The sequence below is a fragment of the Mustela erminea genome, chromosome 18 (genome assembly GCF_009829155.1).
Source record: "Mustela erminea isolate mMusErm1 chromosome 18, mMusErm1.Pri, whole genome shotgun sequence".
Taxonomy (NCBI): Eukaryota; Metazoa; Chordata; class Mammalia; order Carnivora; family Mustelidae; genus Mustela; species Mustela erminea.
In genome coordinates this window covers 5,373,541-5,950,256 of record NC_045631.1, presented here as the reverse complement: position 1 = coordinate 5,950,256, position 576,716 = coordinate 5,373,541, and the positions used below count along the sequence as shown (strand labels likewise).

General features: G+C 44.8%; 3 protein-coding genes, 1 long non-coding RNA gene and 1 pseudogene across 12 annotated transcripts; 2 read left to right on the top strand and 3 right to left on the bottom strand.

Annotated features, from left to right (window-relative positions):
• Positions 1–3,599: 3,599 nt before the first annotated feature.
• LOC116577900 lies at positions 3,600–11,956 on the bottom strand (annotated as a pseudogene).
• Positions 11,957–53,154: 41,198 nt separating this feature from the next.
• Positions 53,155–190,945, bottom strand: MAP2K4 (mitogen-activated protein kinase kinase 4). 2 transcript variants are annotated; one of them, XM_032319842.1, is made up of 12 exons: positions 190,748–190,945; positions 179,741–179,773; positions 155,893–155,995; positions 123,501–123,675; positions 109,470–109,589; positions 90,699–90,818; positions 88,306–88,357; positions 84,403–84,530; positions 69,435–69,512; positions 65,813–65,961; positions 56,942–56,987; positions 53,155–55,722 (listed from the first exon to the last, which is right to left on the bottom strand). In XM_032319842.1, exons 1-12 carry the CDS (start codon positions 190,863–190,865, stop codon positions 55,609–55,611), a joined length of 1,236 nt encoding a protein of 411 aa, XP_032175733.1. In that variant the 5' UTR covers positions 190,866–190,945; the 3' UTR covers positions 53,155–55,608. The 2 variants fall into 2 exon arrangements, with proteins under 2 accessions (XP_032175733.1, XP_032175734.1); XM_032319843.1 differs by lacking the exon at positions 179,741–179,773 and having other exon boundaries at positions 190,748–190,865.
• A 22,816-nt stretch (positions 190,946–213,761) lies between these two features.
• On the top strand, positions 213,762–241,071 carry ZNF18 (zinc finger protein 18). 2 transcript variants are annotated; one of them, XM_032322981.1, is made up of 7 exons: positions 213,762–214,144; positions 225,915–226,418; positions 227,631–227,820; positions 228,256–228,347; positions 234,165–234,249; positions 235,344–235,451; positions 239,787–241,071. In XM_032322981.1, the coding sequence occupies exons 2-7, from the start codon at positions 226,032–226,034 to the stop codon at positions 240,563–240,565; spliced, it is 1,641 nt and encodes a 546-aa protein (XP_032178872.1). In that variant the 5' UTR covers positions 213,762–214,144; positions 225,915–226,031; the 3' UTR covers positions 240,566–241,071. The 2 variants fall into 2 exon arrangements, with proteins under 2 accessions (XP_032178872.1, XP_032178873.1); XM_032322982.1 differs by lacking the exon at positions 213,762–214,144 and adding an exon at positions 225,287–225,417.
• Positions 241,072–241,468: 397 nt separating this feature from the next.
• On the top strand, positions 241,469–271,887 carry LOC116578519. 3 transcript variants are annotated; one of them, XR_004280921.1, is made up of 4 exons: positions 241,469–241,565; positions 263,551–263,660; positions 270,529–270,787; positions 271,434–271,887. It is a non-coding gene; the product is annotated as an uncharacterized LOC116578519 (long non-coding RNA). The 3 variants fall into 3 exon arrangements; XR_004280920.1 differs by lacking the exon at positions 241,469–241,565 and adding an exon at positions 245,983–246,016; XR_004280919.1 differs by lacking the exon at positions 241,469–241,565 and having other exon boundaries at positions 262,899–263,660.
• Positions 242,963–561,694, bottom strand: DNAH9 (dynein axonemal heavy chain 9). Of its 5 annotated transcripts, XM_032322973.1 has the most exons (69): positions 561,225–561,644; positions 545,933–546,129; positions 544,023–544,181; positions 542,816–542,946; positions 539,125–539,336; positions 537,409–537,642; positions 530,896–531,063; positions 529,173–529,289; positions 522,928–523,078; positions 521,126–521,240; positions 517,073–517,141; positions 515,371–515,497; positions 511,248–511,503; positions 509,561–509,802; positions 504,347–504,482; positions 500,691–500,887; positions 500,165–500,589; positions 482,153–482,375; positions 481,370–481,536; positions 473,375–474,245; positions 470,603–470,733; positions 470,143–470,269; positions 467,518–467,670; positions 466,208–466,333; positions 463,458–463,697; positions 463,021–463,181; positions 448,403–448,559; positions 441,801–441,905; positions 432,909–433,066; positions 429,786–429,924; positions 427,401–427,688; positions 420,821–421,031; positions 416,311–416,438; positions 414,759–414,867; positions 413,504–413,651; positions 409,882–410,056; positions 405,933–406,106; positions 405,246–405,453; positions 393,055–393,220; positions 391,325–391,427; positions 390,555–390,794; positions 381,039–381,200; positions 377,298–377,494; positions 368,368–368,530; positions 366,466–366,589; positions 355,818–355,960; positions 355,284–355,445; positions 354,845–355,078; positions 345,826–346,086; positions 338,349–338,774; positions 332,144–332,263; positions 329,388–329,576; positions 327,741–327,976; positions 323,372–323,494; positions 322,236–322,440; positions 321,104–321,268; positions 315,556–315,696; positions 312,126–312,296; positions 309,614–309,736; positions 302,369–302,562; positions 299,448–299,596; positions 287,113–287,240; positions 284,294–284,521; positions 279,797–279,988; positions 278,596–278,787; positions 276,531–276,701; positions 271,882–272,064; positions 249,753–250,142; positions 242,963–243,432 (listed from the first exon to the last, which is right to left on the bottom strand). In XM_032322973.1, the coding sequence occupies exons 1-69, from the start codon at positions 561,642–561,644 to the stop codon at positions 243,205–243,207; spliced, it is 13,464 nt and encodes a 4,487-aa protein (XP_032178864.1). In that variant the 3' UTR covers positions 242,963–243,204. The 5 variants fall into 5 exon arrangements, with proteins under 5 accessions (XP_032178864.1, XP_032178866.1, XP_032178867.1 ...); XM_032322974.1 differs by lacking the exons at positions 242,963–243,432; positions 249,753–250,142 and adding an exon at positions 270,756–270,870 and having other exon boundaries at positions 561,225–561,694; XM_032322975.1 differs by lacking the exons at positions 537,409–537,642; positions 539,125–539,336; positions 542,816–542,946; ... (1 more) ...; positions 545,933–546,129; positions 561,225–561,644 and adding an exon at positions 533,378–536,408.
• Between the last annotated feature and the right edge of the window lie 15,022 nt (positions 561,695–576,716).

Here is a 576,716-nt window from a genome sequence, read left to right as displayed (position 1 = left end):
TGCCTGCCCATCGCGGGGAGGCGTGGAAACCCACCTTCGCTGAGCACGTCCTGGGCGTCATTTGTCTGAGGCATCCTCCTGCCTCCTCAGGACGCCCTCCTACAGGGTGCATGGGACGTCCTGAAGCAGTATATACCCACCACCCCCCACCCACCCCATCCACAGTTCAGGCCCTGCTGAAGGGGGAGAGCAGCCCCGGGCTTCTCTAAGTGCTTCGGAAAGCAGGTTGGAGCACCCTGTGCCCCACCCACACAGGGGTCCTGGGAGAGCCTGGAAACAGGAGGAAGTTTGTGGGGGCGGGGGGAGATCGTGAGAGGAGCCAGCTAGTGGACCCAGCGGCTTCTGAATGCACTCGTAGGTTGGGGGTGGGGAGGGAGGGCGCCTGCTTTCCAGGTTAGCAAATCGGGGTCCTGAAAGCAAACAACATTCTCCCGGCAAGGCTACACCCCCACCAAGATCTCTCTGTTTCCATCCTTCCCAGCCCCCCAGGTTGAGTTCTGTGCACCTAGTTTATCCCGCCAGCCGTCGTGGCCTTGTTTTCGGTCCCTGGAATATGCCAGATGAATTCGCTGCCCAGAGACAGCTGTTCCCTCGGCCTTGAACACTCTGGCCCAGATAGTTCAGCACATTTACCTCCAGTCCTTGGAGCATCACTGCCATTGTGGCCTCCTCGACGAGCCTTCCAGAAGCATCTATATTAAGGCACCAAAACACCCTCAGTCTCTCCACCCCCCACTTTTTTTTTTTTTAGAAATTTTTTTTTTAAGATTTTATTTATTTATCAGAGAGAGAGCAAGCACAGGCAGACAGAATGGCAGGCCTGGGTGGCTCAGTTGGTTGAGTGGCTGCCTTCAGCTCAGGTCATGATCCCAGCGTCCTGGGATTGAGTCCCGCATCCGGCTCCTTGCTCGGCGGGGAGCCTGCTTCTCCACCCCCCACTTTTATCCACAGTGTGCTTCGCTATCTGAAATCATTCTGGTCATTTATTTTATTGCATTGCTTATTTACTGTCTTTCCTCATCCCTCCACTAGAACACAGCTGGAAGGGAGCTGGTCTGGTCTGTCTTGTCATCACGGTGTCCTCGGCCCCTTGATTCCGCCCCAGTCCTGTGAAATCAGCCCACAACCTAAGCATCCATGGTGATGGAGATGCGGGAGCGGACAGGTTAGCTGCCAACTTGGAAGGCAAAGAGCCGCCTTTCACCATCAGAACATGACACAGAGACAGGCAAGCGGTGATCGGGGCTCTCGGGAGAGACCTGCTGGAGCACAGGGTGCAATCCGGGAGGCTGGGCCCAGGAGTACCAGGGGCATCCAGGAAGGAAGGAGCCATTGCAGCAGAGAACCACCTCCAACATAGAGAGGGACAGGAAGGTCACTGTCTCGGAAGGTCAGAGTGAGGAGGCTCGATGGCTAGAGGAAAAGTGGGTCCCCCAGGTACAGCGACTTGAACTTGGAAGCCTGAACCAATGTGCACACTCTGTCCCGTATCCACCAGTGGATTTTTCCTCCCCTTCTCTCTCTAGTCCAGGCCAGATCCACCCAGCTGCCCCGGGCTCTGGAGACACGGGCTGCCTGTGAGGTAAGTGCTCTTTTCTGTTTTAGGCTGAGTAGGAGCGGAGCAACTACTAAAAAGAAAGAAGTTCACGGTGACCAGGAATGCCCTTTCTGCAGTGCAAACGTACCCTGCCCCAGACATCACTCTCGGCAGCTCTATCTGACCCACATCTGTGTCCTGCTCCTTGGAGCACCTGATACACACACCCCAGGCCCTGCAGCACGGACAGCCCCATGAAAAAGCAATAACCCTTCGGGGCTGTTTTCCTTGCAGGGGTGATACCTCTACTCTGCCTACTACTACCTCTCTTCCCAAAGAGATTTTTCTTCTGTTCAATCCAGTCTGCCTTCTCTTTGTGTGTAGTAGCGTCTCATTGCTGAGCTCCAGGGGCTCAGAACAACCAGAAAGGACTATCTCAGGGCTGCAGAAGTCAGATGTCCAGGATGGTTTCCCTGGACCAAAATAAAAGCCTCAGCAGAGGGGCTCCTGGGTGGCTCAGTGGGTTAAGCTTCTGCATTTGACTTAGGTCATGATCCCAGGGTCCTGGGATCAAGCCCCACATCAGGCTCTCTGCTCAGCAGGAAGCCTGCTTCCTCCTCTCTCTCTGTCTGCCTCTCTGCCGACGTGTGATCTCTGTCTGTCAAATAAATAAATAAAATCTTAAAAAAAAAAAAAAAAGAAAGAAAGAAAGAAAGCCTCAGCAGAACCACACTGCTTCCAAGGACTCTAAGGGAGAATCCATGTCCTTGCCCTCTCCAGGTTCTAGAAGGTTCTGAAGTCCTCAGCTAATGTCCCTTGCATCCATAATAACACCCCCAACCTCTGTTTCTGTTGTCACATCTTTCCTAGCCCTCCTGTTTCCCTCTCCCTGCCTCTCACTCTTCTTCCTTCTTTAAGGACCCTTGTGATTACATGGGGCATATCTGAATACGCCAAGATAAATGGAGCTCAAAATCCCTAATCCCAGCTGCAAAATCTCTTTAACTACAGGAAGTCACATATTCACATGTTCCTGAGACTTGGTCTTGGACATCTTGAAGGAGGTCATTGTACTCCCTGCCACCCACTTTAAACTAAGAGCAGTGTTTTAATTTTAAAATGACGACGACAACAACAAAAAACCCCGATTCTCCCACATTTTGCTCTTTGCCCATCTCTGCATCAGCAACCCCACTGCTGGGCTTAGAGAACACCTCCACTTTATGAGGGACCTCCCTGTTGGTGTGCAAGTACCTTCTTCTAAGAGCTTAGAACACAGTAGGGATATCAACATATTAATCGTCATGTCATTCAGATTCATCTTTTAAGGGAGCGGCTTCTGGGGATTATCCCATCCCAGAAAAATAACGATGTGTTTCTTTTATCTGTTTTCCAGGAAATGAGATTTCCTCATCTCCCCAGTGCTCTCCCGTGGTCAAAATAGCTCTCAAGGTCAATGGGGTGCCTGGGTGGCTCAGAGGGTTAAGCCTCTGCCTTCAGCGCAGGTCATGATCTCAGGGTCCTGGGATCGAGCCCCGCATTGGGCTCTCTGCTTAGTGAGAGCCTGCTTCCTCCTCCTCTCTCTCTGCCTGCCTCTCTGCCTACTTGTGATCTCTATCAAATAAATAAATAAAATCTTTAAAAAAAAATAGCTCTCAAGGTCAAAACACTTGTCACCCCAGATCTCCTATTTTCCTCTGTCACTGCAGTGGAATTGGAAAACAGCCACCACCCCCGTATGCATCAGCATTTTTCTGACATGCAAGAGTGATGCAAAGAATCACAGCGTTTAGGCCTGGAAGCCACCGTATGGATCGTACATTTAATCAGTTTCGTGTTCCAGAGGAGCAAATGGAAACGCACGCAGAGAGGGGGTCTTCCCCAACACCAAGCTACTACGTGAGTCTTCTGCTTTTAAAATCCCCTCCTCCAGGAGAAATAGTCCAAATCCCGATCCTCTTATTTTTTTCCCCCCACCATTCTCGCCCTCAACCCTTTGGTAATTTTTTTTTCCCCCTAAGCTTCCCTGCCCTGTTTGCAAAGGCCAAGCCTTCCACACGGGCTAGCTGCGACCCGGGCGACCCTGGCGGATGCCTGGCCCGCAGAGCCCCGCCCTGCACCCAGCTGTGAAATTCCTCCGTCCCAGACCACATTCCTTGGCAAGCGTGGAGGCGGGGAAACCGGAAGGTGAACGTCCCTCTCCCTCTCCTTCCACGCAGACACAGTCTGAGGGGGAGTCGGGAGGCCTTTCTGTCGTGTTTCCTCGGTCACAGCCACAGAGAGCCCCGTCGCAGGCCGGGACAGGTGTTTGCAGGCCCCGAGCCTTCCGAACCAATCGCTGCGGCCGCAGGAAAGCGATCGGCCAATGAGTGCGCGAGGGGGCGGAGCTTCCCAGACTTGCTAACTCCCAGCGGAGCTCAGCCCTGGAGCTCTGAGAAAAGCCCGTTTCCCAAAGGAACTTCCCGCTGCATAAAGGCAGGGAGAGGAAGAGAAATAGAAGCCAAGCGTGTTGCAGCCAACCAGCCCCACCTGCCTCCCAACGACCACTGTACCCCCAGGGCCTAAACGGGCTACGCAAGTTCCTGGCCAAAAGACGAGTCTATGCAACCATATATTGTATCTTCAATAATATAACTTTTTTTTTTTTAAGATTTCATTTATTCATTTGACAGAGATCACAAGTAGGCAGAGAGGCAGGCAGAGAGAGAGAGAGAGAGAGAGAGAGGAGGAAGCAGGCTCCCCGCTGAGCAGAGAGCCCGACGCGGGGCTCGATCCCAGGACCCTGGGACCATGACCCGAGCCGAAGGCAGAGGCTTTAACCCACTGAGCCACCCAGGCACCCCTAACTTTTTTTTTTTTTTTAAGCGCAGAATTGATTTTGAGAGACCTCCAAATGCACCAAAACTCCTATTACAAAAACCACTTAGAATAGCCCTATCCCTATAGACCCAGAGGGCTGCACGATCTTCTAAGAACTTTTCCCAGATTTTAACCCTAAATTCATTAGGGCAAAAGAGAAGGGCAGTCGCGGGTCCGAATGGCTTTTGGCAGCATTTAGAAATGCTTCTCTCACCTTTGAAGCATTAACAAGGTTCGTTTTGATTTAGAATTGCTTCTAGAATTGTTTTGATTTAGAATTAGAATTGGCCGCAAGAGGGACGGGTCAAGATATATTCCGACAATGGGTTTGGATGAAACCGTTTTTAGACTGCCTGTAGATTTGGGGGCGGGGAGTAACAAAAATGAATTTTATCAAGTTTGAGGGTTTTAAGTTTTCCAGGTTCATAGAGTTTTGTTTTGATTTTGTTTTTGTTTCTTTTTTAAATTTTCCATAACTAATTTGTATATGTGTTTCTTTCCTGGATTTGGAGTATTAGGACAGACATAAAAAGCCACTGCATTTTAGCAACAAAAGTGTGTAAATATGGAATTGAAGCACAGATAGTTAAAAGGTTTGAGGTGTAATTCACTTTGAAAGGTTTTGATTTTAGAGGGCTGTTAAAAACTGCCATTTATGCTTTAAAAATAAAAGATAAAAATTTTGATTTTTTTTTTTAAGTTAGAATGTTAGGGCTTTAAAAGGACTCTGTGAACAGGTTCATCTTTTTGTATTGCAAATGAGAAGCCTGAAATGAAGGAAGAGCTCCCCAACACTTGGCCCAAAGCTCTCACCATCCTAATATATGCCTTCCCTCCTCTGGGAGGCATTTTCTCTGGGAAACACCTTCATAAGGAAGTCAGGGGATGCCTGGGTGGCACAGCTGGTTAAACATCCATAAGAAAGTCAGTCCTCACTCCCGGGATAACCTGAGCTAAAAGCTTGATGTAGTTTTTCTCTAACACACTGAGCACACCTCCTACCAGTGACTTTGTAGAAACACAAAGGAGTCCTCGGGCAGGACATCTGAACTCTGGTCCCCAGTGGAATCTCAGACAATCCACACAGAGATTTTCTAACATTAAATGTTCCTCTAATGGTTCTACCTTCCCCCTTCACAGGCAGTGGTCCCTGGGCTTTTGGTGAAGGCATATGGTTGCCAGGCCAGTGGGGATGGAGTCTTTGGTGGTCCCAGGATCCACAGCAAGAACGCTGTCACCCCTGCCGTGTCCTCGGGGATCATGAGCTCAGGGACACAGAAGCGGGCCTGGAGCAGATGGCTGGGGCCCAGCGTCCGGCAGATGGTTTGATCAGGGAGGTCAGGGAAGAAGGGCACATGAGGGCAAGCCTTCTGGACATGTGAGGGCTCGCTCTGTGCTGGGAAGGAAGCCAAAGAGGCAGGATATGTATCCTGTTGGGAGTGGAAGGAGGGTCAGGGCTGTGACTTTGTCTGCGTGCCCAGCCAAGGTGTGGGGCTGGGCAGGGAGGGGAGCAGGATTGTCCCTGGAGACCTGGGACCTGTGGTGGAGATGAGGGAGAGGGAGGCAGTCTTCAGGACCTAGGCCAACGGAAGCAGGCGGAAGCAAGGATCATAGGAAGCAAAAGCTGAGAGATGAATTTCCCATCTTATGTGACTCCCCATGTCTTTGACCATGTTTCCCTACATTATGGATGAATTGTGCCCCTCCTAAAAAAAGATATTTTGAAGTCTTAACCTCCAGGACCACTGAAGTGACCTTATCTAGAAATGGGGTTGTTGCAGGTGTAACGGGCAAAGACGAGGTCAGTCTAGAGTAAGGTTAAGGGCCCTTAACCCAGGATCACTGGGGTCCATATGAGAAGAGGGGAGTGTGGACACGGACTCACACAGAGAACAGGGGAAGATACAGACACAGAGGGAAGACAGTGTGTGAAGACACGGGCAGAGGTTGGAGTGATACCATCTCATGTCAAGGCAAGCCTGGGGCCACCAAAAGCTGGAAGAGACAAGAAAGATCTTTTGCTTGAGGCTTCAGAGGGAGCACAGCCCTGCTGATGCCCTGAATTTGGACTCCCGGGCTCCAGAGGTGTGACACAATTTATTTCTGTCATGTCAAGGCCCCAGCTTCTCATACTCTGTTAGGAAAGCCCTGAGAAATAAATGCACACAGCTTCTATGATTTGCCGTCTCTGCCAGTTAAAGGAGAGAGAAACAGAAGCAAGATGTTTGGAACTGGCTTTTTAACTAATGGGCCAACATCTACCCAGACATCCGCTGTCCCCAAACGGCTCTGCCCTCCGCCAGCTCTGATGCCAGAACCCTTGGGTGGGGAGAGAGAACGGAGCTCGCAATATCGATTTCCCTGAAGAGGTCTCTCCTGCTCAAATCTCTTCTCTCCTCTGCTCTCTTAATCCTTTCATACTCTCAAAGTCATGGAAAGACTCTAATGTTGCAGAACACATTCTCAGAAATTCCTGATGAATACCCACCGAGGGCGATTTGTCACCTCCGTTTGTAAGTTTGTGTCTGCTCTATCTTGGTGCTTCAACAAGACTTTTTTTTTTTTTTTAAGGTACAATTTAAAAACAACAGAAGCTTGCAAATATGATCAAGGGATGAGAATCTGTTAAAACAACAACAACAACAACAAAGAGATTTGAAAAGAAACCAAACATGACTTCTGGAAGTAGATGTATAATAATTGGAATTTAAAATGTGACGGACATGCAACGGGGTAAGGCTCTGATGTCTCAGGAAGGGATCTGACAACAATTCTGTAGGTCAAAAGAGATGATGCTTTATTTCCCTCTGAGGTAATGGTCTGGGGCAGTTCTGCTCCCAGGGCAAGCAGTGGGGTGGGGGTGGTTGTCATTCAGGGACACAGGTTCCTTCCATCTTGTTGCTCAGCTCACTGCCACCTCCCCAGGCCATTACCCTTATCGGGCCACAAGCACAAGTGACAGGATGGTTTTGTTCCCCCTTGATTCTTTTTAGAGCATCGCTTTTGTAAAATATAAGAAGAGGAGAGGGAGGAGGAGGAAGAGGGGGAAGAAAAAAAGAATGACCAGAATGCTCGGGTATTGTGAGAGGGCTGAATTGTTCTAAATATCTAAGTGCTTTTCAATTTTTTAACTAATCCCACTCCAAAGCAGCAACAGTTTATGCACCTGCCGTGTTCTGCAAACAACTCTTCGAACACCATCGTCCCAGCTGCCAAGAGGGAGAAGAAGTATGGGACAGACACACTGTGTGGTGAGTGATGCCCACCACCTTCACTCACATCTACTGAAGACTTGGTCCCACGGCCATGTCCAGCCACAAAGGAGGTCGGGAAAGGCCATATGGCTGAAGAGCCCTGGGTCCCTCTACAATCCTACTGATACAGAAGGAGAGAATGAACGACTGTGCCCCGCTGCTCACCTCCATCCCGAATGAATTACAAAGCACCAGGACAGAGGCATCCCATCTCGGTGAACTGAAAAGGAGAACCAAAGAAGTGACCCGGAAGACCCTCCAGAGACAAAGAAATGGGAAAATAAAAGATGTGCTCTGAGTCCTGGGAAGGTCCAATAGAATAGGGAAGAGAGAATATTTAAAACATTGGAGACCAAGACTTTTCTAGAATTGTTGACATTCACCATCGCTCAGAGCGGTGAATCACGATGCAGGACCCTGCGTTGGGCCCTGTTGTGAAGGCTTTCTTTCTTTCTTTTTTTCTTTTTTTTTTAAGATTTTATTTATTTATTTGACAGGCAGAGATCACAAGTTTGCAGAGAGGCAGGCAGAGAGAGAGGGGGAAGCAGGCTCCCCGCAGAGCAGAAAGCCCAATGCGGGGCTCCATCCCAGGACTCTAGGATCCTGACCTGAGCTGAAGGCAGAGGCTTTAACCCACTGAGCCACCCAGGTGCCCCGTGAAGGCTTTCTTTAGCAACACATGCCCATATGGAAGGCATGGTCATCATCACCCTTTTACCGGTGATGGAGACAGGAGGCACAGAGAGGGCAAGTGACTTGCCCGATGTCACACAGAGGGCACGGACCAGAGCTAGGTTTCCAGCCTCTTATCACAATACTCTCCTACATTATCCCCCAGAATATCTGTCCTGTTTTAATTACAACCACAAAGGCAACGATTTAAAAAGTAAACACGTTAAACTGTTTGATTTAGGGGCGCCTGGGTGGCTCAGTGGGTTAAGCCTCTGCCTTCGGCTCAGGTCATGATCCCAGGGTCCTGGGATCGAGCCCCGCATCGGGCTCTCTGCTCAGCAGGGAGCCTGCTTCCCCCCTCTCTCTGCCTGCCTCTCTGCCTACTTGTGATCTCTCTCTGTCAAATAAATAAATAAAAATCTTTTAAAAAAAACTGTTTGATTTATATTTAATAATTTAAAAAGTTTCTCTAAGTCAATCGACCTAAAAGACTCCAACCTGAATATTAAATTCACACTACCTGGAAATATGGTAGAATTGGTGTTTATTTCCAGAACACCCCTCCCTCCACCCCGCCAAAATCCACCCTGAAAATGATAATAAACAAGAAAAAGAGGGAGAAAACCCTTTCTTTACAGTGAAACTGGTTAGTGGTTTAGTCCCACACCGCAGACTCTGGACACTACATGTTCTCATCCAGCTGTAAGGGAGACCACGGGCCAGGCCACGTGTGTGCTATTCTCTGGGACCACAGGAAAATACCACTTTCTGTGGCCCAAAAGGTGTTTCAAGACACCTTCGCATACCAGAGAGATGGAAACACCCTAGTTCCCCTGTTCTCGCTGCTTCTCAGGGCAGCTCCCCACTCTACAAGAGCCAGGCGGCAGGATAAGGGCAAGGCTCCCAGTCCAAAGTCTAACCAAGAAGCTGGGCAACCCCAGGCAAATTCTGTACCTCTCTGAACCCAGTGCTCTATCTCTCTGTAAATGAGAGGCCTAATCTGCAGGGGCCGTTTTCAGATCTTTCTGTCCTTACACACCCGGATTCCAGAGGGCACCCAGACAGGGAGAAGAGAATCAGCCTCTGTGGCTGAATCAGAGGGTTGGGGCCAGAATCCTGCCCACCTGGCCTTTCTGTCCCTTCGCATAGAACTGCTGACAATTCTCAGACTCCTCAGAGCAGTTTGAAAACCCTGTTTCTGTGATTTCTGACCTCCTTTCCAGCTATAATAGCTGATGAGAATATTCCCTCAGAAGCCAGACAATACATACTGGCCTCTGCTCTACTCTTTGGAAAAAAGAATGCAAGGAGATTGGAGATGGGGAGGGGAACGAGGGACAGGAGGGGGAGGGGAAGGAGAGGAAATGGAGGAGGGGAGGGAGGAGGAGGGAAAGGAGGAAGGGGAGGAGGAGGAGGGAAAGGAGGAAGGGGAGGGGGAGGAGGGAAAGGAGGAAGGGGAGGAGGAGAGAAGGGGAGGGGGAGGAGGGAAAGGAGGAAGGGGAGGAGGAGAGAAGGGGAGGGAGGAGGGAAAGGAGGAAGGGGAGGAGGAGGAGGGAAAGGAGGAAGGGGAGGAGGAGAGAAGGGGAGGAGGAGGAGGGAAAGGAGGAAGGGGAGGAGGAGGAGGGAAAGGAGGAAGGGGAGGAGGAGAGAAGGGGAGGGGGAGGAGGGAACGGAGGAAGGGGAGGAGGAGAGAAGGGGAGGAGGAGGAGGGAAAGGAGGAAGGGGAGGAGGAGGAAGGAATGGAGGAAGGGGAGGAGGAGGAGGGAAAGGAGGAAGGGGAGGAGGAGGAGGGAAAGGAGGAAGGGGAGGAGGAGAGAAGGGGAGGAGGAGGAGGGAAAGGAGGAAGGGGAGGAGGAGGAGGGAAAGGAGGAAGGGGAGGAGGAGAGAAGGGGAGGGGGAGGAGGGTACAGAGGAAGGGGAGGAGGAGGAGGGAAAGGAGGAAGGGGAGGAGGAGAGAAGGGGAGGAGGAGGAGGGAAAGGAGGAGGGGGAGGAGGAGGAGGGAAAGGAGGAAGGGGAGGAGGAGAGAAGGGGAGGGGGAGGAGGGTACGGAGGAAGGGGAGGAGGAGGAGGGTACGGAGGAAGGGGAGGAGGAGGAGGGAAAGGAGGAAGGGGAGGAGGAGAGAAGGGGAGGAGGAGGAGGGAAAGGAGGAAGGGGAGGAAGAGGAGGGAAAGGAGGAAGGGGAGGAGGAGAGAAGGGGAGGGGGAGGAGGGAACGGAGGAAGGGGAGGAGGAGGAGGGTACGGAGGAAGGGGAGGAGGAGGAGGGAAAGGAGGAAGGGGAGGAGGAGAGAAGGGGAGGGAGGAGGGAAAGGAGGAAGAGGAGGAGGAGGAGGGAACGGAGGAAGGGGAGGAGGAGGAGGGAAAGGAGGAAGGGGAGGAGGAGAGAAGGGGAGGGAGGAGGGAAAGGAGGAAGGGGAGGGGGAGGAGGGAAAGGAGGAAGGGGAGGAGGAGAGAAGGGGAGGGGGAGGAGGGAAAGGAGGAAGGGGAGGAGGAGGAGGGAAAGGAGGAAGGGGAGGAGGAGAGAAGGGGAGGAGGAGGAGGGAAAGGAGGAGGGGGAGGAGGAGGAGGGAAAGGAGGAAGGGGAGGAGGAGAGAAGGGGAGGGGGAGGAGGGAAAGGAGGAAGGGGAGGAGGAGGAGGGAAAGGAGGAAGGGGAGGAGGAGAGAAGGGGAGGGGGAGGAGGGAAAGGAGGAAGGGGAGGAGGAGGAGGGAAAGGAGGAAGGGGAGGAGGAGAGAAGGGGAGGGGGAGGAGGGAACGGAGGAAGGGGAGGAGGAGGAGGGTACGGAGGAAGGGGAGGAGGAGGAGGGAAAGGAGGAAGGGGAGGAGGAGAGAAGGGGAGGGAGGAGGGAAAGGAGGAAGAGGAGGAGGAGGAGGGAACGGAGGAAGGGGAGGAGGAGGAGGGAAAGGAGGAAGGGGAGGAGGAGAGAAGGGGAGGGAGGAGGGAAAGGAGGAAGGGGAGGGGGAGGAGGGAAAGGAGGAAGGGGAGGAGGAGAGAAGGGGAGGGGGAGGAGGGAAAGGAGGAAGGGGAGGAGGAGGAGGGAAAGGAGGAAGGGGAGGAGGAGAGAAGGGGAGGAGGAGGAGGGAAAGGAGGAGGGGGAGGAGGAGGAGGGAAAGGAGGAAGGGGAGGAGGAGAGAAGGGGAGGGGGAGGAGGGTACGAGGAAGGGGAGGAGGAGGAGGGTACGGAGGAAGGGGAGGAGGAGGAGGGAAAGGAGGAAGGGGAGGAGGAGAGAAGGGGAGGAGGAGGAGGGAAAGGAGGAAGGGGAGGAAGAGGAGGGAAAGGAGGAAGGGGAGGAGGAGAGAAGGGGAGGGGGAGGAGGGAACGGAGGAAGGGGAGGAGGAGGAGGGTACGGAGGAAGGGGAGGAGGAGGAGGGAAAGGAGGAAGGGGAGGAGGAGAGAAGGGGAGGGAGGAGGGAAAGGAGGAAGAGGAGGAGGAGGAGGGAACGGAGGAAGGGGAGGAGGAGGAGGGAAAGGAGGAAGGGGAGGAGGAGAGAAGGGGAGGGAGGAGGGAAAGGAGGAAGGGGAGGGGGAGGAGGGAAAGGAGGAAGGGGAGGAGGAGAGAAGGGGAGGGGGAGGAGGGAAAGGAGGAAGGGGAGGAGGAGGAGGGAAAGGAGGAAGGGGAGGAGGAGAGAAGGGGAGGAGGAGGGAAGGGGAGGGAGGAAGAAACAGCAAAGGGAGCTCTCCAACAAGAGCTACAAGTCATTTTCAGGCTTGAGCCCAAACAAGATCTGACAGCAGCCTTGGCGTAGTGAATAATTAACATGAGGTAACTAAACAAGACATTCATTAACAAGAATTATGTCGCCATCTCCCTTTTATGCCCCATCCTATTAAAATGTCTTGCGAAGAAAGAAGCGGTTCGGGGGCGGCAGGTGTCGCCTGGGGAACAGGCGCGGGGGAAGCCAAGAGCCCCATCCCTCTGAGGCAGGTTGGGGTCACAGCTCTGGCTCGGACCAGACAAACATGTCAGCGTCTCGTTTCTTCCACCTGGAAATTTATCTCAGCCCTCTGGGTAAGCACATCTGAAGAATCCCAGGAAATGGAAACATGGAACAAGAACAGAAAGCCTCTTTTGTCCCGAGGGCAACAAAATAAAAAGGGCTGCTTCTTTTTTATTTATTTATTTTTTTTTTCGGGCCCTAAGACAAGAATTACTCACTCGAAGCCCTCAAGCTGACATTTTCACGAGAAAACAAATTTGGGTGATTTCATTTACTGCTTGCAAACACTGAATGACCTGGAGGGAGAGCTAAAAGGGATTTGCACAGACGCCTCCCCTCCGCGCCCCAGACCCACAGAAGTTGGCTCCTCCCTGTCTTTCCTTCTTTCCCTAAGGGGTGCCTAGGATGTCTCCTATTTATTTATTTGGGGGTAATTTGGGGGGTGAGTATTGCGTCTATGTGCTGTGTGTGTTTTTCCTCGATGTCAGTAGCAAAGTAATTCTTACACTGAACGGGCACGGAGGGCTGTTAGGACACTGAGTGACCTGCAGGGACAGCTAAACACATTTGCACGGACAGATGCAGCAGAGACCAGCCCCCAGCTCCACCTCGGAGGCACAGTCCCTTCCCAGAGTGCCTGGATCCCCTGCCGGAGCCCATCACCCTCCCCCACCTCCGGTCACAAGGGGTGCCTCTCATCACCTGTCCCTGTCACCTGTGCTGTTCTCCACTCTGATTTCCATGCTCACTGCTCCTACTCAAATCCAGGATCTCACTCATTCTCAGAGCACCACTACTGTACCCGACTTTGAGGGAAAAAACCCTGCCCAGGAAAGACTGACACTGCATTTTCCTAAAGTTCAGATGTGCTGGTTTATACTTGCTGGAAAGAGTTCTTGGTGCATCTGGGTGGTTCAGTCTGTGAGGGGAGGCTTTCAGCTCTTGGTTTGAGCTCAGGTCATGATCACAGATCCCTTTGGGTTCTGTGCTCTGTGGGATGGTAGGGAGTTGGTTTGGGATTTTCTCTCCCCCTGTGACTCTCCCCACCCTACATACCCTCTCTCTCTCTCTCTCTCTCGAAAGTTCTTTCAAGACTAATGTATACTTAGAAAACTAAAGGATTTATTGCCCTGCACCTATGTAAAAAGGAAACTATATATTAGATTAACTGATCATGCAATTTCTGAAGTCCCTTCTTCTTATGGAGAGTCCAGCACTGGGGAATCTGTCCAACTCTGAGTCCCCCGTGTCCACGTTCCTTCATATACTCCATCCTCCACACCCTCGAGAGTCCCCGCTGGCCTTTGAGATGGCCTTGTGGCCACGGACACGCATTCTGCAATTTTTGATGTTGGCACTTTCTCGGCAAAGCCAGGTGTCGATGGAGGTTTGCAGAAGATGGTCGAGACACGTTCCTTTCTCAAAACGGCTCTTAAACGGTCCAGCCGCGCCTTCATAAGCAACAGTGGAATGCTCACGTGGGTGGGCAATGACTCTGTGTCAGGGACGGCCACCTGGCCAGAAGCGACCGTGAGACGCCCTCCACGCTGAGACTTGTCCCAAATTCAGAAATGGGAGCGTGTGTGTCCCAGCAATGAGAAACCACGGTGTACACACTGTTTTCTCTGAATGTTCTTTGAATGTTCTCTCCAGCCCCTCTCGATCTCCAACCCCAGCTCAAGGGTCTCTTTCTCCGGGTAGCCTTCCGCTCGCAGTCCACACTGCCTGGCTTCAGAACTGGTGTTTCTCAGTCTGTTAACCACATGTTTACAGGTGTGGTTGCCGGACCACAGGAGGAATAAATCACGTATTAAAAGAACGAGTCTATCGGGCTCTCTGCTCAGCAGGGAGCCTGCTTCCCTCTCTCTCTCTCTCTCTGCCTGCCTCTCCGACTACTTGTGATTTCTCTCTGTCAAATAAATAAATAAATAAATCTTTAAAAAAAATAAAAAATAAAAAAAAAATAAAAGAACGAGTCTGGGAATTGCTATTGGGATTTGCACGCAGAGGTATAAAGCGTAGTCTGGTTTTATCCAGGTACAGGGAATGAACATAACCACGACTCCTTTATTCATCAGCATATGTGTTGGGGTCCCTTTATACAGTGTGCATTTGAGTGGGGGAGACAGAAAATAAGCAAAGATTGATAGCATATATAATAGGCAGTAACAATTTCTGTCAAAGGAGGTAAAGCAGGTGGAGAGGTTAGAATTATTTTTTAAAAAAAAAAGTGGCTTTAGATGTGGCCTTAGAAAGGCTTCTCGGTGGATGATATTTGAAATAACCCCTAAAAGAAGGGAGAGGATGTCCATGAAAATCCTTGACAGAAGCGCGTCCCAGGCAGGGCGGAAAGACGGGAGCCTCACGCTGGAAGGATCTGGTGTGTCCAACGGGTGTGAGGGGAAATCGTGGCCAAGAGGGGAGTAGTCATGAACCACGTGAGCAGCTAGCCAGAGGGTAGATTTGTAGGATCCTGATAAGGCACCTGACCAGCATTTTGGACTGGTTAAACTGGCCAGGTGTCCTCAAGTGTGTCCAAGAGCCCTTTACCTCAACTGTGCCAGCTTCCTGTGGCAGGGGAGGGGTAGCTTAGGGGTGCTGTCCCCAGTAGTTACATGAGTGGGTCTCCCTGCTTTCCTTTCCTACCTGTTCATCACTTGCTTGAACCCCTACCTACCCAAAGGTCCTCTGGGATTAGCAGGTTTGTGCTTGGAGGCACCCTCTTGCAATAAACCTTGAACAAGAAGGATGCACAGAGCCCAGGATTACGAAGATTTTTTTTTTTCTTTGTCCCCTTCTCCCCATGCAACCGTGCCCTCGGGGACTTCTTGTTCCCCTGGCCTGGGATGAAAATCATGCAGAAGCCAGAGACTCACATTCCCACATCTGGAAAAGCAGCAAAGACATGGCATTAAGGAGCCTGAGGGATGGAAGGATGGCCATGGTCATCCCGGCGATCCGTACACGTCTGAGAATGGCATGGTATCTAGAAGAGAAACCTCCTTCCCACCCAGACGTCCTCACCAGTCTGCAGGGACTCTCGGACCCGGAAGACCCGTCTAATATTCCCACTAAAAAGCCAACAGAGGGTGGGGGCTGCAGGGCAGACCCAGGTGACGACGGGAAATCACACAAGGGATGCCTTTGGAATATTCTACCATGCTTGCATACTGGCTTATGTGTTCTTTCAGTTTTCAAATGATTCTAAACAAACCCAAATTTATATTTCTATATTTAGCAGCCCCCAGTTTGATTCTGATCCTGTCTGGAGGCTGCCTGGCCTCCTGCCAATGGTTAAATTAGTCTGTGGGACATCTATTGCTCTGAGCTCACCAATGGCCCTGGGATATTTTTAGCAACAGTAATATAATGTCGGTAGGACTGTGCATTTTTTACGACTTTGTAAAGTAATCTCTGATATAGTCTAAAAGTTACGTCCCTTATTAACCCCATCGAGGCCACAGCCCTCTGCAATAGGCGTGGGAGAAGCAGATGGATGCGATTATTTCTTGAGAACGGCAAGAGGGGGGACAGCCCTGTCAGAAGTCCCTCCCACAAAATCCTGGACTCAGGGAGAGTGTCTGTTCTCTTCCTGATAAACCATTTCCTTTGCCAGGCCTGAAAGAGAGACAAGAAGACATCCTCCTAGATGAGAGCCCTTTCCAAAAGAGCCATGCCCAGGGGCCCTGAAGGATGCGCGGACTGCATTAGAGCGTCCCACCACCCACGCGCCTCCCCTTGCTGGACCAACAGCCCCTGCGCACGCGCAGCACGATCCTCCCGCCCGGCTTCCCTCACGCCCTCCCCATCACGTCGAGGAGGATGCTCACAGTCTGCTTGGTGACTCAGCCTTTAAAACCAAATCGCAGCAGGGCCATGGGAACATCCCAATGCAGGTCTTCCCCAGGGCAGTGCCCCGCGTCAGGGAAATGGTGGGCTAACTGCAAAACAGGCATATTACAAAATCCTACTGCAATCCCTTAAGAAGATAGAGTCCTTGGAACCAGAAGGATTTTCCTGGTGTCTGATTAAGAGAGAAGGGCAAGTCGTAGAGGAGGAAATGGGGAATGTGGGCTTATTGAGTATAGGTTTTCTTTTGGGGGGAGGAGGGATGATGAAAATATTCTGGAATTATGCATTGATGCTGGTCCCTTAACATCGGGAAGATACTAAAAGCCACCACGCTGTCCCCTTTTAAATGACTCAAGAGGGGATTTCATGCTCTGTGTATTTTATCTCAAAAAGAAAATAACTCAGAAACCCTATGTATGTGCATCATTTTGAAAGCACTGCTCTCTGAATTCCTTCGGGTAAAGAAGACATTTGGTGTTGACTGAATATGGGGCAGGGGCTCTGGGACCTTCCGGGAGCCCAGGGTTGTCGTGGAAGGGACAGACTCTCTCCAAGGGGAAAAGAAAGGAGAGGGTGGGCGGGCCTCCCAGTCGCTGGGAGGGGGGATCAGGGACGTGTCAAACAGGAAGTTTGGGGGGGAAACTCTAAGCACTGAAGAACATTGTCCCTCTAGTGTGCTTTCTAGTAAAGCATCAAACAAGTTGACTGATCCCATGTTGTTTTCTTGTGGAAACCAAGGAAAACACAAGGCTTAAATCAAGATCAAGGTGAAGCCAAAATGAGTGAAGGATAAGCTTCAGTGGGTTACACTTCTTTGAAGTCCTGTTCCTCTGGGTTTCCTTTACCCAGGGGAACGTCTCTCCCATGAGGACAAAATTGGGGTCTTGTCCATCTCTGTGGTGGTTGCAGGACTCAATACAATGGCAGGCATATCCTGAGCATTTAATAAGCATTGATGGGATTAACATGGAGACTTTCAATTGAGAGAAAATTGACATGGCATTGTATAAGCTTAGGTGTGCAATGTATGGATTCAATACATTCATGCATCGACTTGATAAATTTATGTACCAATTTGATACATTTGTGTATCAATTTGATACATTTCCTGTTGATTTGATACATTTACATATTGATTGGATATATTTATGTATTGATTGGATTTATGTATGTATCAGTTTGATACCTTTGTATATCAAGTCGATACATTTGTGCACCAGTAGATACATTTATGTATCAAACCGATACATTTATGTATGGGTTTGGTACAGTTATCTATTGATTTGGTATATTTATGTATTGATTTGATACATTTATGTATCATTTTGATACACTTGTGTATTGCAATGCGATTACCAACATAGCGCCAGCTATCTCTATCACAACACACAAGTACATCTTTTTTTTTGTGGTGAGAACATTTAATCCGGTCTCTTGGCAATTTTTAAGGTAAAATGTCATCACTATGCTGTGCACTATAGTTCCTGAACGTATTCATTTCTATCTGCAAGTTTGTACCTTTAACCAACACCTCCCAATTCCCTCCATACCCCCCAGCGACCACCATTCTACCCTCTGTTGCTGTGAGTTCAACTTTTTTCGATTCCACGTATTAGTAGACAATGCACACAGAATTTGTCCTCCTTGGTCTGATTTATCTCACTTATCATAATGCCCATCCGTCCTGCTGCAAATGGCAGGATGTCCTTCTGCATGGCTGAATAATGTTATGCTATTGTAAATGCACCCTTTTTACCCATTCATCCATGAACAGATACAGGTGGTTTCCAGGTTTTCGCTACTGTAAAATAATGATGCAATGAACATGGGATTGTAGATACCTTCTCAAAATCCTATTTTTATTTCCTTTGGGTGTACACCCAAAAGTGGGATTTCTGGGTCCTATAGTAGTTATAGTTTTATTTTTTGAGCAATTTCCATATTTTTTTCCATAGTGGCTGCACCAATTTGCCTTCTCACCAACAGGGCATGGGGTTCCCTTTTCTCTACATCCTCACCAACACTTGTTTCTTGTCTTTTTGATGATAGCCCATTCTGACAGGTGTGAGGTGATTTCTCATTGTGGTTTTGATTTGGATTTCCCTGACGATGAGTGATGGTGAGCATCTGTTCGTGTGCCTGTTGGGTCATTTGGGTGTGTTCTTTGGAAAAATGTCTATTCAGCTTCTCTGCCCATTTTTTTTTTAATTTATTTGATAGACAAGTAGGCAGAGAGGCACGCAGAGAGAGAAAGGAAGGGAAGCAGGCTCCCCGCCTAGCAGAGAGCCCAATGTGGGGCTTGATCCCAGAACCCTGGGATCATGACCTGAGCCAAAGACAGAGCCACCCAGGCACCCCCTGCCCATTTTTAATTAGATTATTTGTTTTCTTGTTATTGAATTGAATGAGTTCTTTATATGTTTTGGATATCAATCCCTTATCAAAATCATGGCTTGCTAATATTTTCTACCATGCTGCAGATTTCCTTTTCCTCCTGTTGCTTGTTTCTTTAGCTCTTGCAGACGTTTTTAGTTTGATCTAGTCCCGCTTGTTCATTTTTCCTTTTGTTGTTTATGCTTTTGGTGTCACATCCAAAAAAATTATGGCCCAGATCAATGTCAAGGAGCTTGTTTGCTTCTAGGAGTTTTTATGCTATCAGGTCTTAAGTTTAAGTCTTTAATCCATTCTGAGTCCGTTTTTCTGAGTGATGTGAGAGCGATATGAGGGATACGAGTCCAATTCCAGGTTTATGAATGTTGCTGTCCAGTCTTCCAAACACCACTTGTTTAAAGAGACTATCCTTTCTCCACTGAGTGTTCTTGGCTCAAGATGCATTTTTTTTTAACATTTTTCTAATCCAGAGGTAAGTCAACAGCCTACTGTGTTGACAGAGTTAATGCTCTTCCCCAAACCAAAGGACTTTAAAGCCTCTGCCCAGTATTCTCTGTCTTCTCTGGAGGCTTTTCTTTGCCCAGCTTCACCCACTGTTGTGCCATCTTGCAAACACGTCTTCATCTAGTACTTCACCCTGGGGGAAGGAATTCTATTCAGGCCACAAACTGGGGTGTGCAGAAGGACTATCACGGTCCTGGTGCCTGGTAAGGAATCAACACATCATTTTCAAGGCCAGATTCCTGTTCTACCCTTGTGGCTGCTTTCCCACCATCCCAAGATTTGCTCGCTGCCCACCTGACCACCCCACCCACCAGACAGTGGCTTCAAACCGCATGTATAAGCAAATGACACAGTGAGCCTCAAACCACCTGTAACAAGTTTAAAGTCAAGGGAATAGCCTCTGACACTCCCTTAGCTCTGCTTAACTCTGCATATTTTCCTGAATTCTTTCACAGGCAGACAGCATTGCTATGATCTCACAGTAACCCAAAGAGGTGCATGGGGCAGGTTTTATTAACGCCATGCTGTGAGTGATCAAAGAGAAGGTCAGAAGGCTGAAGATGCAGCAAGCGAGCCATGGGATTCCCACTCAGGGTCAGAATCATATGGCCAGTTTCTGCATGTGAAGTCAGCCTTTGGGGAACAAAAGCTACAAGTTAAATAAAACCCATGTACTTATTCATCTGTTTAATTATTTTCCATTTGTTAATCTTCGTACTTGTCCCATTTGAAACACCATTTAATGTAAGAGTCAGCCTCCCTAACATTTCCTCCACTCCCACCAAAGCACACCATCAGTTTGTAATGATAAACAGGGAAACAATCAAAATACAGTGTTATCATTATGTTGATCAGATGAGTATTTGTTGAGCACTTATTATATGCCAGGAGCGTGAAAGAGACAAGAGAAGATACAGTGTGGAATTTAAGCCATGCCTGGGAGCCTGAGCATTTGGAGTCCAATCCCTGCTCTACTACTTCAGCTTTGGCTAATTATTTCAGGTCGGAGTTTCAGTTTCCTCCTCTGTAGGATGCAGACAAATAAAACACACTTCCAGGATAGTTGTGAGGATTACATTAGTTGCCACATATAAAAGTTTCAGGATGCTGCCAGGTCAATGGGAATGGCTCAATAAACATTAGACTCACCATTATCCCTAGTAGGAATCTACGATGGGAAGAGCAGAGTCTCCAACAAGATAGAAACTCCGGTTTTTTTAAAATTACGAATTTAAACTAAACTCTGTGATTTTAAGAATAAATATAACTGGGGTGCCTGGGTGGCTCAGTGGGTTGAGCCCCTGCCTTCGCCTCGGGTCATGGTCTCAGGTTCCTGGGATCGAACCCCACATTGGGCTCTCTGCTCAGTGGTGGGGGGGCTGCTTTCCCTTCCTCTCTCTCTGCCTACTTGTGATCTCTCTCTCTCTCTCTCTGTCAAATAAATAAATAAATAAATAAAATTTTTAAAAGGAATAAGTACAACCAATCAACATATATATACATATATGGCCATTTTGGTTTTCGATAAACATGCAAAAAGAATTTGATGGCAAAGTGGGGATAAATAGTGCTGGAAAAACTGGATACACATGTGCCAAAAAAACAAAACAAAACAAACAAACAAAAAACAGAAACCCACCTCGATCCTTACCTCACACCATATACAAAATTTACCTCACAACAGACCACAGACTTAAATGTAAGCTAAAATTACAAGACTTCACCCTAAAATGATCCTACACCCTCCTTTGCAGCCAGCCCTCTCCCTCCACCCCTCCCCATATCCTTGAAAATCAGTCATCTGCCTGCTTCTGTCACTGTAGTTTTGCCTCTTTTTAAGAATGTGCGTAAAGTGGAATCACACAACATTTAGTTGACCTTTTTGCATCTGGCTCCTTTGCTTAGCATAACGTTTTTTGCTGTTGTGTTGTTTTGGTAGTTTTGTTTTGTTTTGTTTTGTTTTTAAATTGAATGAGAGCGAGAGAAAGCATGAGAGGGGAGAAGGTCAGAGGGAGAAGCAGGCTCCCTGCAGGGCCAGGAGCCCAATGCGGGACTTGATCCTGGGACTCCGGGATCATGACTTGAGCCAAAGGCAGTGGCTTAACCAACTGAGCCATGCAGGTGCCCCAGTTTTGAGATTCAACCAGATTCTTGTATATTTCTGAAGCTTGTTCATTTTTATTGCTGAGTGGTATTCCATGGTATGGCTAGAACACAATTTGTTCATCTGCTCACATAAGAACACTTGGATTATTCGTATTTTTTGATTCTTACGAATAAAGCTGCTGTGGACATCTTAGTACAGGTCCTTAAAGAGACATCTTCTTTTCACTTGAATTAACTGTTTTCCAAAGTGGGAAACAATGTTGCATTCCCACAGCCTCTAAGCCAAATTGGGAGGAAGATGAGGACCACTGAGCTAGCCTCCAACCCTCAGAAGAGGCACAGAGATGTCAGACCAAGCAAAAGAGCAATCTTTATTCCAGAGACAGGACCTCAGGAAGACAGAGGTACAAGTAAAATACAGAACAAACAAATACCCACTGCTCGAGCCCAGACCAAGGGCAGGGCCCCGAGTTGGCCTGGTCTCAAAACGTCTTCAACACAAGCTCACATTCTTCATTCATGCGCTCACCCTTTGGCATCCAGAATTGCAAATATTTAGGGAACAAGAAGATGGGGATTATTGTATATACAGACCAAAGGCCCTCCTCCTGAACTGTTTCCTTCTTGTGAGTATTTAATTCATATTTGCCTCATTTGTTTGAGTTCATTACACAGGGACTGAAGTTACAATGAAATCTAATCATTCTGTAAAATGCTAGAGGAAACAGGAACAGCAGTGAAGCATTCTGTAAAAACGTCTCCCCGCAAAGTCCTTCACGGACCGTATCAGCCACAAGGCCACACAGACCCGGGCACAGAACCAGCGGCCAGATCCAGCAGGTGGCAGCAGGGTCAGAGCTCAGATGGACTCCTCGGTCTAGGGTGGGGCTTTTCAAATGACATCCTGCAGAGCTTCAAGGCTCCTCACGGTGCACATGAGGGGATAAGGGGCCACCAACTACCCTTCCTGGACTTCACCCAAAGCAGCTCTGCTTTGAAGTGTTTTACATATTCAACTTTTCACAAGATTTTGTTGTTTTCCTTTTTTAAAAAAAGATTTTACTTATTTATTTGACAGAGAGAGAGAGATCACAAGTAGGCAGAGAAACAGGCAGAGGGGGTGGGGGAAGCAGGCTCCCTGCTGAGCAGAGAGCCCGACGTGGGGCTCCATCCCAGGACCCTGAGATCATGACCTGAGCTGAAGGCAGAGGCTTAACCCACTGAGCCACATGGGTGCCCCGATTTTGTTGTTTTCTTAAGGAAAAAAAAAATTCTTGCTAAAAGCAATTTGAAAATGACTAGTTCAGAGCAAGATCCCAAAAGGAAGCCTCTACAGAGGCAGAGAGGGGGCATATACGAGTAAAGCAGGCTACAGGGCATATCAATGGGAGTGTTGAAGACAGTGACTAACGAAAGTCATCTACAAGGCAGGTGCTCCTCGACTCCAAAGAGGTAGACATTTCCACCCATGGCAGGAGTAGAGGTGCATGAGTGTGTCCGTATGGATCAGACGTGGGCCACAGGAGAGAGGGGACTTTATAGGACCACCAAAACACTGTCCAAGAGACCCGCCTACAGAGGCATGAAGACCTCGGCCAGAGGTGGGGAGTTAAGCCTGAATTCCTTAGAGCAGTGGAAGGAAACATGAGTGGCCACTGGAAATAAATACTTCAGAGGTGCCATGAGAGGCATACTTGAATATTCCCGGTACAGACACCAACCAACCCACAGATGCAGCCTAAGAAAAATGAGTCTGCTTTGCTCATTTACTAACTTGCTGCAGCTGGAAATATCACCACTCAATTACATGAATACTGGTCATGCTAGACCTTTCTGGCTGCTATCCCTCCTCCCTCCCCCATTCAGACCTGGAGGGTTTTCTAGAAACCTCAGCCAGTATGCTAGGCAAAGTGGGAGAAGAGTAGAATTTCCCATTCCCTCCCTATCCTATGCACACACACACCCCCACCCACACACACACATGCTCACACGTATGCACACACACACATATGCTCACATGTATGCACACACCCCACACACACACACATGCTCACACATATGCACACACACATGCTCACACATATGCACACACACCCCCACACACACATGCTCACATGTATGCACACACCCCACACACACACACATGCTCACACATATGCACACACACACACACACCCCACACACATGCTCACATGTATGCACACACACACACACACACACCTTCTATAACAGGCATGCCTGGGATGGTATTTGGGATGGAAACTTTAACCTTGAAAAAGTTTGGAGGCCTTCTTTTTCTCAAAGACTGCATTGAGTTAGATATATTAATTACGAAAATTCAAATACTCTTGAAGCTAAAAATGACCAGAAGACTTTTTAATTCTTAAGAATGAGCTGGCTGACTCTGTTGGCCACCCAGGATTTCACCCAAGGGCAGAGGAGCCCATATCCCAGGGAGCTGAGGAGGGGGAGAACAAAATTGTTAAAGTAATAGTTTTTTGTTTTTTTTTTTAATATATAGGGAAAGGGAAGGGCATTCCAGACCTTGGAACAAGGATGCTCAGAGGTCTTCAAGACCTCTGAGTTTGAAGAAGAGCAGGTGGGCTGGGAAGACCACAGCAAAGGAAGTGAAAAGGGAAGATGGGGCCACCCTGCAGGGAAGACTTGCTTCCAAGGCTCTGAAGTGTGTCCTTTATGCTGCCAGAGAGAGGGGAGTTCTCTGAGGAGGCAGAGAAACGTTCGGTCCGATACTATCCGAAGGCACACCTGGGGACGGCGTGGGCAGAGACTAGAGGCCGTTTGGAAGTCACTGCAATAACCGTTGTGGGTGAGATGGGAAGAGGATGGATCTGAGGATCTCTCGGGAGGCAGAACTAACAGGAACCGGCCGGTCTTCGGACGGGACGGGAGGAGTGGCAGGATGGAAGACGAGAACGGCCAGTTCTAAGAGCCTGAGCAACAGGAAAGCAATGGTGCCAAGAGCCTGGAAATGAGCTAGAGGAAGAGAAAGAAGGAAGGAATACATGGAGTTCCGTCTCAGACATGGTGAAAGGCAGGTGCAACTGAGGCAGGGCGTTCTTGGAAGCATGTGTGAGAGCAGCTGGAAATCCTGGTCTGGGAGGCGCACAGAGACCGGGGCTGCGAGACCAGCTCTTCTCTCCCCGCTTGGCACCCTCCTCAAGGGGGTAACTCCGGCCTAAGGCACTCATCCACACTTGGAAAACTCTACCAATTATTCCTCAGCACATGTTAGGGGTAGAGGAGAAAAATGGATCTCCTCTTAACATTTTCATTACGTTCATTCTAAAATTATACTCTCCTGATTTCCAAGGACTTCCAGTGCCTGGTGTTGATATATAACCACATAGCTTCGCCCTCTGTGTATAAGGCTGAATTACTTACGCCTCGTCCAGGGCTCGCTCCTGACACGGGTTGTCAAACAGAAATAGAACACGCATCTCCTGCCTCTGGGGGTGAAACCTTACAGAGAATTCCATGGGCTGCAGTAAATAATCCGCGATGTTCCTGGAAAGGAGGTCCGTGCTCAGACAAGGTAGGGTCACTGCAGATTTATGAGTGTGTCCACGCGCACACAGGCTCTGTGCAGCCCGGGCTGGGGCCTGCAGACGGTGGGAGGTCCGAGGGAAATGCTACACGGGGACAGCTGGGCACCTCAAGAGCCACATTCACAAGGGTTCCCATGTCCTGGCGCTTTCACTGCCGCGCTCACTGCCAGAAGAACTTGAGGTTTACTGAAACCTGAGCGCGTCTCCTGACAGCCATTCACGGGTGATACCAAGAACACAGGCACACACGTGTACTGTTGTGAGTCCAAGATCTCCTGGCCACTGAGCATGCCCAGAGTTGGCCTTAGGTGAGCTGTGCGTGGGTGGAGATTGCTTTCCCTCCCTGCCCTTGACTACTGTTCCCAAATGGCTTTCCTTCTCTCATGCTCTCTCTCTCTCCCCCCAAATTTTCCTATAAAACCTTCCTCCTGGGGCATGACTGGGTGACATTACTTTACCTCTGAATATCTTCATTTTTCCCACCTGGAAGATGAAGGGGTAAGACCAAGTGCTCCTCAAACTTGAACAGGCAAACTGCTTGTTGATAAAACACAGATCCAGATTTGGAATCAGAATCCGTGGCGAGGCCCAAGATTCTGCGTTTTGAAATAACTCATGGTTGATTTCAGTGCTGCTGACCCATGGAGCTCACGCTAAGCCAGAAGAGGAATCGTGATGGCAAGGAGACCTCGCCTGCAGGGCTCTCTCCGACTATGTCCACACGCCGCTGGTAAAGTCTGCTCACAGAACTGGGCTGGGAGTTGTGGGGATGCATCCAGCCTGGGGGTGGGGGTGGGGGCGAGAACATCAATGTGGTCATGATGCATTCAAAAAAATTCCATCAAATACTTGCCTTCAGTGGGAGAGATGGTCTCTAAGTGCTCTTACAAGATGATGATCTAGAACGTCTGGTTCTCTTCAACTGGGAGCATGTCTTAAAAGCTGTCCATGTAGGAAAGAGTCTCATGGACTCATTGGTGTTGAAGATGAATCATGGCGGAAAATCTTTCAGAAATCTTAAAGGGTCAACAAAGTAGGACCAAAAAATTATTGATAATTAACAAAAGTTAGTTCATACAAAAAGCTTTTAAAAGAAGTTTAGGGACACCCAAGTGGCTCAGTTGGTGAATCATCTGCCTTTGGCTCAGGTCATGATTCCAAGGTCCTAGAATCAAGCCCCGCTTTGGACTCTCTGCTCAGCAGGCACCCTCTGCTCCCCCTGCTTGTGTGCTCTCTCTCATTCTCTGACAAATAAATAAGTAATATCTTTAAAAAAAAATTTAGAAAGAGTGTTAAACTATGGACTCTGAAGAACAATCTGAGGGTTTTGAAGGGGTGGAGGGTGGGAGGTTGGAGGAACCAGGTGGTGGGTATTGGAGAGGGCACGGATTGCATGGAGCACTGGGTGTGGTATAAAAATAATGAATACTGTTAGCTGAAAAAGTAAAAAATGTTTTAAAAAAAGAAAGAGTGTTGAAGGGGAAAAAGAAGAGAAGTTACAAATAAACACCAAAGAAAACAGAAAAAGAGAACTACATTCATAGGAGATATTCTAGTAACTATAAAATAATATTTTGAGCAGAAACCAACAAATTTCAAAACTCGGAAGCAATGGATGAACTGTTTAAAAAATTTAAAATGCAAAAACTTTAATACAAAAGATTGGAAAATTTATTTAGACCAATAATGCTTAAGAAATTAAGAAAATAATAAAAAGCCTTCTCTCTAGCCTCACACCCAGACACAAAGCCAGGCCCAGAAGGATTGAAAGGTGAGAGCAGGACCCCTGGGTGACTCAGTTGGTTGGATGACTGCCTTCGGCTCAGGTCATGAAACCGGAGTCCCGGGATCGAGTCCCGCATAGGGTTCCCAGCTCCACGGGGAGTCTGCTTCTCCCTCTGACTTTCTCCTTGCTCATGCTCTCTCTCACTGTCTCTCTCTCAAATAAATAAATAAAATCTTAAAAAAAAAAAGAAAGGTGAGAGCTACCAAACTTTCAAGTAATAATTAATCTGCATATTATATTAATGGCCTCCCCAACAAAAAGGATTTTTTTTCTTTTAAAGATTTTATTTATTTGACAGAGAGAGACACAGCAAGAGAGGGAACAGAGGAGGGGGAGTGGGAGAGGGAGAAGCAGGCTTCCCGCTGAGCAGGGAGCCTGATGTGGGGCTCGATCCCAGGACCCCAGGATCATGACCTGAGCTGAAGGCAGATGCTTAACGACTGAGCCACCCAGGCACCCCAAAAAGGGTTTTTTTTTTTTTTAAGAGGGGGGAAAATATATAACCTTGTTACCAAAACCAAACAGGGACCATACAAGGGAAGAAAATTATAGGCCAGTTTCACTTAGGAAAACAGATGAAAATCCTAAATGAAATATTGACCAACAGAATCCAGCATGTATTTCAAAATAATTCATCCTAATCAGACTTTATCCCAGGTATTGAAGGATGAGTCAACACCAGAACAACTATCAATCTAATTCACAAAAATGAAGACAGATAATTCAGATGATGATCTTAACAGATCATGGAAAAGCATGTCATACGTGTCACACATTCTCATTACAAACATTCCGAAAACAGGGATATAGAGAGGCTCTCAAATGGACAAAGCTTACCTTTCGAAAACTATATCGAACAAAACACGTGCTGGAGAATGTTGAGAAGGTGGACAACAAGGCACATGTGTGCTTTCACCCCTACTCTTTGGTTTGATAGGTCTTATCTAATTCAAGAAGATGAAGAAGAAACAGGAGATTGAAAAAAGTAGGAGTTGCTATTATTTGAAGAGGCTATAGGCAACACTCAAAGTAATCAAGCTGATAAATGCCCACTGAACAGATGAAGAAATAGATGAATGAAAGTATGGGACGGTCCATCAGGATTCCCAGACACAAGATCAACACATGAACACAGCAGTGTCCAAAGAGCACGGGGGAATGGCGGTTTGAGGAGCTCCATGTAACCTGGCTTAGTCTGTTCAGGCTGCTCTAACAGAAGACAACAGACTGGGTGGTTTTTGAACAACAGAAATGTACTGCTCACCGTTCTGGAGGCTGAAAGTTCAAGACTGTGTGCCTGTGTGGTTGGGTGAGGGCCTTCTACCAGGTTGAGGACTTCTCGTGGTATCTTCACACCGTGGAAGGGCCCTTTGGAGCCTCTTTGATAAGGCACTGTTGCCAACCCTGAGGGCTCTGCCTCATCGACCCCCCAAAAGCCCCATGTCCTAAAGCCATCACCTTTGGGAGTTAGAATTCAACATGTGGATTGAGAGGGGGGGACATGTTCCAAACGTAGCACTCTCCCCCAGTGAAACAACCATAATAATTAGTGAAAATTACAAAAAACAACCACCTACAGTCTCTGGAAATTGTCCTAAAGGCACAGGGCAAAGGGAGAGACATCAATTCAAGGAAATGTGAATCTCAGTAAGACAGTGAACGAGTCTGTGTGTTTGAGCAACAACCCACTCATTACATGCCCACCCACTCCTGCTCCGTGTGAAGGAACTTCTACTCTGGGACTATGTGGCCAAAAAGACAGGGCTCCCTCTTCCCCAGCTCTCATTGTGAGGGCGCTGTTTCCCCCTGGGACAAGCAGGTTGCCCACAGTTCCCATCCTTCTACATAGCTTCTGTTTCAGAAGTTCCATTGTGGGAGGATGAAACCCAAAGGTCTGGGGCCCTCCTTCCTCCACTCCATCATCAAATGGAAGCAGTATTGATGAGGGAGCAGGAGGCTGGCTGAGGACAAAGCAAAAGCTGGCGCCTTGCACCCCCCCTTCATCCGCTCCCCTCCATATGTGTAGCATTCCTCAGGCACCCCTGACTGCCATAAAATGATAAATAGTTAACTTGCTGAGATCACAATCCTGCAAGACAGGAGTCTCCCTTGGTTTGCAAATGTCCTTGAGATTACAACAAAGAAGTTACCTTATCAATAGCCCAATTTCCAAAGACACAGAACTCAGTTCCTCAAGCCTAATGTCACCCTCCCCTCCATAAAAAAACCGAAGGAGGTGGAAGTAGAAGGAAAAGTAAATAAAGTTAAATTTCTTCTAAACCTAAATCTCATTAACAAGGATGCTTGATAGCAGGAATGTAACATTCCACCAGGAGACTCCCAATTGTCTTTACTTGATAGTAACCAGACCTTCAATATCCTGATAGTATTCTTTGCCCCAATAGCCCTTCTGGACACCCCTTTGTCCTCACCTACCCAACTCCTGTGTATACCAGCCACTCCTCACAACCCGGGGCAGCAGCTCTTCCTGCCCACGGGTCCTGTCCCCGTGCTTTAATAAACCACCATTTTGCACCAACGACGTCTTAAGAATTCTTTCTTTAGTCATCGGCTCCCAACCTCCTCACCCCACCGAATCTGACTTAGGTTCTGGGACTTCATCATTTTGAGTAAGGTACAGGAAGTAGCCCAAATTCCCATGTCCCCACTCCTGCCACACTACCTTCTCTAGATAGCACCCATAGGCTTGGCGGGGGGTGAGGGATAAGGAAGACGTGAGGGGGCACATCTATGATCAGCTGACTAAGAGAGAGCGAACTCAGGCATGGTTTGCAGAGGATCTGGCCTTACCCAGAGGCACCACTCAAAAGTAGACAACTGGAATTTCACTTCCTGGGACATCCCTGATGTCATCCCTGATGATGAGAAACCCTCCCCAGGGGGTCAGACCTCTGGGCAATGCATTGGACTGGTCATTTTTCTTAGAAGGAGAAGTGGCCAGAGGTAGGAATCCATACTGATTCATGAGCTGTGACCAACGGTTTGGCTGGGTGTCTGGGGACTTGGAAGGACCATGATTAGAAATTCGATGGTAAGGATGTCTGAGGAAGACATATAAAGATGGACTTTTCTGAATGGATAAGTAAGTAAATAAATATATGCATGCATACATACCTATTGTATCTTATGTGACTGTACATCAAAAGGTAACCTTGGCAAAAGGCTTTTAGTAACCGGGTGGATGAGATGATCTGTTCCCTGGATACCAGTCAGTCTCTTTCCTCAACCACTCTTGTTATTCCCCAAGGGATTCAGAAGCAAAGTGGACATGGTGACAGGGACGGGGGAAGTGCATGATCTCAGCAACAGGGACTTCTATTGACCAAGGCCAATGTGGCTACCATCATTGTTGGGCGCCCAATCTGCCAGTGGCAGAGACCAAACCTGAGTCTCCGATATGCACCATTCTCTGGGGCGAGTCAATCATCAGGTTGATTCCATTGGACCCCTTCCATCACGGAAGGGAAAACCATCTGTTCTCCCTGTAACAGACACTTACTATGGCTATGTGTTTGCCTTCACATGACTTCTATCAAAACCACCATTCATGGACTCACAGAAGACCCTATCCACCATCCACCATCACAGTGTTCCACACAGCAGTGCTTCTGAACAAGGAACTCACTTCGCAACAAACGAACCACAGCAATGAGCACAAGCTCATGGAATTTGCTGATCTTTCCACATTATTCTTTATCCTAAAGCTGCTGACTTGATATAATGGAGGAATCCCCTTTCAAAGCCTGTTACAGCACCAGTTAGGTTACAATTCCTTGCAGCGTTGAGGGAAAGTTCTCAGGAGTCTGTATATACCACTAATCCACACCTAATATATGCCGTTTCTCTCACAGCCAAGATTCATGGGTCCAGGAATCAAGGAGTGGAAATGGACATGGCAGCACTCATTCTCACCCTTACTCATACGCTAGCAAAAGTTTTGTTTCCTGTCCTCCTGATCTGCTGGTCTACAGGTCTTAGTTCCAAAGGAAGGAATGCTCCCACCAGGAAATACAGCAATGATGCTACTGACCCAGAAGTTAAAACGACCACTCGGCCACTTTGAGACCTTCATGCCTCTGAATCAATAGGAGAAGTAGGGAGTTACTGTCCTGGCTGGGGTGATTGATCCTGTCTAGCAAGGGGACATGGTTTAAGTGATCAGCTGTGGATATTAAGCAGAACATGAAGGAAGAAAGACCATGAGAGGAGTAAGGGATGGTTTAAAAAAAAAAAAAAAAGGTAAGATCAATAGACTGAGAGTCGTGTGGGGTCAAAATGTTGGCCCCCAGGCTTTGCTCCCTCCAAAGACTTTCCTGCTGTTGTCATTCACAGATTAGACTCCCCTTATTTCCATTACAAAGAGGAAGATCTAGATGAGTGTTCAAATAAATACATACAATGTCACAGAAGGACAGATACAGGTAGCAAAGGCAGGAAAATAAAGGCATGATCATGGCAGAGATGAGGGGCTATTTCAAACTCGTTGGTCACACAAGACCTCTGAGCTACATGTGTATACCCTCTGTAATGACTGTTTTGTGCCCATCTCCTCTCTCTAGTAAGCCCCAATCCCACTTCTGCATCTTACCCCACTCCTGCCAGATAATGGTGCCTCCTTGTTCACCGTGAAGTATTACCTAGCAATAAGCTCCTTTATTTTTCCCTAGTCAGCCTCCAAATGTTTTCTCCTTCTCCAGTCTGCCCACATATCCTCCAGGCTCCCTGAGTGGGAGAATTCTTTCCTCATAAAGTACGACCTCCCCCATTTTGGTCCTTACCTATTATATTTGATCTTCTCCTGACTGCCCTGGTTCCTTTTCTCTTGCCTTCAAACAACTACAGATCTTCCCATGTAGAAGACAATGTTCTCTTGAATTTTGGTGCATCACCTGGGAAGACTCAAGTGGGACCTCAACCCTGAATCTCCTCTCCTGGAAAATGCCGAGAGTCCCTAGTATAGACAGTCCCTAGTCCAACGTGTGCCGGTATTTGGAGGTGGGCCTTTGGGAGGTAACTAGGGTTGGATCAGGCTACGAGGCTGGGTTTTCATGGTGGGGTCAGAGGAAGAGGAAGAGACACAATATCTCTCTCTCCACCTTGTGCTGACACAGCAAGAAGGCAGCTGCCTACAAGCCAGGAAGCCAGCTCTCTCCAGAGATCTGCCAGCACCTTGATCTTGACCTTTCCAGTCTCTAGAACCGTGAGAAGTAAGTGCTTGTCATCTAAGCCTTCCAGTCCGAGGGTTTTTGTTAAAACAGCCCGCGCGGACTAAGACAGTCCATGAACTTTTCCCTGTCTGCACAACCTCGCTTATTCCCTACCTTCCTCTTTCTTCCTTCTGACTGGTCTATATACCTAAGTGAGTTTTCTCTTCTGCCCCTTCTCCTCCTCCTTCAACGTTCTAGCTCCAAGACTCATTCCCCTCCCCCTCACACCATCTCTCAAATCTGCTCTCCCAATCCTAGAGCTACTGGCATGATGTCGGCCCCCATCTTTATCACTGAGGAATCAAAATCTCTAACAGCCTCCTCACTGGCCCCTGACCCCGGACTCACCTTTCTCTAATCTATCCTGCATAAATTCATCTTTCCACGCTCCTATCTGGATCCATTCCTGCTCAAAACTGTTTGTGCCCTGCCCATGAAATTCCAGACTAAGGGGTTTGGACTTGGGCCTGGAGATAAGTCGTTGTGAACATGCCCTCGACCTATCTTCTTAGACGTGTTTCCCATCACACCTGCCCCCAGGAACTCTTCTGGTATTGCCCAGCCTCCCCTCCCCCACCTGCACACACTTCCTGTCTGCCTTGTGATACCTGGCTCTGCCCAGGCACCGCCTGCCGCCTCCTGCCTCCAGACATCTGACTTGCGGTGTCTGAGTGCAATCCGGCACCGTTTGCAGGGTCTGAGCTCACAGCAGCAACATTTTAGAGTAAAAAGGTACCCCTGCATCTTCCTACGCAAAGCCAGGAACTGGGCTCGCTGAGTTCTTACTCCAAGAGAGATTCTGTCACTTGCCCAAAACCAAGTGGAGATGAGCAGGCCCAAATCAGTTAACTCCTTTCCTAGCACCCTTTGCCCCACATCCACTGTTTTTTGTTTTTAGCTATAATTAACATGCAGTGTTATGTCAGTTTCAGGTGTCTGGTAAAATGATCGGACAATCCTACATGTCTCCCTGCTCCCCAGCGTCTGTCCCCAGGCAATGCGTTACAGCCTCAGTCCATTCCCTACGCTGCTCACCTCTGTGACTTATTTAGCTCATAACTGGAGGTTTGGAGTGCTAATCCCCTTTCCAGATTTCACCCACCCCTCCCGACCTCCCTTCTGCAACCATTACAACTTGCTTTCCTTCCCGCAGCATGCTAAGCAAGGGACACACAGCAAGGAACAAGACACCTGTCCTTCCTGAGCTGACATTCTGGGAAGGGGAGGCAATCATTACACAGGATAGGGAAGAAGAATACACAGAATGTTGTGGGGTGAGTGCTATGGGGGGGGGGGTAAGTGTGGATGGGAGGGGGCTGCCATCTTTGAAAGAGAAATGAGCTAGGGCACCTGGGTGGCTCAGTGGGTTAAGCCGCTGCCTTCGGCTCAGGTCATGATCTCAGGGTCCTGGGATCGAGTCCCGCATCGGGCTCTCTGCTCAGCAGGGAGCCTGCTTCCTCCTCTCTCTCTGCCTGCCTCTCTGCCTACTTGTGTTCTCTGTCAAATAAATAAATAAAATCTTAAAAAAAAAAAAAAAAGAAAGAGAAATGAGCTAAAGGTGACAAGGGTGCAGATGGGGAGGAAAGAGAGGAGTGGGGGGCTCTGCAGGCAGGGGGGGTCAGCACATGTCAGGCAGTGACACAGGAGTGCTCTGGACTGCCCAGGAGCAGCAAGGAGGTCCACGCAGCTAAAGCTGAGGGGCCAAGTGGGAAAGGAGGGACGGTCAGAGACCTACGGAGATGCCGCTGGGAAGGGTAGCCCTCAGGGCGAGAGTAGACGGGCCCCACCAGGGGTCCTGAGACAAGCAGCAGCACCCTGGGGCAGGAGGTCAGTAGGGTAAGCGGCAAGAACTGGAGAGAAGATGATGACAGCCCCGGGACCATCACGGGAGCCGCGGAGGTGGTAAGCAGTGGTGGGATCCGGGATTTGGTTGGAAGGCGGGCCAACAGATTTGCTGATGGACGTGGACAAGGAGAGACAGAGAGGCATTCGGGGCAACTCAAAGGTTTTGGCCGGGCAGACGGAGACTCGGAGTTGTCCTTCACCAAAATAAGAAGATTTATCGGGGAAACGAGTACTGGAGAAGATAAGGAGCGACGTTGTAAGTAACGGGCGTGAGATGCCGTGCCCCCTTCCCAGTGGAGACGTGGTGTAAGACGTTAAATGAGCCTGGGTCCAGGGAAAGGTGGAGGTTGGAAATACAAACCTGAGAATTACCCATCTCTAGGGGGATAGAGTTCTGAAGCTGTACGAGGTGATCCAAGGAGGGCGTGTGTCGGTGTCCTTATGCTCGTGTGTGAGTCAGTTCCTCCACAGTAATGCCGGTCGCCTGTATTTTATAAGAGCTGTGTATACAACAGGGCGGATACGTACTAAACAGCATCTATTAAGCTCCCACTTTTTAAGCACAGACCTCAACAAAATAAAACGTGCACCCCACATTCATCAGCCAAAAGCTTGGGAAGACGGATAAACCATCCACAGACATGCGAGGAGGGGGAGTAAATTTCCCCGTGCTTGGAACCTAACAGGCTTGGAACCAACATGATGTTTATCAGGTGTTTGGGGAATGATGTGGGAAATAAAAAAGACTCTGGCCTTCAGATTACCAGTGACTTGCACAACTATGAGGAAATCGCTTCTCCTCTCCGAGCCTCTGTTTGCCCAAATAAAAAAAAAAAAAAAAAAAAAAAAAGGAGGGACCGGAACTAGATGACCCTTAACCGCTCCCTCTGTCAGAAATGGAAACTTTATCTTTTCTGGGAACTGGTTTGATTTTCAGCTAGAGGGCTCCCCCAAGTGGTCCATTGGGAGAATGCAGCTTTCCGGGCAGGCTTATAATTGAACCCATAGATTGATCATTCAGACATGCTGGCTCCCATTTTAGAGGCATTCTCTCCTTAAATCTTCACCAGAACATTATGAGGCAATCATGTTTTTATCCCCACCTCACAGAGGAGGAAACGGACAGCGGATCAAGGTTGCAAGTATATCACACACAGGCGGTCTGAGCTCCAAATCCATGCGTCCATCAGGACACGTCCCCTCCAGGGATAAGAAAGGACAGACAGCCAGGACCAGAAATGCTTTCTTGGTGTTGGCACCTCCCCGGGAGAGGTTATGAATGTCCTTGCTTGTGGAAAAGGTCAAAGAGTCTCCCTGCTCCCTACGTCGGGTGAGAAAGGATTTCAGCAGCCAGCTGAGGCTCCTAGGGACCCCAGAGCCCGGCCCCGCACTATCACCCACCTCACACGGGGCTCTTAAGCCAGCAGGGCTGGAAGGAGGGTCATCTGCTGCTGGTGGTTGCTTTGGGTCAGTATCCTGAGATTAGCTTGCTTCCAGGTAGTTCTGAAGAAATGTGTCTGATTTGGATTTCAATTAAGTGACTAAGCTCAAGGGACCAGAAAGTGGCTGAGCCTGGGGAAACCCGGGTCTTCTGAACCCTCATCCCAGTCTTTGCCCTCTCTCGTGTGCTGTTGCTTAAAAATTAATACTCTAGGTTGGTAAGATTCGCTCACTTAGGTTTACATGTCTCTGAGGTTTTTTGTTTTTGTTTTTGTTTGTTTTTTTTTAAAAGATTCTATCCATTTATTTGACAGAGAGAGTGATCATAAGTACACAGAGGGGCAGGCAGAGAGAGAGGGGAAGCAGGCTCCCTGCTGAGCAAAGAGCCCAACACGGGGCTCGATCCCAGGACCCTGAGATCATGACCTGAGCCGAAGGCAGAGGCCCCAGCCCACTGAGCCACCCAGGTGCCCCCATGTCTCTGAGTTTTGACGAAGTATGGTCGTGTCTCCAAGGTTTGATGTCTTTCCGCAGGGCACCTGCTCCTCTGTGCTCTCCAGGGTGGCTGCCTCTTGAATTCTGCCTGGAGATCTTGGCTGTCGGAGGGAGGGATGGGCTGAAGTGGGGGTCCTGCAGAATGCCAGCCAGAAGCCTTCCGGATGGTTTCAGTATTTTCGAAAGGATGACTGATTTGCTCGTTAGCTGGGCTTGTATGGAAAACAGCGAGAAATTAGCCTGATGCCCAGAAGCCGGTAGTGTATTGATCCTGGCAGAGGTCCTGGGGAGAAGGACACTTAGAAGCAGGAGGCACGGTGGGCACGAGGCTCAGACACTGGCCCTGCAGGCTGCTTGAGGTCCGCAGCAGCTGTAGGGCCATGAGGCTGGAGTGTTGAAGGAATTTCACTCTATACCCCCTGCCTGTAGGCCCTGGGTTTCTGTTCCTGCACCAGGAAAAGAGCACTGGCTCTCAGTGGATGCTCTCTACCTTGTTGCTCCTGCCCTGTTGGACTCGGACTTGCCCATGATGTGCACAGCACATGTCCTCTAACTCGGGGACCCTCCATTCCCATGCTTGTGTTCAGCACTGGCTCTCACTGCTCGCTGCTTCCTCATCTCAGTATTGCCCTGTGCACAAAGAACAGACAATGGGGCCACTCCCTTCCTTACACCAGTCCCTGCCATGGGGTAGCTGAGGGCTGGCCTGATTGTCCGTGATCCAGGAGACTGTCACTCAGGGGGAGAGAGAGGCAGGTGGTGTCACGGGTTGCTGTCACCCCTGTCAGAAGGCATGTCACACGAACTGCTTTGTCCAACACAAGCAGGATCGCCGAGGCTCTTCCCCTATGACTTCTGTGCCACTGTCCTCTAGTATGTTTTTACAATTTGCTGAGAAATACGTCGAATAAGCAGGTGTATGTAAAGGATGTATGTGCCATTTAAAGAATAAAATAAACACCAAGGTACCCACCGTGATCCAGCTGAAGAAAGTATGAATGCTATGTTAGAGGTATTGGGCCCCCTCTCTGTCTCCTGTCCTCTCTGCCCTGAGAAAAACCAATATCCGATGCTTTGAATTGATCATTCTTTTGGTTTAAGGGTTTTCCTACCTCCGAATGTGTTCTTATAGGTTTTCCTCGGTTTTATCTGGTTTTGGACTTTGCATACGTGGATTCACAGCTGATAGAACCTTCGGGGATCTATGCCGTATACTCAGGGTTGTGTTTTGGATATTCACCCTGTTGCTGTATGGTGGAGTGTTCCACTTCTAGTTGTTTCTAATAAGCTATTATTACATACAAATACATCATAAAAGGTTATATACAGCATAGCTGTATGTATCTACATGCATGGTTATTATGTATCTGCTACTGGTGGGCATTTGGGGCTCCCTGGGTTTTGTTAGTATAAACAATATAGACATTCTTAGAAATTTCTCCTGATCGACCTGGCAGAACATCTCTGGTACACATGCTTAGGGCGGAACTGCTGATTGCAAATTATCAATATACTCCAATGTATTAGGGTGTAGCAATTTTTTTCCCCTGGGTATTTTAGGTCAATTAATACTCCCAAAAATAGCGAATGAGAAGTCTCAGAGCTCATCATCCCTGCCAACATGTGGTTTCATCCAAATTAATTATGGACGTATAAATTAAAATTAAACGTTCCTAAGGCCATGGAGGATGAAAATGGTATCTTACTATGGTTTTAATCTACCATTCCTGAATACCAATTACGATCAAGCTTCTTTGCATATGCTGATAGTCTCCCATTAAAACACCTGCAAATGCCTTTACACAATTTTTTATTGGGCTGCTTGATCTTTCCTGATTGAGTCACAGGAGGTTTTTGTTTGTTTGTTTGTTTTAAATCTATGGTGGATACCCCAAGTCATTAGGTATTATTTTCCATTGTCTTCTCAACCTTTAAAAGTCTGTGGCCCACTGTATTCTAGATTCATCTGAAACAGATGTTTGTGTACAATGTAAAATTTCACTTTTTCATTTCCATCCTAAAGACTCATTGTCCTAGAGCCATAATTTTTACCTCTCACTACAGGGAATGCCCACACCATAAAGATTGAGTTTTTGGGGGACGCCTGGGTGGCTCAGTTGGTTGGACGACTGCCTTCGGCTCAGGTCATGATCCTGGAGTCCCGGGATCGAGTCCCGCATCGGGCTCCCAGCTCCATGGGGAGTCTGCTTCTCCCTCTGACCTTCTCCTCGCTCATGCTCTCTCTCACTGTCTCTCTCTCAAGTAAATAAATAAAATCTTTAAAAAAAAAAAAAAGATTGAGTTTTTGGTATATGCATGAGTTTGGTCCTAAGGTCTCCATTCAGTTCCTCAAAAAATGGTATGCAGAATGACCCCCTCTTCCTCTAGTCTCTGGAAGATGTGGCAAAATTTGTAATTCTCTGCTCCATAAATGTTTGGGAAAACTATGCCTAAAACCAGGCATCCAGCATATGGTGCATTTTTGAAGATTTTTGAACTATGCTTCATTGACTTTAATGGACACAGAACTGTTAAATCTCCACATCAAGTCCAGTGATAACTACAACTCCCTATTCAGTCCTAAACTAATTTTCACATTCCTTCTCTATATAGTAATCATGCCAGGGATTTGCCCTTTTACTGATCTTTTCAGAGAAATCAATGCTGTCTTTACTAGTTCTCTCTACCGAATTTTGGCTGTGGGTCCCCCGACATTCATTTCTGTTCTTCATTCTTTCTTTCTTTCTATTTTCTTTATATTTCCTCTGCTACTAAGCAAACAAAAGTCAGCATACACATAGAAGACCTGAACCATGAAGTAAACAAACTTGATCTAATACACTCAGATACAGAATAGAAGTAACTTTTTTTTTTTTTTTCAAGTCAAGAGTGACATTGAAAAGGAAACCACTGACTGGCTCTAAAAAGTGCCAGATTACAAATACATGCCACATATACCATCAGTGTAATTGAATTACAAGTTAATAATGGAAAGATGTGTGGAAATTTTAAAATATGCTGTTGAGTAACCCCTTGAGCAAAACAGGAAATCGTCATGGAAATGTAAGGAAAGCCTGAGATAGAACAAAAGCGAAACCACCATGTATCAAAATGGATAGGGCTCATCAACAGCTGGTCTTAGAGGGAGGTACAGAGCTCAGCACAGAGCTCATGTTAAAAAGAATAAAGTCTCCGAAATTGAGCAAGATGGCAGAGGAGTAGGAGACTGAAATATCATCAGGTCCCAGGAGTTCAGCTAGACAGTTATCAAACTGTTCTGAATACCTACGAACTCAACAGGAGATCAAAGAGAAGAGGAGCATCAATTCTAGGAACAGAAAATCAACCACTTTCTGGAAGGTAGGACGTGTGGAGAAGTGAATCCAAGGCAATATACAGGAGGATAGGCTGTGGGGGGAGGGGCCAGCTCCCGGCAAGCCATAGAGTAGTGGAGCACAAAATTGGGACTTTTAGAAGTCTGCTCTGCAGAGGGATTTGCTCGACAGGGTAAGCAGGGGGAGGAGCCTTCAGGGACAGTGTGGTCTCAGGACCCGCAGGGACACAGAAAGACCGGGGGTGTCTGAGTGTGGAGGACCTCAGAGGTATGGGAGCTGGAAAGCCCACGATAGAGACAGAGCCAAGGAGTGAGCTCTCAGCTCAGGGTTACCTTAAACCATGATCCAAGGCACATTCAGGCCACTACTCTTCAAGCAGGGACCCCACAAGGGGCAGATCGGGGGAGACCCCCTCCTTCCTCTTCAGGAGGAACGGTGCAGGAGCGTGTAGCAGGAATCTGGTGGGTTTGGAGACTCCAAATGGGCCTGAGCACCAGAGATAGAAACACTCAGTCACAGGCCAGGTGAGCTTGGAGTGCGGCCAGAGACCCAGGAGATGGGAGGGATTGAGCACTTTTCTCTGAGACGCACTGAGGAGTGGGGACCCCGAGCTCTTGGCCCCGGGCCAGAGACTGGGAGGTCACCATCTTCATCCCTGTCTACAGAAAGCGTTCAGGGAACAAAAGCTCCAAGAGCAAACCCAAGTGCATTACTTAGCCTGGCCCCCGGCAAGGGCAGGACAATTCCACCTCAGGCAAAGACATCTGAGAATCACGGCAACAGCCCCCTCCCCCAGAAGATCAGCAAGAACATCCAGCCAAGGCCAAGTTGACGGATCAATGAGAACTGCAGAACTCCAGCACTAGGGGAAACCAACACATAGAATTCATGGCTTTTTCCCCATGATCTTTCAGTCTTTCAAAGTTAAACTTTTTAAATTTTATTTTTTTCTTACTTTTAATTTTTCCTTTTTCCTAATTTAACATTTTTTAACACTTGTCTTTTCCTAATTTAACGTTTTTTAACATTTGTATTGATAACGTTTGTCTTATCAATAACTTTTTAAAAATCTTTTAAAATTTTCATTGTTATAGTCATATTTTATCCTTCCATTGTATTGAATCTTATTTTTTGTATACATGTAGGTTTTTTTTCTTTAAAAATTTGGGATGCAATTTCTTCTAATAGATCAAAATATACCCTAAATCTAGTACATGACTTTGTTCTAGTCTCCAGCCTGATCACATTCTCCCGTCTTTTTTTTTCAACCAACCTCTTATCAATTTCTTTTTTAGAATCTTTTTTAATTTTCATCTTTACAGTCATATTCCATCCCTTCATCATGTTTAATCTTATTTTTGTGTCTGTATATATATATATATATATATAGTTTTTCTTTCATTAAAATTTTGGGAGGTAGTTTCTTCTAACAGATCAAAATACACCCAAAATCAAGTGTGTGGCTCTGTTCTATTCACCAGTCTAATATATGTATGTATAGAAAAAAATATATATATATATATGTGTGTGTGGGTATGAGTGTGCGTGTGTATATATATATATATTTTTTTTCTTTTCTCCCTACTTTCTTCTCCCCCCCAGTTTTGGGTCTCTTCTGATTTGGATAGTGTATATTTTTCTGGGACCGTTGCTATCTTTTTAATGGTTTGTTCTCTCATTAATTTATTCTTACCTGGGTGAAATGACAAGGTGGAAAAACTCACCACAAAAAAAAAAAAAAAAAGAACAAGAGGCAGTACTAAAAGCCAGAGATGTAATCAATACGAACATTAGTAATATGTCAGAACTAGAGTTCAGACTGATGATTATCAAGGTGCTAGCTGGGCTTGAAAAAACTATGGAAGATATTAGAAAATCCCTTTCTGGAGAAATAAAATCCTTTCCAGAGAAATAAAAAAACTAAATTCTAACTAAAATCTAAATCTAAATCTAACTAAAATCTAAACTAAAATCTAACTAACTAAAATCTAAGTTGAAATTTAAAAAGCTATTAATGAGGTGCAATAAAAAATGGAGGCCTTTACTGCTAGGATAAATGAGGCAAAAGAGATAATTAGTGATATAGAAGACCAAATGATGGAGAATAAAAAAGCTGAGAAAAAGAAAGAAAAACTACTGGACCACGAGGGGAAAATTTGAGACATAAGTGATACCATAAGACAAAACAATATTAGAATAATTGGGATCACAGATAAAGAAGAAAGAGAGAGAGGGACAGAAGGTATATTGGAGCAAATTATAGTAGATAATTTCCCTAATTTGGCAAAGGGAACAAGCATCAAGGCACAGAGAACCCCCCTTTAAATCAAATAAAAATAGGTCCACACCCTGTCAGCTAATAGTAAAACTTACAAGACTCAGTGACAGGGAAAATCCTGAAAGCACCTTGGGACAAGAGCTCTGTAACATACAACAGTAGAAATATTAGATTGGCAGCAGGCCTATCCACAGAGACCTGGCAGGCCAGAAAGGACTGGCATGATATATTCATAGAACTAAATGAGAACAATGTACAGCCAAGAATACTATATTCAGCTAGGCTGTCATTGAAAATAGAAGGAGAGATAAAAAGCTTCCAGGTCAAACAAAAACTAAAAGAATTTGCAAACACCAAACCTGAAAATATTGAAAGGGGGACCTTTAAGCAAAGAGAGAGCCTAAAAGTATCAGACAAGAAGGGAACAGAGACAATATCCAGTAACAGTCACCTTACAAGCAATACAATGGCAATAAATTCATATCTTTCAATGGTTACTCTGAATGTAAATGGCCTAAATGGCCCAATCAAAACACACAGGGTATCAGAATGGATTAAAAAAAAAAAAAGACCCAATAAACCTAACCAAAGAGGCTAAGAATCTATACTCAGAAAACTATAAAGTACTCGTGAAAGAAATTGAGGAGGACACAAAGAAATGGAAAAATGTTCCATGCTCCTGGATTGGAAGAATAAATATTGGGAAAATGTCTATGCTACCTAAAGCAATCTACACATTTAATGCAATTCCTATCAAAGTACCATCCATCTTTTTCAAAGAAATGGAACAAATAATTCTAAAATTTATATGGAACCAGAAAAGACCTCGAATAGCCAAAGGGATATTAAAAAAGAAAGCCAACGTTGGTGGCATCACAATTCCGGACTTCAAGCTCTATTACAAAGCTGTCATCATCAAGACAGCATGGTACTGGCACAAAAACAGACACATAGATCAATGGAACAGAATAGAGAGCTCAGAAATAGACCCTCAACTCTATGGTCAACTAATCTTCAACAAAGCAGGAAAGAATGTCCAATGGAAAAAAGACAGCCTCTTCAATAAATGGTGTTGGGAAAATTGGACAGCCACATGCAGAAAAATGAAATTGGACCATTTCCTTACACCACACACAAAAATAGACTCAAAATGGATGAAGGACCTCAATGTGAGAAAGGAATCCATCAAAATCCTTGAGGAGAACACAGGCAGCAACCTCTTCAACCTCAGCCGCAGCAACATCTTCCTCGGAACATCGCCAAAGGCAAGGGAAGGAAGGGCAAAAATGAACTATTGAGATTTTATCAAGATCAAAAGCTTTTGCACAGCAAAAGAAACAGTTAACAAAACCAAAAGACAACTGACAGAATGGGAGAAGATATTTGCAAACGACATATCGGATAAAGGACTAGTGTCCAAAATCTATAAAGAACTTAGCAAACTCAACACCCAAAGAACAAATAATCCAATCAAGAAATGGGCAGAGGACATGAACAGACATTTCTGCAAAGAAGACATCCAGATGGCCAACAGACACATGAAAAAGTGCTCCATATCATTCGGCATCAGGGAAATACAAATCAAAACCACAATGAGGTATCACCTCACAACAGTCAGAATGACTAAAATTAACAAGTCAGGAAATGACAGATGCTGGCGAGGATGCGGAGAAAGGGGAATCCTCCTACACTGTTGGTGGGAGGATTGCATGGAGGTTCCTCAAAATGTTGAAAATAGAACTGCCCTATGACCCAGCAATTGCACTACTGGGTATTTACCCTAAAGATACAAACGTAGTGATCCGAAGGGGCACGTGCACCCGAATGTTTATAGCAACAATGTCCACAATAGCCAAACTATGGCAAGAACCTAGATGTCCATCAACAGATGAATGGATAAAGAAGATGTGGTATATATACACAATGGAATACTATGCAGCCATCAAAAGAAATGAAATCTTGCCATTTGCAACAACGTGGATGGAACTAGAGCGTATCATGCTTAGCGAAATAAGTCAAGCGGAGAAAGACAACTATCATATGATCTCCCTGATATAAGGAAGTGGTGATGCAACATGGGGCTTAAGTGGGTAGAAGAAGAATAAATGAAACAAGATGGGATTGGGAGGGAGACAAACCATAAGTGACTCTTAATCTCACAAAACAAACTGAGGGTTGCTGGGGGGAGGGGGGTTGGGATGAGGGGGGTGGGGTTATGGACATTGGGGAGGGTATGTGCTTTGGTGAGTGCTGTGAAGTGTGTAAACCTGGCGATTCACAGACCTGTACCCCTGGGGATAAAAATATATTGTATGTTTATAAAAAATTTAAAATTTAAAATTTAAAATTAAAAAAAAAAGACCCAATGATATGCTGTCTATAAAAAACTCATTTTAGACCCAAAGACACCTCGAGATTGAAAGGGAGCGTAAAAAACAATTTACCATGCTAATGGACATCAAAAGAAAGCTGGGGTGGCAATCCTTATATCAGATAAATTAAATTTTAAGCCAAAGACTGTAATAAAAGATAAGGAAGGACACTATATCATACACAAAGTATCTGTCCAACAAGAAGATCTAAGTTTTAAATATCTATGCCCCTAACATGGGAGCAGTCAATTATATATCCAATTTTTAAAAAAGATTTTATTTATTTGACAGACAGAGATCTCAAGTAGGCAGAGATGCAGGCAGAGATAAAGAGGAGGAAACAGGCTCCCCACTGAGCAGAAAGCCTGATGCAGGGCTCAATCCCAGAACCCTGAGATCATGACCTGAGCTGAAGGCAGAGGCTTAACCCACTGAGCTACCCAGGTGCCCCTATATATCCAATTAATAACAAAATCAAAGAAACACATCAACAGTAATAAAGTAATAGTAGGGGACTTTAACACCCCCGTTACTGAAATGAACAGATCATCTAAGCAAAAGATCAACAAGGAAATAAAGGCTTTAAATGACACACTGGACCAGATGAACATCACAGATATATTTAGAACATTCCATCCCAAAGCAACAGAATACACATTCTTCTCTAATGCACATGGAACATTCTCCAGAATAGATCACATCCTAGGTCACAAATCAGGTCTCAACCAATACCAAGAGATTGGGATCATTCCCTGCATTTTGCAGACCACAATGCTCTGAAACTAGAACTCAACCACAAGAGGAAAGATGGAAAGAGCCCAAATGGAGCTTCATGCTCTTACATGGAGACTAAAGAGCATCCTACCAAAGAATGAATGGGTCAACCAGAAAATTAAATAAAATTGAAAAAATTCATGGAAACAAATGAAAATGAACACACACTGTTCAAAATCTTTGGGACACAGAAAAGGCAGTCCTGAAAGGAAAGTATATAGTGATACAAACCTTTCTTAAGAAACAAGAAAGGTCTCAAGTACACAACCTAACCCTACACCTAAAGGAGCTAGAGAAAGAACAGCTAAAAAAGCCTAAACTCAGCAGATGAAGAGAAATAATAAAGATAAGAGCATAAATCAATAAACTAGAAGCCAAAAGAACAGTAGAATAGGGATGCCTAAGTGGCTCAGTGGGTTAAGCCTCTGCCTTTGGCTCAGGTCACAATCCCAGGGTCCTGGGATCAAGCACTGCATCGGGCTCTCTGCTCAGTGGGCAGCCTGCTTCTCACCCCCTGCCCCGCCTGCCTCTCTGCCTACTTGTGATCTCTGTCTGTAAAATAAATAATTAAAATCTTTTAAAAAACAACAACAACAGTAGAATAGATCAACGGAACTAGGTGCTGGTTCTTTGAACGAATTAATAAGATTGACAAATCCCTGGCCAGACTTATCAAAAAGAACAGAGAAAGGACCCAAATAAATAAAATCATGAATGAAAGAGGAGAGATTACAACCAACACCAAAGAAATACAAACAACTATAATAACTATGAGCAACTATACAGAAGCAAATTTGACAATCTGGAAGAAACTGATGCATTCCTAGAGACATAAAAACTACCAAAATTGTACTAGGAGGAACAGAAAACCTGAACAGACCCATAACCAGTAAGGAGATTGAAGCAGTCATCAAAAATCTCCCAACAAACAAGAGCCCAGGGCTTCCCAGGGGACTTCTACCAAACATTTAAAGAAGAACTCATACCTAGTCTCCTGAAACTGTTCCAAAAAAGAGAAATGGAAGGAAAACTTCCAAGCTCGTTTTATGAGGCCAGCATTACCTTGATCCCCAAACTGGACAAAGACCCCCATCAAAATGGAGAATTACAGACCAATATCTTTGATGAACACAGATGCAAAAATTCTCACCAAGATACTAGCCAATAGGATCCAACAGTACATCAAAAGGATTATTCACCAGGACCAAGCGGGATTTATTCCAGGGCTGCAAGGTTGGTCCAACATCTGCAAATCAACCAATGTGATACAATACATTAATAAAAAAAAGAACAAGAACCATATGATACTCTCAGTAGATGCTAAAAAAGCATTTGACAAAGTACAGCATCCTTTCTTGATCAAAACTCTTAAAAGCGTAGGGATAGAAGGTACACACCTCAATATCATCAAAGCCATCTATGAAAAACCCACAACGAATATCATCCTGAATGGGAAAAAAAAATGAGAGCTTTCCCCTTAAGGTCAGGAACACGGCAGGGATGTCCACTATCACCACTGCTATTCAACATAGTACTAGAAGTCCTAGCCTCAGCAATCAGACAACAAAAAGAAATAAAAGGCATCCAAATTGGCAAAGAAGAAGTCAAACTCTCACTCTTTGCAGATGATATGAACTTTATGTGGAAAACCCAAAACTGCACTCCAAAACTGCTAAAACTCATACAGGAATTTAGTAAAGTGTCAGTATATAAAATCAATGCACAGAAATTGGTTGCATTTCAATACACCAACAATAAGACAGAAGAAAGAGAAATTAAGGAGACAGTCACATTTACAATTGCACCCAAAATCATATGATACCTAGGAATAAACCTAACCAAAGAGGCAAAGAATCTGTACTCAGAAAACTATAACGTACTCATGAAAGAAATTGAGGAAGACACAAAGAAATGGAAAAACGTTCCATGCTCATGGATTGGAAGAACAAATATTGTGAAAATGTCCATGCTACCTAAAGTAATCTACACATTTAAAGGAATCCCTATCAAAATGACTTCATTTTTTTTCAAAGAAATGGAACAAATAATCCTAAAATTTATATGAAACCAGAGAAGACCCCAAATAGCAAGAGGAATGTTGAAAAAGAAACCTAAAGTTGGTGGCATCACAATTCTAGACTTCAAGCTCTACTATAAAGCTATAATCATCAAGACAGTATGGTACTGTCACAAAAACAGACACATAGATCAATGGAACAGAATGGAGAGCCCAGGAATGGACCCTCAAGTCTATGGTCAACTAATCTTTGACAAAATGGGAAAGAATGTCCAATGGAAAAAAAGTCTCTTCAACAAACAGTGTTGGGAAAATTATACAGCCACATGCAGAAGAATGAAACTGGACCATTTCCTTACACCACACACAAAAACAGACTCAAAATGGATGAAAGACCTCAATGTGAGACAGGATTCCATCAAAATCCTTGAGGACAACACAGGCAGCAACCTCTTCAACCTCAGCCACAGCAACTTCTTCCTAGAAACATCGCCAAAGGCAAGGGAAGCAAGGGCAAAAATGAACTTTTGGGACTTCATCAAGATCAAAAGCTTTTGCACAGCAAAGGAAACAGTCGACAAAACCAAAAGACAACTGACAGAATGGGAGAAGATATTCACAAATGACATATAAGATAAAGGGCTAGTATCCAAAATCTATAAAGATCTTATCAAACTCAACACCCAGAAAACAAATAATCCAATCAAGAAATAGGCAGAAGACATGAACAGACATTTCTGCAAAGAGATTCAAATGGCCAACAAACACATGAAAAAGTGCTCCACATCGCTTGGCATCAGGGAAATAAAAACCAAAACCACAATGAGATATCACCTCACACCAGTCAGAATGGCTAAAATTAACAAGTCGGGAAATGAAAGATGCTGGCGAGGATGCGGAGACAGGGGAACCCTCCTACACTGTTGGTGGGAATGCAAGCTGGTGCAGCCACTCTGGAAAACAGTATGGAGGTTCCTCAAAAAGTTGACAATAGAGCTACCCTACGACCCAGGAATCGCACTACTGGGTATTTACCCTAAAGATACAAATGTAGTGATCCGAAGGGGCACGTTCACCTGAATGTTTATAGCAGCAATGTCCACAATAGCCAAACCATGGAAAGAACCTAGATGTCCATCAACAGATGAATGGATAAAGAAGATGTGGTGTGTGTATATATAATGGAATACTATGCAGCCATCAAAAGAAACGAAATCTTGCTATCTGCAACATCATGGATGGAACTAGAGGGTATTATGCTGAGCGAAATAAGTCAATCAGAGAAAGACAATTACCATATGATCTCTCTGATATGAGGAATTTGAGAGGCAGGGCGGGGGTCCTGGGGGGTAGGGAGGGAAAAAATGAAACAAGATGAGATCAGGAGGGAGACAAGCCATAAGAAACTCTTAATCTCATGAAACATACTGAGGGTTTCTGGGGTGGGGGGGTGGATAGGGTAGCTGGGTAATGGACACTGGGGAGGTTATGTGCTATGATGAGTGCTGTGAAATGTGTAAGCCTGATGATTCACAGACCTATAACCCTGGGACAAATAATATATTATATGTTAATTTTTAAAAAAAGAATTAAGTCTCAGAATCATTGAGTCTGCTGTCCATGTTAAGAAGTGAGAGAAATAACATTAAAAACCTAAAGGAAGGAGTAGAAAATAAGAGGTATTAGAAGTAAGAGCAGAGGGGCGCCTGGGTGGCTCACTTGGTTAAGCGTCCGACTCTTGATTTTGGCTCAGGTCATGATCTCAGGGTTGTGAGATTGAGCCCCAGGTCAGGCTCCATGCCTAGCATGGAGCCTGCTTAAAATATAAAAAGAAAATAAAAAGAAAAAAGGAAATAAAAGAAGAGTAATGATAAGCACATGCCAACAAATGTAACAATATAGATAGCATAGGAAAATCAACTTCCAGGAACTGATGCAAAAAGAATTCTCAGAAATCATCCTCTAAAGAAATTGATGCAGTGATTTAAAATCCTCTCACGGGGGCACCTGGAGGGCTCAGTGGGTTAAGCCTCTGCCTTCAGCTCAGGTCATGATCTCAGAGTCCTGGGATCAAGCCCCATATGGGGTTCTCTGCTCAGCAGGGAGCCTGTTTCCCCCCCCCCCACCTGCCTCTCTGCCTGCTTGTGATAACTCTCTCTATCTAATAAATAAAATCTTTAAAAAAAAAATCCTCTCACAAAGAAAACATCCAGCCAAGACAGCTTTATAGGCAAAGTACTAAACAGCTTTCAAGGAATACATTATCCCAATTTCATGTACAAAATCGGGGTGATCTCTTCCAGACAAGAGAAAAAGGAAAAATTCCAATTCTTCCTCCAAGGCAAACATACCCTGATTTTTTAAAAAGGAAAAAAAGAAAAAAAAAAAGAAGTCTTACAGGAAAGGAATATATAGGCCCATATCACTCAGGATTATGGAAGCGAGAATCTTAAACACAAGCAAGCTGTGTTTATCCTAGTGATTAAAGAGTGGTTTCAAGGTGGATGAGTATTAGAAAAGCAAGGTAGGGTGATCCCCACATGAACACATTCCCCAGGAACACCATTAACGGCGTCTTACTGGGGCACGCCATCAGAGACTAAAGCCCCTGGTACTTCCTAGTAACAGCTGCCTGGCTTCTCTTTAATGCCTAAACTCTGCTTACTGTTGACTGCCTGGGCAGCTAAATCCTTATCCGCCTCTTTGTTTTCAGCGGAAACATGCCACGGATAAAGAAGTCCAATTCCTTTTGCGTTGTTCTGGGGAAAGAAATCATTGAGGCTCAAAAGAATGAAGTGTGATCTTCAACAAGGGGGAGAGTATCAAGAGTATATATGGCCTTCTTCACTGAAGAGCCCTATCTCCATATGATGCTCACGATGACCCTATCACTGGGTCACAGGATGGCTGAGACTGACTTCAGGTAACTCACAGCCAAGGAAGGCAGGAGATAACCATCACCGTGCAAGACTAATGCTGCACGGAGATAAGGACAAAAGAAGGAAGGAAAGAAGGGAGGGAGGAAGGAAAGAAGGGGTAGTTTGAGCTCAGAACAGAATTGGGAAGTCCTCCCACAGGTAGAGCTATTTAACTCCGATCTTAAGGAATGATGAGATGCCCTCAAGTCCAGGGGAAAGAAGAGTTCCAGACAGAAGGAACGGGCTTAGACAACGAGAAGGCTTTGAAGAGCAGATCGCAGGTTTGGCAAACCATGAAAGGCTGTACGGGGCACAACAGCTCTGTAAAGCATCATCTATCGGGAAAACAACATCGGTTCAGGCTCCCCAACCTCGTTCTTTACCCTGCACATTCGATCAGGAACTCGTGGAGCTAATTCCACATCCTACGTTTTCTCTTAAATCCTCTCTTCTCCATTCCCACTACTTTACCTCCCCCAACTTTTGCCTAGAATATGGCAAGCCCCTTCCTTTCTCCCCCCCACCCCTGTTTTTTTAATGTAGGCTGCATGCCCAGTTGGAGCCCAGTGCAGGTCTTGAACTCATGATCCTGAGATCAGGACCTGCGCTGAGAGCAAGAGTCAGATGCTTAACCAACTGAGCCACCCAGGCGCCCTGATATTGCAAGTTTCTTAGTTGGCCATCAAATCTCCCCATTTCCAGCCCACATGGTCACTGAAATGGTTTTTTCTAAAGTACAGCCAGGCCAGACCATTTTGTCACTTACTATCCCATACAGTTCTCTAGCACAGAGGAGAAAACGTTCATCCTTGCCGTGATATGTAATTTCAGGTATGATTAAGACCCTGTCCACCTTTTCAGACTCATGCTACCCCTGACCCTTCCAGACTCCTCGCTGGCACTGTGACGGTGCACGGGTTGCTAGTCCTACTTACTAGGATAGGTTGCCGATCACAGTGAGCCCACTTTATCCTGGAGAGAGGAGTGCCTACCCACGTGTTCAGGATTAAATAAAACTATGTATCTAGAAACATAAATACCTGGCCTTCATCTTGCCTATCCCCAGGACTTATTAAAGAATTGTAAACAGAAGAATGATGCAATTCCATCAGCACTTTAAAAAGATGAAAGGTGGTAGTGGGGACAGATGGAGGGGCTGAGGAGGGTGAGGAAGACCAGGGAGCAGGAGGAAATTCGTGGTGAGAAAGGAGTGTGTCACGTCAGCCAGACTAGAAACAAAGAACTACGGGAAAGTGAGGGATCTAATCTAAGGGACTCAGTTCCTAACTGCAAGTGGACATATTCAGGAACAGAAGCTGATTCTGACACGTCCTGATGCCTTTTCTGCCCTCCCATGAAACTACGCTCCATGCTTTGAAATGGATTCACATTACAGAAACGGGCAAACGGGTGCGGGGATCCGATCTCGCAAGTCAAGAAATGAAGCTGGGAAATGCCATTTAGGATTAAAAGGGAGCAGGGATGACTGTGTAAAAATGCTTCTAACGAATACGTTTAAAATCATTTTTCTGAAGACATGAAAAATGTTCTCATCAATGGCTCCAGGGATGAAACTAATGCAGAGTTTATAAATACGGGTAGGAATCTGGTGCATGTAACAAATCTTGGTTTCAAAAAAACAAAGAAACAACCCTAGCCATTTTATAAACACATCTTCTAGTTTGTTACATTGTCAAGCCGGAAACACAGTTTCGGGAGAAGACTCAGGGCAAAGCATCAAGAGACTCAGATGGTTTGACTATCAGTGCATTGCCTTACGGAAACTACCAAGCTTCTTGAACATCTGATCAGAAGAGCCAGGAAAACCTAGAAGTCCCACTGTGAGTTCTTCCACAAAAGGTCCACAGAGACAGAAATTTCAAATGCACATAGAAAGTTGATTCCTTCTATAATCTCATGACTCAATTGTGACTTCATACTGTGCTACGCAGATTGACAGTTTTAGCCAGCAGGGTCGCGTCCTATCGTTAAGGAGGATGATACGCTTCGGCACGTCCTCCGAAAAATGAAATAAAAATGCTAATGCAGAAACTGCATTACCTTATAATGATTTCAAGGTTTGAGCTGAGAATCCCTGGATATTCATTTATCGGAAGGAATTCCTGGATGCCCGTTTATCTGAAAGAAATAAATCGGTTTAGAAGATGTGCGGAGGCTGATGGTTCACCTAATGGTACTCCTTCTACGCGTAGTCTCGTGCCAACGTTCCGTGACACCTGTTTCTTGGAGTGTATTCTAAGACAGTCACTAGTGCTATTGATTTTCCCTCAAACCACTTTGTGAGCTAATTAAAGGAGTTAACAAGCAAGACCAATAGGTTTTAGGGTCTCCATCCCTCACCTCCCAAGTAAGACACAGAGGTTCTAGGTATGGCTGGTGCACTCCAGACCTGGCCAAGAGCAGGAGACACAAACTGCCTCAGACCCCCAAGACAGGGTGGCCAGAGCTCCAAGCCACTTTTGAGACTTTGTGTGTCCTACATCTGTCTTCCTGCAGCTGAGACAGATGGATGGAACGAGGAAGTGAGAAAGCACTTTAATACGAACTCAAAACCAGCTTCAGTTCTTCTCCTGCAGAATCCCCCTCATCACTGACTGCCACGTAAGGTCATCATGCTCATGGAGACTCACGGCCTCTATCCTGGATTCTTAGGTGGGCTGTGCCTGAGAATTCAGTCGGATTTAGAGCTTCTCTGCTTAGTTCCGAGGTAGGAGGTTCCTCCTTCCTCACAGCTGCCACTGAGCCCCACTGGGGCCCCCAGAGCCTCTGATGTCGACTCATCCCCGAGACAACAAAGGTGGTCTTGGTCAGGATGGATGTGCAGCTGTAGCTGGGGACTCGTCTACTTCTCAACTCCACTGGACTCCATGGTGCGGCATTTCCTACAGTACATGTTGCAGACTTGGATTTGAATCTCACCTCCCCTCCCTACCGTTCTCAGAGTCAGCAGCTGCCTTCTCCTAACCCTGTTTCTTCTCTTGTACCTAAAACGGGACACTGCCACCTGACTTGGGGAGGCTATAGTCAAGATCAACGGAGAGGAACAGTCCACGCAGAGTCCCACGAAGTCTGAAGCCCAGTCTACCTAGTTCTCATGACATCGTCTTCCTCAGCTGGGGTTGGGTGCCGCGGGCCATCCCTTCCCTTAGTAGCTGAGATGGAGCTGGGGATCGGGGTATCTGACAGCCATTCCTCGGAGAACGCTGGGTACTTACCACAGCTGGTTCTGCAACTCAGATCAGGCTAGAAACAGGCATAGGAAAAGGGGAAGGCGCCGAACTGCACGTGAGCAACGACTCAGGGGCTGGTCAGTAATGGGAGGTGGTAGCGTAACACACAAATTCAGCGCTGGCGCTTCGAAACCCTTGTCTCCCACAGCTTCCGGCCTCTCTGGCTTCTTGCTCAGCTCCATCTGTCTTCCCACCCGTCCACCTCCTGGGTCTGACCTCCATAGGTCTCTGACCCAGAATTCTCCTTCTCCTCCTCCCCCCTCTCTCTGGGGCAGTGGGGACTGCAGGCGGAGCTGCCATCTCGTGCCCAGCCGGCAGCCACAGCACCAGGAACAGAACGCAGGGCTGGCAAACAGGCAGCTGGCAAGGCAGCCTGGGCTCCTACGGGCTGTGTATCTCCAGCATGTCACAGGTTGAAGAGCAGCACCCGTCTCCTCTAGCCTCGAGAAAGCCAGGGCTGGTTAGGGCAACTGACAAAGGAACAACCTTGAAGAAGAGACCATATCCCACCTCCTTGGACAGAGGGCAAAGCTGGTGCCTCAGGGATACACCTGTGGTTTCAAGATGAGCAAGCTAAGAACCACAGCAACCGCCAAGAGGGGAGGAGGAAAAGAAGGGAGCCGTAGACGCTTCCAGACGAAGAGAATTTCTCCCAACGTGAAATGCACAGATAATTTAATGGAATTTACTTGATTTTCCCCTCAGGGTCTGACTTCAGGAAATCAAATTACAAAGTCATCATCATATCCTAGATTTATTACAACTGACCTGCAGGCAAAAGGATAGAACTATTACATAAACACTTCGATTCCATGTATATATCTTAAATAGAGGAGGGTTCAAACAAGAATACAGGATAAAATATTCCCAAGCTCCAAGAAGCAGGTATGTTACTGAGTTCCATTTGTACAGACAAATAAGGCAATATCCCTGCACATTAGCTTTTTGATAATTTTTATACATTTTTCTATGGTACAAGAGAAAAATAACCAGAGCTCACAATGTACAGTTCTTACACTATTTTCACAGTTTGTGAACACTATACACCCTTTTGTTTTAATAAAGATACATTGTAATAAACTCCTTGCCCTTAAGTTTATAGTTTATAATAATCTATGATTAATACACTAAAATTGCCTTTTGATGTGGTCATCCACACAAGAGAACGGTCAGATGAAGCTCCTGGACAGTCAGAATTGCTTTTATCCCCACGTGTCCGATGGCAAAGTGACCCTACGCGGAGCCAGACGGGAAGTGGACAGCAGAGCAACAGATTTCCTCTTGAGTCCCCGGGAGCAACGGAGGACGATGGCTTGGTGTGGTTGAAGGAAGACGCACAACAACGCTTCCTTTCAGGACACTGGGGGGTCGAAGGTTTAGGAGGCTGGGGTTGGGGGAAACTGGGGAAACTAGGGAAGTGGACCGAAGCGAGAATTCATTTCTGAAACTTGGAGATTTACGGGGATGTCACGTGACACAGCACCGTCCTCCCTCGACTGTTTTACAGCCTTTGGACGATCGCCCTGGGAGGGGGCTCCCCCTCAGAACCACCGGCCACACGCTTCCGACGACACCGCTGCTCTCGGCTGCGGCTGCCCTCTCCCGTGCGCTTGAACTGTTCACGGAGCCGCTTCACTGCCACACAGAGCCGCACGCTCGGGACCAGCGAGGCCACTGTGACACAAGAGGGGCCACCCGGCTAATGAGTCGTGATGGAGCAGAACATCAGGGGGCAGACCTCAGTGGCCTCACAACTACTCTGGGGCGGTTTGGGGGTTTGGGTTGGTTTGGTTTTTTCAATAGAATTCCAATTCCAAAAAATAACAATAATCTGCCAGAGACTCTCGCCGGCGATGAGCTTCTGTAAGGGACCCTCGTCTGGTCCGACGTGTCTCCGGAAGACGCTTCTTCACCACCCGTCACATCAGCGAGGCCCTATGTTTCTCAGCCTTTTAAACGTTACAGCATGGGAGGGACTGGGCGCTAAACATCCCTGGAAATTAAAAAGGTTTTTGCTATAGGATGGGGAAAAAAAGGCAAAATATTGGATTAAGCAAAAGTCACAGAGCGGCAACAGACCAGACGGGAAGGGAGGGGGATTCTGAAACCGAAGATCTGGGCCAGTGAGCAAAAGGTTGAGGTTTGGTCTTGTGCTGCCTACAAGCACTCTCTACATTATCAGTCAAGGCACATCGCTTCTAGCTGCTTCTCCCTGTGCGTGAGCTGTGACAGCTGAAGTCTCAGGCGCGGGACCGAGGGGAACCCAGAGCTTCTACAAGTCGTTCTGGGTCAGATGCTCGGCATGGAAACATCTGTACTCTTTGCCCTCAGTATGTTTTTCTTGTTTCAGTCCGGGTGGTTTGTGGCAGATGGAACATCAAGTTGGCAGCACACCGAATTTGAGAATGAAGATTCTTAGGATCAGCACCTTCTCTGACAAAGTGGCAGACTCCTGAGTCTTCCCGACGAAGAGCAGAAGGACCGGTAAAGGAGAAAAGAACACATTCTGTCCCGTCTCAATATTTCCGTGTCCACCTCTTTGAACGCAACATGGTTTTTGGTAAAGATAAATTCATTCTAATTTAACGTGATATTTCAAACAGGAAATGTGGCTGAGCACATCGATCCCCGAACACCGACTGTGACGGTAAAGCAACAGAATATCAAATCAGTAAATCTATTGCACTTGGTGAAGAAAGTAAATCCCTCCCTTGTCTCCCAGCTCCGGAAGGCCGTGGGTCTCGTGGGCTGCACCAGCTCTCCTCAATCAAGCCCGAGTCTCTGTTCAGACATCGTACGTCCATCACTGCATTCTTCCGGCATCTGGAAGTCCGACAAAACACCACTCCAGTAGCTGCGTCTTCAGTTTTGAGTCTAGAAGTGAATTTAAGAGGTGATCTAATCACACTCAGCAAATTGATCGTACTGACTTCCACATTTCATGAGTAAATTCATCACAAAAGAACAGGACGCGGTCTCTCTGACCAGCACTAACACTGTGATCAATCAGGTATCACGGGGATGCGTGTTCTAGGTGACGGGAGTATACAGACAGGATGGAAACGAACACCAATCTTATTGCACATGGTGTCTGGGCGAGCAGTAAAAACACTGTGATACGGGATGAAAATTCTTTACGTCTTGCTTCCTCTCAGCCCTTTTTTTCTCAAATCTGACGCAGCAGCGAGATCAGTCGACATACATAGGAGAGCTGGGAGTCGCTGGCATCTGATCCAGGATCTTACAAACATAGCAGGCGACCTCGACGGTACGTTCTTCATACATCAAAATAAAGGGATGTTTCTGTAAGAGAATTGGACAGAGAAAAGGAAAAACATCAAAGTCTGTGTCAGAGCCCACAATGAGCTGCTCTCAACTGCACCGTGGCACAGAACCGGGGGCTCCCAACACATGTGACTGCACAGTTTCGTGGCACTGGCACAGAGAGGCGAGCATGGCCAGTGTTTCATGGAGACGTGGGGCCGGGTGCGGGCAAGCCTGATCTGGAAAGGCCACCTGGTCAGTGAAGTCGGGAAGCTAATCTCTGCCACGGGGCCTCTCTGTCGAGGCAGAGAGCAGAGTGGGGCCTCTGCCGCCATCTGAGAGCCAAGAAGAGCTGCACGGATTCCGTCGCCAATCCTCTTGGGACATTGGACACAGACCTCAACCTCCCCTCCCATCTGCCCACGTGCAGCAGAAGGATCTTAGAGAAAAGACTCGGCCAGGGCCTCAGATGCATCCCAGGATCGCATTCTAGGGGCTTCTGCCCTGACCCCTGCAAAGCCCCTTGCCCCAATTCTGAGTCACTAAAGCCCCCCCTCACATGCCCTCTCTGTCAGTACTCTTCATTCATGGCTTCTCTGAGCTTGCGGACTGCATATCTTTACAGTCCTTGCTAGTGCTGACCACAGGCTGGACCTAACATCCGGGACAGCTAGACACTCAGGTCTTTCCTTCAAAGATCCCCAGGTCATTAGATCAGTGTTTTCTTCACTGCCGAGACTGATGCCACATCCAGGATGGCTTAGGACACCCATGTCCTGAGGAAGGGTGGACTGTCAAAGAGAAGGGAATTTTCTATGTGACGTAAATTTGCAGGAGAGCATTTCATGATGGCAGAAGCACAAGAAAGTCTTATAGGTGTGTTACCCATACCTAGACCATGTGGTGGAAGGTGGCTCCTTTCCTTTAAAGTGAGTGTTACAATTCTTCAGGGTAATTTTTATGACCCGTCAAGGTCAAAATTTTCTGAAACTTTCCATGAGAATCCAGATAGTAAATTGGTAGGAAAATTATAACTTTCAATTTGCTCCTTCCAAATATCTATTTCAAACATTTTTTTAAATTACTCATTAGGTCAAGCTGTTTGTCTAGGATGGAGAGGACCATTACTTGCTTAGCAAACCGGCATGCTAACAGAATTCACAGTGAGGAAATATCTAAAATTCCCAAAAGTAAAAACAAAAACAAAAACAAAACATAGAATATAAAACAAACAAAATTTCCAAAGTCTCATACTCACCAGAAGTTCTTTATACTTTGGCCTTTTGGATTCATCCTTTGTAAGGCTAAAATAACACAAAAAGAACATTAATAAAATGGAGACACAGTTACCCAAGTATTTTTCTTTTCACAAATGAAATATGACAAAGAATCAAGCAGTTTTTTCCTTCAGATATAAGAGTAACAACAAGGACAACCCACCCAACATAAAAAAAACAAACAAGAAATTAGACAAGGTATAGCCTAAGGATTTATCCCGAGGATATTCAGTGTAGAAGCATTAGTGAAAAACTGGAAACAAGGTTAACTACTGAAAATCGGATAAATTATGGCACAGCCGCATGGCAGAGTACTGCGCAGTTAACTATATGAATGTGTACGTATAAAATGTGCGTGTGTGCATGTGTGCACGTGCTTTCTAAATATACACGCGAGTATTTACAGACACAACCAAAGAGAAACCAGTGTCTGGGAACTAAACTATATATAAATTTTATCAATTTATCCTCAGATTTTAAAAATTTTTGCATTCTGTATCTCAATCCGTGTTCTCTGGTCCAAAAGTTGACAGCATCACTACCTCACTAAGGACCACACTGCTATGTTGAACCCCTGCCCTGGTGATATCCTCCCCTTGAATCCTACCTTGTCTAACTTAACGTGACCAGAAGCATCTTCATGTAGTTTCTATTTTCCAGATTTGTCCTGGACCATATCTTAGCCACCGCTCTCCTCCAACCTATTATATTCAACTTTTTTTACTATCAAAAGGTAACCAGGGGCACCTGGGTGGCTCAGTCTGTTAAGTGTCCAGCTCTTTGGTTTTGGTTCAGGCCACGATCTCAGGGTCGTGAGATCAAGCGCCGTCTCAGGCTCTGCGCTCAGTAGAGTCTGCTTCTCTCTCCACCCCTCGCCCCCACTTGTTCTTTCTCTCAAATAAAGAAATCTTTTTTTGAAAAGTTTACCACTGGCAACACAGTTCCCCAATTTCTACAGCCAGTGCTGTGTTCTACACCCACACCTTCTGCGCGGCACAGCCCGTAGCTACACAGAGTTCCTGAATGCACAGCCACCAGCCTCTCAGGGTGACCTTGGTGGCACACAGTCATCCGAGCCACCTGGGGCAGCCTAAGCTAGAGACGGCTCCACAGAGGGGTGGAGAAATGCAGCTCCTCACCCACGTCACGCCAAGCTTGGGGGCCCACCCAGCGGCACGGCTTACTCCAGGGTCCTTGAAGGCCCCGGCTGAGAACACGCTACAGCCCAACTTGGCCCTGCGAGCTGCTGGTCGCAAGGTCTCTTCCACCCCACCAGCTTCCCGCACACTGTCCTCTGCTTCCAGGCGACCAACTGCAACCCCTTCTGCTGGGTTCATAGCCCTTCTTGGCCAAGTCTATCTTTTCTAACAATCTATGAATGCTAAACTCTTCGTCTTTTCTAAAAAGACATTATTCCAAAAAAAAAAAAATTCTGTATTTCCTCCATGTTGTGAATGATAACTGAATGCCTGAGTATAAAACTAAAACTGTAGGACAAGGCTAACAATTCTGTTTCCTCTATACCCCAGAACTAGGACTCGTTTTCTGGCAAATACTGTTGCTAATAACGAGCTGGTGGCTGTCAAATTAATTAGTCCCTCACAGACATTCTATCCTCCTGCTAACTTACACCTTATCATTGTTCTGTACTCCTACTTCAATGCATTAGGTATAAATTCACCTTGGTCTATCCTACATGGTAGAGACTTTAATTTCAGTCCAAGAACACATCCTAGATCACTTCTCAAATGCTTTTCACGATTGTCTCCAATATTCCATCTCCACTTCCAGAATTATCTTGTCATTTTCACTACACACTTGCGAGAAGTTCCCACTCTAGTCTCCCTGGTGCTTGACTGCTCTTTGCTACAGTGTCATTTGTGTCACGCCGGGAGACCCCTCAGCCCTATTCTGCCAAGTTCCCAATTCCGTCCTCAATTGTTTCCAGTCTAGAGTACATCAAATCTGCTTTCCTTTGTAACAATAGCTGTGTTTTTTCATTTCTAAAATTTAATGAGTTTTCATATCCAACTCTTCCTTTCATCGCTGTTTTTCTCCTTCCTCGGTTTTAGCAGAACCCACGCCTTCATTTCCTTGGACACCCTAAATACACTGATTTTACCCTGAACTGTATTTTAGACTATTCCACGACTCAGCTTGCTTTACCATAAACTCGTGTTCTATTAGTTGCTTTTCTTAGCATTAGACTCTATGTATTTTGGAAATGTGGTTTGCAGGGTGTGCACGCTTCTCCACACCTCTGCTCAGCAAGTCTCCAAGCACCTAAGTACTATGAACAGCAGCTAGAGAGACAGACAGCGGTTTCACACATCCGGGGCCACCAGCCTAGAACATGGTGCCACCATGGGTCTGTGCAGTCCCATACAGACCCAGCACCCTGGCTGTCTACGACCCTGCCACTACGTAGCCTGTAGCTGTGGCCCAGGCAGTGACTGATACAAGCATGTCTTTCACTCCCCAGATCCTGACTTCTAAGCAAACCCTGCTCCTGCAGACCCCGGTCCACAAAAGGGCACTTGTCCACCTCTGATCCCACAGGAAGTAATGCCCCAGCTGCCACTGCTCGCTTCTAGACCTGGGGAGAGCACGGCCACAGCTGCAGATTTCAGAGCATTTTACACACACTTCCGTCCAGCTGCCACCCGCACTGATATTTACTTTGTAAAGCTGCCACGACTTTTTGGTTTCCGATTTTTCCATGTCATTTACTGGAGCAAAAAGCTGTGCCAATGTAGACACTCATGACGCCATGTGAGCAGAAACGTTTAACCCAATTTTTATTAACACTATCTTCTGTTTCAGAATTCCTGCTGCCACCAGTAATCACAGTAACCCCAATTAGTTAAGCCCCAGGGATCCAGTAAGGGAGCCGGCTGTCAAATTCATCCCAATGAAATAAAATGTGAACATGTATTTCCTCAGCCACATCGTGGGTGCTCTAGCCACCAGACCGGACGGGGCGGACTGTGAAACATTTCCATCATCTCCAAAAGTTCTGCTGGCAGCTTCAGACCCACTTTTCAGTTTACCGATCTCTCTTCAGTTACACCTCATCTGCCGCTTAATCCAGCTACCGAGTTTTACTTTATGATATTTATTTCTGGACATTCAGTTTGCTGCTTTGTAAATTTCTGTTTATCGCTTATATGTCCAAGCGTCTTCTCCATTTTTCTTTACATTTATGAAAAACTTTCTCCTGTTTCTCATTATTCTCATATCTGAAGTCCTCGGATGCATCCTGCTATCAGTCGTTTCTACTAATTCTCGTATCTTGTATGAGTGCTGGAATTTCTCCTGAACAACTCATCCTGCATTTGACTTATCTTTGGGAATTCTTGGGTCCCAGCTTGAAGGATCTGTCCTGCTTCTGCCAAATAACTGAGTCTTTCCAATCAGCAACCTCTTAACAATCTTTACCTCCCCTAATTTATTTTTTTTAAGTCACTTTTTTTTCTTATCAAAGTATTGTTGACCACAACGGTACACTGGTTTCAGGTACACAACAGAGTGATTCGACAAGTCTGTGCATTACACTGTTGCTCCCACATGTCACCATACAACGCTACAATATCACAGTCTATGGTCCCTGTGCTGCACCTTTCATGTCCATGATTCATTCCTTCTGCAGCTAGAAGCCTGGACGTCCCACTCCCCTCCACACATATGACCTCTCTCCAACCTCGCTCCCCTCTGGCAACCATCAATTCTCAGTATTTATGGGTCTCTTCCTGGTTTTTGTTTATTCATTTGTTTTTGATTTTTAGATTCCACATCTAAGTGGAATCATGACATTTGTCTTTCTCTGACTTATTTCATTTAGCATAATATCCTCTAGGTCCATCCATGTTGTAACAAATGGCAAGATTTCCTTCTTTCTATGGCCAAGTAATATTCCTGCATGCACACACCCCACATCTTTATGCATTCATCTACAATGGACACAGATTGCTTCCATATCTTGGCTACTGTAAGTAATGTTGCAATAAACACACAGGTGCATATATATTTTTGAATTAGTGTTTTCATTTTCTTTGGCTAAGTACCCATTAGTAGAACTACTGGATTGTATGGCATTTCTATGTTTAATTTTTTGAGGAACTTCTGTACTGTTTTCTAATTCACATTCTCACCAACAGTGTGCATGGAGGAATTCTTTTTTATCTACATCCTTACCCATACTTGTTATTTCAGACCTTTTTAATTCTACCCATTCTGACAGGTAGGAGGTGCTATCTCGTTGTTTCGATTTGCGTTTCTCTGATGATTAGAGATGGTGAGCATCTCTTCATGGACTTCTTAGCCATCTGGATGTCTTCTCCGGAAAAATGCCTATGCAGGTTCTCTGTCCACTTTTTAACTGAATTATCTGAGGTTTTGTGGTGCTGAGTTGAGTTCTTTATATATTTGGACATTAACCCCTCATCAATGTTTTGCCTCCCATAGTTTCTGATTTCACTTAGTTTTAGAACTCTGTGGACTCCTTGGTTTTGTACCAACTCTGATACATATAAAAAGACACCATGAAATGTTTATCTGGTATTTGAGTAGATTCAGTGTAATTACTGTCCAAGATCGAATCCACTCCAATAATCTGCAGTCCACACTCATCATTCCACAGCTGTTTCTTCGCTCTTTGGGTATGGCTCTGATTTTGTGTCTTTCTTAGCTGGTATGTACATTTATGGGTGCCTGTTTTAAACGGAAGCTTGCCAAGTTTTCTTTATCTCTGAAATGCATAAGACAACAGCAGTATCTTACAACATCCCTAGACAGGTTTTTTTTTCTTTTTTCCTTCCCTATTCGCTAATTTAGTCTTGTACTTTCATTTAAGGACTCAAGTTTTTCTTCAAGTCAAGATAATTTTCATTTTAATTCTCTACTATCAGTTTAGTGGAATCGCCTGGATTTTTTTCTCCAGGTCTCTCATTCATCTTTTTATCCTTTCCTCTGCAAGATTAACTCAAGGGTGTTCCCTGTGTAAGGGATTCAGTCAACCCTGCAACACCCGCTAAGCTATGTACCATCACTGCCTCCCCTTCAATTCAGAAACCATGTCTGCTCCTTGGAAACTTCTGAATTCAAATTAGTCCATTTTCCCCAGCTTTTCCGCTGACATTTTCAGTGGCAAATTTTTAAGGGGATATTTGTTCAAATTTTCCAAACTGATACAATTCTCATCTTCCTTTCTCTTTCTCCATGCCCCACAGGCACCAATGCTGACTGAACATGAGGAACTGACCCTGGTCACAGACCCTGGTGACTGTGAGAAGGAGTAGAGGGCCATCCCAAGGGCACCATCACCTGGTCAACGGATCTGCCTCCTGGATCTGTGCCCACAGATTCCACCACACTCCCCAGCCTCTAACCAACACAAGTGTCCTCACTGGGAGTCACTGCAGACTCCCAGTACAAGACTGGGACAAGACCCCAGACTGGGCCAAGTACAAGGCAGGAGTGAATACTGCCAGAGAGTCCTGGCCATGTCTGAGATTAACTGCAGAAAACACTCCCTCAAGACATTTTTAGATCAAGATCTGCTTCCTACTGGCCTGGCCCCTAGGTTGCCTGCTCTCCTGGGTCCTCTGTGGCACGCTGAGAAATTCCAGTGCAGGTCTGATATCCTGCCTGTGCTGTTTTCCCTCTGCATGCAGCCAACTAGACCAGTCAGCCCATCTCTGAATTCAGCCTCATCTTCCCAATTTCACAAGAACTCCTCATAGAACTTTTGCCCTTTTTCAGAACAAGTAAAGACTTAAAAATTCTATTAACATTTTAAATAGGGAGGCAAAGCAGGGAGGAAGGTAAGCTGGGCACTGGTATCATCACTTTGGTCCTGAAGCCCTCATCTCCCTTTTATTCCTTAAGGAAACTTCTAACTGAAGCATATGTTCAGCAAAGCAACACACCCTAAATGCAGAACAAAAATAAGAGGAACAATATTCTGACTCTATTACCTTTTATTCCTTCTTGTCTTCTTAAATTTCATACAAATGAAACCACAGATACTGTTTTATGTCTTCCTTCTTTCATGCAATGCCGTTTGCCCTCATTGCCAAGGGTAGCAATGGCCCATCTTTGTGCTGTGTAGTGTCGTGTGAACAATGCTAGAACTTCCTGTCAACCCTACTGCTGATAGAGATGCTTCTTTTCAGCTAGAGGTGATCATGAACGTGTGGTTCTGGACATCTCACACATGTCTTCTGGCGTGCCTCTGTCTGGACCTTTGTGGGGCACATACTTGGGACCTGAACTGCTGGAGCATAACGTATGCACTGGCTGTATTCCACCAGCTCTAGGAGATCCTGCCACGGCTTCTCAAAGAGTCTGCGCCAACTTACAGGCCTGCAAGTGCTGGATGGGACTTACAGTTGCTTCAGATGCCCGGGTACCATCAGTCTTTTAACTGCGGTCATTTCTGGTGATCTTAACGGTGTTTCATCGTAGTTTCAACTTGCGTTCCCCTGATGTCTAATAATGCCGAATGAACACCCTTTCCTAAGTTTACTGAGCACCTGAATGCCATCTTTTTAAGCACCTTTTCAAGTATTTGGCCATTTCTGGTTGTCACTTTCATATTTACAAGTGTTTTATACTCTTTACATATTCTGAATGAAAATCCTTTTTCCAACATCTATGGCAAGGACACCGCATGGTTGGCATTTCATTCAGTGGTGTCTTCTAATCAAGAGACATTCTTAGATGTTAACAAAATCTCTTCTTTTATGCTTAGGTGCATTCTGTGTGCTGTTGAAGAAATTTAATCTGCCCAAAGGCTATAAGAATATGTTCCTGTATCTTCCATTACAAGTTTAACTTACACAACTGAAGAAATTCAGTTTGGCCAAAAAACTGCTCAAGGGGAGGACTGAGAAATGTGGCTAGAGCAATAAACCAGGTCCAGATCATAACAGGTTTTGAAAGCTAGGTTAATTTAGCCTTTTTTTTTTTTTTTTTTTTTAAGGGCCATGGGCATCCTCTGGACCAGGGCTCCCCAGGCCTTTTTTCACCATCGCCCTTTCCTTCCTATGCAATTTAAACACCGTGTATCTGTTTATATGCTGTAGCAGGCCTGCAGAGGGCTGCAAACCATTATGTTAATCCAAGAGTTCCTGCCTCTCTGGAACAAATTTTTGACCCCTTTGGGGTGATGATATCACTCTGTTAAAATGCATGTTCTAGACAGTCTTAAACAAAAAGGAACATAATCAGACGTGCATCATAAAAAATACAACTCTGACAAAAAGAAGAGTGGTCTGGAACAATGGGATACTGGAATATGAGGAAAGCCAGTAGAAACTGAATGATCCAGGTCAGAGAGGACAGAAAACACCCCAGGACAGTGGAAGGGAGGATGGACACATGCAAAGAACTGACAGGAGCAGGTCCTAAAAACAAATGTACTTCCGACTACAGCCCAGGATGATCTGGGATGAGCGGAAACCACGGACCTACTCAGGTTGACGTCTATAACCGTTATCTGTAGGGGAGCATGGTACCAAGCGAAACGGAAATAAAAAATACACAAGTACTACACAGAGATACAACAAAAACAGTAGAGACATCAACAGATCAAGAAGAAATCAACTGTGGTGAGAGGTTCACAGATGATCGTTTTGGAAATTCTACTCCATGACTCACAGATTACTTCAACTAAATTATTTTATCAGAAGGGAATATATAAAACGATCACGTGCGATTCTGTAAACTGCATATTTGTGTGCAAACTGGTAAAAGTGAATTGTTTTTGAAAAGGAAGAACAGCCAACTTGAGTCATCCTAACAGCATTCTACCTATAAAATTTTGAGGTATTCCTTTCCCCCGGAAAACCAATGCAAAGGTAGGCTTGAATTACAGAAGATGAAATAGTTTCTAATCGTATTTTCTAATTATTCGAATCTTTTCTAATTATTTGAAAAGAGGGCAATGCTAGACCATGAAATGGAAGTCTTAAAAGGACCAGAGAGAGGAGTAAGAAACAGCAGTCCTAGCAAGAAAAAAATTCTGAAAAAAAGAAGAGTGTTTTCAAGAATGCTTTTTGCTCATAAACACATCTTATTTTTAAGTCATGTTGGATAAATTATCGAAAATATTGAAACGATAAAGCAGATTTCACATAAAACACAGACTGAGGCGGTACAAAGCACGACTGTATTCCTGCCTCTCTGCAGTTAGTCTGACGTTCTCCACACACGGCCGTGCACGTGCACGTGCGCGCACTTGTGACAAGGCAGACGAACTACGCTAGGCTCTGCACACACCGCCCTTAGAATAAGGTTGCAGAGAGCCGGCACGTGGCCCACCCGCGGAGGGCGGGGCCTGGCTCTACCGCACGCCCACGTGTTACATGCTGCGTCAGCGCTGCGTCACTGCTACGTCACTGCTACGTCAGCGCAGACAGCTGCCCCGCACTCACAGTCTGACCTGGCGGGGTCCTGACTCGGGAAAAGCTTCCGGGTGATTCCTATATAGCTTCCCCGTTAGAACCACGTGGGACGGAGACGACCCATGTCGCCTGGTGGCATTTCTGGCACAAGGCCTTAGACGTCCACAGGCAGCAGCCTCTCCGCCTGCAGCATCTGCTTCTACTCAGCACCGGGTCCTCAGTACTCAGCACCTCAGTACCTCAGTACCTCATACCGAAGTACTCAGTACCCAGTCACGGTGCAAGATCGACAATCTCGGGCCGGCGGGAGCCTTCCGTGAGACGGTGGGACCCGAGCCCCCGCCCGGAAGCAGAGCGACAGCCGGCAGCGCCCCTTCCCCGCGGGGGTACCGCGCCGCAAGAGGAGCAAGCCCCGCGGCCCTCTCCACAGCACCTCCGGGCACTCACCACAAGTTGACGAAGTTGATGAAGCTCGGGGAGAACTCGCGTTCTTCGGAGTTGCTCAGCTGCGGAGGGTCCCCTTTCACGACTTGCGTGAGCTGATCGAACACACTGTTCCACTTTGGGTAAGGAAACCGGCCTGTGGCTAACTCGTACTGCAGAGAACAGGGGAGAAAGCACGCTGCGCGTTATCACTGCTCCTCACCAACACCACGTGGAAAATCTGAACTCCAAGCAAAACTCTTGTGAAGTCTTGAATCCAACCCAGATAAGGGTGAGGTGAGGTTTTTGCAATTATAAGGGGAGGCGGAAGAGGTATTTAGAAATCAAGAGGCTATAAGATCAACTGAGCTCAAGGACTGGGGCCGAAAGGGAAAACCCAGACAATGTCGCCACCGCCTAAGCGTCAGGGCAGCCCTTGATTCAGATACCTTTATATGAAGGACCCTGGAAGGCTGGTTCTAGAGCTTTACTGGTGCAAAAGGTGCACCATCTGTCATAATCTGAATGGAAGTGGTCAGTCTTTTTTTTTTTTTTAAGATTTATTTATTTGACAGACAGAGATCACAAGTAGGCAGAGAGGCAGGCAGAGAGAGAGGAGGAAGCTGGCTCCCCACTGAGCAGAGAGCCCGATGCCGGGCATGGTCAGTCATTTCTAAGGTAAGAGAACTTGCAACCAACAAAAGCCCAACCTGAGCTCTGAGGAAGCAACATGCAGATTCTGTTCTCCAGGCGTCCTGTGGTCACTACAACTTCACCCACAAGCAGGTATTACCACAACTGAAGAAATCAGGTCTGGGCTCAACCCCAAACCCTGAACCCAAAAACGGCACTCGGGACAGATGTATCTCTAAACCACACCAAACTAGATCTGAAGGTTCTTATAGACCTACGTCCCAATGCACCAAAGGTCAAACATATTTGTGGACTGTATTCTCATCTTTCTCTCACTCTGTTCTGGGGATAATGAAAACCAAAAAATTGTGCTTTTTCCAAAAAAATAGGTTTAAATCTGTGGCATGGCCTAAATGAACCCCATGTCAGGTGCACTGATAGGTGAAAGGTAATGGGAGGGTGAGACCTCCAAGGTCATCCGAGAAGGTATCTGAGAGAGAGCACTGTCTGAGGACACCGTCTCAGAGCTTCTTCAGCTCAGGGCTATTGGATGGTGTTGATTTAGTCAAGTATTAAATTACTAATTTATTAAATTACTAGTTTAGTTACTAGTGAAAGGGAAGCTACCATGCAAACATAAGGGCATCCTCCAGAGGGAGGCTGGGGTGGGAAGTTCTTTGCCCTAAGATGGCGCCTTTAGCTCACCACTGTCCCCAGTTACACACACCTGTGGGGGAGCAGCAGGCACGCCACACACATGCAGAAATGCAGGCCTCTGACTAAGGTTTCTTTCCAATATAAATACAAATGCTTAGGATGAAGTAAACCTTATTGGTTATTCACAACACTAGGAATAACTTCATCAGATTCATTCTTGAGAACAGATGTTAGTAAGAGAAGGAAAAGGTAAAATGCACCACAGAAAGTGAAGGACTTAGGAACTTAGAAATTAATTTCACAGATTTCTTAATTTGTATGAGATTATTCACATGGAAAATAGATTGGGAAGCAATTTTAAGTACTGAATGCCTTGCTTTTAAACAAAATTTAGTCAGATATACTAAAAGAACTTACTGAAAATGTTTCTGTTAAAACTTTTCACAAAACAAAATTCTGTTTGTAAGCTGAAGTAAATACTCCCTTTAAACATAACTGGTTTGGACGTAGGTGTTTCTCAATCGTGACTATCTTTTATATGCACACGGTTAGGTACTCAGCAGGACGCTATAGGTCGTGCTGTAGGCCTCTGGACCGTCACCACAGGGCATCACCTAAAAGATGCCCAAGTTCCATGTTCTCTCCTAACTAAAGAAGAAGGGCTTATTTCTCTCTTTTGGTCAGTTGGCTTCACAACAAGAAAAGACTCCATGAGGTATCGCTCATACCATGTTATAAGGGAAACCGGATGGAGTCTTCTGCAGAGGTCAGCCCCTAGCCTTAACTGTGGGTACAGAGAATTCATCATGCCCGGCAATGTGACTCAGCAGGATCGCTAACAAGGGTATGTGATTGTCATCTACAGGAAGACCTCAAGGCCACATAATGCCAATGAACAGATGGAGAGTATTTAATAAGCTACAAAAAAAATTTCTCTGCTTAGAACCTGTGTTACCTCTGGGCCATGGGACCTTATTAAAAATGGGAGGAAACTGAAGGGAAGCTTTAGGCTGCCTCCCAAATAGGACACAGCTCCATCTAGTGATAGGAAATCCCACAATGTAGAAGCAGCTGTCCAGAGTCCGAAGAATGCCACCAAGCCGTGGTATATCAGGAAGCACAAGAAAATAAATCGAAAGCTTCAAACCAAAATTTAGGAATAAGTAAGTAATAAGCAAATACAGATACTTCTAAGACAGAAGGAAAATTTTAGTACAGTCATAGGTGAGAAAGAAGAGTTTATTTCAGGTGCCTGGGTGGCTCCGTGGGTTAAGTCTCTGCCTTCGGCTCAGGTCATGATCTCAGCGTCCTGGGATGGAGCCCTGCATCAGGCTCTCTCCCCTCTCTCTCTGCCTCCCTCTCTGCCTACTTGTGGCCTCTCTCTCTGTGTCAAATAAATAAAAATTTTTTTTTTAAAAGTTTATTTCATTGCACTTAGTTGCAAATTAAGTAGCTTTCTCACTCTTCTTTCTCAGTGCTGTTTTAAGGTAGAACTTTTATTAGAGTTCTCACCTAGGTAGTTGGTATTCCTCCAGAAATGAATTACTTTCTGCTCACCATCTGTGACTTTTCTATTCAGTGAACAGAAGATTCCAAGTAGAAACAATGTTCATACACGTAAACATGTCTGCCTAACACACACCCTGTACAGAGTATTACCGGACACTCTGCTCTTGCCTGAGGTGGGAGGAGCCACCCTCCCCGTCCCTCTTCCTGATGCAGGTGTGACTCCTAGTACCTCTGCCAAGAGATCCAAAAGCACAACGGAGGGCGCAGAGGCACCACAAAAAACCTTGAGGGAAACCGTCAACTCTGGTTTGATTTTCAAAGTAAAACACAGACTTTTCAATAGGAGAAAGACAACTATCATATGATCTCCCTGATATGAGGAAGTGGAGATGCAACGTGGGGGGCTTGGGGGGTAGGAAAAGAATAAATGAAACAAGATGGGATCAGGAGGGAAACAAACCGTAAAAGACTCTTAATCTTCACAGAACAAACTGAGGGTTGCTGGGGGGAGGGGGGTCAGGAGAGGGTGGTGGGGTTATAGACATTGCAGGGGGGTGGGGGGCTGTGCTGTGGTGAGTGCTGTGACATGTGTAAACCTGTCGATTCAGACCTGTACCCCTGGGGCTAAAAATACGTAATAATGTTTATAAAAAAATTAAAAAACACCAGACTTTTTCCCAACAACTAGAAGACAGAGTCCCTGCGATTATAACTATAGAGGAAAAAATAGGTAAGTAAAGTCAAAGACTAGAAGAGAAAAAAAAAAGCAGTTCTCAGGAGGGGTGGAAGGCTGATAAAATTTTCTTTCCATTCTGAATTTCCTGCTACAGTACTGTGATGAACGTACCAATGTGATCCCCAAACTCCAGACATCAGAACGGACGTCATATCCTTGTCGTGACGCGCTCGGGTCTATTCTTTCAGGCTGGAACAGAAAGAGAAGTCATGGTCATTAATTATGCATATTCTCAAGGAACATGATGGAAGCAACAGCTGGGTAGGGAGCTGAAATGCCAGCATACTCCTAGAAGAATCCACATGTAGGGTCAGACTGGGAGGAACAGGAAGCCATCATCATAATGAAAACCAACAACAATAACACCCAACCCATTACCACCTCCATAAAGGGAACACAAAGCAACTCTTCTAATTTTTACCCCCAAGGACTCACCAGCATTTACAAACCGGAAGCTGAGAACAAAGAAAAAAGGAAGAAAAGTGGAAAAGTGAAAAAAAAATAAAGAATTGCAGGGTCAGATTAGTAAAAACAAACAAAAAAGCAAAAACAAGAAAAACCAAAAAAAAAAAAGAAGACTAAGTCTTATCTGTTTCACTGAATAAGGCCACACCACAATATATCTAAGATACAAGAGCAAACATGAGCTAATTTCATTACAATTACTCCACCCATTCTTCATCATAAAGCTAAAGGCATCACTATGCATATCTTTAAAGACATCTATTAGTCATTTTTAACCAAATTAAGGCACTGACAAAATATATTATCCTATCACCCAAACAGCAAAAATCAACTTTAGTAGTTTCCATGAAGAGAGCATTCTTCACATTTCCTTGAAATAAGGGACCATGATTTACACAGTGCATCAGGGACGGAGAAGGAGCTAGAGAACCAGGAGCACAGAGCTGGCAATGGTCCTTACCAAAGGCTGAGTCACTGCTATTGAAAGAAATGTGCATAAATGCAAGAGTTGACTATGTTATAAATCCTGCCTGTCAGCAACAACTTATTTGGAGACCTATTTTACACATTTTTGTTTTGAACATGAGTACTGAGGCTGCATAAATAAATATTCACTGGGAGCTACTTAGTTTTTAGCCCTAAAATGTGTATTTAAGATAAGATATAAGGTACCCAGAAATCCCAGATAGTCAACCAAGAGAGGAAAATACTCTGTCCAACAACAGCAGGTTACACATTTTTCTCAGGCTCTCATGGAACATCCACTGATATGGACCATGTTCTGGGACATAAAACACACCTTATTTTTAAAAAGAGAATCATGCAAAGTGTGTCACAAAGTTGCTAAATTAGAAATCATTAAGAGAGAGTTACCTGGGAAATCCCCAAGTATTTGGAGATTAGGCAATACACGGATCACAGAGAAAGCCTCAGGTAAAAAACAACAACAAAAACAAACTTTGCACTAAATGAAAATGAAGTAGAACTTATCAGATGTTGGGAAATGCAGCAAAAGTAGTATTCAGGGGGAAATTCATAGCGCTGAATGCAAATACTAGAAGACAAGACAGATGGCAATCAACACCTCACCTTAAAACTTTAAGGAATTAGAAACAGAAGAACAAGTAAAATAGAGAAAAACAAACAAACAAACAAACAAAGAAAAAAGACAACAAAACCCAAAAGGATTCTCTGGAACGCTCAATAAAATTGACAAACTTTCGGCTACACTGACTAAGTGAAAAGGAAAGACAATCAGATGACTAAAATCAGAACAAAAGAGGGGACATAACTACCACTCTTCCAGAAACTGAGGAAATGGATATATTATTTTTAAAATGAAACCTATCAAAAAGAATACAGAAATGTGAATAGACTTAAAACTACTTTTTCAGGGCACCTGGGTGGCTCAGTGGGTTAAAGCCTCTGCCTTTGGCTCAGGTCATGGCCCCAGGGTCCTGGGATCAAGCCCCACATCAGGCTCTGTGCTCAGTGGGGAGCCTGTTCTCCCCTCTCTCTCTGCCTGCCTCTCTGCCTACTGTGATCTCTGTCAAATAAATAAATAAAATCTTTAAAAAACAAAACAAAACAAAACCTACTTTTGCAATGAATTTGTTATTAAAAATCTTCCCATGAAAAAAAGCTGAAATCCAGATGGGTTCTGGTAAACTCTTTCAACCATGCAAGGGAGTAATAACACAGGTCTTACACAAATGTCTTTTGAAAATGTTTTATGAGGCCAGTATAATCACTTACGGAAACCTAATAAAGATATCACAACACAATTCATAAGCCTCATAAACACAGACACAAAAACTGTTAACAAAAATCCAATTGACAACATGTGAAGAGGTAATAATTGGGACCAAGCTGTGTTTATCTCAGGAATACAATACTGACTTAAAACTTCAAAAGCAATCTGATGCAACGTATTTTCAGAAAAATGAAGAAATACCATATCTTCGTCTCAATAAATGTAGGCATCTGACAAAATTCAAAATTCAGTTCTTAGAACACTAAGAGAAAAGAAGGAAACTTCATTTCACAAAGGGCATCCAAAAATCATTTATAGCAAACATCATACTTACCTCTGAGATCCAGAACACCCCCTTCCTTATTAAATGTGGAATAAAGTACGACTTCTTCACTTTTTAAAAGATTTTATTTATTTATCTGACAGAGAGAGAGAGAGCACAAGCAGGGGGACCTCCAGGCAGAGGGAGAAGGAGAAGCTGACCACCCCTCAACTGAGCAGGGAGCTTGATGCAGGACACAATCCCAGGACCCTGAGATCATGACCTAAGCAGAAGACAGATGCTTCACCAACTGAGCCACCCACGCACCCCCGAGGTACAACTTCTATTCAGCATTGTATTGGAGGTCCTAGCCAATATAAAAAGATGAAGAAAAAACAAAACAAAACAAAAACAAACACTATTTTGAACACAGACACCTGAACTTCTGCAACTGTTTACACAGAAAATCCCTACTGAAACTAAAGTGAAACTATCAGGGACCCAGGGCACAATGACAAAATATGCAAATCGTCTGTCTTTACCTACAACAAGAAAAAACACTGGAAGGGGCCCCTGAGTGGTTCAGGCAGGTAAGCATCTGACTCTTGATCTCAGCTCAGGTCATGATCTTGGGGTCCTGGGATCGAGCCTTGTGTCAGGCTCTGTCCTCCGTGTGGAGTCTGCTTGTCCTTTTCCCCCTGCTCCTTCTCCCACTCGCTCTTTTTGTCAAATAAATAAACTCTTTTTTAAAAAAACAAAAATATGAGGTGCCTGGGTGGCTCAGTGGGTTGAGTCGCTGCCTTTGGCTTGGGTCATGGTTTTGGGGTTGGGATCAAGCCCCGCATTGGGCTTTCTGCTTGGCGGGGAGCCTGCTTCCCCCTCTCTCTGTCTACCTCTCTGCCTACTTGTGATCTCTGTCAAAACAAATAAACAAATAAACAACAAATCTTTAAAAAATTATAAAAAATAAAATCTTTAAAAAAAAAAGAAAAGAAAAACACTGGAAAATACATTTTAAAATTCCATTTACAATAGTGGCATCAAGAAACATGCATTCCTTAGGAATAAATTTAAGAGTTCAAGAGATCCTACACTGAAAACTACAGAACACTACTGACAGCAAAACGACCTCAATAAATGGAGAAACACCAGGTACTGAAAAACTCGGTAATGCCAAGATGCCCACAGGTATGAATAAACTGTGGTCTATCAGTAGAATGCAGAACTTCTCAGCAATCAAAAGAATGAACTAACACACAGCAAAAACAGGGCTATCTCTTCAAAACATTATGCTGGGAGAAAGAAGGCAAGACACTAACCAGTACATGGTGTAAGGTGACATTTAGATGAAACTCCAGGAAAAGCAAATCCAACTGACACTGACAGAAAACAGGACCAATGATCTTTTTTTGGTGACATACATCTTCATCTCTTGATTGATGAGGTGATTACGTAACTACATCTGTCAAAATCCAAAGTGTATACTTAAAACGGGGCCTACCATTTGTGGTTCTAGTGGTCGTGTCCTTCTGAAACTGTTGTATGCTTATGTCAAAGGGCTGGACTTTCTAGCACATGTGTGGTAAGAAAACTGACCCAACTCCTGTAAGTCAGTCAAACAAGGGTTTCACTTCCTTTCGATCGTACAAGAGCACCGGCAAGCCTACCCAAAGATTATTTACATTTCCTTTCATGTCACTTGATATTTATTATTCACTAGGGACAGACACTTACTTAAGTTACATGATTACTGGAATATTTTTTGCCCATGAGGGATGTAAATGATTTCTGTTCAATAACCCCAGAAGTTTACATCTTTATGGACGGGGAGATGATGATCAGTACTGTTTCTGAATGAGCCATCCCATCCCAGCGTTCTTTCCTCAGGGACCATAAATACTGACTTACACAAATGTTCTTGAGCTAGTCTTACCTTCCTGCCTGCCCAGTGTTCTTATGAATGAGTTAAATGTATTTTTGATAGGTTCTTTCTTTACTTGTATGTATAATATTTTTAACAATTTTTTTTAAAGATTTTATTTATTTATTTGACAGAGAGAGAGAGAGAGATCACAAGCGGGCAGAGAGGCAGGCAGAGAGAGAGGAAGAAGCAGGCTCCCTGCTGAGCAGAGAGCCCGACGCGGGGCTCCATCCCAGGACCCTGGGATCATGACCTGAGCCGAAGGCAGAGGCTTTAACCCACTGAGCCACCCAGGCGCCCCTATTTTTAACATTTTGAAAATTATTCTTTGAGAGAAGTAGATATCTAAGATTCATGAAGTAAAGATACCACATCCCAAAGCTAAATCCAAAGTATAGGTCTGAAAAACACAAAGCCTTCTGGGGTGCCTGGGTGGCTCAGTGGGTTAAAGCCTCTGCCTTTGGCTTGGGTAAGGATCTCAGGGTCCTGGGATCCAGCCCTGTGTTGGGCTCTCTGCACAGTGGGGAGCCTGCTTCCTCCTCTCTCTTTGCCTGCCTCCTCTGCCTACTTGTGATCTCTGTCAAATAAATAAATAAATAAATAAAATCTTTAAAAAAGAAAAAAAGAAGAAAAACAAAAAGCCTGTTAAAATTATAAAGTTTAAAAACATCAACTCAGAGAATAGGATATGTAACATTAACAAAAACGGCAACAACAACAAAAAAAGATAAGACAATTTTATATCCAAAAGTATGTATAAAATACACAACTCAAGTTACTCTGTATTGAAATATATAAAATAAAAACCAAGAAATAAGGAGAAACTGAGAATCATAATGTTAACAGATTTTGAACAAATCCTTAATTTTCTTGGATTAAAGAGGCAAAAAAAAGGGGTGCTGAATAAATGTACTTAATAATACAGAACAGGCCTTTTCCAATATTTCATTTTTAGTTGGTCACTGATCATGCTAAAAAGACTCTCAGTATGTCCCAATAGGCAGAAATGTACAGGCTAAAAAGCTTTGAAAGGAAGTAATAAGCCAAAAGATTAAAAAGAATCAATGAAACACTTTGTAGTGGTTAGCTATGATGTGTAACAAATTATCCTAAAACTGAGTAGCTTTAAAACAACAAACACTTATTATGTCACAGTTTCGGTGAGTCAGGATTCAGGGACTACTTTTGATGGGTGGTTCTGACTCAGGGCTTCCTGGCAGGAAGCCTTAGTTCGTCACCACGTGAGTCTCTCATAAAGCTGGTTTAAGTGTCTAAACAACATGGTAGTTGGTTCTCCCCAAAGTGAGCAATCCAAGAAAGAAAGAAGAAAGAAGCTACAATGCTTTTTTATGACCTACTCTCAGAAGGGACACAACGTCCTTCCTGCCTTATGTTCTTCAATAGAAGTGACTTGCAAAGTTCAGTCCATGCGTCAGGCTGTACTTGGTCTCCACCTTTTAAAGGGAGGTGTTTTAAAGAAACTGTAGACAAATGTTTAAACTACCACACATTTGGATATTAAAAAAAACATTCCAGAAAATCGCTCTTAACATCTAACATTTAAAACAACTACGAAAACAAAAATATGTATGTGTATGCATAGACACATGCGTACACACCCACACACGTGCTGATGCTGACGAAATAGTAAAATTTCACAGGTTTTGAAGAATTCTCTCTCTTCCCTCAAAGACTTCTGACTAAGATGGATTTCAATCTCAAGGAACAGAAAACTATGCCACCACCGATGTTCTGAAGTCTGGGGAAATTTTTTGAGCTTGAGGAGGTCAAAGATGTTTCACTCATGAGCTAATTACTAACTTTTTACTATAAGTAAAATAAAGATGGAAATTTTCCCAGTTTTTTTTTTTAAAGATTTTATTTATTTATTTGACAGAGAGAGATCACAAGTAGGCAGAGAGGCAGGCAGAGAGTGAGAGAGGGAAGCAGGCTCCCCGCTGAGCAGAGAGCCCGATGCAGGACTCGATCCCAGGACCCTGAGATCATGACCTGAGCCGAAGGCAGCAGCTTAACCCACTGAGCCACCCAGGTGCCCCCCCCCAAGTTTGATTTTTAAAGCTGGAATAGCCCATATAAAACCTTCACAACATGAACTATAACTAATCTCATTTAAACATTTTTCATGCAGAAATTATCATATTAACATACCAAATGTAAAAATACATTAAACATATAAACTGTGAGTTGGGATTATTTCTCAAATGCCGGAATGGTTCAACCACAGGAAATAGAGGTTACTATGTTCATCCTATCAGTAGATACGCAGGGAGCAACATTGCCTCATGGACTGACACCAAAAAAGGCACTTAATAAAATTTTAACAGCTGTTCCTGATTCATTCTCATCTTCTCTCTCTCTCTCTCATACACACACACACACAGAAATGCACAGAGACTTAAATCAGAAAAGTCTAAAAAAACATGAGAATCCTATCAATATTGTCAATCAACATCTAGATGTTCCAGGCAAAGCAACAGAAGTAAATATGAGAAAAATAAATACATACACATGTATGAGAAAGATCAATAAATATGAAGAGGGCCAAGGCAAAAATTATGTGCAGAATGGTACCTGGAGTACCATCTGCAACCTATTAAAAAGTCAGGCAGATGAGTAATTTGGCTGGTTATAAAATTAACATATCAATCTAACTAGCTTTCCTCTGCATATCAGCAATTATTAGGAAAACACATCATATTACATTCAAAATAGTAACAAAAACTGTCTTAGCACCCAAGAACACAATGGGGAACAAAGACTTGGGTCTCCAAGGGCTCGCAATCTGTTTGGAAGAGATACTGAAACCAACAGTCGGGTAGTGATGAGGATTAAGAAGCCGAGCAGGGTCAAGCAGGTTGAGAGAGAAAGGGAGGGCACCATGTCACATGCGGTGGTCCAGGATGTTTTATCGATGCATTTGCTCCGAGACCTAATGGAAGTGAAAAACTGGCACACTAAAAATATTCACAGGGGAGAGAGTTCAAAGAAGAAAGGAAGAGACCCTGAGGCAGGAATTCCCTCTCATATGTATGTGGAACGGAGAGGTCAGCGAGCTGGACAAACGAGGCTGGAGATAAAATGAGGGTGACTCAGAGAGAGCCTTGTAGACCCACTGTGAGGATGTGGGGGTGAAGGGGCATCATCTGACAATGCCTGGAAAGGAGAGCTTGGCTGTTGCGTTGAGCACAGACTGCAGTAGAGCAAGGTCAAGCAGGGACACCATTCTGGGGATGACAGCCATCAGGCAGGTTAGAAATGCCAGTGGCCTAGGAACCTCAGTGGTTTTTAAAAAGACAATGGGTTCCGTGCCTTCAAAGTAAAGCAGACAAGCCTTTGCTTACGGACAGGAGGCAGAATATGGAAAGTAGAATGAAATGAAACTCCCAAGTCTGAACAACTAGAAAGAGGAGTTTGTATTTACTAAAATATAGACAAACTGGGGCGGGAGGTGGGGAGCAAGGAGGGAGGCAGCCCCCAGCTCTTGTAGGAAGCAGAAAGGTGATATGATGAGGTCGAGAGCTCGGTAATGGACTTCTTGTATCCATGACTTCTATGGGACCTATGAAGGGTCATAAAGTAGGAAACCAGAGACATGGTTTTAGAACTGACAGGTGAGGTGTGGGCAGGAAAGAAATTATCAGCATTCATCATTCCTGAGCACCCACTAAATGACAGATGCTGCACTTTGCTGAACAAAAGAGACAGAAAGAATTAATACTTGGGATTGAATGAACTCACTAAAACAATCAACATAGTTAAGAGGGAAAAAGAGACTGAATATCAACCCTGGAGCACACCAGTGTAAAGAGATCAGGAGGATGAGAAGCCAACCAGACAGGTACCCAAGAGTATGTCATGTTGCGAAGCCAAGTAACCAAAGTCCTTCAAGAATGCAGTATTTTGGGGGCAAAGGGCACTAGGGTGGCTCAGTCATTAAGCGTTGCCTTTGGTTCAGGGCAAGATCCCAGGGTGTGCCTTTGGTTCAGGGCAAGATCCCAGGGTCCTGGGATTGAGTCCTGCATCAGGCTCCCTGTTTTGTGGGAAGCCTGCTTCTCCCTCTCCCATTCCCCCTGCTTGTGTTCCCTCTATTGCTGTGTCTCCCTCTGTCAAAAAAATAAATACAATCTTTAAAAAAAAAAGTAAAGAATATAGTATTTTAAACATTACAGGAAAACTAAGGAAGATCAGGACTTAAAACTCACCATGGTCTTCAGCAACAAAAACGATGGTATTTACTCTGATGACAGCAGTTAAAATGCAGTAATGGGGGTAAAAGGACCCCACTAGGATGGATTAAAAAAAAGCTGGGGGGGGGGTGCCTGGGTGGCTCAGTCGGTTGAGTATGAGAATTTTGATTTCAGCTCAGGTCTTGGATCTCAGGGTCATGAGTTCAAGCCCCATGTTGTGCTTGAACACAAAAACAAAAACAAAAACAATGGGAGAAAAAACACATACAATGGGTATATACAAGTACTCAGAAATGACAACAAAATTCGCAAGAATTTAGTAAGAAATGTGCACAGCCTGTAAGAAGGAAAAATAAACAAGAAACATTAAGATAACCAGAGCAAATGGAGAGAAACAACATATTCTTCATTGGGAAGACTCAAGAACATAAAAATGCAATAACCAAAGGAATTTATATGTCTAAAGAGATGCCACTTAGATTCCTGCTGAATTCTTTTTAATATGATACACTGTTCATATGAAACATGCAGAAAGATGATATAACATAGTCCAGAAACAGTCCCAAATCCAAGCATTTAGTACCAAGAGTACTGATTCTAAACAACAGAGTTTGTATAAACAGATAATTAAAATAAAATGTTTATTTCATGGGTGAAGGGGATTAACAGGGCTCTTGTCACCATGAGCACTAAGTAATGTATAGAACTGCTGAGTCCTTATATTATACATCTGAGACTCACACCACTGTATGTTAATTTTTCTTGAATAAAAAAAAAAAAAATAGGAGCACCTGGGTGGCTCAGTCAGTTAAGCATCCAACTCTTGGTTTCGGCTCAGGTCATGAGTTCAAGCCCCGTGTTGGGCTCTGTGCTCAGTGGGGAATCTGCTTGAGATTTTCTCTCCCTCTCCCTCCAGCTCACATTCTCTCTCACCCTCTCTCTCTCTCTCTCTCTCAAATAAATAAATAAATAAATAAATAAATAAATAAAATCTCTTCAAAGAATTAATATTTTAAAAATTAAAGTTTAAAAAAATTCTTAACTGTTTAACCAACTGTGAGGAGAAAAGTTAGACTCTTTCCCTTAATAACACACCAACGATGATCACAGCAGGATTAAAAACCTAAAATGTAAAAAACAAAAGCCTAAACTTAGATATTCTGATGTGACCCTGCAACCATGTCTAATCTTGGCATAAGAAAGATCTTTCAAGACACGCTAATGGCCAGAAAGCATAAAGGTAACACTGATAAACTAGCCACATGGAATTTTTCTATTTCTGCAATTCAACCACAAATAAGTAAAATTTCAAGACAAAGGACAACTTCAGGGAAAATATATGCAACCTAATAAGAAACGGATTAAGATTCTCATTATATTTTACGTCAATACCAAAGACTGGCATTCTCATAGAAAAATGGGCAAAGGTTAATACATAAAAGTGGCCAAATTAAAAAAAAAATGCAAAAGTATCTACCTTTCTTAATGATTTTAAAATACATAACAAAGGGGCACCTGGGTGACTCAGTCATTGTTAAGTGTCTGCCTTTGGCTCAGGGCATGATCTGTTGTCCTGGGATGGAGCCCTGCATTGGGCTTCCTGCTCAGCAGGGAGCCTGCTTCTCCCTCCCCAACTCTCCCTGCTTGTGTTCCCTCTCTCGCTATCTCTCTCTCTGTCATAAATAAAATCTTTAAAAATAAATAAATAAATAAATGAAATAAAATACATAACAAAACTCCCAGGAAATTTTCCCCAAATCCCATTCTGGCCTATCAACTCAACAAAGATAAAACTGTAATACTCTAACCCAGAATGACATTTAAAAATATACTCTCTCAGTCATACATCGTTTCCCCATAGGTCTCAAGAGGCGTGAACCTTTTATACCCAAGGGAAAACAGAAAAGAGTTGTGGGAAGACACAGCTTAAAAATTTTGTGGCAATATTAAGAATAACAAAATACTAACAAAGCAAAACAAAACAAAAAAACAGCAAGCAGGCAAAAATAGAAAGTCAGTTAATTTTTAGTGGCCAAATTCATAATATATGAAGATGCCCTGGCCTGGAAACACGCCTGCAAATGCCTACAGAACAGATAAAAAGCATATGTGTAATAAGTTTACATTTACATAAAAATGTAGCGGGACATATGCTCACAATTTTTTCCCTTTATGAATGAATGATGGGTAATCAATTCTCCATTTTATGGTCTGCATTTTATCTTTTATGTACTGAACAAGGACATGATCTTCCAATAAGAAACACATTTATAAAACTATCAATAATAGACTTCTTCAAACTTATTAAACATTTAAATGTTATTAACATTTTTTAAAACAGGCATAATGTGATGGGATTTCAAAGTCACCAGGAAGTGAAAATATCATCCCACGTCAGTCTGTAGATCAGTCATAGGGTCCTTCATTTGCCTTACAGAGTTTTTGAAGCAGAAAAGCAGAAACTCTATAAGGCGAACGAAGGACCCGTGGATGGCTGATGCAAAAGATGAGGACAGAGATACGTTAGAGCTCCAGAAGTATGGCAGGAAAAGTAGACAGAAGAGTTCCTTTGGAAAATTAAGCCATTCAAGATCGCCTGTGTATACTGAGAAATTCAGAAAGCCATGTGCATGCCTGAGGCAGGACACATGCTCAGAAAAACCTGATAAGAACTTCAGCTGTAACCTCTGGCTGATCTACAGACTGAGGGCAAGTACGAAGTAGAGGTAAAGGCAGGCTTGTAAATGGTCGGGCTACGCAGAAGCGCTCAAGCGCAGAGCCAATCTGCAAAGACTGGAATGTTGGGGTCTCTTCCCCATTGTTTTCTTTGTGGATTCTTTTTTTCTCCTTTTGGGTCCTGGTATTAAAAAAGAAAGAAAGAAAGAAAAAACCCTAAGAAAACAAAAAACAAAACCGTCAAAACACTAGCTGAACACAAGCTAAGAAAACAGACATCAGAGACCACATAGGAGTAAGAATACAAACTTTAAAACAAGACGGTAGGAAAAAAATCACTAGAGAAACAGCTACATCTCACAGAAAGGAACAAAACACACCATGAGGAGAGGGGGAGAATCATCTTATTTTATTTCCAGAATTAATAATTTAGTTCCCAAATCACCACAATTTATTTATTTATTTAAGAGCCAGCACACCTGTATGTGAGCAGGGGTCGGGGGGATCAAAGGGGGAGACCATCTTAAGGAGACGCCCCACTGGCACAGAGCTCAACGTGGGGCTCCATCTCACGACCCTGAGATCACGACCTGAGCTGAAACCAAGAGTCAGAAGCTGAACCCACTAAACCACCCAGGCACCCCCCAGAACCACAACACTATAATATTCAAAATGTCCAGTTTCTCACACATACAAAAATACAAAGCACGCAAAGAAACAGAAACTAGAAACTTCCTGAGGGAACACAGACACTGAACTTACAAAGTCAGATAACCCAGATGGAATGGAAACATTCCTAAAAGCACACAAATTACCAAAAGTGACTTAGAAATATTAGAAAATATGAATAAGCTCATAACAAGCAAAGAGAAGGAGTTTGTCACAGAAGCCTCTGAACAAAAATGAAGTCTTACAGGAACTGGTAAATAATTTCTTTACCAGACATTCGAAAACGTGAATGGTCTTCCCAAGGGAAAAAAGTGAATACCACTGTTTCAGTCTCATACACAAGTGGAAAATGAATATTATGTCCTGAAGAATCAAGTTTTTTGAAACCAAAGAGACAGAAAAAGAATACAAATGAATGAATGTGTATTACCCAATTTGTTGAACAAAGACCAAAAGAGGACACAAACTTCAACAATTTCCTGATGTTGATGACAGAACCTGGTTAGATTTTCCTGCCTAATAGGCTATATCTATTTTAAAAGGAGATTATGTCAGGGTTTGAGAAATGTCCAAGGTAAATAAATCAACATATTTCAGAAAGGACTGCTATGAAATGAGTTCCTACTTCTACTATCAGGACGACGTATCCTACAAACTAATACAGATGAGTTTCTATCACAGAAGGAGAAGAGATACAAGAGGAAATGCTGGTCAAAGACAGGGAAGCTGGTGTGACTTCATATTGGAGGACAGCAGAGCTTGGGAAGCATGAGAGGCTAGCAGGGGAAGGAATCCTTCGGAAATGAAAAGATTAATTACTCATTTGGAGAAGAAAAACAAAGGGAAAAAATCGAGAAAATGAGTTTCTATTTTACAAATGTCTCAACTGCTTTAAAAGGGGGAAAAAAAAAGCATGTGTATAAGCATTACAAGATGTGCTTTATGATGCGATACAATATGAATTACCTATTGTCTAGAAAGCATCCGTTCTGAAAAAACATATAGCCTGAAACTCCTTATGAGGGAATGATAATCAGACAAACCCAGAATGTGGGACGTTCGCAGGGAAATCTATATATGAACATCGTATCAGGTGATGCCATGAAATTCGTGTTCATTACCTTGGGTTTCTGTTTCAGGTATGGTGGTCATGGTAGTGTGGTTACACAGAAGACTGCCCTTGTCTATGGGAGATACAGGTGGAAATGTTTATAATGAAATTATCCTATCTGAAACTTACTTTCAAGCAGCCCAGAACACACACACACACACACACACACATGCACGCACACACACACACCTGTACATACACACACACCTAGACAAGGAGGTGTAGAGGCCCCAAAACATGAACATTAACAACTGGTTTATGGAAAAACTTGTGTTTCAACTCTACACTTCATACACCTTTACGTTAGATAATGTAAAAAGAAATCACAATTCCCAGAGAGTAAAGACAAATAATAAATCTTAAATAGAAAGACAAGATCCATTTCCGAGGCCTTTGGTCAAGGTGCATCAAAGAAGAGTCACGTCAGAAGGCGTGTAATAACAAGAACGCCGATCACGCTCCCATCCACCTGTAGGCCTTGAAAGACTGGAGTGGACAGAAGCATTTCATTTAGCCCAGTAATGATCAGAGACACAGAGTTTATCTATCCTCAGCCTGCTGACTCCAAGGCTGAAGAAGCTTAGCAGGGAAAGAAAAGCCCTACCCTTCCTGGGCCTGCGAACCCTGTTTCCACACAAAAACTTAAAGGCTACTGCTCTCTTAAAAGTTACCTGAATTCAAACATAAAACCTACATAAATCAGGGACACCTGGGTCACTCAGTTAAGTGTCTGCCTTCGGCTTGAGTCATGATCTTGGTCATGGGATCAAGCCCCGCCATCAGGCTCCCTGCTCAGAGGGAAGACTGCTTCTCCCTCTGCCCCTCCCCCTGCTCGTTTGCTCTCTCTCTGTATGTCTCAAGTAAATAAATAAAATCTTAAAAAAAAAAAAAAAAACCTGCATAAATCAAACATAATTCTTAGTCAATGTCACATAGCAAAAACACTTCAATACTGTGCCAAGCCCTGCACGTTACTTCTCAGGGCATTACTACTAAATGCATCAAATATGAGACTTCCCAAATGCTCCCTGCTTAATAGGTCTTATTTCTTGCTTTTGAAACTTTTGTTCCATTTATCCCCTAATTATCAGGATGAATGCAAGACCTTCCACATTTCCCCTATAATCTGCCTCACCAGTCAACATCCACAAAGCCCAAACTTTAAATGGACGCCTCCTTTCGTGCACACACACGTGCGTGCGCACACAAGTCCATAAACACTGCAGCCAACACTGTTGACGGGAGTGTCTCAACAGTCTGCAAAGCCCATGTGTCACCGTGTCAGAGCAGCGTGCCAGTCCCCAAGGAACCACGGACACATTAGGGAAGACACTGACAGCTAGGGGAAATGCTTAAAATATAGACACTAAATTTCCAATCAAATACAAATCAAAATCCAGCTGTAGGCACAGCATGTGCATTCGCGGGGGTAAGAGGAGCATGACACACAAGGAAGGCTGTAAGTCTGTCTCCCTGAGGCTGGCGCTCAAGACCTCCACCCTTGGATCTGTCAGTGTGCTACATCCACCTCTGAGGAAGGGCCAACAATCTGCAGAACACAGCCCCAGACTCTAAGCTATACTGAGTTCAATTAGGAACTCTGCGAACTCCAGTCTCCCATTCTTCTCCAACTGGAAAAGAAGCATCCCTGAGTGGCCTAGGCCACATTTTCCACGTGTGAATGGATGATGTGGATACGTGATCCATAGTATCCATGACCCTACAGTGACCCAACAGTCACGCGAGCACATGGGGTACGGGAAGCACGGAGGCCTTCTGAGAACTATTCAACCACCTAGCGGACAAGTGGAGTAGACTATGACAATGAAACAGGACTTCACTGGGATAATGTCATAGTTTGATGGAGAAGCTAGAACCTCAGTTTGGTTTTTAGGTAGAGGAAAATGTTCTAGTATGGCGAAACTGCGTGACCAGTGGCAGAAGGCGAGCCCCCAAGGGCACAGGCTCTCTGGGCAAAGACTACCAAATGGGAAGGTCTGGCCTTTGTACTTACTGCCATGTAAGGCCTACACCCGGCATCTCTTGTCTTGGCAATGGAGTCCACCAGCTGTCCGCTGATGCCAAAGTCACAGAGCTTAATATTTCCACTCCTGTCCAGAAGAATATTGGAAGGTTTGATATCTATGAGAGAGAAAGAGAGAGAGAGAGATCATTTCATGTAAACGTGATCAATCAGGGCACCTGGGTGGTTCAGTGGGTTAAGCCTCTGCCTTTGACTCAGGCCATGGTCTCAGGGTCCTAGGATCAAGTTCTGCATTGGGCTCTCTGCTCAGGGGGAGCCTGCTTCCTCCTCTCTCTGCCTGCCTCTGCCTACTTGGATCTCTCTCTGTCAAATAAATTCTTAAAAAAAAAAAAAAAGAAAGAAAGAAAGTGATCAATCAAATGAGCTACATTTTGAAGCCATAGTAAGCACAAATACCAAAAAGCCTTAGTTTTAGTGACCAAGTCCTGAAAATGCAGATATGTGAGAAGATGAGGAAAAATGAGGAAACACTGCTCTGAATGCCAATGTTTAAAAACTCAGTATTAAAAATGCTTCACAAGAGGGGCGCCTGGGTGGCTCAGTTGGTTAAGCATCCCCACATTGGGCTCCCTGCTCAGCGATGAGCCTGCTTCTCCCTCTTCCTCTGCTGTTCCCCCTGCTTGTGCTCTCTCAAATAAATAAATAAAATCTTTAAAAAAAAATGCTTCACAATATATGTAGGCATTCTATAATGCTTTCTTTGTTTTCACCAAAAGACTTATATTTACTTGCTTCAAATTCACTACTTACTGGTCAAAATATGAAGAATGAATTTAATCTATCTGTAAAAATACACCAAGCTACTACAGAGTATGTCAAAGACTATCCACCTAAATGCAAACTATACAATTATACACCCACAGTTAAGTCACAGCTGAGTCTCAGGGACGCCTAGGTGGCTCAGTCGGTTAAGCATCTGCCTTTGGCTCAGGTCATGATCCCGGGGTCCAGGGACTGAGCCCCACATCCAGCTCCCTGCTCAGCAGGGATCTGCTTCTTCCTCTTCCTCTGCCCCTCTCCCTGGTTCATGCTCTCTCTCTCTCAACCACTCTCTCTCTCAAATAAATAAAAGCTTTAAAAAAAAAAAAAGAAGAGTCAAGTTTTAGCTAACTTAGGAAAGTATCCAATCCAATCCATCAAAAAGGTCACAGCTTTGGGATCAGAGAAGCAAAGGTTCAAAATCTGGGTCCAAAATTCACAGTGTGACCTGGGGCAAGTGATTCAACTTTGACTCAGCAACCATAACTTCGTTAACTACAAAATGAAAATAATTGCTAATTCATAGGATTCTGGAAATTAAAGTACCTAATACAGTACCTGAACTTTATTTAAATTCAATAAATGCATCAGTTAATAATTATTTCTCCTTGAGCAATTTTTTCTGACATTAGATGACTTCATCAAGTTTCCCCTGACCAACCTTTTCCTCTAGTCGTCCTTGAGATCCATTTTCACCCCTTTGGAAGTGTGGGTGCTTGCTTTCCTGCAAATTTGAGAAAGCAGAATCCCTCCCATTTGGTTCTCCAGGTTTTACAGGCTTGCCAAATTGGACTCTAGGTTTTTACCCCTTCTTCACTGATCATGAATTCACCGCCACTGTGTACTCATCCCCTGTTGAGTCAATTTTCCCCCTTTGCTCATGAATTCCCCATCCCTGTCTCAGTGCTTCTATCCATTTTATTGTCACTGTCATGGTTCAATGAATAAAAGGATACAAATAAATACAAGATACAAAACATCTGTTTGTAACTCAGAAGGAGATCTATAAAAAATCCAGAAAAGGTCTCCTGCCATCACTGACAAGGCTGACTACGACTGCCTATCAAACATCCATCCTATCTACCCACCCCTTCCCTTCTAACGGAACCTGCATTTGATTTTATGGAGGTCTCCCTCCTGCTTCATGTAGCTGTAACCACACCTTCCCAAAGCAGGGCCTGACTGGTCCAAGCTTATCAGGGTCAGCTGACGCTCCCTGCCAATAAGCAGTTTAGAGTAAGGGCATGAAGCAATTCTGGTGACAAGAGAAAACATTAGAGAGATGTAAGGAAGATGTCCCGGCCCCTAAGACAGCCACACAGGAAAAGGGACAGCTTCTCCAGAAGGCCATCACGTCTACATGTGACACTGGGGAGCTGGGTACTTGCTTTGGCTGTTATCATCCAGAGGATGGAGCCAATGTATTAAGAAGGAAGGAGCCAAAAGAAGGGAGCTTGCGCCCTAGACATAATGTGCCTAAAGCCACCTCTCCTTGGATTCATTAAGACAGTGAACCTCCTTGACGTTTAAGGCAGTTACTAGGATTTTTTGTAACTCATGATCAAAAGCACTCTTAATTGTACCAAAAAAGCTCACTGATCCTAATTAATAAAAAAGACTGCTATACTGGGGCACCTGGGTGGCTCAGTCGGTTAAGTGTCTGCTTTCAGCTCAGGTCATGATCTTAAGGTCCTGGGATCAAGCCCTGTGTCGGGCTCTCTGCTCAGCCGCGAGTCTGCTTCTCCCTCTGTCTGCTACTCCCCCTGCTTGTGCTCCCTCTCTCTCTCTGACAAATAAATGAAATAAATTAAATAAAAAGGGCTGCTTTTATTTATTAATAGGGAAACCAAAGTCATCTTTGAAGCCTTTCCCTTTCATCCAGCCACCCCTCAGGCACTGTCTTAGCGCTTCACTGTGATTGGCAAGTATCGCAGAGGTCATTGTTAAATGCACTAAAGGTGATACTCTTAAGTGCAAATGACAATCAAAAAGGAAGGAATATCCCAAAATAAGAATGCAATGAACTACAAAAAGAACAAAATAATCTTCTTCAGGAACCTGATTCTACATGATCTCAGGCAAAAGAGAAAATAAGAAGTCCATCTATCTAAAATCATGTTTATTAATAAGCATTAAGCCAAAGCAAAATTAAGTGAAATATTCTGATGTTCAAGGGTAACTAATTTCAGTGGTCTTGAGTTAACCCCAAACTAAAATTACTTAAATAGATGCACCAATTACTGAGGTCTTAACCACTAGAAACTATGTTTCCTAAAATGTAAGGCATTCCACTTCTCCCAATATGACCTTTTACTTTCTGTCCTGTTTATTGTCAGGCTGAATCCCACACTGCCATGTACTGTCCTGGGCTTGTCTGTTACAAGTTTTTTGAGGAAAGTGAATTTAGGTGCGTCTTCAAAGCCACCAGCACTACCCGGAGTCTAGCATAGTAATAAAGAGAGTAACTATTTAACCTATTTGCTGAATTAATTTCATGGTTCCCACTGGCTTCCCATAAATCTTCGTGAAATATTTGGACCTATGTCCAACAAGGCCAAGATCACTGTTTTCGCAAATACAAACATTTTGGAAGAATTCCAATGTACAATAACAACTAAAACATCTCTCTTTGCAAAAATATCCTCTAAAGTAAAGAAGAAACACCTGAAAGGGACTGTAGCGTCCTTTAAACTGCTCCACATACCATCCTCCAGACCCTGTGACTGTCCCCAGGACCACCTTTGGGCCCAACTGTATACACAGAGAAACATCATCTATCAAGTAAATGACTAATTATTTTCAAAGAAGAGTAAGAAGAACCTTGCAGCAAAATGTATGTCAGTTTCTAAGCTCAATATACTAATAAGCTGAAATTTATAGAATCTCAAAGGAAAAAATAACCTAAGTTAATAAACAAAGTTTTAGGGAAAAAATAGTAATAATAGTGTTAGGGTACATATAGTATGTTTTGCCAAAAATACAAGTATTTCAGGAAAGCTTATACAGAGACAGTGTAATTTGCAATAATGTTTTTCAATTAAGGAAGAATATTAACTTCTTTTTTTTTAAGGAAAAATATTAATTTCCAAGCCATAAAAAAGAATTCATACCCACCTCTGTGAATGATTTTCAAGTTTTCTTTTAAGTGGTTTAGTGCTTTCACAGTCTGGGGAGAAAGAGCAAAGATGGGATAAGCAATTAATATTCTTTTAATCATGCAGCACAGTGTTTATCATGGATAACAGCCCTAGTAACTTTTACATTCTTTAAAGCTTAATTATTTCAATATTCTGTCTGCTTTTTATATTAACTGAAGATCCTAAATGATTATTTTGGATCTGAAAACTTAGCTGCTCTTACATGCTGTTCCCTGACAGCTAAACAGAACCCGGTAACTTAAAATTTTTTAGTCAGTCACTACAAAGTTGTACATTGTTTGCATCTTCAAACTTTTCAAGAATGGAAATATTCAGTACGATGGAGTCCACAGTCTGGCTCCATTATCAACTCTAATTTAAATAAGTCTTTCTAAATTTCCTCAGTTTCTCTTAATTATTCATCCACCTTTACCCAGCGCTGAGCCTTCAAAGTAATTTTGGCAAAGTCAGAGCATGTTTGCCCAACCACTACAGCAACTTACGCACAACTTACAGTATCGTTTGATCACTGCCCATGATCACAAAATCAGGCATTTCTCCAGGAATACAGGAACAGGGGCTTGAATTAAATTTCCCACACTCTCAAATTAAAAGAGAACCAAAGAACGTGCCAACCATTTGCTACCAAATGGTCAGGTCTCCGCCCCATCAAGCAAGCTACTGGGTGTCAAGAATGCAGAACTTGCCATGTTTCAAGTAGCTGGGCCTGTTGTGTTCATTGGGTTATTAATCAGCAAAAAGAAAATTAACACAAAGTAATTTTAAATGTTATGCTTAAAAGAAAGGATGATCACCAAGTCTAGAAACACAGGCAGATATATAACCAAGGATTTACTTGTGTATCTACATCACACAGACTGAAATAGACGATAAAATAATTTTGTCTATGTTTTCCAACCTCACGATCACCCTGTCATCACAGTGGTTAGGAGCAGGATTCTGAGATTGGGCTGCCTGGGAGCAAATTAATGACTTAACCTCTCCAAGCTCCAGATCTGTCATCTTTATAAAAAGTGGGGTTACACTATTCACCACAGAGAGTCACTATGAGGATAAAATGTCGTAAGACCTTAGCCGGATGCAACTAAACACTCAAAAACCATTAGCCACTGTCATGATTCTACTATTGTGGCATTACAGTTATAATGAACCGTAAAAGTTCCAAGATAATCCTGGGTCTGGTATACTGGGGAGAGAGATGATGAAATTGATCAATATAAAATGTCATGCATCTTCCCAAGAATAAACAAATTTCTAAAATAACTCAGCTGCTTTCTATAAAATCATAAGAAAGAGTATATGACGTTTTAGCTCATAAAATATTTAGATTTACATACCAATTTGGCTAAATAAATTAAAATACTAACATGAATCGTAAGATTATGACTTTAATCTAATTTTTGAAATTCCTATTACACACACACACACACACACACACACACACACCCCTTTCACAACTAACATACAGTTCAGAAATTGTCTCTGTATTTTTGCATTAACTCTTAATGATCAAAAAGGATCCGGCGGCAATCAGCAGGCAAACTCTACTGGAGGTGGAGGAAATGAAGAGGCAGAAAATTAAATCCATCAGAATTTCCACCTTACAACTTCCTACAAAGCTCAGTTTACACACCCACTAACTACGTTACGTCATTGGCTCAGAGTCTTAGGGCTTTCTAAGAATCTTACTTTACTCCACTGAAAAGAATTTTGTTAACTACCTCTGTCAACTAAAAGATTCAGAGCAGGAAAGAAAATGATCAGGAATTCACTTTGAAAACCACAAACACCCGTGTGAAAGACTACCTCTTTTCTTTCCTGTGCTCTGGCAAAAGTGAATTGGCCAAATTGGTAGCAATGTTGGGTCCTGAAATTGCTAGTCAAAACTTTCCACAGTGGACAGCTCAAATCTTAGACCACAGGAAAGATACTTTGTGTCTAAGAGTTTCAACGAAGGGACTTCAAGGAGAATGCTATGATCCTGATCAACTTAGAGATAAAAGTGAGAACACAACCAATTCGAAAGCAGTTAGAGCAACAGGGCTAAAAAGGAACAGAAAATTTCTTTTTCTGGTTTTGTTTACAGCATAATCTACTATGGTTCATTGCGATTTTAATGAACAGAATATTGTAGTTTTTATGTAGAACATATTCTGAAAACTATTCTTATGACTTGTTGTATTAACAACCCCACAGAAGTGATTTTGTTTCTTTTCCTATTATGAATGATTTTCCAAGAAGGTCAACAACATTCTGTGAAGGACATTCAGATAGGTGCATTCAAAACTCCAGCAGCATCTTTATATAAGTATATATACAGAACAAACAATTTAAAAACCAGGTACTTACTGCTAAAGTGATTTTGCCTAAAATTTCTTCTGGAATAACATCATCTAATACACTATATACATATTTGTAAAACTTATCAAACGAGGTAGACATGAGTTCCATACAGATCCAACAGTCACCCTACAAAATAACAAATATCTGTTATTCCTTTGCATCTTAGTATTAAGTACCATGTTTCCTTTATTTAAAACAGAATACAATTAGAGAAAGAGTAATCTTTTTCTTCATTTTTAATCTTGCACTAGAGGTAATTCTTGGTCCCTCATTAGAGCCCTGGGCAGAACAGTCTCCTCCTGTGTAGACACGAACCTATGTGCCTCATTTCCCCACTCTTAACTGTAAAGAGAGGGACAGTCTTGCTCAGAAACCTTTGTGCATTTATAAAAGTAATCAAATGTGGCCATAATTAAATAAAACATAGAAAATGTGGGAAACTGCTGTCATTAACAAAGAAAGTAGATTACAGTAATCTGGACTTTCTATATAAGCTTGTAAAATTAGTCAAAAAAAAAAAAAAAGAAAAGAAAAGGAAGGAAAAAAACACAGAGTAACACCAATGCCTCACATTCTTGTATACATGGCGCCTTCTCCGCAGCTGACCTTTAAAATGCAGGTCACGCCAACTTCCAGCACCCCCTCACCCTGCTCTTCGCTGAAATCTTCTAATAGAAAATGTAAGTTATTTGCTAATGTTTTTCCTCCATCTCCCTCACCTAAGTAACACAATCTGCCAGCACGGGGCCTCCATAAACACTCCCCAGATGAACGAATGCCGGCTATAATTTAACTGAATCATCCAAACACTACAGGCAGCATCCTCGTGTGTTTTAGATCAGGCAGAAGGCAATTTGACAATAAAACAAGAGAAACAGAAGTATCTATCCCCTCTGATAGAGTCATCCGACTAGAAATCTAATTAAACAAACAGTCCATAAATTCCAAAAAGAAAAAAACAAAGAAAACTCAAAAGCACTGGATGATCTCACAAGAGGGAACAGCACACCATTAAAGGGATTATCTAATATGACGTTCCGTGGAAAACTACATGGTTCGCGACAGGTGTGCAGAACACACAGCACACGGGCAGACACCACGGTTCTGACTCTCTGAAAGGATGTGAACACATGAACAAGGGCCACAGTGGACCTCACGAGCATAAAGACAGCTATCAGGACGATGACGGGAATGTTCTCAAACGAGTGTGCATGTGTTACTAACGGATGGGTCCGGCAGCATCCTCGGAGATGTCTGACCGCTCATCTCCCACCTGGACTGACTGTGCAGGAGATGAAGGCCCGCTGAAGGACGGAGGCTTGCTGGAACAACACCAGCGGTCATGCCGGGCTCAACACGGAGACGAGTGACAGCGCTGTGCCCTGGGGACAGACGCCTGCTGACGCACACGTGTAGCTACGTGGCTCCACACAATGCTTACATGTAAAACATATCTGCCACGGGGAACGTCTATTTTCTTCACTTAAAGTCCTTCTTCTCTCTCTACAGCTCTTTCTTTTGAGTGCTCTAGCAGACGGACCCTCATAAAAGACTGAGTAACACACTTCGCCCGTAACAAACACTTGAATTTATTCCAATTTAAAGACACCATCTTCACAGGTGTATTAGAATTTCTTTTTTATAAGAGCAAAAGGCAGCGCACTTAACTCATCTACTTAGAAAAACACTAAGGAAGGACCTTAACTCCAGGAGAATAGTGATGTGGAAAGACACGAGGGTCTAAGAGGCCTCACTTACTATCCAGGTTCTCCCACTTACATAAGCTTGGGCCCCCTCAGTTCCTCATCTTGGAAACAGGGTTGCCCTACCTTCCTTAACAGACCAGAACAAAAATCAAATGACTTAACATACATAAAGTACAAAATAAAGTGTCTGGTAGGTATGAAAAATGACAGTTAAGAAAATGAGGGGGAGAAGGGAGAAGGATGGAAAAACAGGCAGGCGGCCAAGGGAGAGAGACAGAGAACAGGGGAAATAAAGGTGGGAAATAAACTGGAACTGGGGGTAGGGAGAGCGGGGAACAAAGCCGCAATCAGCCCCAGAGAGATCTTTGTGGTTGATAAGGCACAGAACCTGATGTGACCTTCTTATTTCTTCTGGCGGTTCCTTTGGCCATAACAGAGAATAGGTAGCAGCAGCAATGAGCTGCATGTAAAAAAAAGGGGCAGGGGGTGGATGGTCTGAGCTGCCTCAAAAAGCAGTGACAGCAACCTTATTCCATGGTCAAGCACAAGACGGGATACCCACCGACTGAAATGCAAAAGCAGGAATCACCAAATATGGATTTACTGGAAAGAAAGGTGGAAATGATAAAACACTGAACCCACTAAGATCAAGTGTTCCTAGAGACAAGAACCAGATAAAAACAAAGGCATGCTTATATGCCAACAGGAAGCACTCTTAAAAAGTAAACTGTTCAAAAAGACACCACTCACAATACAAAGAAAAACTATAAAGCACCTAGAAATGTATTTAACAAAGGCAGCAAAACATTTATATGAGAACGCGTGTAAGATGTGACTAAAGACATAACGAGTGATCACAGAGAGGCAAAGCACATGATGAATGCAAAGACTCGAGATCATGAAAATGTCAGATTCCCTTTAATTAGCTTAAGAACTCAAGTAGATTCTAATCAAAACTATCATGCACCTGGACAAGCTGATCCTAAAACTTACATAGGAAAGTAGAGCCAGGGCACCTGGGTGGCTTAGTCAGTGGGGTGTCCGACTCTTGGATTCAGCTTAGGTCACGATCTCAGAGTCCTGGGATAGAGGCTGGCATCGGGCTGCACAGTCAATGTGGAATCTGCTTGGGATTCTCTCCCTCCTGCTCCCTCTGCCGCACCCCACAAGCATCCACATGCGCTCTCGCTCAAATAAGTTTATTAAATATTTTTTAAAAATTAAAGCAGAGTCAAGAATAGCCAAGACAATTTTTTAAAGAAGGAAGCCTAGTCTACCAGACAAAGTCTTTTTAAAGAGCTTTCACAATAAGAGGCAGAGGTATGATGCAGGGGGTAGTAAAAATACAAGAGAACAGATTCAAAAGTTCATGTGCACGTGGAGATTTGAAGGGCGGCAGATGTAGCAAAACAATTGCAAAAGCATGGAATATGTAATGACTGTTGCTGGGACCAGAGGCCTTCCAGACAGAGAAAGGTTAAATTACGTCATTACCTCAGATCATTCACAAATAAAAATTAAAAAAAAAAAAAAATCCCAAATGGATTTTTTGAAAAGCAAAAGTTAAAAACCTTTTTATAAGAGTTTTTCAGGACTTCAGGGTAGGGGACAAACTCCTTCTCCAAATCACACGTGAAAAGGACACATTACAAAGGGTAAGATCTGCTGAACTGAACCCCCTTATAATGGATATTTCTGTACAACAAAGGATACCGCACCAGAAGTTCAAAGATAAGACAAAAGTATCTATTTGGGTATAAACAAAGAATTGATACCTTGAATACTAAAGCACTATGCTAAATCAATCAGGCAAAGACAAAACTTAACAGAATAAAGGAAAAGGGATATTGATTCGATTGGCAAGTCACAGAAAAGAAGACCTGAACACACATGTAAAAAATTCTGTTCCTGGCCAGTAATTAGGGAAATGTCATTTGAAAAGTGAGGTACCACTTCAAACTCACCTGACTGCCAAAAATGAAACATATAATAATACCAAATGTTAGCAATGAGATCTGTGTCAGTAAACGTTTATGGCTTGTCCAGCAACCACCCCCTCTGTGTTCCATACACGGTGCCCAGCTGAAACTCCGTGTCCCCGTCTCCTGCGCAGAGAAGGCTGGCCAACAAGATGTCAACACAATTGGCTGTCGATTCCAAAGCAGCCTTTTGGGTTCTTGCCTCTTCCCTTCCTTTGTGTGGACATCACAGCTGAACTCCACAAGCCAGCCTGGACCACAGGACAACCTTCACAACATCAACCACAAACTCAGTCAGCCACTGCCAGCTTTCAGTGCTGACACCTGAATACGATTCCTGATGTGGAAACAAACCCTCACTCTTGCGGGTAGGAACAGAAGTTAGCGCAACACTGAGGAGGAAAAGGACGATACACAGTTGGAAACAGTTCATACCATGTAACCTAACATCCTTATTTCTAGAGACAGGCTATATAGAATCTGCGACCTACGCCCCAAGGAGAAATGCAAAAAGGTGGTTATTTTTATAACTGCAAAAAATGAGAAAGAACCTATATTAGGATTATTAAAGAAACATTAAAGAAGTTGTATTTAATTAGCGAATACTGCCCAGCAGTTAAGATAAATGAACCAGATCGGGGCGCCTGGCCGCACGGTCAGCAGAGCAGGCAACTCTTGATCTTGGGGTCCTGTCGTGTGTCCACAGGGCAGAGAGCCTACTTTAAAACATCAACCAATAAAATAAAACAATAAATTAATCTAATCTATATATTAACGATCTACATTTCTATGGATGAATCTTGAAAACTCTGCTGAATTAAAAATGCTATGGGATTTAGATGCAGGATAATTTCATTTATGTAAACTTTAAGAATACAGAAAGCAATACTAAGTGTTATTTCGGGAAAGATATGTATGTCGAAAGCCTAAATGAAGCAGTTGAAGGAGATACTCGCTTCAAGGTAGAGTTTAGATCTGTAAAGCGAAAGGGGGTGTAGGATGGGGGCTTCCATTGTATCTATGATTTAAAGAGGAAATATGACAACGTGCTCATTGGACGTGTTGGGAACACTGTGATTCCCCTAGAAGAGTCTGCAAGTTTGAAATACTACACAATTTTAAAGAAGCAAAAGCTATTTTAAGAAGGTAGAAAAAGATGAGCAAATTAAACAAAATACACAGAAAACTGGAAAGAGTGATCAGAATGAAAAACCTTTTAAACAAAAACAATACAGAAAATTAATGCAACTGAAAGCTGCCTCACTGAAAGATAAAAAACTGAAAAATCTCTAGCCAGACTCACCAGGAAAAAATAGAAAAGATGCAAATTACCTATTAAAATTTTGCCAATTAATTTGACCATTCAGAGGAAAGGGACAAATTTCTTCAGAGAAACAAACTACCAAATTTCACTCCAAAAGCAACGTAACTTGAATAGAACTCTATCTTTGAAAGAAATTGAGTTTGTAGTTAAAAATCTCCCCACAAAGAAAACTCCAAATTGAAATGGCTTCATTGGTGAATTCTACCAAACATTTACAGAAGGAATAATACCAATTCTGCATAAAGTCTCTCAGAAAATGCAAATGAGGGAGTATTTTCCAACTCATTCTGTCCAGGCACTGATACGAAAGCCAAACAAAAACATCGTAAGGAAACTACAGCTCAGTATCTCTCAAGAACAGATAGAAAACTTCCTAATAAGGGTGTCTGGCTGCCATCGTCAGTAGAGTGCACAACTCTTGAACACAGAGTCCTGAGTTCAAGCCCTACACTAGGTATGGAGCCTACTTAAAATAAATAAATAACTTTTAGGGGGCGGAGTCAAGATGGCGGAGAAGTAGCAGGCTGAGACTACTTCAGCTGGCCAGAGATCAGCTAGATAGCTTATCTAAAGATTGCAAACACCTGAAAATCCATCGGCAGATCGAAGAGAAGAAGAACAGCAATTCCGGAAACAGAAAAACAACCACTTTCTGAAAGGTAGGACCGGCGGAGAAGTGAATCCAAAGCGACGGGAAGATAGACCCCGGGGGGAGGGGCCGGCTCCCGGCAAGCAGCAGAGCAACGGAGCACAAAATCAGGACTTTTAAAAGTCTGTTCCGCTGAGGGACATCGCTCCAGAAACTATACCGGGGCGAAGCCGACGCGGGCTCAGCGTGGCCTCAGGTCCTGCAGGGTCACAGAAGGATCGGGGGTGTCTGAGTGTCGCAGAGCTTGCGGGTATTGGAACGGGAAAGCCGGCTACAGAGACAGAGCCAACAGTAAGCTCACAGCTCGGTGTTACCTTGAACTGGTCGCAGGCTCGGAGAGCTCGGAGCGCGGCTGGAGGTCAGGCAGACGGGAGTAACTGGGCGCTGTTCTCTGAGGGCGCACCCTGGGCTCTCGGCTCCTCCAGGCTGGAGACCAGGAGGCCGCCATTTGTATTCCCGTCCTCCGGAACTCTACGGAAAGCGCTCAGGGAACAAAAGCTCCTGAAAGCAAACCCGAGCGGATTACTCACCCCGGCCCCTGTTAAGGGCGGTGCAATTCCGCCTGGGGAAAAGACACTTGAGAATCACTACACCAGGCCCCTCCCCAAGAAGATCAACAAGAAATCCAGCCGAGACCAAGGTCACCTACCAAGGAGTGCGGTTTCAATACCAAGGAGAGCAGCAGAATTCCAGAGGAGAAAGCAAAGCACGGAACTAATGGCTATTTCCCTGTGATTTTTTTTAGTCTTGCAGTTAATTTGATTTTTTTCTTTTTCATTTTTTGTTTTTTTTTTCTCGCCTTCTGGTAAATTTTTTTTTTTAACTTTTACCTTTTTCTTTTTTAACGTTTTTTAACTAGTTTATCCAATATATATATATTTTCTTTTTTATATTTTTCTTATTTGTTTTCTTTTTTTAATTCTTTTCTTTTCTTTTTTTTTCTTTTTTCCTTTTTGAACCTCTTTTTATCCCCTTTCTACCCCCTCACGATTTGGGATCTCTTCTAATTTGGTTAAAGCATATTTTCCTGGTGTTGTTGCCACCCTTTTAGTATTTTACTTGCTCCTTCACATACTCTTATCTGGACAGAATGACAAGACGGAAAAATTCAACACAAAAAAAAGAACAAGAGGCAGTACCGAAGGCTAGGGACCTAATCAATACAGACATTGGTAATATGTCAGATCTAGAGTTCAGAATGACAATTCTCAAGGTTCGAGCCGGGCTCGAAAAAGGCATGGAAGATATTAGAGAAACCCTCTCGAGAGATAGAAAAGCCCTTTCTGGAGAAATAAAAGAACTAAAATCTAACCAAGTTGAAATCAAAAAAGCTATTAATGAGGTGCAATCAAAAATGGAGGCTCTCACTGCTAGGATAAATGAGGCAGAAGAAAGAATTAGTGATATAGAAGACCAAATGACAGAGAATAAAGAAGCTGAGCAAAAGAGGGACAAACAGCTACTGGACCACGAGGGGAGAATTCGAGAGATAAGTGACACCATAAGATGAAACAACATTAGAATAATTGGGATTCCAAAAGAAGAAGAAAGAGAGAGGGGAGCAGAAGGTATACTGGAGAGAATTATTGGGGAGAATTTCCCCAATATGGCAAAGGGAACGAGCATCAAAATTCAGGAGGTTCAGAGAACGCCCCTCAAAATCAATAAGAATAGGCCCACACCCCGACACCTAATAGTAAAATTTACAAGTCTCAGTGACAAAGAGAAAATCCTGAAAGCAGCCCGGGAAAAGAAGTCTGTAACATACAATGGTAAAAATATTGGATTGGCTGACTTATCCACAGAGACCTGGCAGGCCAGAAAGAGCTGGCATGATATTTTCAGAGCACTAAATGAGAAAAACATGCAGCCAAGAATACTATATCCAGCTAGGCTATCATTGAAAATAGAAGGAGAGATTAAAAGCTTCCAGGACAAACAAAAACTGAAAGAATTTGCAAACACCAAACCAGCTCTACAGGAAATATTGAAAGGGGTCCTCTAAGCAAAGAGAGAGCCTACAAGTGGTAGATCAGAAAGGAACAGAGACCATATACAGTAACAGTCACCTTACAGGCAATACAATGGCACTAAATTCATATCTCTCAATAGTTACCCTGAATGTTAATGGGCTAAATGCCCCTGTCAAAAGACACAGGGTATCAGAATGGATAAAAAAACAAAACCCATCTATATGTTGCCTCCAAGAAACTCATTTTAAGCCCGAAGACACCTCCAGATTTAAAGTGAGGGGGTGGAAAAGAATTTACCATGCTAATGGACATCAGAAGAAAGCAGGAGTGGCAATCCTTATATCAGATCAATTAGATTTTAAGCCAAAGACTATAATAAGAGATGAGAAAGGACACTATATCATACTCAAAGGGTCTGTCCAACAAGAAGATTTAACAATTTTAAATATCTATGCCCCCAACGTGGGAGCAGCCAACTATATAAACCAATTAATAACAAAATCAAAGAAACACATCAACAATAATACAATAATAGTAGGGGACTTTAACACTCCCCTCACTGAAATGGACAGATCATCCAAGCAAAAGATCAGCAAGGAAATAAAGGCCTTAAACAACACACTGGACCAAATGGACATCACAGATATATTCAGAACATTTCATCCCAAAGCAACAGAATACACATTCTTCTCTAGTGCACATGGAACATTCTACAGAATAGATCACATCCTTGGTCCTAAATCAGGACTCAATCGGTATCAAAAGATTGGGATCATTCCCTGCATATTTTCAGACCACAATGCTCTAAAGCTAGAACTCAACCACAAAAGGAAGTTTGAAAAGAACCCAAATACATGGAGACTAAACAGCATCCTTCTAAAGAATGAATGGGTCAACCGGGAAATTAAAGAAGAATTGAAAAAAATCATGGAAACAAATGATAATGAAAATACAACAGTTCAAAATCTGTGGAACACAACAAAGGCAGTCCTGAGAGGAAAATATATAGCGGTACAAGCCTTTCTCAAGAAACAAGAAAGGTCTCAGGTACACAACCTAACCCTACACCTAAAGGAGCTGGAGAAAGAACAAGAAAGAAACCCTAAGCCAAGCAGGAGAAGAGAAATCATAAAGATCAGAGCAGAAATCAATGAAATAGAAACCAAAAAGACAATAGAGCAAATCAACGAAACTAGGAGCTGGTTCTTTGAAAGAATTAATAAAATTGATAAACCCCTGGCCAGACTTATCAAAAAGAAAAGAGAAAGGACCCAAATAAATAAAATCATAAATGAAAGAGGAGAGATCACAACCAACACCAAAGAAATACAAACTATTATAAGAACATACTATGAGCAACTCTATGCCAACAAATTTGACAATCTGGAAGAAATGGATGCATTCCTAGAAACATATAAACTACCACAACTGAACCAGGAAGAAGTAGAAAGCCTGAACAGACCCATAACCAGTAAGGAGATTGAAACAGTCATTAAAAATCTCCAAACAAACAAAAGCCCAGGGCCAGACGGCTTCCCAGGGGAATTCTACCAAACATTTAAAGAAGAACTAATTCCTATTCTCCTGAAACTGTTCCAAAAAATAGAAATGGAAGGAAAACTTCCAAACTCATTTTATGAGGCCAGCATCACCTTGATCCCAAAACCAGACAAGGATCCCATCAAAAAAGAGAGCTATAGACCAATATCCTTGATGAACACAGATGCAAAAATTCTCACCAAAATACTAGCCAATAGGATTCAACAGTACATTAAAAGGATTATTCACCACGACCAAGTGGGATTTATTCCAGGGCTGCAAGGTTGGTTCAACATCCGCAAATCAGTCAATGTGATACAACACATTAATAAAAGAAAGAACAAGAACCATATGATACTCTCAATAGATGCTAAAAAAGCATTTGACAAAGTACAGCATCCCTTCCTGATCAAAACTCTTCAAAGTGTAGGGATAGAGGGCACATACCTCAGTATCATCAAAGCCATCTATGAAAAACCCACCGCAAATATCATTCTCAATGGAGAAAAACTGAAAGCTTTTCCGCTAAGGTCAAAACACGGCAGGGATGTCCATTATCACCACTGCTATTCAACATAGTACTAGAGGTCCTAGCCTCAGCAATCAGACAACAAAAGGAAATTAAAGGCATCCAAATCGGCAAAGAAGAAGTCAAATTATCACTCTTCGCAGATGATATGATACTATATGTGGAAAACCCAAAAGACTCCACTCCAAAACTGCTAGAACTTATACAGGAATTCAGTAAAGTGTCAGGATATAAAATCAATGCACAGAAATCAGTTGCATTTCTCTACATCAACAGTAAGACAGAAGAAAGAGAAATTAAGGAGTCAATCCCATTTACAATTGCACCCAAAACCATAAGATACCTAGGAATAAACCTAACCAAAGAGGCAAAGAATCTATACTCAGAAAACTATAAAGTACTCTTGAAAGAAATTGAGGAGGACACAAAGAAATGGAAAAATGTTCCATGCTCCTGGACTGGAAGAATAAATATTGGGAAAATGTCTATGCTACCTAAAGCAATCTACACATTTAATGCAATTCCTATCAAAGTACCATCCATCTTTTTCAAAGAAATGGAACAAATAATTCTAAAATTTATATGGAACCAGAAAAGACCTCGAATAGCCAAAGGGATATTGAAAAAGAAAGCCAACGTTGGTGGCATCACAATTCCGGACTTCAAGCTCTATTACAAAGCTGTCATCATCAAGACAGCATGGTACTGGCACAAAAACAGACACACAGATCAATGGAACAGAATGGAGAGCCCAGAAATAGACCCTCAACTCTACAGTCAACTAATCTTCGACAAAGCAGGAAAGAATGTCCAATGGAAAAAAGACAGCCTCTTCAATAAATGGTGCTGGGAAAATTGGACAGCCACATGCAGAAAAATGAAACTGGACCATTTCCTTACACCACACACAAAAATAGACTCAAAATGGATGAAGGACCTCAATGTGCGAAAGGAATCCATCAAAATCCTTGAGGAGAACACAGGCAGCAACCTCTTCGACCTCAGCCGCAGCAACACCTTCCTAGGAACAACGCCAAAGGCAAGGGAAGCAAGGGCAAAAATGAACTATTGGGATTTCATCAAGCTCAAAAGCTTTTCCACAGCAAAGGAAACAGTTAACAAAATCAAAAGACAACTGACAGAATGGGAGAAGATATTTGCAAATGACATATCGGATAAAGGAGTAGTGTCCAGAATCTATAGAGAACTTAGCAAACTCAACACCCAAAGAACAAATAATCCAATCAAGAAATGGGCAGAGGACATGAACAGACATTTCTGCAAAGAAGACATCCAGATGGCCAACAGACACATGAAAAAGTGCTCCATATCACTCGGCATCAGGGAAATACAAATCAAAACCACAATGAGATATCACCTCACACCAGTTAGAATGGCTAAAATCAACAAGTCAGGAAATGACAGATGCTGGCGAGGATGCGGAGAAAGGGGAATCCTCCTACACTGTTGGTGGGAATGCAAGCTGGTGCAGCCACTCTGGAAAACAGCATGGAGGTTCCTCAAAATGTTGAAAATAGAACTGCCCTATGACCCAGCAATTGCACTATTGGGTATTTACCCTAAAGATACAAACGTAGTGATCCAAAGGGGCACGTGCACCCGAATGCTTATAGCAGCAATGTCCACAATAGCCAAACTATGGCAAGAACCTAGATGTCCATCAACAGATGAATGGATCAAGAAGATGTGGTATATATACACAATGGAATACTATGCAGCCATCAAAAGAAATGAAATCTTGCCATTTGCGACAACATGGATGGAACTAGAGCATATCATGCTTAGTGAAATAAGTCAAGCGGAGAAAGACAACTATCATATGATCTCCCTGATATGAGGAAGTGGTGATGCAACATGGGGGCTTAAGTGGGTAGGAGAAGAATCAATTAAACAAGATGGGATTGGGAGGGAGACAAACCATAAGTGACTCTTAATCTCACAAAACAAACTGAGGGTTGCTGGGGGGAGGGGGTTTGGGAGAAGGGGGTGGGATTATGGACATTGGGGAGGGTATGTGCTTTGGTGAGTGCTGTGAAGTGTGTAAACCTGGTGATTCACAGACTGTACCCCTGGGGATAAAAATATATGTTTTTAAAAAATAAAAAATTTATAAATAAATAAATAATTTTTTAAAATTTTTAAAGAACTTCTCAATAAAATTTTAGCACATTTAATCCAACAATATATTAAAAAGGTAATACATCATAATCACGTGGATTGATCCCAGAAATGCAAGGTTGGTTTAACATAAGAAAAGCAGTATGTGTAACTTATAATATGAAAAAAAGAGTTTCTTTAACATCATATAATCACCTTAAAGATGTGGAAGAAGACTGAGAAAAAAATCTAACATCTATTCCTGATTAAAAAAAGAAAAATAATCTCAGCAAATTAGAAATAGAAGGGCATTTCTTCAATCTGATAAAGAACATTTATGAAAATCCTATCGCTAACATCGTCCTTCCCAGTAAAAGCCTGAATTCTTTCTCCCTAAGATCAGAAATAAGACAAGGATGGGCACTGTCACAGTACCTGAGGACTAGAAGACCCAGCCAGCACAATAAGGCAAGACATAAATAAATGGAACCCAAACTGAAAGAGGACGTGAACTCTCTTTACTCACAGACAACATGATAATCTACAATTTGATGGAATCTACAAAAAGCTACCAGAACTCAGAAGGGAGTTTACCAAGGTTACAGTACATAAGATTAAAAAAAATCAATTTGTATTTATATTAGTCACAAAACACGAGGAGACAAATTTCTTTAAAATATCATTTATTAAAGCACCAAAAATATTTAAAAACTTATGGATAAATTCAATCAAAAAAAAAAGTGAAAGTCCTATACAGTGAAAGCTATAAAATATTGCTGAGAAAGATTAAAGAAATGTTAATGAATCAAGCAAAAAAAATACCGATACTCTTCCAATGTCCTCCAGATTCAGCCTAAGCCCAACCCAAATCCCAGGGACTATGTTTTGTCGAAACTGACAAGCATATTCCAAAATTCATACAGAATTGGAAAAACAGGGGCACATGGGTGGCTCAGTCAGTTAAGCATCCAACTCTTAATCTCAGGTCACGGCTTGATCTCACAGTTGTTGAGTTCAAGTCCTGCATTAGGTTCTATACCCAGTGTCAAAACAAAACAAAACAAAGAGAAAAAACCTTAAAGAGCCAAAACAACTTTAAAAGGAATCAAGTTTAAAAACCAGCACTACCTGATGTTAAGACTAGCGGAAGGTCACGACAGTTTGGAACTGTTACAAAGAAGAACAAACAGGTCAATGGAAGAGACCAGACAGTCCAGAAACAGACCTACACATGGGACAACCGACTTCTGACACAAGTGCAAAGGATACCCACAGGACAAAAGTAAACATCAATCCATACCTTCCACCACATAAAAATTAACTCCAAATGGATGATAAATATAAGTGTGATACCTGAATTTATAAAACTGCTATAAGAAAACGTAAGAGAAAATCCGACTGTGAGTTAAGGAAAGATTCCTTAGATACAACACCAAGAACACATTTAAAAAAACAAACAAATTTGCCTACAATAGCATTAAGAACCTTCATTTCCCCCCCCCCAAAAAAAAGGAGGGGGGGGATGCTGTTAAGAGTATAATGAATGGGATGCCTGGGTGGCTCAGTTGGTTAAGTGTCTGCCTTCGGCTCGGGTCATGATCCTGGCGTCCTAGGATCGAGTCCCACATTGGGCTCCTTGCTCGGCAGGGAGCCTGCTTCTCCCTCTGCCACTCTGCCTGCCTCTCTGTCTGCCGGTGCTCGCTCACCCTCTCGTTCTGACAAATAAATAAATAAATTTTTTTTTTAAAAAAAAAGAGTATAATGGATAAGGCACAGGTCAGACATCTGATAATAAACCTATATCCAGAATAGATTCTTTTTTTTTTTTAACTCTCAAGGGGTTCAGTCAGTTAAATGTCTGACTCTTGGTTTTGGCTCTAGTCATGATCTCAGGGTTGTGAGATCAAACCCCACGTCGGGCTCCTTGCTGAGCAGAGTCTACTGGAGACTCTCCCTCCCTCTCCCTCCACCCCTTTGCCCCTGTGCATGGGCTGTCTCTCTCAAATAAACAAGTCTTTAGGAATATAAATAATAAAAATTAAAAAATAAAAATTCCCAAAACTCAGGAACAAACAAAAAAATAAGTTTTTTAAGAGGAACTTCATCAGACAAGACATATGGTTAGTAAACAAGCCCATGAAAAGCTTTCAACAACACTAGCCATTAAAGAAACACAAATGTATTGGTGCCTGCGTGGCCCAGGGATAAGCAGCCAACTCTTGATGTGGACTCAGGTCATAATCTCGGAGTCCTGGAATCAAGCCCCTTGTGGGGCTCCTTGCTGAGCAGGAAACATCTTCTTTCTCTCTCCTTCTACCCTGCCCCTCCCCGACCCCACTGCTTACTATCTATCATATGAGTGTACATGTTTGCTCGCTCTCAGATAAATCAACCTTGGGGCACCTGGGTGGCTCAGTCAGTTAAGGGTCTGCCTTCAGCTCAGGTCATGATCCCAGGGTTCTGGGATGGAGCCCCACGTCAGGCTCCCCTCTGAGCGGGGAGTCTGCCCCCCCAACCACGGCTCATGCACGTGCACAGTCTCAAATAAATAAAATCTTTAAAAAAATTTTTTTTATCTTAAAAATTAAATTCCAGGGTACACTAATTACAATGGCTAAAAATTAAAAAGACCATCCCAAGTGTTGGGATACTGTGAAGCAAGAGAAGTCTCTTACATTACTGGTGAAGGTTGAAGACAGTACAACTACTTTGGAAAACAAGTTTCACAATGTTAAACATTTACCTACCAGGTGAGGCAGCCGTCCCACTCCCAGGTATGTACCTGAGGGAACTGAGAGAACACATCCGCCACAGACTTGCACTTACACTTACAGCAGCGTTATTTGTACCAGATAACAGAACAGAGACCTCTGAAAGTCCCTTAGCCCTTGAGGGAGAAACCCACCTCCAGCATACCCCCACCACAGAGTACTGCTTCCACAACTCAGCAGTGTAAGTGACCAAGCTGCTGACACCCGCCACATCCATCACGCAGAGTAAGGAAGAAAAAACATACATACTGTAGGATTCCATTTACATGAAATTCTAGAAAATGCACATTCATCTCTAGCGGCAGAAAGCAGCCCAGCGGCAGCAGAAGGGACGTGTGTATGACTTGCAGGGCACAAGGAAACGTGTGAGTGGTGGAAAGGTCCACATCCTGCTTACAGCAATAGTCCCACAGGTGTACACGCTTGTTCACACACCTGAAACTGTACGCTCTAAATATGTGCATTTTGTCGTATGTTGATTTCACCGCCCTAAGGCCGTGCAAGGGGGAAGGAAAGGAAAGAACATGAGCAGGATCAGGGATAGAAAGGGAGGAGAGCACTCAAGTCAGCTAATTATCAATGCCTTTCATACAATCCAACGATCTTCTATAACCAGAAGTTACTCAGAATAGCATTTCCCTCACTAGAATTTCTCCAGGCTCAAAAGATACTTGAAGTAAGGGTTTCGTGCTTTTAAATTCTGAAAATGTACATACTGAAGGACATGTTTTTAAGTGATTCTAGGTTGCAGTGTTGGTAAGATAAATGGAAGGGGCAGACGCTGGTGCCAGTTACAGGCTAGAAGATATGTTTATGGTCAAGATCTTTGTTTTCCTGTCCACAAAGTCTGACCAGGAGTTTAGAAACCTGTGCAGTTAGGTGTCGTAGTAATTTCTCTATGTCAAATCCAAGTTGTACTTCGGACTTTTTAACTTGAGTTCAGTTCCACTGCAGAAAGAAGTGTAAAGGGCTGGACACAATGGCAAAAAAGCCAGCTTCCAGACTCGGTATTAAGTATGATTCAATCACTGCTCTGAGGAAAGCTATGAAACCTGCATTGGCTCGATTATCACCCAATGGAAAGACTGATCCCTAGAGGAGCAGCCAGAAGAAGAAAACAGACATCCCACAAGTCCTTGAGTGACAGCTGACTGAACCAAACCACAAACTGATGTCTTACGGGCATACAAATTACAAAGTGAAATGTTCTGGAAGGTTCCTCACAGTGACAGGCATTAAAGGCCATTTGTCCTCCTCACAGCGGTGGTTAAGAATTCCAGACTGCATACGCTCACTTCTGCTCTTTCCTTTCATAAACCCAGAATCGTAGGTTTATTATTAGAACTGAAGGTCAGGTCACCAAAAAGATCTTTTGAAGTGATCAACCTCAAAAGAAAAATGTTTCTCTAGACCCTTATTAAATTTGTTTAGTATTTTTAACCTTTGTAACCACAGGAAACACACTCTGCCTGTGCATTCTTCTCTAAAGGTACACTTTTAGCTTCTAAACTCAATTTTTTTTTTTTTTTTTTAATTCAGAAAGGACATATTACTCTTGGGGCACGGGTGTGGGGGGTTCATGTTCAGCCTATCTGAGCATTTTGTGACTTTATACAACTTAACTGTATAGTTCCACAGCCTTCATCTGATCACACTCAAGAACTGTAGCAATGTTAAAAAGTAGATTTTTTTTTTTTTTAATGAAGCTGAAAGTTTCTCATCCCCAGACCACTTGTTCTGTAACAGAAAGAACAGTGAGACTTTTGTCCCTGAAGTCCCATCTCCGCCACTTACTGGCTGTGTGATTCCCATCGAACCTCTGCCTCCTCTCTGGAGAAGGGGGATGAGGCCCCCGAATGTCCTGAGGCTGTTACAAACAGAACTTGTAAGACGACTACAGAACACCCAACAGATGTTTTTGCTTACGGTGGCCTATCTCAACTCCCTTCGACCTCCCTGAGACAGTTACACTGCGCTTTGCCCAGCTTCTCATAAGGAACGATGAGGAGATGCGACTCCAAGCTTGCTGCGTTGTTTCCAACACTTTGCATCCTGCAGATCACTTACTCTGCCTTCTTTTCATGAAATCAGACTTCTACACTGTGTGGGCTAGGGCCATACGTCTAAATGTTGCTTAAAGGGATGATGAAACAATGCCCCTGAGAAACAGGCTGCGCATCCACACTCTATGGAGGGAACCCCCCGCGAGAGGCAGGGACTACAACGCTGGAAAAGCTGGCTGAAACTCTAGAAGAGCGGAAAGTCTAGTCCAGGCCCTAAGCCACTACAGCTCTGCATAAGATCCGAAGAGTAAAACAGCCAGAGGATTTAGTGATTATAAAGACTAAACTCATGGTTTGGGGGAAGAAGGGAGGAGGAGATGGCAAGATCTCTGTGCAACACGAAGAAAGTTCCAGATGTGTGATGTTACAAACAGCACGGAATTATGGACTATTAGGTCCAGGGTTCCCTCAATACATGACTGTCTACTGTCCCAGCGCACTACAGGTACTGCAGTGTTGAGGTTCACAAATCAGGTGTACCTGGTCACAGACACAGATATTCGAGTCATAAAAGTACAAGGACAGAGTAGGAAGAAACTATAGGAGTCTAGAATTAACATTAATTAATTAGTGACTCAGCAAAGCAATGGATGCCTCTACCTACTAGAGTCACCCATTAAGAAGACAGAAAAACAAATTAATAAAAACATAGGGACTGAGCGGTAAATTCGTTGACTAATCTCAAACGTTGTCTCCAATGACAATACTTCATAGATTTCTAGTCAGTGTGACAGCCAGTCCTATCTTACAACACAGTATTTTTTAAGTCAGTACCTACAACAAAACCCCCAAAGCTAAATACATACACACCTGGTGATCCAGTCCCAAAAAGAAGGGAGAAGGGCTCTCACCAGCTCGCGAGGACCCCACCAGCACAATCCTACCATTTTCACAATGAGAATGGTATTTTATAAAGAGCATTAAAAGTGCTTCAGGGTTCATTTAGCTGAAATCCTTCTGACCTAACTAAGTATCCCAAGTGTACCAGGACTGTCCTGACACCATAAAGTGTCTGATTCAGGCCCAGCACCAGCTCCGCCCGCTGCCCTAACTCCCTTTCCTGCTTCAGGCAGTGGGACGACTGGAAGAGAGGACGTGGGTTTGACAGCTGGAGGCAGAAGGGACGAGCTATGCCAGGACACAGAATAACCAGAGGCCAAAAAGAAGACACATGACCCCAAGACCATGCAGTTTCTTTCTTTCTTTATTTTTTTTTTTAAATATTATTTACTTACTTATTTGAGAGAGAGAGCAAGAGAGGGGGCAGGAGCAGGAAGGAGAGGGAGAAGCACACTCCCGGCTGAGCAGGGAGCCCCAAGTGGGGCTTGATCCCAGGACCCTGAGCTCACGACCTGGGCCAAAGGCAGACATTTAACCAACTGAACCACCCAGGTGTCCCGACCACACAGTTTCTACAGCAAAATCTGGATGAGAAGATTGGCTAAGAGAATGTCTACTATACTTGTGAATTTCCTCATGGGCTGTACTGAGGGAGAGTAAATGCTTACATTAAATGCAGATACAGCTGATGGCAGAAATAAATAAGTTTTTAAAAGGGTGGTGGGGGCAACACTGAGGGAGTTCAGAGCTGAGAGAGCAAGCCCAACCTATGGCAAAGGGTTAACATCCAGAAGGCAGCTCATTTGTCAGGTTCTTAAAGAACAGAAACTATGGGGCGCCTGGGTTGCTCAGTGGGTTAAGCCTCTGCCTTTGGCTATGGTCATGATCTCCGGGTCCTGAGATGGAGCCCCACATCGGGCTCTCTGCTTGGCGGGGAGCCTGCTTCCCTCTCTCTCTCTGCCTGCCTCTCTGCCTACTTGTGATCTCTCTGTCAAAATAAAAAATTAGTTTATTAAAAAAAAAAAAAAAAGAACAGAAACTATAAGAAAGGAACAGCCATAAATATGTATTTAAAAAGTACGAGATCCACCCCTTAACTAAGGAACAATGAATGCTAGAAATGAACATGTATATTTTCATGAATTATATGCTAAATTACTGAGGAATCAGCTTATTGCTGATGTATGGCAATTAACTGGAGATCAGAATCTAAGCCTGCCATCCTCTTATTTATTCCAATTAGATATTTATTCATCAGCTAAACCCCCCAAATTATTTATTCCTACCTCTCTGAAGAGTGCACCATAAAACTGAACAATGTACGGGCAATCACTACTCCGCATTACTACATCCAAATCCATAAGAAGTTGTTTTTGTTCTTTTTCATCCACTGTTGACCGAATTCTCTGGAAAAGAATGACAAAAGATGTCACAAAAACATAAAACAACTTTAGAAACCTGAGAAAAACCACTACCACCACAAGACTGAAAAGTTCTAAGCAAACATCATAAATACTAACCAGACATAAAAATTATCATCTTCCTTAGACTTTACAAGAACAATTTTTATAACAGAAAAACAAAATAGCACTTGGGATTTTTTTTTTTTTTTTTTAACAAAATAGCACTTGGGAATTCTTTAAAGGACACAGGGCTTTTTAACCACAAGCATCCAGGGATGACGTTGGAAGTTATGTAACGAAGTTTGTAGGCAGTGAAAACTAACCCTCACATGCAAATACAAAGAAAAGCATTAGGAGCTGTACTTAAACAGTTTTCATTTGCATAATGAGCTTCACAGATACCTTGATTATATGGCGTCTAGGTATTCAAAGCAAGAAAGGGCCTCCTCACTCCCTGGCAGCCTTACCCCCTAGCATCCTCATTCGTTAGAGATGCAAAACGATCCAGAACAGGTCACCATGGGGTCAGTGTAGGTGCAGCACACAGACGACGTTCCCAGCCTCCCAGATCCTACGCTGGAATTCTCCCCTCCACCACACTGTCTACAGGTTAAGAACAAAAAGTTCTACCTGACTCCCTACCCGCTGGGTCAGAAAGGAGCACAGTAGGAACATATGAAAGAAAACCTACAAAGGAGGAGACAGAAGGCTGTCTGTCTGTCTGTTCCTACACCGATGAGGCCCTCTTCTCTGTACACGGTAGACCTGGGCCATATCCCTAACCCACCTGCACAACTTCTCGGCACACTTCTAAAAGACTGCCTCCAAAACCAGTGCCCCCACCACCCACTGCCCACCCAGGAACAGCAGGGTACACGGAGACATTCAGAGGGACAGTTCCCGCTGCACGAGAGAGAGATATGAAGAATCAAGTTCAGAAAACGTAAAACATGAATAACAAAGTTATAGTTTCACATGGAGGCATGCAGACAACTTTTTTCTCATAAAAAAAGTTCACAATGTCACACCGCACCACTGTGTACGACATATAGTACATACTTACAAGGCAAGTTAGTATATCAAAAAATACATAAGGTGGCATTTTGTCTTCCAAAGACTTCAAGGTATCTGTCCTCAATGTTCTTGAAAGGGATGAAGGCAGTCAATTAAATTCTTGAGCCCATTTTACAGAAGAGAAGCCAGAGGCACAGAGAGATACAAAAGATGTATTCCATGTAACATGACAATAAGCAGTTGCAGAAGGAACAGAAGCAGGTTCTTTCATCTTCCTCTCTCCCTACTAAATGAGGAATTCCATATATTCCAAACACAAACACATTTAATTTTGCTATTTAAAATTTATAGAGTGCTAGCTATAGTACTTCATATCAAATAAAATTTACTAACTAGCATCCTCTTGTATACACTGATTTAAGACTTTAACACTGAATATCACTACCCAGACAAACAAGAAATAATAAATAAATAAAGAAGAAGAACAAAAAATAATGACAAAGTAAGACTAATACTTTTAAAATTAAGAAAAATTGCCTTCTTTGTCTCATTTCTGTATTTTCAGAGCTAGGAGATTAGTTATCTTTCTTTTAAATCAACATCAGGATAATGTCTGCTCAAAAAGTATATTTTTTGAAAGTCAAAATAGCCCAGAGATGTAATTTGTTATTAGTTCAAAACCATGACATCAATAATTTTGGTAAACATCTTAATTACATGTATTCCTGTTTTTAAAACAATAACACTGAAAGGATAGCTGTGAAAATACTAGTTTGGGAAGGCAATTTTTTAATAAAAACTTAACAATCTCATATACCTACATTTAAAAGACAGAGAGCTGGTAACTACAGAGAAATGGGGAAGAAAAAGGCAATGATCCTCTGAGGAAGATTTCCACCAACCAAAGAATTCTCACTATTAAAAGGTTTAAAACTTTTTTTTTTCTATTTTCACTTGTACAGATAGAGGGGTATGTATAAATATACTAACACTCACATGCCACAGGGCACTAGTATAAAAGATATCCTCTTTCCTAATTTGTTTCCCCAAACTGGTTATATGGTTTTCTAAACTTCCGCTTGTACAAATACTCATATTTCAACTACTGGAAAGCATATTACAGCCAAAACCTCAATTGTTACCATCCGTAACTGACTCTTGAGGACAATTTCTACGTACTGCAGGAGCTCCAGAAAGGGCGCGTGCTACTACGTGGACTGGAGGCCCGACTGAAGTCCCAGCATCGGACTGGCATCTACTTCTCAGTCCTGGGCCAGATTAGCATGAACAGGCATGTACAGGGTTCCTGGCACAGCTCAAACCTTTGAGCTCGTCAACACAGCAGTAAAATCTGTTCAGCTGTAAACTATTCTTTAATGCCACTAGTAGTACAAAACAGAGCACGGGGCTGCTGGATGGCTGACTGGTCTACCAGGAAACGGATTCCACTCTTGGATACCGGTCAAGAGATCATCATCTCTTCGTGCTCTCTGAACATCTGGTCCAAGGGACAGGCGGTGGGTAGAAGAAGTGCTGGTGGTACGGAGTCAGAATCATTTGGGGACGAGAAAGCAGAGCTAACTCTCCATTATACAGAAGTTTTAGGGTTATACTGCAACATGTATTCTATGTGAGTACTTAATGAAACAAACTGACTCAAAAGGCCTTAAAGGACTCAAAAAGGGGATTAGCCACAAGCACACAGCTACAATAGTGGTTGCTTCAAATTTGTTATTTTAACTCAATTAAGTCAATAAATGTTCAAGTTGGAGAATACATAATGATCAATGACTCAAATGAGAGAATTCTTAATAGTAAGACTCACGACTAGGAACGCTTCTCTAATGGAACAAAACGACGCATGTGGGTAAGATTTCTACCACTGGAAATAAGGAGAGCCAGGACTCTCTAATATTAAGAATAATCACCCAAGTTGGAATACATGAACAAGACACACTTCCCTTCCCTTTCTGACACTGTCCTTGGAACTCCCCTCTCCTTGCCAGATGAGATGCTACCTGACTCAGACTCGTATCATAAAGCCAATTAGATCTTCAAATTAAAGAGGGAAAAAGAACTTTCCTTAAGAGGGATGAAAATGGAAAATGGAAGCACAAAGGTGACATGAATTATATCTAAAAAATCTCTCACAATTAGAACGTTCAGAAAGCAATGTATTGGTAAATGTCTTGAATCACAGGAACCTTTTATTTATATCATAAATTTAAGAGTTAAGTAAGACTAATTGAGTTTGGAAAACCATTTTTTTTTCCTCATAAGGAATGGGGTTGGAAAGCGCACGTAAGACCACAAAATATTTAAGAAAATCATCTCAAGAACCATCAGTTTTTTTAAAAGTTTCATTTTTAACCAAATATCAGAACCCATTAAATTCACTAATTTTTTCACCGTGGAACTACTGAGCTCTTTTACTTGTCACTCCTTCATTAATCTAACTCCAACTTACATGCTCTCAGGACAAATTATACTTTTTGAAAATCAATCCACATTGCTTTTCCAGTAATAAAGTATTTTCAAATTAGCACAAGATTTACTTTATTTGGAACAAAATATAGAGAAAATACCTAAAATCAAAACAAGAATTACCACCCTATATTAGAAGCTGTTTTCCATAGTGAAGAAATCAATATACTTGAAGCTAAAAAAAAAAAAGTTGTTTTTAAAATTGTTGTCCAAATTTGTGTTCAAGGTTGTTTCATATTCCAAATAAGCAGCAGGAAAACACCAGCAAAAACAGCATGTAGCTACAGATCAGCAACATCACAATGATTCCAATGAAGTCCTCCAGAGACACAGAAAAAGGATAAACTGAATACTCAATTCTCTGTTTTCACGAGTGCTAGAGTTACACATGGCTCTTATCCATGTGTAAAAATTCAAATTAAAAGCCCAAGAGGGGCTGGGTAGTTCCATGTGTTGAGCATCCGACTCTTGGTTGCAGCTCCAGTCATGATCTCGGAGTCATGAGATCGAGCCCTGTGTCAGGCTTCACACTGGGTGTGGAACCTGCCTAAGATTCATTCTCCCTTACCCTCTGCCACTCCCACCTCCCATTTGCTATCTCTCTTTCAAAAAAAAAAGAGAAAGAAAGAAAGAAAGAAGAAAGAAAGAAAGAAAGAAATTAAAAAGTCTTGAAAATTTAAAAAATGTAGAAGTCCACAGAGCTTCCCTTCTCTAGAATAGCCAACCCAACTCACGCCATTGGCTGGAGCCATAAACTCCGATGCTCGAATTCCATACTGATTAAGTATGGAAATTTTAAAATTTATGGAAATTTAAAAATTTTAAGTTAGAAATTGTCCTCTTGCCCTGTCCTACCTTGTGCACAAAACACAACAACATCCACTCTGAGAATGGTCCAAATCACGCAGACGGATTTACCAAGAAGTGGCTAAAAGGTTGCTTTCCTTCTCTCTGCACAATGTGGCATCTGGAAGTCATTGGTAAATTTAAATGCTGGCAGCTTATACTTGGCCTTCATTTGGAATGCCTCAATGTTTAACAATTTAAATTGAAAGCATAAATACCCCTTCACTGATAGTGAGCCATATTTAAATGTGGCGTAGTTCTCGGTGGCCGCTGAATATACTGGGACCTTCACACTTAGATGAGGCTTGCACATTATCTCTAAACCCTGCCAACCTGCCCATCAGGAATGAATGGCTGGGGATAAAGCTAACATAAGTAGGAAGAACTTTCCAGTAGATTAAGACCCACTGTTCTAATGGAAAGGGATTATGGGAACTATTAAAACTACATTCACTGAAGGACTAGGATGGGAAGAGCAGCAGACACTATCAAAGAAACCATTTACTGTTTGTTTCTCTTCCTTTCCTAAATGGATTTTCAGGGGTCAGAAGAAACAGAGAGAACCGATAAAAGGAAAGAGTGTCACGATGACCCAATTGCTATTATGGGATAAGGCCAGGACGGCCCAACTGTGGCAAAGAGAAAAGGAAGAAAGGCTCAGAACACAATGGCTAAAGGACAAGCTGTAGAGGAAGCAAAAGAAGATAGGCCCAGGGGGGCAGGTCCTCAGAAGCAAGGAGCATTTTGCTTAGGTGCTAACTCAATACCCAGCTGCTAGTCTTACCACTCCTGCTGACTCCAAGTTCACCCTCACATCTCCGTGTCAGAGTTCCCAAAGATTTCTTAGTTGCTAGAGAGGCCAGGGATATACCAAAGCACTAGGGCTTGCCTTGAAATGACCCAGTCTGTCTCTGCCCGGGCCCTGGCGTGAGAACTTCTGACCCTCCCCGGTAACCCAGAGCTCTTCTTCCTACCAACTCAAGCTCTAAGAAAAGGTCAGACAGATGGCCAGCTCTATCTCTTGGACAATGTGGGTGTGGGGAAGGCCCTCTGGGTTATGTGATCTCATTCCTGCTCAGAGAAGGGGGAAAGAGCTCCTCATATGCTCGAAAGACTCAGAATAAGGCGAGACTGATGACAAGTCATAGAAGCTCTTGGTTAAAAACAGCAGCGCCACAATGTGTGTGACAGATGTCAGATCCCAGGATCGGATCATTCCAGGCAAGAAAGATGCAAGTCATCTGCAAACAGACAGGAAGTCAGAGGAAGAACTAAGGAAGAACTGAGGTGTCCAGGAACAAACTTGAGAGAGGCAGACTTGAAAACAGCAACATAGTCAAAGAAACTTGAAAAAATATCTACTAATTTGAACTGATATTCTTGTTTTGTTTTTGTTTCGAAATGGAGAAAATATGTCGGGGGATGAGATGTGGGGGAACAGAAGGAATTAAAGTGGAAGGGCATGCCTGCTAGTCCCAGCAGACGAGATCTCTAAATTCTCACCAGTTCATGTCAGGTTTGTGTGGGGCTCAGAGGAGGGTCCAGAGTGCAGCATAGCAAGGTCGTGAGAGCGCAGTCGGTGACTCCACAGGCTCGCCATGCATGGTCAGCTTCAGCTACTCAGGGTACCTTACGAACAAGGTCCAAGTACCCAAAGTGAAAAGAGTTGTGGGTTCGCCAATGAGAATTCAGACCTGGATACAACGAGGTCCAGCAAGGTATGGGTTCGATCACCTTACCAGAAATCAGTGCGTGGCTTTAAAGACTATCTAGGCATTGATTAAGACAATTTGACATCCGATAAAATGATGCCAGCTATTAGGATTTTGACCCTCAGCATGGCAAGGTGTCCTTTTCAACTTGCCACCCACCCAAACTGGAGCACGGAAGGTATATCCTCTTCAGCAGAGCGGTGTGGGGTCTGCAATCACTGGCATGTAGCTAAAACTCACGTCCACGACTGGGGCTCATCCCTAAGTGTAAGCATCCATCGTCATCAAAGGTTACCGAAACATCAGGATTCTGTGCTTCAAGTAATTGCCAAACGTCTTGCCAGAGTGGTATGACAGCTAGAACCACCATTCCCAGGACAAGAATAAAACCTAAAGCTCCCTGGGTTCTACCAAGTGGACGTTGATAAATATCACCCATGCAGAAATCCTAGAACGGGTTCATGGGCAAACAGATCGCATGGGGTCTTAGGTGGAAAGCCTCTCCATAGCAACCATTTCATTTAAGATCAAACGATGAGGGGGCACCCGGGTGGCTCATTGGTTAAGTGTCCAACTCTTGATTTCACCTCAGGTCACAGTCTCAGGGTCATGGGATCAAGCCCCGCATCAGGCTCCAAGCTCAGTGGGCAGTCTGAGAGTCTCTCTTTCCCTCTCCCTCTGTCCCTCCCTCCTCTAAAACAAATAAATCTCTTAAAAAACCAAGTCAAAAGATGAAAAGAACAAGGATTATCTTAATTGAAACAGTTGTGACAATGACATTTTGAAAATGTGTCCTGTTCCTGTTATCTACAAACCCAAACCTGCCAAGCCAGGAAAGCACTCTGTTCCTGAAGCACCCCTTGCTAAAGAACACTCCTAAGGTTGGTGTCTGTGAATAAAATATGAAGGGAAGCCCACTGCCAGTGAGTAGGTGACTTCAGGCCAACCTAAATCAGTGATATGGGGGACAGGAGAGCAAGGATCTCGCATCAGATCCCCAAGTGCCTCAGTGGATCCTTACAAAAATGCTGCTTTCCCGGCAGAAATGTCCAGAAGTCAGTTCTAATGCAAAGGTGGAAAACCCCAGAAGCCACTGCAGCATATCCGTGTGCTGTGACCCCCTTCCTGGGGCTGCAGAAAACCTCGGGCATTCTTGTGCTCCTAAGTTCAAAACAGAGATGCCATAGCCCCTGCTACAGAGTTTCATGGCTCAGCCGCTAGAGTCTTCTAATGAGATCGCGTTCAGAAATGCCCACTCTCTCTGCCTCACAATGCCCTCACTAACGAGATCAAAACAGAGAGCAGCATTAGCTAAAACAGTTTAAAAAGCCAAGTATTAGGAATGCTGACCGTAGATGCAAAATTGGCTTTCCTCTCTAAGACTAACCAATATAAGTGTCTGCTAAATCAATTGTTTTAAATTATGAAAACATGTTTCTACTAAAGTAGGAAGAAAGAATACTAATGTTTAATTGCAAAATCACCCCAGGTCTTTAGAATCAATTTAATGAACTCTCAATTGTATCTTAATCAAATTAATTAATTAACAATAATACCCCCTATTCTCCTCACTGCGGATACTGAGACCTAATTAATGCCTAGTTCTACACAGGCTCTGTTACCCATCCCCCAAGAAATGGGGAGATCAGTTCCCAAAATATATGGGGTATTTATCATATCACGGGCAGAACCGCCTGAGGGCAAAGCTAATGGGACAAGTTACATGTGTCTTGATTAAAGATGGTATCATCGGGGTGCCTGGGTGGCTCAGTGGGTTAAGCCTCTGCCTTCGGCTCAGGTCATGATCTCAGAGTCCTTGGATCGAGCCCTAAGTCGGGCTCTCTGCTCGGCGGGGAGCCTGCTTCCCCCAACAACTCTCTGCCTGCCTCTTTGCCTACTTGTGATCTCTCTCTGTCAAATAAATAAATAAAATCTTTAAAAAAAAAAAAAAAGACGGTATCATCTTCTTCCTCTTTACTAATTATAGCATCTACCTACAAAGGGTACATTCTCAGCACTAAGATTTTGCAAGGCCTAAAAATCATATACGACAGATCATTACTTTGGTTCCCATGACACTAAAGTGAGATATGAGAGAGGAAATCTGATGTTTAACCAATTTCCAAGGCATGGCCATAAGACCACAATAACAAAAAGGACAGAAGATGTGCAGAAGGCATATCGGAAAGGGGTCAGATGATCCTCCTTCACAGTGAAATGTGATAAGGTTTTTCTCCAAATTACTCACTACATAGGCTGAGCCAGAGATCCCAGAGCTTTCCTCCGAGTTCATGTCCCAAGAGCTTCCAGTATGAGCAAGAGGGGGTTCCCATCTCCTATCCTGGCCAAAAAAGTACTATTTTGTCTCTATTATTTATTAGGGTCTCTCCACAATTCTGTTAACCGAAAGAAGCCATGGTGTAAAAATTCCGAGGAGCAAAAGAAACTTGTGCATACAAAGAGTTCAAACCTGACTACATGAGGGACCTGAGTTCAAAACCAAGGCTGATGGGAGGACAGCCACCGCTGTGTCCTTTGGATCTGCCCTCTCTGGGAAGGCCTCCACTTCACACTTCATCTGCAACACTGCAACATTCAAGCAACCTTAAGAAGAGCCCAAGAGCATGGCTCCACCCAGCATGGATTTCTTAATGAAGCCACATGATCCAGCCAGTCAAGTAAGAGCAGAAGGCACTGGAATCAAGCTTCAACTTAAAACCACAGAGCCATGACCTCTGCACCCACAAGCGATCTGGAATATCAGCACTAGCACTGCACCGTCTAAAACTCAACGACATTGCCTAAGCACTCCATACTCTCAGAAAGGAGCTTCTCCCATTTAAGGCCACTCCTGCCAACTCTCATTCTAGTGCTTTCAGAGCAGTGGGCAAGAACAATGTTTAAAGACTAAAATGAACTTCGTCCAATGAGGTTCACAGCTCCCACCAGAATTATTGAGTAACGGAACTTCTGGTAGAAAGGGCAAGGTGTCTGTAGCGACAGGGCAAATGAGCAAGCCGTCCTCTGCTGAACCCCGCGCTCCAGCACATGCAGCTCTGCCCGGATCAGGGAGGCCTCCCCACTCCCCAATGAGCAGACGGAAGCCCCCACACTGCTCAGACAAGGACGGAGCAGGGGGCTGCTGATGGGGGCAGGAAGAGGGGGCTCTGGGGTCCCACCAGGCAGGAGGGTTGACCTAGGTCTCGACTCCCAAAGGATGCAGAAGGCAAGATCCAAATACCACGGGAGAGGCAGGAATGCAGGAATCAAGATCAGGTTACCAGCCTAGGATCGATCTGGGGCACTCAAATCAATGCAACAGGAGAGCTGGAAGAGTAGAGAAAACACCCTGAGGGTTGAAGGAATAAGACCAATTAGGCCCAAGAGCAAGAAAGGGAAAACACTCGAAACCCTTGAGGTCGATAACTCAGGCTGACCTAAGCACCTAACCTCAGACAGCCAAGCTGTCTCTCCGATTTAACAGAGATAACTTCTCAAGCAGAAGACTGAAAGCTCATCCGTAAATATCAACAGTGACAAGCTCAACACGACACCTTCGCATCCCCACCGACCTGCCCGCCATCCATTCCACAGGCCTTGGCTCCAGGATCCCCCCTCTAAGTACCAATCCCAGTCTTCCATCTTTAGGGGCATCAACTGCATCCCCTCAGAGTCCCTCTCATCTGCATTCTTTTCTACTCTCCCTGACAACAAGCCCACAGACACAAGCAGACCTTCAAGAGTCAACCTGGACACGGTTTATTAGGACACAGCAGGGAAGCTGGAAGTCTAGCATGGGTGCATGGTTTATGCCACAGGCAAGGTCAGGTGAAGGACATGCAGTCAGGTCCTGAAGGCTTATCGCTCCCTCTGTCCGCAGCCTGCCTCTGTCATACTGCTCCATTCCAGGACACCGGCCTGAGCTGCGGCCAGAAGCCACTCTTCCTAACGCTTTACTCCTGCATCCCGGATTTGCTCTGTCATGCCGATTCTGATCATCTGTGGACCAGACTCTAAGGGGTGTTTCTCCCAGCTCCCAATTTCTCTGACCCTAGCCCAGAAACGTAACCATCAATCCCTGGTTATTCCACTGTCATGCAAAATGGACCCTTAAATAAACGTAATTGGCAGAGGATGCTGAGCGAAGCCTGACGCTCCCAATCAGAGTGGAAGGCTATCCTTACCAAGCTTTCAGAAGATCCTAGGGCAGGAATGGCTTTGTCCTCTGCAGCCCCATGACTCAGTCATTCAAAAAGTTCGGTAAGTCAGTCATAACACTCCCACTCGCAAAAGACTTAAGACTTCTTTCCCCAGGCATGTGTAATTGAAACTGAGGGTTCAAAATTTTCCCTGTCTTAGGGCCTAATGCAGAGAACCTCACTGGCAGCTTGAAGAACTGTCCTCAGGCCAACGGTCATGAAACTGGTGTAAGTACAACTCTTACATATGCTGGGTGTTACCTTGCTGAATCTGAATTATTAGATCTTAACCGATTTTTAAGTTACGTCTTAACCGATTTTTAAGTTACTGTTTCTGGTAACTAACAAATCATCTTTTCAAGCATTTCTTCCATGTGACAAAATAAAACTGGGGAAGGGCTCCCTCAAAACTAAAAATGAGGAAGAAGAAGAAGAAGAAAAATCAGTCTAATACCACATTTCACTTTTGTTTAGATACTGCAAATAAATCTTAAGGATAATGTATTTCTAAGATAAACTTAATGTTTAATCAAGTAATCCTGCCCTATTAAAGTGCATATTAAAACACTGGTACAGAACCGCTTCAAGTGTGTCCTCCTTTTACCAACAACAATGGAAAACTCATGGGAGTGTGAACCACTACCTCCCATTCTTTTAAATCTCTATAGTCCTTATCTCAAAGCTAAACACGATGGGTGCTTAGTCATCAAACTATCTACATCGAAAATGTCAACTCAATTCCCTAACCACACGCTGCCTGTGTGTGTAGCTGCCTGTGTGCGTACTTATCAATCTGGTCCGTGGGCCTACCTGATAAAGGAACAAACTCTCAGGTGTGACAAAAGGATAAGCTCTTTCAGAGACCAACAAGACACACCTTTAGAAACTGTAGGGGCGCCTGGGTGGCTCAGTCTAGGTTAAGCATCTGCCTTTGGCTCAGGTCATGATCCCAGGATCTTGAGATCAAGTCCTTCATCAGGTTCCCTGCTCAGCAAGGAGTCTGGTTCTCCCTCGGCTTCTGTCCCTCCCTGTCACTTGTGCTGTCTCTCTTTTTCAAATAAATAAATCTTTAAAAATATAAAAATAGTAGACATCATCTATCAATCATCAAATTGGTATCAAACCTTAATGTGTATTAAGGAAGAAACCCTCTTCAAGTATCATACGATGTCATGGAATCCGACACTATGCCCTGCCAACATGTCAGTGGCTACGTCCTGTCACCACCCTCCCCAGGCTAAACTAACACGCTGGCTCAGGAATTCCAGCGGATCGACAAAAAAGACGGTATCAACTGGCAGGTACAGACATGACCATTACCAATCTGTAGGTCCTACGACCACCTCAGAAGTACTTCTTAAGAGCTGGGATTTTAAAGGCATTCTAATAGGGTTCTCAAAATAAGGTCAGATTACAAGTAGAAGTCAGCAATTTCCTATATTTGCCCTTAAATTCCTTCGAAACTCAAGTAAGCATTACAGAGTTCAAATCAAATTAAGAAAACCTTTTCTTGGGGCGCCTGGGTGGCTCAGTGGGTTAAGCCTCTGCCTTCAGCTCAGGTCATGATCTCAGGGTCCTAGGATCGAGCCCCGCATCAGGGTCTCTGCTCAGCAGGGAGCCTGCTTCCTCTTCTCTCTCTGCCTGCCTCTCTGCCTACTTGTGATCTCTGTCTGTCAAATAAATAAATAAAATCTTTAAAAAAAAACACTTTGTTCAAGTCACAATGAAGCCCGTTCCTTCTTTTTTTTTTTTTTTAAAGATTTTATTTATTTGTTTGACAGAGAGAGATCACAAGTAGGTAGAGAGGCTGGCAGAGAGAGAGAGAGAGAGAGGGAAGCAGGCTCCCCGCCGAGCAGAGAGCCCGATGTGGGACTCGATCCCATGACCCTGAGATCATGACCTGAGCCGAAGGCAGAGGCTTAACCCACTGAGCCACCCAGGCGCCCCCGTTCCTTCTTTACCTTGAAAACCTACTGACCACGGCTCAAGTCTATCCAGATAACGAAACAGATTACGATATTGATCTACATGGTAAAGCAGAGAACACAGACTGAGAAAAGCAGTACATAATTATTTACAAGTCCTTTCCCTAGTATCTGCAAGAAAGTTTAGAACTTCAGTTATATAGGCTAGCTCTCCCTTAAGACCCAGCCAAGGAACAACAGATGTCACCTGCAGAGAGTACATAAGAGCAATGCAATCCTCATCCGAGAAAATCTAAAGAAAATGACTTTCCACTTACACTGCAGTGGCATAAAATAAAAATGGGAAAATCATTCCACACTGCAAGGAAAACACTATTTTATTTCAACAGATAATCAAAACAGAGGCCTTAGCCTGTGCTTCTGTAGAGGTCCCCCAGTTCTAGGTAAAATCTTGTCTCCATATGAGTTAAGCTAAGAAAAAAGCCTATAGGTGTCAGCACATTGCAAAACAACTATGACCAAAAAACAAGGCTAAGAGCCCATCAGGAGAATCATAAAATTTCCCCCCCATCATTAATTTCCCTTCAGTTTCATATGACCCCCCCAAACAGAAATGCTCAACAATGACGGAGGCAAAAAGAGAGGAACATTTTGCTCACAATAAACTTCAGCACAGATAGCATTTCACATTAATGCCATACAAATCCACTCCCAAAGTCAGTTACGAAACTGAGGCTCCTCCCCTGTCAGGTCACTGTGACAAACTCTCCCGATAGGGCGCTGACAGGAAGCTGACTAGCTCAGACTGTCAATTAGTAAACTGAGGCGTTACTGGTTCCCCTACGGATTTTAAGTTGGACAAGGGAATGGTTGTATCTCATTTGTCCTTTTTCTTTTTAAACTCCCACCCCCAACACTGTCGATGTTCCTGTAACATCTTACACACAGCAAACATCTGTTCAGTGTCTAAACAAACAGATGAAACACATTACAGTTACATGGGCCCACAGGCGTCGGATGGAAACCATCCGTTCGTAACAGGTACCCCCATCAGCCTGCCAGGTACAGGGCTGATCTCCATTTCTGGCCATTCTTGACTTTCTTTCTTTCGTTTTAAACGAGCATATTATATGGTATGGCACTCACAGTAAGGACAGGAGGAGACAGCATTATCACAAGGTATGCATGTCGATACAACTTTCCAACCGGGGAACAGGGCAGTACTGATGGAGACGAAATAAACAAACAGGAGCCGAGCCGGTCAGGGCCGAGTAAGGTTGAGGTTAGTGGCAACAGCATGTGTGTGGTTTCCAGGAAACCTTCAGTAAGACTGCTGTTAGCCCTAGCCCCGCACCTTGCCCAACCCAGTGCACTGCCTCTTCTTCCAGCTCCCCGCCTGGCTCAGTGCAGCACTGCCCTGCTCCCAGGGGTGCAGCCACCCGGCCTGAACTCACCTTGGCAGTGGAAGGGCCTGAAGTTTAAAACACGTTAATGCATCACGCCAAAAGTGCAGTGAACATGCGCGCTTCATACACTCGCGTTTCTGGGGCAATAGCAAATGTTTCACCGACAAGACAACCATTGTACAAAACACCCTCAGAGGATTTGGAGAAACAGTCTTACAAACACCCGTGTTTACCACACAAGCAAGAACAGAACAATAGGGATAGCGCTGCAACCAGAAATCGCACCTAATGGAGGAAAGTGCCAAAAAGAATGACGGGCATCACCTACTTTAACTGCCATTATTTGCCCACTTGGTTTGTGGACCATTTTGTTGACAGAACCATAAGCTCCTCGTCCAATTTCTCCAAGGTCTTTCAAGTCCTCCGCAGTGAAATCCCAGTGCTGCTCAGGGGAGATCTTCAGTTTTCCTGACGATTCAATGCTGTGTGTTCTCAGTCTCTCTCTGTTGAAATATTGGGAAGCAATTTTTCCACATTTTAAATAGGTTTTGACTTTTTCTTATAGCTAGCACTGATGAATGCGTGGGAAAATGTTTTTCAAGCTGCTAACACCCTCTGACCTCCAGGTTTTTGGAGTTGTTTTGTTTACGTCGTCTTGGTTTTTTACACACTGAACTCAATAAGAAAGGCCTAAACTCAGGGAGTCAATAAACACAGCTTTAATGTGATTCAGAAAACCAAGTTTCCAGTTATTGAAGAAAGTAATTCTGTAGACCAGTTTTCATGTCCAAATACAAGATCTTTTCCAAACTGTGCAAAACTGCGTTACCCAGTGCAAAATCCCAAGAGCTACGAACCTCATTTCCGAACAGTTCTTACCCTACCTTACCTGATGATAATAACCCCAGGCCTTCCATTCTAAGGACAGCCGCTCCTGAACTTGGCTGCATATTAGAATTACCTGGTGTGCTTCTTAAAATGCAGATGCCCAGGTATCATCTCACAGCAATTAAATTAGAGTATCTGGGGGCAGGAGTAAAAAAACAGTATTTTTAAAGATCCCCAAGTGATTTTGGCAAAGTTTGGGAAATAGGACCCTACATACTGCCCTGTTCCTGCCCATAACACACTGAGGTAGGGGGCAGTCAAATGAACGGCCAGCTGCCTCCAGGAGAAAAACTGTCATGTACCCATCAACTCTGAACCCTTCAACCTAGATAGAGCGATGAGGTGAAAACCAAATGATGTGTGGACAAAAATCTCATTATGGATTTTCGTTAAATTAAAAAACCATCTCCAAAATTCCAACCTGGAGATCAACACAATAACTTGTAACCATGCTTTGTAAAAAAGCAAATCCAACAAAAGACATAAAAACAATCTCATTCCTCTCTCTGTGCTCCCGTCCCCCTCCCGCCCCCGCCCTGCCCCCCACCCTGCCCCCTGACACCAATGTGTAGGAGTGAACTATATCAAACTAGAGTGTGAAAACTGAGTATTTACGCTAAAGATACAAATGTAGTCATCCGAAGGGGCACACATACCCGAATTTTATAGCAGCAACGTCCACAATAGCCTAACTATTAGGAAAGAACCTAGGTGTCCATCAACAGATGAATGGATAAAGATGTGGTATACACACACACACACACACACACACACACACACACACACACAATAGAATACTATGCAGCCATCAAAAGAAATGAAATCTTGCCGTTTGCAATGACGTGGATGGAACTAGAGGGTATTGTGCTGAGCAAAATAAGCCAATCAGAGAAAGACAATTATCATATGATCTCCCTGATATGAAGAAGCTGAGAGGTAAGGTGGGGGGGTTGGGGGGTAGGGAAGGAAAAAATGAAACAAGATGGGATCGGGAGAGAGACAAACCATAAGAGACTCATAATCTCACAAAACAAACTGAGAGTTGCTGGGAGGGGTGGAGGAAGGAGAGGGTGGCTGGGTTATGGACACTGGGGAGGGTATGTACTATTGCTGAGTGCTGTGAGGTGTGTAAGCCTGACCATTCACAGACCTGTACCCCTGGGGCTAATAATACATTATATCTTAATAAAAAATTAAAAATTTAAAAATTAAAAAAAAAATCTGATCCAGGAACACAAGCAAGAAAAATTTACATGCTTGGTTATTTATTTTTCGTCTTCCAAAATTTAGATACATCTTCTCAGGTTAGCAGAACTGTTTTTTGTAGCTACTTTAAAGGCTCTCAAAATATCCAGAATTTCAAAATCATTTCCCCAGAATTGCTGTCTTTACTAGTATTAATAGTAACCACGATTCAAGGTCATAGCTCAAAGACTATACACTTTGTCCAAATAACCAGGTAGTAAGCCGGCACTCTGACTGCCGGATTCCCAGGTCACAGTAAGTCGTAATACCAGCTGTTTTCACACAAGTTATTTTCTGTTTATAACATACTTTCACCAGTCGACCCTACTGACTACTTTTCTTAGCAATCTTTTTCATGATGTAGAAATATCCTAACACAAAGGAGTTCATTTGCAAATGATTATTGTTCTATGATCACTCGCATGTAAACACCATCTCTGTGACTCAGTTTAATCACTGGTGAAACAGACAGCACCAGCCAATTGCTGAGGGTAGCTGAAAAAAAGTTAGTTTAAGTACCGTGCAAACTGGAAGTAACATTTTCACATTATTCACTAATTCCTGGGCGTGGCAGATGGGCTTTAAGGTGCTCCCCGTGAGCTGCATTTCCCTGGGTTCACAGCTCTGTGTAAGCTCCTTTCTCTGAGTGTGGACAAGACCTGCAACCTGTTTCTAGCCTACAGAATATGGCAAAGGTTGTCACTGCCATGAATACGTTGCATTAGATAGCGTCTGTTGCTAGCCTTCCTGAGATATGGAGCATTTTGCTACCATACAAACCACGGAATAACAAGTTGTAATATTAACTATTACTACAAGATCAATTTTTAGAATCACGGAATATCTCTTCGAATAGCTTGGCTTATTGTAATGTGCTGCATAGTTTCTGGATGAGGTCTTTTTTTTTTGAAGCAAACAGACTGACAGCTAAGGGATGCGCGTTTTCTCCCTGGGCTAATGCAAATATTCAAAAAACTGAGTAAGGTGACAGACGCACAACTCTGAACATAGGAAAAGTAACTGAACTGTATAGTGTAAGGAGTAGATTGTATGGTATGTGAATAATATCTCAGTAAAGCTGCTGAAACAAAAAGTGAACAGCAGAACGAGGCTATTCCCGAGTCCATCTTCTCATTTAACAGAAAAAGTTGTGAAAGTCGCAGAAAAAAACATGCTATGGTTATGCCATCATGAAGCATGTTCATGGAGTCTCCACTTCCAGCAGGCTGGAGATCTTTCCTGTGAAATCGAATCCAATTTCACAGTCATTGTTTTAAGAATTAGTCCAATCCCAATGGCTTCCAAAGAAGGACTGGACAGAGATGCAGTCTAACCTGACTGTTTACCATTACATTAGAGCAGTCAACCACTGAGGCAACTGTACTAAGTGTCCAAAACCTTGGCTGTAGTTTTTTGTCTTGGGGCCAATGTGTCAAGGATTGACACATTAGGATTTAAGTGCTACTTCTACTAGAAAGGATCAAAAATTCCCAGATTTCATTATTAATATCTTACCTGAAAATCTGCTCAGCTCAACCCTACTAACCTATAAGTTACTTCCAATGCCTCTGCCTCATCTCTAACTAAGTTCAGCCCAAGACCTTATATTTACTCTTACATTTGTCCTTCTAAAATGTATATTAAGTGCTCCACATGAGCAATTCCTAACCCAGACATCTCCCCATTCCCTCTGTTGGGCTCTATTCAAGAAACAAGCAAAGGACTGAGTTTCCAAGTCTCAAACTCACTCAAATCTCACACAGGAGCAATTCCCAGACCCATATCTAACCATGTATACAGAAAAGTCCTTAAGTAAGTTGGTAACATTCTCCTTTGGATTTAGAGGTCTTTAATATGAAAACAAGTTAGAATGGACTTTGTCATAATTGGACTTGGAATTAGACTATCAAATGATATACATTCTAGTTTAAAAGTTAGCTATACACTTAATTCTTTTAATGCCCACAGATCACAAGTCTGATTGCAAGGGCGCCTCTGATGAATATAGTACTTCCAACAGCAGCGTTTGGGGATGGAGACTAGCACCTGGGAAGCTGTTCAGATACAACTGATGTCACCATTCAAATATTTTCTCTCATAGAAAGGTAAGTAGAACTTTCAGGGCAGTAATAAACTTGGGTGAACTCTACAGACATCAACAGAAAGTTAAAATCTTTAAAAAACCATACACAATCAACTTTATTAATGGACTGGAGCCAAATTTGGAAAATCAACTCATGGACACACTGCGTCTTAGCAGCAAATGTGCTGATTAACATAAACAGGCTGGGTCCACGTCCCCTGCAGCTAGTATGTCCATGTTCCTTTTCAAGACTCTATTCCCTGCCTTTGTAAAGGGATGCCACATGAATGACTAAAAAAATAATAAAAGATTTTAGAGCTTACCTCTCGCAATTGTTTAAGGGAACACTTGTACCCCCCATGCTTCATCTTTCCACAGAGAGGGATTGGGTCTCTCACTTGAGACCTTACTGCTGACCAGTGAATATGGAAGAAGAAACTAAACACACTCGGTTCAAGTCCTCTCTTTTGAAGCCAGATGTCCTGCAGAGAGGATACAGACACTCTGGCTGTCCCTCTATCATGCCTTTGATAAGAGGCTGCCACTGAAGGGATGCGTAAGTCTAATTATGTTGAGGCCGGGAGGAGTTAGCGAAATATTCTGGCCTGAATATCTGAGCTAAAATTTCCAATTTTATCAAGAATACAATGAATCTTGGTTCAGTTCACTTGGCTTTGGCTCACGTTCAGGTCATGATGCCTTGGGCTCCACCTCAGGTAGGAGTCTGCCTTGGATTCTTTCCCTGTCCCCCCACTTGGCCCCACGCTTACACAAGTGCGCTCTCTCTCTCTCAAATAAATAAATAAATACTTAAAAAAAATACATATGAAAATCTTGTCATCTCCCTATGTCTGGTTCCTACATCTCTCCCAACTGATGCCAAACACAAATCAAAAGGAGGCTTCTTCATTTTTTACTAGACCTCTATGTAACCAAAACCCCAAATTTTCAAAAATGTTAACAAAGTATTGAATAATAAGAAAATGAAATCCAATCATACAAATTCTAGAGTTTGGAGAGAATAAGTGATTTCCATGTGACGTAAGAGCTTCCAGGTGCCATGAGTTTCAGAGTTCTCCACTGACCTAATAATGTGCAACCAACTCCCTTCAGCCCCCTTGCAGAAGTGCACAGAAGTACAAAAGACAAACACTTTCGTGACCTGCGTTATACCTGTAACTTCAAAGTCCTGGTTTATTCCACTTCTAAAAAAGTTCACCAAGAGGCTCCAGGGCAACAAGGAGATTATGTGCAGTCTGCTGATGGTGACGTCTGTCCTAAGACAAAAGTTCTGTCCTAAACTAAATAGCAGGCCTAGAGAGAAAATATATGAACAGCAGAAAACACACTCGTGACGAAGACCGGGAAAATGTAAAGACCAGCAAGCAGCAATGTAAAACTGCCATTAGCTACACTCTTACTTCTCTCTGGGATATCACTTTCTTGAGACCAGGGGCTGTGTTTTATCAGCAATTACTTCTAAATCTCTCTCCCTTTCCCAGTTCTCTGTGGATAATTTCATAGAGTATCTTGAGCTGCCTTCAGTGAATGCTCCACAGGGTTCCACCTTCAAGCACCTGACGGTCCAATGGGGAACTGAGTCAGCTGCCACCCAACACCCATCCTCTTCTTCTCGATAAGGTCACCATCCTTTGCTGGGGCAGCTAACATGCTGTACTTCCCAGCTGCTACAGAATGAACTGTGCCTGAGCCCTCACCCCTCCCACCAAAATTCATATCAAAGCCTTAACCCCCAAAGCGACTACTGGAGACAGGGCCTCTGAGGAGGTAATTAAGGTTAAATGAAGTCATAAGGATGGAGTCCTGATCCAATACAGGATTAGTGTCCTAGAAGAAGGATACCACACAGCTGTTCCCAGTGGAGTCTCTCCCCCAACCTCACACTTACACAAAGGTCACATGAGCACCTACCAAGATGGCGGCACCTACAAGCCAAGAGAAGAATCCTCCGAATGAAACCCACCTTGTCAGCACCCTGATCTTCCCAGCTTCCAGAACCACTGGGTATGAATTTCTGTTGTTTAAGACACCCAATCTGTAGTTTGTTATGATGGGCCAAGCTGACAAAGAATCAAACTTCCTGGCAGTAAGAAGCAGTAATACAAAGGGGGTATTTAAAAGGAGCTGACTCAGCTGGAAGGAAGGTCTTTTTTTCCTTTTTTTCTTCCCCCCCTTCTCCTTCTTGTTGCCTGGAATGTTGGTGATGACTGGAGTTCCAGCCACTCTCAGGTCCTTGAGAAGGAAACTCATGTACTGAGAATGAGGAAGCAAAATATTGAAGATCTCCAGACTCTAATGACCATGAAGTCATTACACCAACCCTAGGCCTGCCTACCTCCAGACTGCATCTACAGAAAGAAAGAAACTGTCTTATTTAAGCCGTCATTTGTCTTCACGTTGTTTATATGAAAACTGATCATTTCCACTTAATACAGCCCGTAACACCATTATATTTCCCAGGAACTGTCCACGAAGGAGGTATCCAGCATCCCCAAGTAGTGGGGAGGGAGGGAACAGGCCAGAGTTTGGTCATCACGATGACTGGAAAGTGCTATGAGCACTTCGTGGCTGAGGGCCAATGATGCCGACTGGCTTCAGACCCACAGGCCAGTTACAAACAGGACAAAAACAGGAATAAAATCCTTAGTTCTGGTATCCCTGATTTCTTATGGCCCATCTAAATCCCATACCTAATCTTTTGTATATGTTGTGTGCAACAACATACACACAGAAACAACGGACACAGATGCTATGGGCATCACAAGTAAGTGGAATAGGTGTGTTTTTTTACAAAACATGCAAAATGATGGGTAGAATGCTCGAATCTATGCAATATAGACCTTATTAAAATATAATTCGATATACAGAAATTACTTTTTAAAATCAGGGGATTATCTTGTTACCTGAAAACACAAAAAATAAGTAAATTTTATTTTTAAAAGGGGGGGGGGCGCCTGGGTGGCTCAGTGTGTTAAGCCTCTACCTTCGGTTCAGGTCATGGTCTCAGGGTCCTGGGATCAAGCCCCACATCGAGCTCTCTGCTCAACTCTCTCTCTGCCTGCCTTTCTGCCTACTTATGATCTCTAATAAATTAATAAAATCTTAAAAAAAAAAAAAACGTATAAAAAAGAAAACCCCAAAACTATAATTTCTGAGCCCACGTGTCAGCATGGAAGTCCTTTCTGTACCCTCTCTGATGGCCAATCCTCTGGAGAGAAATGACCCATGTGTCCCGTTACTCCTTAACGAACTGACTTGGAGCCACTGTGTTTTAGCTGTCATCTTTTTACTGACCCAGACTAATTTCCTGTAGAAATTAGTAGAAATCCTGTAGAGTCTAGAAATCCTGTAGAGTCCCTCCCCCACCAAAAAAAACAAAACACTGTGACATAATGTTCAGAGCCCTCATCAGACTGGACACCAAGAAAAGCTTACTTCTATGTAAATTGTCTAATAAAGCTGCCCAGGGCTTTGCACACAGGTAGGTGGACCTATTTTCTGAAGAGTCACAGCTGACAAAGCCAAGGTTACCTGGGGCAGCTCTAGTCACACCCTCCTCCCCCTCTCTGCTAAACCCAGTGTTCCACTACACTTGTCAACAGGACAAGTACTCAAACCTCTTTTTCCCACCAGACAATGTCACACAGACTAAAGCCACACAGACTAAAAAGGAAAAACAGAAAACTCAATCATAATCCAGAACAAACTGCTCTCAACAACTCAGTATATATACCCTTTGTGTCTTTCTGGCACAAAATGAGATCTCACGCCTATTGCTTGACAGACCTCACCTCGTCTGTTTCTGACCTATTAACCATGACCTGGTCCACACAGTTACTGCCATGCTGCATGGCCGGTCGGCCCGAGTCAGGGCACCGGCTGTGGGTGCCCACAGGGCCTGGGCCATGCACGTTCTCCCTCACACTGACCTGAAAGGCGAGAAGGGTAACATCACTCTTTAAAGTGGCATTCTGATTTCTTACCCTTAGAGTCGGACGTCTCTCGCCATCCGGTGAACACGTGGCTCTTCGTGGGTTAACTGCCTGAGGGAACACCCCCCAGCCCTCCTTGCCCAGCACTTGCCGTTGCTGCTTCGGACAGAAGTCCTTTATTAACAGACAGACTGACTCTTGGTCCTGCATTGTAAATATTTCTCCAGGGTGCTGCCCACCTCCCCATTCCATTTATGAATTTAAACATGTAAAAAATTAGAGAGCGCCTGGATGGCTCAGTTGGTTGAGCACTCGTCTCTTGATTTCAGCTCAGATCCTGATCTCAGGGTCATGAGATCAAGCCCCGCATTGGCTGTGCACCCAGAGTCTGCTTGAGATTCTCTCTCTCTCTCTGCCCCTTACGCACTGTCCTCCCCCAACCGTGTGCACAGAGGCAGCACTCTCTCCCTCTGAAATAAATAAAATCTTTTTTAGAAAATTCAAAAATGTGTATACTTTCAAATCCATTACTCTGTTCCATTCTTCTCTTCTGCGGTCACTCAGTATCATTTACGTTCGCTTCCGCGTGTGATACAGACTTCATGCCACCGCTGCGTTTCCAGTTTCCTGGCAATCATCTTTTCTCCTCTATCCTCCTATCAGTAATCCTGTTCCCCATTTATCCACTTCTGCACAATCTGCCAATGCTTTTTTTTATAAACACCATGATGTCTTCTACTGTATTAGGAATGCTGCAAAATATCACATTCAGAGATGCTCTTTCTCAAAGTCATGAGGCTATGGCTCCCGAGTTCCCTAATTCCCGCTCCCATCTCACAAGGAGGATCCGTGTGGCACTTGGGCTTGGGCTACTGCACAGCATCAGCACACAGACCTCCTCTCACACCGGGAACAACTACAAAAAACAGAAAGAATATGAGACGGTCTTGAAGACACTGGACACCAGACAACAAAGAGCAGTGAACGCCGACAGCCAACAGACAGGAAATACACAAGGGGAGCCCTGTAACTGCCCCTAGCTTCCTGTCTGGAAGGGCCCACAGTCTGTGATGGGGGTCAGGGAGATCCTGGGCACCTGAGGAGACCAAGGTAGCTAGAGTCCGAGACACAGAGTACCAGATAAGAGAGAGCTGCAGAGAAGAACCCCACAGATATGCGCAGAACCCTCCTTGGGGTTCCCGCAAAGTTCTTGCACTCTTACAAAGAAACCATACAGGTCAGGGGAAGAACCATCCAGAAGGATGAGAGGGGAAATACCCAGGCTGGAGGAGCACTCAGAATGCCCACCAAAGCTAAAATGCAAGACCCAAAGGATCCAACTATTTCCAATTAACTTAACTGAAGGACAAAGCTTTAAAATATTTCTAGGGATGCTGGGGCACCTGGGTGGCTCAGTGAGTTAAAGCCTCTGCCTTCGGCTCGGGTCATGGTCTCAGGGTCCTGGGACTGAGCCCCACATCAGGCTCTCTGCTCAGCATGGAGTCTGCTTCCTCCTCTCTCTCTGCCTGCCTCTCTGCCTACTTGTGATCTCTCTCTCTGTCAAGTGAATAAATAAAATCTTTATTAAAAAAAAAAAATTTCTAGGGATGCAAAAACAGGGGCACCTAGGTGGCTCAGTCAGTCAAGTGTCTGCCTTCGGCTCAGGTCATGATCTCAGGGTCCTGGGATCAAACCCCACTTGGGGCTCCCTGCTCAGTGGGGAGTCAACTTCTCCTTCTCTATATGCCCCTCCCCCTGTTTATGCTCCCTCTCTCTCTCAAATAAATATATAAAAATCTTAAATTTAAAAAAAAAGAATGCAAAACCATCCAGCACTCAGTATCTGGCTGCAATCTAAAATTCACAAGTATGCAGAGAAGCAAAGTAACATGCCCCAAACTGAAGAGAAAAGTCGCTCAGTTCTAACAGATTCAGAAATGACAGGGATGCTAGAATTGGGAGACAAGAACATCGAAACAGTGTGGATTACTGTATTCTGAGTGTTCGAGACACTAAAGGGAAGAGTTAATACATTAAACGAACATGGAACATGCAAAAAAACAAAAACAAAAACAAAACAAAAACAAAGCAAATGTCTGGAAGGCAAAGCTATAGCAGGGCAGAAGGAATCTTTGGGTGATGGGCAGGTCTGCCAACTTGCCTGCAGGGGTGGTTTCACAGGTGTGTGCACATCAAAACTTAGCCAACAGTACACTTCAACCATGCACAGGTAATTGAATGTCCATTATACCTCAACAAAAGTGAAAGGAAGGAGAAAGAGAATGTCTTTGGGCCTCACTCTCCTTGTGTGAAAGGGATTTAGTTGTCTATCACGTATCTATAGTTCAAACCATGTCTATAGTTCTAGGCACCCCCCCGGGGCTCAGCTTACTGCCAATCAGAGAACGCATTGCTCCAAAGGCAAATTCTCCTTTTGTGATCTCCTTGTTCTCCAATACCGTACTCTTCAACTGAAAGTAGCAAATATAAGAACATAATCCTCCGTTTATATCGCTACTATGACCCTTCTGCCCAACCGTTCTTGGAATGACCCCCCTGCCCGGATACGATATGCCTGCATCCATCCCGCCTCCCTCCTCCCACCCTGCCCCATGCTTATTTTCCGGTAGTCACCAGTGAGGGGGAGGGCAGACAAGGGGTAAAGGTGCTCTGTCTTTGAAACCAGTGGCTCTGAAGAGGCCACCTTTCTTCCCACGGTCTATAGAAATGCTCTTAAGAGAAACCCTCTATAAATTTTTCTTTGTTCCTACAGAGATCCTACATAGGGTTTAGCATCAAACTGTCTTATTTTCTGGGTTTCATATATTCATCCTTGTTTCTTAATAAATATTTCAGCAGGATACTACTACTCCTACATCATTTTGTACTAAAAATCTGAAATTGCTTTTATAATGTCAGAACTTTTAGTCCCTGAGGCAAGTAAGAAGCAAGAGTCTTAACTACTTTCCATTTCCCACCTGCAGCTTCTGAATTATCTTTTAAACACCTATGAATCATTCTCAAGCTTACTTTTATTATTCGGGGGGAGGGGCATTTATCCCAAAGAGTCAATGAGAAAAGATGATTTTATAGAAATAAATTTTATTAACAGACACAGTTAGGAACACGTGCTATTTTATATAATATACCTACTTGAAACCGAGGGTATTTCTGAACCTCTTACAATGCCTAAGTTTTAGCTTGGATGAACCATGATCAAACCAGTTTAACTTAATACCAATCTATGCTTTAAACCTTAACTCATTCTATTTCCTTATGTGTACTCTAGATGCCAAGAGAAAAATACAAGTTAAAATCTAACTGCAGTTGAATTTGAATCTTTCTATGAAGTTATCTACGCTGAAGCATATAATTCAACATGTGTGGTAGTTCCTAAACAAAATATTCTGTGAAAGGGGAAAAGCAGAAAACTTTCATCCCAACAGCTTCTGGACCTTTCAATTTGGTGTGTAAGATGCACACGGTCAGAGACGAATAGGAAGCAATGAGAAAAGAAATAAAGACTTCATCCAGGTTTATCCTCCAGGGAACTCCGCCTGAAAACCCTGGACTGGGCCCACAGATGCTGAGATCAAGAAACACCCAGTCCGTGGCCAAGTCCTGACCTACAATCCCAGCAGTGTGTTTGGGTTTTTTGTTCTCGCTGCTGCTTATTCCTGATGAACCCTAATGGGGACCCACTTGTAGCCATCTTTGCTTGACTCTTCAGAGAATTATCCCCCCAGAGTCTGCGTGAGAGGTTTCCTTCTAAGGGGCACAGGTGAGGCTATGGACAATAGGCCAAGGCCCCCAAATGACAGCATACAGGGGTTTTCCCTGCAGGTCTGCATCTATGCTGGAACCCCTCGTCTACTACCTGATTGATTCTTCACCACGGCATGAACACTTCTCCAGCATTCCCAAACACGCCCCAGTGTGCTAAAGGAAGCAGCCCAGGGAAGCCAGGACAGAAGCCTATTCCCTCAGTCACAGGAGGAGAAGAGCACAGACGCCTCCTGCCCATGCCAGCAGCTCGTACTGTCCCACCATGACACAGACCCCTCCACGCAGGGGCAAGTCTCAGATTCCCAGACCTGTCTGTGGCTCTCACGCAGACTCTGGGGGGATAATTCTCTGAAGAGTCAAGCAAAGATGGCTACAAGTGGGTCCCCATTAGGGTTCATCAGGAATAAGCAGCGGCGAGAACAAAAAACCTACGCTACCACTCCTGCACAGCTTACAAAGTTTATTTATTCTGAGTCACGCATGTATTCCCCACTGCCCTAATGTAGACAAGAGTCTCCTTCCTCAAAACTCTGTCTTTCATTAGAATGCCAAATCCACTGTGTTGTTTTTTTTCGGGGTGGGAGCCGAGGAGAGACTGGTCTGAGGCATCAGACCCTGCCCTTCCTCAGTTTCCCATGAATATTCTGGTACTTTTCCTCCTGTGATACCCTGGGACGACGACCTCTACCCTGCTACTTGTGTTCGCATCCCCGAGGCTGTCTGCTCGGATTTTAACTGTGTCTGTCCCACCCTGTCCTTGGAAAGTGAGTGTAACCTTCTCTCCAGCAGGTCAAGTCTACTGCAGAGCATATGCTCCATAGGTTTCCACAGGACACCGGCCAGGAGCTAGCAGCTACTCTTGACACAGAACATGGCCTGAGAAGCCAAAACCCAGTTCTTCAACACCACATGCCCTGGGCTAAATTGGGACCCCATCCGCGCCTCTCCTCCCCAACAACAGATTTGTCCATTTGGAACCTCAGAAGGTGACTTTGTCTTTACAGATATAATTGAGATTCTTGAGAAAAGGTCATCCTGGATTCAGGTGGGCCCTAAATATAACGGCAAGCATCCTTGCAAGAGACAGAAAAGGAGACAGAGACACAGCAAGACACAGGGGGACGCAGGGAAGAAAGCCAAGCGAGACAGAGGCAGTGAGTGGAGTCATGCTACCACAACCCAAGGACAGCCAGGAGACACCGGAGCTGCAAGGGAAGGAAGGATCCTCCTCAGAGCCTTTGAAGAGGCCTCATCCTGCCAACACCCTGATTTAGGACTTTTGGTCTCCAAAACTACAAGAGAATAAATTTGTGGTTTTAAGCCACTAAATCTGTGATAATTCGTTACAGCAGCCGCAGGAATCCAATACACCATCTAAACCACGAGTCACCGAACTTCTTCTGTAAAGAAACAGATAGTAAGTATTTTAGGCTTTGCCAGCCAGGCTCTGTAGCAACTACACAACCAAACAGGTGTGGCTATGGTCCAATAAAACTTTATTTACAAAAACCAGCAGCAGGCCACATTTGGCTCCCGAGCTGCGGTTTGCGTCCTACATGATCTAAATGACATCTATCGTTAAAATGATCTACGTCGTACCTATTCATTTTTCGTATCCTTCCTCTTTCAAATTTACAATATTCTCTGGGAGAAAAAGAAATTCCAGTCATGTACCCAAATCTTATAGCTTTTATTTCTAGAATTTCATCTCGAGACCAATCTCTGGCTTTTTCTTAACCCCAATTCACCCACCCCCCTGACACACACAACACACAAATCAACAGGCAGTGAAAACAGGGGTCTGATAACCCACAGTGGCTCTCTCACCTCGCCGGTAAATAAATATATTAAGAGGCAGCAAAGCTGGAAGCCTCAGGCAACCTTCCCATCTACATATCCTTCAGCAAGTAACAGCTAATTACCTTAGCCCATTTCCTCTTCCTGGACACGAGAACCTGATTCCCCAACCCTGCCAGTGCCTACAGATCTTCCTTTGATAAATGTCTCCTTGTGCCCAGAACCTTCTATTATCTAATTAGCTTGATGTGTGTTTTCTCCCCTTCTTTCATTACCACATTCTTCTTCGTTTATCTCTTGATTTCCTCCCAATGCTACCAAACATGTCTTTTCTCTCCAAATTATTTATTCCTCCTTTTCCCCTAAGCACCCTCCATTTCATCAAGCCAGCATACAGCAAACATGCCTCAGGCTGCTCTACGCTCTCCTCAGCATATATCTATATATGTAACTCGCAAGCCTCTTTAGACAGGAAAATAAACAGAACACATACCCTGCACACCACTGCAACTGTTCTTCTCTGTCCGTACTGTTGGGATCTCTAGATGAATACTGCTTTATGCATCCTTCTGCAATGCAGCTCTGTTAATTCCGGAAATTTCCACAGTAAACCGGGTCTGTCAGTTGCCATGGAAACTGCCTGCTTCCTGGCACTACTAACGAAAATGAGTATCTTTGCTCAGATTTAAGATAAGGCAAAGGGAAGAATTAAGAAAAAAAAGAGACAGACAGACAGATGCCCAGAAGAGTTGCTCAAACACTCCAAATATAAATTTCCAAATCCTGATGTTCATATCCAGTGAACAGGAGATATTAATTACACGAATCCACAGCGCTTTGAAGCAGTACTGATTTATGAAGCAGACAGCAATATCTTACAACTAAGGGAGAGAGTAACAGTAGAGAGTGTGAGATCAGCGTTCGTGTTTGCATCTTGCTGCTATAGATGGCACAGTCCCTTCGAGCTGAACGTGGGTCAGCTGTACTGACAGCTTACCCTTAGAGGGTTTTTCTGGGCCACGTTTCTTATAGAGAAAGTTAAGAAAGCTACCCTCAACCAACAGGTTCCAAGTTTTCTTAAGATCTTTTCCCTGCCCAGGCCCCACTCTCCATTGGTGGGTAAAAACCTTTCTTGCTAGCATATAAGGAATCGGAGTCCTTAAAAGTTTATCTCAGGAGGAGGCACCAAGAAAGCCACGTTCCTAGGACTCTCAGAGCAGGAGACATAGCTGACCATAATCCTTTCCACCTGCCCTTGGAAACAATGCGTGGTTTCTATGACATCACACTGAATGATCTGCTTCCCACTTCTCAAGCATCTTTGTTTTCTTTGCCTATAGCTCCTCTCCTACTCAACCTCCACATGCTAGATTTCCTGGGGGCTCAGCCCTGGATCTAATTCCCTCATCAAGATACACTCCTCCCAGACAACATTAGCATCTATGTGCTCACAATTCTCAACCTTTACTCTCCCACCTCCCCCTCCTCTGGGCAGAAGAGTCATATTTCCAACACCAGAGCGTATGCAGTATTATCTACTTGACCTAACAGGGTATTTCATGGGCTTCTCAAACTTAATGTATGCCAAGCTGACCTCTTGCTTTGCTGTGTTCTCACCCATAGACGCTCCACACCCCGTCATCCTCATTTCAGCAGTGGCAACTGAACCCATCATTCAACCCAGAATTCTGGAAGTCACTGGGAACATCATCCCCTCTTTACCATCCACATTCAAATTGTTACTGATTTTTGTGAATACTACCATCAAAATTCCTTTGGGATACGTCCATTTCCCTCTGTCACCGCTGTCATCAACCTGATGTCATTATCCTTCCCTCTATCACCGCTGTCATCAACCTGATGTCACTATCACCCAGCAACACTACCACATCACCTCCCAAGGACTCCTGAACTCCTTTCTTGCCTCCCTCCAACACATACTCTGCACAGCAGTCAGAATTCTCGGCTGGGAAGTGTCAGATGGTGTCACTCGCCTGCTTATGATCTTTGCACAGCTTCCCACTCACTCTGAGTGCCATCCCAACTCCTTACCAAAAGGCCCCACATTATCTAGCCCAGGACTACCTCTCCACCCCTGAATCACCCCTGATCACACTGGCGTCTTTTCGGTTCCATGAAGAACTGAATGTTTCTCACCTTGACATCCTGCCACCCTACATATGTACACTTGGAACACTCATCAGTCCCTTCCCTAGATCTAGTAAAAGCCTACTCGGGGTTCAGAAGCCTTCAAGGACTACTTCTTTACCACTTCCATTCTAAATCAAGCCCCTTTAATACGCTCTTACAGCTGGTCCTTTTCCTTCAACAGCATGTACACTATTGGTAATTATACACATGCACACACAGATTTGCTGTGTCACCCCTAAACCTTAAGTTCCATGAAGTGGTAAGGAGCATCTCTTTTTTCCAACATGACATACCCAGTGCCCAGCACAGTATCTAGCAGACGGAAGGCATTCAACGAACACTTGCTGAATGTACAATGGAATGCATACAGGGCTGCTCTGGTTTCAGACAGCTACCAAGGCAGTTTCTCACAAAGCTTCACTGCACTCACTGCTTGGACTCTATGAGATACCCCTATAACCATCCCCTAAGCTCCCCGTCCTTTTGCATCCATTTAAAACCCAAGATATGGAGGAACGCAACCCTGGCATCTAACTTCAGCAGCTCCTAGGCAAGGAGAGAGGCACCAGGCGCCATCTGTGTGGACCTGCAATGCTTCTCTGTATTGATGGCTCTCAGCCACGGGCAGTTTTGCACTTCCAGGGTCATGGGGCAACGTCTGGAGACCATCTGCACTGTTACTACTGGGAAAGGAGATTGCTACTGGCATCCAGCTGGGGGCCAGAGTCAAGAGACACCAGTAAGCATCCTGCAGTGCCCAGGCCAAGCCTCCTGTAACAAGAATTATCCAGGCTAAAATGTCAGTAGTGCCAAGGTTGAGAAGATCAGCTACTTCCAGTCTCTTAAGATAGGAATAGGGCCAAAAACTGTCAGTCTAGGAAGGAAAGGACATATGTAATCAAAAAAATGTGACATTTCATGGGCACCTGGCTGGCTCCGTTGGTGGAGCATGCAAATCTTGACCTCAGGGTTGTAAGCTCGAGCCCCAGGTTAGGTGCAGAGATTACTTAAAAATAAAATCTGGGGGATGCCTGGATGGCTCAGTGGGTTAAGCCTGAGCCTTCAGCTCAGGTCAAGATCTCGGGGTCCTGGGATCAAGTCCCGCATTGGGCTCTCTGCTGGGCGGGGAGCCTGCTTCCTCCTCTCTCTCTCTCTCTCTCTCTGCTGCCTCTCTGCGTACTTGTGATCTCTGTCAAATAAGTAAAATCTTTAAAAAAATAAAATAAAATAAAATAAAATCTGGGGGCATCTTGGGTGCACATTTAAACATCCGACTCTTGTTTTTGGCTCAGATCATGACCTCAGGGTCCTGAGACTGAGCCCTTCGTCAGGCTCTGAACGCAGTGTCTGCTTGAGTTTCTCTCCCTCTGCCCCTCCCCCCTCTGTTCCTGCTCTCTCTCTCTCTCTCTCTCAAATAAATAAATCTTCAAAAATAAATAAATGGTTATCAGTATGGAACTCATTAAATACATAATACACCTATACAAACATAATGAAAAGATATATAAACTGACTTCTGAAAATGAGTAAGATATTTAGAAATTTCTTCAAGATCTACTAAGTGAAAAACCAAGCTACAAAGTATGTACTAAACTGCTTTTTGTATAAATATTTTCAAGGATTTATATCAATTATTATATATTTTGATATATAAGTTTTTCTCAAAGGACATATTACACTTAATGGGGTTTTATTTTTAGAGAAAATATTTGGTCTCTGCTGCCAGCTCCTGGCACAGAGCTCATCTGTCCCTAGTAACAGATGAGAATTCTGGTTATACCACACACTTGTTAATATACCGTGGGCTCTTCAAGTTTTATCCATTCGGGGGGGGGGGGTGTAATAATGTCAGATAATAGAAAATATATATATTTAGTCTCTGCCCCCAGCTCCTGGCACAGAGCTCCTAAAACCCTTGTGATCTCCTGAGCGGTTAAGAACACTGGCAGCATCTCTTGTTCTAAACTGACAATCCTGGAAGGCTCCAGAATGGGACCAGTCACCACGAAGGCCACGCCAGGATTAGAACTTTGGAATTTTCAGTCATACCCCATCGCCACCTCCAGAGAGGGGAGAGCGGCTGGAATGGAGTTAATGATTCGTCGTACCTACATGACAAAGTCTCCATAAACTCCCAACAGTAAGGAGCGGGAAGAGCTTTCGGCTTGGTAGACACACACACACACACACACAGACGTTCTGATGCTCGGGAGCCTCCTGTGGCTCATCCGTTGTACTCCTCATCTGGCTGTTCATCTGTACCCTCTATCATGTCCTTGAATAAAGTGGTAAAGCTAAGTGCTACCCTGAGTTCTGTGTGCTGCTCAGCAAGCAACTGAACCCCAGGGGGTTGCTGGAACCTCTGGTCTCTAGCCAACTCGACAGCACAGGTGACAAGACGCTTTGGCTGGTGGCTCAAGCAGGGAGCAGGGGAGTCTGGTGGGACAGAGCCTGGATGCCAGGCTCTGATGCAATCTGATGCCACCCCTGCACAGTGTCCGAACTAAAGCAAACCACAGGACCCCCAGCTGGTGCTGGACATGTGCTTACTGTGGTGGGAAAACCCCCCAACACATGTGGTGACCAGAAACGTCAAAGTGAAGTGTTCTGTGGGAGAAGCAAAGGATATTCCCAGGGAAGAAATACACTGAACTGGGTGCTTCCCTAAACACACGTGGGAAATCTGAGTTTTCTCATTTGCAAATGGTTTCTCCTTGTGGTTTTAATTTGCATTTCTCTAACTACTGATATTGTGAAGCATATTTTTCATGTACTTATTATCTACTCCCAAACCTCCTTTGTGAAATGCATTAAGTCTTTAACGTGTATTTTTAATTGGGCTCTTTGTTTTGTGTTGTACTTCATTATATATGTTAAAGGCTTTTGCAGATAAATAAACTATGAATAGTTTTCTCCCAGTTAATAGTTTGGCTACTTATTTTCTTAAGAAATTTCTGAAGAATGGGGGTGCCTGGCTGGCTCAGTGGGTGAAAGCCTCTGCCTTCGGCTCAGGTCATGATCCCAGGGTCCTGGGATCGAGCCCCACATCGGGCTCTCTGCTCAGCAGGGAGCCTACTTCCTCCTCTCTCTCTCTCTGCCTGCCTCTCTGCCTACTTGTGATCTTTCTCTGTCAAATAAATTTTAAAAATCTTAAAAAAAATTAAAAAAAAAATTTCTGAAGAACAGAAACTTCTAGTTCTGGTAAAATCTAATTTATTGACTTGCAGTGGTTATGTCTTTGTTCTATCTAAGAAATATTTGCCCAGGGTCCCTGGGTGGCTCAGATGGTAAGGCATCTGCCTTCTGCTCAGGTCATGATCCCAAGGTCCTGGGATCAAGTCCCACATGAGGCTACCTGCTCAACGGGAGCCTGTTTCTCCCTCTGCGCCTCCCCCAGCTTGTGGGCACATGCTCTCTTTCCCTAATAAATAAATAAAATCTTTAAAAAAATTAAAAAAAAAAAACTTGCCTATGCCAGATTACAACTGTATCTGAATGTTTTCTTTTAGAAGCACTATAGATTATTTGCTTGTAGGATTATGATCCATCTCAAACTAATTTTTGCATGTGGTATGAAATGGGAATGAAGATTTATTCTAATTCCACACTTTTTACAGTTATTCCACCACCATGAAAAGTTTATCCTTTGCCCCCTTGAATTGTACAGGCCCCCAGGCCAAAAAAAAACAACTGACTGCGTGTGTCTATCGGACTTTCTATTCTGTTCCACTGATGGATCTGTGTATCCTCATGTCCCCCAACAAAGCCATTACTATAGCTTTATAATAAACCTCGAAATCAGGTATAAGTCCTCCAGTTTAGTTTTTCTTTTACAAAAATGCTTTTGGCTACTCTAGGTCTTTTGAACATCCACATAAATTTCAGAATCATTGTGTCAAATTGCATATATTTGTGAAAGTTTGCTGGATTTTCTTTGGGATTTCAGTGGGTCAGCAGATCCATGTGGGAAGAACAGCTATCCTAGTCATACAGTACCTTCCAAGCACGGCATCCTGACCCGTATAGAGGTCTTTAATTTCTTTCAGCAATGACTTAGAGTTTTCATTAGGGAAGGCTTACACAGTTGTCATTAAATTTATCTGCAAGTATTGTAGACTTTTTCATGGTACTACAATCGTTTTTTTCAATTTCACTTGTCCAAGTGTATTTTTTAAACTGATTTTGGAACAATGATCATTCTTCCTGCGAGCTTGGTGAAGTCACTCAATAATGCTAGTAATGTTCTCTAATTAGGATTTTCTGCATTTTCAAGCACATCATATTAAAAAAGAAAAAAATCTGTTTGCTTCTCTTTCCCATCTTTCTGTCTTTCATTATTCTTACTTTATTGTACTTGGTAGGCCTCTAGTCTACTATTGAATAGCACTGGTGAGTGCAGACGTTCTTGTCTTGTTACCAATTTCACAGAGAAAGCATTAAGTCTTTCATCATTAAGTATGATATTAGCTATAGATTTTTCACAGATGTCCTTTAAAAGGCTGAAAAATTCTCCTTCTTTTCCTACTTTAATGAGAATCTCTATCACAAATGGATAATTGAATGTTCTCAAATCCTTTTTCTGCATCTACTGAAATGATTACATAATTTTTTGCCTTTATTTTATTACTGCAGTGAATTATATTGATAATTTTTCAATGTAAAATTAAAATGAATCCCATTTCATTGTGATGTATTGTCAATAGATATAACGATAGATTCCATTTGTGAATATTTTGTTGAGGATGTTCACGTCTATGTTCATGAGGGATAGCGGTCTGTAGTATTCTTTTCTAAGAATATCCTTGTCTAATTTTGATATCAGGGTTACGCTGGCCTCATAACATGAGCTGGGAAATATTCCCTACTCCTCTATTTCCTGAAATATTTGTGGAGGCTTAATCTTATTTTTTATTTTAATGGTTGATGAAATTTACCAGAAAAACCATCTGGGCCTCATGTTTCCTTTGTGTGAAAGTTTTAAATTAAAAATCCATTTTTTAAATAAATAAGGGATATTTGAGATCTTCTACTTTTTCTTGGGTCAGGTTTGATACTTCTATCTTTCAAAGAACTCTGTCTCCATCATTCAGGTTACTGAATTTTTGGCATAAAATTATTTATCATATTTCCTTATTCTTTTTTTGTAGTGAAATCCCTTCTTTCATTCCTTACAGTTATAACGTGAGCTTCCTCTTACTTTAATCAGTCCTGTTGGGGTGTTCATCACTTTTATTGACCTTTCCAAGAAATGACTTTTGAATTTGTTCATTTTCTAGTTCATTGCTCTCTACTCTTATCTTTATTATTTCCTTTCTTCTACTTATTTTGGATTTCACTTGCTCATCTTTTCCTAACTGCCGGATGTTTTTGTTACTCTTTCCAGTGATTCTGTGTTTGTGCCTTGCCTAGACATATAAATATTTGCGAACAGTATCATCACACCTTCTGTTTCTTTCTGATTCGTTCAGAATCTGTAATCATTCTCTCAAATGAGTTTAATCCATGCTCATTTATTGCTTTTATCCCTAAATTAAGAAACAAATATTTAGATGATTAGTCGTGGAACAAACATATAAAGTTTGACATAATTCTTATTACGTCAAGAAGCTTAATTTTAAAAGCCTACTCATTGAAGAGATTTTCAGATAAACAGTCATCACTCTCCCCTTCCTCCTCAAACACCAACGCAGCATCAGAAAAGAATTTTTAAAAGACCCAAACTCACAAGAGACCACACTCCATGAGAAGTTGCAATACATTTTTGGAAGATCAAAAGTAAATGAACACTTAACAAGGCAGAAAAAAGGTAAAACTAAGAACTGCCTGCAAACCGAGGATACCAAAAAAAGTAAGCTGACCTGTACTATAGAATCCCAGAGAAGTTCAAGAATGAGAAGCATCAGTTAGGGATGAGGGATGAGGGTAACTCCAAGGGCAATATTATAATCTACATATGGTACAATTAGATCCCTGGATTCCCCCAACCAGGTGATGATCTCTCCATTCCCTCAGCTGGTAAACAAGGCTGTATACTGTAGAGAAATTACCAGAAGAAAATGTAGTAAGGCAGATTAAGCAAGCACCTATACAGCAGATGTACACACAGCCTCCTGTGGTTAGATCTACAGCAGACTTTTAGCAGCTTGACATACATACCTTCTCTCAGCAACCCAAGCTAATCCCCTTCTCACTTCTTCCTCCCCTAGGAGGAAAAAGAGAGAGAGAGAGATTTGCCCTGAGAAAAGAGAAGTCCTCCAGATCTGACATCTGGGAATCTTCCAAAGGAAATAATCAGACCTCTCTCCTTCACCTCACCATGAGTTCTACCAATAAAACCACAAAGGTTCTAATCAACTTTCTGTTGCCTTATTGTGTGTGTGTGTGTGTGTGAGAGAGGGAGAGACAGAGAGAGAGAGACAAACAAGGATCAAAAAAGGTAAGAACAAAGAAGTGAAAATACATAGAAAGTTGAAGGACAGAAAAGGTTAAGAAAACTAGGCACTCAAAACTAAGAGGTGCAAAGCCTGAAGTAGGGTTCTAGTCAGAGAGCTCCTGGAAAAGAGAAAATAAAAAGAATAAGAGAAGAATAAATCGTGTACTCTAGAATGAAAGATAGTGGCTTGAAAGAGACCACACCAAGAGCTCAGTGGAAGGAAAGAAGAAAGGAAGGAGCAGAGAAAAGAAAGGGAAATAAAACAAAAGCAGAAAAGTGAGATTTCAGATATGGGTGAGAAAGTCCAACCCTACAGTCATCCACAAAGGGAAAAAACAGATCACATTCCAAAATCCAGGAATCAAAATGGCATATAAGTTTTTAATATTAACTCTGGAAGTTTGAAAATATCAGAGCAAAGCCTTCAAAACTCTAAGGACAATTTCTACTTGGGAATTCTAAAGCCAATAAAGTTAATAATCTATCAAGAGGGTTAGCTAAAGGAATTTTCGGACCTGCAAAGACCCAAAAACCCCACTGACTACGGAAGAAAATTTATCTCAAGAAGCTATTAGAAGATATAATCCCTCAAAATGGAGGGAAACTAAAAACAAATGAAAGAAAGAAAGAAAGAAGACAGACAGACATGAAATCCCAAGCCAGGGGAATCAAAATCAGGAGCGTATCACAGGCATTCACAAACCAATGCCAACAGCCACGAAGCAGGCCTAACATGCAACCACTTCAGATGACAGCAAGATTACAGCTGGGTATACAACTCTTAAAAAAGAACTGAATGATCACCTACTGTCCTATGTTGAGAGAAGATTCACAGTGCATCATTAAATAGAGCAATTAGGGATGCCTAGGTGGCTCAGTGGGTTAAGCTCCTACCTTTGGCTCAGGTCATAATCTCAGGGTCCTGGGATCAGGTCCCACATTGGGCCTCTCTGCTCAGCATGGGGCCTGCTTCCCCCTCTCTCTCTGCCTGGCTCTCTGCCTACTTGAGATCTCTCCGTCAAATAAATAAATAAGACAACTTTAAAAAAAATTGAAAAAAAAAATAAGGCAACTATTAACTCTGAGGAAAACAAATTTGAACAAGAACAATAATGTAATCTTACTGACTCAGTTGTAAATGATAATAAAAAAGAACACTCTGGGGCACCTGGGCGGCTCAGTGGGTTAAGCCTCTGCCTTCGGCTCAGGTCATGATCTCAGGGTCCTGGGATTGAGCCCTACATAGGGCCCTCTGCTCAGGAGGGAGCCTGCTTCCCCCTCTCTCTGCCTGCCTCTCTGCCTACCTGTGATCTCTCTCTCTCTGTCAAATAAATAAATGAATAAATCTTTAAAAAAAAAAAAAAGAAAAAACATTTTGAAAAAATATGTCTCCTTTCTATAGTATAACTCCTTATTTATAGAGAGGTTTCCAGAAATATGCCTACAATACAAAGACAAAGGACTTCTATAACATTCTGAACTATATCAGAACTCAGAGTCTTGCTGTCAGATCAGAAACAGTTGAAAAACTCATAAAAAACAAAGGAATCAGACATTTCTTTAAAGAGCAGAACTCTGCAACTCTACAGGTTAAAGAATCAGGGACACCTTCCAATGTCAGTCTCTGGCTCAAGAACAAAGACACTTTAGAACACAAAAACTAAATTCGTTTTTAGTAGACATGCAACTCGACAGCATTCATTATTAATTTCTTTAAATATTCCAGAACTAACACCCAGTATCTCCGCTATAAACGCCCAGCCTGAGGAGAATTATACTAGTGAATCTCCAAGGGTAGGAGGGCCACAAAGGATCAGTGCAACCACAGCTATTACCCCATGCTCGGTTGAGAATCTCATCTCTTGTGAATCTCTAACGTAAGGAAACGTAACACAACCATCAGGTGTACCAAGGTAGGATGTGGGACTAAGAAAAAGCTTAACCACCTCTGAACTTCAAGAAGCACAATGATGCAAGCTCTGGTGGAAAATCTCACTCGCTGGGGTTATTCACTAGAGTCAAAAGGGAGAAATGGCAAAATGTCCATCAACATATGAACAGATAAACAAAATGCCATATATAAATTCAATGCTGTTCAAGCCTTAAAAAGGAAACTGTGACACATACTACACTTGGAGAGAGTGTGCAGACATTATGTTGAGTGAAATAAGCCAGACACAAAAAAAAAAAACAAAAAATATTGTGTCATTCTGCTTCTACGAGGCACCTAGAATGACCAGATTCAGAGACTAAGTAGAACCAGGGCTGACAGGAAGAGGGAGGAGTAGTTAGTGTTTAACGAGTACACCTCCAGCTAGAGAAAATGAAAGCGTCCTGGAGGTGGATGGTAATGGCAGCTGCACAATAATGTGACTATACTTAATGCCACTGAGCTGCACACTTGGGAATGGTTAAGATGGTAAATGTTGTGTTATGTATATTTAGAACAGGGAGTCAGAAAGAAAGAGCTGGCAGCAGTAAATCTAAACCAGTCAAAAATTAAAAGATCCCTTAGTATTTCATACATTTGGTGTTTCCAATTTTGGAGTACTACTTTGTATCTACAAGTATTTCTACCATGGCTGCCATTTTGTGAAAGTGCTTACCACAAAAGTGTAGTGATTCCAAATTACTACGACTCCATCGAAAAATCTCAGAGATGGGAAAAACACTTTGAAACTCATGTAGATTTGAGAGATGTTCTAATGGGCTACTTTAGGGAATGAGGGCAGTCAAGACTACAGAGCCCTCTCTGTAGTCATCAGAAACACTTAATCTACAACGTTTGTCCTTAACGTTTTATCTGAAGAAAGTAGCACAAAACTGGGTTTCCCTCCCTCCCCTAAATCATCATCTAAAATAACAAAAGTCATGGGGTGCCTGGGTGACTCAGTTTGTTAAGAATCCAGCTCATGATCTCAGGGTCTTGAGATCAAGCCCCATGTTGGGCTCTGCACCAGGCTTGGAGGCTGCTTAAAATTCACTCTCCCCCTCTGCCCTTCCCCTCCTATTCCCTCTCTCTATCAAAAAAAAATAAATAAAATAATGAAAATCACTATTCTAATTCAACAACTGAATTGACATCAAAATGCTAAGTGACATACTCAAGGTCACATGGATGATGATGATGATGATGCTAAGAAAGAAACCAGGACTTTAATATTAACTAAAATGGTTAATTCAAAACAATAAAGTTGAAAAGATAAAGTATGCATAATTTAACTGGGAATAGTGGCTAGATAATTTGTAATTGATGTTCTATGCTTTACAATAAAGCTGTACTGGGTAGAATTATCATGAAATTAAGAATATCATTAGTTGTTAACTGGGACTTTAAAACTTATCTAAAACTACTTCCTAGATATTCGATAGCTCAGCTGAGCCTCGCTGTGCTCAAATGTAATGAAGATAAATGAGATCCCAGACATCTTCTTGGTCTCAACAAAGAGATTCCTTTAAACTTAGAACATATGGTTTCAAAATGTTTAGCTCAAGCCCCAAAACCTATCTGTCCTCATCATTATTTATTTCTCATGTCAGCATTCAAGCTAGTGTTTCGTCTTGTACAATTCTGATATGTTGTGAAGATAAAAGGGCTGTTCTTTCAGGGTAACAATTGTATTTGGTGCATTTTCAGTGATGCAGTGCACTGAGAACACTCGAACATTACTCAGTGTGAGGAAAGCACAGAACTAACAGAATATCTAACTTTGTTCATGTCAAGTTGATATACAGAACAGGACTATGGCACCAGTCTGCCACATCTGTAACAATATCTCTGTGGTATCAGAGAAACCTATGGCACTTCCTATAATCCAATCCTAACAGATATTAAAAGGCAGCCACACACTTTTGCTTTAGCTTTTCCTTTTATACTCTCTATTTTTACAGCTTAATCTTCCATTTAAAGAGCCAAAGGACAAAAGGTTAACATCTGCTACATTCAGGTAATAGTTTCAAAAGTCTCTATCACAATACTTTTCTCTCAATGTCTATGCTACCTAGAGCAATCTACACATTTAATGCAATCCCCATCAGATTCCATCAGCTTTTTTCAAAGAAATGGAACAAATAATCCTAAAATCTGTATGGAACCAGAAAAGACCCCGAATAGCCAGAGGAATGTTGAAAAAGAAAACCAAAGCTGGTGGCATCAGAATTCCAGGCTTCAAGCTCTATTACAAAGCTGTCATCATCAGGACAGTATGGTACTGGCACAAAAACAGACACGAAGATCAATGGAACAAAACAGAGAGCCCAGAAATAGACCCTCAACTCTATGGTCAACTAATCTTCAACAAAACAGGAAAGAATGTCCAATGGAAAAAGGACCGTCTTTTCAACAAACGGTGTTGGGAAAACTGTACAGCCACATGCAGAAGAATGAAACTGGACCATTTCCTTACACCACACACAAAAACAGACTCCAAATGGATGCAAGACCTCAATGTGAGACAGGATTCCCTCAAAATCCTTGAGGCCAACACAGGCAGCAACCTCTTCTATCTCAGCCACAGCAACTTCTTCCTAGAAACATTGCCAAAGGCAAGGGAAGCAAGGGCAAAAATGACTATTGGGACTTCATCAAGATCAAAAGCTTTTGCACAACAAAGGAAACAGTCTACAAAACCAAAAGACAACTGACAGAATGGGAGAAGATATTCACAAATGACATATAAGATAAAGGGCTAGTATCCAAAATCTATAAAGAACTTAACAAACTCAACACCCAAAAAACAAATAAACCAATCAACGAGAAATGGGCAGAAGACATGAACAGACATTTCTGCAAAGAAGACATCCAAATAGCCAATAGACACATGAAAAAATGTTCCATATCACTTGGCATCAGGGAAATACAAATCAAAACCTCAATGAGATACCACCTCACACCAGTTAGAATGGGCAAAATTAACAAATCAGGAAACGACAGATGTTGGCGAGAATGCGGAGAAAGGGGAACCCTCCTACACTGTTGGTGGGAATGCAAGCTGGTGCAGCCACTCTGGAAAACAGTATGGAGGTTCCTCAAGAAAAAAGCTGAAAATAGAGCTACCCTACGACCCAGCAATCATACTACTGGGTATTTACCCTAAAGATACAAATGTAGTGATCTGAAGGGGCACGTGCACCCCAATGTTTATAGCAGCAATGTCCACAATAGCCAAACAATGGAAAGAACCTAGATGTTCATTAACAGATGAATGGATAAAGAAGATATGAATACACACACACACACACACACACACACACACACACACAATGGAATACTATGCAGCCATCAGAAAATAAAATCTTGCCATTTGTAATGACAAAGATGGAACTAGAGGGTATTATGCTAAGCGAAATAAGTCAATCAGAGAAAGACAATTATCATATGATCTCGCTGATATGAGAAGTTTGAGAAAAAAGGCAGAGGATCATGGGGAAGAGAGGGGAAAACGAAACAAAACAAAACCAGAGAAGAAGACAAACCATAAGAGTCTCTTAACCTCAGGAAACAAACTGAGGGCTTCTGGAGTGGAGGGAGGTGGGAGGGATGGGCTGGCTGGGCAATGGACACTGGGGAGGGTATGTGCTGTGGTGAGCGCTGTTAACTGTGTAAGACTGATGAATCACAGACCTATACTCCTCAAACAAGTAATACATTATATGTTAATAATAATAACAAAATAAAATAAAATGTAAATACAAAAAAATAAACATTCATGTACAAAAAAAGAAAAAATATACTTTTTTCTCTTTTAATGTGTTAGAAATACTTATTAATTTCTATCAGTGATAATTAAGAACCTATGCTTCCTGGTCAGGGTGTCTCCTCATTCTCTAAGGACTCACAGGAAAAGAACAGTGGGGGGAATAAACAGAAAAGAAACAGTGAAGAAAGAGAGATTTTGGCAAATTTCTGAATGCCTGAGAGCAGACAAAAGTGTGTGGCAAAGCAAAAACTAATCAAGTCCAAGAGAAGGGACTTCATAGTCTCAGAGACTTACCAGCCACCTGCAATAGAAGACCTTATTGAGATCCTTATTGAGATCCAAAAAAAAAAATTTTTTTAATGAAGTAATCTACTTATATGATGATATTAAAGAATTATTTATTCTACTAGATGTAACAGTGGTATTTTGATGTTTTTAAAAAGAAGTCCTTATCTTATAGAAATACACCTCAAAATAGTTATAGGTGGAATGATGTTTGAAGCTTGGTTAAAAATAAGGAGGGTGGAGGAACAGACAAAATCAGTCTTGGCCACATTAACAACTGAAGCTGATTGATAAATACAAGATCCAGCTATCACTCTCTAGTTCTAGATATGTTTGCAGTTAAAACAAACAAACAGTAATAGGGGTGGCCTGCCTGGCTCAGTCAGTGGAGCATGTGACTCTTGATCTGGGGGTTGTGAACTGGAGCCCCATGTTGGGTGCAGAGTTACTTAAAAATAAAATATTTTAAAAAATGTAAACTTCTTTAAAATTTGAACCCTGCCCATCACTTAAAAAAGGGGGGGGGGAGAGCTTCCTTAAAAAAAAAAAGTACCACCCATAACACATGGTAGGAGGGGAACATGCAGCAGAGACGAGAAATAAACAATGATCCCAACACGACTGCAGAGAGGATGCAAAGTTAAAGGTATGAACACCCAGCAGTAGAAGAGTTCATTAAAATTCTTTCTATAAGAAAGATCTAGTCAGTTCCTCCTCTTCTCTGCACCTTTTCCCCAAAACAGAAAGAGGTCATGACCTTAAGGAAAATAAACATATTATCTGGAGAGAATGAGTCCTCCCAGGGTGATTGTTGGCCTTAATCATTCTGGCATCTGAATATTCCTGGCCTAACAGCCATCTCTCAAACCATTCACAGAGAAGTAGTCAGGTCCACCAGCTGACCACCTGTGCCAGAGCTACCAAGAAGCCTTCTAATTTCCTTGTCCTCAACTATCAAAGGGCAACCCAGAATTACAAGACACATGGAAAAATACTAACACAAAGAAGAAAAACAAGATTAAAGAAAAACTGACCCTTGAAGAAATGGATTGCCTAGTGGATAGAAAAGAACTTCTAAATTCCAGATTTTACAACCATGATAAAAGAATAAGATGCTAAGAAGAAGCCACAATCAACTACTGGAAGTTAAAGTCAATTGCCAAAACAGAATACTTCATACAAGGATCAGAAAAGAAAGGGGGAGCCTGGTGGCTCAGTCAGTTAAGCATCCAACTCTTGACTTTGACTCAGGTCAGGATCTCAGGGTGGTGAGACTGACCCTGACCCTGACCCTGACATCGGACTCTGCACTGGGGGTGGAGCCTGGTTAAGATTCTCTCTCTTCATCTCATTCTACCCTCCCCTGCTCCTTTCCCCACCCTGTTCCTTCACTTGTGCTCTCTTTCTAGAAAGAAAGGAAGGAAGGAGGGAGGGAGGAGAGGGAGGGAAATCTGTAGAGAAAGAAAACAAAACGATAAAAAGTATGAAAAAAAGTCACAGATTCAGGAAATGCAGAAATTCCAGTGTCCAGACAACAGGAGACTATGAAAAACATGAAGGAATCAATCAAAAAAAAAAAAGCAAAATTTTTTCAGAAAGAGATACATGGATCTTGAAACTAAAATTGTTCTTCTAGAGTACAGAAGGATGATCCAGACCTAGATGTATCTTCATATAACTAAAGAACACCAAGAATAAAGGGAAAAAAATGCTATAAGTTTCCAGTGATAGAAATAGGTAATCTGTAAGTAACATCTCTGCTATAATTAAACAAATCTACACATAGTCCCCAAAACTTATCTTCTACTTCCACTCTCCAGAATACCACTCTCCCTTCTCCACATGTCTTTCAAAATCTAATTCAAATCTTGTTCCTCTGTGAAGTGTCTCACCGAGCTGTTTATCCTAAAGTGATCTTACCCCCTCCTGCACCATTCATGTGACATTCAATCTGTATTACCTTATGCCTCACTTCTTGAACTGCTGTGCCCAACTGTTATTTCTTAGAATTTTATTTAAACTGTTGGTTCTCAGAAAATAAGGACATGTTCTTAAAATTTTAAATCTCCCACAGAATCTGTACCCAGGAGACATCAAATGCCAGGTGGCTGTGAAAGTAGTTCCTGGGGCATATCTTAACTCTGTTGCTTACATTTCATCTTATCTTTTCCTAAATTCATGAGCAATTTTCTATTTATATCTGTAATTAAAATTCAAGGACATTTTAGAAGGGGGAAATACATGGAGGTGGCAGAGAGGTAGTTGTTTCAAACTCTCACACACTGCAAACTACCTACCCCACACAGTGACCCACAGCGGTTTAGTGCCTGACAGTACAGCTCAAAGGAAGAACACAAAAGGATCCCTTATGGAAGGGGGTGGGAAGGTAGAGAAGATAGGCTGCCCTAAGTAGTGAAACAATTATCTTTGACCAATATCAATATTAGTAGTTACCTGCTCCTGATCGATATAACAGACCAGTCCAATAATAATAGTGAAATGAGGTCTGGGTCTAAAATTTTTACATACCAGAATCAAAATCTAAAGATTCTACATGAAGTAAAAAGGCTTATTACCAAGTCCTCTCAAACTTTCAACATGTGCAGGGAAGGGACAAAAGATAAGAAACCTAGCTGGTTGAAGTGGTTAGGTTTAAAAAAAAAAAAAAATTGATTGACTCAAATTTTGAAGGAAGCTTTTTTTTCACCCAGTTTACAGTTTAGGGAGGGGGGAAAAAAAAAAGATTTTCAATTCCATGAATTCCCAAAGGAAGAGAGTATAAGTACATAAATATTTTTGCAGTTCTAAACATAAATCAGGTTGTCTTTCTTTGTGTCCAAGGGGCTTAAAAAAAAAAAAAAAAAAGCTGATAAGTCTGGCAATAACCAGACTTAAACTTTTCTGTCTTAAACTTCGAATACATGGTTCGGCTAGCAACCAAGGTAACAGAAGTGGACCATGTTCAAGAATTAGTTTTGTACTAGCTTTCACTAGAAATTCTAGGAAATGAGGAAGGAGGTTCTTTTAAGAATGTTTCCTTGCTGCCAGAGCTCTGACTAATTAAGAGGTACTAAGAGTTTCCTTCCTCAATATAGCCCCCACTCGATGTTTCAGAGGAGGTAAAAAGGCTGGGACTCAAAGCTGAGCTCCGACAAGAAATCTCATTAAGGACACCAGTCTAATAAAATTAAAAGACACTATTCCGAGGCAAATGAACTGTTACTCCAGTTTTCATTTGTTCTAAAGTTACAGGTGAAAGCCTAAAAGCACAGACACACACATCTACATTGCTCCCTTCTACACGTTAATGTTTTAAAAATCACAATATATTTTCAGCACTCCTATTGCAGGACACACTACCTTCTACCAATCTGTTACTGTTTGCAAATACGATGTATGCCAGACATCAAAAGGAAAGGAAACAGCAAAAAATGTGCCCTTTGGGAGAAGCATGAACATATTTGTAGCCTAACAGGACCTGAATAAAAATTGTTGAGGGATTACTAAAAACTATAAGATAATATATTCTGACCTCTTTTTTAACCATACCTTCCATCATTTGCTTTATTATTCTCAATATTATTCTCGATATTATTGTTCTTGATACCGGAACTAGGTAAAAATTATTTTTATGAATATAAATGCAAAGCTACTGGCCTTGACCCTTCATGCTCACGATAGGTCTTATGGGGGGAAGGAGGGAGGCATCATTATTTAACACGACACTTCAATTCAAAGGTCTATAAATATTATTCTGAAGGTATTATTTTAAAGTAACAGATGTTTCTAATACTTTAAGTGACCTTCAGTAAGGTGCTAAAATATCATTTTTGTATTTTAATAAAAAATACTTAGGGGGAAAATATATATATTTAGGGAATAAATTTTTAAAATAATCACTGACAGCTATACGTACACATCACGTAGACCTATACACGTACACATTCTTTCAATGTACTGTGACACGGAAATCTTACAGGAATGTCATTTACCCAGAAAAGGACTCCTCTTGATCCCCTAGTGAGAAGGGATGATTTGTGCACATCTGCAGGGGAAAGGTACGTCTCCTAAATACCACTTACAACTTAACTGGAGACCCAGAAGGAAAAGTCTAAACAATATTCTCAGATTTCAACGTGAGGAAAATTGAAGAGATAGCAAATTATCTGGATCTTCAGCACTCTTTCCCTTCAAGTAAACTTTAACAAGGAAAACTGTGTTCACCTACTTCAGACTACAGAATCAACAGCTTTCTAGTCAAGTTCAAACAGAAGTATTTCAAACGGCCTATAAGATCATGGAAATAACCAACACCTCAACTTCGAAAAAGAACATAAAACACAGTAACTTTGAAACCTCCGCTGAGTTGAGCCTTGTAGTTGATTACCAGGAATACTCACATGTGTGGGTTTTGAACTCCTGTAGGGTTGGGATTCAGAGTAAACCTTGCTGTAGATTTGAAAGGTGGATTTGCAAAATTCAACTTCAGTGCTTTGCGTTTACCTAAGAAATAACAAATAAAAAGTAAAAGTTTCAAGTACTATAAAACAGATACTCTTCTGAGGGTATAAGAAATTCATACCCAAAAAGCAGAAAAATTTGTTTTAACACATAGTTAATATCATATTTTGGAAGGCAACAAAAAATTTCTCAGAATTAAGAACAAGTATATAAAAATGAACTGAAGCTATTATTAACCACAAACCACCCATTATCCTCCAGTACAACAGAAAAGGCTTCAAGTTTACAGTGTTCAGAGATGCTAACATTTTTGCAAAGGAGAATACCACTATAAAAATCATTTACCTCGACAGATAGACTGAAAAATACTAAAATAGTACCACCTTACCAGGGTTACCCTTCAACACCTTCATTTAATGAAAGGATTTTCCCCCAAACATAATATGAACACTTGAGTGAAGAATCCAGGAAGCAGTCTACAACCATAATGAGCTAAAAGAAACACCAGGCCACTGTCAACTGCACGGTCACCACACAGGTATTTCAAATAATCTTATCTGGAGCAATGTCTTTGGGGTAGGGAGGTAAGGTAATCGTGTTTTATATAATATAAACAAAATCTGTCTGGTGGAGAAAAGCCAAAAAATTCAGAAAAGATAAAGAAAACAAAAATATACAAAATATTTTATATTTTATATATATTTTATATATGTGTCTGTGTGTGTGTATCTAGAGAATATATATGGGTTTTTAAAATATATGTGTATTACATACATTTCTAAGTCCAATTATCCCAAAATAATCACTGTCTCCTAGAAACTATTTTCTATTTGTAGATACACAATCAGACAATACATTTTGCAACATGCTTTACTCCTTGACCACGTTTCTTCGTATGTCAATAAATCCTACAAAATAATTTCTTTGGGATTGTTCTCGATGGAGACTCTGCAACATAGCTGGGTTTTTAAGCATCTGCAGCACATCTTAGTTTTGCACAAATGTTAAGGATACTTTTCCCAGCATCCACTCTTCCCAGTTTCTTATGCCTGTCTCTACCTTCTTAACTCCTCTGCAATCCAAACACTTCCCCACCCCAGAGGATTCGGAAGATGTATGAAGGGACTCATTCGGCTCGGCCTAGTGGTTTCAATATCTGCAAGCTTGAATGCACCCCACCAGCTGGACAGGGGCACAGGCAAGAGCACAGAGCTGCTGGCCGGGACTCCTGGATCTGCTCTCAGGCATGGACCTGTCGGCAGGAGAATGTGAATTCCCAAGAAGACCAGACACATCATTTTCAGAAGTAAGCACACTACAACATGAATTTCCCATGTAACTTGCCCACTCAGGTACCAAACATTTAAGTTTTATATGACATCAAGTAGAGGGAGGACATTCAACCTACACATCCAAAAGGTACTCTTCTTGCAGCAAATTTAGCTGTATTAAAAAAGCAAAAGCAAACTCTGTATATTACCAAAAACGAAACAAAACATAAAACAAAAAACCTTCAAAAAATTTAAATGAACGCTTGGGAAAATCCTTCCCATACAAAAGGAGAAACTCTAAGTATATAAAGATACCACACAAGTCAAGAAAAATAGAGAATTTGACAAGGGTGTGAACAGTAAAGCAAAACTGAGAAAAATTATGGGGAGGGACTCACTAACACCAAAAACATTTGAAAGTTTTGTTCATATGAGGGGCGCCTGATCTGTCAAGTCTGTTAAGCAGCCGACTCTTGATTTCAGCTCAGGTCACAATGTCCTGGGCCTGGGACCCACATCAGGCTCCATGCTCAGTGGGGAGTCTGCTTGGGATTCTTTCTCTTCCTCTCCCTCCCCCCCTTCTCAAACCCTCCTACCCCACACACACTCCCTTGCTCTCTCAAATAAATAAATAAAATCTTTAAAAAAAAAAAGTTTCGTTCATGTGAAATTGGCAAAGCATTGGTCTCATTTTACACGCACACCATTTTTTTCAATGGTCATGTGTTCATCAACGTGCCCAGGTAAAGAAATCACAAGTACAATACATTGCTGGTTAAAAAGTAGATTGATGTAATATTTTTTTTTTAAAGATTTTATTTATTTGACAGGGAAAGATCACAAGTAGGCAGAGAGGCAGGCAGAGAGAGAGAGAGAGGGAAGAAGGCTCCCCGCTGAGCAGAAAGCCCCATGCGGGACTCGATCCCAGGACCATGAGCCGTAGGCAGTGGCTTAACCCACTGAGCCACCCAGGTGCCCCGTAATATTTTTCTGATGAAAGGTTCAGCAATATACAAGAAAAAACTTTCATGAAAATGTTCTTTTACTTCTTAGAGATTTGTCTTCAGGAAATATTTAAAGGCAGAGGACCCTCCCCAGGCCTTGTACCCTAATGGAATCTGCCTGGCAGGATCTGGAAACTGCTTGGGACTGCTGCCTTTCTTCCTTCAGTGCTCTCCCGCTTTGAATGGGTCTCTCTAGAACCGCGTTCCAAAGCCAGTCCCACTCCTGGGTTTTGCAAGCAAGTAACCGGTCCTGTTTCCAGGTCTGCAGAGGGAGAGGAATTCTGCGTCACAAGGGATTGTACTCTGTCTCGCCCACACCTGATGTGGATGCTTTTGATGAGGAGACTGAAGCCTGTGGAACTGATGGTGTCTCGATCAGATCCGGGTTCGCACTGACACCGTAATGAGCTGCTAGTCTGGGAGCTGCTGGAGCAGGGTGAGCGTACTTTGTACACGGGGCAGGTGTGTACCATGAGTGAGATGTAAGTGAAAACGGTGGCCCTCAAAGACAACAGGTCCTAACCAATCCCTGGAACCTATAAATGCTACTGTATAGGACAAAGTTTATGGAGATAAAATTAAGGTAAGGACTTTGTAATCATAAATCTGAATGAGCTCAAATGCCCACAAACTCCCCAAATCAAAAGCTGACCACCACCTGTGTGTCTGACCCACCACAATCTCTATATGGTGAAAAACTGAAAACACACTGGGATCAAAGGCAGGACAATAACAGAACAAAGCAGCATTGTGAAAACCACCCAGAGAAAAACATCAAAATTGGCCCTTTCTTCAAAAGCTCACTTTGAGGGGACAGTAGCTATCCTCTGCAGGCAGATAAATTCTATTACGATAATTAAAACTCACTTAAACAGTTTCCTTCAAAATAAATATTTATATAAATACACACACATACACAGATTCCTTCTCAGCACGGCATTCATATTTAAACAAAATAAACTGGGCCTTAAAGGACATTTCCTGCATAAATGGACAAGCACACAAATGCAACACAAAGTAGCTTACATAAGCTAGATGTGGACACACTCCACACTTTACATCTGCAATGATCCTGAGAGCCATCCAAGCATATGTTCTGATCATTCACCAACAAAACATGCTAAATAATTCTAGAAAAGTTCACAGCCTAAGCAGAGCTGACTCAGAGCCTGAAACTGGTGTCGGAGGGGTAGAGGTTAAGGTCAAGCAAACTACGTGGGCTCTCCCAGCAGGGCTCTGCACTCGCCAAAGGATGATCATTTTGAGATGAACTCACACGGCAGTCTTGAGGAGGAGAAGGAAGACCCCAGTCGGTCAAGCATGAGATTCAGGGAGAAGCACAAAGAGACCACTTTTACACTACTTGAGCAAGGCGATCTCTGGCTATTTAATGAGCATCCTCCCCATCCCCCATTTCTTCTTCTCCCATTCACTTTCTCTAAGGAAGAACTTTTATTAGAACTTGTCCTTCTCATCTTTCTCAAGGGCCCCCAGAACCTAACCCCTAAAGGCAACTATGCACTCAGTTATTTTTAACAACGAAACTATAAGCAAATATGACATTAGAGCAACATGGGTTTTGTTTTGTTTTTTTAAAGCCTGCAACAACTTCCACAGGGAATAAAGGGCATAAGGAAGAGACTGATACTACACTGTCCTGTGGAGAGTTTTAGAAGCTAACAGAGATTAAAATATTTGTACAATAAATGTTGATCAAGGAAGATTATTAATTTGTTATTATAATTCCCCCTTGGGTGAGACTACCAAATAATCAATTCCTAACCAGTCAACAGAGATAAACAGAGCCTCCCTTATATCTACAGCAGCACAGAAACCAGGCATGATCAAACATCTTAAATTATTCATCTGGAAGGAGCTTCCTGTGAGAGAAGACTTCCTTGTATATTTAAAAACTTATTCAGTGCCTGATACAGAAAATGCTTTCGAATGTGTATTAGATCAGTGTAACAATAAATTTCACATGGAGAGCCCCAGACAACTCAGATGTGGGGCAAATCAGCTGGAATAAGTTTCTGCTGTTTATAACCCAGAACCCTGACTCTTTGGGACAACAGTATTTGTCCCTGTTCAACACACTGGGGGGATCAGAATCACAGCCGGCTCGATGCTGGGCAAATGGCTCAGCAGCCTCATGCCCCGTTCAGCCACTCCAAGGACTGGGGCTCCACCTCTCTGAACCACCTCTGAAGTTCTGGTTTCAAAGTTCTGTCTTAAGAAAACATCCAGAAATTTTAAACAACCTTTCCAACACCATCCATATCCACCTTCCTCAGACTTCTCATCGGAGAAGCAGTCCCAAGGATGGGATCTTCAAGAAGATTCCAAACCATGATTCCGAAGAGTAAGGATTTGTCCAAGCATACCCACACCCACCTGAGAATGTTTTGCTCTTACTCTGACCGGAGCACAACGCAGGGACTCACAGAACACTGCAGGTGGAAGAAGACATCTTTCAACTTCATTTAGCTTCAGTGACTGGACAAGGAGCCCTGAAGATTCTCCCTCCGCTAACTTCTCAAGCGATACACACCTTTAACATCACTTTCCACAATCAGCTGAGCCGACCCAGTAGCTGAGGTCAATGTCCGTCAAAAATGCCATCCAAGGGGGCACCTGGGTGGCTCAGTGGGTTAAGCCTCTGCCTTCAGCTCAGGTCATGATCTCAGGGTCCTGGGATCAAGCCCCACATCAGGCTTTCTGCTCAGCAGGGAGCCTGCTTCCCTTCCTTTCTCTCTGACTGCTTCTCTGCCTACTTGTGATCTCTCTCTCTCTCTGTCAAATAAATAAAATAGTAAAAAAAAAAAAAAACAAAATGCCATCCAAGAGCAGCAGAGAGTCTACCAACCAACCATGGATGATGGCCACTCTCTGCGGTCCAGGTTTCCAGAGACACCCCTCCCCAACCCTCCAAAAATGAGAAAAAAGCAGTATTTCCTAAGCACTATCTCTAGTTTCCAAAACATTAAAACCAGCCTGTTCTCAGAGAGATCCTGCTCACACAGGATCCACCTTGTCACCCTTTCCCACCCTTCTCAAGCCTGTTCCCATCATCAAATTGGGAGTGATTTTCTGTTCTAAATGTCTATTGATTTATCTTTGAATTCTACAAATCACCTGTAACAGGTATAAAACAGCAGTTCAACCAATATTTACTGAATTAGAATTGTTTTTTTGGTTTGGTTTGGTTTTGTTTTGTTTTTACCATCATTGCACTACCCTCTCAAACAACCTAATGGGCTTATTTTCTTTTACATCATAGGAAAGCAAGATTCTGCTGTCCTTACAGTCAGAATCAGACAGCCAGATTCTTCCGACCAACCAGTAAGAAAGGAGACCATCTCTAAACTATGGCAGTCAATCTACATACAGTGGTTTCACCAAATCTGAAAAAGCAACAGTAAAATTTCTTACTGTTGATGGCAGTAAAGATGACTGAAGAGCAACAGATGCATCTAGAAGGTGGCCTTTTTGATATAATGTTAGCGATCATCAGGCATTATGTGATAGATTGTTAACCAAAATAGCCAGCAACGAATCACCTCTTTACAACATGACTTTGCTGCTCCTCCTGTCAAGAGGTGGAGTCCATCTCCCTACTTCTTCAATCAGGGTGGGCTTTGGACTCACCATGACCCCAAGAATATAGCAGAAAGGACGTTGTAGGACTTCCAGAGCTAAGCCTTCCACGTTCACCCTCTTGGGAAGTGACCAAGTCTAAAGGTGAAGCAGCTCAGTCTAGCTTCTTGGGTGATGAAAATCCACACGCACCAAGAGGTCCAGAGGTCCCAGCTCTCCCACCTGAGCGTAGGCTCTACCAAAAGATCTACTAGCTAAACGCAGACACGTGACAGAGCTCGGGTGAGACCAGCACAACCACCACCCAACTAACAAGCAGAACCATAAAAACTAAACAGCTGCTCTTTAAAGCCACTGCTCAGAAGCCAAAGGAACTAGGGAGAAATCATCAAAAAGCAGTAAGAACCAGTCCCTCTTGTGTCTGTGCAATCCCAGTGCCAGCACAAGGGAGCTTCTAGAAGCTAGCACAAGAAAAAGCGAGAACTGGCACTACAGTGTAGACGTCGCTCATAGAATACCTACAGAAACATGAGTGACTGACCTACCAGGAACCAGAGCATCCCAGCAGGGGCAGAGGGAAAAGAACTGCTGAAATTCTCATTTCCCCCTTGGCTCTATCTCTTAGTACCTCATTTTCAAAACAGAGTATCCAGAGTCACTTGTTAAATCTGCAATCACCAGTTATAAAATGAGGAACACAATTTTAACTAGGCAACTTCATATCCAAACAATCTCAGAAATGAGGAAATAAAACGGTAGAGAAGAACTTACCCTCATTCCGTTTTCTACCACAATTCCTACAGTGGTGAGTGCCCTAAGCTATTGGATAGGCTCAAGTAAGTTGCGAGAGTAAGACAGGAAGGATGTGCGATTCGGAATCAGAAGAAACAGACGACTTTGTCCGTTTCCTCCCAGACTGGCCTCTGGGTCAATTCGGGTAATAAACAGGCCACTGTCAGCTAATACTACTTCGTCTCCCTCCTCTGCCAGCCTTTGATACGTAAGAATGAACAAGTTCTAAAAATTTATAAAAATCTAACATAGAACTCTGAACTCCCATCAATAAAGGAAAACATGGTCATTCATCCATACAGCTAAGCAGTTTGGAAACTGGATTGTTCTGAGTTTAAGAAACCAAAGAGGGAAAGTGCCAACAGGCCCTTTTAGCACACAGTTCAACACTTCTGTGTGTAAGATGGTTTTGGGGGAAGTCCCATGTCATTACTGACACAGCCACAGGTGCAGAAATATCACAGTTACACACAAGCTGTTGTGTCAGGTAATATGAAGAAAGATAAGGCCGCTGACCTGTCCACAAAGCCTGTTTTGTTTGGTATCCTAGCAAAATCAAAAACGAACATGGCAGGAGGAGGCTACATGACAGGAACGGGGAGAATATTACTGCTGCTACATGATAACTGATTATCACTGAGATACTGATAAAGATGAGACAGGGGTGTTTCTGTGGGCAAGGACCAGAGGCATCTGTAAAACCACGACAAAAACAGTCCCTTACTTACTTGCCTGCCGTGTGATGCCGGGCTGGGGCTCACCTACCTTTAAAATACAATGATAGCAACTATGAACAGTAACTATGAAAAAAATGGTATCTACTCTGTTATTAGCTGAAAGTATCAAAATCTAATTGAAAAGTTAGTTAAATCGGTAAGTTCTATAAAAAGGGAAGAACCAAAAAGAATGTGTCTGATACCTTTTAAACCAACAAAATATATGAGCAACAAAGGAAGCAAGAAATTCAGTTTGCTTTTTAGATTCCTTTCAACTCCTGTGCCAATAAAAATCCCTGTTCTTACCCAAAGCCAGCATCCCAATGGTGTTCAATTAGAAGCTAGGAACCCAGTATGGGGCGGTTAGCCAGGCTATCTGGTCTTGACACTCAGCTCTGCTACTTATCAGCTATATGCTCCTGGGCAAGTGACTGCACCTCTCTGCCACAGTCCCCACTCCTGCAGCACAGGACTGATGTTCCCCTCCTCTGAGCAGGGCTGGCAGGAGCGAAGGTATTACTGTGGCTGACACAGTCAGCCGTCACTCATTCGTTCCCACCCAGTTGTGTCCCGGTTTCTGGCAGCAAGGTCCTGAACCAGGGTGGGAGATCATGGATAACCATGCTTCCTAAACGTTAAACATTTTCCTCACCTGACAGGCTTAGGGCCTTGGAGGCTCTGCTGCCAAAAAAAGAACCAAAATAATTCACTCTCACCCTTGTCCACCTCTGGCAGATGATTCCTACAGCTCTCCTCGGGTAGAAAGATTTCTGTAACCTGGAATACCAAGGACTCTGTCATTCCTCTACCAGGGCCTAAAGGGACACTGCTCTGACACAAAGGCGTAACCATTTCTAGCAGATTCTGTGGACACCAGGCAAAGGCAAAAAAAGCATTTTAATGGTTGGAGGCTGCATTTCAATAGGAGACCTGGTTTGATTAACAAAAGTTTTCAGGGAGAGTCTGCATGCTGAAAAGCCTCAACTGGCTCCCAAAGGTGATCATCCAACATGGGAAAAAAAAAAATTTTTTTTTTAAAGATTTTATTTATTTATCAGAGAGAGAGGGGGAGAGAGCAAGCACAGGCAGACAGAATGGCAGGCAGAGGCAGAGGGAGAAGCAGGCTCCCCGCTGAGCAAGGAGCCTGATGTGGGACTCGATCCCAGGACGCTGGGATCATGACCTGAGCCGAAGGCAGCTGCTCAACCAACTGAGCCACCCAGGCATCCCGGGAAAAAAAAATTTTTAACTCAACTTACATGGCAGTAAAATGGAGAGTTTACCAAGTTTCATCAAATGAAGCAGACAATATGCCCTAACATCCTTCCAAACCTAATATTAAAAACTCATACTGAGGGGCACCTGGGTGGCTCAGTAGGTTAAGCCTCAGGTCATAATCCCAGGGTCCTGGGATTGAGCCCCTCATTAGGCTCTCTGCTCAGCCTGCTTCCCCCTCTCTGCCTGCTTCTCTGCCTACTTGTAATCTCTGTCAAATAAATAAACAAAACCTTTAAAAAAAAAAAAAGAAAGAAAAGAAAAGAAAAAAAGAAAGGAAGAAAGAAACTCATACTGCTTCTTCATTCTTGAAGGGTTCCCCTAACCATCAACTCTGACATTGATTACGTGCCCCTCTACGGTCACCAGTAATTTTACCTCAATTATGCACAATGTCACTATTATGAGTTTCTACAGAGAAATACACCTTTGAGCTAGCAATTAATTAAAGTCAACAACAACACCCCACTTGGATCAGACTCTGAGCCAGAGGTCTACTACCAACGAGCAAATACTAATTCCGCAGGCTAAACTGGCAAAGGCCTGATTAGTCCAAACTTCAAAAATATGGGAGAGCCAGCTAATTCAGGATTACCAACACAGCACAAATGTCAAGGTTTTACTGAAATAAACAGGACTCAAATGCCCCTCCACATGGTCATGCTATTGGAATGAACACTGTCAAGCAGAACCTTGACTTTGGATTGCCACAGTCCCCCTTCTCCTGTGAGGTCCCCAGGTTCACTGAGGGGAAAAAAAATACACCTCTGTACCTTTGTCAAAACCACACAGCCCCACAGAAGTTTATGAAGGTTATGAAGTCATAACCTTCTGAAATGACCAAGAGTGTATGGGGGGGTCCTCTATCAGCTAAAATTTACAGTATTTTAATCTCCAACAAAACAGGAAAAGCTTATTCAAGACAAACCCCTCCGTCCAGAAGTCACACACCAAGGGTTTTGGAAGCACAGCCTCCATGGGACTCCGAGTGGGAAATCCAGTTACACGTTACACACCCACCTTGAGAAGATTCCAAATGGATACCAAAAAGTTGTCACCTCTTACTGCCAACACAACTCCACTCCCCAGTTTCGGGGAGAAGAGAAAGAAGGTGCTGGTAATTCTAAGTTCTTCATTTGGCCCCCACTTGTGTAGCATTCTCTATTAGACCACCGCCCTTCACAGCTCTTTCATCCTAAGACCTGACCTGGGGGCGCTGGGTTGAGCATCCAACTCTTGGTTTCAGCTCAGGTTGTGATCTTGGGGTACTGGGGTTGACCCCTGTGTTGGACTCACACTCAGGGCACAGTCTGCTTGGGACTCTTTTTCCTTCCCACTCTGCCCCTCCGCCTGTTCTCTCTAAAATAATTAAGTAAAATCTTAAAAAAAAAAAAAAAAAAAAAAGGCCTGACCTACACACCTGCACAAATTCCATTCCCACAGACACAGAGCAACTATTAGGGTGCTGAGGGTCCTAACCAGGACAGGAGAACGTTCATACCAAGCCAGTAAAAGTACTCAGCACCCTGTCCAGGTGTTCAGAACACTTTAAAATCCATGTCATGCCTAAAACAGCCAAACCCACAAGGCTTTTACATTGAGCCTTAAATCTGTGAACAGGTCAATAGGGGCCCCACGGCGACAAGTGAGACATAAATGCTGTGTTGATCAAACCCACCAAGACACTGCTGTGCGGGATGGTCAGTGGTCCTTTCTTCTGGGCTATACATAGGCCATGTGGTGACCTCTACCTCCCAGTAAGACCCCTCAACATTCTATTTAAACTCTTCATCAGCTCCCCAAAGTTTCAAGTTACTATCTTACCACATACCAGCAGCACAACATTAGGATTTCTGGAAAATCATCCACATGACGGACTCATACTTCTTGGTAGCCACCTTTCTAGTGGGACGAGGCACATGACACATACACTTATGAAAACTGGGTCAAGGAAAGTCACAAGGCTTGTTCCAGCTGTCACCAATACCCTGGGGCCCACGCCACTGGCTTCCAGCCCACCTCACTGTCGAGACACACCACACAGCAGATAGTCTCAGAACAGCTGGCTTGAACTCTAACTAAAGGAACCAAAGTGCCCACTGGTCTCAGGCCACATTTATTCCTCCTGCTTGGTAGACCCCACTATCTACCACTACCATTTTAATGTCCAGGCCCCCAGAAATGAAAGAGGCACATTAACCGTATTTTCTAACTATGCCATCAGCCATCAATGCTTCAAACCTTTTTCATATGTGCCATGACGTGAGGGAAAGAACACTTGTACAACACAGTGGAGGGAACACAAGTGTGTTCTTGGCTAAAAGCCACCGACCCAAGCTCCAGTGAGTAGCCAAGGCCAGAGGCCAAGGCAAGCTACGTTTCCGCTGACAGGTAATGTGCTCTCGGCAGCACCCAAACTGAGGAGCCCCCGCAACAACCAGATTGCACTTGTCCCTCTTGAAGAGTTTACTTAGAATAATATTAGCCACGAAACAAAGTCAGATTCTTATCAAACATTAATTCCTTCCTTTGTTTGCCTGAAATACCAATGAGGATTCCGACCCGTCACAAATAACTCTTCCAGACTCAATCCTATGTGAACTTCACTAACGAGTGGGTTAGGATAAAGAAAACTGTAAGACACAGGGAACTCAGCATCACAGTGACTCCCTTGGTCCTGGGAGGTGGGGCATACGGATCCTTTTCACAAAAGAAAATCAACCATCCACTGTCTTAATGATACTGGCACCCATTCCTCTTTCTAGGTGGAAATGTAGATAAGCCCTCATGGAAAGCTGACAGATTCAAAGCTATGGGTCTGCTGTGTGCAAGGTAGTTTTGCTACAGCGTCTGTGATGTAATAAAAAATATGTCTGGTGGTACTTGTCCCAGGTACCTGACACGGCCACTGGAATATTCCAAATGACAGAACTGTCTTTTGTTATTCATAACAAGCCCCTTCCTTCCTACCAAACCAGAGATTATGCTAATGAGGTGACAGGGCATGGGGACTCCCCCACAGGCACTACACCTAATTTCAGGATGGGAGGCTGGTCTCCAGAAAAACCAACCTAGTGCTAAGAGCAACTTTTAGTCCCATTCCCTAACCTCCATGGAGGGGAGAAGGGCTGGAAATTGGCCATCACAATGGTCAATGATTTAATCAATTGTGCCTACAGTGCAACCTCCATAACCCCCCCGCCCCCTACAAAACAAGGAGCTCCAGGAGCTTCCAGGCTGATGAGCACTCAAAAGTCCTAGAAGGACGACTTCCCCCAGAGAAGACATGGAAGCTCTTCGTCATCTCTCTCCATACCTTGCCCCACACATCTCTCCCATTTGACTACTCCTGAATTGTTTCTTTTATAATAAACTGATAAAAATAAGTGTTTTCCTGAGTTCTGTGGGCCGTTCTAGCAGACAACGGAACCTGGCAGTGGAGTCATGGGAGCCCTCTAATCCATGACTGGCCAAGCAGACCTGGGCACCCCATTTGTGGCTGGATCTGAAGTGGGAGTAGTGCTGTGGGGCTGGCCCCTTTAACCTGCAGGATCTGATGCTAACCACAGCTAGGTACTGTTAGAATAGAATTGAACTGTCGGCGCACTCAGCTGACATCAAAACACTGGAGAACTGCTTGGTATCAAAACACTGCATTGTCAAAATCTGAAACACTGAGAAGTGAAGAATATTAAGTCAGTTTCAAGAAATAAGTATTTCCCTATTTCCATTAATACTCATGCTTGATTTTTTATGCTATCCAAATCTATATTCAAGCCTAAAACAGGTTAAAAATATTGCAATTCAATTAAACTAGAAAAATATGGTTTATGAATATATTTTCTCTAACATATATCAACAGTCAATTTATAAACCGAATGGATGTAACATATTATCAACTTAAGTTGATTTAAGAAAGGTCTTCTTAAAGAATGAACATACATGACCACATTAGGCTAGCTCAGGAAAATTAGATATAAGGTCGTATTTACTTCTTTTCCTTTCTATTTGGCTCTGCAATGGCTCAGAGCTAACTTTTTATTCCAAGCTGACTTCTCCCTGGTCTCCAGAAAACACTTGATTCCCTTACCCTATTGCCCAATTTGCTTATCCCAAAGCAAAAAGTTCCTAGCGGCATATCAAATTTCACCTGTAATATCCTCTCCCTGCCTTTTTTTTTTCACCCTATGTCCTTAGGAATCTAGAAAGGCAAAGGCAGGAATCAATTTTGTTCATATACATAATTTTGCATATATTTTCATTCAATTAAGATAATCTGGAGAGCCTTCAGGTAATCTTTTACCACTAAATGGCACTCTTACATGACTAGAAGGTTAACCTTCACTGACTATGTGTGCTGATGGTAAGACAACTTGTACCAGACACACTGGCTACTTACTGCTGCAAAGCAGGAGAATGCAAGCCTTCTTCCAGTAGCCTGCGCTACCTAAGACAGAAGTAAAGCCTTATTTCAAAGATAATTTCCCTAATTCTATTTTTTTTTTTTTTTTTTTAAAGATTTTATTTATTTATTTGAGAGAGAGACAGTGAGAGAGAACATGAGCGAGGAGAAGGTCAGAGGGAGAAGCAGACTCCCCATGGAGCTGGGAGCCCGATGTGGGACTCGATCCCGGGACTCCAGGATCATGACCTGAGCCGAAGGCAGTCGTCCAACCAACTGAGCCACCCAGGCGCCCCAATTTCCCTAATTCTAAAACACCATCAGTAACTCAGCAATCATTTAGTAACTGCAGAGGAGGGGCAAAAAATAAAATAAATTAAATAAAAAATCACACTATGCCATTTTTAACTAGTCTTCCTTTACTGATATAACAACCTCTCTCCTTAGAAACACGGTCAAGATTTGAATAAAAGCATTCTTCACATGCAGAACCTAAATATTCATCTGGATGATTTCTGACCACTGGTAATTAGATCTAGCACTCCAGTGACTCAGGACTTCTCAGAACAGCACAGCACAAGAACGCAAACATTTCTTGAATAAAGGGGTAAATCCAAGCTCACATTTTGCTTTTTTTTCCTCATTAATCAAAATATGTGTGGCAAGAAATTATGTTCTCTGAAGAAGTTAGCCAGAAGCCTTATTAGCTCATTAGCATAATCTCTGGTTTGGTAGGAAGGAAGGGGCTTGTTATGAATAACAAAAGATACTTCTATCACTTGGAATATTCCAGTGGCTGTAGGAGCTCTGTGCCAGGTACCTGGGACAAGTACCAACTATATTTTTTATTACATCACAGACGCTGTAGGAAAACTACCTTGCACACAACAGACACATAAATTAGCCATGCTCTGGCCTTCAAGAAGATATTTGGTGTTTTCTGGGCGGGGGGTTATTTTTATTTTTTAAGATTTTTTTTTTTTTAAGTAATTTCTACACCCAACATGCGGCTTGAACTGACAACTCTTGAGATCCAAGAGTCACCTGCTCTCCTGACTGAGCCAGTCAGGCACCACAGATACTTGGTATTTTTACTGGCCGTGGGTTGCATGACATGTGACAATCTTTTGTATACTCAAACGGCTTTTCCATTTCAATGCTGCATTACACTATACATACTTTTTAATTTTTAAGCAATAATCTATGATCTAAATTTAAACTCAAATCCAACTGTGTTACTACCAAAGCAAATAACAAAGGTAGAAAGTGAGTGAGCCTCCTGTACACAAAGCTAATACTATGTACGCACAAGCAACAACTACAGCACTATCACACTCCTCTGGTTATTAGTATCTGAAGAGCTTCTTTGGACCCCACTGAATAATTCCTCCCAATTTAAAAACCATTAAGCTGTAACACTTTCATTTCTTAGTGAACACAAATACTATTTGTTGTCCATAAATGTATTCCATAAATTAAGGTTTTTGAAAGGTTAAAATAAAGTAAGAGTAATCACAAGAGTAAATGGCACTCAGAGAGGATACGTTGTATCCCTTCTGTTTCCTGAACGGGAGGATTTTGATGGCAATTTCTCCAACTGGTTGTCTACAAACCGGGTGTGATCAAATCAGTTGCAGAACATCATAAAGGAGAGACTTCAATAATTCAGTTACAAGAGAATTAACTATACAGGAATAGTGAAAAAGGAGAGCTGGGGAAGACACTTTTGCTACTGAAGGGTGCATAATGACACCTGTTGGACAAGACCACACCATCAGTGAAAAGGCGATTGTTCACCGGAACACCAAGTAGTTCCCCAGGTTTTTTTTATATCCTGGATGAGAACTCTAACTTACTTCTATTCTCACCACCCTGCCTTTTGATGACTAATGCTGGCACCCAAGTAATGGGAAGGCAATGCCCTAGAGGACCTGAGCATTCTAAGCACTGAACAGAAATTAATAAGCAAAGCCAGACTCTGATTTGGAATTGGATCTTAATGTGGCAGAACTGGTCTCACACACTCACGAATTCTTCAAATTCACCAAAAAATGTCAAGAACAAGTATTTGACATGTTTTCTAATCATCTTCAGAGATTAAGAGATTTTAAAAAGCAAAAAAGAACCCTGATTAAAGGAGAGGTTGAGGGGCGCCTGTGTGGCTCAGCGGGTTAAGCCTTCGGCTCAGGTCATGATCTCAGGGTTCTGGGATCGAGTCCCACATCGGGCTCTCTGCTCAGAGGGGAGCCCGCTTCCCCCCTCTCTCTGCCTGCCTCCCTGCCTACTTGTGGTATCTCTCTCTTTCTCTCTCTCTCCCTCTGTCAAATAAATAAATAAATAATCTTTTTAAAAAATGATTAAAAAAATAAATAAAGGAGAGGTTGACTTACGTTCCTGGGCATGTAGGTAAATTTCCAGTCTCAATTCTCCCAAAGTACAGAAAGGCACAATAAATGTCTGTGCGTATGTGTGTACCCAGAGACATGTATGTTCACGTTCTTCAACACTGGTGCAGTTAAGTCAGAGGTGATCAGTGCTTCATTTAACTTGCATCCAATGGTATGCCCAAACACAAATGCTGGGTTTTTTGGCTGAATATAGCTACTCTTTGCAGAACCCACAAATGTTTGGTAGTGTGAGTTAACCAGTCCCCAACGAAATAATTTAGACAAAAATCATTGATGATGGCTAAAACCATCAGGTGAAAAGCTCACGGGGACCTTTCTCACTGACAGCACCTAAACCCAGTGATTAATCTTAACAAGGGCTTCTATCAGAAATCCTGTGCCTCCTGATGTGATGCAACAAGAAATACACACCACCCATTAAAGCCTTCCTGCCAAAAACTGGAATCTCTTTGTGATCAAGCCTCTGTCTCTAACTGCCAATTAACAGAAGCTACAGGGCAACAAGGAACCTGTAAAACACTAATTACTAAAAGGACGTAATCAGCCAGATGCAAAATATACAAAAAGCTACAAAATGCATGACCCAATTTTTTCAAGGAATAAACGGCAAGAGAAAAAAAGAAGAGGGAACCACCACAGATTTAAAGACACCGAGAGACATATCAACCAAACGCAGTATGTGTGGACCTCCCTGAGATCTTTACTTGAACAAATCAACTGCAAATATCCGTAGGGCACTAAGGAGATCTAAACACTGAGTGGCTATCTGATAACGGTGTTTTATTTATTTACCAGTATGACAGTGGTCTGAGGTTATGCATTTAAGAGTCCTTATCTCTGAGAAGACTGTGACTGACACAAACGACACAAGGTGGACGACATCCTGAAAATCAGAATCAGTGTGAAGATACTTCAGCAGACATGGGCAGAGGGAGGAGAGCACATGAAATACTGAGAGGCCACAGGCTGGTAACCGCTGATGGGATATAAGGGGCTCATGGGGGTGGCTAATACTACACTTCTTTCATCCGAAGCTTTTAAAAATTAAACAACATTCTTTCTACCATTCGTAACAGACAGGAAGTCAGGGGGACATGAATCTCTTGCCAATAGCATGAACGGGTTGTGAGGAGTCTGCATACAAATCCATCCTCACGCTGCACAAGGCTACGCCACCTTGTTCGGGACTCTCGTGTCTCATCTTGGCCAGCTGCTCCCTGGACATACAAAGTCATTGGAGAGTCTGGAAGCAATTCATTCGCTGAGTCCGTCTAGGCTAGAATAGTATGTATTTCTTTAATTATCAAGTTTTCTCCTAGTGGTAGATCCCCATGTCCTAACTTCAGAGACAGAGGAAGGACTCTTTCCACTTAACATTCAGCCAGGCTAATTAGATAACACTGAAATTCTCCAAGGCCAGAAAATCAGAAATGATACACGTGATGAGCCCAGATCTCACGCTCATTTGCAAGTGAAGGCCGCCAGAAAGCCACCCGTTTAGAAAATCAGTCCTAGGGCGCCTGCGTGGTTTAGTCGGTTGGGCATCTGCCTTCAGCTCAGGTCATGATGGCAGGTCCTGGAATCAAGTCCCGCATCCAGCTCCCTGCTCGGTGGGGAGCCTGCTTCTCCCTCTCCTCCCCGCTTGTGCTCTCTCTCATTATCTCTGTCTCTCTCTCTCTCTAATAAATAAATAAGTAAATGATATTTATTAAAAAAGAAAGAAAATTAATCCTACGAGCACCCCTGCTTTCTTCCAAGAAGTAAGAAAACACAATGGTTTACAGCATGTCGACTATGACCAGAGTAAGGTCACACAGTTCTGTCACTCATTAGCGGGATGACTGGAAGATTTACTTATTAACCTTTCTAGGCATAATAGTTACTATACCTGCCTCGTGAAGTTGTCGGAATTAAAGAAGTTAACAGAACCTGCTCAGAACAGGGTCTGGCACACCGTAAATGGGTTACCTATTATCATTATCATCATTTCTGCCAGTCCGTCTCTACATGTTCAATCTCTCAACAAACACAAGCTCCCTCAGAGTAGGCTCTAGATCGAATTCATCTTTAAAGACCCCAGTGCCTCTTATCATTAGCACTATTTGTTAAATGTTACATTCGTGCCTGTTTATTTAACCTTATACAAGGTTCTCTACAGGGGAGGGAATATGATTATATACACTTGATTTTCATTTCTCATTACTGTTCATCTAACTCTGCCTAATGAGAAGATGAACACCAGCCTGGGTGGTGTAAAAGTTTCTTATAAAACTTTCTTCTAGTACACCTTTTCATCTAGACACTTGCATCTGGATTTTGTCATGGGAATCCCAAGTATCGGCAATACCTTGTTTGAAAACCATCACCTTAAATTGAAAACCACTTTGATTACTTAGAGATTTAGTTGGGAATACACTCTGGAAACCTTCCACAAAATTTCTGCCCTGTAGCTGCCGAACCACAAAAGTTTTTGTAGTAGTTGTTGTTGCTGTTGTTTTTTGTCAAACAGCCCAACACTGCCAATAGTGAAGTTCAATGGGCCAGTGAAGGAAAACTTTCCGCACTGTAGGATTATCACTCATTTTTTTCTTGCTCAAAAACACCACACATTAAGCTTCTCCTTTTTAAGGTGTAGTAGCTATTCAAAACCTTCCTTCTCCTAGCAACCAAAACCATTCTTCAGGAGGGATTAATGTTCCCTCCACTTTCAAGATCAAAGACAATTAGGCAACATTCCCCTTGGAATGATATACAGTATAAAGGGATTGTGTGAACCTTGACTCTGACTGTACCACTACTACAATCCTTGGGCTATAACTTGTATAAAAGCTGTTTCGAAGCAGATGGACTTTCCACAGGCAGTTTATCATGGTCCACAAAGTGAATATTCTGGATACTAGTCGGGCTTATGGCAAATCTTACAAAAGCCTTGTCTGTCAACTAACTTCAGCATATAAACTTAAAATATAAATAATAGTAAATTTTGGGGCGCCTGGGTGCCTCAGTGGGTTAAGCCTCTGCCTTCGGCTCAGGGTCCTGGGATCAAGCCCTGCATCAGGCTCTCTGCTCAGCGGGGAGCCTGCTTCCCTTCCTCTCTGCCTGCCTGTCCGCCTGCTTGTGATCTCTTTCAAATAAATAAATAAAATCTTAAATAAATAAATAAACAGTAAATTCCATATAAACTATATAAATTTAAATAAAACTTGCTAGCCTCCCATAGCAACATTCTGTTTGTAATTGCTAAAAAAAAACTTAGCTGAGTTTCATAAATTCCAAATGGTAAAATCTTAGCCATTGGGTATAAATTTTTGCTACATAAAATGGAAAATCAGAAATGTAATCCACTGAATTTTCTAAGCTCTTAGTTTAAATGCAGAATGGTTTGACTCCCTCCACTACTTCCTTCCCCTGATTTTCTACATACTCTACCTCCAATACAGTTAAATACTCTCGAGCAAAACATCATCTTTTACGGACACTTATCAGGTCAGTAAACTTATTAATGATTTCCTCAAGTTTCTGGAAAGATTTACAAAACATCCTTCCTCCTCTTTATGGTTTCTTTTTATTATTATCAACTTAAAAACAATGAGGGATGCTTACTGTAAAAGAGTAGTTTCAGGGGCGCCTCAGTGGCTCAGGTCATGATCTCAAGGTCCTGGGATGGAGCCCCATATTGGGCTCCCTGTTCAATGGGGAGTCTGCTTCTCCCTCTCCCTCTGCCCCTCTCTCCGCTCATGCACTCTACCTGCCTCTCTCTCAAATAAATAAATAAAATCTTAAAAATTTAAAAAAAAAAAAAAAGAGAGAAGTTTCACAATTAAATGAGAATTTGTCATTAGGACACCTCCATTTTTTTTCTCCAAATACTCTGATGTGCAGTGTTACCAAAACCCACCTCTACCTGTAATCCAATTTCTATTTGTGACTTCAAGAATAAAAGTCAGCTCTGGAGCGCATAATTTTCTAAATAAAGATCCTGCTGTTTATGTAAACTTTCCCAAGTAAAACAATTTTTAAAAGCCACTAAAAAAAAGTTTTCAAAGCTACCAAAAAGAGTAAAGGCTACAGAAAAGTAGTAAGGCTCTACCCAAACTTGTCTTTAGCACTCAAGAACCCTATTGTGTGTGCACCTTAATAAGTCATAATTCTCACCCAAACAAAAAAGTCAGAATGCTAATACACTACGGTAAATTTGACATCTATAAAAGAACTTCTCAAAAAATGTTTCTAGGCATATCACTGGCCCCCCCCACCGCCAAAAATCGATTTTTTAAAAGATTTTATTTATTTATTTGACAGAAAGAAATCACAAGGAGGCAGAGAGGCAGGCAGAGAGAGGAGGAAGCAGGCTTCCTGCTGAGCAGAGAGCCTGATGCGGAGTTTGATCCCAGGACCCTGGGATCATGACCTGAGCCGAAGGCAAAGGCTTTAACCCACTGAGCCAGCCAGGCGCCCCAAAAATCAATTCTATAAAGCAAAGCAAATCATATTCTGAAGAACTGTGTTTAGGTTAGCTGATTAAAGCCATTGAGATATGATCATTCAAACCTGGTCATTCAAACTTGGTCAGAAGTCACATAAACACCTTTACAAGTACAAAATCATTATCTCCAAATGATAAATGATGAATTAATCAACCTTCCAAATGTAGGCACTCTAATCAGAAAGAACATTGTTCCCTAAAGTAGTCTTACATTCAGACTTCAGAATAATGTGACAATCCAACAGTGTTAAAAGAAATATAACACTGTTGTCTTAAATAATTATAACTTCATCTATTTACTTATCTTAAATTTATTTATAAAATCAAAAGGCAAATAAATACAAACTATAATTGATAAAAAAGAAGACCATGAGGTGCAAAGTGGATTTTTATTGAATTTCTATAAAAATCTGACTCCAACATTAAATAGGCAATCTCACAGTGTGTGTAAATGCCCACACACACATTTCCAATAAAACTCCATTAGCTTAAAACAGGCAATTGTAGTAAACTAATTGGAATAGTGATGTAACAATATAAGAAACAAAAACTATGTGAAAGTCAAACAATGGGGAAAAATTAATCCTTCAGAGCTTCCATTAGTCATCAGAATCATCTTACAATAAGTCTGATTTACGATGGAGAACTGAACATTTGAAGCAGTTGTACTCACTGACTTTTAACAGGATCTAATTTTGTGCTCTTTGCACCCCCTCCCCTCCTACGACCATTGTATGACATACAAATATTCTTAATGAAGGAAACGTAAAGTCCTCTGATAATTTTGAAACATCCTTAGAATAAAACAGAAGATTCTCACACTTGAGTATGCTCTATTGGATGAGAAAAGACTACCTGAGTGATTTCAAGCCCTCTATTTTCAAAGAGGCAATGACCACTTTTAACATCAAGTTCACGTATTTCAAAGGTAAGACTGCAAACATTACAAAACTGTAATTTTTAAAGTAGGACCAATCTTGGAAAAAAGTTACGGATGTAAGCAACTGAAAACTTAGTTTAGTACAAAAATAAATGGTGTCAACTTAGAGGTGGCCATACCTACCAACTTTCCTGCTCGGACCACCCCAGATATACGTGCCTACTCCCCCCGAGTCTCCCACTGAGGTCCCAGTCACAGACAGTTCGGCTTCACTGCAAAGCAGGGCGAGCCCATTGCTGGTTCTCTGAGCCACGATCTCCAATCAGGGAAGCAGCTCTCAGAGACCCACGGCAACCTCCGCCCACTGCGCTGAGGACCTCAGCAGGTGCCCACCTGTCCTCCTCCGCCACCCCACCCTGGGTCCAGCTGTGAATCAATCTATAGCATCCGCCGCTGAACACTCAGAACCGAGCCAGGATCAACTCAAGTCACTACACTACAAGCTCACTAAGGGCAAGGACCTAACTTACTTGCGGACCAATTGTTTCCCTCTCGCTACGCACCGAGGTGTCCAAAAGGTGTTTTGTGAATGAGTGTATCAAACTGTACTAAATCCCAAAAGCTGGAAAACAAAGAGGGCAACCTCCCATAAAGAGGGGGAAAAATAAAAAAGGAGACATGAGAAGGCAGTGTGAAGGGGTAATGAAAATCCAAAGTGAGCATCAAAGTGCCAATACACACGCTCCCATGTGCGGCTCTTCCATGTGGGCCGCGTCGCTGATCTGCGGTTGCTGTAAAAACGGAAAAGGGACAGAGCCATTTAGGGGGTCTAGAGGCACTTTTCATCTAGCTATAGAGCTTTTTATGGACACTGCATACACAAATTTAAACTTAATAAAATCAGTACATTTCTCTTGTTTTGTGTTCACAACTGGGCTAAGTTAGAAAAAAGGACAATGTGAATGCAGCTTTAAATTTTTTAAATGTTGGCATTTTCCTTAGATTTTGTCCACACATAAATTAAAAATTATATTAAACTTTAAACAAATATTTCTAAACTAAAAATGATTGAAGTGTATTAAAATTAAAAACAGCATAAAATCAAAGTTGTAACTTCATTACATATAGATGTATATCATATATGTAGGTTCATTATGGACAGGAAATCACATAATATTGTTAAAGGTAAGAGAAAGATAATAATAATAATAATGAACCAATTAAAAAATTGTATCCTACAGCCTAGCTGCCCTACGATCTATCATGAGTGAACCATTCCAGAAATAAATTTTTACTAACTACATTTCAAAGGAAGTCACAATGTTCAAACAATGGAAATTATAAAACATTTTGATTCCATCAGAAAACTTTAAAACAGCAGAAAGTTTTCTCCAGGTTAAACATTGTTTCCTTTGAACTAACTAACTTAAAAATGATCTATATTGGGGGATCCAAAATGTACAGCATGGTGACTATTGTTAATGATACTGTATGATACACTTGAAAATTGCCAAAAGAGTCAATTTTTTTTTTTAAGATTTGTTTATTTGACAAAGGGTATAAGAGGGAGTAGACTCCCTGCTGAGCAGGAAGCCAGCCCCAGGAGCTCCATCCCAGGACCCTAGGATCATGACCTGAGCCAAAGACAGATGCTTTACTGACTGAGCCATCCAGGTGCCCTAAAAGAGTAAATCTTAAATGGTCTCAGCACAAAAAGAAATATTAATGTTACGGGAGGTGAGGGAGGTGCTAACTAACTATACTGTGATAATCATTTTGCAGTATTTATCAAATCATCACACTGTACACCTTAAACTTAATGTTATATGACAATTAAATCTCAATAAAGCTGGGAGGGAGAAGGTTGTTTATCAAAAAGTTGTCCCCATTCTTCCTCATTCTGTGAGTAAATCAGCAGATGATGATACTAGTTATATTATATTGGGGGATTTTTTTTTTTTTTTTTTGTCAACTGGAGAGTAGCCTCCTTGAGTGAGGGTTTTTTGAAACTGCATTTATACAAATGATATTTAAGGTTAAAATGAATTTTTTTTAGCTTAAAAAATGTGCTTTAATAGAAAACATATTCTGTATTCAATAAAGACTAGTGTCCTAATATAGAGTACTAGTCTATAGTGGGTTAAGGGGAGGCAGGAGGAGGAAGAAACAAACTGTTTCAAAGAGAAAAGTTAAAATGCTCTAAGTGTATGGTTCAAAAAAATCAATTTTAAAGCATGAAAATTCTTAGTAGAGTGACATACTTTTTTGCACCACGATATTAATAGAAACCTTTCCTCAACTTGTAGTCTAAATTATGATTAAGTCCAAATACCTATGTACAGCTTTTTATAACTACATCATATAAACCTATCTTTTGATACCTGTATACATCTTTCTAAATCTAGTCTGCTTTCTGGACCTATCTACATTTCCAAATCTACATACATCTGCATATCTATATACGTCTTTCTATGCCTACATACATTTGAATATCTGTATCTTTCTATTTCAATTTCAAGTGCAAACAAGAACAATTTACAGGGGCACCTGGGTGGCAGTGGGTTAAAGCCTCTGCCTTCAGCTCAGGTCATTATTCCAAGGTCCTGGGATCAAGGCCCACATCCCCACATCGAGCCCCACATCCCTACATAGAGCACTCTGCTCTACGGGGAGCCTGCTTCCTCCTCTCTCTCTCTCTGCCTGCCTCTTTGCCTATTTGTGATCTCTGTCAAATAAATAAATAAAATCTTTTTTTTTTTAAAAGAACAACTTACAATCAAGAATATAACAATGACTTTTTTTTTTTTTTGTATTTGGAGTAAGAATGAGAAATGGAAGCTCTTTTAATGTAAAATTGCCATGGTTGGTTAGTTGAAACAATAGTGGACACATTCCCAATACCAAGATGGATATGAAAAAAAATAAGTAGCATAGTATCATAAAATTTGTAGCTTACTTTGTGCCTTTTCACAGAAGTTTATCTGAAAGCCTAAAGTAAAAGAGATAAGTTCCAGTTCATTGACTGTAAATCAAACAAACCAAAATTAGAACATGACATTGCATTTTTATGTTACATTTGAACAAAACCAATTCAAGAACAGTTCAAATCACATAAGCCCCACCATCACAGTGATAAATGTAACATACAGGCTTTCTTTAAAAAAGTCAGCTGTCTCAGATAAAGCTATACTTTATCAAGCGGAGCTGAAGTCAAGTTTAAATTCTAAATTCTGCCGTTACCTTAACTTTTCACATCTATTCGAGAAACAGAGTAGCCATTAGCCCCTGGAAGTCAAGAGTAACTTTTCAAATATTCGTATTAATTTTTTAAATCCAGAAATTCATAACACATTACAGGTTATTTTTATTAACTCATACTACTTAGAACTATTCATGATTAATTGCTACACTGATTCAAAGGCTTCAAAAGTAGGTCATAAATTGGGAAGCCTCAACACTCAAACCAACCTTTTCTAATCAATTCGCTAACTTCAAGTGTAAGACAGTGAACTAGTGAGGAGGGGCAGAAACCCTTCTAACGGAGGTCTGACAAGAAGACTGTGTCCCTAGGAATGATACAGCAGAATGGAACCTTACAAGTTACAGGAAGAAAACCTGTGAACTCATTTCCCAAATCCAGCTCGACATGCTTATACCTTATGCCTACATTCATACAGATGTAATTTTTTTGTAAAATGCACTCAGTAAAATAGGCTGTTTATGGCCAAACCTTCGCAAAATCTCATCCTCTTGGTTTAAGTGGGTCTGGTTTTCTTAGTAGTCTTCCTATGCCTGTGTTCATGAATGCTTTTGGGAACAACATGGGGAAATTCAGAATGAGGATCCACTCAAGCTTGCATTTATGCAAACACAATCAAAACTTCGAAAAAAAAAAAAAGAGCCAGGACTAAAAGGAAGGATGTGTTTAAGTTGTCTTTCTCATCCAGTTACCAAGATGCTTAAGATTCTAAGATAAAGACCTCACAACATACAAAACCTGAAAAATCTTAAGGTAGCTACTTTAGCCAAAAGTAACCCACTGCTTACTACCTAATCACATAAAAGACAACGCAGGAGGGAGTGTGAATGGAGAGACTTCACCAGCAGAAGTCCTTGGGGCAAACTTGGACACAGCTACCACCTCAAGCTCAACTTGCTACCCCACCAGATGTACGGCTGGAAGAGACTTCAGAAAGAGAAGTCAGAGATCCATGGGTTTTAGAAGCCTAAGTGACTAAAAGCTAGCCAGCTTCCTCCTGGGCAAAATGAGGGGAGCACAGGTCAAGGAGAGGAAACTGGCTCTCTGGAGACAGACAGAAATACACAGATAGAGAGCACACTGGTGCTTCAGCAACAACCACCCCCAACCCCCCAACCCCGCCAACGGTTCCAAAGCCCAGCTTCCAGTACCCTCCCTCCCCCCACAGGGGAGAGGGGTACGTGGGGGGAGAAAGAAGGGAAAATTCACCTGCAACAACTGGAGAGGAAGAAAAGGGGGGAAAGACTGAAACAAGTTTAAGTCAATAGTCACTCTTTTCTTTTTAGCTCATTGGTTGCTACTAGGTAGCAAAAAATAAATAGTGGATGAGAGAGGTAAACAGAATAGCAATATGAATGGGGAAAAAAGCAAGATAAATAAACTTGAAAGATACAAGAAAAAGAATGAGCTGGATCTGTCTGCACAATTATGTAAAAAAAGTTCCAGGAGGAAAAATGTGTAAAGGCAGATGTAACTGACAATGTTAGAGTGTCACCAATTACTGCTCTAACACGAGGGGTTAAACCCACTTCAAGTACAGAACCAATGCAGGTAACTAAAACTGGAAGAGTCTGGAATTCCCAAAGCGTCACTATAGGACTTGTTCTTTTTATTATGGATAAGTGACCCGGTGAAGGGATTCTGAGGCCTCACACCAACATTCATCTGTGCATCATTTCTTACTCAGAAAAGACGTGCTAACAGACCCAGAGTTCAGAGGCAAGGAGGGCTCCACTGACTCGAACAGAATGGCTCACTTTGGAATTCCACTTAGTCTTATCAGTCAGATCAGATCAAAGGCTATTAGCTAAATCTTCTAGACCTCCCCTAGCTCCTTACTCTCAAAGGGCAGGGAGGCAGTGAGGGGACCACCAGCAATCCTGTACAAGAACAGAAAGACGGTGGTAAAGAAACAGTGAGGAAAACTTCCAGTATCCTCGGCTGTAGACAAAGCCAGATTGTGGCTATACTGTAATTCATCCATTAATATTCATTCACATATGTTCCTTTTTGAGGTCTCCTGTATCTCAGAAATTCTGTCTTCCCATCCACACACTTAAGGTATCAGTTAAATCTGTTGCTGGTACCAGTTAATCTTGAATATCTTAGGTGCCTCCCTCTTTTATTCTGGTATCTGTACCCTGAGTCTAAATTCTACATGATCATCTACTTCAAATTTGAGTCCTTTTCATTTCATCTGGCCCTAGGTGAGCTTACTTGTGTTAAATCTTAGAACCCCAAGATCAAGCATCCAGAAGTATATGGTGGTGTAGAGAAATGGAGCTGTGTAGGGCTTTTTCTCTCCTCTTTCTCACAAGGTCACCCTCTTTCCCACATTCCTACTCATTCTCTGACTGTTACCTCAATCGTGACAGCCCTTCACTGGCCATGACTCAAAACCTACCATTACCGTATTTGCCCGATAAAGTAAGCTTGTCTACGTTAGCATAGAAGACCGTTTACATTGTGCATTATGTGTATAGAAAAACAAAAGGCAAAGAGCCTTTGTGAAAGGAAAAAAGAAGCAACATCAGCCCAGGGTCCTAGTTCCAACTGTGAAACTCAAATCATTTCACTTGACCCCCAGGATCCTTCTTTAACTATAAAATTAAAAAAATATCAGTATGGGGCGTCTGTGTGGCTCAGATGGTTAAGTGTCTGACTCTTAATCCCAGCTCAGGTCTCGATCTCAGGGTTGTGAGTTCAGGCTCCATGTTGGACTCCATGAGTGTGGAAGCTACTTTAAAAAAAAAAGGTAATCTCATCTTAAAATTTGGAAACAGTGTGTCAGGACCTACTTTGCCTAGGTAAAAGCCCCCCTCCCATGGGGTTTTACATTCTCCCTGGCCTGCTGCTTTGGGTTGATGGTATAACTGGGAGATGGTATGTGCGGGACAGGTGTGTAAGTGATTTCCCACTTCCTCAGCGATTCCTTTCAGGCCTCTGGGCATCCCAGATTTGGGTACTGCTGACAATGGACTATGAATTTCAGAATAAAGCCACACTAGCGTAAAGAAAATCAAAGCTACCTTACCAGGTCACGCCCATAGAGAATCTACCAAGCCTTCCTTCTGACACAAGCATGAAAAGTCTAGTTGTTTGCTGCCTTCCAGATTCAACCTCAAAACTGTGGCATGTGGCCTCAACTGCAACGTTACTCAGAGTACATATTACAGCTCTAACATCTAAGGGTTTATCTTGGCTTGTCCGAAATTTGCATGTGCATTGTACTTAGAGTGGTTTCCATAAGATTTGACTCCTGCTGTGTTGTTTCCTTTCACTTTCCTTGCTTCACCAGCCTCAAACTTCAGAGGAGTCCACCATAATTCAGTTGGTCCCAGCTTGTTTGTGTCATCCAGAACCATTCATGATTTGACAAATACTGATCAAATCCTTTCCATAGTTGTTTTGTTTTGTTTTTTAAGATTTTATTTACTTGACAGAGAAAGACACCGCAAGAGAGGGAAAACAAGCAGGGGGAGTGGGGGAGGGAGAAGCAGGCCTCTGTCTGAGCAAGGAGCCTGATGCGGGACTCGATTCCAGGACCCTGGGATCATGACTCCAGCCAAAGGCAGACGCCTAACAACTGAGCCACCCAAGCGCCCCTCCATAGTTGCTTTTAGTTTGGGATCTTGTCCGTCCTCATGATCCATTTCTTTTTCCTGCCTCTGGCCAATGACTACCTCATTTACTCTTTGGTTGTGTAACTAAATGCTGTATTAATACCTCCAGCTTGTTCAGGGAAGCCTGAGTATACCTGGGGAGGGCAACTGATTACCTCTGTGACTGTGGGAAGTATCTAACCTCTATGCACCTCAACTTCCTCATCTGTAAAATAGAACAGCAATACCCAAAAGCCTCTGTGACGATTAAGCAGTATCTCTAAAATGTCCAACAGCACCTGGAATACTGCAGGTCATTACTACCGTAGTGATCATTCCTGGTCTCTCCCTCAGGTGAGCAATGACTGGCACTTTCCCCATCAGACCAGCTCCACCTACACAAAACCAGTCCCTCACCTTTCATTCCCTGTCTCCCTGGGAGAAGTAAAAGGGAGGGACTCCAGACAGCCTGGGGATCCCCACCCCAGGCCTTACTTTCTGCCACAGCCCTTCCCAGACACAGCCTGGTGCCCTGGTGTCCAAGAAGGTGGATACTTTCCCTGGCAGGAAGCTAAACCAGATCTCAGAGATACCAGCACACATCAGGGGAGCCAATTAATGTCACTTACTTTTTTAGTAAGGTCAGACAATGAAGGCATAGCAGATATATCTGGTAACACTTCTCTTATTTCTCCCTTTTATAAATTTTGAGTGCTCTTTGGTAAGCTGAACATAACATGCCTTGAAAAAGCTGCTGTGGTGCCTACTTCAATCATCTTTCCATGTGGTGGGGAATGATGTGTTTGCCAGGAATCAAGCTGTATACGATATGAATGTTACCTTCTTTCGAGAGGCCCATCTTGAGTTAACTACTAACCAATGGTCCCTTTCACTGTGTAGCCACAAGTTAGGCCAATCTTATCACTCCTGGCCCTTGAAGCCTTTCTAGAAGTACACAATAATTCTATACCTTGACAAAAGCATGAAAGTCAACACATGAAGACTTTCTGGAGCTCCTGGGGTCGGGGACAAGGGGAGAAGCAAACCCATGTCCATTGGCAGAACAGTCACTTCCACCAAATGTCAAATTTATTCGGGATAGCAACATAAATTATTAACTCTTCTGCTAAATGGGTTCCTTTTACATATTATGTATGGTGATGAAAGGGTTCCATTACCTTTCAAATCTATACTGGCTTCCTGGGCCAATGCCTAATTAAAATTTTCTACTTACTTTAGATTTCCAATCAAAATGCCTCCTAATCCAAAATGCTACTGTCAACCCTCCATGAAGTTTAAAACTCTAGAACATAAAGGAGCATCAGGAAGCAACAAGGCTCCAAAATCAACCCAAACATGGCTGGCTGCTTAGAGCTTCCACCCTCCCCAACCAAAACCTAAAATAATTTCCCCTTTCTATTCCTGAATCTGCATCATTCTGGCAAAGTTTCTTCTCTCAGACCTGAATGGCTGAAACAGCTTTGAGCTCGGAAAACCTGTGTGACCCTGTGCTACTGAGCAAGAAGAAGAAAGGCTACTAGTCACACGGGTGGGTCAGAACCCACCTCCTCCAGAGCAAATCACTTCATTGAATGTTAGTTCCCTAATCTATGAGAGGGAACTAAGGCAACCTACCCTTAAAGTAGTGTTTATGAGCATCAAATTAGGGAAAGAGTGAAAAAGAGCTGTGTTAACTATTGGTTTCCCTTCTTAACTTTAAATCTGAATGAAGGTTTCCCAGGTTGTGTAACTTGGACCGACTCCCTACCTCTGAGAGATGGAGACTACAGAGACTGACCTGGGTTATGTATGATAGAGCTGCTTGTGATCTCCTGACCCCTAGGAAGCAGGGAAGGCTGAATGAGCCCAAAGCAATCCAGCTGCTCACAGAAATGGAAGAAAAATAAAGAAATTTATGGGGGGGGGGGGAGAAAACAGGACTCAAAATACAGGGTTAACTAATATCCCATCTTAAAATGAGTTTCAGTACACATTTACTTGAAGGTACATGAGAGGAAAAGGACAGAAAATAAGTATATTGAAAGGACTGTTTTTGTACTTTGTCTTTTAATACTAGGATTGTGCTTGTTTTTAAGAGAAAACAGAGAAATGCACTGTGCTTTGAGAGGGGACCAACTTGCTGGGGTGGACTTTGTACCAGGTTGTGTCACATGAATGGTTAAGGGACTAGTACTCAGCCTGCCTGGAAGGAAAGGGAAACAGTCCTACGGTTTGGAACTAGATCTACTGTCTGCACAATTCAGTTCTTTAGTATCCAAATAAAGGCATCTTCCTATGGTTCTTGGAAACCACAGACTAAATGGTACAACAGTCTAATATAATCACAAATAAGGCATTTCACACATATTTTATATATTTAAATATTATTGAGAGAAAAAAGTGTACTGATTTGAAATCTTTTTTAGCAGACATCCACCATTATGCCTGAAAGTTCTGTGTTTCTTTCATAAAGTTTTTTAGTACTGAGGTATAATTAACATACATGACATTAATTTCAGATATATAACTTAATGACTTGGGACGCCTGGGTGGCTCAGTTGGTTAAGCAGCTGCCTTCGGCTCAGGTCATGATCCCAGCGTCCTGGGATCGAGTCCCACATCGGGCTCCTTGCTCAGCGGGGAGCCTGCTTCTCCCTCTGCCTCTGCCTGCCATTCTGTCTGCCTGTGCTCGCTCTCTCCCCCTCTCTCTCTGATAAATAAATTTAAAAAATCTTAAAAAAAAAAAACTCTAACTTAATGACTTGATATTTGTACATATCACAAAATGATCGCTATAATAAGTCTAGTTAATATCACCATACACAAAAAACTTACATTCTTTTGATGAGAACTTTTAAGATTTACTCTTAGCAACTTTCAAATATGCAATATAGTATTATTAACAATAGCTGCCATGCTGTACATTATTGTTTATGTGTTTCTGGTTTTGTTTTTGTTTTTGTTTTTAAGCAGGCTACACACCCAGCGTGGAGCTCAGCGCATGGCCTGAACTCACGATCCTGAGACCAAGACCTGAGCTGAAATCCAGAGTTGGATGCCTAACCAACTGAGCCACCCAGGTGCCCTTGTGTGAGTGTGTTTTTTAAGGAGAACCAAACGATCATCTTTTTACCTTAAATGCTATTTATAAATAGTTCAGGTGAAGGTAAATAAGCAAGGACTGGACTAGTAGTCCATAAGTTTTGTGACACATCTACAGCTGAGACCGGAGAAGAAAAAAGGAAAAACCGCCTATCTAGAACAGCTCATTAAGAGAATCAGAGGTACCTACAATGTAGATTTTATAACTGCTTCCTGTAGCAATTACTTTCTGATGCTTCTATATTTTTCAGAATCAACTATAGATGCTAACTATTCTAATCACATTTTTAAAATCGCTTTAAAAACTGACACTTCTCGGGCGCCTGGGTGGCCCAGTGGCTTAAGCCTCTGCCTTCGGCTCAGGTCATGATCTCAGGGTCAGTCCTGGGATTGAGGCACCCGCATCGGGCTCTCTGCTCAGTGGGGAGCCTGCTTCCCCCTCCCCTTCTGCCTATCTCTCTGCCTATTTGTGATCTCTCTCTCTCTCTGTCAAATAAAAAAATAAATGAAATCTTAAAAAAAAAAAAAAAACTGGCACTTCTCAGCTGAGTAGATTTTACAGAAATACAGAAGTCTTATTTTTAACATTAGTTTTATTTTTTCCCTACTTTAAGTCTTCTAAAATAAACTTCTTGTGTTTACAAGATAGTCAAGTGTCTAGTAATTCAACCAGGTGAATAGCCATGTCTATTAAAAATCCTTATATACTTATAGTTTACAATTTTCCAAGCACTCCTGTGTGCATTAATCTAATAATGTGATCATCACAACAGCCCTGTCAGGTAGGTTGTATCCCTATTTTAACAGATGAGAAACTCAGAGTTCAGAGAAGGTGAGTAATCATCCCAAGTCACAGAGCTTGTACATGACCGAGCAGGTATTCTACCTGAATCCAGGTAGAATAAAGACTCATCAGGAATATTCTTAAAGGAAAGGCTCAATGAAAAGTGGACATCAACAGATTAGTGAGAAGGGTAGGACCCAGTAAAAATGAAGCCGGAGAAACTGTGTAGTGGATCATGAGGGGTTAGGGACACATCTAGTAATAATGAAAGAGACCATTAAGGACACCCTTACAAATAACAGCATTGTTGCTATTAACAATGGTGATGGTGGGCATGTATCACATCCTTACTATATGTCAGGACTATGCTGTGTGCATTCTCAAAGAAGCTGTGACATAAGCATTATTCCTACATTCCAACTGAGAAACAAGCTTGGAGAGGTTAAGTATCTTGCCCTAGGTCACAAAAATCTTAAATCCTGAGAAGGGGATTCAAATCCAGGACTCCAGAGCTCTGGATCTTAAACACTGTGATATTAAGAAAATAATGCCTCCCAACTGGGCCACTTCTGGGCCACAAACCTCAAGCCATGAAAAAAGTGTACAGGGTTATCCAGTGCCCAGCACAGGGCTCATCACACAGAAGTACCTCTTAATGTCTGTTAGATAAAATGTATTCCATATATGAATACTAGTTGCTTGAAAGAAGGGAGTTCATTAACACCGCCCAGAAAGTCAGTGTTCTAGGGTAGCAAGTAGAAGTAGACTGGAGCAAGGGGGTGATATACCAAACATTCTGAGGCTCTGAAGTCTGATCTAAAACTGAAGGTCTCTAGGGCAGATGAAGCATGAAAGGTTAGGCTCGAACCACACAAAATAGAAAAGATCCTAAATTGCCATTAAGCTCATGGTCTATAACCTGGACTGTGCTAGACAACATCCTGAGAATGTCAAGTGCTTCTCTTCATTCTGAGGAACCAAAACAGGTTCAAATAACAAGATATATCTAGCAGGTTCCTGAAGCAATCAAGGCTAGACATGGTAGTGGTAAAAGAAATTCATCAATAATTCAAAGAGAAGTCCTATATATTCCTTCTCCCTTTGAAAATAGGTTCCGCTTGATAGAAAGTTTGGTTTACTAGGCACTGACATTCAGGGGTGGCAGAGAAGCATGGAGAACGTCAGAATAATGCCCAGCCACAAGGACTTTGCATTCCTACAACACTCCAAGGTCTTCCCCACTTTGCCCACTTTGGAGCCTTCACACAGTTTCCCTCTGCCTTTGTTAGCAGGAGCTTCGTCTTTGCAGACAGGTCTTCTTAAACCATCTTATCAAAGCACTCTACCTTTCCCCATTATCTTCCATCACAAAACCCAGCTTGTTATCTCTGTAACACTTTTCTCCATTATTTACCTGCCGATTGTCTTCCCTGGCCCATCCCATGGGGAGGGTAATCTCCATCAGAGCTGTGACTGCCCCGTTCACTCTTTTCTGCATACCCAGCACTACACAGTCTATGCCCAGCACTAGGCAGATGCTCAATAAATTTTGTTTTGAGCAACAAAAAAAGAATACATTTATACAACTTTTTCAAACTACCAGCCTCCCTACCCCCACCATGAACTCCCCGCCAAAAAACCTGCATTACTTTTATAAGCATTGTAAGTCATCCGTTTTGCATAAGCAACACAACCGTAAGTTGTCGTTTTGCTGTTTCATTTCCCCACCAGCAACAACTAGACTGGAAAGCGGTAAGATCACTAAATCCATGTTTCACTTCGTCTATACAGTGTGCTGTGCAACACAGTAGCATCCAATAACGAATTCAATTTGAATTAATGATGAAAGCCTGCACAGAAAGTGTCCTCTGAGCTCTGACATCACCCTGTCTATATGTCACCATTCTTTATGTGTATCAAAATTATCTCATAGGGAGGGCAGCTGGGATATAAAAATGACTAAAATCCTGTCTCTGCTTCCTGAATCACAGACGCTCTCATAAACACAAGACAGTCAGTAAATGTTGACCCTAACGCGGTTCAGACACACCTAGACACCCGGTTAAGAAGGACCGAAGCGTCCTTAGAAAGCTTTTCATCAAGGAGTAACCATGGCGACACGGACCACCAAGGGTACCCCGACAGATTCCGCTAATAAGGTAATATAAGCAGTCAGCCGAAGTCGTCAAGAGATTTCTGAGATTCCCTGTTTTAAAAATAACATTACTCCTCGAAATTCCGCAGGAAACTTAAGGAAATGGCCCCCGATGGGCTGGGGCCTGGTATTTTCACAACAGCCCCCACCACCACCACCACCACCCCTGTCAAGAGCCCTACGGATCTAAATGCGCACTCCCGGTGGGGACAGCCAGCCATGAATTAGGAAGCTGCCTCGGATGTCCAGACGCGACACGGTATCACTTTGACCCCTGCCGCGTTCCACCGCCTGCCCCTCTCCACTGGAACCGAATCTGCTCTCTCTCGCTTCTGTGCTGAGATTCTGAGCCTGCCATGCTCACGCGGACACCCCCGGCCCCGGACAAGCCGCTCCGCCAGGCCCGCGGCTGTCCACACCACCACCTTACAGGTGGCACAGGCCCGAGCGCCCCCTCCCCCCACCCCTCTCGCCCTCCCGGCGCGCGGAACCCCCGCGAAAGTTTGCAGGCGCGGGGTCCCGCTGGAGCGCAGGGCCGGGAGGTCAGCTCGGCGGGCGGGCCGGCTCCAGCTGCGCCCCGCGGGGAGCCAAGATGGCCCTGCGCGGGGCCCCACTGCGGCGGCGGAGCGCCGGGGGGCGCCGGGCTGGGGCTGAGACGCCGCCGCCGCCTACCTGCGCGGCCGGGTCGCCGGGCCGGGCGGGCTCGGGCCCGGAAGCGCGGGCGGGGCGGCGCCAGGTGAGCGGCGGCGGCGCGGCGGGGGCGGCCGCGGGGGCGGTGCAGGGCCAGGTGGGCCCCGCGCGCAGGGCCGGCGGGGCCGAGCGGCCGCGCGCGGGCGGAGGCGGAGGCCGCGGCCCCGGGCCTGCGCGCGGGGCCCGGGCCGGGGCCGGGGCAGAGCCGGGCGCGCGGCGGGAAGCGCGAGGGAGGGCGGGGGGCGGGCGCGGGCGGCTCCGGTGGCTCCCTCAGCCGGGTCCGGGGGCGTCCGCGGCCGCGGGGACAGGCCGCGACGACGCCGACGGCCGCGCCGGGGGGGCCGGGGTCGCGGCGCTGGCGCGTTCCTTACCCTGCATGCTGCTGACGGCCGGGTGGCCCGGCGCCGGGGGCCCCACGGGGCCCGGGGTGCCGCTGCCGCTGCCGCCCCCGGAGCCGCCGCCGCCGCCGCTCGGGCTCGGAGCCGCCATTGTTGGGAGTGAGGAGCCGAGCGGCGCCGCGGCGGCTGCAATGCAGCAAGCTCGGCCTCTCGCACGGCCGAGGGGCGCGGCTAGCGCCCGCCTTGGCCCCGCCCCCGCCACGCCCCGGACACGCCCCCTGGCACGCCCCCGCCCGCGCCTGATGCGGAGCTCCGCCAGCTGCGGAGCCGGGCCAGCTGCGGAGCCGCAGAACCGCCCAGGGCGCGGGTGCCCGACCCGGAGGGAAGGCGGGCGGGACTGCTGCGCCGCGGCTGCGGGGGCCTAACGTGGCTTGCACCATTAGGAGTGCGTGTGCACCGGGGAGGTTAGGGGACACAGAGCTTTCCTTGTTCCCACGGAGGCCTGTGACCCCAAAAGTTGAAAAACCCCGTTGTGGGGGGAGAGGGGAGAGAGCACCTGGCTGGCTCAGTTGGTGGCGCATGGGACTCTTGATCTCCAGGTCGTGAGTTCCAGATCCATGCCCGGCACGAAGCCTACTTTAAAAAAAAAAAAAAAAAGAACCACCTTGTTGGAAACCTCAGAACCCCAAATCAGAGCGGTAAAGCTACAAAGGATCCCAGGGGTCATGCTTCCTGTCTAGTGTCTGACGCGGCTCGTCCGGAGGGGAGTTGGCTCTAGCTGTGGTTCCATGTGAAGCTACTGTTAAGTTCTGCCTAACACCCCAAGCCTCTACAGTGGCCTGGGGGCTGCCAGGGAGTCCTACTCCAGTAGGGTCCACAGACACATCCCAAAACTACGAATCCGAAACTACATCCTCATAAAGATATTAAATTTGAAAAACAGTGTCTTAAGCACCTAACATTCCCTGGCCTCCCCAAATACACTAGTTATGTCACCATCTTCCCCTCAACACACCCTGGTTTCCCTCGCCCACCTCCTCAGCACCTGATAAGACTAGGCGTGGTCATTATTATGAGCTGCATAAAATTACAACCTCCCCCCCACCCAAATCAAGTTTCTTCCATTGTTTTGCACAGAAACTTTGATTTTAGGAAGGCGCAGCTAAAAGCAGCAAAATAGTCCTCTGTGAAGTTAAGAGTTTCTGGGCCAATGGAAATGTGACTTGGCAGCTGGAGACCTGGGTCTCTGGGTAGAGTCATCTCTGCCTATAATAGAATGACCAACTATTCAACATAGCAGACAATCTAAACCGTGATCCCTGCCCTTTGGAAGCATTGCACAATGTACACAAGGACCTCCTTCTGGAATCTCCTTCTGCACAGACTTTATCTGTGCTGCAACTTCCTCATAACATGTTGGAATTGTGCCCTCGGTCCAAAGAGCCCTGCCTTCTTGCTGTAAATCCAACCTCAGCCTCATCATGAGTGCTCAGATGCTAAAAGTGGCTAGAGATAGGGCTTAAGAAAAGTAAGTTGGGGAAGCAATAAAGGCATATGGAAGATGGGTGGATGTATTTAGTAGAAAGGCTTTCATTCTCCGCTCTGCCTCAGGACTCCCCTCAGAGGGTTTGGCTGACCCAGCAATACCTTCAAGTCTCAGTCATTATAAACAGTGCCATATCTCCATCTAAGAATCAGGAGCCCAGGGGCCCCTGGGTGGCTCAGGGCGTTAAAGCCTCTGCCTTCGGCTCAGGTCATGATCCCAGGGTCTTGGGATCAAGCCCCACGTTGGGCTCTCTGCTCAGCAGGAAGCCTGCTTCCCCCTCTCTCTCTGCCTGCCTCTTTGCCTACTTGTGGTCTCTCTCCATGTGTGTCAAATAAATAAATAAAATCTTAAAAAAAAAAAAAAAGAATCAGGAGCCCATCTTGCTTTTACTGGTTCTGAGGAATCCTGTATCTTCCTGTATCTTATAAGACCCGGAAAGAAAAGGTTCCCATCCAGGCTGCTCCGTCCAGAATACAGGCTAAATATTCTGTCTACGTCTTCTGCATGGTGCAATTGGAAAGAGAACAAATGACAAAGAAAAGGAGAATCTTTGACTCCCTACCATTCTCTCCTTTGAAGGTGCACACTGGAAAATGGCTTTCTTCTCTTTGGGATTTATACCTTAGTGCCTAGGGGGTTGGTATCCAAAATCAGATGAAGTTCTTGTTTCCAAATATGAACACAACTTATGAACAATTAGAAAGACTGATGCAGAAAAAGAAGGCACTGCCCTTCCCACACAATTGTTTCGTATTTTCATGGGCTTGGCCACTTTGGCAGATTGAGAAAAGGCATCCACAGCCCTACAGTTTTGCTGACAAATGAACCAAATATAGTATCTTGTCATCATCAAGCTCCAGTTGCAGCATGACCAGATATGAAGTCGTTCTATCTGAGCAATTTTCAGACACTTTATTCCAGTGTCTGCCAGTAGGGTTCCCAACCAGTTCCTGTGGTCTAAATATCACTGCTGCATGTGTATGTCACCTCATTTCTCTTTTCCAGCTCTTGGGAAATTGGACTGGTGCCAAAAAATAGCTTGGAGGGCTATTGGTCTCCCTGTCCCTATAAGTACTTTAAGAATCCCACCCCCGTTCTTTGATGCAGGTAGTTGATTTATTCATAATCTTATTATATAATGTGCTACAAGCCCGCTTTTCCAATTATACATATTTCTTTAACAAAACTTGTTGTTAATTTGATAGAAATCCTGGAGGCAATACTAGAAATTAGGCAACTACTAGGAAATTCCTTTAAAACCATGCAGTTTTCTAGTGTTATTTTAGATTATACATAAAAAGTTACATTTCAGGGGTCCCTGAATGGCTCTGTTGCTTAAGCATCTGCCTTCGGCTCAGATCCCACGGTCTTGGGATTGAAGTCCACATTAGGCTCCCTGCTCAGTGGGGAGTCTGCTTCTCCCTCTACCTTTTACCCTACTTGTGCTCTTGCTCTCTCTCTCTCTCTCTCTCAAATAAATAAGTAATCTTAAAAAAAAATTTTAGGTTACATTTGGGGTTGTTCAAACCATCAGTTAGGTCTGCATATGGGCAAAAACAAGGAACAACATTGATTTCTTCAAACTGACAAAGCTATAGGCTTTTTACTTTTTCTTACACTCATATTTTTCATATATTTGTGTTTTATCATTCAGTATGGGGTGAATTGTGTCCCGCCAAAAAAAAAATTGTATAAATAACTATATTTGAAGACAAAGCCTTTAGAGAGGTGATTAGGGTAAAGTGAAGTCATATGGGTATGCCCTAATGCTATATGTCCAGTGTCCTTTTAAAGGGAATAAGAGACAGACACACACTGAAGGAAAACTGTGAAGACACAGGGAAGAGGTGACCATCTACAAACCAAGGAAAGAAGTTTCAGAAGACACCAATCCTGTCAACGCCATGATCTTGGACTTCCAGCCTCCAAGGCTCTGAGCAAATAAATTTCTGTTTTTTAAACCATCCAGGCAGTGATAGTTGGTTATGGCAACCGTAAAAAAACAAAGAAACAAACAAACAAAAAAATCTCATACATGGCTGAGAAAATGAATTGCTTAAAAGTAAAAAATTACTTTTACTTTAAGAAGTAAAAAATTGCTTTTTAAGTAATAAAACTACTAGCTGGCATAATCTTTGGGGAGAGGACAAGTCAATCAGGCAATAAGTAACAATAATCAAAAAATTCACGGGGTTGGGCTCAGGGAGTTAAGCCTCTGCCTTCAGCTTGGGTCATGATCTCGGGATCTTGGGATTGAGCCCCACATTGGGCTCTCTTCTCAGCAGGGAGTCTGCTCCCCCCGCCCCCCCCCATCTGCCTCTCTGCCTACTTGTGATCTCTCTGTCAAATAAATGAATTTTTACAAAAGGAAAAAAAAGAAATTCATGGGGCACCTGGCTGGCTCAGTCAGAAAAGGATGTGACTCTGGATCTTGGGATCATGAGTTCAGGCCCTGCGTTGGGTAAAGAGATTACTTATAAATACATACATACATACATACATACATAAATATTTTTTTAAATTGCCATTTAGAAGAGCTCCTTGAGAAAATCCCCACACCTACTTGAAACTCTTGGCTCTGCTATGTAATGACATTTCTTTGTCTTTAAAGAGGATGGGAGTAACAGATTAAGACCGTTACTAATAACAGTGTATGTCATCATCAGAGTGCCTTGTCCCAAAAGAGGGTGTAGAGAAAAGAAATGTACATGTCTCCAGGTGAGAGCACTTTTGTTTAAAAATCTAGCTTGCTGGTTCTTTTTTGATACCTATGTCTCAATGGTTAGATTACAAAGACATGTTTGACTTCACATTTCAAGTACAGTGGAAGTAAGTATAACTAGATTTCCCTTCAGGACCCTGATTTCAGCCTCTGAGAAAGTAAGGGTCAAACACCACTATTTGGCAGGAACAATCACCAGACATCCCCTGTAAGGGCTCAGCAGTTGATTGAGCAAAACCCATCTCCTATCCATCTCCAGTCACTGAGGACTCAAGACCAGGACATCCAGTAACTGATTTCGCCTCTCCAGGCAAAGGGCTGGAAGCTGTGTGGGTTTCTAGATATTGGCTGAAAACTGTATTTAACTGGAAATAAACAGCATGTGAGAAGCTTTTAACTGTCATTAAAAGAATCAAAGTTCTGTCAGTTCAGTTAAAAGAAGATGTTAACTAATTATGCCTATTAATAATCAGGCACGCATATAAAGATTTATGGGTAAATGTTCGTCACAACATTATTTGTAAGAGTAAAAAAATGGAAATACCTCACTGTAAGTCACTACCACTAAGTGAAAGGTATTATCGACAGTATTAGCCATCATCTGACCAGATTCAAATATATATTAGAAAGCTATGATTCTTGTATACCAGCACAATACCCACAGCTTGTCCTCATATTCTATATGACACACAGACACACACACACACACACATGAAACTGAAACAAAACAAAACAAAAAACGGCATCTTTTGGGGAAGGAGAGCATGAAGCAAAATTAAGTGGGAAGGGGCAGGGGGGAATTTTCTAAGGTAATGATCATGTTCTATACCTTAACAGGAATTGGATTACACAAGTGTAATGCTTATCAAGATGCTGCAAATGATCTAGATTTGTGCATTTCAAGGTATGTAAATGTAAATTGAAATAAAAAACTTGAATATTGTGGTATGAATGTTAAAGTCTTCAAAAGGACATACTCATATCTGCAATTTACTTTGAAATGTGTCAAAAACAAGATGGCTGAATGAAAAGCTAGTGGGATGGATAAATGGATATATATGTGCTAAAACAAATATAATACAATGTTAATGGTAAATGTAATAAAATGTTAATGATAAAATCCAATGGGTAGACTGACGTGAACAATTATCTTTTCCATTGCATGAAATTTTTTGTAATAAAATATTAGGGGAGGGGTGCCTGGATGGCTCAGTTGGTTAAGTGACTGCCTTCGGCTCAGGTCATGATCCTGGAGTTCCGGGATGGAGTCCCACATTGGGCTCCCTGCTTGGCAGGGAGTCTGCTTCTCCCTCTGACCCCTTCTCTCTCATGCTCTCTCTCTCTCTCTCTCTCATTCTCTCTCTCTCAAATAAATAAAATCTTTTAAAAAATAAAATAAAATATTAGAGGAAAATGAAAAACGATAAAACAAAAAAGTGCACAGAAGTTAAACACATTGCTAAATTGCATTGCCCCCTCGAGCAAAATCACAACCCAAATGATACGACTTCTAACAACTAAGTATAAATTTGTCTAACTAATTTATCTGATGGGGTAGGTTTCCTATAAAATTCAGAAATTCCTGAAACGTATTATCTGAAAGAAAGGAATCGGGCACCTGAGTGGCTCAGTCAGTTAAGTGTCTGACTCTTGATTTTGGGTCGGGTCATGATCTCAGGGTGATGGGATCAAGCCCCATGCTTGGCTCTGCACTGCTTCTCCCTCTTCCTCTGCTCTTCCTGTTGCTTGTGCTCTCTCTCTCTTGCAAATAAGAAAAGTCTTTGAAAAAATTGTAATAATAAAAGAAAGGACTCACCTAGGTACAGCCATACAGGGTCCTCACGAGAAAGAGCATTTGTTGTTGTGGACTCATAGGAGACCCCACAGACACCTCTAGCTAAGTCAAAATCTTAGGATTTAATAATTAGGGGAGGGCATTGTGGTTTTTGTTTTTGAGATTAAGTAACAATATCTGGTTTAAATTTAATAACATTGTTTTGTTTCATTGTGTGTTTTGTAACAGCTTTGAGCTATAATTCACATACCGAATGATCTGACAGAGAAGTACTGACCTAAGCTTTCCTTAAAGTGGATTTGAAGTACATTTCCTTAATTTATTATATTTAGTAAGGGAAATTTTATTGACCCCCTTCTTTAATTCAGGAGGATGAAAATGAACATTTGTCATTATTATAAAACTTAAATAAGATTACTTTTTACTTTTGATTTGACCCACAGTAATGTTTTTCTATGGGTTGGTCACACTTCATAGAAAAAGAAAAAGATTTCCTATTCATCATCTGAAGGAAAATGGACAAGCTTATTATAAAGTTCATATGGAAGAATAAACCAGTCCCCTAAAGAAGTCTGAAAAAGGAGAACAATAAGGGGATTTAACCCTGCAAGATATTAAAATACCTTAAATCTACAATGATTGAAACTTTATGGAACTGGCACAGGAATCGACAGGCAGATGGAACTAATTAGGAAGACAGGAAATAAGCTCTAATACTTATAAGAATATAGTATGATTAAAAGTGGGATCTCAGTCAAAGGTAGAAATCTGAAAAGAAGTACATTTCAATCCATACCTCGAAATTTAATTCAGAATAAGTTCCAAATGAATAAAATAATGTAAAAGGGAAAAAAAGAAACCATTAATGTATAAGATGAACCCATCTTCCTAAGCATGACAAAAAGTCAATTAAGAAAAAAAATCTTTGGGATGCATGCGTGGTTCAGTCAGTTAAGCCTCTGCCTTTGGCTCAGGTAGTGATCCCAGGGTCGTGGGATGGAGTCCCGCATCAGTCTCCGGGCTCAGCAGGGAGCCTGCTTCTCCCTCTGTTCCCCCTGCTTGTGTGCTCTCTCTTTCTCCAATAAGTAAATAAATAAAATCTTTTTTAAAAAATAGGAAAAAATCTTTAAGTCTTCTTGGCAAAAATCACAATAAACACAGTCATAAGACACATCTAACTGGGAAAGTCATGTTTCAACTTATAAGACAGATAGAGGCTTAATTTCACTAATAAAGAGTTCCTATTAAATCAACAAGAAAAAGACCACCAACCTAATACAAAAATAGGTCAAGGATATCAAGTAGACAGATCTCCAAAAAAAGGAATATAAATGTCTCTTAAAAATGCAAAGATGTTTAACCTCACTTAAAGTAAACAAAGTGCCAATTAAAACCACACTGAGATATCGCCGTTTCAATTATCTAACAAGAAAATTTAATAACACACTATGTTGATAAGAGTGTGGAAAACTGGCATCCTAGACATTGCTGGTGGGAATACACATTTGCACAACTCATTAGAGGACAATGTAGCACTTTCTATCAAAATTACGATTGCATTTCCCTTTATCACAAAGAGTGTTACTTTTAGAAGCTTATTCCAGCAGATACTCTTATGTTCACAAAACCTCATATAAGGTTATTGAGTATAGCATTTTTACAGCAAAACATTAGAATCACACAAAATGTCCTTTAATAGGTGAACAACTAAATAATGTAGAGGGAATACTTAGCAGGTATAAAAATAAGAAGGCTCTTTATGGAGTGTTGTGCAATAATTAACTATATATAATGTTAAGTGAAAAAGCTAGAAGTAGAACACCATGTTAGTATAATGCTATTTCTGTGAAAAGAGAAAATGTATATATTTAATATAGGCATACTTGCTTAAAATATATTTGGAACTCTTTATTAGTGAAATTAACCCTCTATCTGTCTTATAATTTCAAACTTATAAGACTAAAAATATTGATTGTCCCAAGGGAGAGGAGAAACTGGATTGGGAGAAAATCTTGTCGTTATATACTCTTTGGTAGCTTATAATTTGTGAATAATGCAAAGGTAATACCTACGTTAATATGTACCTAAACCAGGAAGAATGGCTGTTTTTCCTTTTGCTGTTGTAACGAGCATTCTTTTTTTTTTTTTCCAGCATAACAGTATTTCTTGTTTTTGCACCATACCCAGTGTTCCACGCAATCCGTGCCCTCTCTAATACCCACCACCCGGTTCCCCCAACCTCCCACCCTCTGCCAATTCAAACCCCTCAGATTGTTTTTCAGAGTCCATAGTCTCTCATGGTTCACCTCCCCTTCCAATTTCCCCCAACTCCCTTCTCCTCTCCATCTCCCCTTGTCCTCCATGCTATTTGTTATGCTCCACAAATAAATGAAACCATACGATAATTGACTCTCTCTGCTTGACTTATTTCACTCAGCATAATCTCTTCCAGTCCCGTCCATGTTCCTACAAAAGTTGGGTATTCATCCTTTCTGATGGAGCACAATACTCCATAGTGTATATGGACCACATCTTCCTTATCCATTCGTCTGTTGAAGGGCATCTTGGTTCTTTCCACAGTTTGGCAACTGTGGCCATTGCTGCTATAAACATTGTGGTATGGATGGCCCTTCTTTTCACTACATCTGTATCTTTGGAGTAAACACCCAGTAGTGCAATTGCAGGGTCATAGGGAAGCTGGATTTTTAATTTCTTGAGGAATCTCCACACTGTTCTCCAAAGTGGCTGCACCAACTTGCATTCTCACCAACAGTGTAAGAGGCTTCCCCTTTCTCCACATCCCCTCCAACACATGTTGTTTCCTGTCTTGCTAATTTTGGCCATTCTAACTGGTGTAATATCTCAATGTGATTTTAATGTGACTCTCCCTGATGGCCAGTGATGATGAACATTTTTTCATGTGTCTGATAGCCATTTGTATGTCTTCATTGGAGAAGTGTCTGTTCATATCTTCTGCCCATTTTTTGATATGATTATCTGCTTTGTGTGTGTTGAGTTTGAGGAGTTCTTTATAGATCCTGGATATCAACCTTTTGTCTGTACTGTCATTTGCAAATATCTACTCCCATTCTGTGGGTTGCCTCTTTGTTTTGTTGACTGTTTCCTTTGCTGTGCAGAAGCTTTTGATTTTGATAAAGTCCTAAAAGTTTATTTTCACTTTTGTTTCCTTTGCCTTTGGAGACATATCTTGAAAGAAGTTGCTGTGGCTGATATCGAAGAGATTACTGCGTATGTTCTCCTCTAGGATTCTGATGGATTCCTGTCTCACGTTGAGGTCTTTTATCCATTTCGAGTTTATCTTTGTGTACGGTGTTAGAGAATGGTCGAGTTTCATTCTTCTACATATAGCTGTCCAGTTTTCCCAGCACCATTTATTGAAGAGACTGTCTTTTTTCCACTGTATGTTTTCTCCTGTTTTGTCGAAGATTATTTGGCCATAGAGTTGAGGGTCCATATCTGGGCTCTCTACTCTGTTCCACTGGTCTATGTGTCTGTTTTTTTCTTTTTTAAGATTTTATTTATTTATTTGACAGAGAGAGATCACAAGTAGGCAGAGAAGCAGAGACAGAGGAGGAAGCAGGCTCCCTGCTGAGCAGAGAGCCCGATGCGGAGCTCGATCCCAGGACCCTGGGATCATGACCTGAGCTGAAGGCAGAGGCTTTAACCCACTGAGCCACCCAGGTGCCCCAATGTGTCTGTTTTTATGCCAGTACCATGATATCATCCTCAATGGGAAAAAGCTTGCAGCATTCCTGTTGAGATCAGGAACATGACAAAGATGCCCACTCTCACCACTCTTGTTCAACATAGTATTAGAAGTCCTAGCAAAAGCAATCAGACAAAAAGAGAAATAAAAGGTATCCAAATTGGCAAAGAAGAAGGCAAACTCTCTCTCTTTGCAGATGACATGATTCTTTATATGGAAAACCCAAAAGACTCCACCCCCAAACTACTAAAACTCATACAGCAATTCAGTAACGTGGCAGGATACAAAGTCAATGTACAGAAATCAGTGGCTTTCTTACACACTAACAATGAAAATACAGAAAGGGAAATTAGAGAATCAATTCCATTTACTATAGGAACCATAAGATACCTGGGAATAAACCTAACCAAAGAGGTAAAGGATCTGTACTCGAGGAACTACAGTACACTCATGAAAGAAATTGAAGAAGACACAAAAAGATGGAAGACCATTCCATGCTCTTGGATCGGAAGAATAAACATTGGTAAAATGTTTATACTGCATAGAGCAATCTATACTTTTAATGCCATTCCGATCAAAATTCCACCGGTAATTTTCAAAGAGCTGGACCAAATAATCCAGAAATGTGTAGGGAACCAGAAGAGACCCTGAATTGCTAAGGAAATGTTGAAAAACAAAAATAAAACTGGGGGCATCACGTTACCTGATTTCAAGCTTTACTACAAAGCTGTGAGCACCAAGACAGCATGGTACTGTAACAGGCATTCTTATAAAACAGTTGCAAAATATGTATTACTGCATATTTATATTCTTTCAAACAGTTACATTTTATAATGTCTCAAAAACACAAATCATTTTTGAACTATTTTATAAAAAGTTATGTTTTTTCCTTATACATATATGCTATTTTACTTACAGAAAATGTTTCTATTTTTCTTTTTGTTAAATCAGAAATGTACTGAGTTATTATTCTCTCTTCCAGTTCTGCTTGAATACCGAAGAATTATAAGATATAAATGATAAATCCTGTAAGAATTCATTCAGTAGTTATTGATTGCTAGATTAATATACCAGAATTCATTGACAGTACTTTTTTCACCTAGAGAAGTCTTCACTGGTTCTCAATTCTCAAACTTGGGTGGTGTGAATGCTTCTAGGGGAGTCCCTATAGGGACACATAGGCTCACAAAGAAGGTTGTCGACGCCAATCCATATCTCTTTGAATACATCCTTGAATAATGTGAGTTGGACATGCTGACCGACCCACACCCTCAGTGCAAAATTCATGTACGACTTTTGGTTCCCTAAAATCTTAACTCCTAATAGCCCATTGATGACTAGAAGCCTTAACAATAACATAGTTGATTAACACATATTTTGTGTATGTATTATATACTGTGTTCTTAACACACAGTGTTCGTAACACCCAAGGGGTGGGGCGTCAGGGTGGCTCAGTTAAGCAGGTTAAGCGTCTGCCTTTGGCTCAGGTCATGATCTCAGGGTCCTAGGATTGAGCCCCAAATTGGGCTCCCTGCTCAGCGGGACATCTGCTTCTCTCTCTCTCTCTCTCTGCCCCTTTCCCTGCTCATCCTCTCTCTCTCTCTCTCTCTCTCTCTCATAAATAAATAAAGTCTTTAAAAAAAAAAAAGAAGAAAAAGGAAGAAAAGAAAATCACAAGGCACATCTGGGTGGCACAGTAGGTCAAGTGTCTGACTCTTGGTTTTGACTCAGGTTATGATCTTAGGGTTATGGGGCGGAGGCCTGCATCAGGCTCCTTGCTCAGTGCAGAGTCTACTTGGAACTCTTCCTTGCCCTCTCCCTCTGCACCTCACCATACCCACTCTCTCTCTCTAAAATAAATAAATCTTTAAAAGAAAAAAAATCACAAGGAAAAGAAAATACATTTACAATATTGTTCTTTATTTATTGAAAAAAAAATTCAGGTATAAGTAGACCCATGCAATTCAAATCAATGTTGTTCAAGGGTCAACAGTGTATGTGTTCAGGTTCATGGAGGAAATCGAAGATCGTTCAATGGACTTGGAGAAAGAAGTCCAGATTCCATCTTATAATCAAGTACAAAACTTGTTTCCCTCTCCCAGATGGGACTTGCAATTCTTTTTTATTTTATTTTATTTATTTGACAGAGAGAGAGAGAGAGAGAGAGCACACGTAGGGGTAGTGGCAGGCAGAGGGAAACGCAGGCTCCCTGTGGACTTGCAGTTCTAACCCCTTCCATCCCTCCTTTGCCCCCAGTGTGCATGGGCTGGGATTTATATAACTGTAGTGCTCCTAATGTCATGATTTTCCCAGAGCAGTCACAATTTCAAATACTATGTTCCTGATTTTGAACCACGAGATCTGAATTCTGGTTCTGGAAATAGTTACCGTTAACTTTGGCTAAATTCTAGTCTATTGACCTTAACCAATTCCTTAGAATTTCTCTCTTGGGAGTTTCCCCACAAACTATGAAAATTGGAGAAGAACCCTTCCTAGATGCCTAGTGCCTCAGACAGATGAGGCACTGTGAATGTAACTGACTAGGAATAAGGCTCTGACAAGGGTAGTACTCTGCCCAGTCTGCAAGTACTCAGCCTTGCCTTTCCTCCTGATTACCCCCAGACCCTCTGGTCAGCAAAGCTCTCAGGTATCCCCCAATGGGTTCTAAAACCCAAGGTGGGCATCATTAATCTCTCATCTCCTGTGTTCTGGATAATATTCCTGAGCAATCCTGCACAAATGCCTTCAGAGGCTGGGTAGTAAAGTACCATGAATACATAAAGAGATTTGATTTTTTTTTAAAGAGGTCTAATTTAAAGGGATGGTCAGACAGGGTGAGTGGGAAACCTGTACAATAAAAAGCATTCCCATTCAAAGAAAGAATTGTTAAAATTGTGCTTGGACACGAAATACTGGCTGCCCATTTACAGCAGCTGGTGGGGGGTGGTCTACACTGACATCAGAGGGAAAGGATCTTGGATAGAATTCTGTAAGCTATAAAGAATACACTCCAGATGTGCCTGGGTAGCTCAGTCTGTGAAGCATCCACCTTTAGCTCAGGTCATGATCTCAGGGTCCTGGGATTGAGCCCCGCTTCAGACTCCTTGCTCAGCGGGAAAGTTGCTTCTCCCTCTCCCTGAGCCCTCCCTCCTGCTTGGGCTCTCTCTCTCTCTCTCTGTCTCAAATAAATAAATTAAATCTTTTTTTTTAAGATTTTATTTATTTATTTGTCAGGGATAGAGGAAGAGAGAGAGCGAGCGAGCACAGGCAGAGAGGCCTGGAGAGGCAGAGGGAGAAGCAGGCTCCCTGCCGAGCAAGGAGCCTGATGTGGGACTCGATTCCAGGACGCTGGGATCATGACCTGAGCCGAAGGTAGCCGCCCAGCCAACTGAGCCACCCAGGCGTCCCAAATAAATTAAATCTTAAAAAAAAAAAATACATTCCATGCCTAATTCTTGGTAACCAGCTCCTTCCAAGATGGACTTTTTCTTTCCTTCCTTCCTGTCTTTCTTTCTTTCTTTCCCTTTTTTTTTTTTTTTTTTTTTTTGCCTCTGAGTATGTGCTGTTTCTTTTGCATATCTCCATGGGCAACCCAAACCTTGTGGTGGCCCCCTTTAAGACTTTCTAAGATGGGCTACCACTGCTGATTAACTTCATTCTCTCTGTGTTCTGACACTACATCATGAAGAGGTTACATTCTGGAAAAACAGTTGTTTTGTTTTTAAATGAACCCTGGTGTCTGGTTAATCCCAATCCTTCTTTCTCTGTGTGTTCTCCAATGTTCAGACCCTTTCTACTAATTAGCAGTGACAGATGAATCACCTGTCTTATTATCTCCCCAGGGAAAGAAAAAGTTTGCTTCTCATATTGATCTAGAACTTCAGGAGTCACCACATGCTCTGGAAGCTTCCAACAGAGAGAGGAAAGTTCAATCTGAAAAACCCAGTGCAGACAGAAGCTTGACATGGGCACGTGTCCAGCCATCCCTAGCATCAGACAGTAGGGACAGATGGGGCTTCCCACTGTTCAGTGCTGTTGGGATTTTCAGGAGTCGTGGTCATCAAGAAGAGGTAAATGTCACAGACATAGCAAGGGCAAGGTCTGGTGGTCCAATGTTGGCAGACTCATCAGCTTAGCAAAGGTCATGCAGCCTAAAGCAAAGGAGATACATGGGTGCCAAAAGTGACCATACAAAGTGCCAAAAACAGAGGTCAGTTACCAAGGGATCAAGATAAGGCACTTATGGGAACCAGAGAAGGAGAATTCTGGGTGGTGGAAAGTTTAAGGGGGTATGAATCATCTTGCTCGATCTTTTAAGGTTGTTTCCTGAATGGAACTTACCAGGTTTTCAAGAGGACCTGTTCAGTTAATGAGAAGAAGAATCACCTACAAAGTCATATGCTTTCCAATTTGTGTTTTTCCAGAGGGTGGGGGGAAAAAGCTCTTTTTCTGGCATGAACTGAAATTCAGAAGGGGAGTCAACATATGAAAAGAGTCTTGGCCAGGTTTGAGCCCAACATTCAGGGAATTTTTGACCTAACGCTCTTCCTTTTCTTTTTTCTTTTTTTAAAAAAAGATATTATTTATTTATTTGACAGAGAGAGAGAGATCACAAGTAGGCAGAGCAGCAGGCAAAGAGAGAAGGGGAATCAGTCTTCCTGCCGAGCAGAGAGCCTGATTCGGGGCTTGATCCCAGGACCCTGAGATCATGACCTGAGCTGAAGGCAGAGGCTTAACCCACTGAACCACCCACGCACCCTCCTAACCCTCTTCTTAATGGGGGTAGCTGAAATCTTTGTATTTGCAAGGACAGAGATTAAGCTCAGAAGCTGAGGCAGACCCTAAACAAACAGAAATAAAATAAAATCAAGACTGGGCCTGTCACAGAAAACAGCATCAGTGGTAGATATAGGTAGATATAGGTAGATATAGGTAGGTATAATCTCTGTGAGATGACGTCCACAGTTTTCTTTGGAGATTTCTTGTGATCTCGAAGAAATAGACGATATTTATTACACTATGCAGACTGTCATGTTTTACACAACTAAATTCATTAATAATAAATAAATTGAGAATTTCTGCATCTCTGATCATGTCAAGCTGTTTTTTTTTTTTCTTCTCTTCTTGGATATTTGGGCATTCTGTTGAAACCCTGTGGCAAAAAAGCTTATGCTCAGATATATTAATTTTTATTAACATTCTTTTCACAAATCCATTTTAAATCGGATGGTACGTAAATACTAAGATACCAGTAACAGTGAGATTTTACGACGTGCCAGACCCCATCATGAGCATTTTTCACGCATCATTTCAGTTAATTCTCTTAACAATCCTAAGAAGTAGGTGGCTTTATATCTTTCTAAGGGGACTGAGATACAAAAGGATGGCTATGCTAGGACCCTAAAGAGGTTTCCATGCTAAGAGTTTTCATGGATAAAAGTTGGCACTAAATCTGTCTTAGTGTCCTGACTACCGGTCGACTGTGCTAGTCCCTGTGCTGTGTTACTATTCCTGCCCAAGTAAGTTCTGGAAACTCACTAGATCTGTTTGTCTCTTGAAGTTTGAGTTCATAGACAATCACCTATACTGGATGCTGGAATGCTTCTCCTCAGATCAATATAAAAAGATCTGGATCTCAGCTCAGATCTTGATTGCAGGGTTATGAGTTCAAGTTCCATATTGTGCTCTATGCTGGGAGCCTATTTGAGGGGAAAAAAAAAATCATATATCCAGGTCCCAACTCTCAGAAAATCGGATTAGGGATGAAGTCAAGAAATCTGGGTTTAACATGTTTTCTGTGTGAGTCTGATGAGCAGCTGGGTTTGAGAAGACTGGTTTAGAGCAGTGGGCTTGTGGGCTTATGGGATCTACTCTTTTCTAAGCAAGCACCCCTTACCAGTAAAAAAAAAAAAAGGGCGGGGGCAGGTTAGGAAGGAACTATTTATAGGTATATTATTCATAAATAATATACGTGTAATATTTTGTCTTTTTATTCTAGATTATAAAACATATGCAAAATAAAGTCAAGGAAGGCTGAGGTGAGAATAAAAACTATTTGAAAAATATTTATTTTTCTCATTGAGTAATGTTCTCATAAAAATATAATGAACAATGAAATAAATATGCTGCATTCTCTGATCAAATCTTGGTTTATACTCTGTTATGCAGAGATTTTTCGGTTCTGGTTCTAAGTTTATTTTTGACATTAGTTTTAATGGTTGCCATAAGTGAAAAATCACACAAAACCTCCAAATGGAAAAAGTACATCATTGGCAGTACATATTAATTTTTCAGTACCATCTGCTAGTTAAGCAAAAGTTTTCGATGAAATGGGGCAACTAATTTCCATAGTCTCTGATGTAAGTCAGCACCTCTTGCAAACAAATTGGAAGATACATTGCACTTCTATTTATTTATTTATTTATTTAGAGCAAGGATGAGTGGGGGAAGGGCAGAGAGAGAGGGAGAGAGATAATCTCAAGCAGACTCCAGGCTGAACATGGAGCATGCTGTGGGGCTTTATCTTCTGACCTGAGCTGAAATCATGAGTTGGACACTCACAATAGCTTAAGCAAAACTCACGGACGCTTACTCGACTGAGCCACCCAGACACCCCAATACCTTGCATTAAAAAAAAAAGATTTTATTTATTTATTTGAGAAAGAGCAAGAGAGAGAACACAAGCAGGGGAGAGGGAGAATCAGGCTCCCCACCGAGCAGGGAGCCCAACGTGGGACTGGATCCCAGGACTCTGTAACCATGACCTGAGCCAAAGGCAGATGCTCAATGGACTGAACCACCCAGATGCCCCCAAACCTTTCTCATCGGACTTAGTACTTGGTAAGATATTGTATGACCTTAAACATTGCTGAAAAATTATCTTCATGTTCTGTTCATATATTTTTTTTCTGGATATATTCTCTATATAATCTGTATGTATATAATCCTTTTCTCTCTACATAATCTATATTATATAATCTTTATATATTTAAAATTTGTATATTTTATAGTCTGTATATATACACTGCCACATATACATACATATTTACATAGAATATAAATACTTATATTTACCACTGTAATTATACATATGTATAATGCATATACTTACATACATATATGCATATACTTACATACAGTACATACAGACATATTTTTGTGTATATGAATATATATTATATACAAACATACCTACATCTATAGTTAAGGTGACATTCATCATCAATGACAGTGGATATACATGTACATTTCTAGGACGCCCGGGTGGTGCCCCATGTCACCTTCTCTTCCCTTAGGATACCTCCTAAGAAGACCTTCTCTTCTCTTAGGATACCTCCCATACGCAAGTCTGCTCAGCATATGACAAATGAGGGGACAGTTCAGTCCATTTTACTCAGTACTCATGGAGCTGAGTTTCTTTCTCATCTCTCAGGCTCCGAGGGTTTAGATCTTTAAAAGCATCTGCCTAAGCATTCAATAAATAGCTTTTTATACTTAAAAAATCATAGATCCATTTGAGGAAACCTCCAGAAGAATTCTTATATCTACAAACACCTGCACTAACGGGGTTTAGTCATTGAAATCCTGAAGCCTCCAACTGAGAACCCCTTGTCGAAAGATATTTTATGTCCTCAGAAATTTGGTTTGGTTAGAGAAGCATCAGGATTTATCCACAATTTTTTTTTTTTTTTAAAGAAGGACTCAGATTTCTCCAGTCAGGTCTGTGGTCCCTTGTCTTACCTGTGAGCAGGTAAGAAATCCTATCTCAGCCCCACCTGAACCTTCTCGAACATCTTAAAGACCTCCTTCAAGACACTCCCCGCAAAATAAGTGATATGTTAGGCGTTCTCCTCACCATAAAAAACAAACAAACAAACAAAAACAGCATTTTGTTAAGTACTCTCTAAACAGCCCATAGAAGACAATGTGGCTTCCATTTGCCGTAAATTAAAATCACGGTTTACTCCAGTGACGTCAGGAGGTTACAAACCACATCTTGATGTCACAGGAAGAGTATTGAGACTGGTTTCTGTTCCAATCTCCCTTCCTTGCTCACTCTACGTGGTCAGTATTTCCACACATCCTTCACTGGTATTCTCCACTTCCTTAAACTCAAGTCACTCTGGATCCCCAAGCCCCCACCTGCTAAAGTCAACATCCCTTTTCAGATCTCTGTTCAAATCTATGTTACTAGGTTTCAGTGAATTGTTAATGAGATAACTGATTTGACCCACTGTAATCTCATGTAATTGAACTTCATTGTTAAATTCATCGTAAATTTTTCTCCTAAGAGATCACCCATAATACCCCCAAAGCTTACACCATCTCTGAGCAGTGTGTCCTCGCTCACATCGTGCAGCAGAGATAGGCAAGAACATGAAATCTGGAGTCAGAAAAAAGTTTAAATTTAGGTTCAGCAACTGACTGTCTTTGTGGCCTTGAGTTAGGCACGGATCCCTCCAGATCTCAGTTTCCTTATTTCTACAGTGGGAGTGTTTCTGAAAACTGACCTCTGTGCTCCGAAACTGAAATATGTAATGAGAAGACAGAGTTTGAGTGTAAAGAAGGAAGAAAATTTATTACTTAGCGAAGCACAGGAGGCTAGAGCAGGCTAATGCCTCCAAGACTACATGCCTGTCCGATGTAAAAGGCTGAGAGGTTTTATAGGAAAATGCAGGATCTGGGCGGTTTCCATGGGAATCTGGAACGTGCTGCTTGTGCTGCGTCACGTCTTCAAGGTGGTCTCATGACCAGCGCTGCCACCTGCCATCAGAATCTCGTTACTAAGTATACATTGAGGTCAGCGAGATGTCAATATCGATACTGAGTTCCTGGAACAAAGGAGTCTATACAGAAAAACAAGCGAAGGGGAGGTGAGGGAGGCTTCAAGAATGAGGAAGAAAGAAACATGTTCAGTTTAAAGCCAAGTCTTGCTGAAGCACTAGTGGGTCCATCTGAATTTCCATCCATCTTTAGGTTTTTGTTTTTGTTTTTATTTTTATTTTATTTTTATTTTTTTTAAGATTATTTATTTATTTATTTGACAGGCAGAGATTACAAGTAGGCAGAGAGGCAGGCAGAGAGAGGAGGAAGCAGGCTCCCCGCTGAGCAGAGAGCCCGATGCGGGGCTCGATCCCAGGACCCTGGGACCATGACCTGAGCCGAAGGCAGAGGCTTTAACCCACTGAGCCACCCAGGCGCCCCTGTTTTTGTTTTTAAAGATTGTATTTATTTGTCAGAGAGAGAGAGAGAGAGAGAGAGAGAGAGAGAGAGAGAAAGCGAGAACCAGCACAAGCAGGGGGAGCGGCGGGCAGAGGGAGAGGGAGAAACAGGTTCTGATGAGCAGGGAGCCGGACTCTGGATTTGATCCCAGGACCCTGAGATCATGACCTGAGCTGAAGGCAGGCCCTCAACCCACTGAGCCCCCCAGGTGTGCCATTTTCACATTTCCGCAGTGGTTTCAGGAGCAAGGATGTTTGCTGTGTCTGGCAAGAGGAGTGGACTTTTTAATTTCAAAGTGAATATTTTTTAGTTTGTAAAAGACACAATTGGTTCTGCAGTTGTAATATTTTGTTGGGTCTTTCCTTCTCTCTTTTCCTTCCATGATGCTCTTCTTTTTATTTTATTTTTTATTGTTTATATGGTTTCTACTTCTTTTACTCTTTGAACCATCCAGGATGCTTACTTAAAAATCGCTTTCAGACTGGGGTACCTGGCTGCCTTCTTCAGTGGATCACGTGACTCTTGATCTCGGGGTTGTAAATTCGAGCCCCATGTTGGGTGCAGAGATTATGGAAAAATAATTTAAAAAATATGGGTTGCCTAGGTGGCTCAGTTGGTTAAACATCTGTCTTTGGCTTGGGTTATGATCTCGGGGTCCCAGGATCGAGCACCGCATCAGGCTCCCTGTTCACTGGGGAGTCTGCTTTTCCCTCTCCCTCTGCTGCTGCCCCCTCTCATGCTCTGTCTCACTCAAATAAATAAACAAAATCTTTACAAAACCATAAAAAATCTTTAAAACATCTCAGATTGTTCTATTACCTCTAATTTGGGGGGTGCAAGTTCTCATTTAAAAAAATAATTGGCGACTGTCCCTTTCGATGGGTTGTTTCTGGTGCAGCTTATAATTTTTGACTTTAAGCTTCTCTTCAGTGAAGAATGTTTTCTGCAGGTGCCCCACGTGGCCTAATTGGAGTAACCCGGAGTTTTGCAAATTGAAGAGCAACCTTTCCTCTGCTCAAGAGTACTGTTTCAGGGGCACCTGGGTGGCTCAGTGGGTTAAAGCCTCTGCCTTCAGCTCAGATCATAATCCCAGGGTCCTGGAATCGAATCCTGCATTGGGCTCTCTGCTCAGCAGGGAGCCTACTTTCCCCTCTCTCTTCCTGTCTCTCTGCCTACTTGTGATCTTTGTCAAATAAATTGAAAAAAAAAACTTAAAAAAATACTGTTTCACAGTTTTCTCTTCCCTCTCATGCATTACAAGTTTGTCCTCTCTGCTGGATCACTCCATTCAGCATATAAACACGGTGCAATACGGCCTAATTTGTCTGGTTTTGATACTTCCCTTTATGGCAAAACTTCTTGAATGATTTGTTTCTATTTGTTGCTTCTATTTGTTTCTCTATCGAAGGGCTCCATTCAGGTTTTCTCCACTCTTTGCTGTTCTTGCTGAGGTCACCAGTGATTTCCCCTCTTGCTGAAACCAATGGTCAATTCTCAATCCTTATCTTACCCTTGACCACTAACTTTTGATCTAATTGATTACTGCCGCCTCCACCTCTTCCTCCTCCTCCTTCTTCTTTTTATTTATTTATTTATTTAGAATAATTTGCACACTTGGGCTCCAGGACATCCATCTGTCTTTGTTTTTCTCCTACCTCGATGCCCCTTGATCTCTTTCTCCTTTGATGGGTCCTAACATATTGATGTGTCTCAGGACTCACTTCTCATACCTCTTCTCTTATTTTCACTTGTTGTCTCAGGACTTGGGCATTTGTTATTTTCTGTGCCTGGGAGCCTCCTCCAGATATCCACAAGATCTGATCCTTCATGTATGGTCTGGGTTCTGAGATGTTTTATCCGTTAACTCTTCCCTGATCATCCTATTAAACTACATACCATCCCTAACACTGCCTATCCCCTCTCACCTTGGTTTAATTTTCTCTACAACACTTATCATTATCCAGCATACTAATTATTGTTTGTGTGTCTATTTATTGGCCAACTCTTTCACAAAACATAAATCCTCTGAGGGAAGGAACTTTGTTCATTGTTGTGTTACCTGCTGTTGGAACAGTGCTGGGTGCTAGAGGCATCTGATAAATATTTACTGAATGAGTGCGTGAATAAATGAATCGGAATAGATGATAGAGTTCCATTATTTCCTAGACAGAGAGAGATACCTCCCAACTTTTCAAATATATTTTTTAGTTGTTCAGTCTGTTCAGACAGAAGGAAAATTTCATGCTTCACCTCAAGTTGCCAGTGCATTTTTATTTTTTATTTTTGTATTTTTAAAAAGATTTTATTTATTTGAGAGACAGAGAGGCAGAGAGCACAGAGAGAGCGTGAGAAGAAGCTGACTCCCCACTGAGCAGAGATCCCGGCATGGGCTCGATCCCAGGACCCCGAGATCATGACCTGAGCCTAAGTCAGACACCCAACCGACTGAGCCATGCAGGCACCCCTATTTTTATTTTTAGAGATTTTTTATTTATGAAAGAGAGACCTAGAGAGAGCCTGAGCAGGGGTGAGGGTCAGGGGGAAAGGGAGAAGCAGACTTCCCACTGAGCAGAGAGCCTGATGCGGGGCTCGATCCCAGGACCTGGAGATCATGACCTGAGCTGAAGGCAGATGCTGAACCGAATCAGTCACCTAGGAGACCCTCAATTTGCCAGTTTATAAAGAAATTATTAAACTACCAAGTGTCCCTTCCATGTCAGGAGCCATCTATCAAGGTTTGAGTTCTTACCCTGAGCTTCACTGGTTCTGAGGACGGGCTTCAGGGCTCTGTGAACTCCCTGAATATGTGTGAAAAATGTTGAAGATTTATGTGAGTTTTCTTTGGGAAAAGATTTATAGCCTCCATCAGATTCATGAACTATCTATGGCCTGACTAAAGGTTCTGAACTGTTGTTATCTTCCTTGGGTACCGATCAGCTAAAAGCTAAAATGTTGAAGACAGAAACTCATCATCTTCCTTTCCAAAGTCTCTTGACTTTCTTAGAAGGAAATCCCTTTGTGTGAAGAAACAGCCACTGCAGGTATCTCTTTAAAATGTTCCTGATATGGGGTGCCAGGGTAGCTCAGTGGGTTAAGCCTCTGCCTTTTGCTCAGGCCCGGATCTCAGGGTCCTGGGGTGAGCCCCACATTGGACTCTCTGCTCAGCAGGGAGCCTGTTTCTCCCTCTCCCTCTGCCTGCCTCGATCCCTTTTTGTGATCTCTATGAAATAAATAAGTAAAATCTTTAAAAAAAATTTAGTAAAATGTTCCCAATAAATTGCCACCCTGTTGCTTCAGGAGCTCATAAAGTAGCATTGCTAGACAAGTTGACTTTAGAAATCTCCACTTGGGTTAAGCTGAAGTAGTTTTCACATGCTGGGTCTTGTTCAGGCCCTGGGACCTAGACCAAGATCCTAAATCCCTTTTCCACTGGTTGGTTTTTCAGATATGTAAAGATATCACGATTCACCCTCCTCCCTCTTCCAAAGCCTTATTTCTTCAGAATGTCTTCAATTCCTCTAAACGTGGGCCAGGGCAGCGCACCACCCTGCAACCGTTCCTGAATGCCACCGCAGTTTGACAATTGCCCCAAACTGAACCCACATGCGATACACATAGGAGTCCGGGCTCGCACATCTGGACCCGGTACTTTTATCAACGCTGCTTTGTATCACGAAACGACTGCTGTGGCGGAGTGTGGCAGGGACGGGGAAGAGACACAGAGGTGGAGAGTGGAGAGAGGGGGCGGTGTCAGAGAGAGGAGGCAAACCACAGCGCTTCGTGACTTCTGGCCTGCGGGAAAGGGAAGGAGGAGGGGACCGAGGAGGATACACATGTGGAAGCAGAGAGTCTGGGGGAGGCAGAAGGAGGGAGACAGACAGAAGGACGGATGGGAGGCGACAGGTTAGCTAGCACCTGGCCGCATTCCAACACGGGGAAATGGAGAGAGAGCGCCAGGAGCTGGAGCAGCAGGACGGGGAGAGGTCGGGGTGAATCAAATGCCGCAGGGAGGCCGAAGGCGGGGGTGGGGCGGGGTACGGTGGGAATGGAGTGGGGGGGAGGGGCAGAGAGCAGAGGCCCCGCCTGAGCGTCTGGGCTCCTGGCAGAGTCGCAAAGATGTGGAGCCGGCACAGGGTCTGGGACGGACAAGGGAATGATCTTGGTGGACCGTCGCAGCGATTGGAGACCAGCGAGACAGCAAACGCACCAATCTGGAATGAATGACCCAAGCGCCGCAGAGGGCGACTGGGAGCGGCCTGGGAGCCCCGAGGACGCAGGAGAGGCGGGGCGACTCGGGCGACCAATGGGAGCCCGCGCCCCAGCATAGGCCACGCCCCTTCGCGTCAGCGCCGGCGCCGGCGGCGCGCGCAGTCGCCCGCCTCCCGGAAGTGCGCCTGGAGTCGGCGTCGCGGGCCGAGGTGAGCGCGCGCGGGCTGGGCGGGCCTGGCTGCGGCCACCCGGGGTCGGGCCTGGCGCCTCCTGTCTCGGCTCCGGGCTCGGTGGGGCCTCCGGGAGCGGCGGCTGCGCTGGCGGACGCGCGCCTGATGGTCTCGGAGGGCTCAGGGACGCGGCGGGTGCGGGGCAGGGGTGGCAGGGCCGAGGGGCTGTGGGGTAGTGGAGACTCCGCTGCCGCGAGCGGGCTCTAAGCGCCGGACTCCTCGGCCGCGCCCCTGGACCCGCACCGAAACCGGGCCGTTTCCTCTGCCTTCCCCGGAGGCTGGAAGAGAGGGGCCCCGCGTGGGCTGATGCCCGGAGCCTCTGTCTCTGGGTTGCTTTGGGCGCTGGGCAGCGAGAGTGGAGGATACCTGGGTGGGGAGCGCTGCCTCGGCCTCCGGGATGCCACATTCCAGTAGCCCTCCAGCCTCAGGGCGTTTGTGAAAGCCCCCAAACCCGCCCTCCAGCCCCAAGTCCCCCAGCGTTGGCAGCTCTCCTCCCCAAAAGACAGGCCTTGCCTGGAGCTTCGTGGGTTCCAAGTCGGCCGCCCCTTGTGAGCCTCCCGAGGTTCTTAATCAGTCAACTCTGATACTTGCCTTGCAGGGGGTTTGCGAGGATTAGAAATGGCAGGAACAGGGCCTGATAAGGAGCTGATACATAGTGTTGGGGGAAAAATTACTCGTATGCTCGTTAAAGACGGCGAGGCAGCGTTTGTTCAGGCGGGCTGCTGCAATGCGGTTTTGCAGGACAGAGAGCTACCGGGCTGCACCGTGCAGCAAGGAGGAATGGAGGATTAAACAGCCAAGGAGCCCCGGTGCGGGGGCGGGAGGGAGGGGTCCGCGGATGGAAAATGACTAAGAGGAAGCATCGGGGCAAAGGGAACTGTGGCTGACATCGACTTGACTGGAGTTTTGCAGAAGTCAGGGCTGGTGATAGGGAATTTGTTCAGGTGTGGGGGCCGATCAGACACCATGATTGATGGAGAATTTGACCAGCTATCGGAGATGAGGGACTTTCCCTCTACACAGGACTCAGCGAGGTTCTTGCTAAAACGGGACTAAAAGGGTCAAGGACAGACCTGAAAGGCCAGGCCTTGTAAAAACAGGACTCCCTTGACTTGACTGAAGTTTGCTTCAGCAAAGAGTGTTTGTCAGTATGAGGTACACAGCAAAGGGCTACTTGTATGCATAGGTATGGTAAGCATACTTACCTAAGCGTACATTTTAAATTCACGCTGATTTGTTACAGGTTGAATAACAACTATACATGTGGGATTGCTTGAAACATTTTTCGTAACAGGAGCAGATACTCATGAAGTCATTGGAATAGAAACTGTACCCTCTGTAATTTAATCTGGAATAATTGAGGCATTTTTTTCTTAGCATTTTTTTTAGGATATAATTACTAAAATCAGATTTAAATATTTTATAAGATTTATAATTTCCCCTAAATGTTATCTGAACTGCTGTCTTCGTTCAGGAAGCGAATAAATTTGAATGAGTCCACCCATCAGTCTCTTGCCATCTGAAATCTTTCTACTTGTTATTTGAAACTCGGGAGCCAAATAGCTTTAGGTAATGAAGGATGCTTGTATATTTATCCAGTATTTATTTAATATTTATGTGTTTATTTGTTAGATTTTTATTTATTTATCTTAGAGCATAAATGGGAGGGAAAGGAAGGGAAAGAAAGCCCCAAAAGACCCCACACTGAGTGGTTGGAGCCAGAAGCAGGGCTTGATCCCAGGACCCCAAGATCTTGACCTGAGCGGAAACCAAGAGTAGGCTGCCCAATCAAGTTTGCCACCCAGGCACCCCATTTATTTATTTATTTATTTTAAGTAGACCCCATGCCCAGGGATGCGGGGCCTGAATTCACAAACCTGAGATCAAGAGTGGGACACTTGACTGACTGAACCACCCACGTGCCCCTTATTTAGTATTTTAACATATTCAAAACTACGTTTTTTTCTCTAGAGCTTTAGCGGTTACCTATACATTTTAATACTGTTTTCACTATCATTCAATATGAAAACATTTTAATTTTCAGGGTGCCTGGGTGGTTCAGTCAGTTAAGTGTCTGCCATCTGCTCAGGTCAGGATCCTGGGATGGGGGGGGGGGGGTTGGAGCTCCAAGTCTGGCTTCTTGCTGGTGGTAGGGTGGGCAGGGGATGGGCAGCCCCTCCCTTTTCATATCCCCCTATTGCTCTCCTTGTTTGTGTGCCTTCTCTCTCTTCTGCTGTGTCAAATAAATAAATAAAAATCTTTAAAAAAGAAAAGAAAACATTGTGATTTTTTCCTTTGGCCATAGGTTATATTAGTTAATAATTTCTGTATGTTGGCATTTTCTAAGTATCTCTGTTACTGGTTTCTAATTTCATTGCACTATGGTGCAATTGAGATTCCAGTCTTTTCTTCTTTATGCATGTGGTGAATGTTTCATATGAACTTGAACTCGAAATGAATGTGTGTTCTGCAGTTGTCAAGTCTGAATGGCCATTAGATTGCGTTGATTTATAATGCTCATATTTTCTGTAGCCTTACTGTTTTGTTTTTGTTTTTTTTTTTTTTTGGTCTTTGCTTTCTATCAGCTATGAGGATTTGTCCCTTTAGACTTGATATTAGGTGCATATACATATTGGGTTTTGGGTTCTAAATGATTGGACTCGTCATAATGATATGTTCTTTTTCTTTATTTCTTGAAGTCTCTTGGTCAGATACTAATATAACCATACCAGCTTTTGTATGCTTGCTGTTTGCATAGGATGTCTTTTCCCCCATTGTTTTATTTCCAAACTTTTGTGTCTTTATGTATTAAATATATTGTAGGCACTCTGGTTAGGTCTTACTTTTCTAAATCTGGTAATCTTATAATTCAGATGTTTAGTCCATTTACATTTAATGTGATTACCAATACGGTTGTGTGTTAGTGGACCATACTCTCTTTTTTTCCTGTTGATCTTTCTGGGTTTTATTCTCTTGATCTTACTGTATTCCGAGATAGTTTTTTTAAGTATTCCTTTATTGGTTTTTTAAGCTGCACTTCTTCGTATAATATTTTTACAGCTACCAGTATGTATCTTTATCAGAGTTTAACATATTAGAGTTTAATATTTATACCACTTTATCCTAAACAATTTACATTTCTCATTCCTGCCTCTTATTTAACACCTTTACACGTCCAGTTTGTCACCTGACATTTAGGTATCACTTCCCACTTCCTATTCCTTCCTCATTTAACAACTCATAAGTGTAATTACCTGATTGTTACCATTTACTCACTCCTTTGTGCTGTTTTCATATCTTTTACTTCTACTTATGTTCTATGTACATGCTGTTGTTATTTTTGATTTTAATAGTGAGTTGCCTTTTAAGGAAGTTAGAAGTGAAAGCATAGTATTTTTATATTTATACACCATATATTTACCGTTTTTGGAGATCTTCATATCTTTCTGTAGATCTGTGTTTCCCTTCAACTGGAAAGGTGTCCTTTAACATTTCTTATAGTACAAATCACTGTTGAGGGGTGCCTGAGTGGCTCACTCAGTGAAGCGCCGGCCTTCAGCTCAGGTCATGATCTTGGGGTCCTGGGATGGAGCCCCAAGTTGGGCTCCCTGCTCAGTGGGGGGCCTACTTCTCCTTCTCCCCATGTGCACCCCCTACCCTCATGCTCGCTATCTCTTTTTCAAATGAATAAATAAAATCTTTATAAAAAAATCACTGGTGAAAAATTCTCCTAGCTTATTTTTCTGAAAAAGTATTTTTTAAAAATTAAAATGGAGTTAACATACAATGTTCTATTAGTTCCAGGTTCACAACATACTGATTGGACAATTCTGTACATTACTCGGTGTTCACTGCAATAACTGTCTTCACCATACATTGTTATAACATTATTTATATTCTCTATGGTGTGTTTTTCATCTGTGATTTGCTTGTATATACTGTATAAGTTGTTATAACTGAAAGTTTGTATCTCTTAATCCCCTTTATTTATTTTGCTCATAACTCTCACCACCCCTCCCCTTTGGCAAACATATTTAAGAGTCTGGCTTTTGTTGTTTATTCTTCTTCTTCTTCTTTCTTTCTTTTTTTTTTTAAATATTCTACAAATAAGTGAAATCATAAGGTATTTTTCTTTTTCCTGTCAGACTTACTTCACTTATCCCAGTGTCTGGGCCCATCCATGTTGTCAGAAAAGGTTAATATTTCATTCTTTTCTATGCCTGAGTAATATTTCATCATATATGTACACAGTATCTTTATCCATTCATCTATCAATGGACACTTGGTTTGCTTCCATATCTTGGCTGTTGTAAATGCTGCAGTAAACATAGGGGTGCATTTATCTTTTCGAATTAGTGTTTTTGTTTTCTTTGTATAAATACCAGTAGTGAAGTTACTGGCTCATATGGTATTTCTACTACTTTAAAAAATTTTTTTTTAATTTTAAATTTTAATTAAAAAAAAATTTTATTTATTGATTTGAGAGAGAGCAAGCAAGAGAGAGAGAGAGCACACACAAGAGATTACAAGCCAGGGGAAGGAGTAGAGGGAGAAGCAGACTCCTTGCTGGGCAGGGAGCCTGACACAGGGCTTCATCCCAGGACCCTGGAATTGTGACCTGAGCCGAAGGCAGACTTAACTGACTAAGCCGTCCAGGTGCCCCAGTATTTCTACTTCTTAATTATTTCTGTTTTCCATAATGGTTGCGCCATTTTACATTCCCCCAGCAGTGCACAAGGGTGCCCTTCTCTCTACATCCTTGCCAACACTTGTTATTTCTTGTGTTTTTTTATATTAACCATTGTGAGGTATCATTGTGGTTTTGATTTGCGTTTTCCTGGTGATTAATAATGTTGAGCATTTCTTCTGTATCTCTTGGCCATCTGTAGGTCTTTGGAAAATTTTCTGTTCAGGTTTTCTGACCATTTTTTAATTGAATTGTTTGTTTTTTTGGTGTTGAGTTGTAGAAGTTCTTTGTATATTTGGATAGTAATCCCTTATTGGTTATATCACTTATGCATTTCTTTTTCCATTCACTAAGTTGCCTTTTTGTTTTGTGGGTGGTTTCCTTTGCTGTGCAAAAGCTTTTTATTTTGGGGTAGTCCCAGTGGCTTATGTTTGGTTTTGTTTCCCTTGCCTGAGAAGACATACCTATAAATACGTTACTAAGGGCAGTGCCCCAAGATTTTACTGCCTGTGTTTTCATTTAGGAGTCTTATGGTTTCGGGTCTCACTTTTAGGTCTTTAATCTATTTTCAATTAAATTCTGTGTATATTCTAAGAAAGTGGTCCAGTTCTGGGTGCCTGGGTGGCTCAGTTGGTTAAGCGTCTGCCTTTGGCTCTGGTCGTGATTCCAGGGTCCTGGGATGGAGCCCTGCATAAGCAGGGAGTCTGTTTCTCTCTCTCTCCCTTTCTGCCCCTCTCCCCTGCTCATGCTCTCTCTCTCTGTCAGATAAATAAGATCATAAAAAAAATGTGGTCCAGTTTCCTTCTTTTGTATGTAACTGTCCAGTTTTCTCAGCACCATATATTGAAAAGACGCTTTTCCCCATTGTATATTCTTACCTCTTTTGTTGTAGATTAATTGACCATATGGGTGTGGGTTTATTTCTAGGCTCTCTATCCTGTTCTGTTGATACATGTGTCTGTTTTTATGCCAATACGGTACTATCTTAATTGCCATAGCTTTGTAGTTTATCTTGAAATCCTGGAGCAGAGATACCTCTAGCTTTGCTCTTTCTCAAGACTGCTTTGGCTATTGTCTTTTGTGGTTCCATACAAATTTTAGGATTATTTTATTTTTTATTTATCTATTTTTAAGAGATTTTATTTATTTATTTGACAGAGAGAGATGACAAGTAGGCAGAGAGGCAGGCAGAGAGAGAGGGGAGGAAGCAGGCTCCCCACTGAGCAGAGAGCCCGATGCGGGACTCGATCCCAGGACCCTGAGATCATGACCTGAGCCGAAGGCAGTGGCTTTACCCACTGAGTCATCCAGGCGCCCCTAGGATTATTTTAGTTCTGTGGAAAATACTATTGGTATATTGATAGGGATTGCATTGAATCTGTAGGTTGCTTTGTGTAGTCTGGGCTTCTTAAACATACTAATTCTTTCAGTTCATGAGTGTGCTGTATCTTTCCATTTCTTGTGTTGTCTTCAGTTTCTTTCAATAATGTCTTACAGTGTTCTTTTTTTTTTAAGATTTTATTTATTTATTTGACAGACAGAGATCACAACTAGGGAGAGGCAGGCAGGGGGGCGGGGAGGCAGGCTGCTTGCTGAGCAGAGAGCCTGATGCGGGGCTCGATCCTAGGACCCTGAGATCACGACCTGAGCTGAAGGCAGAGGCTTAACCCGCTGAGCCACCCAGGCACCCCTGTCTTTTATAGTTTCCAGAGTGTAAGTCTTTCACCTCCTTGGTTAAAGTTATTCCTAGCTATTTTTTTTTTTTAACGTGCAGTTGTAAATGGGATTGTTTTCTTAATTTCTCTTTTTGCTATTTCTTTATTAGTGTATGAAAACACAGCGTTTTTTTGTATGTTAATTTTGTATCCTGCAACTTTACTGAATTCATTTTTCAGTTCTGATAGTTTTTTGATGGAGACTTTAGGGCTTTTTATGTATATCATCATGTCATCTGCAGGTAGTGACAGTTTTACTTCTTCTTTACCAGTTTGAATGCTTTTTTTTTTTTTTTGAAGATTTTATTTATTTATTTGACAGAGATCACAAGGGGGGCGGTCTGGAAGGAAGCAGGCTCCCTGCTGAGCAGAGAGCCCAATGTGGGACTCCATCCCAGGACCCTTGGAATAGTTTGAGAAGAATAGTTATCAACTCTACTTTTAAAAAAAAAAAAGATTTTATTTATTTATTTATTTATTTGACAAAGATGACAAGTAGGCAGAGAGGCAAGGCAGAGAGAGAGGAGGAAGCAGGCTCCCTGCAGAGCAGAGAGCCCGATGCGGGGCTCCATCCCAGGACCCTGGGATCATGACCTGAGCCAAAGGCAGAGGCTTTAACCCACTGAGCCACCCAGGCGCCCCTCAACTCTACTTTAATGTTTGCTAGAATTTGCCTGTGAAGCCATTTTATTGTGGACTTTTGTTTGTTGGGAGTATTTTGATTACTAATTCATTTTCATTACTAATAACTGGTTCATTCAAATTTTCTAGTTCTGAATTAGTTTTGGAAGGTTGTATGTTTGTAGAATTTATCCATTTTATTTCTGCGTTGTCCAGTTTGTTGGTATATACTGTTTCATAATATTCTTCAGTAATCTTTTTTGTTTCTGTGAATTCAGTTGTTATTTTTTCCTTTCATTTCTAATTTTACCTATTTGAGCCCCCCCTTTCTTGTTTATGAATCTGACTAGAGGTTTATCAATTTTTAAAAAATATTTATTTATTTTACAGAGAGCATGCACAAGTGCTAGTGGGAGGAGGGACAGAGGGAGATAATCTCCAATAAACTCCCTACTGAGTGAAGGCAGATTCTTAATGACTGAGCCACCCATGCAACTCTGGATTTTTTTCTTGTAGTTGATTTCTAGTTTAATACTGTTGTGGTTGGAGAAGATGCAGGATATGATAACAGTTTTTTTAATTTATTGAGACTTGTTTTGTGGCCTAACATGTGATATGCCCTGGGGAATGTTCCAAGTACTCTTGAAAAGAATGTATCCTGCTGTTTCTGAATGGAATATTCTGGAATGTTCTGTATATTAATCTCTTAGTTCTGTCTGGTCTAGTATGTTGTTCAAAGCCAGTTTCTTTGTTGATTTTCTGGATGATGTCTCCATTGATGTAAATAGGGTGTTAAAGTCCCTTATTATTGTGGCATGATTGTCAGTTTCTTCCTTTATATCTGTTAATATTTGCTTTATGTATTTATCTCTTGTGTTGGGCATATGAATATTTACAGTTGTTACGTCCTCTTCTTTTTTTTTTTTTTTTTAAAGATTTTATTTATTTATTTGACAGAGAACACAAGTAGGCAGAGAGGCAGGCAGAGAGAGAGGAGGAAGCAGGCTCCCTGCTGAGCAGAGAGCCCGATGCGGGACTCGATCCCAGGACCCTGAGATCATGACCAGAGCCGAAGGCAGCGGCTCAACCCACTGAGCCACCCAGGCACCCGTTACGTCCTCTTCTTGTATTGATCCCTTTATCATTATATAATGCCCTCTTTGTCTTTTTGTTATAGTCTTTGTTTTAAAGTCTATTTTATCTTATGTAATTATTGCTATCCTGGCTTTTTTTCTTTTTAAGATTTTATTTATTAGAGAGAGCACACACGTGCACGTGCAAGCACGATCAGCGGGGAGGGGCAGAGGAATAGGGAGAAGCAGACTCTCTGCTGGGCAGGGAGCCAGAAGCAGAATTCGATCCCAGGACCCTGGGATTGTAACCCGAACTGAAGGCAGATACTTAGCTTACTGAGACACCCAGGTGCCCTACCCTGCCTTTTTTTTTTTTTTTTTCCTCTTCACTCTATTTGCACGGTATATGTTTTTTCATCCTTTCACTTTCAGTCTGTGTCTTTAGGTCTGAAATGACCTCTTAGAGGCAGCATATTGGTAAGTCTTTTTTTTTTTTTTTAAAGATTTTATTTATTCATTTGACACAGAGAGAGACAGCAAGGGAGGGAACACAAGCAGGGGGAGTGGGAGCGGGAGAAGCAGGCCTCCCATAGAGCAAGGATCCCAGGACTCTGGGATCATGACCGGAGCCGAAGGCAGACACTTAACCACTGAGCCACCCAGGTGCCCATTAAATTTTTCTTCATTCAGTTTCTTTATGTCTTTTGATTGGAACATTTACACCATTTGAAGGCATAGTTGATAGTTATGTATTTGTTGCTCTTTTGTTATTTTCTTATTTTGTAGTTCTCTTGCTCTCTTCCCTTTTGGTTTGATAGCTTTCTTTAGTGTATGCTTGGATTCCTGACTCTTTATCTTTTGTGTATCTATTACAGGTTTTTGATTTGTGGTAACTACTGGTTTTATATGTAATGTGTATAGCAGTCTCTGTTTAGTTGATGGTTGCTTAAGTTTGAAGATCATAAGTAGGCAGAGAGGCAGGCAGAGAGAGAGGGGGAAGCAGGCTCCCCGCTGAGCAGAGAGCCCAATGCGGGGCTCGATCCCAGGACCCCAAGATCATGGCCTGAGCCAAAGGCAGAAGCTTAGCCCATTGAGCCACCCAGGTGCCCCTGAACACTTTTTTTTTTTAAGAGTAGACTCCACACCCAGCATGCGGTCCAGCACAGGGCTGGAACTCAAGTCCTTGACCTGAGATCAAGAGTCTGATGCTTAACTGACTGAACCACCCAGATGCCCCAATTTTGAACACATTCTAAAAGCGGATGTCTTTATTTTAATTCTGATTTTTGAAAGATGTTTTTACTGGGTCTGGAAATCCAGGTTGATGGTTCTTTTTCTAGAATTTGCATTTGGTTCTTTTTGTAATTTCTATTTCTCTGTACAAAGTCCCTATCTCTTCTCTCATTATGACTATATTTTTCTTGTAGCCCTTGGACCATCTTTGGGTTGGCTTCTCTTTCATATTTTCCCTTTTCTTAAAAAAATTTTATTTATTTGACAGAGAGGGAGCATGCGCATGAGTAGGGGGAGTGGCAGGCAGAGGGAGAGGGAGAAGCTGGCTCCCTGTAGAGCAGGGAGAGCCAGATGTGGGTCTTGATTCCAGAACCCTGGGATCAGGACCTGAACTGAAGGCAGTTGCTTAACGAACTGAGTCACCCAGGTGCTCTTTTCATGTTTTTAAATGTCCTATAATTTTGGGTTACATCTTTATATTCTGGGTGGCACATTGTAGATGCTAAGGGTTCTGTGACCTTCCTTTGAGGAGTATTGAGTATTGAGTTTTGTTCTAGCAGGCAGTTGAGCTACTCACTGATCACCTTTGACTCGAATTAGCTTGTTTTTTTTTTTTTTTTTTTAAGATTTTATTTATTTATTTGACACAGAGAGAGGAAGAGCGTATAAGCAGGGGGAGCAGCGGAGGGAGAGGGAGAAGCAGGCTTTCCACTGAGCAGGGAGCCGGATGTGGGGCCCGATCCCGGGACCCCAGGGTCATGACCTGAACTGAAGGCAGACACCCAACTGACTGAGCCACCCCCGCGCCCCGAATTAGCTTGGTTTCATATCTTGTTAGGACAGATCTCTGGAAAGCCCACAGTGGATCCTGAGGCCTGCAGTCTCTGTTTAGTTGATGGTTGCTTAAGACTGGGTTTCCACTGCGGATCTATTTTGATGCTTGGCTTTAGGCTCCACTAGGGCAGGTTTAGAGTAGGTCTTATTCTAGGATATGGTGTGTACTCCTAACATGCCGCCTTTCTGGTATCTCAAGATGCTTTGGGTATTAGTGAGGTCTGTCCATTCTCAGTGGTCAAAACTGATACCTCTCATCACTGCCTGGCATTTTGAATTTCTTTTGGTCCTAACCCTGTAGCAACAGCTCTCTGATAAACCTCGCATAGAGAGGGAGCAGCAGCTTTATTTATTTATTTACCATGTATTTATTTATTTTAGAGAGAGAGTGTAGGAGCGAGTCGGGGATGGAGAACAGAGGGAGAAGGAGAGAGAATCCCAAGCAGATTCCATGCTGAGCATAGAGCCTGACGCTGGGCTCGATCTTGTGACCCTGAGATCATGACTTGAGCTGAAACCAGGAGTCGGATGCTTAACCACAGAGCCACCCAGGTGCCCCGGAAAAAGCAGTTTTTATTTTTTCTTTTTATTATTTTTTAAAATTTAATTTCAGTTAATGAACATCTAGTGTATTATTAGATTCAGAGGTAGAGTTTAGTGATTCCTCAGTTGTATGTAACACCCAGTGCTCCTTACGTCACGTCACCAGTTACCCCATCCCCCCAGGCCCCAGAAAGCAACTTTTAAAAAGCTGGAGTGTTATGCTGATCTCTGATTAGGCCAGACAGATGAAGTGATTGGGTGTGTTTGCGTGTTCATTTTGTTTTTATTGTTGTGGTTAGTGTTACGGAGAAATGATGACCCGTAGCTCTTTAATAACATTCCAGGACTGACCCAATGAGCCAACATTAGGATCTTATGCAAGAAAGTTAACTCGAAATAGTACGTGATTCTTTAAACATTTCTGAATACTAACTGTGTCATTTAATATTTCTCTCTTCCCTGTCTTAGTTACTGTCTTCTACGTTTTTATACCAGTCGCCCTAAAGGAGTGCTCACTTAGTTCAAGGCCAAAGGAATGTTTTTGAGGTAGTCATTGTTTGTTCTATGTCTCCTTTAAGCCCAGGTTTGAAAATTTCAGCTCTGACAGGTTTTCCTAAATTCCCAAATAGTCCGGTTTTCCATGTGGCACTCAAAAGAGGTCACCTAGAAATTTCATTGCATCTTTTGGGGGAAAAATCACTTTGTTTTCTTCATCTTCCTATTTATTACAGAAGCATCAGATTATTTCAACATTAGCCTTTATTTCTAGGGCTTAGATGTCTTCGTTTAGCTTTACTTTGTAGTCTGCAGACGTACCTATGCAGATAAGGAAGGGTGCAGAAGAGCCGTTGGCTTGGAAACCTCTAGTGAAAATGGTTCACATGGTGCATTTTGTTTTTCTGCCTGGTTGGCACGTTTGAAGACTGGGAGGGAATGTTGTCAAATGCTCAGGCTGGTGATGCCAGGTTAGAGAGTATTCATATTTGCTTGGTGGGTCATGTGCCTTCTTTCTCACCGATCATATATCCCTCTCCTCTGCCCAGCCCTGGCTCTCACTCCCTCTCTAGCGACCCTTTGAGAGCCTCAGTGAAGACCCTGTCGTCCCGGCGACAGCTCTGCCCGGAAGACACTTCATCTCAGAGGACTTGCCAAGCCAGAGGATGCCCGTGGAGCTGGGGCAGGCCCTGGTCCCGCCGCCACCCCTGGCGAAAGCCGAGGATGCCCCGTTCTCTGGACCAGCTGGTGGCCCTCGAGGGGAGCTCTCTAACCCCGAGACCGCTCGCCAGCTCTTCAGGCAGTTCCGTTACCAGGTGATGTCTGGGCCCCACGAGACACTGAGACAGCTGCGGAAGCTCTGTTTCCAGTGGCTCCGGCCAGAGGTTCACACGAAGGAGCAGATCCTAGAGATCCTCATGTTGGAGCAGTTCCTGACCATCCTGCCAGGGGAGATCCAGATGTGGGTGCGGAAACAGCGCCCCGGCAGCGGGGAGGAGGCGGTGACCCTTGTGGAGAGCTTGAAGGGAGACCCGCAGAGACTGTGGCAGTGGGTAAGCAGAGGGTGGGAGCTGCCAGGGACGCACGGGGCTTCTCTGGGGCCCCTACCGGGTGTGTTGTCCTGTTTCTGACCCTCAGCCGTGGGGGTGGTTTTCTGCACCAGTTCTCCAGTTCTCCAGTTCGCCGATGCCAGCGAGGTGTCTTATGGTTCAGTTAGATCTGACACTGATACTCGCGGGTAGGCAGACCCAGTGGGATAAGGGTTGGTCTCACCAGCCTGCTCCCACTTCAGACACCAAGCTCGAGTCAGCCAGGCCAGCTGTATTTAGACTGATGGCCTGTAGGTGTGGAGGTTCCCACCGCCCCCTCCTCGGGTTTGTTAATTCCCCAGCATGTCTCTGAGGAGGAGGTTTCCCTGGCGTCTCTGGGCCGTCCTCCCAGCCCTTCTGTGTGGCCAGCTCAGGAGCTCCCTGAACCCATCGTTCAGGGGATTTGGGGGAGCTTTCATTACTTAGGCCTGATAATCATTAGCCGTTGTTGATTGAACATCTCCAGCCTGTCTCTCTTTCTCAGGGGCAGAGGGTTGGGGCTGTGGGTTCAGTCCTCTGGTCACCTGGTTGGTTCCTATGGTGACCAGCCTCCATCCCGAGGCTGTCTGGGGGCCCACTGAGTGTCACCTTCTGAGCATAAACTCAGGAATGATTGAAAGGGGCTCAGGATGAATAAAAAGGTTGCTCCTATCACTCCTGTTGTTTCGGCAGTTCCAAGAGTTTTAGGAACTCTGCCAGGAACCTGGGACAAAGACGAAATACATATTTCTTACTATACCACATCAGTATATCCCCATAGCTCCCCTAATTCCAAGACTCTGAATGAACACTTTCTCATCCTTAAAAATAGAAGATAAAGTCTCTTGTCCCATTCCATCTTTATACAAAAGTGTTTGAGAAGTTGTCCAAAGGATACCTGAGTTTTAATTGGTGGAGACTATCCAGTAGAAACACATCACTACTAGCACGTTCAGGGTCTCCCAGGCCCAATTCAGGCCTCAGCTCTTGGTCCCTCTCAGGATGTTTTCCTCACAGGTTCCTACTGGTCTAGACAGAGAAGTTGGTTTTCTCTTCCCCTACTCCATGTCCCAAATGACTGCCTTATTATCTGTTATAGAGCTTTAGCTTTGTTTCTATGTTTCTAGAGTTTCTTTGTTTCTTTCTGGGAACCCCTCAGTCCAGATCTTTCGGTAATTAGTAATATGTGGTCTCTAGATCAGCATCCAGGTTCTAGGACAGGAAATCTTGTCAGAGAAGATGGAATCTGCAAGCTGCCAGGTGGGGGAAGTGGAGCGCCATCTTGAAATGGGGCCTCAGGAGCTGGGGCTTCAGGACTCACCCTGCAGGCCTCTGGAGCCTCCAAGCCAGACCGTGAAAGAGGAGTCTGACATGGAACAAGAATTAGGTGAGAAGCAGTTCAGTTACTCGTGGTGGTGTGTGATGCTGTCTTGGGGAGTTTTGGGGATTGTGGTTAGTGGGCCTCAGAGTGAGTTGAAAATGAGAGGCTGCTCAGATGAGGGTATCTCTGGAAAGTTTGGAGCAGGGTGGATCTACTGAATCACTCTGATTTGGAGATTCAGTCTGTGAATCTCCTTTGTGACTGGGCCAGACCATGTGAATGTTGGTTCTGAGGAAAGGGGAAGGAAGGAAGGGGAAAATACAGGTGAGGCTGCTTGCAAGGCTTGGGAAGTTGGAGTTTTTAGGGAGGTAAACATGAATCTTGACATCATGCATGGTGGGACATGTATTAGTTCTCATTTGTGACAGTTTTTCATCCATGCCCTCCGGGGAGCAGATTGAAATGACCTCTGATCTCCAAACTTTCTGTTCCTCCCTTCAGCGATGACTGCTGCCCCATGTCCCGCCCCACCAGAGGAAAGGCTCGTCAGAGACCAGGACTTCGGAGCCTCCTTTCTCCAAGCAGCACCCCCGGTGAGCTGGCTTCCCTGCCTCTCTCACCCCAGAGCCGGGCTTGAGGGTGTCAGCAGTCAGGAGGGTGGAAAGGGGACATGTTCTCAGAAGCAGAGGGGAAAGGACAACAAGAACGATACCCATGGAATGAAACCCAAGTCTCAGCATTTCCCTCGAGGCAGAATGTTTAGCAATTATCCTGATAATGGAATCTGGGTCCTGGAAGAAGTGGCCCTCTTGTTTCTCCCTTTTCCTATTCCTTGGGTTATGCTGAGAAAAGGCTCTGCTTCATATCCTGGTCTAGGCCTTGCCCATAGGAGTCAGTCTGAGATTTTGAATGCTTCTATTTAATGTGGGACAGGTGGCCTCCCCCAGCTTTACGGAGGTGTAATTGACAAACAGCAAACTGCAGTTACTTCAAGTGTATAGTTTGGTAAGTTTTTGACATGTACACACATGTGTGAAACCATGACCGTAGTCAGGATGATAAACAGACTTGTTATGCCCAAAGGTTTCCTTTTGCCCTTTTGTGATCCGTCCCTCCTGTTACACTCCTGTTACACTCCCCGAGTCCTGAGATCCCGAGGCCACCACTGAGCTGCTTTCTGTCACCATACATTGGTTGGCATTTTCTAGCATTGTATGTAAAATGGAATCGTGCCATCTGGACTCTTTGTTTTTTTGTGTGTAAGTTTTCTTCTTTTAATATTTTCTCAGTGGTTTTTAACAGTTGGACTGTGATGGACCTGAGAGTCATTTTCTTCATGTCTCTTATAGTTGGGATTCTTTGGAAATCTTGGATCTGTGGTCTTATAGTTTACAACAAGTTTGGAAGAATTTTGGCCAGTATTTCTTCAACTGTTTTGTGTCTCCCTTCCTTCTCCACTTCTTTGTAGACTTTGAGAATAACACCTATGGGGTGTATAGAATGACAATGTGACATATGTTAGATCTCTTGAGTTGTCCCAGAGCTTACTGATGATCTTCTCTCTTTAAAAAAAAAAAATCTGTTTTGGGGCGCCAGGGTGGCTCAGTGGGTTAAGCCTCTGCCTTTGGCTCAGGTCATGATCCTGGGGTGCTGGGATCGGGCCCCACATCGGGCTCTCTGCTCAGGAGGGAGCCTGCTTTCCTCTCTTTCTCTGCTTGCCACTCTGCCTACTTGAGATCTCTGTCTGTCATGTAAAAAAAAAAAAAAAAAACAAACAAACTGTATTATTTTGGATAGTTTCTGTTTATATGTCTTCAGGTTCACCAGTCCTCTCTTCCACAAAGTCTAATCCACTGTTAATTCCATCCCGTATAGTTTTCATCTCTAGAAGTTTGAATTGGGGCTTCATTATATTTTTCATGTCTGTACTTAACATGTTGGGTCTTTCCTACACCGCCCTGAACATGTAGGATGTGGCTCTGCCATCTGTGTCAATGTCCTTGTCTACTACTCTATCATCTGTGTCATTTCTGAGTCACTTCTGATGGATTGATTGATCTCATTTTGAGGTGTTTTCCTGCTCCTTTGTGTGCCCAGCAGCCTTTGACTGGATGTTGGACATTGTGAATTTTACCTTGCTGGGTGCTGGGTGTTTTGACATTCCTCTAAATGTTGTTGAATTTTGCTCTGGCATGTGGTTGAGTTACTTGGACGTAATTTGTGTTACGGCACCAGAGAAGTCTTTAGTCTGGGCTTATACTTTTCCCACTACCAGCAATACCTTTTCATATATTCTTCCTGATGCTGCCTGATGTACAAGGTTTCCACTCTGGCTGGTAGAAAATAACTGTTTCCAGCACCATCCAAGCTCTGTTTCCTCTGCTTCTTTTGGGGGATCTTTCCCAGACTTACGGGGAACTCTGTATGCATCTCTGGAGCTCTCTCTCTTTTCAGCTTCCCACTCTGGTCTTTTGTCTTGGTAGCTATAACTGCCCTCACCACCCCAAATTCTGAGCTCCTTCTGCCAGCTCAAGGTGGAGGAGGCTGTCTGCCTCTACCTGCCCCCCCCCCCACCTCTGCTTCCTGGGCTGCTCTCTCCAGGCAGCAAGTTTGGCCAATGCAGGGCTCCCTCCCCTCATTCGTTTCCTCACTTTCAGGGATCTCTGCTCTGTTCTGCCTGGCATATGATGCCTGTGAACCATTGTGTCACACACTGTGTCCTCTTTTCAGTTGTTGCTGCAGGAAGGTAAATCCGGCCTCTGTTACTCCATCTTGGCTGTGAGCACGTTTGGGAACAGGTTTATTTTGAACACGTAGTTAAATTAACAACTCAGAAAAGTTGGTTTGATTAAAAATAAGGTTTTTCTGGAACCTGTACATCTTGATCAAAGCATTGTTTCAGACCATGGGGGAACCCTTCTTGGATTTGCCTTTGGGGTACTTGGAGCGAAGGTCAAGGTAGGGAAGCCAGTAGGTGGAGCTTGGTGTGATGCTCAGGCCAGGTGTGAGCCTCAGCTTTCCCAGGCTTGGAGATACAGAAACCAGAAGATCTGCTTCACACAGTTTACCCTGGGGAGAGGCCCAGACCTTTTTAGTGACTCAGGGATACTTGTCTTCCTACTTTCCAGAGACCTAGAAAGCAAATTTTTAGGCAGGAGGTTTCATATGGACAACGATTTGGGTATTCTGTGAGACATTTCAAGGAGACATGGAGGATTACTGTTGCCTCTGTAGTAAGTACAGAGTATCTGTGTGAAAGGTCTGTAACAATTTCTTAACATACTTGAACCGGTAGAGTTAAGCATTAACGGTACATAAGGTAACAACACGAACCATGACTTGGTTTGGATAGCTCAAATCAAAAGACTAAAAGTGTTCAGCAACACTGTGTGTGTGTGTGTGTGTGTGTGTGTGTGGATTTCCCTACATTGCAGATAACTGATAGCCACTCAGCCCAAACAAAAGTCACTCTTGTCCAATTCCAGCATCCCTGCTCCAACCTCTAACTTCTAACAAACTCCTAACAAAAGCCATTTGCATCGGAAGGACCTTGATATTTAATGGATGCTTTGTGAAGGGAGGGAGATATTAAAATAGATGTAATCATTCCCTCTGCTGTCTTTTACAGGTTGGGAGATTCGTGAGTAATGCCAGAATAATGAGGTAGCCTGCCTGCACAGTGGTCCTTCGTTGTTAGGCACCGTGACTGAGTTAGAGCCTCACACAGGTTCAGTCCTGTGTTTTCCGGCTTCTGGAAAGGAGTCCTGTGTGTGGAACTCTGCGCTAGTCCATTGTGCAGTGTCTCCTGGGCCCACAAGGTGGTGCTGTCTCCACACAGAAAGATTACTTTTTTATCAGAGTCCACCATTCTGTCCTTCTGGAGTAGGAATTGAGATTTTGTATTTTCTCTGTTTATAAAAATGAGGAAGAAGGTAAGACAGGTGTGTCTTGCCTTTTGGAGTCAGGGCTTGCTTCATGCACCCCCAGCTTCCTGGCAGTTCCTTGAGTGAGTGTGTGGCTTCATGTGGAGATATGGTGTTTAGAGCCCTCCTGAAGCATCTTTTCTGAATTTTGAATGAACTGATGTGGCTCTTGGGGATTTTGGGGGCTGCACTCTCTGTTGACTTGTACTCTCCTTGGGGGCTCCCATTTTGGTGACCATAGAACCGGCCATGTGTCCAGCAGGCCGGGCAGCCGAGTAGTCTCGCCTGTGCTTGGTGGCCCCGTTACTCTCTCTGTGGCCACCAGAGCAAGGGTCTGTGTCTTCTGATAGGGAAGGTCGAAGGGTCCTATATTCAGCAAACTGGTTATTTGCTCAAGCTGGCTCTTTTCAGCAGGCTGTTAAGGTAGCTTCACTCACAGATCAAGAAAATAAGCTCACAACTCTATGAATTCCTTTATATTATTATTATTAAAATACAAATTAAAAATGTGGTTATAGCGACACCTGGATGGCTCAGTCTGTTAAGCCGCTGCCTTTGGCTCAGGTCATGATCTCGGAGTCCTGGGATCGAGTCCTGCATCGGGCTCTCTGCTCAGCAGGGAACCTACTTCTCCCTCTGCCTGCTGCACTCCCTGCTTGTGCTCTCTCTCTCTCTCTCTGAAAAATAAATAAATAAAATCTTTAGAAAAATGTGGTTATAGTTAATCCTTAAGTATATGGCAAAATAAATTAGTCACTTTGCACTTTAAAAAAAAAAAAAAGATTTTATTGATATTAGAGAAAGCTAGAGTATGAGCAAGGGGAGGAACACGGGGAAAGAATCTTAGCAGAGCCCCACACGGGCCCGATCTCAGACCCCGAGATGGTGACCTGAGCTGAAATCAAGAGTTGGACACTTAACCAACTGAGCCACCCAGGAGCCCCCACTTTTCACATTTTTATCTTATAAAAAGAAAAAAAATAATCCAACTTTTGCTTTTTAAAATTTTCACTTAGTATCTGCTCATTGCAGACTTTTGGTATCTTCGTTCTTTTTTAGGTCTTCGCTTCCCTTTTGTGTGCTGTGGGGCAAGACTTGATTTAAGACTGAGAATGGCTTCCCTGAGTATACCTGTTCGTAGGAGGATCTCATTTTCTTATTCGTCCTCCTCATTTTTGCCCCCCGTAGCTAGCAGTTTGTGATAATAATGGATGGCTATCAGCTTTGAGGTTCCTGAAAGCGTACAGGACCCCTTAAGTCTCAAACCCTTGGTGGAGAGTCTGGGAGACCAAGTATCCCATAGACCATGTGTAAGATAATAACGGTAATAAATGTATCACTTCCTGAGGAGTTATTTGCCAAGGGCTTTGTTTCTCCTGGACAACATACATGGAGTGCCCTCTCTGCCCTGGGCATTGTCATGGGGATGGAGAAAGCACAGGAGCTCATGTAGCTCATGCGCGAGGAGGGGCAGGTCTTAGAGACTTGTGCGTGCGTGTGTGTGTGTGTGTGTACACACACAAAGCATTCGACAAACAGCTGAATGCTGTGAATGAAGACTACAACATGCTGTGAAAACAAGTGATGCCTTACTTGTTAGCTTTCGTGTTTCATGCTCTAATCAAGTAAGGATGGAGACGCAAAGGTTATGTGACTTAGGCTCACACAGGAGGCCCCTGTGTCTGACTCCAAGGGCTGTGCTGTTCATGAATCCCACCTCTGTACAGACTGAGTCTCTAACAGTCAGCTCCTTGGGGGCAAGATTGGAATTTGAATTCACAGGACACCCCATTTAGGCAGAGTTCCCAGTTTTGAGCCCCTGCTCTCCAGTTTCCTAGGCAAAGAAGGACATGCTTTGGGGATAATAGGGGCGCATCTTGTTCCCATCGAGAACCCATCAATTTTCCACTAAGTGGGAGGAAAACTGGTCTAATGTTTGACCTTAAATTCAGAACCGTTGGGGGGTTTCCAGGCAGCGTCCGTATCTCTGCCTGGAATCCACTGATCTGTGTCCCGGAGACAACGCAGTTGACGTCCTCATGGGCTTTTGCCACCATTTTGCTGATTTGCTCTTGCATTTCCAACACTTTCCCTTTTAATTTCTTTTCCCTCTTGAATGTGCAAGATTTTAATGAAATGTTGGGACTCTTAGGTTCTTACCATTCAAAGTCCTCTATTATAAGCACTGAGTTAAAAGAAAAAACTAAAGGACAGTGTAGAAAAGGCCTGTGCCTTCTCTCTATGCCCTTTAGTCTTAAATATGTGCAACTGGAAAAAATAACCCAGAACCTTAAAACGTTTTCTAACCAGGGCAAGAAATAGTGACGTGGAAACTGTGGGTTTTTTGCCCTTGGCCTCTTCAATGAGCCACCTCCCGCCATCCTTAGCTTTTTGGATGGGCCGCTAGGGCACGGTCCTGTTTTCCTCGAGGTGGGGAAGGCTGGTTCACAGACCTGCAGTGAAGTCACGGCATTCTGTGCTTTCTAGGAGCAGTGGAGGCACTTGGATTCCTCGCAGAAGGAGCAGTACTGGGATCTCATGCTGGAGACCTACGGAAAGATGGTGTCTGGAGGTGAGGGCATGTGCTAGTCTGATGGGAGGAGGCGTGAGACATTTCCCATGTCTCCTTAGAGACAACCGCTTCACTTCACGTTCCCTGGGGAGGGGAGGGCATGAGGGGTACATCTGGGAACTGGAGAGAGCACTTTATCTTTTTTTTTTTTAATTAATTTTATTTATTTATTTGAGAGAGAATGAGAGAGAGCATGACAGGAGAGTGAGCGGTCAGAGAGAGAAGCAGACTCTGCCGAGCGGAGAGCCCGACTTGGGACTCGATCCCGGGACTGACCAGGATCATTACCTGGAGCCAAACGCAGTTGCTTAACCAGCTGAGCCACCCAGGTGTCCCTGGAGACAGAAGTTTAGTGAGAGTTTCCTTGTACTGAAAGGATTCCGTCTGCTCGGAACTGTCACGGCTGCATTCCATGTAGTAACTCCCGAAATCTATGAGATAGGTGATGGTCTCCCCATGTTGAGATGACCATGGCTGAGTGTCAGATCAAGCCACATGCTCACTGTTAACGTAGCTTGCGAGTGCTGAGTTATGACAGAACTCAGCATGGCTGACAGTCCACGCTCTGTGCCACTACACCGCACTGTCCCACTAGCCATTGGCAGGGCCCAGTCACGAGCCTGGCACCTGCCAGGTGGTGTGGAAGGCCTGCTGGTCACCTGTCCACACTCTTCTTTTTTGTGACCTTCACCGTATATCTCGGTCATGTTGTGAGTTACTGGTGTCTTAGAAGCTCCCAACAGCCTTCTAAGATCTATCTTTCTTTCTTTCTTTCTTCCTTTTTTTTTTTTTTTAAAGATTTTATTTATTTACTTGAGATGGGGAGAGGGAGAGAGAGCATGAGCAGGGGGCTGGGGAGAAGCAGACGCCCCATTGAGCAGGGAGCCTGATATGGACCCCGAGACCATGATCTGAGCCAAAGGTAGATGCTTAACCAACTGAGCCACCCAGGTGCCCCTTGACCCAAGTTTTTTGAGTGGTCTCCAGATCCTTCGTGCTTCCCTTTCATGGTCAGGTTGTACCTTTGAAGGACACAGCTTGGTCCTCAGTTCTTCCCTTTCATCTAGGCTTCCTGTTATCTCTCTGTGTGCCAGGCGTTTCCAATTCCAAGTCTGATCTGACTATTTCAACTGAGTATGGGGAAGAGCTGGCAGGGCTGCACCTCCATGTCGGCGAGAAGATCCCAAGATCCCCCTGCACTGGTAAGTGATCTCTCATTTCTGACCTGTCAATAAATCGGAAGTGGAAGGGGAGGTACTAGGACCGAATGTCTACGAGCTTGTCTGTAACTAGCTGTGATCCGGTCAGCCCGGTGTGAGTGCTGAGGTTGGGTCTCCTCGTTTCTGGTATGGGGCTGTTGATGCGTATATATGTGAGCACGGAGCAGAGACCACACGTGGACCTGCTGCCTCCCGTCTTGTGTGCCTTGACAGCTTGCTTTCTCACCGAGGATAAGATTAGGACAGATGGAGACCCATACAGATAGGAGTCGAATTCCCATTGCAAAAAGGTGACATAACAGCAGTCCCTTCCTGACTCCTTTGTTTTTCTTCTCTCTTTCTTTCTTCTGGTTCTAGCAGAATGAATGCTAATTAAGATAGAACAGAAAAGCATGTTTAACTAATCGCCAAGCACCTAACTTTCACTAAACAGCAGCAACGACAAGCACTTTTTATAAAAAAAGATTTATTAAAAGAAAAAAAAAAAGACTAGAGAGGAAGAGATACACGACCTTGTTCTGTTGTAATGGAGCCATCACCCTTTGTTTGCCGCACTCTGTTTCAAACAGTGCAGTTGCTGACACCTACCTGTCATGCATACCCACGCACCCCCACCAACACCCTTCTCCACAGACGAGAGATCCCAGAACTGTGCAGGAAGAAAAGCACGAGGGATGCCAATTATATGACAAGTCATTCTTTCTCCTCCGTGGGATTGGATTAATTATTTTCCTTTGGTAATGTACTACAGAGACAGCAAGCATCAAATGAAACATACGATTTTAATTCTGATATATTTATCATAAGACCATTTCACAAGGATTCCTCTGGAGCAGTATTTTTCAGACTGCGTTTAAGGACCCATCAGCATAGTATAAAATCATCTTCTAGGTTGCAACTAGCATTTAAAAATTGCAATGATAGGACAGAGGTAGAGGGAAAAGCAGGCTCCCCTGCTGAGCAGGGAGCCCAGTGCGGGGCTCGAATCTAGGACCCTGGATCATGACCTGAGCCGAAGGCAGAGGCTTAACCGACTGAGCCACCCAGGTGCCCCGGATTTTTGTTTTCATAGATTTTATTTTCCGGAGCATTTCAGATTCACAGCGAAGTTGAATGGAAGGGACAGAGATTTCCCAAATGCTCCCTGGCACGGGGATTTTATTTGTGATACATAGTCATATACATGATGATATATTTGTGATTATAGCTTACATTTCCCCACTTTTTTTTTCCCCTCCTCCTTCAACCCACCTGCTGACATGGTCCCATTAGATCTTACCTTAAAAGAGACTGCGGAGCGTCTATAAAACTAGCCTGCATTACATAAAAGGGCAAAGAAATGCCATTGTCAGTTCCTGGAAGAGAGGCTACGTGGGAAGAGAGGCCAGGGAGGTAGGCACGGGCAGGCTGGCCTGGAAGGAGTGCTTGAGGAGCCCTGCGGAAAGTCGGTGCCGGAGGTGCAGGGGTGCAGGGATGGGACCCGGATTAGTGTGGGAACAAGTGACAGGACCAGAGAGGGCTGGCTCCATCTAAAAGACAAAACATTTAGCCATTCTACCAGATCTGGACTCACACCGAGGGGGCAGAAGTCTCAGGAGAGAACATGTGTGCTGTTTGTTTGACCAAATGGGGGAATAGCTCCTAAAGCAGGCCAGCAGGGGAGGAAACCTCAGGAAGCCCTGTTCGCGCCTCCTGTCAAAATCCCAAGGGATTTACCCCCCTCTCCCAAACAAAATTACTTGGGAAAATGGATCTCCAGTCGTTATCTGGGAGAATGCTGCAAAAATACGCAAGAGTCTTGGAAGAAGAGTGTTTCATCAGCATTAGGTCTCTAAGTATCAAGAGTCTGTCAGTTTCATCTGGCTGGCTCAGCGGTGGAGCTTGTGACCCCACCTCGGGGCCATGGGTTTGAGCTCCACATTGGGCGTGGAGCCCACTTCAAAAAAAAAGAAAAAAAGAAAAAGAAAGAATCCATCATTTTAGAAAGGTGAAGTCATTAAAATGAGGGGTTATATAAAAATTGCCCCCAGACTGATGGAACAGAAAAGGGAGCCTCGGAAGGGACACTGGTCTGTGTGGGGATTTAGCGTGTGGTGGAGGAAGAGGGAGCACAGGTCCATGGGGGCAGGGATTTTTCATCAATTGGTTTAGATTTGAAGAAAAAGATATAAAATGTGAAAATAATAGTAAGGAAGGATGTGGGTGACTGTTTGTCTCACATCTGGAGCGGCGAAGATTTTATCAGTATAAAAGCCACGGAAGAAAACAGTTAAGGAAAAGTGATAAGAGTTGAGTATACTGAAAAATAAAACCACGCCACAACTTATCCATATACATAAATAACCCCAGAGAAAACTAAGGTAACTAAATTGGTGAAAAACATTGTTCATTAACATGACGGATTAATGATTATTTTTCTTAATATAGAGAGAGTTCATGCAGGTTAATAAGAAAAAACAAATGACTTTCTCAATAAAAATGGGCAGCAGTCTTGTGAAAAATAGCTCACAAATATGAAAAAATTCATCCTTTATTAACTAAGGAATTAAAATTTATAACAACGAAAACCTTATTTCTTTTGACCGCTCTCAGTGGCCAGTATCTTAGAAATCGTCAGTATGTAAGTACTGAATGCTCTCCTTCACTTAGCGCAGCTGCTCCTGGCGGGGGGTCATAGCCCTTCTGGAGATGGAGTGGCCAGTCAGTGTCAGGAACCTCAGGAGGAGCGTTCGTGCCTGCGGACATGGTACTTAGACTTCAAGGAACCGGAAGTGGTCAGAAGTGTGGGTGAAGAAAGATTGCAGCAGAAACCGCCAACAGACAGCCTCCATTTCCACAGTAGGAGGGTTCCTTCAGGAAGTCCTGTGCTTTGTCTTAGGTGTTTATGGTGACGACTCCGCGATGGACTGTTGTTCTGCTTTAAAGTGGTATTTACAGAGACTTCTTTAAAGACAAGAGGAAAAGTACCTTTGTCATTTGAGAGGAATGTGTTCTAAGACTCTGTGAATTAGCAACTCAGATCTAAGTTGTTGGCAGATTCCTGGGTCTCTCGCAGATAATTTGAAGACACTAATACAGGAAAGGAAAGGTACGTAGCTTCCTTAGATCTGCAGGAGGAAAGTAATTTTTCAAAAGTTGGAAACAAATTCTTCCACCAAAATAAAGGCCTTTATGCTATGTATCGTTTAGTGGTAATAACCAAAAACTTAATTCAGGAGGAAAACAGGCTATTTTTTTAAAAGTTTTTTATTTATTTGAGAGAGAGAGAGTGCGTGCACGCAGGGAGAGTGAAAGAGAGAAGCAGACTCCCTGCTGAGCGCAGAGCCCCATGTGGGGCTCGAACGCAAAACCCTGAGACACTTAATCTACTGAACCACCCAGGTGCCCCGAGAAACACAGTGTTTTAACTTAATCTGAGTTAGTGAAACACAGGTGAGTGCTGCATTGAGGCACAGGCTGAGGGACCCACGTCTGTGCTGTACCTTCACTGTGCATTAAAGCCACACAGTAAGGTGACACATTAATGCATTTCATGAAGTTTTAGGTGACTTGTGAATAGGAGAATCCATGTGAAATTGGTAGATAGTGCTGTTTACCATTTAAGTGCCACAAAGCCAGGTATGGAATGGTGTATACGATATGATGTCAGTTATGTAAAAAAAGAAAAAATAGCACACGCGTACATACATAACCATGTATATAAACTGTAGACATGCATGGATCAAACAGACACAGGGAGGAAATGTATAATCACCGTTGTTCCCTCTGGGTGGTATGATTGAGGTTAGTCTGGTTTTCTTCTGTTTTTCTCTCCAAATTTTTATTAGTGATCAGACTCATGTTTTCTGTAGAACCAGGTAAAAACGAATTCTTTTTCAGAAGAACACACTGCTGTAATACACTTGGTTTCCCCGGGCCTTAAGAAATGCAGGCCGCTCTGGGCGCCTGGCTGGCTCCATCCGTGGAGCTTGCGACTCTTGATCTTGGAGTTGTAGGTTCGAGCCCCATGCTGGGTGTGGAGATGACTTAAAAAGAAAATCTTAAGAAATGCATGCCGCTTATTTACGGGGGCAGGGCCCCCTGTGCGCCCCCTCCACAGTCAGACGTTCTCCTCGGCTCTAGTGCCGGATCTCTTAGCCTGGACCCCAGCAGTGAGTGCCAGGCACTCGGGCTGGATGATAGCATCCTTCCTCACTCCCTGATGCCCTCTTGACAGGAAGCATTAATGTTTCACGACAACCCTTTTCCTGACATACCGGTTAGAAAACAGGGCATCCCCTTGATGGAACGATTTCAGATCTTCTTTCTTCTTCCCAGGAGACAGGCAGGAGAACGACAAAGAGAACGTGAATTTGGAAAATTGTCGAGGCCAGGAAGCCTCCGATGTCTCCTGTCAAGCGTCAGGAGAGGCACCTTCGCAGGCTTCCTTGGGTGGCCTCTTCAGTGAGGATGAACCGAGATGCTTTGGAGAAGGGGACAGTCTCCCCGGGGCTCTGGAACACTTGCAGGGGGAGGGGCCAGCCGGCCAGCTCTCGCCCCACGGAAGGAATTCTGGGAAACCGCATCCGGCTAATCCCCATCCAGAAGAACTGTCCCTGCCGTGGCTGGAGGAGAGGAGGGAGGCCTCCCCGAGAGGGCAGCTGAGAGCCCCCATGGCCCAGAAACTCCCCACCTGCAGGGAGTGCGGGAAAACCTTTTATAGGAATTCTCAGCTGGTTTTTCACCAAAGGACTCACACCGGAGAGACATACTTTCAGTGCCCCACCTGCAAGAAAGCCTTTCTGCGGAGTTCAGACTTTGTGAAGCATGAGAGGATCCACACGGGAGAGAAGCCTTGTAAATGCGATTACTGTGGCAAAGGCTTTAGCGACTTCTCGGGGTTGCGTCACCACGAGAAGATCCACACGGGAGAGAAACCCTATAAATGTCCCATCTGTGAGAAAAGTTTTATTCAGAGATCCAACTTTAATCGACATCAGAGAGTTCACACAGGAGAGAAACCTTACAAGTGTTCCCGCTGCGGGAAGAGTTTCAGCTGGAGCTCAAGCCTTGATAAACATCAAAGGTCCCATTTAGGAAAGAAGCCCTTTCAGTAGTCAGGCGCTCTCAGCCCAGTTCTGGCTCTGGTCCGTTTAAAAATACTTCGTTCCACCTGGAGAAATTGCAGCTCTTAAAGACCAGCCCTGTTTTCTCTTTGTTTTCTTCCGGGATGAGAGAGGAGAGTTACCTGAACGCGGCTGCGGCCTGGGCAGGACATGGCCGCCCCTGGGTTGGATTTTGTGTTGGTTTAGTTTCTTGCTTCTGCATCAGGAGAAAGAATAGTCTTCCTCTTTCAGCTCATCTCTTTTTGGATCCCTTGGGGAAGAAAGTAGTCCTTGGAAATCCTGTTTCACAGGTGCTGTGTGGGGAGAGTCGAACCGGATTAGCCACAGTTGCTGCTCATGGGAAGGACCTCAGGCCGGCTCTTTGGGTTGGGGGTCATGGGGCAGGTCTCCTGTTCCAGAAGGGGCAGCGGAGAGGGCCAGTGAGCTCCCGTGTGTTGTCATACAGGTACAAAACTAACTTCAGGCGTCCCTCGTTTTAAATAAACTTCTTAAAGCCACTCCCGGTCTTATTTGTGTCTCTACTCTCGACTGTGTTTTAACTGTAACTCTAGTGCATTTTCTCACAGAAGCCCCCGAGTGGTGGTTGAGCTCCTCATCATCCCCTACAAACTTACCAAGTGTATCAGTCAGCTGAAGAGGGATAGGAAACCGCTAACCTGGTGTCCAGGTTTGAGAGCTCGCTTAGTGCTGGGTGTTCTTTCTCTCAGGTAACTGTGTGTCATCTCTGGTGTCCTTCTGAGCTCACCTCCCACTTGCTCACCTGCCTCAACCTGCCCCTCTTTCTCCTGGCGGTCAGTTTTCCAAAGTGTTGTGTGCTTTAAAATTTATTTATTTATTTATTTTAAAGCAGGCTCCATGCCCAGCGTGGAGCACAGCACGGGGCTTGAACTCAGGACCCTGAGATCAAGACCTGAGCTGAGATCGAGTGGGACAGTGAATCGACTGAGCCACCCAGGCACCCCTAAATGATCTTCATGATCTCCTGTTGTCAGTAGGTATCAGGAAGAAGTCAGTAGTGTTGACCTACTTTCAGTTCTGTCTGGAGGGGGGACACGTTTGCTAATCGCTTTGTCCTTTCTTCAGAATCACATGCCTCACAGTGTCTTGCTCCGCCTTCCTTCTGTCTTGGTCCTCCTCTCCCCTGCTCTTGTTTTACTGTTGCGGAGGATGGGGAAGGCTGAGGCTCGTGAGGAATTAGCATTTGATTTTGTATTTGGTACAGCAGAGATTTATAGAGTGCTGGGATTTTATTTACTTAGTATTTATTTGACAGCGCGCAAGCAGGGCGTAGTGGCGGAGGGGGAGGGAGAAGCAGGCTTCCCACTGAACAAGGAGCTGGATGCAGGGCTTGATCCCAGGACCCTGGGATCATAACTGGAGCTGAAGGCAGACCCTTAATCGACTGAGCCATCTGGGCACCCCAGGATTTTATGTTTCAGATCAGTTCTGCAGATGTGTTTCCTGAACCAGCAGCATTGGAAGTTTGTTAGACTTACTGAACCATAAATTCTGAAGGGTGGCCCCCAGCAGTCTTTGTTTTAACCAGCCCTCCAAGGGGACTCTGGTGTCTGCTTAAGTTTTAGGGCCAATGTTCTAAGTCATAATTCATTAAAGATAGGCAGAATTAAGGATTCTAGAAGGAATACTGTGCCCTCTTGGACTCTTCTGGGTACCCAGGCCTCCCTATAAGAGCTCTTTAGAACTGTGGAACTCTTTGGGCTTCTAGTGAAAATTTGTTCCATAGAGAAGAATCTAGAAAACTGTTAGGTTAAAAAGCTTGATGTAAAGGGTTTCTCCATGGGTCCCTCTTAAATGATCTGCAGGATGATAGAGATACAAGGAAACAACCTACCTCGTTCACAGTTGTGTTCTCAGCAAACTGTAGGTGTTTAACCGATTGAAGTCATGTGTGGATTAATGAAGGATAGATAGCATAGGTGTGTGTCCCTTATCCTCTAGAGCAATGATCTGCAAAATATGGCCGACCGTCTGTTTTTGCAAATAGTTTTATTGGAACCCAGCCACACCCACTTAGTATGTGCTGTGGCCACTTTGGGGCCATGGTGGCAGCGTTGAGTCACTGCAACAGAGACAAAGGCCTGGCAAAGCCTAAACTCTTTACTGTCTGGCCCTTGACAGAAAAAGCTGGGCGATCCCTGATCCATAGTACTCTTAAACCGTAAAGTGCGTACATATCACCCAGGGAGCTTGTCAAAATGCAGACTCGGGGGTGAGCTGGTGTGTCTAATCCCCAGAGTAGCTGGGAGCTAGAGCGCTGAGTACGTGTCGGGTACCAACATCAGGGCTCAAGTGTTTGTGGTTTGTTTCTCTCGGTCTCTTCAGGCTCATGTATGACTCTGTCGCTCTCATAGCTGGGACCAGACACACTTGAAGAATCAATCACTTTATTAGGAAAAGTGCAATGTTAAGAAATGCTTCTCCCCTTGTTCCTGGGTCTGTATTCCTCAAGCTCTGCCTTACTTTAGGCACTTCTCTCCAGGCTCCCTACAAGAATTCTACAGAATTGTGAGTATGTGTGATTCTTTATCTGTGCATCTCCGTCTCCCCTCCCCAACGCGTCCTGGGCAGCCTGCAGCCCAGCCTTGTTTTCTTAGTGGTTCTGCAGGCAGCTAAGTCTGGAGAAGCAAAGCGACTCCAGCCAGAACCCACTTAGATGGGTTCTCCTTAGTCTTCAGGTTGAAAGTCCACACGTAGGTGGGTCCCCGCTGGCAAGTCTTGTACACAGGACAAGGATAGACGCTACGGCGGTCCTGCTTATCTGCAGGAATGGCCTTGATGAACATCACAGGCATGGGGGGTGTCAGATCCTTCAGCTTTGCCTCTGTAATGATCCCAGCCTGAGGACAAGAACAGGAAAAGAGCCAGTTTAGATCAGAGCCAGAGCCTGGCGAGCCAGCCTTCTGCCTTCCAGGTTTGCTCAACAACCCGCGTTGGAATGCATCTGAGATGCGGAAAACCTACTTGTGCTGTTTTCCAGTCTAAATCACTTTTTGAAGGAGAGTTCTAGAAGTTGTTTTGTGTCTCATACAAATTAATCCCTTTGAAACTCGAGTCTCTTTGTATTTTTTCATCCTTTTGTTTCATAAGCGTATCAAATGCGACTGTTTGCCAGATGTTGTCATGCTAGGTGCTAGGGATTTAAAGACGAGGAAGACACAGTTCCTGCCAGCAAATGCTTTAGGTTTTAAGAGTTTGGTTATGTCCTGTTCAGTCTCCTCTGGGACCTCATCTGCCCTCAAGGTCATTTTGACTTTGAGCAGAGGTATGTTCTATCTTTACTCATGTGACAGAGAGGACCTGACTAGTCTGTAGCTTTCCAGTTGGGGACTCTGTGGTTTTCTGAGATATCCCATTAGACTGATCTGGGACAGTTTATTATTTTTTAAATTAATGAATTAATTTATTTATTACTAGTCCTGTGAAATGTTTTCAGGAATAAAAGGGTTCCTTCATCAAATAAACTTGGGAAATGGTGTTTATCGTACCCTGGGCTTGAAGCTTTATAGTGCACTCTAGCACAATGAAGACAAGAAATCCTAGCAATAAAGAAAAGAGATGAACTTTATTTAACCTGGGCTTCCCCAAACTTATTTGACCGCAGGACTCTTTTCTTTGCAACCTATTTATTTCCCATGACACTAGTGTTTTATGGAACGTACTTTGGGAAATGTTGATCCAAAGTGATTCACAGATTCCTTGCTTTTTGTGCTGGTGATTCAGCCCCTTCTACTATGGATAGAGCTTGGCTCATTTCCCATAAAGTTTATTTAAAGGGGAGAATGTGCCTTTTCGGTGCTATGAGAAACTGGTGTAAGGCACGAAGAGTAACAGAACTAAGGTAAATGGTGGGGGCCCATTTAACCTGAGCAACTTTATGGCAGGGAGTGGGAACAGGGTAGAACCTTTCTTTTTTCCCCACATATCATAAACACCAGCCCTTTTAGAATGCAATGAATCAGTGTTTTTTAATGTACAGTCTTCGCATTGTAATTCCAGAACATTTTCATCACTCCCGAAAGAAACTCTAACCATTAGCACTCACCATTAGTAGTGGGGTATTGATGTCTCCAGTTACTGTGGTTGAATTCTCTATTTGGGTGACATATTTGTTTCCATCTCTTTACTTTCAGTTTATTGTGTTTTTGAATCTAAAGTGTGTTGCTTGTAGACAGAGTATCAGAAAAATACATTCTGCCATGCTCTTCTTTTCAACTGTAGTGTTTAATCTATTTACATTTAATGTAATCACTGATAAGGTGAGGTTTACCTCTGCCACTTAACTATGTGCTTTATATGTCTTCTGTCTTTTTTGTTCCTCACTTTCTCCTTTGCTGCCTTCTTTTCTGTTCAGTAGATATATTTTACTGTACCATTTTGATTCCCTTGTTATTTCATTCATTGTTTTAAAATATTTTCTTAGTGGTTTCCCTGTGGATTTCAATTAACATCAATGTATTAAAAATCTACTTCAGGCTAATACCAACTTAATTTCAGGAGTATACAAAACCTTTATTCTTTTACAAGTTCCATTCCTTACCCTTCCTGTGCTTAAGACCTTCTGTTGTTTTCATTATACAAAATTACATTTTTTATGCTTATTAGCACAGATTTATAGTTATTGCTTCTTGCAATTGTCTTTTAAATCAGTTAAGAAAGAAATAAAAGTTACCAAAAAATTTGTTTATACTTTCCTTTATGTTTACATATGTAATTACCTTTACTGATACTCTGTTTCTTCATGTGGACTACAAGACTTACTGTCTTGTAACTCATTTCATCCTGAAGGACTCCCTTAAGTATTTCTTATAGGTCTGGCCTGGAAGTGGTAAATTCTCTCTCTCTTTGTCTCTCTGTGAATTCATGACCCTGAGCTGAGATCAAGAGTCAGATGCTTAACAGATTGAGCCAGCCAGGTGCCCCTCTTTCTCTCTTTGTAACCTGGGATTGCCTTAATTTTGCCTTCATTTTTGAAAGATAGTTTTGCTGGATATAGAATTGTTGGCTGACAGTATTTTTCTTTGACCAGTTTGACTTTTCATTCTACTGGCTTTTGGCCTTCCTGGTTTCTTACAAGAAATCAGCTCTTTACTCCATTGAGGACCCTTTGTATGTGATGAATTGCTTTTCTCTGGCTGCTTTCAAGATTCTCTCTTTATCTTATAACATGTCAAGGTATGGGTTTTCTTTCCTTTTCCCTTTCCTTATTCCTTTCCTTTTTCTTTTCATGTTCCCTTTCTTTTTTTCTTTTTCCTTTCCTTTTCCCTTTCCTCTCCTTCTCCCTTGCCTTTCCTTCTTTCTAAGGAGGCTCCATGCCCAGAGTAGAGCCCGATGTGGGGCTTGAACATACGACCCTGAGATCAAGACCAGAGCTGATACCAAGAATTGGAAGCTTAACAGACTGAGCCACCCCGGAGCCTCAAGGTATGATTTCTAGGTTTATCCTATTTGGATTTTGTTGAGATTCTTGGATGTGTGGATTGATGTTTTTATCAAATCTGGAAAGTGGTCATTATTTCTTCAAATATTCTTTCTGGCTCTTTCTCTCCTCTCCTCTCCTTTTGGGACTCTATGTGGATGTTTGTATGTTTGATGGCATCCCTTAGTTTTCTAAACTGTTCATTTGTCTTCATTCTTTTTATCTTTCTACTTCTCAGATTGGATAATCTTAATTGATGTATTTCCAAGTTTGGTGATCCTTGCCTACTCAAATCTTCAACTGTTGCATTCCTCTATTGAATTTTCATTTAAGGTATTATACTTTTCAACTCCAGAGTTACTACTTGGTTTTTTAAAATGTAATCTCTATCCTTATTAGTATTCTTTCTTCAGTGAGACACTGTTCACATACTTTCCTTTGGTTCTCTAAACATATTTAAAATGACTGATTAAAAGTCTTTGCCTAGTATATCCCACTTAACTCCCTCAGGGACCATTTCTGGTGACCGCTTTCCCCCCTTTTTGTTTCTTTGCATGTCTCATAACTTTTCTTTGAAAACTTGAACATTTTAAAAACTATAATGTGGCAGCTCTTGCGATCAGCTCTCCCTCTGTAAGATTTGTTGTTGTTAATGGTTTAGTGACTTTACTGAAATAATTCTATAAAGCCTGTGTCACATATGATTACTGAAGTGGCCTGCTCAGTTGGCTTAGTGGTTAGAAAGTAATGGGCCAGAGATTTTGGTAAGTCTCAGGGTTTTTGCTCAGGGGCTCTGTGTATACATTGGGCATGTCTTCATTGCTCAGCAGGGCAGTTTAAAACTCTGCCTTAGCCTTCGCTTCCTGCTTTCACAGAGCCTCAAGTTCAGCCAGAGGTGAGCTTCCAGCCTTCTCCAGTCTTTCTTGAGCATGTGCACAGCACTGCACATGACATGGCCTTCTGGGTTTCCAGGGACATCTTGGAGGTCATCTCATTCTCCAGTTTCTCCTTTTAAGCCTTTTGGTTAGCCTGTTATTGGCACTGTTATCTACCACCTCAGGCAAGCTTTGAGGTTGCCTGTTTTCAGTACATGCCCTTGGGGGGAAAGGCTGTTGCTCTGGGTGAGCTCCAGCTCAGGTCAAGTAGAGGCAGACTTGTAAATGGGGTCTTCCAGGAATCCAGTACATGGGGAAAATAATGCCTGTTTTCCGGGAATGGGGCTTTGAAAGTACTCCAGCTCCATTTTGCCACCTCCTGTGGCTGGAAGGCTGCAGTTTTCACTGTGACTGGGCATGTTGCTTTCCAAGGCCTCCACGGAGTTGGTGGGGAAGGGATGGAAGAGAGCAAGTTAAAAGGCTGCAAAGCTTGCTCCTCTTACTGAGTTGGACATTTTTCTTCCATAAACACTCTTTAGGGGAGCCTGGGTAGCTTAGTGAATTAAGTGTCTGCCTTTGGCTTGGGTGATCATCTCAGGGCCCTGGGATTGAGCCCTTTGTTGGGCTCCCTGCTCAGCAGAGAGTCTGCTTCTCCCTCTCCCTCTGACCCTCCTCCCTGCTTCTGCTCTTTAAAAAAAACAAAAAACAAAAAACCCCACTCTTTGAATTGCTAAAAGCCTTTGGTTGATTTAAAAAAAATTTTTTTTAAAGATTTTCTTTCCTTTTTTTAAAGATTTTATTTATTTATTTGATGGAGATCACAAGTAGGCAGAGAGGCAGGCAGAGAGAGAGGGGGAAGCAGGCTCTCTGCTGAGCAGAGAGCCCAATGTGGGCCTCGATCCCAGGACCCCGAGATCATGACCTGAAGGTCAAAGGCAGAGGCTTAACCCACTGAGCCACCCAGGCGCCCAAGATTTTATTTCTTTATTGTCAGAGAGAGAGAGAGAGAGAGAGAGAGCGAGCGTGCGCACAAGCAGGAGGAGTGGCAGGCAGAGGGAGAGGGAGAAGCACACTCCCCGCTGAGCAGAGAGTCTGATGAGGGAAACCATCCCAGGACCCTGGGATCATGACCTGAGCCAAAGGCAGATGTTTAACCCACTGAGACACCCAGGCGCCCCCTTTGGTTGATTTCTAGAGTTCTGTGAAAAAGTTGGTTCTGACAATTTTGGTCCCGTGTTACGATTTTATGGAGGAAAGGATTTTTGGATATTCTTACTCTTAAGTTTGCTGACATCTTTCTGGGAGCAGAAACTTGAGAACCAGAGTTCTTGGTGGGTAGGTATTACTTCTTGGGAAGTTATTATTATGAAGAAACAAGGTAATACGATATTAGAGGTTATTGGACTCTGTGTCCTTTCCCCCTCTCCCACAGTGCCAGTGCTCTTCTGAGCATCCTTCCTAATTGTTCAGTTTGGTGTTTTTTGGTATTCTAATTCTGGCCACCCTAGGCCACACTATACCTACAATCCATGTGTGATCCCCACGGACGGGATCTTGAACAAATGTTCAGGTGGAGGGGAGAAGTCAACTTCCTTCTCAAGGTTGTATAAGCACTTTCCCACTTTGTTGTCCTCTCTGTTAATAGGCCCTCAGTCGGTTTCATAGGGCTGCCGTAACAAGTTACTATAAATTTGATGGCTTAAAACAGAAATGTCTTCTTTCACAGTGCTAAAGGCCAGAGTCTTAAATCAAGGTGTAGGTAGGATCTGTTCCTTCTGGAGACTCTGAGGCAGAAACTGTCCCCTGTCTCTCTCCTAGCTTCTGGTGGCTGCTGGCAGTCCCTGGCCAGCAGTCTCTGCCTCTGTCCTCACAGGACATTGGCTTCTGTGCCTCCAGCATGGCCTTCTTCTAAGGATTCCAGTCCTTGGATTTAGGGCCTGCTCTGCTCTCCTCATCGTAACCACTTATCTCCGCAAAGACCGTGTTTCTGGATAGGGGTGCATTCTGAGATTCTGGTTGAATTTTGGTAGACACTGCTTAGCCCAGTGCAGCTGTGTGTGTCTGTTTATGTGGCCGTCTGCATTACTGTAGGTCCTAACAGTTTTTCCCCATTAACTTGGGGCTGACTGCTGGGAACAGTGAAGTGTCACTTACCAAGCAGGGTGTCTGACTCAGCACTCCTTCCTGGTCATGGGTATAACAGATGTAAAGTGTCCTCCATCCTTGCTCGTGTCATTTATCCGAGCCAATCTTAGGGTTACTCGTTTTTATTAGGCTTCAGTGAGGAATCCTTTCAGAACGTCCTGCAAGGTCATATCTACTGGGCTTCTTTTGCAGATGGGGGCAGTGTAAAAGGCAGAAGGGACGCCTGCCCTCCTAGAGCTCGTAAATGAGGAGAGTGGCTGTGGTTGAGGGGTGAGGACGGGCCTCAGCCACTAGCAGGGACAGCTGACTCCAACACTTTGGGAGCACTCTCTAAGTGCCAGCCCTCTTCCAAATGTCCGCCATTGTAACCATATTCATCTTGGCAGCAACTCTATTTTTCCATTTAACACTTGAGGAAACCGCTTCGGAGAGCGGGAACCATGTCCCAGGGTCACAGTGGCAGTAGATGGTGGTGGTGGTGTTCAGACCCAGGCGCTTGGGTCCAGGGCCCTTGCTTTTTGTCACTGTACTCTATGCACTCTGTGGAGTCTGTGCTCCTCGTGCCACCCCTGGCTCTATGAGAGTGGCTGGCTAGCCTCAAGGGCAGGGTAGCTAGGCCAGAAGATCCCGGGACATCCCTTTTCAGGGTCACACTCTGTGGAGGCAGTATGTAAGTTCATCAGCCCACACAGGACGCCCTGAGGCTCCCCCCAAGATTTACCTGTGCGTCCCAGCGAGCGCCTTCCATGAAGAGGCCATGGATGTAGGCCCCTTCCCGAGGGGGGCTCCTGAAGTCTTCCCTGTTCTTCTTCGTCACGTCACACTGCAGGGCCATCTGGTCCAGTGGCCACTCGTTCTTGCGGGCCGTGGACTGCATGATGGCAGTCAGGAAGGACTGGGGGTTGAAGAAGCCAGTCAGCCACACCGTGGACGGCATTGCCAGGTCTCCTACCCAGGCCTCCAGCTCTCTGATTCGGTTAAGGAGGTCCAAGAACCAGGCTCCCAGGCCTGCCGTGGAAGGGTAGGCTCGCCTGGCCCAGGGCTCCGGCACGGTGTCCAGGTACAGGGCATTCTGTAGGGTCTCCATATCCCCGGTCATAGTGAGCTCCCCCTGTAGACAAAGAGCAAGAGGGCAGAGAGTGAGGGGCAGCAAGTCCCTGGAAACAACCCACCTTAGGGACCACTGGCTTATGGCACACAGCCAGCCAGACAGGAGATGGGACACAGGGACTGTCCCTGTCTAATACTTGATTGGCAGACTTTCAAACTCTCCCTGCTTCATGATGTCAGAGTCTACACCCATCGACCGGCAGTAGTTAATGTCCACTGCAGACCTCAGACCCCCTATTTATTCCCTGCTCCTTCCATCTACCAAGCTCAGGTTTCCTCCATCCTTTGCAGCAGCCCTGCAGGCTTCTGTGTGCAGCTCCAAAGCACCCAAGGCCCAAGCCTGGAAGGTCTGTGTTGCCCCAAGTCAAGGGTTTCCTCTGGAAGCAACGTATTAGATTTACAGCCCACTTGGAAGGAGCCCTCTTCCAACGACGACGTAAAATTCGTGAAGAAAGGTTCCACTGAAAACCATTGTTACGTTCGATTTTGTAACTTTGGTTATGACAAGGGTCTCTAGCAATTTCTTGAAGAATACCCACCTCTAGCACAGCAGTTTCTGTGCAGGGGTTCGAGGACACGACGTGGCTTGTGTTAGGGAGTGAATGTGTCCCTCCCTGCCCACCCAGATTTCTGTGTTGAAATCCTAATCCCTCAGTGTGATCATGGCATTAGGAGGTGATTGGCTTGTGAGGTGGGTCCCTCGTGCATGGGATTGGCACTCTTTTTATAAAACAGCCCCTCGAGAGCCCCCTTGCCCTTTCCGTTTTGTGAGGACGGGGTAGGAAAGTGACCCGACTGTGAACCAGGAGGTGGGGCCCCCTAGGCGCCAGATCTACCGCTACCTCTGGGACCGTGAGAAGTACATTTCCATTGCTGATGAGCCACCCAGCTGGTGTTCAGTTAGAGCAGCCCGTGTGCACTGAGGCCGCTTGGCTGGCCCCAAGTGCAGACTGCTGAAATGTCGGGTCTCTGTGGGGCCTAGAGTTGCCCTGCCTGTGGATGGGACACTGGACCATGCAGTTCTAGGCCCAGCTCTTTCCTGACTCTTGGAAGTGCTTAAAAAACAAAACAAAACAAAACAAAACCAAAACAAAAAACTTAAGCACACCTTCCTTAAAGAGGAACTTGTTTCAGTTCCCAAGTGATAGCTAACCCTCTGACCCGCGATTTATAGGAAATAGGTGACTAACTTCGTAATGAACCTCATAAAGCGTAGCTAGTGTGTATATAGAAAATACCGTGGAATCGAGTGGCTGGGCTATTTTCAGACCTAAATACCTTAATATTTTAAAGAAAAGGCAAACATCCCCATCAGAGCAGTGCCAGGTCAGCCAGACCAAAAGAGTACAGCCTGAGTCACAGATGTTTAACAACTAGCTGTGCCACCCAGCAACCCCACTAATTCTTTATTATGTGGAGTTTATAAAACCTAGCTATTAATAAGGTTTCCCTAAAAATAGTTGATTTAATAAAATAACATTAAATATCAAAATTAAATTTAGTGCAAAGGGAAAAAAATGAATGAGTTCAAACCCTCTCTTTTATGAGACTCTATCCACGTAACCTTTTCTTACCCCATTACACTATCTAGGACCTTCTTTACGATGATGAATGAGTCATAAGGGTGGACATCCTTGCTTATTTCCAAACTCAGAGGGAAAAAATTGTCTTTCACCATTAACTGTGGTTTTTCTTAGGTGTCCTTTATTTACTTGAGTAAAGGCCCTTTTCTTATTTTTCTGACATTTAAAATCAAGTGTTGATGTTCAATTTTATAAAATCCTTTTTTTCATCTATGAAAATGATCACATGGTTTTCTTATGCAGTGCATTCATACAGTGAACTCCAGTGACTGATTTTTGAATGTTAAAGCCAACCTTGCAGTTCTGGGATGAACCCCGTGTGACCATGATGTACTAACCTTTTCTTGTATGATTTCATTTACCAACATCTTGCTAAGGATTTTTGTATTTGGATTTATGAGGAATATTTGTCCTTCATTTTCTTTTCTCATAGTATCTTTGGTTTTGGTGTCAGGTCAGTTCTGGCCTCATAAAATTTATTGGGAAGCATTTCCATTGCTTTCTATTTAAATTAAACTATTTGAGGGGCACCAGGATGGCTCAGTTGGTTAAGCGTCCGACTCTTGATTTCAGCTCAGGTTGTGATCTCAGGGTCCTGGGATCAAGCCCCACATCAGGCTCTGTACACCGTGGCAAGTCTGTTTGGGATTTTCTCCCTGCCTCTGCCCACCCCCCACCACGCTAAGATAAATAAATAAATCTTTAGAAAAAAATTAAGCTATTTGAGGTAATTGTAGACACATTTGCAGTTGTAAGAAATAATACGGATAGGTCTTGCCTACTCTTTGCCCAGGTGTCCATAGTGCTAACATTTTGCAAAACTGTAATACAATATTACAAACAGAATGCTGACATGGATACAGTGAAAATACAAACATTTCTGTCACCATAGTGTACCTCACGTTGCTCCCGTCTAGGCACACTGACTTGCCTCCTGGCCTCACCCTTTCCATAACCCTAGTAATGACTGATCAGTTCTCCACTTCTATAAATGTGTCTTTTCAGCAGTATTATATAAATGGAATAATTTATCAAAACTTTCACCTTCTGGGCTTGGCTTTTCACTAAGCAAAGTTATTTGGATATTCACCCAGGCTTTTCACTGTACCAAATTGTTGATTCCTTTTCATTGCTAAGTAGTATTCCACAGTATGTGTGGTAGGCAGAGTAAAGACCCTTCCAAATATGTTCACATCTCAATCCCTATAACCCGTGAAGATGTGACCTCATGTGGCAGAGGGGATTCTGCAGATGTGATTAAGATAGGAGTTTAAAGTGGGGGTGGGAGCTTATCCTGGATTATTGGGGTTGGAAGCAGGCAGGAGAGTCAGAATCAGAGATAGATTGGAAGATGCTATGCTGCTGGCTTTAAAGATGGAGAAAGAAGCCACTGGTCAAGGATGGGAGAAGCTGGGAAAGGCAAGTGAGCCTTTCCTACCTTCTTCCCTCGAACCTGCAGAATAAATACAGCTCTGCCCAAATCTTGATTTTAGCTAAGTGGCACCCATTTCAGATTTCTGACCTCTAAAACTGTAAGATAAATTCTTGAAAGCCAGTAAGTCTGGGGTAACTTACTACAGCAGTAAGACAGGATAGATGGCCATGGTTTGTTTCCCCATTTTACCCACTGAAGGACATCTGGGTTCTTTCCGGGTTTTGTTATTACAAATGAAGCTGCTCTAAACATTTATGTGTAGATTTTCCTGTGAAATTAAGTTTCTATTTCTCTGGGATAAATACCCAGAAGTGTAATTCTTAGGTTGTGTGGTATTGACATATTTAGTTTTTAAAGCACTGCCCAGCTGTTTCCCAGAGTGGCTGTTTTATATTCTCACCGGCAATGTGTGAGTTCTTCCTTTTATTCACATCCTTGCCAGCATTTATAGTTGTCATTCTTTTTTTTTTTTTTAAAGACTTTATTTGTTTGACAGAGAGAGTACAAGCAGGGGAGCAGCAGGCAGAGGGAGAAGCAGGCTCCCTGCTGGGCAGAGAGCCTGACACGGGACTCGATTCCAGGACCCTGGGATCACACGACCTGACCTAAAGATGCTTAACCGACTGAAACACCCAGGCGTCCCGTGTTATCATTCTTATTTTTGAAAAAAAATTTTAATTCCAGTATAGTTAACATGCAGTGTTATATTAGTGGCAGGTGTACAATACAGTGATTCAAGAATTCTGTATATTACTCAAGGCTCATCATGAGAAGTGTATTCTTTTTTTTTAATTAATTTTTTTTTAAAGATTTTATTTATTTATTTGACAGAGAGAGATCACAAGTAGGCAGAGAAGCAGGCAGAGAGAGAGAGAGGAGGAAGCAGGCTCCCTGCTGAGCAGAGAGCCCAATGCGGGACTCGATCCCAGGACCCTGGGATCATGACCTGAGCCAAAGGCAGCGGCTTAACCCACTGAGCCACCCAGGCGCCCATGAGAAGTGTATTCTTAATCCCCTTCATCTGTTTCACCCATCTCTCCACTCACCTCCCCTCTGGTGGCCATCAGTGTGTTCTCTCTAGTCAAGAGTCTGTTTTTTGGTTTGTCTCTTTTTTTTTTTCTTTGCTTATCTGTTTTGTTTCTTAACTTCCCCACAGGAGTGAAATCATATGATATTTGTCTTTCTCTGACTTGTTTTGCTTAGCAGTATACTCTGTAGATGTCTTCACGTTGTTGCACATGGCACGATTTCATTCTTTTTTATGGCCGGGTAATATTTGTGTGTGTGTGTGTGTGTGTGTGTGTGTGTGTGTGTATACCACATGTTCTTTATCCACTCATCTGTGGACACTTGGGCTGCTTCCATGTCTTGGCTATTGTAAATAATGCTACAGTAAACATCGGGGTGCATATGTCTTTTTGAATTAGTGTTCTTATAGTCTTTGGGTAAATACCCAGTAGTGGAATTACTGGATCATATAGTTGTTCTATTTTTAACATTTTGAGGAATCTCCATACTGTTTCCCACAGCGGCTGCAGTCGTTTCCATTCCCACCAAACAGGGCAAGAGGGTTCCTTTTTCTCCACATCCTCGCCAACACCTGTTGTTTGTGTTGATTTTAGCTATTCCGACAGGTGCGAGGCAATTTCTCCTTGTGGTTTTAATTGCATTTCTCTAATGATGAGAGATGTTGGATTACTTCTTTTTTGGTGTTGAGCTGTATCAGTTCTTTTTTTTTTTTTTTAAAGATTTTATTTATTTGACACAGAGCGGCAGGCAGAGAAAGAGAGGGGGAAGCAGGTTCCTTGCGAAGCAGAGAGCCCTATGTGGGACTCGATCCCAGGACCCTGGGGATCATGAACTGAGCTAAAGACAGAGGCCTCAACCCACTGAGCCACCCAGGTGCCCCCAGCACTGTTTTTCTGAAATGCTGTCTTTCCCCCATTGACTTGATTTTGTACTTGTCAAAAATCATTTGAGATATTTCCACTTTCTTTATTCTGTTTTGTGTGTCTGTCCCTCTACCAATAACACACAGTCTTGATTACAATAACTATATAATTTCTGAAATTAGGGAAACTGCTTCCTCCTCCTTAATTCTTTTTCAAAATTGTCTTCACTATTTTAGTTTCTTTGCTTTTCCACATAAATTTTAAAATGATCTTCCCTGTATCTACAAAAGGTTCTTGCTGGGATTTTGATAGGGATTGCATCAAACCTGTATACGAATTTGAGTAAAATTGACATCATATGATGTAATCTTCTAATCCATGAATATGGTATGTCCCTCCATTTATTTCTGTATTCTTTATTTTATCTTATCACTGTTCTGTAGATTTCAGCACACAAGTCCTATACATGTTTTGTTAGATTTATATGTAGGTATTTCATTTTTTTTTTTTTTTAAATCTAGAAAAATGTTTCTGTGGCTGATGTCAAAGAAATTTTCTCTCTTCTCTTCCAGGATTTTTATCGTTTCACGTCTCACATTTAGGTCTTTGATCCTTTTTGAGTTAATTTTTGTATGTTATTAGAAAGTGGTCCGTTTTCATTTTTTTGGTAAATGTGCAGTTTTCTCAGCACATTTATCTATTGAAGGGACCACCTTTTCTCCCATTGTCTATTCTTGTCTCCTTAGTCATATATTAATTGACCATATAATTAAGGGTTTATTTTGGGCTCTCTGTTTTGTTCCATTGATCTATGTGTCTTTTTTTGTTCTAATAACGTACTATTTTCATTACTATAGTTTTGTAGTGTACCTTGAAATCTGGGGTGGTTATACCTCCAGTTTTCTTCTTTCTTGGGATTACTTTGATTATTTGGGGTCTTTTGTGATTCTGTATAAATTTTAGGACAATTTGTTCTAGTTCTGTGAAGAATGCTATTGGTAATTTGATAGGCATTGCATTGAATCTGTAAATTGCTTTGGGTTGTGTGGACATTTTCAACAATATGGTTCTCCTAGTCCATGAGCATGGAATATCTTTCCATTGGTTTGTGTCATCTTCAGTTTCTTTCATCAGTGCCCAGAGCTTTTTAAAAGTACAGGTCTTTCACCTCCTTGGCTAAGTTTATTCCTAGGTATTTCTCTTCTTTTTGGTGCAATTGTAAATAGAACTTATTCCTAGCCAAAAGGCCAAGAAGCAATTAGAGTAGTTTTCTTAATTTATCTTTCTGCTCCTTCATTATTAGTGTATAGAAACAATATGAATTTCTGGGTATTTTGTATCTTGCAACTTTACAGAATTCATTTTTTACTTTTAATAGTTTTTTTGGTGGAGTCTTTAGGGTTTCCTGTGTATGGTATCGTGTTATCTGCAAATAGTGACAGTTTAATTTCTTCCTTACCAATCTGGATGCTTTTTATTTCTTTTTCTTGTCACATTGCTGTGTTTAGGCCTTACAGAATTATGTTGAATAACAGTAGTGAGAGTGATCCTTCTGTCTTGTTCCTGATCTTAGAGGAAAAGCTTTCCAGTTTTTCAGTATATAACTAGTTGCTTCTCTCTGGATACTTTTAAGATGCTCCCTTTATTTTTAATCTTTGACATTGTCATATGTCTTGGTGTAGACCATTCTTGAGTTCATCTTATTGGGGACTTTTTGTGGTTCCTGGACCTGGATATCTGTTTTCTTGTCCAGGTTAGGGGAGTTTTCAGCTATTATTTCTTCAAATAAATTTCTGGCCCCTTCTCTCTCATCTCCCTTCCGGCAGGTGAATCTGCTCCCCGTCTGTCAGTACTATCCCTCCCCCATCATATGTAGACTCTCTATCCTTTGTTGTGCAGAAGCTGTTCAGTCAGCCCTCACTTCCTCTTCAGGAGGAATTGTTCTATATATAGGTGTAGATGCGGTGTGACTGTGGAGGAGTTGAGTTCAGGGTCTACTTACATCACAATCTCAGACCCTCCCACCCCCATCTTTTAGGGTTGGTTTTTTTGGTGACAAGTTCCTTTATGATTTTCCTTCATCTGAAAATGTCTTGATTTCCCCATCATTCCTAAAATATTTTCTCTGGACATAGGATCATAGTCTGTGTGATACCTCACAGGAGGGAGATAGCAGAAGGAAGTCTGCATATGGATTTCTCCTACTCCTTCTGTGACCTCTTCCTCCATGATCCAGCTGTGTGTGTATTCTTACTGGCCCATGATAACAGTCTCAGTCATATGTCTACTGTATGCTGAGATCCAGTCTTCAACCATGGGAGTGATCTGGGGACAGAATCCCCGACACAACAGCATATTGTTACATCTTGTTTATTTATTTGTTCTGACAGTTCTAATCAGTACTTTGGATGCTTGGAACATTTATAATTAATGTAATTATCAATAGGACAGAGTTTAAATCTACCATATTTTACTTACTTTAGTGGTTGCCCTAGGACGGGGTTGGCAAGTTTTCTGTAAAGTGCCACATAGTAAATACTGTCGGCTTCATAAGCCACATGATATTTGTTGCAGCTATTCACCTCGTCAGTTGTTACACAAAAGCAGCCATACACAATGGGTGAATTAATGGTTGTGACCATATTCCAGTAAATGCTTGCTTACAGAAACAGGCTGTGGGCTGGATTTGGCCTGTAGGCCAGTAGTTTGCTGACCCCTCCTCTAGGATTTACTGTTGATGTCTTTAAGTTATCACAATCAACCTTCAAATAATACGCCACATGACGTACAGCATAACAACTGTGTTCTCCCCTTTCACTTTTTATGCTGTCGTTGATATACATTTTGGTTCTACATATTATAAAGCTGATAGTAATTATTATTTAAAAAAATCAATTATTTTTTTATTATTTTACGTGATAAAAATATCTTTAATACAGCTCACATATTTAATATCTATGGAGTTGTTAATTTCTTTGTGTAGATCCAGATTTCTTTATGGTATCATTTTCCTTCCATCTGAAGAATTTCTTCGAACATTCTTACATTTTAGGCCTGCTGGATATAAATTCCCTCAGTTGTCTGAGAACATGCTTACAGGCATACCTCAGAGATATTGTGGATTTGGTTCTAGACCACTGCAAGAAACTGCATATTGCAATTAAGTGAGGCAAATGCATGCTCTGGTGTCCCAGTGCATGTGAAAGTTATGTTTACACTGTACTGTAATCTGTTCAGTGTACAGTAGCATTATGTCTAAAAAGACAATGTATATAACTTAATTTAAAAATAATTTATTGCTAAAACTGTCAACCATCATCTGACCTTTCAGTGAGTCCTCATCTTTTTGCTGGTGGAGGGTCTTGCGTCAGTGTTGATGGCTGCCGACCACTTAGGATGGTGGGTGCTGAAGGCTGAGGTGACAGTGGCAATTTCTTAAAATAAGACAACAGTGAAATCTGCCGCATCAATTGACTCCTCCTCTCACAAACAATTTCTCTGTAGCATGCGATGCTGTTTGATAGCATCTGACCCACAGTAGAGCTTCTTTCAAAATCAGAGTCTGTTCTCTCAAACCCTGCTGCTGCTTTACCAGCTAAGTTCATGGAATATTCTCAATCCTTTGTTGTCATTTCAGCAGTCTTCACAGCGTCTTCACCAGGAGTAGTTTCCATCTCAAGAAATCACATTGTTTGCTCATCAATAAGCAGCAACTCCTCATCCTCTGAGGTTTTATCAGGAGATTGTAGCACTTTGGACATGCTCAGGCTCTACTTCTGCTTCTAGTTCTCCTGCTGTTGCCACCACATCTGCAGTGACTGCCTCCACTGAAGTCTTGACCCTCATAGTCATCCAGGAGGGTTGGAATCAAGTTCTTCCAGAGTCCTCCTGCTCATGTTTATATTTTGACCTCTTCCCATGAATCACAAATATTAATGGCATCTAGAATGGTGAATCTTTCCCAAAGGTTACCTACTGACTTTGTCCACATTCATCAGAGGAATTTTACTATCTATGGCAGCGAGAGCCTTATGAAATGTATTTCTTAAATAGTAAGACTTGAAAGTTGAAATGGCTCTTTGATCCATGGGCTGCAGAATGGATGTGTTAGCAAGGGTGAAAACAACATAAATTTCACTGTACATCTCCATCAGAGCTCTTGGGTGGCCAGGTGCATGGTTAACAAGCAGTAATATTTTGAAAGACATTTTTCTGAGCAGCAGGCTTAAAATATTCTGTAAACCATGTCATAAACAGATGGGCTGTCATCCAGGCTTTCTTTTTGCATGGATAGAGCACGGGCAGAGTAAATCTAGTATCATTCTGAAGAACCCTGGGATTCTCAGAATAGTAAATGAGCACTGGCTTTAACTTAAAGTCACCAGCTGCATGAGCCCCTAACAAGAGAGACAGCCTGTCCTTTGAAGCTGTGAAACCAGGCATTGACTTCTCCTCTCCAGCTGTGAAAGTTCTAGATGGCGTCTTCTTCCAGTAGAAGGCTGTTCCATCCACACTGAAGATGTGTTGCTGAGTGTAGCCACCTTCATTAGTCATGTTAGCTCCATCTTCTGGAGAACTTACTCCAGCTTCTACATCAGCACTTGCTGCTTGACTTTGCACTTCTACATTGTGGAGATGGCTCCTTTCCTTAAACCTCCTGAACCAGCCTCTGCTAGCTTTAGACTTTTCTTCTGCAGCTTCCTCACCTCTCACAGCTTTCATGGAATTGAAGAGCATTAGGGCCTTGCTCTGGATTAGGCTTTTGCTTAAAGGAATGCTTGGGCTTGTTTGACCTTCTATCTAGACCACTAAAACTTTCTCTGTGTCAGCAAGAAGGCTGTTTCTCTTTCTTACCATTTGTGTGTTCAGTGGAGACGCAGTGTACTTTCCTTTAAGTACTTTTCCTCTGCATTCAGAGCATAGGTAATCCATTTGGTGCAGTGGGCCTAGCTTTTGGCCTATCTTGGTTTTCAACATGCCTTCTTCACTAAGGTTAGTCATGTCCAGCTTTTGATTTCAAGTGAGAGACATAGGACTCTTCCTTTCACTTGAATACTTCGGAGCCATTGTAGGGTTAAAGTTGGCCTAATTTCAATATTGTTATGTTTCAGGGAAGAGGGAGGCCAGTGGAGAGGGTGAGACAGAGGGAGGCTGGTCAATGGAGCGGTCAGAACACATAAATATTTACCAAGTTTGCTGTTTTAAATGGGCCTAGTTGGGGGACCTGGTGAGGCACCTGGGTAGCTCAGTTGGTTAAGGGTCTGCCTTGACTCAGGTCACGATCCCAGGGTCCTGGGATTGAGCCCATGTCGGGCTTCCCGGTCAGTGGGGAGTCTGCTTCTCCCTTTGTCTCTCCACCTGGCTTGTGTGCTCTTTCTTGCTCATTTCCTCTCCAAATAAATAAAAAATATTTTTTAAAAAAGGTAAATGGGCACGGTTTGTGCACTCCAAAGCAATTACAATAATGATATCGAAGATTACTGATCATAGGTAACCATAACAAATATAATAATAAAATAGTTTGAAATATGGTGAGAATTACCAAAATGTGACACAGAGAAACAAAGTGAGCAAATGCTGTTGGAAAAAAATGAGACCTATAAACTCGCTTGATTGCAGGGTTTGCTATAATCCTATTTGGGGAAAAAAAAAAAAATCTCTGAATCTCAGTAGAGTAAAATGCTAGAAAATGAGGTATGCCTGTATTTAGTTTTCTTTTTTGAAAGGTTTTTTTTTTTGGTTGTCGAAGAGTTCTGGGCTTATTTATTTATTTTTTAGATTTATTTATTTGAGAGTGAGCAGGAGAATGAGAGCAGGGTGGGGAGAGGGAGAGAGAATTTCTGTCAGACCCCTCACTGAGCAGGAAGCCTGCCACGGTGCTCGATCCCATGACCCTGAGCTCATGACCTAAGCTGATATCAAGAGCCAGACCCCAACTGACTGAGCCACCCCGCACGCCTATAGTTTTCTTTTTGGTGCTTTTCCTTTAGTACCTTCTCTCTCCACTGTCTCCAGCTTGCATAGCTCCCTACCAGAAGTCTGCTTCCATTTCTCTCTCTGCTCCTTTGCATACACTTCACCCCACCTCCTGCCGTGCCCCTCATCCCACCTGCTTTGCCCTCAGGTTTCACCAACTTCATCATGAGGTACCTCCACATAGTTTTCATTAGGTTGACTCTACATGGGGTGTTTTGAGCTTCTTGTGCCTGTGGGTTTATAGTTGCTGACAAATTTGCAAAGCCATGGCCCTTATTTCCTCAGGTATTTTTTTCTGACCCTCCCCATCACCTCCATCCTACTGGGGCTCCAAGGACATATGTTAGATCACTAAATATTATCCCACAGGTCCCTGATGTGCTCTTCACTTTTTTCCAGTATTTTTTCTTTTCCCCTCACTTTGGATAGTGTCTTTGGCTATGTTTTCATCAGCTGTAGGTCTTCTGAAGGTCTCATTTTTCATTCAGCTACTATATTTTCCACCTTTGTATGTTCTTCGTATATGTTCCATTTGTACTTCATCATATTCCCATTTTCTTCAGTCTTCAACATACACAGCGAACTCAGGATCTTGTCCTAACCTCCTTGCGTGTGAATTCCATCATCCCTGCCATTTCTGGTGCTTTTCTGACCCACTTTTCTTCTGGATATGGGCTATATATTCCCGCTTCTTTACATGCCTGTAGTTTGTTTTGTGTGTGTCAGACACTATACATCTTATATTCCTGAGTGCTGGATTTCATTATATTCCTTTAAATAGTGCCAGAAAGATTTACTATTTTAAAAAAAAATTAATTAATTAATTAATTAATTAATTTGTCTGCAGTTAATTTACTTGAACTCAGTGGATCTGTTGGTGGTTTGCATGTCAGGTTTGCTGCAGGGGGAGTACAAACCAGCTTTCAGTCTTAGTCTGGGTCCAGTTCAGTCCTTTTACTAAGTTGATACCCTTCTGAGAATCCTCCTTGAAACTTCCTATGTTGTCGCTGTTTCGTTTTTTGTTTTGTTTTGTTTTTAATCTTTGTACTCCAGCTAGTGGGAACACAAACTATTCCCAGCTCTGTGTGAGCTCTAAAAATTGTTCTCTCTGCTCCTGTCTTATGGTTCCCTCCCAGCCTTGGCTAATTTTTTTCCTCACTTATGTGCAGAGCTGTAGCCAGCCAGAGTTTCGGGGGTTCCCTCTGCAGATGTCGGAGGCTTTTTGTCTGGGCAGCTCCCTGTCGTAGGCACTCTGCCCTAGAAACCCCACTACTTTGGCCTTCATGAGCTCTGGTCTGTGTGCTCAGTTCGGTAGAACTGTGGGGCTCTTTTCCTGAATTGTAGCCCAGAAACTGCCTCCCCATAGTAAGCTTGTACAGTGAAGGGATCGCCTTCCTTCTTCCCTTTCAAGACTCACAGTCATGTCATTTCATGCTTGTCCAAATTGCTGGATTGTACACCATCAAGAGTGAGCCCCAGTGGAAACTGTGGGCTGTGGCTGATGGTGATAATTTAGTGTAGGCTCCTCTTTTGTAACAAATGAGACCACTCTGTTGGGAGATGTGGATAGTGGGGCAGGCTGTGTGTGGAGATAGGGAGTATGTGGGAAATATCTCTATGTCCCTCTTGATTTTGCTATGAACCTAAAAACTGCTCTAAAATAATTAAATCGTGGCGCCTAGGTGGCTCAGTGGGTTAAAGCCTCTGCCTTCGGCTCAGGTCATGATCCCAGGGTCCTGGGATCGAGCCCTGCATCGGACTCTCTGCTCAGCGGGGAGCCTGCTTCCTCCTCTCTCTCTGCCTGCCTCTCTGCCTACTTGTGATCTCTGTCTGTCAAATAAATAAATAAAATCTTAAAAAAAAATTAAATCTTAAAAAAATGTGCCATACTTAATTTTTAACACCATTTGGAAATCTGAAGTCATTTCGATAAACATCAAATGTGTAGCTTGCCTTTCTTAAAAATTTCTCACATCTGCTTACAACAGGGTGTTAATTCATTCTGACCATGATTTTGCATTTGCTAATTGAATGTGGAAGTGAGAGAGACTTCGAGAATGTACTGTGTCTGAGGTTTTGCCAGTTTGAGAGTGAAGAAAAATTCCGGAAAAGAGGAAACCATTCGTCTTGTAGTTGGTTTCTGAGGTCAGTATTCCCATGACCTTGAGCTGAAGGAGGAATGGCTCACTTTCATTGTAGGGGCTGAGAAGAAATGACCCCACACAAGTTCACTAAGTCTAAGTTGTGTCCGTTTCTTAAGAGAGAAGAAAAGTATCGACTCTAGGACAGTGTTTCCCACAGGCTGTTCAGCAAACATCAGTTTTCTGCGGTGTTGCCAGACTGGCTGGGGTGGGCAGTCAGGAAATTTCTTTGGCCAAGCTCTGGGCCAGTGGGTCCTTCAAGACTCCAGCTATAGTAACATACAGAAACGTGTTTGCATTTGTGCGAGCCTGATTTTCTCAAAATTCCTCCTGCCTGGATCCTCTGCGCCGCTGATTAATATCTGTACTTGCTTGCTTGCAGGTCAACAGTCAACTAAAAGAAAACTGACCAAGTGAATGCTGAATCCCTGTCTTAGGAACATGCTGCATTACAGGGTCCTGTGACTTGCTTGCCGCATGTCAGCACGGCAGGTGAGTCTGGGCGAACGAAGGCAGGGGGTGGTGTGCGGAGAGGGGTCCCTTATTGTAGATACGAAGGCTAGCAGGCTGTGACCTTAACCACTTTATTCATCCCTATAAAGACATGCTTTCATAATCGAGTAAAAACCTTATTTTTCCTATAGGTCTCCATTCTTTGGACCCCGTGAGCCGTGTTTTTTTTTTTTTTTTTTTTTTTTAAATAATAAAGCTCAGATGCCTAGGCTACAGTTCAAATGTAGGACTCAAACCTCCAGAGGGCCAGGAGCGTCCATTCGGAAAGGGCACCCCTGATGGGTCTGAAGCAGCTGGTGCCCTGGGCTCACAAGGGGGTCAGCAACACCCACATCGTCCTCTGCGAGTGGCCACAGGGTGCACCCTGTCCTGACGGTCAGATCCTATCTACTTTTTCTTCCTTCTGAACATGGTCTTTGCAGCCAGCTTTCACTTTTCTGGAGCAGGGGAGGAGGAGGAGGAGGGAAGTGGGAACGAGATGGGCAGTGCCCCTGAGGGTGACCACAGCCCACCCGGCTGGGTCTTCTGACAGAGTGCCGGAGGACCCGAAGGCACACGGGCCAGGGCGGCAGCCTGCTGAGGGGTGACTGTAAGTCATCAAAGCGTCAAAGCAAGGCCCTATCAGATCCACACTATCAAGTCAGCGCCCAGTGGCTCAGAGTACAGAGCTGGACTAGTTCTCCAAGTCAGCGAGCTGGAGCTCAAGTCTGAGTGTCCTTCGTGTATTCAGAAACCGATCTGGTGATTTAGCCACGGGCAGCTTAGGAAACAAAAAGTCTGACGTCCTAAAACATCTGAATAATGAAACACGGTTCTGGGAGCACCTGGGGGGCTCAGTCGGCTGAGTGTCTGACTTGGACTGAGCTCACGATCTCGGGGTCCTGGGATTGGGCAGCAGGGAATCTGCTTGTCCCTCTCTCCACCCTTTCCTATATGACCTTTATTTTGTTGACGGAGGTTCCTGTAACCCTACTTTGTGGAGGGTTTTTTTTTTTTTTTTTTTTTTAAAATCATGAATGGTTGTTGTACTTGACCAAATGCTTCTTCTGCATCAACTGAAACGATCATGGGGTTTTTATCCTCTTATTTATGTGATGTGTCATACTGATTGATTTGTGAATATTGAAGCACTCCGTCTCAGAAATAAATCACACTGGATTGTGGCGAATGATCACTTTAATGCATAGCTGGATTCAGTTTTCTAGTATTTTGTTGAGAATTTTTGCCTCCCTGTTCATCAGAGATGCTGGCCTGCAGTTCTGATTTTATGTGGTGTCTTCAATCTGGTTTTGGTGTCAGGGTGACGCCAGACAAATGGAACGAATTTGGAGGTTTTCCTTCCTCTTTTATTTTTCGGAAGAGTTTGAGATGAATAGGTATTAACTCTTCTTTAAGGTTTGGTAGAATTCACCCAGAAAGCCACCTGGTGTTTTGGGGAGTTTTTTGATTAGTGGTTTAATTTCGTTGCTGGGAGTTGGTGTGTTCAAATTTTCTATTTCTTCCTGATTCAGTTTTGGGGGGTTATATGCTCCTAGGAATTTATCCATCACTTCTCGGTTGTCCCAATTTGTTGGCATATAATCTTTCATCATCTCTAACAATCTTCTGTATTACTGAAGTGTTGGTTTATATTCCTTGTCTTTCATTTCTGATTTTGTTTGTATCCATTCCCCACCCGAGAGAGAGCGTGCTTGAGCGGGCTGGGGAGGAGGAGAGGGAGAGAGAATCTCAGCAGGGAGTCTGATACGGGGCTAGATCCCAGGACCCTGAGATCATGACCTGAGCTGAAACCAAGAGTTGGGTGCTCGGGATGCCTGGCTGGCTCCGTCGGTAGGTGTCTGCCTGCGGCTTGGGTCATGATCCCGGGGTCCTGGGATTGAGTCCCAGGTCGGGTTCCCTGCTCAGCTGGGAGCCTGCTTCTCCCTCTGCCTCTCCACACGGCTCCTGTTCCCTCTCTCTCTCTCTCTGAAAAATAAAAAAATCTTTAAAAAAAAAAAAAAGAGTTGGGTGCTCAACCAACTGAGCCACCCAGGCACCCCCTCCCCCGCTTTTTTTTTTACATGAGTCTGCTAAAGGTTTATCAATTTTGTTGATCTTTTAAAAAAAAATCTCCTGGTTTCATTGATCTGTTCTATTTTTGTTTCTCACTTTGTTTTGTTTTAGTTTTTATTTCATTTATTTCTCCTCAAATCCTTATTATTTCCTTCTTTCCACTGGTTTATTCCTCTTTTTCTAGCCCCGTTAGGTGTAAGGTTAGGTTGTTTGAGATATTTCTTGCCTCTTGTGGTAGGCCTGTATGGCTATAAACTTCCCATTTTGAATTGTTTCTTCTGCATTCCAAAGCTTTTGGATTGTTTGTGCTTTCATTGTCATTTGTCTCCATGTAATTTTTAAAAAAGATTTTATTTATTTATTGGAGAGCACGTGCTAATGCACAAACAGTGGGGATGGGTAGAGGGAGAAGCAGACTCCCCACTGAGCTGGGAGCCCGATGCGAGGCTTGCTCCCGGGGCCCTGGGATCATGACCTGAACTGAGGGCAGACGCTTAACCGACTGAGTCACCCAGGCATCCCGGGACGTCTCTGTGTATTTTTTTTACTTCCTCTTTGATTTCTTGGTTGAGCAATTCATTGTTTAGTAGTTTCTTATTTAACCTCCATGTGTTCTTTCCAGATTTTTTCTTGTGGTTGCTTTCTGGTTTTGTAGTGTTGTGGTCAGAAAAGATGCGTGGTATGACTTCGATCTTTTTGAATTTGTTGAGATTGTTTTGTGGCCTAATACGTCATCTCTCCTGGAGAACGTTCCATGTGCACTTGAAAAGAATGTGTATTCTGTTGTTTTAGGATGGAATATTCTGAATATTTGTTGAATTAATCTGCTCCAATGTGTCATTCAAACCCACTGTTTCCTTGTTGACTTTCTGTTTGGATGATCTCTCCGTTGATGGAAGTGGGGAGTTAAAGGCCCCTACTATTATTTTATTACTACTGATTATTATTAACCGTTTTAAGTATTTGGGTCCCCCCCATGTTGAGTGCATATTTACAATTGTTGGGGTGCCTGGGTGGCTCAGTTAAGCATTGGCCTTCAGCTCAGGACATGATCTCAGGGTCCTTGCATCAGGCTCCCTGCTCAGTGGGGATCCTGCTTCTCCCTCTCCCTCTTCCCCTGCTGTGGGCTCGCTCACTCCCTCGCTAATAAATAAAATCTTTAAAAAATATTTACAGTTGTTGTATCTTCCTGTTGGATCGTCCCTTTATGATTATTAAGCGTCCTTCTTTGTCCCTTCTTAGTCTGTTTCAGAGTCTGATTTGTCTAACGTTCCCGGATAAATGCGTCTCCATCCCTTCATTTTCAGTCTGCATGTGTCTTTAGGTCTGAAATGAGTCTCTTGTAGGCAGCAAGCAGATGGGTCTGATTTCCTTATTCATTCTGGAGCTCTGTGTCTTTTGTCGGGAGGATTTCGTCCATTTACAACTGAAGAATTCTTCATAGGAATGTATGTCCTTACTGCCATTTTGTCAGTGCTTCACGATTGTATGTATACGTCTTCTCCGTTCCTTTCTTCCTTTGCTCTCTCACTGTAAGTCGGCTGGCTTTCGTTATCTGTTTGCATTCCTCTCTGTTTTGTGCATATTTGTTACAGGGTTTTGACTCAGGTTTACATCTTCTGCATATAGCAGTCTATAGGACATTAGTGGTTGCTTAAGTATGAAACCTGGAAGCACTAAATGCTTACTCCTTCTTCCTCCGTATTTTAGGTATGTGGTGCCATGCTTTATATCCTTTTATCTTGTGAATCCCTGGAATGATTTTTGTAAGTATAGTTGATTTTACGGCCATTTTGCTTCCTCCTTTTCCTATTCCTGCTTGTGGCCCTTCCTTTCTACTCAGAGAGTCCCCTTGAACATTTTCAGTAAGGCTGGTTGAGTGGTGACGAATTCTCTTTTCGTCTGGAAAACTGTCTCCTTCTATTCTGAATGACAGCCTTGCTGATGAGGGCGTTCTTGGCTGCAGATTTTTTCCTTTCAGCACTTTGAATATATCGTGCCACTGCCTTCTGGCCTGCAGAGTTCCTGCTGGAAGATCCGCTCACAGCCGGACGGGGTTTCCCTTGGATATCACTGTGCTCGCTTTGAGGCACCTCTTTGGATGGGCTCTGGCCTGGAGAGTGTTGCGGGGGGGGGGGTGGTCTGCAATGTGTGTGGGTGTGCAGCGTTGGCGAGGTTTATGCACCGGTTCTCTGTAGGAGGGGACCCGCTGCTGCCCTGGGGATGGGCCGGCTAGGTTGGAGGGGTAGATCTGCAACGTGTGTGGGTTGGGGGAGACGTGGTCTTAGAAAGGTTTGCACTGGTCTTCTGGAGGAGGGAACCCACGCCCTCAGGCTGGAGGCAGTGGGGTGTAGCGCAAGCACATCAGGTAGTGAATGTGCCCACGCTGGTTCCCATAGGCAGCAGTGTGGTTTCGCTGGAGGCGGGGGAAGGGAAGTGGCACATGGCAGCCCCTTTGTTCCTGCAGGAGTCTCCCTAGCATCTCTGCCTCTCCAGACTTGCTCTGAGATCGTAACTGACTCTCCCGCCCCTGTGCCCTAGGCATATTTCAACCTGCTGCTTCTATAGTCTATCTGTACGGCTGTTTGTGTGCTGTGCCCCCTCCTTAAGGTGGGGACTCCATTTCCTCTTGGCCTCCAGCTCTTCCAGAGCTGAGCCTGGTGATTTGTAAAATTCCAGGGTTTTAAGTCACACTGGTCATAGGAACTCATGTAATTTGGCCTCTCTGGTTTCCAAAGCCAGGTGTGAGGGCTCCTCAGTGTGATGGTCTGTTTCTCCCCCTTCCCTGTGTCCGTGGCTGCCTCCCTCCTGTGGACGGCCACGGCTGCTTTAGCTCCCCACTGTGTCTTCACCCTTCCCACCCTCTTTGCTGTGGCCTCTTTACCTTTAGTTGTGGAGTCTATTCTGCCAGTTTTGGGGTTGTTTTCTGGGTTATTTATACTGATGTGTTGCCTAGCTGTATCTGTGAGGGAGGTGAGGTTGGGGTCCTCCTACTCCACCGTCTTCCTAGTCTCTTTCCTAAGCATGGTGTTTAACTTACACTTACAGAACATCTCAATTTGGACTAGTCACATTTTAAGTGCTAACCTATCATTGGCTGCTCCTGTAGACAGTGAAGGTCTAGGAATTTAGCTTCTTGTAGAATTTTTGTCCTTAGGCAGAGGACTTTCTGGGTCCACTGGCATCAGAATATGGCCCTTTGGAAGTTATACCTAGTTGATATAAAGAAAGAAATTGGCCTTTAGGAATTTTGTACATCAGGCTTTTGTGCATTTGGTTATTGGGAGTCAGTACCTTTGACCAGTCAGCTCGGACCACTTGCAGAACCTGTTTTCACTGTGTAAGGCTCAGAGCTAGATGTCTTACTGTGGTGAGTTTCCAAGGCAGTTCCTCTCTGTGGGAACATGGTTGTGGTAACTGACCTCTTTTCAGTGCCTACCCTATCTTCCTACACCACTTTTGTGGCTCAAAGCCTCTACAGCCCTTGGGCTTAGCATACTATGCCTCCCAGTTCAGCAGATACTTTTTGGCTGGTAGCCTTATGGTTTCCCGTCCAGCCAATTATGAATGGTTACAAATACAAGTTTATCATAAATGCTAGGAGTACTGACTTCATGATTTAATTAATTTAATTAATCTCCTAATTTTGATGCCCCATCTGATGTGCTGGGCAGCATGAGTGGCCCTCTGTCCTCCTGTATGCCAGCTGACCCTCTCCCAGAACTTGAAACTGACTGTTCAACTCTTAATCTCACAGAACAAACTGAGGGTTGCCAGGGGGAGGGAGAGGGTGGTTGGGCTATGGACACTGGGGACTGTATGTGCTATGATGAGTGCTGTGAAGTGTGTAAACCTGGTGATTCACACACCTATACCCCTGGGGCTAATAATACATTATATGTTAATTTTTTTAAAAAGTGGCTGTTCAGGAGACTCTCAGTCCGAAAGTCCCCTCTGCCCCCTGCCAGGTGAGCCAGTCAGCAGAGCCAGCCGAATGTCCCACAGTGGCTGGCTGGGAAGCCAGGAACGCTCACTGCTGCCACATCAGACAGCGCACTGTGGGGCCCTCCCGTGGACCCCTAGACTTAAGAACTCTCCCTTCCCTGACCTCTGCTGCCCTTCCCCTCGCCCGCCCCTTCCCCCATCTTTCTCCTCCATGTGCTCATCTTAACACTGTGCTCCACAAATGACCCGTCACCAGAATCACCTCGCTGCTGCTTCAGAGTACAGGTTTCCTGGCCCCGGGGGGAGCTGGGACATGTACTGTGAGAAATCCCCCAGGGGGTCCAACAACCAGGCCGCGAGACTGGGTTTAGGTGACGGCATTTAAAAATATCTCTTCTCTAGCTCCCAGAGGGACCAGGAGAAAAAGGCCACCCGAGGTGTCCTGACGGCCTGTCACCACATTGACTCACCTTCGTGGAACCTCTGCTCTGGCGAGAGCAGGGGACTCGTAGAGCAGGGTGAGGGCACCTCTGTCGGCTCCTCTGGAAGGTTCTTCTCCTTGGCCCCACCCATTGTAGTCCCCCTTTCTCTGCTGGCCCCTCCCCGGATGCCACAGCGTTCTTTCTTCCTTTCTCTTCCCGCATCTCTCTGTGTGCCTTCTGTTGTGACCTGCCTGCCTGCTCATTCTTCCGAGGCCGACCTTCTGCAGAGGAAGGCCCCCCTCTCAGTCTCCGGCACCCTCCAGTGGGGAGCGCTTAGACCTGCCCGGGTAGCTCTTCGGTCCGCTTTGCCTGAACTAGACTGAGAGCAAAGAGAAACCTCTTTGCCCATCCCCTTCCTCTCCGCCCAGGCGTAGTCTGTGATTCCTGACACCTGACCACGGCCGCAGCTCTTGGAAGAAAAAATGAGCGAGCTGGAAGGCGGATGGGTAAACAGACTGTGCCCAGTTGCACGGACCCTATAAGCTGGGATTGCCGCAGACCTCCCCGAGTCCCTGCTATAGACACCCGCGTGCCGCAGTAATGGGGCTGCATCACGTGACCCGCCAAGCCCTCCTTCACCCTCGAGATCGTCCTATGGAATGCTGCATTTCGTTCGGTTACAAGCTGGTATGTAATTTGGAAACATCACCAACTGCTGTCTTCAGCCTCCCTTTCAGCCCGTCCTTTCTCCTTGCTTCCCTCCACCTGTACTGGGGACGAGGAGGAAATTACCAAAAGGCCCACTAATTCAGAATTCGCAGCCTTGTTTCACGGTTTCTAGGGAACCACTTGTGACAGAACACACAGTTGTTCCTCGTGCGCACAGGGACCTGTGGCGGTGTACATCCGAGCTACAAAACTGGGTTCTCCCCTCCCCTCTGTCTGGGCCCAGTTCTGTTCACGAACGCGCCCGTGTATGCTGACGACAGCCCCTTCCTCAGCTCCTGAGAGGCAGCAGGACCCCCGTGTAGCTGCCATGGAGGGGCACGGTCGGCATAGCCAGGCCCCTGACACGGTTCCCTCCTGGCACATCGAGGAAACTTACGTGAGGCGCTGGGGACAGAAACAGACTCAAGCAGGGTCTTGGGTCTTTCCTACAACCTCGATGTTGTAAAAGACAGTTCTTGCCCCTGGTGGCTCGATAATAACTGTCAGCTGATACTTCGGAGGTACTTACTACCCACCAGGGACTGTTCTAAACACTTGATGTAAATGAATTTATTTCCTCCTTTCCAAAGCCTTATGAAGTAGGACCATCGTCCCTGTGTTATAGGTGGAGAGGCGGAGGCCCAGCGAGATCCAGGCCACTTTAAGGCCACACAGCAAAGAAGTGTAGGGACCGGGGTGACCCCGGGCCACCTGGTTCTAGAACCTCTCCTATCCAGTGCTCCTTTGCCCCCGACGAAAGCCACTATGTCAGCAGAAGACACCAGGCTGTCAAAACCTCCTCTTGCTTCCTCCTCAGGCAGCTCGCGTGCGCTGACCGGCCGGTCTAGCACGTTCTGACTTCACTACGGCTTCGCTCATCGTAGAACTTTGGTCTTGGAGCCTCTGCAGCCCAGCCAGACCCTGGTTTCTGGGAGGGACGCCGTCCCAGGCATTCGGATTGCTACAGGACAGCTCTCTAGCTCGCAGGTCCCGGCACCCCCTCTTCCTCTCCTCTGGGCGTCCGGCTGTGTCCTCTGGCTGTGCCCTTTCCCACCAGAACCCCTACCCCTTACCTTCAAGCCGAGGTCCAGCTCCGTCAGTGAGCGCCGGATCTCGCGGGTGAGGACATTCATCCGCTCACACTCCTGGAAGGCGACCACGATGTAGGGGCTGCGCTCCTCCACTTTGGCCAGCAGCTCTGCCATGTTAAACTCGTCCGTCATTCGCTCCTGGATTTCTTCCAGGAGGGCCTTGACCTGCCCCGCGATGGGAAACATGGGGTTAAGAAGGGCTTCTAACCCCCCAGGACTCCGGTGCCCTGTGACCCGCTGGTCAAGATGCCGGTCGGCCGTCCCAGGACTGTACTCCTGCCTGCTCAGGTCAGCCGGCTCAGGCCGTGGGAACCGACCGTGGGCTGAGCAGCTAAGAGAACAAACGTCCCGTTTGAGTGTGGCTTTCCGAGAGTCGGGATTTGGGGAAACCCAGGGGCTGGCACTTCGCGGTGGGGATCGAACTGGAAAGACTCGGGGTCGCGCTGGGGGCTCGCCCCGTGAAGCTGGAGCAACAAGCGGAGGGGTGAATGGATGTGTGTGCTCAGGCTCCCCATTCTCTCTGTTTCCCTGAGGCCTCACTGCACTTTCTGTCCTCCGGTCCTGGGCGAAGCAGCCCCCTCTGTCACGGAGGCCTCCTCCCAGCCCTACGGTTCCTTTCAGCACAGACTGTCAGCTAATTAGACCAAGGGAGCTGGAACCCCCGGGGTGTCTCTCCCGGAAGACTGGAACCGAAGTACAGAGATCCTGGGTTATCCCGGGGCAGGCACGTAGAGGCTGAGTCTGCCATTTTGCAGTACATGAGTAAGCCCAGGAGGTCTGCCAGCAGAGAGAGAAAAATGGAACGAGTGCAGACATAACAGAACATGTGGCCGGGGGGAGGGAGGGCGCCAGCGAGAGGAAGCCAGCCCTGCCGGGGTCACGAGAGCCGGGCTCCTGGGCACCTGCTGGGGTGGGCGTTGCTCATCATCTCCTGTGACGGCTTGTGAGACCCCCTCCTCCCCACGGTCCTGGGGTGCCGTCACGAGTCCGAGCCTCCCGCAGTCTAAGGCGGCCAGCCAGCTCCTCATGCCCAGGAGCGGGAAAATGTGCATCTCGAGTCTGAGATTCAGGGACAGGTTGTGGCCAGAGCCACTGACCCGAGGGCCCAGAAAGGACGCTCTTCTTTCTCCCTGGGGCCCTGGAGCCGTTGGGTTTCTGTCCTTTCTCGGGTTGGTTCCTTTGACACAGTGGGCTCATTTCTTGCCTGTTTCAGCTAAATTGGTCTCTGTTGCTTGCAGCCAAAGACCCTTGGCTGAGTTAGTACCATTCTGTTAGGTATCACCCCCGTGAGTGTGAGCAAGTCAGCTGGGCCTCCTTTTTTTTTTTAATCTAAAGATTTCCAAGAGCATCTTTCTTCCCCCGCGCCTGTCCCCCAGCTCCCAGGGCTGATGCAGAGATCAAATCGAGGGACCTGATGGATGTGGCAGCGTCTGGAAGTTGTGCAGAGCTACAGAGGGATTATTAATATTCACTTTGCCTCGAATTGTTAACACACAATACCGTCTCTCGGAAAAGAGCTGATGTCTAGAAAAGGAAAGTAAAGCCTCCTCTCCCTGTCAGAAAGGGCTCTCCGGAGCCACCATAGCAAAAACCAGGACAGAACTTTAACAGTACCTGAGGGCTGCTGCTGCCAGAATTATATCCCGTTTCTGTCGCTGGAGCGGAATTTGAAGAAATAGCCCTATATCCGTGAGCTGCCACTCGGACACCACACACAGAGACGAAAAGATAGCCTGGAGGCGCGGTCCCAACAGACACGGAACTCGGAGAAACAGAGTTCTCTTCTGTCCCGAGTGGGGCGAGCAGGATTCGGAGACCAGGCCTGAGGTCAGGGAGGGCTGCTAGGGAAGGGAGGGGTGCCCAAGGGCCTTCCGATGGGAAGAGCGGGCTGCAAGGGATGTGGTCTAATTTTTTTCCACAAGCAAACTCCTCTGCCTTTTTATTTTTTCTTTTTGAGAAATAAAACGGTTACCGTAAAAAGCGAAGCATTGTAGATACTTAGAATATTAGGAACAAAATCCTGTCACAATCTTGTCTCTTCCCTCTGAGGCGGGAGAGAGAAGGTTGACGGCTCTGTGTGTCTAATCCCCGCAGACGTCCTTCAACACACAGAACTCGGTCCGTCTCGTACCGAGGATACTTCTCCGTCCTCTCTTCCTCTCCCTGTGCCCACTCCAGCCTCCCCCCTTCCTCTGCTGTTTTCATTGGTCCTTCGTATTACTGTGACTTCGTACCCCTCTGGCCCCCTCTTCCGTCCTCTCTTCCTCCTCACCTAAGAACTCGTCGTGTATTAGCAAGATCGCCCCGTTCCCAGTGAGCGTGGCAGAATTGCTCTTAGCTTGTCTCTGACTTCGTTCACGGTGTTTTAAGCTTCGCACATCTTTTAAATTTTTCCAGTCACCAGATTTGTCAATCGTTATCGATTTGGAGTTGTTTTTAAAAAGGTTTTGTTTTTAAAAAGTTTTGTATGATCATAAACTCATTCACCAGGCTTTCTTTCAGTACTTGTTACGTTTTCATTTAAAAATATTTCATTGTGGCCATCTGAAAGGTGCTGTGGTACAAGGAGTCAGAGCACCTGTTTTGCTTTCCTCAACAGGACAAGCCACTTGTCCAATACTAGGGAAATCCAGTCAAGGGCCTGTGGGGGACACAGACCCCCTTATCCCCTATACAGGAAGGGTGTAGGTTTGAGGGAGGCCCTGCAGCCAGGGCTGGATTGTGTCCCCCTAAAGCACATGTTTTAAGATACCCCCGCCCCAGTATCTTAGAATGTGACTGTTTGGAGACAGGGCCCTTAAAGAGGCAATTAAATTAAAATGAGGCTATGAGGGGCCCTTACTCAATCTGACTGGCGTAGGAAGAGGACAGATGCACAGAGAGACACAACAGGGGCCCATGAGCTCAAGGGGAAGGCCTCACGAGGCCACAGGAGAAGACCGCCATCCACAGGCCAAAAGAGAAGCCTCAGAAGAAAAGCAACCTTGCTGACACCTTGACCTTGGACTTCCAGCCTCCAGAGTGGTGGGAAAATACACTTATTGTCCAAGCCTCCTGGTCTGTGGGACTCGGTGATGGCAGTCGGGCAAATTAATGTGGCCAGGCACCCCCTGATGAGTAGAGGCACTTGGGGACAGCAGTTCCAGCTCAGGTCATCGGAGGAGCCCGCAGAGTCCCCAGAAGAACATCCAAGCGGGGCCTGAAGACGGTGGGAGGCAGCCGTGTCTGCCCCCCACTGCCCGCCTTGATGCCTGGAGGCCCAGCGGGACACCTGTCCCAGGTTCTCATTCAGATGGAGGCGGGCAGGGAGCAGATCTGCGCTGTGTGCCCCTCTGGGTCACCTCCATGTTCTCTGTTCTTTGCTGCTCTGCTGAGCTGTTGTGTCGGTGTGAAGGAGGACGTGTGAGCCCAGTGCTTAACACACACACACACACACACACACACACACACACACGTCATTCCTGGAGCTGGACACGGGGGATGAGGACCTTCCGGGAACCGGCAGCTTCTTGGAACCCTGCCCGGAGAACCCCGTCTTTTCCTTGCGTAGCCCTGGCCTTTTTCAGCGTTAGGGCTGGAACAGTTTTCATTCCAGCTGGCTTGGCTTCTGGGCGGCATAACCTTTCTTCTCAGATTCTATCTGACGCCATCAGATAGTGGGGTCGGCTGAGCGGTGTGATGCAGAGCAGCCTTCTCGAAGGACGCTCACCAGCCGGGTCACCAGGTTCCCGTGCCTAACCCGACTCCAGAGGCACAACTCCAGGCTCCTGGGCTCGCCCGGGGGTGTACTAAGATCTGAGGACCACCCCATGGTACCACTCCACACCTCTGAACAGAAGTCCAGCTACTTCACTAGGAGGCGGGTTGTTTTCCAAAAATCAATCCCTGGAGCCTAGAAGTCAGTAACCACACAGCTTCCCGATCTTCAGTCTTTCCTCGTAAACCCAGTTAAAGGAATCCAGGCAGTACTAGGGAGCAGAATGGGGGGAGTGAGGGACATCGCTCAGGGAGAAGTTTCGCTGCGGCTCCTTCCTGTTCTGCCCTCACAGCATGCACCCCAGGAGCAGAACCCTCAGATCACCTCCGGGGGTGTGACCTCACCCCAAACCTGACCCCAGTCTGCCCTTCTGCCTTCCTGGCGTTTCTGCAAGTCCCGTGCCTGCAGCCCTTCCTCACCTGTGTGTTGGAAGACTTCCTGATCCAAGTTCACGCAAAAAGAAGGCATTTTTGTTTTCGAGTGACTCCGCCCAGCGAGCCTCTAGTTGGTGGGGTGCGGGTGGCTCTCGTGAGTGCAGCCCCGACCCTACACGGGGTCAGCTCACTAGGAAATCATGAGGTCCCTTCCTAGCTCCCCACACCCACCGCTGTTCCTGCCTTTCTTCTTTTGGGCAGAGAAATGGACTAGAGATGGTCTTTCGGTGAACGAGAGAAGCAAACCAAGCCCCGTGGCAGGTGCCTCTGGTGACTAAGCCGGATGACCAGTGCAGTGGGTCAAGCCATGCGGCCACAAGCAAGCGGAAGGTGTGCAAGGCATGGTCTCCGGGGCCACGGCGGCCAGCAGGAGGAGCTCTCGAGGGCCGTCCTCGGGCTCCCGGAAGGAGCTCTGGCCATCCTCCTCCCTGCCCACCTACCTTTTCTTCCCTTGTGGCGCCTGCTCCGGCTCCGGCATGGCCGTCCCGGGGCTGCAGCTCCAGCACCGTGCGGAAGAGCTTCTCCGAGGTCTGGGTCAGGAAGCCGATCTCAGCATTGGGGTGCAGGCCGTAGAGGTAGGGCGACTCGGCAGGCAGCTGGTCGTCGATGTACTGCAAGTCAGGGCTGAAAGTGACACAGGAGCCCAGATGCGGCTCCCGCCTCCCCCCCTCCCACTCCGCCCCCGGCTACTGCCAGCCTCGCCCTGACACCCTCTGTCCCTGCATGTCCGGCCGGGACCTTCCAAGCCCGAGCGGGCATTCTCGTCTTCAGGAAGCACAGAGGCCCCGATCTGTCTCCAGTCTCCCCAGCTCAGCCTGCTCCCAGGTCTGTACCTGTCCCTCCCTCTGCACACCTTCCGAGTCCTGGAGAAATACTCCACTTTGCATCTTACTCGAGCCCTCCTGCGGCCCCCGCCTTCTCTCCCTTAAACTCCTCTCTCTCTTCCCCATTGATCTGATCAGAGATGACAAACCTAGATTCAAACATGGAACTGTGCACGCAAAATAAAAGTGAGAATCGAGCCTTGGGACAAGGCGAGTTTTGCTGTTAACCAGGGAATTCCGGCCTCTGGCAAGAATTACTTGAATTAAAACAGTTTCTAATTGTACCATCCGAACAACACATCCCTGTGCTCAGTGACGGTGGGCCACCGTCGGCTGTCCCTATAAGCTCTGTCCCTACTGCCTTCTCCGAATGTTTTCTGGGTGCCCTCCGGTTCTCTCCACCACCGTGAGAAAGGGCTCCTCAGGGTGAGCTCCTGATTCGATTTTGATTTCCTACTGTGTCCTCTCGTCTAGGTAAAAGATGGCTCGTTCCTTAAAGGCAAATTCGTGTGTTTAGTTTTGTATTTCTTCCAGCCCCCAGCACACCCCTGAACTCTTGGTCGGTGCCCTGCAACCACCTGTAAGCTGGTGGATTAAAGAGAGATGTAAAGAAGATGAAAATCCGTCTCAGTCATTCAGAACCGGCAAACTCCGCCATTGCCCATCCCCAGCTCGAGCCTCTTGTCGGACGGCCCCGCAGACACTAGGGGGCGCCCTTGCACAACTTTCTCTGCCTTCCGGTCAAGCAGTTTTTAGAAATTCCTTCTTTTCTTTAAATAGTCCTAGTGTTTGAAATTTCCTTTCACAGGTTCAAGTCTTTCTGGTTTGAATGACTTTGGCAGTTTATCTTTTCCAATTTTATCGTTTTTTAACAAAAATATTTATTGAAGTAATCTCTATAGCCAACGTGGGGCTAGAACTCATGACCCCAAGAGCAAGAGTTGCCCCCTCCTCCGCTGCTCCGACTGAGCCAGCCAGGCCCCCTTCTGTTTAAATTCTATGAATTCAAAACTTTCTCTTTAAAGTTTGTATTCATGTTTCTGTGACTGGTATTTCCCTTAAAGCCGGTATTCAGAGTTATTTTAGGCTTTTTTTTTTTTTTTTAAATTTAATTATCCTTTAACATATCTTCCATGGCAGGCTTAATAGGCAAAGATGGTCACTTTAAAAATAGCTGTGGTCATAGCCAAAGGAGAACTCAAAGTGACAGCCCAGAAGAGCTCCCTAGGAATGTGTGCGCGCAGGGGCCTGTGTTTACAGCAGCCAACAAAGAACAGGAGGGGTGAGTGATCTGCCCACGCGGTCGGGGCCCTCTGAAGACACTTGGAATCACTAACATAAACTTACTCAGAGTTGGCTAAGTCCTTAACCTGGAGTTTTGCTCCTAATGGCTCTGTCAATATCCCGGATGAAAACAATCAAATGAATGCCCCAGATGTTATTTGTAGAAAAGAGTAATGAATAGGGTTATTGAACCAAACATCAACAATAGAAAGATCTATTGTATTGCTAATTGGAGGCTGGGAATCCTACCGCTCTCAGATCAAACAGGGCAAACTTGGGGCTGAGCACCACACTCCATATAAGCTCTGTTCTACAGGTCTTTCTTCCCTGGTCCTGTGTGAATGTCCCTGGTCCTGCAGGACAGACTTGAAGGAAGCCCCAGGTCCCATGATGGTACCTGATGGTAGCCAACGAGATCCATGTTGCCCGGGAGCGGGAAACCCGGTGCCAGAGACAGCTCTCCTTCTAGCATTTCTGGCCTGATGAATTCCTCCAAATATGTCCTGCAGAGTCTCCTGTCCCAGTCATCTGTGATGTGGCCTCCGTACATGATCTCTCCAAAGAGGTAGCGCAGATCATCATAGGGGACCTGGGAGACGGGGAAGAAAGGGCTCCGCACAGACATCGGGGCTGCCCTTGCGTGTGGGCAGAGTGTAAGCCACAAGATGGGATGATTTTCAAGACAAGGAGCAATGCTGTCTGCACCTGCACAGCCACAGCACCCCGGGGAGCTCGGTAAATGCTTGAAAACTTACTTACATCCGAGAGTGAGGAGAGGCAAGGTGCCAACCCCCTTGCGTATATGCCTTCCCTCTTTCATGGTCATTAACGGTGGCCAGGAAGTCAGGCTCCACCTGCAAGTCCCTCCCATGGCAAACAGCACACGGGACAAAGTAAAGACCAGGGAACGTTCCTAATTTCATACCACTTCTCAGCATATTCATTTATGGTCTCCTCCCAAGTTCAAAGTGACTGAAATGGAGCAGGCGAAGTTAAGATAGTGATGTCAGTTGGGGAACCATGTGGGGAAAGCCTTGTGTCCGTGCAGAGAATGAAGAGGGGGCGTCTGGGGTGGAGCTTCCCAGGGCCCCGGAGCTGGAGGCTGAGTGATGGCTTGGGGCGTCTGGGCCTGATTTACGTTTCCCACCTGCAAGCGGAGGGGGCCTTGCTGATGCTATGTTTGGTCTGTGAACAACAAAAGCCTGGATGGTCTCGACATGCCCTTATGTGGAAGGGCATGGGCTGTTAGTAGAAGTTTTCTGTGAATTGGACACAACAGAGAAGAGAAAAGTTCTGTGTTGGCTAATTCAACCAGGAACAGGTATCAGGTGGGCATGGTCTGGTGGGTCCTGGGACACAGACTCAAGGGACTCATTCGCACCAGGCATGAGTCACTGGTTTGGTTTCCTGAGCTTTCTGAGCCCTAACCTCACCGTGGTGCCCTTCTCGGCCTCACGCTGCTGGCCTTCCTGTACTCGGATTGGGTGTAGACCATTCACACCGCGTGCTCTTTCTCCCTGTGCCGACTGCCTCACCCTTCTGAGGGGTGGCCCCGCCCCTGTCCCCCACCCCCGCGGCACTGGCCAGAGACTCTATACCTTTGCGTTGGCCTCCAGGAAGTTGTAGAGCACGTTCACAGAGATGGTGAGGTCCCCGGTGTTGAAGGGGTAGGACCGATTCCATCCCTGTGGCCCGAACTTCCGTCTCTCTGCCACCACCCCGTGAAAGTAACAGAGAGCAAACAGGATGCTCTTAAACTCCGTCTCCCGGGAGCACATCTCCAGCGTGTCCTGCAAGGGAGGTGTGGCCTCCAACGTTAGCACAGATCTGCTGTTGCGCAGCGCGGACCAGCGCGTGGGTTATGGCGGATGGAAGTTGGCACTGGAAAGTCTTCCTGTAGATCCTGGTTAGGTCTGGAGCTACAGTGCGACTACAGATTGCACTGCGGGTGGGCGCGGGCTTAGGGTCCGAAGGGACCTTGGGGAAGGGCTGGGCTCTAGTTTAGAATCTGAGTTAAGGTTTTAGATTCAGGTTCTTACAGGGTTTGGTTTGCAACTGACGTCTGCATCCCTGGACGTACCAGTTAAGTCCTCCAGCATAGCTGATGGCAAACGGGGTCATGGGTCGTGAGGGTCGCGTGTGACATGGGAGTGACACTTTGGGCGGGGGTGTGGGTCGGGACTCCTATAGCAACATCTCGGATTTCTCCCCTTCCTGTCCGCTCTTCTTGCCCACAGCGGAGCCAGAGCAGGTGTGGTCACGGCCGGTGCGACCGAGGGGGAGGAAGGGAATCGGAGCCGCGAGACAAGGAGGAACCCCATGCCCTTCGCCATACCACCTGCTCCCCTAAACTTTAGCATGGGGGACCAGCCACGCGGCTGCGGGAACAGGAGCGCAGAGGGGTCCTGCCTGCCGTGCGTAAGATGGTTGGGGGGGGATGAGGCTCATGAAGAGGGGATAAAGAAGGGACAGAAGGAAGAAATAGAAAGTGAGAGACAGTGCAGAGGAAGGCAATGGGATTGTGCTTGGCGGATTTTAAGGGGGTCGGTGGTGACGGTGTGGCCGGCGGGGGAAGTGTGCGTCTTGAAGGCGTACAAGGACAAGAGTCCTTGCATTGCCTGGAATGAACAAGAATTTCCGCTAAGTGAGACCCTTTGTCATGAGGAAGGAGCAAGATGCAGGCGGAGCCTACGAGGGACGCTTCCAAAGCTTGTGCCAACCGGACTGGGTTGAGTCCTGCTGTTTCGTCCGAGGACGGGTCCTTAGACTTCGCTCACCTGGGCGGAAGCAGAGGAGACAGGACCAGTTTAGCTTCTACTAGCTCTGACTTTTCCATGATGAGCCCAGGACAGTCCCTATCTCTCCCTGGACAGGTGGCGGTCCCCCTCTGCCTTTGCTGGGTACCATATTGGGCACAACGCTATGGCTAGGAAAGGTCAGAGGTGGCACAGAAGGACAAGTCACTGCCTATGCGAGCAAGACCTTAACTGCCTTCTGGATATAGGGTGCTGCCTTTGTTACTTTTTTTTTTTTTAAATGAGGAAATACTTTATTTTTTTATTTTTAAGGTTTTATGTATTTATTTGAGAGAGAGAGAAAGGAGTGAGCGAGTGAGCATGAGTCGTTGGGGGGGGGGCGGTGGGATGGACAGAGGCAGAGGGAGAAGCAGGCTCCTGCTGAGCTGGGAGCCCGATGTGGGACTCGATCCCAGGACCCTGGGATGGTGACCTGAGCCGAAGGCAGACGCTTCACCGACTGAGTCACACAGGCGCTGGGCTCTGCTAAAAAAGGACTTGAAGCACAAAGACAAGAGTCCTGGTTGACGGTGGCACACTCAAACAAAATCAGAATAGAATGATCGTCCCCAACAGCAGGGTCAGCAGGGATACAAGAGCTCAGTTCTGTCATTTGTCCCTTAAATGACTAAAATAGGGCTCTTAAGGAACAGAGTGAATACGGGGTAGTGACCGGGCCTCTGTTTTGGGGCACTTAATAAAAGCAGGATGGAGCAATGAAACACCTGTGAGCAACGACTGTACCCACATCTATCTCTCTTTCTCAGAATGAGTTCCCGAAGACGGCTATAAATGGGCCAAAGCCCAACGGTGGGAGGGCCTGAAAGACCAGGAAAAGCCTACATCCTTTGGGATTTATTTCCGTGGTAACCCGGATGGGACGTGGGGCTTGCAGGGACAGAAACCCAAGAACGAGGGTCTGGGGAGAGGCTGAGAGGTGAAGCCAGAAGGCCTTCATAGATGGTGATGGTCCCACTGAGGCATAATATTGTAATGTTAATTACTAGGAGGCCCGGCATCTGAGACACCTTCTTACCTTTCTCCCTGGATCTTTCCAAGACCCTCGAGGCGAAAGGTCAGAGAGGGGTCTGTGTGTCCTTCAAGAGAGTTAGCTAACTGCCTCCCAGTGCCTTTTACTTTTCAGTTATGAATCCAAAAAAAAAAAAAATTCCCGGTAGAGTACACAACATACAATTTATCGTGTCAACCATTTCTAAGTGTCCATTTCAGTGGTGTGATGTGTGTTCACACTGTTAGGCAACCAGAGACTTTTAGGGGCAGAAAGAATTTTTGTTTTGTTTTGTTTTGTTTTTATCTTTAGCTCAACTTTTTTTTTTTTTTTTAAATAAACATATAATGTATTATTAGCCCAGGGGTACAGGTCTATGAATCCCCAGGTTTACACACTTCACAGCACTCACCAAAGCACATACCCTCCCCAATGTCCATAACCCCACCCCCCTCTCCCTCCCCCCTCCCCCCAGCAACCCTCAGTTTGTTTTGTGAGATTAAGAGTCTCTTATGGTTTGTCTCCCTCCCGATCCCATCTTGTTTCATTTATTCTAGAAAAAATGGTTTTGCTTGGAACCAGACACTGCCTCCTGGACAGAAGGCTGTAGGTTTCAGACTTAAGAAAGTTACATTTCTCCTACATGAAATATGAAATGTGGAAAATTTAGAAGTTCTGACCATTGGTATGGAGGACTTAGGAATTTAGTGAAGGCTTATTTAAGGAGAAAAAAAAAAAGCACTTAAAGGATAGGGAAGAAAAGGCCCATGAACGAGACAGCATCCTATTTTCTACTCTGTTGCAACAAGCAGGGGTTTCTTAATAAAATGTCAAAGAGATCTCGAATCTGTTGGTAATGTTCCCCCACTCCCTCTTCCAGATTGTGAGTGGGTTCTGGAGTTGGGATGGGAAAGGGAGTGAGAAAGGAGGCTGGCCACATTTTGCTTCTCCTTGGAAGCTTTCCCCTCCAAGCGGGGCTGCTTGATCTCCAAGCGATGGGGGATCTCACACACTCAAGGAAATCTCCTCAGATCCTGACTACCATATAGCCATCAAGTTTCAGTCAGACCGGACCCCAGCGGGCCCCTAGTCCTGGTGGTTTACGTTGGGTTAGTGACAAGAGTCCTGCTTCAGGTTCCCGAGGGGACCGCTCTGGGACTGGGGGTGAGTCTGTGAGTGTGGGGTCTGTGGAGCCAGAGGTCTGCAGGGGCGGTCAGAAGACAACGTTTGAGAGGACAGATCCTAGAACCCTCCCTTGGACTCCACCAAGGCTCGGGTGACCGATGGACTTCGAGGTGGCTCCACAGCCCCCGATCTCCTGGCTCTCACATCTTTGTGGATTCCACTTCCCAGGTAGCGGGAGCTCCCCCAGGAAGAGGCAGCGAGACAGGACGCCTTCCTGAGACGGTGCAGAAAGCCTGAGCCGCAGACTTCACAAGTCACCCTCACATACTAAGTCAGTAGCCCACGGACCCCTTTGCCTTTAAATCCACGCTCTGCAACACAAGTCTCAGATTCCTGCTAAAGGAAGGTTCTAGTACGCGGTGGCCTACGTCTGAAATTTCTGTCCTGATCCTCTCAGCTTCGCCCTGGAATCCGCTGGAGGCTTGCTACAACGCAGGTTCCTGGGCCCTCACCCCAGGAGTTTCTGATGCAGGAGGTCGGGGGGTGGGGGAGGTGGAGGATCTGAGAATTTGCATTTCTACCAGGTTCCCAGCAGCTTCTGCTGCTCCGGGGACCACGCTGTGAGAGTCTACCACATGGCGATGTCCCAAGGCCAGATCCCCCATCTGACACCCAGGTTATGTGACGTGGACGCTCGGGATGCCTGATGATGGCAGGTGTTCTCGTGGGAACATGCGCACCCGTCCCCAGCGTGCTCAGCCAGTAAGCATGTGGTCGGCGTAGCACGTCCCTTAGATGTACAGCCACACGCCCTCTCCTTCGAGGGGCATCTCCTTAGCAGGGAGACCTGCGCAGAGTTTGCCCACGCCTCTCGCCAAAGACAGACCCCCAAGCTTGGCTCCCCTTCCCCACCCGCAGTGTACTGGGGAACTGAGAGCGGGGCTGTACTCCGCGGGCACTGGGAGGTCCGTCCCAGAGCGGACACACAGCTCCACAGCCCGTCTCCCCACTTCCCGCCCTCCTGGCAGCTGGATGCTCTGGGATGCAGGTCAGAGGCATGGTGAGGGGCGCTGCCCGTCCGCCCCGCCCCCGTCCGCCCTGCCCCCGTCCGGTCCGCCCCGCCCCCCGCCAGCCCCACCCCCCCCCCCCCCCGCCCCGGGCGGTACCTGAGAAAAATTGTCCAGGGCCTTGTGCAGGTTGGCATGCATGCCTGTGGGAGGCTCGTTGGTGATCTTGATGGCGTTCTCCAGGATGCCCTGAGGGATGACGTGGCCCTCCGGGGAGGGCGCGGGCTCTGCGCTGATGAAGACCCTGAGGTCCGGGTGGCTGTTCTCCGCGTGCTCTGCCAGCTTCTCCTCCAGGGTGCCGAGCCACTTGGCCACCAGGTGGATGTTCTAGTGGGAAGGAAGACCCCCCCACCCACCCCACGCAGGCGTTTGCTTAGTTTTGTTAGCGGCAGAGGGTTTCAGGAAGGCAGCAGTGGGAGGCAGGGGGCTGGCCTTCAAATAAAGCTCATGGCAGCAGGTGTCTTGGGTTCCCAGTGATGGGACCTGGCCATCTGGCAACTGAACCCTATTCTCTTGATCTCCCAAGTCTCTCCAGCACACAGGGCTCAAACCTGATGCTGCACAGGGATTCCCTGCAGGCCTTCTCAAAAACAAGATCCTTGGGACGCCTGGGTGGCTCAGTGGGTTAAAGCCTCTGCCTTTGGCTTGGATCAGGCTTGGATCATGGTCTCAGGGTGCTGGGATTGAGCCCTGCACTGGGCTGTCTGCTCAGCGGGGAGCCTGCTTCCCTTCCTCTCTCTCTGCCTGCTTCTCTGCCTACTTGTGATCTCTGTCAAATAAATAAATCTTAAAGAAACAAAAACAAAACAAAAAGCAAACAAGATCCTTGGGTCTAGGGCAGGCCTGAGCATTTGCATTTCTACTAAGATCCGGGCAGAGCTGATGGTGCTGGGCTACACTGGGAGACTGGAACACACGGTCCAGACGCTCCAAATCTCGACCCCCGCCTCTGACACGGAGGATTTGAACCCTTGATAACTCAGAAGCGGGGCCCATGGACTTGGAGTGTTGCCTTCCCTAGGAGCCGTCTAGAAATGCAGACTCTCCGACCCTACCCAGATTTCCTGAATCAGTGCATTTCAATCAGATCCTGCCGTGATTTGTATGCGTGTTAAAATGTGAAAAGCACTGATTTAAACTTCTAGCTAGCTTTCTTGCGTCCTCTCTCCCTCTCTCCCAGCCATTCTGCTAATTGTTGCCAAACTTATCTTCCTAAAACAAAGGGAGGCATTGCTGCTCACGCGCTGGGAAGGCTTCCTACTCCAAGGCGGGCTCCTTCATCTGCGCCTTCTCTCCCCTGCCCCGTGTGATTCCTGTCTGTCTATCTGTCTGTCTGAACCTACACTTGTTTCTCAGCACTACTTTGCAGAATCCAGGACGTAGGCAGGATGGCTCCTTTGTGGCAGGTTCCATTATGATGGAGAGAAAACTCCAGAAATACTGGAGGAAGCCTGCCCACAGAGCCTTAAATATACGGATCGGCATGGAGCACGGCACTTGGCCCCAGCAGCTGGTCTCTGGGCACTGCTTTCTTTTCTATAAAAGGAGAAAGAACAAGAATATTGGCCCTACTTATTTCACAGACTTGCTGCAAAGGATCAAAGTTAATGGGTTTGAAAGGGCTTTGTGTGCCGTAACCACTACATAAGCGTGAGGGGCAGCTGCTGAAATGAGCGTTTGTTAAGGAATTCATTTGTAAGCCCTGTGTTGGAGCCGAGGCTCCAGGGCGCTGCCTGGGAAAGCCAGGGCCACCTTAGCCAGGCCCTCCACTCCTCCTGCAGGAATTCCAGTTCCCGAATTTAAGCTGGGAGAGCTCTCAGGAAAGGACATCAGCAGATGCAAGCGTTCTGGGGTCGCTCTGTGCCAAGGGAGGAAAGGCTCTCTGCCGTCCGTGTGGCTGGGTGGGTCCCTGAAGGATAAGGGCTCAGGATGGGGTCTCATCCTGCCAGCCTGTGAGGGAGGAAGTGGGATCCCAAGCTGTCACTGTCTTTTCTCTTGAGGTTCTGGACAAAGAGCCCCAGGGAAAGGAAGGACGAAGCCCCCCAACTCTGGGTTCTCGCTGTGGCCAGTGGTGACGCAGTGAGGGGTTAGGAGACAGAAGTTCTAGGGACTCAGAGCAAGGACGGGATGGGGGTGACCTTTCTTGTTTGTTTATTTTCCCTTGCACTGATCTCTTCCTAGAGTCTGTCACCGAGCAGGCTTTCGGAGAGTGTTGCCTCTGTCTGCCCTCGGCGCTGGGCGCAAAGGGGGTTAAGGAGCAGGTGTCTCCTTAAGAGAATGTAGTGAAGGGCACGGTCATCAGGTAAGTCCCTTCAGCTCAGCCAGGGCACCCCAGTAGAGCTCTGACCCAGCCCCAGCTCCCCGGCAAGGTGCATAAGCCAGGGATGAGGGGACAGGTGGCGACAGGAGAGGGGCGGCCCTTATGTCTTGGGAGTTCGGTGAAGTGAGCAGCAGGAGACATCCCAGACGGGCGCCCGCCGGCATGAGCTCCGGGTACAGAGGCAGAGCTCCAGTTACATGTGTGCTGTCGTGGTCATGCGGGTAACCGAGAACACAGAACATGGGGTACAGCAGAAGGGCAGAGCGGTGGAAAGTTCTGGGATACATCTGGGAAGAGGTTCACCTACCAGACCCCATTCCCACGGTCTTCAGCTGGATACCTACTCCCCGAGGAGGCCCCAAACAGGAAGTTAGGGGGGCACGGGGCTGTGAGAGGCAGGGGACAAGGAGTCTTGGGGAGCGGTGGGGAGGACCCCAGAGGAGGGACGGAGAGAGGATCAGGCAGTGAGATGGGCAGGGGTGTGGAAGGAAAGGCAGGGGAGAGAGGCAGAGAGGACAGAGGAGCCCAGAGATTGCCCTGTGAGCTCCAGACAGCTGTGGGGCCAAGAATGACCCTGAACAGGGCACAGGGGTCATACCTGCAAGATAACCCAGTGACCTTTCTTGGCAGCCAGGTCCAGCGCCGCCTCAGCCACCACCTCCTGTCCTTGCCCCAAAGACACGTTGTGGAAGTTCCTGTTGTTGAAGGTGTAGCCGAGCTTTCTGCCTGAAAGGGGTGTGGAGTTGTCCTTATTTTCGCTCATGTCCGCCATCTTTGTCGTTGTCCTGTGGTCACGAGGAGAGGCCCATGGCCGTACCACTGCTCGAACCGAGGCGTGCCTGAACGCTCATACCCTTCCCCTCTTCCTCTCAGGAGCGTGCTGCGGGCTGAGGGATACCTCTTCCCGCTCTCTGTTCCCAAACAACAGGAAGCACTTGTCGGGCATCACCCCTACCCCTCCACCCTCACTGAGTCCCCAAGGGTGGACTGAAGTGATGACGCCCTTCAGTGTGGCTTCGCTTGAACACCAGGCATTGGTCTGCTGCCCTAGAGCCTGAAATGGCTTCCAGGCTATGCATTTTCCCTGGACCTCCACGGGGTGGGATGCCTGGTTGGTGTAAGACTCAGGTAGTTCTGGCTTCCTGGTCTTTACTCCGTATTAGCCTCCTCTGCTGTTCCTCAACACGGAGGAATGTCTTGTCTCCTCCCTTTGCATGAGTAAGAGCAAAGAGGAGCAAAAGGCAGGACAAGAAAGGGCTTGGCTGGGCAGGTGGAGATGCTCTGTGTCCTGGGAAGGGCGGCTGTTACAGGGACACACATCACAGCCATCTCACTGCGTGTTCTGCCGGCCCAGGAGAAACTTCACACAACGCAGCCAGCCTCAGCAGCAAGGACCACTTCTGCTGGGATGTCAGCTATTAGCCCCGTACAATAAAGTTTAGAGAAATTACATAATATTCTTCAGACAGAGGATCATAAAAGTGTATCTACGGCCACGCAGGAATTACGGAGCAATTTTCTTCTAGGAAGATAAAGTACGCGAGAGAAAAGAGAAGAAATAGAAAGACAGAAAGAAGATTAAAAAATGTGTCCTTAAACATTTCGTTTCAGGGGAACTGAAGTGAAAGATGCAATTTGATATTTTGTGCAAGAAAATTTAAACAAAACTGTCAATACTGGATATTTCTTTTAAATGCTAAGAAAAGGTATAGAGTCTCCTTCCCAAGTCTGTACGAGACGAAGGATGATGACTTTCTGCAGCAAGGAAGAGTTATTAGAGATTCAACTGAGATGAGCCCGAGGAACACCCTTATTAAACCATAAATCCTTGCTGGCAATAGATCTGATGTCAGCTTTGGAACCGGCAATATAAACAACTTATTCCAGAGAAAGTACCAGGATAAAAGGTGCCGGGATTATTAGACAGCCTCCGTGAGGTTCCTACTCACATAAGAGCCAATTTCTTTTGTTTGTCAGGGAGATGTAGGAGAGGAGGTTCTCGCTGAAGATCAGTTTGCAAACCACGGACGGCAGGGACCCATTGGGGCAGAGGCTGGCATGCACAGGGGGGCTCAGCGTGGGTTAGTTTAGGCTTGAGGTGTGGTGATGAGGCTGATGTGGAGAAGTTGAGAAGGGGAAGCATTGAAGGGATTTGCAAGGACCGAACATGCCGGCCCCATGATGAGCTGGGGCAAACTTGCAGGGTCCTTCCACTGGCAACTCTGAGGCTCTCAGGGCTCCCTGCACCATCACCAGCAAGCCCCTCAGGCCAGACACATTCTCGTGGCTTTTCATCTTCATGCTGTTCTGCACCATGGCTTCTGTGCCTCCCCACTCCCACTACCTTTAAATCTTCTTTCCTTTTCTGATCTTCCTTCCCACTCTCCACGTGGCAGTGTCACCCAGATCGTGTCCATCGTAAACCTCCTTCTACACCTCCCCAGCATGCTTCTTTGTCTTGTCTCTGAGGACGTGGCACCTTCCGTGGCCCTCTCCCGAGCTCCGTGTATCCACAGGGCTGGGAGGAAGGGGAATGTTTTTCTAGGTTCCTCTTCACTTGCAGGTTATTTCTTCCCATCCTTGTATAAAAGCCCCCTTTCTTTTTAAGCACGTGTCATTTAGCTATATTATCTGCTAACGTCTATGTTCCTGCCTTCCACCAACTTCCCAGTGAGATTCATTTCCACTGGGGGCTCAGTTCAAAATCTTCCATATGTCCCGTTTCAGCATTATCCCAGAAAAACTCAAGGTCACAATGGATGACTCAGCCAACCTCCAGACTCCCGCGTCGACATCTTCAAAGAACCGAACTCCATCCACTTCCGTTACTCACTCCCCATGGCTGTGCCCAGGACTTTACGATCGTCAAGAACCATGGCGTACAAATTCTTCATTCATGTCTACTACCGTTGCTTTCTCCTCTCTAGTCGGTTCCCTCCATCCCTCCTCACCCGTCACTCTGCTTCAGTGAAATGCCCAGTCCATTGGTCCTTCTATTTTTTCTAACCTTCACCTTGACTTCCCTCTTATTTTAATATGGATTCAATAATCCTTTAGGACGAAGATCTTAGAAAACCTTCAACTCCGGTGCCCCTTCTGCTTCTGTGCCACCCTTTTGCTAAATCCATCCAATCCTGGATGAATTAACAAGACAGGAAGGGAGATATTTGGTGAGTTGGAGCCACCCCAAGTTCATGATTCTCCTCCTCAATGCTGTTTGGCAATCTTTCCGTCGACTCCCAGCCACTTGCTTCACTCTCTACTTCCCTGGGGAAACATATGCCATGAGGCAGGAACTCCTTCAATTTTCTGCCATTGTATCTGCATCCCTGCTCAATGGAAGAGGTGTTCTTCCTCTTCCTTTCCCTCTTCTGTTCTCTGAATCCCATCTCTCCTTGTATCATCAACCTTTATCTCCCTAGTCACTTTCCCACTCCCTGGCACATGAACAAATGAGTCTCTCTCAACACAAAAACCAATATTCCCCCAATCCTGAAGCTGTTCACCAAGACTGCACTTGCTCCCACCTCACTGAGTTCCAATGGACTATTAAAGAAAAGAGAATAGAGCTAGGAACAATGGGAAAGAGGCTGCATGCAAAGTGTGGGTAATCTGGCTACAGAAACACTAAGTTGAATACTTTCCTTGAACACACTGGGTAGCAGGTTTGCAAAAAAAAAAATTGCAGTGAGCTCAGAGTTCTGATCAGCACCTTGGAGAGAGCAAACAAGGAAACAGGGGAAGGCAAAGGTGGTACGGAAACCGCTTCTTCCAGATTACAATGTGGAAATGACAGCATTATTTGGTAAAGCCAGATAACCGAACAAAGGAGGAGAGAGACCGAGTAAGACGATGAGAGAGTCAAGTGAAAGACAGAGAAGATGCCTGTGAGTTAGGGTGAAAGGGGCGTTGTGGGTTGGGAGGGCCACGGATGAAGCCACGCTTCAAGGACAGAGAGGAAGGAGCCGGCTGAGCTGCCTCGAAGAACAGAGGGATTATCATCTTCGCTAGAATGCCGTACAACGCTACTGTGCTCTGAACGTTTCAGAGCCTTTTCATGTCCGAGATTTCCTTTCTATCCTACCGTAGCCCTAGGGGGCAGGCATTATGGGTGATTGGGAAAAACGGGTGATTGCTTTTAAAAGAAGCAAAGGCGAGAATGTATGGAAATAAGGAAGGGTGGCTCATTCGGGAAGGAGGTGATGAGGAGAAAGGCAAAGAGGGTTACATTAAAGCGCTTCGAGGGATTAATCTGAGAAGGCAAGAAGGAAAGCGGTGGGGGTGCACGGTGCTAGGTTTTGTGTTAGAACAGAAGCCATGGAGAGTGGATGGAATTTTGTCCTCCTCCCCACCCCTGCCTCCTCCTCCTCCAAAAGTTGTTGAGGAAGGAAAATCCTGGAGGAGACTAAGATGCCCAAAGCTGCCAGAAAAGCATAGATTCCTGATCAAGGGTCAGTGGATGAGATGTAGGGACTCAAGAACTCCTAAAATCTTACACGGGACTTTGTGGGTTCAGCGCATTTGGGTTGGGGCTAGGGGGTGATGGTGGCATGAGGATAAGGCAACAAAGCTTTCACTTGACCCTCAGGAAGGTAGGTAGGTTCATTCATTCATTCATTCATTCATTTGTAGACTCCATGCCCAGCATGAAGCCCACTGTGGGGCTCGAACTCATGACCCCAAGATCAAGACCTGAGCTGATATCAAGAGTTGGATGCTTAACCAATGAAGCCATCTGGGTGCTCTGACTCTCAGGTTTTAAAACCCTCCCCATATTAAAACCTGCCATATTGAAACAAACGGACAGAGAAATGGCGGAGTTCAGAACATAAATCACAAACTCAAAAATGGGAAAGGATGCCAAGCTTTGTAAGTGTCTACGTGGAGTGAAACAGCGAACTGTCTGATACACAGACTCTCCCCAAACACAGAGACAGTAAGTTTCCTTAATACGCTGGGGCTAGGGAGAGAGAGGGAGGGAAGTGTGTCAGTCGTGTAGGTTCCAAACTGGAGAAGAGGAGCCCATCAGGCAATCTGATTTGATTCAAGATGCAGAAAGCATGGCTGTCACCAGAGTCTATGTTCTAAGTGGGTGAATTAGAAAATAAATGAAGCCATCAAGAAGGCACGGGGGAAGGGAGAGAAAGAGAAGGAGGCACAGGTGCTTAAGTAATCTGTGGCTGATGAGCAGCAATATTGCCTCCAGTAAGGAAACACGACTTGAGATTAGGCCAAGGGCAGGGCTCAGATAATGTATTCAGAGACAAATAACCAATATGGATCAGGGAGAGGTCGGCGTCCCCGTAACGACAGAAAGCCTCGAAGTGGGTGATGGAAGAGATGGAGGTCAATTGGCAAAGGACAGAAGGAAATTGCTCATAAACAGGGCATACGCGAGCTTCCAAAAAGGAAAATACTGGATCAAAATGAGGCAGCTAGAATTTGCCAGTATGAAAGGACTAAACCTCCAGAAGACAGAATACAGAACTCTATAAAAAGGTGAAAATTGGGAACAACTCAGCGACAACAACAGTTCTTATGACACTCATTCATGTGTTAATTCACAAATAATTGCTGAATGCTTTTTCTCTGCTAGTTACACGTTTAGGTACTGATAAGCATGGTCCTTGACCTGAGGACCTTAATGACAAGCAGGTAGGCAAACCTCAGTTAAAATGATAAAAGAAGTATTTATTTATTTATTTCCTAAAGATTTTACTTATTTATTTGAGAGAGAGAGAGCAAACAGCAGAGGGAGAGGGAGAAACAGGCTCCCTGCTGAGCAGGGAGCTCCATGCGGGGCTCGATCCTGGGACTCTGGGATCATGACCTGAGCCGAAGGCAGACGCTTAACCGGCTGAGCTACCCAAGTTCCCTTAAAAAAAATATTTAATTAGAAGTGTACTGAATGCTCTGAAGCAAATACATGCATAACAGGGAATCACTGGTCTTGCAGGGAGGTCGGAAGAGGCTGGTACCTGTAGGGTGAGTGGGTACCGCAGTCTTGAATGGCTGGGGAGAAATATTTCTGATAAAATAAATCTCTTGTGAAAATGCCCAGGTCAGGAAGGCTCATAGCGTGGCTGGGGATCTAATAGGATTGTGTGGCTGGAGTAGAGTGAGCTTGGGGGAAGAAAAGAGCCAAGGCTTGGCAGAAAGGCCAGGCCATGCAGGGCCACATAGATCATGCCAGTGGTACCAGACTTTCCCTAAGAACAAAGAGAAACCACTGGAGTGTTTTAAGGAGGAGAGTGATACAGTCAGATCTGAGGTTTAGCAAGATGCCTTTGGCTGCCAAGTGGCCAAAGATTGCAGGCAGCGGGAGAAGACTGGGGTGACTTCGGAGGCCCCTGTGTCAGTCCAAGTAAGGTTACGGTGACTCACACCAGGAAGGCAACAGTGATGCTAGAGACAAGGAGACCAGCCTGAAATGGATTTAGGAGGTAGAATCAATAAGACTCAGTGTGGTGGGTGGTGGAGGGAGTCTCTAAGGTGATCGATTTCCAGGTTTTGTGGATGAGCAACTTGGTGAATGGTAGTGGTATTTACCAACAACAACAGAGTGAAATTTCCAGACATCAAGAAAGGTCTGACTTTTCCGCTTAAAATGGCATGGTGAGTGCTGAGCAGATGAATGGAAAAGACCCACAATCACCAAACACAGCTCACAGTGCTTCAGCCACAAGCTGGGGAGATGATCCTCAAGTTCCCAGCACAGAAACAGGTAACCACCACGACGGGAAGAAGAGCGCCTTACTGGCATTTGATCCCAAGGGAACACGACTGACATCTTGAAGACAACGGGGCAATGCGGATGCATTCTGGAAAAACCACTTCGCACCTAGAAAAACTACTGAAAGAGTATATGGGCGAAATTAAAGCTTTTTAGCCACCCAAGGATACAGAATTTTTACTTCCCATGATTCTCTTCTGATGGCGCATGCTAGCAACACTAGGGTCAAAATGGAAGGTAAAAGATCCAGGATCCCCAAAATGATAGTATTTGACTAGAATATAGAGAGAGTAAGTCCCAGGGTGGCTAGTGTGCAAGTTATCTATTTTAGAACAGAACGTAAGTGGGCTCTGGGTGGAACATTCTCAAGGAGGATAACGTGGATTCTAGACAACATATACGATTAATAGAGGTATGAAGCCGTGGGAATGGCAGAGGGGGCATTTGTTTCTTCTCCCAAGAACAAGGAAAAGACACTCAGAAACCCCAGGAAGAATGTAAAGCTATCCAAGAAAATCATCATATACATGAAGCAAACTGAAATTTGGTGTGACTTTGAAACTCCGTGCTGAGAACACTCTTCTCTGAGAGTCCCCCAGAGATGAGGACATTGGATCCACGAAGAAGAAAATGTCATCCCAGCATATTTGCTTGCCTCTTCGGTGACTAATATGTGTAAATTAATTATGACATAAATTCTATTGGTTTTCAAATATTACAGTTAACTCATAGACTAGGCACTAGGCATGAATAAGATTAATGATGGTAATGGAGTAGAATGAATATATATTCATCCTTGTCTATGGAAAAAGCACAGCTGAATTAAGTTGGAAACCTGGTCTCAGCTTACACAGAGGGAAGTCCAAAGAAATGATCTAGAAGTCACAGAATAAAACATTAAGTTTCACTAACATTGTTTAAAAGTTAACACAGCCAATAGAGGAAGTAAACTTTCTTTAAAAAAAGATTTTATTTGGGGCTCCTGGGTGGCTCAGTGGGTTAAGCCGCTGCCTTTGGCTCAGGTCATGATCTCAGGGTCCTGGGATCGAGTCCCACGTCAGGCTCTCTGCTCAGCAGGGAGCCTGCTTCCCTTCCTCTCTCTCTGCCTGCCTCTCTGCCTACTTGTGATCGCTCTCTCTCAAATGGATAAATAAAATCTTTAAAAAAAAAAGATGTTATTTATATATAAGAGAGAGAGAGGGCCAGAGAGAGAGAGCACAAGTAGGGGGAGCATAAGATGGGGGGGGGAGAAGCAGGGTCCCCGCTAGACAGGAAGCCCAATATAGGGCTCGACCCCAGGTCCCTGGGATCATGACCTGAGCTGAAGAGAGATGCTTAGAAGCACTGATCCACCCAGGCACCCCATAAATAAACATTAAAAAAAAATTTGTTTATTTATTTGAGAGAGAGAGAGAAAGCAGAGTAGGGGGTAGAGGTAGAGGAAGAAGCAAGACTCCTCGCTGACCAGGGAGCCTGACACAGCACCCGATCCCAGGATCCTGAGATCATGACCTAAGCTGAAGTAAGATGTTTAACCAACTGAGCCACCCAGGCATGCCACGGAAGTAAACATTTTAGTATAGATACCAAAATTTGGGAGTTTGCCAATGAATTAGATAATTGAATAAAATGGCCAAGTTCTGGGGTGCCTGGGTGGCTCAGTGGGTTAAGCCTCTGCCTTAGGCTCAGGTCATGATCTCAGGGTCCTGGAATTGACCCTGCATTGGGCTCTCTGCTCAGCGGGGAGCCTGCTTCCCCCGCCCCCCCCCACCTGCCTCTCTGCCTACTTGTGATCCCTGTCTGTAATAAATAAATAAATAAATACAATCTTTAAAAAAAATCTTAAAAAAATGGCCAAATTCCTAGAAATAAATACCAAAACTCACTCAGGGAGAAATAGAAAATCAGATTAGATTTATAACAAATGAGATTGAAGTAGTAATTTAAAAACTTCCCACCAAGAGAAGCTCAGGTCCAGGTGGTTTCACCATGAATTCTATCATACATGAAGAATTAATATCAATCTTTCACAAAATCTTCCAAAAAATAGAAGATGAAGGAACACTTCCCAAATCATTCTCATGTATAGGTTACTAATTTTTCCCTTATACTGCAAACAAAGACATCACAAGGAAAGAAAACAACAGGTCATTATCTTTTACGAACATAGGTGTAAAAATCCTCAAAGAAACATATGCAAATTGAGTCTAGAAATATATACAATGATTATACACCAGGATCAAGTGAGATCTGAGGAATGCGAGGTTACTTTAACTTCTAAAAATCAATTAATGTAATATATCAATAGAATAAAGGACAAAATAATATCATCTGAATGGATATGGAAAAAGCATTTGACAAAATCCAACACCTTTTCATGATAAAGGAAAAAAACCTCATCAAACTAGAAGGAAACGTGCTCAATCTGATGAAAGGTATCTATAAAAAACCTGCAGCTAAAATCATATATATTTTTTTTAAAGATTTTATTTATTTATCTGAGAGAGAGACAGTGAGAGAGAGCATGAGCGAGGAGAAGGTCAGAGAGCGAAGCAGACTCCCCGTGGAGCTGGGAGCCCGATGTGGGACTCGATCCCGGGACTCCGGGATCATGACCTGAGCCGAAGGCAGTCATCCAACCAACTGAGCCACCCAGGCATCCCTAAAATCATATTTAATAGTAAAAACTGAATGGTTTTCCTCAAAGATCTAGAATAGGCCCAGGATGTCCAAGCTTGCCATTTCTACCTAATACTGTGTTATAAATTTTAGCCCGGTCAAGTAGGTGAGAAGAAGAAATAAAAGGCCATCCAGTTTGGAAAGGAAGAAGTAAAACTATCTTTTCATAGATCACCTAAGCTTGTCTCTGCAAAAAACCTAAGGAATTCAGAAAAATCACTGGAACTAATAAACATGTTCAGCCAGGTTGCAGGATAGGAGACCAATATACAAAAATGTACACAAGTCCCTAGCAATGACCATTCCAAGAATGAAATGAAGGAAGTAATCCCACCTTACAACAGAATAAACAAGGACAAACTACTTGGGCATGAACTGAACTCAAGAAATGCAAGGAGATGAAGAGTACACTTACTGTGACGAGCGCGGAGTATTGCGTAGAAATGCGGAATCGTTGTATCTGACACCTGAGACTAACGTAGTGCTTTCTGTTAATCATATTTCTTTTTTTTTTAAAGATTTTATTTATTTATTTGACAGAGAGAGATCACAAGTAGGCAGAGAGGCAGGCAGAGAGAGAGGAGGAAGCAGGCTCCCCACTGAGCAGAGAGCCTGATGTAGGACTCGATCCCAGGACCCTGAGATCATGACCTGAGCCGAAGGCAGCGGCTTAACCCACTGAGCCACCCAGGCGCCCTGTTAATCATATTTCAATTAAAAAAAAGAAATGCAACACTTTATACACCCCAAACTATGAAATAGTAATAATAGAAATTACAGAAGATCTTAATAAATGGGAAGACATTCTATAGTGCTCTATTAAGTCAGAAGACTTAATAATTGTTAAGATAATACTTGCTTGATTGATCTACAGGGAATATTATCCAGCCATAAAAAAGGAATGGTATAGGCTATAGCTGCAACCTTGATGAATCTTGAAAATATTATGCTAAGTGAAACAAGCCATCAATGAAAGACCTCATAATGGATGATTTCACTTCTAGAAAATGTCCAGAACAGGCAAATCCTTAGGGACAGAAAGTAAATTGGTGGTGGGCTAGGGAGGACGTGAGTACTCGCTAAGAGATAAAGGATTTTTCTGGTGCGGGGAGAGATACAATTTTGCTAAAATTAGATTGTGGTGATGGGTGCATAGCCTTGTGAAAATATTAGCAAACTGAATCATATACTTGAAATGGGCGAATCCTACCGCGTATGAATTATGTCTCAGTAAAGCTGTTAAAGATGTGGTAGGAGTGGACGGTCTTGAGTGGGCAATAGTGGGAGTGAAACTCTTATTTTTTTATATCAGGGAATGTAAATAGATATCTAGAACTGATCAATTTAAAACTAGTGATAAAAGGGGTGCCTCAGGTGGCTCAGTCAGTTAAGCAAGCTCCTTTGGGCTTCAGCTCAGGTCCTGATCTGAGGGTCATGAGATTGAGCCCTGCACTAGCTCTGTGCTCAGCATGGAGTCTGCCTGAGAGTCTCTCCATCTCCCCCCCACCTCTCATGGACTCTCTCTAAAATAAATAAATAAAACTTAAAAACAAAAAACAACAAAAAAACCCCTAGGGATACAAAATTAGTAGGAAATAGTAGGAAATTAGGAAATTAGTAGGAAATAGAGCAGGAACCACGAGGAGGACTAAATTCAGAAATTGGCAAAACAAAACCCCACAAGAAGCCCCCAAAGTCCCCCAAAACAAATAACAAGTGTCTGGAAAGGTGTGGTATGGGGAGGACTGGCTGGAGCTGAGAACTGTTGCTTTCATTTTGAATTCTTTATTATCCATACTTTAAAAATATGCAAGCATTGCGTGAATTTATTAGGAGACTACAAAAATATACATAAAATCAGCAAATAAAAAAGAGAATTCTTGTTCCTCCCATAGATCTTACCCATTCTTCTCTCTCTCTCTCTCTCTCTCTTTTTTTTTTTTTTTTTTAAAGAATGTAGAGCCTGACATGGGGCTCGATTCTCATGACCCTGAGGTCAGGACCTGAGCTGAAACCAAGAGTCGCATGGCTTAACCGACTGAGCCACCCCAGCACGCTAATTTTTTTTTTTTAAAGATTTTGTTTATTTGACAGACAGAGATCACAAGTAGACAGAGAGGCAGGCAGAGAGAGAGGAGGAAGCAGGCTCCCTGCTGAGCAGAGAGCCCGATGTGGGACTCGATCCCAGGACCCTGAGATCATGACCTGAGCCGAAGGCAGTGGCTTCACCCACTGAGCCACCCAGATGCCCCCGGTGCGTTAATCTTATCCATTCTTTAGGACCGAGTCAGCCTCATATCAATGACCCCCAAGCACCAGGCATAGGCTGTGGAGTCCTTTCACTGCAATAATGAAGAGACTGCTCTTGGAGCTGTATGGCCTGGGCTCTGACCTGTCAGGTCTTTATTTAACTTCATGAAATGTTGTCGTTTTGCCAGGGTTATAGTTTTGCCATTCCTCCACTTGCTTCCACTTGCTCATTCCTTCATTTAATGTATCTATTTCTTGAGTATCCAGCACAGTTCTAGGAACTAGGGATATCCTGGTGACAAGGACACCCAATCTCAAGGAGCTCTCACTCTCTTAGGAAGACACAGTGGTCATTAGACAATTATAAGGTGATGGACATAAAGAAGGGTGCTTCAGGAGCACATGGGAGGGGAACCTAGTATCTTGGAAGTCAGTAGGGCTTCCTGGAGGTGGTGACCTCAAATTAGGATCTGAAGGATGAATAGAAGTTGGTCTGGTAGGGGGATTCAGGAGGGGACGCAGCACACACGGGAGAATGGGTGCCATGTAGAATGCAAAAGAGGGGATTAGAGGAATGTAGGCAGAATGGTAGATCCCCAAAGATGCACATGTCCTAATCCTCAGGACCTATGAACATAAGATTTTATAGGGCAAAGGAGACTCTGTAGTGTGAGTAAATATAAGGCCTCAAGATGGGGAGCTTATCTTGGATTATCTAAGTGGGCCCAGTATAATCACAGGAGTCTTTCTAAGGAAGAGATGGAGGCAGTAAGACCCATTTATGATTTCTGATCTCCAGGATGGTACAAGAATACATTCGTGTTATTTTAAGCCTCTAAATTTGCAGTAATTCATTACAGCAGCAATAGGCAACTACTAATGGAAAGGAGGCTGGAGAAGGAGGGACGGATGGAAGGATGAAGTTCCCTGCGAGACACGTTAAGGAGTTTGGACCTTATTCTCAGGGCAGTAGGAGCCTTGAAGAAAGACCACTCCAGCCAAAGCAAGGGTGAGTAGGTGGGTGGGTGGGTGGTAGGACAAGGTCTCCTGGTAAAATTGCTAGCATGGACTCTTCCATGAACCGCCTTCGGTGGTCCCCCCTCCAGGGAAGATCCTCTGGTATTGGCTCAGCCATGACCCTGACTTCTCTGTTAGCAAATACCGGGTACTACGTATTGAGCTTTGAGCCAGGGAAAGGGAGACCAACAGATGCAAGGAGTGAAAATTTGTGGGGCTAGGGCAGCCTCAGCTCCAAGAGGATGATTTCTCACCTTGATTCTCCACGTCTTTCAGAGGGTCCACCCCTGGAGACAGGATGAAAAACATGGGTGTGGCTGGCCCTGATTCCTCAAACGAGGTTGCGAAGTCTGGTGCTCTTCCTGCCACGTATTGGCTTCCCAACTTCTCCTCAATAAAATCTCTGCCGGAAAAGAAGCGCACGCATGTGTATCTGTCACAGACCTGTCATGCTGGAGACAGGGAGGCCTACAGACCTGGCAGAATGTATTCAAGGTCATGGGCTTAGTAGGTAGTTACAGAGCTGCGGCCAACTTCCGGTTCCCTAGTTGTTAAGTCGGCACTTAGAAGCTATGCCGTTCCTGCCTGCCTGCTGTCCTAGATCAGGGCTTGTTCTGAATCCCTATCTGTCCATGCCACACCCGACTCCTCTGGGAAGCTTGGGTGTCCTGTCCCTTCACCACCATCTTCCAGAAGATGGCCAGGATCAATGCTTTCTAGAAGCTCGCAGGCACACCTGCATCCTCTGTCTTCTACATCCTGTGGTCCTCCTTCCCCACTCAAGATTTAAGGCTCTCCACCTTCCTATGATCTCCTGCTTCTATCACCATCTGTTTTACCTTATTCTACTGGCCAGTGTTCCTTTCCAGACTGTCCCATGTTATGCCAAACAAGCCTTGCAGTTGTAACCACTTACTGGTCATCGGGTCCAACTCTTGGCCTTAATGTTTCCCCAAGGACGCTATTCTCTCTGTGGTCTCTTCCATTGGGCTCCTTCTCCTGCCTCTGACCTACCTCAGGACTGAGAGGTGGGATCATGGTCTTCCTCACTGATGACTGCTGTTTCTAAACCATGGCTTCCCATACTTGGGGGATCCGTGGACACCCCACTCCCCTGGCCGCATTCCCCTGAAGGTTGATGTCACCTACTGTTCCTCTCGTCACTCTAGTCCTTCCCTGAACCCTTAACACATGGACCATCTCTTTCACCAGCCCGAGTGACGTCGACATCATGTGGACAATCCTCCTGATTCTTAATCTTCATGTCTTCCCCCATTCAGCCACCTGATTCCATGGCCACACCTCATCCTTGTCATCACTTGAGGGCTTTTTCTACATCTGAAACCTTAACTGAGAACATCCCACCCTCTGACTAAAGCCTTTCACCAGCAATTCAGCAACAGACCCTTATTCCACCTCTGATTTGCCTGCTCTGGTGCCAAGACTGATGTAGGATTTTCAGCATTTTGTCCTCCCTGTTTTCTTTAAAAAAAAAAAAAAAAAATCTTTCCCTTACTTGGGGTATCTGGTGGCTTAGTTGGTTTAAGCATCTGAATCTTGATTTCCACACAGGTCATGACATTAGCATCAGGCTTCAAGCTGACTGTGGAACCTGCTTAAGATTCTCTCTCTCATTCCCTCTGTCCCTTCCCCTCTTTCCTGCATATGCTCTTTCTCTCTCAAAAAAATTAAAATCAATCAAATCAAATCATCCTCTTCCTCTCTTCACTTCTTTCCTATCCAGTGTAGATTCCACAGCCTATAACCTTAAACACACAAACCAACAAACCAACAAACCAAAAACTTCTTGAGGTACAGTTCACATAAAAACCCATTTTAAGTATGCCATTCACTAATTTTTGATATATTTACTGAACTATACAGCCTTCACCATAATCCAGTTTTACAACACATTCGTCAGGCCAAATAAGATTACTCCTGCCTACTTGAAGAACTCCTGTTCCCACCATCCAGCCCCAGGCAGCTGCTAAGCTGCTTTCGGTCCCTACAGACTGCACGCACCTTGATGTCCAATCAATTATCTCGTCTATATCCTCATCCCCCTACCCCCGCCCCTTGCCTAACCCCTGCCTCGAACTGACCCACGCTCCAGACCTACTGAACTGCATCTACACCTGTTGGATGTTGCTGTGGAGAACCACCCAACGGTGAAAACTGGTGCCGTTACACACGCAGGATCTTAACTAGCGGAGCCCTCAATGCTGCTTGGAGTTCTTTGGGTTCCCCTACTCGGCCTTCTCTCCCACTTGTCACAGACTCTATTTCAAACTCTGTATCCTCCTTGAATCCCAATACTGCCACCGCCTCTGGCACACAGACTCCCCTGTTGACCTCGCTCCCAACTTCTCAGAGAAAAGAGACGCCATCACACAAGATCCTCCTCAGTTTCCTGTCATCCTTCTACCACCTCAGCTACAGCCTCCGCTCCTTCTCTCTCCCTTCTTTGTGGTCAGAGAGATGCTCTTCCCCCCCCCCTTTTTTTTTTTCATCTGAAAAGATGCTCATTGTCATCAGTCATTGGGAAAATGCAAATCAAACCACAATGAGATACCACTTCACACTCAGTATGACAGCTATTATCGGGAGAAGAAGAAGAAGGAGAAGAAAGAAGGAAGAAGGAAGAAGAAGAAGAGGAGGAGGAGGAGGAAGAGGAAGAAGAATGGGGAGGAGGAGGAGGGGGAAGAGGGAGAGGAAGAAGAAGAAGAAGAAGAAGAAGAAGAAGAAGAAGAAGAAGCAGAAGAAGAAGAAGAAGAAGAGGAGGAGGAGGAGGAGGAGGAGGAGGAGGGGTAGAGGAAGGAGAAGAGGGAGACGGGGAGAAAAGGAAGAGGGTGATGACAAAGAAGGAGAAGGGGGGGAGGGGGAGAAGAAAAAGGAGGGGGAGGGGAAGGAGTGGGGAGAGATGTTCTTCCTGCTGTGGATGAACCTCTGGGTACCATCATCTCCCACCACATCTGGTGTGCCCAGTATCCTTCATAAGGCTGATATTGATGAGCACCTCTTTCCAAATCATGCACTTAGGTATTAAGAAAATACATGGCAAACACATAGCAATAGGCCTTATGGGGTTGACCTTTGTGCTCAGCTCTGCTCATCGGGCATTGCTGAGACTGCCCCATGCCTTCCCTGGGGCTCCCCACTCTCCCGTGTCCCGTACCTCATGGCATAGGTCATCCGGTCAGGCCGCATGGCTCTCATCACGCAGAGGCGCTGTAGGGCTGTCTTGTTCTTCCACTCCTGTGGAAGCTTCTCCTTCTCAGGACATTCTGATTCCACAAACTTTTTCCAGCTTTTGGCAGATCCCTCAATGTCCCGATCCAGATTATAGAATCCTTCCATGGATGAAAGTGCCTGAGAAATTGAAGGGAATCTTGCTCTGAAATGCAATTTCTCCAGAAAGCTATAGTTTTCATGGTGTTTTTTTTTTGGAGGGGGGTGGGGTCAAGGAACAAGATAATAGTATAGATATAATTCTGTCTCATTCATTCTCCAGTCTGGAGTTTTGGATTTTCCCCCCAGGTACTAGCAGAAAGGTTTTGATAAAGTCACCTTCAGCAAACCGGACCAATAATGTGCAAAGTTTAGCAAATAAAGATTGAGCAGCCCTTACCTGCTGGGTATTGCCTGGAAGGAGGGACAAAAAGGGATGCCATGAATTTTCTGGTCATGGAGGTCAGACATTTTAAGTCTCTGACTCCTTCCTTTCAGTACTCACTCTACTGGCAACTCCTGTCAAGTTCTCTCTCAAGATGTCCCTAGCATCACTGACGTGTTAATGCCAACGTAACATTTCCTGAGTTGCCTGTTTCCATAAGAATGAAGCTCAAATGCATAACTTGGTATATCAAATGTCTTCATTTAGTGCTTCCTTCCGATCCTTCCAGTGAAATGGGTGTCCTGCTTCCCTACTCCTGCATCCAAGAGTATCTGTGGCCAACCTTGGAACTGTGCCAGACTTGTTACCAACTCACTTCCCTGTTTGTTCTACTTTCACCATGGGACAGACAGGTCCTCGTACTTTCCTCCCCCAAATTCCACTCCTTCCTTTTCTTGTGCTGGTCCCAATTAGTATGCATTAGGATCCTTCCTACAAGTTGTTGAAGTCCTGTTCATAGTCAGCAACTTCTCTCAGGTTCATCCTCTGCAACCTAGAACATAGAGCCTCCCCATCCTCCTTGTGTGGGCTACTTGGAATCATTTGTAGAGTTGATCTCTTCAATAAAGGGTCTGACTCAATTTTTAGATATTTGATTGCTGACAGCTTTAAAGTCTTATCCTTCCCTCTTCCTTTTCTGCTCCACGTTCGGGCAAACTGATCAGTAAGCATTGGTGCTTTCTCCTCTGGTGCTGGAGGGAGGTTGTAGCATGCAAACTCCCGCCCATGTACCAGAATACTGACTCTGGCCCCAATCCTAAACTACCAAAAAACTCCAAGGTGGTTTCCTTCCCTGGCTCTCAAGCCATTTTCAGACTGCTTGGGAGCTCCCCTGCTCTCCCAGAAAGACTCACTATGTGAATAATAAACTCTTTAATACGCTCTTGGTATGTGTAGGCATCATCAGTCTTGACATTGGAACCAAATATCGGGTAGGGGTTCTTCCCTTTCCATTTCTCCAGAGTGCCCACATAAACATTAGTCACTTGAACATTTATCTGCAATCTTTCCATGACTATTCAACTCTGCTTGTAAGTCTGGTCTCTTCAATGACATTAAAAGCCAGACTATGTCCAAAGCACCTACTGCAATGCCATGCATTTTAAGGATTCCCATACATTCTTGTTATTTGAATGCATTCATTCATTCATTCATTCATTGCAACATTTATTGAATGTCTACTACATGCCAGGTACTTGGGAATACAAAGGAAAACAAAAAAGGACACATGTCTTCAAGGAGCTTGTGATCCTAAGTTAAGGAGAAAGAGGACATGAGGGAGGCCTTAGTAGGTATACAGAATTCCGCCGGGCAGAGACAGAGGTAAAGACAAGGAGGGGGGGGGCACCTGGGTGGCTCAGTGGGTTAAGCCTCTGCCTTCGGCTCAGGTCATGATCTCAGGGTCCTGGGATCGAGCCCCGCATCGGGCTCTCTGCTCAGCAGGGAGGCTGCTTCCTTCTCTCTCTCTGCCTGCCTCTCTGCCTGCTTGTGATCTCTCTGTCAAATAAATGAGTAAAATCTTAAAAAAAAAAAAAAGACAAGAAAGGGGCATCTTGTAGGGTGGGGTCAGCAAGAGTCAACGTCTGGAAGGGGAGATTGTGGGATGTGTCAGAAAGCAGGAGAAAAGTCTTACCTGTGACCAGGGGCAGGTAAAGTGGAGAAGGAGAGAGACCCTTGACCTGGGCTTGACTTGGCTTATTTCCCAAGCAGATGAACGCATGTCCTGTTTTTATGTGCCCTTTTCCATGGGCTCCATGGCCCCACGACTTCACCCTGGCCACTTAGCAGGGGATGTGCATCACCTGTACTGAGAGGAGGGGTGAGGAGCGGTGCAGGTTGGAGAAGGGAGCTCCAGGAGGTGAAGGCTCTGGTCTCAGTGTCCCCCCCCCCACCCCGCCCCCCTTAGGAGCCTCTTGTGACTCAGAGACTGTTTTTAAACCTTCGTGGGCTTTGATTTTCTCATTTGGAAAATGAGGCCAAGTCATCCTAGCTCATATTCTAATGCAGATACGAGTGCTCTGAAGACTATAAAACCCTCCCTGGTGCTTTCTCGGGGTTCCTACAGTTATTGGATCACACTTGTTGGTTTACTTGCCCATCACCTCCCACAAGACGGTGAGTTCCCTGCGGGCAAGAACTTTCTTAGGCGGCTTTGTATGCCTTGGGCCTCGCAGGCTGCTCAGCACTTAGAAAATGCTCAGTTAATAAAGTTTGACATCTGCGTGGCCAGCGGGAGGGCTCTTGGCAGGCTGAGAAAAGCTGCCTCTGCTGTAATTACTTCTCTCTGGGCTGAGGAACAGGCTCCCATCTCCCTCCCAGCTTGCACCACCATTAACCCTCCTGCACACCCATTACCCCCTTCGGTGCCACCACTCAACGGTGCAAATGACACTCTGATCAGTGTCCCCAGCTGCCGGACGGGGTCTGGGATGCACTTTCTTGAAGCCCTGGGTTGAATACAACGGCCCCATTTAATCTTCCAAATGAGGGAAAGGGATTTCTAGCCTTCTAATAAGCTAAATGAAAATGACTAATTAACCTAATTACATTGGACTATGTAGCAAAATACAACTGTGCTCAGCTGGCATCTGGAGGGGTTGGTAAGAGGTCCTTTCAAAGGCTGACAGAGGCGTGCATCTCAGATAAGATTTTTATAATGAAGAAAAAGAACTTGCCCATTACCTTCAAGTTCAGCATTTGGCGAGACTTAAAAAAAAAAAATCCTTACAGAGAATAAATAATAAAAACAGTGTTTTATCACCCAGATTTCACTCATTATTTTTGCTTATTCGTTCTTTTGGGGGGCAACAGAGCAATCGACCTTCCTCATCAGATAGTGTTAAAAGACTTTTTTTTTTTTTTATCATGTCCCATTCAATCAATTTTGTTTTTTTAGGCTGAAATCCAACCCAACACTTAAAAGGAACATTTATCAAAGGTTTCGTTCATGAACACGACACCCTGCGCTCTGTTTCCGTTGGACGGGTCTGGACTCCATAACAGGACTCACAGAAAGAGAGAGAAAGCCGCACACATTTGTAAAAGCCTTTGAAAAGCCAGAGGCGCCTAGACCACAAAACCAAACAAAAAAGCAAAGCAAAGTGAAGCAAATAATCCATCTTGTGAAAAGAGAGATGGAACCAGGAGGCACAGCAGCTTCGGAGTGGAGGAACTTAAAATGAAAACAGTAGGGAGTGGCTTTGAATCATTTATTCTCTATGACTTCTGCCGCAGAGGGCTTGGTGGGATAATAGAGAGGAGGGCAACTGGACTTGACCCGAACTCACTATTCCTCAACGTTTTTCCATCAGTGGGCAAATGCTGTCAGGCACGACCCACGTCAACCACAGCGTACGGACAGCCCACAGCTGGTAATGAATCATCTTATCGTAACTCTTGTGGTGTGAATCGTGTTCCCCCAAAAAGATGCGTTGAAGGACTGACTTCCCAGACTTGTGGATGTGACCTTCTATTTGGAGACAGGGTCTTTGCAGGTGCAGTCAAGGTAGGATGACGTCACTAGAGTGGGCCCTAAGTCATTATAAGTCATTCTTAGAAGGAGGAAAGATGCAAAGAGACGTAGAGAGAAGACGGCTGCATGAAGACCTTGGGAGAATGGGCTGAGTCTGCCACAAACCAGGGAGCACTGGAGCCAGCCTGCTGGGGACCTGGAGGAGGCAATGGAGGACCCTCTCCTAAGAGGCTCTGGAGGGAGCACGACTCTGCTGACACTTACATTTCAGACTCCCGGACTCCAGAACTGTGGGAGCACCCAGGTCCCGGTGCTTAGTTATGACAGCTCAGGGATACTACCTACTGCATCTGTTCACATTTACTGATCATTTATTGTCTGTTCGGCCGAACCCTGTGAGGTGGGTATGATGACAGCCATCTTGCCGATGAGGAAAGAAAAGTTCAGAGGAATAAGATAACGTGCCAGAGGCCACACACATTCAAACTTGAACCTGACCCTGGGGATGTCTGACTGCAGAGCCTGTGTTGACCAGTCTGTCACTGCACTACTTCTGCAAAGGGACTCCTGCAGAACTGATTTCCAGAATTTATTTTCCATAAAGGCATCAGACGAGGAGGCACTATTCTCAACTCTAGGCCCCCACTGTCTGTCCGACAAGGTAGTCAATGAGCAGGTGAAATGTGGCTCATGCGATCGAGGAATTGCGTTTTTAAATGTACTTCATTGTAATTATTTTAAAATTTAGGTTTAGAATCTAGAGCTTGCTTTAGTAGTTGGAAGACTTTTAGGTATGCTTAGAACAACTGAGGTATATGAATCAATGATTTTAAATATACATTTTATGAAATCTAAAAACATATCAAGTATTTTTTTTTTCTTAAGATTTCATTTTTAGGGGCGCCTGGGTGGCTCAGTGGGTTAAGCCTCTGCCTTCAGCTCAGGTCATGATCTCAGGATCCTGGGATGGAGCCCCGCATCGGGCTCTCTGCTCAACAGGGAGCCTGCTTCCCTTCCTCTCTCTCTCTCTGCTTGCCTCTCTGCCTACTTGTGTTTTCTGTCAAATAAATAAAATCTTAAAAAAAAAAAGATTTCATTTTTAAGTAATCTCTATACCCAGTGTGGGGCTCAGACTCAATCCTGAGATTAAGAGTCACATGCTCTACTGACTCAGCCAGCCAGATGCCCCTTAAATATTTCTGATGAAAATTTAACATCTGAACTGAAATGAACTACTAGTAGAAAAAATACACACCAGGGAAATTAAAATCAAAACCACATTGAGATACCACCTTACACCAGTTAGAATGGCCAAAATTAACAAGACAATAAACAACGTGTGTTGGAGAAGATGTGGAGAAAGGGAACCCTTTTACACTGTTGGTGGGAGTGCAAGTTGGTATAGCCACTTTGGAAAACAGTATGGAGATTCCTCAAAATATTAAAAAGAGAGCTACACTATGACCCTACAATTGCACTACTGGGTGTTTATCCCAAATATATAGATGTAATGAAAAGAAGGGCCATATGTACCCCAATGTTCATAGCAGCAATGTCCACAATTGCCAAACTGTGGAAAGAACCAAGATGTCCTTCAGTGGATGAATGGATAAAGAAGATATGGTCCATATATACTGTGGAGTATTATGCCTCCATCAGAAAGGATGAATACCCAACTTTTACATCAACATGGAAGAGATTATGCTTATTTGCCAGATGGGACTCAGAATGGCAAATGCAGTTAATAAATGAAAGTCAAATCACACCTTTATTATTTTGGCCACAACTATGGCTTGCAGGTCCAATCTGGCCCACCACCTGTGTTTGTAAATAAAGTTTTATTGGAACTCAGCCATTTCCATTTGCTTCCGTATTGTGTGTGACTTTGGCAGAGCTGAGTAGTTGTGACAGAGTCTGGCCCTCAAAGCATAAATATTTACTATGTGACCCTGTGCAGAAAGTTTAATGAATCCTGATTTAGATACAGTCCAGATTTAGATACAGATGATGAAAAGAATAGCAGCAGACTCTGAAAAAGAAGCTAGAAAAATATTTTAGGCAATGGCGGCCTGAATGGAATTAGCCTTGAATTTCCCAAGATGGTCCCTTTGAAGAGGGGAGCGTGTATATAAATATTAAGTTCTGGGCTTCCATTATAAAGTAAATCAACTTGGATGGCTCTTAAGGGAATTATGCTCTGCGAACCAGCCAGTCCACAAAGGTTACATACTGTAGGATTCCATTTACATAACATCCTTGGGAGGATCAAATTATATGAAGGGAGAACTGCAAATAGCGGTTGCCAGGCATTAGGCGTTAGGCAAGGGAGCAGGTTGTTCTGGTTATCAAGGGCACCATGAGGGATCCCTACAGGGATGGAATTATCTGTATCTTAACTGCGGTGGTGGGAACATGAACCTTCACGTATGAGAAACTAAACATACACACACAGACGTGCATAAAATCTAGCGAAATCAGGGGCGTCCGGGTGGCTCAGCTGGTTGGTTGGCTGGATGCCTTTGGCTTGGATCATGATCCCAGGGTCCTCCGATAGAGCACCACATCCTGCTTCTCCCTCTCCCTCTGCCTCCCCCGACCCACTCATGTGATGCATGTACACATGCGTGTGTGCTTTTGCTCTTGCAAATAAACAAAAAAATCTTAACAACAACAACAACAACAACAACAACAAACTAAGCCATACAACATAGCAAGACAAAGGGGTTTGGGTTGAACAGGAACAGATACCGCCTACCTCCCGGCTGTGAGAACAGAATGCCTTTCTAAGGTGCTCAGTGAATGTGAGCTATTATTAACCACTGAGAATCCCAGGCTGGAATACATGTCCTGCTTGGAGACCGAGTTGGGACTCTCCTGGACATGCCCAAACAGAGCCTGGCATCTATTTGGTTCCTGGAAGCCTTGCTGCAGCACCCTCATGCCAGTCCCCGGGCCTCACGGAGGGGCTCACCTTCTGGCCCTCAGCACTGACAGGTGAAACGCAGCTTTGCTGAGGCCAGGAAGCTTGCGGGATCTTAGCATTTCCCCACATTCTGGAGGCAGAGCCTGTACCTTGCATACTCCTGGCTTCTCCAGCAGGCCTGGGAAGGGCGAGCTCTGCTATGGGGTGCCAGGTAAAGCCCCCCACCTATGTTTAACACAGCTCTGTGCTAGTACCCCAAAGGGAGCCCTGCTGACATCATGCGGACACTTGTCAGGGGAAAAACTCTGAGAGATGAGAACCTGACTTCTTTCTGGGGGTCTTTGCTACTGACCTTGATACCACCCCAGGCCTGATGGGAGAGGAAGCTCACGGGACTGGTAACACCCGTCTGTCCTGGAGATCGAAGCAGGAAATCCACTTCTGCTGCATCGACTTCCTGGTTCATGAGGAGAATCTGCAATGTGGAAGAATGGTTTCTTTAGGGGGTTGGGGGCCACAGGGTTCTGGAGATCTTGGGGTTGGCACTCAAGGTAATTACTGCTGCTTTGAACCCTAGAGCTTGCCACCGGTTTTGGTTGTTGAAAGAGGCGGGAGGGGAAGAAAGTGAGTATCTGTGCAAATCCCTCCTGGGTGCGTGTGTATCCACCCCAAATATCAGGGTGACTTAAATACGCCCAGTGAATGACTAGCTACCTTGGTTGGCAAGTATTTTGTACACCAGTCCCAAATGCCGTGGTGTATGTCCCCGCAATCACGCTGAGACGATGACACATACAAATGACGGGACTCGAGGAGAATGTCAACGTCACATACAGATATATGTAAAACAGAAATGCCTGCGTGAACCAATAACGCAAAAGGTCTTCCAGAATAGGGGGCTGCCTGGCAAGCAGGGGTGGGGGCATTAATTTGATTAAACCTTCTACACGTGGTTTTGAACTGGGTGTTGGAGAAGCGGAGGGGTGGGGCTGTCTGGGCAGGAGGGCAAGGTGCTCCAGGGAGGGGCCAAGGAATGGGCCGGGGCAGGAGGGGGTGTTAGTGAGGTGTGTGCAGGGGAGAGTGGAACACTCTGCTTGGCCAGAGCTACCGATTCACACTGAGAGGTGCCTGGGGAATTGTCCTCCCCCCCCTTTAAACGGTGTTCTGTGCTGTGTGGTTACAAATGGGAATGCTCACTAAGAAATAATAATTAGGCAAATTTGAGGAAAGCTCTCTTAGGAGGGAAGAAGGCCTGGTAAAATGAGGTTAGAATATTTATGAGGAGAGAAGAGCGAAAGCTAGGGTTGGGAGCTCCTTGGGGCTTGGGGGTGATGAGTGGCAGGAGGGAAGACAGTTCGTGCTGGGGTTTAAGTTTTTTTTTTTTTAAATTTATTTATTCGTTTATTTATTTATTTGACAGAGAGAGAAAGATCACAAGTAGGCAGAGAGGCAGGCAGAGAGGCAGGCAGAGAGAGAGGGGGAAGCAGGCTCCCCACTGAGCAGAGAGCCTGATGCAGGGCTCAATCCCAGAACCCTGAGATTATGACCTGAGGTGAAGGCAGAGGCTTAACCCACTGAGCCACCCAGGCACCCCCCACATTTTTTTAAGTAGGCTCCATGCTTGGCTTGGAGACCAATGTGGGGCTCGAACTCATGATTCTGAGATCAAGACCTGAGTTGAGATCAAGAATTGGATGCCTGACTGAGTAAGCCATCCAGGTGACCCAAATTAAAAAAAATTTTAATTAATCCCTGTACCCAGTGTGGGGCTCAAACAACCCCAAGCTCAAGATTTGCATGCTCTGCTGACTGAGCCAATGAGGTACCCTGAGTTCTTTGTATGACAGCCACACGTGTCTGGACTGGAGAGGGAATACAGGGGGTAAGGGGACAAGCCACGCTAACACTCCCCCATGCATTCAGGCTTCAGAACATGCCCACGTTGTCAGCCCAGAATAGACTATCCAGTGTTTAGAATGGAAAGAGGTCTTCAAGACAAGCTAGTGTGTGCTCCTGCTAAACTTATGGAAAAAATTCCCAATCCTAAATGATTACAGGGATAAATGCAAGAAAATAAGTTTTCGTGCCTTTTTTGATGTTGAGAATAAGTGAAAGACAAGGTTTTTTAAATTAGCACTGGGGGTCCCTGATGCACCCAAACACTTGGAAATCAGAGTTTCTGAGGACCTTTTCAAGGCCAAGACTGCCATGGCTATGAAAAGACATATGCAGTTAACATGGGAAGTTTGGCGCATTGAACTCGTCTCTCGAGGTAAATAAGAAATTTACAGCATCTCAAAAAGGATCTAGTTATTGGTATGGCCATTGAGTTTCATTGTTTGTGCCAGTTTTGAGTTGATGGGTCGTGGAGGGCTATGCTGAGGAGGATCTGAGGTCACCCAAGGTAAACAGGAAGTACAACAGTTGATCAGACATGGCCACCATGAGTGGGACAATGGTGAGGCAACACGCATGCACCATATTGGACCTTCTTTTTTTTTTTTTTTTTTTTAAAGATTTTATTTATTTATTTGTCATAGAGAGAGAAGTGAGAGCAAGCACAGGCAGACAGAGTGGCAGGCAGAGGCGGAGGGAGAAGCAGGCTCCCTGCGGAGCAAGAAGCCCAATGTGGGACTCGATCCCAGGACGCTGGGATCGTGACCTGAGCCGAAGGCAGCTGCTTAACCAACTGAGCCACCCAGGCGCCCCCATATTGGACCTTCTTGTCCAACACTTCCGCTTAGAGCCAAATAGTCATCACATTCTATGGGAAGCGGTGTGAATAGAAGAAACGTTCTTTACTCCTGCTGGTTGGGCACTGGAAAATGACCTCTTTTCCAGAAACTTCTTCAATCTGCATTTACCTGAAAGGTAAGCTGGGTAAGGTAGGTCAGCTTATCACACTCGAAGAGACCACGGGTGGTGTACTGGTACACCGAGAAGGTGATGCTGTCTATCAGATTGGTCACGCGTTCCTTGAGGCTCTGAACCGGAGCAGCCTTCTCCACAGCCTTCCTGAAGACGATGCTGAATGCCTGGGGACAGGAGGGTGGACACTGGTAATTTACACAGCTCTCTTTGTACATAGCTAGTAGACTTACCTGGGAAGAATACTGTAATTCGCCTGCCACAGAAATGATTTCCCAGCATAGCCTGTCAAGAAGGGACCGTGGCCATCAGACAACATGCTATTAGCTCTTTTCTTAGTTTGCTTGTATGAATTACATGGCTACGAAGTGGGCAAAGATATGGGTCATACAGTCGAGAGCCTACAGTTTTGACCAGTGAAAAGTAATTATCCAGTAGCCCAAATCATTAAATTAGATCCAGTAAGTTTTGTTGGATAACTACCCTCCAAAAAGAGTATACACAGCCAACAATAACCAGTTGGGCTTAATGATCCTAGCCAGTAAACTCCACAATTCTTGATGGTAGAACCAAAATGTGTTGGACAAATTTGTTATCTTAAAGAGACCCTTGTAAACATTGTAGGCCCTCAGAATATTTTCAAATTAATTATTTTTCCATTTGGGAATGATCAGAACCTCACGTATTGTTTTTCTTCCTACAAACTGTGCATTCATTTGGAGAGTCCTCTTACGCATTCCTTATTTCCTGATAGACACTTCCTGTGATCAGGGAGCAGGGTGCATAGCCGGCTTTGGCTCTATCTTCTGAACATGAAGCCTTTCGTATGAAATACAAATTTACATGAATCAATTTTTCATTACTTTAAAGTGTACAGCATTTATAAAGATATTAGGAATGCTACATTTTGAATGGGATATTTATGTAATGCATCATTAAAGAAAATTGAAATCAAAAGATGATTGCGCCTTCTCAGTTCATGGCTATGCAGATTTCCAGTCTTTTCTCTTTTTCCCTTTTGTGGCTTTAAAAAGAGAATAAAAAAAAGTTTTAGGTCTTTCTAAGACCAGGCATTTGAACCTCAATGGAAACCGATATAAAATCTGTGTCTCGGTATTTCCTCATTTGCAAAGTGGGGGGAAATATGAACTCCTTTATTTCCTAGTTCCATGGTCTTTCTTGTTACTGAAACCCTTGTAGGCTTCCTTCCTCATTCGTGTTGAAGATCGTGGCAACATCTTCTGACTACCTCAACCCAATCCCCTGGGATGTTTCTCCACACCTGGCAGGGTGGGGATTGGACTTTCCTTTGAGAAATGCCATTCCAAGAGCCTCTCTATGTAAGGCACATGACAGAGGGAACCAGGCCTTCCATCAGTCCTGGACTGATGGACACCTCAGGACACCCTGAGCACTTGGCAAGTGAAGTCTCATTAACCCTGTCTTAGCCTTTGGCTGAGTTTTGAAGAAAAATTGCAATCAAGTAGGTTCCATCTTAACCATGTTATGAACTTCCAGGCTGGTTCACGACTGGCTCTCAAAGAGTTTTTGCTTGCGTAAAAGGAAATAGACACACTGGAACACATTCCTACTCAAAACAAGTTAGAGGGCTGGGATGTGCCACAGTGGCCCGTCTCTGGTTTCTGTGCTCTGAAACACCTCTCCTTTCTCTGCCTGGAACAGAAACTATAAATTTTAACCTCAGACCAAAGCCAAGACCAAGGAGACTCCCATGGTTGGTTTTTCTTCCAATCACATAAGGCTTCAGGGTGTACTATTGTTTCAGTGCCCCTGAAGACACTTCATTTTGTTATGATTGAGTATTTAAATCTGCTTTCAGTGATCAAGCTGGTTGGCAATTCTTTTTTTTTTTTTTCAAAGATTTTATTTATTTATTTGTCATAGAGAGAGAAGCGAGAGCAAGCACAGGCAGAGACAGAGGGAGAAGCAGGCTCCCTGCCAAGCAAGGAGCCCAATGTGGGACTCGATCCCAGGACGCTGGGATCATGACCTGAGCCGAAGGCAGCCGCTTAACCAACTGAGCCACCCAGGCGTCCCTGGTCGGCAATTCTTAACAGCAGCACGGGGCCCCATGATGCCCTCCTGCCCCAAGTAGTGCATCCAATGATGAAGCAAGCCTCTATGAGGATATTATTGCTTTAAGACAACTTATATCGTGTTTCAGAACACACATTTTCATGGGTTTTATCAGAAATCTTTTCAACGGCTCTTAGAACTAAGGAGTGATCTTGTAGTTATGAGGCTTATCATCTAACTTTCATACTGTCTTGAGATACTTTGTAGTTCTTTTATCTGTCGCTTTGACCTGAATACAAGCCCAAGTACTAGATTTATTGTAAAAACAGAAAATATTATATATTTATTAGTAATTTTTTAGAGGGGATGGGAGGAGCAGAGGGAGAGAGAGAGAATCTCAAGCAGGCTGCATGCCCAGAGCAGAGCCCCATGCAGGGCTCGATCTCACGACTCCGAGATCATGACCTGAGCCGAAATCAAAAGTTTGGACACTTAACTGACTGAGCCACCCAGGTGTCCCCAAACCATAAAACATTATAAACACATTTCATGTAATCTGCAGTTGAGGGAAGGGGTCCCAGAAATGGTTAAATGCCACCTGTAATTTAGTGAGCCCCAGGTACAGGAGACCTTCTGATTTCCCACCTGCTCACCTCCATCCCCACACCCTGGCCCCAAACTTGGTCAGAGTTTACCTTCACAGAATGAGCTGTGTGCTCTGAGTGTGGGTGTCTATCCTCTGTTACGTCAAACAAGGAGGTTGATCAGAAATGCTCCTACCCACCATGTCTCTCCACCTGTGGTCTTTTCCTGAATACCCTCCCAGAGGAAGATATATGTTCAGTGACTTGCTTAAAATTTACAGGGCTTTATTTTCTCATGAGTGAGTTAAGTTTAGTCAGCACTTACAATTTGCTGATGTCTTTGGTTTAGAAATATTTCAGCAACCATAAAGCAGTAGCTTTGAGGATATTAGAGTAATAAGACAAGTCATTTAAGGCTGGACTGCTATTATTGCCTCCTTTGGTCCTTAGTGGGTATGGATGGCATGTACCTTTGATTGTCCCTCTATCCTATTTTAAGCTCTTTGGGGGCAGGGGTCACTTCTGATATTTCTCAGTCCTCCTACCGCAGCACCCCCTGTGTCATCTGTGCTCGCTGAGTGAGTCAGGCTGTGGCATCTCGCATTCCAGCCCAAGTACCTGTGAGTCCTGAATGCCCCAGTTAAAGAGATGAGGACTGTACCTGGGTCTGAAGACACTATAGCTGCCTTCCCGGACTTGACCTGGAAGACCTGCCCTAGCTAATGAAGCCTACAGACAAGCCCTCACGGAGAGTTGTGGGGGCCGTATTACAATGATTATGCAAAACAATGCAGGTGTAGGTCACCTTGAGAGAAAACTGGTACATCGGGTGGACCTTGCTGAGGTCGTTCATGACGAAGTAGAGCAGAGAGGCTCGGGCAGCTGCTGGCCGGTAGTGCTCTCGGGCCTCATTGATTTCCACTTCTGTCACCTTGGCCTCTTGGACCTGTTGGGGAGGGAAACAGTGGTGCGTTGTTCCAACCAACCTATCAGCCTGGCTTCTCTGTGTCAATACACATGAGTCTGGGTGTGGGGAGGCAGGAAGGGTCTGGGGCGGGGCGGGGGGTGGATAGCAGCTAGAAGGTTAGGAAGCTGCCACGTTATTTTATTTATTTATTTATTTATTTATTTATTTATTTATTTAGAGAGCGCATGCATGTGTTTGTGCATATGCATGGGGGGTGGGGCAGAGGGAGAGAGAATCCTAAGCATGCTCCACATCCAGTGCAGAGCCTGATGTGGGGCTCAATCTCACGACCCCAGGATCACGACCTGAGCCAAAATCAAGAGTCTTGCACTTAACTGGCTGAGCCACCCAAGTGCTCCATGCTGTGGTAATTTTTTTTAATAGTGCTTGAGTGAGAAAAGAGGCAACATACTCTATCTTTCACGAGTGAGTGCAAGCTCTTCCTGCTGGGAAGTGTGGGCCATGCAAGCTTCTGAGCTTCATTTCCAATGAGAAAGATCTCACAGAAAAAAACATATATAACTTGAAAAGAAAGAGATAAACTTATGTGTGTATGTATGTATGTATATTTACATATACATTACTAGGAAATAAACCAGAATTCCAGGCAGTGAAAATCCAGTGAAAACAGCATAATGGAATTTTGTTTTAATTTTTATGAAAGAGTTAATATGTAAATTCACAAAGAGGATTCCTACCTTCCTTCCTTCCTCCTTTCCCTTTCCTTCCTTCCTTTTTTCTTTCTTTTTAACAAAAATGTAATGCCAGTGTAGTAACGTTCAGTGGCATATTGGCTTCAGGTTACAAGACAATGATTCCACAACTCTATACGTCACCCATTCTCATGGTGAGAAGTGTACTCTTAATTCCCATCAACCATTTCACCCACCCCTCCACCTGCCTCCCCTCTGGTGACCATCAGTGTGTTCTCTAGAGTTAAGGGTCTATATTTTGGTCTCTTTTTCCTTTGTTCATTTGTTTCTTAAACTCCACATATGAGAAAGACCATATCATATTGGTCTTCATCTGACTCCTTCACTTAGCATTAAAGTCTCTAGATCCACCCATGTTGCCAAAGGATCTCTTTCAATGGAATAGTTTATTTTCAGAAAATTTCTTATCACAGAGAAAAATGAGAATAGAGACCTTAGCATCAGAGAGGGATTCTGAAAGAACATGCCGCTAAATACACACCTCAGTATGACCTGCTTTATGCTCCAGAAGAATGAAACCAATGATAATTCATGAGAGTCTCAAAGGAAAAAGTACAACAACAACAACATCAATGACACCCTTTGAAGATGAGCGTGCAGTAAACAGTTACAAACTTCAGAAAGAAATGTTGACCAAGGTGACAATTAGAAACCCTCACTCTGCCCTCTTCCCCCAAATCCCAGAAGGATTAGCATTCCAAGAGCTGAAGATCACTGAGTGGTCTATAGCTCACCATTAACTATTACTGCTTAAGAGCAGTAGAGATGGAAGAAAGCATAAAATCTGGACATTAGAAACAGGAAGGCAGACTGCCTTAAAACAAAAAACAGAAAACCACACAACTCACTAGGATTTCTAAAATAAGATTTCAGTTATTTAAATGAAAAACCAGTGCACAGGTTAAAGAGTGGACTAGCATCAGAAAGAGAATATGCAAACTAGAAGACAGATTGGAGGAAACTGGAACAAAGCAGCTCAGAGAGAAAAAAGATGAAAAATATATGAGGTAGTGAGAGTTGGCAGACAGAATGAGAAGATTCAAAATACACCTAAAAGAGGTAAGTAGAGAATAGAAAGAAGCAACATTTGGAGCTATAATAGCTGAAAATTTTCCAAAATTGAGATCAGAGCTCATCAAAGAAGCAGTCAACATCAAAGAGAATTTACTATCTACAGGCCCTTGAAGAAATAATTATTTACTTCATTTAGAAGAAGATTGAATCCAAAAGGGAGAAATGAGGTCTGAGAATTTCTTATATACATGCTTAATCTAAAAAACAAAGGCCATAAAAAAAATGGCCACCTTGGGAATATTGGGAATATTACATGGAACTAAAATATAAAACAGTAACAGAAGATGGGAAAGGATGATCAAAGCATTCTGAAGTCCTTATATTGTTTTGGTTAGAGGCCAGATACATTATTAGACTTTGTTAAGTCAAAATATATATTGTTAAGTCACACATAAAATGAAATACAATTTTCATATATAAATGAAACAAGATTCATCAGTAAGATAAAACAAAGTAAATAACTTTAAAATCAGCAAAGGATAAAGAGGAGAATAAAGAAAAAGCAAGAAAGGAGAGAAAACTAAGTATGGTTGCTAGAAAACATAAATTAAGACAGTAGAAAGAAATTCACTCTATCAATAATGTTAATAAATGTAAATCAGTTAAATTCAGCAGTTGAAGACATAGATTCTTAGAAGGGGTTGGACTGAACAAGAATCATACAATTACTCAGAATGGCGTTCTTGAGATCCATTCATAGATCGATACGTTTCCAGCTCACCTGGATTCTCAATGCTGTCCATGAACTGTGTTTCCGGAGCCACGTTTCATTCCTATTCCAGCAACTGCAAACCTTCACTCCGCTCCCGAAGCTACCTACCTCACCACCACTACTTTACTCTCAGCAGGTGAACATGACTCATGCTCTCCCCGGTTATACAGAGACCAACAGAAGGAATCTCCTTCATTTCTGCCTCTCCTCTGATTCCTTTAAGTCTCCATCTCCCTAGCTCAGTTGCCTACATAGATCCGTGGACTATGCATCTCATTTCTAGACTCACGTTTGTCCCCAGACCCTACCACATCGGAACTAGCTCTCCCTCTATTTATTTATTTATTTTTTAAAAGATTCTATTTATTTGAGAGAGAGAGAGAAAGAGAGAGAGATAGCATGAATGGGGGGAGAGGCAGAGGGAGAGGGAGAAGCAGACTCCCCACTGGGCAGAAAGCCTGACATGAGGCTTGATCCCAGGACCCCGAGACTATAACCTGAGCCAAAGGCAGATGCTTAACTGACTGAGCCACCCAGGCGCCCCTCTCCAACTTTCTAAAGACAAGCTCGTCGTCTGTGACCTAAATGACATTTCCCCTGACTTTCTTATGTCCTCCACTGTATTAATTGTTCCTTCTTTTTCCTGTAAATTAACATTCTCTTCTTGACTCCTGCTTTTCCTCTGTAATCCATGCATCCTCCCACCTCCACGAGGATCAGGCATGCTCAGTCTGTCCCACCTCAGGGGATCCATGTTTTTAAGTCACCGTCCTTTCTCTCTCTCCCATTTCAGTTTGACTTCTTTAAAGGGTTGTTTATACTCACCTTCCCTTTCTCAGCTCCCATTTGCTCTCATTCTAATGTAGTCTGGTTTCTGCTTTCACCAAAACCACTCTCCCCAAGATCACTGATGACTCCTTTTTGCAGAGTTCAGTGGCCACATCTCAGCCACATCCTATTTGAGTCCTCAGTACCATTCAATACCACTGGCACAACTTCTTCTGATGCTTTCTCTCATAATCCCTGTCGATCCTCCAACCTCTCTGCTCTACTCCAGTTCACATCTTCTGTGTTTCTCTTCAAACGTATTAGTCTTCTTCAGTGCTCTATTCCCAGTCTCATCACCGCACACATGTCTCCTGGGACTTCATCCACTCCTGGTTTCAATGACCAACTACTCGTTGAAGACTGTCAGCATTTGATCACCAGCCAAGATTAAATATCCAAAAACCCATAGCACAGACCTATGCAAATGGCCCAAGGTGCTTGGAACTCAACAGAACACAAACTAGAATGATAATTTCTTCTCATCCCCCAATTCATTTCTGCTCCCATCTTTCAGTTTTTGGCACCAATACCTAGCTAGGTGTTTATTCCTGGAATCTGAGACATTTCCTTGACTAAAACTTTTTTTTTTTTTAAATTTTATTTATTTGACACAGAGAGAGAGAGAGAGAGCGAACTCAGGGGTGTGGGCAGAGGAAGAAATAGAAGCAGACTTCCTGCTGAGCAGGGAGCCCAAAGTGGGGCCTGATCCCAGGACCCTGGGATCATGACCTGAGCCGAAGGCAGACGCTTAACCGACTAAACCTGCAGGTGCCCCTGAAACTTTTATCCACATAGAACCATATGTGAATTGGTTTATGTCCACCTCCCCATCCCTCCTGCCCAAGACAGTGGAACTTCTTTTTTTTTTTTTTTTTAAAGCTTTTATTTATTAATTTGACAGAGAGAAATCACAGGTAGATGGAGAGGCAGCCAGAGAGAGAGAGAGAGATAGGGAAGCAGGCTCCCTGCTGAGCAGAGAGCCCAATGCGGGACTCGATCCCAGGACCCTGAGATCATGACCTGAGCCGAAGGCAGCGGCTTAACCCACTGAGCCACCCAGGCGCCCGACAGTGGAACTTCTACATACTTATTGTACAAACCCTGCACCCTCATATCTGGAGGTATGGAGAACCCGCAGTAAAACCCGGTGGTCACACAGTGGCCATGGAAACGATGTGAGGCTGGACCTCCCTGTTCTCAGTCTCTCACTCCAACCTCAATTTTCTATTATCCCAGAGAGGGCATGAGCCAGACTACCTGCCCTCATTGTTACTTTTCATTTTTCCTACCCTGTCCCTACCTGGAACAGAGGCTTTGATATTTGGAGAAATCCCAAAACTCTGACAAGGAGTGTATTCCCTCAAAGGTGTACTGTTACCATTCTGAGCAGGGCTGTCATTGCTCCTCTGATTCAGGAGCAGGGCTGGGAACGTTCCTGAGCCTGTGTAAGCAGCAGCAACCTGCCCACAAAGGGCGAGAGGCTCGGACACCCCACGTCCTGTCTTCCAGTCCCCCATGGGGGAATAAAAGCCTTCCAAACCTTGTGACATGAAGGAAGGAAGTCCATTCAGTGTTGTCAACCGTTTTGGAGAGCTGAGCTTCCTGAGAATCCACCCGAGTTCCCTCATGGACACTGGACTTGAGAGATCTTTGTGGGTGGGTGGGTTTTCTCAGGGTGTGATCATGCCTGAACCAGCCAACACTCAAAGCAGTGTGACTTCTTAGCTTTGGGGCCATCGCACAAGCTGCTGAGAATGAAGTCTGAGATACTATCCCCTGCACGGAGGACGAGGCCGGGCACCGACTTAATGCTCATTAGGCGTCCCTGGGGCTGAGCTGCCAAACGCCATCTCCCAGAAGATGGGGACTCCCTAACATGGGGTGTGAGCTGGTCGACTCAGGAATCCTGCCTCCCTGGGCTTTCTAGAAGGAATCTGGGAACCTAGAAAAGCCATCTGGGAATTCTGACTTTTTTTTTTTTTTTTTCCCCAAAAACTCAGAACTCAGGGGCTGGGAAGAGGGTCTTGCCTCCCAACCTTGGCTGACACGGCAGTTTTACCTTCTTCTCAACTTCGGCAGCTGTCTGCTTGGTGGTCTCCAGGTTCTCCACTAAGGCTGTGTCCCCCAGGAAGTTCCCAGATGCTGAGGAGAGGCGAGACAGCAGGTCATCTTCTAACGTCTTCAGGGTGATTTTGAACCCATTCTGCTGCTTCGTGAGATCTGACTGTAGACACGGAGCAAGGGGGAGTCAGGTGTGGAAGCCCAAAGGATCCTAAATAAATAAATGCTATGGGGTCAAGTTCCTTCCTTCAGATGGATGAAGTGGGAAGCCAGATAGCATGAGGCCAGACAAGCAGATGAATGGGATCCCAAATGCGCCATTTATTAGTCATGTGACTTTGGGCTAAATTCACTGCTGCTTTTTCTTCTTCTTTTTTAAAAGATTTTATTTGACAAAGAGAAAAAGTACAAGCAGGGGAAGGGCAGAGGGAGAGGGAGAAGCAGACTCCCTGCTGAGCAGGGAGCCCAATGCGGGACTCGATCCCAGGACCCTAGGGTCACAAATGAGCCAAAGGCAGACACTTAACTGACTGAGCCACCCAGGCACCCCGACTTTCTGGTTTAAATTAGCTTGCTGACTCTTCAAAAGAACAATGCATCATTTTCTTGAAAAGTCTTGTCACTACCTCAAATGACTATTTTTGTTTATTTACGGTGATCTTCTGTGTTCCTCCACTAGACTGTAAGGTCCATGAGGGTGGGAACATAGTCCCCCCATCCGTGGTATTTTGTTGTAGCAGCCTGAGTTCACTAAGACCCTCTCCTCCCACGGTGGTTACTTCTGGACTCATGTGGGGGCCCAAGCATGTTCCTAGCCCCGGGCCAGGCTCTGCTCTTGGTGACAAGAGTGTCTTCTGCTCTCCCTGATGTCTTTGGCCTCTCTGGTCCTTGCCTTGCTCTATTGTCTTTCCCAACTTGACATTCAGGCAGCTAAATGGTGCTGGGTATCCCCTTGCCGCCCTCCCCAAAGTATAGCAAAGAACCGTGACGCTCAGCTCCAGGAAAAGCAAGCAACCAACCAGGCACATAAGAGAGAAAAGCGAGCAACCCCAACCCTCGCCCGGAATGGGCAGCAGGATGTGGGGGCCGAGCATTTTCGTCCTCCCTTCCTTGGTGGGTAGCCCACGTACCTTCAGCTGCTCCAGGTCTGGCCTCTCCATGCTGACCACAGCGGCCAGCAGCTGGTCCTCCAGGCCGTCCCTGGTCACCGTGAAGTTGATGAGTGTGGCTTGAGCCTGCAGTTCAGGCTGGTAGTGAGGGTTGGCTAGCTTGGTGTGAAGGATGAGCCGGAACTTGGGATTGTATTCACACTCTTTGTCTCCGATTTTAATGAATCTGGAACACAAAAGGTCATGTTGGAGGTGGGGTGCCTTCCTGGGAGATTCGGTCAAGGACAGAATTCTAGATGTTTTTTGGCGAGATGTTAGCAAACAATATGGCCACATTCGGATTCCTCCCAAGCATGTCTAGATTGAGCCCTGAGATCCTTGTTTGCCCTAATGTGGGGCACGGGGGTCTGGGGGGTGCAGGTGGGGGGTGAGAGACTTTCTCATGCGGCCGCCATGTTTGATTTGGCGTGCCTGACTCTTGGGAGGGTCATTCACACTCTGGTCCAAGTAGGCTGGTACATTATGAGACTTTCCCAGCAGATGGCACTAAAGCGTTTGCAGAAAAGGACACCAACAGTTCGCACAAAGGTGATTTATAGGCGTGAAAGATAGGGCGCCCTCTTTTCATGGCTGGCCTGGGCAGTGGGTGAAGGTCTGGAGTGAAGAAACCTTCTGTGCTAATTTTCTTTCTATCTCTCTCTATGTGCCTGCTGTCTTTCATCCTCTCTAGTCCTCTTCCTTCTGCCAGACACTTGCTAAGCCCTAATCCCTTGTGCCAGCTCCCCAACCAACAGGGGCTCATCAAAGGGCCAGAGCACCGAGTTCTCAGAACCCAGGAGTCTAGTTTGGATAAAATCCTCAGGCTCACAAGTCAGTCTGTGCTTTGAGCACTTCCTTTCTAAAGTTCCTCCGAAACCATGCACTGTTCCCACATAGGAGGAAGCCAAGGACTTGATTGAGGGGCGCAGAGTAACTCCAGGAAACTTTCTCCACAAGTCAAGGGCAGCTAAGGATTTCCCTCGCAAAGTGAGAGAGGGGTGCGTGTTGCGAGGAGCACGTGATAGGAGTTCAGGAGGGAATGGTTGGGAAGAGCAGACCTGCTCACGGTTCTGGAAGCCGGCTCCCTAGGAAGGATCAGTGACAGAGCGGAGCCTTACCGTCCTTTCTTGATGACCTCTCTCCCAAGCAGGGGTCCCAGAACAGGATCAATGGACTCTTCTAGGTTTTCGATCAGCACCACGTCTCCGGCCTCCAGGGCACGCTCTAGGGTTTGGAGGTAGCTGGGGAGAGGGTCGGGCAGCGTGAGTCAGTGGTAAGGTACAGATGTGCAGAAAATGTAATACGACAACCACGGCCTCCGTGGCAGATGTGTGGGGCACAGCTCCCTGGGCTGACTCCGGTGGCCCCGTTTTCCTCTACTTAAATGTATATTTCTGTGATCTTGTGCAGTTTCAGAGATAAGGAAACATGACAGAATATAAAAAGGATATGAAAATGAATGTGACCTTTTCATTGGTCATTCACATTTTGGTGTTGAAAGTGTGTTTTGATATATTTTCAAGTTGATTCCTTTTATTATACTTTATTTATAATTTAATTTATGTTTGCACTTGTATTTATTTATTAGTGGATTCGTACAGCACATTTGTTTTATAATTTGGTTCTTGGGGATAAAATGTATCGGAAACATTTTCCCCGGTTGTTAAATACTCTTCTGTAACAATTTTCTATGACCGGATGTTAGGCTGGACTGATATATCTTAATTTTTTTTAACAACTAATTGTCAAACCCAGGTTATTTAAAAATTTTTTTAACATTACACAGAGTTTAATAAACATGTTAAAGGGTTGATTTTTCTCTAAATAGACTGGTAAGTTTGATATAACTCCAGTTCAAATAACATACAACAACGAAACGACAGAGACTGACCATAAATCTTAAAGTTAGTAAAAGAATAAGGATGGTAAAAAAGAACTAAAAGGTCCTGAAAAAGAAGAGGAGGGACTCATAGTAGCTAATGCTGAAATATTTTATATACCTTGAAGCATAGGTATATGGTATCCTATGTATAAGATATATAGGAGGAATGTGAAAGGATTTCAGCTACCAAAAAGTTAGCAGAGTTCTTCTCTGAAGCATGAATCACAGGACTTTTAAATTTCTTTTATTTTGTAACAACCCCTCCCCCCCGCTTTTTAACAATGCAACTTTTCCCCAATACATTATTATTATTTTTTTAAAGATTTTATTTATTTGACAGAGAGAGATCACAAGTAGGCAGAGAGGCAGGCAGAGAGAGGGGGAAGCAGGCTCCCTGCTGAGCAGAGAGCCCGACATGGGGCTCCATCCCAGGAGCCTGAGACATGACCTGAGCTGAAGGCAGAGGCTTAACCCACTGAGCTACCCAGGCGCCCCGATATATTACTTTTGTAATGAGCTTTACCACAATAAATGTTGCCAAATATAAACCTAGGTAATCAGAGACCAATATAGTATTATATCAATGGAAAAGATTAAAGACTGCTTAATAAAACACTTTAATGTAAACTGTCATCTCTAATCAATTGAGGAAAGGATGGAGAATTTAATAGATGGTACTGGAACAAGGGCTAACTACTTGAAAATGAAAATTAGGTCTGTATCTTCTATCGGAGCCTAAAATATATTTCAGGTGATTGGATTTTAATGTAAAAAAAAAAAAACTTACAGAAAAACCTAAAAAATATAGGTGAATATTTATAATTTCTGGAGAAAGACTTTTCTAAGCATGATGTATGGAAGAAATGGATGACATACCTGGCTTAAAATCCCCCAAACAAAAAAGCCCCCCAAACTGTCATAGATCAAATCCCACAAATAAAATCAGAAGGCAAATGACACCTGGAACAAATTTCCATTCATATGATGAATGGAGACTATTCTTAGGAGTCTTAACACATACTGTGTGTATTAGAATATTTATATTCAGATAATACACAACAAATCCAGAAAACTATCCAACAGAAAAGTGGGCACACGGAAACACAGAATTAACGGACACATAGTTACTGTGGGCGTGCTGTGTGTCAGCACTGTCTTTGGTACTAGGGATCTAGAACAAGCAAAGAGGAAAGTGCACCTGTGTCTAAGGTACGGTTGTTAGCTAATTAGAAAGGAATCTTTTCTTTCTTCTTTCTTTCTTTCTTTATTTCTTTCTTTCTTTCTTTCTTTCTTTCTTTCTTTCTTTCTTTCTCGAGAGAGAGTGAGAGCATGAGTTGGGGGGGGGTTGGGCAGAGGGAGAAGGAGAGAATCATAAACAGTTTCCATGCTCAGCACCGAGCCTGATGTGGGGCTCGATCTCACGACCCTGAGATCATAACCTGAGCCTAAACCAAGAGTCAGGGGCTCAACCAACTAAGCCACCCAGGAGCCCCTAGAAGAGAAAGCTTTGATCCAAGTGTGGGGAAAAGGCCAAGATGAGATTATCTGGCCCATGACACAGATATAAATATACCCTGACGTACCCTGGGATTCATTTTAAATCTTACCCTCTCTAGAAGAAGGGATTCACGTCAGTAGCCAATATTTGCTCTGTTTAATGATTTTTGTAACATTGAGTGTTTGAGTTAAACAATGCCAGCTGATCTGGACCTCTGGGCAGCCACGTTGGGGGCATATGACCAAAGCAGCAAGACTCACCTTGGCAGCTGTATGTTAAGAGTAGATAAACCTTGGGTTTCTAACTGAGGACCACCTGCTTCAAACACTGCCTCCATCGGTTGTTAAGAACATTCAATAAATTAATTTATAATGGCGATGAAATGTACATCACCCACAGCCTGCTGTCTTAGCGGCTTCCAACTGTACAGCTCAGGGACATCGAGCATAGTCCCACTGTTGTCACCACCACCCATCTCCAGAAGTTGTCCATCTTGCAAAACTGAGACTCTGTACCCCCTTAACTAATAACTCCCCATATCCTTCCTCTCAGCCCCCTGGGAACACCATTCTGCTTCCTGTCTCTGTGGATTTGACAACTCCAGGAACCTCATGCAAGTAGAACCATATGGCACATGTCCTTTTGTGACTGGCTTATTTGACTCAGCAGAATGTCCTCAAGCTTCCATGTTAGAGCGGGTGTCAGAATTTCACTCCTGTTTCAGGCTGAATAATATTTCATTGTATGGGTACAACACATTTTGTTCATTCATTCTTCTGTCAATGGATCCTTGAGTTGCTTCCACATTGTAAATATTGTGGATAATGCTGTTATGAACATCGCTCTTATTTTTATTTTTTTTATTATGTTCAGTTAGCTACTATATAGTGCATAACTAGTTTTTGATGTAGCGTGAACATTGCTTTTAAAATGGCATACTCTTGGGGTACTTGGGTGGCTCAGGTTTCCACTCAGGTCATGATCTCAGGATTGTGGGATTGAGCCCCGCTTCAGGCTCCCTGCTCCGTGAGGAGTCAGCTTGTCCCTTTCCCTCTGATCCTCCCCTCGCTCATGCTCTCTTAAAATAAATAAATAAAATCTTGAAAAAAATTAAAATGGTACACCTCTGCAAACATTAATTTGCTTCTGGGAACCTCAGTTTCCCCAGATGTGAAACGGTGCCAGTAATGCTAACCTTATCAGCTGTGTGGATTAAGGAAAGCATTTGAGATGAGGTCCCTAATGTGAGGACTGGCACGAACCAACCATCTCACAAATGATCTCTGTCCCTCACCGTCTCCACCACTGCCCTGTCCTATCCCGCTCATGTGTCCTGATGGCACAGAACAGGAACTGAGAACTGAAAATGTAAAGCTAGGTTCTAACACAGGTACTGAAGCCATGAGGTGGGAGGTGTTGAGGCTTGGGGAAGGTGCTGGATAGACATGCTCAGTGTCGTTCATGGCCCTTTGGGTAGTAACACCCCCATCACGTATGTACGAAGCCACATGGCAGGTGCCAGAGCTCTGGAAGGTTCAGAACTGACTTGGTCGCTATGTATCCAACTGCTATGGTCCATCATTCCTGAGTAGAGACAATGTTTAGGTTTTTTCTTTGGGGCTCTGGGCTGGAGGTGGGAACAATGGGCAGAGAAGTGGGTTCTAAGATGGGTTAAGACAGGTACTTTTGGCTAAACATGAAGGGAGACTTTGTGAAACCCAGAATTTTGCTTGCCCGTGGAATGTGATGCTTGGGGTGGACGTGTCCAAGGAGAGATGGGAGGGGGAGGACAGATGGTGGAGACAGGACTCCTGGTGGGTCAGGAGGCGCTCTTTCTCTTTCTCTCTCTCTCTCTCACACACACACATGCACACGCACACACACACACATGCACTCACACGATTTCTCATGGCAAAGAAAAGCAGAGACTTGGAACCCACGCATCCTTCATTGAGAGGTTTCCTAAAATGGGAAGAGAAACAAGAGAAACCTCATGGAAGGAGCAGGAAGGTAGAAACAACTGGGCCTTAAGATCCACTCAGGACACTTTTCTTGTCCCCTCCGCACAAACGACATGAAGGGAGAAGCGACGTGCTCAGCCACGTACCCCTTCTGGCCGATCTGGGTGACCCGGAGGTTCTCGCCGTATCTGTTCTTGATCCACTTCACGCCTTGTAGCTGTGGGTCGACTGCGAGCGGCCAGCGCTCACAGCTGAGAAGGATGGCGGCGTTCTCCGTGGACATGCGGTCTGCGGGAAGGCCCTGGTTCTGCCAGGCTGCCACGTCGGCGTCATCTGTCAGCACCCGCAGGGGATCCAGGGTGGAGTTGACGGGGATGGGGACCTGAGGAGGCGAAGGGGACACACGATCAGAGCAGAAGCAGGCTTCCTCAGCTGGGGCCGGGGGAGCTCCCAAAGTCGCCAAGACTCCTTGGAAAGCACAATTAAAATCCCCCCAAAGAGTGCTTTTCTGGCTGTGTGATGATTTCTGGGAGCGTTTTCTTCAAGTCCTGGGAGCTTTTTTTTTTTTTTTTTTTTTTTTTTTTTTTTTTTTTTATCTTGACGAAGGAACAACAGTGGAGATCCAGCCTTCGTGAGCCTTTGTTCTTGGGTGTACTCATCTAAACTGAATTTCTAGCATGGGTTATATGTGTGTCATCCACAGGCTCCTCTCTGCCCTTGCTCTTGCTAATAGGGTCCCTTTTCCCCCGAGTTCTGATACTCAAGGCCTACCCCTGCCTGTGCCATGTCACCCTTCCCATCACGCACAGCACTTACCACGTGCTGACAGAAGCCCAGCTTGCAAAGAACCAGAAATGCTTCCCTTTCTCCCAGCCCAGAACACCCCCCCAATTCTGGGGTCGCCTGCATAACCTCTCCCTGCAGACTTGCTGGCTGGTGCATCCTGGGAAGCCCGCCAGCACACCTCCGGGCCTGAGGATGCCTCCCGGGGCCTGGTTCCCTCTGTGGCCCTTGTGTGTGCCCCAGACTCCTCCTTTACTTTTTTTTTTTTTGTTGGCCACTCTCAACTCATTTAATTCTTCTACAGCTAATATTTTCTACTGGGGACACACTTCACACCTACATTTTTTTAAAAATTGGGGTAAAATTCATGTCACTTAAATGAACCGTTTTAGAGGGCCTGATTCTCCAGCATTTGGTCCATCTTGATGTTGTGTGTGATGGCCAGCTCTATCTGGTTCCAAAATGGTGTCTTCACTCCCAGAGGAACCCCATACCCTTTGGCAGTCACTCCTCCTTCCCCTCTACCCCAGGTCCCAGCTTCTACTAGTCTATTTTCTATATCTCTTCTGGATCGTTCACATAAATGGAGTCCTACAACGGGTGGTCTTTTGTGGCTGGCTGCTTTCGCTTAGTGGAGTGTTTTCAAGGTTCACACACACATGACCCTTTAATGTCTCTGTCCCTCTCTCCTCTGTGGTTTATGTTCCCTGTTCCCTCGGGAAACCCTGTCCAATCCATCCCCCCATCTCCAGAGTGTCCCTGGAGAACCCAATGGAGAGAAGAGATGCTGTCCTCAGGTGGCCCAGAGGGCACTGGTTGAGAAGATGGGAAAGCAGGTGGAAGCAGGTGGAAGGACATGGGTACCTCCGACCCATGCAGGGGGATGCTCAGGTGGGAGTGGCAGGAGGAAGCAGGCAAGAAGGAACAAGAAGAGCGGTATAGTTAGCATCACGTGAGCTCACTGGTAGCCCCAGGCTGGCATGCTCAGGAGAAATTCAGGATGTACGTACTTCCAGCTGGCTCAGGTAGGGTCTCCAGGTCCCGTCCATGAGGCTCTGCCGGTACCTCTTTGTAAAGAAGCCGAGGTAGGACACGAAAGCTGTGGTGAGTAAGATGTCTCCACATAACTTGCTTTCCTGGTGTCGGAAGTTCTGTATGGCTTCTGCCCACCTCACATTTTCAGAGGCGAGTCCTCCCACCTGCAGTTTCAGAGACCAGAAGGGAGAGAAGGCTCACCATCCTGCAGACTCTACATAGTACCATGGACTCAGTCACAGAGAATGCACACGGCATGTCTGATACCAGAAGACTCGGAACATTACTTATGTGGCCCTTTTGCTCAAAGGGGACTTGCCACAGCGCATACTCAGTAAACACACCTGTTCTGTGTTATACATTGCATGGGCTGTGGATGGATTACAGTCTTGGAGCACAGGCCTCCAGGTTCTGCCCTTTATAGGCTTGGAGACAAATACCACCTACCTCCAAATGCTGGGGAGAAAATTAAATGTGATCATGTACATTCGTCACTTAGTGCAGTGCCTAGGCTGCAGAACTTATTAGAAAATGGTATGCCTCCCCTTCTCCTCGCCAAATGCTAGGGATCAGAAAATAAAGAAAATCACTGCCAGGCACTATAAATAATTCACAGTGGGTGGGCACAGAGACACGGTGATCAGGACAGAGTTAGAGTGACTGGACCATGGGTGTGCACAAAGAACCAAGATGGCAGAACGTGTCCTGACTCTGCCCACCGCACTTTGGCAAGGCATACCTCTCTGTGGGACCCCTCTCCAGGGGAAGAGAGGCCTCCTTTCTATGGATATGGTAGAGCTGAGTCTGTGTTAACATTGACTGACCTTGTCCTTCCTCAAAAGATGGAAGTTCTACTAGAATATCATGGTTGGAAGAGACCTTAAGTATTGGCTAACCCAACCACTCCCAGGCCCATTTTGGATTATCTTACTACAACCTCTAGGTGAGCTGGATTCAGAGCCTGGACACCCTGCCTGCCTTCCAAGAGGACTAGTTCAGAAACTGCTTCAGCCAGGCAAAGAAGGCTATGCTAATTTCTGGAAACCAAACAGAAAATGGAATGGAAGCCAGGCCAGCTAGGAGGTCTGGGATGCTTCCTGCCCATTTGCAGAGGAGCTGTCTCTAGAAAGAACTGTCCAGTTCAAATGACCATCTCAAGGCAATGCAGCAAGAGCGGGTCCAACAAACAACTACACAGACATACTTCTGGGCCGGCATCTTTCCTCACCAAAGCACGGCCCAGTTCCACCACTGCTGTCACCCGTTTTTCCCTAAACAAGAAAATCTGGCTTCATTGTAGAAACACACGGTGGCCAGAATAAAAGTCAAAAGGCTTCGACTCCACTACCCTTCACTGGCGGCAAGGGAGCTGTAAAGGCTGCCTATGGAAGAGAGCTCATACCCAGCGGACCCTGCCTTGTAGGATCTTAGCTAATGCAGGACAGGAAATATAAGCCATGGGGGAGGTTACAAAAAGGCTATGAATTCTTTGACACTCCATTCCTCAAGAATTGGCACCTGGGCCACCTGGGTAGCTCAGGCAGTTAAGAATTTCACTCTTGGTTTTGGCTCAGGTCATGATCTCGGGGTTGTGGGATCGAGCCCTGCATTGGGTTCCGTGCTTAGCGAGGAGTCTGCCTGGGATTCTCTCCCTCCCGCCTCTACCTCTTCTCTCACAGTCTCTCTTTTTCTCTCTCTAAGATAAATATATAAAATTAAAAAAGAGTTCCTGCCTATGCTTCCCGACCCTGAACCTGTGACCACTTTAACCGACAGAACACAGCAGGAGGGATACTGTGTTGGTGTTTGGTCCCAGGCCTTAAGATACTGGGATCCTCTACTTACTGTCTGCTACAGCGCTTGCTCTTGGAGCCTCGAGACCCCGTTTGAGATGTCTAGGTGCCCTACTGGAGAGAGCTTTGCCCTTCTAGTGGTTCCTGCCAAGGTACGTTGATAAACCAACCATCCACTAGACAAGGAATGCTGAGTGGCCCCAGTAGGCACCACCCTGAGCTGAGAACCTGCCCGGGGAAACCTGCCCAAAGTCCTGACCCACAAAATTACAAGAGACAACAAAATGGTGGTTGTGTTACATCACTAAGATTCAGGGTAGTCAGCAGATACTCCAAGACAAACACCCTGTGGGGACCCTCAACTTAACTCTTAGGGAGGCCAGAGCCTACATGTTTATGCATATGTTTGTGCGTGCGCATGTAAGTGTACATACATGCATCTGGGCAAGGTCACGCTCACAGATGCTCAGGGTCAAGAGGTGTCATTCTTGTCTGCTTCTGTCTCAGATCCTTATCCTGGTCACGCCTTTATCATCAAACATTACACAGCAAAGAGCTGCTGAGCTTGCCTATCGAGTGGCCAGCTTTGTCTTGAAAGGCTTCCTCTGGTTAATGCGCATATACCACATAAGCATGTCATGTCTCACCCCACTGTCTCATAGATCAAGGGCTCCCATCCTCCCAAACATCTCTGTAGGAAAATGGTCTTGACCAGACCGGGGTGTGCTTAGGCGCACTTCTCAGGGCTCAGTCCCTGCATCCCAGCACGTTATAGTATCGGCTCCTCCCTCTCCCCCTCGCCCACAGCCCAGCACATTTTAATATTTCCCCCCAAGTCAAAGCGGTGCTAAGCTGTGCTCATCTATTCTGTACCTCGGTGGCACTTGACAAGCTTAGCTAATGTAATTACGGCTCAGGCTGCTGAGGTTCACACTCACCAGGCGATTTGCAAGGGAGATGGTGCCTGCGGTTGCTTCAGCTTCTTGCTGACATTTGAGTTTGTCTGCCGTCGCTTTCTCGAACTTGGCTGTGAGTTTGGCCAGGTTTTCATTAAGGTGCTGTTTAGGAAGGAACACAAGGTCTATCCGTAATTCCAGCCTAAGTTGCCTCCAGTGGGGCTGAGATAAGAGTCATGTGTAGGTGGTGTTTAGGGAAGGCATCCTGGGGTGGGGGAGCTGTAAGGGACTGGAGAAGGTAGGGCAGGGAAGGAAAGGCAGGCAAATTAGGGGTGATCTCAGGTAGAGCCCTCGGGGAAGCCCAGGTCAGCCCTGTCCTAAGCAAGAAGGCTGAGCTTTCTTGCCCCAGTCCTTGGTGTGGGGCCAAGTGGGGTGATGGACACTGGGGTAGGGTGCATAAACTCTGTTTCTCCTTGTATTGGGAGTGGGAAGGGGCTGCAGGTGTTATTAAAACACCAGTGCTTCTATTAAAAGCAGAAGTGCACCGAAGCCTGGATTGGCCTGAAAATGGTCAGAAGGATGCCAGGGGTCCTGGGAGGGGTGCATACTGTATTTGCTGCCACAGGTCTGCGGTTTGGGACTGGGCTGTGTGCAGTCTAAGTCCTCTCCTTGTTTTCAGGTCCTAGGAGTACAGGTAACTTTTGCTAACCTCATCTATTCTGTCCAATAATCCTGAAGTAGAGGAGAAGTTTGTAAGAAGACATGGTTTCAATGTTTTCTAAATTTATCAAGAGTTTAGAATTGAAGTATGTAGCTTCTGTTGCCCCCAGGATACATATTTGCATACACAAAGACATAGGGACACATTGTAGATACCTCCAAATAGGTCTCATGCCTATGCAGTAGCTGGCATTCAGGCTGCTTTGCTAGCCATTACCATGTCCCAGGAGAAACAAATCAAGGGCCAAGTTTATACAGCCAAGCAGTTTGAAAAGCAGGTGGTGAGTCATCCGATTGACAATGGCAGACTGGCCACACTCATTTACCTTCTCTTCTTCCGAAGACTTCTCTAAAATAATTATGAAGCTATTGAAAATATCATAAACCCGGAACACTGAGCAAATGTTGAGGGTCACTGGAGAGTGAGGGACTGCAATCAATTTATGGCAGACTGGACTTAGAGAAGAGTGGAAAGTACCAGAGGAGGGCACAGGAAGCTACAACACAGAGCAGGCCTCCATTCACCAAAGGAGACACGCACCAGGGATTTGGAAATGTTAGGTGTGATGGAAGGGGGTGCTGAAAGTAAGAGGGCTCATTGGGAGCTGACTGATCTTTTACCCCCATCTCCACCCACGTGCCCAGGGTCCAATGTCACCAGGTGTCTGTGTCACCAGCAGGAGATTCAATAGTTGCAGGGAGAAGACACCACGTTGTGCATCCCAACTTAACTCAACTGATCCTGAAAACAAATTCTGCCAGTCAGTCAGCTCGGCCCTTGCTTGCTGACTCATACCAGCTTTTGAGCACTACTCTTATAAACATGAAAGGACAAGAAGCCATTTGATAAAGACTAAATTAAGGTAAACAAGAGGGGGGAAAAACACCTGAGAAAAGATACAACATTAGTCACAAGGAGCACAATAAAATCCTTCATGAGTAGTTTTTCAGGAAGACTTGAGCTGTTTCATCCATAAAACAAGGAAAGAATGTTAGCAAAAGGAACAGAGGGCAAAAAACAGAAAACAAAACAAAACAAAAAACCCCAAAACAAAAACTATTGCAGACGTTACTATTCTTGTTAACGTAAAAAAAAAAAAAAATAGATTCAAGGGAAGGGTTAAAAGATGAATTTCAGGAAAGTTAGAAAGTGTAAGAAAACATAAAGTGACTCTGAGGGAACAAAAGAATCATCAGAATGTTCAACATCCAACAAACGTGTATTCTAGAAAATAAGGTCAAAAAGTAAACAGAAGGGAGATTACCAAAGAAATAATACAAAATAATGTTCCAGAGTTGAGGAAAAGAAGTCTCTACATGCTGAGTACAGTGAATCTAAAACATGGCAGCTAAGCACATCAGTGCAAAGCTTCAGACATCAAGAATACAGAAAAAGGGGTGGCTGGGTAGCTTGGTTGGTTAAGCATCTGACTCTTGATATTGGCTCAGGTCATGATTTCACAGTCATGAGATCGAGCCCCACGTTGGCCTCTGCACTGGGCATGGAGCCTGCTTGGGATTACCTTTCTCTCTCTCCCCATGCCCCTTCCTCCACTTGTGCTCTCTCAAGAGAAAGAAAAAAAAAAAAGAAAAAAAAAGTAAAGACTTTCAGAAAGGCAGAAACACAGTGCATTGACAAAGGAATGTGACCCTGACTGCTCATCAGACTTCTCACTAAAGAACAGGGTAAGGCATGCAGTGTTCTAAGTAGGGCGGGGTGGGGAGGGGGACAGACAATAGCATCAGAATTCAGTACTCAGCGAAATTGCCAGGTCAGTTTAAAAATCAAAGAAAGGTATTTCCAGACTTGAACCAATCAGAAAATTGGCCTCTTAACATTTCTGAGAAAGTTACTTAAGAGTGAGCTCCAGCAAACAAGAGAAGAAATCAAGGAAGGAGAAGTCAAGGGCTCCGTGAGTCACTGAAACCAACCCAAGAAAGCAGTGAACATGTTTCCTCTCCAACACTGATTTGAACTCTGAGTCTGGGACAAGAGTGAAGGGTCGTGGGGGCAAAAATGGAAGTGTTAGGACACTGGATTGCATGGAGAGGTTAAGGGTAATGAGGTTATGCAAAAGGAACTAATGATAGAGAAAAAACCACAAAAACAAGTAGAAACTCCAGGGGGAAGGGGAAATATTGTATAAAAGAAGGAAGTGAATTAAAAATAGAATTGTCTTAAACAAGAAGCAGAATCAGACCTATAAACACAGAGAATAAACTGATGGTGGCTAGAGGGGAGGTGGGGGTGGGGGTGGGCAATATGGGTGAAGGGGAGTAGGAGGTCCAGGCTTCCACTTACAGGATGAATAAATCACGGGGATGAAAGGCACAGCATAGGGAATATACAGTCAATGATCTTGTAATAGTGCTATGTGATGACAGGTGGTAGCTACCTTTATGGTGAGTACAGCAGAATGTAGAAACTTGTCACATCACTATGTTGTACATCTGAAATTCATGCAACATTGTGTGTCAATTATCCTTGAATAAAAAGAATGATTTTCTTAATCTCCTTTTTGGATCTTTCAATGTTTATGTATAGAAATAGTGATTTTTGCATGTTTGTTGTATATCCTTCACGTTTTCAGAATTTATTAGCCCATACAGCATTTTGTGGATTGTTACTAATAAATAATAATTTCCATAAATAGAGGAAATGGAATACTAATGGACCAATTAGATCTGCTAAAGAAAAAAAAATACAGGAAGTTTCAGAGAATGCAAAGGGAATTTACGGACGTTTCACCTTTCCCAGTCAGTCAGTGAACAGAGCCTGGGACACTTAATTTTGGTTGCAGAACAGAGCAGAGATATTTTGTATCTCAGTGACTCAAAAGCAAAAGAAACAATCAGTAGTGGCAACAGAAGGTGGGAAGTGGGAGGTCGGGGAAGAGCTGAAGGAATAGGCAATAATTTTGTCTTGAAAACCAAAGGTTGCAAGGAAGCTGCTTCTCTGCCCCAGGGCAAGAATTACCTTTAATGTCAATTAAAAGTGGTTGTCATGATGGTGTCGTGAAGACACGCAGCTGAAGAAACAGGGATGTCAGCACAGTCTAGAGATGGGGCCAGGAAGATCATGGGAGCTGGTCAGAGGAGCCTGACACTGAATAACACAGGGATTCGTGGGAACTCGTGACAAAACTGGGTTAGATGGGGTTACTCAAGGGGCTACTGAACTCTAGGGTCGGTTCTTGCTGTTTGGGAATCTTCTGATGACTTTAAGGCAGGCCAGAAATCAGATTTTTCTGAAAATCTCCTGTTGATTTAAATACTAGTGGTTAAAAAAACCATTTGCAAAGACTGAGTGTGGGCCAAAGGAAACACAAAGAAGGTACTAGCATGAAGGCTCTGAGTGGCTTGACCAGTCCTTTTCAACACAAGTACTTACAGGGCTGGGGACTGTGGTTTCTCATTAGATGCCTTTCTCTGATATTTTACTTACGTGTCAGTATAAGCTCCGTGAAAATGCATTGTTTTTATTACTGTTCTTTTAATGAATCATTATATTAATATTTGCTATCATTACAGAAAAAAAGGAAAATACCTATATGCAAAACCCATCCAAAATATACTACGCAGCTATAACGCCAGTATTCCTGTTTTTAGGTCTTTGATAATCTGTTTGGGAATATGCTTTAAAAAAAAAAAAACTTTAGCTTGGATATAATGTTCTTTACTTGGAAGTATCGTAAAATCCTGAAAATAAGGCTGGGGGACAGGAGGAGCTGGCAATGGCCTCAGTGTCCTAGAGGGAGGAATGTCCTTGCCTGGGGTGGCCCTCAAGTTAGGGGTGGGAGTGTCATTAGCGTCTGTTAGTGTCTGTCATTAGTGGGGGAGTGTCCCAAAGTGTTAGGACGCTGAAAGGCATGTGGATAAACAAAGGAGGGAGAGGAGGGTGTTAAAAGCTAGAATACATTTTTTTTTTCAAAAAAAAAATTTTTTTTGGCAGAAAAGAAGTGTCTTCCTAAGGTAGCCAAGTATTTGAAAGAAGCGCTTGTTGCTTTCACAGGTTGACTGGGCCCATCATGGGAATGTTGGCTAGTGAAAAGGTATAAACATTTTGAAAACATTCCCTTTGCACCAAATGTTCCTTTAGTTAAAATAACTTGAGTGAAAAAAAAAAAAAAAAGAAAGAAAACCAACTTTGAAAATGCAGTTCTAACATTTTTCTGGGAGAGACTGTAGAATATGGAAATTCTCAGGAGGCTTACTCCCTTCAGAATCAGCCGTGGGGGTGTTCTGGTGTTCGGGTCTGGGTGTTCTTTGAAGAAGGCCATTGTTAAGGTGATTATCATCCATTTTAAGGTGATGGCCCCTGAATGTCTGGATTTATAAAGCCAACATACTGAGCGATTAGCTGCTTTGCCCAGGTTTCTTTTCCTTTTTTCCTTTTTTAAAATTTTATTTTTTTTCAGTGTTCCAAAATTCACTGCTTATGCGCCACACCCAGTGCTCCGTACAATACGTGCCCTCCTTAATACGCACCAAGTTTCTTTTCTTGAGAAAGAGATCGGTGGCAAGGTTCTTTGAATTAGCGCTTTCAGCCATGGAATTTAATCTAGCAATTAATACGCCCGTGTCATGTGAAGTGGACGGCACATCTGCAATTTACTTCTCACCATCTGTAAAGCCCCTTTTACCATCACGACAGATTTGCCCCAAGGATCCTATTTGCCTGGAATGTGTGCGTAGCGAGGAAAGATCCAGGAAGTGTTTCGGATTGAACTCGATCCTAGGAGTGACCAATCACCTGAGCTGGAGCACGCGTGTGAGAGCGCATGTAGGGAGGAGGAGGGAGAGCTGAGGTGGGGTAGCCATGGTCGTCGTGACCGTGGCGGTGGCCTTCGCCCCATGTGGACTACGGGAGGGCTCTGTGAGGACACTCTCCCTGGTCACCACTGTGGTCTCAATAAGTGAGAGGTTACTGTGTCCATTTTACTTCAGGAAACGGAAGTGTGGGCATTTTAAAGACCTTTCTAGAGGTCACACAGCTGTAAAGGGGACAGCCTAGAATGGAATTTCAGCGGCTCTCCCGTCCTAAGGGATTCCGATTTCTACCTTTGATTGCGTGCATTTTTAAGGGCAAAGGTGAGGTTCAAGGGGGAACTCTCTCTCAAACAGGTGCAAACCCAGATCTCCCCAGCCCCCAGTCTGGAGAGAGGCAGATCTGCTCAAGACATCACCCAGAGGTAGTCAAAGCTACCGACCCTCACCGTTTTACACTTACGGTCAAGGGACCGTCCCCCTAACCACAAGGTGCTGCTTGGTTCTGAAAGCTTCCATAGAACAGCGCAGACCACATATGGTCTGCGGGATCCGTCTGTATTTGAGGAAATACAGGATTTGAGGAAAAGCAAAGGGGGCTTCAGTTGAAAAAAAGCCAGGAGCTTCGGCATCTCACTTTGGTTTTCCCGCCTCTTTTTCAAAATCGGGACGCTCGGGCGCTGGGACACGGGGGCGCATGCGGTTTCCCGCAGAGACTGCCCGGATGGAATGGGGGAGGAGGGGCCACGGCCTCACTCACCGCGATTTTGGTTTTTATAGCCGCCAGCTTCTCCTGGGCGGCGGCGAGGTCCGCGGTGGCTCTGCTCAGTGCCTGGCGCTTGGGCTCCACGTCACAGAAGACCTCGTAGAAGCGCACGATGTTGATGACCCAGGAGCAGAGCCCCGCGGCCGCGGACGACTTGGTGGCCACGAGCTCGGGCTTGAACTCGGGGTCCTGCAGGTACGGCCTGATGGCCTTGAGGCAGCTCTCGGGGATGTTCTCCTTGTCGAAGTTGACGAGGGAGTCCAGGAAGCCGTCCACTTTGGCCATGGTGACCTTGGCGGCCTTCCAGCTCCGGTCCTTGGGCACGCGGCCCCCGCGGGCCGTGAGGGTCATCACCGCCGCAGTGACGTTGCTGACAGCCGGAGGCGGGGCCCCAAACGACTTCAGCTCGGTCAGGTTGGTCTGCAGAGAGAGGAGGAGGTGCTTAGGGACAAACGATCGTGGTTCCTTTGTCCTCCGCTGCTAATGGATTTGGGCTCCAGGACGATTGTTCTGGAAGGGCTGCTTTGAAGCCCGCGGAGCCCTCTGAGTTTTAAATGTCATGACTCATCCGAAGGAAACCAAAGCTACCCCCAGGGGCTTCAGACCCCTGCCAAGGGCTAGCCGAGACTCAGCTCGTTTGTTCAGTTCTGGAACGCCACTCACAGCCCATTAGAAACACACAATTATTTCACATCCGACAGTAAAATAGAAGGATGCCAGCATTCTCTGAAATAGGCAGCACGCTATGAATAAAAGATAAGGTTATTATAAATTAATTTCCCATCTTGGATTGGAGAGACTAGCCCTGTAACCCAACAAATTTCATTTTTCTTTAATTAAAGAGCTTTGTTCCATGAGCTTATTCTAACTACACTTGACTATCCGGATGGCAAAGTGACATTTTCCACTGGGAAATAATTCGGACCTAAAGCTGAGCACAATCACTGCGCCCGCTTCAAGGTGGGGTCGTCCTCTGCTCCAAGCATCACTTGCACCAGAAAGATATGGCCGAACGGCCTTGGCAAGTCATTTCCACTCTCCGGGCCTCTGTGTGTCCATCTGTAAGTTGGGAGCAGGGGTGTGCCCTCATCTGTGAGAGAAGCCGTGTCTTAAATGCATGTGACGTTGATTTAAGGTTTGTCATGACCGCGTGTGAGAAGCCTATGACCCCAGAAGCACTTGTTTTGGGGGGATGATGTTGGGGGGGGGGAAGTCTTGATTTGGAAGATGTGCCAAATTCATTTCCAGCCCAAGAGGGCCTGGAAACCTACGAACGGCGAGGGGGAGGGATTACTTCTTGCTCCTAACGAAAGCACTAGGAGGACGGTCTCTGCTTCTGACACCATTTTCACATTTGGTCACGAAAACTCACCAGAGGCGGGCGTGGAAGGATGGCATACATGTGGGGGGTGGCCCCCCCTGGGGGCAGAGTCAGGACGTAGAATCAGGAACAAAACCCCACGATTTTAAACCAGTGTTGAGTTCAGCCTGCTCAGCGTCCGGAAATAAGCAACCATAAAAACGTACAGAGTTGAAAGGGACTCCTACGACCCAGATATGTCGCTGTTAATGTGTCCATGTAGTTCCTTCCAGTCTTTTTTTTTAATATTCGTATCTCTCGATAAATTACCCACAGCCTTTTTGGTAGCAGTGACAGAAGACCCAGCTCAAGAACAAAGAGGACTTTCTGGTTCCAGTATCTGAGGGCGATGAGCTGGGAGCTGGCTGGAGGGACGAGCAGGACCTGTGTTTGTGTTTCTTTCTTTCCTTCTTTTTTTTTTTTTTTTTTTAAAGATTTTATTTATTTATTTATTTAACAGACAGAGATCACAAGTAGGCAGAGAGGCAGGCAGAGAGAGGAGGAAGCAGTCTCCCTGCTAAGCAGAGAGCTCGATGCAGGGCTCAATCCCATGACCCTGGGATCGTGACCTGAGCTGAAGGCAGAGGCTTTAACCCACTGAGCCACCCAGGCGCTCCATTTGTTTCTTTCTTTCTTTCTTTTTTTTTTTTTTTTTAAGATTTATTTATTTGACGTACAGAGATCACAAGTAGGCAGAGAGGCAGGCAGAGAGAGAGGGGGAAGCAGGCTCCCTGCTGAGCGGAGAGCCTGATGTGGGGCTCGATACCAGGACCCTGGGATCATGACCTGAGCCGAAGGCAGAGGCTTTAACCCACCGTGCCTCCCAGGTGCCCCAGAACCTGTGTTTTGAGCACCTGTGGGCTCTCTGGATCGTCTCTTGTTTCTGCTGCTCCCTGCGTGCACTTCTGTCTTGCACAGCATCTTCTTGTGCTGCAAGGTCTTAGACCTACCCCTCTGCCCTCACCTTGTGTCATTGTCTCTGTCACTAAGCTCTAGCCATGGTCTCCTCCTTCTAGTGCATCGATTGCCAAGCTCACCCCCACTTCCAGACCCCTGCCCGGAACGCTTTTTGCTAAGCTATTTGCCTGGCTCATCCCTTCTCATCTGTCAGGATCTCAATTCAGAATTCAGACACTGCCCACTGAGAAGGACTTCCCTGTCAGCTTCCCCTTCCCATCATTTCCCATCAGCTCCTTGATGATCTGCAGACAACCTGGGGCTATCAGAATTGGTCACCACCTTTTCTTTATTGAATTTCTATATCCTCTTCAGTCTTGTTAACCACAGTTGCCCCAGGGCCTAGAACAGAACTCAGCATACAGCAGGTGCTCATCAACATGTGTGTCCAACAATCACCTGGAATGAAAGGGGGTCAGCTGTTCAAGGTCATGGTCATGGCTTTGCAACCGGAAGAGGAGACCTTTCCTCCAGTGCCAGTGGAAATAAAAATGTCCTGGGAGGGTGCGCCTGGTGGCTCAGTCAGTTAAAGGGCAATCTGACCCCTGGTTACGGCTCAGGTTGTGATCTCAGGGTCCTGGGATGAAGCCGTGGTCAGGCTCCTTGCTCAGCATGGAGGCCGCTTCAGATGCTCTCTCTCCCTCTCCCTCTGCCCTGCCCGCCCCAATCGGTCTTTTAAAAAATGTCCTGGGAAATGATCTCGTTTAGTTAGGCGGGGCTCCTGTAGCTAATCACTGCAAGGCAGGTGGTTACGGTTCTCCTAAGAGGAACACAGGACGGAAGACACAGTTCTAGGAAGGCAGGTGGGATTGTGAGCGAGTCAACAGCAGGTATGCTTGGTTTCTCCACTCCACTCCTGCCATCAGGCTCGTGCTCTCCCTGCTGCCTAGACCTGCTCTTCTCAAAGTTTTTACTCAAATTTCTCCTTCTCTGTAGAGTGGGGTTGGGAGGGTGGCAGGGGTGGGGGGAAGGAGAGCCCGTCAGGATCAAAGCTCCAGGGAGGATCCAGAACCACAGGGGGGCAGTTTGAGTTCATTCTAACATCAAGGGAAAGCCACTGGAGGGTTTTAGGCAGGGAGTGAAATGATGTGGTTTTGCTCTGAGACCTTTTAGCGGCTGGCCCCACTGTAGCCAAGCAGGCCGCACAGTTGTTGGGGTAGGAGACTGAGCCAGCCCAGGACCAGGGCTCTCAATAGTGGAGATGTGATAGGTGATTGGGTTTGGGACATATATAGGAGCTAGTGTAGGCAGAAGTTTGAAATAGAGGCATGAGAGAACATGGCTCCTCTGCTCAAATAGAATTTTTAAAGTCAACGTACCACTGGGGGACAAGCCACAACTGACGTTAAACATTCAATTCCTGGAAACCTTTCCACAAATGTACCATGTGGATAAGGTTTGCGGGACATTCTTCTACATGAATTTTCGTGAAAATCTTAGACAAGCTCTTTGGGAGTGGATTTGCTGGGTCAAAGGGCAGGGCACATCTTTAGTGTCCTTTGTACACACTACCCGCCTCCCCAGAAATTCCCATTCCGGTTCTCAGTGTCTGAGAAAGTTTTCGTTCGCCCCTGTTCAGCAACGGTCACATTATTTAAAAAAAAAAAATTTTTTTTTCCCAATTTGACAGGCTGAAAAGGGGATAACATCAGTTTAATGCATATATGGGCATATACATATTTACTGGCGATACTAAATGTATTTTTTCATGTTTTTAAGCAATTTGGGTTTCTTGTTTTGTGCACTGTTGGGTATTGACCTTTGCCTACATTTCTACTGCGCTGTTTATCTTTTTATTTTTGATTGCTGTGTGAGTTGTTAGTCGGGGTAGCTGCAGGCCAAAAAGATGGTACAACACACTGGCTAATTTGAGGGGCATTAATGAAAGGAATTCTTTATAAAGGGGTAATGCCTCACCCTGGGCTAGTAGCATGGGCTGAGTGGGGCTGGGGTGTCTCCATTTCTATCCCCGGAAGCTGTGGTCGGGCCAGAGAGAAGAGAGGGAAGGAGAGGAACCGGGAGAAGGAGGGAGAGACCATCGGTGGAGAGGGACCCTGCCGGGAGCTGTGGTTTTCAGCAGCGGGCAGGTTGGGACCAAAGGAATAGACGCGCTCATCTCCGTCCTCCAGTCCCCTACCAGGACCGGAAGCAGGAGGTCAAGGGAGAGCGTCGGAGCCACCCGAGCCAGCCTCCTGGGTCACAGAGAAAACAGAATGGGGAAGGGCCAGGAGTAAATGGGACGGGAGACCAATGCTGAGCTTCCAGCGCAGTTTACAGGAGGTTTTACATACGAGGGGTATTAACTCCTTTCTTTTTAAAATTAAAAAATCTTGTTTATAATGTTGTGTGGTATATAAAGGTTTACTTTTCCTGGAGACAAATTTAATAATCCTGTTCCAGATGATGCCGTGATTATCATCCTTTGTTTCTCTGTTCCGAGGGTCTTTCTCATATATTAAAATTGATCCTAACTTATCATTTTTTTAGTTAATTTATAAATTCATTTTTTTCTTATTGTTAACTGTTTTACAAGGTAACACTGTCCTTTTATTAAAAGACTTAATAAAAGTTATTTTTATTAAAAGAATACTTATTATGAGATATTTGGCAAACATAAAGGTGAAAGCAGGAAACACTCATAATATTACTACCCAGAGATAAATGTTACATATACACCTCTAGGTCATATATAGACATGTCATATGCATACCCACATATATACACACACACCATATGTATACACACAGCACACATACATATCACACACACGTATACACACACACATGCACACACACATATCACATATATATCACATATACCATATATAACACACAACACATATATACACACATCATATATACATACATCACATGCATACACACGTACAAGTCACATATATCATATACACAATCACACACACCATATATACATGTGTCATATATACACAAATTACATGTGTACACATGTTCACATCACTATATATACATCATATGTGCACACATCATGTGTATGTGATCATATTAACACACATGCACACATCACATATATGCACGTGTCATATATACACATCGTACATGGACACATGCACACGTGACATAGAGACTAACAGACACAGAAGAAAGACCGTGAGTGGAGATATGTATGAACTTGAGTATACCGGAACGAGTATCTGGCTGATTCATGTATATACACATATACATACACAAACACAAATGTACGTTTATCAATCACTGTTTATCTACTTTTTGAGCCTGATTTTCACAGAAAATTGTATCTGAAATTGTCCGTGTCATTATCTTTGTAGAACATCATTTTAACTGAATTATGTGGTTTTCTTTCCTTTTGATAAGCCACAATTTATTTTACCAACTCCATACAGTTGGATGTTTGAGTTATTAAATCTTTAACAGCTACTTAAATGATACGGACTTTTAAAGACATTAGACACAAATAAACCAAAAATCAAACTGGAGGTAACTTAGGTTTACATTTAACTTCAAAAATAACTTGAGAATTAGCAGACATCCTTGTAATAGTGAATCTTCCCAAAGACTTGGTATATGTATATATATTTGTCTATTCAAATTTTATGTTCTTCAACAAGGGTGTGCAGTTTTTCTATACATTGTTTCAGTGAATTTATATTCAGTTATTTGTATCTTGTGCTTTGATCGCTAATTTAAAATATCATATTTTCCAATGGGCTACTGCTGATATTAAGAAAGCTATAAATTTTTGTAAATTTTGTGATGGGCCCTTAACTCTTCCTTTTTATTATTATTTTTTCTATAACAGGTATTATAACGTTTACATGATGATTATTTTTCATTTATTATGGTTAGAAATTCTGGGACAACTTTTTTATTTTTAATAATAGTGACAGAGACCATTATTATGCTTTTTTTTTTTTATCTTAATGGGAACACCTTTAATGTTCTATCATTGGATAGGATATTTTGTCCTTGGATTGGGATTGATTGCCATCTGTTAGCTAAAAATGCAAATATCCTTGTATTCCTACTTTATTGAGAGTTTTAGTAAGCAGCGAATGCTGAATTGTATTAAGTCCCCTTTTGACATCTCCCCAAATGACAATGAAGCTCTTCATTTTTGATCTAGAGTTGGGGATGGTTACCTGAATAATCTCACGTAGGGAAAACTTGCCAGTGGGTGGCATGGTGAACATGATTTACTAGTGTTTTACACAGGTGTCTTACACCACTGTTCTTAAGTTAGAGTCATCTGAGGTTTTATTTCCTCGTGCTGTCTCTATCACTTTTAGTACCAGGCTCATCGCATAACACAGTCCTTTAAGAAGTCCTTTCAGAGAGAAGTACGCTCAACTTGGAAACTCTAGGATTTTCCAATATATTTGATCATAAAATGGGCTTTTTGTATTACTTGCTAATATTAAAAGTCAAACAACAGGGACTCTGAGTTGAGTGTGGAGCACGATGCAGGGCTCGATCCCAGGACCCTGAGCGCATGACCTTGAGCCGAAACGCCTGGTGAAGTGGAAAGGAGCAGCCTGTACTGTGTGTGGCGAGGGCATTCCTGTGGACCCAAGGATCCCTAGAATGTCCTTAAACCCTCCGCGTTCCCAGAACTCTGCTATTTCATGCCCACTTCTGGCTTTCCCATCATTTTCAAACTTCACAATCAATCTGTAGTTAATGCATGAAGAACCCCTGAATCAGAGCCGGGTAGTAAGTCTCTGCACACTTCGAGTCTCTGCCTTGGCAGTTTTTCTCACTTTTATAGCTAAACTGAAATAAATCCGGTGTAGCTTTTCCTGTCTTAGTGGGAATGGTTTTGTTTGCAATTTCATGGTCCTTTCCCCCCTACAAAGTTACTTAGAATTTTCTGTTTGTTCCCTATGTATTTTTTACAGTGAACTTATTTTTTTTTTTACTGTACAAATAACATATAATGGCAATTGCATTATTAAAAATTACTCGTGGGGCACCTGGGTGGCTCAGTCAGTTAAGCGTCTGACTCTTGGTTTTGGCGGCTGGATTCTGAGCCTGAAACCCTCTACCTTTGCCCTTGGATCTCTCTGGGACACCAGGGTGCTGTGCTGTCTGGGTCACAGGAGCTCCCCCCCCCCCCAGGAGGGGTAAGCAGATGGGACAGATGGACACTGGATCCTCTCACCTTATTGAGGGTGTTGAGAGCTGCCTGGGCTGCCGTGAGCGCCGGCTCCGCCTTGGCCAGGTCCTCCTCACAGTCCTTCTGCTTCTGCTTCACCTCGAGCATGATGAGGGCCACTCTCCGCTCCTCCTCGTCGGCCATGGCCTTCTCTCTGCTCACCTTGTCCGTCTCCATGCCAACCACCTGAATCAGCTTGTCGGCGTCTTCATTCTTCTGCCTCAGCTCCCCCTCCTGTGCGGCCAGCCTGGCTTTCAGGCCATCCACCTGCCGCAGAGAGGCCCTGGGCTTAGTGGGAGCAATGGGGCTTTGGAGGGGGTGGGGGGGCCCCCTGGGGATCTGACCTCTCAGGGGGGAAAAATGACAACTCCTGATGGAAGGAAGGCACAAAGCTGAGCTCTTCTCTTGAGCCAAGTGCCTTGACCCGGGAGAGGAGAGGGACCCTGGACTCCCTCTACAGTAGACGTCATAGAAGATTCTAAGCGACGCATGTCCTGACCTTTCTTTCTCCTTGATGCCCACAAGACGTAGGCTGCTTCTCATGGACATTGGAGCCCGCCTCTTATAAAACTCCGCGTGCCTCATGTCATAAAAATCAGTCATTATTTAATGGACATTGGCCAGTGTGAGGTATGCCGAGAACTGAGCAAGCGACTGAATGTGGGAACAGACAGTGGCCAAACTGTGTATAAACACAGAAATCTGACCCACAACCGTGACCCTCCTGGTGCCCGGGAGACCGGCCCATTATGTACCATCACTAGCTCAGGAAGCCAGTCTGCTGTCTCTAAGTCAGTCAGACAGGTAGGAAGTCAGACTCCCATCTCCGTAACAATCCAGGAAGGCAAACAATAAATAGCCTCTGTAACAATTAAGATTAAGAGCGGACCCTTTCCTTAACTTTTGTCCCACCTGCCAACTTAGGACTGACCAGAGAAGGTCAGACACGCTCCCCTATCTGATCACTTGGGCACCCAATTCTGGGGCACCTGCCACCAGCTTCCGCAGGCCCCTAGCCTCCATTGGACACACCCCATACCTCGCCTTTCTTCCCACCATGAAGCTCTCCCACCCCTCTGCCTGCCTGCCTTTGAGTCTCTGCCCAAACCCAGGTGCCGGGGGCTGACTCCCAGCTAGAGCGAGTTAGAGCGAGCTCTGAAGAGAGAGCACTACCTTCTTCTTACTTGGTTGCTCTTAGTCTGTTCCCACAATCCTGACGAGGGAGAGATGACCGTCAGAGAGAATTCCAGTGGCCAGACCAGAACCCAGCAGGGCTCTCCATTCAGCCTCTGGATTCATATGCATTTTGGAGGAAAGAATGAAGTGCTGGGAACATTCGCACGTAGGAACGGTCTATTTCTATGATCTGCTGGAGGAGGAATGGTTTTCTCTGTTTCAGTCAGTCGAGTGGAGGGTGCTGCTTCTCAGAGTGTGGTTCTGGGACCAGCAGCAGCAGCAGCAGCCCCTGGGAACTTGCTAGAAATGTAAACTCTCGGGCCCACTCCAGACCTACTGAATCAGGAATTCTGGACTGGGCCAGGCGATCTGTGTTTTTGTGGGCCCTCGTGGTGATAACAGAGGCCCTTCTCCAACCTCTGAGAGTCACTGGTCTGGTTTTACGGCCCTTTGACATGCAAAGAGAAGTCTCCTCAGATCTGGTTCTTTCTGGGAAGTAAAAAAAGCCACTTGTCTTTGCAATATGGCCCATAAACTTTACATTGCCGGATGACCTCCTGTGTCTCATTTTCCTGCAGCCCATTTCCATGCAGCAACCGAGGATGACTTCAGAGCTCCTGAAACACGCCAAGCAGATTGGAAAGCTTTATGATGCAAAATACAGAAGGGGAGAAAGAAAACAGAGGCCTAGATGCTGCCCAGTAATTCCCTTTTCATGGCAGATCAAAAGAGAAGAAAAGGAAGGCGGAGGGGTGGGGTGGTGGGGAGAGAGAATGCTCTTTAATTTTGTGTATTTGTGGGAACTGGAGACTTTTTGTTAACCTCAAATGAAGGCCTGCTCCCCAGAACGAGTCTTATATACCCGTGCCGGAAGGTTAATCTGTTTCTATCTCCCGTTGTTCAGCTCCAGGGAGTTATTTCTACAAGGACAAAGATGCGATTGTAAACCAAAATGATTGAACCACATAATCACCGCAGTCGGAACACACACCAGTAACTTTTTGTTCCTTTTTAAATCTTGGGAGACTTGAGAAAATTCGAGTGGGTTTTTTTTTTTTTTTTCATTTGGTTTGTTTTTGTGGGTTTTTATTGTTGTTGTTTTTTGCCTGTTTGTTTTGCTGATTGCACATAGACTTCATGACCTAGGGTCCAAGGTAAATAATCACCAGCACTGTAAAGGGAGCTTTATGGCTCTTAAGCTGTGACAGGAGGGTCCGCCTGTCAGAACGAGGTATTCCCCACGTAGCTAAAGGGAGGGTGTGAGTCAGGCTCATTTTATGGCTCTTCTGCCATAGAATGGTATGTTGAAAAAGGTCAAGTTAAAATTTCCTCTTCTCTTTTCCCTTATTCAAAGCATTCGAGCCCCTCTTTGGCTCTCTTCTCTTTAGACACCCTCCCCCACCCCCGGATAGGAGGATCAAGAAGGGCAATGTCACAGCCAGCAAAGAGAGTCTCTCCCCAGTCTTGCCAGCCCCATGAATGTTTATTGGGGGGATAGGGGTTGTCAACTGAGTGGCGTGACAAGAGGCTGGTGGTGAGAGACGGTCCCTTCTTCAAGGATCAGGAACATGATACTAAAGAGAAAGGTTAAGCCTCCCAGGCCTTTCTCCTCAGAGCCACAGAAGAAGGAATCTGGGAAAACCCACAGCAACCCCCACTGAGCCGAGGTCTGGAAGCCCAGGGCTATTTTCCTTCATCCTCTGAGTCCCTCTGCTCACCCGCCTGTTCTCATATGAATTCACGCTTCACGTAGGTGCTCCTCTCAGATGGAGAGGGTTCCCATCTCTGCTGGACCCATGGTTATCTGCCTAATAACAACTTCTCAGCCCTGTTTTGGAAACAGAGTTTGAATTTCCTTTGGGGAGTTCTCCCTTCCCACGTCCTCATAGTCTGGGTGGAGCTGATTCTAGTGGTTGTCCTTTGAACCTCGCTTGGCCAAGGAGAATATCCAAGTCCCAGAGAACGGTTCATGTGTGGGCAGAACGATGATCGGAAGAGGCCAGTCAGAGCCACTGACCATTTATCCAGGAGCTTGGCAGAAAATCCTGGGAAAGGCGAACTCCTTCTTACAGTGGGGCTGCAAAGCAGACAGAATGTGATTCCGAGGTTGCCAGAGCCCAGGGGGGTCGCTTGCTTGAACAGGGATGTTCAGGGAGGATCTAGCTCCAGTCCTGTCCGGATTCAGCTCCGTCCCTGAAATTTCTTGGTTTTATTTGTTGTTATTGTTCTTCGGTCTAAGTCAACTTCAGCTGGAATTTGGTTAGCTGCCAAATACATCATGTAATCTCAAAAAAAATTTTCTCTATCTCCTGTCTTTTCCTTCTTTCTTCTTCTACTTTTCTTTTTTTTAATGCTAAGTGAACTTGAATTCTTTTTTTTTTTTCATTTGTAACTGAAAGAGTCCTGATGAATACATCATGGTGAATTATTGAACCATCAACTTCAGGTAGATTCGGTGGCCTGAGATTATTTGAAACCCCAGGATAAACTGAATTTATGAGTCTCCAGACAGACAAATTTGGGGAGTAAATCTTATATTCAGGGAATTGGCAAAAATCTGTAGGCCTTTTATGAACATTTCTTCAACCCAACAGCCCCTCTTCCTCATGAGCCAAATACGGAGTGGGGATGACAGTGGGTTCTGAAGATGCCAGAAGGAGACAGAGCGAGATCCCAAGTCAGAGTTGGGAGTTCTGACTGTGCCAAGAGAAGGAATGGAACAGAAGGGAGGCCAGCTGTGAAGCTTTCATCTGAAGCAGCAGCAAAGACAGACAAGGCTGCCCAAAGACCCAGCAGAACAGGCCACCATCAGCAGAGCCAGTGAGAGCAAGAAGACCACAGCATGGGGCTTCACCACTGCCTCCTGAAGCCATGACCACCACATCTGCCCAGATGGGAAGGAGCAAAAGATCCTTCACAGGGAAACAGCCCAGAGCTAGATTTAGACTCTGAACTGACTGCCCTCCAGAGACTGAGTTTCTAACTTGAAGTGACCAAGGCAACCTGAAATGCAAGATTAGGAGGCTTCTACTTCTGGGGCGCCTGGGTGGCTCAGCTGGTTGAATGTCCAGCTTTTGGTTTCAGCTCAGGTCACGATCTCAAGATCATGGGATTGAGCTCTGTGTTGGGTTCCGCGCTCTGTGGCGAGTCTGCTTTCCCTCCCCCTGGCTCTCCCCCCGGCTTGTGCACTCACTCTCTCTCTTTCAAATAAATAATTTTATAAGAAAAAGAACTTTTTATTCTTAAATGAAAAAGGCAGCTCTCTAGCTAAGTTAAATTCAGTTATAGAAAAATAAAGTTACATTTATGTCCCCTTGAGTCTAAGCATGAAATAATGTCTAAAATTTATCAACTTGGGATGATCATACAATTATTAATTAATAATAATAAATAATTATTAATTATTGTCATTCTCACCAGTCCAATTACTACTCCTAACACTCCTAACACTGATTGCTAAAGAAATCTGGAGTCCATCTGAGCCAGGGTTGTGAGATTCATTTAGCCACAAGATTATGAATCCCCAAAACTGTCCTATGAGAGTAGCAGGAATGATACCACATAATCCAAATCATTACCCTTATACCAAGATTATGATAATATACTTAAGGCTTTTTCTATCTAAGGAACAATTTCAGATGAAAGGTTTACAACAGAGTTAGGAAGCCAAGACACCATTTTTATAAGAAGAATCACCCTTGTAACCATCCATGAGTATGAAATATATACCATGTCTACAGTATTGGGGAGCCCTTCCTCTAGCCCCATTCTGAGCTTGTAGGTGACTTTAGAAAGTGTTCGTTTGGTTGGCTCCCTGGCCATCTGAACTACCCATATGACCCTTTATCTACACGTTTATAGAACACCTACTATGAGCCAATGAATCCTGGTGTCTGCGCTTAAATGACTGCTGGTGGTATGACATGACATATACAAGAGAAGAAATATAATTCGGGGATGGGACCTCAGAGATGGGAAGGCACAACTTCTCAGAGCTTAGAAAGGGCTTCTGGGAGCAGGGGTAGCAAACCACATAGGTGTTGACAGTGACAAGCTGACAAGGGCAGGGGCGGATGTAAAAACCCAGAGACATGAACAGGCTGTGGAGATCTGGGACAATCACAACCAGTAAGAAGTGCTGGATGCCGGGGTGCAAGGGGGTAGACGGGGGGAAGAAAGGATGGCACATGGGCAAAGATACAGTTTGAGAGTTCTAGAAAAGTCCAGAGAATCTGCAATGTAGTGTCTAAAACATTAATGTCCACAGAAGAGAAGACTTAAGCTTGTGGATTGAGCAAAGATCCCTCCAACAGCAAAGATCTCTTCAATATCCCTCTGGTTTGGTAGCCGCCAGCCTCACCTAATGAATGGGCACCTAAAATATGGCTTGTCCCAGTGGTGATGTTTTGTAAGTATAACCACACACAGTAGTTTTTGAAGACATGTAAAAAAAAATACTTCATTGATAACGTTTTTATACATTGATTACCTGTTAAAATGATAAGATTTGGGATGTGTTGGGTTTAATAAACCTATTCTTAAAATATATGATGTAATTATGTGAGATTGAAATACACGGTCAGAATTAAATTCCTTTTATTCCTTTTACTTCCTTTGGTACAGCTACTAGAAAATTTAGTTTGCATATATGACCAGTAGGATATTTCTATTGGATATTGCATCTAGAATACAGTAGGGGGACCCATCTATTCATTCATTCATTCATTCAACAAACATTTAATGAGTGCCCACTTTGTCCAAGCACTGTTTTAGACACATCAGACACATCAGTGAACCAAACAGATAAAGGTCCTGGTCCTTATGGAGGTTGTGTCCAACAGATGGGGATAGACACCACAAAAGAAAGATAACAAATAAGTAAATTACATGTTGGTGGGATAAGTGCTTTGGGAAAAAGATAAAGTAGAGCAGAATAAGGGACATGGGGGTGGTGTGGGGTTGCAACTGAAAATGGGGTCATCGGAGTAGGACTCACTGAGAAGGTGACATTTGAGCAAAGAGGAGGAGATGAGGCAGTGGGCCATGGGGTGAGAGAGGGAAGAACACCCGGGGAGAGGAAACAGCCAGTGCAAAGGCCTAGTGTTGTCTTAGGAGAGAGCATAGCAGTGGCACAGCCAGAGAGAGAGGAACGTTGTGGACATAGGGTAGTGGGAGGTGAGGGCTGAGAGTCTGCAGGGTACCATGGCAGAGAAGCTTGGGGTGCCATTTTAACTAGGGAAATGGAAGCCATCTCGGGGTTTGGGGCAGAAAGGTGACATGCTCTGACTTAGGGTTTGAATGCATCATTCCGGCGACTCTGTGGATGATGTACCAAAGATGGGCAAAAGGAGCAGACAGATGAGCTAGAAAGGTGCTCTGGTTGCCTGGGTTAAGGATGCCAGTGGCCCAGATCAGGGGCGTGGAAGCACAGGAGGTGCACAGCGCTAGGATTCTGGGCATATCTGAAGTTAGAGCCGACAGCGATTTTCTGATGTTTGGGCACAGGGCGTGTGACAGAAACGAGAAGAGTCAAGGACAACCCCAAGCTGATGGGCGATGTGAGAAATTGTTGGTGATGCAGGTTTGGGATGGGGGAGACATTGCAGAGTTCGATGTGTTGAAATCATCCAGGTAATAAGTGTCTAAATCAAGGCATTGAAAATGGGGATACAGCAAGAGGGGTACATTTTGAGACATATATATATGAAAGTAGAGGATTTGTTAATTCTTAACTGAGACAAGGAGAAGAATCTAAGGTAAGTCCCTGATTTTTAGATAATTGGGTAGGTAGGTCAAAGCACAACTCATTGAAGTAGAGAATTTTGAAGGAGAAGAGACCAAGATTGATGCTGGGACTGGGGAGGCTCTTCCGCTAGCTACAGGCAGACAGAGCTGGGTTCACCTAAGGTACAACCAGTCTTCTACTGGGATGATCAATAATTCCCAGAGAACAGGCGAGGGGAGGGACAACGGGGGCTCCTGGGGGGACAGTGTTCTGAGGGCACCATAGATTGGTGGTGGGAGACAGGTAGAGGAAGAAGTGACAGATGTTAAAGATAACCTGGAAGGACTGCATTCTGGGATTCTATCTCATGCTGTTTTCTAGAAGTTCAGAGATTGAGAGTACTGAAAAGTGTTGGGAGAGAAGATGCCATCTTTCTACAACAAAGGTACATGCCAGGTAAATGGCTAGGGCCTTGGCTGGGATCTGTGTCCCTTGGTCTGCCCAGAACTGTAGCTCTGGGAAGGGGTGTGGTCATGACAAAATGGACACAGAGGAGCGTCATGGACAATTGTTACACGTCACATGTGGACAAACACTAAGTCTGAACAGATCTCACCATGCCTGAGAGTAAAAAAAGTAAAAGAAGAAAAGGGTCTTTTCAAAATACAGAACAAGGAAGGGAAAGGCATCCAGGAGACTAAGAAGAACACAGGTCTGAAGATGGCGCACGACCGGATCTAGACAATACATCGAGAAAGCTGTCTGCCATCATTGGTAGGATGATGTCTGTGACAAAGTTGTAGGAAAACAGGCTGAAAAGAAAGCAATAGGATGTGTTGGAAGGGGAAAAGGATGAGGTGAGGAAGGGTTGTTAGGATATTAAAAATGTAATAGCATAAGTAAAGTCGTCCCTGGAAACATAAGCAGAAGCCATATTACCCACTGTTAAATTAGAATTGTTGAAGGTAAACTTGAAAAGTTCTCCTAGAACCCAGAAGTGAAAAAAGCCAAAAGGATGAGATCAATGAGTGAGGACGTAATAGATATAGGGCACAGAGAAGCCATCTGGCAAATCATTGCTCCTGGAGGAGAGGCCAGAACAGATGAACAAAACCAGATAACAGAAGAAAAATGGCCCAAGCAGAAGAAACTCTATGTGAACAGATTGCAAGGGCTTACGGAATCCCACTAAATGAACTGAAATCCTCTCAACATATTGAAACTATGATTCAAGAAACTAAAGTGGGGAGAGAGGACAAGTCAGAAGAAGCAAATTCGACAGTTATGCCAAAAACAAAACTCTGAAATGATGACAATGAGCAAAAGGCTTAGATCTCTGTAGGAACATGGGATGCCCAAGAATTAAGTTGATCACAATTGAGTTTAATGGTGCAAATGCAAGAAAACCACACTATGTTCATGAGAGGCTGGCTCTGCAGCCAGCAAACAGAGCACAGGAGGGGGCCATCAAGGGGCTGGCAATGTCTGATGGGCATGCGCAGGGGCAGAGAATGTGCTAGAATTGTCCTCCAATTCTCAAGGGAGGAGCAGGAAATTGAAACAAACTTGTTCCCTTTGGAAAAGTAAGTAGAAATATATTACAAGGACAGAACAACAGGGACCTCCTTTTGATGGCCAACCACAGAGGAATATATGAAGAAATGCAAGAAATGAGACAGGATTTAAGAAGTCAGGATCTGATGATGGTGCTTTGACAGATAATACAAAGAAATAAAAAAAAAAGAAAAACAAAACCGGTATAGTTCTGCAACTGTCTCTCCCAACCACTCATCTCTTTTGGTTCTGAAGACAGAAGGGAAGCCGGCCAGAGAGGAAAGGAAGGTAGCAGACGAGGAGGAGAGTGGTAACAAGCAAGATTAAAGAGGTGCTCTGGAGGACTCCATCATCAGTACGTGGGAGCAGACCAGAGAAGCTCACAGTGGGCCCTTCTGCAGGGGGAGCTCAGGCTTAACTCCTGGAACAGTGTCTGATGACACCGAGGCCTCTGGAAAACCATACATGATTCTCAGGCCTGGACCATGATCCCTCCAGTTTCCTGGAATGGTGTGCTCCCACTCCCTCTCAGTGCCCAGAAGGCAGGGGCGAAGGAAGACCGTCACCCACCTGGGCAGAGGTGCTGTGAAGCTTCAGCAGCCCGTTTTCGAGACGCGCTATTTTGGACTTGAGCTCTTTTCCATTTCTGTGCAGCAAGCTCTGGTAGAGTCTGATGAACTCCAGGAATGACTTGGGAGTTGTGTAGTTGTAGCGTTGTTCATTGGTCAGATAAGACTGAGACATCTGGTTGACACTCATGTGGACAAAAGCCATGAACTTGCTAATCGACTGCTTGACTGTGGGCTGAAATTGAAAAGTGGAAAATAAAAAGACTGTCTGGACGTGAAGACGGAGGTGATGGCCTGCCCCACTCATGGCCTCATCCCATGGGAAGTTCTGTTCCACTAAGTCTATTCAAGCCCGAACTTGAACCCTGAAACTCTGGACATGGAATTCCTTGTACCCCAGGTGGGCGGGACTTTGAGGAGTATCTCCTCTGCCCTCTCACCTCGATGCCTTCTGTGTTCTGCAAAAAGCGAAGGCTGACGGACTCCAGTGCTTGCCGAGGCCACTCATGGAACCAGTCGATGGCCGTGCAGTTCACAATGGCTGGGAACTTCCTGCTGCGCACTCTCAGCTTGTTCCCCACGGGGGATAAACAGAGAGTCACCTGAGAAATCAGAGGGCAGGGAGAACCAAGAGGGCATCAGGGAGATACTCATAGTTAGACAGATAGAGCTTTGGGTTATTTCCCAGAAAGTCAGGAAAAAAAATCCAACAGAGGAAGAAGAAAATCTGTCAATACTAGCCAGGCTTCTAGCCAAGAAATTAAGAAAGCTGGGACTGCATGAGCCAAGGGAGAGGCTATTGCCCTTGAAGCAGATAAGGGCAGCCTTGCAAAACTGCTCAGGTGAAGAAGGGCACTCCACCCTCCCTGCCCACTCCCAGTGTAATCTATGAGGGCAGCTTCTCCAAAATAACAGCAGAGGATCTCGTGAACCATCTCTGGTCTGCCTATCCTGGGCAGTAAATCTTTCTATACCTTCAGTTGTCGTCGGACCCGATTTATAAAGAACTTCCAACAGTTTTCTCTGTTATCAACTAGACCTTGGCTCTTGACTTCATTCCTCACGTTATTTATGATGTTTTCAACTTCATCATCAGAGTAGAGGTCTGGGATCTCTCCTGGGAGAAATGGAACACAGGTGAGTGGCTTTGGCATCGCTCTGCATGATACAATAGGACGTGAGACGCTATCCAATCTTGGGACACATGGCCTATGATTTTTTGGCCGTGTCCCACCACTCTTGCTGGTCGAATTGGACCGACACTGTATATACTCCAAACTCAGTGCAGGTGGAGGGATGATACTTTAAAGAATGGAACAAGGGTACATGGCATTCTTTTGTCCTGGGCTAGCAGTCCGTAGCAGAAGAGCTCTTAATTCTTTACTTCTTTTGCCTAAAACATTTATTTACTAACTACTGTTAGGAAAAATTTTGCTTCTGAGGAGCTTAATATTTAGTAGGAGAAATAAAAAAGATGTAAAATACTTATAATATAAATATAAATGAAAGGAGCCATGAGAGAAAAACACATAAATCCATATATTGATGAAGAATGAGCTATCCCTTCCTACTGAAGAAGAAAGGGAGAGAGCATGAATGGTTTTGGGGAACCTAGTATATGATAAGTATGACATCTTAAAATCAATGGGGAAAATGAACATTTAATACAGGGTATTAGGAAAACTGGGATCTGGAAAAAAAATACTATGGTTGGATCCTTATATTCCATTGCACAGTAGGATAAATTCCAAATGGATCAATACTTAACTATAAAAAATAAACCCATAAAAATGGCAGAAGACAGGAGGGAAATATTTTTATAACCTCTGAATGGGGAAGGTCTTCTTAAGTATAACTCAAAATTGGTATGTTTTAAAAGAAAGATAAATTTGGTGCATCTAAATGGATACATTTTATGTAAAAATAAGAAATTTATAAAAAAATAGAAAAAATGGATTGGCGAAAACATAGGCAAAGTATAACAAGAGCAAACATGAAGGACCAATTATAATATGTTTCCAAAAGATGGCATACAAATGGCCAACACATACATGGAAAGGTGCTTAATGTAATTAATTATCAGGGAAATGCAAATGAAGATTACAATGAGATATCACCTTACACCTTTTGGGATGACTATTATCAAAAAGACAAGAGATAGTAGGTGTTGATGAGGATATGGAGAAAAGTAACCCCTGTGCACTGTTGGTGGAAATGTAAACTGGTACAGCCACTATGGAAAACAGTATGGAGGCTCCCAAAGAAATGAAAGATAGAACAAGTACACGTGATCCAGCAATTTCACTTCTGGGTATATATTCGAAAGAAAAAAACCCAGATCTTGGAAATATCCATACTCCTCTGGTCATTACAGCATTATTCACAATACCTACAACATGAAAACGGCCTAAGCAATGTGACATATATAAAGGAGTATTATATCCAGGCTTTAAAAAAGGAAATCCTGCCATTTGTAGTAACAGAGTAGACTTGGAGGGCATTATGCTAAGTGAAATAAGCCACAGAGAAAGAAAAATACCGCATGGTATCACTTACATGTGGGATCCTAAAAACAAAACAAAACAAAAAAGCACCCCAAAACAAATGAAACTGAAACACAAAAAACAGCCAAATTCATAGAAACAGTGTAAGAGGGTTCCCCTTTCTCCACATCCCCTCCAACACATGTTGTTTCCTGTCTTGCTAATTTTGGCCATTCTAACTGGTGTAAGGTGGTATCTCAATGTGGTTTTAATTCAAATCTCCCTGATGACTAGTGATGATGAACATTTTTTCGTGTGTCTGATAGCCATTTGTATGTCTTCATTGGAGAAGTGTCTTATACTGTTGGTAGGAATGCAAGCTGGTGCAGCCAATTTGGAGAACAGTGTGGAGAGTCCTTAAGAAATTAAAAATAGAGCTTCCCTATGACCCTGCAATTGCACTACTGGGTATTTACTCCAAAGATACAGATGTAGTGAAAAGAAAGGCCATCTGTACCCCAATGTTCATAGCAGCAATGGCCACGGTCACCAAACTGTGGAAAGAACCAAGATGCCCTTCAACAGATGAATGCATAAGGAAAATGTGGTCCATATACACTATGGAGTATTATGCCTCCATCAGAAAGGATGAATACCCAACTTTTGTAGCAACATGGATGGGACTGGAGGAGAGTATGCTGAGTGAAATAAGTCAAGCAGAGAGAGTCAATTATCATATGGTTTCACTTATTTGTGGAGCATAACAAATAGCATGGAGGACATGGGGAGATAGAGAGGAGAAGGGAGTTGAGGGAAATTGGAAGGGAAGATGAACCATGAGAGACTGTGGACTCTGAAAAACAATCTAAAGGTTTTGAAGGGGTGGGGGGTGGTGGGAGGTTGGGGGAGTCTGGTGGTGGGTATTATGGAGGGCATGGATTGCATGGAGCACTGGGTGTGGTGCATAAACAATGAATTCTGTTACACTGAAAAGAAATCAAATAAAAATAAATAAATAAAAATTTTTTTTAAAAGATTTTATTTATTTATCAGAGAGAGGGGGAGAGAGCGAGCACAGGCAGACAGAATGGCAGGCAGAGGCAGAGGGAGAAGCAGGCTCCCTGCTCAGCAAGGAGCCCGATGTGGGACTCGATCCCAGGACGCTGGGATCATGACCTGAGCCGAAGGCAGCTGCTTAACCAACTGAGCCACCCAGGCGTCCCTAAATAAATAAAATTTTTAAAAAAGAAATAAAATATTCATAGAAACAGAGTAGAAAGCGGTTGCTGGGGCTTGGGGGTTGAAGGAAACAGACAGAATATGATAAAAGAGCACAAACTTTTGGTTATAAGATGAATAAGGTCTTAGGATCTAATATATAACATGGTGATTATAGCTGATAACACTGTACTGTATATTTGAAATTTGCTAAGAGATTGAACTTAAATGTTCTCATCTAAAAATTTTTAAAAGGTGAAAAAAAGAAAATACATATTTTCTCCAATTATAGTTAAATAGCTAATCTCCTTAATATGTAAAGAAACTCTCCCTCATTAAAGGAAAAAGTTAGGGGTGCCTGGGTGGCTCAGTCAGTTAAGCAACTGTCTTTGGCTTGGGTCATGATCCCAAGGTCCTAGGGTCCAGACCCACATCAAGCTTCCCTGCTCAGTGGAGAGTCTGCTTCTCCCTCTCCCTCTGGCTGTTGCTCTGCTTACTTCTGCTCTCTCTCTGTCAAGTGGATAAATAAAATCTTTAAAAAAAATTAAAAAAATTTTTTTAAAAAGGAAAAAGTAAATAATGCCATTTTAAGATATGGTGACGCATACAAAAAGAGAGCTCATGGTATAGAAAATACAAATATCTCTTAAATATATGAACAAATGCTTTACCTCACTTGTAGTAACAGAAATGTACATCAACACTATGTTTACTTTTTTGTTTGTACAAATGAGATTGGCAAACATATGAACATTCAACTTCACTCGTAGTAATAGAAGTGTACTTTGAAAAGTATGCCTAATTATAATTTTTTCAAGATTGGCAAAGTTCTGAAAGTTAAATAAAATCCTGTATTAGTAAGGCAGTGTATGATGGATAAATCTTTTTAAAAATCCTAATTAGAGGCACCTGGGTGGCTCAGTTAGTTAAGCGGCTGTCTTCGGCTCAGGTTGTGATCCCAGATTCCTGGGATCGAGCCTCGTGTTGAGCCCCACATCGAGCCCCGCATCAGGCTCCCTGCTCAGCAGGAAGCCTGCTTCTCCCTCTCCCACTCCCTCTGCTTGTGTTCCCTTTCTCACTGTGTCTCTCTCTGTCAAATAAATAAACACAATCTTTTAAAAAAATCCTAATTAAATATATAAAAATAAATATATGATGACCAAACAACGTTTGTTCCAGAAAAGCAATGATGGTTAAGTCTTAGAGAAATCTATGAGAATAATTCGCTACATTAATAGATTAAAGAAGTAATACATTACTATTATAGAGATACATAAAATTTCCAAATACTGTTAGCAAACTAGGAATAAATAAGATTTCTCTTAACCTATATAATAGATGTCTATCACAGACCCAAAGCAAACATTATATCAAATGGTGAAATACTAGAATATTCTCTTTCAAATCAGGACCAAGGCAAGCATAAGTGCCATCATGTTTCCTATTCAATGTTATAAGGAGGTCTTAGACTATACAAAAAATCAAGAAAAGGAATATGTATAAGAATAGCTAAGGCAATCATAAAATTATTGTTCAAAATCTAATTTTCTACATAGAAAATCTAAGAGAATATATACATAAACCACCAGGGATCACAAGCATGTTCAAGAACAAGCTTGAGGGACACAAAGCCAACTGGAAATAAAAGGGCATCTGTACTCAAGCCAAGAAAATTACTTTACTTTTTAAAATCTTTTTTTGAAGATTTTATTATTTTTAAGTAAGGTCTATAGCCAGTAAGTAAGTAAGGTCTATACCCAGCATGGGGCTCAAACTCACAACTTTGAGATTCAGAGTCATACACCCTGAGTGAACCTGCCAAGTGCCCCCCACCCACCAAATGTTATTTTAAAAGTTATTTAGGGTACCAACAAAACTATAAGGTGGGTAATAATATATGAAAAGATATGCAGGATCGTGGTGTAAGAACAATAACATACTACTTGAAAGGCATAAACAGAACCTCAAATAAATGGGAAGAGAAACTATGCTCACAGGAGGGTGACTCTGTATGACCCCCGTCATAATGATGCAATTCTAACAACAACAACAACAAAATCCAACGCATTTCTTTCTTGATCCTGACAAGCATACTCTAAAATGTACAGAGAAGAACAAAGGGTAAACAACAGCCCTGACATTTCTGAAGAAGAACCAGAGGGAAGGAGTTGCCCTACAGAAATTAAGTCTCCTTATAAAACTTTATTAATTAAAACAATGTGAAATTGGTGTGGGCCGGACAAATAGAACACCAAGGGTAACACCTTAGAAACAGACCCAATTATAAATTAAAAAATTGATACTAAAAATCAGTTGCAGTCTTGAGGTGGATTAATCAATAAGTGATGTTAGGATAATTCAGTATTAAGATTAAAAATTAAAATTAGAACTCTATAAATTTTAAAGGGCACCTGGGTGGCTCAGTGGGTTTAGTGTCAGACTCTTGATTTTGGATAAGGTCATGATTTCAGGGCCATGAGACTGAGCTCCGTGTTGGCTCTCTGCTCAGCAGGGAGTCTGCTTGAGATTCTCAACCTCTGCCTCTCCCCCAGCAACCCCCCAATCTCAAATAAAGAAATAAATAAATCTTTAAAAAAAGAAATTTTAGGGGGATTAAAGACATAAGTATGAAAAGTCAAACAGTTGAAAAAAATCCTTATTTTAAGGATTTATCCATCTATTAGAGAGAGAGGGAGAGTTGGGGGGTAGGGACAGTGGGAGAGAATCCCAAACAGACTCTCCACTGAGCACGGAGACTGACGTGGGGCTTGATCCCACAACCCATGAACTCATGACCAGAATGGAAACCAAGAGTTAGACCCCCAACTGCCTGAGCTACCCAGGTGCCCCCAAACAGTAATAATTTAAAAACAAAACACAAGAAGTAATTATTGTCATGTTGAAGAGAACAGAATGCTCTGGAACAGCACAGGGCGTTAGAAAGAACTGTTAAGTTTTACAGCATTTAAACTAAATCAGCACGACACAAATCAGATGCAGACTTCAAAGTGTACCTACAACCCCTATAATGACCAAGCCATTAGTATTCAGAATATAAAAGGAACTCTTATAAATCCATAAGAAAAAGACCAAAAACCCTGGAGCAAAAGGGCAAACTACAAAAAGAGGCAACTCACAGAAGAGGCCTAGCCAGTAAACTCTCAGAAAGATGCTCAAGGTCACAAGTAAAACAGGAAAGAAAACAATGAGATTTCATTTCATGCCCATTGGCAAAAACCAGTATGTCAGGGACATGGGTGTGGGTGAGGTTAGGAGGAAACTGGCATCCAGGCCCTATTGATCAGAGAGGAAACACATTCGACTAGTTTGGAGAGAAGCCTGGCACTTTTCGTAAAGTTGAAATGCCCGTACCAGACAGAACAGCAATCTCCGTCTTGGGCACCTAGCTGGAGACACCATCTGCCCATGTATCTTGGGCACCCTGCTAGAAAGACAGTCTGCACATGTGTGCTGGAAGTTTCTACTTGCAACATGGTGTGTAACCGCATGGGGGTATTATTGCTTTCTGCGCATCCAGAAGAGTTTGTGAAGAAATACAGAAAAGCGTTAAGGGAAGAAAGTAAGTGTGGTTGGTGAAAGCATAAGAACTATGAAGGAGAGTCAGAAATCGGGAAAAGAGAACAGAACAGAGTTCTAACTCAGGGGCAAGGGGTTGGGCTCTTGGCTCAGATGGAGGAGGAGGAGGGATGGTCATCTTGGAGGAAGAGAAGAAACTTACAAAGACATGATGATAGGCTTTGGGGAAAGGGAGAGTTGGGAGGATCACACTAAACAACGGGGTCTTCTCAACAAGGAGAGGACATTGAGCGGGTAAAGGATAAAGAAAGTGCTAGTAGAGATAAAATCCTGGAAACACTGGATATGACATAAAGGTGAGCAGGGTTGACTCCGGGATATTCTATGGGCCTCAGGAGCTCTCCCCCAATCCCAGAATGAGGCTTGAGGTGAGTCCTGAGGCCATCTGGACCTGAAATCATATACGATCTCCCCCTCCAAGTTCTCCAACACCTACGTGCTTCTTCCTTCCTTCATAACTAACGCAGAAGTGTGAGCATCATAGAAATGTTGGAGGCCAAAGGTGCTACCGGGGCCACCCTATCCATGTTGCCTCCTTGTGGAATTGGATGAGGTCCCCAAAGGTGAGCAGTTTGGCAAATGATGAACTAATCCGAGTGACCGGAATTCTGATTTTGTCCATCAGTGACGCTGTTGCCCTTCCTCGGACTACTTTATCTGCAGCAAAGTCATGCCTATTTCCAACAAATGTCTGGCCTTCATGATCTGAACACACTAACCCAGCCAAGAGTTCAGTGAGTATTTTATCCTAATTAGACATATCATTTCAAAGGCCAGAATGAAAAAATAAATGATCATGAAAGCGATCATTTACTTTCTTCCCTTAACTGGACAAACTTGATTTAACTCCCATTCATTAAGGCATTTTGGACCATGCATATAAAACACTCTGAGCTATAACTCGTCAAAACCAAGGTCTTAGCAATGAAAGAACCCTGTTCTGCTATTTGATAAAAACAGAGGTCAGAGGAAACTCCTCTAAGAAAATGAAATGGTATTTAGCTTGTCTTGGGAATTAGGGAGTACAAGGGGAGTTTTACAAAGAGCAACGTTCAGCTGGAAATGACAGCACCCATACTCCTCAGACTTCAGGAGCTGACTGCTTATGCTGCTCTGGGGTCCTTTATTTTTTTTTCTTTTTCTCTCTCTCTCTTTTAAAGATTTTATTTATTTATTTGAGAGAGAGAGAGAGCAGGAACAAGGAACACAAGCATGGGGAGTGGGAGTGGGAAAGTGGGCTTCCAGCCGAGCTGGGAACCCAATGCGGGGCTTGATCCCAGGACCCTAGGATCATGACCTGAGCCGAAGGCAGACATTGAGCCTACTGAGCCACCCAGGCGTCCTGGTTCTTTTGGTGTTTTATGTATAACATGCTGGAGATGGAGGAGCCCAACCCCAGATCCACAGGCTGATCTGGCCTGCTGCCTCCATGAGCATGGCCTGCAGGCTAAGACTGGTTCTTACAATTTTGAATGGTTGAAAAGAATTAAAAGAATAATACTTAATGACTTGTGAAGATGACAGGACGTTCAAATTTTATTGTCCATAAATAAAGTTTTGTTGGTCATCACTGCAATCATTCATTTATATATTGCCTACTGTTGTTCTCCCAGTATGATGACAGAGTCGAGTAGCTACGACAGAGACTGTCTACAAAACTGAGAATATTCACTTTCCAACCCTTGATAGAAAAAAAAAAAAAAGTATGCCGACCTGGTTTATGTGATACCCTTTAGTGCCAAGATGCTGAAAGTATGAGGCCATTTGGAGACTTTGTGCTCTTAGGATGCTGGTGTGTGTCACTAGGTCTCAAGAACCCTTAAGAAGGTATGAGTAAGGATGTCAAGGAAGTCCACTGGAGTGTATTATCTCGAGGGGTTGGGAATTACTAGATCATAGAGTAGGTCAGGTAGGGCGTTTTCTTGGATCTTCTCTGCATTCAGTTAGAAGCCAGATTTTAGAAAGACCCCTTGGGAGCAATGAGGAGAATGGATTAGAGAAGGTATTGCCTGGGAGGTGGAGGATGAGTTAAGAAGTGTCTACATTTGTTGGGGAGTCCGGGTGTCTCAGCTGGTTGAACCTTTGATGCTTGATTGTGGCTCAAGTAATGATCTCAGGATCTTGGGATAGAGCACCACGTCAGGCTCTGTGCTCAGTAGGGAGTCTGCTTGAAGATTTGTCTCTCTGTCTCTCCACCCCTACTCCCAACTTGTGCTCTGTTCTCTCTGTCTCTCAAATAAATAGATCTTAAAAAAAAAAAAAAAGAAAAGAAATGTCTACATTGGTTAAAACAACAGATGAAAAGACCAGTGGTAGCTATGAGAGCTGTGATTCGGAATCAGAAATGGTTAGGGGATAAAATTGGTGGCAATTGATTAACTCTGGTTTGATTTTGGAAATGGCATCAGGAAATCAAGGGATCAAACAATGAGCTAACAAACTGTGGAAAGAAACTGCAGAGCCTATGAGATTAGTAGAATATCGAAGAGGATGCTTTGGGGGGAGAGTTGAATCAGTGGCATACATTCACTCTACCTTGATCTCTAAACTAACAGCACTTGTAGATGACTAGAGAGGGATGTGTTCATGGCAAGGGAGCCTGACACAGTGTCACAGTCTGCCCTGTGTTGTCCAAGAGTGGAGTGATTGCACAACCCCACAAAATTGAAAAATGGCAGAGGTGGGGGAGGTCCTGAGGAATTCCTGAAGCATTCCCTGGACTGGCAGTCAATTAATTTCTAGCAAATTATTTACCTGACAGGGAAAATTAGAACTAAGATATGCTCTAATTCTCCCTGTCAAAGTGGTTAAGAACAAAGGGAGGAATATCAGAGAAGTATGATTTGTAACTGCATCTCCATTTTAACAGGTGTATGTAAAAACGTATTTTTACATAGAAGCCTTAAAAGAGAAATGTGAACTTGAAACTTTACGACCTTGGAGCAAGCTGACCGCATTATGTTCTCACTGGGCAGGGCTTCAGAAATTCATTTACTCTTTAAAAAGTTGTCTTCTAAATGAAAAATTAAAAAAAAATACTTAATTGAGAACGAAAATTTCCATTGGTGAAAGTCTATCAGCTTCTGTGTCTCGGACATTATTTTAGGAGAAGGTGACCTGGCTGGATTGGCACCAGCTGACATATAGAGTGAGTCTGGCAACATTCCTGGTGTTTCCAAAGCTGGAAGTTTTTGGAAGCACATTTTTACCTTTTTTGAATTTTAAGAAATTAGACTAGGGTACAGGGCTGGAGCGCCACTGGCCCCACTCTCATTATTCAGTAAAATAGTAAAAGGTGAGACAACGTCATAGTTAAAATGCTGTTGAGGAAGGTGGTAGGATGTTAAGATGGTATTTAGAATGGGGGTGGGTGGCGGATACCAGGGCTTTCTGAAACGCCAGAAAACTGGAGGCAGGAATTTTGTTCTGGAACATTTGGGCACTGACTGCTTTCTTAACCCGGATGAAGAGGTAGTTTTGCGGATGCTGAATTCGGTTTAAGAGCCAGGAAAGCATATTCTATGTTTAATTAATATAGATGCAAAAATATATGCTTCCCATTGCTGTAAATGCATAATCTGAGTACTCTACTGTCTTATATTCTTGGGCATATACATGCACATATATCTTGGATTCTGTGTGTACATACGTGTGTGTGTATGTGTACATGTGTGCACATAGAATTTTTTTTTACCCAGAATGGCTGACATAATTTCTGAATTCCTAAATAAATAAGAATAGTAAAGTATCACAACTGAACTTTCTGACAAAGTCCTGTCTTGCACGGACAGTGTCACGGGACGGTTGACATCCTCGGTCAAGTATTTTGGAAGCCAAGGAAAACCACGTGAGAGAGATTCTGCATTTCTTGTTGCTTCTCTGCTTGCGCCAGGTTCTGAACCCTTCCTTAAATTAGCAGCCTAATCTTGCCCTGCTGTGTAAGTTTCGTGTGTGCAACTTCTCCGTGTCTCTCCTTGCCAATGTCTAATCTACCTGAAATACTGCGAACATTCTGGTTTCTGTCTTGGATGTGGGGAGGGAGGAGCCCCTTCTCTCTGGGCTCGGCAGGTCACCGGATCATAGACATGCTCTTCTTCCAAAACCCAGATCTATTTCCAGCCAGAGAGCCCCAAGATTACGGTCTGTTTTCCAATGAAAGGAGCCAGGATGAGGCACGGCACTAACCCGAGAAGTATCTTACTGAACCAGTCCTCTACTCTCTCAGTTTTCGTCCTCATTTCTATGACCTAGCTCTCTGGACCTGGGAGCACCTTGGGATGACTGATTCCAGGGGGAATTTACATTCACGAGCAGAGTTTCTTACCAGATGCCAAGAGGTCATTGATGAGCACCAGGAACTTCTCATCAGCCACTTGGGCGTCGGTCATGAGAAACACCACACTGAGATTCTTCACCCCGGCTTTCAGGCACAAGCCAGCCAAGTCCATCTGTGAAAACGATCAACATTAGAGATCTTTGGGAAGACGGCCTTATTGAAAGATCCCCAATCAGCTCTTTAGGAATGGGACCATTTCCTTATCTACTTTAATGGGAAAGAAAGTGAAATAGCAGTGGGAAATAGGCCTCATTCCCAGGCCTCAATCCCAGTAGAGGTGGATGAGTAAACTTGAACAGTGACAATCTTTAACTCATGCAATCACTGTGGCTCCTGTATTTACTTCCGGAGCTCTTCCTTTGTGCCGAGGGATAACAGCACAGCTTTCCAAAGGGACAGAGATAGTCCCTGCTCATCTGTGTTACTTATATCATCATACAAGTGAATGACCTGACCCGAAGGCAAGCAATTGCTCTTGGTCTTGACAGAAGAGTCATGTATTTGGGGCCACCAATCCCGGTAATAAATGTATCTTATGCTAGCAGTGTTTTGTGTTCTCATGACTTGTTCCAGCAAAAGCTCTGTGTTGGAATAAAATATACTAGGGGACACACTTGAATACACACACACACACACACACACACACACAGAGAGTCATCTGGTAGGAAATTATATCCATTCAGAACTGCAGGTGGATGAAGTCTTGGGCTAGGATGCCAAGCCCTGCATTTTCCCAGCATAGTCAATCTTGGTTCAAGCTCTGTACCCCACTCACAGAGCTCAGCTGTCAGTCCCCGATCTTGGTCTTCTTGCTCGCACCACTCAAAGCTCATTTTCTAAGAGCCTCATACATTTTCTTATGCCAAAGCTTCTTTCATGTCCCATATATCATTCCCCTTTAAAGTTAGTGAACTTCCTTTAGCATCAACCATTCTCAACCTTAGGTACTTACAGAATTAGTTAAGACAACATTTCCCGACTCTCATCAGAACCGTCTGAAAAGTCTTGATGCCTAGGCCAGTCCGCAGACTAGTTAAGCCAAACTTTCTGGAGGGTGGGATGCAGGCATCAGCGGTGTTTCAGGGGGATTCCAGTCTATAGCCAAGGCTGAGAACTGCCGTCTTAGGTCATTCTATAAATGCTTACTTCTATGCACTGACTTGTTTCCTCTTTTTTGGAACCACTGGAGTTTGGTCTAATGTGGACCTGGTGTCTGACTTAGATCCAGCTGGCTGTGGAGAAGCTGAGCTGTGGTTTCGGAGCAGTGATGAGCACCACTGGCTGAGAGGTTAGGAAGGCAGGTGGGTAGGTCTGGCCCCAGACTGGCTGGGATTCGCACCGGGAGAGCAAGTGTGGCATCCTGGTAGAAATGCCATCAGGGCTCCCGACCCTGCCTCTGTTGTAACCAGGTACAACAGGGGAGGGCAAAGTGACCTCTTTCAGTTGTATAAATGCTTTTCCCCACATTCTAGATCATGCAGCATGGCTGCTAAGGGCTTGTTTGGGACCAGAAAATGTCCTTGAAGTTCCTAGTACCTGGTAAGCACTGGAACAGTCTTTCAAAAATGTAAATTTCTTACTAGACTTGGGCAGACTGTCAGAACTCCTTCCAAGTCCACCAGAGCTACTAGAGGGCTGTGTGCTCACTTTGACACAGAGGTGCCCCTGATCCGGTGAGAGCCAAGGTTACCCCGAGGGAGCTGAAGCAGCTGAGGTTTTACAAAGGCAGACCTGAGTCCAATGAGTCTAATGAGGGTCACTGGCCCGGAATTGAGGAAGGGAATGGCCCGTTGGTGACGGGGAGGTTCTCAGGAAGGTGACCGCAGAGCTAAGGAGGGATTACGGGAGCTGTGGGCATTGCGGGGGTGGGGGCTGGGGGCTGGGTCTCACCTTGAAGTCCGGGATCTGGTACCCTCTCCGCAGCGTGATCTGGAATACTTCCATGGAGCTGATGAACGCCGCGAGCCTCGTCAGACTCTGCTTGCCGCTCCCACCCACGCCCACCAGCAGTGCATTTCCCCGGGGGGACTCCAGGATGCGGTTGATGTGGCAGCTGCGGGGAAAGAGCAGAGGCACGTGGCCTGGATCAGACTCTCCTCTGTACCGAGCCCGTCCCACGGTCTGAGGGAGCAGTGCTGGAAATGTAAGTTACATTGTCCCCAAACCGGGCCTTGCTTTCTTGCCCAAATGGATGGAGGTCACTCCTGCTTTCTGCTTTAAGCCAAAGCCTCTGGTGAACCAGTGGCAGTGGAGAATGAGCTCGTGGCAGCCAGAAAGGACTGGAGGGGACGCAGACTCCCCTCTGTCCCCTCACTACCCAGCTGAGCCAGAGTCTGCCACATCTCCCCCAGCACTCGGCCTCACCTACTTGTGCTTCTAGGCAAGAGGAGGGGACAGGAAAAAGAGAAGAGTAGGGAAAAAAAATTCCAGGGGAGGCTAAAGGACAAGCAGGAACAGAACTGTCTGTTCCACTAGAGAGAGAAGAAGTGAAATTAAAGTCAGCAGAACAACAGGGAGCCCTGGACATTGATGCCTTTGTAATGACTGTGGATTCTTGGTGTCAGCCTATAGGGCGCCCACTTGCTTGGCTTCTGGATTCTTCCCCTTTAAGCTCTACTCCCCTGTCTCAGTACCCATATTCCCTCTCAGCCATGATGAAAGGTTCTCAAGTCCTGGGCTTAGACTACATCCTGCAGAGGACCCTCTTCCTCCTGACTCACTAACCCTTCCTCAAATGCTGCCTTTCCATCCACCTGTCCGTGACCCTCCTCCATATTCTTCCTTCCCCTTAACTCTATGTATAAATGTTACATAAGGTACCTACGTTCTTTATTTAAAAAACTCCTATTCCCTTTCTTTCCTCACCTTAAAACCAACAACTATTCATTATACAAAATGCCTGAAATACAGAAAAATTACAATTCTACACTAAATAGCAGGAGACACCACTGACATTAACTATACACCCTTCTGGACGTTTTTCTAGAATCTCTGTATTTGTAGGTATATACTTGTGGGTACATACGCTTACTGCATCTGAAACCCAAGATGTTTCTATCTTATTTTCAAAATCAGGTTCACATTGTATATTAAACAGCGTTTTGAAGCTACGTTTCCATTTAGCCATAGTGTGTGAATAATTTTCTACACCCCTGAGTAATCGCTAAGCCATGCTTTTAATGATGAACCACAGAATAAATTCCTAGGCTGCAGCAGCTTACTATGGGATAGTTACGTTGTTTCCAACGTTTTCCAGTCATAAATACTGTTATGTAACTATTTTTCATTTCTTTTTTTTTTTTTTTAAAGATTTTATTTATTTATTTGACAGACAGAGATCACAAGTAGGCAGAGAGGCAGGCAGAGAGAGAGAGAGAGGGAAGCAGGCTCCCCGCCGAGCAGAGAGCCCGATGCGGGACTTGATCCCAGGACCCCGAGATCATGACCTGAGCCGAAGGCAGCGGCTTAACCCACTGAGCCACCCAGGCGCCCCCTATTTTTCATTTCTATCTCTCATCATGCCCTCAGGATAGATCCCTAAAAGACAAATCATCAAGTCAAACAGTAAGACAATTTTTTAGGGCTTTTGATACATCCCGAAAAGCTGCTTCCCAGAACGGTGGCACCAATTTGTCATCTTCTTGGGTAGAACTGACCAAACAGAGTGTACATCTGAATTTAAACAGTGTAGGCTACAGTCCTGTGTCCCTATCTTACATTAAGGGCATCACAATGACAGATATCATATTCACATTATGTAAGGGTCATCAGGAGTGGAACCATTTAAGTGCAGCTAAGCCCAATTTGGAGGAAGGGCTGGAAACGGAGGGGTGGGGAAGCTTTGATGAATGGGACTTGACCCATCAACGAAACGAAAGCAGGGATGAGGTTACTGGGCTCCTGTGGGCCCTCTGTGGCTTGAGTTTTCTTGCTACTGCACATTTCTGGCATATACTGATGACTGGGTCATAATCAGCGTCAATAAACTAGATGTTTGTGGGTCTTCATTGACTCCTCTCCCCTGTGTTTGCTGGGTGTGTTTGCTCCTGAGAGGGAAACCCCAGCAGGAAGGCAGGTAAGCCAACAAGGCCCACCTACCAGCCAGTGGGAAGAGTCTGGCCCCCACTCTTGTTGATCCTGGGTCTTATGTATATGTCTTCAAATCTTGGCAATTGAATGGTTGACACTATGACTTAAATTTTATTCCTTTGATATCTAGGGAATTAAATATTTTTCTTATTAATTATTACATTTTGTTTTGTGAGCTTCCTTTTTCAGGTCCATGGTCCTCTTCTTTCTTTTTTTAAGTTTTATTTATTAAAGTAATCGCTACATTCCATGTAGGCTTGAACTCACAACCCTGAGATCAAGATTGCATGATTCTCTGACTGAGCCAGCCAGGTGCCCCAACTGCCCACTTCTTAACTGAAGAGTTCCAGATCTGTAAGGCCCCTTTAGGTAGGTTCTGAAACACACTGCCCATTTGTCACTTTTTACCTTTTCGTTTTACTTTGCTTTTGGATATGCAGAAAATTTTAGCTTTCTGGATTTAAAACCCAGAAAATGTAAGTCACTAAGTTTTTGTGGTGAAAATTAATTCCCCCTAGTATTTAAGACTTATTTATTGACCTACATTTAGTTCTTTTATGATTTTGCTTTTCCCCTTTATCATTTTTTTGTGGTATTTCTACTCTTTCTTTTTTGTATCAGATAGATTTATAATTCTCTGGGCCCTTATTACATCCTAGTTTTGAGGCATCAGAAGAGTGTGCACACTCAGCTTGCTTTCTCTACAGTCCTTGCACACGTGAAAGTGTTCGATGAATTTTGGCTAAACTGAAACCCAACACAGGCCTTACAGTCAGCATCATGTCTGGGGGACGCACGCAATCGCACATCATGTGAGGGACAAGGACTCATCTGCTTCGTGTTTGCATTAGAGGGTGCCTGACTCCAGGGATAAGAGAAACCGAGCTGCTAAGACATCCAGGCCCTCTCTTTGGAGAAGTCCCCCTGGGCTCTCTGGGCCGCCCCCATCCCCACTATTCCGGAAGGCCTGAATTCAGCTTAGCATGGTCTCTGCTGTTCACCATCTGATGGGAAATGCATCGTTAGTCCCGAAGTTTCCAGAGAAGAATGGTTCAGTCTGCAACTGTCAGCATTAGACTCCAGCTGGGGATCCATTAACAACCTCTGACGAGGGCAAAGGACTCTGCATTCAAATTACAACGTTTAAAAAAAGGAAGATCAATATTCTGAAGGGCTCCTGGGCGAGAAAACCAGCGCAGTCTAAGTTAAGCCTGTTACTGAATTTCTGTGAGATTAAAAACAAAAGCTGAAGATGCTCCACAGCACAGCTGGAGGGAGTGGGCTTACTAAGGCTACACACGCACACACACATGCGCACACGCATACATGCACGCACACATATGCATGCACACACACGCACACATGTCTGCACTCACATGTGCACTCACATGCATGTGCAGAGACAGCACACATGCATGCACACACATGCATGCACACACACGCACACTCACATGCATGTGCAGACAGCACACATGCACACGCATACATGCACACACCCACATATGCATGCAGACACACACATATGCACGCACACACATGCGCACACGTGCTCACACAATGCGCACTCACATGCATGTGCACAGGCAGCACACATGCACATGCATACATGCATGCACACACGCCCTAGAGAATAGATATGGTACAGAAAGGAAGGGGCACAAGACAAGTCCATCTTTTTCATTAAGTGATGCTAACAGAAAGGAAAAGAGGCAGAACAACCTCTGTGGGAGCCATTAAACCCAGAAAGAGATAAAGATTATGCCAAAAGCAGTGGAAAAGACGTGGTGTGAGGCTTTAAGGAAATGCAGACCCAGAATCTGCTGAAACAGTGAAGAAAGTCAGTGGGAGAGCACCATGGTGCCATTAAGGGCACAACAAAGAAAAAGCCTAGCATCTCCGGACTGCTTGTTAAGCACAAAGCACTGGCCGCATGCAGCAATAACCCAACGGCGTGGACATTCTCACTACTCTCACTTCCCAGAGGAGGACACTGAGGCTCGGGGAAGTTCAGTGTTCTCTGCTGAACTCAACAGCCAATGAGTGGCAAAACCAGGGTTTGAATGTGGCTGTGGCTCTGGCTCTAGAACCTGTGCCTGTAACTCATGGCACGGTGCTCTGTGGGTTCAGCATAAAGGCAGCAGGAAGAATTAGCAGCAGAGCTTGGGAAAGGCATCGGGGAATCAGACCGAGAGACTGATAAGAGCTCAAGTCGTGAGAACAAAAAACCAGATGATCACATCAAAATGAGAATAAGCCTCATTGCACCCATGACCAGATGCCCTTGCTCTGGCCCCTCCACCAACCCTGTGGGTTCCTGGGGAGTGCCAGAGCCTTTGTCCTGCTCTGCCTCGCCCTGCTCCCCCCTTGGGTCTCAGAAGTCAGGACCTTCCTGGAGAAAGCCCAAACCCCTCTGCCTCAGGCACCGTGTGGAGTGATGTGAGGCCATGAGTCTTCTGTCACTCTTGGGTTATCTGTGTTTCTCACTGTTGGCTGCTGTCCATTTTCTGGCACAAGGGGTTGCTTCTGCTTTCTGTGGCCAGTAGAGACAGCAGAGGGCCGAGGAGCCCCATGGATGGAAGGGCAGGGCAAAGACCATGTTGTGGGACATTGATATTTTTAAACAAATGGACATGAAATTATACGTCCAAATATACTTTAATCTTGAGAACTGCCTCCCTTGAGGTAGTTCATTATTCCAGTTATTTTGCCATTGCTAACTGGAAACCATCTTCTGGAAACCATCTTCACAGCTTGTTAAGGAGTGTCAGGAGAAAAGCTAGTTTTCCCAGCCTTATTTCTTCTTAAGAATATTATGAGTCAGTTTGATCACCCATGTTGGGCACCACATTGACCAAATCACTTGCTCTTCTCCCAAATTAAATTTACCCTGAAAGGACAGAGATTTGTCTCAATTCCAAGACTGTGACACAGGCTCTGATAGTTGTTCAAGAGGAGAGGAAAATGCTCGCTGAAGTGTCCCAAGGTTTATGAATGGATGTCCCAAAACCCTGGTCCTGGCCATCGACTACACACCAGACAGCATCCAAGGTTTTGGGGATTCAGCTGTGAGCAAGACCAAGTCTATGCATAAGGAACTCACACTGGATCGGGAGAGACAGAAACACAGATGAGGAAGCACCAGAGTGTGATGATGGAGAGCAAATCCACTGGAGACAGTGTGCCAGTGTAAGCCTTGGCCTCTCTGTTTCTGGGGTGTATGGTGCTAGGTGGTTTCTCCCACATCTTTGGATTGTAGCCTTCTTGTGTGTAATATACAGGGGTAAGTTCAGACCTTACTTCCTTCAGGGTTTTTGTGACAAACGAAGTGATGTAAGCAAAGCTCTATGCACCAGGCCTGCGGTGAGTTCCATGTTCAGGGTAGCTGCTACATATCACATCAAGTGCTCCCTTTCCAGAGAGGTCTTCCTGACCTCCCTCTTTAAAATTGCAGTCAACACCCTCCCCACCCTCCACCAGCACTCTATATCCTCCTTCCTTCTGTTTTTCCTCTCCATCCTTTACCCTAAATGAGATGCTAAGAATGATGAGTACCTGCTATGTTCCAGACACTGTCCTAGGTATTGGAGATCTGGTGGTGAATACAAAAAAGATCCTTGCACTCATAGTATGCCTAATCCAAAGATATGTGTTGGGTGGATGGATGAGTGGATAGATGGATGGATGGATAGATCAGTGGGTGGATGGGTCAGTGGGTGGGTGGATGGATGGGTAGATGGATAGATGGATAGATGGATGGGTGGGTGATGGGCAGATGGATGGATGTAAACAAACAGATTAATCATGACAAATGCAGCAGGGAAATCAAGTTATGTGAGCTGAGGTCCCAGCAGCGACGACTGACTTTAGCAAGAGGGGGCTCTGTGGTGACTGGATAAGAGCTTCTTTGTTCCATTGCTAAGAAAAGGATCCAGGGCGCCTGGGTGGCTCAGTGGGTTGAGCCGCTGCCTTCGGCTCAGGTCATGATCTCAGGGTCCTGGGATCGAGTCCCGCATCGGGCTCTCTGCTCAGCAGGGAGCCTGCTTCCTCCTCTCTCTCTGCCTGCCTCTCTGCCTGCTTGTGATCTCTGTCTGTCAAATAAATAAATAAAATCTTTAAAAAAAAAAAAAGATCCAGAAGAGAATGAGAAGTGAGAAAGTATAGACAATCATTTTGATGAGTTTTGTTGTGAACAGGAGCAAAAAAGAAAAAAAAAAAAAAAGAAAAGAAAAGAAAAGAAAAAGGCATAGGGGATGGAAGGAGATATAAGAGTGAAGGAATAGTTTATTATTGTTGAAAATGATAATGTGACATGTTTATAAGTAGGTGTGTATGATCCAACAATTACTGAATTAATGATGATGGCACAAGATGAGGCAAGGGAGGAGGAGGGGGCAGGAGGGAGGCAGGAGACAAAAGGAATAATTTAATTTCATGAAGACATCAAGTCACTTAGAAGGTGCTAAAAGGTGGGATCCAGGACGTGCATGGAGGGATTGGCCTTAGGTAGGAACAAGGATGGTTCATTTACTAAAATATCAGAGAAGTCACAATTTGTGGGTGGGATGCAGGTGGGCTGTTAGATTTGATGGTGGGAGAAATGACAGAATTCTCTTCTGGTTGCTTTCATGACATCAGTGAAGGAAGAGATGTGCTCATTAACTGGGAACAGAGAGAGGGGAGGGATGCTAGAAGCTTGAGAAGAGGAGAAAAATGTGGGATGCAATCACCAGAAGTAGACCAAGAGAGCAAACTGCCCAGGCTAGTGGAGGTAGTGAAGGTGGGTTTCCAGCAAGGTCAAGGGCCCATGTGAAAAGTATGGCTGAAATTCTGAAACACACCAAGCCCAAAGGGAGGTGATTTTTTCTGCAACAATCATCAGATGCTTGGAGGCAGGTGCAGAATAAGACAGTGGGGTTTAACTAGAATGGGGTTTTGTCACATGGACACAATGGCAGGGAAGTGAGGGGGCTAGCACCAGGATGATGGGGCTCATGGTGGCTGAGGACAGTAAAGACATGGTAGCCAGAAGGGGAAAGGAGTTTGACATGACGTGAAGTCTTGACGAAGTTGAAGAACAACAGGGATATTTTTATTTGGGACAACATGGAAGGACCCTGCAGTGAGAGAAGTGAGATGGAGAAAGACAAATACTGTATGACCTAACTTATAGGTGTAATCCAAAAGAAAAAAGAAAACAAAAAAACCACAAAGCTACACAATAAACAAAAACATAGAAACAGAAGAGATCAGATCTGTGGTTGCCAGAGGTGGGGGAAGATGGGGGTGAGAAATTAGGGGAAGATGGTCAAAAGGTTAACAAATCCCAGGTCTAAGATAAATGAGTTCTGGGGAGGTGAAGTGTAACACCATGAGCAGAGTTCACAATGCCATATCGTGTATTTGCAAGCTGCTGAGAGAACAGATCTTAAAAGTCCTCATCACAAGGAAACCAAATTGCAACTTGTGAATGACTGTTAATCTTATTGTGGTAATCCTTTTGTGTTACACACGTAGGTCAGACCATGATGTTGTACGCCTTTAACTAATGCAATGTTAGATGCCAATTATACCTCAATACGACTGGGTCAAGAAAGAATTCCCTGGAACAAAAACTAGAGCAGGTGAGTGGAAGGGTAGGAGGCCCGGTTCGGAGGGTGAGCTGTTGGAAATGGAGACTGCGGAGGTGGGCTCATCACTGATGACAGAAGTTCTGGGGTGGGAACATGTGAGTGAGTGGCTGAGGGGGGATGGAAGAGAAGACCATTGGAGCTAAGGAGGCCAAGGAGCAAAAAGATCAGGTTGTATGCAGAGGCCAGCCAGCCATGAAGAACGATGAGGTCGAGGAAGGAAGTTGACCCAAGCACGCGGGTCTTTGGCAAATGTTGGTGAGGGACTGGATGTCAGCAGACGGCTGTAACAAGGCGAGGCAGTAAGTATGAAAGTCTGGGTGTTTGTGCTTTTGAACAACTGGGGTTTTGAAGAACTGGGGAGAAATGATTTCAATGGGCCACTGGAATGAGATGGAAGAGGAGGGCCCTTAGCTCTCTCTAGGGTGTGGGGTACATGGTATGGGGAGAACAAAGAGCTCTGCTCAACCCAGGGGTGAGTGGGGTTTTACTCAGAATCATCAATGAGTGGACATTCAGAGAAGTTGAAGTGGTTTTGCCGCTGAGGTCCACAGGTACCGGGGGACAGGGTGGCAAGATTTTGGAAGGTGGGGTGTGATGCAGTTGGGGGACTGTAAAGAGAAGTAGAGGGACAGCATTTGGTGGGAGAGGAGAGACTTGGTGACTACTCTCAGTGATTCCACTAAAGCCACAACATTCACAAGGGTATTTTTGAAATGTCTGAGCATTTAAACAAAAATCTTCCATCTCATTATTTTAAAGTTGGTCCTCAGACTTGTATGGTGTGGGGACATGGGTCCTGAGCTGTTCTGGTGTCTCTTATCATCTCAAAATTTCCCTTGGTGGCACTGTGGACGTGCCTAGGGATTGCAAATGACAGACAAGGAAACAGATCCAGTGCTGCGTGAGTTCAGTACCCTGCCTTCCCCTAGGGCCGATGGCAGATGCTACCATGGCTGCTCTACTGGCTGCCATCTCAACCCCCATGGCAGAAGCATGGCTGCTTTCCTGGTTTGATCAAGGTGTCCTCAAATGCCTAAATGGGACGTCCAGTGTTGGGAACAAGAGACAACCGAGGAAAGGCAGGAACAGAAGCACACTTACACATGGCGCATGGCGTCCTCAAAGAGAACCAGGTCCATCACTGTGTTGACTTCATTGTGGTTCTCCAGGGCTTCTGCTAGAGTCTGGGTCAGAAGTTCCCATGATTGTACAGGCATGTACTTGGGCTCGCCGATACCATTGGCAAAATGGCAATACATGTTCAGGCCTCGGGTCTGTTCCACAATCTCATCGATATCCTGGTGGTGGAACACAGGCATAAGGACCCCCTTTACTGACTCAATTCTGGTTCCATAGGGTGAAGACCCCTCATTTACTTTTTCTCTCTGGACACTTCCTGCAGATTAAGTATCTGTGCTGCTTCCCCTAATTCCTTTCTCCTGAGCAGCTCTTATAAAAGAGACATTTAACATTCATTTACCAGCTCCGTGAAGTCACGGGTGGTGTTTATTACTCCCTGTGGGCTGAGGACAGGATATGGAAGGTGGGAGGTACCCTTCCCATAGGCCCAGTAAGAGCCCATGTCTGGGCAGAGGAGTGGGTGGGGACACGTGGCTAGATTTCCCTAAGCAATCTTTCACCACTGCTGGGTGAAGGGGTCCGCGCCCCACTGTGCTTATCTCTCCCACATCTATTCCCAACAGGTCTTGCTTCCCACTCCATGGCAGCAGCATAAAACCTTTCCTCTTTCCGGTGAGACAGCACACTGGAGGCTGCCAGGCCCAACTTCACAGGCTCAGCCCAGAGAACTCGGTTTCTACAAAAATGCACATGAGCCATCCTTAGGTGATTGGTTTCTCTACAAGGATCCTGATAATCTCGAAATGTTCACAGTAAAGCCCCCGATGCAGGAAGTTTTCATAAAGATATGAGCTGACGGCGTGTTAATTCTTGCCCACAGGGCAGACCTTACCATATTTAATAAAAACCTAGTATGACTCAATTAAAAGACAGCGGGTCTGTGTCTCTTTACTACCAAGGTACCCTGTAAGTATCAGAGAGGCAACTAATCATTTTCTTAATTTAGAGAGGAACTACTTACTTATCAAAACTCAAATCCTAGAGCTTTCAAAAGGAAGAAAGGTGGTAGGGGAAGTAAGTCCAAGAAAGAACATGCTTTCTAGTACCTAAGTAGGAATTTATACAAGTACGAGAAACTCTCTCCACCTGCCACTCTTTTCTTCCAAAGTTCTGACTGGAAGAGGCACCTGGGAAAGAAGGAAGCTGCATGTTCTTCAGTGGCAGGATATTACCCCGGGGAATGAGTCACTGCTGTAGGGTTAGCTCTGTAAGCTCAAGGGATAAAATTCGTCACATCTAATGGGGGTGTATGGGGAATGGATGAGAGTCTCATCTACAGGGAAGCCAGGACTCCTGCCTGGTTTATAAGAAGGAAATGGGAAGAGTTAAATATGAAAGAGTTATTATACTTTGAAGGTGATGTCAGGGCTATGGAAAGCCTTCCAACTATTGTGGCTTTGCTACACAGGAACCGTAGACGTCCAGACACCTGGGTAGGATTTAATGCAAGGCAAGAGAGCCATTCTTGCTTGCTGGAGAAGGCACATGGGGAAGTGACGTGGGAACCCATTTACCCAATCTGAAAACGGGCTAATATACTGGGAATTGGTTCTGTCAGAAGTCAATCTACATGAATGAAGTAGCAGAGGAATGACCCAAGTACAGTTCTACAAAGGCTGGTTTACAAAGACTCTTTGATGAACAAAACGATGGGTTTCTGATGTTATGATCAGAGCCAGGCTATTCAGGAGGGAGAGAGAAAATCAACCTGCCTGGTGGTTCAAAGACTTCTTAATAGTGACACCATGCCCCACAAGGGCCACTTCTCAGAGAACCTTAAGATTTTATTGGTAGAAACAGGACTGTATCACTTCCTTGGTGGAAACTTGGCAACTTTTCTTTAATACCGCTGTCAAGATTTGATGCAGCCAAAAGTACCTCCAGCTGGTATTTCAAATGTTAGTGGGGAAAGCCAATGGCAGTATTAATTATATCCAGGTCTATGATCAAAAGAATGTGTTCTTAGGATACAGATCCACATAGGAACCTCTGTCTCAAAGGCTGAGTGTTGATACTCGAAAGGGCTAGCTCAGAGCAACGGAAGAAGATAGTCAAAGCTCGCTTGCAGAGCGAACAATGAATACACGATTTGGCAAATCCTACGATGCTCAGAGGGGCATCTGAGATGTGAGTACTGAATATTGGGGCATAGCAAAATTATAAGTGGGGGAATTTCAGGGTGTTCGTACTAGTAAGGAGCCAACAGAGAGAAGTTACTTCACAATGCTGTCTAAGGGGTGGCTGGGTGGAACAGCTGGTTGGGCATCTGGCTCTTGGTTTAGGTTCAGGTCATGATCTCAAGGTCCTGAGATCGAGTCCCACATAGGGCTCTGGGCTCAGTGCAGAGTCTGCTTGGGATTCTCTCTCTCTCCCTCCACTGCTCTTGCTTGTGTGCACACACTCTTTCTGTCCCTGAAATAAATAAATCTTTAAGAAAAAATGATGTCCTATCATGTAGGTTGGGATGGACTGTATCTTCAGAGGTAGACCCAGGATGGTATCAGGGAAAAATCTGGTGCTAGACTTAACCAGGTGAGCTTTGGGACATGGTATATTTAAATACAAGTTTTGATTATTTCTAAGTTCAAGAGAGGACAAGCAGTATGTGTGGAAAATATGGAGATGTGGTCAACATTTAGAAGGCTCAGGGTGAGCTGTGGGATAATTTTGAGACTAGAAGTGTAATATGATCTTGGGCTGTGTTAATGTATGCTTCCCAAGACAAAGTCTATGGAGTATTCATTCCGCAAACTATTAATAGGTTTTATGAAGGGAAAAGAGTTTCAGGGTCTCATACATTTGGGAAATGATAAATGAATCAGGATTATTCAAGAATTTTAGGGCTTTAATGTACTGAAAGCATTGTGAATTTCTAAGAGAGGGATAGAATACGAAGTATTTCTCAATTTATCATGGATATCTTCTTTCCAAAGAGTATATTGTAGTACAACTAGTTAGGAGAACAATTTTGGGAAACAGTAACAAAATTATAGTTAATCAGAGGGAATGATGATTTTGCTCTAGGTCAGAGCAGTTGTGTTGTGTGATGAAAGTCAGATACCATGATTTTGGAGGGGGACCTCATGGAAAATTAATCAAGATGATGGCAAATTTCTCCACGTCAGAAGCCATGTCAGAAGTGGCTTAAAAGAACACAGGCTATTTGGTCTGGGGGAGAGAAGATCCAGGAAGGACAAGACAAATGATCTTAAAATATTTGAAAGTTTTTCATGTAGACCTACAATTAGTGGACAGGGAAATACATTTTAGATCATTATTAGAAACACATTCCAGCCTTTAAAGTTATCATAAAGGTTCCAAATTTCAAAATTGTTCCAAATTTCTGGTCATCAGCGGCTCCAAAATGGCTCCCTTGGCAAAGATGAAGCTGGCCATTTTCAAGGACGTTGGAGCATCCACTGGAATGACCAATCCAGAAAATGCTATTGAGAGGAATCAGTATAAGATGCAAGCATTGGATCAGATGATCCCCACAGACCTTTTCAAAACTGACATTCTAGGATTTATTTGTGCCTTTTGTTGTCCTAGCATTTTTCACCTCAACAAAACAATGACAGATTTCTTTCTCTATCTAATCTCTGATTTTGCCCCCAATTTATGAGCTGGATATTATCATTTGGTTGATTATCTGCATAATTATTATTTTTCAAATGTAAAATTTTTTTGCAGGGCAATACTCACATCAAAAATTTTCTTGACCACTTCTGTCTGGATTTTATCGAAAAGATCAAAGTCCTTTTCTTCTACCATCTTATCCCGATAAACCCGATTTGATTCATGCAGATAGAGCTTTATGAGGTCCTGTGTGGATTTTATACATTCTACTGAGGAGAAGAGAATGCCCTTTAAAGAGAATAGAGAAAAATATGATGTGAACAATAATTTAAAACTGCAATAGCTATAATTTATTGAACCAGTTATGTGACAGGTACTGGACTGGAAGTTTTGCCAGATAATAATCATTCAACCACCATGATGATTCTACAAAATAATTTTTACTATATTTATTTTGTACAAAATGGACATTGGGATTCAGAAAGACAGGAAGTATGTCTATGACATATATATAGTATGTGACTTTAGTACAAAACCAGAAGGTTTTGAAACTAGGTCTGCCTGACTTTAGAGCCGAAAACTCTGACCATTACATTCTAACTAACCATACTGAGGAGAGAGGTAGCTTCTCTGCTGTATTTCAATTCCCTAAGTGCCAACTCAAAAAATAGGCTGGGGAACAATGGCTTATGTAAAATCAGGATGATGACAGAGGGCTGGGATGACTATAACTAACCTTTGCAGGTCAGCAATCCATTTATCTATAATATGTTCTCCTTCTATACACTATAGGGACTATTCCAAATATTTACTATTCTTTTAAAATTTCTCTGTTACCTCACCTCTTTCTGTTACTATTTGTCAATGTCTTAGTCTTCTTTTTCATTGAAAAATGGAGAACACCAAGATTAGAGTCTCTCAACGACCACAACAGGTCCTATAACTTCAATCTCATTAGACCTGGGTTTCCCCCCATTGCTTTCTTTTTTATCATAGAGGGAAAGGGGCTATTTAATTATTCCCCACCACCACAAAATAATGCTCTGACTCATGAGCATGGCATAAAGTTCTGGTCATAATGGGACCACTAGTAAGCTCCTCAAGATCACTCTTACCATTTCCCATAAAAATCTAGATTTCAGTTTCACCAAATTAAAATTATTTTCTGATACTGCATAATTTTTTGTCTTCATGCTTTCTGCTTTTCTTGCTATGCTCACATTTCAAGATCCAATTCAAGTGTTATCTCTTTATTAAAGTCTTCCATGACACTTCTCTTCCTGCCCAACAGCATTCCCTCTGATGTGTTCCACTTCACCCTTTATATATACATCTATTTGTTCCTAAAATCACTTTTCTTTGGACAGGTTTGCTTCTTTCAGTTCATGATGAGTGTCTCAAAGGCAGGGAAATTGGCAGACTTCATTTTGGGTATTGTTTATTTTTATTATTGTATTATTGGCATCTAGCATGGTGCCTGACATATACTAGATTTTTAATGAGTGCTTGTTGAAAGAAGGAATAGACTAATACTGAATCCTTCAATTACTATAACATAGCAAGAACCTCCATCAAAATTGCTGCTTTCGGTAGGGGCAGAATACCTGATTATAAACCGATCCACTGAAGTCAACTACAAAAGATGGGAAAATTATCTTTAAAGTTTCATCTTTTAGAGGCATTAGGGAGTAACCAGGGCAGCGGGGACTCAAAGAGCTGAATTCTAGAGAGAAGAAAAGGAAGAAAGATGGACCCTAAACCTGGCACTATTTCTTTTTCCTTTGGACATTTGCCAATTCACAACTAATGACTTACAGGTTCAGAAACTGAAAAGACAGAGAGACAAATGACAGGTTAAGATGCTGAGCAAACTTATCTCGAGGTAGGAAGGAGGAAAATTGAAGTTCAGGGATTACCTAGAAGAGGGTCATGGTGAAAAACCCCAAGGGAACCCCTCAAATGGTTATACACTAGGAATATGAGTGAATCACAAGTCATTTAGTCCTCACAGAAATTGGAGCCTAATTTCAATCTTATCAGTCCATGGCAGCAGCTTGGCAGAAACAGATGCAGAAGTAATCACTGAAGGAAAATAGCATCATCTAAACCCTCAAATTATCTGTACATTTTAAAACACTTAATGTCTGGCAATCAAACAAAAATTACTGGGAATACCAGGTGATATGGCCAAATCAAGAAAAAAACTGACCCACAGAAGATCTAGGTACTGGGAATTATCAGACATAAACTTTAACAAAGCTATGATTGATATGATCAAGACATTAGAGGACATCAGGTAAAGAACTTCATCAAAGAACTGGAGTCTTTAAAAATGAATCAAATGGAAATTCTCAAATTAAAAATTACCCAAATTATAGTTAATGAAATTAAGAGCTTATCAGTGGGGTTAAGAGCAGAATGGACAGAGTTGAAAATTGAATTAGCTCACAGGAAGAGAGAGTAACACAAAATATTCAGATTGAATTACAAACAGAAAAAAGAATGAGTGTCAGGGACATATGAGACACATAAGTCATATATGTGTATTAGAATACTAGAAGAAAAGAGAGAGAAGCAGAAGCAGCATCTGAAAATATATTGGCCAGAACTTCTCTAAAACTGGAGAAAAAATACAACTGAAAAGAAAAGACATCAACCCAGATTCAAAAGTGCTATAAACACTAAGCAATATAAATACAAAAAATAGCACTTAGGCATCGGGGCATATCAGTGAAATTTTTGAAAATCAAAGACAAACAGAATATCTTAAAAGTTGGCAACCAAAAAAAGAAAACAAACAAACAAACAAAACAAAAAAACCCTAAACGTGTATTGTCAAAGGAATGTTAAGACTTGAGAGAGAATTTCTTAACCGAAACATGGAAGCCAGGACAGTAGAAGGACCCCCTCAAAATACCAACAGAAATAGCTGCCAACCTAGAATTCTAAACTCCCTTCCCAAATTCTTTTAAAAAATAAGAAATAAATGTATTTTCAGTTAAATAAAAAACTGAGAGGTTATTTTGTAGCAGAATGGAGCATACACTAATTACTAAAGTAGTTCTTCAGGCAGAATGAAAATGATTCCAAATGGAAGAATCAGAAATGCAACAGGAACAAGAGCAAGGGGAAGAGTAATATGTGAGTAAATCTAATTAAATGTCACCTTGGGGCACCTGGGTGGCTCGGTTTTTTCACGTCTGCCTGTGGCCCAGGTCATGATCCCAGGGTCCAGGATTGAGCCCTGTGTTGGACTCACTGCTCAAGTGGAGCCTGCTTTTCCCTCTCCCTCTGCTCCTCCCACCTACTCACTCTCTCTCCTGCTCACTCTCTTTCTCAAATAAATAAATAAATATTAAAAAAATAAATGTTGACTAAGACAATATTAGTGTAGTATGGGTTTTCAATATACACTGAATTTTAAAAATAACAATAGAATAAAAATTGGAGAGATGTAAATTGTTGTAGGAATCTTGTATTATATGGCAACTGATAAAGTACTAATTTATAAAAGAAAAAGGGACAAAATGATGCATTTGGTAAACATTAGATGACCAATAAAAAGACATCTGCTAAAAGAGGGAGAAAACAAAAGAATAAAAAGTAATTGGTTTGATAGAGTACAAAAAAATGAGAGGAAAGGAAACATAGAATAGGTAGAACAGGGGCACCTGGGGGGCTCAGTGGGTTAAAGCCTCTGCCTTCAGCTCAGGTCATGATCCCAGGGTCCTGGGATCGAGTCCCGCATCGGGCTTTCTGCTCAGTGGGGAGCCTGCTTTCCCCCCTCTCTCTGCCTGCCTCTCTGCCTACTTGTGATCTCTCTCTGTCAAATAAATAAATAAAATCTTAAAAAAAAGAATAGGTAGAACATACTGAAAACAAACAATATAAAGTAGATTTAATCCTAATATATATTATATAAAATAACATCAAACATAAATGAACTAAATATTTTAATTTAAAGGCTATGATTATTAGACTAGATTTAAAAAATCCAACTAGATGTTGCCTATAGGAGATATACCTTAAACATAAGAAAAAAAGAGGCTGAAATAAAAAATTGAAAAACAATACAGCATGAAGGAATTGGAAACAGTATGGCATGAAGATATGGACTAAAATAATGAGAAATAGCCACCTTACTCTACAAAACCGACTTTAGAGCAAGAGCCATTTAAAAAAATAAAGCATTGTATTTAATAATAAGAAAAAGATCAGTCCACTAGGAAGATACACTAATTCTAAATGTGTGTGCACATAAAAACATGGCTTCCAAATACATAAAGCAAATATGATGTAAACAAAAAGAGAAATGGACATGCCCACAATCGCATACAGAGGTTTTTGCATAACTTTTTTAGAAACTTACAGAACAGGTTGTCAAAAAAGCCAGTGAGGGATATAAAATATTTCAATGATATGATTCACAAATTTGACCTAATCGACATATTGACTCAACCACGCTCAGCACCTGAAGAATGCACTATTTAAGAAGCCACACTGGTCAGACCTTTCGAAATAAAGCAGATCTCAACAAATTTCAAAGGAATGAAATAATTGAGTATATTTTCTGACAACAATGGAATTAAGCCAAGCATCAATAAGAGAAGGATAACTAGAAAATCTCTCAATTCTAATAAAATAAAGCAATATATTTCCAAATATCCATGGGTTAAAGGAGAAATCATAGAGGGAATTAAGAAATATTATGAAGTGCATGACAATAAAAATATAACATATAAAAGTTTGCATGATACAGTATATGGCATAATTAGTGCTAAATTCATAGCCTTAAAATGAATGTTTTATAAGAGCTGAGAGGCTGATGATTGATGACACAAGTAGCTATGTCAAGAAGTTAGAAAAAAAGGAGAACCCAAACCTCAAGGTATGAAGAAAAAGATTATAAGGAAAAGATCAATTATTAGTAACATAAAAGCAGACAGCATATACAGACCGCATATAAAGCAAAAAAAGGATATCATATGTATATACTTATCAGTTTCTTTGAAAAGATTAGCACAATTGATAACTCCTTAGTAAGACTGGTAAAAGAGAAAAAAAAAGAGAAAATGAGAAAAGTCACAAATAATCATTATCAGGTATAAGAAAGAGGAGATAATGTCAGATACAACAGTTATCTAAAAGACAATCACAGGATATTATAGATGATTGTATGGCAATAAATTAGAGATTGAGAACATTGATATCCTACAACTGACACACGAAGAAATAGAAAATCTGAATTGTCTAATGTGTACAAAGAAATAGAACTCATAACTTAGGTTCTTCCACAAAAATACTCCAGAGGGGTGCCTGGGTGACTCAGTGGGTTAAAGCTTCTGCCTTTGGCTCAGGTCATGATCCCATGGTCCTGGGATCGAGCCCCGCATTGGGCTCTCTGCTCAGCAGGGAGCCTGCTTCCTCCTCTCTCTCTTTGCCTACTTGTGATCTGTCTGTTGAATAAATAAATAAAATCTTAAAAAAAAAAATACTCCAGAGGGTTTCAGCAGTAAATTCTTCTGACTTTTCAGGAAGGCTCACTACAGTGTTTTCCAAAAGCTTCCTGAGAGAGAAAAAGGGACCACTTCCCAATGCATTTTATGAGGAAAGAAGAATTACAGGACAATCTTATTAATGGAGGTGCAAAAAGCATATTAAAAATAGCAAATGGAATCCGGCAAAATATGAAAGGCTTAACATGTAGCAATTAAATTGGGTTGATTATAGGAATGCAAGAGTGATCTAAGATTCAAAAATAATCAATGTAATTTATCACATTTCCAGAAACAACAAGAAAAAAAAAATCGATGTAATTATTTTAAGAGCTACAGAAAAGTTGCTTGTTAAGTTTCAACATATACTCATGGTTAAAACTCTTAGGAGACTACCATCAGGAAGGAATTTTCTTAATCTGGCAAAGAGCGTCTCCCAAAACCCAGAGTAAGCATCACACTTAATGGTCAACTAGTACAAGCTTTTTTTCCCTAAAAGTAGGAATGCAACAAGAATCCATTCTCACAACTTCTCTTCAACATTTTACTGGCAGTTGTAACCAGCACAGTAAAACAAGAAAAAGAAATTATATGATTAAAGGTTTGGAAAGAAGGAAGTCATCACTAGTATTTTTTACCAATAACATGATTGTATATGTAAGTATAAGCATAACACTGAATGAAGTTACAAAGTGAGTTAAAAGTTACAAAAATAATATTCTATTTTGATAACATCCCAAAATAGGCCAAAAGAACTTAGGGATCAGTTCAAGTAGAAGTCCACACAGCATTTACCTCTGGGGGGTGGGGTGGGGCGGAGAAAAACCAAATCAAAGAGAGAAAAAAGGAAGAACTTTAGGGATGTGGGAATGTTCTGTTTTTCGATCTAAAGATCTTGATCTCATTCTCATAGTTCTGTTAAGTGTGATGACTGTGATAAGTAACCTAGTTGTGAGCTTATGACCTGTGTGCTTTCCTACATGTATATTATACTCTGATAAGTTTATTTTTGCAAAGAAAGAAATTCCATTAGGACCCTATGGCCCTACCCACACCTGGGTCTCAGCCTCCCTCCTCCTTGGCTCTCCTAGGTATCAGCCAGGGATGAGATGTAGAGGGCAAGGAGAAGCAACGACCGGGAACCCCAACTTCCTGGACTGTCTTTCACAGTGACCTGTGCTATCACTTGGAGTTTATAATCCCGGGAAAGCCAACTGCTGAGGATGCCCAGGAGTTAAGGGCTGAGTCGACGTGAGCCCACCAAGCACAGACTCTGCATGCCCTTAGTCACAGTGGAATGGGAGCCGTTAATGGTTTCTGCTACTCGGAGCCCCTGATCGTGCCCTGATCAGGACAGGGAGGGAAGTGCAGAGAAGGTCTGAGTTACCGCGCCTTGGGTCAAGCCGAGGGGAGGAAAGCAGCGTGCTCTCGAGGCGACGCCTGTCTTCTCACAGGCATTTAACAGATCCCACCGACCCCCACCCTGTGCCAATGCTTCCATCATCAGGCCTTCAGGCAACGAAGAGGGGAAGGAGGCAGGGGAAGCTGTGGTCAAGCTTGAGCCGGAAACTGACGTCTAGAGGAGGAGGGCGGGGGTGGGGGTGCTGTGCGGCTGCAGGGAGGCAGGCACTCCCAGGGAGGGATGCATTTTCCTACCCACTCTTGTGGCAGGTGGCTGACAGCTGGCAGGCTGCCGAAAGCCTAGGGGATCGCCACTCAGGCTGCCTGAGTCAGGCAAAGACACGGGCTGGGGGGCGGGGGAGCGTGTGGAACAAGAGGCCTTCCCCCTCACTTTTGCCCCCCCCCCCCCCAGCTTACCTGCACTGTAGAGCTGAAGATTCTAGCTTTGGGTCTCAGTGCTGCTGCGTGTGCAAACACGACTGAGGTACTCGATTTCTTTGTGGCACAGCATTGTCATTTCCCAATTGGAAAGAATCGGTATTTCACCTTACCCGATGGTTTTGAGGATGAAACAAACTGTTCGCTAACAGATGTGTGAGGCCTCGGACCGTGCTCAGTAATTGTTAACTCTTGTTACAGACTCTATGTGGGGCCCACTCTGGCCTCCAGTGATCTTTCCGATCTCGTCTCTCAGCGGCCCCCTCCACCTCTCCCTCCAATCCCACGGGGCCAGATGCTTTCCTATTCCTTCCAACGACAAGGTGTGTACTTTCTACCTTCGTGACCATTCATGCTGTCACCTAGCTGATGACTTCCCCGAACCTCTCTGAAATTGGTATAACAATGTGCATCCCCAAGGCTTGTCATGAGTATACAATTCAGGGTGTGAGGGTGACAAGGCGTCTGTCCGGACAGGAGTGGGATGGTTCTGATAAAAGACACTTGAGGCTCTCCTCCCTTTAGCTCTGCCCTATGAGTGATGTGAATTTGCTCTGACAATGTGAACTCCCTTCTCAGCATTTTGGAAATGCAGAGGGTGACTCCCCCACCACGCCAAACTGCAGTGAGGTGTCAGAGAGGGGGTGTGTGATAACAGAGGTCTTTCTCTGGGATGCCTGGGGGGCTCAGTCAGTTAAGCCTCTGCCTTTGGCTCAGGTCATGATCCCAGGGTCCTGGGATTGAGCCCCGCATCGGGCTCCCTGTTTGGCAGGAAGCCTGCTTCTCCCTCTCCCACTGTCCCTGCTTGTGTTCCCTCTCTCGCTGTGTCTCTCTCTGTCAAATAAATAGATAAAATCTTAAAAAAAAAGAGAGGTCTTTCTCTGTTAATACTCAAAAGATGAGAGACGAGAGTGGGCACGCACAAACTTGGTGATTGTCCTGCCCTCATGCTACAAGTCTTCGAGCGCAGTCTTTCTTGCTGCCTCAACTACCTTATGCTTGTTTTCTTTGTCGGAAGCACAGATGAGATGGACAGAATGGTGTGGAGGACGGAGGGTCTGGCCAGGAACCCAAAGACCCAGACTTGTGTTCTAGTTCCTTCACTGGCCGGCGGTACGCTCTCAGGAAAATCTATAGAAGCCCTGGAGGGTCTCTGTTTCTCCTCGTGTTTAGCAGAGCTAATGTCTACGAGGGGTCCAGGACCCAGGAGGGCTGTCCTGAGCCAGCTGATGCGTGTTCTCAAAGCCCTGCCCTCATGTGGGTCTCGGTGTCTGCCCCGGTAGGTTCAGCCCTCTGGAACACAGCAATTAGATCTCTGAACTAATGTTTAGGGAATTTCTTCTCTTTCCAACCAAAACGCCTGGCTGGACCATGCAGGCCCGGTGTTCTCACGGTCGGGGCCTTTGTCAGTCTGAGGTTCCCCAGAATCCCACCTGTTCAGGTAGGGCCATGGGTAATGAATTCCAGATAGCTGTACTCGCCGTGGTGGGGCCCGCCTCCCTCCCTGACCAGTCAGACAGACATTCCCCTCCAGGTGTGGCCTCTGCTTGGTGTAAGAGGCATCCTTCTCCTTTATCTTTTCTCAGGGCTTTCTGGGGGAGGAGTCTCTCTGAGAAGCAGTTTCTGCAGATTCCTGTCCAGGATGGGAAAGTCGTGGACTCTCCACACCCCGTGAGGGTGGTGTGCCTGACCAAAAGGAAGAGGGGGCTGGGGTTTGCCGCACTGCCCTCTGGGCATTTTGGCGGTCAGGGTCAAACAGTGGAAAGCAACAGGCAGAGACAGGCCATCACTATTCAGAGGAGCAGCTCGAAGAGAATCAAATGGCTGTGGCCTGGAAAGGAACCTGGAGTTTTTAAACCGAGGCCTCCCAGAGGCTGGCAGATGGTGTCTTATGAATATTCCAACATGGCTTTTTTTCAGGAAGCAGATCTCTCTTGCATGACTCAGGGGACGTTCTTTTTGTGCCCAAGAATAATGGGTATAGCACCAGGGCCTGCAAAATAGTTTTCTCTGCTTTCCTTCCGAGGCACAGTGGAATTATTCTATACCATTTTCTTCAAGGTGCCGAGCCTTCTGCAACCCAAAGGAATCAATTTAAAAATGTGTCCTGGGGAATGGCGTCATCGGCAGACAGAACTCTATCTGGTTGATATCCTTCCTTGAGGATCCCATGGTACCCTGTTCACCTGTTTACTAGCTCATGATTCCAAAGACCTGTGCGTTGGCCTAAGAGTTTGGTGTTCACTCTTGTTTTACTAAGAGTGGAAGGGACCAGATCATCACTGTGTCTCTGGGCAGATGGACTCACCTGGAAGATGTTGGCAAAGTCTCTGAGGTTGAAAATGTAGTGGAATTTGATCGCTGTGGGTAGGAACGTGGTGGCGATTTTCTGGTGGAAGGTCAGGGCCAGACTGATGAGCTGGGGGCTGGATTTCTGCAGGGATGCTGGGAAACGTCCAAGCGTCAGGTGCTGAGTCAAGATGGCGCCGTAGATGGAGGCCAGGGCGTCCGCTCCCGGGAAGGAGAGCACAAACACACTGAAATGACGCTGCCCAGGGGAACAGGATGTCAGTTAGAGTCATGAGTTAGAGTCAAAGTTGCCTCTTGGGGATTTGGGTAAAATAATGAGGGATTCTTAGAAGGGCTTTGGATTCTATAATCTGGTCACGTGCCTCATGCTGAACCTACAGTTAGGTTGAATCTAAATGACTAGAGGGGTAGTGGGCTTTGGGCCTTTAGTCAAAGATGTCCACAGGTGGGAAGAGAGCAGAACTTGAACTTAGAGCATTCAAGTCCCAACAAGTATTTGATACTGAAAGTCCACATGAGAGTCATTTCATCTCTCTGAAGATGAGCCAAATCAGATGGACTCCATGACCCCTTCTAGCTCAAAAAACTTCATGGCTCTGGGTCTGGAAGTACCTTTGTCCCCCGAGAAATGCAAATCAGCATCCTGTATGATTTGCCACTTTCAAAGGCTGGACAGGGGAAGGGCCAATGATTACTTGTCACTTAGTGATACCTGCTCTGGTAAGGTAGACTTTATTCAGGATTTGGGTACCCTGGCTCCCCCCATACCTGCAGGCGTGGGTTGATGGTGAAGCTGCCTGCAGTGGGGTTCATGCAGGAAACATACTGCACATTCCTGACCTCCTTCAGGGACAGCTTGTTCCGATCATACCTGGAACGGACAGAAACCACAGTGAGAGCTGGGTGAGGGCCCAGGCAGGTGAATGCCTTGTCAAGGTGAGGTGGGATGTGTCCTATCATTCATGAGTTTGGGTGTTAAAAAAAAAAAAGTCTAGATCCATTGGTAGAGATTGAAAAAGGACAAGAGCCTAGGCCCAAATCTAGAGGGATCCAACATCGATGGGAGTAGTGGAGGAGAAAGAAGCCATAAAAATGGACTAAGGGGTAGGGTGGAAATCCAGGGTATATGGGCCCCCAGAAGGAGAAATCAGTCAAGCACGTCCAGGGCTGTAGAGAGAGGAAGACAGCAACCCAATCCAATGGGTCTGTTGGATCTTACAGAAACACAGAGTTAGGGGTTGAGCAAGAACCACCATTCAGTAAAGTGGAAGAAACAGAAAACAGGTAGTAGGGTGAGCAGTGACAGGGAAGGTGGGGAAGTGTAAACAGAGCAGAGACATTTGGCTTTGTAGGGAGAGAGAACAGGCCAATAGTTTAAAAATGGTGTTTCTGAACACAATAGAGGAAATCTAGGTGAGTCTCCATATTGAGGAGAAGGAACTCTTCAGGAGATGAGGGGTGGTTAATGCAGGAGGTGGAAGAGAGTAGAAGCGAGGAGCTGGTGATTGTTCAGTTTCAGGGAAGGTGTGCCAGGACTGGTGAGAAAGCGAAGCAGGGGGGAGCAGGTAACTTGTACAGATGTGGAAGAAAAAAAACAAAGATGGCTCCCGTGGTAGAGGTGGGGTGGGAAGCTCACAGACAGTCCCAAGGCATGAAATAGCCATTGCTGAGAGTGGAAGCGTAAACATGCCAACGCAACAGGGCAGGGTTTCCAGGGAGTCCCTACTGCTCATTGAAGTCTGAAGTGTATGTGTAGGGCTGAAGGGTCCCAGTACAGTCCAGATGCTGGTGTGGATGCGGATGGCCATACATGGCAGGCATCCCGCAAAGACGTGACATGACTGAGAGGCAACTTGGGGCATCATCACAACCATCATTCTCTCCAAGTTAGTTCCCTCTTTGCACTGACCATTTTCTCAGCAGTTAATTCAATGCAGGGTAGAAAGCTGGGCCAGAGTGGGGTGTCCAACCATGGACTTTTATTTTTTTTAAAGTTCAGACCTTTTGCCATGAAAAATTATGCTGTTTGAAGAGACAGTGTGAGACCCTGTGAGTCGCTCCAAAGGAGACACAGGCTGCGAAGGTCTGCCAACCTCTCTGTGCTCCACAGCGTGGGGGCTGTTCTCACTCTAGTACCTGCTTAGGGCTGTGGGGCCACAGTGGGGGATGGGAGTGGTGAATTCTGATTTGGGGGTTTAGAGAAGGCAACTTTTGAGGTGAACATTGAAGAAAAAAGTAGGTCTTTTTCTTTTTTTACCTTTAGATGAGAGTGCAGCATCTTCCTGGACCAAACTTCCCATGTAGGCATGAATGCCCATCGGAAACTCCCCAGGAAACAGAATCCCATGAGGAATGTGGTTTGCTATGGGGTTTCTCACTGAGCACCAGCACTCACCTGTGGTTTGTGGGTCCAGCAGAATAGCCTTCAGCCCTGACTTAGGCCTCCACCTCCCCCCACTACCCCATGGGCCCCAGGCCCTTTGCATGCCTGCTCTTACCAGTGGCCATAGTCCAGATGCTGCCGGATGATGGTGTGGGGCTGCACGGTTCCGTAGGCGTCCACTTCCGGCATGTTCATGTCATCGATGAAATAGATAAGCTTCTTGTAGCCTGGGGGGCCATAATTTCTGCCAGCCTTCTTTTCTAGAGGCTTTTCCAGGACAGCTGAGGAGATGAGCCAGTTAGTGAGTGAGGGAGGTTCAAACCTCAGATGCCAGCACAGAGAGAGAACAGGGGTGAAGGACAGGCAGTGGTGCAGCCTGCAAACAGCAGCACTTACTATGAGATCCAGGATATTCTATGGGACCAGCGGTGACGCCAGGACTCAGCTGGTAGAGGGCAACTGCATCAACCAGGCGTTCAACACCTTACAACGTGTCCTGTGTCAAGTCCTCGCAAACATGCACAATCTCACTGAAGCCATGCAACATCCGTGCAAGATTAGTATGACCATTCCATTTTACAGGTGGGGACACTGAGGCACGGAAGAACAAAGGCACTTCTCTAAAGTGAAGCTGGGGTACAGATCTGGAGCTGTTCAATTTCAGAGCCCATGCTCCACCTGTCCTAATTGTGGTCCCCAGTGTTCTTGACTTATGGAGTAGAAACAGAAGAAACCTTCACAGTCGGGAGGCCTGGGGCTCGACCCTCAAAGAAATCTATAGATAATTGGATCTGGGTAGACCTGCCTCCTCTGGGTTACACAGTGTAGGAGCACAGAGGCTCTGTGGCTCCCAATCGGGGTGGGTGGGGGCCCCTTCTCCCCCCGGGGGATAAGACAGGAGTAGTGTATAGCTTGTCAGCAGAGGTCTCAGAGAGTTCTCCTCCTGGGGTAAACAACAGCCTCAGGGAATTTCCCAGAAGCTTCCAGCACCCTGAAGGACTCCTCTGCTGCCTTCAGGTTAGTATCAGGCTCCATGCACAGAATCTCAGCACCTTTCTGGAGACTTACCTAGACTCTTCTGGAATCGTCCCTTCACAAAACACCCTGCCCAGCCTGATGGGACTTGTTGAGAGTGACCTTAAGTAATGCAGTAGAGATCTATATAATTTTTTCCCACAATAAAGCAATTAAATATGTATTGCGAGAACTGACACTTATTACAGCTGGAAGCTCTAAGAACCATCTGATTCCTTCTCTTGAAAAACAAGTTTGTAAACAAGGAGAAAGTGTCAATAGACATTTGGAGGTGACAGATAGGAAGACAAGTTCCTTCAAGAAGCTTGAATATTCTAATTTTCTGGCCCTGAATTAAATTAAGTGTTTCAAATATGAATTAGATTTAAATTTAATTAGCATTCAATTAACATACCCTATCAACCAATTAATCACCCAACACCTTTTTTCCCCCTAAAGATATAACAACTATATACGAGATCTGTCAAAATGAAATATAATTAATGGGCTGCCAAGGACATGTTTTTGAGAACGGTCCTTCTACTAGGGAAAATCTCCTTTCCCCAGAACAGTGATATTCAAATCAACCCCTGGAATGAGGCAGACCCCTATAATTTGGGTTGATTAAGTCTTTTGCTTCTAAAGGATTGTTGAGGAGGAAAGCATGTCAGTTAGCAAGTGCGAACACACTGGGTCACCCCAAAAGGAGGATGTTAAGTCCTCCAGGGAGGGAGGACTCCCTCGGGAAAGGCACATACATTTTTGAACCCCCCATGACTAAGCTCTCCTCCAAGTCACATCTTGGATGGCATGGGGGTCAAGTGATTGTTTCCAGGCAGAACTGGGGGACAGAGGTGGATCTCAGCATTAGCAAACAAGTTGGTGGTGAAGGCTCTCAACACGTGAGAAATATAAAGAATTGTCATCCTCCCTTCAATCTTCTGGGTTCTGCCTTGTAAACGAGTCCTGACAATCAAGCCCATACCTGGGTATGGAGTTCATGTGCTCCATCTCTTTTCTTTTTCTTCCTTCCTTCCTTCCTTCCTTCCTTCCTTCCTTCCTTCCTTCCTTCCTTTTCCTTCTTTCCTTCTTTCTTTCTTAGATTGACTGATTGATTGATTGCTTTAGAGAGCACGAGAGAGCAAGCATGAGTCGGGGGATAGTCGGGGAGGGAGAGACAGAACCTCAAGCAGACTCCCTACTGAGCGCAGAGCCTGATGCAGGGCTTGATCTCACGAGCCTGAAATCATGACCTGAGTTGAGATCAAGAGCTGGACGCTTAACTGCCTGAGCCACCCGGGCGCCCCCATTGGCAACATCTTACCTAACTTCTCCACAGGGACTGGCCTCACATTCAGCCAGTAGCCATGCCCTGTGCCAGCTGCCCTCTGCTTTTAGTCACATAGTTCCTTCCGCAATATTTCAACACCATTGTGCATTTGAGGAGCAATTTCCATTTCAAAGTGGGTTCCCATCTGTTCTCATTTCACTGTTTCCACCATGACTACCCTTTGGCCATAGGCTCTCACCTGCTAGATCCACCCAAGTGACCTCCTGCTTTTGCTCTGGATCCTGTCACTATGTAGCATTCCCAAAAGAGCAGACAGGAGTCCCCTTGCCATGATGTGAATCAGATCCTGCCAGTCTCCTGCTTACAACTCACCTGGGGCATTCCATCCCGCCTGGGGCAAAAGCCAGTCTGGGTATGTCCGTAAACCTTGTATCTCTGTTTTTCTCTCTGATGCTCCCCTGTCCACACTCTCTGCTCCAGCCGTCCTGCTCTGTTACACTCCCTGCCACAGGGCCTTTGCTCTAGCTGATGCTCCTGCCTGCCATCCTTTCTCCCAAAGGTCAGCCCAGTTTGCTCTTTTCCATCGGGCATTTGTCTGCTCAAATGCCATTTCTCAGTGAGTCCTGCCCTGCACTAGGGCCAAAGTTAACTCCTCACCCCTAATCCCCTGTGCCTGCTTCATTTCTTCTTAAAATTTCACTTAAAATGCTCTATATTCTACTTGTCTTATGTGTTATCTTACCCTCTCCACACTATAAACTCCATGAGGACAGGCATTTTTCTGTTTTTCTGTCCTAACCCCAGCACCTAGAACATTATCTAGCACACAGTAGGGTGTCTGAAAGACACTTATAAAGAAGTGAATGAATGAATTTTATGACAAACCCCATGAATGGCAATGAAAGACACATTACTGCCATTTTGTAACTAAGAAAACAGAGGCTAAGGCAGGTTACGAGTCTTGCTGGAATTAGGATCTAGGTCCGTAGATAACTGATTCTAGTGCCTCTCTCATACATCTCTTAGGGAGAGAACCCTTAGAAGCCCTCAAACCCCAGTCTCCATCTAGGGCTGCCCTGGCCATTCCTGTCCAGGACTCTAACCTGGGTCACCTGGTGTCATTGTACCGTGAACCAGTCAAACGCTCTCATGACGCAGCTTCTGCCCCTGACAACGCCCCAGTTTGGTGAACTCACTGCCTGACCATGTTTTTGACAGAGATCCTTAGCAGTAAATCCTGTCTGGCTTCACACCGATTTTCCTTTCCTTGGAACTCTTTTCTTCCCGCATCGTCTAGTTTTTTCATGAGTTAAGACATTTCCATTATTACTGGAAGGGCTTTGCATTTTTTCTCTCCAAATGTAACGTGCTCTTGCACGACGCTTGCAAAAAGAATACATATTCAGGATATAAAGATTAAAAAACACAGAAAATCAAAATGATGAAAGTGAAAATTATCTGGGATTTGATCACCCCTCAGGAGCTATTAGTTTCAATATTGTAATGCATTTTATCCCAGTCTATTCACTCTGTTCCATTTCTCCTTTACAAAATCAGAATTATACTGCACATTCTATTTATAAAATATATATATATATTCAACCCATGTGCCGTAAACATCATTATGTAAAAACATATCCTCCTAAAACATGATTTTAATTGCTGCACTGTGTTCCATAATTTGGAGGTACCAAAATTTATAGGATGGTTTCTCTGTTGCCTGAAACATATACTGTATTCCTTTTTTTTTTTTTAATACTCTGAAACTACCTTTGCTTGTCCTGAGCAGTGTGTCCTGCCCACAAGGTGACATATCTTTTGTGATTTCATCTTGTGTTATCTCCTTTTTGAAAGACAGCAAGGCAGGTGGACAAGAGCTGTCAGTAGTAATGACGGAAGTGTGATGGGGCTCCTTTGAGGTCAAGAGTCTGATCTTTTCTGGTCCTGTCCAACCTCAAACTTCATGAAAAGGTTATGGAGAGCCCTATTACACAAAGGTTCTGATGCCTGAATTCCTAACCAATTAGGGCAATTAAGCACTCAAATATTTGTTCAACTAATAATTTAAATCACAGGTGGCTAGTCAGAGAATTCCAAATTGCGAACAGCATTATCTTTAAGCCTCCTCTCTTTGTGCTGCGAATATAAGCCCATCGATGACTTGGCACATTTCTTTGCTTCTCCTTTCTCTCTTTCTAGATCATCCCGTCTACGGGTTACTGCAAATTTCTTTAGTTTTAAAAATTACTTATATTTTCTAAAAGAATGAACAGAGGCTTCAAGTATTTAAGCAGACATAAAACAGACCAATTAAGAGACTTAACAGGGATTCCAAAATAATACCGGAGAAGAAACGTCTTTGGACCCATCTGTTATCACAACCAAATCAAAATGTATTGCACACTGTCCTTTATGAACTGCCTACCTGAAATCTCAGAACTAAATCTGTGTTTAATGACAGCAGCCACGTCATCCTGGCTTACTGGAACAAATCCGCCTCTCATTTTCTATGAACAAAAATTTTCCGGCCACTAAATTCTAAAGGGCACGTATTAGGGATACTTACAAAAGGAATATCAGGTTACAGAATGGGCATAACCTTCAACTGGGGTTTCACAGGAGATATAAAAGTAACTTAAAATGATCTTTGATCATACTAACCCTGACGAGAGCCCAAGGGTAGATCATTAAATTGTAATGCGGGAAAGGGAATGAAAGCAATGCAGTGGGTTTGTGGGGGTTGCAGGAGCTGGGGGAATGGGGAGGCGCGTGGGTCCCTGCATCCCTCAGCATGAGGTGTCAGCATTCTAAATCTGTGCTTTGGGCAGCTATTGGAGAGAAGTCAATAGAAATCTGATGTTTCGATGACTACTTGAAGGGCCTATTTTATTTACTATCAAAGGGAAAGATATCCATGTGCTCTAGATATCAGATGAACAGAAGCGGAGCTGGCATTCTATTATGGAAAGCGAGAAGCATGACTTACAGTCTTATCAAAGCAGAATGAGGCTATAAGCTCGATGAAATAAGACAGCTTGGCTATTAACCCATTGTGTGACTTTTGGGGAAGTCACTTAACACCTGCAAGCCTCATTTTTCTCATCTTGCCGAAACAGAGAACTATTGGATCTGTCACGGACACCATTTCCAAGTTCCTTCTCTTTAGTCACTTTCCAGCTAGGGTGACCATGTTCCAGATCACTGGGGATTCTGGAGAGCTGTTATTTCCTGGCATGGGCACTAACTCTCCCCCTCATCTTTTTCTTTTTTCCATTTGGAATGCAGATGTGATGGCTGGAGCAGCAGCCATTCTGCCACCCTGAGGGAGCAACTGCGAGAATATAAATTATAGCATTGATATCATTGAGCCATTGATTTAGCATTCGCATCTGCCTACCTCAAGACTTCTTGTTGCATGAAAAAAAATGTGTTTATGTCATTATTCTCATATTTTCTGCTGCATGCAGGCAAAGGCATCACTGACATTGTCTCATTGGATAGGGAGGGTTAAATGAACCAAGAGGGTAAGACCCAAAGTTTGGCACAGTATAAACATTACATAAAACATGTCCTTTATGTCCTTTAGTATAGTTGAAGTTAAACCCCCTAACCACCTCCTTTGCTTGTGTTCCTTTTTTTTTGGCAGTAGGGTTTTGAAATTATTGCGTAGTATTTATAGATCCTTAAATTCAAGAAGGATTTGATATTATTATAATAATAGCTTCCATTTACTAAGCCCTTATTGCAAGCTAGGACCCATTCTGAGTGTTTTACATACTTTATCTTGCTATTCAAGAACAAAAAGAATGAACTGTTGATACGCTCAACAACATGGCAAATCTCGAGATCATGCTGAGTGAAAAAAACAAAAAGGAGTGCATATTATAATTCCATTATAGACAATTCTAGAAAATGCAAACTAACCTATTGTGACAGAAGTAGGTCAGTGCTTGTGTAGGCATGGGCACGGTGGAAAGATAAGGGGGAGAGGCACTTTCAGAAGTGATGAATACGCTCATTATTTCAACTGTTGTGATAGCATCAAGGGTGTGTAAATATTTCAAAACTTATCAAACCGTATACTTTAATATATGCCATGTGTTGTAGGTCAATTATAACTCAATGATTTTTTTTTTTAAAGGGAAAATGTCGAAAATCTGCTGCCTTTAGTGGGAAAATGGATAAACAGGCTGGTTTATTCACACAATGGGATCCTGCACAGCAGTAAAAAACAGTGAAATAGATGTACATGTATCGAAATAGACAATGATTTAAAAGGTTGCTAAAGGAAGTTACAGTATGATATATGTTTAAAGTGTAACTGTAACAACATTGTGTATTTTTATGGGTACATATAGGTACTAAAAGTGTAAATTTGTATCTTTTCGCGTGTCTGTCAGCCATCTGGATGTCTTTGGAAAAAGTCTAGTCATGTCTTCTGCCCACTTTTTAATAGGATTATTTGTTTTTTTGGGTATTGAATTGTCTAAGTTCTTTATATATTCTGGATACTAACCCTTTATCAGATACATCATTTGCAAATAGCTTCCCTCATCCCATAGGTTGCCTTTTAGTTTTTGTTAATTATTTCCTTCTCTGTGCATAAGCTTTTTATTTTGATGTAGTCCCAGTGGTTTATGTTTGATTTTTGCTTTCCTTGACTTAGGAGACATATCTAGAAGTTGCTTCGGCTGATAAAGAAGTTACTATCTGTGTTTGCCTCTAGGATTCTCATGGTTTCAGGTCTCCCATTTGGGTCTTTCATCCATTTTGCTCAGCATCACTGATCATCAGGGAAACGTAAATCAAAACCACAATGAGCTATCACTTCACATCTGCCAGAATGACTAAAATCAACAACACAAGAAACAACAGGTGTTGACAAGGAAGCAGAGAAAGAGGAACCCTCATGCTCTGTTGGGAATGCAAACTGGTGCAGCCACCGTGGAAAAGGGCATGGTAGCTCCTCAAAAAAGAACTATCCAAGATTCAGCAATTGTACTCTAGGTATTTACCCAAAGGATACAAAAATACTGATTCAAAGGGATACACGCACCCCGATGTTTTTAGCAGCATTATCTATAATAGCCAAATTATGGAAACAGCCTAAGTGTTCATCACCTGGTGAATAGATAAAGAAGATGTGATGTGTATAAAATAGAATATCACCCGGCCATAAAAAAGAAGGACATCTTGCCATTTGCCATGATGTGATGGAGCTAGAGAGCATAATGCTAAGTGAAATAAGACAAATACCATATAATTTCATTTGTATCTGGAATTTCAGAAATAAATAAGAAAAGGGAAGGGGACTGGGGAGAGAGAAGCAAAGCAGGAAACAGACTCTTAAGTATAGAAAACAAACAGATGGTCCCCAGAGGGGTGGTGGTGGTGGTGGGTGAACTAGGTGATGGGGATTAAGGAGGGCACCTGTGATGAGCATGGGGGCAGGGGGTAGTTACGGAAGTTCTGAATCACTCTGTTGTACATCTGAAGTTAATATTACGCCATGTGTTAACTGGAATTTTAAAACTTAAAAAAAGGTGTAAGTTTGAAATGATACACATCAACTTCAGTCTTCAAAGATGGGCCAGGAGGGAAGATGGGGGTGTCTTTTCAATGCTAAGATTCACTGCAAAAATGACAGGATTGTAACGTCTGTGAAATCTGGGTGGGGAATACATGGGCATCTGTTATATATATATATATATATATATATTGGACATTTCTGCATGCTTGAAATAGTTCTTAATTTTTAAAAAAGTTTAAAGAATTCTCCCAGGTCCTTCTTAGCATCCAGTTCCCCCTGCCAGGGGCACCTATTATCAGTTTATTATATGTCCTCCTGGAGATAGTCTAATTATATGTAAGACTATCTCCAGGAGGACATATATTTATATAAAATATATAAATATTTTAATTTATCTCTTTTTTTTCCTTCAAATTTTTATTTAAGTTCTAACTAGTCAACACAGTGCAATGATGGTTTCAGGAGTAGAACTCAGGGATTCATCACTTACATACAACCTCCTGCGCTCATCACAAGTGCCCTTCTTAATACCCACCACCCTTCTAGACCATTCCATACCCAACCCCCTCCACCAACCCTCAGTCTGTTTTTCTTTTTTTTTTTTTTAAGTAGTCTCCAGGTTCAGTGCAGAGCCTAAGTTGGGGATCGAACTCATGCCCATGAGCTCAAGACCTGAGCCGAGACCAAGAGTTGGATGCTCAACTGACTGAGTCCCCAGGCACCCACTGTTCTTTATCATTCTATCTCTCTTTAAATGTGACACATTTTGGAGCATACCGTATACTCTCTTCTGCATCTTGCTTTTCTCATGCAACAAAGCTGTGGACATAGTTCCAACTCTGTTCATACAGAATGTCCTCTTTCTCTGCAATAATGCTTGGCACTCTGTCATGTGTATAATTAGACTACTTCCCACCACTTGCCTCTACAGATCCGATATAAATGCACATTTTGCACATGTGTCTGGGTGTACCACCTGCCCTTTGAGGCAGATTGCTTCGCAACACATTCGATCCTTTTGTAATTACACAGGGTCTTAAGCACGGCCAACAATGCAAACACTCAGCTGCAAAAAGAGGCAAAAGGAGGGCTGGGGTCAGGACGTGGGTGGGGGAATCTGTCTCTGGTCCAGGGCAGAGCAGCTACCCTTGGAGTTCTTGTAGCTCCTTTTTGAAAGTTTCCGTTTCCTATTGGATATCAGCTTTCTGGCTCCCCCTTTTCTAAGTGTCGTGGGCCCCCTTACATCTGCCATTTTGTTGCGTCTAAAATGTTTTAGGCTGAGAAGCCAAAGAAACAAAGTTGTTTGGATTGTGACCAAAGAAAGAGGCAAGAGGTTCCAATAAGGGAATTCAGCATTTTTTTCAGAGTCAAGGGTATGACCTCTCTTGCGTGGACTCTGGCATTTTCACTGGCTCCTCTGGGGCTCTGGGTGACTCCTCAGTTCCTACTTGCTTCTGGATGGGTGAGGTTAGAGACCCCTGCCTCATCCATCCTTAGTGTGGAGGATAGGTGGGATCCAGAGGCTGCTGGGGAAGTCACAGGATGCAGAAATGTTGCATCTGGTGAGGAGCAAGGAGCCAGTGTTCTCGTGGGTCTACTGACAGCAATCTGATGCTTTTGGATAAATCTGTGTTCCAGCAGGTGAGGAGGGGACAGTCCTCCAAGTTAGGGGCCCAGAATGAGAGAGAGGGAGGTCCGGGCACTGCAGGAAGGTCATCTACCTTTCCTTCAGTATAAGTTTTTATTCTCCATATAAAGTATTTTTCTACACGAAGAATCCTCATAATAGGATTCTAGAAAACAACTCCTCCAGAATACTCGAATGGTCCCACTAAGGGTAAGAGCACTAAGAGCAAACATTTATTGCTGTTTTCAAAGTATTTTCTTGCCAGGGAGGCAGGGTTAACTTCAGGGTTAAGAGCACAGGCTTGGAAGTTGGACTGTCTGGGTTCAAGCCCAGGCTCCATCACGTACTCTTTGGCCTAGGGTAGCTTACTTAACTTCTCTGTGCCTTGATGTTCTTCCCAAGAACATGGGGATGATTCAAGGACTTACTTCATGGGGCTGGACGGGATTAGATCATTTATCAATGTACAAAATCCCAATCTCAGGTTGGTGTGTGAAGCATACTTGGTGAGTGCTTGCTAAACACCAGTTGTTATTAGCCTAGTTGTAAGCAGCGTGAGAGTCGGAGTGAATGGGGAGGTCTGATCATCTGATCAGTCGCTGGACTCCAGGCTTGCAAATGAGTGCAGAGTCCTGTCGTCCAGTGAACAAGAACAGTGTTCAGGCGTGAGCCAGCCAGGCATGGTGAAGTCTGCTTATGACCGCCGGGTCCTGGTCACATGGCTGCTGTCGTGGCATGCCATGATGGCGCTTGGGGTCTTCTGGAGTAAGGTTTACTGGAGCTGCCTTCTGAGAGCTTACTGGTACAACCGAGGGAGTCTTGCCAGCTGGGTTGTTAAATCATTATTTCAACAATAAATTCAATAAACTTACAACCAGTTAATTTATCTTAAAAACAAAGGTAGAGATACTCAAAGCTCATCACATCTCAGTTATTTTACCTTGTCCTGCCATCATCTGTGCCCTCAAAGTTATTTTTGCCTACCCTATCTGGGAAGTGGGAACACCACACAGGGGGAGCTCCTATACCTCTCTTCCTGCCCACCGGTTGCAGACTTCGCACTGGAAGCTGGAAATGGGCCATGGTTGGAGTATTTACGCTATAGAAATTGAGATAGATTTTGTTGCCCACACAGATTTCAGAAAGTGGTGGACAAAACACATTAATCGTGCAGATTAAACTTGAAAGTGCCTCACGCCTACAGATGTTTACATTGTGAAGAGCACAAAAAATCCACATACTCTTCATCTGCCTTCGTCTCAGGTCATGATCCTGGGGTCCTGGGGTTGAGTCCTGTGTCGGGCTCTCTGCTTGGTGGGGAGCCTGCTTCTCTCTCTCCCTCTGCCCCTCCACCTGCTTGAGCTCACGTGCTCTCTCTCTCTCTCAAATAAGAAAATGTTTTTAGAAAATGGCATATTCTTTGGCTATTCAAACAGAAGATGCTCACATCACTGACCAATGGTGAAGTCCTAACGTGAGTCTCCGTCGTTTCACGTTGTCTTCCTTGTTAACGTTCATGTGTGAATGACAGGTGCTTGTTGAATTGGGACGGACCGTGTGGAACATTTAGGAATCCGGCCAGGGATGCAGCCCAGGGGCTCCCTTGACAAAGAAATGGAGAGTCTCTCTGTCACCGAGGGGCTCTGGGTGCCTGACTGCACTGAGAGGCAGGGAGCAGACAGTGGGACCCCGACCCCAGAAGACCTGGCAGGATAGGCAGAAGGAAGGAGGGAAGTGAGCTGTTCTTTCTGTGGGAGCTGGGGAGGCAGAACACTGCCAATACCAAGCTGGGTGACTCTGAAGTTCTCGCTAGGGCGGGGGATGGCGTGGTTAGGGGTATATGAGACGGGTCCAGGCTGAGCAAGAGGAGGTTGCAGTAAAACCTGTTTTGCAAGTCTGCTAGCTTGCAGCCTGGATGTTGGACAGGCAATATGCCAGGCTCACTTTCCCTGTACTAAGCTATGGCTTCTGATTTACCAGTCTGCAAATAGTCTGGTGCCTGGAATTCCTGGTCTGTGGTTTTGCATTGTGGGTGTGGCCGTGCACTGTGGTCTCCTGAGGGAAGCACAGCCAAGTCGCAGGGAGAGAATACGAGCAGGGATTCCCCCCATCCCGGCCCTACCGGTGCTCTCCCATCACCAGGAACTTGGCTCGGGCACCTCTTGAAAAGGGAGCTGCTCCTAGGGGTCAAGTGATGAGCATTTCTCTATATTGTTTCTATATACAAGGAGTCCCTACAGGTAGTGAGAGTCAAGGAGAAAGTGACTCTAAAAAGGTGAAAACTCCTTTTTTGTGGGGGGAGCCTCTGACCCTGAAGCCACACCTGGAGGACCTGAGTCCACTCAAGAGCCCAGCATGTCAACTCCCCATGAAAAGCAGCCCCACGTGCTCAGAAGGCTGGATGCACCCTGCCTGCCTTGCTGCTTGATGGTGAGCTTCAGTTTCCCGAGCCTCAGTTTCCCTATCTCTAAGACAGGAAGGGCAAAGGAAATGATCCCTAGAGCCGCTTCTACAAGCCTGTGGCTCTCCTTCGCTGGGTGTCGGCGCTCCTTGGCATCCAGGTCCTGAGAACTGCTCTGTGTTGAACTCCTGGCCCGGGAGGGATCTGAGAGGCCAGGGAGGAAGCAGGAGGCGGGATGAGAAAGTCAGTGTTGAGGGTGCAGGAGAAGTGGAACAGAGGTGCTGGGGCGGAGAAAGGACAGGAGGGGCGAGAGGGGAGTGTGGGCACAGGGCACGTCAGGCCGAACAGGTGCTGATGCTTTGCTCCATTTCCACGTCCGGGCACGTGGCCACTCAGACACCCCCTCCCCCGCCCCCCAACGTCCACGCGTTCCGGGCCCTCACCTTGCAGCATCGCCGACGTGGTGTAGTAGTTGAACGGCACGCTCTTCACCAAGTACTCCTCGGCGTCCAGGCTGGCCAGCTTGGTCCCCACCAGCACTGACTTGCCCGTGCCCGCAGTCCCCACCAGCATGACAGGCCGCCTCCGCTGCACGAGCCGCTCCAGGAAGTAGCACACTCGGATGGTCTCGCTTGTGTGCACCAAACAAGCCTGCGGTGAGAACACAATGAGTGTGCCAGGGGCTCATGGGAGTGACAGGGGCCTGGCAAGAACTTTCTGGAGCATTTCAGAAGAGGCCTGGCGGTGCTGGCTGGCTACCACCTCCTTCATATGCAGAGTAAGACCATCCCATAAGCTCTTTCTTCTGGGTGGAGAACACGCCCTCCCCCCTCTGCCAACTCTGTCTGCCTCCCTGCAACCCCCCTATAGGTTTGGGAACCTTCTGCCCTGCCATCTCCCCGCTCTGTTCCCCAGGATGCCAGTGGAGTAATCAAGTTAGCTAGTCTTTGTGGGGGGTGGTATGGGTCTGTGGGTTCCTTGCACTAGGATTTCCTCTTGAAAATTGGGTAGCGGGAGATGAGTAGTTACTGCAAGGTTAAAATGCTTGGCTGCTGATAAAGAGGCTTCCACCAGAGCCACTAAAGGTCCTTGGGGCAACCATACATCCTCGGTCACTGGGCCACACTCACCTGCAGGGGCATCTCAGGGTCAAATTCAAACTGGGGGATGAGCTTGGACCAAGGCTCGAATTTCTTTGTTGCTGGGTCTATGTAGTAGTCAAAGATGGTTCCCTGAGAGGGAAACTTGACCGTCTTGAACTCCGTCAGCCACCACTTGCTGAACTCTGCTCGGTAGTCCACGAGCTGCCAACACAGAGCGGGTCGGGGGCAAGTCTCTCCAGGGCTTCTGAAGCTGGGACACACTGCCCTGGTCTCAGGCAGGAGGTCAGAGTGGGGAACGTGAGATGCTTTGCTCGAAGGAGCAGCTCCTCCAGAAGGAATGCTGCTTCCCCGGGTATCAGCCCTGATGAGCCACAGCGGCTCAGGGGCCAGCCCTGAGTAGGTACATGTGCCACCGCTTGACCATGTGGCTGACACTGCATCTGAGCATCCTTGTGGGGTGCAGGGAGAGGGGTGTAAGAATACTGGTGCAGCACCCATGACCCCAAGATGGGCAAAATGTGGCCAAGAGCTCCTGAAGAGATAGATGGACCCACAGCCTCCCAGACAGCTGAGAGACTCAGCCATTCCAGGGTGGCGGTCAGGGACAGAATAAGATGGTGGCTGTTGACATTGGGGGTAAGGGGTGACAGGGTAAGAAGAGCCTCAGTTCCCTCATCTGTTTGTTTTTTTTTTAAGATTTTGTTTATTTATTTGATAGAGATCACAAGTAGGCAGAGAGGCAGGCAGAGAGAGGGGGAAGCAGGTGCCCTGCTGAGCAGAGAGCCCAATGTGGGACTCGATCCTAGGACCCCAGGATCATGACCTGAGCTGAAGGCAGAGGCTTTAACCCACTGAGCCACCCAGGCGCCCCAATAGTTTTGCTTTCTTATTTATTTTTTAGTTTTCTGGAGTGCTTTTTAAAAAAATATTTTTGCTTTCGAATGAGAACAGAAACAAGGTCTAATAGAAGGACAGATTTGTTTGCTGTTCTTCTTCTGATCTGACTTCAAATGAAGGGAGTGCTCTATCTTCTCCATATTGGGCTCTACAATCAGAAGACCTGGAAAAAACCCCATTTTTAGCTCCTGGACAAAACCCTTCAAGACTTTTAACTTCTTACTAAAAAACCTGGTTCTAGATTTCTGTGGAAAATCCGAGGCCACCTCTAGAACAAAGGAGGTTGGGTGGATCTTCTTTCCCTGCCTCCAGTTCGACCTTGGGCTTCTGGATGACGGAAATAGCCCCCACGCCACTGCTGATGTGCTGTACCAGCATTGTCTCCTCTCCAATATTGGCACATGACCTCACCTCCACTCTAATGGGACACTAAAGCCAGGGTCACCTCTGCCAAGTCAGCCAGAAGCGCTGTCTCGGTTCAGTTCCTTGGATGTCTCTTCAGAAGTAACCTTCACAAAGAGGCCCCTTCAGACACCCCATTGCCTTTGGATCTGGACAGTCTTGTGGCCCCTTCCTGCCCCTTGAACTTGAGGACACTGAGGTCCGTCTGTATACTGCACAAGAGTCTGGGTTGTAACATCCGCTCACCTGATGCTCCCCAGGCTCCGAGCTCTCCTGGCTAATACCAACTGTTCCTATCTGATACATGAAAAGACAGAAACGGAAAAGGACAGCTTCTAGAAGCACACGGAGGCACCACGAGTTGGATTCAGGTGTTTGGTCCCAGAGAGCTGGTGCTCTCTGAGACATCACCATTTCCTATGATCCTTGCAAAGTATTCAGTGAGAACCTTGTCTTGCTTTGAAGCTCCAACTCGGGTATGGGCTGCAAATCGACTTTCTCCTTGGCTTTAATGACAGCTTTACAAACACCAGCACCACCGCTGTTCCTGGTGTGAATATTTTGGCCGGCTTCCTGTTTTTCTACTTAGGGCACTATTTCTGGTGTTTGGCTTGAATGTGGCTGGAGTCAGGGCCTTGGGCCTTCCCTGCTGCTAAAAGCTTTCTCCCTCGCCCTCTCCCCATGTGCTAGCATGGCTGCCTCTGGCTCCAAGTGCTCCAGGGCCCGGGATGCCTGGAGGCATGCTTTCTCCCAGGCTTTTAAAAAGAGCTGAGTGGATTTAAATGTGTACTGCCGTAGAGAAATTGACCAAGTGTCTTCACCCTGAGCCCCCACTGCCTGCTAAGCACCAACCCCGGGGAGAAGCCCAGCAGCGTTGCTATCTGACACACGAGCTGTTGAAAGGTCAGGCCTGTATTTGATGAAAAGCAGTAACCTGTGCCTTTTGGATCTCAGTACTTGGGCAAGGTCTCGTCCATCCTGCTGGATTCCTTGCCTCAAAGGGGAAATGGAAAGCTGTCAAAGCAATAGTCCACGGAGAATCTCCAAAGACCACGAGAGGCAGAGTGGAATTCTCAGATGTCTCACTCGCAGTTTGGGTATGTGCACACCACCAGCACCACCCCCCCCCCCCAACCTCTGGCTCTGGCTCTGGCAATGGGGAGAGGTTCGCTGGGAGCTTGCGAGAGCTGCGTTCTGAATGTGGAGCACCAAAGAGCATCTCAGGGAGGGAAGGGAGGGTAGACGGATGCTAACACCCAGGGCCTGTGCAAATGGACAAGAAATTAATTGTTCGTTTGAAATTTGCACTCTAGGCTCACCGACATCTTGGATTCTAGAACACGGCTTTGCCCTGGGAGGCTGATACTTTCTACCTCTCTCCTCAAAAGAGCCTCCGATCAACCCAGACCAGAAAGAGTAAATCCGAACTGTTCACCCACTACAGCTTGCTTTGATCCCTTGCAATGAGGGGGGTGCTGGACACTTGCTCTGAAACTGAGTATTTCTGGTATGAGATGACTATTAATAAGCAGGTGTGCACTCCAGCATGATTTTAAGAACTTTGCACGTATCTGTGTTGGACGATCGCACAGTATCCCTTCCTGTAACCTTACAACTGCCATAGAAACTGGGCACCGCTGTCAGCACCCTCATCGCCTTCGTACACAGGCAGGAAGTAAGGTGGGGGGAGGGGAAGCGATTTGCCCAACGTCTCCCAGGTCCTAAGTGGCAAAGCTAGGATTCAGATCCAGAGTCCGTGCCCTCAGCCCCCCATGTGACACTGCCTGATAGCTGCAGGCGGCTGTCCAAGACTGGCCTGCCTAACCTTGACTCGGATGTTTCCAGATAAAGAACTTGTCATTTGGAGAAAACTAAACCAGGAAAATGTCGGGAGTGGGGGCCTGGTTGGCTCTGTCGGTTAAGCATCTGCCTTCAGTTCAGGCGTGATCCTGGGGTCCTGGACTTAAACCCCGTTTCGGACCCCCTGCTTCTCCTTCTCCCTCCCTCCCTGCCCCAGCTCGTGCTCACGCTGATAAGTTCATAAAATTTTTTAAAAGAAAAGAAAAATTATGGGGACATTGGAAGGGTTAGGAATAGGATGCCAAGATATTCCAAGCCAACATCCCTACCCCCATACCCGAGCCACAGCAGCCAATACCACGATAGAAGTAGTGACTTGTTTTCCTAGCCCTAGATGTCATTTAACCTTTGGTCCACGCTCCTGTGGACAGCTCAGGGTTTCGGGGGATTGCTGATTAACTCTGGTCTGACACAGAGTCATCCGTATCGCACTTGTTCTGGAATGCTAAGGGGATTCTGCCCTCTAAAGCTTCTGTAACACAGCATCACTCCATCCATCAAACACACATCGTCTTGCAAAGCAGTGGACCTATACCTCTGTTCCAAAAACACTGCAACTCCCCAAGAAATCGGGATACATCACTAACTCCAAAAGCAGGAGCTCAAAACATAGCCTGAGTTCATCTGTCTCACTCCGAGAGGCCCTTCTCTGGAGGCTGATGTCTTTAGCAGATCAACGGACGGATAACCAAATAGTCTGATGCCTTCATGTTGATTCTGACATTTAGCAGTCCTCTTTTTCCAGATCTTTGCTTTAAGATCTGTTTTTGCCACTGCGGGTTTGCACCTGGGGGTTAACCATGGCATGTCCTCTTACCTGGTCCTGGACCATCGCTCCGCCGAAAGCCCAGATGGCTGCAAACACAAAATACAGCTCATAGGTTTCCTTGGGGCTGTCCGCAGGGATGTCCTCCTCAGTCAGGAGACATTCCAGAAGGTGACACAGCATCTGGACCATGCTCTGCTCTGGGATCGGAATTATCTTCTTGAATCTGCAAAGAGAGACCCAGATACGCCGGATGATACTGAATATTCCATGCCGGAGGCCTGTTGGAACCTACTTGGTTTTGGGGCGACCTGTGACCCATCAGTTCTTTGGGATTACGTGGGGACGACACAAGCCTTCACTCTCATCGGCTCCTCAGTAAGAGGGGTCCAGAGTGCTCTGAGCAGGTTCTTTCTCATGGCCCTTCCTCTGGGACCTTCCCCGTCAGCTCTTCCCTTCTCTGCACACCGAATGCTCCTCTCTGTCATCGGCAGGGGTGTAGACCACTGTGACATGATGGGGTAAAATCTTATCGTCACGCCCTCACCATTTCCTCAAGGGTCAGGAGGGTGCGGGGCTGCGGCTGAGGCTGGTCCTTCCTTTTAGGTCCTTCCCTTAGTTCAGCCACACAGAAAAGCTGTTCTCGGACCCAGAGTCTTGCTGGGGGTAGGGGCAGAGGGGGCCCGACAGATGTTCACTTTACACACCCATGATTTGTCCTTTGATGGGGTTTGTCTTCTGGAAACACAGCTCTCTTTGCCCCAGCCTGTGAACTTTCCACACTGGGTTTGGAGGTCCTGACTGAAGGGCAGATACCAAGAGATGCCTGTATGCACGAGGGAGCACGAGTGTGAGTGTGCGTGTGCACATTCACAGGCTTGCTCACCCACCGCGAGCACATACTGCACTTGGCCACCCCTCTGCGGCGTCCAGTGTGTGCTCAGCTCTCACCAGGTGGTGGTCCTAATGACAACACTACCATGAGGCTGTCCCGTGGTCTAGGCACCACTTCCACGAGGGATGAGAAAATTAAGGACTGACAGGCTTGCCTTCATTTTTCCCACTGTGATTTGTGATGGAAGGTTCACGTCCCACTGTCTCAGGCCCGGTTCTGTGTGAGGCACCAAGGCAACAGAGGTCAACTACATGGACCATTGCCAGCAGGTTCCAGACAACTGCGGGGCCCCTGGCCTTCTCAGGGGATAGAGAGGGTCAAAGCGGGAGATGCTGGGAGGGGAGAGAAATTAGCATTTGGGGTTTGGAGGAGAGCTCACAGGGAAGGCAAGTGCTGGCCCGGCACAGCGCTGGGGAAAGGGCTGCATGGCTGCTCTGAGGTGGGAAGGGACAGGTGCCCAGGTAGCCCAAGGACACCTGCTTATCTCGCAGTGGAGTGTGGGGAGCATGCTTGCTGGGGCAGCCCGTACCCCAGTTCATCAAAGCAAAGAGGCATGAGCATTTCCTGAGATCCAGGGGTGGTCCAAAAGCCAAGGGCCACTGGAGGGCTTTGCAGGAGGAGCCTACATGACCGGCTGGTGGAGAGGCATATCTTACTTCCAAGAAAGGCACCTCGGAGGTCTCCAGTGATGGCGGAGGGGCCAAGGAACTCAGAATCTTTGAGAGAGAGTCAGGTTTGACATCTGCCACTCTTAGGGTAGCTCGGACCATGCTGGTTCCAGCCATTAAGGCCTTTCCTGCCCTTTCTCTTTTCTCTGTTCCCGTTTGACCCCAAGGGGGCAGAAGCTACAGCTGGTTGGGGGTTGCTGGTGGTGGTGGGGGCAGAGGAATGAGGAGAAAAGATGTCAAGCACTCCTTTCCCACTGCAGGTGAGAGCAGCCTGAGTGGGGGGCAGGGACAGAAGCTTTCCTGTAAATGGAGTTTGCTTTGCCACGTTTTCACGTGTGTGTCCCTAGAAGCGAAGACGTGTCTCCGAACGACTGCAGAATGACCAGGAAAGTCACAAATGGGGACCTAGATTTCATGTAGGCGAGGGAGGAGGACAAGCCACATAAAAAGGGTTTTTGAAGGAGCAGTAGGAAACAAAATCTAATTGATTTATAATCCCCTCCACTTATGAGGCCAGCTTGTTGAATATAAAAATTATTACATGTGGACATCCCACAGCTCTGTGGTACCAGGGCCCCCCAAGAGTTGGCCTTAGGAGGGAGGTCCGAGCTGGGAGCCTGTGGCTGGTTCCTGACAGCCGTGGTGCCCAGGGCACAGCCGGAACCTCAGCGCCCTGCCCATGGATGCTTTGCCCTCTTAGGAATCGTGTGAGCGCTCAATGCACCCCATGCGGGCACCATACACCACGGACGTGTTTCATCCTTGGTGGCCACAGAATTCAGACATCAGGGCGGGGGACTGTCTCTAGATAGACTGCACACTGCCAGCATCTCCAAAACTTGGTGCGGAGGCCGGTGCACGCTCTTCTGCACACGCACACGCACGCACGTACACACACACACACACACACACATACACACAGATAAGAGTTTGGCATCTCTTGTCCTAAAAGCCCAGAGTGGGAAAGAGCCTGACTTTCAGCGACAGGCTCTACCAGATCCGTGTCTCAGCAAATGATGTAGGATGGGGTACGCTCGCTACTTTCCCAAAACCTGCCCTTCCCGTGGAGTATTACCTCCCTGGCCCGCCTGCACCACTGACCCCTCGTGCCCATTTTCCAGCCTTGCCTGCCACCTGGGCTGCTTTATCTCCTTAGATCCCAAGGCCATAAAGAGCCCACAGGCCACAGAGACTGGAGACTTTTCAAGGGTTTCAGAAAATGGGACAGATCGGGAAAATACTTGGTTGGAACAGTGCCCGTGCCTCCTGCCACCTACAGATCCCTTTCCCCTCCACTCCATGCTTGCGAGCTCTGCTCCGTCCCACTCAAGGATCGTTCTGAACAGTGGCCTTTGTCTCCCAGAAACATCATCCTGACCCTACCTTGGTGAAGGTTCGAGAATTTCGGATCCCTGAGCCACGCCGCCTCCCCAGCCCCGACCGCTGATGGTTGGACCTGGCTGAACTAGGAGGCTGGCTGCCTGATTCAGGGAAGCGCACGTTGACTGGCAAGAAAGGATAGAACAAAACCAGGTTCCAGACCCCGAACCTCCCTCTGCAGGCCGCTGCAAAATTCCTGCTGTAATAAGTCTCCTTATTTCAAGAGCACTCATTTTTTTATTCATGGGCTAAGTGGTTAGCGATTACTGCTTTTACTTTTGCAAACCCATTAGAGAAAAAGCAAATCTGCAGAGTCCCCAGGGGCCAGAGTGGAGGATTGACACGCCCTATCGGGTCCTGCGTTATCTGGGCGGTGGGCATACTAAGCCGGTGACAGGAAGTGGGCCCTGTTTGTCCCTGACGCGTGTCATCGTCACCTCCAGGTCTGCTCAGTGGACAGGTGTAGCATTTCTAAGGAGGCCAGCTATGTGCCCTGCAATGTAAAGGATCTCAGGACGGTCATCTCATAGTGCAACCCACAGGCTCTGTGGACTTCCTCTGTATTCTTGCCTGAGCAGACAAGAGGCATCTGGTAACGTGTGCCGCCCTCTGCCCCCTGCCAGGTCAGAGGGGAAGGCTCTGAGGACATCTGGCTTCAGGGACGGGACAGGACATCCGCGGGCTATCAGGTGTGAGCTGACGGGCTCCTGCGCTGGGCTTCAAGGCCTACCTGGCTCTGAGCGTGTCCAGGCAGGCCGGGAGGTACTTGTCAAACAGAATGGTGAGGTTGGCTCTCTCGGTCTGCATTTCCCTCTTCTCAATCCAGCTGTTCACCGGAGGACTCCACCCCAGGTCTGCCGGGTTGATGTACAGGATTCCTGGGGACATGGGGAGTTCTGATCAGTGAAGCCTCAACAGAGGACAGCGGGCTCCTTATATCCAGGAGTTACTCTGTCTGGGTAGAAAATGTACAGAAGCCTGGACTCTGAAGAAACAGAAAGCTGGCCTTGGTTTGAGAGGGTAAGCAGGTCTGCTCTGGGTTTGCTCTGGGTGGGGACCAGTCAAATGGCCAATCTAGGCTCTGGAGGAAAGAAGGCTGTGATGACCCATTCTAATCCCAGGAGCCTGTGAATGTGACCTTACCCGGTAAAAAGCCCTTCCCTTGCAGATGTGATTCAGGGTCTCACAATGAGATCGCCATGTATTATCTGGCTGGAACTTTTACAGGTATCCCCGTAAGAGACAGAAGAGGCAAGGCACACCCGGAGTAGGCAGCCACGTGACTAAGGAGGTGGAGGCTGGAGTCCTGGGGCCAGCACCTTAGGCTGGAAGATGCAAGGCAGGCTTCTCCCCCTGGAGGGCTGACAGCTCGAAGCTGGATGCCTGACTTCCAGAGTTGTGAGGGAGTACATGTCTGTTGTCTGGAAAGCCACCAAGTCTCTGGTGGCTTCCCTAGGCAGCCCTAGGGAAGGAATACAGACTTTTCCAGACCCATGTGACCACCCTCAGCTGGGTCCTCAAGAGGAAATCTGATGTGACAGTGGAGATCAGACCCTCTGTCCTGATGCTCTAGGCTGTGCCGATCAATTTTGCAGGGGAGTCAGAGGTAAGTTAAGGTACAAGATTGTCACTCTCACCACGATGCAGTGAGAAGTGCAGTCCCTGCTCATCTCCACTGATGTGGGAGGCGGGAACTGGCCAAAAAGCAGGCTCAGCTGAGGCCCTTCTGGGCAGAGGAGAGTGGCCCAGCTCAGAGGCTGTCCCTTCCCATCTCTGAATTAAGAACAGCCCGTGGCCTTGACCTTAGGTCACCTGCTCACCCTCATGGACACAGATCGGGGCTAGAAGCCGGCCAGAGGTCCATGGGATTTATGTCTGCCTCCTGTCTGGAGCTTCCTTCAGAGCCGGCCATACCCTACGCAAGGCTGAAAGCACCTGTTTCCAAGTGAGCAGCCTGGCGGGTTCTTTCCCTGCTTGGGTCATACCTGCTCTGGAGACCGTCGCCGGCGTGGCCGTCCGCAGGTGGCTGATCTCGAAGAGCAGCCTCATGGTGGGATTCAGGGGGATCCTCTCATTGCTGGCCAGGGTCAGCACCTGGACACAGGGAGGGACACCCCAGGTAGGAGGGAGGGAGAGTGGATTCCTCCGGACAGGAATTAAGGAGGACTGTTTTCTTCACTATGATTATGAGTATTTGTTGAATTTCTACAAGAATCCTCTACCTCTTTTCTTCTAGCCCCTCTACCGCCATCTCTGTGCATGCAGTGGGTCAAAAAACAAGTTCTCTAAAAAGAGTCAATGACAGTCAAGGATTCGAACGAGCTAGACCACATTGGAATAACAAGAGTGCTTCTAAAGAAGGGTTTAGGGTTCATATTATTGTTTCTTCTTAAGCAGTTCCTCTGGGGACACCTGGGCAGCTCAGTTGGTTGGGTGTCCGACTCTTGGTTTTGGCTCAGGTCATGATCTCGGGGTCGTGGGATCAGGCCCCTCGTCAGGCTCCAGGCTCAGCTGGGAGTCTGCTGGTCCCTCTCCCTCTGCTCCTCCCCCCACACTCTCTCTCTCCCTCTCGAATAAATAAAATCTTAAAAAAAGATAAAGTGGTCCATCCAGGGAAGGAGGTGGGAGCATGGGCAAAAAATGGGTGAAGGGGAGTGGGCAGTGCTGCGCTCGCAGTTACAGAATGAGCAAGTCATGGGGATGAAAGGCACAGCATAGGGATTACGGCCAGTGGTTTTGTCACAGCATCATACGGTGGCAGATGGGACCCCCGCTTGTGGTGAGTGCCCCCTTACACAGAGGGCTGTCCAATTACTATGTTGTACACTGACAACTTGTGTAACATCGCATGTCTGCTGCACTTCCTAAGAAATAAGTAAAGTGGGCCCCTCTGGGAAGGCACATGTTTAGTTTAATGATTCTGTCAATGCTGAAACCATCATAACACTTCTAATCCGGATGTGTATTCTGAATAAATTCAGGAGCAGCTACCAGCTCAGCGGCCACTTTATTGGTGTCGATGTCCGCTGTTTACGACAAATAAAATACACTCCCCCAGGATAACGGTTTGTCACCTCTGAGGATGGCTGGCTGGCTCAGAATGTTTCTGACCCTCCGCGTCCTTATTTATAAAGAAGGAAAAACTAAGGGAAGAGATTTGAACAGAGGACTTAAGATTCTCCCCAGCTCTGCATATGAAATCCATCTCTGGGCAGACGATTCTGAAAACAGTTATGACAATGCTAAAAATGCAGGGATTGCGCACGTGCAATTCTATGACCAAGTTGTTAGCTAGCCTTACTGTGGTCATTTTACAAGAGACACATATTTCAAAGCAGCACGTCACACACCTTAAACTTACACAGCATTATATGTTAATTATATCTCAGTAAAGCTGGGGAAGAAGATAAAGACACTAATGTTCAAGCAACTCCTTACTTGGCGCCAGTCCTCAGGTGGGACTGAGATTTCCAAATGCAGCTGGAAAGCTGGTTTCCTAGGTGATGAGGGACGTGTGGGGGTTCCCCCCCTCCATACCTTGTTATCATCCATGACAGTGTTCAGAGACTCAATCCACATTGGGTCTATGTCGCCGTCCAGTAAGATCCACTTGGGCCCGTCGTGGGTGACGTTGGCCAACTCCCGCATGATGGAAGAGAACAGTCCTAAAAGCAACCATGAATCACTCACCAACCAATCTCCTCGATGCCCTTTCTCATCAGACAGCCCTTCCCTCTTAGCTATGACACCCAGGAGAAGGTGGAAATGGAAGAGGCAGGTCAGGACTGGATTTGTATCTTTATCTATTGCAGTCTCCTTGTGAGTGCCAAGGGGCTGCTGTCTCTGTGTCTCCCTCAGACCCTTTTAGGAAGAGCATCGGCAGAATGCAGCGAAATCTGAGGGTCCTGGCTTAGGTGACAGGGGACCTGGAGAATCGCTTCAGCAGGCAACTGGGACAGGATGGATTTACAGAAAACCCTTCCAGGTGAGAGTTCAACTTTCGTGATGGCAGCCCAGGCTTTGAGAGACATTCCCAATGTGATTCTAATTGGCACCACATGAGATTTAGATCTTAATTTGGACAGAATTGATTTTTATGATAGTAAGCTTTCCCAGTTGATGCTATGGTATGTCTTCATTTACTCGAATATTACTTTATGTTCCATAATAAACTTTTACAGTGTTTTCAATGTATCTCTGGCTAAAAGTATTCCTCAACATTTCATAGTTTTGTTGCTATTGTGAATTGGATTTTTTCCCCCTGTATTTCCCCTTTATAGCTGGCTATAGAGAGAAAAGTTATCAAATTCTGTGTATATATTTTATGCTTAGTTACATTAGTAAATTTTCACATTAATTTTACTGATTTTTTTCAAAATGTCTACTGAATTTTCTAGGCTTAAAGTTGTATAAGCAGCAAATAGTAATTTTTTCCTTTCCTCTAACTTATATCATATATTCCATTTTCTTGTCTTACTACATTTTCTAGAATCCCATGCCAAGAGTACTGAATAATAATGTTGGTAACAGTTCCCCTGGACTTATTCTTGATTTTAATAGAAATGGCTTTAGTTTCTCATCATTCAGAATGCTCCCCCCTGCTTTGGACTTTAGACAAAGATTTATTTATGAAGATTTAAATTTATTATATTTAAGGGATTTCTATCTATTCCTATTTTACTTAGAATTTTTAAGTTAGGAACAGCTCTTGAGCTTTTAGCACCTACTGTTGAGCTCATGATTTCCTCCTTTAATTTTGCAAAGCTTTACATGAAAACTTAAAAAAAAAAAATCCATCTGTCCTTGCCTTCTTGGAGTAGATTCTACTTAGTCAAAATGTATTCTTATTTTTATTAACATAGAGACGGGATCTACTGTTATTCAGGATTTCTGAATCTATAGATGAAGTGAAATTGGGCTCTTTTTTGGGTTCTATGTAAGTGCTGGTACCAAAATTATTTTGGTTGCATAACATGAATTGAGAGGTATCCTTTTTTACCATTTTGGAAACTCTTTTTGGCTACTGTTTTAACCTGCTTTTTCACTAGTTTGTTTTCTGCTTCTTATTAAGTAAATTTTGTTAATATTATATTTTGCTAAAGGATCACTTTTATTTTTCCTAGTTTTCCAAACATGTAACAGATAATTAAGTATCTCTTCCATCTTAACATTGATCTATTATAGCTTTTAATTCTTAATTGGATACACTTTTACTCTTCTTCCCCCATCAGTCTTGCTTAAAATGGATTTACTCGTCTTTACAAAGAACCCATATTTACGTTTTATTTATCCTTCCTGATTTTTTTTTTCTTTTTTGGTTCCTTCCCATTAATTTCAGACTGTATCCTTCTTTTCTTTTTCCCAGTTTTTTTCAGGTTCAGTTTACTACTCTGAATAATTTCTTAGGACAGGCATTGACTGCCTTCATTTCTAGCCCATCTTCCAAAATAAGAAGAGTTTAGAGTTCTTCTTTATTGGACTTTGGCAGGCCTCCTTGGTTTTTATTTGTTCTTTTTACTGTTTCCAAGAAGATATGCAATATTTTTTTTTTTTCTTTCACCCGGGTGGTTTAGAGAACATCTCTTTTTAAAAATAATTAATGTTTTTAAGTAGGCTTCACACCCAGCCTGGAGCCTGATGCAGGATTCAAACTCAAGACCCTGAGACAGAGACCTGAGCTAAGATCAAGAGTCAGACCCCTAACTGACTGAGCCACCCAGCTGCTTTGAGAGCTTCTCTTGATTTGCAGTCAGTACGATTATTTTGGGTCATTTTCTTAGTGTCCATCTCTACATCTATTGCACTATTATCAGACAATGTGGCCTGTACATTGGTATTTTTGAATTATTTAGTTTCTTCTGTGCCCAACTAAACTTCGAATGTATAAATGTTCTAGGAATATACCAAGAAAGGAATGTTTCCTACTTCTAAGACACAAAGCTTTAAAATGATGTGTTCTATTGAGTTTGATGATGTATTTCTCAATTTCTCTATGACTATGCTTATTTTTCTGTCTATTGGATCTGCCAATTTTGGTAAAAGTATAGTAGTAATATCAACCACATTCCTATTTTCCCCAGATTCCCCCCAAATTTTTAAAAAGTGGTCCTCCATCTGCTTAATAGTTCTCTTTCTTTGTGAATACAGATTTATGATTATGAATATTTGTCAATGTCTCCATATTTGATGAATACTACATATTTAATAATACTTCAATTAAAATTACAACACAGCTTAAAGTTTGAATTATATGAGCTTAAATTTCATATGGAATAAGAAGTGCCTGAGACTAGCCAAGAAAATTATGAAAGAATATTGAGGAGGAACTTACGCCTTCAGACATTAAAACGTTATAAAATGACTGTGAATGGAGTAGAATGACACTCGTATAGGATTAAATAATGAATGGGACAGAACAGAAAACCCAGAATCAGATCTCGGTATATATGACAGGCTGGTGCTTACATGCAGAGGGAAAGGATGGATGGCTTAATAAATGGTCTCGACACATTCAATTATCCATTTGGAAGCAAATACGAAGTGGATTCCCTCCCTCATACTGAGCCCAAAAATAAATCCCAGATGGATAAAAGAAATGCTCATGTGTTCATGTACAAGGAATCTTTAGGACCCAATTTATGATACTGTGTCTATAGCTGAAAAAGAGGAAGAATGAGCAACTGAAGAGGAATGCCAGATGCTAAGAGAATGGACAGACATTTCCTCTTTTAAAAAGTGTGTGGTTGGGGCGCCAGGGTGGCTCAGTCAGTTAAGCGACTGACTCTTGATTTCAGCTCAGGCCGTGATCTCAGAGTTGTGAGATTGAGCCCGGCGTTGGGCTCCGTGCTCAGCACAGAATGTGCTAGGGATTCTCTCTCCCTCTCCTCTGTCCCTCCCTGCTGTTCTCTCTCTAAAATAAATGAATAAAATCTTTTAAAAAGTTTTTTAAAAAGTGCATGGTAAATATGCCACAAAGTGCCTGTAGACAAATGGTTTCTACAGGTTTCTACAGTTTCTGTAGACAGAAAAAACAATTAGTGATGCACAGAATGGACAAAGTGTTACTATCTCTCATATATAAAGAACTGTTATAAATGGACAAGAAAATAATACAGGGAAATAAAATCAGAAAAGAGCCGATGACGAAAGCCAAGAAGGAGGAAAAGATACTAAACCTCATTAATGGTGAGTGAAATAAAAATTAGAGAGGCTGCCCATTAAGTCCCCTTGTTCTAGGCCTCTGACTCAAGGCCCTAAATTAGATCCCGGGCAGTTGGGCCTTGATGTAGCCCGACACCGAGATGGGAGGAGGGAGCTGAGAGGCCCTCATTCCAGAAGCTACGTGGGTTTTAGAAAGAGGTCCTATCAGCTCAGAGCTCTCTTGTCAGTTCTCTCCGGATGACAGCGCTCCTTTCCAGCATCTACCAGTGATTTCTAAGTCTTGGAAGGCGACACTGGGGTTACCACTAAGTGAACAGGAGTCTGGGACCCTGTGAATCGCTGTAGAAGGAAGCATGGTTCTAGAACCCATCTGTGATGAAGGGGCATGAATGATGTCTTCAGCTAGGCCATGAGGCCCCGTTATTTGTAGTGGTGTCTCTCCATCATTCCTGGGGGCTGACAGGAACAGGTGCCCCCTGTGGGAAGCCAGTGCTTGCCATGTTACCTCTTTGGGAAATGAGCTGTGAACTCCCAACTGCAACCCGTGTCTTAAATCCCCTGCCAGGCAATGTAGGGACTCTGACTTCAGCTACACAGTCACAGAACCACAGTTGAGAATGCCTGCCCTGATTTCTCCTCTTTCACTGCTCTTTCTCAAGGAGCAGTTGGAAGGGTCTCCAAGGGGAGAGAATCTCCCAAGGGCTTAGGTTCCCCTCCAAGCCAGACTGGGGTCTGCCTCTCTTTGATTCTTTTCACTTCCTTCTCTCACTCCAAACTGATCGGGCCAGAGTTCTTCCCTCTGAAGTTCACCCTTGGGTGTAGATTCAAGCCTGCCTCTGGGGCGCAGCATAGCAGGAATTTTGTCCCACGGGGGTCCCACCCTTACCATCCTTCCACTCTCTGGTGGCTGGATTGATGATGCCGAAGAGTTCATCATTTGTGACTGCTTTGGGGTTGAGGTCAGCCCAGACAGGGCGGCGTTTCATGATCTGGTAGGTCTTGTGCAAGGACTTGAGCACCTGAGACTTGCCAGTGCCGGCGCCCCCCACCACGAACACGGAATGTCGCACGGCCAGGAGCTCCTCCAGCTGGACAACCTGGGGAGACACACAGTTCAGCCAGAGGGACAAACCTGTCACTCACTGACATCCCAATAATTGATAATTATTAATCATCAACTAAGTGCTGGAGAGTATTCCAGCTGAGGGAGATTCAGAGAGGACCCTCCCCTCTCCATGATCTTACAGGCTAAAGGGGAAGCATAATAATTGCTAGAATCGAGTTATTTATAAAGTGCTATGGGAACAGGTAGGAAGAAACAATTGATTTTGTACAGATAAAGGGAATAAGAAAGGCTTTGAAGAAGAGGAGATATTTGAACTGGGGCTTCAGGGCTGAGTTTGCCAAGATGAACAGGGGCATTTGCAAGCAGAGGTATAACAGCATGGAGGCTTGTGGTGTGACACAGCCTGAAGTGGTTGACCAGATAGTCTGATGAGTCTGGAGTCAAGGAGCTCTTTGGGGACATGGTAGCATTGAAGGTCTTATCACTCTTGTCCTGGCTTGCCTCCTGGTTTACCTTTCCATGCTTGTAGGAGCACATTTACTGGAATGAAAATCTGATCACGTCACTGCCATCACTCTGTCCCTACAGTGGTTCTCCATAGCTTGGGTGACAATATCCCAAACCCTCAGACTGGCTTAAGAGGCCCTTTTGCAGACTGGCCCAAACCAGCTTCTTCTTTCCCCTCCCCCAGCATGCACATTCCAGGTGGACAACTGGGGTTCCTTAATAATGTTCTTTCTTGAGTCTACATCTTTTAAGATATGGCGCCTTCTGTTCAGATGTTATCCTTTCTCTCACCTTTTCCTGGTTGGTCCTACATATCCCTTAGCTGGCAGCAGGTGTCCCATACCTACATCTCAGTACTCAACATGGCCATGGCTACTCTTCTCCCTATTCGATTACCAGCTCCATGAAGGTAGGCAGGACTGGGTTTCTTATCTTTTCATTTCCAGTGTCTATCAGAGAATCAGGCACATACTAAGTGTTGATATTTGCTGAAAACGTGAAGGAACGCTGGAAAAGCTGAGTGGCTCCTATTGTAAAGGGTCTTCTGCCCCATGGGCTAAGACACTGAACTTTAATGTAGATCAAGCACATTTTGCACTATGAGACCCTCAATGGCTGAGGAATGTGAATGCATGGGGTAAGGTACTAGAGTCTGCACAGTGTGGTACAATACCTAGGTCTCCCCATACATCCTATTTATTCTGCATTTCAAAACATGAGAAAAGAGAACTTCTCTGTTTTTTAAAAAAATTAAGTGATACAGATGTTCAGATGAAATTTCTAGAACTGTACAACCTGGGGATCAAGAGGAGAACATCACTCCGAGGCTCAATATAAAGGTAGTAGATGCATTTCTGTTTGGGGAATGAGAGGACTCATTTCCCCAGTGGCAGGATCACTGACTGAGAAGCTGAGCTGTGATTTCCCCAGCATCACTATTATCCTCTTCTCTGTCCTAAGCGATTGCGGTTCCTCTGGTTCAGAGCCCAAGAGCACCTCAAGCAGATTTGCAATCCTGGCTCTTGTTTTTATCCTTCAGGAACTTAACGAAGCGTGGTCTGAGATAAGGATGAGGGAAGAATCAGGAAAGGTCTGTGGGGAGCTGATGTGTAAGCTAATATATGAATGAAAAATGTCAGCCATGTGAAGATCCGTGGGAGACATTCCAGTGGAGTGACAGTGAGTATAGGATCATCAGGTTCGGGGGCGCCTGGGTGGCTCAGTCAGTTAAACGTCTACCTTTGGCTTAGGTCGTGATCGCAGGGTCCTGGGATAGAGCCCCATATTGGGCTCCCTGCTCAGTGGGGAGTGTGCTTCTCTCTCTCTCTCTCTCTGCCTCTCCCCTCCATTCATGCTTTCTCTCTCTCTCTTTCTCTAGTGAATAAATAAAATCTTGAAAGAAAGAAAAGTCCCCAGGTTCTGGCTGCAAGCTTGGAGGGCTCAAAGAACAGCAAAGAAAGGTAGGGATGTAGGAGGGTGAGTATAAGATGAGATAAAAGAGGTAAGCAGGGGTCAGCTATGCAGGAACCAGTGCTTGGAAGTTTATTCTAAGGACAACAGAAGCATTGGAGGGTTTTTAGCATGAAACTGGCCTGAGGGCATTGCATTTAAAAATGGAGGGGGGGAAGGGAGGGAAGTGGAGGCATGTTCTGGTTATTGAACAGAGATTATATTATATTCCTAGATTTTTTCCCCATGAACAACTACTGACTGCTTCCCTGATCCCGAAAGCCTTAAAATCACCTTCTAGTTCCATCAACTTCTTTTCATTCATTTCAATAGCATTATTGAGATAGAACGCAAGTACCATAAAATTCACTTTTTGAAAGTGTCCCAAGCAATGGTCTTGAGCCTATTCATGGAACCGTCCCAACATTACCACTATTTAAACATTTTCTTCAACTCCAGAAGGAAAAAAGCATCCTACGGGGAGTCACTCCCTATCCCCGATTCCTACCTCAGCCCCGTGCAACGCCTCTGTTAAATCAGACTCTTCTGGCATTTCATATAAATAGATTTATGCAAGTATGGGGCATTTTGTGAATGGTCTCTTTCACTCATAATGCGTCAAGGCTCATCTGTGCCGAGGCATGTACCCGTACATTTTTCCTCCCTGTTGCTGAGTGAAGGTTCACTGTGTAGGTTTCAAAAGTTGTTTATTCATTTATCAACTGAATGAGCTATTGCCACACTCAGCCAATTAGGAATCCATCCACTTTCGACAGTATCTTTGGCAAGGTAAATATAGAAGTATCCCTATCCTTCCCTTTACCTTTCTTTCCCCGACTTCTGCCAGACACATTATACCTTTACGTTGCTATGTTTGATAATATTTATATTCTGTTTGGGCCTTGTAGTTAGACCTTTTCTGTTTTCTTTGATCGAGGGTTGAAGGCCAATTGTGGCTTACATTCCGCCGGCTGTAGAGAGTTTTCACTGGGGGGGGAAGTTGTTGCGTGGTCTGCGTTGTGTTCTGTGTGGGCCTAGAGTCATGACTTGACAGAAGACGTTCTCAGCATCAACCCAAGGTCAAATGGATACTCTTTTCTTACACTCCATATGGTGATCAATATCACGTCATGTTTACTTACAAAAAATATTTGGACCATGGCTTTTTTCTCTTGTTCTTAATTGCTTTCCTTTCACTTTGTTAAAAGACATATGCCTCAGGCCCCATAACTGAGAAGTTAAATAAAAGCACATAAGAACTTTCATCTTGTGGACCTATTCTTGTTTTGAATATATCCATTTTTTTTTTTAATGGATCCATTTCTGAGGTCTTGTGTTGGACACCAGGGACTTCCTGCCCTATTTTGGATTCACTGTTTTCTAGGTCCTGTGACAGCTAAAATGTTAGGACTTTTTTTTTTTTCCTGATTCTTGATTTTTTTGAGACCCATGATTTTTTCATTTTTCACTCTCATTTTTCCATGGTATATTCTCAAGTAACTTACCCAAAAGGGTGCATAACCCTGATGTTTACTGCAGCATTATTTATAGTAGCCAAATCATGGAGGAAGCCCAAGTGTCCACGCAGAGATGAATGGATAGAGAAGTGGTACAGACACAATGGGCTATGACTCAGCCTTAAGAAAGAAAGAAATCTTGCTATTTGCAATGACATAGAGCTAGAGAGTATAATACTAAGTGAAGTAGGTCAGTCAGAGACAGACAAATTCCACAGAATTTTACTCTTATGTGGAATTTAACAAGCAAAACAAATGAGCAAAGGTGAAAAAAAAAAACAAAAACAAAATGAGAAATAAACCAAGAAGGAGACTCTTAACTCTAGAGAGCAAACTGATGGTCACCAGAGGGGAGGTGGGTGGGGGGTTGGGTGACGTGGGTGATGGGGGTTAAGGAGCACACTTGTGATGATGTATGGAAGTGTTGAACCACGATATTGTACGCCTGGATTGAGTATTACATTGTGTGTCTAGTGGAATTTACATAAAAACAAACAGCAAAAAAGCAAAAATAAATAAACAAATAAACTAAAAAAGGGGGTGCACAAGAAGTAAGATTTAGGACTCTGATAATATCTTTTTTTTTTTTTTTTAAGGACTCTGATAATATCTTGAATGACAACTTGGTTGGCACAGAATTGGTTTTGAAATCATTTCCCTCAGAACTCTGAAGGAGTGGTCTCCTGGTCTTCTAGGACCCAGTACTACTGATGAGAAGTTCCCATGTTGCCCTGAACCTCACTCCTACTTTGGGTCCCCCTACCTCCTCAGTCCCTCATCCAACCAAAAAACTAACTGTCTGCCCTTGACCCCTGATTTCTGAAATTCCATTATGATGCGTCTTTGCGACAGTCTATTTGAATCTATTCAGTTCAGTACTGACTGAGCCCCTCTAATCTCATGTTTCTCTTGTTCTAGAAAGTTCTAAAATTCCTATTGGCAACATGGTGCACAGAGATCAATCTTCTCCATGTCATCTTGACTCTTGCACTTTGTCTATCATATATATTTTTTATATACACATTTTATATTTACATATAGACAGAAGTATCCCTATCCTTATAAAACATATACATTGAATAAAAACAAATATATATAAAATATACTTTTTTTTTTTCTGTACCCACATATACATAATTCTGTCCTGGGGGGGGTTCCTTGACTTTACCTTCTGATGTTCTCACTGAATTTTATGTTATCAATGATACAATTATACATTTCAAAGAGCTCTTTACAAATCTGATAGTTCTTCTTATTTTTTTATAGCATCTCATCCCCTTTTTCTGGGCATCATTTTTAAAATTTTCTTAAAGGATACTAGTTAGAACTTTTGAAACACTCTCTACCTTATTCACACTGGCGTCAGCTGCTGCGTGTATGTGTGTGTGCGTGTGCGTGCGCAAGCATGCACGTGCAGGGTGGGGGTGGGGAAGTGGTGGGGAGTGTCCATCGGTCCACCTTTGTCTCTCGGGCTGTTGGCTTTCTCCAGGATCTGTGGAGCCTCAAGTGTAAATGAAAAGCAGCACTCTGTTTTCTAGAAGGCAGGGATGGCTGGATATGCTCAGGGATGCCCTCCCAGAATGAGAGCTGGTGCCGGTGATTAGAGCCTTTGTTCTTTCACTTGTGGAGGAGTCAGCAGGTGACTGCCCTCCAGGCTGAGGGGCCCCAGAGAGAACAGGCTGACCATACACAGAGGCACCAGTACTCCAAGAGCAGTCAGAGCTTCCCCCCAGAGTTTATTAGGTTACTGTAAACTCTTCTTTCCGGTTGTGCGTTAAGTGCCCGGCTGTACGTGGCCTGCCTTCTTGGGAATCTGGGACTAGAAGGGGGAGCTTTAATCATGGTTAAAGATCCATTCTAGACAGAGCCTTCTTCAGTCATCCACTGTTTTAATGCAAGGAGAAATTTCTTCCCCTGCCTTGAGCCTCCCCAGAACACAGGAGAAACCATCACGGTTCCAAAGGCCATGGAGCCTGTCATACATTCCCTGAAGTTTCAGGGTTTTTCCGGAAAGTCTGTAATTGCTGCTAAAAATCTTCATTTTCTGTTGTTCCTCTAACAAATGACTGCTTGAAACAACACAACTTTTACTGTTTCAGTGCTCGGAAGTCTGAAATGGGTCTCATGGGGCATGAATCAAAATGCTGACAGGGTCAGTGCCTTCTGGAGGCTCTATGAGAAAATCTGTTTTCTTGCCTTTTCCTGAGTGTAGAGGCTGCCTGCATTGCTGGCACGTGGCCCCTTTCTCCACCTTCAGTGCCAGTGGTGGCAGGGGGACACTCACCCTCCTACCCCACTCGTTTACTTAAAAGACCACCGTGATTATACAGGGCCAGCCAGGTTACCCAGGACCACCCCTCCATCCCAAGGTCAGCTGATTAGCAGATTTAATTCTATCAGCGACCCTCATCTTCCATTGCCACATCACAAAGCACAGATTCTGGGGACTGGGAGGCAGACGTCTCGGGTGAGGGGAGGGAGGGTGGCATTAGTCTGCCTACCACCCTCAGGTCTTTCTAACTGTGAGAAAGCTTGCCCTGGATCACTTCAAAATGCTTACAAGCTCAGAAACATGCCAAAGAAGCAGCATGGCTCCCATAGTCTACCACTATCTGTCCTCTCTAATCCTGTCTGAAGTAATTCACAGGAAAAGGACATGTGCAAGAGCAGTCTGGGCTGGGACTTAGTCCTCTGCTGGACGGTGAGCTTTCCGATGGAAGGGGTGCCATCTTGCCCTTGCGTTCCCCACCACCCTTCCCACAGTGTGGGCGCCCCCAGGAAAGAGCTCTTGAAATGCACTATGCCTAGGTAGACACATATTTGTACATCTAAGGCAACCCTTTGGATTAAGGTTGTCCCATCATCCAAGAAAAGCAGTGAGAGACAAAAAAAAAAAAAAATTCTAGGGAGGGAAAGCCTCCGCGTACCTTGATTACAAAGTTGTCCTCAGCCTGGAGCTTCAGATCCACCACTGCCTTCCGAACCAGCGCTTCAAAGTTGAGATCTCTCCTCCGGGGCACATCCAGGGCAGGAAAGAGGTCCCCGATGAGGCCCATGAACACGGGTATGTCGTCGGTCACGATCTTGGGGATGTTGAAATCGCGCAAGGAGCGCATCAGGACTTGGTCCTCAGGGCGGTCAGGGTCCCCTCGCTTCAGGGATCCAGCCACCACCAGCACAGACTTGATGGCCCGCAGACCCCAGTCGTAGTGATCCTGAGGGAAGATGGCGCAGGTCAGGCGGGCATGCTGGGAGGCAGGACGCCCTATGCCTGTGTGGCACCTATGAAGTTATAGGCAGGTCACTTCGGAGGCCAGGGCAGAGGCTTAGGAAAGGACCAATGGCATGGAAGATTGTGGTGGTCACAGATCCCAGCTTCCGGTTTGGCATTAGCTACTCTTCCCTGTATGACTGACCACAAAGCAGACCCAGGGTATACAGGGGTTGGGGGCCAGGGAAAGCAAACAGAACCACTCCCCGACCTATCTGGCTACTCCTCACATGTTCAGAGAGAGGAAGGGCATCCAGGAGGAAGCCATGTTAGCTCGTAGAGGTGGTCAGGAGGAAGCCATATTAGCTCATAGAGATGCTCAGGAGGAAGCCATGTTAGCTCGTAGAGGTGGTCAGGAGGAAGCCATATTAGCTCATAGAGATGCTCAGGAGGAAGCCATGTTAGCTCCTAGAGATGGTCAGGAGGAAGCCATGTTAACTCCTAGAGGTGGTCAGGAGGAAGCCATATTAGCTCATAGAGATGCTCAGGAGGAAGCCATGTTAACTCCTAGAGGTGGTCAGGAGGAAGTCATGTTAACTCCTAGAGGTGGAGGAAGCCATGTTAGCTCGTAGAGGTGGTCAGGAGGAAGCCATATTAGCTCATAGAGATGCTCAGGAGGAAGCCATGTTAACTCCTAGAGGTGGTCAGGAGGAAGTCATGTTAACTCCTAGAGGTGGAGGAAGCCATGTTAGCTCGTAGAGGTGGTCAGGAGGAAGCCATATTAGCTCATAGAGATGCTCAGGAGGAAGCCATGTTAGCTTGTAGAGGTGGTCAGGAGGAAGCCATGTTAACTCCTAGAGGTAGTCAGGAGGAAGCCATGTTAGCTTGTAGAGGTGGTCAGGAGGAAGCCATATTAGCTCATAGAGATGATCAGGAGGAAGCCATGTTAGCTCGTAGAGGTGGTCAGGAGAAAGCCATGTTAACTCCTAGAGGTGGTCAGGAGGAAGCCATGTTAGCTCCTAGAGATGGTCAAGGCTGAGCTCATGTGCTCTACACTGAGGAGGACTTCAAATGCTCTGAGAAAAGCAGTGCAGAAAAATTACCAGTAGCAACTAGTAGAAAGGCAAGAGTTTAAATAAAAAGGCAGGGGTGCTTGGATATAAAGTGGTAGGAAGAAAATGAGATGGATTTAAGAGAAATCCCCAGGGTGGAATGCGCAACCGTTCATCCACGGTTGGATGGAAAAGAAAATGCCAAGGATGACTCCCAGCGTTCCAGAATTAGCTAGTGAGTAAGTGCGGGTTTGCATTCGGAAGCACAGAATGCAGAAGTAGCCTGGGGTGGAGACAGGCAGGAAGACGGGCTTTAGAGGCCCAGCTTGGGGAGCTGTGGTGTGGCCTGCTACATATACAGGTTTAGAGCTCAACAGGGAGGTTTGGGCTGGATTGGTGGATGTCGGCTGCTGGCCTGCAAGTCCGTGGTGCTGGGGACCCAGCAGATAACACAGTGAGCAAGGAACCCCAGAAAGCATGGAGAAACAGAAGAATTTTCTTTGTTTGTTTGTTGTTTAAAGATTTTATTTATTTATTTGACAGACAGAGATCACAAGTAGGTGGGGGTGGGGAGCAGGCTCCCTGCCGAGCAGAGAGCCCAATGCAGGGCTCAGTCCCAGGACCCTGAGACCATGACCTGAGCCGAAGGCAGAGGCTTAACCCACTTAGCCACCCAGGGCCCCCGAAACAGAAGAGGTTTTAAAGAAATACACCTGGGTCAGATTTCATGGGGCTGAGTGTGCCCATGGCTGCAAAGATGGTTCTAGTAAGAGAGGCCTGAAGGGAGGAGAAACTCAATGGAAACAGCCCAAGGACGCTAGCCTATGGGGAAAAGAAAAAAAAAAAAAGTCTGGGGACCAAATAGGTTTTCGTTTTAATGCTAGGCTAAGAAAATGAACACGAGTCTTTGCTGTAGAAGTGGTGAGAGCTTTTACTCTTTTTACAGAAAACTGACTCTCTGTGAGAAGGCTCCCCTACATTGGCCCAGACCCCATTGAAAGCCAGGCAATCCCACAGGACTGGTGGTCCAGCCAAACTGGAGAGAGTACCTGTTTTGAAAGCAGCTCTTTGCACAGCTGGTAAAGGGTGATGAACTTTCTGGCTAATGATCGTGCTTCAATGAATCCTTCTGCCACCAGCATGATCTCGCAGATCAGCTCAAAGTCGGGAACCACCATTGCACAAGGCCTGTGAATGGGGAGACAGAGGACCAAGATGGTTTCCCACCCACAGGTGAAGGGAGGCTTGGAAGACAAGAGACACTGGCGGAGGTCACGGACAGAGGGATCTGTGGTATAAACACTTAGCCCTTAGCAAGGGTTTGATCGGAGATTCCCAATTTAGGGATGAGTTGGCTAAGGATAAAAGATACGGATAAAAGATATGGACTCTCTTGTCCAAGGATATGGATAAGAATCTATTTCTCATTTTCACAATGCATGTCTCCTCCAAGTCTAGACACCAGGGGCTTATTCTGTGCTTACCGTACATACAAATGTGAACATCCAATGCTAAGGTCTAAAATACCCACTAAACTCCATCTGGCCAAAGAATGCATATATGAGGGGCACCTGGGTGGCTTAGCTGTTTAAGTGACTGACTTGATTTCGGCTCAGGTCAGATCTCAGCATCATGAGACTGAACGCCACTGAGCTCCGTACTCGCTGCAGAGTCTGCTTGGGATTCTCTCTCCCTCCCCTTCCCTGTTCTCATGTTCTCTCTCTCTTTAAAAATAAATAAATAAATAAATAAATAAATAAAGTTTTTTTTAAAAAATGGCATGTATGGGAATAGAGGGGAATTTTTGTCTATAAGAATTTAATATAGTTTTCCCCCACTGCTAGCTCTGGAAACATTTTATTTTTAAATTACTTATTTTTAGAGTTAATTTATTAGGTATGGAACAGGAGCCTAAGATTGTTTACATTTAGCTGCATTTTCCCTAGACAGATATAAAATTTTCGAAAACATATCATTCAAGAACATTTTTCCTTTAAATTATTTTTCATTGTATTCAGATTCAAAGGGGGAACCAAACACCTAGAGTCTCAAAATTATTTTGCAGCTTAAAATAAGGTTAAGTATGAGTCCACTGGGACGTGTGGGTGGCTCAGTGGGTTAAGCCTCTGCCTTCGGTACAGGTCATGATCTCAGTGTCGTGGTTTCAAGACCCGTATTGGGCTCTCTGCTCAGCAGGGAGCCTGCTTCCTCCTCTCTCTCTCTGCCTGCCTCTCTGCGTCTTTCTGATCTCTCTGTCAAAGAAATAAATTTTTTAAAAATCTTAAAATAAAAGGTATGTATCCACACAACAGAAGGCCATGGAAAATAATGATAGAGGAGGAAAACTATTTAGTGGGATGGGAAAATATTAGTTAACGAAGGCAGGGTCCTACCTTAGGTTGGGTCTTATCCTAAGTTTAAAAAAGAAATACTCTGCCCACCAGATATTGGAAGGGAGCTTGTCAAAGGGCTGCAACCATCTCTGGACAATAGTTTTCAGATGGGGAAGGCAAGAGTTCTGGAGTCAGACAGTCTGGGTCTGAAACCCTGTCTGTGGGCCAGGAACGGTTCCGACCTGGGCAATGTGCTGGCCCTGTTTTCTCCCTGTACGAGGCAGGTACTAGAAGTACCCAGCTCACAGGGAGGGCTTTTGTGAAGATGAAGTATAAAAGTAGATGTTCGTATTTATTGTTTTTATGCATATTTTTCTCCACCCCCTCCCGATTTTCTGGTGTAAACGTTCCCTTTAAATTTGGTGGGGAAATTGCAAAGAGTGGCTCTGGTCAGGGTGATAAGCTACCTCTGCTTGTGAACACAAAGCTCACTTAAATACTTTGTGCAAATGAACAGCCATCACGTGGGGCAGCCTGGTGATATTCCAACCAGCTCTTGGTAGCAGTGGCCACTGGCCTGGATTGGGGGATGCCCACACTGCTCTTGTGACACAGGGATCTGCCACTGCTGGAGCACACAGGGACCGGACCGAGGGACGGAGTGCACGGGGGCGGGGGGGGGGGTGGTTCAGCGGTTTCCTGGGCTCCGCGTCCCTGGGAGTGCAGGGGTTCTGGGTCCCCAGATGAAGCCGACCTCTGTGTCATGACTCCCAGGGCCTCTCTGGCTCAGGTCACAGTCCAGCAGGCAGAGAATCAGAAGCCACAAGGCATCTTCTGCAGCTGGGCTGCCTTCTCTGCCCTGAGACAAAGAATGGAGACTCCAGCCCCTTCTAAAAAATGCATTTGCATTTTCTTATTATGATACAGATTTTAAAGCATGGCAATCTCCACCAGTGGCCAAGGGGAAACAGAAGAGGTGTTCTTGTGCCTCACTACCAGGAGTGCGGTTCAGCAGTGCTCTTGTACAGAAAGTAATTTGTCGATGTGTATCAAGAGCCTTGAAAACGCACCTTCCTGTTGACTCAGTGATTCTGCTGCTGGGAAGCTAGCCAAAGAAAATAATCACACACACAGAGAAAAGGACTTACGCACAAAGATGCACATTACAGCAGTATGTATACATTTCCTTTAAATGTTAGAAACTGTCTTAATATTTAAATATGGGGGGTACTTAATTACACCATGGGCCATGTACTTGGCAGAATAAAATGTAGCCATAAAATGAGATTTCTTAAGACCATCTAACAGAAGAGATGATTTCTGTTAGGATTATGATGGAGTACGAAGTGGGGTGGGGGGGAAACCCAAAAAACAAAAAACCAATGTGAAACTATGTGCTGACCACAAATGTAGGACTTCAAAATACCCATATAAAGGAGAACAGAGTAGAATTCAGCAAGAAATGATTTTTACCGGTGATAGCAGGAAAGGTGGTTTTATAAACTCTATTTTGTTATGCATTCCAGATTTCTTCTTCTTCTTCTTCTTTTTTTTTTTAAATATTTTATTTATTTATTTGACAGATAGAGATCACAAGTAGGCAGAGAGGCAGGAAGAGAGAGAGGAGGAAGCAGGTTCCTTGCTGAGCAGAGAGCCCGATGTGGGGCTCAATCTCAGGATCCTGGGATCATGACCTGAGCTGAAAGCAGAGGCTTTAACCCATTGAGCCACCTAGGCACCCCCCAGATTTCTTCTAATATGTATGGCAACCATTTGCAGTGAAGAAAACAAGAGTAGCTTCTCTGCTGGGCCCTTGTGCAGGGCAGGGCAGACACTCACCTGAAGAGAGCCTTGAGGTTCTCCGGGAGCTCCGTGCGGCCAGCGTAGCCCGGGTTCATGGTGATGAAGATTCCCACAGAAGGATCCAGACTGATCTCCTCCCCAAGGAAGTTGAACCGCTGCTTCTTGTCTCGGATTGCATCTTGAATGCTTTTGACCTGGTGAGCGAGTCGACAGAAAAGGTCTGCACCATGTTCCCGGGGTGGGGTGCTAGCTAAGGCTGGGAAGCGTGGTGACACCCGGCGGGGACACCTGCTCTGGGGCCCCTTCCCCTGAAAGACAGGTGCAGTGGCAGTACCCTGGACCATCTCCTGCCTGTCCAGAAGAAATCTAGTCGCACAGCACAGCACAGCACAGCACAGCACAGCAGCTAAGAGGTTGGGAGTGAACAGTGAGAAGGTGTCTAACCCCACTCCCTGAACACTGTTCCGAGGGCTTCTTGCATATTAATTCATTTGCTCTCCACCAAGATCTTTTGAACCCAATCCTCGATGTGAACCAGAAGCACTAGGCAGTGGGGTAGTGTGCCTGACCTTGCACCACTAGTAAGTGGTCATGTTCTGGACTTGAATCTGGGCAAGGGGACTCAGGAGCCTGGGCTCTTGGCCCTGTATGATGGAGGGAACACCAGGACCTACCCCCAGGGCTTGTGCTGAAGATAAATGAAATCAAGCCTGCAAAGAGCTTAGCATACAGAAAATGCTTAAGAAAGGCATTGGGAATTGTTAATGTGGTCCTCAGCCTGGCTTACCTCCTCTGACCACGTCTCTAGAACAGACATTGTGATCATAGCCTACCTCTTCAGGGATTGGGTGCCCCGGAGATGGCAAAGTAAGGCCAGACCCACATCCCTGAGGGCTAGGAGGGCCTTTCTGAAGAGATCAGACTTGTTCTCCGATGTGGGGATGTAAGCTGAAGCTTGACCTGGTCAGCTCTACATTCTAGACCACTCTTACAGCAGTGGGAAGAAACAGAACCACTGTTTTTCACACATGGCGCTTTGGAAAAGCATGTGCAAAAATGATCCATGACAGAAGAAGGGAAGACAAGAGGGACACGCTTGTTCGGCCCGGCCCCGGAATGTCTCCGAGTATCTCCAGCTTCTCGGGGTTCCTGAAAGCAAAAACTGACAGCAGGCGGAGCGGGGAGAGGGTGGGCAGTGCACGGTTTTGAGTGAGCTCTAGTCACGCTGGTCAGGGTCAGGGTGTTTAGAAGAGCCAGGCGTTTGGGGAAGACTGGGCTGTAGGTGTGTGTCTGGGAGAGAGGGGACAGACAGAAACAGGGAAGGACAGAGCCAGAGCCGGAACACTTATGGAAAGGAGAGATGGACAGACAGAAGGATGACAGACGGACAGCAGGAGCCAAAGTGGAAGAGAAAGACAGGAAGCAGCTGGACCACCTACCACAGAGCAAGCCTCTCTCCAGTGCCTGGCTGGGTGGAACTCACCAGAACGTGGGACGGGTCTACAGTTAAGATTCCACTCCTTTCCCCAAAGTAAAGCTCTCGAGACCAAACGCACTTGAGCTCACGGCAATTAGTTTGAGACTGAAACCTCTCTTCTGCACACAGAATGGCAATGCCGTTGTGGGACAGGTGGTCTCCAGCGCCCTGCGCATGTGGGGCTCATGGCACAGCCCTGCACAGCACCCCCCGCCTCCCCATCACCTCACAGCTTATGTGGGTGGTTAAGAATGGGCTCCCTCCCTGGCCCCAGGACTCCCAGCTATCAAATACGCAGAATACGCACCATCTTATAGGGTGGGAAAGCGAGTTTAGTCGCCATTTACTGATTGCCCTGATACCCTTGGGCGAAGGCTAGAGCCCAGGACCCTTTCAGCCACTCACGGTGACTCTGCCTCCCCTCCTGCAACACCTGAGCCCCAGAACCTCACTCTCAGGCAGAATCTACAGCGCATCACAGCACCGCGGCATGTCCTTTCACGTGAAACTCTAGAGGGGGCGCTCGTGAGCGAGAGTATGGAGCCGATGCAAAGCTCGAGTGTATGTGTTTGACGTGAGTTGTCCTGTTGGGTTCCCTCAATAGCTGGGCGAGATGGGCAGATCCTCATTTTAAAGGTAGGGAAACCAAGCCGGAGGCATTTAAAAAGCTGTGTCCAGTTATGCAAGACGCCGAGTTTAGGGAGGCGAGGGGAGGGGCACAAGGGAAAGCGAAGCTATTCCTATGACTCATAGTGTAAGTCTAAAGTCAATCAAAAATAAAAAGTTGCAAGAAAAAAAGAAAAAGAAACTTGCCAGCTGTCTAACAGTTGGTACGTGGGGCAACCCGAGTTACCAACTGGGCAATCTGGTCCCAGGGCTCGGGCCCTTCCCCAAACTGCCTTTTACCAGAAGGACAGTGTGCCAGCCACGCACAGCTCCGCATCAGACATGTACCTTTTGGGGGAATTTTGTTTCGCTCTGAAAATAATCATAATTTAGAGACCTGTGTTCCCACGAGCTAAGAAAAGGCACATTCACTCACTAAAGAATACACACACACACACACACACACACACACACAGCTACGTAGAAACCAGTGTTCTCAGCTAGGGGTGATTTTGCACCTGCCCTCCCTAAGGGACATCTGGCCATGGCTGGAGACATTTTTGTTGTCCCAAGTTGGAGGGGGCGGAATTTCTGGAATTATTAGGCTCAAGACATTGAACATGCCAAAGTTGGGGAAACCGTGGTCCACAAAATCATTTCACCAGTGAGGAAATTGAAGGCAAGAAGGTACAAGGGGCTCCTCCACCATTCGGCATCCTGGGGCCTACCAAATTCCTGCGCAAATTCTTAGCTCCACCCCTGGCTGACCCAGTCAGAAATTCTGGGGTGGGGTCCAGTTGATGGGTAAGCTCTCCAGATGATTTGGATATAGCCTCAATTCAAGAGCTACCGTGGTCTGGTTAATTCTTGGATTTCTGCTCCTCCCCACTGCCCACGGTGTCCCCATCAGACCTGCAAGCTGGCCCCTCCCCCTTGGCACACCTGCCCCTTCCACTCCCTCTGCCCCACCTGCCATGGACAGGACATGTCTCTGTAGCCCGCTAACCTGGGCCAACCCGGCTCAAGCTGGTGGGTCTTGAGGTCAGACGCATGTAAAGCAGAAGGCAGAAAGCGAGCTCCAGGAGAGAGGGATGATTAAAGGCTGTGAAGGCTGGACGAGAAAGTGAGCCTATCAAGATCCACCGGGCTCGGGCTGGGGGGATCAAGAGTTTTGACCTCTCTGTATCGCAGGCCAGGCCCGATTGCAGATGATTGGTCCAGGATCCTGCACAAGCCTCGTGTACATGTCTGACCCTAGGGGTGCTGATGGGATCTCTTAAGAATGAGGTCTTTCCCTTCCAAGGCTAAAAGCTGGTGGGGATCATGGAGGGTTCTACCCTGACATCCTCCCACCTAGGCTGGAGACTTTTGTCAGATACACTCATGAAGGCTAATGGTCAAACCATCTTTTCTGCAGGTGACAGGTGTCAAGGAGGTCATCGACTAGCTCAGAGTTGCCTGAATCCTCCCAGTTTTTTCCTCCAACCCCCTCTACCTTGCCCTTTCCATTCTAGGGAAGTGGCCCATTTCAGGGTCCAGACCTTGCCCCCAGATGCCATGTGGTACTAAAATCCTGCCTTGCTCACTTCATCCTTCTCTCTGCAAAAGCAGATTGCAGTCTGCAGGAAGTGCAACACACTCACGCTTTGTACTTTAGAAAAAAGAAAAGTAATTTTGTGTTTTCACCTTAGACCTTCAGCTCCTCTATAAAGAGTGGTACGTGGGAAGCTCCCTTGGTTCTGAGACCCTAGCATGTGTTCGGTGCCCTGAGTCCTGGATCAGTCCTTGGAACACTGCTGTGGTGGCCTCCCAAGGCCTTGTTAACTGATCTGTTGTTTCTTGCCACTTCCTTCCTTGGCCCCAGTATACCTGTGCCATGGGAAAGGAAGGGACATGGCAGAAATGTCTGGTCAGGGAGCATGGAGAGGGACAGGGGGCTGGGGAAGGGGGGCGGTGGAGTGTGTCCTGCGGACACGCATCTCCGGACCCAAGGCCTAGCAAGCTGATTGAGATGGTACTGGCAAAGTTCTGGGGGGAAAAAAAGGGTAAGTGTATTTTATACATTTTTAAAATAGCAGAGTAATTGCTCTCACAAATGCCACACTTTGTCCCAATCACATATGCAGTTCTGCTTGACCAATCTGACAGAGACATGAAAATACCCACCTCCAAGAACGCTGGAGCACACACACTTTTGGAGAAGTTACGGGAAAGAGCAGCACAGACAGGCAAGGAGCCAGAGGAGGAGACAGAGAAGGCGGGTGGGGGGAATGGGGGAGAGCGATCACAGCTGGTGTGGCTTCTGAACCAACATGCCAGCCTGGATTGCTGCAGGAATAATTAAGTGCAATTTTCTCCTTGGACGGGTATAGGATTTTAAACGGGATGGGCTCAGATTCTGCCCAGGCTGTTGTCAGACCACTTTCTTGAGAATGTCTCTCCTACAGGTGTGTGCCGAGACTGGAATATGAAAGCATCCAGAATTCTGGGTTGAACTTACTTAATTCCAGAAGCAAAAAGGAACTTCAGAGAACCTACAAGGACATTCTGTTGGGCAGTTTCAAAATAAGGTGAATTCACAGTGTTTATCTATTATGTTAGGGAAAGTGGCTGGTGAGTATTGCCTCATCACTTAGGGCACTATGTTTGGGAAGACAGTCTGAAGTTGGGTCAGCTGAGAAGGAGTGAAGAGTGTTGAGGAGGCTGGTGAGACCTGGATGTGGACCCTCCTTCCCTGCCCCACGTCTCATGCCCTTTTATTGCCCTTTAGCCTGTGGCCTGCAGTGCTCACATAATAATTATAGTTATCACCACTTCCATCATCATCATAGTCATCACCGTCATCAGTACCACTGTCACCACCACCACCACCACCACCATTACTGCTATTTCCACACCATCACCATCATCATGACCATCATCATGACCACCATCATTATAGTCACCATCATCATCATGGCCAACACCATCACTATCATCTTATTACCACTATTTTCACACTACCATCATCATCATGACAACCTTCATCACCGTGATCATCATCATCACCATGACCATCATCACCAATATCATCACTACCAGTATAGCCACCACCAATATCACCACCACCACCACCACTGCCATCATCCTCATAGTTATCACCATCATTACCACCATCATCATGCATCACCATCACCACCACCATCATCATGGTCATCATCATCATCATCACCACCACCACTATCATCATCATGGTCATCACCATTATCACCACCATCATTATGACCACCATCATCACCACCACCATCATCATGGTCATCCCCATCATCAACACCATTACCGTTGTTGGTAGTATCACAGAGATTAATACTTGTCACATGCCTACTATCTGTAGAGCTTTAAGTGCTTTGCACACATTAACTCTTTTAATAATTATTATAACTGCATCTAGTAGGTACTATTATTAACTCTCTTTACAGATGTGAGATTTGAGACATAGACTTGCCTAAAGTCACCCAGCTGGTAGGTGGCAGAAACAGAGCTGAACATTGTTGTGTGGTTTCAGATATGAACTGCACACATAAGCACTTGCCAACCTCCTTGCCTGGTTTATTCCACCCTATAAGAAGATGCTTAAGATCCCAATTGCATGTGCGGTTGCTCCCACAATCTCTGGAACCCAAGATGAGCTCTACACTGACCCTGGTCTGGCTCTCACTGCTTCTTGTTGGCTCTTCCCCAGGGCTTCTTGGAGGGACACCAAGATGGCCCTTTGGCAACCCTGTTGCACTGGAACACCATAGGGGTAACTGTTGAGGCTAAGGGATTTCAGGGAGGGCAGTCATCTCAACACAGCATGACTGCTGAGGAAGAGAAAGGCCCTCTGCAGTAAGGCCAACAGCCAGAAGGGAGGATGTGGAAACTCTTAACAGAGAGGTACACATCACAGTAGGTAGAACTAACAGAGGATGGTGGGCAAGGGAGTAAAAAAGATGGGTGATCCATGAGCTGCCAGGTGTCTACAGTGGAGGAAGGAGAAAAACCCCAGGTACATGGTATAATTATGGTTATCAATCCCGACACTCATGGCCACAAAGAGCTTAAGCTTCTCTCTCGACTCTCAGAACCATCCTAGGCCCAGAATTAGTACTCAGAGAAAGCTCTATTTTATTCATGTTACTTTACATCTTCTATTCCCAAATTCACGCAGAGCTGAAAGGGGTCTTAATCCTGGTCCTTCTAAGTTCTGAAGTGACCACACAGAGGTAAACGCAGCCAGTGCCATGTTTTTGGCCAGCTCAGGCGTGTTTTTCTTTTCTTTCTTTCTTTTTTAATTGATTGAGTTGCCAACTTCCAGAAACCTGGAGATTTTTTTTTTAAATAAAAATCTGGAATTTCAGCTTCTCTTTAGAATTTAAAAAATCTGGCAGCACTGACATATTCTGACAAGGCAGAAGTGTGCTGGTAAATGCTGAAGACCCAGCTCACCAGGAGAACGAAATGCTCGATTGTAGGATTTGCCAGTTTCCATTGTGAGAGGACTCCTCTCACACCTGATTTCGAGCCACCGATGTGAAACGCACCCAGCCAGCACCTGTGGCCCAAGCTAGTTGAGGGTTCTCAGTCCAAGAGAGTGTTCCAGCCAGCTTTTTGACTTCCTGCTGCCCCCAACTCCTACGGAGTCCAACAATCCAAAGGCAGGGAAAACCATACATCACCACCGGGAATGAGAGAAGAGCTCCATGGTTTTGCAACTTGCGAAAGTCTCATCAAGAGACAGGGCAAGAGTCCCTGCATGGCAGCACCAACAGGCTGGCCAATGCAAGAGATGGAATGACGAGATGACGACCTTGTGCGGGGCGGGGGGGCGGGTTGCGAAGTGCAGGGACCCCTGCAGAGCCCCCTCACCCAACTGCTTATGGCTCCCAGATCCATCTGGAGATGAAGGTGAGCCATGGAATCAGTGGATGGTGTGAGCTCCGCTGCGGTTCCAGCCCACATGGACGGTGACAGCCTGTGGCATGGGGACAGCATGCTGGGGTGGGGAGGGGTGTCCTGTCAGGATGCACAGGCCAGCAGGAGCGGGAGGGTGCTGCTTCTGTCAGCTTCCCCACTGTGGACCACCATCTGCTGCAGACACAGGGTGGTCTGCGGTGCCCTTGCCCCCAGAAGCGTGTCTGTCAAGCTAAGCTTTTGCCTTGTCCATGCCCCTGCCCCGCCCATTCCACTCACTGGCGCTGAAGGAATCAAACTGAGGCTTAGGGGGACCAAAGAGTCCTGCCCAGCTCTGTTTTTCTTGTTCTGTCCTCTGTACATATTGCTCTGGAAATCAAGGCAAAAGACAGGAGGGAAATTATGTGGTTGGGCTGTATGGAGCCCAGGCACAAACTGGGAGGCCAGTCATGCCGGTGTCCCAAGGGCCATCCCCACAGGCTTACTTCACTGCGTAGACCCTTATACCGCCTGTGGAGCTGGTAGCCTGGGGGGGCCTGAGACCACAAGCTCCCCCGAGGCACCAAGTTTCCTAGAAGGGGGAGAGAACAGATGCTGGCAAAGGCTATGCTTCGCTGGGGCAATGGAGAGGCTTTGGGGGAAGGCTGGGGGTCTCCCACTGAGGATGCAGCTCCAACTGGGGCCACCACAAGAGGCCACTGACTTCACTATGGCCACTGACTTTCCTGCTGCTCAGCCCCTCCTTAAGACCATTGCCGAGCAGGGAGCAATTTTCCCTGCAGAAGCTTCTAGAGGCTCCCTGCTGCCCACTGAGGAAGGCACAATACACATCACGGCATCAGAACCCGTCTGCTGTTTGCCTTGAACCCACCCCTTTAGCCTCATGTTCTTTTCTAGCATTTTACTCCTTATATACTAGATATCTGTGTCTAGACCTGCACCCTGACAGTGTGGGCGGGGGTGCTGGGTTCAAGTCCTAACCTTGCCACTTGCTGACAATGTGTGCTTGGACAAATTACTTTTCAGCTGGTCTTCGGATTCTCCCCCCAGCATCTATCTAGGACACAAGTGATGATACGTAAGAAGTAGTTGGCACAGAAAAGAGTTTCAGCAGAGGCTGTCTCTCTTTTCCCTTCCCCTTCCTCTTTCTGCTTGCTTCTTCTGTCTGTAAAGACCCTTACCCTAATCCATACCATCTCCACCTCTTTTAAGGCCTGTTTTCAAGATGGTGTATTATTATTTAGCAGTCTTGCCCCATCCCGTGAGTCCAGAATCAAATCACTCATAGAGCACTGAAGAGCGCTCATGCCCATCTCAAGAGTTAAAGTTGATTTGTGAAGTTAGGGGTCAAGTCCTATTCAACTCCCCCCACCCCAGTTCTGAGCATAGCACTCACTGTGCTACATGTGTTTCACGGAGGAGACGATTTCTGGATGAGTTGAAAGACAAGTGGCCACACAGATGTGACCCAAACATGACTTCCTTCCTTCAGCAACGGGCACCCTGGGAGCCTCGCTTTAAACACAATGAGGGGAACTGTACTGAGGGAGGTAGAGCGGCTTTCCCAGACTCCACTACAACAAGGAAGACGCTTCCAAAGTCCATGGCCTTTCCAAGAGCCGGGCCCTCCCATCCAGTCCGATCCTCTCCTCGCCCCCCAGGAAGCAGGTGGAACCTGTCACAGAGGAGGAAATGGATTCCCATGGCCAGTAAATCGATCCACCTCAGTAGGGACGCACAGGATGCCCATATCCTTGCTCCAGGGCTGATTTTAGAGGGTGAGGGGGCACAGAGTCCAAGTTGGGAGGGGCACACAGAAGTGGATGAGCAGAGCTTGACAGCAAGAGGACGTAGGCTTCCACAGCATGAGGCAAGAAGACCACGGGGCTCCCACTGACTTCTGGCCCCCGTACCTGCACAGCCACCACTGACAGGACCTCCACCGAGATTCGGTTAAACTCATCGAAACAGCCCCAGGCACCAGTCTGAGCCAGGCCTTTGTAGATATTGCCACAAGACTGCAACAAAACGTAAAAAGATTAAATTAGTCTCAGTGCTGGGCTCATCGTCGTGCATCTAAGTCAGTCCCCATCCTGTTTGTGAAAGATCCTTTCAGTTCTCTCAAGATCACTGGTTTGAAAAACTCCTATTATAATTTCAAGGGCACTTACATTCTTGGTGGCTATGGGTGCCCACGTAAGTCATGGGATCAAACAGAACATTTTTAAGACACCTGGACTAAAATCCTTTTAAAATGTCATCAGGCACTTCCATTACTGTTGATTCTGTAGCTTTCAAAATCCCAGGAAATGAATAAAATATTGTTATTATTATTATTTTTTGCACCATACAGACCCAAAAAAAAAAAAAAAAAGCCTTCTACTCAGCCTTTGGCATCTGCTGATAAAAAAAGTTTATGTCTGTATCTTTAGATCCGAGCCCCAACTCTCAGGCCTCCCAGAGGGCTAGGAAGCTGGAGATAGACAGGGAAAGTGATAAGATCTGTAGAAAGTGAACGACAGGTAAATATTTTCAAATGAGAGCAAGAAAAGAATTTCAAAGGGAAGATGGCATATCTGCCCTAAAAATAAAAACCATCTGGGCATTCGGTGTGAAGCAGTAAACCATGGAGTCATACAAAGGGGGAGGTTACAGGGGGACACTCTCAAGGCCATTGGCAAGGTGATGTCGCTAAAGCACTGGGCAAGTGGAAAAGCCTCATTTGCTTCTGTGATGTGGGTTTGCTGACCATCAGCGCTGTGCACAGCTCATGCTCTAGATGCAGAAGGGCTCAGTCCCTCTAAGTGCTTCTAGTTAGGCTGTGGATAGAAGGCGTACAGACAAAACAGGTAAATTGCCACAGGACCAGTGGTTCCAATGGGCATAGTAAATGACGCAGCTGTTAATGGTGTTCAGAGAGGAGAGTGAATTAAAGGACTTGCTAGTGATCAGTGTTGCCAGAGAGTTGAATTTCAGACAGTATTAGGACATTTCCCAAAGTTGATTTCATGGGATGTCAAATCCCGGAGATGCCGCTTGAAGAGAAAATGTTTGACTCAACTGAGTTTAGGAAACACCGCATTCTAGAACCCTCCTTTGCTAATTTACAACATATATTAGGATTTTAAGGGAAGGACTGGAAAGTCCTGCACCATGAAATTTGGTCAATGTTTTAAAGCCAGGATTTTCTGTTTTCCTCATGGGACTCCTGGTTTTCTCAGGATGCACGCTGGTGAACATTTGTGTAGTGGACAGAATGCAGGAAGGGAAGTCAGAAGATCTGGGGTGCTGGTATCTCACAGAACTGTATGTTGTCTTCAGAACACGCAGTGGGAATGCTGGATGATAAGTGTCTGGGCAGGCAGAATGGAAGAGGTTAGGAAAGAGTGGGTAAGGGCTTTCCAGGAGCAGTAAATATTATGGGCAAAGTATGAGCAAAATCATATTATGTCTAGGGAAAAATAAAGCTGTTGTTTGGGCTAGAAAGTTGAATTGCAAAAAGAGGTCATGGTTATGAAATCCTTGAATTATCAGAAGGGACTGTGCAGGTCCGTGGAGGTTTGGGGCAGAGGAAAGCAAGATTAAAGCAACATTTTAGGAGAATCAATCTAACATCCCATAAGCTAGCCTGTGATAATGGTGGAAGGATAAGCCCCACATTTCTTTAAGCTCCCTGAATTAACGGATTCCTCTATTCATGCAACGAACACTTCCTAAGCATGTACTATGAATCAGGGACTGTCCTAGGTCATGAGGAATCACCTGTGAGCAGGGAGACAAAGCCATAATCCTTATGGGGTATACATTCTAGGGGAGAAAACAGACAATGACACAAAAAGAAGAGAAGGTCAGATAATGACAAGTCTCATGAGAGTCCTACAATGATACGGTTATTTCAGACTGAGTAGCCATTGATAGTCCCTCTATGGAGGAGGGGACGTAAATCCCAGACACTGCGTCTTATAGGTGGATGTTATTCTTATTGTATTCATGAGTATGTGTGTGGGTATATATATAACACTTGATATGCATATATAGTAATATATATTATGTCCATTGCTGTCTTTGGCAGCACATCAAATGCCACCATTACTTATGCGGCAGTTTGGGAATCAAAAGCCCATGTCTTTGCAGATGAACAGTGGTTCTGAAAACTTGTTAAAGATTCCATCAAGTGGAAATCTGATATAGAAGACAAAAAAAGGGTAAAGTTTCCATAGGTGGATACTGGTCATCCCCACACTTTACCCTGTGGGCCTGAGTACAGCCAGGGACCCCACATCACCAAACTTTTTGATGCCACCCCAACAATAGGAAGGTACTATGAGCCTGACTGTGGTGTCACCTAGCACAAGACACTGTTTCTGGAATAAGGCCAAAGATCTTGGAGCTTTGAAAGACCTGCTGAAGGATGAATCAACATTGGTGAGTGATTACAACTATGGAAGGAAGGACGTGAAAAATCGGTGTGTCTAAAATTTCCACACTGGGGAACAGGGAAAAATGAGAACCTTAGCATGCATGGCTTGGGGATACTGGCGGGGAGGAAGATGGGGGTCAGCAGGAAATGTCTGAGAAAGGCTGTTAACCAAACATGAGGGCATTCAAATGCCCTTCCTTCTAATTGGGAAGACTAGTTCTTGGCCGAGCCTGGAAGGTAGATTCTGAAGTCATCGGGACCGAGATAAAATATGAAATTATAAAAGAGGATCAGAGAAGGAGACCCAGATGGCAGGATCAGAGAGTTATTGTGGAATATAATGTTTCAGAGACCAAGAGAGTAGGTTTCTCAGAAAGGGATGCGTGTTTTATAGTGTTGATGCCACAGAAAGGTCCAACAAAAAAAAAAAAATCGCAGGTACTTTCAGGTTCAAAACCATTTGCTGCTTCAGCAACAGCATCTCTGAGTTAAGGTCAATGGGGACAGTACTGCTGGCATGACATAAAGAACATTTTAGCACTAAAATTGCAATGGTTTTCAGAGGAAGCAACTAGGTTTAAGGGTTTTCCAACCAGATGCAACAGAGGGGAGCCATGAGTTTGCTTTTTCCCCAAGTCTTCACACTGTTCTGTGTCTACCCTGTTACCTGATACCTATAGAGGCAGAAGGCAATGTTAGTGTCCCTGACCACAGTCCATCTCTCCTCTTTACCCTCCCCCATCTTAACACCCCCCTTCCCCATGTCCACCAGGTATCATTCTGTTCGTTAAAGTCTCTCATTTTTTCTTTTCCATTTATATTACCCCAGGGTCTGGTGACTCACCATTCCTGGTTTGAGTAACTGCAATGTTCTCAGCAAAAATTTCTGCCTTTCAGTCCCTTTCTGCTCCCATTCATCTGGCTACCCAAGGAGTCTTCCTCAGATGCCATCTATTTTTGTCATGCTCCCACCTGAGTCCTGAAGCCCACAGGGTCTTCCTAATGGCCACCACTTCTGGGGCATGTTCTCTTCATGGCTTTTTGTCCCTCTCTCCTTGTGGAACCCTTATCTCCTATAATCTATCCTCCAGTCTGCTCTCATGCACTTGGCTACTGCTCCATATTTATTGCTAACTTGTTCTCTGGGGATATGGAAACAGGTTGTTGTGAGTGTCGTGAATGACCCGTCAGAATGATGCCTGGTGAGGTGTGAAACAGCTCTTCCTGACCCTCACTCCATTCTCTCCTTGTCCCAGCTAAGCCCTGTGAGGACAGTTCAGGGGAGAAGGCAGAGCAAGGAGCAGGGGAAGGACCGTGATGCACAGGGAACTTGGTTATGTCTTTGAAGCTGATGTTCTAATGGGTTAGGTGGTGTTAAAATTGTACACGGCCTGTTTGGCACTCACCCAAACCTTACACAGCCTTGGGTTTCACACCCTCCAGGATGTTCGTGACCATCTGTGGTCTTCCCATCTCTGAAGTATTCCAGGGATTAGAGTCTGTAGAACACACATTCTACATGCTATTTGGTATCTCCCCTAATTATTTCATGTATCTCTATTGTCTATCCAGATAGACCAGGTTATACGTTGTCTCTGTATCTGTCCATCATCTATCATCCTGTCATCTCTCTCTCTCTCATTTCTCCATCTACCTACGTGTATTCCTCTGTATCATGTATCTATCCACCCACCCACCCACCCATTTATCCATCCTTTCATGATGCACACACATGCTGAGCAATGATGATACTCTGTAAATTAACTTCCTTGCTGGAGAGCATTTTTGTGATGAAAATAACTCTAATCAGCTGGACACCAAAGGGAAGAGGAGGTTTGCAAACGGCTCAGTGAGGATGTTGGTTACATAGGATATTTGATGCCTAGGAAGAGACCGCCATTATTTTGGCGTGTTTCCCTACAGTTATCCCTATAGTTCTTGCTCTGATCTGTGTCTTTAGTAGACTCAACCAAAGCTTTGCACAGTCCAGACAAACTATGGATAGACCCCTCTTCTCATCCTGTACCCTCAGAGGCATTGGTGGGGTATGAGGACTCAGCTGTAAGTTTTGAAAGAATTGGAGAAGATAGCCTTGGTGACTCCCTCACCATGGGGCCAACTCATTTATTTCTGTTTGCTTTCCAGGCATCAATTTGAAGAAACCCTGCTGATCTCCTTCAATTGATACACCAGGTCTTCTACATCTAAATGACCGTGTCCTCTGGAATGCCCTCTGGGAGAATACACTTATTCAGCAAGTCTGCCTTTGATCAACTATAGAAGAATCTAGAAACTTAATTCTTAAAGGTTGAGTTCATAGGAAAAAACCCACTTCCTTCTTTTAGCCTGACTTAAAGAGAAATATTACTTAAAAAATTTTTTTGAGAGAGAGAGCATTCACGTGTGTGCACATGCTCACATGGTGGGGTAGAGGGGGAGGGAGAGAAAGAATCTTAAGCAGGCTCCACACCCACCATGGAGCCCAACTCGTGGCTTGGTCCCACGACCCTGAGATCGCAAGCTGAACCGAAATCAAGAGTCAGATGCTTAACTGACTAAAACACCCAGGTGCCCCCCTCCTATTTTTTTTTTTTTTTAGAGAAATAGCACTTTAATGTGTTAATCATTAAAAGCAACTATGATAAAATGTAAATTGTGTAGAATATGGGCAGGACAGCTGTTTGGCATCTGAATCCTCACTTTGTTTGCTTGCTGTGAGCAAACACGGCGGCTTAGGTCTCTGCAACTCTTTGCACAGCAAAATTTTCCATACAAGAGAATTACTAAACTTACAGCTGATGAATCTCATTTAGACTTCTGTATGTTAGCTCACAGTCTCTAAAAGTATTCTTAAATTAAATTTATTTTGTACCCCATCTATGATGATTTACACATAAATATTTAATCTACTAATGCTAAGCCTTTATTTTTCCTCTCACTCTAAATTTATTTACATGTCGTCCTGTTTCTAAAGGGACTTAAGATAGTTTACCAAAATAATACAATAAAACAAAATAAAAATAAGGAGAAAGTGAGACAATCTTATTACACTTAAAAAAAAAAAAAAAAAAAAGAACTGGGGCACCTGGGTGGCTCAGTGGGTTGGGCTTCTGCCTTCAGCTCAGATCGTGATCCCAGGGTCCTGGGATTGAGCCCCACATTGGGCTCTCTGCTTAGTGGGGAGCCTGCTTCCTCCCTCTCTCTCTGCCTGCTTCTCTGCCTACTTGTGGTCTCTGTCTGTCAAAAAAATAAATAAAAATCTTAAAAAAAAAATCTATATGACCTCTAGCAGAATATTGCTAGCTAAGAAGTGACCTATGGACCTCTTGTTCCTCTTGCTTTTCTCTAGGACACAGAACCTGGAATACATTTCAAAAAGTAAAAATGAGGAGCACCTGAATGAAGAACATTGGTCTTGCCCTTGACCTTCGTGGGTATCACTTGTTGGAGTGGAAGTTAATCTAGTCTCCTTCAGAAGTCACATTTGCCCTTGTAAAAGTATTTTTCCCGGGGCGCCTGGGTGGCTCAGTGAGTTAAGCCTCTGCCTTTGGCTCAGGTCATGATCTCAGGGTCCTGGAATTGAGCCCCCACATCGGGCTCTCTGCTCAGCAGGGAGCCTGCTTCCCCTTCTCTCTCTGACTGCCTCTCTGCCTGTGATCTCTCTCTCTGTCAAATAAATAAATAAAGTATTTTTTAAAAAAAAGTATTTTTCCCTTGTAGAAATACTGCGGAAATGCCCACTTTTCCAGAGAAGCACAAATTCAACTTCCATGTAAAGACTTCATGGGAGCCACTTGTGAGCCCTTCTGTAGTTCTAGGTCAAACAGTGAATGTAGGCCTTTGGATAGATGCTCAGCCTCGTCATTGTACAGGTGACAAGAGACCTCAAAATGAAGCTCACTGGCTTACAGGGAGGTAACCAATCTCCAGGGATCAGAGATCCTCAGGTCTCCTGGGATGAAGCCAGCAGAGACCTCTGTGCCTGGACCTCTGAGCTGGGCCAGGGTGGCATGAATAAACCTGGACCTAAACTGGGCTGCCACCCAGTTCTTAGTCCTGCCCCCCTCACCACCCCACCCCTGAGTTGAGGCATACCTTGTAATCCATCTGCTCTGAGCAGTTGAACACATACACCATGATGCCCAGTGCTCGGCCCAGGTCCTTGGTGGTCTCTGTCTTGCCTGTGCCTGCGGGTCCTGCTGGGGCTCCACTCATGGTCAGGTGCAGAGACTGGGTGAGGGTGATGTAGCATCTGGGGAACACAGGAAGGCGGAGGTCATTGCCAGGGCCCTAGGTGGCCTGACCAATGGCTCTGGTCCTGCTGGGTCCTGGGGAGATAGACCTCAGGTTCTAGGCCCTGGGAGACCTGACAGCTTCTGTAAAGGAAAGCCAGAGCCCCCCACTCCCACCTGTTCCCCTCAGCGCTGTGGGGAGAAGTCTCTGAAGGGTCACCTGATCCTTCAAGGGCATCACAGGCTCACTGCCAGGCCTTCTGATCTTGCAACTGCTCACTGACCACCTCTCCATCCCTCCACCCCAGTGCCCTAAGTGTCTTCATGGAGAGCTACTCTCACATGTCCATGCTACGTTCTGAATGTCTGCGTGCCCCAGCCCCCCAGTTCATTCGTGGAAATCCTAACCCCCAAAGACTATGATGTGGGGAGGTGGGGCCCTTGGGATGTGATTAGCTCATGAAGGTGGAGCCTCATGAACGGGATGAGTGCCCTGATAAAAGAGGCTCCTGAGGGACCCTCTGTCCCCTCCACCATGCGAGTACATGGCGAGAAGATGGCAGCTTTGAGCCAGAAAAGGGGCCCATACAAAAACATGACCATGCTGGTGCCTTGATCTTAGACTCACCAGCTTCCAGAACAGTGAGAAATCCATCTCTGCTCTTTATAAGCTACCCAGACTGTGGTGTTTTGTTACAGCAGTTCAAGTAAACAAGGAGAGCCAGACACACTAGGACTGTGCCTGTTCCTCTTTTTTTCCCCCATCTAGCCCCAGCCCTTCTGGTCCACCTGAGTCATGTTCTTCTTCAACACGGCCTTCAATAGCCCAGCTGGTGGCTACTCACCCCTTGGGTCTCATATTTGACATGGTTTCCCCCACTTAGGAGTATTCCTGGACCTCTCAGGGGTGGGAAAGTGAGCAGACGCCCCTCGGATGAGCTCCTCTTCCACTCTATGGCACTCCAGCTACCAACAATATAAGCCACATGCACTGTTCATCTAGATCTTCATAAGGACATGAAGGTGGGGCCATGTCTCATTCATTGTTTCATCTCCAGAGTCTAGTAGAGCTCTGGGCACATTAGGCCCTCAGTAATTATTGATGAAACAAGTTCATGAATGATGGTGTCAGTCATTGTATCTGTTTAACCCTCCTGTGACTATCTTTCCTAATAACAAAATAAAATCAGCTTTAAGCTTCTTTCTAGTCCTTCTTATTTTTTAGGTTTATTTACTTATTTTAGAGGGGGGAAGGGGAGGGGCAGGAGAAACTCAAGCAGACTCCTCGCTGAGCGTGGGGCCTGACTCAGGGCTCAGTCCCACAACCGTGAGATTAGGACCTGAGCCAAAAACAAGAGTCAGATGCTCAGCTGACTGTGCCACCCAGGTCCCCCTTGTTTCTGGTACTTTTAAGAAGGACTTGCCTTTCCACTTAGTTGGAAATGTGCCTTTGAGTAATAAGCACATAAAAAGATGCTCAAAACCACTAGTCATTAGGGAAATGTGAGTCAAATCCACAGTGAGATACCATGATGCACCCTCAAGGATGACTATGGTCGAGTGTTGGCAAGGATGTGAAAAAACTAGGAAACTCATACACATTTGTGGGGATGGAAAATGGTACAGCTACTTCGGAAGACCGCTCGGCAGTTTCTTAAAAAGGAAAGCTTACTGGGACAACAAGATGGCTCAGTCGGTTGGGCATCTGACTCTTGGTTTCTGCTCAGGTCATGATCTATGGTCATGGGGCTGAGCTCCAAGTCACGTTCCACAGTCAACAGGAAGTCTGCTTGGGATTCTCCCCATCTGCTCATACCCTGCTTGATCTCTCCCTTTAATAAATAAATGAATCTTTAAAAGAAAGAAACCAAACCAAACCAAACCAAAATGAAACAAAAATGTAAAGCTTATTGTATGATTCACTAATTCCCCTTCCAGGACTTTACTGAAGGGAAATGAGCGTTTATGTTCAGATAAAGACTTACACAGAAATGTTCCTAGCAGCAATATTCTTTTTTTTTTTTTAATATTTCATTTATTTATTTGTCAGGCAGAAGGAGAGAGAGAGAGAGAGCACGCATACAGCAGGCAGAGGCAGAGAGAGAAGCAGGCTCCCTGCCAATTAAGGAGCCCATGCGGGACTCGATCCCAGGACCCTGGGATCATGACCTGAGCCAAAGGCAGCGGCTTAACCCACTGAGCCACCCAGGCGTCCCAGCAATATTCGTAATGCCAAGAACCGGAAACATCCCAAATGTCCGTCAATGGCCAATGGGTAAACAATTATGTGATGTATCTGTCCAGTAGAATACTATTTAACAATGTAAAGGAATGAAGTACATATAGATATATGTTACACGAGGGGGAAGCTTTAGAAGCATTATGCTAGGTCAAAGGTGCATAATATCTTGTAGGGTATCATTTCATTGATGCAATGTCTGGAAAACACAGAGACAGACAGCAGATCAGTGGCTGCTTGGGAAGAGGACTTGGGATTGACAGGAAAACGGTGATAGCCAAGTTTGAAACTGGATGGTGGTAATGGTTGTACAACTCTACAAATTACTAAAAGTCATTGAATCATACATTTGTTTTAGGATTTTAAGTAATCTCTACACCCAATGTGGGACTCGAATTTATAATCCCAAGATTAAGAGTCACATGCTTCACCAGCAGAGCCAGCCAGGCATCCCTGAATTGCACACTTGTGATGGAAGAACTGTAGAGCTCATACATTATACCTTGAGAAAGCCACTAAAAATGTGCCATTGGCCTAACTTTTCAAAACCTAGCAAATTAATACCCAGGCTCTGGGTTTAATTAACCTGCAGGCTGGACCAGGAGGTGCTGTCCAAGGGGACTTCCAAAATGAATTCTGTTTCCAAATCTGATGTCTAAAGTTCACCTGAAACCACAGGCTAACGCCCTTCATGCCAGATGGGGATTGTGTCTCCACTAGAAGCAAACTGGGTTTGAAAAGACTTGAAGAGAGTCCCTGAATTCTTCAACTGAGCATAAAACCCCTGTAATGTATTTCACCTTTTGTATGTGAAACCCAGGAAAGCAGTTTCCCCAAGTAATAGATCATCATGGAGGCCTGCATGCAGCGTTTACCACAGCTGCCCTCGTGGGCTGGGTTCTGCCTCCAGACTGGCCCCAGTGCCTTGCACGCTTCCCAGCCTCTGGCTTCTGCCAGAACTATCCAGGGCCTGCTACAGCCCTGTATCTCCCAGGAGGAAAGACAAGAAGACTGGCAGAATCCCAGCCTCCTGTCTGCTCCCCTCCCCACTCTCCCCCACCCACTCTCTGTCCTCCTTTGCTGGCTGGAGAGCAATCCCAGACCTCTTCTCTCTGCAGGGCAAGGCTCTCAAGGAATCTGGGAATCTAGAAGCCCAAGGTTTCACAGAAATAGAATTTGCCTGGAATCTGGAAAGAAATCCTTGGAACTGGGTGTCCATCTCATTTTGAGCTTCTATGGGCTTCTGATTATCTCTAGAAGAAGCACTTGGGGGTGGGAGGGGGAAGTACAAAAACCAAAACAACGCAAAACACAAAGAACATCTTTGTTCCCATGATAGCAGAACTCTAGAGCTAGAAGGGATTTCTGAGATCAGCTAATCCAACTCTTTTATTTTGTAGATGGGAAGCCTAAGTTTCAGGAAGCGGAACCGGGCTAAGGTGCTGTAAATAACTCAGGCACAGGCCGTGGGCCTTGAGCTTGAGCCATAAGAAAAACACAAAGGAACAATATTTCCCTCTTCTGCATGAGGATTGCCATTATCTTGGGCCCCTGGCCAGCAGGCTGTCCCAGGCCTTAGGGACACCAGCCCCTGCTCTCACACTCCATCTGGGGTCTTGTTGGCTTGTCCGTCTCTGTCAAGCCATCTGCTTCAGTCTGTGTCTGTTTTCCCCTAGAGGATGGTGGGTCACACTACCATGGTCTAAGGCAAGGACTCGAGTCAGACAGAGGTCAGAGTCACCTCTACTACAAAGTGAGCAACTTGACCAGGATCACAACCCTTGGTGCCTTTCAAAAGATGTCTCTGGAATCCATCACGTGGGTTTGGCTTTGCACCAAGTTCAGTACCTTTGCTGCTTTGAACCAATAGTGACTGTAGGAATGGCAGGGACTCCTGTAGGAGGCGCTTTCACCTGACCGACTGGGCCCAACATGCCTGCACATTAATTTTGTCTGGTTGTTCCTGGACACGCAGACCCTTTCCTGCTGGGGCAGACCTCAGGGGTCTGGCCTCTTCACCAAGCTCTCTCCCATCAAATCCTTCCCAGCGGACCACAGAGCCTCTTCCCCACAGCGGGGCAGGATTCCAGAAGGCAGCCCCTTCCACAGTGGGCCTGTGTAATTGTTTGAAAGGCTTTCCTAATATCAAGCGATGTCAATCTTGTTCTCTTTGGACAAATGACTTCTATAGGTCTTATTCTTATCTCCCCCAGCAGGCTTTTGTGAGGGTAAGATGATACAAGTGATAGGAAGGGGCCTTGAAAAGAGAAGGCCAATCCAAGTTTAAGGTATTATTTTTTAAGGTAACAAATACACACAATGTAGCTTTTCTTTTTTGATACAGTTATTCAATTGGCAGCTTAGAGAAAATATCAAAGCCAAGGCTTCGTGATTTCAGCTATAAATAGCCTGTTGCTATCCCAGAAATGTGGTCTGACTAATCTTAGAGCTGGTGAAATCATAGTTGGTTTGTATTCACTTTCTACTGCTGTGTAAGAAATCACCATAAACAAAGTGGCTTAAAATAATACCCCTTTATTGTCTCCCTCTTTGAGGTCAGAAGTCTAAGTGGCTCCTCTATGGAGGGTCTCATAAGACCAAAATCAAGGTTATCAGTTGGCTGGACTCTTATCTGAACACTCTGGGGAAGCATCTGCCTCCTAACTCACTTAAGTTCTTGGCAGAATTAAGTTCCTACCATTTGTAGGACTGAGGTCTTTGTTGGTTGCTGTTGGGCATTGGATGGTTTGGCTCCTGGAGGCCATGCTCCCATCTTTGCATATGGCTCCCTCCGCCTTTAAAATCAACAAGGGCATGTCAAAGTTTTCTTAGGTTTCAAATCTCTCCGATCTCCCCTTCTGTCCTCCGCCAGGAGAAAGCTCTGCTTTCAAGGTTCATATGGTTACCTTGAATAATTTCCCTCTTGCCATAAAACAAAACGTTATCATGGGAATGATACCATGATATTTACGGTTTTCACCTGTACTCAAAGGGGGAGGAGCTCATACAAGGAAAAAGGTCACTGAAGATCACGTTCTTGGAATTCTCCCTACCACAGGGCTCAGTAATCATAACTGTGGAATGAACGTGGATGCCAACGATCCCTCCCTGGTCGGGGGGCCTCTGGTGACATCAGCAGGACTCAGGTCCCTGCTGTTTGTTATTGCTATTGACAACTTGAATGAAGACATAACTGATTATATACAAGATAGTCTGATATTCTAAATAATCTCAACAGTTGAAAAAGATGGGGTTGACCCAACAACGTGAACTTTAGGAAGGATAAATGTAAATTAATCTTTGAGGGCTTGTGCATATATAGAACAGGGTAGGGGGAGAGAGGGTTAGAGGGCAGTCCACAGAAAAACCGATCCATGGCTTTTAAGAGGTGTCAGGCTCAAAATGAGAAACACCACCGACAGAAGACTATCCTCAGCATCAGCCTAAAACAAATCTGTCCCTCCGATAACACTTGAATATTTAAATTTCAAATGCTGTCCTCAACCTAGATGCCCCCGATTCTATGACCTGTTTCTTATGTCATTTGGTTCTGAGCTCCTTTGTCACCCAGTGTTCATCTTTCTCTTTGCCCACACTAGTTGGTAAATGTCACTCTCAAAACATGGCAGAAAGAACTGAGAGCATTGGCTGATAAGTGATCTCTTCAGCGAAGACAACAGCACACTGGGGCACCGGGGTGGCTCAGTTGGGTAAGCATCCAACTCTTGATGCAGCTCAAGTCATGACCTCCTGGGTCATGAGACTGAGCCCTGCCCGGGGTTCTGCACTCAATGGGAAGTCTGCTTGAGGATTCTCTCTCCCTCTGCCCCACCCCCCCCAAGGAAATAAATAAATCTTAAAAAAATAACAACATACCTAGTATGAAACCTGAGTTGGTACAACTGTGCTTTATGCTGTATGTCTCGAATATAAGTGGACATTCTAGAAGTCACAAAGAAAACTCAAGAGAATCTGAAACAAAATTCTTCAAATTTTTAACAGAGGGCAGTAGATGGGCAGAATAAAAGATGAATTTATAAAAATCAGTGTTCTGCTATATACGAGTGAAAAGAGGGATAAAGAAAGATATGGTGAAATTGAGCAAAGATTTCTTAGCCACAACACCTAAAGCATGGTGCATAAAAGACAGACAGACTGGACCTCATCAAAATTAACAACTTCTGCACTTCATAAGACGCCATCGAGAAAGAGAAGAGGTAAACAGGAGACCGGGACAGGATAGTTACGAACACGTGTGCAATATAACAAGAAGGTTCAAAGAATTCTTCCAATTCAAGGAGAGGACAAAGAGATCAATCAAACAGTAGGCAAAAGATTTGAATGGGATTATGCCAAGGAAGATCTCCAATTGGTTAATGAGACCATAAAAAGGTGCTCAACATCTTTATTAGGGAAATGTCAGTGAAAACTCTGATGAGATACTACTTCAATGGATACTACTCAATGGTTGTAATAAACAAGAGAGATAACAACAAAGTTGTCCAGGCTGTAGAGAAACGAGGACACTTATACTCCGCTACTCGTGGGGGCGTGAAATGATTCCGCCACTTTGGAAAATAGCTTGGCGGCTTCCCAAAACGTTAAACATGAAACAGTGGTACCACCCAGCAATTCCCCTCCTGGGTATGTGCCCAAGAGAAATGAAAACTTACGCCGACACAAAGACTTGTTCACGGCAGCATGATTTTTAATAGCCCCAAACCAGAAATAACCTCAGTGTCCATCAGCTGGTGCCTGGATAGACAAAATGTGTCCTGTCTATAAAATGGGATGTTTTTCAGAAATAAAAAGTAAAAGATTACAGACACATGCTCTATCACGGACGAAGCCCCGGGACTATGCGTAAATTGAAAGAAGCTGGAAACGAGGGGCCACACATCGTATGGCTCCATTTCTAAGAAATGTCTGGAATAAGACAAGTTTCAAGAGACAGAAAGTGGGTTTTCTGGGGCTGGGGACAGGAATGGGCACATAAAAGGGCATCAGGAATCTTACGGAGGAGGATAAAAAATGCCGTAAAATTGATTTATGGTGATGCTTACACCACTTGGTAAAGTTTCTAAAAACCATTCAGGGGCGTACTTGGAAAGGGTAAAACTTTTTGATGCATGAAAGAAACCTCGATCGAGTTGTTTAAAAACATATATTGTGGAAAAAACTACCTTATATAGCAACAGCATTTTTAAGAACACCTAGTGATAATATGAATACTCAAAACCCATATAACAATACTTAGACGCTTTTCTGATGTAACTGCAAGATATTCAAACACAGTGCAAGATAGGGAGCAACATAAAAATATCACATGTTTTAAAAATGGTTCTTCCTTCCAAATTAACGGGAAGATATTAAGGCTTGCTGACCAGAACCCTAACCATTTATATTCTGTAACTTGAAAAAATGAGTCAAGTTCAGGGGTGCCTGGGTGGCTCAGTAGTTAAGCATCTGCCTTTGGCTCAGGTCATGATCCCAGGGTCCTGGGATTGAGCCCCTCGTCAGGCTCCCTGCTTGGCAGGAAGCCTGCTTCTCCCTCTCCCACTGCCCCTGCTTGTGTTACCTCTTTCAGTATATCTTTCTCTGTCAAATAAATAAATAAAATCTTTAAGGAAAAAAAATGATTCAAGTTCATTTGAAAAGAAATAGAAGAGCAAAGAAAAATTTATATATATATAATACATATATAAAAGATAATGTGGGGGCGCCTGGGTGGCTTAGTGGGCTAAAGCCTTTGCCTTCAGCTCAGGTCATGATCTCAGGGATTGAGCCCCACATCAGGCTCTCTGCTCAGCGGGGAGCCTGCTTCCCCCTCTCTCTCTGCCTGCCTCTCTGCCTGCTTGTGATCTCTCTATCAAATAAAAACAAAATAAAATAAGAAAGATGATGTGGGACCTTAACTATATAAATAGAACTCAGGACAAAGGCACAGTCTTTAAATAATATGGCACAGTGCTGGGCAAGAAGATGAGACAGAACAGACATTTTGAGACAGTTTGGTAACTCAGAATTTTGGAAGTTGTAGAGCGAACATCATAAATGGGTGAGGGAAATGGCATATTACTCACTAAAAAATGTGCCCATCAGTTACTTAGAAACCAAAGAAATAAAGTATTCCCTGCCATCGTTTCTGTGGGTGTTTTTTGCTCAGGATCGCACACATATGGTAAAAGCCCTCTGTCTACATGGCCTTCAATCAAAGTATCTCCCACCTTCCCAGGCATGGGCACAAGGCTAGGGCTGGGCAAAATGATTGAGCTCACTGGCTCCAGTAATGGATGCAGAGATTGACACGGGATCTAAATGGGACACATCAGGGTGCCCTGAAGGAGTTCTCAGCACCATAGGTCCCTATGGTGCTGAGAAAGACAGGGAAGGGATCCCTCTTCTTCCTGGACCAGGAATCCCAAAGTCATGGGCGTGGAGACTACCCTTGCTACTATCCAAAGAAAACCAATGCAAGAAAGAAGACAACGCTCAGAAGGAAACAAGAGCCATGATAGGAGAGTGTCCCGTTGCTGAGAGTTCCTTTCTGGGCCCGGAGCTTCTACACGGAACAAGCTAGACTCAAACAGGTCCTCCCTCTGTTTATGTTAGTTTAGGCTTGGCTACTATCACTCATAACCAAAAATGTTTTGGTAAGAACACTCATCTAACTCAATGGTCAAAAAGTTTACCAAAGACACTGAAAAGTGGAGAAATAAAATAAATTACAATAAAATATAGTGAATATTGGGATGCCTGAGTGGCTCAGTGGGTTAAGGCCTCTGCCTTCGGCTCAGGTCAGGATCCTAGGATCGAGCCCCAGGTTGGGCTCCTTGCTCAGTGTGGAGCCTGCTTTTCCTCTGTCTCTGCCTGCCCCTCTGCCTGCTTGTGTGCTCTCTCTCTCTCTCTCTGATAAATAAATAAGTAAAATCTTTAAAATATATAATGAATATTAAGTTGATCTTGAAATGGCAGGGGCTTTCTAAACATAAAAGTAATAAAAAGGGCAATGACAGTTATAAATAATTCACAGGAAAGGAAAATCTCATAGTCATAAACACATAAAAATGCTCAAGGCTGTGAGTAATTAAGGACATCCAAATCCAAGTGAGATACTATACTGACGTACAAAATTAACAATACTTAAAAAAATAACACTGAATGCTGGTGAGGATGTTGAGAGGTGAACATTCTCGTAAACGGCCAGTGAGAGTGGTAACGATACTTGTTTCAAGATTAATTTTAAAGTATGTGTCATCTAATTATCCTGCCTCCTGGAATCTCTCCTCGAGAAATAATGAGAAATATCATTAAAAAAAGTATAAGCAAGTTCATGGAAGATTCATTTTTAATACTAAAGGCTTAGGTGTGACTCAAACATTTCATACTATGGGTGTGTTACAGAAAGGATGGGACGCTTGTGAAGAGAAGGTAAATCAGCTCTTAGAGTGTTTCAGAAGCATGTTTCGAGAATACGCACACGATACAAGGTTATGTTTAAAAAAAAAAAAGGCAGGGATGCCTGTGTGGCTCAGGCGGTTAAGCCGCTGCCTTTGGCTCAGGCTGTGATCTCAGGGTCCTGGGATCAAGCCCCACATGCGGGAGCCTGCTTCTCTCTCTGCCTCTGCCTGCCCCTTTGCCTGCTTGTGCTCTCTCTCCAACAAATAAAAAAAAAAAAAAAAAAAAAAAAGCAATCTACCATTTTTTTACATAAAGCATATGATGGCAATTGCTATTTGTCAAAATCTCCAGGCAGAAGTTAACAGACTAGATATTAACAATGGTTATCGCTGCACGACTTTACATCTGGGCTTGCAGAGCACTAAGTTTTCTGATAAAAACTGCGATAGAAACTTGGAAAGCGCAGGACTTTTGCTAGCTGTGCCCTTCCCCGGCCAATCACCTTCAAAGACTCTTGGGTCAATTATATCTCACCTGCTTGAAGTAGTTCCTGAGAAATTAGAAGGTACTCTAACTCGATAAGCACTTGATTAAAACAGTACTTAGCACAGCACAGGGCAGAAAGGGGCGGCTGGGTGTGAAGGTGACGGGAGGGGAGTTATGGGGGCGGGGAGTGGGGGAAGGAGGTCATCCTAAGGTTGAGAAACAACTTATGTGAATTGCTTTTGTTCAGCCTGAAAAAGCATTTCCATTTACTTCTTCAGCTTAGTGCTGGGCGATGGTGGTGAAGCTACTGCACTCACTTACATATTCAGGTCCCATCCGGGCAGTGGGAAATTCCAAAGAAATAGGCATAATCAGTCGGATGTACTGTAATGCGGGAATGCTTTTAATGAATGTGCAAAGGTTGTATGGATCAATTGTCCATTTGATTAATTCCTCCGGCAGGAGAGAATTAAATGTACTTAGGCTACACACCAGCAAAGGGTGAACGCTCTTTAAAATGTGATTTTCTGTGCTAAGGCCATTTTCTTTTTCTTTTCTTCTTTTTTTTCTGGGCAAAACATTTCTTGAGCTAATAATGGAAGTCAATGAGAAAATAGAATTTTACATATAAATATTCACGACGTACCATTTTGTCAGAAAAGCAAGTAAGGTGCAAAACGAGGTCAAGGTCTATATAGTATTCACCATTATTTGCAGGAAATGTTCCTTTCTAGTTCTTATTTGCATTGTTCCATAGAAGGGGTGATAAATTCCTGTTTTAGAGATAATTCCTTGTCAAAGCTTTACCCTCTCCCTCTCTCGAAGGCGTTTGGCTTTAGAGTACTACAGGCTTCTAAACTCAAACAAGGCAATTATCTTCTCCGACCCTTGGGCGGGTGTGAAGGCTCAGGGAAACGGAAAGTCTTGCACTTTTATCACTTGGAATGATAACGTCTGATATGTCTGCAGAAAGGAAGCAGATACGTTCTGACAGGTATAAGGAAGCTAAGACACATACTCAAGTCTCAGAAATCGTTTCACTGAATTTGCTAAAGGAGTGAATTTCTTGAATGCCTATCAGGTGCCCCACGTGGTGTTGGGTCCCACATGGCAGAGCAGTGAGTAGATCAAGGTCAATGTCACCACGTAACATACAGTCTAGGGCAAGAGATAGACATTAATTGAATGGTTCAAATATAAAATGGCTTCATCATTCTGTTGCAAGTGATGTAAATTCCCCAACTATTAGCTTCTCCTCCAAGGCTGGCAGAAAAACTCACTGCCAAAGAGGATCCTGGGCCAGATTTCCTTCCTGCTTAGGGCTGGTGTCTTACTGAGAGTCACTATTAAGACAAAGACACATGAGAGGGTCCACTCTGAATGAAGTGTGAGGGGGGAAAACCTTTCCTTTGAGCCACACCAAATGAGTGCCTTGAAGGGACTGATCCCGAGTGAAGGCCAAGTACAACCCTAAGATGGCCAACCCCCCCAAGACCTGCTGTTGCCAACACTGTCCCAGCTGCAGAGAAATTCGTGTCTCTCTCGGAACAGATGTCTCTCTGCCTTTTGTCCTAAGCTGGGGCCTGGAGGAGTTGCTGGTCCCCAGCTCAGAGCAGAAGACAGAGTAGCTGTTCCTCCTTCTTTGGGAGCTAAGGCACGAGTCCTCCGCCTGTCTCCTGAGTACACCTCTTTTTTGATCCTGTCTATTCCCACAGTCTGGGTCTTCAATACTCAACCACCAATCATTCATTCGACATACTAATTTCAAGGTCTGCTAGGTGCTGGTGACACAGCAATGGACAAGACAGACAAAGCTCCTTGATGGGAAAGAACTTCCATTCCAAAGGGTAATATAGCCAACAAACAAGCAAGCAAGGTCTTTGCAGAATGTGGGAGATGTTAGGAAGAAGGTAAACACTGGGAACCATCTTGGTTATTGCTGTGTGTGTGTGAGGAGGCAGAGTGAGGTGGGATTTTAGTAAGAGAGGTTGTGGAAGGTCTCCTCAGGTCTGAGGACAGAATGAAAGGATGAGAAGGTGACTATGGAACAGTGAGCATGTGAAAGACATTCCTGGATGAGGGAACCCCCCCCCATGTATAGAAGGTTCTAATTTAAGGGGATCAAGGAACAGAAAGGAGGCTAGTGGGGCTGGAGTGCAGGGACTGAGGTGTCGGGGCAGCAGACAGGAATTGTTAGGTCCCACAGGGAATTCAGATTTTAGTCTAAGTGCAGTGGGGAGTGACAAGAGACAATGATGTGGCCTCTGTGGGCTCCTAACCACCCCCCCCAAAACATGGCATCTAAGAGTAAACATGGAAAGGTTTGAGGGGGACTCTGGGTAGAAGATCTTTCCAGACTGGGCAGGAAGATGAATTAAAGAAATGTACAGTATGGGGGCAGAGAGGAGAGATGAACCATGAGGTCTGGTTCTATGGATGATGTTGGCATATTCCCACATCCCATTTCATCCCATGAGTACCGTGATCACGATTCCACTCAGCCTATCTTGGAAACACAACTGAGGATCTGACCAGAAGGCAGGTGGCAGGAGAAAATTAAATAAAAGATGGCACTGATTCTGTGTGGCCATTCTAACCTTCACAGATGATGACAATGTCTTCACCAACCGCAAGTCACTTACTTAGAGCAAGCCAGCCATTCAGGTATGTGACTCAGTTTGGAGAAGAAGGGATTTAGCACTCAATGGAAATAGAAGGGAAAAGGGCATGCACTCTTAGTAGACTTTACAGAAATCTCAACAGAGTTACAGTAGCCCATCCTCACTCTCCTTTGCCCAGGCTGTGCTATCAGATAAATCTTCCTAAAAGTAGAGTTTTCATTGTTTTGCTCCTCTTATGAAGAATCTCCAATAATTGATCACTACTTACTGGGTAAAGAAGGTATGATTCATACCTTCTAGTCAGGATTCTGACCCATCTTACCAGGCTTATGACCAACCATATCCCCCCAAGTCAAGAGTCTACCCCCTCTTCCCGGAACAGGTCTTGGATTTTCCCATTTCCATGCCTTTGCACACAAAATTCCATTTTCCAGACTGCTTATCGGTCGTTCTTCAGCTTCTGGAGATCCTAGACCACTTTCACAAGTAATGGATGCCGTAGACTCTCTCACCAAAAACAGTGACAACACACACTCAGATTTCTGTACAATTGCATGGACCCCGTGGCAGTCATTCTAACCTACCACGAAGCTGTTGGAGTCCTATACTTCCTCCCAGGTCCAGATCGGACGCCACCCATTCCCTGGTGCATTCCCTGTCCTCTTCTTCCTGTGGTGGGCAGGATCTCCAGTGCTCTGAGGGCCTATGGCTAGGTCACTTGCTTGGAAATTGGTGGCAAATGGCTGTGAGCCCTATCTTACCCTATGGTCCTGCATGCTTTCCCCTTGGGCTATGTATATTTTTATCTGTGTAGGTCTTATTTCCCTCACTGGAATAGGAGTTTAAGGACAGGAAATGTTTTAGTCACCTTTGTATGCCCAGTGACTACTTCGGGGACTGGTGTGAATTCATTCATTGAATGAATATGAATGAATTAATTAATTCATTCATGAACTAATTAATTCATTCATGAATTAATATGAATGTCAGAGGCTACAGTTCTCCAAAAATTATAAGCTCCTTCATGGCAGGGAGTCCCTGGTTCTAATCGGATTCCCAGCGTGAGAGGTGCTCAAGAAATGTGCCAGACGATTGGTAAGAAAATAGGAATGGGGCACCTAGGTGGCTCAGTCAGTTAAGTGACTGCCTTCAGCTCAGGTCATGATCTCAGGGTCCTGGGTTTGAGTCCCGCATCAGACTCCCTATTCAGCAGGGAGTCTGCTTCTCTCTCCCTCTGTCCCTTCCCCAACTTGTTCTCTCTCTCATTTGAATAAATAAGAAAAAAAAAAAGAGAGAGAACAGTAATAAAAGATCATCTACTGAGCACTTATGATATTCTGAACTCCTTACAGCATTACTGTCTTTTGTCCTTACAAACCTCATGTGAGGTGTGTGTTCCTAACTCCGTTCCACAGAGAAGAGAACCAAGAACAAGAATTAGGTCAAGCTTTTCAAGGTCAAGTAGCTGATATGTGTTAGACCTGGTGTGAGGATTCAGGTGTGTGTGACTCCCTAGTAATTCCTCAAGACTAATCACAGCTCCCTGATTTGCTCGGGAGTTCGTTCTGAGAAGGCCCCTGCCCTACAGCTTTCCAGTTTGATTTTTACGTGTGTTGTGTGGTGGGGCCAAAACCCTCCACCTCTGCGGACAAGTAGCAAGTGATGGTTGACCACAGCTGGCCTGAGGCAGACCACAGTCGGGTTCCCAGTGGGGGCGTTGATGCCTGTGCTCACCTGTCCGTCAGAGGTGTGATCACCAGGCGAGGCGTATTTCCCAGGTACTCATAGGAATAGAGAAACTGTGCATCACAGATGTTGGCAAAGCAGTGTTTGGCCTCATCATCCCAACGATGCCGCAGCTGGGACAGCCAGAGGAAGGCCTGAGCACTGTCCACCTGAAGAGAGGGTGCAGAGTACTGGGGGTGAGTCACTGTCCAGCAGGCAGCACAGGACCTGCAGGCCACAGGAGATGCAGGAGGAGCCCACCAGGGCACAGAGACAACGAGCTGCTCTGATGCTGGGGACAGCCACCATGACCCTCTTCCAGTTCTCTGGCTGCCACAGAATCTGCAACCCCCCATGTTTGAGCTGTATGTGAGTTTCTCCCTTATGCCACTGTTCATGGCATAACTACCCACCAAGGGGGACCCTCTTGCAGGTCTGGGACTCACCTTCTGAGCAATCATCTTGGCCACCACATCCCGGGCATGCACGTCAATGGTGCATATGGTCATGATCTTCTGCCGGTCCCCTTTTGAGAGCTGGCCAATGAGCATGGTGATGAGGGTTTTGAGCTGGGCCACTTGCTTCTTGTAATAGTCCTTCATGGCGTTCTCATAGCCTTCCTCCAGCCTGGCAAACGCAATGCCCACCTCTGTGGTCCACCAGATCTGAGTGCAGGTCAGGGCCACCTGTGGCATGAGAAGCCACTTAGGAAAGCCATCGCCAGGACTGTCTCTCAAACCAGCCCACTCATGCACCCCCAGTGAGAGCCAGAGTGGAATCACATGGGTGACGTAAGCCCTTCCCCACCCTCTTCCACTGCATATTTGCCATATTGTCAAAGAGTTTGGAAAGATGGCACTAGACCTATGAAGGGAAGCCGCACCAAAGGATTGGACAATGTGTCCAGAAGACACTCATTAGTAGTGTTCAGAGGTCTACTGTCTGACAGCCATTAGAGGATTGGATACCAAACATTTCGAGGGAAGCTTGTGGGAATGATGATGTATGAGGTCAGAACCGACTGAATTAACCTTGACTAAGCAAGCCACTTGTCTCCATCTCCTTGGAGATGGGAAGTGGTTCCAAGTGGGGAAAGCGCAGTCTACTCTTGGGGAAAAAAAAAAAAATGTATTGTTTGGTTGAAAACAACCAGTCATTCTGGTCAGTGGCTTTTAGAAATTGCTACACTGATCTTTCCATTTCTACAGCCCAGGTGAAGCATCTTTCCTGCTCTCAGGAGGTTAACAATATGCTGACTGACCATCTCAAGAGCACTCAGACTTTGTTCCGCTCTTCTTGAACTTCTTGTGGTCTGAGTGTTCTAGCTTAGCAAGCCAGCAATGATCACTTGCGATATATTTTTGCTTGTCTGTAATGCTTCTGCAACATGTATTTTTTAATTCTTAAAACCTATCACCTTAAAAAGCCTACTTTTGAAGACCACGGTGAACTACAGCAAAATTCACTGTGGTCAACAGGACTTGGGTCTTTCAGAGGTTTGAAATTAAATAAATGGGAAAAGGGATTTGAATGAACGTTTCCTCTGTTTGCTGAGAAACTTAAGATGGAAAAGGCGGAATTTTGATTATTCATGGTAGAGAATTTAGATGCATCGATCATCTGTTGTATCATTTGATCTGTCAGAATAGCAGGAGGCAACACATTTTCTTGGCCCAAAATTCCGATTTGGGTAAACAGGAATCCTGACAGGAATGATTCCCTTTGTGAAAAAGAGAAACCCGTCATATAAATGTACCCTTCTCTCTTATATCTGATTTTGCCTTTGGGTGTAGACACGCGGTTCTGCCTGTGCTGTGATCTCATTTGGATCTTATTGGAATGTGACATGTCAGCTGCACAGTTAAAAGAATATTTCTTCCCTTCAGCAGTACTGACTCCCTTTCTCGTTTCTTCTTTTTGTCTACACTCACTGCCAAGTCTACACTCGATGCCAACATTTTGCCACCTTCCTCTTCCTTCTCCTCCCCCTGGCATCATGACACCACCTGGCACTTCCCTGGAATGGCCACACCAGGTTCATGGACGCCCCTCAGCCTCTTTATTTTGCTTGATCTCTGCCAAGTGCATGGCATGACTGACCTCTCACCTGCTGACAGTTTTTTGGGTTTCCAATATGACCATTCCCTGCTTTTCCCTCTATCTAAAAAGGCACCGTTTCTCATTCTGCTTTACTGGCCCCTCCTTGCTGACCCCATCTTTGCATGATGCTCAAGGGGGTGTTCATCTCCATCTACGTATTTTCCAAAATGGAGGCAGGTCCTCTCTGCTCCTATGGCTTCAATTACCAGGAAAAATCTGCAACCCTCAAATGTACCAGCACCAGCGTCCCTCCTTCCCTAATGGGGAAGGCAAGAGAGTACCATGCAGCCAGAGTCATCTAGACAATTCTCATTAATTCAGGCCTTTCTCTCATCTTCCTCCTGAGAAGCCTGGAAAGGGTTCAGATACATCTCAGAAGCAAGTCAGACTCCCTCATGTGGTGCACAGAACTGGCTTTGAGTTTCCTCTGCAGTCCCCATCTGCTGCCTCTCACTCCCTCCTCCCCTTCCTCTTCCCGCAACCACATTCAGTTCCTCAACCACGAGATGCTCTTCCTTGCTTCCGAGACTTTGCTCATGGCACTCCCCATGCTTGGTGGCTCTTTCCCTCCATCTTTAACTTCTTTGCTCCTACTTCAAATCTCATCTTCTATGTCATATCCTCAGCAGGGGAAGGGAAGAGGTGGTTCCTGAACCCTACTAGCTGGCTCTGTGCTCCCAGAGTACCAGGTCTCATTGGTAAGTGACTGACTTCCACGTCAGTCTGAGATTCACTAGGGCAGGGTTATGATATCTTAGGATGTCTCGTTCCCTGTTGGGGGTCACCTGTGCTCAGCGAAGATCCTGGGACATTCCAAGCAGGCTGGCTCAATGAGTTGAATGGTTTATCTTTTCTCCCTATGGTAGCCATGAGAGTAAAGATGGCCAACCCTTGGTTCTCCAAGGTAGTAGTTGGAGTGGGTCATGGCTGACAAGTCCCCTGTTCCCTCTGGCTGACCCCCTTCACAGATCAGCCTTTCCTGACTGTGAAGCACATAGTGAATTTAAGATCAAGTGTCCCTTGAAGGCAGAAGGAGGCCCCAGAGAGAGAGGACCCAGCAAAGGACAGGGACCAACGAAGGTCCTGGTTAGAATACCTGAGCTGGATAGTCGAAGAGCCACTGTTCCCTTGGCTTTTCTTCATAGGCAACTACACCTTCTGTCATGCTGTGCCTCACTGTGGCCCTCATATGGGCAAGCACACAGTTCAACCATATTTCTACCTGAAAAAGAACTCTGAGTGAGAAGCTGGGTTCTGAAGAAGGTATGATCATTCACCCGGAGGGAGGAAAGAAAATGTACAATGGTGATGGCTACCATAAGGCATAGGGAGTCATTTTGTTTCTGGACCCAGGACACTGATGGGTGAGAATGAGGCTCGGTTAATAAACAACAGGCCCATTTGGAACACACAGGTTTCAGCAGCAGGTTAAAGGAGGAGGCTTCATTTAAGGAAGTTTTAATCTGGGTTGAGCAAGGTCAGTAAGTCCTGAGTTCTCACAAGCTCTTCCACACTGAGGATGGAGATGTCAGCCAGAATTATATTTTCCAACTAAGTGCTTTCTGGTCTACCAAAGGATACATCCAGAATCAAACCCCAGGGTTACTTCTTATAAAACTAAGAAAATCTGATCATTTCCTGGAATTAGAATCGCTTTCCAAGAAACACGTGGATGAAGGGAGACCTCTGTAAAAGATCTTTTCTCCAGGTATGATGCTCGACTCAACTGGAAGCCCCAGGGACAATGCTGTGTTGGATCGCTTAGCATAAGAAACAAAGAAGGGCTTATACTTTAGCAGTGATGGAAGAGGACAGGAAAGAGGGTTAAGGAGGGAACCACCCCATGTTTTGTGCTTCTTGAATTGCACAAGGGAGACTTAGAGGTGGTAGTTCCTGGAGTGGGGTGGGATCTGGCTTTCCCAAGGCTGGGGTTGTGGGGGGAAGGGACTCTGAGCTGTATTTGTACAGAGAAATGACATCTCGGGAAAATGGCTGATTTCAAAGAGCACTTTCTCCAGGGGAAGATGTCAGCATGCCAGATTCCCCTGTGGGGTGCCCCGGGGGTTGTCATGTTAAAGCCTCCCAGTGCTGCTAATCATTTTAAAAGTCCTTTTCTCATTGACAGGGTAGTAGTTTATGTGCATTTTATTCCTCTCCATACACGTCTTTGGTTAAGAAAGACAGATGGATATTGACATGTGTCCTTCCTGGAGAGAGGAGAGCAGGAACTAGGAGCTTCTTCGATGTCGGTTCAAGTGAAGAGGAGCTGGCAGTCCCAGGACACAGACAGCAGTTCTGGCCCAAGGTCAAGGTGGCCATGCTGAAGGTTGAGGCTGCCTGTATTTGAACACAGACACTTGAGAGGGAAGGGGGATGAGGAGGGAGGGAACAGGACTTCTACTCTACCTGACCGCTGCAGTCACAGGGCTCACTGAAGGCCACATACTCTCCTTCCTTGCTGTACATGCCAAGACTTATCTTGGTTGGTTGCTCACCAGCATCCAACTGGAACTGCATCTTCGCCATATTGTCAAAGAGTTTGGAAAGATGGCGCTGGACCTACAAAGGGAAACCACACCAAAGGACTGGATGATGTTCCAGGAAGACACTCATTAGTACTGTTCAGAGGTCTACTGTCTAATAGCCATTAGAGGGTTGGATACCAAACATTTAGAGGGAAGCTTGTGGGAATGATGGTGGTATGAGGTTAGAACTGACTGAGTTGGGTAGGAGTGGTCAAAGGAATATAAAGTTGGTGGGAATCATGGGAATCATAACTTAAATTTTGATCTCTAAAGAGATCCAAACAGAAAGAAATTAGAATCCAAGCTAGAAAGATTCGGTGGGGGGCGGGGTGGCCGGAAGCAGGTAGACCTCAGATGATGTCTCAGGTGATGTCTTAGATGATGTCTCAGATGATGTCTTAGCGCCGCATCTGAGGGGATGTGAGGAGAAATTGCCGTGACCCGTGAATTCCAAATTCAACCATTCGATCACTCACCAATAAAAACAGTAGAGGGTCACAGTTACAGAAAGAATTAAGGAGTTAGCCTCTCATGCTTCATCTCTCAGAATGGGGGAGCAACTTAAGGATTTACTCAAAGTGAGAAATAAATAAAAAATATTTAAGAATGAGTGCATCATGTATAAAGGGTCTGGCAATGATCTTGAACTTTTCCTATACATGGAATTAATGAACATATAGTTACAAAACAGAATGTTAGTGTGATAAATATTTTACCTCCACCATACCTGGGCTGCTCTGGAATGAATTCCATCTATAGGAAAAGAAAAAAAGGCGGGGGGAGACTTTACCTCTAGGGATAATCTCTCTTTAGTATTTGCTTCTTACCAGCAAACCCAAAACATCAGTTCAGGAATTGGGAGAGTTAATTACAAAGAGAGAAAATAAATGCATGGGTGCCATCTTTTGGCTCCACCAGAGAAGCTCTCGTCCATCGTTGGTGGCGCTGCAAAAAACTAGGACTTCTATGGAGGGAAAATGGGGCAACATCTAACCTGACCCCATAGCACTTACCTTTAACCCAGAAATCCCACCTCTAGGAATGTACCTAGAAGGCAGACCTCCAACAGTACAAAACCCCAACGTTATTCAATGCCGTATTATTTGGAATTATAAAATAATATAAACAACCTCTGGCCAAACTATAGTATAGCCCACAGGGCATGACGCAGCTATATTAAAAAAAAAAAATGAGGAAGATATCTTTAAAATGGATAGGGCATGATTTCCAGGACCCATCAGTACAGAAAAAAAAATGGCATTCAAGTAGATACAGTATGCAACCTTTTGTGTGAGAAAGGAGGGGAAATAAGGAAAGGTATGTGTGCAAATGTAAATGTACATCCGCTCATGTCTGCGCTCAGAGATGAGGGGGATCGGCGACCTAGAGGAAGTGGAGGGGAGGAAGAGGAGGAGGAGTGCTGCCCATATACCTTTTTGCACAGTGTGACTTTAGAATGCTACGTATTCAAACACTGCAGTCAGTGAGGGTGGGAACCAACCCCCAAAACTCAAGGCAAAGAGAAAGAAATGAACTTGACTCTACTTCAAATGAATAATGAAATTATACCAAAGCAGGGGAAAGAACTCATCCGAGTCACTTCTGAATGGGATATTCTGACTGTCTAGCTTCAAAGGAAAAGTGGAGAACTAGAAAGTCTTGTTAGGTTGAGAATCTTGGAGTCTTGTTAGGTTGAGAAGTGAGGAGAGCTACAGGAGCATGAAGTGGAGACATCATCCCTCCCTCCTATCCGTTGCTTGGGAGACTCAGACCTTTGGTCTAGGAAGGTCACTCACTCTCACCAAATGTGGTTCCCAAACAAGCAGCATCCCATGGGAAACCCTTAGAAATGCAAATTCTCCAGCCCCACCCAGACAGACAGAACCATCTAGAGCTCTGGGGGGAGGGCTCAGAAATCTGCATTTTCCCAAGCCTTTCCAATGATTCTAAGGCACCAGACCACCTCCCCGCAAGTGACTCTCAACCCCAAATACCAACAGCGCTCCAAATAGTTACTCTACTATGAAGGGAAAAAAATAAGCCAACCTTGTAGCATAGTGGCTATTTTACAGATGAGGGAAGTTTGTCAAAGAGAAGGGACACCCAACCAAGGCTACCAGGCCAATGAGTGGCCAGAGCCAGAGGCTAGAACCCCAAATTCTGAACTCCTCATATATACTCTTTCCACAAAAATCATAAAAGGTTGAGTGAATACAACCTTCAGTCTTCTCCCCCATGGAAATCTGAGCTATAACTTTGGACAGCGATGTCCTGGATGTCTCCTCAGAATCAGAGCAAAGGCATTCTCTGTAAAGGCTTAGTGCCCTCTCACCCTTCTCCAGCTCCAAGTTTCCCTTTTAGGGGGCATCAGAGATGCTGGTGGGAGTACAGGTCTGAAATACCAACACCACTAGGGAGAGGAGGTGTCATGGGAACCTGGAACCCTCCCACCAGGATCCCCCTCCGTCCTTCTGGATGTTTCCATGAGCGCTCCCCCCCAGCTTACCTGTTGTGGCGCTGTGCCATTGGAAAGGGTGTCTAACAGGTCTGAAGAGGACAGAAAGTAAAACCTAGGGAAGGCGAGCCTTTTGGTATCCAGGTACTCAGCCAGGGCCTTCTCACACAGGTATAACCTGAGGGCACAGACACAGAATTTCCTGATGAAGTCAGCTTAGACCCACAGGTGCACAGACTTGACTAAAATGCAGACAGATGCAGCGTATGGAACGTATGCAGATCTGGGGCAAGAAACACTCATGGGTATTTGCAAATATACACACTGATGCATTCCTACCAGAAAAAATGCTTCTAATAATACCTCCCATTATTCTACAGGCAAATCAAAGTGTGTGTGCATGCCAAACACTCACTTGGGCAGTTCAAGGAAGAAACCCCGAGACAGAATTGGGAAAAAGAAACATTGCCCTCCCCAGGACAAAAAGGGGCGGCAGCAAGCAGACCATCACCTGCTCTGAAGGTCTTCCAGTTTTTCATAGAGACCTTGTTGGTTGGTGGCTTCCACCACATTGGGTGTCTTCTGGGCAGCATAGGCTAGCTCTTTAAAGTCATTGTCAATGCCTTCAAACCTCTTGGAATCCTGAAATAAACACGTGAGGGAAAATGAACTTTTGCTTTCTCGGAGATCCCCACATGAAGCAAGTCAGAAGCTGAAACTGGTGCTGGGGATGTCCTAAAACTCAAAGAGAGAAATATCTTGATCTTAAAAGAACTTCAGGAACTATCCTGAACGTTTTGGTCATAAACCCCCTTTCTGTTTCTGAAAAAGCACAGAGGAATGCAAAGAGGTTTTGTGTACGTGGGTAATCTATCCACCAATGCATCTCCTCAGTGGGAAGCTCAATTTGAGAACTTTGAAAAATATTTGTTTGTTCATTCATTTAAAAAAAAAAAACTATTTATTTTTGGAGAGAGTGTGTAGGGGGAGGAGCAGAGGGAGAGAGAGAATATTCAGCAGACTCCAGCTGAGCACAGAGCCCGACACGGGACTTGATCCCAGGACCCTGAGATTGTGATCTGAGTTGAAATCAAGAATTGGACACTTAGCTGACTGAGCCACCCCAGCACCCCTGCTAATTCATTTAAAAAGTAACAATATTAAGCCCACGATGGTAACATAACATGCTTTTATCAAAAATAATTGTATTTTCCACAACAAAATAACTTAAAGAGAAGGCAGCCTTGTTTCACTTTTTTTTTCCCCCAAGATTTAATGTCTGACTTAGGACAAGACCAGATTTTCTTTCCTGCTTGGCATTCAATCCATTGTGATGTCACGTGTCTGGAAACCTCTGGAAAACCCCTGTGTGTGCATGGAAAAATGAGAGTGAAAAAGGCAAATAGCATCTTAGCATTATTACTAAGACAGTCTTGACCTTGAGGCTTCCCTATGAAGGTCGGGGTCCCAGGACCACTCTGTGAGAACTGTTAGCATAAAACACATAACTTGCTGCATAGGATGGACAGTGGGTCCAGTGTTCTTCCTGGGTCAGTGCAAAAGTTGATGTAACCAGAGAAAGATGTTCTTCAGCAAATGTGATGTCGAATTAATTATCATTGTTTCTCAAACACACAACCACTCTGCGTTGTCGTCGGAATGCCCAGGACAATGACATATGCAGGGTTCAGCCCAGTACCTGTGGCATTATTATTACGTGACAACACTCGTATCAGCATGTGCTATGGGCATAGCTTAATTACATCCCTGAAGTGGGGGCTGGTATTTGTCCCAGTTTACAGGAGGAAACCAGAGCACAGAGAGGTGAAGTAATTTGCCCAACATCCCACAGCTACAAGTGGGAAAGCTAGCCCCTCTCCCAAGAAGATTTAAAAATAGGATGGCAGGGGAAATTATGACTGCTTCATGAGGTGTTCTGCTCCCATGGAAGATGAGAAAGTGTCAAGGTTATTGATATATCAGAAGTATGGAACAATAATGCTCCGACAGAAAGAGCTGGAAAGAAAATCGTCATTACATAGCGAGCAATTATGTAAAAAATCTGTCTATACATGAAGCCAAGTTGGGAGACATTCATGAGGAATGAAAATAGTTACTAGTTAGGGTGTCAGATTATGACAAATTTTATTATGGTTTTAAACTGTCTCTTTGATTGTGCTGTTAATACAGAGAAAATAAACGCATTTCCGTATTTCGCACATGGACCTTCGTGCGCCACTGTGGAGAAGCCAATGATACTGATTCTCTCTGATGTGTGGTTGAAAGTTCTCCAAAGCCTTCTTTAGAGCCTCTACGAAAGTCTCCACCTCTGCCCTCACCTCCTCATTGAACCCACTCTTCTTCAGTCCCTCGCCCTGGAGAGAAAATCTGGCTTATTCAATGTGGCCTCATGACAACATCTCTCTCGGAACTGTTTCCGGCTACTTTTCATTCCAGATGTACAACCTGTCATCTGCATTAGCGCATGAAGGAAGCATTTGCGGGATGAGCTGGAAAAATACAACATTTGGACAGAATGCGCTTTAACTTTTTAAGTGGGGCCCGAAAGATACATGACGTCTTGGAAGCAAGCTAATTTGGAAGCGGAGAACTTGCTGTACCCAAGGCAGACAGGAGAATGTCTGCAAAATAGAAAGTAAAAAAAAAAAAAATTAAAAAATTTAATGAATTAGAGTCCATCGAGAGGTGGGTAAGCTAATGGCACATAAATTAGGACAGATTAGAAGGGGCAATCAACCACAGGGAAGGCAGTAATGAGGAGAATGCAGATTTTCGCAAAATTCATTGCTCAGGATGGAGCGGAAGGCTGGTGTTTAGCAGGTGGCACAGGCATGTTCAGCTCCCTGCTGAAAAGGAACTTGAGTTTGCCTGGGAACAAGGCTCCCTTCCAGTGGGTAGCTGCTTTGTAGTCATCTGTGGGGCAACACAGAAGGTTATCGCACACTGCAGTAGCAAACAGTTCCCGCTTCCTTTCTTGCATATATGTTTAAAAAAAAAAAAAGAAAAGAAAAAAAAAACAATGCTGAAACACCAGGTTCTTCTTCCTTTTTCCCACCCTTCCGGTGACAAACAAATTGGTGTGCATTTCACCTTCTCTTTCCCTCTGCATGACTTTTGGTGATTTGGCCCACATTTGTGGGAGGTACCTTAGAGTCAAGCCAAGGCTGGCAGAGAAAGAAAGGTCTAGAAGATGTGGGAACTAGGGACTCCTCCCTTGACTCGGGTAAGGGAAGAGAGAGAGCAGGAACTCCTTGGCAGGTACCTGGGGCAGCTGAGCCCGGATGTCCTCGGAGCCCATGAATATGCTTTCCAGGTGAGACCACGTGCGCTGCACGTGGAACCAGGCAGAGATGACAGCGTCGGCCGTGGACAGCTTTTTCTGCCAGCCAGACACATCCTCCAGGAAGAAGGCGATGTACTTGGACATCATCAGGTTCTGCAGCTGGACTTGGTTATCCTCCAGCACCTCGATGAGGTCCTCGTCCAACAGCAGCTGGGGGACATTAGTCCGTGGGTGGGGCTCATATTGGAATTCCCTGCCGGCCCAGGTGGTCTGCAGCTCCTTCAAGGTCTTCTCCATGGCCATCTCTTTTACAGCTTTGTCCACGATGCCCCGGACCTCGTCCTCCAAGTGGTGCAGCTGGAGCTGCAGGAGATGGGCCAGGGTGGCATCCTCATCCATGGTGAAGGTCGCGCCCGTGGCCTGTGTCAGCTGCCTCCAGTGCCTCTCCCGGAGAGCCGGGTTCTGCAGCTCTGCTACTGCCCTCAGGGAGCTCAGGGTGTTCAGCACGGTGCTCTCTAGGCCTGTGAACGCATCCCAGGCCCTGACCTCCTTGTCGAGGTTCCGGATGTGCCGGGCAAACCGTTTACACTCCCACTCCAGAGCCTCCACATTGACCTCCTTCCACCGGGTGGTTTCCCAGGCGTGGATGCTGGAGGTCACCATCCCGATGGTGTCCCAGAGCTCCTTCAGCCGGCACACCTCCTTCCTGCATTGCTTCAGCTGCCTATAGTCGGGAATGTTGACCTCAAACAAGTCAGCCGCCTCGGAGATGGAGGCCATGGTACATTCCATCCGCTGGATCTCCACATGCCTGGCATCCAGAACATGGTGAGGGTCAATGCTATCAAACCTACAAGACACAACGTGTTCCCTTTGTGAGTACAGTGCCCAGAGGGTTCATGTCCTGGAATCACCCAAGTAACACCAGCTCAAATCTTTAAGTGCTTAGTATTTCAGCAAAGAGCAGCAATTGTCACTGAAGCCTGGGAAGAAAAGGTGCTCGGGGTAGGGTAAGCACGGCCAGCAGCAGAAAAGGCCATTCAAGGAGAACATCACGCTTGGCTCTTTTCTTCACCTCTGAGGAGATAAAATCACTCCTCTCCTAACCCCTTGTTCAAGCACCCTTTAGACTCAGCTTCCACTTGCTGGCTTCTGGAGCGCCTGACACAAGAGGGCACTATCATGTTACTGTCAATGCTATCTATGCAGCCACAGCTCTGGTCCAGAGCTGCCAGTGGCAGGGGTCTAGAAGCGAGAGAGCTGGCACTTACAGCCCAACCCTAGACCCAATCTGACATTACTCCCTCTGGAGCACTGGTTCTCAGTCTGGATGGCATGTTAGAATCTTCTGGAAGCTCTGAACGCCTCCACGCCCAGGCTGCTCCTCCTGAGTCCAATTAAATCAGACTCTTTGGGGGTGAGACCCAGGAAAAGGTAGTTTGCTTTCAAGCTCTCCGGCTGGTTCCAATGGGCCAGGTTGGTGTCCTTGACCCTGGTGAAGCTCACTGGTGCACCCCCTTCAGGCAACAGCACCTTTCAAGTTTGGGAACCACAAGTAGAGGACCTTGAAGACCTAACATAAGGCCCTTACCAAGGCCATGTACAGTCACTGTCCCATTCCTTCACTATGTCCCTTGAGTCAGGCTCCTCATCTTCTTAAGTCCCTCCTCCGAGTTGTCCTTGCTCTCCCTTTTGCCCACCCTGGCCTGCTCTCTCCTGCATCCTGGGTGGCCTGTGCTTCTGGACCCAACTGCTATGGACACTGTATCTAGTTTTTACAGCTGTACCTCACATTTCCTCATCCTCTTCTCTCCAGGGCTCAGGGCATGGCCCCACAGTCCCTGACCCTCACCCGCTTTATGGTGTTACCCCTCCAGACCAGTGTTCTTGGCATAGCCTCTGCCCCAACACAAGAGCCCAACATGCAGGGCTGCCTGACTGGCTTAGTTGGTGGAGCGTGCTACTCTTGATCTCAGGGGGTCATGAGCTTAAGGCCCAAGTTGGGGATAGAGATTACTTACAAATTAAAAACCAGATAAAGAACCCTATACATAAAGGAACCCATGTGGGCAGGTAACATTTCTTTGATCAGAAGCATGCAGAATCAAGGTGTTCAAGCAGCCTCTTGTTTTCCTCCCTTAATCTCTTTTCTCCCTGCCAATGGTCTTAGGTTTCTTCTGTGCTTGGAGGGCTAGATATGGGGAACCCTGACTTCAGGGTGAATACATGTTCCTCTAAAATCAGAACAGTGCAGGGGGTCTGGCTGGCATAGTCGGTTAAGTGTCCAACTCTTGGTTTCTGCTCAGGTCACAATCTCGGAGTCATGAGATCAAGCCCCGCATCGGGCTCCACATTCAGCATGGGGACTCCTTGAGACTGTCTCTCTCTTTCACCCTGTCCCTCCTCCTCATGCTCTCTTTCTCTCTCAAATAAGTAAATCTTAAAAAATAAAATAAAATCAGATTAGGGCACCATGGGGTTCATTATCAAGGGGAAAGTTGAGAGGAAATGAGTGGCTGGAGAGTTGGTCATGTCCTCCAGTCTAACATGCATGCGTGTGTGTGTGTGTATGTGTATAGGGTATGTACGTGTATGTTGGTTGGGTAGTGAGGTGCGGGAGGGAGGAGGACATACAAAGTCCTATTCTTGAACTGTCTCTTGTCTCAGTTGTCTTTGGAAATATTTGACTTGACGGATGGAAAGTAATCCTAATTAAAGTCATTTACCTGAACTGCTCACCACTTAAGCCTAATTACCATGCAACACAATAACAGTTATGCATACCATTAAATTAGTGTCAGATTAACTCTGATGCTTGCTAGGTTTGATTTTACTTGTTCCACCTAAATAGTTCTTGGCTTGTGTGCTACAGTTGTGCATTTACATCTTAAGAGAGTGAGACTGAACATCATGGCATGTCTTCACCATTCTCCAGTTCCAGAGATTTCCAGAACAGAACAGGAGGTTCTGTTGAAGTCCTCAGAGCTGAAGAGGGTCCTTCCTCTATATAAGCAAGGCACCTTCTCTCCCAGGACAGCAGTGGAAAAAGAACCAGAAGGAAAGTGACCAGAAAGAAACCTAACTCTAAGCCTTCCACTCATCTTCGTGGCAAGAGGTCCAGCAGGAAAGCTCACCATGCATGAGTGACCCTTCTGCTTGGTCTTCATTTCCAAAAACTAACTGTCTGGGTGCATAGGTTCTATTTTTTATCTTGACCGAAGTGACTTGCAAAGTGAATTTCACCTCTTGCTGTAGAAGATCTGCCAGACAAACTCTAAAAGTCCACACTATTTACCTTATTAATGGGGCATAATTCAGGAATAACTTTTTAGGTAAGCTGTGAGCTCCTAAAGTGTCTGGGGGTGTACACGGGAGAAAATAAATGGTCTTTCTCACCGTTCTTTCCTTAGCACATGTGAACACCCTTAAATCACTATCGGCTCCTCAAGTATCTGGAAGAAGTGATCCTTTGTCAAATCTATTTCAAACTTCATCTACCTCTTGGTGTAATTTTTGTTTCCAGTTTAAATTTATGGACAGTCATTTCCTGTGCACACATAAAAGTTAATTTGACCTAAATAACAAAAAGAATCCCTAGATGTAAGGGCAGGTAAGCCTCTTCCCATTTCAAAACTCTGGTGCACATTGTAAGGATATTCACAGAGCTGATTAATGTGCCTAATAAACTGAGAGTAGTTCTCTAGACCCTAGGGGAACAATTCAGTATAAGAACAAGAAAGCAATTGGAGGGAAGGGGGTGTAGTAAGTCTTTAAAATTGAAATAATAATGCAAAAGTATTTTAATCTAAAAGAGAAATGTCTGGAAAGTTGGGATGAATAGAATGGAGAGAAATGGATAATTGGTGCTCATGTGTATGACTGCAGAAAAACCATTGAGTTAGGCCTGACCTAGTCAGAGGTATGGAGAGAGGCAGAGTGAGGAACGTGAAAACAGAATTAATTCTTGGGAAGCCACCAGGTGGGACACGTTGACCTCAGAACCATACCTGGGCATTCCATGATGACACATGCATCCTAAAACTCCCTTCCCCCAACCTGAACATGTGATCTTCCAGTTCTTTCCATTCAGTGGCCCTGTATCGGTAAGCAGAGGAGTGCTGCCTTCCCCTTACTGGTCCAGGATGGAAGACAGAGAATGGTGCTGGTCTACCTGCTCATCTCCTGTACTTGATCAATCAAGCTGATTCCCCTCCTAAATCCCTTCCAGATCTGTTCTGTCTCTATTGTCATGGCCATGGCTTCAGTCTAGGGCTATTGCTTCTCACCCAGGCTGCTGCCATCACTGTTCCATGGAGCACTTGACCTTGGGTCAGTCAGTCTCACTCCATCCTGTTCCCTGCAGCCACATTCCCTGCAGCCACGGGATAGTGGTGTTTATACTGTGTTGTCCTCATGCTTAGACTCCTCAGCAGTTAATAATGGTCAAAACGTGGTCGTGTGGAGCTCTTCATTCTCACTTCCATGTCCTGCAGTTTTCTTACTGTTTCTTACATTCTCATCCTTCTGTGCCTTTGCCCAGAATACCCTTCCCTCCCACTCGTCTTTTTCTAAATGGCTAATCTGCATTTTCACATTGGCTCAGGGACCATCTTCTACAGGGGTTGTGGATGGCCTCCTCAGGGGAGGTTCCAGTTGGCCACCCAATGAACATGTCTGAGTACTTGTGTCTGAAATTGTCCCTGAGGTCAGGCAATATGTATTACCTTAAAATCCCAATACTTACATCATATTTTGCCAACCCCATTGCTGAGACAACAACCTCTTGTGTTCTACGGAAGCCTCAATCAGGTAAGTCAGATTAACTGGAAGAATAGGGTAAAGCTGAAATAATGACATGTCTTAGGACACTGATATGTCCATGCAAGATTTGGTGACTAATTCTTCTCTCTTTACTCTGCTATTGAAGAGACAACAGATGCTATGCAAGCAAGACATATCTGGGCTATCTGGAGATCTTTGCTTTCTCTAGCTGTCATCCAGGATAGTACCCAAAGGGAGGGCATCTTCAAGAAAGCTCTCTCAACCGTTCACAGAATCTGGTAGCCAGCCAGTTGAAAACATTAATGGTCTCCACTGAGTTGGACCTCATTAAGATCAAGTGCTTTGACTAAGAAACTGCTGGGTAACCTTGGTCTCAATGATTGGATGACATAGCATCATCATTCCTTAAGGTCAAGAAGACTGCACTCAAGGTCAGGAACACTGAACCAGAGAAAGTCACTAGGAGTGTGGAATGTTCCTTTCACTCAAAGGGGGAAACTCACCTCCAACTTCAAGAGGTGTGGAAAGTCTCTGAAACTGAGGGTGATGATTTAGCCAATTACTTCGAAGTGAGGGAGCTCAGCTAGAAATATGCTGATACAGCTCAGACTTACGAACTACAGAAGGAAGTCACACTTGAACATGAAGAACCTCAACCCAACTGACCAGACATCACCCACCATCTGACAGGCTGCAAGATCCTAATGAGACACTCACTTTCTTCTTCCTCCTCAAAGCCAAGATCAGCGTGAGCTAGATCTGCAGTCTAATCAGGGACAGAAACTTGCACTCACAGAGGAATGCACCAGGGGCTGCATTTTAGATATTCATAAATGATCTAAAAGGGAAGGAATCAGATTTAAAATCCTTGGCCACATACGGTGCCTTAAAATGTCAAGCACACACATTCACACAACACCAAACTAAGGAACAAAACGAGGCAGGAGTTGATTCCCACTAAGACTCCCTTCAGCACTAAATCCACAATTCTGCTCTAGCCCTGATGTTTTCTTGACAAGAAGAGAAACACATCACAATTGAAGTAATGTTTGCCTTTCCACGCTGCTGTGAGCAGTTCTTTTCAAAGTATTCTCTTGCAAAAATTCATCTGCATGTCAAATTAACAGATGTGAGCTTGGAAAACCCAGCTAAGAGAAGCAGTATCCTCCCAGCCAGCAGATACAAGTGCTAAGAAAGAAAAGAACAACGCAGCTATCACATTCAAGAAAAACACCACCAGCTGATCAATACAGATACAGGATATAACTATGAAGGAAGGATACACGTTTCCAACAGACATACAAAATCACACCAGCAAATGGGCGTTGTTTACTTTCAAGCAGGTATCAGAAGACCCTCTGGGAATCTATTTCCCCAAATATCTGTGGAGTTCCTTTTTTGAAAAAAAAATTTTAAGGGACAGTTGTTGCAAAGATATTCACGTCATTGCTTTCATGGCTGTTGCCGTTGGTGGACTGTTACCACTGAGTGGTACTACTCAGCTTGACAACCCACCTCCCTCACCAGCTTTGCCTCTGCATGATCAGTGTTGAATTTCAAAAATTCCGTTGTGCTTCCAAAGGAGAGTCCAGAGAATAGGTCTCAGACATTGAAAGAATGGTCCCAGAAGGAGTTTTGCCAATAGTTAGAGCAATAGATATTTCCTTGGAATAAGGGCACAGTTCCGAAGGCAATTATTCTAGAGGCATCCAGATCTCATTTAGAATTACATGCCCTGGAATGATGGCTTGAAAGGGAACCAGTGACCTCCCCCTAGGGCAGCAAGTCTTAAACTTGGCCGCACACTGGGATCACCTGAGGGGCTTTACAAACTACTGATGCCAGGTCTTGGCCCCAGAGAATCTGATTCAGTTGGTCTGCGAGACAGACTGGACATGGGCAATTTTAGAGGCTCCCCAGGTGATTGTGATGTGCGGCCAACATGGTGGCACATTGCCTTAGTCTCGTGACAGATACACGTCTGTCTTATGCAGAGTTGACCCTCTGTCCTGCCTGCCTCTTAATGCACTCCTGTTGTTCTCTCTAGCCCCAAGTAATTGGGAGGCAGGAGGTGCTTAATAAGTGTTTGGTGAGTGAATAACAAAAATATGTAGGTCCTTCCTGTCTGCCATGGTGGGGGACCGACGGGTCCAATTTGCCTGAAACAGAGGGACTTCCCTGAAAGTGTGACTTTCAGCGCTAACACCAGAGCCACCAAGGGAAAACCGGGATGGTTGGTCATTTTCGTGCCAGATACTATGGTAAACACTTGTAAAAATTCTTTCACTCTATCAACAACCTATGTCAGCAGACACACGACACTGAGAACCAGCTTGTTCTGGTTGGAGCCCCTGCATTGAACAGTGGACCAAGCACAGACCCCTGGGACACTTACTTCTCCACTGAGGGAGGATTTGAGCTAAACTTGTCTGTGTCTGTGTGTGTGTAATGTGGACCCATCTGAATGATGCTGCCTGGTCTTATTGTTGTTTTAAGTAAAGACCCCTTCTCAGGGGTGCCTGGGTGGCTCAGTGGGTTAGGCCGCTGCCTTCGGCTCAGGTCATGATCTCAGGGTCCTGGGATCGAGTCCCACATCGGGCTCTCTGCTCAGCAGGGAGCCTGCTTCCCTCTCTCTCTCTCTCTCTGCCAGCCTCTCTACCCACCTGTGATCTCTCTCTGTCAAATAAATAAATAAAATATTTAAAAAAACAAAAAACAAAAAACAAAAACCCCTTCTCACAAGTGGAGATGGGTCTGAGCGGTACTAAGCAGAGACAGAAAGAACTCCATCACCTCATATCCTTCCCTTAGGCTTCCAAAGTGCCTTCCAGAACTATTTTCCAATTCTACCAGCCACTTTTTTAAACCAAAAGAACACGAGTCTGTGAGAATTTAGAATACAAATGGCTTTGTCAAAAACCTCATGTTTTGATCACATACAGTCCTTTGACAAACTTGAAGAGACAGAGTTTCTAGATTTTTGTTTTAAAGGCACGGTTTTGTGCAACCTTTGGTTGTCTCATCCAGGCCATGATGGGACTCTGCCCACACAGCACCACGTTCTAACCAAGACCCAAGTGTGAGGGAAGACCTAACTCGTTTTCATCTGCTAAGAGAATTCAAGAACTCAACTGAAAGACCCTCAATTACCCAAAGATTGCCATGTTGAAAAAGGAAGGAGCGGGTGCGTACCTGAAGGGGGCTTCCCTGCGGAATTGCTCCCAAAACTCCTGTTGTTCAAGGTCAAAGGCTGAGCACCTCTGGCGGAGGAGGGCCACTTCATTTGCCTGTAGTGGTGCCACTTGCTGCCTCACGGTGACGGCCATCTTTTTCACATTGTTCCACTTCTCAGGCAGCTCCTGCGAAGATGACCTCCATGTGGTCAGAACTATGTTGTGCTCCCCCTCGCCTGCAGATCCGATGCTGGATGGCACGCAGATGTCTTTGGGTCACCCACAAAGCCATGCTATGATGTCATGGTGTCATAGGCTCCCTTCCCCTGACCCATCTCTCCCTGGTCGCCTCCCTGCCTCGCTATCCCCTCCTTCTGACTCCTCCATACCCTTCTTGCCCTCCACTGCTACCCGGGCAACCTGTGCTGTTTTCTGTATTTTCTCAGAGTGCTTGACTATTTTCTTTCATGCTTCACATCTCCTTAGTCCGTCTTAACGTTTCTCCGACTTGGGTTTTTTTTTTTTTCTCTGAATCAAAACTTGGCTCATCCCCCACAACCACCCCCCCCAAACCAAAACACTTCATTCACATCAATTCTCCCATCTCTTTCCAGCATTGTGCTGCCTCATATTTGAGGAGTTTCCAGAGTGTGCTAGAGAGGCACACAGATAGTTCCAAAACATGAGCCTTGGGTCCTCACCAAGCCCCGTTTCTCATTTACCTCAACCCACATCACCCCACTCTGAAGGTCAGAAACTTTCCCTCTCTTTCTTTTATTTGGAAAACACCCTTCGTACTGACCTCCAGCTGCTTAAACACCAGTTCCGGCAATTCCTGTTCATAGGTCTTCAGCAACTCAATAGTCTGCTTTAAGGGCTCAAACATCTCATTGGTGCTGCCCTGTCGTTCTTTCACAGCCATAAGGTGTCCCATAACCTCAACCAGTCCTTTGAAATCCCCTTTTTCAACTTTCTTGAGCATGCCGCTCTCACTATTCTTGATAAACACTTCAAGGTCAGCCAAGCTAAGCAAAACAAAGAGAATGGGAAGAAGCATTTCCCTTCTGCTCCTCAAAAGGAAGATTTATTTATTTCCCCCCAAAATAACAGCTGTCACTGGGGAAAACTTCCCACAAGTCTAGCACTTTGTGTAGATTAGACCCTGATGCTGAGAATACGGTCCTCTTTGGAAGGGTCACGGTGGCGAAAGACAAAGACCTCCATGCTGGAGGAGACTCAGGACACAGGACATGTTAGTGGGACAAACTGGTGAAATATGAATAAGATCTGTTGATTAGTTACTAGCTCTCCACCAGTATTAGCTTTCTGGTTTCGATAACTGCATTATAGTTAAACAAGATGGTATCATTTGAGAAAGCTCTGTGAGGGTACAAGTGAACTCTGTACTGTTTTTGCAACTTCTTTTGGTATGTGATGTTATTTCAAAGCGAACTTCAGAAAAAAATTTCAAAAAATTGAAAATAAAAAAAAATATTATGGTCTCTAAAGTCATACTACACTTGGGTTTAATTTGGACACTTACTAGAGGTATAACCAAGGCCAGCTCACTTAGTATCTCTGCCTCTCAGTCTCCTCACCTCTATGATTGGGGAATCATTTGCCTCACTGGTTACTGTGGGAGTGAAGCAACATTCAATTTTTATTTCAAAAATATTTATTGAGCATCTATTACATAAAATGAGATATATCCTATATTTGCACCCAACCATGCTTCCAGGTTCTGAGGAGAGAATGACAAATGAGAGAAACTAAGGCTCTGTACACATGAAGTATACATTCTAATGGGAAAAATACATAGGAAACAAATCAGTGAAATAAGTTGTATAGTTTCACATGGTATTGAATGCTGTAAGGGGATGGAGACTATGGATAGTTCTATTTTCTGTGGAGTGGTCAGTGAAGGCCTTTCTACTGAGGTGGTATTTGAGCAGGAATGGAATTTATGAGAAGGAGTGAGCCACAGAAAGAAATGGGAGAAGAGCTTCTGAGGAACAGGGAACAGCATGAGTAAAGGCACTGAGCCTGAATTCAGTCTGATGCATTTGAGGAAAGGGAAAATGTCAGCAGGCAGAAGCATAAGAGGAATGGGGGGGGGGGGGAACCTGGGTGGCTCAGTGGGTTAAGCCTCTGCCTTTGGCTCAGGTCATGATCTCAGGGTCCTAGGATCGAGCCCTGCATCAAGCTCTCTGCTCAGCAGGGAGCCTGCTTCCTCCTCTCTCTGCCTGCCTCTCTGCCTCCTTGTGATCTCTGTCTGTCAAATAAATAAATAACATCTTTAAAAAAAAAAAAAAGAGGAACAGGGGGAAACACAGAGAAGGGGGGAGGTGAGAGAATCAACAGGGGGTAGACACCACAGGATCTTGTTTGCCAAGGTAAGGAGTCCAGATTTTATTCTAAGCATGAGCATCTTGAATAGGAGAATGGCATGATTTGACATATTTTCAAAAGATCTTTTGTTGGAGGAGGTGATGATGGTGGTGGCAGCATTGGAGGTAGGGAGACAAGAATGGAAACCAGGAGGGCCATTTGGAGACTCAAATGGTTGTCCAGGTGACAGAAGATGATGATGACGATGACTTGGGCCTGGAAGGTGGACATGAGGAATGGAAAGGTTCAAGATAATTTCACAGGTAGATACTATAAGACCAACTGATGGATTGGGGAGAGAGGTGAGGGGACAAGAGAAATCATTAACTCCTGGCAATGGGGTCAATGACAATGCCATGTAAAGATATGGGAAGAACTGAGGAATACTGGGTTTTTTGGAGGCAGAAGGTGGAAGAGGGATAAGTTTAACTTTTATTACGTGTGGGGTGCCTCACAAACACTAGTCACCTAGGGGAAGTATCTGTCAGTCAGCTAAATGGAAGTCTCGAGTTCCAGAGAGATGAGGCTAAAAACATAAATTGGGTAGTTACTGGCACATGGATCATTCTCAGTGTTGGTTTAGAGATCACCTGGACTAGGAATGTAGATAGTAAGTTCAGAATCGAGGTTTCAGGAATGCTAATATCTAGAAGAGATGAGCCCAGCCAGAGAGACCAGAGACCAAAAAGATGGGTCCAGTGAGACAGAAGCAAAAGCACAAAAGGTGAGGTATCCTGAAAGCCACAGGGAGAAGCTATTGGGGAAAGATGGAATAATCGGCTATACCAAATCCTGCTGAGGTGTATGAGGAAGATGAAGGTGATGATCACAGGATTCACCCACATGACTAACGCTGGCAATCTCAATGAGAGTGGTTTTGGTGGAGTGGTCTAGGAAAAGGCTAATTGCGGAGTAATTCAGAACAGAAGCTGGAGACGTCTGTGTCTAGCTGTATGACACACATAATAATATGCATAAATAACCCTTCCACTGAGCCCATGAAAATGCTTAAACATATACTTCAACATCATTTAAAAATGTGTCACTAGGGGCACCTGGGTGGCTCAGTGGGTTAAAGCCTCTGCCTTCGGCTCGGGTCATGATCTCAGGGTCCTGGCATCGAGCCCCGCATCGGGCTCTCTGCTTAGCAGGGAGCCTGCTTCCTCCTCTCTCTGCCTGCCTCTCTGCCTACTTGTGATCTCTGTCTGTCAAATGAATAAATAAAAAAAAAATCTAAAAAAAAAAATGTGTCACTAAAGTGACACAAAGTTAAGGGACTTTGGGAGGCTGAGCCAAGCACTAAGGAGGGGTCAGAGTGATCCTTCTGTGATGGTTTCTACTGAACCCCAGAAACACTAGGCTGCTATTTTGATTGCTCGTGGGACGTGGGGAACCGGTGACTCAGCCTGGGGCCCACACGAGGTGAGGGGGCTGGTAGGAAGCTGCATGTGAAGTTATGACACCACAAGGGCGAAAAGAAGTAAATCCACTGCATGGAAAGGGCAAGTATGGAAACTTCCTGCCTTAGCCTGGGAAGCAGGTGGACCACTACACGTTGAAATGCAGGTGGTCTAGGGATGGAAGAATCCCTCGATGACAGGCAAACACAAATGGAGGACTACACTCCAGTCCTCAAAGGAGTTCACCGATTCCAAGGAATGTGATGTTTACCCTCCAAAGTCACAATATACACAAGGAAAAAAATCACCATGAGTAGGAGCCAGCAGAAGTAGTGAAATGAAACCTGCAAAGATTTCAAATGTCAGAATTCAGAATTTGGAATAGCAATATTTCATATATTTTTTTTAAAAAACAAGAGTTCCTGTTTAAGTGCCTTGTCAATTGTTTGTGACCCAGGCAGCAGGAAAAAGTGACTTCCCTGTGGTTTCTCAGATACCAATTCAAGACTGGCTGAGAAAAATAACTTCAACCTTCTGAGCACAATGTATTAGTCAAGACAGAAATGCTCTTTTCAGGAATCACCCTTCAGAAGGTTAAGTAAGCTCTTACAGTCTCAGTAGGTCTCAGCCACTGCCCCTGACCCAACTTTAAGTTGAAATATAAAATCAGCATTGCCTGAGTCAGGAAGAGAGGCAATTTCAGAGGCTCTCCAAATATACTCAGAATCTGTGATCCTGCATGGATCTTTGCTTTCTGAGAAGGTGGATTCTGAGACGAGAAGGGGACAAAACTTACTGAAAATTATGAGTTTTGATGGCATTACTTTGTGAAGAAAAGCATAGCAAAAGCCCTTAATAAATATGTTTTAGTGATTCAAAAATGATCACACTGTGCTATGCTGATGGGCAATTCCAGGAGAAGGAAGCTAATACTTTTTGGTAGTTCTTTATATTACCTTTAATCTATGGCATGTAGAAACAAAACATTTTTAAATTGGACAAATCACAAGTTGTCTTAAGATCATCCTCTAATGAACACGTTCTGAGACTTAAAAAAATGAATAAATAAAGGAGAAGACTCAATATTTGAGTAAAAAACAAGAGAATACAAAAATGAACACACAAAATTATAAAATAACCAAACAGGGCACCTGGGTGGTTCTGTTAGTTAAGCATCTGCCTTTGGCTTAGGTCATGATCTCAGGTCCTGGAATTGAGTCCTGCTTTGGGAGGACTTGGCAGGGAGCCTGGCTTGGTGGGGAGCCTGCTTCTCTTTCTCCCTCTATGCTGACCCCCCACCTATGCTCTCTCACTCTCTCTCAAATAAATAAAGTCTTTTTTTTTTTTTAAAAAAAAGACAGTTTATTTCTTTTTCTTTTTTAAAAGATTTTATTTATTTATTTGACAGAGAGAGATCAGAGGTAGGAAGAGAGGCAGGCTCCCTGCCGAGCAGAGAGCCTGACATGGGGCTCGATCCCAGGACACTGGGATCACGACCTGAGCCAAAGGCAGAGGCTTTAACCCACTGAGCCACCCAGGCACCCCTCAAATAAATAAAGTCTTAAAAAAATAAATAAAATAACCAAATAGAAGGTCTAAAACTAGAATGTATTCACTAAAGTTTAAAGCCCAATGAATGGATTAAACAGGAGATTTAAACAAAGCTGAGCAAATCAGACAGCTGTGTGATAAAAGTGGAAAAGTTATCTAAACTGCAGTGCAGACAGACAGCTGTAAACTCTGAAAATCTGTTAAAATATGTGGAGGATGGTGAAAAAACATCTCACATAAGTTTCCTAAGAGCTCAGAAGAAACTGACAGAATGGGCAAGAAGCAATCTCTGAGATCCTGGCTGAGAATTTTCTTAAACTGCTGAAAGACAACATGAGTTCAAGAAAACCCAACAAATTCCAGGTAGAATTAATATAAAGAAACCCTCAAGGGGGCGCCTCGGTGGTTCAGTCGGTGAACTGTCTGGCTTCAGCTCAGGTCATTAGCCAAAGATCCCGAGATCCTGGGATTCAGCTCTGTGTCAGGCTCCCTGCTCAGCAGGGAGTATGCTTCTCCCTCTCCCTCTGCCCCTCTGCTCTGTTCGTGTGCTCTCTCTCCCTCAAAGAAATAAAATCTTGAAAAAAAAAAAAAGAAAACCTTGGGTTGCCTGGGTGGCTCAGTGGATTAAAGCCTCTGCCTTTGGCTCAGGTCATGATCCTGGGGTCCTGGGATTGAGCCCCACATTGTGCTCTCTGCTCGGCAGGGGGCCTGCTTCCTCCTCTCTCTCTGCCTGCCTCTCTGCCTACTTGTGATCTCTCTGTCAAATAAATAAATTTTTTAAAAAATTAAAAAAAAAACCCCAAAAACCTTAAGGTACTTCATATGGATACCTTCACCAAAAAGGAAATATAAAGGTTAAAATTAGCTGATTAGCTTCAGAGCAAAGACAGATTTCGACCAAACCAAACCAAAAAACAAAAATCTCCCCCAACCCCAGAGTGATGGCTGACTGCTCAGAAGTAAAAATGGCAGACAAGAGACAGAGGAATAATGCGTTCAATAAACTCATAGAAAACAACTGTTATCCTTGAATTCTCCCTTCTATAAATCATTTTTTTTCAAGTACAAGGGAAAAATACATGACTTTTCAGAGACGGAAACAAAGAGTTTCACCAGTAGACTCTTAAACTAATGGAGCTTCCGATGGACATAACTTAGGGAACTAGTCTGTAATGTAGAAAGAGGCATTGGGCAAAAATTTGATAAATTTAATTGATTTTAAATAAATTTCAATAAACATTGGGTATATAAAATAAAGTAGAATTTGTAGTATTTGAATAAATAATAGAAAACAACTGAAATCACCGTGAATGAGAATATCATTTGATGTATAAATAGTTGAGATCACACCATTCTAAACTCTTTATACTGATTATGAGGAGAGTAACAAAACTGACAAATTTATTCCTTTTAAGGATGCTTATTAAAATAGCTACGGTAACCATTAGAATAGTAGACATGGATGATGTAACATCCAAATTAGCAGAAGGGAAGATAATGGAATTAAATAAAAACAAATTAGGCACCTGGGTGGCTCAGTCATTAAGTGTCTGCCCCTGGTTCAGGTCATGATCCCAATGTCCTGGGATCAAGACCCACATCGGGCTCTCTGCACAGTGGGATGCCTGCTTCTCCCTCTCCTATTCCCCCTGCTTCTGTTCCTCTCTCACTGTGTCTCTGTCAAATAAATAAATAAAATCTTAAAAAAAGAACACAAAAAACCAAGTTCAACCCAAAGGAGGCAAGAAAAGGAAGAAGAAAAAAAAAGAATCAAAAGCATATAATAAAATGGTAGCAGAATAGATATTAATGAACAAAATCTTTCAGTTAAAAGATACATATTAAGGTGAATAAAACATTCAGTTCTATGCCGATTATTAAAAAAATCTCCCCTAATATAAAGGCACAGAAAGATTAAAAGCCAAAGGATAAAATGAGAGACACCAAGCTAATATCATACAAAGGAAATTGGTTTTGTTACATTAATATAAGAGAAAACAGACTTTAATATAAGAAATATAGCTAGTAATAAAGAAGATTTTTATGTGTGGCTGAAAGTTCTAATTTTCCAGGAAGATATAAAAAGTCAAACTCTGTATGCTCATAGAACATAATCTTAAAATACATGAAGCAAAAAGGGACAGAATTACAAGGTGAAATTGACAACCTACCATCAAAGTGCAAGGTTTTCTTTTTTTTGTTGTTTTTTAAGTTTTTTTTATTTTAAGTAGGCTCTACACCTAGCATGGAGCCCAACATAGGGCTTGAACTCATGACACTGAGATCAAGACCTGAGCTGAGATCAAGAGTCAGAAACTTAAGTGACTGAGCCACCAAGGTGCCCCAGAGTGGAAGATTTTTAATACAACTATTTCAATAATTAATCAACTAAGCAGACCAAAAAAAAAAAAAAAAAAAAGGCAGTGAGGATATAGTGGATTTGAATAAAATAATTAACAAGTTTGATCAAATAGTCCTACACAGAGCATTCCTCCCTCCCCAGCAGTTACAGAATTACACATTCTCTTCAAATGTGCACAGAACATTTATAAAAATTGACCATAATGTAGAGTTTAAAGCAAACTTCAATAAATTTCAGAAGCTTATTATCTATATCACCTTCTCTGACCACAATGCAATTGTTAAAAATCCATAACAAAATATAACTGGAAGGATGTCCCAGGAAGATGGCAGAGTAGGAGAACCCTAGGCTCACCTCATCCCATGGATAGAACTAGATGACACTCACATCAGAAACCACCTGAAGACTGGTAGAATAAACCCCACAATTAAATGTAGAGAAGAGGCCACATCAAAGAGGGCAGGAAGGGTGGAGACAAGGTCAGAACTAAATGAACTTGCCCAAGCAGCCTTGGGAGAGAGGCATCTGGGGGCACTCAGGGAGTCCACATGGGAAAGTGAATCTCCATAACATTTGTCTTTGAAAACCAGAGGGGTTGAATGTTGGTAAGTTCTTATAACCAGTGGGACTCAAAACCTGGAATTTAAAAAAATCTGTAGGCTTGGCTCTGGGAGAGCAGGGCAGCCAAGGGGAAACTGAATCCCTGCCCTTAAAGAGACAGCACAAGAAAAAGCCCATGGAGATAGAGCAGAGAAGCAGCTCTTTGAAAGGTTCCTGGGGCATACAGGAAGGAGAGTTATGTACTAATCTCAGAGCATGTTCTAGAGACACAGAAATTTCTGGGGAACTCATTCAGGAATAAAGGAACTGGCAGGTGCCATTTCCCTCTCCTGTCTCCCAGCATAAACACATGGGCACCTGCAGACTCACTACTTAATGTGCAGCACAGCTGCCCCACCCCCATGTCGTACCTCCCACAATCCCTCCCTTCGGACAGCCCTCCTCACTATGGGCACTGCAGAGCCTCTCCCACAGAGGAAAGGCAGGGTGTAAAACTTGCTAGCAGGGCTGCCCCAATGCACCACCCCCACCATGCTGTGCTTTGGCTACTGCCCTCTCTAATATGCTCTTGGGCATGGCCCATACAAGGTAATGCCACAGACCTGGCAGTATGCAAGCAGCCCTTAGAGTAGCCAGCATACTCCAATCTGGGGAAGAAAACAGCAATCCAGATCCAGAAGGCACAAAGATCTGCCAACAAAATCAACCCAAGGAAGTTGGGTTAGACACATAGCAAAAAGTAGTGATAAAGAGAGAATTTTAAAGGCAGCAAGAGAAAAGAAAGCAGTTACATACAAGGGAAACCTCATAAGGCTACAAGTGGATTTTTCTGCAGAAACCTTGCAGGCCAGAAGGGAGTAGAATGATGCCCTTAAAGTGTTGAAAGGAAAAAATCTGCAGGCAAGAATACTCTATTCAGCAAGGCTGACGTTCAGAATAGAAGGAGAAAGAAAGAGTTTCTAAAAAAGCCCCAAACATTTAAAGGAATTCAAGACCACTAAACTGGCCCTTCAAGAAATGGTAAAGGGGACTCTGAGTGGAAAGGAAAGACTATAAGAAGGACTAAGGAAATTAGGAAGCACAGACACAGCAATAGTAAGTGTATCTGTAAATATCAGTCTAAGGACTCACAATATAAAAGGATGTGAAGTATGACACCATATACCTAAAATGTGGAGGGGAGAGGATTAAAGACTGGGTTCATAATTAAGTGACCATCATCTTAATACAGACTGCCATATGCAAATGATGTTACATACAAACCTAATGATAACCATAAATCAAAAATCAGTAATAGATACGCAAAAAACAAAGAGAAAGGAATCCAAGTATATCATTAAGGAAAGCCCACTTATCATGAGAAGAGGAAAAGAAAAGAAAAAAGAACTACCAAAAAACCCCCATAAAACAAGTAACAAAATGGCAATACATACATACCTATCAATAATTACTTTCATATAAAAGGACTAAATGCCCCAATCAAAAGGCACAGGGTGACAGAAAGGATAAAAAGACAAGACCCATCTGTATCCTGCCTCCAGTGGACTCATTTCAGACCTAAAGACACATGCACATTGAAAGTGAAGGGATAAGTAACCTCTTTGACCTTGGCTGCAGCAACTTCTTTCTAGACACATTTCCAAAGGCAAGGGAAACAAAGGCAAGGGAAACAAAGGCAAGAATGAACTACTGGGACTTCATCAAGATCAAAAGCTTTTGCACAGCAAAGGAAACAATCCACAAAACCAAAGGACAACTGACAGAATGGGAGAAAATATTTGTAAATGACATCAAATAAAGGGCTAGTATTCAAAATCTTTAAAGAACTTATCAAACTCAACACCCAAAGAGCAAATAATCCAATCAAGAAATGGATGGAAGACATGAACAGACATTTCTGCAAAGAAGACATCCAGATGGCCAACAGACACATGAAAAAGTGCTCCACATCACTGGGCATCAGGGAAATACAAATCAAAACCACAATGAGATACCACCTCACACCAGTCAGAATGGCTAAAATTAACAACTAAAGAAATGACGGATGTTGGTGAGGATGCAGAGAAAGGGGAACCCTCCTACACTATTGGTGGGAATGCAAGCTGGAACACCACTCTAGAAAACACAATGGAGGGTCCTCAAAAATTTGAGAATAGAGCTACCCTAGACCCAGCAATTGCACTACTGGTATTTACCCTAAAGATAAAAATGTAGTGATCCGAAGGTTTACAGGTGCACCCCAAGGTTTATAGCAGCAACATCCACAATAGTCAAACTATGGAAAGAGCCCAGATGTCCACTGACAGATGAATGGATAAAGAAGATGGGAGATATATATATGATGGAATATTACAGAGCCATCAAAAAATATGAAATCTTGCTATCTTCAATGACATGGATGGAACTAGAGGGTATTATGCTAAGCGAAATAAGTCAATCAAAGAAAGAAAATTATCATATGATCTCACTGATATGTAGAATTAACGAAACAAGGCAGAGGATCATAGGGGAAGAGAGGAATAAACTTAACCGAGGGGGTAAATAACTTATACTCTGCAAACGATAAAACACTAATGAAATAAATTGAAGATGACACAGACAAATGGAAAGATATTACGTGGTCATGAATTGGAAGAACAAACATTGTTAAAATGCCCGTACTACCCAAAGCAATCTATAGACTTATTGCAATCCTTATCAAAACACCATCTGCATTTTTCACAGAACTGGAACAAACGATCCTCAAATTTGTATGGAACCACAAAAGCACCTAAATAAAGCCAAAACAAACAGGAAAACAAAACAAAACAAAACAAAACTGAAAGTGTCACAATCCCAGGATTCAAAATATAATACAAAGCTGTAGTAATCAAAACAGTATAGTACTGGCACAAAAACAGACAAATAGGTCAATGGAACAGGATAGAAAGTCTCATAACAAACCCAAGATTATATGGTCAATTAATCTTTGACAAAAGAGGCAAGAACATGCAATGGGGAAAAGTTTCTTCAACGAATGGTACTGGGAAAACTGGCAGCTCTATGCAAAAGCTCTATGCAAAAGAATGAAACTAGACCACACAACACACAAAAATAAACTAAAAATGGAGACCCAAATGTGAGACCAGAAACGATAAAAATCCTAGAAGAGAGCACAAGCGGTACTTTCTCTGACACTGGCCATAGCAACACCATAGCAACATATCTTTCTAGATATGTCTACTGAGGCACAGAAAACAAAAGCAAACATCAACTGTTGGACTACATAAAAATAAAAAGCTTCTGCACAGAGAAGGGAACAATCAACAAAACTAAAAGACAACCTATTGAATGGAAAAAGATATTTGCAAAGGACATATCCAATAAAGGGTTCATATCTAAAATATACAAAGAACTTGCACAACTCAATACCCCCAAAACAAATAATCCCATTTAAAAACAGGCAGAAGAACTACTGGGTATTTACCCCAAAGATCAGATTTTGTGGAAAGAAGGGCCATTTGTATCCCAATGTTCATAGCAGCAGTGGCCACAGTCACCAAACTGTGGAAAGAACCAGGATGCCCTTCAATGGATGAATGGATAAAGAAGATGTGGTCCATATACACTATGGAGTATTATGCCTCCATCAGAAAGGATGAATACCCAACTTTTGTAGCAACATGGATGGGACTGGAGGAGATTATGCTGAGTGAAATAAGTCAAGCAGAGAGAGTCAATTATCATATGATTTTGCTTATTTGTGGACCATAAAGAGTAACATGAAGGACATGGGGAGATGGAGAGAATGGAGTTGGGGGAAATTGGAGGAAGGAGACAAACCATGAGAGACTGTGGACTTTGAGAAACAATCTATGGGTTTTGGAGGGGAGGGGTGGGAGATTGGGTGAGCCTGGTGGTGGGTATTATAGAGGGCATGTATTACATGGAGCACTGGTGGTGCATAAACAATGAATTCTGGAACACTGAAAAGAAATTTAAAAAATAAATAAAAATTTTAAAACAATGGGCAGAAGACATGAATAGACATTTCTGCAGAGAAGACATACAGATGGCATATGAAAAGGTGCTAGGCATCACTCAGCGTCGGGAAAATATCAATCAAAACTACAATGAGACATCACCTCACTTGTTGGGATGGCTAAAATCAACAATACAGGAAACAGCAGGTGTTGGTGAGAATGTGGAAAAAGGGGAAACCTCACATTGTTGGTAGGAACGCGAACTGTAGAAAACAGTACGGAAGTTCCTCAAACACTCAAAAATAGTGTTTTTGAGTGATCACCCTGTGATCCAGTAATTGCACTACTGGGTATTTACCCCCAAAATACAAAATACTAATTTGAAAGCCTATATGCTGCCCTACATTTATGGCAACATTATATACAGTAGCCAAACTATGGAAGCAGCCAGGTGTCCATCAACAGACGAATGGATAAAAAAGATGTGGTCTATATACAGAATGGAGTATTAGTCATAAAAAAGAATGAAACCTCACCATTTGCAACAACGTGGATATGGAGCTAGGTAACATAATGCTAAGCAAAACAGGTCAATGAGAGAAAGACAAATTTCACTCATATGTGGAATTTAAGAAACAAAACAAACAAATTAAGGAAAGCAAAGGGGCAAAACAAGAAACTGACTCTTAACTAGGGAGAACACATTGATGGTCACCAGATTGGAAGTGGGTGGGGGATGGGTCAAACAGGAGAGGAGGATTAGAGAGCACACTTGTTGTGACGGACACTAATACACAGAATTGTCAAATCCCTCAATCGTACACATGAAACTAATATAACACTGTTTGTTAACTACACTGGAATTAAAGCTAAAATCTTAAAAATAAAATCACTCAAAGAACGCTATGTTTGGAAATACTTTCTTTTCAAGGATTTTATTTATTTATTTTTTTGACAGAGAGAGAGAGAGAGAGAGCAAGAAAGGGAACACAAGCAGGGCCAGTGGGAGAGAGAGAAGCAGGCTCCCCGCTGTGCAGACAGCTTGATGTGAGGCTCGATCCCAGAACCCTGGGATCATGACCTGAGCCAAAGGCAGACGCTTAACCCACTCAGCCACCCAGATGCCCCTGGAAATATTAAACATATATGAACAAATCATCATGGGTATTAAAAATACTTAGAACTAAATTATAATGGAAATATCACATTCTAAGGTTGTAAGATGTAGGAAAATTGTACTGAGAAAGGAATTCATAAGTGTTATTGTTACATTAACAAAAATGGCTCAAAGTGAAGGAGCAAAGTATTCACTTTAACTTATCCAAGAGGAAAAAAATAAATCCAAAGGAACAGATGGACATAATAAACATAAAAGAATAAATTTTTGAAATAGAAATTAAATTATAATAAAGAGGATCAATAAGTTTATAAGATAGCTCTTTGCAAATTCTGGCAAGATTAATCAAAGTAGTCAGAAAGCGCAAGTAGAAATGAATAGAAATGAGAAGAGAGACATAATCATAGATTCTGGGGAGAGTAAACAGATTAAGAGAATATTATGAATGTTATGACAATAATTTAAAGATTTACATGAAGTGGCTATATTCCTATAGAATGGTGACTTAATAAGGAATAGGAAACCTTAATATCCCTATAACCGTTAGAGAAATTATAGGTAAACATCTCATCAGAAAGAAAATACCGAGCCCAGATGTTCAATAGGAGATTTAAATCAAATCTTCAAGGATCAGAGAGTTCTAATCTTACACTAACTCTTCCAGAGAATAAACAAGAAGGATTACTTCCTAACTCATTTTATGAAACTAACAAAACCACAGAGCAAGTTGAGAGAAAGTATGAGAAAGGAAAAGTCAAGGCCAATCTCACTCTCAGAGACACATCAACAATAACCAATATATTTGCAAACAAAATCAATCAGTGGATATATTGGAAAAGATAATACTTTGTGTTGGGATTTTGGGCTTTTCTCAGTAAACCCCAGGTGACTTAATACTAGAAACCAGTATATTCACCACTTTAACATTTCGATGGAAAAAAACCAGAATTCTCTTAACGGAGTTAGAAAAAGCACTTCATAAAATGTTATCTCCGTTTATGTTAAATCCCCTTAACAAATTAGGAGTAGAAGGGAATTTTTTTAGGGGTCCCTGGTTGGCTCAGTTGGGAGAGCATGTGACTCTTGATCTTGGGGGTTGTGAGTTCAAGCCCCACACTGATTATGGAGATTACTAAAAATAAAAAATAAACTTAAAAAAAAATAAAGGAACTTCTTTAATTCCATAAATAGAATCCACAAAAACCCATAGCAAGAGGCGCCTGGGTGACTCAGTTGGTTAAGCATCTAACTTCAGATTTCGGTTCAGGTCATGATCTCAGTGTTGTTGGGTCGAGCCCCACACTGGGCTCCATGCTCAGGGTGGACTCTGATTGTCCCTCTCCTTTTGCTCCTTTCTCTGCTTGCTTTCTCTCTCTCTCTCTCAAATAAATATATAAAATATTAAAAAAAAAAACGCAACAAAAAACCTCACAGCAAATGTTATGCTTAGTGGTGAAATGTTGTAGCATTCCCCTTTAAGATCGGACAAGATAAGGGTACCTGTCATTATCACTTTATTCAACAATAAACCTCAAGTCCTAGCCAGTGTGGCAAGAACAAAATAGTGATAAAATGTATTAAAAATAAAAACACTGAGAAGGAAGAAATAAAACTATCATAAATTTGTAGATGATGACTATGTTAACAGCAAATCCAAAAGAGTGCACTGCTAACTTACTGCAATTAATAAGTTAATTTAGCGGAGATGGTTGATACAAAATCAATAGACAGAAATCAATTCCACTTCCACAGAAAATACGATTTTTAAAATATCGTTTGTACCAGGAGCCCGAAATTAAAATACCTAGGAATGAATCTTAAAGTCATGAGACTTATTTTAAAGGTAATGATTACAAAATGTCATTGAAAGACATTAAAGGCATACAGAAATGGAAAGATGACGTGTTCTTGGGCAGGAACACTCTGTGAAGAAGGACGACCATTGTCCTCAAATCAAACTATAGTCACTGCAAATATAATCAAAATCCCAACACATTTCCTCTCCTACAAATGGATTTTTATCAATTTTCATGGAATAGCCAGAGCCAAGAATCCTGGAGACAGTCTTAATGACAATGAACAAGACAGGGACTTGCCCTGCTAGAAACTGAGATTTAGGACAAAACTAGAGCAATTAGGACTTTGTCATACAAGGCAAGAGCAGACAAGGAGCTATGGAATGAGAAATATAAAACCACAAACCTTTTAGGAAAGGGCATAGGAGAGCATCACTAGGATCTCAGGGTGAAAGGGATTTATGTAACAAGACAAAAGGATGTGGTGTTAGAAAAAAGATGAACTCCTTGGGCTATGTGATGAGGCAAACATACTGTAAAGGTGGTGGGAAGTCAGGCCACTCAAAGGGTGACTGCATTTGCAATATATACAATTAGCATAGGATTACACCCAGTATATATCAAATATCAAAAAGAAAAGATTCTAATTATCACACATGAAAAAATAGAGTCCGCACAGAAGTGGGCAAGATCTCCATACGGGCAAAGAAGGGGAAGCATGAAACTGACTACAAACATACAAAGATGAGCCACTTTCTTCATGATCACAGGAATGCCAAATATGGACTACACACTGACAGCACTGGGAGGCACTGAGGACAAGAACTCTGTGCCTTTATCCTATTACCCCTAACAGCAGATCCTATGAAGCTGTACCTGCTTGAGGCACCTGGCCGCTGCCATCACTGTATCCTGTATCAGCCGTGTACTCTGAGGTCTTACCCATCCTAGAGGGACTTCCTCTTTTCCCAGACCTGGCGGACCAGTTCCTAGAGGAGCTAAAAGTGATTTGCCTTCGAGCATGCCTCTCCTATGCAAACCAATCAAACCGGAGTCCATCCGTGTCTCCAACCACCTCCTCCATCTGGCTATCACACTCCAGACCACTACATGCCTACCTTAATAACTACAGGACCAGGAACCAAAAAACTAGACAGTGGCCCTCTGATCCCAGAGCCTGCTGAGATCACTCAAAAGGGCCCATTCTCATCCCGCTGACCCTATCTTAATGATTTTTTTTCCCATGGAAAGCACAATAAAGTCTCCTGCCCCTGTTTTCCCATCATTGCCTCGGCCTGATCTACCCTAGTGCCACCCTGTGTGGCCCCATAGAACATAGTGTGTCTTGTCATCTTAGAATCTGAGTATAACTAACTACCTTTCCAATGGCAGTCATTTCCCATTGAGTCTCTTGGCTGGCCCGGCCACACATAAATAATAATAGGACCTACAATTTGAAACACGCCTCCATGTCCTTAGAAGGCCAGACCCACCCTTGAGGAGGGACTATGAAACAGCTACACTCAGAGACATCTCTGTTTCTACCCCACCTCTTCCCAGTGTTTTCCTTTCTTGTCTCTCAGTTCCTCAGTGAGCTGCAGTTCTTGTGAATTTTGGGAAACTGGGCTCTTCTTTTTTATTCTTTTTATTTATTCTTTAAATTATTGTGTTATGTTAGTCACCATACAGTACATCATTAGTTTTTGATATAGTGTTCCATGATTCATTGTGTAGAACACCCAGTGCCCCATGTAACTTGTGCCCTCCTTAATACCCGTCACCAGGCTCACCCATCCCCTACCACCCTCCCTTCTAAAACCCTTCTTTTGTTTCCCGGAGTCCATAGTCTCTCAAGGTTCATCTCCCCTCCAATTTCTCCCCCTTCATTTTTCCCTTCTCCTAATGTCCTCCATGCTATTCCTCATGGTTCACAAATAAGTGAAACCATGATAATTGACTTTGTCTGCTTGATTTATTTCACTTAGCATAATCTCCTCTGGTCCCATCCCTGTTGATGCAAAAGTTGGGTATTCATCCCTTCTGATGGTTGAGTGATATTCCATTGTGTATATGGACCCCATCTTTATCCATTCATCTGTTGAAGGGTATCTCGGCTCCTTCCACAGTCTGGTGATTGTGGACATTGCTGCTATGAACATTGGGGTGCATATGGCCCTTTTCACTACATCTGTATCTTTGAGGTAAATTCCTAGTAGTGCTATTGCCATTTCACAAGGTGGATCTATTTTTGATATTTCGAGGAACCTCCACACTGTTTTCCAGAGTGGCTGCACCAATTTGGATTTCCACCAACAGTGTAAGAGGGTTCCCCTTTCTCCACAACTTCTCCAAAATATATTGTTCCTTGCCTTGTTTATTTTTGCCATTCTATCTGGTGTAATGTGGTATCTCAATGTTGTTTTGATTTGAATTTCCCTGATGACTGATATCCAAGATCTATAAAGAACTTCTCAAACTCAACACCCAGAAAACAGATAATCAAGTCAGAAAATGGGCAGGATATGTGAACAGACACTTCTCCAAAGAAGACATACAAATGGCTAACAGACACATGAAACTGGGCTCTTCTTAAAGAACACTGGGGAGTGGTGCCTGGGTGGCTCAGTGGGTTAAAACCTCTGTCTTCGGCTCAGGTCATGATCCCAGGGTCTTGGGATCGAGCCCAGCATCCTGCTCTCTGTTCAGCAGGGTATCTGCCTCCTCCTCTCTCTCTCTGCCTACTTGTAATTTCTCTCTCAGTGAAATAAAATAAAATAAAATAAAATAAAATAAAATAAAATAAAATAAAATAAAATAAAAAAGAACACTGGGGAAATCCACTTAAACCATCTCACAATGCTCTCTTGCAGTTTCCTAGAGCAGGAGGACCATCACCCTTGCAAATTCTTTTAGAATTCATTTGCAAATAGACCCATCCTTGATAGGGGGACCATTTCCCTTCTGTTCCCAGGGCTAGATCAGTGAACAAGGCAGCAGTAGCATTAAGCAAGACCACCCCAAATTCAAGGAAGTGGTCAGGTTGGCTTTCCTGGGGCCACAGCTGACACCCAAAGCAGGAGGGCTGCACAGAAGGGCCGTGCCTTCCCCCCCACACCCACTGCCACAGGCTTCTGACTGGGGTGGTAGCTGAGCTTCTAATGGTGGCAGATATGCAGGTGCTGGATAGTTGAAGTGCTCAGGGGAACAGACCATGGCAGATCCAGTCTGTCCCATGGCTAGGATAGCACAGACAGGCATCGGGGGGTGTGGGGACTCAGTGACTTGCCCTTGGTACAGCTGGATAATCTGAGACAAGAAGCAAGGGGTAGAAATAAAGTCTAGGAGGCCCATGAGACCCCCTCTGTTTTCCAGGCTTAGATTTCTCAGTTAGGGTGGCAAAGGGAGCTCGGAGCTCTATTATCACCTAGAACATTATTTACCACTTCCTGGGTGCTTTGCACACACGGGGCACCAAATGGAAAATAACGGAAAAGGAGGCCTAATCTGGTGAACCGAGGGAAGGGCAGAACCAAAGCCATCACCGGTAACCAAGAGCCTGGAACCTCAACCAGTTGTTTTCATTTTTGATTGAACCAATGAAGCCATTGGGGAGAAATGAAAACCAGGGTGTCCCCCACAGCCTGGGAGACTGGAGGAAACCAGAACAGGGGTAGTACCTGTTGGTGACAAAGTCAACGAGATGCTGTTTGAACATGAGGCTCCACCTCTTGATGACATTGAGCAGGGTCGCTTTCAGGGGTCGGAGGTCAATTTTCATCCAGCCATCAAACACCTTGACGGGCTCCAGCCTGCACACCTCTTCATAGAGGTTTTCATAGGAGTCGATCTGGGCCTTAAACTGATGCAGAAGAGGAGGGTTCTCCGGAATGCCGTCTTCTGCGTGGGCTTCCATCTCCTCGGGGGTGAGGACACGCCCATACAGCAGAAACTGGCTCAGAGTCTCCCCCCGGTCCTCCACGTACAGGTAGGAGTACTGGCTGAAGGCATTACGATAGTTGCAGCAGAGGGCCAGCACGCTCTGCACCCTGTCCAGGAGCGCATTCCTCATTCTCACCAAGGGGGCCATGCCCTCCATGTCCGCCTGGGGGAGGGGTGAGGCAACAGCAGGGGGTTAGGCCTAGCCTTTTCCAGAAGTCTGCAGATTAGGCTGGCAGCCGGTGGGAGGGGCTTGCTGGTTAGTACCTGGTAGTGGGGAGAGCCGTTCTGGGGGGAAAGCCGGGGCACGAGGGACGATATTCCAAAAATGCTGGTGACCAGACCTTCAACAGCATCATAGAAACCGCCCTTCACCCCGTACTCCAAGGACGGAGAGAAAACTAATTCCGGTATGGCTAAGCTCAGCTGGGCTTCAAATATCGGGGTGAGGCCTGCCTTATTTTCTGAAAAACAAGGAAAGCATGCTCACACAAAAACGAGAATGGTTAAAATGGGCGCAGGGCAGTACCTGTTTTTAAGGTGCTCTGAATATTTCTTTCCTTGCTCTAAGCTATTTGGGCAGAGGAAAATGGAAATGTAAAATTTGCTAACTCCTCCCCCCGCCCAAGAAAAGGTGAGGGTAACAGTCTTGCAGTGTTTACCAACAGGGGAACCAATGACATTTTGAATAGGCCAATTCTTGCGCTGGGCTGTGCTGGGCATTGTAGGACATTTACCCTCCTGTCCTTGGAGGGCACGTCCCAGGGACTGGACAACCCAAGCCAGTCCCCTTCCACATTCCCAAATGCCTAGGTTGGGGGAACGACAGGGCGGAGGTGAGGGGATGCGGAATGGCCTCTAGTTGAGAACAGGTTGATTGTGCAAAGCTCTTTTCTCCAAAGCAGCTGATTTCCCTCTAGGCACACCCCATGCAATTCCACAGGTAGCCACTAGGTGCGCTGTGACACGCCGGTCAGTAGTAGGCTTTGGCAGGAAAAAACAGGTTACCACCCTCTGTGTTCTGATCTTTTTCTGTGAAAACCGAACCTCTTTCAATTCTGTGGTCCCAGAGTCGTAAAAAAATTTAAAAACAGTATAAATAATTAACAGGCCCCTGATTACTTGCTAGACTAACTTGCCTTGCTAAATTTAAATCAAAATATAACAGGGAGCGAAATGTTGCAAGGACAAGATGAGGTGCTTAAACTTTTATTAATAACCGCTTACATTCGTAGGTCTCCTTGACTGTGGAAATATTTGGGAGACCATGATGTGCTGGCTGCTGTGGGTGGTGGAAACCCCTGGGAATCCATTACCCCTTTTCCCCCAGAAGCAGAGAGAAGAGTAGGCACGTGTGGCTGCCTTTCCCAGCCCTGTCTGCGGTCACGTTGACAAGAGGGTTAGCTCACTGGTGGCATGTGGGGAAGAGCAGTGGCTGCCACTTCTGTGGCTGTGGCCCTGGAGACAGCAGGGGAGCTGTCTCCACAGTCTTCCCTGCTCATGGACGAGAGCCAGGCTGTGGTGGTGACCCAGCTCAACCACAGACATGAAAGCAAGGTCCTTGAACGTGGTGGAACCACAGCACGGTGGGAACCAATCCACTAACCAGAAGCACTCCCCTTAATCTAGAACTTAGGGGCTAGACCTCTTTGTCCTGGAAGTCACAATATTGATGGAGTTCTGGCTACCATGGCTTCATCATTCACCCCAGCTAAAGCCACAGTGGGAGACTCAAAGCTCTATAAGACCAAGGCATTGCCTTCAAAATTGTGGGGCTGATCAATTTGCATTCCTGGATTCAGGAGTGTCTCATCAAAAGCATATATGGAGGGAATGCACAGAAATTACACTATCCTGGAAGAGTTTGTTTTTTTTTAATACCTATGATTTGCATATGTACTCATGATATATTCTGCATTACTATATGCATGAGATACTGATAATTTTAATAGATCAGGTTATATACAATTTATAGGATGCAAAAGACTCATGAGGCCATTTTGACTCCAAAGATTTCTGTCCTGTGTGCTGCTGTGAGAACTTAATCCTAAGGTTCGATGCAATGACATCATCATGACCATACAAGTCAGATTATCTTGGTGGTTCCACCAACTTGGTACAAGTCAGTCACTTTAGGGGTTAAGAGGGGGAAGAGCACTTCTGGACAGAGTGGGTAGCATTGGACCTAGGCAAGGTTTGCATTTTAAGAGGTGACAGGGAATCCAGCCCAAGCTGTGGAAATGGTGCTGGGCTCACCAAGCACAAGGAGGTGGAAACACTGAAGGAGGGCTGGAAGGATAGAGCGGTCCAGCCGGGCTATGCAAAGGGTCACAGTGCTTTTCTTCTTCTCAGAGGCTACCCTTCCTAGGTTCCTTCTCCTCCCCGCTTAGAGAACCAGTACCTTCAGAATTTCATCTAGAATTCCTTGACTCCAGCACCTGCCAAGTCCAGCTCCTGCCCATTCTATATCATGAAGAAAGTACCTTTCTCCTTTCCGCCAGTTCCATGGAGAGAAAGTCACTTTGGCAATCTTGAAGGACCATACCATGCCCTCTCCATCCTCTTGCTCCCCCACAGACAGCCCAGATCGGGAGAGCTGGATAGGCATCAGTCGAGCATGGAGTCACTATGTTTAGGAAATATTTCCCATGCAGTGCCTGTGCCAAGTGTGCCGGGGCAACTTCTAGAATCTTCTAGAGGATGGCTGAGGCCCTGTGAACCTCCAGTGCTAGATGAGGCTTGGTTGGTCCACTAAGGTGAACACTGTTGTTCCCTAGGAGCCAGTTCTCCAGTCTCAGTGGCTCTGCTCCATGCCCCACTGGCTACTTGCCCCCAGGCTCTAGAAGGTGATCCCCTCACCACCATGCTGACTCTTCTGGAGCCTGTTTCTTGCTGCCCCATATCCTTTTGTGGAGCACCTTGCAGACAAAGAGCATGTCTCTGACCTCAGCCACTCCACCTACTAAGACCACTGGAGGTTTGCCCATCTTTGCTACACCCAGAGCTGGCCTTGCTTCCCTTTGTATCCTCAGCCCAGTACCCTCATGCCCTCTTATTTGGGCTGGGTGGGTATCTGGACATGGATCGTGACCTACCTATCTTACCACTGGATTTTCTTTCTTTCCCTGGGTTGGACTTGACACCTTAAACTCTCTTAAACGCCTTCATCCTCTGGCTTCAAACTATTCACCTCAGCCTTTCCATTCTGACAACTTCGCCAATGGGACCCTTACACCAAGCTCCTCAGAATCTACTAGAACACGAAGTGTCAACTCTTCCTCTCTTTCCATCCTACCACTTACTAGCCAAGGTTGGCCCTGTGTACCTTAACTCAGTTTTTCCATCACAAATTCAAAGCTATTTTTTTTTAACAGCTTCAGAGAAAGCCCACAATCTCAACATTCCTTTTCCTTGCAAAAACTACCTCATCCCCAGCTTGCCTCTTTTCACACAGAAAAGCTTCTGTTTCTTCCACTTAACCTGGCGACAACAACCTCCCTGTGTTCTCAAAAGGCTACAGAGATAGAGTCCATTAAGCTTGAAGGCACAGAACGTCCCCCTCCCACTGCCATGAACCAAGTCCAAAGGAAGTCGCCATTACTAACTATGTTGCCTGCTGCTCCAACTTCATTCTCTTTATGAAGCTTTATTTAGATTCAATTGGCACTTGGGTTTTTGCTTTTGTTATGGGCTTCACTATCTTAGAGCCTGGCTTACCACCTGAGTTTTAAAGAGAGAAAAATCTTTTTTTCTGGGAACAATGTAGAAACTCAGCACCCTGGTTATTTTACTAGGTACCATTCACAACACATCTGCAACATTTTGAGAAAAGGCACAAAGCACTCGATCACACTTCACTTTTCATCAACAGGTGCTACTGTTATCTTTCCAGTAATAACACACGTCCCTAAGCCAGTAAATACCAGTGTTTTCCAGGAGGTACTTGAGGGAGCACTCAATGGCAAGAAAAAATCCATCCAGCAACATCTCATCAATGTAGCTGAGGTAAGTCTTCCAGATATCAGAGGTTGGGTCTGCTGAAAATAGACCTAGGTTTTCCTATGAAACAGAGAAGAATGGATTTAAACCATGTTTAATAATATGGAAGGGCTGGTCTAGTTATCATTAATAGGGAAAAAACAACACTGGGGCCGGGGGGAGTTTGCTATTACACATATATAGAATCCATTCTGTCTAATGGGTATAACCACTGAGTGAAAGGAACATGAACTTAATACGTGAAGGGACTATGGGGGTCTCATCCTGTCCCCGAGAAAGAAGGGTGGGGTCAGGCCACTTTCCCAGGAAAAATGGGACACTGGGTGTGATTGATAAGTGTTGATGGGTGTGCTGTGGAAGAAACTATATCAAGGCAGAAGTTAGGGCAGAGAGAGGAAGAGGTGCTAGGGGTAGAGGGCTTTAGGATTCAAGGCATGTAATAAATTTGGGGTTCAAGCAAGTAAACCATTTCCTGGCTAGTCCTTAGAAATGAGCTGGAGTGTTTTGTTTGGGGCATTTACTACTAAAGGCCACTATGCTGAGTGACTTAGAAAATGCATACATATAGGGGCACCTGGATGACTCAGTTGGTTAAATGTCTGACTCTTGATTTCAACTCCGGTCACAATCTCAGCATGGTGAGATCGAGCCCCGCGTCAGGCTCTGTGCTAGGCATGGAGCCTGCTTAAGATTCTTTCTCTCCCTCCCTCTCTGCCCCTCCCCTCCCTCTCTAAAAAGAGGGAAAAAAGAAAATGCATTTACATAAAGGAACACATGTGTGCTCCCCGCCCCCAAAACCTGATGGGATGGCACAGACATCCCACTTACTCATCACCATTTTCATTACCAAGCCTTCTGACATCAACTTTCCATTTATCCCAGATCTTCAAACAAAATGCTAACTACTTTGCAGAAAGTAGTACATTTTTTAGGTGACGCACACCCCTTTACAAACATTTCCATGTATAAACCCCCTGGATTAAAAAAAAAAACAACCCCATGATCATGTCTTTACGTGACAAAACTCTAAAATGTCTAAAATACATTACCTACCTCTTTCCTTCCAAAGTAGACAATTTTTTTAATGATTTAAAGCCCCTCACCACGCAAATCATAAGACAGTGACAATATCAAGTTGCTCTCAGATGTTATTAAGTGTGTCTGTCTGCTTTTTATTTTTTTAAATATTTCTGTTTTATGACTGCTTTGTGTAGTTGTTCAATCTGCTCCCTAATGTCACACCATCAGAATGGCTATCTCTACATTTCCACGTTTTACCTGAGCTCTACTATGGTCTAAGGAGCAAAAATGTTGGAATTTCCATGCACTAGGAAAAGAAATGCCTTGAGTTTCTGATTCTAGCCAAGACAGAGGAATGAGATCAGACCTTCCCAAGAAACAGTTCTTTGGGGGCAACTAGAGAACAGGGATGGGATCCTTCAGAGAAGGAAGTCCTCAAGTTGAGCTTTGCAACCCCCTGACTTTCTACCTAGAGGCACCTGCCAAACTGTGCCCATGGCTCAGGAAAGAGGACCACAATGACAGACATCCTTCCTGCCAGGCAGGAAAAAAAAAAAAGGCAATGGAGGTTTTGGGGCTACAGAGATCACGGAGTCTCCTTGAATCTTTGAACATGAAGCTGTATATCCCGGGAGCCAGACTCTGTAAGGCTGGGCAAAAGCACAGTTGTAAGCTACACGGAGATCATGCAGTCATAGGGTGCACTGGGCAACGTTCGTGTTCTATCCAAAGTAGCAGAAGACCTGACAGATGGCCCAGAGTGTTGCCGAGACCCCAGAAACACCATGCTTTGGGGGTTAGGGCTGCCCTAGAGTATGGTCTCCTTAGACCCCATCCTCACAAAGCTTAACATCGAACCTCAGCAGGAAGAAGCCGACCCACCGGTAGGTTAACTGCCTGTCAGAGGAAACATGCAAACTCCTTAAGGGAAGTAACAACTCTGTTCTAAAGTGGCCTCCAACATGGCTGGAACAGAACAACTACCACCACAACCACAAAAATTACTAGACGGGCCAAGGAGCAGGGAAGTGTGACATTTAACCGAGAGGGGAAATCATCACAAAAAACAGACTCAGCAAATAATTGCCATACCAATTCTGCAATGCTGCTTCCTCAGATTGATTTTATGTGAGAGAAAAATTAACCTCTGTCACATTAAAAAAAAAAAAAAAAAGACGACTCAGAAAATAAAATAGATGTCGGGATTAGCAGATAAGAGTGTCATAATTTGATTTAAAACTCCTCAAAGTTGATGAAAAACAGGTTCAAGAGGTTCACAGACTCCGAGCTGGGTGAACAGAAAGCAGACCTATCTGGGCACATTGCAGTGAGACAGGAAAAAAAAAAATACAAAGATTAAGAAAAGAATCTATTAAAAGCAGCCTGAGAGAAACAATACATTATATAGAGAGGAACAAAGACACAAATTACCGCTGGCTTCTCCTCAGAAACACTGGGGAGGGGAGGAGACAAGAAAATAACCTTTGTTAAGACAAATAAAACTGTCAATGTAAAATTCTATAGCCAATGAAACTATCCTTCAAAAACAAAAGTGAAATAAGGACATGTCAGAGAAACAAAAACTGAGAACACGTGTCATTGGTAGACCGGATCTGCAAGAAAAACTAAAGGGAGTTCTTCATCCTTTAGGCTGCAGAGAAATGACCACAGGTGGGAGGTTCATTTTCTAAGAAAGAAAGAAAAAAAAACAAACAAATCTGGAAAAGGTGAGTATATGGGTGAATATAAAACACTATAAATATTTTTTCTTGAGTTCTTTTATATTTCTTAAAAAATATATTTATTTTTTTAAAAGATTTTATTTATTTGTCAGAGAGAGAGAGAAGAGAGCACAAGCAGAGAGAGAGAGAGGGAGAAGCAGGCTTCCTGCTGAGCAAGGAGCCCAATCTGGGACTCGATCCCAGGACTCTGGGATCATGACCTGAGCCGAAATCAAGAGTCAGAGTCAAATTGAACCACACTGAAAACATTTCACAGGAAAACTCTGAAGCTGATGGTGATTCATTTGAGACCTACTGAAACCCAGAACAACCACAGCAAATGTCATGCACAGGATGCAATGCCCATTGAGAAATCAGACTATTCTAAAAAAAAATGGTTAATAACAAGAAGGTAGGAAAGCAAGAACAGAAAAGCAAAACAGACATGAAGCAAATAGGAAACAGCAAAATGGTGAGCTAAATCCAATCATACCAATAATTACGTTCAGTGTCATCGTCTGAACATTCCAGTTAATCGGCAAAGTTGTTAGCAAACTGAGTCTCTACTATACGGTCTGTAAAAGAAGAATTTCGAATCTGAGGAAACAAACAGGTCGAACGTAGAAGGGCAGGATGATAGGCAGGACGAAGAAGGAATGATGAATCTGGAAGGTAAGACGAGAATATTAACAGGATAAAAGAAGCCTCAGGTCAAGGGAGTATTCTGAGAAATAAAAAGAGAATTTCATGAGTATAAAGTGGTCAATTCATCAGGAAGTTATAATAATTATAAATGTGTTTGTAACAGAAGAGCATCAAGGGACACTGGGGTGCCTCCCTCAGTGAAGCGTCTGACTCTTGTCAGGTCGTGATCTCAGAGTCTCGAGATCGAGCCCCGCATCGGGCTCCATGCTCCCTGCAGACTCTGCTTAAGACCCTCCCGCCCCTCCCTCTGCCCCTCCCCCCATAAAATAAATAAATCTTTTTAAAAAGAAAAAAAGTCAACAACATCAAATACTTGATGAGAACTCTGACCACACTGAAGACTTTGACAAATCATCATTCACAGTCACAGGCTGAGCTTTTAGCACTCTACCTTCAGTAACTGGTAGAACGAATGGACAAAAAATTCAGAAACCATACAGAAGATCTGCACAATACTATCAGCCACTTTGAACTACTAGATATTTATAGGACACTATGCCCAACAATGGAAGAATAATGTATTGTCAAGTGTGCAAGGAACATGCCATAGATAGACAGACTTGTAGGTCACGGAAGAAGTCTCAGTGAGTTCCCGATAATTCAGATCTTTGAGAGTACTCTCGCTGACCACACTGGGACTGAACTCAACATCAATTTCATCGGGCTATCCAGAGAAGTCCCGAACATGGCGAAATGAAGCCATGCGCTTCTCAATGACTACTGAGTTAAAGTATGAGTCACAAGCCAAAAAAATTTAAGGCTGAATGACAACGGAAATGAGGCCTGTGAAATTTGGGGAATGCAACTACAGCACAGCTAACAAGGAAAATTATGTCAAATGCTTGTATTCAAAAAGAAGAAAGACTTAAAATCTGTCCCCTAAGTTTCTACCCTTGGAGGTTGGTAGGGCGGGGGAAGATGGGCATCATAACCCCAAATTAAGAAAAGAAAGGCTAAAGAACAAACAGCAGAAATTAATGAACTAGAAGACAGATGAAGAAAATCAACCAAGTCCAAAGTACATGTCACGTGCCTCAGACCACAAACCATCCCAAATGTCAACTGTGGCTTGGTACTGACTTTGGGCTTGAGATCAACCTGCCAGAAACAGCTGGTGTAGGTGGCTGGGGTAGGGCTGAAGCTGGTGGCCACTTAGAGCTCCCATCCATGGTCCAGTCATTGACAGCAGACCCGAGGCTGCCCTGATCACAGGCGGGGCAGAGCCTTGCTGCATCAAGTACAGGTGCCTGCATGGCTTCTTCTCTTTACCAAAGGCAGGCAGGGAGACCAGGCTCATCTTCCACCTCCCTGGGCTGATAGAGCTGGGTGACAGGGACGCTGCTGGGGGCCCACACGGGGCTGTGTGGCAAGTTGAGGCTGGTTAGTACGGATGCTAATTTAGGGTTCTGCACTGGAAACATCCTTCTATCTCCTTGGAGTCTGGCGTGGGACTTAAGTCATGCCAGTGTCTTAACAACCATTTAAAAAGTATTAATTTTGACATGCTGATACCAGAATGTCTTGCCTCTCTTCCTAGCCGTTAGCTTTAGTTCTCTTGCTGTCACTATACACCTCCGTCCCTGAATGCAGAAGACACGGCGTCTGTTGCTTAAATCATTTCTTACACCCAAATACAATTCCCCGTGCCCTCCCTCAGCTAGTGGTATGTGTATCTGAGAGGCCGGTTATTACCTGCACGAGGGCGTGAATCTTAAGTCCAGATTCTTTGATGAGATGGTAGTATTTTTCCATACGATCATGCTGATCGTCCATGGAAAGAAGGTATTCCTTTTTTCCGTCTTTTCTCTTAAATATCGGAGACACCCATGTTTTCATGATGTTTTGAATCTCTTCCACATTGTCCTTAGCTTTCTGAATTCTTTGTTCGAGATCGTGAATGCCATTGGTGATTTGAATGACATAATCCAAAATGCCTGCTCCCCCAAAGAAACAAAATTAATTGAAATCACTAAGGTCTAGTTGCCATAAAAGGAAGGGATTTAATATTTGTAGGTTTTTTTTTTTAAATTTTATGCATTTGAGGGAGAGAATGAGTTGGGGCAGAAGGAGAAGACCCCCCCGCAGAGCAGGGAGCCCTATGCGGGTTTTGATCCCAGGACCTTGTAATCATGACCCGAGCCGAAGGCTTAGCCAACTAACCCAGTCAAGACCCCTTAATATTTGTAGGTTTTAAAAGACTTTTCTGCACAGGTTACTTTGTTGTCACCAGAGCCCTCTTCTTCTTAGTTGTGTTGAACAGCCAAAATTGACCATAACCCTGATTATGGAAGGAAAGAGACAAAGAGGTAACGCTTACCAACCAAGGACACAAAAGCTGGCACAGCGGCTGGGGCATACCAGTGCACTAGGATGATTTCATTGGATTAATGGACCTTATATTTTTGAGTACTTTTGCTTTATTAAATGTTGAAAACATTGTTCCCTCTTGCATATAAAATAAAGTTCAGACTCGCTTAACATAGCATTCCAAGACTTCAGAGTTGACTGTAACTTTCCTTTGAAACTCGACCTCTTTTGAGGACTCTAATGAGAATTAATCTCCCTCCCCTGTGACTCACCATGCTGTATTTTTAATTCTGTGATGGCTTTTTATCGTAGCCTGTCTTGCATGATTTAGAGTTGTACATATGTCTGTGGTCTCAACTAAATGTGAGCCCTTTGAGGGTAGGAACCATGTCCCACATACCTCATATCCCATATTCCCTGCCTGGTCCCTCACGTAGTACCCTGCAAATGTTAAACCATCCATGAGATTAGTAGTGAATTGGAGGATACCTGAGAATTAAAAGCATAGTACCCCCATTTGAGAGGACTACAGTCCAGGGGGGCCTGTGTGGCCCGGTCAGTTATGCCTCCAACTCTTGATCTTTGTCAGGTCACAACCTCAGGGGTCATGGGACAAGCTCCACATTGGGCTCCACGCTCAACAGGGGGTCTGCTGGGGATTGGGTTCCTCGCCCTTTCTATCTCCCTCTACTTCTCCTCCCACTCATGCACAAATGAATAAATCTTAAAAAAAAAAAAAAAAGATGTCTACAGTCTAGTGAAGAAAATTAAGTAATTGGGATAACATAGTAAAAGCTAACATTCCCAATATATGCTGGAGAATGCAGAGTCTCCCCCAGAGCACAGTCACAAGATTTTCTAAATCTACCAATCATATCCAAAGAGAAGACGAGGAATGGAAGCCCTTCTTGCCCTCTCTGCGATGGATTGCTGTCTGAGAGGGCAGGTTTGTGTTTCGAACACAAAACCAGATTACTGGGGGGATCATTCGAGGTTCAATCAACTTCATCAGGATCTCAGCCCCCACCCCGCCACCAATCTCCCCACCAAGTTGCAGGCGGTACCCCGTTACCTTCTGTTTTCCAGTTTAGAGTCCCCTCCGCAGCTCTCAGACGGAGATCAATATCCCTCAGCTCTTCCTCCACTAATGGATATTCCACCTCCAAAAGAGTCTTAACCACCTTGTTGTACCAACTGGCCATCAACTCCAACTTAGCCACGAGCTGCCGATAGAATTCCTTGGAGGAGAACATGGTGGCCGCTGTCTCAGGAACCTGCGCCATCTGCCTGGGTTCAAGATAACTCATTTCCTTCAGCACTGAAATCAGCTGGAGAGGAGAACCAGCGTTAAGTGGCAGGGAAAAGCAGCAATTATCAGTCAAGGACTGGAAACCCCAGGACCCCAGAGACTTTCTGGGACTCCTCTTTTGCTTCTACATGTTCCTTAAATCTAGAGAAAGGAAATTGAGTTTTAGGCAGAAGGAAGAGGGCTCAGAGGCAGTCTTACCAAGGCTGTAAGTCCCAAAGAGCAACAATAACAAAAAAAAAAAAACTCAAGGAAGGCGGCATGAGTGACAGGAGAGGTCTAGCCTGATGTTTCTGGGCAGGCAGCTGACCGAGCCAGTTAATTCCTATGGAGGGGCGAATGCACAAGGGAGGGGAATCACCAGGTATAGGCCAGCCACATGCCTGAGAAGCCCCAAACTCAGACTTCTGCTCTTCTCTCAAACCAGGTCAGACACACACACGGTCACAGACACTGACAGAATTGGGAAGAGATGCCCATTGCGCAACTTTAATTGTTAGCTATAATCATTCGAAATAGCCCTTTGTTTCTGGAAGCCTGTGTTGGCTTGTCTCTGGGTTTTAATCTACTAGAAAATGGAAGTCACCCAGGCCTCTCTGAACTTTTGTGGGTACTAGATTAGGTGGAACCGCCCAAGTGAGAGGCCAAGAAGATGTGGTCCAGTGAAAAAAGAGGCCTTTGGCTGGGCTTTTCGGCATCCTGGTCTTCACCCTTTGCATTTTTTTTTTTTAGGATTTTTTTTAATTTATTTATTTATTTATTTATTTATTTATTTATTTATGAGAGAAAGAGAGAGTGTATCGGGGAGGAGCAGAGGGAGAAGGATAAGCAGACTCTGCACTGAGCATAGAGCCCAATATGGGGCTCCATCCCACAACCCTAAGATCATGACCTGAGCTAAAATCAAGAGGCAGACGCTCAACCAACTGAGCCACCCTGGTGCCCCACACCCTTTATTTATCCTGTTTACCTCAGAACCTATGAGGACTGATGTGTATCGGTAGGAGGGACAAAACAGATACCAGGCCACAGATTCTCCCCATCCCTCTTCTGCTTCCCTCCCCTTCCTCTGCATGGAGACACCGGGACTCTTACTCTCTCTGCAATGGTTCTAGGCCAGTGTTCACTACTGCCCAGCCAAACTTACTCAGGGTTAAGGCAAATGCTAATCATTCGGCAGGGAAATGCCCTCAGCCTCCTAGCTTATTTTGAAATAAGCTCAAGATAGATATTAAAATTCAAATGTAAAAACTGAAAACAAAAAATTAAAACCTGGAGGCTGCTTATATGATATTGAGGCAGAGAAGGCCCTTCCAAACAAAAAACAAAACAAAACAAAAGAAAACAGAAAATAAAAGACAGAATTTATAAGCATAAAGTATCATTCACATAATGAAAGACACACCTCACCTGGTAAAAAACAAAAGCAAAAATTTTTTAATATCTGACAAATATTGCCCAAATACTCAAACAAATTCAGAGGAAAAGAGGGCACTTCTACTCCAAAGTGGGAGAAAGACATGAACAAGTGATTATAGAAGAACTGTAACTGGCCAGTGAACACATGAGAAAGTTCTACTTTACTGGTGGTCTAATAAATACAAATTAAAACAATCCCGAGATATTATATATAGATATATAGATATTTAGTTGTACACACTGGAAGCAGTTTGGAGAGTAAGATGATATCTTTCTGGCAGGAAAATGACAAGAGTTCCATCTTCCTGAAGAGCATATTGATAATACACATGTGAATTCTCACAATGTTAACATCCTTTATCCCATTTCTAGGCATTCATTCCAAAGAAACCATTGAGGATGGATACAATAATACAATAATACAATAATAACCAAAGACCTTCCTGTAGCATTATTTATAATGTATTTTATTTCATTGTAAGATGCCTTCAGCTGTAAGATTCACTATTATTTCATGTCCAACTAAAGGGGGAAAAATGTTGTGTGTTAAACCATAAACATGTGCCATTTTCAGAGATGTTAAAAAAAGTGCATCCTATGATCAATGAAATACAGATTGATAAAACTAGAAAATAATTTAAATGCCAACGGGAATTTAAAATAATTTAGAGAAATAATTTACAAAAATGCATTTCTCAGGGTGCCTGGGTGGCTCAGTGGGTTAAAGCCTCTGCCTTCGGCACAGGTCATGATCCCAGGGTCCTGGGATCAAGGCCCGCATCAGGCTCTCTGCTCAGCAGGGAGCCTGCTTCCTCCTCTCTCTCTGCCTACTTGTGATGTTTGTCTGTCAAATAAATAAATAAAATCTTAAAAAAATAAAAATTTCCCCATATAATTGCTATCCTGGCCCCCAAAGGGGCAAATCTGGTCATGTCCCTCTATTCACTTTTACTAACATAGCCATTGTCCCATTGCTCGAAGCTGGAGCTAAGGGATGTTCACAGCTCTTCTTTGACTTGTGCATTTGTTGTCTCCCCCTGACTCACTTTATAAGTCAAGTATTCATTCCCTCTCCCCTTTTCCTCCCTCCTTTCCTCCCCCACCCTTTCCTCCTCTCACCTATGAACACCTATAAAGCACCTACTACATGCCGTGCATTGGGGCAGAGAGAGTCCTTGCTCTGGAGTCTACGGAGGAGGCATGGTCCATTCTCAACATCATCTCGTCCCGAGGGCTTCATTCTTACAGTTACAACATCTAGACCGTGGCCTAGTTGGTAATCCAGAAACTCCTCACTTTGGGCATTTAACATTCAACTCCGCTCAGAGTGCCTGCTGATAAAATTATGCCCAGGAGTTCAGTGATTTAAATGTCAGGCTTGTGTCATTCCAAAGTGAAGAAACAGACCCTTCAACTCCCTTTGCTGACTTACATTCCAGTCGGAATTGATATTCTACTTAAACTGTAATTTTCTCAAAAGACACTCATATCCTATGAACTCCATTTCTGGCTCTCTCTGTGCATTCCTGGAGAACATGCCACTGAGACAGAAGTAGGCAATTGCTTTTAGCTCAATGCAACCTATACTTTTGAAAAAAATTTTTTCTGATACACTTCTTGATATGGTCTAGCTTTTGGCTTTCATGAAAGATGGCACATGAAGGTCTTCTGCCCTTCTGATCGCCTGGAGCAGGATCTCTCAACCTCAGCACTACTGACTTTGTTGTGGGGTGCTGTCCTGGGCATTGTTAGGGAGTTGAGCAGCATTCTTAGAATCTACTCACCCCATGCCATTGGCATCTGCTCCATGTTTGACAACCCAAAGTATCTCCCGGGGGGACAAAATGATCTAATAAAGATACATCTTTGCATATTGAGGTTCTAGCTTCCAACTAGCTGGGTTCCTTGAGGGTGGGAATGGGGTCTTACACTGGGTTGGCCCTACGGCATCTAGTCAATGGCCTTCATGTGGAACATGCATTCAAGGTAGGTGCTATCTGCTCTGTCTGGTACTACCTGGTAATGCCGTTACCCCATCTGCCCAAAGATGGGGAGCAATATCTATTACCTGTTTAAATATACCTCTAGGATTCTAGATAGCGTCTATCTAGACTAAGATATTTAAAGTTCTGGGTGAGTTCATCTTGAGTGTAACTGCCATTCTAACTTTGTGTGGAAAGGCAAGTTCATTGTAAAACTGTTATCACACACAGGAAAGTTTAAAAAGTTATTTTGCGATATCTTCTGTTGTGCAAAATCAACACAAATCTACTGGCCAACCATGGGGAAAAAAGGAGGCCATCGGACAACCTGAGAAAACATGGCACCACAGCATTCACCCCCGGTAAGAGATCCAGGGTGGAAATTCTCAACAGCTTCTGCATATTCTTATCAAAAGCCTTTTTGCTTTGGAAATCAGCCGGAACCCAATTTCAGGAACCCGAAAGGCAATTCCTGCTGCCTGACTTACCTGTGGGTTAAAGTTGACAGCGATCTGTTTCGTCTCCGGGTCACGTTTCAGGAGTGGTCGGGAAAGATTGTACTGTGACTTCTCTGACACGGTCTGACACCAGTCCTCATAAAGTCTCGTCTCATACCTGCCAGAACCAGAGAGAACAGCCACCTCTTACACACCCTCCCAGCACCTGGGGAAGTCCTAGTGATATCTTAACGTGTATATAGCCCAGATACCTACATGTGAATGTATGCACATGTGTATCATGAACTGAAGATACTATTGGTAAAACACTGGAATCTGTTCTTTTTTTTATTTTTTAAAGATTTTTGTTTATGGGGGGGCTGGTGAGTGCATGCACGCATGCGTGCACAAGTTGTGGGGGAGGGGCAGAGGGAGAGGCAGATTCCCCGCTGAGTGGGGAGCTGGATGGGGGACTCAATCCCAGGACCCTGAGATCTTGACTGGTGCTGAAGGTCCACGCTACACTGAGCCACCCAGGTGTCCTTCCCTCAACCCATTCTTAATTCAGAGTCAGTGGCTCAGCCTGGTAGCTCCTGCAGGTATCACCTCATTTCAAAAGGTGGCCCAGCTTAAATCAAAGAGCAGAAAGAAAGGCTCCCTGCAGTCTTTGCAGGGTGTAATGGGAGTTGTGATTTGTCTCATTAACTGATGGAAGAAGTCACTGGCTAAGATTTGCTCTCACACTGATCTTCGAGAAGCTCAAGGTGCCCGTGGGTGGGTCGTTACACGCTGACTGAGCCCCTCCCCCGTGCTGGGCTGGAGGGTCAACACGATGAAGAAACACCGCACGGTCAGTGCTGCTAATGCCGTGGAACACAGCTAAGCAGGAAATATGGAAGCACAGTCCTGGAGAGATGGACAGGACAGGAGGTATCCAACGGCGGGCTGAGTGTGTGATGCGGAGAATGCCGGGAAGCTTCATGGAAGAGGGGCCGCGTTAAGGCTTGCCTGACTCTCAGAGGAGAAGAGGTATGGCAGTGAAATGACTGCTCCCAGCAGAGGTGAGAAAGGGTGGCCTGGGATCCGGGAACCCCTCAGGCCAGAAGGGGCAGGGACAAAGCTGGAGAGGGAGGCAAAGGCCACAGGGGGTGCCTAGAGACAGTGGGGTGGGTGTGGGGAGGCCCTGAAAGGCCCCCCAGTCAGGGGATGAGCCAATATCCTCGATTTGGGATTTGCTAACCGCATGGCAGTGTGGGCAGCCGGAACCGTGCCCACAGAAGATTCACTGCCACTTTAAAGCAGGAATAACTAGGAGTGCGGGCACATGGTCATTCTTGTGTTTTCTCGGAAAGGACCCAGGAAGTATTTCTAAAACTCATCTTCTCTTTCTGCAGCACAAACTGTTGCTTTCCGCTCAGTGAGCAGCTGCTGTGATTTTCTGCGACACTGGTCTCAAGGTGCAGCGAGGAGCTCCCTACTTCCTCTAGCTCTGCCAAGTTCACGCTCCCAGCAACACTACCCCGGAGAGTGTCCATTAGGGCCATGGAGCTGCATTCCCCAGAGGCCCTGTGTTGGTGGCCCAGCAGGGCGCTGTACTCACCGCCATCGGGTTCTATCCTGAGACACAGACAGGCATTTGGCAGCCACGGGGGCGGGGGGAAGGGGGGGGTTAATCTGCACAAACCCGGAACCACAAAGGCATGGCGGGGGGCTATGCCATTTGCAGAACAATGCGATCCCAGAAGCCGCTTACTTTTCCAGCAGTGAGAGCATATCTTCGTATTTCTGGGTCATTCGCTTTCCTTCGGCAGAGTCCATGCAACTGCCCCCACAAAAGAGAAGAAGAAATGGCATCAATTCAGAAGTCAAAATAATGATCCAAGTAACAAACTACAGCCTACAAAGAACAGACTGAACGGCTTCGTGGGCCAGTCTCCAAACATCGCTCAGGGAGCCAGCCTCCAGCCTCCAGCCAGCAGTGCCCACCGGCCACTAGAGGGCACCTGCACTTCCAGAGATGAGGGTGGGCCCCCCAGGTGACACGGAGGGAATGCAGCCAGCCCTAGCCCAGCCAGTCACACGTGGGTAAGTGAAGTCCATCCGAAATCTGAATAAAAGGGAAACTGAGACACAACAGGAAAATGCTCTACGTAGTTTTCTGTATTTAAGGAAGAAAAACTGTCTATAATATTGTGCATTGCAACACTGTAACAAACTAGATAACATTAAAACAACGTTATGTGTGTGTATGTGTGTATACACTGTTAGCTGGGTTTGATGCTCCTTTGCAACAGGAAACAGAGACCAGCCTCTGGGTAATGTGTGAAGCATCTGCACTTTTCAGAACCTTCCCAGGAACCCTGTGGGTTCTGCCGGCAAAATGAGGCAGCTTCTTGCGAAAATTTTTATAAAAACCCATTTGGGCTTTAAACCAACACAAAGTTTCTTCACTAGATCTCCTGAGCTTTCTGTGTAAGCCCTCACGCCTGCACAGAAAGCTCTGGATTTCCTGAAGGGCTTTTTTTTTTCTTTCTCCCAGTTGCTTAGTTCCCTTCCCTGGTGAATGAGCAGATACGGCTGACGTGGAAAGGGCTTCAGACTAGGTGGGCTGGCTCCCCCCCAGCCCTCCTCCCCTCACTGTGGGATTTCTGCAAGCCTCCTCACCCCATCTCACTTTTGTTTCTGGAGGAGGAGGAGGCCTGAGGGGACAATGGTCCCCCACAGCAATGCCTGGAAGTTTGGTAAGTCACCGGGCAAGGGCAAATTCCCCCTAGGTTCTACTTCCCTTCCTGGTGAGAACTGGAAAACATTTTAGGAACCCATTTGTATATACAGCTGACCCTTGAACGACGGGGATGCCGACCCCCATGCAATCAAAGATCTGGCACAGAACTTGTGACTTCCTAAAAACCAAACTACTAAGAGCTACTGTTGGCCAGAAGCCTTCCCGAAAACATAAACAGCCAATGAAGGCACATTTCCCACATGACATGCCTTATGTACTGTATGCTTACAATAAAGGAAACTAGGCAGAGGAAAATGTTAAGAAAATCATAAGGAAGAGAAAATACATTTACAGCACTGTAAAAACTCCGTCTGGGCCAGCGGCCCCTGGATCTATCTCCTGCTCGGGCGGTGTGTGCCGGGGACAGACCAGGCGTCACCCCTCCTTCCAGCCTCCCAGCCCTCTCTGACCTCTTTCCCAGCTGTAAGTTTGAAACCATCTTCTTAGCCATCCCCCGCCTCTGGGACCAACCAACACCGTCTTCTGAGCTCAACTCCTTCCTGCTGACCAACCACGAGCTCCCAGGTTCATCAGATTTATTGCATCGAGGAGGGGAGGCCACGGTCAGCCTGCACCCAGTCACACCTCCCTCCCAGCCTACACCTCCCTCCCTCCAGACTTCTACTTCAGTGATGTGGTCCTGGAGGGCTGGGCCGATTCTTCTGGCCATGGAAGGGCAAGGGTGTCCTTTGTCTCTTGAAGTTGCAACACCAGAGTAGCGGCTGGGCCTCTCCCCAAACATGGGGAAGCCATCCCATTATGGGAGCAGTGAGACCTAGGATGCCATGGACGCTGCTGAGAGGGGGACAAGACCCTGAACCAGGTCCTTCCGGGTCAGCTGGCCCTGGGTTCTGCCCGCGGAGGCCCTACGTCTGTGATTCCAAGAGGACCGCGTCCTAGATGAGCAGGTGAAACTTCTCAAGACACCGGTGCGCACCTGTTGCATCTCCGCAGGCTGGCTGCTGGGCTGGACAGGTTGCTCTTCCCCTTTGAAAGGCTCATTCTCAAGCACAATGAGGAGCCTCCAGAGCCTAGTGGCCCCGGAGGGGTCCCTCTGGCATCCCCCTTGCCTGAGTCTGTGTCTCCCTGAAGCCACTAGGTAGCTTGTAACCGCCCTGGAGCCCTTGCCCAAGCCCTGGACCAAATAGAAACAAGGAAACTTTGAGGGGCGGGGGGCAGAGGAGGGAGGAAAGGAAAGGAAAAGAAATCTAGGTGTAAGTGAACCCATGCAGCTCAGACCCGTGTTGTTCAAGGGTCAGGTGTATATGGTAGGGAACAGTACGGATGTGAATTCATTTTTAAACAAATGGGACTTTTCAGGGGAACTGTGGGGGATGCGCTGGGGTGCCATTCAGATCCCCCTGGCTCAGGCAGTGTAAACCACCCTCCCATCCCCCGTGGCCATGGATGTTTGCTGCTGATAAAGCCTAGCCACCTGCCTCCTGGGACACAGCTGCAGCCCAACAGAGCCCCTCGCTGAAGGTCATGCCCTCCCTTGGGCCAGCCCATATCAATGGGCGGGTCTGAGAAGATGAGGGCTCAGCATGGGGGCAAGCTTCCCCTGGCTGGGGACTCCCTGGGAGGACCTCTGGGCTGGGACTCTTGAGCCCCACACTGTTCCAGTCCTTTCTGGACTTTCTCTGGGGCGGTAGGCCTGTGGCCTCCGTTCTGTCTCCCCTCAGTTTCTTCCTTTGCAAAACAAAGAGCTCAGCTAGCTCAGGCTGCAGCAAATGTTGCAAATGGATTGCCTGCTGAGCCCACCTGACCTGAAGGCCTGTTATCTGATCTGTGCGGAGTTGGGGAAAGGGGGCACTGGCTCATTCTCAAGTTGGCCGCTTTACATCCCCATCCAGATTTTCAGCTTCCCCCGGTGTCAGCATTTGGCGCATACTGAGTCCTGCTTTTCCGCTGGGCAGCACTGGATGGGGCAGCGGTGACCCCCATTGGAGCCCATCCTGGCTGCCTGGCATCATCTTCGGGGCCTCTGAAAGCATTCAGCCTCACCCCCTGCGCCAGACCATCTCTAAAGCCCTACCTAGGGCCAGAACCCCTGTGAGGACAGTCTGTTTTGGTTTTGTTTTCCCCTCCAGTGCCCTCGGCGCGGTTCTCTGTAAAGAGGGGTCAGAGAGAGACTGCCCTTCCTGGAAGCATCCTGAACATGATCTCACAAAGAGTTCCGTCTCTCGCTTCTAGCAGCCGAGGGGCCTCTGTATCTAGCTCGGCTTCCAGGCTCGGCTGAGCCATAGGCCAATGGGTCCCACCAAACCCGGTCAGCTGTGGAATCTCAGTGGGGAGCCTGCTCAGGACGGGGATTCAAGGGCCCCACCCCGCTTCCAGATTCAGATTCCAGCGAGGGAGGAGAGGCCTGGGAATCTGCACTGGACCAGAGCCCTGGGTACGCGAATAGACAAAGTCCTTACACCACGCTTTAGGAAACTCTGGGCTTCGTTCTTTTCCAGCCACCTTAGTGGTGGGGAGACGCTGTGGCAGAGACGTGTCTGTAGAATCCTACAGAGCTGGAAAAACCCGGACTCCTTTACCTCTACAGACTGATCTCGCGGAGCAGGAAGAGGCAGCCAGCCATCCTTTGAGCCTCAGCTGACACCAGGGGGCTCCCTGTCAGTCCAAATGTATCAATCTCACTCCCAAATGTTTGCACCCCCTCACCCCAAAATTCATGCTGCAATCCTACCCCTCAATGGGATGGCATTAGGAGATGGGGCCTTCTGGGGGTGGTGAGGCCACGAGGTGGGGAGCCCTCGGAAGGGAGAGGAGGACACAGAAGACCGTGACCTTGGACCTCCCCAGCCTCCAGAGCCGTGTGAAGCATGTGAAACACCTGTGGTATTCTGTGTTACAGCCCAGATGGACTGAGATGCTGGTCTGTTGCTTGAGGATGCAAAGAAATGAAGATGATTTTCATGCCTGAGCTGAGTAAGTTGCGTTCCTCACAACACTCAAAATTCCAGAGCAGGGGCTGAACCTGAAACCGAGCCCGCCTTCCAGGAACCAGTTACTTACAGATGGGTGATGCGTCTGAAGATGGCATAGGGCTCCTGGATTCGCTGTCTCAGCTCCCGTGCCCAGCGGAGACCCCCGGCCACAGTGGGCATGTTCTTGTGTACTGAAGAGAACCCTGGGGACACAGCACAGGTGGAATTAGTGAGGCCGTGGCCCCAGCCCTGCCTGGGAACACCTGCCCCCTGGTACCCTGCCTTCACGTGCTAATGTCACCCTGCACTCACACTGAGAGTGGGGAGTCCCGGGGAGATGGCCATGTAGGCTCAGTGGTACAAAGGGGTGGCTTTGGGGAGAACATTAAATGCAGTGAGAGGACGGGGTGCCCAGCCCAGCTGTGCTGCTCGCTGGCTTTCTGGCTCCACACCAGTGATTTTCTACCTGGCTTCGTGCATATCAACTGCACCTGTGGGGCTCTTTAGACCTACTGAGCCTCGGACCGGCCTTCACCTTTCTGACTTAAGAAATCTGGGTGGGGCCGGGTGGTCTATATTTTCTAAAGCTCTGGAGAGGAATTCAATTGTACATTCAGGGCTGGAAACCCCGGCCTTCAACAGGGAACGTGATCTCTTGGGACCTCAGGTTTTCTTTCTTTTTTTTTTTCACCTATAAAATGGGATTGATATCTTCCCTGCTTCATTTCCACAGTTTCTCTGAGAATTCACCAAGGTTAGGAGACAGGCCACGTGGACCGTGAGCTGCTTGACCAGGGTTAGTGCAGTCTGGATAGTCTGACTGGAAGCGTTTCTTAATGACCTCGCTAGAAAACCTGCTTATCCACAGAGTGATGCTGCTCCTCTCTTGCTTAAAAACCTTGGAAATTTTCCTGGTGCCTGAATAATGAGTTCCAGATTCCTAAATCTGGCCCCAAATTCCATGGTTCACCTAATCTCCCTCCACACACCTTGTTTGGCCATGGGCAGCTCTGACTGATCACCTTCCGCATCCTCTCCTTCGTCCTCTGCTTCAGAGGCCTTTACCACTTCTTCCTGGCCGTCCACTCCCCAGCCTCACAGGGCTCAGCTCAAGGTCACCTAGGCCACACGTGCTCCCTTGGATCTCTCAGCCACAAGCCATCTTATGTCATTATGGTTCTTCATGGGGCAAGTTGAGCCCTACTTCTGTTCTGCTCCGTGTTCTTGTTAATATCACTCATACCCGATGTGTTCCCTGAAGAGCCACCTTCCAGGATTAATTCCTTTATCCCCATCCTGGCCTGCCTCTCCTATAAGTGCTCACAAATGTGTCCTTCACCTAGCAAGGACTCGATAAATGTTTGTAGAGCTGAATTGGACTTGGTTTGACTTTCAATCACATAAGACAGGGCCTCTAAGAACTTCCATAAAAATGGAGAAATCACACTTCGGCATGGTGTCATCCTCTGTTGGGCTCCTGCTATTCCTTCCTCCAGAAGCATGGCGGCTATGGCCTTGGAAGGGATCAGAAACCTTCCTCGGGCATATAAAAATCTACTGTGGAACTGAACTATGTCGGAGATGAAGCAGCGTTGGCAGCACTAACCGAGGGTCAACTCCTACATCATGCTAAGCTCTCCATCAGAGGCAGGCAAGACCTCACTGCTCTGGGTTGGCCACCAGTCTCAGCCCCGGACACAAGGAAATGCACAGTTCCTTGAATACTACGATGACCTGAGATGGTCTGAAATTTCAAGCAAGAAGGTTTTTTGTTTTCTTGGAGAATATCAGGGATTCCCTTGTGGCCATTTCACAGATAGAAGCGGAGTGAGTTGCACCCTTCCTGGTAACACAAGTGTCCCCATCCAAATCTTCAGCCAACAGACCTACCATGTTCTGCCTCCTCCTGGATGCGCTGACTGTAGATGGCCCTCACCGTATCCAGGTCTTTAATGAACATTTGGATGAGCAGCAAGTATTTTTCAGAAGCATCCTGTGCTATAAGTGGTCTTTCCAGGAGTTTCCCTGCAATGTCCAGCAGCTGCAGAAGAGGCAGAGAGAGAAAAAGAAATAGTCACAGAGTCAACCTTTCTAAGGCTACATACATCCTGTGTCTTGGCTTTTCCTTCATATAGCCGCCAACAGAAGAGGATCAAAAATTGTTATTGTGACTGTATCTATAATTATGAATGGGTTGAGAGTGATAGTGTGCCCCCCTCTCTGCTTTTTTTAAAAAATATTTTATTTATTCATTTGACAGAGAGAGAAAGAGAGTGTGTTCAAGGTGGGGAGGGGCAGAGAGAGAGGGAGAAGCAGGGAGCCCCACATGGGGCTCGACCCCAGGACCCTGAGATCATGACCTGAACTGAAATCAGACGCTTAACTGACTGAGCCACTGAGGCCCCCCTCTCCTTTGTTTCTAATGGGGAAGGAGTCCTGTCCGCTAATTTAGATGCTGAACTCGGATGTGTTGAGAGACTCTGAGTAAAGGACCAAACAAAGAGAAAACCAAAGATGTCAGAAAGGTGAAGTTCTCCATTAAAAAAAAAAAGAAGAAGAAGTAAAATAGAGGTGGAGGGTGAAGATGGAGATGAGATGAAGAAGCTAAGCAGGCTGGGTATTGGGGAGAATGTGGAAGGCTAAAATCTGAGGGTTGGAACAAGAAAAAAGTTTCAGAGAGAATGAATTCTGGAAGTAATTTCTGGAATGAGTTCAAATGCTTGGAAAGGAATCCTACTAGTGTTCCCATATGAGGTAGGGAGCCACACTATTTATAAAAGGTTGTGAGTATCTGTACTCAGTGGCTAACGAAGCCTGGCATGCTGGGTAACCTGGTATCCTAGGATAGCGCAGACTCACCCTTCTGAGGTTTGAGCCTCTTCTATGATTGTCCCACCAGTCATTAAAGCTACCTGAGGACATTTCCAGTGACTGGAAACTTATCCACTTCTCAAGGAAGTTCATTCCACCTTTTAATAGCTTTCAGAAATCTCTCTCTTCCACTGAGCCAAAAGCTGTCTCCTGTTAACTGCCGCTGACCAGTCCAGGTTCTAATCCTTAAGCCTTTACAGAGTGAGTTCCTTTGTAGTTTATAGAAGGTCGATCATGCGCTACAAAAGTGTCAAGTCACCCGATATGTCTCAGTCAGAACTCTCAGTATGCCACCATTTGTGTACTGCTCATCCGAAGCCACCTCCCTATTCTTCCATCTTGCTCCTGCCCTGCAATGGAGGGCAAGAGTACAGTCTTCTCATTCTAGTTGCTAGTAGCTGACTCCTATAACCAGTTACTCGCAGGGTTTGGTCCAGCTTGAATCAACTGGGCAGCACTGGTTAAATAGCATGGTGCAAGAGTCAAGGATTCAGGTGGCAACCACAGTAGACTTCTCCACTTTTAATGGCCACCCTACTGCTAAGGCCCAAAGACAGTGTTCCAGAAGAAACCCTTAAAAAATTTATTTAAGTAATCTCTACACCCAACATAGGGCTCAAACCCATGACCACAAGATCAAGAGTCGCATGCTCTTCTGTGGGAAAGAGAAACCAAAAGTAACAAAAACTAGAAAGGAACAGAGACAATCTACAGGAATAGCAACTTTATAGGTAATAAAATGGCACTAAATTCATCTTTCAATAATTACTCTGAGTGTAAGTGGCCTAAATTCTCTAATCAAAAGACACAGGGTATCAGAATGGATAAAAAAATTAAGACCCATCGATATGTTGCTTACAAGAGGCTCCTTTTAGACTCAAAGACTCCTCTAGATCAAAAGTAAGGGGGTGAAGAATCACTTATCATGCTGATGGACATCAAAAGAAAGCTGGAGGAACCCCACTTATATCAGACAAACTAGATTTAAGCCAAAGACTGTAATAAGAGATGAAGAAGGACATGATGTCATAATAAAGGGTTCCATCCAATAAGAATATCTAACGATTGTAAATATCTATGGATATTAACTAACTTAGGAGAAGCCAAATATAAAGTCAATGAGTAACAAACTTAAAGAAACTCATAGATGATAATACAATAACAATAGGGCATTTAACACCCTCCTCACAGCAAAGGACAGATCATCTATACAGAAGATCAACATGGAAACAAGGGCTTTGAATGACACATTGGACCATATAGACTTCACAAATAAATTCAGAGCATTTCATCCTAAAGCAGCAGACCACACATTCTTTTCGAGTGCACATGGAACATTCTCCAGAATGATCACACACTGGGTCACAAATCAAGACTCAATGATACAAAAAGATTGAGATCATACCATGAATATTTTCACACCACAACACTATGAGACTTGAAGTGAACCCCAAGGAAAAATTTGGAAGGACCACAAAAACATGGAGGTTAAAGAGCATCCTACTAAAGAATGAATGGGTCAACCAGGAAATTAAAGAAGAATTTAAAAAATACATGGGAGCAAATGAAAATGAAAACATGACAGTCCAAAATATCTGAGATCCAGCAAAGGTTGTCCTAAGAAGGAAGTGTTCTGCAATACAGGCCTTCCCCAAGAAGCAAGAAAGTCTCAAAAATACAACCTAATTTTACACCTAAAAGAGCTGGAAAAAGAACAGCAAATAAAGCTTAAGCCCAGCAGGAGAAGGGAAATAATGGAAGATTAGAGCAGAAATCAATGATATAGAAATCAAAAGAACAGTAGAGCAGATCAACAGAACTAGGAATGGGTTCTTTGAAAGAATTAACAAAATTGAAAAACTCCTAGCCAGACTTATGAAAAAGAAAAGAGAAAGGACCCAAGTAAATAAAACACTGAATGAAAGAGGAGAGATCACACCAACACTGCAAAAATATAAACAATTAGAAGAGAATATTATGAGCAATTATATGCCAACAAATTAGGCAATCTGGAAGAAATGGATAAATTCCTAGAAACATATAAACTACCAAAACTGAAACAGGATGAAATAGAAAAATCTAAACAGACCCATAACCAGCAAAGAAATTGAATCAGTCATCAAAAATCTCCCAACAAACAGGAGTCCAGAACCAGATGACTTTCTAGGGGAATTCTACCAAACATTTAAAGAAGATTTAATACTTATTCTTCTGAAACTGTTCCAAAAAATTAAATGGAAGGAAAACTTCCAAACTCATTCTATGAGGTCAGCATTACCTTGACTCTAAGACCAGACAAATACCTCACTGAAAAGGAGAATTACAGAGACCAATATCCCTAATGAACAGGGATGCCAAAATTCTCAACAAGATATTAGTCAATCAGATCCAACAGTACACTAAAAGGATTATTCACCACGACCAAGTAGGATTTATTCCTGGGCTGCAAGGGTGGTTCAACATCCAAAAGTCAATCAGCATGATATACCACATTAATAAAAGAAAGGACAAGAACCATATGATCCTCTCAATTGATGCAGAAAAAGCATTTGACAAAATAGAGCCTCCTTTCTTGATCAAAACTCAACAATGTAGGGGTGGAGGGAACATACCTCAACATCATAAAGGTCATATTAAAAAGACCCACAGCAAATACCCTTCTCAATGGGGAAAAACTGAGGGCTTTCCCCTTGAGATCAGGAACATGACAGAGATGTCCACTCTCACCACTGCTGTTCGACATAGTACTGGAGGTCCTAGCCCCAGCAATCAGCCAGACAACAAAAAGAAATTAAAAAATATAAAATAAAAAGTAAAATCCTGATAGGCAGAGAACTAGTTGAATTTTCATTCTTTGGAGACAATATGTAGAAAACCTGAAAGACTCCACCAAAAAAATTGCTAGAATTGATAGAAGAATTCAGCAAAGTTGCAGGATATAAAATCAATGCACAGAAGTCTGCTGCATTTCTGTACACCAACAACGAAGCATCAGAGAGAGAAATCAAGGAATCGATCCCCTTTACAATTGCACCCAAAAGCATAAGAGAGCTAGAAATAAACCTAACCAAAGAAGTAAAAGATCTGTGCTCTGAAAACTACAGAACACTTATGAAAGAAATTGAGGAAGACACAAAGAGATGGAAAAACATTCCATGCTCATTGGAGCAACAAACAATGGATTGGAAGAACAAACATTGTTAAAATGTCTGTACTACCTGAACCTTGAGGTAGTACACTCTACGCACTCAAAGCAATCCCTATCAAAATAACACCAGCATTTTTCACAGAGCTGGAGCAAACAATTCTAAAATTTCCATGAAACCAGAAAAGACCCCAAAGAGCCAAAGGAATGTTGAAAAAGAAAACCAAAGCTGGTGGCATCACAATTCCAGGCTTCAAGTTCTATTACAAAGCTGTAGTCATCAAGACAGTATCATATTGGCACAAAAACAGACAGATCCAAGGGACAGAGTGGAGAATCCAGAAATGGACCCTCAATTGTATGGTCAACTAATCTTCAGCAAAGCAGGAAAGAATATTTGATGGAAAAAAGTCTCTCTTGAACAAATGGTGTTGGGAGACTTGGGTAGCCACATGCAGAGGAATGAAATTGGACCACTGTCTTACCCCACACACGAAAATAAATGCAAAATGGATGAAAGACCGAAATGTGAGACAGGAATTCATTAAAATCCTAGAGGAGAACCTAGCAACCTCCCTGACCTCAGTCGCAGCAACTTCTGACTAGACATGTCTCCAAAGGCAAGGGAAACAAAAGCAAAAATGAACTATTGGGACTTCATCAGGATAAAAAGCTTCTGCACAGCAAAGACAACAATCAACAAAACTAAAAAGCAACCTATAGAACAGGAAAAGATATTTGCAAATGTCTTATCAGATGAAGGACTGGTATCCAAAATCTGTAAAGAACTCATCAAACACAACACCCAAAAAGCAAAAAAAAAAAAAAAAATCTAGTCAAGAAATGGGCAGAAGACATGAACAGACATTTCTCCAAAGAAGACATCCAGATGGCCAACAGACACGTGAAAAAGTGCTCCACATCACTTGGCATCAGGGAAATAGAAATCAAAACCACAATGAGATACCACTTCACACCAGTCAGAATGGCCAAAATTAACAAGTCAGGAAATGACAGATGTTGGCGAGGATGTGGAGAACGGGGAACCCTCTTACATAGGTTGGGAAGGTGGGAAGGCAAGCTGGCGCAGCCACTCTGGAAAACAGTGTGGAGGTTTCTCAAAAAGTTGATAACAGAGCTACCCTATGACCCAGCAATTGTGTATATACCCCAAAGATACAAATGTAGTGACCTGAAGGGGCACGTGTACCCGAATGTTTATAGCAGCAATGTCCACAATAGCCAAACTATGGAAAGAGCCCTGATGTCCATGGACAAATGAAGGGATAAGAAGATATGTGCGTACACATGTGTGCACACATGCGCGTGCACATACACACACACACAATGGAATATTACTCAGCCGTCAAAAAAACGAAATCTTACCACTTGCAATGACATGGACAGAACTAGTGGGTATTATGCTAAGCAAAGTAAGTCAGAGAAAGACAAATACAATATGATTTCACTCATATGCAGGATTTAAGAAACAAAACAAGTGAACATAGGTGAAGGGAAGGAAGACTAAAGTAAGATGGAAACAGAGAGACAAACCGTAGGAGACTCTTAACTATAGGAAACAAACTGAAGGCTGCTGGAGGGGAGGGGTTGAGAGGATGGGGAAACTGGGTGACGGGCATGAAGGAAGGCACTTGACGTAATGAGCGCTGGGTGTCATATGCAACTCATGAATCACTAAATTCTACCCCTAAAACCTACCCCTAAAACAAATAATACACTATGTAAACTAACTTGAAATTAAATAATATTAAAGTGGGGAAAAAAGAAAAAAAAAAAAAAAGAGCTGCAAACTCTTCTGACTAAGCCAGCCAGGCACCTCCGGAATAACTCTTTTGAAATGTATTTTTATGTTGTTGTGTTTCTACAAAAGCATTCATAATCAACCTGAGAAGCCCAGTTCTGTCCAGTCCTTTGCCCTCACTAGTTTACCCACAGTACTACTGGATTGACAGGAACAATTGTTCTCTGCAAGGAACAAAACAGTGGGAAGAGGATCCTTTCCCTCCTCTGCTAGGGTCGGAGACTGGAGACTGGAGCAGAGACTGGAGCACAACAGCACCCCCCTACTTACCCCACCACCACGTCCTACTGCACAAACCTTAAAAGCGTGCTCCAAACCGGGGGCATCATCAAAGGCTTGACTGAAGATAGTTCCCAGTCTTCGGTCAAGATCTTCTACTCTCTGGTTAAATTCACACACGTCGTTTTCAAATTCCTGAAGAGGACAGAAGACAAACATGATCTCCTCCAGTCCACTCCCACTTCGCTCTTTACTAAAACCTCTGTCCTTGAGTTGGCTATTCCAAGGATTTGTTGTAACTTTCTTTTCTTTTTTTTTAAGATTTTATTTATTTATTTGACAGGCAGAGATCACAAGTAGGCAGAGAAGCAGGCAGAGAGAGAGAGGGAAGCAGGCTCCCCGGTGAGCAGAGAGCCCGATGTGGGGCTCGATCCCAAGGCCCTAGGATCATGACCTGAGCCGAAGGCAGAGGCTTTAACCCACTGAGCCACCCAGGCGCCCTTGTTGTAACTTTCTAAACTTCACATTGGCATTGCATACTTTTTGCTCATGCAGACAATTACCCTGTTATTGCAGTTTTGTTTTCCTAGACCCTAGGCAAAAGGGTAAAGTGAGTGGGATGGGAGGTTGGCACTGTGTCACTGTCTCTCCGGGCTCCTCTCCTACCTCCTGAAGCCCCAAGGCCAGCTCATGCCGCCCCAAAGTCCACCACCCCGGCAGCACAGCCCCAGCAACAAGGTTAGCCTATCATTACCACCTACGCTCCTCCCGTCCTCAACTCAAAATCCTATTTTTTTTTTTTTTTAGTGTAAACAAACTAATCTGGCCATGAGAAGAAAAGCAAGCTAATTAAACGAATACCCACGATTTCTTCTAGGTACACTTTAATTGGTTAGGGACGGCAGCTAGCCATTGTTCCTCCCTTTGCTAAATTTAGCAAATAAAGTTACAAGACACCCAGTTCAATTTAAATTTCAGATCAACAGTGAATATATATACATATATTTTGAGGGTAAGCACGTCTCAATTATTGTATTTTATTGGGCAGCCCCAAGTGTGTTCTCTTCCTAGAAGGTACCAATTTCCCAAGAAACTTGGTTAACTCAAAGCTCTGATCTGCGCAATCATTACCTGTGATTATGGCTTTCACAACACTGATGCGTATTCTTACAAAAAGACAAAGAGAAATAGAAAAGCATAGCAGTTTTCTCCCTCAGAAACCCAACCACACTAACACTGTAGTGTGTTTCCCTGTGCATGTAAGATGTGGTGCGTTTATTTTATCATTTGGTAGGAAACACACGGTATATATCCTATTTTGTTACCTGTCCCCCCACCTTTTTTTTCCCCCCATACTTCAGATTCGTGGAATTTTAGAAAGGGATATTTTCTGGGTTTGGCCAACTAATCCCCCACTGTTGGAAGGTGCTCACAGCAGATTTCTGCTAAATTTCTTTCTCCTCTTCCCCTCCTGTACTCTTGCAATTCCTTTCCCCGTAACTCACCACTCCCTTCCCAGCATTCCATTCCCTATTTCTGTACTGACCCTTCTGCTTTTTTCCCTGCTGCAGGCTTGGACCCACAAGTCTCAGATGTCCCCAGGCTGCAGGTGACAGGTGGGCTCCTGTGTCCTTGATCCTGCCTACTGCAACGCTGGCCTTCTCTTCCTCTAGAGGACTCCCTCCGGAACCAGGGCCAAAGGAAATACACAGGGAAAATGCGTGTGAACACCCAGACCTTCCCTCCTGGAGGCATCTGAGAAAGAGAAGAAAGCTTGCAAGTTAGCCTTTCCAAGCCTCACCGTGCTCTGGGGGTCCAAGCAGTCATAGGAGGACTCTGAGAAGACCCCGTACATCTCTTGAAATCTGTCGTACATTTGCTGGACCTGGCGACTCAGGGCATTCCCTCTTATGCCACTAAATTCAAGCTTTCCCAGTTGGTGGAAATCCAGGGTTGTCTTCAGGAGATCCTGCAGGGAAAATGCACAAAATAGTTAAAATGGGAACAACAGAGGCGCCTGGGTGGCTCAGGTCATGATCTTGGGGTCCTGGCATCCAGCCCCACATCGGGCTTCCTGCTCATCGGGGAGTCTGCTTCTCCCTCTCCCTTTACCCCTCCCCCTGCTTGCACTGTGCTTCTCTCTCAAATAAATAAATAAAATGGTTAAAAATAAAATAAAATACTAACAATAGTAGCAGCAGCAGATAATACTCACAGTAGTGCTGGGAAGGGCTAGAAATCACTGGGGTGGTGGTTGCTTAGGAAAATATGAAGGTGATTAGTATTGGGACCTTAGTATTAGATTGGTTTGTACAAACAACTCTTGGTGAAACTCACCAACAAGGCAAAGAGAAAGTACACATAAATAAAATTTGCACAAACCAAAAAAAAAAAAAAAAAAAAGAAAAAATCAAATTTATGCTTCAGACTCTTTCTGTGTTCTCGAATAAATAATAAAACTTAACAACATTATTTGCATGATTGGTAGCTTTCCTTCTGATTTAAAAAAAAAAAATCCATTTCAATGGGAGCATGTTGTCCAGTTCTAGAAGGACAGCAATCTTAGGGGATATTGACAGAAAGCGGATCCTCCAAACAGTCTGGAGGACAAGCTAAGGTGGAGACACCACCACTCCCAGCATCCACTCCTGCCAGGAAAAGTCAAGTGCAGGGTGTTCTTCCAAGTGTCTGCAGCCACGGCACCCCATGTGGCCAGCTGGGTGGCGGGGGGGGGGGGGTGGATGGGGGGGGCAATCATGTGACATCTCTGTGTCGGGTTTCTTCATCTGTAACAGGGTAGCAATAATGGGAATGAAATAAGTCAGTGCTGGCTTAGGATTTAGGCCAGTGCCTGGTACGCACTTAATACATGGTATGTATTACTGTCCCTGTGGTAGTTGATATGGCCATGTCCCGGCCGTGCTCAGAATTAAGTGACAGGTGGACAGCTCAGAGCCTCGGGCAGGAACCCCTCCTAAGGCCCCAGAAGCTGCTTCGTCTGACAGGAGCCTCCAGAACACGCTAACATGACAGACTGCATTTATCTCTCATGAATTCTGGTCTGAAATCACAGAAGCTACAAACCAAGACTCTCCCCTTACAACTTCCAGTGTAGGCGCCTGAGTGTAGGCACATGTCTCTCTTTGACAAGAGAGACAATGATAGCCTTTGGGTGGTTTTGGGGTCTTCTACCCTGAAGGAGATCGAAGGGCAAGTACACGAAACACTGTGTCACAGGGGAGAAAACCCAGAGGGTCCTGGTTCCACTCCGGGAACTCTCTGCTGCCAGAGACTCCAGGTGGCCAATGGCCGCCGCTGCCGGTTCACCAGTCAGCCCAGTGAAAGCCTGCCCAGACTCCTTTCTCTCGTTGGGACACCAAGACCTGCAACAGAGACAGGGGCAGCGGGAAGTGCTAAGATGGGGCTGGTTTGCCCTGCGTTACCAGGAGGGCACCCTGAAGGCTGGAGCAGCCCATTGAACAACCCTTGTCCTTGGCTATGCTCAGGCATGTTCATCAACAAGCAGCTTGAGTCGGGGAGGAGAGAAGCAGAGAGAAGCAGCCATGGAGAAGGAAGACCTATGCCTGGACCAGGGGCTCTTTCTTGCCTGTGATGGTGGGAAATGGGGCAGACTTTATGTAAAAACATGGTTCAGGGATGCCTGGGTGGCTCAGTTGTTAAGCTTCTGCCTTTGGCTCAGGTCATGATCCCAGGGTTCTGGGATCAAGCCCCCACTTCACCCTCCCTGCTCAGCGGGGAGCCTGCTTCTCCCTCTCCCACTCCCCCTGCTTGTGTTCCCTCTCTCGCTGTGTCTCTCTCTGTCAAATAAATAAATAAACTCTTTAACAAAAATAAAAAATAAAAATAAAAACATGGTTCAACTTTACATACAGGGAGGAAAACAGAAATGAATTTGATTTAAATGAAATTGACTTAAGTAGTAAATCAAATCATTCAAGAAGTGCTTAGTTGTAATCAGCGTGATAGGAGAAAGGTGTTTGTGCTATGGAATATCACCTGGGTACTTATCTTTCCTAATTCCGCGGAATTTCTATTTCAATTTTTAGGAAAATACTCTCTAACCACGTTAAAAGGCAGATGCATCCCGACAGGTTTGATGACATCAGAAAACTAGATGGTATTTTGTGGCACTATTTTAGTCTCAAGCCTACTTGAAGCATGGTCTCGGGTCCCAGAAATACCACAGTATCTTCTGCCCCTGGGAGTCCTAGACGCCGAAGAAACATTTGTTGAATAGAAAACTGAATGATCTGTAAACTCACACTCAGCTACAACAGCTCTGGGAGACGGTGACAGGTCGGCAGAGAACCTAAAAACCAGGGACTCCAGAGCAATTGGAGCAAATAAGAAAAATTAGAGAAGAGAAGCACATTAAGTAACATGGTGAGACGGCCATTAAGTGTCTGAAGGTGCCTCAGTCAAGGGCAAGGCAGACCCCAGGGTGGTCCTCCTCAGAGGGCTGAAATAAGGCAAATGAGGGAAGAGGACAAAAAAGCAGATTTGGCCTCCACTGGCAGGTTGCACTTGTAACACATCCTGCACTTGACCCTGCTGACCTACCCCAAAATGGCAATTTCACGTGGTTCCACTTAATAAAACAAAACAGTCTCGTGCCGAGAAATGCTGGACTATATATAGAACGGAGCGGTAAGAGAGATGGTGAGCTCTCCATCACCGCATGGCTTTTCGAAGAAGTCTGACATCAGAGACGTCGTAGAGAAGGTTCCTGAATCAGGCGGAAAGTTGTCTCCCAACTGTGGAACAGACATTGTGGGATGGGGACTATGACTTTGATTCTTAACATATCTGAATGCCAGTTCTTTCTGTTGTTTATTTAGACGTCCTCGCAAAACAGATAAAAGGTTAATTCAAGCCAATATGAGGCTTAACTGATGCTTAAAAATATCCTAGGACTCAAAGGCCCTGGGTCCCCCCCCAACCCTGGTCTACCATTTCCCAGCTACGCAGCTTCAAGCAAGACACCCAACATCCCTAAATGAACCTTACCTCCCCGTGCACACACCACGTGGTTCGCTACCCCCTGACACGTCAGTGGGGCTTCTGCGTGACACGGTGAGTGCCTTGGTGTGACGTCCATATGCGGTGGCCACTGTCATGCGTTACCATCACGCTGATGTCACTAGCTCAGGGTGGTGGGTAAGAGAGGTCCAAGGGCTGATAGACAGCTCCCGGCCGGATCCCCCAAAGAGCATGGGGTCCCAGGCAGCGGACCGGCTGCTTGGGTCCTCTGCAACGACTGAGCAACCTTTAACAGCGGCGATGGGGGGCAGGGCTCCATTTGTACCATGGCCTGTGAGGTGTGGACTTGAAAGCGGGAATGATGACCAAACCCCACAAACACAAGCCTGGTCTCGAAGGAGAGGTCACGCCACCCATCTTAAAAGAAATGTCTCCAGAATTCATTAAGGGAGAGCACAAAGCAGGCATTCATGGATGAAAATCTTGAAAGGTCGTTGGGTGAAAGACTGTTTTCTTTACCTTTCGACAGAGGCCAACCTTATGTAGCTAATGGTCTCCTACGTGGCCACATGCTCGGGCCGGCTGAAAGGGAAGCCGCCCCAATTAGGCTGGGGAGAAGGAGGCAGCAGAGCGGCTGCAGATGGTGGAAGGAGCCGAGGAACGCGGTGCACATTAGGTCAGCTGATTACCTCTCCCCCTGCTAATCACCTCGCATAAAGCCTCAGCAGGAAATCATTTTGTCTCCAAGTGAATCACAGCTTTACAGCAATTTGATCATGAAAGAAGGGAGGGTTCTCTCCAAGCCGCTTTGGACATTGTGGGTAGGGAAGAGGCTACAGGCAGAAGCAAACGGAAGGGGAGAGGGGAGGAGGGGGAAGGAGAGGGAGGGTCTGCCACCTCCCTGCAAGGAGGGCACAAAAAAGGAGCCGAGCCCCATGTGGGGTGTGTGCGCATGTGCCTGTGTGTGCACTAGAGCCCCAAACAGGAAGGCAGGGTGACAGAGGGAAGTCAAGAGGCAGCCAAGCCCCTCTTTTCCCCTTTGAATTTTGACTGTTGCAATTGCGAAGATTTTATATATTTTTGATATTTCCTTAGGAAGTCATAAAGTCAAAGAAAGAAGACCCTTTCACGGAAGGGGGGTGGTTTATAATTTGACCCAAATGATTTATTTTTAAAAAAGAGTTAGGGATCAGGCAGTAGACATTGGGTACAAAGAGGCAGAATCGAGAGTATGAGGGCAAATGAAAGGCACAAAATCAGTTCCAAACCCTCTCAACGCAGGGAGGGAAGCAGGGCAAGAGGGACCGGGCCCTTCGGAGCTCCCTGGGAGATTTACAACTTTGCTGGAGAGGTAATAAATGCCAGCCAAACCTCCCTGCCCCATGTGACCACGGGCACGTGACCCTACCAGTCATACTTAGTAAGGGCACTGGTACCCAGCCCGGGCTGGGTGTCGGTTGCCCACCAGAGCAGGAGGTAGGCTCCTAAAACACGTTGGTTCTTGATTTTCTTGTGCTTCCTTTCCCTCCCCCAGGACTGGCTCCATCAGAGATCAGCTGTATCCCGGTTGGGAGGAGGAGGAGGGGGAGAGGGGGAGGACGTTGGTAACCTGAGAACACAATCCCTCTGCTAGCTCAGACCTGCCCACTCTGCACAGCAATTTACAGCCCCCCCAACCCCCTCCTCGCCCAGCCCCCAACTTTTGTTTCAGCAGGTGCCCAGAGGGAAGAGGCCATCTGCACAATAGAACTTTCTTGTGCCAAAGAGCAGGGAGAAAAGCAATACAAATCAGAGGGGAAGAAATCCAAGGGAATGAGGGAGATGAAAAACCAGGCTTTTTACAACATAACCCGGGCCATGGGCATGCGGAAGAGTAAAGGTACGGATGTCATCTTGTTAGCGTGGTATTTTGTATTTGTTAATTCTTGCCATCCACATCTCGGTGGCCACATATTAGAAGGGCAAGATGAAGAAGGCGAGGTTCATGCTAATCTCGCTGAAGAGAAGCAGATTAATCCCATTTCAAACAGGCATTGATCACAGAGATACACAGAATGTTAACTACAGGGCCCCGTGAAACACGCTCCCAGAAGATCCACAGCCCTGTGTCCTCTGTGCTGAGCCGAGCAGAGAAGCGATGGGGGAGCCAGAGGGCAAGGGGATGAGTCAGAGTGAACGTTAGGGAGAGGAAACTTGGAAGAGGGGAGGAAATGCTAACACAGGGGGAGGAGGCAGCCACACGGGAAGGAAGATCACAGAAAGACAGGGTGAACAGAAAGGTAAGGAAAACAAAACAGAAAGAACTAACAGAAGGGAAGGAAGAGGAAAGGAGGGGGTGGCATCTGACCTCAGAGCGGAGAGGCAAGCCAGAGCTAAGGACAGCAGACTCAAGCGGTCGGGGGCGGTGGGGGGACGAAGCAGGAAGACACCGTGGGACAACATTGAAGCCATCCTCTAATTAAAGTGGGGGCAACTGTTTTTCATGCCTCTGTGCCCTTGATTCAGAAAGGAAGACCAGCCTGGAGCACTCCTATGAGGGTAACGACTCCAGGGAGCTCCTGTTTCCTGAAGACGCCCAGCACACAGGATGCCCTATTGTTACCATACCATCTATATGCAAAGTCCCATCATTAGCATGTGTGCCCAGGGCTAGAGGCAGGGCATGCTCTCCTTCCTTTGGAGGGGGAGCTAGGGCGGCTGCAGGGCTGGAAAGCTGGGGTGGGGCGGGGCGGGGGTGGGGGTGGGGCGGGGCGGGGTAGGGGGGTTTGGTACGGCGCTGGCTGGTATCCCACCCAGGTCCCCATGCTGGGCAGGTTGGAGCCCAAGTGTTCCTCCCGAACAGATGAACAGACAGGAAGAGGTTGATCGCAAGAGGGAGACAGAGCAGCAGGAGGCACTTAGGATAAAGGAGATGTCCATTATTTGTTCTCTCCACCATCCAGTGAAGCATTTAAGGTGTGCTTCATGTAAGATCTAGCTTCTGGCTTTCTCCCTTAGACACTCTCTCCATCTCTAGGCCCTTCCCCATCTTTCCCTGGAGAAATCCTTCTCCAGTTTCAACTCGTGTTTCCTCTAGAGCTCCCCACTTTCTCAGAGCCCCTCTGAATTAGGGGGCCCTCTTTCCTGTTCCTGGTTAACACACCCAATTCACGTTTATCGTGACATGTAATATCTTCTCCCCACCCCCAAACTGACGTTCCCTGATTCTGTGACTGTCCTTCTTTGGATCTCCTCCACTCATCTGCCTGCCTCCTCCTGCTCTTGCTTCCTGCTGAGTCCAGCCGGGAGCCTGACCGTGAACAAGAACACCCACCTGCACCATGAGCAGCCGCCCCAGGAAGCCGTCCAATCGCTCGAAGACCAAAGAAGACTGGAAATCCCACTCCCGGACCTCCTGGTTCTCCTTGAAGTAAGTGCGGAGATGCTCCCTTCTGTCCTGAAAGCCCTGCTTGAAGCAGCTCAGTGTGTCCACGGCCATGTGCAGCTTCCTCTGACTTTCCTCCGCCTCACTTCTCAGGAGGCCCTCCGGGCGGAGGTAATTAGAGGCCTGGAATGCAAACAGATCGGGGATGCTGAGTATACAAGGGTGCAGGGCACCCTACAATTTTTGCCCATTCCCCCCAACTCTGAGTGGAATAATTGGCCCAGCGGTACTTTCCAGAAGCAACCTCTAGGAGACCTTCTAGCCCTGTCCTCAGTTCAGCAGGTGGACTGGGACCTGGGCTCAAGCCACACTGTCTGGGACTGGGTCAGGGATGGGCAGGTGCCTGAGCAGAGGAACCACCATGAACTTCGGTGGGGCCAGCTGGGGCTGGGGGACGTGTTCTTCCCCGGGTGTTCTCTTGTGACTAATATAGTCAAGTAATTCAAAAGCAAGAATTCTTTGAGAACGTGTTTCCAAGAGCCTTGAACCTAGAAAGCTAGGAAGCTGAATCAGGACAGTCGCCTTTACCACCACCAGGCAGGGCAGAAATGACCACGTCCTGGTGACATCATCTGAGCCTTCCTATGGGCCGGGACTGAAGCCAGCCTGGCCTCAGGCTTTTGAGGTACGTGAACCGATAAATTATCTTTTTGTTGATGCTGGTTTGGGTTGGGTTTTCATATCCTTCCAATCACAAGAGTCCTGGATGATGAACAGGCAGCAATGGAAGAATGCTGGTCAAGCAGTCAAGCAACAGCTTCCAGTCCTGGATTGGGTGATCTTTGATGACTTAGTTAACCTCCTAGAGCCTGAGCTCATGTCGTTAAATGTTGGTAATAAATTAAGGCTCTTCCTGCCCATCTCATGGGATTCATCTAAGAATGGCCAAGGTCTTGAATGTCACAGCACCTGGCAGGCTGCAATGGGCTTTGCAGATGTTAGTTGTTACCAATCACTCTTTACATATGTTCACCGTGTTCTCACAGCTCCTTAGAGGTAAAAGAAGCCAATTTGGGAGGCAGATCACTCAAGCCTCATTACGGTCCCAAGTTCAGTTTATAGGCAGAACAGCCTGAGGTTTGTGCTGTACTGGTTGGTGTTGCAGCGGAGTCCCTAAGAAGGAGGAGGAGTGTGGAGCATGAGGTCTTTGTAGCTGAGTTCATAGCGCATGGAGGGCATGGGTGCACTGGATGCAGACAGGTCCTCTTCTTTTGGCCATTGCACAGTGGGGAACATGAGACGCACAGAGCAGGTAAGTTACTTGCCCAGGCACACACAGCAAACAGGTGGTGAGGCAAAATTCGTCACAAGGACGCCTGGCTCTGGAGGCAGGATTCTTAACTGCTGGGCTTTGCCGCTGACTGTGGGCACAGAGCCCTAAGGGTGAAACTCACCGTGCCCACTCTTTGCCTGACCCCAAGTCGTGGGCAGTGGGCGCAGGAAGACTGGTCTGCCCATGTATACCAGCACTACCGAGGACACCTCTGTGACTTAGCGGCGGTGACTGTAAAATAATCCTTTGGACCATAATTATTTTCCTGCCCTGAACAAAGTGCCTCCTTTACTCTTCCCTGGGACTCAGTGTCCCCCCTTCCCGGGGCTGACCTGCTGGATAAGGAGGTTGCAGATCTCCTGCAGTAGCACCGTGAGCCGCCCCGGGGAGCGGTAGGACTTGCAGGTGACCCAGATCAGACAGACCACGTGGAGCAGGGGCTGCAGCCGTGGCTTCACCTCGGGAAACTCCAGGCTCTCCAGGAGCTCCAGGTGGCGGGAGAGTGGCTTCAGGTGCACTTGGATGTCCCGTGCCTCTGCCAGAGCTGGAAGGGATTGAAGATGGTCACCTTCCCTGCTTGGGGCTCATACCCACCCAGGGGAGCCCAGGTGCCTGGGACTGAAGATCTGCAGAACAGTGGCTAGAATTTCTGGGCAGCTGAAATAATGGTCTGGTGAGACTCTCTGACAAAAGTCCTGTATCTGGGCTTCTGCCTGGCTCTGCTAGCCCCATTCCAGTGACCAGTGTTAGAAGGTATTCTGCTGCTGCTAGATCAGAGGCCATCCAAAGTAGATGACAAGGGACAAGTTTTAGAGTCAGAAGGCTCTGCCTTCAAATGCGAAGGTCTGAACACGGCACAAAAAGAACGCATACACCATCAGCACAGCCTCTGGACCAGAGCAGGTACTGCATAAAAGGTAATGTTGAGATGAGTATTTGCTAATAATTGTCTCAGTGAGCTGGTACCAAGGAGCAGTCACAGGGAATAGAGAGAGAGAGCACAGACTGACTACGGCAAGGTTTTCAAAGCCAGAGGAGTCTCCCACCATTTCCTTTGAACACAGCCAAGGAAAGGGAGGTGCCTTTCATTAGTGGCCTTGTGGGGACTGAGGGGGAAAGGAGGAAACCCAGTAAGTGTTACAGACTAATTCTGCAGATTGACTGAGAGGAAATGCAAAAGCCCCTTGAACAAAACTGATCTGGAAGGGGGGGCATTTATAAAGCCTGGCTCTTTCCTGGACAGAAAATCAGACCGTATCACATGAGACCAGATGGTCTCAGGTTATATTGTGGTGGTGAAGCTCTTCATCCTAAAGGAAGCTCAAAATAGACACTCTTTCATTTCAGTATGCTAGGCATTGTTCTACTCACTAGACATAAACCATCTCATTGCAAACCCTGTGTGGTAGCTTTTTTACTCCCACTTTACAAGGGAAGAAATCAGGGGTGCCTGGGTGGCTCAGTCGGTTAAGCATCCATTTTGGCTCAAGTCATGATCTCAGGGCCGTGAGATCGAGCCTCACGTCAGGCCTCATGCTCAGTGTGGAATCTGCTTGACATTCTCCCTCTCCTTCCGCCCCCCCACCCATGCTCTCTCTTCCTAATAAATCAATGGATCTTAAAAACAAAGAAACAAGGGAAGAATCAAAACCTACATACCTTGCCTAGGGCTTTTCCTCCAAGAATCGGCCAGCCCTGCCTAGCTGAGCCAAAGCAAGATCACCCCAAGTTGCAAGGTTGAACCCTGGCGTGATGTCCATGGGGCTCACTCCACCATGAGTTGTCAATGTGTACATTTATACCTTATATCCCAAGTGGGAAGTCGTACGCGAATCAAGTTTTCGAAAATCCAGTACTGTGAACTGAGCGGGGAGTGGGGAGAACATCAGGACCACTGTGTGGGAGTGGGGGTACGTGCCTCCATCAGCTGTGCTAACAGGCACTACTCTAGCTTTCATACGCACCGTGAGAGAGGCGGCCAAGGACACAGGGCCAGAGAAGTCTTCTCTTTAGGATATCTTTAAAAAAAAACAAACCCTCAATCCTTTAATCCTATAAGTAGGCTTTTCCTGGATTTTTAAGGGCACGGTATTTGAGGGTTGGCTCACCCAGTCCCGGGCGCCATCACAACTTGGCTACAAGGCAGGTGAAGAAAGAAACATACAACGTTAAGCTCACGCCTCTTGAAAACTGGAAATACAAACAGCCAGTTGCACGGGGATGCCCAGTGCTTGGCTGGTCAGTCGTTGACAAAAGGCTCTTCAGGGACAAAAGCCTTTATGCCTGGTGGCCTGAGATGAGACCTGTCCTGCAGGAACCCGTTGCTTCCCGGGGCGCAAGGGTCTTCATGTCCAGTTCCACTCTGGCAATCTTGTCCCTACTCTATTGCCTCGACCCTTTTAACCTCCTTCCCTTCTCACCGTTTTCCAGTCCGTGCCCACCGATCCAGGAATATTTTCCTCTCCCACCCCTCCGTCCATCACTGAGCCAAAGAGCTGCCCTGATCATGACCAATATGAGTAACACACACAGTAGGTCCTTCTAGGTTCAAGGAAGACAGATGCTCTGAAATTAGAAATGGGAAGCTCAATTGCTCAAATTCAAATTAAATTAGAAACGGGAAGCTCAAAAGCTCAAAAAAAGCTCTAAAATCTTTTTAAGACCAATTTTGAGTTGTTATTTTAAAGTCATCTCTACACCCAATGTGGGGCTCGAGCTTACAACCCTGAGATCAAGAGTCGCACGCATCACCAACTGAGCCGGCCGGGCGTCCCTCCAAAATCTTTTTATTCTCAGAAGACCCCATCAGAATTTCTGACCATGCCTTTGCCTAACTGCTATCATCAAAATCCCTTTGGGGTGTCTCCCACGATCATCTCATACCAGGAGTGATGCACACCTGCTTTTGGGGGACCCCCCTCCCATTTGAACTGAAGTATAAACTGGGGACAACTATTGATTTTCCCCTGGGACACAAAATCTCTCAGTGAAGCAATAAATGGGGGCCCCAAGAGGGATCTCATTCCGAGCCAGCTTTATGTGCTGGCTGTCCAATGTCTATGGTAAGATTTTAGGGCCCAAGAGGACCTCGAAGACTAGCCTCTTATGCCAGCTTCTCCTCTGTTATTCAGTGTATGTTAAGAACACCACCACTGGCACCTTTATTCCTTTAGCTGAGGGGTTTCCAAATCCTATGCCATGAGGAGGAGATGGTGGGGCAGGGCCAACAATGGGTCTGGATGCCAGACACGCCCCTCTGTAAAGGACCAAATGTGCTTGATTAGGTTTATATTTTGGACTTCCGTAGAAAGAGAAATGATAGAGGAAAAAAATGTTGGAAAAATCACTGCCTGGATTAAGCTTAAATCTCATGACATTGCGAACATCTTCAAAAGCCCATTCTGACCTCCAAGGCTGAGGAGCTAGAGGAAGTTTGATAGGAGAAAGGAAAGAAGCAAAGTGCCCGGACAAGGGGAGAAGGAGCCCTAAAAACCTTTACCTCCACCTAATTATAGACTTTGCTGGCTTGGCAATTTTGACAACGGCCGATCTTGTCTGCGGCTCCGGCAGCTAGTAAATCGCAGGCCCATCCAAGAGCAGGAACAGAAAAAGCAGAAGGGAGCTACAAACACCGGAGAGCCTTCTCAAGGAGCTAGGGGCAGAGGGAGCTGCATCCCAGAGGTGAGACTCCAACATGCACAAGACGACTTCTACTATATCATCTCACAGTGGCCCAGGGAAGCCCCCGCCAGAAGACTGTATGCCACAACCGTGGTTACATGCTAAAGCCCAGAGAGGTTAGGTGACTTCACTGAGGTCAGAAAGCACTTGCAATGCAAACTGAGCCCAAGGGTCCTGCTTTCCTACTCCCAGATTTCATGTTCTTGCTGCCAAGCTTGAGTGGGTCAGGTTGGAGGGTTTTAAGAACGGGAAGTTGCGGACATCAGTGAGAGGAAGATAACTTGGCGCAAAATAGGAAACTGGCCTCTGATGTTATGTGGGAAAATTCTGGTGGGTTCTCACCTGCTTGGACATCTCTGAACATGGCTTGGAAAGCCGGGAAGTAGCTGCTCTGAAGCTTGTCCAGGAGCCTCGCCATGCCCCTTCCCTTTACGGCTCTCAGTTGATCATAAATGTATTCCAGATCCTCAGACCTGCAACATGGGGGAGAAGGGTGAGTCCAGGGTACCTGGGCCACGCCATGATGACCCACCCTCGGGGAGACAGAGAGGAGCCCTGCCTCCAGCTGCTCCCAGAGAGGCTGGCTCCAGCCCTGCGGAGCAGGGCATCTGTTCCTAGAACAATGAGAGCAAAAGCCAGAGTTGGGGACCTGGGTTCAGAGGGGCAGCCCTAGGAGGTAGCAGCAGGGTGCACTGCTGTGACCATCTGGTGGCTCAGAAGCCTGGCAGCTGGAGGTCATTAGCTCTGGCAGTCAGGTTTGGGGCGGGCGACGGAGGTGTTGTCAGAGCACAGCTGCTGGAGAAGGGCTCCTCAGCAGGTCAGAGGAATGGTCAGAGATGGGACAAGAGGACAGGACATCTCAGCACGGAGGCACAAATGGGGCTGGAGCCCGACAGTCATGCGCACTCATGTGACACAGACATGCTCTCCGTTCAATGCCAGGATAGGATCATGGGCCTCAAACAGCTTTCTGTGTCCATTGGAGTAAAGGATTAAGCAGCACAGTGATAAAGAGAAGCAAGGAAGGGTGGGAAGGAGAAGCAGCAACAGTTGGGTCTTTCTGGAATCCCGTGGGGCTGGGACACCGTGGAGAATGGGCTCTGCAGCCCTCCTGATGATTGGCTGGGACCCAGGAGAGGCCATTCTGCAGGCAGCCAACTGTCCAAACCCCTCTCTCTTTCTCCAGATCCTTACAAAAATGTGTGTGCATGGAGCTTTGACTGTCCAAGGAGAAGGGAGTAGTAGAGCAGAAGAAATATACAAGAGAGACTTCATTAATTTTACATTTGGTCGAAAGAACCTTTGAAGAAATGGCAGAAAGCAGAATGAGCTCCAGAAAGGAGGGGGGGCTATTAAAATTGTAGGAAAGGGTGTATCCTCCAGTGGGTAGGAAACCCTGAGCTGCCTGCCCAGCCCAGGGATGATGAGAAACAGCTGGGGGTAGGACCACACTCTGGGGCTGCCTGACCACCACACCCCCCCCCTCCGCCCCACCAGGCCACTGTCCTCTGGAAGACATCTACGCCCCGGGATTGGAGCATGGGCCTACCTGTTCTTCCAGAACTCCAACTCCGCCTTGGGGGTGGGCCTCTCCCCTTGCAGGAGGGGCTGGAAAGACTTTCTCTTGAGCACCAGCTGGACCTGGCGGCTCCATTGGATCACGGCCGACTCAAGGGCATAGATGATGGACTTATCGGTACAATCCCAGCTGTGAAAGACAAAACGATTCTCTCGGGATGTAACTTGGCATATCCCCCTGGCAACAGAATTCCAAGTCTTGTAAAAAATAGGTGGGAAAGTCTACCTCAGCCAGGCATCTGAGCTTTCGTTGGATGACAGGGGGTTCACCAGTATCCTGAAGACTAATCCCGCTGGGCCTTTCCGTCAGTGCAGAACACACTGGACAGAAGATACCCGCATGGCCATCCAGTCCTCGCTGGAGTACCAACCATGTTAGGGAGCTCCCTACTTGACCTAGTGGTGTGATCCTTAGTAGATCAGCCCATCCTGGGAGAAAATCTGGCTTGGCACCGAACCACATCTGTCCTCCGCCTGTTCCCTCATTTGGTCTTAGATCTGCCTTCTGCAGCAAGAGGAGGGAGGCTCCATCCTCCACAAGGCAGAACACTGGCCATCTGGACACCACGGGCAATTTCATGATGTCCTGGCTTTTCCAGAATGCTGAAGAACCAGCATCCCCCGTCGTACAGCTTTCCCAAAATAAGTAAGTAAAGAAAACTCAAGGTATGTTGGAGGGGATGAAGGATCTGGAACCACTTTGGTGGTCTTGCCACAAAGCCTCCATGGGACACAAGTGACACAAGTGACACAGAGAGAGAATCCATCAGCCGCATTCTCCTACCCGACACCCACCTTCGCTTAATTTAATTAAATTCATATTTGCTGAGCGGTGATACGGCCCAAGTGATTATGGAAGGTATTGAAAGGAGAAGATACGTACCGCCCTGAAATACAATCCAGCCTTCTGGGAAATTATCAAATTTGAACAAAGCGAGACCAACCCTGCGATGATTATATACCCACGCGCTGAATGTTATTATGTTAAAATATAAAAGGGACAGGAAAAGGGTAATTTGAATTTATTTATTTCGAAAATTGAATATTTTTATTAAACCACATTAGGTTTTCTAGTTAACTGGGAAATTGCTTCAAATTATATATGTTGCCAATTACTTCCAAAGGCAAAAACTCATTACAAAGTACATTGGCATCCCGTGCGTTACTTTTTCTCCAAATCAAATCACGGGCCCTGAATATCTAGTGGAGATGACAGTGAGTTTGCAAACTCCTGGAAGTATGGCAGACCATGTGCGCGCAGCAAGGTGGCCTGTTGCCCCAGACAGAAGTGATGGATAGAAGATAAAAAAATATGTATCATTTAGATACACAGGCTGTCTTAAAAGAAAAAAAGGGAGGGGGATCCCTATGGGTCAAAAACAAAACTATCTCAGAGCTGACTTCAAGTCTCCATGAAGCCATGTTTGTTTCTGTTTGAAAAAAAGAGAAAAAATCCCCAAGACTGGACAGAAGCCTCAAGCAGCTGGGGGAGCAGGGTGTGAGATGTATTAAGAGCCAGTTAGTTCCGTGACATTATGTGCTGAGTAGGTACTGGGAGGAGGGGCGCTGTCTCCCCCACCCCCGGCCCTGGGTCCTTGCCAATGATGAGCCACTGTCCCCATACGCAGGATCCTGAAATCAGTGTGGCTGTTCTCAGCCCTGAAATAATTCTGTTAGACTTCAGACACTTTGGGGGCAGGGAATGGGGTAAGCGTGGTGATCAGCAGAACACACACAGTCCAGGGATCATGGCAAAGGGGCTTGTGTGTGGCACGAGGAGATGTGCAGAGTCAGGAACAGCAAAGTTGTTAAGGACACATTCCGATAAACCAGCGGCTCCTGTGTCGCAGAGCCCCAGATGGCCGGGCTGGTGTTACTTACACGGTCTCACTCTGAGAAGCCGCCAACTCGAGTTTTTCTGTGCCCACTGGGAGAGGCAGCAAGGTTTTCCCCTTCACATGCTCGAGAAGAACCAGGAGGTCGCACTGGAGGCTGTGCGCGTGCCGCTGGACATCCAGGCGGACCACATGGGGCCAGTCAAGGTGATTCTTCTCGTTGGCCAGGATGGGGATAACCACCTGGAACAGAGGTGCAGGGGGGCAGCAAAGACGGGCCTTCTTCTTTGGACACTTTAAAGAAGGACTATTTGAGAAAGGTTCAGAAACTGTTTTGCAGGTTCCTGTGCTATAGGGCTGCCTACTAAGAACCAAGGTTCTAGGCTGCCTGGATATCTGGTAAGACTGGAGGGTCACGGATAGCCTACCTGCCAATTTCCCTGGCCGCCCATCTCCTGGGGACGAGGTCCCTTAGCCAAACATGCCTCCTCATTAAGGGGACAGACGTGGCTGCTATTTCTGAGTCCCAGGCTTCTTTCAACAAGTCGATCGCATCCTCCCACAGGAGTCAGTGGGCATCCTAGCCTCAGGATGCCTCCCAGCTTGCCTCGCATAGCTTCCGGTTTTTCATTGTTCCCAAGGGCAACCTTCGAACACGGCAGCCTCCTCTGAGGGGTGACTATGGGTAACGAATAATCTGCTGTCAGTCTCATCAGTCCAGAACTCTTGGGCAGGGGCCCCTCCCTCATTAATGGGGTGAGTAAGAGGTGATTGAAACTGCCACGGGAGCTGGAGGCAAAGCAGAGGACAAATGAAGGTAAGGATGTCCGTCTGTCTGCAGGAGGCAAGACGGGCACCTTAAAGAAGTAAACAAAGGTGAGGATCTTGAATCTACCTATAGAGTGAACATCAACTGGGGTTTTGGCCATCTGGCATAGTTCCTCTTATTTTTTGTTGTTGGTACTCATTTCTGGATCCAGCAGTGGGACATGAACAAATCTGAGCCCGTGAGAGGGGGGTCAAAGTCTCTCATCGGAACTTTTTGATGAAGGGAACGTTCTCTTTTCTATTAGTTTGGAAAACTGTGGCCATCCTGTTACCCTATGGAGGCTCAGAATAGGGTCAATACAGGAGGAGACAGTTCCCAGATGGAGAAAGACCAAATCTCGTGACCTCATTTGAGCTCCTGAATCAGGCTGCTCTCGAATTTGCTGAGCTACTTTATCTTTGTGTAAAGATTTTTTTTAAAAGATTTTATTTTATTTTATTTATTTGACAGAGATCACAAGTAGGCAGAGAGGCAGGCAGAGAGAAAGAGGGAAGCAGGCTCTCTGCTCAGCAGAGAGCCTGACGTGGGCCTTGATCCCAGGACCCTGAGATCATGACCTGAGCTGAAGGCAGAGGCTTTAGCTGAGCCACCCAGGCACCCCTTGCGTAAAGATTTTATGTATTTATTTGACAGAGAGAGAGTGCAAACATGAGCAGGGGGAGGGGCCGAGGGAGAAGCAGACTCCCTGAAGAGCAGGGAGCCCCATGCAATACAGAGCTTAATCCCAGGACCTTGGGATCAGGACCTGAGCCAAAGGCAGATGCGTAGCTGACTGAGCCACCAAGGTGCCTCTGAGTTACTTTCCATGGAGGTTTTGATCACTTGAAACTTAAAAAGTTGTAGTTAATATAACTTACTAGGAACCTCTGCCTGTCAAATCTCACAGCTAAGGGAAAGGAATAGTGGAATGAAAGAAATACTGGAAAAATAAAAAGATGATCAGGAAATGTGGTAATTGAGTAAGTAATGGAAATAAAGACTCGTTTGGTTTGTTGGGTTCTATATAGGACCAAAAAGTCCACGTGGCTATGAAACAGAGCACCTGAACCCAGCAGGAGAACTCTAGGAGGCTGACCTTTGCCCAGTGCATCTGGAAACAGTCTCTGAACTGAGAACTTACAAGGACAGTGGACAGAGAGTGCCAACAGAGAAAATGTTACAAATCGAGTTCTGCTCATTCATGACAAAAAAGGACACTCTTAGACCCAGGGCAAGAGGCCTAACAGGAGAGGAAAGGAATATTCCTAGGATCTCAAAGGCAGGGGCTATACCTTATCTGGTCTTTTAAAATATTTATTTATTTTAGAGAGAGGACACAAGCAGGAGGGGCAAAAGGAGAAGGAAAGAGAATCTCCAACAGACCCTGGGCTTCATCTCATGACCCTGAGATCATGACCTGATCCAAAACCAAGAGTCAGATGCCCAACCAACTGTACCCCATAGGTGCCCCTTATCTGGTTTTTTTATACCCAGCGTCCTCTGTAGGGTCTGGTGTGTAGGAAAGAAAAGTGGTAAGTGCGCTTGGGGTTGGATTTTTGAGGGCTTTGGGTGATAGAAAAATAATGAACATGAACTTTCTATGAAATGAAAAGCTATTCATTTATTTGTTCAATGAATATTTATTGAGCGTCTACTATGTGCTAGTCATGGTGTATGTGTTGGGAGGGTGTATCAGTGAAGAAATTAGACAAGGATGCTTGACCTCATGAAGTTTGTATTTCAGGAGAGAGACAGTCAATAAACAAAACATTCTGCAAAATTAAATTAATTAGTGAAGCAGATGAGCAGAGGACTGTGGGCAGGAGAGATTATAATGATAAATGGAGGGATTAGTGCAGGCCTCACTCACAAGGAACATTTAAACAAAGGTGGGAGGACAGGGAGAGTTCTGCACAGATCCTTGGGGGAAGTATATTGCAGAGAGAAGGAACAGCCTGTGCAAAGGCCCTGAGGTGGCAGCATGTCTAGTGTGATAAGGAGCACCGTGGAGGTCCATGAAGCTGGAATTGAGAATGAGAAGATTAGAGGTCAGTAAAAGGGGATGGATCCCATGCAGCGCTGCCTATGGGATTTTGATTTTTAACCTCAGAGGAATGGAAATCATTTAAGGGTTATGAGCAAAGGGAGTAAAATTGTCTGCCATCTTTTTTTTAGTAGAATCACTCCAGCTGCTTTGGTAAGAATAGACTGTAGGGGGCAAAAGTGAAAAAGGGGGATGGGTTAGAAAGTAATTGCTATAATACAGAAGAGAATGGCTTGGCACCTGGGAGAATAAAGGAGATAGTAAGAGAGGGTTTGGTTCCATATACATTTTGTAGGCTCAGCCATATGATTTCTTTTTTTTTTTTTTTTTTTTTTTTAAAGATTTTATTTATTTATTTGACAGAGAGAAATCCCAAGTAGATGGAGAGGCAGGCAGAGAGAGAGAGAGGGAAGCAGGCTCTCTGCTGAGCAGAGAGCCCGATGCGGGCCTCGATCCCAGGACCCTGAGATCATGACCTGAGCCGAAGGCAGCGGCTTAACCCACTGAGCCACCCAGGCGCCCAAAGCCATATGATTTCTTAATGGATTCGTTGTGGGGTTATGAGACCAAAAAAAGGCATCAGGATGAGTTCAAAGTTTGGGACTTGGGGAGCAGGAAGGAAGAACAGAACTGCCATTAATTGATGTGGGGGAGACCAAGGTAGAGTCCATTCTTGAGGTGTTTTTGGACACATTAGAATCTGATACATCTGTTAGACTTCTAAATGGGGACATTGAGTAGGTAGTTGGGAACTCAGAGAAGCAAAGGCTGGAGATAACAAATGAGTCTGATACAGGTGGTCTGTGAAACTCTGCAGGTGAACCAGTGTTCCCAAGGAACTGAGGTTCTTTAGAGAAGACAGGGTGTTCAAGGAGTGACCCCTAGGGCTCTCCAATGTTAGGAAGCCAGGAGGAAGAGGGAGTACCATTAATGGAAAGAAGGGGCCATTGTGACTGACCAGTGAAAACCCAGAAGACTGGCATCCTGGAAACCAAGAGAAGAAAGGGGTTTCCTGGAGGAGTGGGTCATCACGAGCTGTGCCAAATAATGCACACAGGTCAAGCAGGAAGAGGGCTGATAAAGGGTCATGCCATTTAGCCAAGTGAAGGTCACTGGTGACATTGACAAATCCTTGACTTTCTCTTCCATGCCATGTGGGGGTGACGGTCAGATGAAACAGGAAAAGAAAGGGGCATGGCAAGAACGGATCCATCTTTTAGATGTTTCGCTGTAGAGGGGACCACACAAGTAGGATGATAGGTGACGGGAGGAATGAGGATTTTGTTTGATGGCAAATAGCTAGTGGGGAAGGAAAAAAAATAAGAATGTAGGAGGGAATGTTGGCGTGATCTCTTTAAGGAGATGAGAACAGGTGGGATTCAGAGAGGAAGTGGAAGTTCTGAGGATTGAAGTTGTCCCCAGATGACGGCAGACGGTCCACCTGTTGCCATGGGAGGGATACTGGAGCTGAATGAACATGGATATGGGCAGATGGGATGGATGTAGGCATCTGTGGATGTTTTATTCTATTATTTTCATTTTTAAAACCCAAGGAAGAAGCAAAAGCATCATTGAGTGAGGTTGATAGGCATTTTGGACATTTGAGGGGAGAAAAAAGAAAGTGTCTAATAGTGGTCTAGAAAAGCAAGAAAAAAGGAAGCTCGAGGTGTCAGCTGGGAAGGATAAAAGGCCTATCACATGTTCAGGGTCATGAATTTAAAGCAGTGCTGGCTGTTTTTTTCTCAGCCCCACGGGCTTCATGGGTGCAGGCATGGAACAGACAGAGCATTGCGTTGGATCTCACTGGACTTATGGTGTGGAGTCAGACAGTGGGAAGGCAGCAGGATGGATGGACCAGAGGCTCGGGGTAGTGGGACGCTAGGGGAAGTGGGCTAAAAGACACGGGCTGTGGTCAGAGAAAGAAAGGTATGTGAAATTGTATCACGAGGGGGTGGTTTGGTAGTGCAAGGTCTGGGAATGGCCACAGGAATGGCTGGGGAAGGGATGGGAGGGGGACAAGATCACTGAAGAAGGAAGGCTCAAGGATCCCAGAGGCCAGCTTATTGGAAGGATCATTCATTTGTCTAATGAAGTAGCCATGTGTTAAGGCAGGAGTGATGTTGGAAGGAGTAACAGTGAGCCAGGGGCAGCACCATCGGGCCATGACACAGCAATGGTGGGGGAGAGGGTGGCATTGTCTGGTGACACAAGATCCAAAGTGAGGTTTTTCAACATGAATCGAGCTGTGAAGGACACCTGTTCCAGCTCCAGGTTCAGAGATGGAAGGGCTGTGGGGGAATACAGCTTTCCTCCAGGGAGAACAGGGACAGGCTAGGGCAAGATGAGGATGGCTCAGAGAAATGAGGACATCTCTAAGTAGGATAAGTGACAATAACGCTGTGTCCCTTAGGTCATGCCTACAAGCCAGCACACTATTGCCAGTGCCCTAATACATTCTCTGTAAATTTCATGACAGTCCTGCAAGAGAGTTAGACCCTGGCCCTCTGGGGTCACATGACACTGATGCATTTCATAGAACCAGGATTTGAACCCAGGCCCATCAGTTTCCACATCCCCATGCTCCCTCTTCAAAAAAAAAAAAAAAAAAAAAGGGGAGGAGTCAAGATGGCGGAGAAGCAGCAGGCTGAGACTGCTTCAGCTAGCCGGAGATCAGCTAGATAGCTTATCTAAAGATTGCAAACACCTGAAAATCCATCGGCAGATCGAAGAGAAGAAGAGCAGCAATTCTGGAAACAGAAAAACAACCACTTTCTGAAAGGTAGGGCCGGCGGAGAAGTGAATCCAAAGCGACGGGAAGATAGACCCCGGGGGGAGGGGCCGGCTCCCGGCAAGCGGCGGAGCAACGGCGCACAAAATCAGGACTTTTAAAAGTCTGTTCCGCTGAGGGACATCGCTCCAGAGGCTAAACCGGGGCGAAGCCCACGCGGGTTCAGCGTGGCCTCAGGTCCCGCAGGGTCACAGAAGGATCAGGGGTGTCTGAGTGTCGCAGACCTTGCGGGAATTGGAACGGGAAAGCCGGCTACAGAGACAGAGCCAACAGTAAGCTCACAGCTCGGTGTTACCTTGAACTGGTCGCAGGCTCGGAGAGCTCAGAGCGCGGCCGGAGGTCAGGCAGACGGGAGTAACTGGGCGCTGTTCTCTGAGGGCGCACTGAGGAGTGCGGCCCTGGGCTCTCGGCTCCTCCGGGCCGGAGACCAGGAGGCCGCCATTTGTATTCCCGTCCTCCGGAACTCTACGGAAAGCGCTCAGGGAACAAAAGCTCCTGAAAGCAAACCCGAGCGGATTACTCACCCCGGCCCCGGGTAAGGGCGGTGTAATTCCGCCTGGGGCAAAGACACTTGAGAATCACTACACCAGGCCCCTCCCCCAGAAGATCAACAAGAAATCCAGCCGAGACCAAGTTCACCTACCAAGGAGTGCGGTTTCAATACCAAGGAGAGCAGCAGAATTCCAGAGGAGGAGAAAGCCGAGCACGGAACTCATGGCTTTTTCCCTGTGATTTTTTTTAGTCTTGCAGTTAATTTAATATGTTTCTTTTTCATTTTTTGTTTTTTTTTTTTTTCTCGCCTTCGGGTAAAATTTTTTTTTTTTTAACTGTTACCTTTTTCTTTTTTAACGATTTTTTACTAGTTTATCTAATATATATATATATTTTCTTTTTTTTACATTTTTCTTAGGTGTTTTCCTTTTTTTTTTTTAAATTCTTTTCTTTTATTTTTTCTTTTTTTTTCTTTCTTCCTTTTTGAACCTCTTTTTATCCCCTTTCTCCCCCCTCACTATTTTGGATCTCTTCTAATTTGGTTAAAGCATTTTTTCCTGGGGTTGTTGCCACCCTTTTAGTATTTTACTTGCCCCTTCATATACTCTTATCTGGACAAAATGACAAGACGGAAAAATTCAACACAAAAAAAAGAACAAAAGGCAGTACCGAAGGCTAGGGACCTAATCAATACAGACATTGGTAATATGTCAGATCTAGAGTTCAGAATGACAATTCTCAAGGTTCTAGCCGGGCTCGAAAAAGGCATGGAAGATATTAGAGAAACCCTCTCGAGAGATATAAAAGCCCTTTCTGGAGAAATAAAAGAACTAAAATCTAACCAAGTTGAAATAAAAAAAGCCATTAATGAAGTGCAATCAAAAATGGAGGCTCTCACTGCTAGGATAAATGAGGCAGAAGAAAGAATTAGTGATATAGAAGACCAAATGACAGAGAATAAAGAAGCTGAGCAAAAGAGGGACAAACAGCTACTGGACCATGAGAGCAGAATTCGAGAGATAAGTGACACCATAAGACGAAACAACATTAGAATAATTGGGATTCCAGAAGAAGAAGAAAGAGAGAGGGGAGCAGAAGGTATACTGGAGAGAATTATTGGGGAGAATTTCCCCAATATGGCAAAGGGAACGAGCATCAAAATTCAGGAGGTTCAGAGAAAGCCCCTCAAAATCAATAGGAATAGGCCCACACCCCGTCACCTAATAGTAAAATTTACAAGTCTCAGTGACAAAGAGAAAATCCTGAAAGCAGCCCGGGAAAAGAAGTCTGTAACATACAATGGTAAAAATATTAGATTGGCAGCTGACTTATCCACAGAGACCTGGCAGGCCAGAAAGAGCTGGCATGATATTTTCAGAGCACTAAACGAGAAAAACATGCAGCCAAGAATACTATATCCAGCTAGGCTATCATTGAAAATAGAAGGAGAGATTAAAAGCTTCCAGGACAAACAAAAACTGAAAGAATTTGCAAATACCAAACCAGCTCTACAGGAAATATTGAAAGGGGTCCTCTAAGCAAAGAGAGAGCCTACAAGTGGTAGATCAGAAAGGAACAGAGACCATATACAGTAACAGTCAACTTACAGGCAATACAATGGCACTAAATTCATATCTCTCAATAGTTACCCTGAATGTTAATGGGCTAAATGCCCCTGTCAAAAGACACAGGGTATCAGAATGGATAAAAAAACAAAACCCATCTATATGTTGCCTCCAAGAAACTCATTTTAAGCCCGAAGACACCTCCAGATTTAAAGTGAGGGGGTGGAAAAGAATTTACCATGCTAATGGACATCAGAAGAAAGCAGGAGTGGCAATCCTTATATCAGATCAATTAGATTTTAAGCCAAAGACTATAATAAGAGATGAGGAAGGACACTATATCATACTCAAAGGGTCTGTCCAACAAGAAGATTTAACAATTTTAAATATCTATGCCCCCAACGTGGGAGCAGCCAACTATATAAACCAATTAATAACAAAATCAAAGAAACACATCAACAATAATACAATAATAGTAGGGGACTTTAACACTCCCCTCACTGAAATGGACAGATCATCCAAGCAAAAGATCAGCAAGGAAATAAAGGCCTTAAACGACACACTGGACCAGATGGACATCACAGATATATTCAGAATATTTCATCCCAAAGCAACAGAATACACATTCTTCTCTAGTGCACATGGAACATTCTCCAGAATAGATCACATCCTCGGTCCTAAATCAGGACTCAACCGGTATCAAAAGATTGGGATCATTCCCTGCATATTTTCAGACCACAATGCTCTAAAGCTAGAACTCAACCACAAAAGGAAGTTTGGAAAGTACCCAAATACATGGAGACTAAACAGCATCCTTCTAAAGAATGAATGGGTCAACCGGGAAATTAAAGAAGAATTGAAAAAAATCATGGAAACAAATGATAATGAAAATACAACGGTTCAAAATCTGTGGGACACAACAAAGGCAGTCCTGAGAGGAAAATATATAGCGGTACAAGCCTTTCTCAAGAAACAAGAAAGGTCTCAGGTACACAACCTAACCCTACACCTAAAGGAGCTGGAGAAAGAACAAGAAAGAAACCCTAAGCCCAGCAGGAGAAGAGAAATCATAAAGATCAGAGCAGAAATCAATGAAATAGAAACCAAAAAAAACAATAAAACAAATCAACGAAACTAGGAGCTGGTTCTTTGAAAGAATTAATAAAATTGATAAACCCCTGGCCCGACTTATCAAAAAGAAAAGAGAAAGGACCCAAATAAATAAAATCATGAATGAAAGAGGAGAGATCACAACTAACACCAAAGAAATACAAACTATTATAAGAACATACTATGAGCAACTCTACGCCAATAAATTTGACAATCTGGAAGAAATGGATGCATTCCTAGAAACATATAAACTACCACAACTGAACCAGGAAGAAATAGAAAGCCTGAACAGACCCATAACCAGTAAGGAGATTGAAACAGTCATTAAAAATCTCCAAACAAACAAAAGCCCAGGGCCAGACGGCTTCCCGGGGGAATTCTACCAAACATTTAAAGAAGAACTAATTCCTATTCTCCTGAAACTGTTCCAAAAAATAGAAATGGAAGGAAAACTTCCAAACTCATTTTATGAGGCCAGCATCACCTTGATCCTAAAACCAGACAAGGATCCCACCAAAAAAGAGAGCTATAGACCGATATCCTTGATGAACACAGATGCGAAAATACTCAACAAAATACTAGCCAATAGGATTCAACAGTACATTAAAAAGATTATTCACCACGACCAAGTGGGATTTATTCCAGGGCTGCAAGGTTGGTTCAACATCCGCAAATCAGTCAATGTGATACAACACATCAATAAAAGAAAGAACAAGAACCATATGATACTCTCAATAGATGCTGAAAAAGCATTTGACAAAGTACAGCATCCCTTCCTGATCAAAACTCTTCAAAGTGTAGGGATAGAGGGCACATACCTCAATATCATCAAAGCCATCTATGAAAAACCCACCGCAGATATCATTCTCAATGGAGAAAAACTGAAAGCTTTTCCGCTAAGGTCAGGAACACGGCAGGGATGTCCATTATCACCACTGCTATTCAACATAGTACTAGAGGTCCTAGCCTCAGCAATCAGACAACAAAAGGAAATTAAAGGCATCCAAATCGGCAAAGAAGAAGTCAAATTATCACTCTTTGCAGATGATATGATACTATATGTGGAAAACCCAAAAGACTCCACTCCAAAACTGCTAGAACTTATACAGGAATTCAGTAAAGTGTCAGGATATAAAATCAATGCACAGAAATCAGTTGCATTTCTCTACACCAACAGCAAGACAGAAGAAAGAGAAATTAAGGTGTCAATCCCATTTACAATTGCACCCAAAACCATAAGATACCTAGGAATAAACCTAACCAAAGAGACACAGAATCTATACTCAGAAAACTATAAAGTACTCATGAAAGAAATTGAGGAAGACACAAAGAAATGGAAAAATGTTCCATGCTCCTGGATTGGAAGAATAAATATTGTGAAAATGTCTATGCTACCTAAAGCAATCTACACATTTAATGCAATTCCTATCAAAGTACCATCCATCTTTTTCAAAGAAATGGAACAAATAATGCTAAAATTTATATGGAACCAGAAAAGACCTCGAATAGCCAAAGGGATATTGAAAAAGAAAGCCAACGTTGGTGGCATCACAATTCCGGACTTCAAGCTCTATTACAAAGCTGTCGTCATCAAGACAGCATGGTACTGGCACAAAAACAGACACATAGATCAATGGAACAGAATAGAGAGCCCAGAAATAGACCCTCAACTCTATGGTCAACTAATCTTCGACAAAGCAGGAAAGAATGTCCAATGGCAAAAAGACAGCCTCTTCAATAAATGGTGCTGGGAAAATTGGACAGCACATGCAGAAAAATGAAATTGGACCATTTCCTTACACCACACACAAAAATAGACTCAAAATGGATGAAGGACCTCAATGTGCGAAAGGAATCCATCAAAATCCTTGAGGAGAACACAGGCAGCAACCTCTTTGACCTCAACCGCAGCAACATCTTCCTAGGAACAACGCAAAAGGCAAGGGAAGCAAGGGCAGAAATGAACTATTGGGATTTCATCAAGATCAAAAGCTTTTGCACAGCAAAGGAAACAGTTAACAAAATCAAAAGACAACTGACAGAATGGGAGAAGATATTTGCAAATGACATATCAGATAAAGGACTAGTGTCCAGAATCTATAAAGAACTTAGCAAACTCAACACCCAAAGACCAAATAATCCAATCAAGAAATGGGCAGAGGACATGAACAGACATTTCTGCAAAGACGACATCCAGATGGCCAACAGACACATGAAAAAGTGCTCCATATCACTCGGCATCAGGGAAATACAAATCAAAACCACAATGAGATATCAACTCACACCAGTCAGAATGGCTAAAATCAACAAGTCAGGAAATGACAGATGCTGGCGAGGATGCGGAGAAAGGGGAACCCTCCTACACTGTTGGTGGGAATGCAAGCTGGTGCAGCCACTCTGGAAAACAGCATGGAGGTTCCTCAAAATGTTGAAAATAGAACTGCCCTATGACCCAGCAATTGCACTATTGGGTATTTACCCTAAGGATACAAACGTAGTGATCCAAAGGGGCACATGCACCCGAATGTTTATAGCAGCAATGTCCACAATAGCCAAACTATGGAAAGAACCTAGATGTCCATCAACAGATGAATGGATCAAGAATATGTGGTATATATACACAATGGAATACTATGCAGCCATCAAAAGAAATGAAATCTTGCCATTTGCGACAACATGGATGGAACTAGAGCGTATCATGCTTAGCGAAATAAGTCAAGCAGAGAAAGACAACTATCATATGATCTCCTTGATATGAGGAAGTGGTGATGCAACATGGGGGCTTAAGTGGGTAGGAGAAGAATAAATGAAACAAGATGGGATTGGGAGGGAGACAAACCATAAGTGACTTTTAATCTCACAAAACAAACTGAGGGTTGCTGGGGGGAGGGGGTTTGGGAGAAGGGGGTGGGATTATGGACATTGGGGAGGGTATGTGCTTTGGTGAGTGCTGTGAAGTGTGTAAACCTGGTGATTCACAGACCTGTACCCCTGGGGATAGAGTATTATGCCTCCATCAGAAAGGATGAATACCCAACCTTTGTAGCAACATGGACGGGACTGGAAGAGATTATGCTGAGTGAAATAAGTCAAGCAGAGAGAGTCAATTATCATATGATTTCACTTATTTGTGGAGCATAACAAATAGCATGGAGGACATAGGGACTTAGAGTGGAGAAGGGAGTTGGGGGAAATTGGAAGGGGAGGTGAACCATGAGAGACTATGGACTCTGAAAAACAATCTGAGGGTTTTGAAGGGACGGGGGGTGGGAGGTTGGGGTACCAGGTGGTGGGTATTATAGAGGGCACGGATTGCATGGAGCACGGGGTGTGGTGCAAAAATAATGAATACTGTTATGCTGGAAATAAAAAAGATAAATAAATAAATAAATAAAAGAATAAGTAAAAAAAAAAAAAAAAAAAAAACCCAAAAACTTTGAAATGGCATCCAAGTCTCAGAGCTCTAAGAAAATAACCTGGCAGCAGGAATGATGTGACTGGGAGGAGGAAGACAAGCAGCAGGGAACTAATTACTAAGTTTTGTCAGTTCCGAGAAACATTTCTTGGATGCATTTTTTTTAAACCCTGCACTAGTGTCACAAAATGATGGAATTTATAGCTTCTTCCCCTTACTGACATCACACTCCCCCCTAGCGCAGGAGGACTATTCTCAGTCTTGTGGGCTCCTCTGGCTTGAGTGCTGCTGAGTAGGGCCTGGGAGGATGTGGGAAGCCAAGCTGATCCACAGAGAGAGCAGAGCGGGAGCACTCTCCAGGAACACTGGGAAGGGAAAGGGGGGCTGAGGGGACCAGAGGGGAGCAGGGGACCGGTGCAGCACAATCAGCTTTAGGGTGCGTAAAAGAAGTAGAGGGGAGATGCTGTTAGAGGCTTTGAGAAATGCTAAGCCCTCAAGGTGTTCTAAAAATAATTTGGGGGGTGCCTGGGGGGGATTAGTCGGTTAAGCATCTCATTCTCAGTTTTGGCTCAAGTCATGATTCCAGGGTCCTGGGATCGAGCCCCGCATCGGGCTCCCTGATCAGTGGGAAGACAGCTTGAGATTCTCTGTCTCTAAAATAAATACATAAATCTTAAAAAAAATAAGTGTTCTATTTCTCAGACCTGTGGATTACTCTGCTAATAAGTGCTTGCTCCTTCCTTCCTTCCTTCCTCCCGGCCTTGTTCCCTCCCCCTTCTCTTCTCTTTTTAGCAGAAATGGTGGCAGACTATACAATAATTCTCTATCTTAAGGAAAGAAAAAACTTATTTAAATTGCAGCATTATTGGGGTGCCTGGGTGGCTCAGTGGGTTAAGCCTCTGCCTTTGGCTAAGCTCATGATCTCAGGGTCCTGGGATCGAGCTCCATATTGGGCTCTCTGCTCAGCAGGGAGCCTGCTTCCCCTTCTCTCTCTGCCTGCCTCTCTGCCTGCTTGTGATCTCTTTCTCTGTGTCAAATAAATAAAATCTTTAAAAAAAAGTCTCAAAAAAATTGCAGTATTATTCACAAAAGCCAAGAGGTGAACGCAGCCGATACAACCACCCGTGCATGAATGGATATACAGACTGTGGTGTATACACATACAATGGAATAGTACTCAGCCTTAAGGAGGAAAATAATTCTGTCACATGGTACAACCCCGGATGAACCTTGAGGACATCAAGCGAAAGGAAATAAGCCGGTGACAAAAGGACACCTACTGCATGATTCCATTTATATGAGGTCCCCAGAGCGGTCAAGTTCATAGGAACAGGAAGCAGAATGGCGGGCGCAGGGGCGCAGGAGCCGAGGAAGGTTGGAATCAGGGAGTTGTTCAGTGGGTATAGACAAGTCATGCAGGATGATGGGGGTTCCTGGGGACTCCCTGCACAACAGTGTGTGTGGTTGGCAACTGGACGCTTGGAAATGATTGGGAGAGTCAATTTTTTTCTCCTGTGGGGTTTTCTTGGCCACAATGAATACAAACTATCTTAAGGACCATTCCATGGCAATCATTCTTTTAATTATAGATGGACCTTAATTCATTCAGCCAGTCCCCTACGGATAAGCATTCAGTTTGTTGCCAGTCTCTTTTAACGCACCAGTGAACATTCTGGAACACTTGAGGGGCTGAACTATTTTCAAATTACTTTTGCTTGCTGGGTACATGTCCTTGGGCGGTGACACAACTCAGTGATGGGCCGCCATCCCCCACACAAACTAAGTGTATTTCCACAACTGAAACTTTGTTCGGTCTCCCAGGACACTGAAAGTTACCTTGTAGTGTATGTCCCCTAATTCTTCTTCTACACTCCTGTCTCTCTCCTCTGAACACAATGGCACTTCCTTCTATCATCTTCATTCATGAGGGGATTTGAGACGAGCCTGGATCTCTGTGGTGACAGAGCTCACACAATGCAGGGCCATAAAGCCACTGGGGTAGTTAAAAGATTGAAATACATCCCTGTCTTTGAAGAACCCTCCTTCTCTGGGCTCCCCTCCCCCCACCCAGGGTGACTCTTCCCTGGAATTCCCCCACCCCAGAGCTTTCTGAAAAAGCAACTAAAGGACTAACATCCCGCCCAGCAGGGAACCTCCAGGACCTGGCTCCCCACTGTGGCCTAATTTAAGTAGAGTTCTGCCTCCTCCCCAGTCATAGGAGTTTTAAATATCTTAAATATAGGATTAATTGCCTGGGTGGGATCTTGTCTTCTATATCTTCGGTATTCCGGGTAGCCTCTGTCACACAAAACATCATATAACCAATACTGCATTAATACTTGTTTTCTGAGCCGCAGGACCCAGTGCATCACGCTTCCCGAAACACTCACCCTCAGCTTACAGGGACGTTTACTCCCATTCCAGAAAGGTCGAAATGTCCCAAGAACCTCGCCTGGGGCACCCTCTCTGAGACCTCCTGCACTCTCTCAGCTTGGGCTGCGCTGTCACAGAAGTTCCCTAGAATCCACATCTCCCGGGATCTTCCTCCCTGAGCTCTGAACTCGGGGCAGGCCCCTCCAAACACCTGTTGGACATTGCCAACCGGATGCCCCGACTTCTTATCTCGGCACAGGGCTGATAATTGGGCACACCGTTGTGAGATTTATGAATGAGATGAAACCACAACCAAACCACCTCTCCCCTCAACTCTCCTCCATAGGTAAGCACTGTGGATAGCCTCGCTGGCCCCTTCGAGATGCCCCCTAGGTCACCACTACCTGTCTCCCCCAGCGCCAGTTTACGGAGGGATTGAGAGATACACCGCCTTAAAATACGGTCAGGACCCACCAGGCGCTCTTAAGACGCCAGCCTCCCCCTGACTTTGGCTTGGCCCCAGACCAGGACCGACGCAAGTCAGAGCCCCTCGAGCTTCTCACGGAGAGCCGGACCCTCTTCAGCTAGTCCCAGCTCGCCCCCACTTCTCAGGTGGGCTTCTTTCCCATCCCCTCTAGCCCCGCCCCTGCCCCGCCCCGGCCCCGCCCCCTCCGCCCCGGCCTCCCCTCCCCCTCCCCAGCGGCCGCGGGCGCCGGGCCTCCGGGCCACCCGCCCACCCTCACCTCGGAGAACAGCGCAGCCAGGTGCTCCAGAGGGGCGGCGGGCACGTCCCCGCACAGCACGGCGCCGCGGAGGCTGCGGGGCCCCGGCGGCTCGGGCCCGGTGCGCAGGAAGAAAAGCCCCTTGGCGCGAGGCGGACCCGCCTGGGGCCCCGCGTCCAGGCCCGGTCGCACCGCCAGGCCCCCGGGCCCGGGCCGCACCACCAGCAGCGGCCTCGGGGCCCCCTCAGCATCACGGCCCAGGAAGGCGTGCAGCAGCCGCTCCGCCTCGGCCGTGCCCGCGCAGCGCTCCCAGGCGCCGGCGGCCGGCCTCAGGCTCAGGGCCACGTAGGCCCCCAGGAGTCCCAGGCGCGGGTCGGCGGCGCCGGGCTCCGGGTCCGCGCTCTCAGCAGCCCGCGCGGCGGGCTCCTCAGCGCCCGGCATCGCGCGCTGCAGCCGGCCGCAGCCGTTTCCCTGGCGACGCGGACGCGGCCCGAACTCCCGCCTCCGCTCCCCTCCTATTGGACACGAGACTCCCAGCCCCGCTCCTCCCAGCTCCGCAAGGTAAGAGAGAGACGCCCTGGGCAAGGGGCGGGGTCGCGTCGCTGTTGCTAGGAAACCGGCCGCCGTTCCTATTTAGCGCCAGGTCTCTGCGCTTGCAGGCGCTCACGGGTGATGGTGCAGGGCAATGGTTTATTGACGCGGTGCGTGGAGGGGAGGGCAAGTGTATAAAAGCTTGGCTAAGATCAGATTAAATTCTTGAGAGGTCTCCAGACACTGAAAATATGATGATTCTTCAACTCCCCAAATGTGTAATTCAAACTCGAAAACTATGTCAATTATAAAACAGACGTAAGCAATTTCAGTGAAGTTTTAAAATTTCTTTTCCGTGATAACTTAAATACTTTAGAATGGTGTTTATATGCTTACTGAGCATTTTGAAATATGCTGGTGCAGCTGAAGTAGTGAATTTTTATTTAATTTACTATTTAATATTAAACTAGGATTTAATTTTAGCTCAGTTTTAGAATTTCAGTATCCATTATTTTTTTAAAAAGGTTTTTTTAGTATCTTGTTTTGTTCGTGCCTTCGGTGTGTGCTCAATCTGACAGATGGGGACTCAAACTCTGAGATTACTTTGATTTCCATCAGTCTGACCCCGGTCGGTTCTTCTTATGTACATACAAGTGCTTTTAATATACAGAGTCTGCGATATACCTAGATCTTGTCTTCAAAAAAGGATAAGGTGAAGCACCTTTCCTTACCTCAGAAATTATCATTTGTCACCTGCTGAATTCCTCTTCATTAGGGGGATATAAATAGCTTGGTCCTTTGCATTGCATGCGAGGGGAGAATGGGACAAGGACAGGGACAGCCTGGTGGCATGAAGTGGCTCTGAAATGAGCTTGCCCTCTCCCTGCCACCCCGATTTTAGTCACCAACCAGAAACTGCAGAAATTTCTGGTAAAAAAAAAAAAAAGTATGTAACGGCTTCAAAGGAACATTAACAGAATAAGCACTTACCAAAGGCAACTCAGCTAACAAGACCTCCTCAGGAAAACTTGGTAGCTAAAAAGTAAAACGATTGATTTCATGATAACCAGGGCACGGGAGGTCCTATGATGGAAAACATTCCCAGTAGAAAAGGAATCTTGGTGTTTGTAAAGAGTGTTTTATCACTGCTAGGTTAAATAGTAGGCAGACCAGCTGTGAGTAGAGGGACAAAGCAGAGGCATGAAAATGATTTTATTTTAAAGATTTAATGTATTTATTGAGAGAGAGAGAGAGAGCATGCATGAGTGAGGAAAGGGGCAGAGGGCGAGAGGGAGAGAATCTTGAGCAGACTCTCCACCAAGCACAGAGCCTCACCCTGAGCTAAGCTGGATCCCATGACCCTGAGATCCTGACCTGAGCCAAAACCAGGAGTCAGACACTCATCTGACTGAGCCACACGGGCGCCCCACACTCGAATGATTTTAAGATGAATTTGATGATTGACATTGAAAAAAAAAGCATCAGGGACAGATAGAAGTATTGGAGGCTTCTTACACATATCATAAAATTCTGCAGAGTTTTTATTTTGCAGGGAGGAAGCCATGATATTGTCTAAATGCTGAAGGTCTCCAAATGTGTGAATCCTGATCAGGTTTTATAGACAGAGAAACTTTGGGGCCATTAACTTCCTGTAAACCCTCCACATAAAGTTTCTATCACCCCAACCATGACCTATTTTGCCCTTCATCCTTATTGTCCTTTTGGCCCAATATACATAAAAATAGAAAGCCAGGAGCCCGTGGAGATGACTTGAAGATGACTGTCCGAGACAGAAGGCTCCTGAACAGTGGGAAACCCAGCTTTTGCTTTCTTCCTCTAAAAAACCACCTTTGCCTTCACTTTAGAAGGAGGTGGGGGGTGCGGTTAAATGGAATTTATTGAAAGCAGCTGCCATCAAGTTTATATTGCGTAATTATAGTAAGGGAAAATAAAATAACAAATGTGTTAGCTATCTATTGCTGGGTAACAGATGACATGACAAATTAGCAGCTTAAGAACATTCATTAGGTAAGAGTTTATGGTGGCTGAAGAATTTGGGTGCAGCTTATCGGGGTGGTTCTGGCTCGGGATCTCTCATGAAGTTTCCAACAGGATGTCATGAGGGGCCACATCACCCAAAAGCTTGATAAGATCTGGAGGAACTGCTTCAATATGGCTTGCTCCCATGGCTTCTGAGCACATGGAGGTCTCATTGGGTACTTGATGTCTCCGTAACGTTATGGCAGGCTTCCCCTAGACCAAATGATCTAAGAGAGAGAGTGAGAGCAAGACAAAAGCCACAATCTCTCATAGCCTAGCCTTGAAAGCCCTACACTCATTTCTGCACTATACCCAATACACACATTCACTCACCCTATTCAGTGTGAAAGGGAAGCATACCAGGATGTGAATAAAAGGGGACAAGAATCACTGGTGCCATCTGAGAGGTGGGCTACTACCAAAACTGTTAAGGAAGATACTGAATTTGTGTAATTATTCAGATGAAATGATTTCCTCTTTTTAAAAAAGATTTATTTATTTATTTAAGGGGTAGGGGTATGGGCAGAGGAGAGAGGGTGTTAAGCAGACTCTGCACTGAGCATGGGGCTGACCTGGGGCTCTATCTCATGACCCCAAGATCAGGATCTGAGCTGAAACCAAGACTTGGGGGCTTAACCGGCTACACCACCTCAGTGCCTCAATTTCCATCTTTTTAAATTAGAAACTTAAACTTGCTTCTATGAGCATAAGTTTTCTTATATCAGATTTTTTACTTTGCACAATTCCTATTCAACACTTTTTAATAATGGTCTCTTTATTATTATTTATTGCTACAGCAGATTCACTGTGTGGGACTGTACTAGACTCTAATTTCAGAGATGGGTAACCACTTAATGGCCACACACCGTGATTCTCCGTGACTACTCTGTTTTTACCTATCCCTTCAATATTGATGTTGCTTAGGCATCTATCTCAGACCTTCTGGGGTCTTTTCACTTTAAAATCTCTCCCTGGGGTGCCTGGGTAGCTCAGTCAGTTAAGAGTCTGCCTTCAGTTCAGGTCATGATCCCAGGATCCTGGGATTGAGTCTCTCATCAGGCTACTTGCTCAGCGGGGAGTCTGCTTCTCCCTCTGCACCACCCTCCCCCCGCCTCAGGTTTTCTGTCTCGCAAAAATAAATAAAGAAAATCTTAAAGTCTCTCCTTGTATGAACTTCTTCATCCCAAATAACAATTGCTCCCTTTATGCTAATAGCTGCCAAATCTACATCTCCAGACTGGGATTAAGGAGGTCTATCATTTTAGGACAATACCTGGCTTTCCTCAAATCTTTTTTTTTTTTTAATATTTTATTTATTTGACTAAGAGAGAAACAGCAAGAGAGGGAACACAAGCAGTGAGAGAGGGAGATGAAGAAGAAGGTGTCCCAGTGAGCAGGGAACCTGATGTGGGGCTCGATCCCAAGATACTTGGATCATGGCCTGAGCCAAAAGCAGACGCTTAACCAACTGAGCTACCCAGGCCACCCTGGAAATCCCTTTCTGACACTTAGTGTTGAAGAGAAGTCTGAAGCCAGGCTGATGTTTGTTATTTGTAGGTAACATTTTGAAACAACGTGATTGCTGAAGGTGTTTTTTTTTCCCTCCCTTTTTTATTTTTGTGATTAAAAAAAAAAAAAGTTTTAGGATATAGCTAACGTCCCACTGAATTGGTTTTTGCCTAAATTATGACAGCTCATTTGGTTCTCCTAATGATGGGTTTCTTCACAGTGGGAAAGATCCTTCCATGGAATCTTTGATTATTACCTATTTTCTGCTTACACTTTCTGGTCTGGTCCTCTGGTTATGTAAACTGATAGCGTGAACTCAAAATTACAAGTAAGGGATATATTTTGCAATACTAATTGAGGTGTTTTTTTTTGTTTTTTTTGTTTTTTTGCCTATATGTTCTGATGTTGTCCTGTGGCTCTCCACTCAGTAAGTTAGTGACATTTAATGCCTCTGGGGAGTGTGATATAGCTTTGAACCGTCTATTGAATTTCTGAATAGTTTTCAAACACAGAGCAGAGACAATAGTCATGAAAGCTGTGCCATTTCTTTTCTTTTACTGTAAGAGCTAAGCACTTAAGAGGGGAAAAGATTTCTGTTGTATCGCTCATTTGTGTGTGGTGTTTTTTTAAGATCTTATTTTTCATTTATTTGACGCAGAGAAGAAGAGATCTCAAGTAGGCAGAGAGACAGGCAGAGAGAGAGGGGGAAGCAGGCTCCCCACTGAGCAGAGAGCCCGATGTGGAGCTCGATGTGGGCTCGATCCCAGGACCCTGAGATCATGACCTGAGCTGAAGGCAGAGACTTAACCCACTGAGCCACCTAGGTGCTCCTTGCTCATTTGTTTTAATTGCAGGAACTCAGCTTTGAGGACCCAGGGTCCTGGGTCTGGAAACTGAGAGGCTCCAATGTATATGCTAACTTGGAGATTCATAAGCACATTTCCTAAAGAACAGGGAGAAGGTGGGAGGAGGGCTGGGGAAGCAAGGTAGAGGACAACCTGGATATGCTGTAGAATTACTGACCCTTTCAGGAGAGTCCGAAGAAGGAGCCACGATGTGACAGTGACTACAGAAATCCTGGGGTGCATAGAAGCAGACCCTTGAGCCTGGCTTCCCAGGGAAGCCCCTGGCACGTGGGCAGCAATGAGTGAGGGCAGGATCTGAGGAGAGGAAGCAGAAAGCAGCCTTTCAGTGCTGCCTTGCTTTCCCAATACAGGGACAGAGATGGACAGTTTCCAAGATCTTTGTAGGATGCCTAGGAAGAGGAGAGCAGAAATGCTTGGAGGGTCAGCTTGGGGCTGGGCTGAGAAGGACACAGTCTGGGTAGTTGTATCATCTAGAGGCTTGGTGGATGATAGCGACTGGTTACGAGGACTGACTATACCAGATGGCTTCTATCTCAGTAAGGACATAGGACAGATGCAGACCCTCCTCTGGTGGCCAGAAGATATATAAGCTCCCCAGGAGTGTCCAGTCCTCCAGAGAAGAGAGTAACAAGGAAGAATTAAAGACCTTACACTTATGTCAAGTGATTAGATTACCTTGAACCAGCAAGACTATTTTCTACCTCTGACTGGGTATAAGGATGGATCAGTCTGGGCTTGGTGAGAGCCACCAACTGTTACAGAAAGAAGGAGTTCCATACAGAAATCAGACCTTCCATGACCATCGGAAGAGCGGGGAAGTAAAGTGGAGAAGATCTTGAAGATTGTAGCAAGAAGATCAGAGAAATCGTCATCATTTCATGACCATGGAGAAGGTAACTTTCAAGACTATTTCCTGCCTTTTAGCACACGCCTCCCAGAATCCAGTCTCATCCAGGGTCGTTTTTTTAATGAGAGTTGCTGTTTCAGATGGTAGAAAGATGTTGAAAATGGAGAGTGTGGGGTAAGATTAGGCAGGATGCTATGAAAGGGTAAAATACTATCGGTCACTTCACATGGTTACCATCACAGTAAACTACAGCCCGTGGACCAAATCCAGCCCAGAACCTGTTTTTGCAGCTTCAATTCAATGGGAACACAGCCATACCTATTCGTTTGTGTATGTATTCATTTATGAATTATATTATGAATTGTGAAAAGTCTATGGCCTTTTCCCCCCCTATACTACAAGGGTGCAGTTGAATAGTTGCAAGTCTACAGAGACAGGATGGCCCACAAAAACCTAAAATATTTACATCTTTATAGGAACAAATTGGCCAACCTCTAGCTTACATTAGATACTATCGAGTCTTTTGGTTGGTGAGAACTCAATGTGGAGAAGTCATAAAGTTGTCTTAGTCTCATGAAGTCAATTTAGAATGGGTTTGGTGGTTTCCATATGCTTTAGAGTCAAAGGTCCATCTTTGCAGATTGTGAAATCAGGCAGATCTCCAGCCACTGCTGTGAAAGTGAGAAGAATTCTTTTTTTCTGTGTTTTCTTGGTTATTCTAGTGAGAAGTTGGGAGAGTTTACATTAAGTGTCCCTAGCTAGATATAATTTTAAACAATGTAATGTGCTTTCTCATTAATCGTTATTAATAGTACTGACTGCGTCTTTCTCTCCCTGACCTATCCTGTTCCTGGGGGCTGTAGAAATAGTCGTCTCACACTTCTGAGAGCAGGAATGCGTTTGGCCATCATTTATTCTACACGCCTTGGGGATGAAGTGATGGATGGGATATCTTGTCTTCAGAGAGAACAAGCCATTTAGTGACAATCCAAAAGGGCAATGCTAGAGGCTGTCTACATTCTGAGTCTAGTTAATTTCCACACTGTACTTTGCCTGTTATTCAAAAGTTGGCAGAAAGGTGGTTTGATGGACATTGATTTTGTGTGTGTGTGTTTACCCTTCTTCCAGAAACTATTCACCCATCTTCTAGAAACCATTTGTCACTTTTTCTTTGGGAAAATATTTCCACCCATGAACCACCTTTTACCCTACCCCCCAGTCCAGGTACCCCTGGTAGGGCTCAGTTCCTAGCTCTAAAACCGAAGTACATCACTGAGCTAACCAGACCTGTCTGTCCCCTCACCACAGTCATCAGCGTGACCATGGGCATGTGATCCCATCAGACCAGCAGAGCTGTAACCAAGGCTTTGGTGGGACTGTTGGAGTCAATGAGCGTTTTCTGTTTTCTCTTGGATTTAAACCTAGGGGGCTTTTGGTCAGCACTGATGTGGGCACCTTGAGGCCATGAGGGGAAGGGCTATCTGAAAATGAAGTCCAGATAGCGGAAGTGGAGCTGAGAGGTGGGGAGGAGAAAGATGACATTGTTTGAGCTGCAGCCTACACACCAGACTTCTCACTCTCCTCAACAAAGATGTCTCTTCTCCAGTAAGCCAGTTGGAGCTGGGATTTCTGTTCCTCTTAAGCAAGAGTCCCAACTGATACCAGTGACAAATAAGGAAAAATTTAATAGGAGAGATGAAGATGTTTCTTCGCAAGGGGGAAGAAATCCTTCAGAGAGACAGTTGAGAGAAAAGACATAAAAAGGGATACTTCTTGGAACAGTGTCTCTAGAAGATGTGAGGGTTGAACCTTCAACCACTTGGTTTCTCCCATAACGACTCCACATCGCACACTTAGCTCCTGATTTTGAATCAAGGCAATACACCACAGATTAATATGGGTGCATGTCCCTGTGTTTATTCACTTTTCAGTGTTTAATGCCTAGAAGGATGAGAGAAATACTTGCCTGATTAAGCTATAGCGATCCTTGCTTGCTTCTCACCCATACTTGTCTCACAAAAATGCACTATGAAGAGTTGATGAAGCTGTTTTCTTTTTAATGAATTCTATATACTAGTTAATTATAATCATCTAAAGAGGGTAGAGTTTCCACCCAGGATAGAGGTGGGTGGAGAAAAGAAAGCTGCAGAAAACATACCTTTTCAGCCATCTCTTATTGCCATTGCGGGAGTTCTTGGGTCTTGGCAATGAACTTTAGTTCTTCGATATGATACTTTCGATTTTGGAGGAAATCATACATCTGGGAGGCCTGAGGGATCTGTCCCTTCCCATGGGAATGGGATCGTAAATTTGTGAAATGCATACTGATTCCTCACTGCATGAGTGAGTGAAGATTGCGGGTCTTACCAAAATTGTGCTCCCCTCTGAACTGGTCAGGTGGGGAATGTGGGATGGGGAGGAGGGGGAGAAAGGATCACGATGAATGGACACTGTTCTTCAGGGTCCCTAGGGCTGAGATGAAGATAAAAGATCCTGGATGCTTTGCCTAATGGCTGTTGTCTCTCAGAGTCAGAGAGAATGTTCCAAATTCTTCCTGCTTACCTCTAGGAAAGTAGGTGGTCTTGGCTCCTTCTCACTCTCTCCCTCTCCTTGGAGCTCCCAACCCCCACTTCCTAATCAAAGAAGCAGACCCAGATGGGCCAGGTTACTCCCGGGAGACGACAGGCACAGTCCACCAAGAGGACCTTCCAGGGAATTGGAGATGAGCGTCCCTGGGGTGTCCCATCCTCTATTCCAAGGCTTCTTGTGTGCAGCCACATGTGAAAGTCCGGGGGGATACTTAAAAGCCCCAATGCCCAGGCCCACCCTGGCGTCCCTGAAGCTGTATCTGGGGCCAGGGTCCCAGCCTTCGGACATGTTGAAATATCTCCAGGTGATTCCAAGGTATTACTGGGGCCGAGGACCACTGTGTTCCAGGGAACCCTTCCTTCTCCAGGAAGAGCTGACCCCTGCTCCCCACCACCACTTTTAATCCTCCGTGTTTCTAGATCTCTCTGTCTGTCTCTTTCCCAACCCACCCCTTCCCTTCTCTTTGACTTCTTCTCTCCCCATCCATTCCTCTGCTTCTACTTCTCTTTCTCTGTTGGTTCCCTCAGACATTCTTATTCCCACTGGTCTGGAGGGGTGATAGACACACTCTCAGAGAAGAAGACACTATTGCCTCTTTGTCCTTGGGGGGCCCATTAGATACAAGGTGATGGTTGACGTAAAAGGAAGACGCTGACCCCAGCCCTATAGAGCCCTGGGGTGGGACCATGAGGCCTGGTTTGCTTTGGATTGGGCCAGAGGTTCTCAGAATGGGACCCCAGGCCATCAGCAGCACCTGCAAGGATGTTAGAACTGTAAATTCTTCCTCCCTGACCCAACTCCACTCAAAGGGTAGCTCTGGGAGTATGTCTCACCAAGTGTGTTTCGGAGGACTTCCAGATGATTCCAAGGTATTCAGAGCTTGCTGTAACAAGTGAGTTAGTCGCTGTCTGAGGCGGGAGGAAATTTATATAGTTCATCCCTCCTCCTCCTCCTCCTCCACACACACACACACACACACACACACACACACACACCATATTAAAATAAGTCACAACCTCTTCTAACATTTCCTGAGAGCTTTCTCCATGCTCAGCACTGTTTTCTGTGTTTTGCATGTATTAACTTATCTTGTCTTCACAAAACCCTATGACTTAAGCACAACTGAAATCCCATTTTCTCGATGAATTGTCTGCAGCCTGGAGAGGTTTTTTGTTTTATGTTTTTAAATGATTTTATTTATTTATTTGACACAGAGAGAGAGAGCACAAGCAGGGAGAGGCAGAGGCAGAGGAGAAGCAGGCTCCCCGCTGAGCAGAAAGCCTGATGTGGGACTTGACCCATGACCCTGGGATCATGACCTGAGCCAAAAGCAGACGCTTAACCGACTGAGCCACCCAGACGCCCCTGGAGAGTTTAAATAGAAGGTCTCAGATAGTAGTGGCCCAGTTCCCAGAGCCAAAGCCCTTACCACTCTCCTTTGCACCCTATTGTCCTTTGTGAGCAGAGATCCCCCAAGTGAATTTTCTGGTGCAGATTCTGCAGGCCAGCTGATGACCTTATGGGGGCCTCGAGCTTACACTTAATTTCTGTGGGGGAAATAGAAGACAATGATGGGGCACCTGCTACAGCCTCAAGGTGCACCTAACTTTCCCTGTCTTAGCTTGGCCTGTGTCATCCAATTCTGAGAGCAGGATCAAAGAGACAAGGACATGGCCTTGAAGGGTCAGCTTCTCACTTCACTGGGCTGCTGGGGGCAGGTGGGAGGGGGTCAGAAAAGATCGGACAGGGCAGCCCAGGAAGGAACAGAGAGAACCTGGGGACTTCGCTTGCCTTCTGTTGCTGTCCTCCCATGGAAAGGGTATCACCGCCCACCGGTTGACCACAGGCTTGAGTTGGGACCTTAAGATAACAGGGAATACAAGAGAAAGCCTGGTTTCCAAAGGGGTGGAGGCTCATGGCAACTGCACAGACTACCTCTCTTCCTCTTTGCCCATCCTGGATCTGAGGAGGAAGACCTCTGACTTTGATTGATCCAACTCCCGAGGTAGTATTTCGTCCAGTGCAAAGTGAACCCCAGGGATACCCTTTCTTCGCACACCCACTGAAGTCTAGAGGGCAAGGATTTCCCCTAGTGGAGAGAGAGGCCAACCAGCTCAGTGTCACCGTGGCTGTCTGTCCTGTGCTCCCCCATCCTCCCTCCACCATCACTGCCCAACATACACACTTTGGAGGCATGTTTGCTCACAGAGCTGGATGAGCAAGAGACGGATGGACTATTTTTTTTTTTTCCCCCTAAAACAGAGGTCATCTTTTTCTCCATTTGGCCTTCTTGTCCTTTGGGATCTTCTCTCTTGTAATCAATGCAAGCTGACCTCGAGCTGGCCTTGAACTAGAACTGTTTGGTTCTAAGACATCCATTGCTGCAATTAAACCCTGGGCTTTGGAAGAATCTCTGCCTCCCTTTTATTCTTCCCCCAGCTGTTAACTAGAGAAAAAAGAGTCCTCCATGAGCTCCAGCCGAGCTCACTGAAACTCCGAACGGACCCAGACAATCATAAATGCCTCTCTACTCTGCTCTCCTGGCATTTATTCCTGCCCAAGATCCTGTGGCGAGAAGTGACAGTTTAAGGGGGAGATTGAGATGTTTGGGGTTTGGTGTTTCATCCTTCTTTCCTCTGTAGTTTGACATCATTTCGATTTACTGCTACACTGACTTTCTCTTGATGACACAGCTTCCCAGGGGTCTCTGAGCTGCACAGTGAGAACAAAGGCAAGTCCAGCTCAGAATCTTTGGGAGCTTTCCTGACCCGTAATAAGGGCATTGTGGAAATCAGCACAATGACATCTCAAGGCTAGCTCACGGAGGTAGACTGTCAGAGGGGTACATAGATTACACTCTGTTTATACTGTTCAATAACCCCTTACGTAGCCAGCACCTTTTCTCATAAAAACCTACATCCTGTGACTTACCGGGACGTGAGATTATCTCCCCAGTTTCCAATATCCAAGGGAGACGTTTACAGGTGGAGTTCTTGCCCATGATCTTGTGGGTTCTCGAAATGCTCTGGTCATTCTCTCTGGTTCAAGGTTGTTACTCACTCACTGGTGCCAAGATTGTTTTTCAGAATTACAGGTTCCATCCTTGCTGTGCAGCCCCACTGGTTAAGAGCTGCCCCAGATAGAGGAGAGTAAGGAATCTTAGCTCTGACCCTTTGACTTGGTGGTTATATATTTTTGGCCAACCAACCAGACCATGGTTCCCAGATATATTGTAGGTAGCCTGAAATCATTGGCCCAGACGCTGTTTCCTTTTTAAATGAATCAACAGCCATCATTCTAATAGCAGTGTATATTTATCCTTTAAAAATATAAAAGCTGGGCCATTCTTGCCTGAAATTGACACACCATCATGATTGGCTGCAGGTGAGAGGTGTAACCCCCTTTAGATGGGGCTTATGCTCTCCAGTTTGACCTAGTCCTAAGTCCCTCACTACCTCCTAATGCAACAAACACACACAATGTTAGGCTAAGAGGCAAGGTAGCCTAGAAATTGTGTCTCCTCATAGGCAAGAGTAGTTGTCTCATAAGGGGGACAGCAGGGAGTGATGGGGGTTGGGCAGACCAGAGAGGGCATGAGGCCTCTCCAGGGGGAACAGCGTTCATTCAGCTCATCCGACCCCTGCTTAGACCAATTCTCTCATTACAAATGAAACCAATGAATACATTCTCTGCATATTAGAGAGTGATCAAAGCACTGTCTTGGAAAGAAAGAATGAAGGGTGAAGGTCAGAGCAGGCTGATGGCAGAGTGCCCCAGAAGGGGCCCAACTGCACCCCTTCCTTTCCAGCCTGAGCCTACCCAATTCAAGCCAAGTGCTGTATGATGATTGGGACTCCTTCATGGATGAGGCTCTGCTGGAGAATGGCGACAGCATTTGCTGGCTCAATCTCGGGAGCATGTGACTCTTGACCTCAAGGTCACGAGTTTAAGCCCCATGTTGGGCAAGAAGGCTACTTTAAATACATTAATTAAGAACATTTTTAAGAAGATTTAATTATTTATTTGAGAGAGGGCACAAGTGGCAGGGGCAGAGGCAGAGTAAGGCAGAATCCCAAACAGATTCTGCAGAGTTCTGACCCCAACATGGGACTCAATCTCACCACCTTGAGATCATGACATGAGCTGAAACAAAGAGTCAGGTCCTTAAGTGATGGAGCCATCTGGGCACCTCAAATTAAAAAAAAAAAAAATTTTTTTTTTTAAATGAGCCCTTCAGCCCTACTTCTTTTAAAAATTAGAACAATAAATTCCATTTTTCCCATTGAAAAAAGAATGCGCACTCATTAAAGAAAATCAGGAAAATGCATAAAAGTCAAAGGAAATTGAAGAATTGCCTCAACTCATTGTCACTGTTGTTAATGATTTAGGGTGACTTTCTTCCACTCATTTTGCTGTACGTGTATGTGTGTGTGTACATATATATATATATTCACACATGGACGACAAACAGAAAGGCAAATATTGTCCACTGCTGGATAGTTCATTAGTCTACATATTTTTATTAACACATAATGATGTGGGTTGTTCAACGGGCTGTTTTTAATCACCAGAAAATTGCTCAGGATACTAAAGTGACCACCACGTTCATTGTTCTATGCAACTGAAATTTTAAGGATGGGGCGAAAGTTCTGATTTGGTGGCTCTCCAGGCCCAAGACCCCCACTGTGGCTTGCTGGTCTCCTTTGCCTTCAGCGTGAATTTCTCCAAAGCATTCTGTATAGTAGAGCTCTGCTGACTGCTCTGAAGCAGAACCTGGATTTTGGGGACTCCTGGGTGGCTCAGTAGGTTAAGCATCTGCCTTTGGCTCAGGTCATGATCCCAGAGTCCTGGCACGGAGTCCGGCATGGGGCTCCTTGCTCAGCAGGGAGCCTGCTTCTCCCTCTGCCTGCTGCTTCCCTGCTTGTGCTCTCTCTCTCTCCTTCTCTCTCTCTCTCTCTAAATAAGTAAATAAAATCTTAAAAAAAAAAAAAAAAGAAGTTATTTAGAACCTGGATTTTGGCCCCACACTTATTCCCGGGGTGAAGGAGCCTCAATGGCTTCTCCTTGCCCTTAGGGTAAAATGGGGCAAACCGCTGTCCCTGCCAAGAAGAGTGAAGATTAAATGAGTTAACTCAGGCAGCTCGGAAACTCACACAGCAGCTAGTGCATGACGAGCTTTCATTTACCATGCAATATTATCACTATGCGGTGTCTGGGTGGCTCAGTAGGTTAAAGCTTCTGCCTTCAACTCCCAGGTCCTGGGATTGAGCCCTGCATCAGGCTCTCTGCTCAGCGAGGAGCCTGCTTTCTCCTCTCTTTCTCTGCCTGCCTCTCTGCCTACTTGTGATCTCTGTCTGTCAAATAAATAAATAAAAATCTTAAAAAATATATCATCACTATTCTTTCTGTTGCCAAATTCTATCCTCCTGGTACACGGGACAAGGTCACCGGGAGCCCCCAGATGCATGTCATTAAGGTCCATTTCCCAAGAAGGAAGGAGTTTTTTCTTTTTAAGTTTCAGTTTGGAAATGAAAGAAAAGGACTTTCATTCATCTGGTCCGAGTCATACGTCTCCACCCGCGGATGGCATGCGGTTAGAGTCTGTTACCAAGAGGTGTTGGGGGAGAGGGGTATGGTTATTTGTCGTTTTAGTCTGCTAATTTCACTTGGGGTAAAACCCTCTAGGTTCTTCCGTGTTGTTGCAAACAGCAGGATCTCATCCTTCCTTAGGCTGCGTAATAATGATATGCTTATCTTTATAACCATTATGTAAAGCGAGGAAATGGGGCCATCTCATTAGCAAACTTTATTCCTTCCTCCCACTCTCGGCTTTTCAGAATATTCCTTTCCCGTTTCCATCCTGTCTTTCCTTGCACTTTTCTGGTCCTGATACATAAAAGCCTTGTCTTCTTGTAGTCCAGCCAGGATGTCACATAATTTCCCGTTTCCTATAATTTTAGGATCCTTTTTTGAGTCTCTAGAGTGAATGTTCCCTTTTCCTTAATCTGGGGTATTCTGCAAAGGTCCCATGCATGGTGTGCTTATCTTTTTTTTTTTTTTTAATTTGATGATAGTTGACACCAGTGCTGCCTGAGTGTCAGGTGTGTGACATAGTGATCGGACTACTCTGTTTCTTTTCTTTTCTTTACTCTGTTTCTTATGTTGTACTCACCACAAACGTAGCTTCCGCCTGTTACCACACAACGCTATTATGGTATCCGTGACTATATTCCTTATGCTGTGCCTTTAATTCCCGTGACTTCTTTGTTCCATAACTAGAGGGCCGGACCTCCCACGCCCCTTCACTCACTTGGTCCATCCCCTAACCCTTCCCCTCTAGACACCGTCAGTTTGTTCTCTGTGTTCCTAGGTCTGTTTCTGCTTTTTGTTTGCTTATTCATTTGTTTGTCTAAGTTCCACCTATGAGGGTAACCCGATGGCTATTTGTCTTTCTCAGTGTGACTAATTTCACTTAGCGCGATACCCTCCAGGTCCGTGCGTGTTGTGGCAAAAGGCAGGATCTCATCCTTCCTTCTGGCTGTGTAATAACGATGTGTTTATCTTTATAACCATTATGTAAGGTGAGCAAATTCTGCCATTGAGTTAGCGAACTTTATTCCTTCCTCTCACCCCCTGCTTTTCAGATTATCCTCAGAAAATAAGAAGTCACTTGGTAACTTCTTAGCTTAATAATATGCCCACTTTAGGGGCGCCCGGCTGGCTTAGTCGGTAGAGCGTGCAACTCTTGACCTCAGGGTTGGAAGTTCAAGCCCTATGTTGGGTGTTGAGATTACTTGAAAAAAAATTAATAATATGCCCACTCCGCGATAATAACAATTGCAAGTAAATGTGAAATTAAAGCCTGGCTTTAGGCTCTGATCAAGCCGACTTTGGGCTGGCCAGTGGAGCCTTAAAAGGGGGCTCTGTCCCTGTTTCCTCTGTTGGTGCTTCTCTTTCTCCTCCTGTTTCCAAGGCTGCCTCTGGGTCAGGAGAGGTGTACAAGGTGTGATATTGCAACAGACTAACTGCCGAAGCAGGCGTCAAGGTCTAGTAACCTTCTAATAAGCTGGACGTTAAAGAAGTTTGCAAAAAAAATGGGGGGGGTTTAAAATAATTCCACTCTTCTTGCTA

Bases quoted from the DNA above. Each gene is read 5' to 3' on its own strand.
- ZNF18 (XM_032322981.1), top strand. From the start codon at position 226,032: ATGCCCGTGGAGCTGGGGCAGGCCCTGGTCCCGCCGCCACCCCTGGCG. The intron at 227,821-228,255 runs GTGAGAAGCAGT...TCCTCCCTTCAG, and splicing joins TGACATGGAACAAGAATTAG to CGATGACTGCTGCCCCATGT. The intron at 228,348-234,164 runs GTGAGCTGGCTT...TGTGCTTTCTAG, and splicing joins TTCTCCAAGCAGCACCCCCG to GAGCAGTGGAGGCACTTGGA.
- DNAH9 (XM_032322973.1), bottom strand. From the start codon at position 561,644: ATGCCGGGCGCTGAGGAGCCCGCCGCGCGGGCTGCTGAGAGCGCGGAC. The intron at 542,947-544,022 runs GTAGGCCCATGC...CCCATGTTGCAG, and splicing joins TTGGAGTTCTGGAAGAACAG to GTCTGAGGATCTGGAATACA. The intron at 302,563-309,613 runs GTCAGTAGCAAA...TCAATTTCTCAG, and splicing joins AGGCCTGGGGTGGTATCAAG to GCACTTTCATCCATGGAAGG.
- MAP2K4 (XM_032319842.1), bottom strand. From the start codon at position 190,865: ATGGCGGCTCCGAGCCCGAGCGGCGGCGGCGGCGGCTCCGGGGGCGGC. The intron at 155,996-179,740 runs GTAAGCTACAAA...GTTATTTCTTAG, and splicing joins CTTCTGTGAAAAGGCACAAA to GTAAACGCAAAGCACTGAAG. The intron at 109,590-123,500 runs GTAGGTGATGCC...ATTCTTTTCCAG, and splicing joins GGCAAATAATGGCAGTTAAA to AGAATTCGGTCAACAGTGGA.